Here is a 576,716-nt window from a genome sequence, read left to right on the forward strand (position 1 = left end):
GCATGGGGTTGTTGTGGCCGAAGTGCAGAACCCGGCACTTGGCCTTGTTGAATCTCATACAGTTGGCCTGGGCCCATCGATCCAGCCTGTCCAGGTCCCTCTGCAAAGCCTTCCTACCCTCGAGCAGATCAACACTCCCGCCCAACTCGGTGTCGTCTGCAAACTTACTGAGGGTGCACTCGATCCCCTCATCCAGATCATCGATAAAGATACTGGACAAGACCGGCCCCAAAACTGAGCCCTGGGGAACACCGCTCGTGACCGGCCGCCAACTGGATTTAACTCCATTCACCACACTTGGTGAATGGAATAGCAAACAGACATCTCATGGAATAGATTTTAACAGTGACTTATATTTAAAAAAAAAATAAAATGCACAACTACTTATGTAACTGAGCTTTATTTAGAATCTTTGAAGTCATAAAATGTCTCATTTTACTGATATACATAAACATACAATCATGAGGTTTAATTTCTTTTTCCCTTGCACAGAAATAAAGTTTTAAACAAACCAGAACACCTCAACCCAGACAAGCGTAATGCAAATTTAATTATCTAACTTGGTCCTGTACATACAGCACACGCTTCTCCGCATGGTCACTGGTTTATCAATTAGTTGCAATATAATTTTTGGCAGTAATATATTCAACACACAAAGTGCAAATTACAAGAAGCAGAAAATGTTCTCTCTCATTCTGAGCAATGAGAAGTGCAAAATATCTCAGCCCATAAATTCTATTCTTTATGTATATGAACAGTATGTGCATAATAGGCTAATAAATAGCCGTGTAAAACTTCATAGATTAAATGTGGCAACATCTTAAAGTAGGAATGCAATGGTTATAAAAACATAAGCAGACAGAGGAATCATTATATTTTGTTCAAAAATTCCATACGATATTTCTGAGGGTACCTCTTCACATTTCACCTACCTGCCTTTAACTTCTGCATAACTTGGATACTTTTGCAACCAAAGGCAGTTGGTTAAAAATTCTCCGATTTGCTACATCTGGATATATTTCTGGGTGTCTACAATCAAGGTTCCACTAACACTTCAATTGGCAAATTAAATAGTACGGTGGGAATCCATTGAAAACATGAAGTATCTTCCAGGCACTATGAACAGAATACCCACTAATTGTTCCAGCAGGCTAAATGCACTTTGTGATTACCTAAAGTTAAAGAAAACTTTTCAATGAAATAAGGAAAACCGTTTCAATGAGAGCTAATCACAGCTTGCTTGTTTCAGCGTAGTTCATCTCGCTTCAGTACCTGTTCTTTTATGTAAAATGGGGGAATATCCACTCGAGCTAAAACATACTGAACACAGTACTTTTAACACAAACCCAGTTATTATATTACAGATTTTGAATCCTCTTTCCATTTAATTCCAGAGATTTTTCACATAAAATGAGCAGCCAATTTTGACCCCCCACCTCCTTTCATTTCTCCCAGCTACATCATCGTTATGAATTATACCAAATAGTCCAAATCAGAGTGGGCTGCTTCCTCTAGGACCCTACTGTTCCTCTGGATAGCAATATTAAACCACAATGACTTGCACTGCCATTAATCTGCCTGCCAAATTCATTTGCTAAATCACTAAGGCCACAGTCATATAATCACTGCAGGAATGGCTGCAACACGTAACAAAGTTGCTAACTTTTGGCTGAAGGTTCCTGCATCCCACCTCCACCACGCAGAGTGGGACAGGCCTTGGGAAGGCTCCTCGTGGGCTTCAGCACACTCTCACCTGGCTTAGCTTAAACCAAAAAAATAGTTGGTTGCTTCGACTGAGCCGTCCAACTCTCCGGAGGGGGCTGAAGAACCCCCTCCCGCATGCTCTGCCCTGGGGAGGATGGGCATGGCAGCCAGCCCTGGGAGTCCATCATCTTAAACTGCCGCAGCAGTCTTCTGTGGCGATCATCTCACCACTGCCTGGTATTATTTGGTGTCATCCAAAATTGAACTCCAGCAGCCCCGAGAGAGAAGCATCCTCTGTGATCCGTGAAAGCCGCTTCCTGCACTATCTGATCCTGGGGAGACTCTTGGAAATGTAAAACGGTTTGCTGGTTTGGATTAACTTCATCTATCCTTAAAGACAACGTGCAGAGGGACTGCTCACCATCATTACTAGAATTACAGGATCACATTGCTGAAGCAAACTTTTGTCTTCATTAAAGTTTCAGGATGAACAATTTATGCTGCAACTTGGCACAACAACAACTGCCTTTGTATGCAACATGACTGGCATATATCAGCACATTTCTTCTTCTTTAAAAATATAGAATAGAACGAGATAGGTTGTTGTTGTTCATGCTGCCTAAATATCTGAAAAGGCTCAAACGTTTTAAAAGCCTAAAAAAATAAAATTTCCCTCTCCCCTAGTTTATTTTTTCATGCTAAAGGCTGCAAATTGACACATCACAGTAATTACCTCTGACTAACTTCCATAGACCTACCCAAAGAGATAAACATGAGAAGTTCACATTTGACTATCAGACTTACTGTGCCGAGCACAAATAATTTCCCCGAGGAGAATTTGATATTTCATCATTTGGAACAGTGGTAATTTAATTACATTGCTAATGTTTTCTGGCATACTTGAAAGGACAATTAGCATAAGTAAATCATGAGTGAGATGACAAGTCACTCGGCATTTATTTCTGCTCATCACATGAGATCAGTTGATGATCTAAATTCTCTTTTGTGTGCGAACTGATTCCAGGTTCAGCAGTTGTAACTGGGGTTCAGACTAGTGGGGATAAACCGATGTATAAATAAAGTAAAATGGATATTGTTCTTTGAAGTTTCTTAATTAAACTTGTCCAGAGAAACCTCAAAAGCCACCAGAAGTAGGGGAGGGTGAGGAGAAAGGCTGATAAATGTGGAAGGCTAAATGAAGCTCGAGATGCACACTACCCTTTCTGGCAATGGGGTGAATACTGATTCGTTTTTGCCAGGGTTTGTTTTACATCCTGCTCAGGGCTGAACAGTATTATTATAGCTCTACTGATGTTCTAAAATAATTGTATTTATCTCCGCAAGCGCAATGACATTCATGATAACACCGTTAATGTTACAGTTCCTTTCTGGCGCTTCAGAATAGCTACAGCTTGCTCATGAGTAACACCTTCCAAAGCTTCCCCATTAACTGCTAAAATCTGATCGCCACGCTTCAGTCTGCCATCGTCCGCAGCTGCTCCCTGCAAACAGCAAAGCGAGTCGTTAGCGGTTGGTAGCACAGAGCCCTCCCGCCTCTCATAATGCTGATGGATGAAATGAGGAGGGATGCAGCACTGGAAATCCCACCGTAACTGGGTGGGGAACATGGGAAATGACAGTGCTGAAGTCTCCCTGAGTGCTTCAACCATTGCCGATAGCTCACCCCGCTTACCCAACCCTGTAAGGTCTGGGGCAGCATGGGTGGGTGATACACCCCTGGGAAGAAGAGAATCGGCTCATCCTTGAAAAAACTGCAGTGTAGACTGATTCTGGCTTTTATGATTATGGAGAGGCTTGTTAAAGCAGCATTTAAATGTACACCGCACCCAGTGCTGAGAAACCGTTAAAATGTGGGGAGGGAGAGGGACGCAGAACTCATGCAGCAGAACAGCCTGGGCACTGCCCCAAGCCCCGGATGGAGCTGGGCTCCATTGAAGGTCCTGAGAAGCTCCCACAGAGCTTTAGAAATGGCTGTTCTCCTCCAGAGGCCTCAGTGCAGCTCCTTCATCTAAATCCTGAGCCCTGCCCTGCCCAGAGGTCGGCTCATGGTGTCCGTTTCTCCTCCATGGCCCCATCAGTGACTGCAGTGTATTCTAGCTTCGATTTAGGGTTTCTCAGCTGTGCTCACATCTAGAAACTTGTAAATATAAGCATCAGTTTAAAAACACAATATCTTCCCACGTTAATAACTGAAAATTGTAAAAAGACCAGATATTTGTGGTTTGAGCCCCAGAATCGCAGAAGCAAAGGAGACACGACTTCTACTCCACTTTCAGATGAAGTTTTCCTAATTATGTCATCAACCCTGGCAGAAGCGCTGACACGAGTGACAGCAAGTAGGTACAGGACAAAAAACTGTGTGTGACTGACTTCAAGGTTACTTTATGTAAAGTATTCCTAATTCCCACTGTTTTTCTTCCCCCCCAGTTTCCAGAACTCCCTTCACGTGGCCATGCCTGACATATCTTGCGGGCCCATGCTGAGCACATTGCCAGCAAGGGGATGGGTGGGAAAAGGGGCACTTATCCCTCTGCACCAGTGGCCATTGCCACTGCTGTACCTGGCTGGGACCCCCCAGTCCTCCCCTGACACTCAGGGTTGGGGTCAGAGATGGGCTGAGACAGCTGTGCCGTGAGCGGCTCCAGCACAGTACTCCAGTACTCCAGGAGTGGAGTACTCAGAGAGGCATGAGAGAGAAGCTGGAAGCAAGGGAGAATAACTAAAGCCAGGACCGATGTGTGAGCCAATTCATTATCAAGCCACAAGGTATGGCGTTTTCATCTTTCAGTGTTTTTTCTCATTGAGGTGCCTATCTGAGCACAGCAGCTTATTGCTGGTTTTGCAGCTGAAGCTCAGCCACAAAGATAACAGCATCTCTGCAACTGTCTCCTCTCCTGTACAGTGGGAAAAGTGCTGCCTCCACACCTCTTGGAAGGCTCTTTGAGATTTACAGATATAAAACTGCCTTATAAATATTTTAACGTATAAAACCAAGTTTCCCAAGTACACAGAGCAATTTTGCTGAGATAAAGTATCTTGTTTCAGCCATCAGTAATGTGAAATATAAACTGAGAAGCCGGCTGTGAGTTCTGGGTCCACTTACTCACATCAATGTACTTAAGACAGTACATTTTGCTTTCTACTACATAATATATTGTCCAAGCCAAATCTTAGGTTTATTTTTAAAGATAATACGGAAGAAGGGAGAAAACAAAAAAAAAAAGATACCTTGGCAAATATAGTCTTGACATAAATGGGCAGGTCTCCATGGGGACTTCCATACCCCCCTACAATACTAAATCCCAGTCCATCAGAGCCTTTCTCCAAAGTAATAATCTTAGGCTGAGGTGCTCTGAAAACACAATAAATGTCACTTAGAATAGCAACGTCTGTCTCTGGGGACTTTACGCAGAAGGAACACTTACAGAGATATTTATCTATCAAGAAGTTTTTCATACAGTCACAAACCATGACTCTTGTCCTTGCCCTGAAATACACTCTTGTGCAGCCCAGAGTTCAAACGCTGTTCAGTGTACTTCAGCTCCTCGCTTTGAAAATACTTGAATAAGAGCTCAACGAGAGCACTTATCTCTGATGCAGAAGTGAGACTCCCCTCATCTGCAGTCGCTGCACGTACGTAAAGGAGAGTTTGCTTTCTTACCGGCCAAGCTGTTGTCTTTAGTCTGCATAAGTGGCAACTGCAACAATTTCCTTACAGTGTGTGTAATTTTACTTTATGACTTCAGAGGAATGAGTCTAACAGACAGGGTGCAGCCAGGAACACTTGTGTTTATAGTCTCAGCTCTACTGCAGGCTCTTTAGGCTGTTTTCTAACAACTTATATTTGACCTATGTCCCTGTGCCTCGTAACCCCAGAGGCTGACTCCTGAGATCCCCTCACTCAGTGCATTGCTTAGAGCCTGAACTGCTCTTCAGGGGCTTTCACTGTCTACATTGAGCAAAGGAAGATTTTTGGTGGAATTTAGACCACTCATATATATGATGTATATCCATCTCAAATTTGAAGAAGTCATTTCTACATCTTTAGAAAAAATTATCATGGACAAAAGCTGTTTGGCATCTTCCACCTATATAAAGGTGTAGCCTATGATGAGTAGTATCTAGCCATTTCTTTAGGACAGAACGAATGCATACACCTACCTAATTCTGCTTCATATTTTCACATTCAAATTTCCTTACTATTTTGATATGAAAAGAGAATACAAATCCTTTTGTGAAGTAAGCAATTCTCCTTTGAGAGCAGCAATAAAAACAGTATCTCACATTGTATGACTAATGAATGCAGCATAAATAGCTTAACTTTTATACTAAAACCCCCCTGAGGTAGGGCAGCAACTTGCACCTCAGCTTCTTAAAATAAATATAATGAATCAAAGAACAAAAATTAAGAACATAATGAAGCTAATGAACAAAAATGAAGATCAAATTAATTTCAAAATGATAACTGGAATGCTATAAGCTGCCTTAAAAAGCACACAACGGAGACTGATGCATGGCCATGGGAGGGCTAGATCTCTAACTTCCATCACCATACAGAAGTGCTGTGAGTAGAAAGTTTTTTAATCAGACTTTTTCAAATTGTAAAGCTAAAAAGATTCAAAAGACAAAGAAAGTTTTGGGACATGTTTTGAAACATTTCCCTCTGATACCAGGCTTTTTAACATCTCTTGCCTTAGTCTGCCAATGACAAATTATTTCAAATTGCTACGGTCATAACTCCTTTGAGGCAAGGAAGCCAACAGACAAGGGCAGAACTATCATGTCAGCATAACACATTAGAAAAGAAAGGAGGTAAGTTTTTTTTAAAAAATGTCCAGAACTAGTGCTTGGAAACACATTTTGTGCTTATTTACTCAAACAATTTCTGACACCAGGTGAAGATGGACACGAGTCCGTAATCAGCTTGGAGAAGGTCACAGTTACCATTTTAAAGGTGATGGAATATTAGAGAGAAAAGCAATGGGAGAGACCCCCTTCACCAGCCTAGGCTTTTCCCTTGCATGGGGCATAGAAATCCACTTCAGTTATGCAGACTAAGTACAAACTTACTCGGGATCTTCAGAAGGATGCTCAGAAGAGTTAAGGTTGCATCCCGCAGACATGCTCTCCAGCTGGGTAGCAATGGCACCGATGTTGGTATCAGCCACAACCTAAACAGAAGGATGCAATGAAGTACTATGTGTGTTCACTTAATACCAAAGACACCTTGGCTAATTATGCAGAAAATAGCCGATACATTAGGAAAATCAATTGTTCATTTTTTTTTTCAAGCAAATTTGAAATACTTTCTTCAATTTCCTACTAGTTCAATACTTCCAAATAATAGAGTTAATAGTAGCCACCTTTCTGGAGGTTAAATGCAAACTTTGCTCTGAAGCTTTCTCATGCCTTTACATGACTATCACTCAGATGCCGAGCAGAGGGGAACAGTCTTTCTGGATAATCCAGAGAAAGAGGTTACTTTGTCAAGTAAATAGGTACGTCTCAGAGTCAACACAAGGTGTCCAGGATTGGGCTTGAAAGTAAAGGTCTCCCACAGAGAGCACCTTAGCCTTTAATAAAACAGAGACCCAAGGGTCTATTGGACTATGGGGCAAAGGCCCTGAAATACCTCAGATTGTTTTTTTTGCTGAGTGGGGAAGAAATTAATCCTTGGTTTCAAGTTTTCTGCAATTTCCAGCACGAATCTAACAAACAGGATTCTTAAACTTCCCAATTCTGGCTCCTGTATTATTCTGAAACCATCATGAATTACCACCACACAGTAATTAATAGAGTTAATGGCATTTTGAACAGGTTGTGGGGCACCAAACTTACTCAGGCTTTTTAAAGCAACCATATCAATGTTGTATAGGTTAGTTACAAATACAACTATGGCCATATTGAGAAAACAGTTACTTTCACGTCGAAGCCTGGAGTTTGCTGTTCACAAGGGTTTAGCCTCGTAAGGATAAAAGCTTGTAGCTTGCAGACCCAGTGGGATTTATTAAATACAAAGTGTCAATGCCCACTCTAGCTTTATTTTTTTAACCTTTCATTGCATGCTAATTTTCTATTCTTTGCTTTTTTCTGGAAAAAATTCAAGGAAACCACTATGAAGTGTTTTGGATTTTAAGTATTCACAGCTGAAAGAGCATCAATTTCCTAACAACTACATGCCGTGGTTATCCCCTAACTCCATCTCCTTCTGATGAGATATTCTTCTCTGCTTGACGTTTACTGTACAGCGCAGGCGTTCGGCTCAGAGACAGTGAGAAATACCCAGTAAGTATATTTTCAATATTTCCTCTAGCTATCTATGGCCTTATTTTATCAAAATTAACAGGTACTTTTTCCACTCCTTGCTGTGAACATGGCTTAAGGGAAACGTACCTTTTTGAAATAAAAAATCCATTATATAAATCCCCTGGTTTAAATCAATGCTCACAATTCTTCCACAACAATATTTCCCTCTTTCTAATCGCTTGGAGCCAAGAGGGTGGTAGCATTTTCAAGGAAGAAAGATTAGTTCTCATGCAAATTTTGCATCCCAGGACTCAGGTTCTCGGATGCCCTAAATGAAGGGGTCCGGCAGACAAGATAGCTGTACCTGGCTCAGCCACCAAAGACACCGTTAAGTTTTCCTTCCCATTGCAGTAGGGGAAAGAGTGCCAGCCAATATTTGTCGTATTTTGTTGTTAAATAAAAACGAGGGCAAAATAAATCTATATTCAAAAATCTTCAGTTGGCAGTAAGAACATATCAGAGTTCAACAACCTCGTAAAAAAGCTTCCCCTTATCTCATTACTACACCTGCAGAAAAGAAATTAAATTAAACGAAAGCATCAAAACAGCCGAAAGGGATGATTGTTCCCCTGAGACCTAATCTCCCATTTGCAAACAGCATTTGCAAACTCCTTTACCATCCTTCCCAGGACGTACTGATAATAAGCCTTTCCACACCACTGAACACAATTATCTGACCTTTCAAAGCAGTTTGCCATGAAGTGGTCTAACCTGATAATAAATAGAATTACTTAATGACACATCAGTCATGATTATCACAGCGATAGGATTATTCCATTTAGATTGTTTTAATTAAAAAAAAAGCAATTCAGTGATTGAGAAGTACCTGCGGTTAGCATGTAAGGTAACCATATCACCACACTTATGGCAGGGCTTCCACACTGCTCCCTGTGGTATTAAAATATATCATTCCACCTTCACATAACAGATTTTTAATAGAGGAAAATAGACTCTGTTCTATCGGAATAAACCTGTATCATCTGTAAAAAGTATTAAGCCCATTTTAAGCTAGACAGCAAAAATGCAGAAGAAAAACCGTCAACTGACAAACCCAAAGACATTTCTAGAAGAACCTCTTTGTTTATGCAAGCGACCAACTGACAGTGTGCTTCATCAGGAATATTTTTAAATACATGATGAGGTGGAATACGCTGTATTACAGCTTTCAGATTAGCAATTTTGGGTTCTGCAGCAAGCTTTCATTTTCTATTCAGGGAATACTGTTGACATGAAAAGTGAAATTACTCAATGTTAGTAACAATATGATAACTATAATTTAACAGAAAATCCTCAGCTGGTGTGTATCTGTGTATTTCCTTTGACTTCAATGGAACTACACAAATACACCATCTGCTCTGGAACTGGGCTCATCACTTACCAGGTCAGCAGTTCACGGACAGACAAAACAAAGAATAAGCAAGTCTAAAACTAAGTTTATTATAATATCATTTCCTTTTTTTTTTTCTCCCCCCCCCCCTTTTTTATAGTCACATTTGTGTTGTAATGCAAGCAAGAAACTTAAAAGAAATCTCTCAAGATGTGTTCCAATCCAATATGCTGTGATGATAAAGACAATTAGAGTAGATTTTAGTGGTACATCTTAAGTTTGTTTTCCAATTGTTACAATAATTCTGCAAATAAGTAGTATTTTGAATTCTCTCTGGCACGTATTTTTTCTATTTCTTTGTGTAAACATAAAAATAAACTAAAGATAAATATACTGGCAAGCAGCAATTAGAACCGAAGTGGCAGAACATGTCTTCCTTTTAGCCAGCATATAAACGTGGCGGTGATAACACTGTTATTATTCATTACCTGTAGAATAATCAATTCTAGGCAGCGCTATCTTAATGATGATGCTATCATTTTTACTAAACGCTGCTAGCGTTTCTTTCTTCTCCCCCTTTCAAGAGCAAGGAAACTGACACTGTGGGCAGTTTGGTCACAGTCTAGTTACATGCACGCACATACACACGCACACATAATTTCTTGTTCCTAGTTAACTCCAAATTAAAAAAAAAACAACTTGGAAGCTTGCTGATTTATCATGTGTAGCAACAAGTTATTTTGTTCTCTTTGTTACGCTTTTATATAATCATGCTCACAGCCTGTATGAGTGGCAATAAAGAATTTTTGAATGAAAATTATTTCTTGCTTTCATTCTGTGTAATTCCCATCAGCAAGCACCCTGCAATTCTGTGATGTCTCGTGCCAGTGATGCTTAGGGTTTGGGTTTTTTTTTCCTCTGAATGCCATTTATCTACCCTCATGCAGCTGCATGTTCAATTTATCACCATACCTGCAGGATAATGCTCCCATAAGCATTCTTTAGTAGATTAACCGCATCTGCATGAGACAGCCCATCCAAAGGTTGCCCATTAATACTGACAATCCGATCTCCAACCTAAAAGTACAACAGTAATGGAAAATTACTAGCATTAGGGAAAATTAAAATTAAGAACGCTTAAAATTCGTGAACTTGGCACTGCACAGTCATGCTTCTCTTTTGCAGGATCCCTTTTGTGAGAATTCTGCATTGCTAGTGATCATTTACCATTCTTCAAAGCAAGTACAATACAGATTTTTTAAAAATAACAATGTGATCAGAGAAACAAAGATGGGTTGTATTTTACTATTTCCATTTGCAAGCAGACAGTGAGATTTTCACTGCTGTCCTCCCATCCAGAAAGGATTAATTCATGTCCATATTGCAGACAAGTTCATATTCTTAGAGACTATGTATGCACATGCTGAATGCAGTATAGAAAAGCATGCACTTCTGATATTAATCTAATTAATCTAGATGATTTCTTCTTCTTATACATAAAAATGACCTTGACCCTGGCACTTAGTGCTATCGTGTAATTCTATTAGAGACATGGCATGAATGTAGCAGCTGTACTAATGAATCTCATGGGCCAAAGCAATCGTAGGTATCTGCATAGTAAGTTCTTTTCAATACTAATGATTCCTTGAAACTCTCTCCAAAACTGGAAAGTGTTCACCATGGTCATTCCTGGAAACCCACATATCCTGTGGGTCTGATACAAGTGCTTTATTTTGGCATTTCTTTATAAGGGCCTTAAGATCAAACAACTAACTTCTGATCTAGTTTCTACTGGTTTGAGCTCCAAATGATGCCCAGTCTGCAGTCCCCAAAACACCTGTGATTTCCAGAGAGCCTGTTGCTGCCCTCCCTGGGTCTGGATGAACATATACATCCAAAGACCACTGCGAACACATTTATGTTCTTTCTCTTAATATCACTTTTCCATGTGAGCAACCATTGCCATTATCCCAAGATGCAATATAATCAAAAAGGGAAGAGAATGGCAGGTTTGGGGTTTTTTTTGTTTGTTTTTTGGGATTTGTTTGTTTTTAAGAGACAGAATAGTCTATGAGACATTATCAAAGTGATGGTATATACAGAAGTGTTTGAGGCTCCTTCTCTGTGGGTCACATGGCAGATGAAATCGGAAATATTGAGAGGACCCCTCTACTCACTCTGAGTTTTTGGGTACGTGCAGCCACACCACTGGCTTGAATCATAGCAATGAAGATGGGAATATCTCCTAATGGACTTCCCTTCCCTCCTGCTATACTGATACCAAGTGCATCATTTGGTCCCTAAAACAAAACAAAAAAACCCAACATTCGCAATTGGAGCAACTTGTAGAGGTCAATGTTCAGGGTATAGCAATAACTGACTCATTTGATTTACAGAACAGAGAGAAAATAGATAGGTTTGACAGACACACACATCCTCACACACGCATGTCCCATTGCACAGGCATACATCCAACAACCTATTGCAAACATAAATAATGCAGTTTTACTTCTGAGAAACGCTACAGAAATTAACAACTTCAGTTAAAGGTGTCAGCTTTTTGAATTGATAGCAAATAACTCACTGACCCTTGTTATCTCCACAGTCCTTGGGCCCATATCTGCTCCTACTAATAAAGGAACAAACAATTAGCTTCTGTAATTAAGAGATAATATAATTAAGAGATAACACTGTCAGGTGACAATGGTCCCTTGCTGCCTAGTCAGAGTTATCACCAAGCAGAAGTGGAGTCTTCCTGTGCCAAACCAGGCAGTGCTGCTCACGTGAGGAGGACAGGATTTGTTTCACCCAGAGATGAATACGGATGCAATCACTCTGGCTGACGGATGCCACCGTGACGCCCATTGTAGCGCAGCCACTGCTCACCGCAATCTATTGAATAGCAGCACTCTGCCGGCCTGAAGAAAAGCCCTATTGTACATTTCACTCAATTAAAGATTGGCTTATTATTCATAAATCACAGTGTCCCTACCACAAAGGGTAGGGCACACGGCTAGTCTGAGACTGTTGAGGTTCCATTGATTTCCTCTTTTAATTTGTGCTGTATTAGTAAATAATAGACAGTCAGGAAGTCTGGCCGGCATATATCTAGCCATAGGACACTTAAAAGTACTCAAAACAGTAAAAAAAAAAAAGAAAAGAAAAAAAAGAAAACAAGAAAACAGAAAACAAGAAAACAGAAAACAAGAAAACAGAAAACAAGAAAACAGAAAACAAGAAAAGAAAGAAAAGGAAAAAAAAGAAAAAAGAAAAGAAAAAAAAAGAAAAAAGGGACACTTCAAAGGAATCATTTGAACAGGGACTAAACAGCCTAAGAGCTGATGATGTAGTCAGGTCCTGGGCTCTGCTATACCAACCTCTAATTCTACCGGCTTTAATTAAACTATTTTAAGAACCTTTTAGAAGGCAGGCAGAATTAGTCTCTTTCAAGAGTTAATGATTCTTAATAACACACATCAGTATTTCTCACTGCCACGCACGTGTGCTTGTGCAGATATCTGCTATGAGTACCCAAGGCAGGACCGCTGAGGTACAGCGAGGTCTGTGGCAGTGGGAAGCCGAGCCCCGGGGACACCAAATCAGCATATGCAGACATGCATTCTCAGTGCTGCAGGGCCCTTCAAAATGGCACAAGGAAGGCTGCCCAAAAAGCCACACACCTCCTCCAGTGCATGCAAACTGGCAGAAGAAATGTCTTCTATTTCTGCCCACAGTCAGACATGAGCAAAGGTTACCAACTTCTGACATAGGTCAGAGCACACAAATGCACAGGCTCTCCACAAGCTACTGCAGGTTGTAGATTTAGCACTTGCTAAATCTGCAAATTGCAAACTGAGCATTGTGACTTTCTCATTACAAAACACCCCTTTATACACTAAAGAGCAACAAAGATATAAATGAAGTGGTGGCAGCTTTATTCCCTGAGAAAACAGTTTCTAATGCAAGAACCTTGCCTGTGCTAAGCCTCCGACAAGGGCGTTGGGGAATAGCAGGGCACAGGAATTCTGCACTTAAAATACAGGAGCCATTACTCTACTAGTAGACATAAAAATAATGTCATCTGCTGGAAAGTGTTCAGTTCTTAAAATATCAGTGGTACATCTTCTGGGAGGCTGAGTAGGAAAACCAGATTCAAGTATTCAGTTTTGCTTTTAAACCAGCACAAGTACAAAGCAAATAACACACAGCTATTCTGACAGCTGCCCACATTATACCTGAATTTCTCTGAGACACATCTGCTGAAGATCTTTTTGTGCTGACAAAATTCTGTAAGGTAGAGAGGACCGGAGCAAGCGCAGGGTGGAAGTGGCTATGGACACTCTGTTGGCTCACCTGAAGTTAAAAAATAAATCAAAACCTGTAAGTCAAACCCAAATGTTAACTTTAAACCAGTTCCTGCAACATACAGGCGCAGCTGTGCTCTGTGCCAACCGGACTGGAAATACCACATTGGCCACGCAAGTGCAAACCGCTCCAACTTCATTTCCAAAGGGGTAACCTACCAAAATCTGTCCCTGAGTTGTAGGCACACCCATAGCGCTGCTCACAGTACTACACAACTGCACTTCACTCCGTTACATGCATACCTAATATGTGCATTGTTCAGGTCTGCTCTAGAGGTCATAAGGAAGCAGGATTAACCCCCTCCTCTGCTTATTCCCAGTGTGTCTCTGAACCTGAGAAGGGGAGATGATGGCTGCTGCTAAAGCTTGTGGGCATCTTCCCCATGATGCACCCTGCAGGCACCTCGCCCTATGATGAGCGTGCATGAGGCACCCAGCAGGACACGTAACAGCTCCTCTCCCACAAGGTGGAAATAACACTTAACACCCATCTTGTTACATGGTAGTAATCTACAGGCTTTGTTATTTTAGCTGAATATATTGTCTGATTACAAGGTCCTGTAATTGACCCTGCTCCTTTCATTTGACGAAGAACCTACTCTTATTTCCACGAATAACATGCCAGGTGACAAAAGGGAGAGCCTCCAAAGATAGCTGTTCATGCACGTTACCAATTCTTGGCCGTCCATTTCCAGCCCCCCTTTTCCCTTTCTCCATATCTGGCTTTATCTTCAGACTCTGCCCCTCGAGGAAACATCATTATCAATTTAGAAAGTGAGTCTGACAACAGGTTTCACCAAGGGCCAGACCTTCTCAACTAAGATGCCTTATACAAAACAAAGATCTGGTCTATACTTCTCTGTCCACAGCAGAGCTTTCTCCCTCTAAATGCATTAGGCGGTGAATCAAAAGCTCTGGCAGCATTTATCCTAACTGACCAGTGTGCAGCTGTCAGTGATGAACAACAGGCAGAGCGCAATTTCCACCTCTAGTTGCCAATTCATGGGTCAGTTAACATAATTTGCAATGCGCATGAAAGAAATCACTGTCCTGCACCACAAGGCTTGTATTTCTACCGTTAAAGGTATGCAATGGACCAAGAAAAAAGCCAAGTGAGGACAAAAGTTCTGGATGCTCTTGGCCAGCAGCTTCTAAAACATTGCTCGCAGTTGTGCAAATCATTCAAGCTGATTTGCCGTATTATCTGCCAAGATTTTTATAACTCTTGGAACGGTTTTGCTGAGAAACATTTATTCAGTTTTCAAAATCACCAAGTCACTTAGGAGCAGTGAGATGAAGGCTCTCAAATGACTCTGCATTACAAACAGCAATTAAGATTTCTTGTATTAAAAGAAATACAGAAATTACCAGGTTCCGGCAAAAGCCTCTTATGCTACAAAGAAAGGGGGACGACGTTGTTTGATCTTATTTTTTACCTAGACTCATGTTAGATACTATGGCATTTTGCTTCCCTTTCAGCTATGAGTTTTACATAGTAAAACTGGATGGATAATTTTTAACCTTCACTTTTCAATTACATTGCTCTTGCTTAGGCTAGCTGTTGATACAATAACCAAAAAAAAGTAATACTCAATGTCTTTACTTAATGCAATCAGTATAATTTTCCGCTATTATTTAATTTCCCCTTGCCTGCTGCATGCAGTGCAGATGTTTCTCCAATGATATTTAGTCATTATTTTTAAAGCTGGACTTAGCCCAGCTGTTCCCGCATGGCTTTAGCCCTTCCTGACACCTCACCCACCCAGACAGCAGGCTGGATCACTGCTGGCCTTTAGAAAGTTAAGAAATCACACCACATGACTATGATTTTGGCACCCTTTTTGGGTTGTTCATGCACAACATCAAGGACAAGCCTCCCCTCTTACTGACCTCCTTAAAAGCATTCCTGCTTTAACTTACATCCCCCCTAAGCCTCCTACGGCTCCTCCTCTCCGTTTCCAAAACCAAGCCCTTCTTTTAGCATTTATGGTGGCTGGGCTGGATCCCACAGGTGTGCAGCCTCTCCTGCCTGCTTGCACATCAGTGTGAGAGGGAGATGTGTGGGCAATGTCCCCCGGGTCCCTGACAGCTGCCCCTGGGCAGAGACGGGGCAAAATACTCCAGAGCAATAGGACTGCTGTGAACCACAGCTTGTCTGTCTCGGGTACATTGGCAACTTAAATATCATGGCAAAGCAGTCACTTTTCAGAAGAAAACTTTTTTTAATGGATTTTCCTAAGTCATCTTGCCTTGTTCTTCTCCCTTGCAGTACTTGGACTTTAATACTAATGGTATCAGTGTCTGAGCTGATTGGGGGGTGCGGGGAGAGGGGAAAAGCCCTGCACTGATTGAAAAACGAATTGTTGTCCTTGCTTCAGGTAAAAAGCAAGTGAAGCAGGAAATTGCTCTGTGTTTTCTTTGAGAGGAAAGCAGCTCTCATGTGGTTGTGCCATAAGATAGGCAAAGATACAGTTCAGTTCCATTAACTCATTTTGATTGACAAAACAGCTGCAGAAAATACATTCAGCATTTTTTGCAGGTCTAAAAAAATTTCTGGGCATCATCATTTGAGAAAGATATTACCTATTTTTGGTGTGTCTTAGGAAGACACTCCTTAAACAAAAAAATACATTAACTAGCTCTTCTATTTAATCATTTCAGCGTGACACTTACTTTGCAGTTCAGCACAGAAAATTATTGCGATAAAATATTTTGTTCCACGTCCTCAGCAGTAAGCATCTATGGAAGGACTGAGCCTCACGTGCAACGCCTGTGCACTGTCCCCATGCCTTGCCCTTCACAGCTCCATTTTATACATATGAATTTGTCACTAACCTGACTGTTTTCGGATGTTTTCCGTGATGATAGCCATGATCCAGCTCGCAATCTCCCAAGCTCAAGATGCACTAGGCCTTGGGCACACTTGGAAAAAACCCACAATGTACAGCATTTAAGTAGACATATAATATTTCACGCTCTCGTGGAGAGAATTATGTTTATATTCAGCACCACAACTCCATGAAGAAAACCACAAGGAACACTCAAAACATTAACATTTGTTTTTAGACAATACAAAAAGTACCCGTCCCTGGATTTAGGTTTATCCTGAAGATTTATCCTGGTTGCTGACGTCAGTATGAATCTTCCTACTGGCAAACTGTAGATGGCCGATTACTCAGTAAAAATAAACAAAAAAACCCCAACTCTTTAACAGATGTTTGCCACAAACAATACTTATGAAAAAACACTTCACAGGAAAAATGCTGCAGAAAAGGAGTGAATTTAACACATATGGATTCAACTTAATAATATACCCTCCTATCACCGATTTCCAATTCTTAAATAGGTAAACTTTTGGCCACCCAAATTCCACCTGAATGGAAAAAGCAAGGAAATAATTAGCCTTTCCCTTCAAGAACGAAAGAAATCATGTGCAGAAATACTAGTGGCGATGGCATGGAAAAAGCCCTTGTCTCCAGATGTAGTTCTGAAAAGAAATGGGTCTGCAGCATCACTCCCACCCATCCTTTCGTCCTTGGTACAGGCTGTTGGGGCTGGGAGCTGTACGGAGGAGCTAACATCAGGCACTCGCAGCCAGGCCATCCCCTGCCCTCTCCTCTGACTCAAGCAGCCACATGCTTTTTAATGGAAAAAGGCAACTTCTCCCAGACTCAGAGTATAAAATCACTCCTGTAAGATGGAAAACTGTGCAGAAACAGATTTAAGCTGCCATTTTATAGCTGCAGGTTACTACAGCAAAGCCAAAGGCATTTTATTTCAGTTCTGACTTGTATGACTCTCAGGTTTCAAAATATTTTTCTAACGTATGAAATACACAGTTGCATTTTCAAATAAATGTCTAAATACTACATGTGTCTTTGTTTTCCCACTTCATAGCATCCCACTTCTAAATATACATGGAGAATTGATTTTAAATGAATCTCCCAAAGTTATTTCAGATTAAATTCCTGTCTCGGTAATCAGTTCAAGCTGTCCTGCATATGTGTAAACAGTGCTTCAGGATAATTACTTTGCATAGTGTCAGTAACTGCAATTCAATATCTTAAAATGTATTATGTACTCACCTTAAGTATAGTGGCAACAGTCTCTTGTGAGGCATTTCTCATATCCTCTCCATTTACAGACAAAATCTGATCTCCTTGAATTAATCTTCCATCTAGGTCTGCAGCTCCTCCTTTAACAATGTCAGAGATAAACACTCCACTTCCATTTCTAACAATGCAAGAAGCATATGGCTAATTACACAAACCAATATTCTTTGGGAGACCAATTTAGATTACTTGCATTTAAGAGACATTAAAAGAAACCTGTGAGCAGAGGAAGAACTAGTTTTACACCCCATTCAACCGTTTGAGCGTAAAAAATCTACGAGTTTTAAAACCAAGGCATGTTTTGCTATATTTAATGCTGTCTTTCCCCTTGAATTGTTAGTTCTGACTGCATGATCCATAAAGATTCATGGAAAATACCACTTCTATGAATAAAAAGCCAAGGATCGGTCTAAGATGGAGTTAAACTATCTCCTGATGTGCCTGATATGAATTAAGCAGCCTCAGATTTTTTTTCTGTATTCCCCCTAAAGGTTCAGCTCAGTTTCTTTTCTAAAAGCCTGGAGGCCCCCAGCAGAAGAGCAGGGAGAATTCTGCAGAAAAGACTTTTATAGTTTGCACATGAGTTATGCAGCAGAAAATCCAGCTTTGTGGCTGTCCGCCTGCAGCGGGCAGCGAGGCTTGTGAGAGCAGCAGGCCACGCAGATGAGGGGAATGTATTTATTTATCAGCTCCAGCCTCCTTGCAGGGGAGTCCCCTCCCAGAGGCCACAGGACCCCTCTGTGCTGGCCCCAGCTCCTGGGGCTCACTATGGTGTGAGCTGGTGCTGGCTGCAATGCCAAGATTTGGCGTTTGGTATCCTTCACCCTGAAGGACACAACACTTCACAACCTGAATTATACCCGGGTATCATTTAACTGACTTCAGAAATCAGGCTACCTCTAACATGGAAATCCCCACAAGCGAAGCACTTAGCAGTAGTATAGAAAGTTTTGCATTGAAGGAAACGCAGGAGGGCTGGAGACTGTGATTACCATCTGTAGGGTAATTTACATAAGCTAAATTAATTACCCAACCCACAATCTGCTCACAACACCTGGGTTAAACATCACCACTCTTAAAAAAACTGCTGCAGAAACTTTACTGACCATACGCAGTCAGGATAATGACATGTTGATTTGTAATTGAGAAAATAAATTTTTTTGGCAATACGGAAGAGCAACCATATGACTCTTATGCACCAACACTGAACGAGTGCTTGCCAGTGTCATGCTGTAAATCTCCTAGCAATGAAAGATTAAATCTATCAGTGCTCTGGTTCGAATGATCTAATAACAATGGTTTAGAAATACATCAGTAAAAAGTCACATTTTATTAAGCAGCTGTTACCTACCACTGTATCACAGATTCTGTACTGTACTCACAGAACTGCTGTCTACAGTGTTGTACAGTCACTTTGATACTGTTCAGGATTTGGGTCTAACTCAGCCTCTTAGCTTCCACTGACTTTGGTCTCTTTGAACCCAAGCAGGAGCTAGATCTAACTCACAAATCCATTTTCAAAGGCATATCCCAGTATTTGGAAATAAGAAGGTTTTTCTCCCCATTTTGAAATCAGAAAAGCCATGGCTAGGGCTTCCAAGAACTGAGACACAGCTACGCTGAAGCCAGCAGAACAGTGAGCTCCCCGTTCTGTGTGTGCCCACCTGGCCACACTCACTCTGAGCAGGACACCTCCTCTGGGCTGGGAGCCCTCCTGGGCAGCAGCAGCCTTTGCTACACAGGTGTGTTGTCATTCTAACAGAGGAGCCAGGACCACAGCCCCATGGCATCCTTGAAATTATTTAGATCCAAAATTTTGTTGCTTACAGACCTCTTCCTTTATTTCATATTCTGTTTAATGGATACAGCTGTTCGTACGGCAAAAAGCAAAATATCTTATTTGAAATGCAGTCCGATCAAAGAGATGCTCTTACCGTTTTCCAGCTATGCTGAGCCCTAGTCCTCGGCCCGTTTTCTTTTGTATATCTACATAGAAAATCTCTAAGTTTTCTTCATCTTTGTAATGCGCTTCATCTCTGTAAACAACCAAATGCACCTTCTGGGGCGTCTGTCTCAGCGCAGTGATAGCTTCTTCATGGCTGGCATTCCGCAGATCGATCCCGTTCACCTGAAATAATCAGTGTTTTCTTTTCAAATGACATGTATAAATGATCTTTTCATCACACCCTACCCTTGTGTGACAGGACAAATTTGTCAAATCGACACCCCTTGGCACTCTAATTTAGTGTTCCCATTTCCAGAGGGCTGTGCTCCTGGATCTCCTACTGAGTGCGAGTTCTGTGCTTTGTGCCACTGCCTGGAGTAAATCACAATAATCAAAACATTTTGGCTTGTAAGTTTTGTGGGTGTTCTTCCGTTCTTTTTAAAGGCTGGAACCTCAAACAATGCTTCTTTCTTACAACTAGACAAAGTGGGACGTGCTCCTTTGAGCTTCCTATATCTCTTATTGCTCAGAATCCTTCTCCCCGGGCTTCGCAATGCCGCCAAGCCAAAGACAGAAGGAATTGGAAACATTAGCAAATGGCAATGGTGAAGCCCAGACAGGACATATTAAATGGTTATTTTGCTTTGTTCCAATAGATGGCACACAAGACCGCTCCTGGAGCACTCAACTACATTTCTCTTACGATAACCTGAATATGTTTTAGCATTTTCGTAATTTCAGATAGAACAAGAAGTTCTGACTGAATGCTGAAGTACTGAAAGAAGAATATTGCAACTTGAAACTTAATCTCCTAATTTTGCCAAGCCTGATCCACAGATGCCCTTTAAGGTGTTTGTCAATATTCTGTTAACAAAATCATCTTTTATTTGTCAATACCAAAAATATCAATGCTTAAATATTTTTGAAGTCTCTTTAGGAAGTAGCATGAACTGTAACTGAGTAACAATACAATGTTAATCCACTTACATAACATAATAAGTTTTAAGGCAATGAAAATATTTCTCAGTATTTCTAAATATGCAAAGTTATAATCATACTTAATTTTACATTAAGATAATTATGCCTAATCTATAGTAATTATATTCTTTTGTACTAATTCTGCACACGTTTATTTATATACTGCATCAGTATTCTTTTCTCGATGCAGGCATCTATGTGTGCTTTATCATACCAATCTGAAACTAATTCAGAGTCATCTTTTTGATTCATTAGTACGGCTTTTAAAAGCTGAAATAATAACAATATTATGGCACACAAACATTAGCACTTTCCTGTTTGGCCAGAGAAGAATTAATTAACCTTCCCCACTTTTATCCCCTATTTATTGTGCTCTGTTAATACACAGTTATTTATAAAATGAAAACAACATTCAACCTTAACGCTAAAAAAAATATTTTCAGTGCAAGAGCTGTAAAGACAACTCCCCAAGTACCCCTTGCTATTTTTCTAACCCTACACACCAAAGCCTTAATGGCCATGCTGGGAATTTGTCCTGATCTGACAGCGAGACACTGCAAGCAGCTGCGCTGAACCCCTGCCTGACGCAAGTTTCATTTGCAGACCAACACTTCTTTCTTAACCCTTTCCCTCCTTGATTTCCACGCTTGTCTGCAGGAAAAACACTACATTTATTCACAGAAATAATTCTGTATGTTCACCAGTTTTATGAACCATGGCCTGAAGGAGCCGGTAGCTCCCCCAGCAATGCCGCAGGCAGGCACTGTGAGTTTTTCAGCAGGAATGCTTGCAGCAATGCTGCAGCCACCCTTGCTGTCTTCGCCCCGCGTTTGCCCAGCTCAGCACTTCGTTTGCAGGCAGCGCGGAGATACTGGAGTGGCGGCGGTAGTGCAGGCCTCCAAATGAAAGATTAAACAGATGAATAATACTGAGCTATTGGACATGACAGCTGAACTATGTAATTCGAGAACTGCCTTGCTCAATTAAATCTAATATATTCTCAATTTGTACCTTCAGTTTATATGAATACATAAGGAAATATGAATTTGTCAAGATGTTCTTAGTGACAGAAAAGAAGCTTCAAGTACAGATCCTACTCAATGATCTCTCTTTCCCCTACAAGAAACATATGCTGCATTGAATACAAGTATACGTGACAAAGATACAAGCAAGTACATACATGGAGAGACTCATTTACCTCCAGAATTTGATCGCCAGCCCAAAGCCTGCCATCTCGGGCTGCTGCCCCTTCTTCATAAACTTCATGGATCACTATGGCGTCCTGCGGGAACAATGGGATGGCTTGAATCCTCCCTCCCAAATACCCCGCAAACTGGCAGCCATGACCCACCCCACACAGCCCACCGCTCCACAGTAAAAAGGCACAGCACCCCATGTCAGGATAAACAAGACTGTAACACAGATTTATATATTTTTTTAATATTTTGGGATAAGAAAATTACTGCTATAATCAAAACACAGATAGCTACTAAAAAGGTAAAAATGATTTTGGTTCACCACTTCAGGGTAGTCTTGTCTAGAGCTTCTTAGGCTTCCATCGCTTTTATACATTGGCATCAGCAGTATGTGAACTCAGTGTGAACCGTTGTATTAATATCGTCTACTTTTTATGATATTATTTAAAACCAGATTCTTTGGAGCTATGAATATTTTTAGGGACTTGGCATAGATCTCAGCTTTAAGCAAGAACTGAATGCCTTGTGGTAAATAGTGCTGGTTAAATCTGTAAGAAATGAAATCCAGAAGAAACGAACAATGGCAAACGTTAGTTTATTACTGAGGTCGGAAAATGTAGGCAGTGGCAGATGTAGCTTCAGGGAAGGTTTCAGTGATTTAATCTTATTGCCAGCAATAGATGTCCCCAAAGAAAAAGCATTACAAAGAACATACTGTTCTCTTGCTGGTGCTTTCCCTTTGCATTGTTCTGGTCCATTTCTTTTTTTTTTTTTTCCCCTGAAACAAATAGGTGAACATCCTGCTGCAGCACTTCAGCCACGGTCCTGACAGCTAGCAGGATGGGTTGCTTTACTGTGCAAAATATGCTCCTCTCTCCAGTGTCACTAGCAAACACCCAGAAACGGCTTCGCTACAAACTTTAAAATGGCTCTGGTGATTTTCAATTAGATACGTAGGTATCAGATAACCCATTCTCAGACACATACACCCTCCAAAACCGCTACGGTTGTGAAGTTCCTTCACCAGTTTGACGTACAAGTCAAAGAGGAGACTTTCCGCAGCGTTTGCAACAAAAGGCGGCGAGGTTAGCAGCGTGGGAGCCCCGCTGTGCACCGCCTTCCTGGAGCAAGAGCAGGAAATAGCTGCTGGGGTAGAACAAAGTACCTTTGTGTTTTGAAAACACTGTTAGATACTACATCTCTCATCACCAAGTTAACTCTCCCCGTGTTGCCTTGCGATTCTCTCCCAGCACACATGGTGCACGTTGAACAAAAAGAAAACTCAAATGCCCTTAAGCTAACACTCTGATCAAGACAACATTGAGAGCATTATTCTCTTTCATTCCCACTACACCTTATTTAATGATGTGGACTTGTATCTGCAGCCGCTACACTGCTGCTGGAGCGCAGCACCACTGTCACAAGCTTCCTCTTTGATACATATACACCAGTCACTGGAAAAAGCCTGAAGGATTTTAATCACAAATGGATTACAGCTGATACAAGCATCCCAGATGGGGGGAAAAAAGATTTCAATCTACATAAATGAAGGCAAAATACTATGAGCTGTGTACCAAGGTAATTAAGAAAATCAAGAGAATGGTTTGATTAAAAAAAAAATTATATATATACACACACACCACTGGCAACTGCAGGGTTTTCTTGAAATAACTGAAACAGCTATTACCAGTGGAACAGAGTTACATGCGCACGTCCACCTCAGCAGCACTGCCGAAAACCTCTGCTATGTGTCTTAGATCTTCTCTTAGTTGTGGGGTTTTGGTTGTTGTGGGTTTTTGTTTGGTTGGTTTGGGGGGGGGGGGGGGTGTTGAGTTACCTTTGTTTTAAAAATGATCATGTAACTCGTAAGTCAACACAAGAGACTTTTGCCTCGGTAAAAGCCAGGAGGGTGACAGTGATGTATATTTTTTCACCTGAGGCTGATCACGGGTAACTTTTAGAAAAAGCTGAGTCTGTGGTTTAGAACTTCCATAGCACACTTCACTTCTAGTTTTTTAAACATTTTACAAAGGAAGGCACTTAGAAGTGGCCAACAAGATAACACAAAATATCTACCAGCTTGTTAAGACAGCATCATTCAACTAGGACACACTAGGGCAGTGGATGAACATGAGGTTGGGCAGAAAAATGGCAATGTGACCATGTAACAGCAGACTGGGCATATACACAAGATGGTCAAACTTTCAGACTGTATTTAATCTGATATTTCCCAACCTCTGAGCAAGGAGCTTTCAATCACATTTCTTTAAGTTTGTTTTCCATCTGCAGTTGCTTTAAAAATGGTCAACAAACTGGAGTTACCAGCTCTTCCCAGTGCTGCATTATTACATGTAAAACCGCACATACCTAAAGCTCAGATTCAGGAACCACCGAATGTTATCAGTTTGAATAATCTGCATCATCTATTTGAAAAGACAACAATTCAGTATTACACTGCGGTTCCTGCATGTGTTAGAAGCCAGACCGAGAACTGAAAATACATATGGCATGAAAAGGTACATTCCTGTTTGGTCTGTGCCTACCCCATCTCACTGACCTGCCAAAGCACTGTTTTTCTTAACTAGTTTTTTTTAAAGTAGTGTATTTGAATCGGCTTATCAAATTGATTAAAAACAGAATGAAGCAATGTGTCCATGAAGTACTGTAAAGATTTTTAAATAGTCCATAAAAATAAATATGAGAGTCTTACCTTCCTTAGCTTATAAACTACGATAAACAGACATCTTTCCTCTGATACTTCTGGGATCAGCTCAAAGTACATTTAACCCAGAAGTAATCTTTTTCCATTGGATCTAATGGGATCTGGGTAAGACTCTTCTCCTATCTTAGACTTAGTTTTGATCATCCACGACAAATGACTAAAACCAGACTACTGATGTTATTGAACATTTTTAATTATATGAATATTTTAAAGAAGTTTACGTGGTAATGAGATGTAATGTCACACTCCAATGATCTAAGCAAGCATCACTGACATGCTACGGATTTAAGCTGTAACACCCCTCTCAGTGCCTCAGAAAAAAACCTAGGATCTATCGTGACTAAAACAATACACAGCATTTATTTAAAGGATAGGTTTTGGTTACTGGACGCCTGCAGCTCCCGCTCAGTTTTGTGTTTGATATCTCTAGAAGTCAAGGCCTAAATAGTTCAAAATCAATCAATAGAGAGGGAGGAAGCGAAAGCAGCGTCAATGTTCAACTAGGTTGTGAATTCGTGGTGGCTCTGGACAGATTTTCACTCCCATCCCTCCCCATCTCCTTTCACTACCAGTTTCATACAGATGATGGCACTTCATGATATAGCTGGCAGAGTCGCAAAAACTGTGTGTGCAGAAGGGGGAAATAAAAACACTCTCATATCAAGAACACAGTGTTTAAAGAAAGATATCCAGCTGCTGAAAGCACATAGTTCATAAAGTTTACAAATCCATTCAAGAAACTGGAGCTTTAATCTTTGTATATTTTGACAAAGAATAGTCTAGGACCATTATACAAATCGGGAATTAATGCAAAGTTGAACGTATCTTGTATGGGACGGAAAGATGCAGACTACAAGCCAGGGCATATAAACAGCGTTTTTCTATGCTAAACTAAGTCCACGCTCGCAGGTGTAAACTTAGACTATCTGACCATGAAAACACTGCAAGACAAAGTAGAAGGGAATTTGTCTGCTACTGCTGAGGTTGCCGTCCTAGGCTGAATAATGCTTATATTGAAGGCTATCGAAGGGCCTGCAGTCCAATGAAATGAAGCTGAATGCACTGATACTATCTATACTGCATGGCTTAAAAAAAAAAAATCATCTGCAAGCTAGAATAGTTCCCAAACATGGCATCAGCATACCTGGTTCATATACGATGTGCACCAAATCTGTTAACAAGGGGTAATGCTTACCAAACCTGCCACGCAGTATATTAGACAGTATTTTGTAAGGTTCAGATTTGAGCTGTGGGACAGGTACGCCCCTCACTCTCGCTTTACCAGCAGAATACCACTGTGATTGCACAGTCTTCTTGAGCAAAGGGAAGGCACATGAGTGACAACTCTCACACTGACTAACAAAATGAGATTTTGGCTGTGGAAGAAAAGGCAGACAAGTAGAAAAGTTCATGGAGCCTCTTGGTTGACACCTTGAAGAACAATGTTGGTGCAAAGCGAATGACTACTGAAAAGTGGGGGCAAGACAACCTTACAGAAATTAGCACCCAATCTCAGAATCCACTTATGGAAAATACAACTTGTAAAATGTGCACAGCGTGATCTCATTGCATTGCCTTCTATCTGAGGGAGGGGAATAGCCCTGAACTCTCAGGGAATCGGATCTCAACTTCCCCCCAAGCTGTGGATATCTTTCCTGCTTGATTTATAACAACTTCAGAGACCCGGTAGGGGAAGAATATCACACTCACCCATCAGCAGAGAGCAAAAATAGAAATGTTAATGTTAAGAATTAAGTTCAGTAAGAGCGACAGCTTAATCTTTGTATCTTAAATGTCAAGAACTGGTATGGCAGAGGCCCCAGGCAATGACCACGTAGCACCGTCTTGATTGAGCTTTTGGGAGAAAGGTGGTAAAGTCAGCTTCCTATTCAGGAAAATCACTGACCAAGAGAAAGTTAAAAGCCTGCAGGACCATAAACAGTGGTGAGAAAGTCTCACAAGCTGTCTGGCTTTAGGCTTGGACTGCTCACACGTTTTCTGCAAGTTTATAGCTTCTGAGCCAGTCTCTCTAGTGTTTCTTTTCTTCTATGCAGCTGTTCTTCAGAAGGACAAGCAGCAGCTTTCAATGCAGGTGCCCTTTGCCACTGAAAATCAGCCCCCAGACTGTTATTTGCAAATGCTGGGAGTAGAGGGTGAGGGAGTAAAAAGACACAAGACATGAAGGAGGCTCAAACATTAAGTACCATGGATATTTTGATGAAGTTCTATCATATGATAAAAGGTGGATCAGCGTGCAAGAGGGGAGATTTCAAAAGAACTGGAGCAGAAAAATCCCCACATACCCAGTGTTGCCTGGATCTGACAAGGAAAAAGGTCTGAATTTTGGTAAAGAGGCTTCTTGCATAGTACTGAATAGTCCTTAACTACTGCAGATCATTCACAACAAGCTATTTCTTTAACTGAGCTAATATTAACTTTGCTTTGAGTTTATCTTTGCTGTACTATTTCAGTCTACAAGATCCAGCCATTATTTTGATAGGATCAAAGGCGCTTCACAGAAGTAAGGTGAACCACTACACATTGAGGACTGCAATAATCATCAGCACAGAATGACACCGGGTAAGGTATTCAGTAAGAAATGAGTTGTTTGAAAATCCTAGACCATGTTTTCCAAGATGTGCATTTTAAGACGGTAGTCGTTAGACAAAAAAAATCCCCAAAACAGTCCTGAGATCCATAGCTCTGCCCTCTAGCTGCAAGGCTACCACCAGAGCATTGCCAGCCATTTGTCCCAGACCAAGGGAGCATTATATGGGGAAAAGGTGCCTGTCTCCCAGAACACTTCTGAGCACACACAGACAACGATGCTGCAAGTCCAGGTCAAAACAGAGACACCAGATTTTTGGGTACCTACGTGGCTGGGCAGTGCTAGAAAGCAGGCAGGGCAAACTGTAGGAATCACATGAATTTTATGTGCCTGTGTCTCAGTTTGGTCTGTAGTTAAGCGAACGAATCTTACCACTAACTATAATTATGTATGTGTTGTAAGAAACGAAGCTTTCTGCATGGATTAGAGTACTTTCCCGAGGAAGCAAAAAAGCAAGCTACATATAAAACAACATTCAGGAAAAGATGTTTTCTGATTTAGTTGACAAGTTGTGTTTTCCTAAGCTAATATTACACATTTCCAACAAATTTCCTACATAGCTACAAATGTTATAATAAACTAGCATTTATTAAAGATAATAAAGCTACAAGGGGTTTTGCTGACTGCAGGATTACAGGTTTATCTCTTTCCCAGGGCAAGTACAATATCATTAGTTATTTCCTTTTCAACTTTTATAATACTTTGTCCAGAGTAGTAAAATTGTAATTTCATTTTTACAGGCTGGTTCACAGATAAAGTAAAAATCAACTAGTTGCACAGTGTGTTACGCTGAAGAATTAGCCCCAAAGAAGAGTATCTCAGTAGTTAAAATAAATCCAGCTGCTGGTTACTTGTAGGCAGAGGAAATTAAAACAGTTATGCTATGATCTATGATCTTCCATTCGCAGATCTAAATGGAATCTAAGAGACAACGGTTCAGCAACAAAAGCTGAAGGTCAACTCCAAGCAAATCACTTGACTTCTTAAAGGGGTTTATCTAATGCATTGTGCTGCATATACTCCTTCTAACACTCAAATATTTTGCAATTGCTAGCATTCACAAACCATTAACAGGCACCCAAAATCCTAAGCCAAACACTACTGTAATAAAACAGGCTATATAATGTAAAAATGTATTACCGTGTTAATGTAAAAATGCTTTACATTGCATGACACTGAAAAACTTCTCTACTCAAGGTCAAAACAAAAGGTCTGTTTCCCATTTAAGAACAAGCCCTTGCAAGAGATGGTGTTCACTTGCCAACTTTCATAAAAAAAGATTAATCCACAACATCAATATGAATATAATTTTTCATACTAAAATACAGATTTATTTTAAGGAAGTGGATAATATTTGTATTACATTTTATAGGCCCCTATAGTTACATCTGGTCCTTATTTATTTAAATTTTATTCAGCTTGCATAATATTTTTGCTTACAGTTATATTCTCTAAGATCAGAAAAGCTAAAACCTGAAAATTCAATGGCACTATTCATTAACATTCCTTCGGTCTGCAGTCATAGACATTTGCAAGCTCTCCTTTGATTCTGCAATAATAAAACTAAGGTAATAAGATGTTTAGTGTAAAAATATATGACTTAAGTCAGAGTGATAGAAAGAGCTATGTTTCAATGAATCACATGCCAAAGCAAACCAAAGTTTTTCAAAAGGTATACATGCTCATTTTAGAGGGGATAATAAAACACAGAACTACATATTAAAATGTTAACTCTCTCACTCTCATTATTTTATTAAATTAAAAAAAATACAAAAATTTACAGTGTACAGTGCATAACACAGGTTATAAAGAATGCATGAGATCCTGAATGCATATGACACAGGAAGCCAAAAGCCAGTGGTTTCAACCAGCAGCAAGCAAGATACTCCTGAAGTCCATTCTGACATGTCCTACTGCTTTTGTATATTGTTAGCTTAAATTTTATGGTTGATTTACACTCCTGGAAGACACCAACTTCTTCAAGCAAGGCACTGCTACACAAGTTAGCTGTACAGTCAGCTAAACCCTTGCCAAAGATCCATCAAATATATGAGTTGCAAAACTTACTACTCTAAATCCCATTTGTGATAACTCATGTACAAAGCAGTTTGTTTTTTTCATGCTGTTGCAAGCTAACGTCCTTCTGGAATTATGATGAATCTACCAACTTCATTTTAACATTATCCAACCAAGAGTCAAAGCAATTCCTCACAATTTCAAGCTAACTGCATTTACCACTCTGTCATTAACATTGCCTTCTGTTTTATAAATGTAGGTGATGGTTAAGAAACGATTGCATTTTTTTCTCTCCCAACCGCAAACTTTTCCTCTACAATACCCAAGCCATGATTAAAAACTTCAACTTCTATTACCATTTTTCATTCTATTGTTCCATTCATCGTGCAATAGACTTAACAGCAACAGTATCTATAGCCAATATATTGCTGAAACCCTCCTGAGACCAATATCTTGCTTTTCATTTGTAGTTACAAGGTAAGCATATTCCACTAAAACAGTTTCAGTCTTAGCTGCACTTGATGACTGTCTACAAAGTTGCTCAGACCTCGGCTGTCTATAACTGAGGTGGGAGGGAGGGAAGAAAGCTCAACCAAGGGAGAACCTGTTTGTTTAGTAACACAGAAGTCACATCAGTCCTCGTGCTTAGGTAGGTCCTCACTGCTGACTGCAGCACGGCACAAAACAGAGATATCAGACTTGGCTTCGGTATTAGTAACAGCCTGCTCTTGGCAGTGTGGAGATCCTAGCAGGGTAATTAGCCCTCACAGCTCCAGGGGCAAACATCGGGTCTTGAACAGCTGCAATGTAAAGTCACAGTTTTCTTGATTATTCCCTTGCCCTTCCTTAACAGATGGGGTTTATGCAAGGTATGACTCACCTGGACTGACAGAATGAATCTAAATATTCTTCTGTCAAACTGCATCCCCACCATCACGAAGTTCCCCCTGCTCCACCGCAAGCCAGAAAGCCTTCTGGGCTAACCGAGGTGATTAGAAAAGCTTTTTCCTCCTTGACTCCGGTGTTACCAGCTCTTACACCAACTAGTGTTAGCTGAGCGCAGGCATATTCTGTTACTTTTTGGACCATTGCTAAAGTGTTCCAGTTCCCTGGCTTTGTGGATCACTTTATTTTACAGATGGAGTACCTTAAAGTTTGTTAATTGTCTTAGAAATGCTTTTTATTAAAGCCAGCTGAAAGCAAAAGTAAAAAAAAAAATTCTTTACCAAGTTCAAAGTAGACAACTGAGTATAAAAATTCTGCATAAGAGGTTTGTTGTCATTTTCAATAAAAAAGACACAGGATAAAGTATGCTTCTTTTCTTCCTTTCTATGTAAGGTTTAGATAATACACTTGACCACCTCCTAGCTACTCCACCTCCAAAGAGCCCCTAGGTTACCACTCCTACAATCTTTATTTCTATTGTAGGTGCCTCTTCAGTACTTAACTGTGATTTCAAGCCCCAGTTGAGCCTCTACGCTCTCCTCCCCTCCCAGGGTTTTCTAACTCTGCCTTGAGGGAACATCCCTGTACCAGCCTCCACCGGCCTTGAAACCGCTGAATCCCCTCCGGCATGTCTGAGCATCTTAATCACCCAGGCAGCAAATACAGAGTCAATAACTACGAGTAATCAACTCAACCATTACTAAATTATTCAGCTGGAAGCAAAACAGTGCTCCCACCTACTAAGAAAATGTTTGTATCTTAGAGCAATGTTTTTTCCATGTACTGCCAAGAATAAAATCCCTGTAAATTGACAATCCTGTTTTATAGAAAATGGCTTATTGGAAGTTGCTAACTGGACAAGACATCGCAGCATTCACCCAGTCTGGGGTGATAATGGGGTTTGGATGATTTAACCCCACATGCCATCTGGAGGAGTACCAGAGCAGCTTTTTTTAAACAATTCCTTGATGCCCTGTTCTCAGAGGATTTAAGAAGAAAACCTCATCGAAACTTTCTGGCAAAACAGTTTTAGAGGAGAAAGCCCATTACTTGAAACTAAATTATTTGCCTTGAACCAACTTATGCAGAATGCAATGAATCAAAAGCAGAATAACTGAGGAACATTTCCTAAATTTATGGTGAACAACTGGACTATCCGATGCTGCCAGTCCTGTATATCCTGCAGGGCTGCTTATTCGTCCTGGACCCACACGGTCCCAGCCTGTGCAGCTGTGGGCCAGCCGGCCATGCCAACGCTGGTTTGCTGCCGTGAATGCCCAAGTCTGTAAGCTGAACTCCACATCTCACTAAGAGTCACAGCTCGTCCAGGCTCAGAGCTGGCAGCCCAAGCACGAGCATCCTGCCCAGCGCGCTGGGGTTTGCGGCGCCTGCGGCTCTCAGAGCTGCACCACAGGCGTTACACGAACACGTCTGACGCATTCATGAATCCCAGGCGTCCCGCAGCTGGAACAGTTCAGGTGCCCTGGGAGCACTGGCAGCTACTGAGTGACAATGACACCCCTGTCAGGTTTATGGCTGCTATTAGCAGTGGTGGAGCTGACAAGCATATACAATTCAGCAACTAGGGGGACGAGAGGGCAGGACGGTGTCCTGGGGAGCAGAGTTAAAGCCTCAGACCTCATTTTGGGATGTTTCTGAAAACATTTCTTTTTCTTTTTTTTTTTTTTTTTTTAAATTCCTACTCTGAGGTTACTTTTACAAGTTTGATTGGACTACAACCAAAAAAAAAAAAATCTTCTCACAAATTGAAAGCCATGTACTTCAGCCAGCTTCACTCTGCAGTTTAATTGCTTTAAAGCAGAGGCCATGTGTTTTGTTCTCTCAGGGGTACATGGGAAGGTGAAACGAAAGACAGTGAAGAAAAAAATAAAAATAAAAATCAACCCTTAGAATAAAATGAAATAGGACTGCTTAAGGGCTATAGCAGTCTAAAGATCAATGACATGAAGACAACTCTCAAGCACAATCCTTCCTTCCCCGTGCCTTTTTTACAAGCACATCTTTCCAGCTGATGCTCTCCTGCTCCCCTAAGCACACAGCCACAGTCCCTGCTTACAATACATGCAATTTGAAAGGTTTTGCAAGTTTAATGGGATGGTCATCTTTTCAACAAAAATCATTTCACAAGGGTTAAGACATCACTTTCCAACCTCCCGAACAAATTAACCTCCCTGCTCACAGGCTGTATTTTTCAAGTCTCCACTTGGTGATTTCTGATGAGATTCTTAAGGTTATGACTTAAAAGTTGCACTCTATATTTCATTTTGAAGCACTGCATCCCTTTAGCAGGCTGCCAGATTTATTATTCCAAAAGCTGGGACTGTACATCATGTGTTTAAGAAAGATCCAAAATATTCCGAAGTGAGCTTTTCCCATCACACATGAGCTGCTGTTGTGCACCAGTGTTGACTACTAGCACTCAGTTAAACATTTTTAGATCAAGTGCATTTTAATACCACATAGATGAGGCCCTTATACTCTTGCCATAGCCCCCTTAGATTTGACAAATTCTATCAAGGCACAGCTTCTCTCTATTCACCGTATCAATAAATTACTTTTGAGATCCTAGGAGCTGGGGTTGATATCCTTCATTGTTTTGTAGGCACTTACACACATGCGCAGGTACAAAATAAAGATACCCCAGTAGAAAAGGGAGGAAGAAACGGGTGTTCATGTCTTGTTTTCTCAGAGGACAAAAAGGTAAAAGAAAAAGCCTCTGCAGCTGTTTGTGGCGCACACAGGCACTGCTCCCGCAGATTCACCCCTATTCTGCCATGCCTTTTCTCATCCCCTGTAGAGCACATTTCCATGGTCCCGTCAGGGCATCTCACCTCTATCATCTGTGTGCGCCATATAAACTACAAGAGTACGAAAGACAGCATCCCTACTCCATGCCTGCAGAGATGTCTACAAACGGTGCTATTGCCATTTGATCTGACAATTCCCATTTCAAAAATAGTTAAAAAAACCAAACTCAAACTGCTGAAGCCAATTATAGCTTCATTTTAATTTCTCTGCACTGCAGAAAACAGTGAGTCTTGGATACACAATTTCTGCCACACGAGACCTTCAGAAGTGATGAACTTCCATGGCACATAAACATAACACATACATAAGCAGTGAAGCTGTAAGTCAATTTATTTTGCCTTTTTTAAAATATAAAAGGTGTCCATCTATATCCCCAAGTTAAAAACAAATGATGGAGAGCAAGACAAGATACATCACTCAGCTCCATGTACCTAATTTTGTTATACTGCCTCTCTAGTTCACAAAACCCAGAAAGACAGAAACTTTCCTACAGTCCTAAGTAGTATTTTCTTTTACCCCTCCTCATTTTGTTACGTGAACTTCATTTCAACTCTAACAAAAGGGTTTTTGCCTTCATGGCAAAAAAGGAAGGCATCAAAATAATTTCTGGGAGATCAGTAGTACCAAGTAGACAGAGTGATGATGATCCCACCAGCTAAAGACACAACCCTGGCTACCTGCTTTGAGGAAAAAGGTTTGCACACACCGTTTTGGACAAGCAAGTTATGGAGAATCCCAGAGAGGGTCTCTGCACATGATAAACGATCAGATTAGACTGTGGTCTCACAAAAGCAACTTGTTTCCTATGAAACAACGTTGCTTGCCTTTGAATGAGCAGGTTCAGAAATATGAAAAGAAACAGGGACTCATTTTGGTACGTCCTGTAATGAGAGGATCAGTAATGTGGGAAGTCGGACCTCCCTCTCTTCATGAATTTCAGTTACTGTAATCAAATGCATAGATTTTTAAAATAAATTCCTAGGAGGACACTTTAATGAATAAACTAATGAAAGTATAATACTTAACCAAAACCATTTTCTCAATTTAAAGAATAAAATCCTTTGCATTTTTCTCATCTGCTCTGTAAAGCAGATATTTATAATTTTCATTTATTTATATTAAAATCTCATGAAAGACATGTACCAGATTGCGTCTGACAGACTGCCATGTATTATTTCCAAATTCCAGTTAAATGAAAAAGCAGAGAGATGACTAACACTGAACTTATTTGAATTTACTCAACACTGAGGAGCTTGACAAAAAAGGGACTGGGTACAAAACAGCGCATGGCTGGACAGAGTGAAAACCATATAGGCTGATTTAAGCCTCCAACATAACTCAGATCTATCTCCATGTGAAACAGAGCAATTCATCCAAACTCTACATAATCGGAGACTTGGATAAATGGAACCAAAAGCTGAACCTTTTCCAATTTCAGCTTTAATACTGTAAAAGATAGAGCCTACACTTTGCAAAACGAAACTTTCTTTTTCTTTTCAACTTCCTCAGTTTTTTTTTCCTTCTTTTTTCTTGGTCTGGAAAAGGGTTACTACATTGCAACTGTCTGTAGCTGCTGACACTCACAGCACTTCATTGCTTAATGATGCACCACCATGATATTTTCAGGAACAACTGCATGTAACAGAGCAGCTCTATTGCTTTAAGTGTCTCTGCGGCAAGGGATTCAGGAGAACCCAGTAAAGACACCTCTGCAGTAGACTTGTTTACTGAAAGAACTGAATTTGACATTTAAAAAAAACAATCTGACATTCTGTTATACTGTAACATAGCATCTCTCAAATGGAAAGTGGAGTGGAAACAGCAACAGCAGAGGCAAAGAAGGTTTAGCATAACTAACTTGCTGACTTTACACTTGAACTGATACATTTTAATTTAGCTGAAGATAATTTTTTTAAAAACAGCATAGCCAAGAGTAAGACTAAGGAAAAAGACACAGAAAACAATAAAAGATTACCTTTGGTTTACCTCTGTTCAGCAAGGGCTTTTGCTGGCAGGGAGATAAATCACAGTTTGTTTAAACAGCTACTAAGCATTTATGCTCTCAAGACGGAGGTGTTAACCTTGCTGAAGTAGCTCTACCTCTGTGACATTCATTTCCAATCCAACCATTCTGGTAACTTACCTGCTTGAAATTCTTAATTCACAATGGCTAAAAAAGAATACATATTTGTAAACTCTGACCATAGCAGAAAGCACTACTGAAACACAAACCTTTCAATTTAAAAAGGAACAGAAAACAACTGATCTGATACAAGGCAAAATTATCAATTTGTTATTGAAGATCATAGTTGCTGGTTTCTCCTCCCTGTACTGAAAAATTCATTAGAGCAATTACAGATTAATGGCATCACTAGTTTCTACATTTTCTTTCTCTTTGTCTCCTATTCTTTAACAGAGACAGTAAATATTAGTTTAACAGAAACTCACCAGTGGAGTGTCTTTCCCCCCGACGATGCTGAGTCCTAGGCCTGACCGACCCTTCGATATCTCTATAGTCATCTCCTGCCCCGGAACTATAGGGCACGTTGCTGGATCCACAGGCAATGGAGGTGGAAAGACGCCTAAGAACATGAAAAGGTAAAGAAATATGTCACGCTATTCAATGAGAAAATGAAAACCGTCAAAGGAATCATACGAGAGCAACTAATTAAGCTCTTGTATTTTGCTCTTCACCTTTACAAATCTAAATTGAACTACTACTCTGAGTCACTTCTGAAGCCTCTAAATCAGAACAATTCCAGAGCTCTGGGACTAAAGGTTCAGAGTAAATGTCTGGGAGGACATTTAATTCAGTTATAACTTATACAATTCAGATCACGATGGCAAGGTGTATTATTCCATTCAGGACAGATAAGGCCATGTCCCAGCACTGTGGAATGGACAGGATGTCCCACATTGCCTTTCCTTCTGTTTTTATTTTAATTAAAAGGAGGAACAATGCCTTTGTACGTAAAAGTCAAGAAAAACAAGCAAAGACATCGTCAAGCTTTCAAAAATTCTAAAATGAGAGAAAAATACAAATAAAATAAATAACTTAAAATAGGTCATTCGATGTTCAAAGAAAAAATCTCAGCAAAAGTTATGTGGGGAAAAAAAGAGATCCATCCTGGGTTAGGGTACTAAATATACACTACATTGGTGGAAAAAATAACTGGTTCATACTACGGCTGGTGACTTCTGCCTCTGGAGAAAGATAAGTAGGTGCTGGCACCAGGGGTATGTCCTGTAAGTTGACTGGAACTTTTGTTGAAGTTTTGGATTGCTTGATCTGGTTGAGGACCTAAAAGCAAAGCAGAAGCAAAAGAGATCAATCACAGAAAGGCATGTTATGTGGATATCATCATTAGTTGTTGATTATCGTACCTTATTAAATCCACTGCGTCAATAGAAGGGAAACAAGCAATAAGCATAGACAGACTGAAAACATCCTCTTCATAAATAAATGGAAAATCAAGATGACTGGATAACTGTGCTTGCAGAAATGCTCATGTAGGAAGTAGGGACAGGACTTCACCTTTCTCAATTGTGCCTCTCATATGAAATAACATGGGTTGGGTTTTTTTTTTTTGGGTTTTTTTTTTTTTTACTTTAAAACAGCAAAGAACACCTTGACATTAGCCTGTGTGACTATTTCCACATAATTAAACAGAAGCAAGTAATTTTTTAAGTTTCCCCCTAAGAAAATTCTTTTAATGTTAACCCCTTGCCCCCATAAATCACTCGATCTTCAACTAGATCAAGCTCCCAGAACTCCCCCTTACCGGTTAACATAACCACACATACATTTTCCGGGAGCTGCTCCTCCACTTCCTGCTGATCCACCAGCACTGGTCTGTCAGCTTTACATTTCACATCCTAAAAAGTCAAAAAAGAAAGTGAGGTGTAGTGAAAATGTCACATTAGCTTAAATAAAACATCCTCCAAAACTCAAAATGATGATTCTAGGCACACAGTGACATTTCATCATACAAGTACGCTTGCAGCACAACACAAAGCTGGAGCCCAGAACTCAGAAGTGGAAAAAATAGTATGAATACAGGGAATATCAGGAATTACTAAAAACACACCAAACAGTTTTGAAGGCATACAATGTAAGGAAAGGGCTTTTTGGGAGGAGATTATCACGCATGGTCTGTATTGTTCCTGAGCAGTAAGAAGCTCTTAAGAAGGAGGAAGTGCATCCTCTGGGGTGACTGGGACAGCAATTCCCATGCTGTGTGGAAACGTGCAGGTATTTATGTGCTGAACCTCTAGCACACAGGTAGCTGAGACCCTTCTGCGCCTACAGCAGGAAGGGGTTCAAAGTCATCTGTTCTCTCCTTCCCCCTCCCTTTTTCGGTAGTCCTCAGCAGCACTGAGCATGCTGCCAGCACTTAAATAAAGTAACTCCTTAAAATATATCATCCAGCCTCATTATAAAGATCTCAAACAATGGCACTTCAATCACGGGCTCCACTTGTATCCTAATTTCTTTCCATATCCTTGCAATACACTAAAACAATTTTTTTCTCTCCTACTTCTACAACTGCTTCCAGACAGTTACAGTGTCCTCCCCTTGTTAGCTCTTAGCCAAGCTTAGGCCACTTTGATCACAGTGTTAGTTATCTTACCCCATGTTAAAAAAACCTGATAAAGCCTAGTTTTCAGAAAAGCTGAGTACCAACTTCAAAAGACAACAGAGATATTCTGCATCTCAAAAGAATTTCTAAGATGACAATTCATACGTTTTTTTTAAAAAAAAAAAGTAAATCAAATTTTAGGTAACCAAGCTTGAAATACTGGCCTTGTTTCCTGAAGTTCTATTATGTTAAATCATGCCAAGCCCTACAGGCCTTTTTTTCTCCCTGCAATTTTTTTTTCTGCATTTTTCTCCAAGCTTGCTATAACTATACAACTGTAACTATTATCCAAATGGATAACAGGAAAAAAGATAAAGTGGTGATCTCATTGTATTTTCAGAGGTGTCAGGGGAGAAATGGGAAGACTGCTTTGTCATTTTATGAGAGATTGTTTTAATGAACAATGAAAAATTATTTCATACTTCCCTTTTTCATTCTGATACGTGACTAAAATCTGAAACTTCATCTTGCACATCAAGTAAGCACCAAGCATCACCTTTAAATCTCTCTAATCTTCTCCATTTAACTCAGACTATGCTAGAGGTACCTGAACAAAATAAAAAGATTTCCAGCCCCTCAAGCACTGAATTGTACACTCAGCATTTGTCATAAGCCTGCGACCTGACTGGTTTAATCTAATTCAATTCCCTCAAATGCATCCAAAAGCATTTTTATGAAGCCCCTCCTCTTTGCCAATGTTTCAAGGACGTTTTCTGTTTGTGGTAAAGACAGATTATTGTTCCAAGTTCAAATCTTTTAGAGGAAAATGAATCCATTCTCACATACCAAACATCAGTTTAATTATCCCACCTACAGGACACTGAATTATGTACACACTCTGCCAGGACACTAATGATGCAAGGTGCTTCAGAGCACACACAATGACTGCTCAAGCCATTTTCACCTTTGTAAAGTTAAAAGTTTCGAGAACGTCTCAAAGCCCCATATATCAATTCTTTTCCAACGACACCTTATGGAAAGCAAGATAGCTACAGTCCTCAGAAAACCACGACCTTCTATCAGGCCACCTCAAACCTCAGCTAATAAGCATGCAGACTTTGCCTAACACTTCCATTGGCTCCAGTTCAGAAATAAAGTTGTTTTCTTCCCCCCTCTTATTATGCAAGTCTAAAATGATGTCCATTATATAACTTTATACTTTTTAAAGTGATGAAGTGACAACAAAAAGTATCTTGGGAGAGACTGACAAATTTATCAGCAACAAATGAATAGAGAATGATGTGAATTTTTTTATTTTTTTTTTATTACAGCTGTCACTTGGTGAGACATCCTGCCCATGCTTTGAGCTGTACATACTTGTGGAAGATCTCTGCTGATAAGCACATACTTTTTATTTACTCAGTGAACTTGATCTTACTTTTTGACTTTTACATTCCTGATTTCTCCTGACATGTGACTGAGAAAGTCAATAGCAATGGTGAAGTAGCATTAGGCTCTAGTAGCAACCATCATGCTATGAAAACAAGACACTGTTTTCTTTTGCCTCAACAGTCTCTAAAAGACTGCAGGAGAAATCTCTTTCCCTCAAAATAACACGCTGTCTCGTGCTGCACTGCAGTGTCGAAGTCTTAACGCCAATATGACTACAAACCCATTTCCTTCTGGTCAGAAGGGACTGATCACAACCACCAGCATTTACAAAAATAAGATACACTTAGAAATATCTGCCATATAGTTTTAAAATCCTGACTGAAAGAAAACTCTGAAATTATGAAACTGGCTTTCGCCACTATTTTTCATCCATTTGTGCCTCTAAACCAAGGGTTGGCCCAACTGAAGGCATTATAGAATGAGCAGTACTTTGCTATGGATCTATAGGCACTTGAATACTTTTCTAAATCCACTTCCTAGCTCTTAACTTTTCAGTATCTATTTATCTAATGGAAAAATCAGTGAGTCACCTCTAAGCAAGTATCTACTGAATGAAGGCAGGGCTATGCAGCAGCCAGAAGAGTGACACCTGGTCTCGCCAGTGACCCGGGACAGGTCGCTTCCTCTCTGTGCCGCAGCAGGGATAATAATACTGGCCTGCTGGATAAAGTGTTTTGAATTCCAAAGATAAAAGGTAAACTGTAGCAGCCAGTTGCTGTTACGTGTACAATTTAAGTGGAAAGATGAGATAACTTGGTATGGAAGGTGGGAAAGAAAAACTAAGTACTATACTGATGTTCTCCTCGCCTAGAGGCTCTCAACAAATCCGTGCCTTTGTCTCCTCTTACCTTTCTGCCATTGCCCTGTTCTGGACAACTCTTACCATCAATGCTTTATCTTTTTCTTTTTTTTTACCTTTCAGTCTTAAATACTGTAACTTCTACCCTTTGGCTCCACAGTTCCCTTCTTTCTTGCTTCAAGTTTGAAAAGAACCTGCCAATATATTCTGGGTTCCCCGTTGTCCCAGCAGCATCTTCCCTCCACATCTATCTTGGATTGCTGCAACTTCCCCCCCCGCATTAAATTCACACTTCCTCTAATACCTTTCAAAAAGCTGCACAGCACAATATCCTACACTAAGAGTTCTTTTTCGTACAATACATTTTATATATTTTTATCCATTTCAGTCTTTGAGCACTTCTTCATATTACCTTGTAATCCCTCAAAAGTATCTTGCCAAGTTGAGCAAGAACAGCAATAAAACCAGGTGAATTACACCTGTAAATACATACAATAAAACTCTGATTCATTTATATTCCAGCGCATCAAAGGAGGATTCTGCACAAGGCTACCAAATACAAATACAAATAATCCAACTTTTTTGTAATCCATTAGGAACACAAACCAATCCATTTTACATGGGTGGTTAATTCTGGTGCTTGAATACCATATAACACTTCCTAACTCTTGGAGTTCATAGACTCGTTAATTAAATACTTACTAGCTATAGAACATTATGTATATTCAATTCATATTTGCAAAACCTGGAACACTCTTTGCAAAAGACATGATGGAGCAGGAAGAAGACATCTAAGAAAAAAAAAATCCAGAAACGTCAGATTTCCTTAGTTGAGGACAGCACACACAAACTGTGCATGCACAGCAAGTCTCAGCCAATGCACTCCTTGAAAAAGGAGTAGGCTGTTGGAAAAAAGGAAGAAAAGACTGTCTCAGCAAATTTTATGTACTTCTTCAGCATGTTTAGTAGTTTTCTATTTTAAACTTTTAACATAGAGTCCAAAAAAAGAGATTAGAGCTGCACCCTGAAGGACTTTCAGATTTCTGATAATGCACAATCCTGACATATTAAACAACAAAAAACTCCATCTGTATCAATGAGAAGTTCAGTATTTATTACAGTGCACACCGACAGTACCACATTAAACCAGAAATTATGGGCTTGATGTAGAAATTACTGAGAGTAACTCTATAGCTATGTTATTCAGGAGGCAAGACTAGATTATGATAATAGACATTTTGGCCTTAGAATTTATGAAGCTATGAATATAAATAAGAATATGATTTACAGACCACGCTTTTTTTTGAAGTTTGTCACACATGGATGGCAAGAGTGGAAACTCAATCCCCTCACTGAGAAAGAACTCAAGAGAGGGCCAAAATGCTACATAAAAACTCTTATCTCAATATTTTAAGAAATTATACTGACTGCTTAGTTCATGAAAACAGTCTATGTATGTAAAGCTGAGAGCTTGATTCTGCTCTTACACGTACTGGATATTATTTGCAAAAGCATGCTGTAACACTGACACAAAGGTGGAGAGAAAAGAGATCAAGCCAATGAGCCTCCATTTTCTAAACTCTAATCATCATTAAGTATCGCTTTAAGTCACTTACAGCTTTGTTGGATTCCTCATCAGTCAAGCTTTTCATGACAACTTCCAAACTCAGGTCTTCTTTGCTGCTTGCAGGTTCAGTGCCACCATGATCCTGGTAGAAAGGATTGATAACAGTTTTTAAACAGAGCTATGATCCCCCAAAATAGCTAAAGAAAAAAATTACACAATTTTACCTTTTCTTTTGTTTTTCTAAACAAGTAGCAGCATGAAAAAGTAAAAAGATCCACAATTAAAGCATCCTAATGTCAGGAGACAAATAAGCGATACAAATTTTGAAAGACAGACCTTGGTCTCCACTTGGCCGGCCCGAAGTACCACAAGGTAGTCCAATAGTAGCACTTAGATGCAGATCTGGGTCAACTTTCAAGGCCAGACTAATCCCTATCAACTGTGAAAACTGCTGAATTTGTATTAAGAGGCCTTCTCCAGACTTCCATCGGGAGGGAGAGTCTCACGCATGCTCAGCACGTTAAAGGAAGCCCAGTTTCCTTCATACAATCTGAACAGGTTGGTAGCAGCAGGACTGAGTGCTCCACCCTGGAGGAATCGGTAAAGCCGAAGCTCTTGCGGTTAGAGCACATGGCCACCAAGCTCAGCAGGCTTAAGCCAGCACTGGAGCACAATCTTCAACTTGAAGTGCAAGTGTAGCCTCAGGATTCAGGTAGTTCTGCATTACTGTGAGAATACTGCAAACAACATTCACTGTCAACTACTGGAGAACCAGCAAATGAAGGGAATGGCCCAAAAGACATAAATATTTTCATGAAGATGTGCTCCAGAACTTTCTCCTGCAGAAAACCAGAAGTTTTTCTCTTTCTGTAGAGGATTCCCAACAAAAATGGCCCTTGAAACATAAAATAGCACCATACTAAGCAGAAAAGCTTGTCTGATCAGGATTTTCTGTTTTTTTCTCTAGATAATAACTAACATATATTTAAGAAGCATATGCTTGCAAGAAAAAATTATTTCCTTCCCATACCGACAATTAAAGTTAAGATAGATAGGAAATGGCATCTTTTCAGGAAAAACATTAAGTTAGAATTTAAAGTTTAGATTATCATTAATTTGGTTACATGTAAAATTTAACATGTTAATTCTCCTTTCCTTTTTTAAACCAGCCAGGTCCTGAATCCGAAAAGATTTTTGATCTATTATTTTGATTTACTTTATTTTAAAATAGTTTCAGTACACTTAAGCCTTTGATCCAAATTTGGAGCTGTTCTCTCTTGCAAAGCAAAATGGACTATGTGCAACAAATCAAATTTCAAGATCTTCAGTCCTAGAGGTAAAATTATTTCTGAATTTTCATTAGACATTTTACATTTAAGTGCACAATGAGAATTACACAAGTGCCTCGACCGCCGCTTGAGCAGGTAAAGTACCTCTGCATTCGTACAAAGGCTCACTCTGTTCAGTATTGCAACAAAGTATCTCATTCTGTGGCTTTCTGATGAATGAAATTTTTTTAAAACAGATATTTTACAGTAATTAATATTTCATATACTTTGCTTCTGGGGGCTTGCCCACAGTATCACACCACAACGTAATCTTATCCTGTCCTGCAACTCCATGCAATGAAGCAAGACCCTGTTTTAAGGCATATTTACTGTTTATCACTTTCCATATTAAAATACCTTAATGAAGATAAAGAGATAAGATGAAGAAAATTACCACAATAGCAGATGGTAACTATGGCACCCTGATATTCTGTTACACTAGCCAGGCTATTTAATGTGATCTGACAAGTTTCATGTACAGTGTATGTAACACACAATGTTAAATATTTGGTATTTCAAAGATATCATTTCAAGATATAATGCACAGTCAGTTTTGTTTTGCTTTATTTAAAGACAGGAACAGCTGACAAAGGAAAGCAATGTAAATTTCTATATAACAACAGTATCTTTTGGTTACATTTATTTTATATAATAAAAAGATACTAGCTAGAAGCAAAAACCTGCATTTACTTATAAAACAGACACAACATAAATAGTAAGAGCTTGCCATTAATGCATGAAACTCAACCCACAAGCATCTACCTCTAAAGGCAAACATCACACATGAGGCTGAGTGCTTTAGTTTCCACATGCTGGTAGAGTCTAATTACAGTCATTTGACCACAGCACAGAATGTGCCTAAACAAAGCTTCGTGGTTCATCCTGAAGACATAAATATTAAACAAAGCTGGGAACAAATGCAGGTATTAGAGAGTCAACAAAAATAAAATTAACTGGGCTCTGTAAATTGTAGAGTAATTTGCAATCCACCAGCTGCACCTGGGACATGCTGCTTTTATGGAGGAGAGAACAAAAAGCCAAAGCACTGTCCAAAAATGACTCAGATCCAAACAAAAACTAAGCAGCTCTTGCACTGTACAGCACTACGCCTGTATGGAAGTAGCCATTGGTGGTAATATAATCTGAAAAGCAACGGCAAGTGTGCGAACAGGAGATTCATCCAGCGTTACCTAGCGTGGACCAGTGCTGTGGGATCATAATAATGCTTATTGAAATACTAGGAGTTCAATGCACATGAATTTATCAATTCAAGGCAAGACCAAACCCCAATTGAATTATAAAACATCTTTTACTTTATTAGCTCAAATAGAAATAGAATTAAAAAGCAACAGCAAGGCTAACCATGTACTTTATCTAGAAAATTCAGTTACACCATATCAAGATGTCAAAATGATAACAATGTGGTGACACTGCAGGGATTCATGGTGCACAAGAGAGCAATCAGTCTACACTGGGGTTGAGATAGCAATTATAATGAAGAAAAACATTGGTAAGATTACCACACAAAGGAAGTTTTTGCATTGATGGATTGTATGCTACAACACTGTGTACTAGAACTCATTGCTTAAACAACCCTTGTCTGCTCCTCCAGGAAGAAAATGAGCACGCATGAGAGTTCGTTGCTGGGGCACAGGACAAAGTGGTGGACCAGGGCTCTCAGTTAAGCTGGGATTGTGTCAAGGGGCTCTTGTAATGCAAACCATGTACACAATGACCTCTTTTACCGCAGCTAGTTGCTGGTCATCCCTACTTCGTTTTTAGAGATGCTGATGGGAGGGTATTCCGGGGGGAAAAGGAACTTAGAAGGTGAGAGCTTTCCCCTGAAAAATGCTCATTTCTCTTCTGTAGGAGGATATCCATATTCCAGGCAAAAGATCCTCACCACAACTAGTCTAACAAGCTGAAAAAGGAGCAGGATAGGAGATGGCAAGGTTTTCATTTGCAGACTTTTCTTCCTCCTGTACAGCAATAACCTGTTTAATACCTGCCGTTAATGCCATGCCAGCCCTTTCAGTAACGATGAGATCAATAAAAAAGAGACAGGGGAAAATATGCCTACTAGGTTAAGTTCCTACCCAATGCATTTTATGATTCAGGTTTTAATTAGACAAGGTGCTTGAATTTATAATGAACTGCTAATTATGATTAATCTATCTAATTTAGCAATCCCTAATTAAAAAAAATCAACCCACAAACCTTACCTCAATAGAAGAGTGGGAGCTGGAAGGTAATGGGAAAGGAGTAACAGCCATCTGATTGACTGCATCTTCACTTCTGTAAAACAAACAAATAACAACATATTACACACTAAACCATAATGGCCAAACTTTTCTTTTGAGTTGGTTTTGCCCATTAAGAAAATACTCTTAATAGCATAAAAGGTAATTGTTTCTTACCAGAAGTTAGAGCTTAGGAAAGCACTTCATTTTTGCTTTTGTTCTTTGTTAGCAAACAGATTACATCCCTTCTTAGGACCACAGCAGTTTCATCTGGGACATACTGACATCACATTCTTTGGAAATCTAATTTTGTGTGGATTATCAGAGGATGCAGTTGGAGTATATGGTCCCTACACATCAACAGATGTGCTAATACTTTGTTAGCCTCTTCTAATGGTGTCTACATTTGTAAACTGCTTGTTTACAGTCTAACATTCACATTACTGAAATATAAAACCTGTTTTACTACAACAGATTGCTTTTTCTTTTTTGTTCATATTTGCTGCAGTCTTTTCGAAAAGATTCAATGTAAAAACTTAGAAGAACTTTTACAAAATGTAGGGAGAAAAAAAACCAGATGAACATTGATTCCCCCTATACATAAAGTGCATTATTTTTCAAAGATGCTTATTATGCATGGCATCTTTTCCTCTGCCCTCTTTAAAATGCATTCCTAAGTCAACATCTGATTACTTTGTAACTTTCAAAAGCCTTTTTTTTTTTTTATTAAATAGCATTCTGCCTTGCTAATATTTTTCCTCAACTGCCATTTAAAATTATTTGGCTTGTGGAATTAGCTCTGTGGTTTTTTGGCCTCTGTAAAACCAAACCAAGTAAAATAAGATTTCAGTAATATTGTTTAAGGCAAGTCTGAGGCGTATGAAAAAGTGACTTCAAATTTTGCTTCAAAAACTGTACTGATGTGCCTCTTTATTTTTGGGGTGAACAGAAGCCAGGAACATGATGTAAACCCCATTTTGCTAAAGATTCAGTACTACCACAGAGCCTTTGCTTGCCAAAACAAGAGAGGAGGAATCAGTAACACTGCTGCTTTGCAGATACTGAACTTGAGATGAAAGGAAATGATTTCTCATGCAGTGGGTCTTCTGGGTTTGATTTCTGGTTTTATCTACCTTTCAGGTCACTGTAACACAAGCACAATTTTTTCCTCTTTAATTTCTGGAATAAAATATTAGACTAGTGTGTGTTTAAAAACATTTTATAGAAGTGCCTGGAAGAAAAAAGTCTCATTTTATCCCTCAAGAGTTAAACACATGAAGCTAGCATGTTATGATCATTGAAAGACAACACTGCTCTCAGCAGAGCAGCATATGGGAAATTCAGTCACAGGCACTTGAAGTGATAAATCCTGCAGGCAAAGGTTGGTGAATTCATTTACTTATCTTCAACCAAACAGCCATACAATTCAAAGGAACTGGTTCTGTGCTGCTCATTTTCATACTCGCTCCCAGCCTCTCCTCTTGGCCCTGCTCAAAGCCTTGCAAGAGTCAGAAACCATGCTAAGATCAGAACCAGAGTGGCCCGTGATGCAGAAACACGTGTGCACAGGGCCAAGACAGAAATATGAGGAACGCACAGAATCAAACCCATGAATTTCATAAGCGTACCCCGCAAGGCATATTAGGCAACAACATTTTTCCTCCTCTTATCTTCATGAGACATCAATCTAATTACGTTGCTTTTCTAACCTATAAGAATAAATCTGCAAATGTAAGGTGTCTAAGAGTTCCAGCAATTTTTACTTGACTGTAGAGATTTTTCTGACAATAGTTTATATGAAGCACAAACAGCATGAAAACTAACACTTCTGTAGCTTACAATGCATGCTGCATACCTTGCAATTAAGAGCAAACTTGAAAATAACAAGGTACATATAAACTTTTGTAAGAAATATAATTCTAAAAATTGCTAGACAGAGGCTTCATAATCTGCATGATAAAGTGGGGTGTAATTAATGATACAAATTAGTTTCTACTTCATATATACACACAAAATGTTTTTTCCAATCACTGGGCAAACATTTTTATGCAGTTTTAAACGGATGGCCATTTTTATTCCAAGCAATAAAAAAACCACTTACAGTAATTCCCTAGAAAAAAATTTGCAAAAAAATAAAAACCCCAAGGTTACAAAGTGTCACAACTTGTAATCTCCCCCTGCTAGGATTTGTACATATTTAAATACTTTAATGCTGCTTCAAAGGAGAATGCTTCAAAGCAGAATCAAAGTGGGAACATATTTTAAAGTGACAGATCTAATAATAAATTGCTCTTACTGCTCTCCACTTCCATAAGTGTCCTCAACTAAAACATGAATTTATTTACAACTAAAAGGAGCAATCATTTTCTTTTGATGCTGGAGCAGACAGCTTAGAAGTCTGAACATCATATTCAAATTACAGTGACTGCAAATGAGCATTCAATCTATTTGCCAATAGTTGCTACATAACCACCTCCAAGAAAGCTGTTCTCAGTTACCAGTGCTCAATACTGCTTGAGGTTAAGATGTCTAAACCCTTCACAGTCAAGACATAGCTTCATACTCGCAGGGTCAAAGCAACGTACAATGCAATTTATACAGCAGGGAGGCTCAGATGCTCCCCCCTCCATTATCTGGAGAAGTGATAAACATCCACTGCTCTTGTTCCAGCTCTCATACTGGTTTGTATAAGACACTGGGACGGCAGCCCACCTCCTCACTGAGCTCGTGCACCAGAGAGCTGTTTATATTTCATCAGTTACATATAAATTGAATAGGGAAGGAATTCATCCCTCCTCCCACAAATACTTTTATTGCTTCTAACCTCTCAGGATGAGCTTCTGAGCAAAAATGGGAATTAGATCCGCCTGGAGGTTAGAGTGCCTGTTGCCTGTACCAACGTCACTATAGCTCAATACTGAAGAAACAAGAAGCTTCCCTCATCGCAAAGGGTTACAGGAAGCAAGACCAAAGCAATATGTTAAGCGGCAAAGACTCTAAACTTTAGAAAAGCTCATACCCTTTCAGATTTATTTGATTAGACTGCCATACTTTACTACATTTTACTTCCTTTCTAGCCTAAATAGGAGCCCTGGACATTCCCTGTCCTTTCTCACCAACTAAAGAGAAGAGCTTCTGATGTTTTGCTCCGTCTAACAACTGCACCTCTGATGAAGGGGGAGATGTGAAACTTAAGCAAAGACAAATACAGTTCTTATTGACTAATAATTAACTACCATAAACACTTGGCACAAAAAAAAGCCTTAAGAGAGCAATATGCAAATATAAATCTAAAGGGATTACTCATTCCACACTGCAGAAAATAAGCCTGAAGGGAAGTTAAAGTTGTGTGCTCTAAGGCTTCAGCTAAGCTGCCCTGCAACGCTATGCTGTGCTTATCAGAAAGCTGTCTCTGGCACTTTGGAGGAATGTTACACATAGCTGGAATAGTCTATGAAGCATTCAGAAAGTTATCTTTCTAAAGATGATAACCAGAAGTCATAGCCTCAGCCAAATTCAGGTTGGTTTTTTTTTCATTTGCTCATCAACCTCAGACTTGTAATTCTTGAATTCAGGTTCCCTACCTTCCTTTGAGGACATTTTCTGTTTTCCGTTTTAGTTACTCTTACGTCTCTCAGGTTTATGATGGTATAATCTCACTGTCATGCAATGCTAAGAAAATACTTGTTGAGCATGCTGAATGAGATTCATTACCTGTCTAAAGCAGAGCATCTTGTCTAAGATAGCATCCAAACTTCTTCTGTGATCATTGCAAAATTAAGACAAATCCCAAACCAGATCCACTCAGAAGGGCAATTCATCTTGGCACCTAAACGACCTAATTTAGGACAGGATGAACTGAATTGCTCTTTGGAGGTTCCTGGCAACTGTTCACTAATCACAGAAGTCCAGGTGACCTCTAGATGTCTAAACTAACGGAGGTGAACCTCCTGCCAAACTATCTGCAACTACACACATCATCAACACTAAAAGATCATTTGACAACAGCTTTGTAAGGGGTTGTGGATGCTTTTTGGGAATACAAAGTACATCAAGAATCAGGAGAAAAACCCAACAGCTTGTATGCAGTTGCATGACATCTTAGTTGGAACAGATCTGGAGAGCAAGTGAATGAACAGTAACCCTTAGGACTCCCATTGGTTGTGACACCAGGGCATGAAGTCCTGCAGATTATTGAAAACCTACATTGCCCTCATCCTGTTTGTTAAAAAAAAAGAAAAATCAGGTCAGGATCTCATATTTTCTCATCTTTGTTTTCCTCTACATGTTCCTTTGGAAAAGAGGAGCTGCAGGGAAGTTGCACGCTGAAAAGGCACGCTGGATTTTTCCTTCAGCTGGGTCAAGGCAAGACCTTTGTATTGTGCATCTTCTTGAAAATCTCTCTGACTAACAGCAAGAACAGTCTTGTTCTTGCTCCATCCACTCCTTACTATGTGAGAGCCAAATGCATATAGATATTTTAAATGAACAACTAATGTTCATATAAACTGCAGCTTAGGTCATCAAAGGTTTGAAAGAGCCCAAATTACTTAACTTCCTCAACTGTGCACTTGTTCCCACATGTGTATGACAGCAAGGAGGAAACAACTCTGAAGGAAACAGGAAAAGTTCAAACTTGCACACACAGTGTCTGGCAAGAGCTTATTTTTAAAGCTTTCCCACATGAAAAAACCTGAACAATCAAAGCAAGTAAAAACAGAGTTTATACTATTAAAATATGACCAATTATGTAAGTTAGAAAAAACTTAAAGCAAAAATAATTTCTAAAGCATGACAGTATTTTAGACTCTGGCATACAACACATAATGTTACTTATAGAGGCTCTAAAAGAAGAGCAAAGACCCAGTGACAAAGTCACAGCAATGGAGAGTGTTAAACAGCACCAAGAACTGGCCGACCCAGCCACTGCCCTCGCTTTACCAGTCCTCAGAGTATAAGGATCTCTCTCCTTTGCATGTCACCATAAATAACAAGAGATCAGTCTTTACAATTACACCTAGAAACGGAAGGAGGGGTTAGGTGACAGAGATTTGTGGGCTTCACTGAGAAGCTACAATTCCATCAGAAAGCAATGATAACGGAACGAATGACTGCAGTATGGGAGGACGACTCTGGACAGCTAACAGATGGTATTTAAATAAGCAAAATCCTACTGTACTTTATTCTTAAAGCATTTCTCATATTTCATCACAGCACAAGACAATTTTCTTTCAAGGAATAAAGGTATACCAAAGAATGAATCACAGAACTTAACACAACGGGATGATGGTTTGAAATCAGTGGTATTCACTTTGATTCCAGCATTCAAACTATACTTGATCTGCTTATTATACCAACACTGAAGCACCAAAACAGATTAAAGGCAGTTAATTGAGCATGGAAAAAACATTGAATTTGCTGAATCATAAAATTCTCACTGTAAAAGAGCATTCTGATATAAACTGGATTTCCTACTACCGATGTAAAATCTAATTATATTGTTTTATTATGCATCTTAAAAGGATGGACTTATAATGCATGAACAAAAACCACAGTAGATGCAAAACCCATTCTATTTTGGGAACCAGGGCACAGAGACTCCTACAAGAAACATGTCCCTTTCTCAGATTACTACCTGGCTAATTCCTGTTGTTGGAGACTCAGATCAAGAATTTAAAAAGGCAATCTAGACCTTTACATGCCCTGTTGCCACTGACTTCCACTAGCGCTTCCATAGCAAGACTCCTTTATACACCTTGGAAAGCTCTATCAAATTATTATCTATTTCTGATATTCAGAAATCAAAAAGACAACCCATATTTGCTACAGTAGCTTAGAAGTTAATGCAGCAGCTGTAAGACTTTGAGGTCAGATAAAATGCGACTGGACACTAATCAAAGGAAGCACTTGGACCGAGCCATTTCATCTCAGGAAAGTCTTGCCGTGCTTGGGCAACTGGTTTGTTTGTTTGTTAAACTGGGTGAGCAGGTTAAATGCCTTCAAATTTGTTACTGTAGAAGGCTACAAAGCACAAGATGCGCTGAATCTAAAAAAAAAAAAAAAAAAAAAAAAAAAAGTAAAGTGACACTATAACTGCAAATCTTTTAGATGCTATTACAAGCTCATGTAATTAACGAGACCACTGGGAAACAGTGCTGTGTTAAGACCTATATTTTGGAATCTGGCCAAAATCAACTGTTTTAAATAATCATTGTCAACTTAATTGAGGAAAAGATGCTTATAAACCAGAGCAAGAAGCCTTCAAATGTAAGGGGACGCCTGTGATTCTCACAGCACTTACTGCACTATGTCTCATCAGCAAAAATTGCAGGAAAGGGTGGGAATGCAATTGTAACACTACCTGGGCATAAAAAAAAGTGTGAACAGATTTTTATAGCACAGATGGTAAGTTAGAATTTTAGTAAAAAGTCAAAAAGGCTGAGGACACCTTCTATTCTTTATTTTTTCCTAGAAAAAATAAATGTGGGTGCAACAAAATCCAAGTTATTTAATGACAGTTATTACAGTTCTCACAGAAAGGCTTTTCTGTGCCCAGGCATTTCTGGGCTTCTTTCATAACTGATTAAAGAGTTTATGGAAACATCCCCCTGCCCTGCACATGAACCAAAACACCAGAAATAGGAAAACCTTGATGCTGTTTCCTGCTTCAAAGTGAAAAGCAGCAAGCTTATCGCTGAGCATCCTTCGTCTGAGGAAAATAAGGCCTCAGGATATCAAAGAGGGCACTTTTTAGTAATAGTCCAAGAGTCCCACTAGTTTTGCTTTTATGTCATAGGTCAGCTGAGTCACGCATGCAGGAACGTTTTAGGTTGTAGAATGACGTGTTTCTGGAAAACTATAACCTACTCAGGCCTTTCACTGGTGAAATTAGAATATTAATATCTTCATGCACATGAAGACCAAACCCATTTTTCTCATAACTCCTGCAGTACACATTATTCTTCTATGGTGAGCTGTGGCCTCTTCTTACTGTGTGCTCCAGGATGTGTTTTGGCTATGTTATACTACGGGCCTTCTACCTTTAAAAGAAGTTGCATGGGTAACAGCGCTCAGGAGGAGGAAAGTAGTATTTCTGTTGCAACTGGCTCCTCCTCGTTTTCAAAGCATAACAAATGTAACGGTATCCTGCTCTTTCCACATCATTAGAGCTCAGAGGAACACATCTGAAATCAGCCAAGCAGCAAACCTACCAGGAGAGCTGAGTCTGCTACACTCAGCGCTTTGTTCTTAGCTGGAAAAGCTATTGCACATGCACGTACGAGAGATGGAGATTCAAGACGTCTGTTGCTGCTCTTATTTATTACAGCTGGCACCACAATGCATTAAGCAGTGGCATTTCAATACCTCCATTTTATATTATAATTTTGAAATAAGTTGATAAAGCAAGCAAAAACTTTTCCTACCAAACTTCACCACAGACAAGACTTCTGTGCTGGCAGTCTTTTGGTTTGTGTTTTCAGTCAATCAAATCCATTAGTTTTGTGGTCTAAGGTATGGGAACTGGAAGCACCAAGATAGAATGGGCTCATGGAATATTTTTTGCATGAGAAAAGAAAATTATTCTTGTTTCTCCTTAAAATTCACCTTTAAGAGAGACAGCGTGATCTGGCTTTGCTAAAATTTTGAAACACCCCTCTTACTATGAGAAGTTGACCATATATCAAAAAAAAGGTGACAGTTTTCTCTCTGCATTAGAGCCAGTGCTCTAGTTACTAACGACATTCTCTCAGTGGGAGAATTTCTTTTCATTGCTGTTCGAATGGCTGCTCAGGTCAAGCGAACAGACCCATCAGTTGTCAGAGCACTCTAATGCAAGGACGAGAGCAATGACAAGATGTGTGCTCTTGGGAAGTGTGAAGACATAAGTTTACAACCTCAGCAGCAGCATTTAAAAATGGAAACTTTTTTTTTAAAGCTCTAAAGACAAGATTTATCTGATGGTATTTCCAATATCTACTAATTATGATCATTAAGACAACTTTTTGCCTTGAAATCCACTTCTACACAGACAATCTGAAAAGGGGAATTATGGCTAAGAACTTACATGGCCTTTATGTCTTCAACACGATACAAAATATGCACCAAGGATTTCCAATCCATGGGCGACTTGAGCTAACGCACCCTTTGTTGCAGCTCTGTGGAGCAAAGTGCTCTGCAGCCAGCCGCAGTGCTCAGTGCAGCAGGGTGGGTTGCAAGAAGCCCATGCTCTCCATGCTGCACGACAGCACTAACCCAGCCCTGGGTTTTGGTTTCCTAAGTTGTGGTTCTGCCTCTGGAGCTTCCAACCAGACACATTTTCCACACGCAATTAAGTAATGGTGAGTGAGTTGTTGTACATGACGTTTAATTTTCAATAGCTGGGGAAAGTAACACAGGAGCTGCAGGCAAGATCATTAATCTCCTCCAGATCCTCTGTGCTGCCAAGTATAGCAACTCATTCTTCACTGCGCTAATGCTGCTCTTCCATCATTTCTGTGTATGCTGTACCAGGCAGAGCCATGTGAGTAAATGTACGCATTTATATGCATTCACCCACAGATTATTACATTGTTCACAGGTAAGCTGTGTATGAGTGAAGAATATAAAACAGTATCAAGTATGATGTATATGTTGGTGGAAAGACCACATTACAAAATGGCATAGGGATAAGTGCCCAATGAAAGTCACAGCTGGAATAGATGCATTTATGAAATTCCAATATATTAAAGCATATATGAGTTCTGGGAAAGAGGCAGCTTCTTCCCAGACCTCCCACCCAGGGTCATAAGAGTACCAATTCCTGAACTACAGAGTGAATGCATGGAGGTGTCCTTAATTCACATATAAAGAGGAAAAATTTTCGTGCTTGGAGTAAAAGAAAAGATGCCCACATGTAATTCTTATGCAGATGAAAGGTTGTTTTAGCATATTCCCTCCTACAGAAGCCACCCCAGTGCTCCTTGTCAAAGTCAGGTTCCCCACCTGTACAAATAAGCCCTAGCTCACCTTTTAAATCCTCTTTTGACACCCATACAAAGCTATCCTTCACACACACACACAGAGCCCATGCTCCATGTACTCCATCCACACTTGCTTGCTCCCCTCACAGCAGCTCGCTCTCCAGCCCCAAGCCTCTGCAACATTTTCACTCCCTTCTGGCAGTATGGGTGAAGCAAGCTGCCCACCCCATCTTTGTGCTGGCAGAACCAACCTAAAGCACTTTAGTAAGTTCTAGGGGAAGAAGTTCTTACCAGGGTGCTCTCAAACCCAAGAGGGACAGCTCAAGTCTTCAGCAGACACCCCTAAAATAGGCATTAAATTACTTTAGATCTTATTTTTTTACATTATTAAGGAGAACTCTTCAACAGCCCTGAGATAAACAGTCAAGGAAAAGGTTTATTTCACTTCAAAGAGAACTGAGCGAGTTCAGCATTTTCAAAACCGGCTAAATATGTAAATATGTAATGTAATAGGCTAAAGTGCAAACAAATGTTTTGATGAGAACTGTTCTTACCGTATGAAAACTAGCTTGACCTTTGATGGGGCAGTCTTAATGATTGCAGAAGCATTCTGGTGACTTCTTCCATACAATATCTGATTGTTTATCTGTTAGAAGAAAATGAAGATTTTCATCTAAGTGAGGAAGTATGCATTGCTTTAATTTATACCACCAAGACTTCCAAATTTACTGTGGGATAAAAAGATAAGACTCAAAGAAAATGCGGTCCGCAAAATATAAATCATGTAACTTTTAAGGTTCTTACAGACAGGAATACCAACGTTGCACTGATAGATATACCTGTCTGTACAGTGTTGTAGAGACAGAAATACCAGAGCTGAGGCACTAAGAGCCTCCTTCAGGCACAGCTGTGCTGCAGAAAGACATCATATGATAAGCACATAGGAGGAGACGGGCACTGCTCAGCTTGGCCTTGGACTGCCCAAGGCTGTTGCCCTTTCCCTCAGCCAACTACTGGAGAGGATGGGGGACAGTCTGCAACTCAGCAGCAACACTTTAACCATTTCTCATCAGCTTTCTTATCATTCCTTTTGAAAGGATAAATCCTAATTTGATGTTAAGAACATCCTCTTTCTCATACTGATTCCATAATGGACCACAGAATTGCAGCCTTAGAACAGATTTTAAAATATTACATTTTCAGTATCTTAGACTCCAATTTGTCAAAGAAAAAATACTATATTAATAGCAAAACATTCCAAGTTTTATTCTAGACCAATATAAAACAGAAACCAATGCAGAGCTAATTTAGTCTTATTAGTAAGCCACAAATGAGAGAAATCTTTTACTCTTTTTCACAGATCCATAGAATGGATTTTAAGTATTGTTCCCAGATTTTTGGAAAACAACTTCATCTGAGAAGAGTCATATAGATATGACAATAGCACAGATTTTGAGACAGACATTCCTATACCTTACCTACAGGCAAACTGGCAGTTTAGGAAAACTTGCTGTTAAGATTGTGCTGACTCCTCAGTTCTGCTGAAGGAAACAGAACTGATAGCCATGGAGACAAAGGACAATTTAAGGACATACCACATCACTTTTCCTGTGATGGATCAAACACCTAAGCACAGCAACAGACACCAAGTACTATTTTGGACACTTTAGCTGCATGCAAGCAAATGCTGCAGTTTTCAGAGGGGAATAGCTTGGCTTTAATACAGTATGTGCTTCAGGACTTTCCTTTCTGTAGGAACTAGAAGTCCTTTCCCAGTTTGAGGAAAATAAGATGCTCACTGTTTCCCAGTGCCATGCTCAGCAAGTGGGACTTCAACAAGGACAACAGCATTTCTGAGATGAATATAGTAGTTACTTCCAAGCCACCCAAAAGCATACTCAGTATCATACCACAAAAATAACCTGCAGCATAAAAATGGAATATTTAAAGCATTTCATTCATTTCAAAGGCAAGGCTTGTGTTTAACACCTTCCTCCACCTCAGCCTGCCTGCAATGCCCTGAGTTTCTTGGGCTTCAGCTCCCCTTCGTTAATGCCTCCTACCTCAGAGGTATCCTAAGAGGATGCTCGCCTTTCAGCTCAGGCATTGTACAAACTACAGTCATGAAGATCATAGGCAGAACATAAGGTAGATATGAATAACACAAAAAATTTAAAGAAAGTAAAAGCTGAGCTGAGTATGATGGGGAAAAAAAAGACTATGTCAAGGAGATTAACAAAACCTTTGAGCAGTCTTTTAGTTGTACCCTGATGATTTTCAGATTTAAAACTAAGCTGAAGCGAACACTTAGCAAGGTGGTGAAGGAAAGCATCCTCCCCTGACAGCAGGGAGCAGGACTACCAGAGCTGTCTTCCTTCAACTTTGACAATTCAGAATGGAATAAGCACCAAGATAACAACGTTCTGTGGAAGAACAATTATTTACCTACACCTGAATACCTGTGAACATGAACATGGAAACTAATTCAAAAGCTACATTTAACATCTTTTATTTTGTCCAAAAAAGAAGGCAAAACTTTAAAGATGAAGAAAAAGAAATTGAAATGAATAGTATTTGAAGTCATGATGTTAGTTCAGGTTCACTGTTCAGCTCGTCCTGTGTCTTGCTGTCTAAGCAAGTATCAGAGGCTTCCAAGCATGCAGAATAATCCGCTATTTAACTCTGTCAAAATTCCCACTCCAAGCATCTTGATTAGATTAATGCACCTCTCTGGAGCTGGAGCGTTCATACACCCTTCCAAAGTGAGCAGCCAGCTTCATTTCAATACTGCAATTTTTTCCTTCCACTCTTCATTTACAACAAAATATTTACATTCACAACAAAATATTTACATTCACATTTGATATACCAATGCTGTTTAAAACATAATAATGATAACGGATAACTCAAAAAGTTGCAGTCAATGGCTCGATATCCAAGTGGAGACTAGTGACGAGTGGTGTTCCTCATGAGTTGGTATTGGGACTGGTGCTGTTTAACATCTTTGTTGGCGACATGGACAGTGGGATTGAGTGCACCCTCAGCAAGTTTGCCGACGACACCAAGCTGTGTAGTGTGGTCGACACACTGGAGGGAAGGGATGCCATCCAGAGGGACCTTGACAGGCTTGAGAGGTGGGCCCATGTGAACCTCATGAAGTTCAACAAGGCCAAGTGCAAGGTCCCGCACATGGGTCGGGGCAATCCCAAGCACAAATACAAGCTGGGCAGAGAATGGATTGAGAGCAGCCCTGAAGAGAAGGACTTGGGAGTGTTGGTTGATGAGAACCTCAACATGACCTGGCAATGTCTGCTTGCAGCCCAGAAAGCCAACCGTATCCTGGGCTGCATCAAAAGAAGCATGACCAGCAGGTCAAGGGAGGTGATTCTCACCCTCTACTCCGCTCTTGTGAGACCCCACCTGGAGTACTGCGTTCAGCTCTGGGGCCCCCAACATCAGAAGGACATGGGCCTGTTCGAGCAAGTCCAGAGGAGGGCCATGAAGATGATCAGAGGGCTGGAGCACCTCTCCTATGAAGACAGGCTGAGAGAGTTGGGGTTGTTCAGCCTAGAGAAGAGAGGGCTCCAGGGGGACCTTATAGCAGCCTTCCAGTACCTGAAGGGGCCTACAAGAAAGCTGGAGAGGGACTTTTTACAAGGGCATGTAGTGGTAGGACAAGGGGTAATGGTTTTAAACTGAAAGAGGGTGAATTTAGATTAGATATAAGGAAGAAATTCTTCACTATGAGGGTGGTGAGGCACTGGAACAGGTTGCCCAGGGAAGTTGTGGATGCCCCATTCAAGGCCAGGGTGGATGGGGCTTTGAGCAACCTGGTCTAGTGGAAGGTGGGGGGTTGGAACCAGATGATCTTTAAGGTCCCTTCCAACCCAAACCATTCTCTGATTCTATGATTCAAACAAGAAATAACTGGTCAAGTCTTACAGTCTTGTGTCATACAGCCTATTTGGTCATACTGGCAACTTCACAATATTCCCATCTTATTTTCAATGGGTCAAAACAACATGCAAGTTCATCAGTCAAATAAGGACAATCCAAGGACAAGAATAAAACCCCTAACGCTTGATTATTCATGAAGATTGAAGTGCAAACCATTTACCTACCAAGTTGCTTACCGTACAAAGAGAGAACCAAGAAAGGTCTATGAGAGTCTGAGCTGGCATGAAACAATCAGCACTGAGGAAACAGCATCACGTCAACATTCGTAAGGGTTTAATATGGTGCTGTCTGCAACTGCCATGGTTGCCAAGATAGGGCGAGAAGCAACATCCTAGGCCATGCTTTGTTAATCAAAGATAAATTTAAAAATCTGGTGGCAAAAATGAATGCTCAGTTGCATTGTGGCTTCAAGCTGGACTTGAAACTTTCAGCAAGTTTGTTGACTTAATTTCTCCAAGTTCAAAAATAAATTATTCACTGGGAATACTGTATGCTTTACAAATTGTTTGGATTTAGTTAAATTACCATCAGCTTTTCTGAACAGCAGACTTCTTAGATTAAAATTTATAGTCTTTACTCTGGCTAAATTAATCCTATTCACTAGATGTATCAAATAGTCCAAAATTTAATTAGCTGTGAGCTGGGTCTGTTAAGTTATAATTATTTAATTACACCAGAATGAAAGGATAATCAAAGTCATATATCTCCACAAGGTTTTGGACTGTCCCACATAGTTATTACAGCCAGTATTAATTTTTTTTTTTTTTTTTAAAAAGTCACTTTCTTTTGCAAAGTAAATTAACGTTCCGTTAGCTTCATATTCCACAGTGATGAGCAAAGCACAAAAGCCTACTTGTGTTATTTAACACAGAAAAGAGAACATCTAGGATTTCATAAGCAACACCATTTTAAATCTTTCAAATTAAATAAAGTAACACGTCAGATTAACCAAATAGTACTCTGGGAGTCAAAACCTATAAATCTGTGCTTTACTTTTTTCATTAGCGATTCGAAAAGAAAAACAAAGCTTTGACTAATCAAAAGAAATACACTGATCTAAATCAACCTCAACTCTTCTTTAAATGTCTCTTTACATAGCTTCTTGGAAAGACAGCAAAGAACAGAGAAAGATAAAAACATGCTACAGGTATGAGGTCAGGTCAGCACACGTAAGTTCAATCTTTAATATAACCCTACACTGCTTTATGGCAGATTTTATCACATATCCCAAATGTACTGTTGCCTTCACTTACAAAAGTTTTGTTTTACAGTTTCATACGCTAAAGTAGCAGAAAGTACAAACTCACCGAAATCTGAACTCTTAAATTCAGAGAAAAAAATTTAAAGGATTGTTTGCTTCTCAAACTTTAATTTGCAGAAGAGAAACATTAGATATGGATTTTTTTTAAAAAAAAGGAGCACTGTTTTTACTATGTGGCAGTAATGGAAATCCATAAAATTAGTATCATCTGATTTTTATGAAAATCAAGTTAAATGATACCCCAAAGCTAGTAAAAGAACTCGCATAGCTTTCTATAATAATTATTTCTTTGTACCAATGCATTAGGTTCCTTCTAACCACAGGAATTGTAGCATTTTGAGATACAACCAGACTCTCTGAAACAATGGGAAAAGTTTCAAAACCTTTTTGATCAGTCAAATTATATAGACTGAAACCCCATAAAATACACCAAACCCCCAAATAATAAAGCATGAGGAAAACACTGGAAAGAAAAAATAATTAATTAGAATATGAATTCTTCTTTCCTCACCAAATTTCTTGCCCAGCACATGTTCAAACACGTGCATCATCTAAAGTGATCAACAGAGCACAAACTCCATAAAGACAGAAAATCTCCTGCCCTGCGTTGCAGCTCAGCTTTGCCGTTGGCTCGGCAGGCAGCTGACCCCTGCGGTTCCCCACCTAGAGAATGTGGAAAGAGAGACAGGATGACAGAAAACCACAGATTGCCTGTGCCTTCATGCACAACCAGCCTTCCGATTACAGCTTTACCTTATTTGCAGCTTTAAAAATCACCACCCAACACTAACCTTAATTGGTAACCTGTATATAAAGCATGTGAAAAAAGTATTTGTATCCTCCAAAAGGACACTATCCCTCAACGTTACCTTCAGTAAATGAATCTGAGAAGAACAGAAGCTATGACTATTGTGTTTAAACAGGAATTAAAAAAAAATCACCACTAGAGTTAATCATTCAAGATGACTGTTCTCATGTGAAAACCTCACTGTCTTTCTACATTCAAGTTACTGTCCCTCTTGAGGGATAGTGCTTGCCTAATCCAAAGTAACTGTCTTGACACAGGAAAAACATAACAATCCTACAACAAATAAAGTGAGAATAAAACACCAATCCCCCACATTATAAAACAGAAGTGGCATTGTGAATTTGGCTGGGTAGTTCACTTACTTGGGCAAAAGACTGATGTATCTATTATATTATTACAGTATAAATTATATTTATCTAAGAATCTTAAAATAAAACAGAAATAAAAATACAGCAATAAAAATACATTTAGCACAAAAGCCCTCTGGCCTTGAGCTATGACACAAATGGCATTAAAAAAGAAAAAATAATTGCCTCTCATGCAACAATCCAGAAAGGACAACAGGCAAACTTGTACAGCTATTCTTGACTATGAAGACTAGCTTTCACTCTTTTAAGAAGTGCTGTGGCCTCCTAGAGCAAAACATCCAAACGAGCAGTTTCCTTCCACCTCCTGCCCCATTTTCAGTAAGATAAGCAGGGACAGGAATATGGCAGAGAATCCCAACATCAGTAATTTAGCATAACAGGGCTCTGAACAGCTTGGTTTATTAATAGAATGCAGTTGACTCTCTTATGGAGAGATGATAATAATAATAACAACAGGGTGGATTATTCAGCATGAATAAAACCTACCAACAGGACAGACCCATGCAGAGTTCATGAGCAGCAGGGCTTAACAGCACAGGTACAGCACCACATGAACGCACTGCGGGCCATGCTGGGCACAATCAGCCACAGGACTAAGCCCAAACTAATAAGATACGAAGCAGCGCAGACACCTGCATTAAAACAGCAAGACTGCAAGGCAGGAGCACCACAGATGGTTTCTTTGCTTGGAAAAAGAACGGAAAAGCAGAACTTGTGTCATGTTAAAAATACATTCTTTTGCACAGGGGCCAAATTCTGACCCAAGTAATCTTCCTCCATGTATGAAAGTAGGATGAAAGGACCTTCTCCCTCAAAAAGCTGTTTTCTCCAGCAACATACCCATCCAAAATACATCACAGAAGATGTATTAAAAAAAAATAATGATTACAGACAATTTTTTAATGTGACCTGCATTTTACTCAATGTATAGGCTGGACTGACTTTGAAAGTGAGCCAGGATCATGCCCCCAAAAGACTACTGTTGTTTGCAGAAGCTAAGAGTGAGATTAATTCAGTCTTTTGTCAGTGACAAAAGACTCCTTTTGGATAAGGAGCTGAGGCAGTCTGGCAGCATCCCACACCCTTCAGTTGAATCCAATCAAACTCCAGTTCAAAAGAAAAATGAAGAGGTAATGTCTGTCTGTCTGTCTGTCTATCTATCTATCTACCTATCTATCTATTTATATCTCCATCTCATTAACTTACCTCCATCAACAGCTATGGGGAATAATCTGCACACACTGAAGTAGCATTCTCTGTTTTAATGGAGCAACACTAACCAACAGGATTCACTGGAGCATGCCAGGACAGTGCAGAAATGCTAGAGGCTTCCTAAGATATGAATCCCTTCTCTTGCCGATACGCTCTAGTATTCAAACCTGATGTGTAATGAAAGATGCAGATGCAAATATACTTAAAACATACAGTCAGACGATGGTTGAGGGTGGTATGTCTATTTGCTGATGAACAGATGAGAATACCAGGGAAAATGGCCTCAAATGCTTATGGATGAAGTGGTTGCAAAGTCAAGTAGCTTTTTTTCTATGGAATAACTAAATATTTGAGCAGTGGGCAATAGCCAGCAGCTCAGTCTGCAGACAGAGAAATTAAATACCTACACACAGTGAAGCGCTACCCAAAGGAAGAGAAGTTAAGTTGCTTCATCAGTAAAGACTGTCCATTCAGGTCTCTGAATGAGGCAAGGAAACCATGGGAGACACAAACGCTTCTGCGACCAACCACCATACTCACAGTCTTTAATTTTATGTCTTTAACTGGAGAAAACCAAACAATCTGGATTCTGTCATTTCCTAACTTCTGAACACTTGAGTTTGCTGTTAGTGCTCTTTAACATATTTTGTTGTAAAAGACACCGCAAGTAAAGCTAGTTGACCACCTTGACCTCTGCATCACTGGCACAGAAGTAGCATGAAATCATACTGGAGATATTCAAAAGCTGTCTGGACACAGTCCTGGGCAACTGGCTTGAGGTGGCCCTGCTTGAGCAAGGGGATTGGACTCGATGACCCCTGGAGGTCCCTTCCAGGCCCAACCATTCTGTGATATTCCTACCTCAGTGACCTGTATAGTTGTCGGGTATGAGGGTTCCTAATGGTTACTGAAATAACCTAGTTATTGAACCTAACGGTTATTGAAAAAAAAACCTGCCAGTGTAAATGCCCATTAGTTCCATTTCAATGCTATTCACATAACACTGAAATGCTTTTAAAAGACAAAAAATCAGAGCTGTGAATAATTGACCACTGGTGTGAACATGAGATGTCTGTACGTGACTAATGCACAACCCATTCCTTTGCAATACAGGATGTTTTGACACTGGATACATAGTCACTGGGGACCAGAATGAGATCACCACATCCTTTCATATAAGTAATCACACTTCTGCCCACTAGTGACACACCTTTAATTTGATTGCAAAGGTAAACAAGAGAGGTAGTTACTAAAGTGTCTTTGAACTTCAGTTTATTTGAAGTTTGGCATTTTTGAGATGGTGAACATCACTTTCCTTCCACTGAAGGAAAGAATCATTTTATCTTCAACTTGACAGGGAGAGGAATTAGGGCAACACCACCACTTTGGAAAATGCTACTTATAACATGGCTTATGCACGTAAATCCCGAGCCTTGAGATATATGTGATTAATCACAGATGGTGCATCTTTCAAGTACTGCTAGCAATACTTAACATTAGATCAAACAAACACTGCAAGGAATAACTCGTGAGATGTAAGAAAATTTCAGTGGATCCTTCTTTGTGGAAAAGTATTGATACAAAAGGCTCTACCTTTCCTCTAGCACGAACAACCTGGTCTATGATATGCACAGAGGAAAACAGTATCATGAGTCCTTTCAACTGGTATACACCCAATATTTGACAATTTTAATTTTTTTTACCATTAGAACTTGGTGCCAGGGACAGAAAGAACATAAATTTGAAGGAGAAAGTCATTTTCCTACCCTACTCCACTATGGTATAGACCTTCATACCATTTATCACACTTAAAAAGAAAATAATAAACTTCAGATAGTGGTGTTATTATTGTAGCAAAACAAGTCTTTCTTGTACTATGCGTATTGAAAACCCATAATTACAGAACTGTTAGACAATGACAAATGTTTAGACAATTCTGAGTACTCCCAAGGTATCCCCAGGCAAATTGCTCTTTCTCAAGTCAAGAAACGTGAGAAAACAGGTGGTTCTCTGATGGCACAGAGACTTGCTAAAAGATCAAAAAGTCACCACCCATAGAGAGCAGTAGGTCAGCATATACCTGCTCTTCAGTGAAAGCTTCTCTCTAAAGGAAAGATCCCTAGGGATGGCTGAATTTTTTAAACCACTGAAGCAATCATGACGTGGGGAACCACTGCAGGTACTGCAGCGAAGCGTCATTTTGCAACAGCCAAAAATCAGATGAAGTGTAGGAAATCTGTGTTTTCAATCTGAAGGTGAAGCGAGGAGATAGGAGAAAAAGTGAAGACGAAGTACTCTACGAGCTCTCTTGCCTCATGGGTGAACTTGTGCCAGACATGACTAAAGAAAATAAGTATTTTAAGTTACAACAGATCAAAACAGATTACAGCATGAAATTTTATTTTCAGGATGGGGGATATCCCTGTCATCTGTAAAAACACGTATGGTAACTTTGAGGGGGTTTTGGTTTTTTTTTAATGTAAGGTGTGAATTTCCCTGTGAAACCACATACGCACTACAAGGATAGATTTACAATCCCCTTCTGGCCTTTCAACAGTCCGTCCCTAAGCATAGCTTGTGAACATGCTGAGAGCACAGACTTCACGGACAAGACATTAGTTTTCACAGGCCAATGATTTTTGTTTCACTGAAAACATTTACCTGCCAAAGGCCAAGTTCTCAGTTGGCATAAATCAGTACAGCTCCTTGCCTCAGCCACCTAATTCCATTTGCAGGCTTTATTTAAGGTTCAAATGATAGCTTCGCATATGCCTCTCCTTCTCTCCATACGAACCCTGCTTAGTAGTTAAAGGAAACACTTACCTCTAGAAGTTCATCGCCAATATGCATCCTTCCATCTCGTCCCGCAGGTCCATCTGGATTGATACCAACTACAAAGATGCTCATACGAGAGCGGTCCTTGTTGCCAGCAAGACTCAATCCAAGCCCATTTTTGTCCTTCTCAAGCTCAATAATGTGCAACTCTCCCAGCAAATCTGCATATCTTTGCCTGATTTTTTCTAGAAAGATCAAGAAACATAAAATGAGTTATAACATAAAATAACTTACATGCAGATGTTCAAGAACATATATAAACATGCTAGAAGCTGATGGCTTCTCAGCATTTACTCTTTGTTAACAGAGGTCTTTCCAGCACAGACTCTAAAATACCATTTGTGGTGCATGTATTACACAGCAAAATGCAGCATCAGCTGCAAATACTATTCACATTAAAACTGCACTATTTTAATTATTTGTACAACAGGCTAGTTCTAAACCAAAAATTTCTTGAAAGGAGGGTAAACAAGGGAATTCCAGAAGCACCTCAATCTTACCTTACAAAAACTATCAGTTTCAGGAAACTCTCATAAAGTTAGAGCTGGTTAATTAACCATTGTGGGAAACTGAAATGCTTACGTTGCAAACATGCTGCAAACTTACATCTCAAGGTAGAATCTTTTACTTTTGTTTCTTTCTGGTTACTCAGGAATATGCTTACCATGCTCTGCTTAACATTATGTGCTACTGTGCAGATGATTAGTCAAAGCAGATGCCAGTGATAATGTATATGAATGATTACATTTTTAAATGCAGCCTCACTTGGTATTAAGGTAGTTATTTGTCTTTAATCTACATTTCAACCATTTCTGTGACAGAGCGCAATATACTTAAGAAGTTATTTGGAGCACATTGCGTGTCTGTGGATGCTGACCGTTTAATCTGAATGTCTTTTCACCACTGGCATACAAACACCTATAACTATTGCTTGTGAGGGTCAATCCCAGCAAGGGCAATTTTTTTTTCTGTCTGATTGTCCTTTGTAGATTTTAAAGCCAGCTTCATACCACCACCTGCATCCAATGCTTCAGCTGGGCCACACATTGAAAAAAGCAAGTCAAAGTATTTTGCTGTGGCTGCATGTCACCTTTAGTACAGAGCCCAAGATGAAAGAAACTGCTGCATTATGCATTAAGAAGAGAAATAATAGATATTATATGTTCAACCATATCCCTGAGTCAGCAGCAGTAGCTAGATCAATATTAGCTATTACCATTCTACCGGGGAAGTGTATTTCAAGAATATGATTTAACCCATGTAGCGAATGTTCGCAAGCCAACAAGGAATCATAGAATCATAGAATCATTAAGGTTGGAAAAGACCTCCAAGATCATCGAGTCCAACTGTCAACCCAACACCACCAGGCCCACTAAACCATGTCCCTAAGCGCCTCATCTACTCGTCTTTTAAATACCTCCAGGGATGGGGACTCAACCACTTCCCTGGGCAGCCTGTTCCAATGTTTCACCACTCTTTCAGTAAAGAAATTTTTCCTCACGTCCAATCTAAACCTCCCCTGGCGCAACTTGAGGCCATTTCCTCTCATCTTATCACTTGCTACTTGGGAAGAGAGACCAACACCCACCTTGCTACAACCTCCTTTCAGGTAGTTGTAGAGAGCGATAAGGTCTCCCCTCAGCCTCCTTTTCTCCAGGCTAAACAACCCCAGTTCCCTCAGCCGCTCCTCATAAGACTTGTTCTCCAGACCCTTCACCAGCTTCGTTGCCCTTCTCTGGACACGCTCCAGCACCTCAACGTCCTTCTTGTAGTGAGGGGCCCAAAACTGAACACAGTATTCGAGGTGCGGCCTCACCAGTGCCGAGTACAGGGGCACGATCACTTCCCTACTTCTGCTGGCCACACTATTTCTGATACAGGCCAGGATGCCATTGGCCTTCTTGGCCGCCTGGGCACACTGCCGGCTCATGTTCAGCCGGCTGTCAACCAGCACTCCCAGGTCCTTTTCCACCAGGCAGCTTTCCAGCCACTCTTCCCCAAGCCTGTAGCGTTGCATGGGATTGTTGTGGCCCAAGTGCAGGACCCGGCACTTGGCCTTGTTGAATCTCATACAGTTGGCCTCGGCCCATCGATCCAGCCTGTCCAGGTCCCTCTGCAGAGCCTAAGAGGGGAAAGAGGGGGAAGAGGGGAAAGAGCTGGGGAAGGTGAGAGGGAAGCAACTAAAAGTGAAAAGTGAATAAAAACCATTGAAAAGAAAGACGATGAAGTGGAGGTGTTCCTTCCACAGTCCCTGTGCAGGCTGCCAGGGCGTTTTAGCCAAACTTCGGTCCACACCAGCAGCTGTCCTCGCTGAGGGTCCTTCCTGAGCAATTGTTCCAGCTGCAGCAGTCCCTCATGCTTCAGCAGAGACTGCTGGGACAGGGGGAGCCGTCTCCCATCTCCAGTCCCCAATGCACCCAAGAGCATTACTCAGAGCAACATAGACAAGAACCAGCTCTCCCGTCGCTGTATTTACAGGCTGGCATTTTCCTGCCATGCTCAAAATCCCCGATGGCCTGGAGCCTGAGCCTAAAATTCTGGGGGTGTATATTAAGGGTGAGATGTTATCCCTGGAAAGCTGTAAAGCCCTACAGAGGTCTGCACAAAATCAGAATATCATAAAAATTTAGAAGCCTCACTTGTTACTATCAATTATATGCCAAAAATTCATATAACTGCATTAAATGGTAATCCATGTAGCTGCGCAGTTCTTTAATATATTTCTTAACTAATGGGGTCAAAATGTAATTAGAGATGTGATTTGCTACTTGAATTTGGAAAGTGGTTTTTTTCTGCTTAGTATGTAGGATATCTCCTCCAAAAAAAAAGCAAGCGAGGAAAGGTCTTGAAAACGGTGCTTCTGAAAATACAGCAGATGCAAGCACACACGCAGCCACATGCGTTTTGTTCACACCGCTGAGGTTTAACATTCTTTTCCCATTAAGCGAAGTCCAGACCTGAAGAGCACTAAGACATTTTCTGCCCACCACAATTAGACAAACAACTCATTACAGCGCAGCAAGTAGCTGCAGCGTATTCCAGCCGTAAGAATATTAAGAACAGGTCATCAACAGAAAAGGGATTTCTTAGTGATTGCACTTTTGTGGATAAAGCAAAGAATCAGTGCTCTGGAGGGATGCTGTTGACTGATCATTGCTCTGCCACAGTTCCTTCCATTGCTCGTTTTACATGGACAACACATCTCACTTTCATTTGCTAGGAGGAAAGCACACATCTAAAGCATGTTTTTAGCAACACAGACTCAGATGCACAGAAAAGAGGTGAAGGAGCAAGGAGAACACACATGCTTAAACGTCGTACAGATGAAGCTGCACATCTCCAGAGACTGCTTCAAAATTCATTCCTTGTTTGTCAGTAAAACTCCTTGAAATTCCCCAACATGAGCCTGATGCAGAAGCAGCTCTGTGACACTGCACATGTACACATCGCTCCAGCCTCTATCTGCAGGCAAGTGCAGTCTGAGACTACCAGTATCAGTAAGTCTGTAAACTCTGCAGTGTTTCCTCCTGCTGGAGCAGCCCAAAATGAGTTTTCTCACATGGGAAAAATGTTAGCTGTTCGGAAGTATGCGTATATTCCTGTTCCAGGCTGGGCTGAAACTAAAAGTAAGTTTTAGTCCTCCAAAAACTAGTAGTTAGGGCAATTGCCTGGGATGAGACAGAGCCCCACTAAAGTTTCTGGTCTGCCTGCATTGGGCCAGGACTGGAAACCCGGTGAGCCGATTCCCAGCTCAGCACTCCAGCTGCGCCAATAATCCCCCACTGTGGGAACAATTCTTTGGGTAAAGAAAAATTTATCTGGGCAAAAAACGGAGACCAACTCCAGGAGTCATCAAGTTGCTTTATTTGTTAAAAAAACCCCAAACAACTCTTAAAGTGTTTTCCCTGCTGCATGTTTTGTTTGAACAAATCCATATTTAAAACAGAAGGAAACCTCTGTGTGGACTAAGCCCTTCATTAAATTATCACATTCATTTATGAAGCAACTATTTGAAATGGCTGAGGTGACTGGAGTGGTAAAATAGTGGGAGACTCCAGAGGAAACAACCAAAATGCTACGTGCCGAGCGCCGCTTCCAGCCCAGCAGGAGGGCACCGTTATCGAGTGCTCCTGGAGAAGACACAAGCATGTGTGTACATGTTCATGCACGCAGGGACAAGCAGAGACACCCCTGCTTTTAAAATCAAGCCTCCCTTAGCAGAGCATGCTGTCTCCTCCCTGAACAACAGAAGGTTCTGGCTCTTGCAAGCCCCACCTCCTGCAATTAAACACTTCCAAGGGCTGTCCTCACCAGCCAGCCTTGGAGTGTAAATGATAACGCGCTATTCCCAGCGGTGTCCTTGCGTTACTCATCCAATCTGCATACAAATATCCTTTGGGCATCCAGCTGACTTCCTATAACATTGTAATTGTATTCTCAGTTTGCCTCTTAATAAGAATCTCGTAAGATTATTTTAAACAAGTATTTACTGCTTAAACAAACGTGCATCTAAGGCATCTTCTTTTTAATGCCTTTTTCAGCTGTTTTTTCTCCCCTCCAGCTGGTATCACTTTTCAGTTCTCTGCCTAGCATTGGGGAGCCAGTTAGCATCTGCTTTTGCAAAGAATTCCATTATCTGCCTTCATTACCAGATACTTTACACAAGGCAATTGTAATTCTGTTGTTGCTGCATTACACATGGGACATGGCGTTTCTTGTTTTGGCACTACATGGAGTTGTTTCCACATTCGGTGGCAATATGCCTATCACAACTTCTGCAAACATATCTCACCAATGATATTTAACTAGCTGAGGTTGCATCCAGTTTCTTTTAAAAATACTATACAGATGTTACGTGAACTAAAAGCACAAGTATATGCTTTAGTGATCACTCCCGCAATAATATTTCCCAGTTATAGTAGCAGACAATTACATTTCAAAGAGAAACCCTGGAAATGGAAGACAACTGCTTTCAAACAATATACTATTATGCTGCTGCATATGTTTCCCTGCTTCAGCCACTACTCCTATCATATTAAACAGAGAGATAAAAGAAATAAATGGGGACAATATGGTCAGGATATTGGAGTTTGCATGATCTAGTATTGCAACAAATACACAATTTATCTGCACGGAAAAAACAGACACCACTTTTCAGGAAGGCAAAAAGCTCTTTAAATTACAAAGATATATAAAGCACTTGCAAAGGGCTGAGGAGCCTGTTTTCCAAACCTGCTGAAATCTCCAGTTAAATGAGCTGAAAGGGAAGAGGTGTTTCTTTTGAAAATGGTGTCTCTGCGTGATGCAAATTAGAGTCCATCTAGAAAGGTAAAAAAAGGAAAGAAAAAGCTCTGGATGACTCAGCTAGGTGATTGGTTTTAGTACCAAATGCTCTATATTAAAACTGTCAAGGCAAAATACAGAGAAAGGAAAGGGGGGAAAACACCACAAAAAGATGACATGATATTTGTATATAGAAGGTGATACTGAGGATTTCACATCCCTCTTGCGTTACCTCACATAACTATCAGCAACATATGCTGGCTTTTGGAGACTTTACAATGGTCTCATTTATCAGCCTGTGTTCATTTTAATGGTTTTAGCTACCATTTTTATCACATAGCACGTAACATGGTTACAGTCTTAGCCTTTTCTGAGATGACTCTTCTCAGACAGCAGTGCTGCAGCATCACAACCACTGTTTTTCATTTAATAATGATAGATATCAGAATGCAGCCAGCATCCACTACACAGAGCCAACCTTGCATATCAAACAACTAATTCCCTTCTTGATTTCACTAAAAACATTAAAAAAAAAAAACCCAACGTAGGAAGTCCCTTGAAAGCTAACCCTAGAGCTGTGAGGGCAGCATGTCTAATTTACTGATTACAATTTACAAGAACCTAAATAAGCATATTGAAGGGACCATAATTGAACAAATGGGGTTTAGAATTCTCCCACTACTAATAATATAATAAGCTTATTGTTTTAATCTTCCCACTAGCCCTCTATTCAGCTCCAAGGAGGCAGACAGTTCTTCAAATGTTATCTCAAAAGTGATGCACTTGTCTGTTTTCATAAGCTTTAAACTGACAAATAGAGAGAAGAGAATTTCTGTAATGCTTTCTTAAATTGCGTAAAATCATTCCAATTCTTCTCTCAGTGATCAGCATGTACAAGAAAAATAGGGCAGTTGTATTCAAAACTGGCAAATCTAAATGGAATAGCCAGAGATAGTGTTATGACCAGTCCCCCTCCCGTTGCGGGGAGGGGGGGTGTTATGACCGGTCCCGCTGGGTGGTGAGAGGAGAGGATTGAGTCTGCTGGGGCTCACATCTTTGTAAATGCTGTTATCTCCAAACCTGTGGGCAGGGAGCATCCCTGTGGTGGGATGGGGCTGCTATGGGTTCCTCATCTGAGCCAGAAACTCAGCATCTCCTACAATCTCCCTTGGACAGCCACACTGTCCCTTGGGTAACACTTTGCTTCATGTACACCATTTGGAAGTCATTTACCAAAACTGAAGCGATGATTTTCAGAGAAAAATAAAACCCAGCATTTCTATTATTCTTTGTCACATTTCAATTAATGCTCCCACCCCAAGCCCAAGTTTGTCATATACAAGGAAGAAAAAAAACAGAGCTCCATGGCTGTATCTCTCCCCTTCCTCCCCAAAATACTGTGAGCCAAAATATTACAACATTACTTTTAAGTACATGAGGGAGAAAGCACGCACAAGGTGCCACACATTCCTCTAAATGAACAGTTAGGTGTAGGCTTTCATACTCTCACAAATATAGCTAATCCAAGCTCAAGTGAAAAACAAACATGCGTTAAACTCTCCTCAGACAGTATTCTTACCCTAACTTGAAGACTGTCTCTTTTCTTCCCTTTTTGTGCATGAAGGATTCAGGCTATCATTTAGGATCTCTGAGTTTCTTCTCTTCTAACTGCTCCCTTCAGCTCAGGCTCCCATTCTGTTTTGCTCCTCTCATGCCATGCAAACGCTTGCAGCAGCTTCTCAGCTCATACAAGAAAACTTTCCTTCTCCTCCAACGCTTTCCTTATATCCCACTTGCCCCTCACATCACCATTTCTACAGCGGAAGGTAAAAATTTCTGCTAGTGATTTTTAACTAATTCCGGAAGAAGGGTATAATGAGAGTCTCCACAATCCACTTCAAGTACCATTTCATTTTGTTCCTGTGAGCAGGTGACATTTAGAAACAGTTATCATTAATTTTTTCTTCCTACAATCAAGGAATTGTCACACCCAAAGACAACAGCAGAGGGAAAAGCGACATTTAGCCCCGACTGAAAACCAAGGTAACTGCAGCCTGTAACATCAGGAAGCATCTCCAATGCTTGCACCATCTCGCGTCAACATTTTGAACAAATGGAGTTCTTGCCAACAATTTTTTCCTTATTTCAGGCCCAAAGCTTCATTCTAAAGCTGCAGTTTCATTACAGAACAGAAGTTCTCTGAGGAAGGGATACTGTATGTTTTTCTTTTTTAATTAGATGACAAGAACATGATGAGTCTATTCATACAGATGTTTATCTGAGATCTTTAACACTTCTAAAAGGAGATTTAGTGAAAGTGTGGTAAGCAGAGCATCCTGATGCTAATAATTGCTGATTATAAGGGAATCTGCCCTCCCCTGCACACAATACTTCCACTCATCTGCCTTTCAAATGAGGCATTAACCCTCATCCAAGCACTTGGGTTTCCTCAGAAGTGACCTCCTCTGGGTGCTGTGATCTCGCAATCAGTCACTCCGGTGGAGCACTGATGCTGAAGTCTGAGCGCCTCCGCACCAGTGGACCATCCTGCAGTCTTACAGGCTTTGGAGGAAAGGACTGGCAAAAGCTGCCCATGTGTTTCTTCCCTGCTGCCCCAGGACTGAAAAACTGGTTGTTTCCTCTAGATAGGAGACACGCAAAATGGGTTACCTGTTGGAGCATCATACTGCCACTAGTTGATTAAATACAGTCAAATAGCATAGACATTTTTCTTTTGATAAAATCCTCTATGAAGATACAAATAGTTATGTGCAAAAATATATCATATCATGGTTGGTGTTCGGGCCCACAAAAGGCCCAACTGAAGGCATTTTGAACTAATTATATCCTTAAAATGTGGGGCAGCCTCAAAAGACAGCTGCTGTAGACCCCATTTTTAAGCTGTTGAAAAGATAACTGAGAAAAATCCCATTAAAATACTCTACTATATAATATTGCAGTATATTATATTGTACCATGCAGTTTAAGTCATCTAAGGCCAAAATACTGCAGGCTTCAGAGCTTCCCAGCCCATTTGGTGTTGATGGCACCGAGCAGCCTGGAGATAAGGCTCAGTTATCACAGCCACCAGGCTGACGCACGCTGCACCTCTCGAGAGGAAAGCAGCCTTGCTCCTGCTCTGCTGAGCCTTGCCTAACAGTTCTCCAGGAAGCTAGGACATGTTAACAGTATAAGAACATTAGAAAATACCGATTTCCATTCTGCAAAGTCTCAAGGAAATTTGAAATAGCTCTAAATGCATGTTGCTTGCACTTCTGGCCTGCTGCACTGTGGCTATCACCTGGCATTAACGTGCTCATCAAGTTGTCAGTGTGATCTGTAAGGACGCACAACGTGCACACACAAAATAGGATTCCCAGATGCTGTGACAGACGATGTTTTAATGACCCATTTTACAATGCATTTTTGGAAAAAAATCTCACAATTGGGATAGAAATTTATTTTCTAAGCTACTCTTCCTGGTAGGAGCAGGTTTTCTGGTTTGCTCCTGCTCCCATTGCTCTGCTAGGATCTATAATCCATTCCCTACATGTGTATTTGAAAGCTGCTCATTCATTTGATGGAAGAGCAAAGGGCGTCTGAGACTGAACAAAGAATATTGGGGAACTCCACGATCCATTGCTTTTCTGCTTGGTCTCAACATGAACAAATTAATATTGTGAACATTTAAATTCTGCCTCCTTTGACAGTAATACAGTGTAACTTGATCTGACAGTGTTTCATCTTTAAATAATGATGTTCCCACAAAGCGACTGGCAGTCATTATCTTGGAATCTTTCTGCACTGAGTCTAATTAAAGAGAATGGCATCAGACTATTATCAAAAAACTGAAAGTTTGTTATCTAACAAAGGCTTTTAGGGACCCAAGCGCCAACTTTCCCAGTGATAAGTAAATGTAAAAGGCAGTACAGGGAGCACCTCTCAGAAGCCAAGGTGATGAGACATTTCTTGCATAGTGATTCGTTCTTAATTTAAGAACCTGTGATGAGAGCCTGAACCTCCTACATCTAGAGGGGGACAGGATGAAAAAATGGGGAGCCTTTTGGACTTAATAATAAAGACTTTTTGACCAGCAAACACAACCTGTACTGATGAGCCCAAAGATCTAAAAAAATTCTTAAAGGAAGGTCTCCAAGGGAATTGCCACCATTTGTGAAATGTAGACAAAAAACCATAAAACTTCAAAAAGACCCCAAAACAGTTGCACTAACAAGCCATAAAAATAAAAAAGACTGAAGGCCTGGTTGTGAAAGAGCAGGTGAAGAGGAGGAAATTATACTATGCAGCTGGGATAAGAGATAGTGGAGAGGAGATGGCAGGAAGAGCGTTCCAACCTAATGTGATCACTTGCTTTGCCACAGCAGCACAGCCTGGCAACGCAACAAAGCTATGCAACGTCAGTGTGACTTGACAAGGACTAAATTAAATTTTTGGATTAAAAAAACCCGCCACAGTAGTTTAAGTTTGTTTGTACAGAAATTTTTAAATATGCTGTGACAGCGATTAGAAAAGATTGAAGTTGGATGAGTCATCTGGGACTGTAAAACCTAGGAAAATACCCACAGAGCAATGTTGGAAAATGCAGTGCAAGTCTTAACAGCAAGAGGAACCAAGGAAGATAGGTCACGATCAGCTACTTCAGTTGTGATTTAATTCAACGGTGACCTTAATGATAAGTTTTAATCCTGTTTAATATTTTTAGTTTTTAGTTATTTTGCTAAAGATTGACTGTAACTACAAAAATACATTTATCTGCAACAAAAGATTATATTTACATTGTACGTTCCTTCTTTAGGCCACCTATGGGGATAAAATGCTATATAAGTATTTAAGGAAATATAAAATTTACTATACCGTCTGTTGAAATGCTCAAGATTTATCACATATGTCAGATATTGTGAACAACATTTCTTCTATACTGTATTTTTTTCCTAACAATATATACTCTTTGTATTTGGACAGAAATTAGAATGAAATTAAAATATAAGCAACAGCTTTGTAATAAAAATATTGCCTACAAATACACCAATTGTGATTAATATAGGAAAAATGTTTTTATTGAAGTGTTTTCATTTAAAACTGGAATATTAAACAAAAGCATTGCTATTCTCACAGTAGATAATGGAGGTTCTATGGTGATCAAAAATGTTTTTAAACAGTCTAATTTCCACTTTGTCAAAGATTTCCTTTTGTCTCTTTGGGCCTTCACGAACACCTAGTTAACTATAAATGCTGTGCAGTGACCTCAGAGGAGGTTCTGCCATCACACCATGGCCACAAACACTTCCATAATTTTCCAACTGACAAGTCTCAACTTCACACTCCTAGTTTTTATTCACAGACCAGAAAAGAAAAATATCCTTTTTCAGCTCCTAGCAAGTTGTTCAAGTTTGATAAGCTATTTTCATTCCCACTGAATTAGTTGAATAAGCTGTAGAGAGAATAGGTCTTTGTTTCAGGCAGCTGAAGAAAAAGTCAAAAGCTGGCTTTTTACTACAGTCAGTTCTGGGTCCAGATTTCTCTCAATTCTCTGGGTGCACACATACTTTTCCTGAATAGTTTTTTCATTTAAATTATGCTAATAGGTTAGAGTATTCTCAGATCTTTATGTAGATTGCCATTTAAAACTTACAATGCACGTTGAAAGCAGAAAATGTTTGATTTAAATTAAGTGCAAATCCAATTTAAATAAAAAAACAGCTGTGTATTAAAAAAAGATGCATATCCAGCTTTCAGAGGACATAAGGTGACAGAGCATACTCCACTTATAGAACAGACCTGACCATCCCCACAACACAGTTTCTCTCTTTTTTTTTTTTTTTTTTAATATTTAGGCAGCTATACAGAATCAGTACTTTGCTAGGTTCGTACCTGGTTAGAACTGATTACAGCTCCTCAAACACTTACAAACTATCTGATGACTTTTAGGATCCTCTGTGCTTTTGCATAAGACACTGAAACCACGCTCTGTAATTCCCCAGTGCTGCTGAGAGGTCTGCCAGCTACTTGAAGACCATCCCTGCACTGCATTTGGTGTGCTACATATCCACCTCATCACTGCACACTTCTGGGTATACAGTCAAGAAACAAAATATTAGATAAGGAGAAGAGGTTCAGCCCACTCCCCACATCATGCAATTCTCCTACAGAGCCAAGAAATTTTGAAAGAGTAAATCTGGGTTGGTTCTAGGTCCTGGTGTTTTGAGCTATCAAACTGCACTTGAGTCACATTTTCAAGCTTTTCACAACACCAAGCAATGCTTAGAGGCTTTGTTTGTTTAAGTATAAACCTGAGTTTCCCAGTGTCATGACTTGCCTTTGATTGCTGAGGTAAAATGAAAAATTAAAATGAAAAATAACTGCAACACCTGTCAATGCTGGAGACTACCAATTTCTGGGCCTCAGAACAAAACAAATACATACTTACAATTTCACTTTAAAGCCTTTTCTGTTAACAAAACCACACTAGTAATTTTTCTACTATATCTTCATCTATGATGTCTATATTCCATTTATGATGTCTAAGATATTAATCACAGTATTACATATCAAACAGATACACAAGCTAATGATATAGCCACCACTGGGCAACTGTTGGCTTCAAGTCCAAAAGAAACCTGCAACTCAAAGACAAACCTACTCCCACATCTCCAAACGAGGTTTCCGATACCCATCTCGGCTCTCCCGTGATTAAGAGAGTACTACTGGCAATGTCTAGTAACATTAATCCACAGGATCCCTTCCCAAGCCAGCCATTGAGCTACAAGACTCAACCAAGAGCAAGCACCAGTGCGTTGCTGTGCTCCCGTCTTTAACATGGCCCCACGTTCCCCTCCCGTTTCAGGAGAAGCAAACTGCAGCTCCCCTTTACGTGCTTTGGTTTCTCATCAGCCTGGTCCAGCTGGCACAGCGTTGTGTGGAGCAGTATTTGCACAGCCCACGTCTTCTCATCACTTGCTTCACGCTCAGCCTGTACACTTCATTGCTGAGGTGGCACCTTAGCTCAAGCTGTATCCCAAAGTGAAGACCTTTTCCAGCCTTATGGAGGAGAGGATGAAAAGAAAGGGACCCACAGCACTCTAATTTTAGATCATGGGTTTAGCCCATGAGAAGTCCCACGCAAAGCAGAGCTGAAGGAGAGCATCCTCCCTCCTCTGTTCAAGCCAGCTCTCATGCTCCTCAGACTCCTTTGTGAGCCTGTGCAGGTCACCAACCCACCAGAAAGCCATTCCTCTTTAATGGTGGAGCAGTTTTCTGCTGAGTGAGTTGAACAGGCTGAGGAAGGGAAGAGCAACAAGCACCCAAGTACCATAAACAACTGGGGAAGGTGGGAGGGGGGACAGGCAAATGGTGCTCCCGCTTTCGGCTCGCAGTTGGATGGTCTCATATTGTGGAGCTTCAGCCTGAGAAATAGCAGAACATTAGAGGAGGGTGACAAAGTAAACACTTCTCATATAGTTGAACAACTAAAATGCACACTTCCAGGCTGAAAACATACCGTTTGATTAATGCTATTATTCCAAAAGAGAAAGGCACCAACCAAACAAAGAATTAACTTGAATGTCTCCTCTTAAAATGAGAAAGCAAGGGTTTATTACTTGGAATAATTTTAAATTGTCCTATGTGACATAAACTGAAAAAAAAAGTATGTACGCTGTGCTAGTAAGAACACAGATTTTTCTACCACTGAAAGTATCAGTCAGACAGCAACTCTTGCATTTACACAGACAACTGCCATTTTCTTTTTCCATCAAGTGAGGTGGGGGGATCTGGACAAATGAATGGATAACAATTCCTCCCCCTACAAAAATCCCCATTTAATATCACTGTGAAATCATAAAACAGTTGTACGCTCTCCCTAAATAAGCCATACATCTTATTTAATCAGCTGCCTTGAGAGTCTATTCAAGAAGTTAATCAGGTTTATGCTGCACTTATGACATCATAAAACTTGACAGATTTGATTAAATAAGACAATATTTTGTATCAGAATTTCAATTTTGATTGTTTTTAATCTCTTCAAAGGACAGAGTCTGGCAGACCTGTTTTCTCTTCCACAAAGAGTAAAATAAAGGGATTAGGTTCAGACACCTTTGCCTATACCACATTTCAAATAAGAGGTGATAAGCCAGGCATTCATTTCTCTGCAGAAGAAAAATAAAATCACAAACAAGTGAACAGAGTATTTTAACAGATTTTTTTTTTAGTAACAAAATAGGTTATTAGGTAAAAAATAGCTTCTCTTTAATGTATTTAATGAAATAAAGATATTAATGCATTAAGCTTTGGGCATTTTTTAAATGAACACAATTATAATCAGGAAATTGATGATGTATGTGAACAGAGACTTGCAATATGTCAAGCACTCTCTCTTTTCCTTCTGGCAAAAGAAATCAGTCTCCAAGGATTTATCCAAGAGGAAGAGCTAAACGGATAAACTTCACTATATTAAATAGACTTACTGTTTCCACTCTGACTGGAGGAGGAAGCCAACTAAGAGAAAGTTAGAAAACAAATGCTTGAGGGAAAAATAAAAGTGGGGTATGGTAGTTTTTACTGTAATTCTTTTGGGTTGATATTCAACTGATTTTTTTTTTTTTCTCTCTTGTGGAATTTAGCCTTCAAAAGGGACAATTCAGATGCATCCATGACTTGCTCCTCAGGAATAAACACTGTCTTTTGGGTAAGCTGGAACTCCATGGATCCTGCTTTTTATATTATTTTATTTTTAAATTTAAATGGCATCTAACACCTAGAAACCATGGCATGGTGCTCCAGAAGGCTCAAGATGTTTTGTGTATCTTACAACAGATGGCTAACCAAGACATCCAACAGATGATAACCAAGCCAGAAGAGACGCCAGGTCTTCCAAACTGCAGTCCGGGGGTTATGCTCCAGTGTTTATTAATTATATTTTAATCTCTTAATATAAATTAAGTTTAATTCTAATATGCTAAATAATTTTATTCTGTTTTCCTATAGGAACAAAGCTTATGCAATCATACCCTGTGCAATCCAAGCTCCTGCCCCAAAACCTTTGAACGTGCTGGCCAATTTCAAGTAAATCTGATGGTAGAGTAGGGGTCTCAAAGGTACTATAAAAGGTTCATGAAAATAGGCAGCCGTGCAGAGGAGAGAAACCTGATAAATACCCTGACTGGGGGAAAGGCTTCAGTGTGAGATCACACTTTATTAAAGCGTCAAAGAATTCACATGAGAGAAAGCCCTTAGAAATGCTCCAGCCACAGGAAAAGCTTAAAATCAGAGCTCACACCTTCCTTGACACCCAAGTCAGTTGAACGGGAGACACAAATCTGTAGGAATCCAACTTCATTAGCTGCAGTACTCACAGAAGTACTCGTTAAACTCTTCACGACTCTGCACTCAAGTCCTGACTGAAGGCAGGGCAGAGAGCACCCAACCGGTACCTCTGTCCTCCCCTCAAAACGTCTCTTCTGCATCACTCTGAGCAGAGTACAAGAATCAGCCAAAAAGGAAAAGGGGAAGGTCTGCCAACACATGGCTATCAAGGGACAGGGAGGACGGGCCGGAGCAGAATTACCAACTGGCTGCTATACAGACCCATCCAGGGATGCCAAAAGGGTTAGCCTATTGGTTTGCTCTGACGCCAAGAGCCATCCGCTCGCACTGCCAGCAGCTGCCATGGGTCCTGCTCACTCTGCCTTTCCGAGCCAGTGCTCTCCCTGACGTGTGTCACTGTGCAAGTCCTACTCATTTACAACGCCACAATATGCCTCCTGCACACACAAAAGAATGACCACATCATTCTATCCCTGAAAGGCTTCACTGAACTCTCCATTCCTCACAAAATCCCTTTAGCCTCTTTCTTGGCCCTCACTCATAAGCTGCCCGTGCTCATCCTTGCATACAGCTAGCTCTACTTACTCTCTCGTCCATCACATCCCAGTCTCATCTCATTTTTTCCCCTTCAACTCTTCTCCCAGCCCTTCAGTGATACCTCACTACATACCACGCTGTCAGGCTGTTCACTTAATGGCTTTCTTCCCTTGAAAAACAGTATTTCAAAAATCACATCTTCTATACTTCTAACAATTCAATCCTGAAATGAGCTCTTGCTGTAAGATTACTGCATTGTCTATTTAAATACATTAACGATACACAACAAAATGATACTGTGTTAATCCTCAAATAACCTGTCATATCCCGAAGAGAATAACAGGTTACAAAATGGAGGAAAGTACAGCCAAACCTTATGGGGTTTAAACCAGATTTTTTTGCCAAACACTTGAAAGAAATATAGTTTCTGGTTCAGAACACAGTTTGCATTAAGGTTTACAATTCAATGCAGAAAAATGTCCAGATTTGAAGGTCTGAGTCACAGGTGAGCCTGGCACAGGGAGCAGGAGGGTACAGCACCAAGGGAATCTTGTCCCTCCTCCTTCCCTGGGCATCCAGCCGATCTGCTGCAGCTGAGCGGCCCCGACGACTGCGTTACAGAACAGTCATGGCTTTACCAGACCAGACAATTTCAGGACCATTACACACTGTAGTAGTATAGGATACACTTTGCTGTTGTTTTAAGGTACAGCAAATGCTGCTGCTTGCTTTTTACTCCCAGAGCACCTGGAGGGATGCAGACTTAGTAGCATAATATCTTTAAGAACCATTTGGATGGTGTAATCCCTCTCTGCTCTCACAAGCACAGCGTAAAAATAACTTAGCTCCACACACATGTGCACACACAAACAAATGCCTTGTACCTACATACTCTCTGGCATTTCCCTCCAAATTCCTCCCAATTTAGGTATGTGGTTCAACTCTAAGTAACAGCACATTACAGATATAAGAACGTATGTTCAATATCTCGTAATATTCCCAGGATCATCACACCATGGAAATGACGACTTCCCACCCCACTTTATAGAGGACCTGGTTGAGAATACTACATAAGTTTAATATTCATAGGTCAAAAAATGCTACTTAAGCTTACAGTTCTGAAATAACAGATAAAACACATTTATATATACGTGATAGCTAATGCACTTGGTTTTCAGTTAAGGGATACAAAAAATCCTCTGGAACTACCTAAAGCATTTTAAAAAAAATCCAAAACAACTATTAAAAGTATTTGGCATCTACAGAACAATCACAAAACAGTATGATGAAGTCAAGGTTTACTCCTCCTGGCTTTGCACAACGTACATAATCCACCTGTACCTCTGTCCCCTGGCAGTAGTACACTCAACACCTGAACAGGAATTCCAAATTTAGCTTGCTCAGCTACTGCTGTTGGGACAGCAATGGCTCCTGGCTCTGTGCTGGCCTGTCTGCATACATAAAGACAAGCAGAAGAGTAGGGCCCTCCTCCACACCTACACCTTGTTCTTCCCCCAGACCAAGATCCCAAACAGTCCCCTTACCTATCCTATTCTCCTGTTGCACATTCTAATTCACAAACCCCATTACTCCACTTTGCTCCCCCTTCTCCCTTACCTTCTCAAAATGACCCCAGAATATGATGCCAACACCAACTCTGCTCCTGGATCTTGAATTACAGCTGTGGATCCTGACAGCGCCTGGTTCCCACAGCACCAGCAGTGGACAGGGCAAGGAGAGAGCTGGGAGCACACAGCACCAAGATGCCACTGGTCAGTGGTACCTGACATGCCATCTGCCTGTTGGGAACACTTTCCCATTCACCAAGGTAATCTGGATCAATGGGTGTCTTGATGGAGGTGCTCACCCCTCACCTCTGGGGAGCACACAGAGGGCCCATGCAGAATGGGCGCAATGGCTATGGACTCCGCCTATGCACACAGCTCTCTACAGAGAGATGCCAGCACAGCCCAGGGTCCTCGGTTTTGGAGGGCTACACTCCTCAGACCTCCACTCCATCTCTGCCCAGCACAAGTGCACACACACACATGCACTTTTTACATTCACAGCAGCAGAAATTTGCTGTTTCCTTGATGATCCCCAAAAGCTCAATGCTTTAACATTTCCTCTAATAACTTTTTTGGGAAGCAGGGACAGGAAAGCATAAGCCGTGATCTCTAAGTACTGATGAAGCAAATAGACATGCCCATCATTACACTAATAATAAAAGGCTCATTATTACTTCTGGGGTAGCAGAAAGAACTACCTGCCTTTTAGCCAGTTGCCACAACATCTCTTCTCATTTCAATATGGCAAAAGTATTTTGAATTTGCTGATAAAATAGAGGTGTTCATCTGATGCAGGTATCAGTCTTTTATACACACACACACACACACATATATGTGTATGTATATAGATCTCCTTCCTAATGTCATTAGCTTGCAAGTAGGTTTCAATGCGCATGTGGTCACTATAAGGCGTGTGGTCACTACAAGGCATAAAGCAAATTTTTAATAGTCTGTCACAGTGTATTATAGCTAGCATACCTACAGATAAATATTCCGGATTGCTCTTTAAATGCCAGCTATCCTGATAAAGAGCAATTACATACCTGCTCAAAGCAGAAGGTAAATTGATGTCTAGCCCCTAAGCCACTATGTTGAATAAGGGAGAATCAAGTCTTAAGATTGAGGATCAAAAGATAACTTCAACTTTCTCAAACAGTTAAAGAAGTTACTCTGGACAGCTGTCTCAATTACTGTAATACTGTGGAAAACTAGGTAACATCTGTAAAGAATAAAATTATTGTCATTTAACATTTTTACTTTCCCTTCTGTTAGAGGCTTACTTCCACTACATATTTGGAGCAGCTACTGTTTAAACCAAGCAGACCATTTTGGAACAGAGCTATTATGCAAATAATCTATTCTGTATTCTAACTAAAAGCAATGCTGTGCTAGTCTGGACAAGACATGATGCACAGTAGAGTTTCTTTTTAATTATTTTTTTTGTGCAGTGGAGCAACATCATTTACGATGGTAATGACGAAAGATATCTTCCTATCTAAAAATCAGACGTTCAAGAATATAAACACATAACCACCTTTTATGGGCTAGTGTTTGTCTTTCATTTATTTATGTACTTACATCCTTTTTACATATTTTTAGGTGCAAGTCATTGCAGTGATATTAAGCGTTCTTCAATGAGAGCAATATAAAGATCTACTTGTATTATCCTCTCTTAGCAAGTTTGTACAGTGATACATGTGCATGCAGATTTATACCACAGACATTATCTTCTATCTGTAAGTTATATGAAATTACTTATCTGTAACACCTGAGTAAGATCAAAGATCCCAAACAACATAAGCCACCTGCACCATGCCTTAGACAATGTAATAACCTTAAAACATCAAATCAGTATATTTCATGCCTGGCATTTTAATGCTATTCTCTGGATACCTGGCTTGTGTTGGAAGAAAAGATCATACCTAAGAACAAATGCAATCTGAGGCAATATTTAAAAATTAAATTATCCTTCATTGCAAATAGCTCATTTGTTTACTATCACATTGCTTTATTCTTGTTTTGCCTCCTTATACCATGAAAATGCTGAATATTCAGTTTAGATTCCCCAGCAGCTTTTTATTTTAGTCTAAAAACATTTACCTAACACATTCTTAACAAGCAAAGTGAAGAAAATTCAGCCATCTGTCTCTACATTACAATAACAGTTATGGAAGAGTAGATTATTCTATATAGCAAGAAATTTAATGCTAGAAATTCTTATACTTTAAGCACTGCGTGCTCACGTCAGCTTTGTATATAAGAATGTTGAACACGAATGTACAACAGAAACAATGATTTATAAGGAAACACAAGACAAAATATTTTAAAGATGTTAAATGCATTCAATATTCCAGTCATGCTATATGTCCATGCTTCAAACTGAGAAAAAAAAAAATTATCTGTGCTATTATTTGCTTACCTCCAGCACTTCGCTAGTTCTAAATTATCACTAAAAATACTTAAAATGACTTGCTGGAAACAAACACAATATATAGAGAGATCCGAATCCTTACCTGGGAAACCCCCTTGTACCATTGCTGTACCAGCATGTACTTCAAGATATCTGCATTCCTGACAAACATTCAATGCTGTAAGCAGCTCAAATCCTCATCATACACAGACTCAGTGCTTGTCTTTCTTCTGACGACCTTGGGCCTATTTTTCTGAGATTTTTCTCTCCTTAAGGGCAAACCGTCTGTCTGTTTCTATTATGAGATGCCATCAATTATATTAATTTCAAGCTACCCACAAGCTAACAGTTACATCTGCCAGCAGATGAAAGCTGCCTATGAAAGTATGCAGGGAGAAGCAGATCTCTGGTTTCCCACATCTGACCCACTGATGCTCTACGGCTGCTGTTTGTGCACTGGCTTACTCTGCTAGCATTCGAATGACATCTCTATCCCCAAACACGAGTCACCTCAAACGTTTGTTTATATCACTGTTAGCTGCAGGTACTATCATGCTTAATGACCCACTGCATGGCAAAGTAGCAGTTAATAGATGTTATTTATCTAAGCATCATTTTCATGCAAGCTACAGGGGTTAAAAATGAATTTCTCTTAGTCAAATGGCTTCATTAAATGTGTTATTTTCCAATGCTGCAAATCTTGCGGTTTCCCAACACTGGTATGTGTTCATGGCGTAGGGTTTCGTTGTTTTTTTTTTTTAATGTCAGAAAACAAAACCAATCTGTCATTATAAGCATAAGAAAGATTCAAACTTCATCATAACTTGTATTTTGCTGAAACCCTAAACAAGCAATATTAGTTTTACTGCAATGAGTGCTGAACGGAAACATTGACAAGACTAAATCCCTCATTTAGTAATTAAAAAAAGCAAAGATAAAATCTCTCTCTAAATTTATAAACATACTTAGTTATTTTGGGAAGTCCTTACTAATTCTCTATTCCAAATGCTGAATTTAAAACAACTCAAAATACTCAGTTATTTTGTTAATACCATTAATTTGTTAATTTTTAAAGTTCATTGTCCTTTCTTTAGAATATGTATCACAGCACACACAAAGCCATCTGTTCAGTGCATTATGTACAAGCACACAGTAAAAAATACAAGTCCCAGCTGCAATTTTACTATTAATTCATCAAAAATGTAATTTCCTTTTGCAATACTTCATCAGATGATGAGAACTGTGCATGTGATTCAAATAGAGTAAAAAAAAAACCCAGCCCAATAACAAAAACCCAAACTAACCCACAACGTCAAACTACAATGACACCAACATCGTAATCTATCCTCATGTGGCACAACAGCTTGTGAGTCTGCCCAGCATGTACAGCCCTTCTGGATCTGATATTAGGGCTGGTTACAAAACTTACATATTTTAGCTAATTATGGGTCAGAACAAGAATGGGAAAAGAAGATTAGCAGTATAGAGTCATATTAAATAGAGATTAACACAGAGCTAAAAACTGAAAGTCACTGCTCTATTTGTCTAATCCTGGCTCTTGCATGATCTTTGGAAATCCACTGTACTAACTACACTTGTTACTATAGTTAAGAAAATTAAATATTGCAATTATTATTTTTTCAATATTTTATTTTCAAAAAGCTTGAAGCATTTTTCCAAGCTACATCTTACTCTTTGAACATCACCTCCATTTGCTGTTGATTGCAGTGACATCTATTGGAGAGGCAGTGTTTGGCTACACAAGCTGCCTCACCTGAAGATCACTGTTTTCAGGTTCCAGCCCCCCCTCCCCCAAATTTAAATAAAATTAAGAATTGCTTTTCCTTTGTTTTAGCACAGCTTCACATAAATCAAACTCTAAAAACTCAGATTCTCAAGATACATATATTTATCAGTGGTTTTGTTTTTATTTAGTTATGGCTAATAATTCTGGCATTTTTCCAAAGTGACAATGATCGTTTTCCCATCTTCGCCCACAGCAGTACATAGACACTTCCTGAGGTCATAGTTTTGCACCTAAAGCACACCACATATACTTGACCATACCTTCCATAAAGTCGCAACTGAACTCTATTCCTTTTTTTCATCTTTTGTTTTTAATGAAAGCCACCATCCTCTCACGTGCATGTGGATATCATTGACGCTATGGAAGCTGCTAAAAACCTTAGGTATGATGAGGACACTCTGCTCACACGCCCAAGCGCTTTCTAACCCCAACCCAATGCTATCTAGACAACAAGCAGTGTGGGTTTGTCTGAATCAGCCTACATATGTATGCACACACACACACACTCACCTCTCTTGCACCCTACGCAGCCACAGATTTATCACAATGGGGAACGCAAAGTCAAAACACTAGAGAAGTTATAAAATCTCTTTCTTTGGTAGAGAAACTACCATTCCTCAAAAAGCATTTTAGGAAGATAAATCATTATGCTTTCTTACAGCTTCATTGATTTCTACATTATCTAGAGACAAAATAAAAGAAAGGGGGCATTATTATCCCCTTATTAGATACAGTTAAATATCCTTGCAGACAGGAAGTCTGAGCACAGCAGTATCTAGTCCATTATCTCAGCCACCTTTCACAAATTTTATTATTATCTATTATTCTAAACTTATTTGAAACCAACCAGATCATCCCAGTCAACTAACTAGACAAAAGATTTTACTAAAAAATATAGTATCAACTGAAATTAAGGATTCCAAGTTCTTTCAACAGTTGTCTTTTTAGCTTTCTTATAATGGTTTTTAAGGTCTTTCCTATCTAACTTATGATTGCTTCAACTCAATCACAAAAGTATATCTAAATTGTAGTTATGAATGCCCCAAGGAAAACCTTACAAAACATTCCATTACAAACTACTCTGCCCATCCATTTCCTCTGCTTCTTTTTACTGCTAACCCCTCATTATAGCAATAAGCCGCAACAGGGTGCACATTAGTCTATTAGCAGATTCTTAGCACACACCTACAGCCATCCGCCACTAAAGCAAAACACACCAATGCCTATTGATGCAGTCTGTAGCACAGCTGCTTGCAAGTACAAATAGCTCCTTTGTATGCTCTCCCCTCCTTTTACTTGTTTTGATTTAAAAAAAAAAAAAAATCCTATTCAAAACCTGATGTTTTTAAGGTTTGGGAAGCCTAAAAAAACCTCTTCATGGAGAGGACCTCCTCCAATATCACTTTTGCCATGGAGGAAGCGTTTTCAGCGTGGGGAGTAAAAACTCCAAACCCATGTTGTAATATTTTTAGGTCTGTAAGATGAAGCATTTTGAAGGCTCCTTTTGCAGCAGGATGCACACACTGCAAGTTTTACAAAACTATTTTAAAGAATAAACTGAAAGCCTTAAAACAGCAAAGTCAAAGCAATGAGTAAACAAAAACCACATCACACAGGGTTAGAGTTGAATACTGATAAAGATTTGACAGTATCACAAGAAGAAGAAATAAAACAAGAGAAAATGCTATTTTCAACTTGCCTTTAAAGTCTAGCAAAAAACTATCTAAGAACTTAGAAAATAATATTGGAAGTAACGGTGGTTCAAATGAAACTGAAATATAAAGAGAAGCAGTTCTGAAACTAAAGGTCTTGGAAGACACATTTGAAAAAAAAGAAGACACATTTGGAAAAAAAAAAAAACAAAAAACCAAAAACCAAAACCACCTGGAACTTCTTTAAATTTCTTAAACCACAGAAACATGGAGGACGTCTGGAGTTTCTCTAAATCAAGAGCTACCTAATAGTTCTATCCCCAACAAGGATTCACCCTATTTGGATCAAAAACAACCTTTGAAAAGAAAAGGCAGAACATCTACAAAAAATGACTGTTTGTTAGAAAAAGTCAGCAATGAAAGCTGCAGCTTCAGTGGTGGAAAAGCAGAAATAAAAGGGAGCATTGCCAAAAGGCAAGTGGACTTAGATCCCACAGGGGAAATTAAATCAATACCAAAAGGTTATTCCACCACTTTAAGGGGAAAACAGACAAAACATGGAGACTGTAAGGCAGTATGGATAGGACAGAAAGGAAAGAAAAATTTTCTAAGTATGGCAGGAAGACTAACAATGCCTTGCTTTCATTTTCAGTATGCGGAATGATGAAGGACATGGAGACAAAAGATGAGAGCATGGGTCGAAAGAAGTGACAAGTAAGGAGAAAAAATGTCAAGTGGAGCAAGTAAAGTATTTCTGGAGTATGAAAGAAATTGATGAGCAGGTTCATGACACTGCAGTTGTATTAGTAAGAATGCTAAAAAATAAAATAAAATCCATCAGAAGCACAACCAGAGGACAGATTTAACAGGTGTCCCACCTCAAAATGCCCACTAAGGCCTTCCATGCTACTGGTACAGATTGAGATCTACATGAAGTAAATGAAAGAAGGAGAAGCTATGACCTGAATTTACCTGAGCTGAGCGCAGTTCTTCCATTTAAGATACCTGATCTTCTAAATAAGGAAGACAATAAATCTAGTTCACCTGTTCAGTGAAGCTCAGAAAATTATTAGTTAAGGTTACAAAACCAGTAGAATTAGTAGGATAAGTGGGTAAGGAATAGACCAATATGAACATGCAAATGGGCAGTGTTAAAAAGGCAAGTACTGGCCTGGACTGAGATTTCTGGGAAGCGTGCTCAAGAATCAGGACAGAAGTTATGAACATCAAGTAGTTCGCAAAAACAATACTGTACTGGAATTTACAGAGAAAACTTTGTTTTTCAAGTGATCCCAGAAAAGAGACTCTGTAAAAGCCCATTCCACAGCCGCTGAGATGCTTAATATCATTAAGTACAGTTAGATCACTTCTAACATGCTTTTTACTTCAAGGGTTGAGGTACAAACTTAGTTTAAGCTTCCTTAACCTGTTTTTTATTTTAAAGAAACAGAATGACGTGGGGAAGAATAAAATGGAAAATGCATATCTTGGTTTTCCAAGATTCATGGGAAAGATGGCTATTGCAAAACATTCAACTTCAGTCAGTAAAAAGGGTAGAGAAGGAGACAGAATACAATAGACTATTTCAGCTGGAAATAGGGACCTAAAACAATCAGCTAGTCCAACTGCCTAACCAATTCAGGGCTGACCAAAAGTTAAAGCATGTTATTAAGGGTATTGTCCAAATGCCTCTTAAACACTGACAGGCTTGGGGCATCGACCACCTCTCTAGGAAGCCTGTTCCAGTGTTTGACCATCCTCTTGGTAAAGAAATGCTTCCTAATGTCCAGTCTAAACCTCCCCTGGTGCAGCTTTGAACCATTCCCACGTGTCCTATCACTGGATACCAGGGAGAAGAGATCAGCACCTCCCTCTCCGCTTCCCCTCCTCAGGAAGCTGTAGAGAGCAATGAGGTCACCTCTCAGCCTCCTTTTCTCCAAATTAGACAAACCCAAAGTCCTTAGCTGCTCCTCATGGGACATTACTTCCATCCCTTTCACCAGCTTTGTTGCCCTCCTCTGGACACATTCAAGGACCTTAACATCCTTCTTAAATTGTGGGGCCCAGAACTGCACACAGTACTCAAGGTGAGGCCACACCAACACTGAATACAGCAGGATAATCACCTCTTTTGACCAGCTGGTTATACTGGGTTTGATGCACCCCAGGATGCAGTTTGCCCTCATGGCTGCCAGGGCACACTGCTGATTCCTATTGAGCCTGCTGCTGACCAGCACCCCCAGATCCCTTTCTGCAGGGCTGCTCTCCAGCCACTCCTCTCCCACTTTATACTTGTGCCTGGCATTACTCCATGCTAGGTACAGAATCCGGCATTTTGACTTGTTAAATTTCATCCCATTAATCATAGCCCAATGCTCCAATCTATCTAGATCCCTCTGCAAGGCCCTCAAGAGAATCAACAGCACCTCCCAGTTTGGTATCATCAGCAAACTTGCTAATGGTGCATTCAACTCCTGCATCCAGATCGTTGATAAATATATTGAACAGAACCGGCCCTAGAATTGAACCCTGAGGAACACTGCTGGTGACTGGTCACCAGCCAGATGCAGCCCCATTCACTACAACACTTTGAGCTCTGCCCTTCAGCCAGTTCTTCACCCAGCGTACTGTAAACCCGCTCATCTCACAGTTGGACAACTTGTCCAGAAGGATGCTGTGAGGGAGAGATTCATCTGAGTAGATCTGCCTGCTGCTGCCAAATCTGGTAGGATTGATGAATTTAATATCAGAAGTAGCTTTACCTTTTCAGTTACTAGACTCAGCTGGCAATATCATTAGGGGTGGCAGAACAGCTAAAAAATGACCAAGCCCATCAATAAGAAATAATTTCTGTGCAAAGTATTAACTTAGGTCTAGCAAGCACTCAGATTGAGGCATATCCTAATTAGATAACTCAGGTGTCAGGCTAGTTATCAAACGTATCCTTTAACTAGGAATTATAACTTTAATAACAAGCTGAAATCAGTTTGCTACAATTGGAGGTTTACAGAGTTGGTCTGAAAGCACAAGATACATTCAATCCAACATCCAGACAGTCTGCAGTCAAATGCTCCTCCTGACTACCACTCCCCAACAAAAATACTGAAAAGCCTTCTTGTGGTTACTATGTGGCATACTTCAAACAGATGAGGTGACAAACTCAGTAAGGGAGAGTTCTGGAAAAATCTCAGTTGGTTAAAGAACTCGCAGCTTTCCCTTAAAAGCAACAGAGGAAGAGCTGAACACCCTGCTTCTGTGCCCCCATTACTGTTTCCGTGAGAACAAGCTTCCAAAATCCTTCTCGTCTCCACCAAAGCAGCCCTAAAAGTGACAAACCAACCAAACTCATTAATTATCTCAGCTTCAATGGCATGCCATTGCCAAGGAAATAAGCAAGAGCAGCTGGAAGAGCTTTCCCACCAGCAGGCCCCAAGTTAGGAGCTTCCACTCTGAATGGGAGCCATGGTCACTTCAAGGTCAAAAGCTACAAAGGCATCTCTCTGCTTTGGCTTACCCACAACTAGGGCAAACAAAAACCTCTTGAAGACAAAAGATGATGAGAAAAATCACTGTAGCAAAAAAACCCAAGCCAAACCCCAACAAAAACCCCACATGTATGCTAATTTGGTACAAGAGAGTGTAAAGAGAAAAAAAATAAAAGGTAACTAATTTTAGAAAATAATTTAGGACTCCTAGCTGCAATTTTAGTATTCCTAAATATTTTTATTGGAAGACAAGCTATGGATAGTAATATTCCATTTATCCACAGTTGGAATTAACAAAGCAGTATGCTGGAATCAAAGTCATGCTGCCAGAAGCTCTCAAGTTGCACTGCATCCTACTCTTTAGGTCCCTACTCTTCTACAGAGTGCAAATCGTCATAATTCATTGCAAAACCCAGAACTGGACAATTGCAGAACCTTTCCCATAAAAGCTGCTACAAAAAAAGGGGATCCTTTGTTTCAGTAGAGTACTGAGACAATAAATCAGCAGATTTTTCTTTTTAGAGGAATTTTTTTTGCTTGAAAAGCATTGTCTGAAACCAACTGCAGGCTTTTCTGGACAAGGACTATGCACCAGTGGTTCTCAACCTATGCCTGCTCAACTACCACTGCAATTACAACAGTAAAGCGCAACATCTGTCTTTCACTGCTGACATCACTGCCAAAGTAAGTCCTCTAGCTATTGCTTAGACATTTTTAGGCTGAAAGTAAACAGAGCCCTTCCTACATCTCTTCAGAAGAGCTGAGCTGGGAAGGAGCTTGGCTGGGAAGAGACGACTATCTGAGTTACAAACCAGTAGCCCTTAGTAAGAACAAGTTTGAGGATGAGACGCTATTGCCCCACTGAACACTACTTCCCATAATACAAGCAATAAATGGCAGATATGTTTATCACAACCTGACTGTGTTCCATAAATGTAATCTGACGTAATGATTGTGGCATGACTCACTCTCTGCACAAGCATCCTCATTCTCCTCTTCATCCACGTTAGCTTCCTCTGCACGCAGTCTTTCAAGTGCTCTATAAGGAGGTGGCAATTTCATTGGAGGTGGAGCCCCGTATTTTCTCTAATGGATTCAAAGAAAAATAGTTACATGTTTTGTAACCTCCACGCACAAGAAAAAAAAATCCTGTTGTCTACTGTACATGTACATACACAGCACTTAATTACATTGCTAAATTCTGCAGCATAGGCTTTTTATGCAAGAAATCAGAACAAGAAGTGACACTGAACATCAAAAAAAAACCCAATTGTGCACGTACCTTTACCTGTTGAAAAAATACTTGCGTATCATCATAAACAGGAAAGTGTGAATGTTAATCAAGGGTTAAAAATAAACATTAAATTATAACCCATTTCTCATTAGAGACAACAAAAAATTGTCTGGTACTGATAAAAGTCAAACTTTTAAACACAAAATAAGAACTCAATCTTCTTAGTGCATCTACGAATATTTAAACATAACAGTTCATCTATATTTTGGCTTAAATTTAAAAAGGAATTTGAATTATAACTTACGATAAAATTCTATTACCTCACATAAATACAGGCAGCTCCTATAATGATGCATATAGCGGCGCATAGCAGGCATAAAGAATAGGCTCCGAATCTAATGAAAACAGGCGCTTGTTTGCCCGAGCAACTGTTTTTATAGCTCTGAGTAACTGGATCGTGCCTTAGCTTGCTACATGATTTCACCAAATTATGTTCAACTGTATCCCATGCAACCCCACTACTAATAGCAGGATGCACTTTAGAAAGGGAACACTGAGTATGATATGCCATTAGAGCAACCAGAATGCCCATAATTAATTTCTTCTATAGCTGGGAATTACGGCTCAACACCCAAACATCAAACCCAGAATAAAATTTTTTACTGTGTACAATGAAAGCTGAACCTGCATATGGATTTCTAAAATCTTGAGGCTAAATTTGCATAGAATAGTCTAACTAGCAAACGGCAATGCAAGCTACATAGAAAATTTTGTGAGATAAGATATACATCATCCCATCCATTTAAAAAACATTACAGGAAAGTGCTGCATTGAAGACAGCATAACAATAATAAATGAAATTAATTCAGTCCAATAGTAGTAAGAGTGTATACTAAGAGCACTTGGAAAGGCGACAGCTGTTTCCCCAAAGTATACAATACACCAAATATGCTTCCCACTTTTTGCTTGATGCCAACACAGGTAGAACTGTGCAAAATCCAGAAGATCCAGGAAGCGTGAGAGGACTCACATTCTACATTACCGAGCAGGTAAAGATGGAAAACCTGCAGCCCCACTTTCACCTGCCTATGACAAATCAGTAGTATCACTATAGTTTAGTAATAGCTCATAGTCTAAATGTTGACCCTTTGGCTTTTTAAGACCTTAAACATTTGTTAGAAAGTCTGTGTGAAATTACACGAGACACCTAAGCTTATCCAGCAGTTTGCTATGGCTCAGAAGGACAAGCTTCTCTCGTCCCTCCTGACCTGGTGAAAAGCCAGAGGAGTAAATTGTGCCAGAGAACTCCATTACATCGTGTTTTTGTATTAACACAGCTCTTTCCAGCACAGAGGCAAAAGCTCAGTTTACATAGCCAACCAGCAAAATAACGTTAATATCTCGTTTGTCCACAAGAAGCTCAATTGTTTTAAGTGGTTTTATATAAATTACTTCAAGTGATCATTTTTAAACAAACAGATCAATCGAGGAGGATAAACACCAACAAATCAGAGAAAACCTTCAGTATTGAAAAGATAATTCATCATATAGGAAAAGGCAGATTTTCCAGCTGGATGTGGCTGCTTTCAAGCCAAACTCTTTTGTGACACTTCGAAGACTGGACTAGAAGTATCACTGATTCCCCACAGGGATGCGGACTAGTAATCCACTAATAGCAACTCTTTCCAACTCAGAGATGCCCCTACTGTAGCACAGTATGACTGCTTTGTGAATCAATGTTCAAAGCTAAAAAGGAGCTACATATTTATGCACTGAAGCTCTTCTACATTCCACCCACCAGTTTACAGCACCAGTGGCTGAAAAAGGTTTGAAAAACATTAGGCTCCCTCTTTAACCTCCGAACACTATAGAATGCAACACACTGTGGAGTCCTAGAGATTAAAGGCAGCACACTGCAAGAGGATGAGTGCTTTTGAGATCAGAAATATAGATAACAAAACTAAGAAAAGGAGATTGTAACTGCTTCATTGTAAGTATTATCTACTGGCATGAAAGCATGACTTCAACACCTTTCTTGATTTTTTTTCAATAACTGAGCCTCATAGCTTCTGTATCTGACAGGATCTGAAAGGAGTTTTACAAAAACTTTTGGAGGCAAGAGGACCTTCTCAGTTATCCACCACACACCAGACTACTGAGTAGGATCAAATGAAAAGTTTGTCGTATTTGTAGGTGGCATGTTAAACTGCACCGGGCAAAAGTTATTGTCTGCACTAATTCTGTCTCTGCTCCTCCAGTTCTGACACCCTCAAAGTACCTGACCTACATTCATGAGTCAGCACAGTTCCCACAGTTTAAAATACCTAGGCCATTAGAGCAATCTGGCTGGGAATGAGAAACTAAATTTTTCCCTTATTGCAGAGATTAAAAGAAATCCACTGGTTTAGACCAAACAGATTTTTTTCTCTTTTAAATCTGCTGTGAAGTTACTTGAAGGTTACTGTGCAGTAATTGCTTCACAATTAGCTGGCCAGCTGCAGATTACTCGGTCATTTCCTTGTTTTACACAGCAATGGGAAACATAGGAAACTTAGCTGATTTAATTATCCTGTGACATGATTTTACTGAATTTCAGCCAGCCTCACATTAAGGATATCATTTGTGTACATGTTATTATTTCTCTGTTTCTACTGAACAAAGAGAATCAATTTGCCTCCACGTGGAGCAAAGCAGGTACTTCCAGAAAGATGCCAGTGAAGAGCTGCAGTGAAAAGCTGCAGTAAGTACAGGGTTTCAGCACCCAGGGGAGACCCAAAGAACATTTGTCTGAAGCCTGCCTTGTATTTGGCAGAAATTTGGCAAAAATTACTTGAATCAAAGATACTTCAACAAAACACTTCAAATTTCATTTCAGACTTCAGGGGGGGCTTATCATAGAGTTATAATGCATGCTATTATACCACTTCATTTAGTAAAACTTGGGTATAGCATTGAATGGAATAAATACCTTTTCACTCTTATTTTCTTTGTCTGCATCCTGATCTTCGCTGACTTTGATTCCCTTAGGCTGTACGGCAGAAACCACCTGAAAAACAATATATATATTACACACATTAGAAAGAGCATTATAGCCGCAAAACAAACATCCAAAAGCTAGGTAATGACAACAATAAAGCTACCCAGTGCACTCTTCATTTTGCTTCATGTAGAAGGGCATTGCAGTGCAGTCTTTAAATTACATTCTTTTACTGAATTTACAACATTCGCTACTTTTTTTAGTGCTTACTGTTTGATATCTAGCCCCATCTCTTCATTTAATTAAACATTACTCTGAAGTCAACAATATAGATGTACATCCTTGATACAGAGCTCAGTATGGACTCCTGAAGTGTCAGTTCTTAACTATTCAGATAAAGACCAGTGTCCATGCACACAGGCACCTAATAAAAGAGAGCATATTTAGCCTCCACATAATATTCCTCCATGCTGTTCTTTATTCTTTCAAAATGTAACATATTCCCACTCCTCTGGCAGCACCTTATTTCAGTGAACGGGAGTTGGGACTGCGCAGCACTGCTGAAAGTCTGTGAATGTCCAATTTCCTACAGCCTACATTTCAAAGCAAAGCAACTCAAATTTCAAGTTATCTGTCCTTCCCTTGATCTCTCTAAAGTGACTAGGAAAGTTAGGGTCAGAGATGCAGATGAACACTTGAATGCTCTGACAGTTTTTTTGGATCTTTTCTGTGAAAAAGCCGATACAGGAAGGGAGCCAACTCGGTTACCATCACTGTGATTTTTGCCATCACTGCTTGAGCACCTTCCCAGCATAGTTGGTGAAAGTCTTAACAGATTTTGAAAGACTCCCTGGAGCACTGGAAAAATAATGGACACAGTTGTGCCAGATTTGTCTACAATTGTCAAAGGGGTCTCCTCAGGTCTACTAATCCACCAAAATTCTCAATTAAATTGTCAGACTATACCGAAAGTACATAGAAGTCTTGGGGGTTTTGGTGTGTATTTCAAAGCAGGCAGAATTGTATGCCTTTTCTTACTAAGTCATTAAAAGGTTTCTTGCCTTGGCCTTGCAGATGAGGAGGCGTCTAAACCTTGAAATTTAACTTGTTCCCAAATAACTACTTCAGGTCCCTTTGATTACATATTTTACACAGAGTTGCTAGTGTGAATCTGGCTAATTTTAATTACACTTTTGTTCCTTTGGATAACAGAGTATATTTTTAGATAATGAAATATGAACAAATTAAAGTACACAGGGCCAGACTCAATTACACAGGTGGGAGAACTGAATTAACACCTAGTCAACAGATTTACATCTACTTGATTTACATCAGAGAAACAAGGTTTCAAATCAGGCCAGACAAGTAATCAATCAATCACATGGTCTATAAGCAGAAACTCTGACAGAAAGGATGGACACGAAAATTGATGGAACTTGCTGAAAGAAATTTAGCCAAGTTTAAAATGAGTATTACACATTTATTAAGTTTTGGAATAAAAATAGAAATAAACTTACTTTTGGTATGTTAGACAAACCCTGAACCACAAACACGACAGGATTTCCTGCATTCTTGATAGCTTCTACTGCTTCCTCGTGTGTGGCATTTTGTAGGTCTATCCCAGAAACCTAACAAACAATGTTTATTTTTACTAGGGAGCTTGTTTTTGGCACAGAGTCATTACAAGAGATCACACACATTTGCAGAAGATTTTGCGCATCTGAGGAAGGTATCAAAAGCAGTCAAGAGAAATTATTTTTAAAGTATATTTCCATGACGGTTTAAGGAAAAGTATATTACTTAGTATTCATAATTAAAAGATGGCCATATGTTCCCCAAAACAATCCTTCTAGATAAAAACATAAGGAATAAGACTGTCAAAGAATGCTAGATATAATGGTAGGTATAATACAATTCTTTCAGATTTTACCTGTTTGTGAACTAAACCTGACTTGAAACAATTTTTCAAAACTTCACACACAACCCTAAAGCACATACAAGAATTGCACTATCAGCTTGAGAACCCAGATTCAGTAGTATTCATTTGGACAAAAATGAGTAAAAAAAAAATCAACACACAGAGCCAGAGATGAGAGCCAGGAATGGCTCTCCCCCCTACGGCACCTGCCAGAATCAAGGATTTCCCCCAAATAGTAGTTAATCAGACTGTTAACTATTCCAAATTGACACACACAAAATAACAGACCAATTTCAGTATGAAGAGTCTGTTCTTCTATATGTTATAACTTATGCTTATAAAGGTATGCTATAACTTATTATTCATTTATATGGGAAGAAGGCACTCTCATTTTCTCATTTCCCCATCAGATACCAGGACCTATCTTTTCTTATAGAGGAGAATGTTAAAAGGGCTCCATAGTCAGACCTTAAAAAAAGAAAAGACGACATCAGGGGTTTCTTTTGGTTTTCAAAACACAGTGTCATCAATACTTCATGAAGTAGTGGCAGTATTTTGTCCCTTTCTCCTCTCAAAGCTGTTTGAGCCAATCTTTGTTTCGTAGAATGAAAAGGTAGGTTTATCTGCATTTACCTCAAGTATTTTATCTCCAGTTTTTAAAGCCCTTGTTCTTCCTGCTGGGCTGTCTTCCAAAACTTGTTTGATAAAGATCCCTTTAAGTTCTTCTCCATTCTTCAGGCGCTTTATGACAGTTTGTCCACCAACAATACTGATTCCAAGAGACACATGAGGGTCTCTAAAGATCTCAACACTGAAAAAATACATGTGGTAGTTTAACAGCTTGAAACAGTTTTTTAAACTATAAATGCAAAACCTTAAATAAATGTAAGCCTCTAGTCTTTCAAGAAGATTTAATAGAGTAAAGGGATGAGAGCATTCTTAGGCTTCTGGCTTTGACAGAGGCGGCTTTTTACCCTCAGTATACCTCACCCGACAAAAAGAACAAAATTCTGCTGCCAACCCATGCCCACTGCTCTTCCAAAAGGCTTTTATTTCAGAGAAAGTCAGGGTAAAACAGGCAGGTCTTCAAGTAAACACCCATCCTCTTTCAGTTTGAGCAAATTGTCTGGAAATGGCAAATACTACAAGTGGTATGCTAGACAAATAATAAAACAAAGCTTTTCATACAACCTTCTGAACACCAACTTCAGTGTATCAGATGCATATTAATCAGCTTAAGCAGAAATTTTCTGATCATATTTTACTTAGGACCATAAAAACAATTCACCTAAAAATGTTAACAATACAACAAGGATGTGGCTAAAACTTGGCTTGGCAATTTGGAATTCTGCCATTAAGTTTAGCAGGGAACCCATGGAAAAGGAGACAGCAGCACTATGTGCATTGTTCACACCTAATAGTTATTAAATGAGCAAGAACTTGCAGGTCATCCACAACGTAAACCCGCCAAGCTTTCCCAAGTCAGCTGTATAAATAGAAGGCATAATTCTGTTGAACATCTGTTAAAAATTCACTGTATCTAAGAAAGCCCAAGGTACACAAGTACCTTAAAGTTATTGGCAGAGGAGGGGAGAAAAAAACCCCACGAGCACTAATTGGGCTCACAGAAAAAGACATAAGGTAAATGGGAAGAAATAATGTAATCATATGAACATACGTCCGTGGTGGTCCCCAGTGGCTGAAGTTTGGAGTTTCTTCTCCTTCTCCTTCTTCTCTCTCAGGTAATTCACTAATTGGGGGTAGAGGGAGAGGAGGAATAAAAAAGGCATCACCCATACCAGGTTGCAATTCCTTGCATATTTTGTATCTGGCAATGAGACAGCAACGCCTTCTCACACTGTCCAGTTTAAACCAAATGTGCAGAGTCAACAGACTAGACAGGAATTTTTGTATTTAGGTTTAAATGTACTTAAGGAATGCTCTAGAAATAAACATGATGGGCAGACCAAATTTATAAGCTGCTCTGTGATATATAAATCTGCACTGCATTTACTCATTCAAAATGACTATTTAAGCAATTAACATTTACTTTCTGATGAATATGCTGTGATTCTTATAGAGGGATATAAACATAATAAAACCAGTCTAGCTGACCAGAAAGCAGATCATGATGCAACTGGGAGAACAGATCCAGTGTGTTCCATTAAACACCCCAGAACAGGGTGTTAATTAAACTTTTATAGTATATGTGACTCACCTATTCACAGAATAGGAATGGAAGTATGGAATTGCATGCCCCCACAGAAAGGTTGAAACAATACATCCTTGCACACATTTTCTGTAGATCCCAAGAGCTGTAAATGCTACTCTTAAACTGCAAAAAGGAAGTAGGATGTTGTGCTGGAGAAATAATCCCCTCACCCTATTGTTCAGCTGCTTTCCCTCTGAGGGAAGATTACATTAGGGAAGTACTGAGGATTTGAATCAACAGGCCCCAAAAGCAGATCCACTACCCACTCACCCAAAAGCGGTGGGGAAAGAATGGGACACTTGACAGATGTGGCAAATATCTATTAACTAGTGCCAGCTCAAGGTTTCTCAACACCACTGGCAAGACTAAAATTTCTTGTACAGGCCTGAGAGCCATGGCTGAACTGCTCTTCCCAAAAGGAAGAACAAAGGAAAGGGAAAACCAAGAGGACGGAGCTATGATAAGGAGCTAAGGGGAGAGCTCCTTAAGCAGTAATGACCAATGCTGCCGGTAAAGGCCACATCCATACTCCCTTCACTGTGGAGTAAGTGAAGTAGGTGGCAGAGCCATTCACACTTTTCTGTCCCAGTACTCAGGGGAGGAAACATGGGAAGTAAGGAGTCAATTCGATTGTAAGGCAAAATTCAGCTCCTTGGACAAAAGTCATAGAACTGGCCATCTATGTATGTCTTACTGTTTCACACAGCTGTTGATGATTAGTCAGCTAAGTAAAGCAAGAAGACAGTTAAGATCACTAATTGAAAATCTTCCAAAAATGGAAATCTTTCTCCATACCTGCACAATGCTGTTCTAGGCTGAGCTAAGGTGGTTACTCTCCCAGATTCTGGGTTCTTGGAAAAAACATACTCCTCTCCTCTTAGTTCTTCCTTTTCAATACCTTCCAGATCAACAGCAAGCGCAGGTCCTTTAGAATCAATCCAAAGCTTTGTACCTGAAGAAAAGGTGTAGATGTGAACTTTTGCTTTTTCTGTCCCTGCATCTACCAGTTATCACCCTTGGAAATAAACCCCTTAGCTCACCATGTTCCAAATCTGGATGTTGTGTGATGATCAAGAGGCTTAGAGATACAGAACATTTATTTTTGAAGGAAATTTAAACCACACTAAACACTTTTTTATAGCACCTTGCTTCTAATGTACATGCAGTCAAGTAATAACTGGAAACGCCAAATCTTTGTGGAACTGAGACATGCTTAGGTACAACTTACATGACAGATGCTTCTCACAAAAACACACTTGAAATAGTGAATCCATCCTTTACGCAGGGAGAACTGTGCAAAGCCCTGCTCCAGCATGGAACCCCATCACACCGGGGAAGACTGATGTCATTTTGGTGACATAAGTATCAACATTAATTGAACCACCGGAGCTCCTTGCAAGAATCATCAGTCTGCCACTGTAGCTTACACAGTGTGTGCTGTACAAGATGCAGGTGACAAAGAAAGGAAACAACCCAACCTCCTTTCTCCCAACCAGTGAGTGCTATCTCAGGCAGATTGATAAATTTATTTCCCTGATGAGCTACCAAATTCTAGCCATCCCTCTCTGGCCACCTGACAAGGAGAAACTTTGCTCCTGAGCACAGATTATAAAACCAAGATATGGGGCAATTATCTAACATAGAGTTCACTTGCAAATTTTGATTGTGGTAAAATTACCTCCAGAGCCTGTCACTTTTTTTTTTTTTTAAGTGCAAAAATCTATAAAATCAGCAATCAAAAGTGACTGAGACAAATTCATGACAGAAATTAGAGGCATGAGCTATTTTACTAGTGCATGGAGTCCTACTGGGGACATTAGCTACACAAAAGAAAGTGATTCTCCACAGGCAGGACAAAGCTGCAGGCACTTTCAATATCACTTGTGACAACTGTGGGTAAAGATTTGGAGGAAGAAGCAAGATCATGAAGCTGAAACCTATTTAAAGCCAGACTGTCTTGAGCCTGCAGAATTCTTCATTTGAATATTTTATCATTTGAAAGAATTTGTGTTTTGGTATAAAATCTAAATTTGTACATATGAAATTGTAAGATAAAGAAAAAACTTCTTACAAACCTAAATCCATCTTGTTTTTTGCTCCTGACTGGGTAGTTTCAGTATCAAATATGTCTTTTTGGTAGCCACTGTGTGCTGTGGTTCCAGAAGATAGTGAACTTATACTAGCATTTTCTTCACACTTCACAGAGGAGGAAAAAAGTAAAGTTAGAAAGCAATGGTATCAACTTATACAGGGGTATTTGACATGAACATTGATTTTTACAGCAAACATTCACATTTTCTCAACTACATTAATATTTATTCAGATAACAGTGAAATACTAATTGCTCATTTATGCATTATATTAAGAAGAGGCATGAAAAACGTTATGTGCTATTGCAATATAAAGCAACTGTATCTTTCTACTTGCCTGTAATCCAGACAATAAGTTCTTTACTCTTGCTCATTTGTTGTTTTTAAGTAACAAATGTATAAATATAACATTGGGCAGTCTGGTATAAAACTGTCACTAGAAGCTGCATTTTAGCCTGTTTATGTACATAGTGCATAAGGGGACAAGCCAAACAAAACCTGAAATTCTCTGTAACTGTGATATTAAATCCTTTTCCACTTCAGTTTTTTCACATAAAAGCATACATCTCGGAAGCTGGTGCATGGAAGGCTGCATGCTTTTTTGTTTGGCAAGTGAATGAACAGACTCAGAAAAAAATAATTCTCAGAATACTTGAGGAGGACACATAAATAAGAGTTTCACAATTTACCTGAAGCTCTGTCTCCTTCTACTCCTTCATTCACCAGTATGCTTGTTACAATTGCTTCCGCCATATCATTTTTTGCTCAACTGCACTATCATCTGGCTCAAGAAACTGATTTGGATTAAAAATAATGAGGAAAAGAGGGAGCTCCTTTCACTGACATTGCTGCTGAAGCCCCTGGACTATTAAAACCATGAAGTGACATTCTGCTGTTACTGACATGCACTATATTAGAACAGCTTGCAAAAAAGAACTGAGCCCACAAGTCAGACATGGGAAAGAAGACTCAAGTACATGATGCCTGTAAATACACCAACCACAGCATGTATCTCATTTGAGCAGTTAAATATACAGACACTAAATAACCAAAAGAACCTTCCAAAATGTACAAAAGGATAGACTGGTATCCGTTAGAGGTACCCAGATCTCATCTAGTAATTAAAACACTAGAAAGACTCCTTACAGAGTTTAGGTCTGTAATTTGCCTTGAGGTATGGGTCCCATGGTCAGGGTACAGCACTGAGACCAACAGAGCACTCCTTACCATTTGATCTTTATAGAATGGATATTCCAGGGACTGTTTTGGACTTAAGTTAACACTGGATCTTAAGTCTCGTATTTCAGTAGTCTCAAGTTGCTTTGCCCATCGTTCTGTATTGAGGTTCCTCTCTGAAGTTGCCTTCTGTCCACATGATGCATTATATTTCAGGAAGTCTGAATCTTCTTCATACTCATCATCCACCAACATTTCCTGTTCTTCATCCATTTCTTCTGTTCTGGGTTTCAGAAATTCATGCATCTCCCAGGATTCCTTCTCATACTCACTGTCATTTTGAGAAAGCTGAAATGACCTTCCCAAGTCCAAACTTGGTTCATCAACAAGATCTTCTTTAAAAGGTGTTTCATCTCTGAAACCCTGCATAAAACATTACAGGAATATAGATTTTACATTATGTTTCTTGCTAACTCTTTTAAAACTATGTTTTATGTTAGGCCCATATTAAAAGTACATCCTGATTTTTAAAGTGAAAATCTTTGACCTTTTGCATTTTCTAAAAGAAAATACACTCTGACTTATAATTTTAACACCAAAAGTAGACATGGCAATCTTTTTTTAAATATAAAGAAATATAAGTTGCACAGCTTAGATATTGCTGCAGCCATTCAGAATAATCAACCTGAACTGAAGTTAGAGAATGAGAATTATTAAATAACACTAAAAAACCTACAGGAAAAAGTATATATAAATCCAGCTAAAGTATCTCTGTGCTCCAGACTTATCTGCTATCGCTTTATGAATGCAGGTATGTTTCTTACAATACCATCAGCTAAATAAAAAACAGCCTGAGTTTGCTTATGCAACAGTATCAGCAATAAAAAAAAAACCAACCCACAAACCAAAAGCTTGGTTTGTCCCTCCCTTGGGTATTCCATACAATATTTTAACCTGGGGGAGAGGGGAAATGGATGACCCACATCCTAAAAATAAAAAAATAAAAAAAAAAATAAAAGGACGTAATTGACTGTTCATTATCTAATACCCTTACTGTTTTAAAGAGAAGAGTGCTCAACTTTCTGCTGAATTCAAACCACAGAGCAACAAACCAAAAAAACAAACAACAAAACCAAAAGAAAAGGTACTAAAACCCACTCTGAAAGATCTTGCTCAACAGTTCTTTTTCTGGGATTTGTCGCATGCCATCCCAATTTCCAATGCTCCGTGCTTCTCCTAAACTGAATGGGGTGCTCATGGAGTGAGTCTGCACAGGCGTTTCTGAAATTTTACACCTTGCACCACTACCAGAAAGCTTGCCACACACAGAAAGCTTTTCCTCTCTTTTCTTCAGGCCACCAAGTATGTATGCCCAAACCCTATCTTCAAGGCACCAAAACCCCAAACACTGAAACCAATCTACCGATTCAGGGGTCCTCAATCAAAATGTTTTTCTTTCTGCTTCCTGCCCCTTCCCAGACTCCCCAAGGTACTTCACTATTTCTGACCTTTAGTGTCAGAATCCTGTTTTGTTAGGTTTGTACAAATGCAGAAGAAAAAAACCCAGATGCTGCCAAAATGTTTGCATAGTTCAAATGAGAGGCAGGAGAGAAAACAAGAGACAGACAAGAGCATAAGGAAACAATGCAATAATACTAGCTGGCATGAAAGCAGAACATTAGCAATCTAGAAATTAGCACATTTTTCATAAGCATTAAATGTTCTTTTAATCTATTTGACCTGTGTATCTCAATCTCAAAAAATACCCAGTCTGAAGAGATTCTAATTCTCTTCATCTTTACTTCATTTCATTTCACTTCTGCAGCATCATTCTCCAAACACTTCTGTAAGAGGCACCAACTTCATCGTTGTCTAAAACAGTTGACTTAGCTCAGAACCACACAGCAATTTGTATTACCATCTCCTAGTACAGCAGTTACGTATGTATAATCACAGACTGCTGCACTGCAGTAGCAGACACTACCAATGGAATAGGGAATACTGCAAACATGACAGTAAAGTCTACTGTTGTAGCATATAAAGTCTTCAAGTTCCTTTTTTTTTTTTTTTTAAGTCAGCTTTGTCAGCACTATGCTAGTGCATAAGAGTGGAAGCCATCATGACACGCCACTCTTGGCTCTTATATGAGCAGGTAAGTTAATAAATGGATGGAAATTTTATACTACTGCTCTAAGCTACTATCAATGCTGTCATACATAAGGTGAAACAAAATACAAGCAAATACCTCTGCGTGTATTTTGTACAAATTGATCATTCCAGTTTCTATATTCAGCTGGACTTTAAGATAAAATACTTTATTTAAAAATACTTAATAACATTAGTTTTATTTAGGAAGCAGAGAAACAATCTGAGCTGGCAGAGGACTAATTGCTGTGCCAGGAGCCCTTCCTGTGCACCCAGAAGACAACAAACTCCATTTTACATCATTAAAATCAGTAAATATCATGTCCAAGCTAGTTTCTACATAGTATACCTACATCTACCCTGTAATATTGCTCCTTTTGGTGGTTCTAATGTACCATTTCAGCATTAAAAATATGTTTGTATCCAGAGACAGGTAGACATGTTTAGCAACAAGAAAATCTAGAATTTATTTTTATTACTGTGTTGCAGTTCTGGATGATCCTTTATGTAGTCTTTTCTGGTCTAAAAAGAATGCATTTACCAATGTAAATTAATAAAAATTTTGCAAAGCACTTGAGAACAGATGAAAATTAAAAAATATCCACATCTCTCTCACTCTACACAGGTCAATACTGCAATATTATTGCCTATTACCCTGGTATCTGAGTTTCTCACTATCTTTAGTGCCTCATCCTCCACAATAAACAGAATTATTTCTCAGAAAATAAGAAAAAGGAGAATTGAAGAAGAGAGTAAAGAAATCACTCAAGACCACATAGGAAGTCTATGAAGAAGAACAGATTTCAAGCTTGCCTTATACGCTTGACTACTTTTTTGTTTTGCTGCATTATAATAAAAAGTGTTCTGCTTCCATACCTTACTTTCTTCGCAAAGCTGAACCAACTACTTATGACTACTAGTAATGTAGCATTCCTATTTCATATCCAAGGTAACCCAAGGTATTTTAATGACAGTAAATTTGATAAGGCAGTCTGGGAACTGCATTGGTAAGTGCTATGCATATGCTTAGTGTTCATAATACCATTAGTATGCAGTTAGCTGTTAGAATCTTTTTCAGAGGGAATCCAGCCTGAAGTCTATCCGATACTTAAGTCTTATCTGAAGGACATATTTTTTTTACTTTAAAACATCATTTCCTGTCCATATAAACTTAAGCTGAACCAAAAGAGTAACCAAATACCTGTGGTGCTTCAAGTATTATTGAGAAATTAATATTATCTATTGGTTCTGAAGATCCAGGGCTGGTTTTAATGTTGCTGGAATCCACACTGTGCATGTTCTCCTCCTCTTTGCTTTCTCCCTAAGAAAGGCAATCAAAATGATGAGTCAGGAAAACAAACAAAAAAATTCCCACATTTTTCAGTAAACTAAAAGGGAGAGGAAGAACCAGCCATTAGAAAAGAGATGGGAAAAAGTTACAGAATTATAAAAAGGGGAAGTTGTAAATGGAGAAGATGAAGACAACAGCTTTTATTCTTTTAAGATATTAGTACAGATATAGTAAAAAATAAAGAGATGTGTAGGAAAGAAAGACAAATACAAGGATATGAAGAATGAAATATCACTTTTTAGAAAAGGAAAGAATATATTTAACAGCCTTCCTACATTCCTATTTCACCACTCCTCTACTACTTTGAATTACAAGCACTTTCTATTAGAAGGTGCTGTGCTTTAATTAATTTTGCCTGGGTGCCCTTGATGAACAATACTGCAGTGTTCTCAAGTAAACTACTGTCTGTTCCAAAGCACTGATTCTAGAAAAAGGAAATTCTACTTGAATTTACAGTCTTGCCTTCAAACAGATTAAGTTTCTTTGATGTCAGTGGAGCTCAAGCAAGCGCTTAGCAGTGTCTTAGAGTGAAATGGACTTCAGCACATATTTAACTGATTTGCTGAATTGCTCGAACCATGTTACACCTATGCATAGGGCCAGTGTGCATAGGTTTGCCTAGACATGTCTTCTGATTCCACGTGGATGTTCTTTCAGGAGGAACTTGAGAACACTGGTTTTCCAGTCAGACATTTTGGACACTAAGCTGCCCATTCGCCAGCTAGCCAGAATTTCTGGACATGTCAAGGTGTACGCATAGCAACTTAGTTGCTTTCCACATGCATATATACCTCTAACCTGAATTTCCTCCCCACCCCAAATATAACAACCCAGTCTACACATGTCATAGAATCAAATAGAAAAAAGTTAAAATCAGTCCTTACCACCAAAGGCTTGCAGATTCCAAGAGAAACTGTACCTGGGGGCACAGATTTCAACACTTCCACTGCCTCTGCTAAAGTGGCGCTGTCCAAATATTTCTCATTTACAAACACTAAGCGGTCACCCGGTAAAAGCTTGCCCCCACGTTCAGCTACTCCACCTGCCACCAAAGAGCTGATCACAATGGCTGTCCTTGTTGGATCTAAGGGATCCTGGGGGAAAAAAAAAATTAAAAAAAAAAGTCAGTCCCCAGAAAGATTGTTTATTTTGAGTATGTAAAGACCACTTAAGCATGTTCATCATCTAATGCTACAGAGCTGAAGCTTGCTGAGATGTTCAAAAGGACTATCTACTAATATTGCCAAGGCTTACAGTTTACAAAAAGAAAGGTTTGCAGTAGGAAGATATTCTGTCACTTGCCTAATCCATTAAGAAATTTTAAGATCTGAAAGCTGACTGATACCCTATCTGCCCTCTTTTTACATACACAGAAACAGCCAGGCCAACCTGCAAATAGAAAAACAACACTGGCACTCTTCCACAAGCCTCCATCCAGCCTGTTACATGCTAATGTTACATAAAATAACCATTCTGCATGCCATTCAAGAGCTTCATAGCAGCAAAATTGATGTTAAACGAAATCATTGCAAGATCAGAAATGTAATTAAAAATATTATTAAATTAAAATTAAAAATCAAACCCAAAACATTCAAGAAATAGCAGTATACATTTGCTATATTACTGCAGTGTTCCTGCTTTGTCAAATCTGCATGACAATTTATAAAAGACATTTTCTCCACCCATGAAGCTTCCTTAACAGAGAATACAGGGGACAGCAACAGAAGAATAACTAAGATTATTACTGAAGACAAGGAACACTGTAGTGGTGTATACAGAGGAATGTGAAGTAGAAAATATTATACACATTGGAGAGGCTGTAAACTGATGGAAAGATATTCACTTCACTTAATTTTTTTTTTCCAGTATTAGCCTTTGTGTTGTGTCATGTACCATTTCTATCATGCATTCAGCCATTTAAAAATTCATCCTCAATCCAATGAAATGATTATAAGTTATTATATAGTGGCAGAAAGATAAACAAAACAAATTTATGGGGGTTTTTTTGTTTCCTTTTTTTTTTTTTTTTTTTTTTTTTTTTTTTTAAGATTAGAATTAGCCTTTCTCCCCTTTGCTAAGGGCTCATAAAGCCCAGAAATGCTCCTTGTATGCACTGGGTCTTCAAATGCATAATCATGTACTATTTTTCCCTCAGGACTTGCATCTTATTCAGGGCATGGGAGGGATAAAAAGAAAGGGCAAAATTCAAATCACAAAGACCACCATGATTTCAGCACCTCGGTGTTAATTTGAAAACAGGAATGCTTTTTTAACCCTTTATTTTTATACCTATACATTGCTTTCCAAGAGAACATGTTTTTTAAGGTATGTGCAAACGTATGAGGCAATGAATGTAATATCTGTAAATGGCTGAAATTAAAGAACTGAAATTAGAGTTCAGCAGGAAGAGCCATGCTGAAGCTGAATTCAAGTAAATACATATTACTAATAATTCTCTTCTGTTCTACTGCTTAATTCTGCCATTTTATAATCTTCCCAAACACTGGCTATCCACATTGTACGGAAGAGGCTTCCTTGCGAGTATCATGTCTGGATAATCAAGCCCAGCAACCTCCCTCTGCTGCGCAATGGTGTTCTGCCTACTGAATCCGTGCCAATATGCTTGGGCTGTCCGACTGTTTATGCTCAAACCTGCCTCACACAATGCTGAGGGGAAAGGATTTCATTTGTTTCAAATAGCAAGCTATCCATGTTCTGCATACACTTTGGAAATTTTTAGAAACAAAACAAACCCAAATGCAGGAAGTCCAGAAGAGGAATCCAAAGGATTCCAAGATGTAAAAAAAAGAGGTTTTGCTTTAAGAGTGTTGAATTTTGAAAATGTAAAGTTACTGCTGCCCTTTGTGTAGAGAGTCAGCTTTGCCTGCCCTTGCCGACAAAACCATGTGCCTAACCATCCTGATGACAGCTGACCACAGAACAAACACTCCGTTTGACACAGAGTTTTGAGATGGTTTTAATTTTTTGGGTTTGCTCCAATGCAAAATAAAAATAACCTTTTGGACTTCTTTGCAAAACGAGGATCGTGTTGAGACAGCCATTTTCGAGCAAGTAAGGCACTGTTCACATTAGGAAGGCTTTGCTAATAGAACTAAACCAGCAAGTTTTCCTATCATGGGCTCATCTTGCCATGGCAAGCAAGGTTTTATGCTGGTTCCCTAAATGGGTGAACGCTTTCTCAGCAAAACTACACCTTTGCTGACACAACAGCTTTTATACTATGACTTTTGCTGGCTTAGCTATAGTGATAAAAAATGAACAAAACAAAACCAGCACTTGTCCTTACTGAGGCAGATAAGCTGACAAAAATTTGCAAGTGAGTGACTGGCCCAGTAATTATGGCGCTGGCTGAGAATGTGGGAGAACCAGGTTCAAATCCCTGCTCTGTCTGATCCAAAGCTGTTCTTTTTTGGGTTCCAGATCAGAACCACTTAAGTAGGACAGCTTCTCCTACGCAGATATTCAAGGTCAGTAGCCTAACTACCACATTTCTGATGAGAAACAGTCCTGTTTCAACTTAAGTTTTCATGGCGATAAAAAATTTTGGCTTCAATAAATCACCATGTTTTGGTAAGAGATAATTTAGCTGAAAAAGTGTTCCAACCAGCTCTAATCTTCATGCTAAAAATGAAGACAGAGTTCCTGCAACCACATGCAGTTCCTATGTGGTAAAGTTTTGAGAACAACATGGTTATCATTGCTACTTTTCAACATGCATGAGCGTAAGCCATGTATTGGAATCGCTTCATGAAAAGCAGCAGCAATCTTAAAAAAGGGGCCCATATTAAAAACCGTTGATCAGGCAAATACAAAACAGGGGTTATAATTACACTGCTGTTTTCAAGCAGAGGGAGCTATTGTACAGGAAGAGCAATATAAACTACACAGTGACAGGGCTAACCCTGTAACGCGAGCAGTGCTGTAAAACCCTGAGTGTTTGTTACCAGTAACTGTGAATCGCAATGCAATTGCCATGAGGAATGCAACAAAAGCCGCATGTGAAGACACAGACCTACTGAATTTCGAGGTGTAATCATTAATACATATTCTCTATAATTTAACATTAAGGTGATTGCAACGGTGGATTGCACCGTGCTTTTCTCACCAAAACAAAAGGAACAATGTTTTTTGGAAACCCTGCCTTACGATTTACACTCAAACCCAAACGTACCCTAAAAAACAACACCTGCTAAAACAAGACAGCAAACACTGAATTCACATTCACATCTTGTAAACAGTGAGTGCAACTGGACTGCGTAGGTTGTTGTCTTATTTTTCAAAGAAAGCACTGCTAGCAGCAGGCTGAAAAACAGATTCTTACCTTCTATACTAACTGCAAAAGGCAAGTTCACTCCCACAGTGCCCTGACGGACTTCGGGGCCACCTCCATGTTAACAGACCAGCTAGAGCCATTTCAGGTTAAAAAAACAGCACTAACTGCGACTGCACACCTCCCCTAAGGCTCTTGATTCATTTTACCTGGCTCACATTAAGCCAGATAATAGTCATTTTTAGTCACTATCAGTAAGGACTGGATTTGAGTCGCTGCTTTAAAGTGAAAGGCTCATTTACTTGGATGGAGTTTACAGGCTGGGAAGAAACCCCCTCCCCAAACCCAGAGCTAAGATGTTGCTGTAATGGTACTTGGATAGAATACAGAAGTGACTCAACTTCAGGTTTAAGAAATTATTATCCTTCCACATGACTTTGCATTACAGCAGAGGGAGTGTGCACAGGACAGCCCCATGCAATTTGGTCATCTTAAAATGGGCATGAACTGGGCTTGGTACATTTAAAGAGGAACTTTTAACTTCCGTTTACTGAAGGATTCCTTTACACAAATGAAACATTTATGAACAATGAGGAAAGGAATCGGACAGCAAAGTAAGGCTGTCAGGAGACAAAACCTCTTAACTCACAAGCACTGACACAAATTCTTTTTTTAAAAAAGAATGACATGTAAGAAAGTTTGCCACTTGTATAAACGATGAAAGTTGACCACTGCCATGCACCAGCAGCAGCCCAGGATGCTGGCCTCCAGGTAACCCTTTGAGGAATTAGTATGTTGTAGCTGTTGTCTTTTCCTTTGTGCTCGAGCCAGCCACAGAGTATATGAACTTGTTTAAAATAGTCACAATTTATTCATACTTAGCACACCATATATTTAACTACGTTGAACCATAGGTTTTCCCTTCCCCCCTACTGCTCCTCATCAAAATCCACAAATGTTTCCTGGAGTCCAGGTGTCAAATTTTTCTTCTTATTTTTGGAGCCTCATTTGTTCTGGATTAATGTAGCAGTGCAGAGAGTCAAGCAGGGGCCACTGCAGTTGCTGCCTCTGGGATCCCTGGATTCAGAGCAGTATGAAGTCTCTTAAAAACCTGAGCTCTGCTAAAACATTAAGAGTCCCAGGAGCACCAAGTTAACAAGAGTCCTACGTGCAATGATGCTGGAGCATGTAACTTTATTGTGGCTTCAAGTGTGGGATTCGAGCTTGCCATGGGCACCAAAGATTCACACTCAGTTAGCTATCAGACGTCCTCAGGAAGCAAATCTAGAAAATATAAGCAATACAGCTTACCTGTGTCCATCACACTGGAAAATTAAAATGATAACAACTGACTGACTCTTCCACCGTCCTTACCAAAATGTGAGGTTTCTGCAGCAGCCAAGAGAGGGCACTCCAGGCCAGCCCAGCTCCCGCACTACCGGAGGCGTTTCATGCTCCGGCAAGTCTGTCCCCATCTGTCCAGCCCCCAGCACCAGCAGGACCCTCGCTATGCGCAGAGGATGAGAAGCAGTCTGTCCTATGCAGTAGACTGTAGCTATAACTCGATTGGATGTAAGCAGCACCACGTTTTCTGGAGTTTTGTTTGTGTTTTCCTTTTTTAAAGGCTTATATGAAAATGTAAGACAAAGCTGCGGGTGACTGACATTTACTGTGCAAAGTCACTCTCACTTAGTTACAGGCTATATTAGTTTTGGCATCACTTAAGATCTAAATTCAGCTAGCTTGACTTCCTAGAATATTTTAGCTTTCTTCAAGCAACAAACTGCCTGCTGCCACAAAAACACTCCTCTGAAAACAGACATCAAAAATAGCATGGCAAAGGATCCCAAAAGAAACAGTTTGAAACTTTTTTCCCTGTACCAATTTTGATTTATCTGAACAATTTTACAAGTGCCAATTTGTATACTGCAGGTTTTTGCGAGAGCGCCAAAACAAACACATGTTAGAGCTCAGAGGTCAGAGCAACCCAGCTTCATTACATTTTGCATGGGACCACTTCCAGGTCTAACATACATATCCATATTTAAAACTCTTCAGTTTGCAAGTGAATAAGATACCAGGCTGAAAGACTCTTAAAAACACAACACTGTAGCATACTGTACAAGGAACATACACACTTCAACAATTAAAAGGACCAAATGCATTTTATGTTCATCTTACTATTATGTAGAACAAAGGCAGAACTGCGCATGAATTCATTTACCTATATGCTCAGTGTTGTGAAGTTACTCAAAATACTCATCCATGCCCTTTGCAGAGCCCCCCTCCACATACACACCAACAATTTCAATTTGATGCAAGAGTCAAGGATGATAAACAACCTGCAGCCTTTTCAAAGGCACTAAGTACTTCCCGACAGAAGGAGAAGAGAGGAAAAGCCAGCTGAGAGTGAGGTCCAATTCCCTCCTTAAGGTGGCCTCAATTTAGGATTGAGACTAAAGGTCCAAACCTTCTGTTCATTCACTCCAACATATTTACAGGACTTGGCTGTAGGAACTGCCAAAGGTACTCTAAAGCCTGAAAAAACATCCCTGAGAAAGTGCTCAACTAGTTTTTGTTAGATCCACTGCATGGGCAATCAGACTGAAATTCAAAGCGTTTTAAGACTTGTTTCTGCCTCTTCCACTCATATTAGATTGCAGTCAGCAGGGCTACTTAGGAAGAAGACTACACAATGTATAGCCTCTGGCTGTACCAAAAAAATAAACTACAGGCTGATGTGCTGAAGTAATACAAACTTAAACACAGAATGGTATTCAAGGAGGAACGCTGAACTTTTCTGTGATGTGAGGCAAGCACTGGAAATAAAATATAAGTATTTATTGATCTGCAGTGAGGGAATAAAGCAATGAATTTCAGAAGCTCTAGGGTGCAGCCAGCGTTAATCAAACCTTCTGCTGTGGGAAATGTCAGCAAAGAACAGGAATTCACAGAGAAAGAAAAAAACATAAACAAAACATACAGAGCCACACCCAAAGGAGGAGAGAGAACAGCAAAATAAGAGTAGGTGGCACAATGGATTTCCCACACCAGGCTTTCATCATCTGCGATCTGAAATCGTATCAGTCTTCTACAGCAAGAACGAACATGGTGGCCAGCAATTACTCAAACCCGTGTAGGTCTGGCAGAGCTGGCAAGCACTACGCAGTCAACGTTCATCTGCTGCGGAAGAGGAATATGCAGCAGATAGTTGGGACAAAAGTGCCTTCAGATCAAAAGAAAAAGATCTTACACACTACTGCTATTCTCAAATAAAAAGATCAAAGATAGGCACTGGCTATGGTAGTTTTTAAAGTGTCACTGTGCAGTGGACTAGCATGTCACTATCTTTTAATTTATCAAACTTCTCAATCAACCTAAGATTTCATCTGCTTCATATTTGCTCTCAACAAAGCTAAAGTCACAGGGATTACATTCATTAGACTTTCTTAATATCTTATACTTTCAGACCTTCCAGCTCCAGAGAAAACACACTAAATGCTGACTACAGGGAAAAGCCACAAAGATAAGAAAAAAACCCTGAACTCATAAGGAAATGGAGGAAAGACACTGTGTGATGAGATAAAGAAGGGATAGAGATGTGCGGGAATAAAGAAAAAAATACTGACGAGCCAAGGGAAAAAGTATAAATGGTATCACTTACACTCAATTGTCTTAACACACATTCTGGGTTTGATCAGCTTTCAGATTCAAATAATCCCCGCACTAAAAATCCACCAAGACAGCCCAGCAGACACTTCCACCAGTTAGGTGTGCTGGCCTCAACACTGTTAACAGTCTGTGGAAGTGCAGTATGTGTTTTCACACAAACCAGAGCTCTCCTCTGCATGGAGAGCTTGCATCATAAACAGCAAACACATGAATTACAGATGATTTGCTACAGAAAAAGCTGCAAAAGAAAAGTGGGGAGACAGGACAGGCCGTTTTTTTGCAACAAGGATCTGCAAACAGTGACTTGGCCCAAAGAAGATTTGCAACAGTAAGGATGGTGGAGAAGACAGAAGGGTAGGCAAAAAGGTTGCAGAGAATTTTAAGGCTACTGCAAAACGCAGTAAGAACAGACAGAAAAACTCCAAGTGCAACAGTACTATTTGGATTTGGGGAGCAGCATCTTCCAGAAGGGTGAGGTATTAAGAAAACAGAATACCTTATAACTTCCATGAGTTTTCAGAATTCCTCATGCTTATCCATCAGCACCAACATATATCTCAAATCGCATCGGTTCAGAACAACAGATTTGGAGCTGCCTGGGTTAAGCTTTTACACGCCCATTGCTCCACCATCTCCACATGCTCACTGAAAGACTAGCGCAGCTTTTAGATAAGCAGCACTCAGCTGCACAGTTTCCTCTAGTCTCATCTACATTATCTTACCCTTGCTGAGATTTGCCAAGTGTTTAACAGAAAATCTAGCTACAGTTTTGTCCCTTTAAAATCTTGCCTTCTCTTGCAGGCAGAAGACATCTGTGGAATAATAATGAATTTCTTTGGTTTGGGGTTTTTTGTTTTTATTAAAAGCTATTCTTCCTAGCAGGAAATGAAAAAGAACAACCAGATTGTAGAATTTGGGGAATAGGGAAAACATTTCTAAAGGTTAATAATAATACTGCTTAGCATTTATTTCAAGGATATGCGACAAACCACAGAAAAACAGATGTTCTCAGTAATGATCCAGTTTCTCTGCAAACTCAGGTATTGTCCAGAGCACTGGCTGTTGCAGCTCAGAAAAGACAGGAGGGCTGCCTCTAGGATATGGCACTCTGCTCTGTACATGAGATTCCTTCCTAACTTTTCACTTAAAGAGTCAGAATGATGACCCCCCCACACCCCAAACCCAGCGTCAGGGCATACTCAAGCCCTAACGTGACTTCCTACATCCAAGTTCTCCAGCTTCTCTACCTCAGCAAGCTATTCCTGTGTATCTGTCTGTATCTCATGCTGAGATACACAGTCTCTTTGATTTCTTATTAAAGTGGTTTCTGGTCTCCCAATGCTTTTAGTACTGCTGCAGTGAGGTTTTGGAAACCACTAATCATGAACACCCTAGAAACTCTACCAGGAATGTGCTCAATTGCATTCACCAGCTCTTCAGTCCTGAAAAGTAGTATTAAGCTGAACTCCAAGAGAATTTTTCAAAAAGCTACATTTAATTCAATTCATGACACACTATTAAGAATTATTTTACAAATGAAACAGCTTAATATGATTTAAAGGATGCAGAACTTTCCCATAGGGGGAGAGAAGCAAATCCTCCGTGAGATGAGTACCAACACAGTTGGTACTGAGGCTTACAGAACTTTGATGTTAATGAATGTGGATGGGTTGTAGAGATGGGAGAAAAGCTGCCTTTATCAGTTTTCCCAGTACCAAGCTGATAGCCATTGTAAAACTGCTTTTTAATATAGCTGTGCAGCTTTTGCCAGTAAGCCACAGGTTTCCATCACATGATCAGGTGAAAATGTGCTTAACAAGGACGTGAATATGCTTCTTTGTTCATTACAAACTTATCACAAAACAGACGAAGCTCAAATTATCACAAGAGGGCAAACATTTAGCCAGCAATATGTCAAAGCATTCCAACCCACATCTCACTGTTGAACAGTCCAAAAAAGAAAAAAAAAATAATCTAGTTGAATACCACCTTCTACAAATAAGTAGTCAGTTTGCTTTTTTTGTAACTCTACATCTGGAGCCTGTTTGTTTGGAGCATAAAGAAAAGAGGAAAGATATTTGGAGACACTTAAATTGCTTCACTTCCTGCCGTGAATGACTACGCAGTGATTTTGTTATAAAAAAAGAAAACAATTGTTTCCCATGCTCCCTGGGAGAAGGACAAAACATAACCTGCTGAATGTGCAGCAAAAAGAGACTTCAGTTCAACAGTAAGAAGAAACTGCTAATTATAAGGAAGATAAGTCCAGGAATAAGGCAGCTGTGGAGTCTCAATTGCTAGACTACAGTAAGAACCCCTTAAGCACTGACCCAGGCTGATGAAGGCTGGCACACTTTATGCTGTTTCAAGTCTGGGTAACATAAAGCTCATACAGTGCTGATATGCCTGTTACTGCTTCCGTGGATGGGTAGATATCTACACTCACATTGGCAAGGACCACTTGGAGCAGGTGAGCCCATGAGCTCCTACAGCCCCACAGGTCTATAGGGCAGCCGGCTACTATGCAAAAGCACCCAGAGTCTGGGGACTTACCTTTCAAGCAGAGAGGGAGAGAAACAGCATCTCACAGGCATTCCTAAGAGCTATGTAAAATGTCAACCCTCTCTATTCCAACCCTCGCCCCATCCAGTTTCACGCACTTTAAAACAGCTGCTTTAAAATACTCTGACTTCAAAGCACAGTAAATTAAGCTCCACATAAAGTCCATTCCGCTTTTTGTTTAATTTGATAAAAGCTCATCAGACCATTCAAGTTACCTTCTGGTCAATACTGCCTCAAGAAATCTGCAATTCAGTTACCTGTGTTTTTTTCCAATATTTCTGTAAAACATTACTGACAGAATCTGTTGGTCTGCATGCATCAAGTCTTTGGTAAACACTGTTTCAGGGCCACTCAAAGTACCTTTTATACTATTGCGATCTCTTCTTTTTCTCTAGAAGTCTTCATCTTGTGTGATTTTTCTTTCCTCTTGCTCTAATGCCTTGGGATCGCTCTCATTTTTATACAGCATTTGTCCTCTATTTTAACCTGGTGACATACCATGCCCTCTTCCGTTTTAATTTCTTTCTAAGAAAAAGGATTGGTCCCAATAACAATGGTTTAGCTCTTGACTTGCTGGCCAGGAGGTTTAGCTTCAGGCTAGGTGAAGTTACTGTTAAGCTAGATACTTTCACGTCTATTGACAAAGAACAATAAATACGCTTAACGTAGCCCCTTGCATCACAGATGATCCCAAAGCACTCTACAAACAGTGTACTGGGTCCCTCATTCACCATCAAAACATACTTGCCGCTAACTGTGCCAGCAACACTACATAAAAGTTAGTTAAGAGGTGAAAAAGAAAGCAACTTCTCCAAGTGAAATTACAAGGAAATTAAGGGAGGTAGAGTATATTACTTCACGGAGAAGTTGGCCAAAAGACTGAACAGCACACCTTTTTAATGGCCAAAAGGGGGGCAGGGTCCCTGTTCAAGATAGAATCACCAGCAATGCAACACTGCTCCTCAGGTCTCTGCTGAACCCAATGCGTTATCAGCTGAAGAAAGCATGCCGCACGCAGAGCCTATCAGCATGGCTGCTGCTGCCTCTCCTTCTGCAGGCTTTTCATCTAAGCATTATCAAGAAAAAGCAATGCTTAGCCTAAGAGCTTTGACAAGATCCCAACACAGTGGTGACAATAGAAAAATACACAGAAGATTTCATTTTAAGACCTCTTCAATGTTTCTTATTTAAATAAGCCATCACACCGGGAGAACAAAAATCCGGTGAAACCGATCATTTCAAGAATACACAGTATCAGCCTCCCCATCCACCTCCCCTCTTGCCAAGTATTGACCTTGCTAGCAGAGCAGCAGTCTCAGAGAGTTTAGATTTCCGACCACATAATTGCAAATTAGGACATTCAGCGAAGGGGAAAAAAGATTTTTTTTATACACAGTGATCATGGGAAGCTGAACAGTATCCTATATAGATACAGGCCTGTTAAAGCAAAGAGAGTAAGTCTACTCTATTTCTATAATGGTATCCCAAAGTTTTAGGAACGTGTACAGGCCTTCCAAGAGGACCTTATTAAAAAAAGGCAGCGGCTCTGTTTTAAGCATTTAAATCCCTAAAGACAAACAAAAGAAAACACAGGACGAAGTAGAAATACTATTGATTATGCATAATTGGTATAATTAATTTGTAATTAGTTCATTAAAATATATAGGCATTGGAATTATGCTTGTACATTTCTGGGAATATCCTGCAAGTCACTTGGGATATGCTTATCATTTATTTGATAGATGAAACATTATTAGAAAGACAGCCCATTAAAAATTAATATACCAGAGTAATAATTTCTCAATCTCAGCCTTCAGTTTTCTACATACTCAGATTCCTATTCTACCTCACAAAGAGTTTTTATTAATACTGTTTTTCAGAGTGTGACTTGGGAAGCACAGCATTTTAGACAACTGAGGCACAATATCCTTTTCGGCAAGTATGTAGTCAGTTTTGAGAAAACAAAATGACAAATACTATAAGTTACATACCATGAGAGCATTCAGCACCACATCTAACTCTACAATCAAAATTAAGATGGAAAGGTAAAAAGCCTCACGCTTCAAAACAAATACCAAACATGAATGGAAAGTAGTAGGAACAAACTTCCACAGCACCGTAAGCAGCCTGGTCTCTAATTGCTTAGCATTCTTCCATTTCTGCAGTGCATCTGGCATCGCTCACTGTCATAAATGAACACGTCTGCATGAGCAGGATTTCAGGGGTTCTTAAATACCGCAGATAACAGTCACCAGTCTCTCACAAGAAGCAACTGAAATGGGCTGGTATACACTGGTACTGCAGCAGCATTTCAAAGATGTTATCATAGCTTGATGTGGGGGGAAAGTAAGATGGAATAATAGTGCATCATCGTTTTTTTCCTGTAATGTTACTTCACTATTCCTACTGATCTTTCTGAAGTCCTACCGATATTTCTGAAATGCCATTTCAACCAACAGCTACAGAAATAATTTGATATTAAAAACCCAGAATACAGTCACATCACCTCCAAGTTGGGTACGTAACACCAAAGTTTCCTTAAACTTCTATAATGGATAGAGAATGTCAGTCCTTATGCGTGTAATTATGAGCACCACGAATAGGCCTTCTGCTCAAAATCACCTCTTAAAAAGTATTTTCCTCCCCACCCTACCTCCATCAACACTAATGGGAGCCTAGAAAGGTTGGTCTCTCACTGATGCACTGATCCATGAACGTAGGCCATGTGAATACCCATCTCCATTTAAAAAAAAAAAAATCTAAAAAGAAAAAAAAAAGAAATCCTATGATTACTTAAAAAAAGCAAAATCAACAGTGGATATATAGTGCAAGTAGTGTCATTTGCCATTAATAAGGCTTGAATCTTTTCTTGCAAAACAAAGAGTATGTGCCTAAAAAAAACCCTTTCCTTTTTTAAAGAAGGGTAACATTGCAAAAAGAAATATAGAAAAGAGAGTTAGGTCTCCAGGTCCTTTAAGCCACAATTAAACACTTCACTGTAATTTTGTGCTTCTCAGCAAATCTGCTTTAAGAATTCTGAACAGCCTCCCAGGAACCACGTACTTTTTTTTTCCCCGCCTCCAATCTAGCATGGACAATTATGTATTTTCTTTGCCCTGCACTCAAGAATGTGATGGATATATTTACATAAACACACACACAATCACAGATATCTCTATATAAAAATTAATCTGCAGATGATGAAAAGTGTAAAAGATCTGAGGCACATCCCAAACAAAAGAGCATACTTTATACATAAATATCTTGAAATTATAAAGATCTGAGATTAAGTGGTTTACCACTCATTTAGAATTGATTAGAATGTATTTAAATTTAGCTGAAAGTACCACAACATTGCTCATGTATTTGCATCTGCGAATAAGTAAATAAAAAGCCTGTTATTAAAGCCTTCATTAATTCTGATTATATGAGAACTTAAAAGCAAATCTGTGTATTACTGCTCTGTAAAGATTCCTAGCAACTCTACAGTAAAGCTGGCACTTCAACACAACATGTGTCAGCGAAAATGACTAACAGGATCTATTTTCAGTAATCTTAAATCACACTGGTAAAATATAGAATTAATGGTTTTACATAATACTTGAAATATTTTTTATTCTAATTCATTCCCAATTCATGCCTTATTGTATCAAAAAGTGAATTTTATATCACTTGACATTTATGCACAACAGCTGAACACATTTTATTAAACTACAACATTTAGGCAGTATTCAGATGTGATGTGTATATTATTATGAAGAGCGATCCAGCTATTTTATTTCCTTATAAATATGATGGCTAGAGGTTTAAAAATATATCACATTGACTAGAAACATGAAGAACATTTCATTCTGACTACAGATTTTGAGAGTTTCTATGTATTTAATTGAAGCCAATCTTTTTGAAAGAAGGATTCATTAATTTTAGCAGAATTGTCCCCCAATTAAAGACTTGTCTGTTGATTTCTAAAGAGTTTAACAACTAAGTATATAATCTTCCCCAAAATGGTCCTTCTTGGAGAAATCAAGTTTTAAGCTATGAATGACTTCTGAAAGTCAACTCACCCCCTGCCCTGAAAATTCTACTCGTATCTCTGGCATACTGGTTTAATAGTTTAAGCAGAGAAGCGTAACTGAAAAATTATTAACGAGGTCCTTCAATCTCTATTCTTATACTAATAAATTAATGTATTAAAGCAAATTTGTGTTTACAGAAACTTGAGTTTGCAACAATGATTCACCTGTCAGCCCTGATGTTCCCTTTTGAATGTGAAGGACAGTCCTGATAAAGCTACCTCTGCAAACTCTACTTTTCATGGCTCTATTCAAAGCCTGAGTGAATCTTTCCATGACTTGAGTGGGACCACAGATCGCAGACCAGCATGGGTCTATACTCCATTTATAAATGAAAGGTGATTTGGGGCAGTGAGGGGAGAAAAAGCAAAAGACCCATTAAATTTGGTACATAGGAAATGATGTTGCAGTACCTAAGTTTGCTTGCCACTCTCATAGTTGATAAGTCATTCCAAGCTAAAACAAAATAAAACAAAAACCAACCTCCCCCCAACATTTAGGCATTAAACTCAGAGTTATGAGGTGGAGTTTGATTAACGATTTTGCACTTTATCACGTCTGATAATCAGACTGGTTTAGAACAAGCTCTACACTATACTTTATAGAGTTGGCCTCAAAATAAATTACTTTTCCCTACCACAGTTTCTAGGCCCAAGTGCCAAGTCGATTACCCAGTAATCGACCTCACAAAATATTTTAAGGGATTTTTAGTATTTAGTTATACAGAAAAGTATACCTGATAGTCTAAAATGCTGAATCCTAAACCATTTCTGTCTTTCTCCAGTTCAATAACCTTCACATCAGGAGACCATAATGCTAGTTCCCCTTCTTCCTCCTCAGGATTAATGTCTTCCTCGGGTTTCACCTGAAAAATAAAAGCTCTAATAATAAAAGTTCAAATGATATTCTTTCAGTTCTTTACAAACACTATTCCTCCAATATTTTGATTACTAATGGCTCATACATGCCCTAAAATATGACCTTTTATGGAATTACAGCTTCATTGAACATTATGCATCCAGTTTTCTCCAGCTTGCTGCCTTGGATACTTCCCTGGGACCATGCCTACATGTTTTGAGCATCGGAGCCCAACCTGGCATACAAATACCCATGTATTAGTCAAATTAGTTGTTATAATATTACTAACCTGTTACATGTTGATGAACTTCAGCTGTCCCATTAGATGCATAAAAGAAAAATAAATATCTTAGCATAAAAGATTTAACCACAAACAGCTAATAGAAAGACCAGGCAATCAAGCACATCTGATACTTGTGTCATTAAATATGTGAAGAAAAAATTCTTATATTGTAACTATACAAATAGTATCTACTTTGAAAAAGCAGTTTCCTTCACAATTTTTGTGCTAAGGGATAAAAGAGGTATAGTTACCCAATTTTGTTGGGTAAGGACAGCTTCATAAATACATCTTCCAAAAAGCCATCTTTTGTTGTCTAACTTAAAATACGTGTTTTAACATTACTGCTATTTTATCAATACAATCTTTACAAAATATCAATGTATGATGTCCCAAGAAAAATGTTGAAGTCTTGTACCATTAACTTCAAACTGATTTAACTTTATTTCTTTGGACAAATATGCCTATTACACAGAGCACTGCCATGGGGCAAAAGGAAGAAATATTTCTTCCACACACTCTTTCTTGATACTTTTGACAAAAGAAAGCAGAAATATTGTGAGATTGCTCTAAGGAGAAGGCAACCTCTGTTCACTCAATATCAGCTTATGGCAAAGATGTGCAACTGACAGGATGTACATGGAAAATGTTCAGTAAAATGCAACATCAAAAGAACACAGTGGAACAAGTTCTATTGCAACAGAAAGGGCCTTTTACAAAAAGGTGTAATATTGTACACCTTATTCTTCCATGAAACATCCATATTACTTGTTTAACTCTCCACCTTAGAGGAAATTAGATCAGAAAATATCAGAAAAAATGAGAAGTCAAGGTGTAAATACTTTTTATAAATAGGAACAACCATTACAAGTGTCAAGCTTTAGTTTGAGACTTTAAAGCTTCTGCAATGGAAAGAAACATTAAGTTTCTTTTTTTTTCCAGTTCTATAAAAACCTACTCAGAACATGGAAGTAATCAGCTAATGGTGGCAAGGATGTGATTTAGTATAATTCAGAGCTCTCACTCACCTATTAAGTGTAAGAATGATGAATGGGATGTACATAGTCAGCATGCTAGCTCGGTGATTTACCTACCTTGTATTTACAGTACAATGAAGTTTCTTCTGACCAACCTGTATAAACTGTAGTAAAAGTACCAGTGTTGCAAAGATGAACTATCTTTCACTGAAACACCAGCTGTCCCTTATGAGCCCAAAGTGAATGGCAAAGGCAGCTTCATATGACAATTTAATACAAAACTGCCTCATATAATTATATATTTTAGGAAATGTTATTTAAGACTGAAAAGTGGTCTGGATCAAACAGCAAAAGGAAAACAGAAACACTGTCTTTAGAAAGCTAGATCACTTTCTCAGAAATATATGCACTTTTTCAAAAAGTTACTGTCCTTTTACACAACTGAATGACATGAGAAGTCTACCTTTTGTTCTGGAGGGGAAACTCCCACGGTGGGTTCATCCACAAGAGACTCGCTGCCATCATCAAAAAGTTGCCGACAGCAAACCAGTGTAAATGGTGGAGGCACTTCTTTTAGAAAAGTGATTGCCTCACGGCGTGATTTTCCGTATAGCTGAACTCCATTTACCTACACAGAAGGGGAAACACACATCCACACTAAGATAATTAAAAGGATATCAACCAGATTATTTCATTAATTTTTCTGCGTACATGTCTTTCCCCAGTTGCATGCAAAAGTAATTTTACCTAGGGATTCTGGCAAAGCTTGCATAGTTTTATTAACGTATGCTTCTGAAGTATACATGCATTACTGTAAGACTTAAACTGCATCTGCAAGATCTTGTGACTACTGACTGCTACATCATGTCTCTGCTCTCTTCAGCTTCCTCTAACTTGTTTTCTGCTCACTACTTTTTCTAGCCTAAATCTTTCCTAGCATTGTTATTTTATTCTCACCTGTTTCTTTGTTGGGGATTTTTTTTATAGCATTAGGCTTATGTGTTTGAATTTAAAAAGATAAAAAATTAATTTTCCAAAATATTTTAAGAAAACACAGATTTTGAACACAGATTTTGAACTCTAATCAAAGACTTGAAGTCAGAACTAGCACAACTTTGTCAGTTGTTTAAAATGAACAAAATGGTTGAAACTAAAATAGATCCTACAAAAAACATGCAAGTATGTTTATATAGTAAAAAAGAAACCAATTACAGTAAGCAATTAATCAGAAAACCCTGACAAGGGTCAAAGCTTACCATCCCATAAGCTTTCGATCCTGAGTGACAACAGAAGACCATAAGGCCATTGTTAACGGATGTTTTAAACCACAGACTTAAAAAAAAGAAAAAAAAAAAAAAAAAGATAGATAGATAGATAGATAATAAAGCTGCTTTAAAAATGGGATACTGCAGTGGTACTTCCTCAGGAAAATAAAACTACAGTGATTCATCCTCTTTTACGTATTTTATAACCTACAATATCATGAGGGTACATCTATTTGCACCATAGCAGTATCCTTAAATATGAGGAAAGCAGAACATCAGTAGGTGTCATAGATGTGAACATCATCTATGTTGACAAGCAGTGCAGCCCCAAAAGAGCAAGGGTTTAACCCAATTAGTGTTATGGACTCAATCCCGACACCTCTTGTGTTTCAGAGATTTGTTTCAGGCTACCTCAAGTCTGCTCTCATGACCAAATATGAAAAGTTGCTGGAGTGCAACCAGCGACTGGTTTAGGAATCCGGTACACATCATCCAAGTCCACTCCACAACATGAACCAAAGCACAGTAAGCGGGGATAATTGAAGATTCTCTTCAATACTTCACTCCATACCCAAACTGCAATGCTAATGTAGATGAACCCACATGTGATCCTAGAAAATGCAGCACGTAAATATACAACATACATGTACATACCTCTGTACATGTGTACTTGAGGCAGAGCCTTGCCATATACTTCCCAGATCTCCTTGTTCTTTAGAGGGACCCAATCTTGTGCAAGACTACACAGCAATCTCACTTTAGCCACCATTTTCTTCCTGATCACCTCTATTTTTTCCCACTTTCTCCTTTGTGCTTTTTACAGTGTAAATATAGCTTATATTGCTGGGAAACACAGAGTTGCTCTCACACTATAACCCAGCCAAGGAGAAAAATTCAGAGTGGTGTAACTGGCCTCCAACACGGTAAGACAAACTGCTATGTTTTTTTTCTGTAAGAATTACAGCAACTGCTGAGCTATCAGGCTAATCCATTAGTTAATTATTTAAGCAGAAGTATCTACGCATAAGGACTTTTTAATGCATTGAGAGCGGCAATGTGGTGGAAAGTTACCAGCACTTCTCAGCGTACTGTGATTGATGAAGAAGAGCTACTGCGCACTCCCAAGCAGACTTGGGGACTCCCATTTCTCCTTTTGCAGCTGCCAGAAATCAGCCTCGCAACACGCAAGGTGCCCAACACCCCATTCATTTACCACACCACTCTAATTAGTTGTGTCATCAAGTAGGAGCGAGTGAAATTTTTTAACAAAACTAGAAGGACACAAGGAAGCAATCTACTCCTAAAAAAGAACACAATGAAATTAGCTAAAATTAGGGGAGGGAAAAAAAAAATTAAAAAAAAAAAAATTACCATGCTTTCTATCATAATTCAAACACATCATTAAAAATAATCAACATTCAACCTCACTATATATTAAAAAAAATTCCTTGCTGATCACATTTTAATCCCAACTGTAGCAGGCCCAGGTAGAGCTCCTTGTTTGGGGAATGGGGCTGTCACTTTTTCCATTGCAAGCCCCTACTTAAGGGAATTTATAACTTGGCTGCAAAAACATACTCTGGGCTAAACCTGGCATATATAGCTTTAGCCCTGAAGCACATTTTTATTGTGTTGGGTTTTTTTTCCAGCTACAGAGTAGAAAAAAATTTATGCTTACTAGGTCTGGACATATCTGTGAACTTAATTGTAAGTACACAGTAATAAGTAAAACTGTTAAATATATACAATTAAAGTTTCCTAAGTTACTCTACAGCACTGCATTATTGCTTTTTGTATATAAATTTTTGTTTAGTGGCCAAGGAATTTAAACAACACTTCCAGCATTCCATTAATCCCTTCCTTTAGGAATCAAGATTTCCTCCATTAAGCAATAACTGAAGAAAATGGTTTAGGTCTTAGTGATATCAGTATGAATTTTTGATGTTAAAGGGTGAACAACAAGTAAAAGCAAGAGCACTGTATACCTAACAAATTAATCTTTCAGAAGGCCTAATTTTGTTCCCATTGATGTCAATTAAATGTTCTTGGCATCCACTAAAAAAAAGGTTCAAATTCAAAATATTCCACAAAGAGCAGGTATTCAATAGGAAATTAATGTTTTTTCACTTGCAGGCTGAGATACTGATAGATATACACACACACACACACAAAATAGGTATTGTTTTAATACTATCAAATAAATATTTTTCCTGAGCAAATAGGTCTGGTCTGATTCTGATAACTTCAAAGCTGCCCCAATACCTCTTTATACATATTTAAACAAACTGATGTACTAGCTCATACACACTAATGTCTTTCAACACTCAACAAGCAAGTTATAATGCGTAACAGGAACCACTATTCCTGAGACTGTTGTAAATTTTTTAGGAGTGACAAATATTAAGAAAGATCATCCACCACAAAAGCTGATGCCAAATTGCTCAAAAGACCGAGCTAAAGGTCTACAGATACAAATACATTCAACTGTTATCTCTGCCCTTATAACTCTTGATACTCATGTTAAAACATTTCAGGAAAAAAACCCACAAAGTCACTAAGAGGTCACAAGAATATGACATTTTGTCCATAAAGGAGGAATGAAACAGTGAAGAAAATGAATGTGGCTTCCAAAGCACTACTCTAACTGCTTCCACAACCAACTCTTGAATACTACTATTACACACACAGCAGCCAAACTAGAATTTAATACAAGCATTTTTAAGAAGGCTAAGCAAATAGGAAATATATCGGTTGTATTTTTGGGGTGGGGGTTGTTTTGGTTTTTACCTCCAGAAGTTCATCCTCCAGTTGCAGAAGACCAAGTGTTGCAGCTGGACCATCTGAAGCAATTGATGATATATAATGATGTCCATCAAACGTGTCAAGCTCAACTCCTAATCTCAAAGTGTGGATGGGTAATAGCTGCCGACAGATTAAGTATGGCTGAGAATGTATATATCTTTATCTACCACAATATAAACATATTTAGGATTCAGTAGCTCACCAAATTAAATTAAGCACACAGTAAGATGATGAAGTCTTCATACTGACATCATCCGCATTACAGCACAAGTGTCCATAATTTCTCTATACAAACTGCACAAATAAAAACAACCAATCTGCCATTTGGGGGAAAAGGCAATTTGAACTGTATTCTTAAATAAGGCTACCATATTGGAAAAAATGCAGAGAAAAGTACCACCTAAAGTCTATCCTACCCAAAAGGTGAGTTTTCAACAAAACTGAAAGAAATTCCATAATCACCATAAAAACTCATCACAAGATCAGCTGTCTTACTCCTTTAGGAGCTACGCTACTTTGAGGTAGGAAAAATATCCATGAAGCATCCTCTGCAAATAGCTAATAATACTGGCATCCTTGTTTCTGCAAGGTGAAATCACTGATTTTTTGTTAGCCTTTTCCCAGTGGGCCTCCTTAATTTGGAATTTTTCTCTAGGGAGCCTCCAACCATTAGTGTCTTAGGTCTGCTAATATTAGGAAGACTAGCATAAAACTGATACATTATCCAGACAAGACAGCAGAAATCATGGCAACTTGGGGAGAAGAGGCAATCACCAGTGTCTTCTCCTTCAGCTTGGCCATTTTCTGACTTTTTATTACTTAAGTTGAAACACTGACTGTCCTTCTGGTTCCCAATTAACTCTGGATATTCAAGTAAAAGGAGCAATCCATTGATCCTCAACATTCCCTCACATCCATGTCTGATTGTGAATTTATGGCCTTTCTTCACTGAGAAATTCCCACAAGTATATAAATGCATCACCTCCACAAGCCTCTTTTGCACAATATTAACATACATATCTTGAAAATCTCTCGAAATTCTCGGGAGACTGAAATTAATTTCAGCTCTGACCATTTCAATTAAATGGACCTCCCTCTCCCTGAGCCAGGATCACTATGGCAAACGCCTCTGCAGGACAACGACATTGTTCAGCAGAGTTTCAACCTCTGCTCCATTCTGTAGTGGCTTTCAACAACTGAATTTCAATGCAATTAAGTACCCCAACATTTGAGGCTTATATGCATGGTTTGAGTTTTGTTTTGTTTTTTGATTGGGGGTGTGTGTGTGTGTTAAAAGGTTCATTTGCCCATGCTACGAAAAGGTATTGGACCAGTCCAGAAGATAAGCAGAATATTGGCAGCCTTTTTTTGGAAAAGTAAGATAGAGCCACAAAGCCACTAAATTTCTGAAACACATAAATCTGGAATTATGTCATGCCCTCCGGGGATTACTCTGCCAACATATACCATGAAGGAAACCATCATGTTAAGTCATACCTTGGAGTATTTCTGAAGCTCCGAATCATCTGTAATAGGCATATCCACATTCACAACCTAAAAATTGTACATCATAACATTTTTCAATAGCAGGACAATAAAGACTTTACCAAAATGATGAATTATGGCAAAAAAATGATAAGCAAAATAAACCGTACTTAAACAAAGTCACATTGATGCAAAGTAATTTTAAGCAAATGTTAGAAAAATCTTTCAGACACAGAACATTTACAACTAGGAATGTGGTGATTATGCACTATTAGCAGACTCCAATATTATCCTATTCCTGAAGCCCAAGTGCCAATTTTAGTCAAGTTCAGTAATCCTGTATAAGCACAAAATGCCATTATATTTGACACAAATACCCAAACTGACTTGCCAATCAGAATTTGAAAAGTATGATAGCTTAAATTATTACTTCAGGCTATAGTACGGCCATCTAACATCTAGATTAAACCACCATCTTCCACAGCATGTTTCTAACATGGCTTGAAATACATGAGTTTAATTACCAAATTATTTAAAACAGTGTCGTGGTTAAACCTCAGTTGGCAACTGAGCACCACACAGCCGCTCGCTCACTCCCCACCCCCCCACAGTGGGATGGGGGAGAGAATCGGAAGAGTAAAAGTGAGAAAACTCGTGGGTTGAGAGAAAAACAGTTTAATAATTGAAATAAAATACTACTACTACTAATAATAATAGTAATAAGAAGAAGAATAATATACAAAGCAAGTGATGCACAATGCAATTGCTCACCACCCGCTGACCAATGCCCAGCCAGTCCCCGAGCAGCGGCCCCCCCGGCCGGCTTTCCCCCAGTTTATGTACTGAGCATGACGTCACATGGTATGGAATGTCCCTTTGGCCAGTTTGGGTCAGCTGTCCTGGCTGTGCCCCCTCCAGCCTTCTCAGTCGGTAGAGCATGGGAAGATGAAAAGTCCTTGACTAGTGTAAGCACTACTTAGCAACAACTAAAACATCGGTGTGTTATCAACATTATTCTCCTCCTAAATCCAAACCACAGCACTGTACCAGCTACTAGGAAGAAAATTAACTCTATCCCAACCAAAACCAGGACAGAGACAAGAAATCCCTTCAGTATATCTTCATTTTTTTATATTAATAAAATAACTATGTTCACCACCAGTTTTCTTGCAATGTTCTTCCTTAAAATATTTTATTTATCTGTAACCTTGGAAGGTTATTTACTCCAATTTTAAATGTAGTAAGATGACATCTGTGGTGATCTATGGCCCAGGGTTGGAGTTTGGGACACTGAAGTTGAATATGTTTGGAAGGATTGCTACACTTGTTAGATTTGGAAAATATATAGTCTTGCAAAAAATCAGGTAACTTCAGGCTCCTTTGGAAATTTCTAGTTTAACAAAGTATCTATGAAACAATACTAAGTCTCAGCTTTTTCTTTTGGCTTAATTTTAAACAGGGCTTCCAGCATCTTGTTTTCCAGTACCTAGGGTATTTTTCCTGACAGACAGAATCCATTTCATGTCCATTCAGTTGTAACTAAATGAATCTATGACTGATAACTCCTCAGCTTGACTGCTCACGCTTAGGTACCTGGCAACAAATACCACAGTCATACATCCCTGCACAAACTTCCAGGGTCTCTTTCTGTTTCAGCAGGATCTCAGCTCCTTCCATTGGTACCACAAAGGATCAGCAACACAGAAGCCATGAGTGACACCAAACCCTCTCTTCAAACAGGTATTTCCTCTGAAGAGAAATACTTCTGAGAGAATACTCAAACCTCTAGGCACCTTCAGGGTGACTTTCTGGGAGCTGAGTGTAGGAGTGAGGATAGCGTGAAACAGGGACTGCGCTATTGGGCTGAAATCGAACTAAATGTTGTTATTGAACATGGACAAGCAAGACTAGAGGTACGTACAGACAACAAGAACTGGAAGAACCGAAAAATTACTTTCAAAATGGGATGCCACAACAGTTTCCTTCTATTATTTAAAAGGACCAATCGTTAACATTTTCACTCCTGACATTTACTGGCGGCAGCTAAAGAATTAGAAATGGATGGTTTCATGAACTAAGCAGGTTTTCGTCCTCTGTGGGAAGTGTGATAGTGCTAAGGAAAGTAATATCAGACTCTTGAAATGTAAGGATGGGAATACCAAGCAACTGAAGTGGGCAGCCAAACAGATTTATTGCATCATGTACATAATCTTACACGAACTTCAGATCTTAAAGGAGTGCTAATGGAAAGAAGAGAAGTGAGTTTCTCAAGGCAATTCTTAAAGCTACTTTAAATCTTCCAGCGAGTGACTGGAACGATGGCTACTTCAAGTGGTAAAAATAAGTGTCTCTAAATCAACTGGACAAGCATTGCAAAGACAAACAGGGCATTTTCATGGTGGTGGTAAGAATTTTTTAAGTCTTCGGAAAGAACACTTGCTGGAGTCTTTTATCTGTACTCACTGGCTAACACAGCACTGAAAAGCAGCAGTGAATTACAATTTCAGTCAACTCCTTAGGACGATTCATCAAAACAATCTTTTGCTTGGCAATTATTTAATATGAAGTGAAGAAATATCTAATAGACACTGGCACCACAAAGTTACACTACCGTGAATTACTTTCTATTTTCCCAGCATGTTTGAAAATCATTCTTTCATTCTTCTAATAAAATTGTAAGATTCTTTGTGAGACCCGGGAGCTCTATCCTGAGCCTTTTTTTCCCCAGTGCACAATAAAATGAATAGATCATAAATGAAATCATAAAAATGCCACGTATTTTAAGTGGGTGCTATGATGCAGATTTAAAGAGACAATTGATTTTCTTAAATCACTGTTCCTGTCTAGTATCTGTATAACAATAGTATCTATATAAACAGAATTAAAAAGAAACAAAAAAACCAAACAACTCATTATAACACTCCCATATTTCAGCCTTGATGTTACAGGAAAAAATTTGGTGTTACTGATCTGTTCCAAACTCTGAACTGTTCTGTAAACAGCCTGTAATGCTAAGCTCACACATCTGTAATTTAAAGAAATAACATACATGAATGTAGTTTATTAATAAGATAACATACCATAACTTCGTATTCAGGTCCGAGCAGGTTTTCCCACTTGGATTTCAGCTCATGTGCTGGAGGGAGTGGGACTCTTCCTAAATATGGAAGTGAATATTAAATCTACAAGCATATTGTACATTCATAAGTACATTTACTTCTAAATACTTCAATAAAAAAATCAGTGTAAATAAAAGTTTAGAGGGAATAATCCCAAAAAGGAAAGTGCATTAAGTTGAGTCTATCAAACAGTGCAAATCAAAAATGTCTTTCTTAGGAAAACAATGCAAAATGTCAGCTACCACTAACGTGATTTATTCAACTGAGAAGCAGAAGAGGTGATGCTTGCATTGATGAGATGCAAGTTCTGTACCATATAGTACTGTAAATAAATCATTCTTTCAGGCTGCAAAACAAATTTCACATGACTTCATAATTTGTTGCTATAAAAATGCTTGCCACTCCAGGGAAGCATTATCTCCCACCAAAATGAACCCCCTCAAGAAGTAAAACACCTGACAAGATATTGCTGTTATCGAGAGGCTACGTCAGCACAATGCAGTCACAGACTTTATTTATACATTTGGCAGGTATAAAGGCTTGTCTAGTTTAATTAGGCCAGTAAGTAACATGAGCTTTAATATAAGCTCCAGTTCTAAACCAGTCTTCCGTGGGAACTTGGCTATCTTGACATTTATATCTTTTCAGCTTTCTTACTTATGCAACCAAGGCAGTAGTACATTCATGTAAGACAATTTGACAGAGCTAGACAGCATAAAATGACTGGCTGCCCTGCATTTGACCTCATCCAGAAGCTCAGCACACATATAAAGTTCCAAGCTGAAGCAATGTTTAACTGGTAAGAATCAAGCTCTAAAGCAAATTCCATCTAGCAGCTACAGCAGCAGCAACTGGGGTCTGAATTACCGAAAACTTTTTTTCCCCCTTGAACGACTGTAATAGTTTGTCAGATGTCTAGACAAGGCACAGACCACTTAGTATTGCTGATGTGTTGTACTCAAATTTAGAATGTAAATCACAACCTCACATTTTGCACGCAAACAAGCAAGTAAAACCTCAAGGGGGGAATTTTAAAGACACCAAGAGAAGCTCAGAGCCTACCTACTAGCAAAAGCCAACACAAATGGGGTGTCAAGCTGCCTTTGCTTTCAACACCTTTGTAGACTGCAAAGATAAAACATGAGCTTTGCAATACAATTCTCATTACATCATTTTATAACTTTGAAGTTTTCCACTCATTCAAAACAAACATTTAAGTGAACTTATACAACGACATAACCCATCACTGTATCTCTTCCACTCACTTTCTGTCATGCCAGATAGGCAAATTCTGCCTGATCTGCACTGAGAAACAACACTCCTCAGAGCCTAACAGCTGAGATTTCACTTGGAAACATCCAGACCATCTTTAACCTACAGGCTCAAGGAGACGCAGATATTCAAGGATTCCAGCAATTCAGATAACTATTTTCTGTCACCAAAAAGAAACCCCACCAAGAATAAAGACTTGGGTTTGTAAACACAGACCACAGTTCTCTCTGAAATAAATTATCTCCTTAAAAAAAATGGAAGACAAATTGTCCCGAAATTCTCAGCTGTGAGTTAAGGGTTTTTTCCTCCATTTAAATTTAATTGAAGTTTCTAAGGAGAAGTCGTCTTCGTGAGCCTTGTTATCAAGCACAGGCTGATCACTATCTTTTCTTTCCAACCGTAACAAAAACAGAACACCAGTGCATTTTTTTCTACTCCTCCTATTTGCAGAAATACATAGGGACAGAAATTCTTTAGTCTTTTTTTCTGCTATTACAACGTTATAGCATGAACACACAGGACCTAAGCACCTGCAGTCCCCTGTGCAGCCAAATATAGATTTTAAGCTTCACGAGGAGTACTGAATCTTAGGGTCAAGCTCAAAGTGTGTAAGCTGTGTTCAGTTGGCTGAATACAGATTTTTTTGTCACTTCCAAAACACATTACCGAAATCTGTGTGTTGTTCAGAGCAGGTGCTGATGCATGTCTCCATTTGAAGTTTTCCCTTTTCTTTCTTTCAAACATACTTTGAAGTCTTTGCCTGTAACTTTCTCTGAACTGTGGAAATGTTAGCTGGAGGGATTTGGATTGAATATATTCAATTCCAATGGTATCACCCAATTCACTTAAAATGCTTCTTTTTCCCCAAACAGCTTTTTTCACATGGCAGCTAATAGGAAGTTTCTTTCTAGTGTCTCATCCAGCCTGATTTCTCATGACCTGAGATATGTATCACGTCTTCTAGAATGTGCAAGGCCTCAGAAATGAAAACGCTTCACAGGGACAACTTTCATTAGCAACAACTTTCAACGTATTTAGTCTGTCCTTCTGCCTGCACTTCCATACAGTTTTTAATTTCTAATTAGCAAGCGTCAAGAATAAATCACAAGTGTATTGTAAAAATCATCTTTCCTGGTCAAAATTGCTGGCATCTTCAAAATTGGGATCTTTTCTTCTTGGAATTTCCTCCTGGTTTCACAAACTTACTATACAAGGATGTGTACTGTGCTCTAGTGCACTTCATTAATGGAATACCTTTATCTGCCCAACTATCGGATATTTTTCCCCAGCCGTCTTTAAGCGCCTGACTAGCATCATCATATCTGGGTTTTGAGCACTGCTGCAAGGCAAAAGAAAGCAGTTCTGCCCAGTCTGCAGTATTGCAGATGCAGCCGTTAAGTTAATTGCCTCTAGTCTGCCTTGTGCACATTGCATCCTAAACCATGTTCTCTTTGTAACAGAACTGCTTAAGCACAGTCTTGCCTGGCCAGAATTACTATTTAATACCTCTCCAGGAAACACAATTTAACAAGAATTTAACACAACTGGGCTTAAAGGGAAGTAATACATATTATATAAAACATACCTTTTACATTAAACTTCTAAAAGCATTTCCAGAGTTTAGTCAGAGCTTTAAATTAGCAGTATTTACTTTAGCACCACTATAATGAAGTGCCCATCACCATGTCCAAAATAAGCACCTATCTTTGGAATATAAACTTGGCCATTAAATTCTATTCCAAGGTGAAATCTTATACATCATATTTCAGTATGAGTAAACTTTGCAACTAAGTGTTTCAACTTTTTAACGGAGATACACACACTCATTTTATAGTTGCATAAAGCTTTTGCAGAACCTTGTAATTTTAAGTGGTTTTTCACTATGAAAAACCCCAGTTTAATCAAGCAATGATACTTGCATACCATTGCATTAAATGCTCCTGATTCATTACTCAGTTTCAAAGCCATGCCCATTGCATTATCTTGCTGGTCCAAGGAGGACCAACACTGCTAGATAGTATCAAGGGCAGTATCCAACTGCAAACAAACAGTATCTTCAGTGTTTAAATTTTGGTATCCCAAGACACACTGTGCATAGAAACACATTATCCTGTATTCTCCAGGGTAAGCGGAGCTTGGATACATAGGAGAATAGAAAAATCTCTTAGTATACTTGCTACATGATGCGCTGGGGAATGCAGTGCAGATATACCTCACTGTTCCTGCAAGGAATCAGCATAGGTCCAACCAGCAGCTATGGATTCCAGGCAATTAAGTCCTTGCCAGACCCAGGTGTATCTGCACCATACTCCACAGAGCTCCAAGGAAGGGGATTACGAGATTTGTGCAATACTAGAGTTGAAGGGGAACCACTGATATACATACAACTTGGTTACAAACTCCTTTTGAAACTAAGAGCTTCGGAGTATTTATGGAGAGGCAGTGGATCCACATCAAAGCAGTTTGGGTCTGCTATGAAGAGGGCTCAAAAATACGGTTTGATCCAAGCTGATTATCAGCAGAACAGGGATCACTAAGCCATATCTAGATAACACACCTTGAGACTAACAGAGTTTGTTAACTTCAAGCCAGGTAAAAGCAATTTTAGTTCCCAGCATAAACTGATCCTGGCATTGATATACCATATTTGCACAGCACTAGGTATTAGGTAACAAATTCCTCAGAAAGTTCTCTTTGCATCAGGGCAGACATCTGCAGCCTGTGGCACAAGATAACCCAATCACGAGTAGTCAGAAACTGACTACAGAGCTATTGTTCACTTCAGTAGAGAAAGAAAATACTTTATGCATAGAAAGTTCCACAGTAAAAAAGGACTGGGTAAGTGAGACAGGACAGCATCTGTTGCTCTTTTCTAGCCTCTGTCATAGCGAGTGTAAGTCCTCCTGGCCCTTCTACCCCTAAATACATCCTACTGCTAAGTCCTTAAGTTATTAGTCCATTGTAACTACAAATCCATATATGCTTTTCCATTCATACAGCTAAAACAATGCTTTGATAACCTCACATCTCAGCTACTCAGCCACCTCTGTTTTGGCTTCCTATTTCTGGGAACATGCAAAAGTCACAACAAAGGATGTCTGGTTACAAGGCTTGGACAGAAAAGTAAAACAGAATGGAACATAGGAACTGCTACATTTCTCTCGTTTCCAGGTTGTCTTTAATACTGACAGATCTTCCACAATCATAGCAAAATTGTTATTCATTGACAGCCATAATGTAGAATCCTCTATTACATCTACATATCTCAGAAACTACAAGGCATAAGGATAATTTATGCCGACTTTAACACAAGCTGTAGAAATTCACCCAGAAGTTCCTGTAGAAGAGCCCAGAAATCTGTAGGGGAATTGAAGCATGCCTTCTGGAAGTCAGCTAAAAACCAAAGCAATCCATGCCTTTGTGATCTGCCCTTATGTCCAATTGCCTTTGCTGTTAAAAACACATGCCTAATTTGAACTCCTGTCCAGCTTCCGACTCCGGCTATCACGGCTATTATGCCTTTGCCAGACCAGAGATTCTCATCTGCCTGCATAGGTGTGCAGTCAACAATTTCCAGTTCAGCTAGTAAGCTCAGGGCAAGCAAGCCAGAAATTGCACGTCTAGAGACTGAACTCTATTTTCCAACAGTAGCATGGGAGAAAGCAGTATGCAGCAGTATTAGTACCACAAGGTAAATGAGTTGGGTCTGGGAACCAGCAGGCAGCAAGGAGAGGTTCATTGCCAAGTGGGCAGTCTCACAGGAGGTGGACATAACTCGTGCTAGGCTTCCTACTTCTCTAGCACTCCAGGAAATGTCAGTGACCAGGAGCATTATAAGCAGGACAAACGAACAGAAGCAAGGCAGTTACATGGCAGGTGGCACACAGGTGAGACAGATGTTCATGGAAATGGCATCTGTCTCATTTGTGTGGAAATGACCTACAAATGGAGACATTTCACCAGACATGATCCCCTGTCCTTGCTGCTGCAGCCACCTCTGGTCCTTCATCAAGCCCTACTCAGTCAAAACTCCTGAGGGAGGACGCTGCAGCGCAGGTCACAGGTCGTAGGGAGGCCAAGTTGAGCAGCTCGGAAGGTGAGTTCTGATGAAGCTACTGCAGTGCCAAAAGAAGAAACTGCAACAAATGGGCATTAGAGATGATATACAGGAAACCAACAGAATATTTTTAAAAGACTCTACAGATGCAGGAGCCTAAGACCTGTGAGGGCAAGAAGATAGATATGACTGAGGTAACACTGGATCAGGAAGTGAATGTGAACTCCCAGAGTTCCATCTCCTGATGCTGTTCACCTAGCAATCTGGTTCAGGGCCCTGGCAGCAGAGGAGGATGAACAAATCTTCTCTGTCAGGAGAAGACTGCAGGCAGGACACCTCAGGTCATCAGAGTAGGACCAGGGCTAGAAAGAGGAATTGGTGAGCTGGAGACATTCAGCTCTATAGAGCTTATGAGATTCATTACAGAGTACTGAAATGGCTGCACCTCCACTGTCTATAATCTACAAAATAAAACCCAAAACAAAACATGGCAATCAAAGGGGGATCGCTAATGACCAGAAAAGGGCAAACTTTATGCAAGGAGGAGGATCCAGAGAATTACAGGCCAGTCAGTCTCACCTTTGACCCTGGAGAGATCATGAGATATGTTCTCTTGGAATCCATTTCCAAAGACATAAATGATAAGGTGGCAAATCAGGAACAGTTCATATAGATTTGCCAAATAACTGACTAATCTGACTGCCAAGATAGCTATGTGGATGAAGGGTGTAATACACCTCAACTCTACCGAAGCTTTTGATACCATTTACATCAGCATTCTCATCTGGAAACTAAGGAAGCATGGGTTTGATGACTGCTAAATACACTGAAAACTAGATGGACCACTGGGATCAAAGACAGCATTAATCAATGGCTTGACAGCCAGTTATGAGAGGTCAATAGCTACAGGGGCTAATATTATCCAGTATCTTCATCAGTGACCTCCATGATGATACAGAATGCACTCTCGGCAAACCTGTGGACAGTGCTACATTTTGGGGATAGGGTGGGGTGAAAGAGTTGATAGATCCAACAGGTAGAGCTTTACTTCAGAGGGACCTGAATAAAAAGCATTACAGAGCGAAAGCTAAAGATGGAGTAAGCCATGACAGCCCATCAGTATTGAAAATGGATTAAAGACAATTCCAAAGACTCAGAAGAGACACTGCAAGATATCCTATCCACCTGTTTTATGTAGACTCTGCTTCTTTTCATTGTGAAGATTATCCTTCTGTTCTTGGTTTTCCTCATTCTTAGTGTCCACACTAGTTTCAGTCCCTACAGCTCCAGGGGACACAAAGGTTGGAACAGTTGGCTGCACTGTGAAAACAGGAAAAAAAAAATCATATACTGCAAAAGATATGAAATAGTAACACTGCCTCACGAACTACTTTTTTTGGGGGGGGGGGCGGGGGCTACACAGGAGTTTTGCACTCAATTTTCCTGAATCCCTCATTTCTGTTTCTTTCCATTCCTCCTTAAGTATTTCATTTTCTACAGTGTGCCCTTACAAAATCTAGGATCATGTGGCATCTAGTCCTAATTGTTAAATTAGGTAACTGTAAATTGAGTGATTAGGATTACCTCTACCTGAAGGTCTTTCTGAAGAAATAGTAGAAGAAGGTTTCCTTCTAAGTAAGGTAAGGCGTACAGTCTGTCCTGTGTTACGCAATGCCTCTACCACTTCTTGGTTGGTATAATCCTGTATATTAACTCCATCAACCTAAAACAAGAAAATCGTGTCATATAATAGTAATCACATTACGTTCTTAGGCCGTACCATACACTGTAAGTAACATCCACATTATTTTGTGCAGAAATTATAGGGTTATTCACCCAAAACAGTAGTATTTGCAAAACAATCTCATTAAATGAGATACATTTCACTAATTAGATAATATTTTCAAAATGCATTTTAAAAAGAAACACAACAGTAATTTCTTCTGTCTTCATGGGGCAACCACAAAACAGAATTTACTAATCTAAGTATTCAGTGATTTTCCCCTACAATTTTTTTGCTTACAAAAAACAGCTTGAGGAGTATTGTGGATGAAACTTCCCAGCAAGAGCAGTCAACCTAGAACTCTGTTCAGTTCATTATCACTGTTAGTTTTCTCATGGATTTCTAACATGCCCCACACAAGCCTATACACATAACTGTTCGTATAATCCACTTTGAACAGCCCAATTCTTATATTAATTCAGATATTTTAATTTACACCCAAAATACTCTGTTCACCTCACTGTTAGATCATGCATCAATAGAGGCTTCTCCTGCAAAGCTGCAGATAAAAGCACAAGGTTGTATCAATTTTTGCTCTCACAAAGGAGAAGCTGACTTTGGAAGGTCTGGCATAGCACACATTTTAAAAGTAATTTAAAATCATATCTCTATAAATATTATCTCTTAAAACAAAAAGACTGTGTAATTCATTCCTGCTTGTACTGTGAATGCAAAATTGGCTATTATTCAATTCACTGTTATTCAATGGTTTTTAATTTTTCTACACATAAGCTTGGGTTTTTAAACCTAAATTGTGACTATTAACACTTTGATTGTATCCACACTATGCTACACAGTCATTAAGGACCATAAACAGTGTGCTGCATCTTGCAAAATCTTAATCATCCACAAATCCCATTCAATTCAAATAGAAGCTAATGCTGCTCATCTTTACTTCAGGCCAAAAGCCAAGATTCTCCACTCTGAAATATTTTAATCCAAATGCTTGCCTCTTTCATAGTTAACTACTATTTACTACTTCTTTGAATATAAAACAATATTTTAACCACAGCAAGCCAAAGCTCATTTCTGTTACAAATCTACCTAAACAAATACAAACCACCAAATTATTTCCTTTGCAAAGCGGAGGAGGTTTAATTAATTTTAGAAAGTCTTTACTACGTTGTTCTTCTAACACTGAGATGTGTAATGAAGTATTAGTTCTACAACAATATATAAGACGACTGTTTTACTTACAGCAACAATTTTGTCATGAACATGAATTTGGCCATTGTGGTCAGCAGCACTACCAGGTATTATATTTTTCACGAAAATCCCTGAAGGTTCTGTTGGCAGAGGGAGGGGAAGAAGAGAAACAAGTCACTACATTAACCTAATTTGTTTCTTTTCTTATTAAGATTTTTAATTATAGCCTTTTTCAAACACTTCTGTCCACAAAGTTATGATTCTGTAAACCACCAACATTTGGACATTACCACTCACACAGCTTGACATAGAACGACTGAGGATCTCTGATGGAAAAAACAGCACCAACACAACCACCTGTACACTGACCTCAACATTTTTTCCTTAAAATGGCTCACAAAAGGCCACCTCCTCCATGGATTCATCTTTGTGCTTACCCAGGCTTTAAACCACAATCACTTAATTCCATGCTGCATTTGATTTCAATAGAACTACCTAAGCTAAAAGTAAAGTATGTGCTTAAGTACTTTGATCAGGACTTCAATCATCTTACAGCTAAAGAATTTAGCACTTTAAATCTTAATGAAAAAGGATTTTTCTTTAAAAAAAAAAAAACCAACCCACAACATAGAAATCAGAAAAGCTGTCCTTTGTCTTGTTTGACATTTGATTATTAATTCTAACTTCTAATTAGAACAAGGAAATAAAAACAAAACAAAAAAAAGTAAAAAACCCAAGCATCAGTTGAAACAGTAACCTTCCTTTCCACAAACTCCTGCAAAATATGAGATGCTGATCTTTAATTCTAGTGAATCTTGACACTTCATCCGTCCTTTTCTGAAAACTAACCTTCCTCAGACACCTGCCCAACATGGTTTGTCCATGCTCACCAAAACCCCTCTACCAGTGCTTCAAACCTACCTTTTCCCATTGCCTGACACGTGCTCCTCCCCAACCCTGTTCCCAGTGCTCACTGCATTGGCCTGGGATTCCTGACCGGCAACAGAAGAGGATCTCCTGGGAATGAAGAGGGCTGGAGAGCAACCCCAGCTGCACCATATTCCCAAAATACTTTCTTCAGTCCCATGAGGAAGGGAAGGGGATAAAAAGCCCTACCCCTTTGTGTAAAACCAGATATTCAGTTGAGTCAATTTTAAAGTTATTATCATTTGTGGAACCAATATTTGAAAGATGAGTTAACAGCTCTAATATAAGAGGATTTAGAAAAAAACCCAAACTGATTCCATGTTCCCATATCCTAGCACAGGTATTTTAATCTGTTCCCAGAGTTTAGACACTGAAACAGCCATCTGCCAAAGACAACTACATCATCTTGTGAAGGTGGCATACGCATCACGCACAGCTAAGATTCTCTGCATCTCCTGCCTGGCAGAGGGATGGGCTAGTTAATCTGACTGATCATTTCCACTCTAACACCTACAATTCATTAAACAAACGGAAGTTGCTTGTTGAGCTATTTTGTACATACTGAAGATGCCATTCAAAAGTTAATGCAAACTGGGGACATCCAATACTCTGTTTTTGAAATTCTTCTTAAAATGCACTGAATTGTGCTATATACCACAGGGGCAAAAAACAGGGTGGACAGGAACCTGACTGTGTTAGAGTCTGTACATGCAGGAACTGACTGTTACAGTTTAATATCTTGCACAATAACAACATAAGCATGTAAAATTCACAGTCCAGCAGTCAAGTGGGAATTATTTTTTTAAGCCAATTACAACTCTTTAAAGTTTTTTGTGGCTGAATTTCACTTTGCAGCAAGTTCTCCAAATATCTTCTTCATAGATTTTGTAAGTTACACTGTTTCAAAGAAGCACTATCCATTTTCCCCATAGTAAATAAAGGGTATTTGAGAAGCCCCTGTCTTAGACTTTACTAAACCCTGTAGAACTCACCTACATCACATGTGCCAGCATATCCAACAATTGTTATCCCCAGGCTTTGCCCATTCTTTTTTATAAGTTCCACATCATAGGTCTCAAAAAGGTTGGTATTATCCTATAAATAAAGCACAAGACAGTAAAAAAAAAACAAAAAAAACCCCCACCTCGTCATTTCCCAGTACCACTACAATATTGCAGGTTAATTAAGATCTTCAGAAGTGAGCAGTGATTTTGATCTTCCTATTTTAGGAGGGATCATATTTGCAAAAGAGATATACCCCAGATTTGCTGAAAATAACATGTCACCCAAAGTCATTAGTTGCTTTTTAAATTCTTTCCTAATACTTTCTCCACATACCTGTCAGAGGTATAATATTTATATTTTATGGAAAACAAAGGTTTTTGTTAGACTGCTCAGGGGCCATTTCCCTTTGGATTCTGCTGCCACTTGGTAACAACAAACTTCCCAGTCAGTCCCAGAAGACAACAGAAACCCTGAATGCCCTCAGAATTTCTTCTCACCCTTTCATACGTTAGTACTGATAAACAGTGTCATGAATGCACTTGCCTGAGCTCTTTCTACTGGACAGTTAAGAAGCAAAAAAACCTGGCATAAATAGACAGTGTTATCACATCACACATTTCTGTCAGAAAAAGTGATGCTTATCTCTCCTTGTTATCACCTGCTAAGGAAGTGAGGGGCAGCAGGAAAGGGATCTCAAAACAGAAACAGGTTTGATGCCCTGAAATGAAAGAAACCACGTGTATACATAGCAGACACATCTCTACTACAGAAGCAGTTGCCTACTTAAATGCAAATATGGGAGACTAGGTAGATGTTTGAGCTTATTGTTTGTTTTTATGCTAGATCCCAAACCACAAAACCATTCCAAAAGTCAACTTTACACACATCAGCTTAACAAGTTTGATATGATCCTGTTCAGATTTGAACGCCACCAAATTGCAAAGAGCACTGGAAGCCTCCAGGTTGTCTAAGGCAATGGGAAGCAAAAGACTCATTAGCTCGCATTCAATGAAAATTATTTTTAAGACCTAACAGAGGAAAGGAGAGTATTGATTTGTAAATGCTTTATTGTTGAACTGATGAGACGACTTCTCATAACAAGCAATACTTGAAAAAGAGAAGCACATAACATGACCTGTTCTCTGAACCCTCCGTTTACTACAATTACCAAAAAACCATAAAAGCCACTAGCTAAGATTACAATATGATCTGACCTTACACTGGAGAAGTATATGGAAAAAGGTCCCCACAAAGCTGGCCTCAGTATGTCTGTGCAACTCTACTCTGACAAGCAAAAATCAGACCTGCAAAACAGAGTTCAAACAGGACACACTAAAGACATTGGTGATACTAAAGAGAAAAACAATCAAGCACATAGATCTGGGATTGCAAAGGATAAATTAAAATACATCAAGTTGTTTGTTTTCGGTAGTCAGATACAGCCCAATGAGATCAAAAAGATGATGATCAGAGTAAGGTCTGTTAAAGTGATCAAATCAAAAGGGATAGTGTCACTGCCAACAGCAAAAAATGGACCGGGAAATTGGAAAACATTTCTTAAGACAGTGAACAAAAGAGAAGTTTAATCAAATGCTTGCCAAATATCAGCTTTGGAAGGACCTATATTAAAAGCAGGCCAAAGTTATGGCTGTACCTATTTCACTTTTCACTGAAAGAGAAATCGATGGACAGCTATCTCCTTTCTTATCACACACACACTTTCCTCCAGTAGCCAACTCATTAAGCTCATTAAATGCTTTCCAACCAATTGCTCCATAAGACGCTGATGGAGATGATGATAAGTTTTGATGCTCTGTCACTTATCTTTAGGAGACGGAACCAAAACAGTAAACAAGCCTATAGCAACATCTGAAATGGAGCTATGGCTTTGAGAGTCCTGGTATTTTGACAATCAAAAGCCCTTCATAGTCAGTGCTCTGGTGCTACAGAAATTTTCTCTAAGTAGTGTTACTGGTAGAATGCAAAACATTAGAAGTGGAGTCTGGAATAATCAAGGTACGGAGTCCTAAATACAGTCAGCACAAGTAGGCTGCTAACATTGCTGTCAGTATCTTGGAGTACAGATAATATGACTGTTTTCTTGTGCCCGTGCACAGACATAAGTAGTTTCAGTTATTCTCTACTACAGGAAATTTAAAGGAAATAAAATATTAATATAAAACTGAAAAAACCTGACCATATATTAAAAATGCCTTTCTGCTGGTTTGCAAAATAGAAAAGGAAAATATTTTCTATTCCAAAGCTCACAGGTAGTGAAAGTACTCAGAAACCAGAGAGAAATTAGATTATAGGAAAAAGTGCTGTTGTAAATCAGACACAAACTGAAAGGTGGACCATTAAAATCATCATTAAATTAATAAATACATTCAGATTAGCCATTATTCTTGAATTCAGCAAATCTCTCTTAACACCAGAAAGAGGAGTTTTTTCAAATCTAAATATGAAGGCACTATTTAGTTCAGAAAACAATAGATGACATTCAAAAAGAAGTAGATGAAATTGCAACGTGATTTTTTTTCCCCTCTAAACTACATAGCAGGAATAAGGAGGACACTGAAAAGATATCCAGAAGGAATAACATTTTAGAAAGACTGCAGCATCTACAATGCTTGGGGTCAATTAGTGACAAAGAGGCCCGCCTTTGAGGCGGGGAAGAAAGGAAAATAGTACTTTGTAGAGGAAACAAAACTAGGACCATGTTATTTTTTCCTAATATGGGCCTTGGAAAATATGACACAGACAGGAAAGAAATGCTTCATAACGATGCTGATTCTCTAGGAAAGCCTTTTTTCAGAGTATTAGGCAAGCCCACTTTTAAGACTCCAACCTTATGTACATAGATTACCCCCTCCCATCCCTCTGCCACTCACGTTTCCTACTACACCAATCCCTCTTCTGAGAAGAGGGGCTTGAGAAGGAACCAAAATACTTTACTGACAGCTTCAGCCACAGTAGTCTTCCAGAGACACGCAAGACACAAAGCTAATAGCTGCCTTTGCAGTGACTATGCCCAGTAAGTGAGAAGGTGAGTTTGTAACAATATGACTGCTAGTCTGACCTTTAAAAATGGTGCTTCAAAAAAAATAGCTCTCTTCACTCATATTCAAGAAACTAGACAAGAAAGAAAAGGCTACTCAGATTCTACACCTAAATCTAAGCAGCACAGTAGTAGCAGATGGTACACAAGCACAGCTTTGTTTATGTTTCAAGACCTACTGTACACTTAGTGTAGCATTTGTTGATTTTAATTACTCAAAACTGAAAAGAATGACTTCAAAAACAAGAGACTTTGATATGACCATGATAAGATTTGCTAAAACAAGTTTCAAGATTTTTAGATATATTTCCTATCACAGACAGTAGCATAGACTATGAAAACATTACACTTATGTTTCATAAAAAGATGATTGTGCTGAATAATTCTGGTGTGGCCATGGCACTCTGGATTTCAGACTAGGGAAATTCACAGTCAAGTTTTAAATCCACTTACAAATGATTGATTAGCAAAAATGTGATGAGCTAAGGAGGAGAACTAAAAGTACATTTATCGATAACATTTATGGTCTTGGTAATTAAATTACCCACTCTGAAATAAATTCTGTAAAGTTGGTCGTTCCGATCCCAAGATTATAGGTATTAATAACACACAGGAAAAAGGAAAAAAATATAGAAGGCAGGGCTATAATAATGACTACTTAAATACATGCATATGATATCTGGAAACTCAAAAGAGGAGAAGCACTTTAGGTCTCAAGAACACTCTGTTCTCCTCCTCCTTTCTGATCATCAGCCACAAAAATACTTTAAAATGTCATAAGTAAACACCAGATACTTACATTTCCATTTTGAAAGGAAGGTAATGTACTGACTGGCCAGCTCACAGGAGCTGGTGGAGCATCCACAATTTCACACTTTGGGTCTCTTGCAACGATCATCCTAACAGAATTCCCACAGTTTCTCAGCACTTGGGCAACTTGTTCACTGGTCATTCCTTGCACATTGGTCCCTCCAATCTGTAAGATGTGATCTCCTGTCCGGAGCCTCCCATCCTTCAAACATAAATAAAATTGCAAAAAATGTTTCCAGTCGATACATAAAATATCTTTTCCATTACAAAATTGAAACTGTGTACAGGCATCTTCATGGCCATGAGAGCCAATGCAAGAAAATACCATAAAATTGACCACCACGGCAACATACTAAATAATTCAAGGAAGCATTTGCACTGTTTTTTCCACAGTAGTCAAGAGCGGTAAATCAACCTTTCCAAAACTGAGTAAGATACACAAGCTGAATAGCACCATTCCTAAGAAAGTGGTTATTTTCTCATTTAGGAGAAAACAGACAGCAACAATGTTTTATAATCTCACAGGTTGTTAAGTATTGCTGTTTCACAGAATACTCCTCATTGCATAGGGGTTAGAATAAAAAGCACTGCATTTTGATTTAGGACTTTTTAGAGTTTTTCCTCATACTTCTATATTAGCCTGGCAATGCTTTTCTCATATGACTAGCTCCAACTCGAGCGAGTAAATCCACTGACGGTAACAAGACTCCACACAAACCATTTTTTACATGATAATTATGATTCATGACCTACATCATCATTTCTATTATAAGCAAGCATTCATAGGACCAAATCCTCAGCTGGTATTGATCAGCACAGCTCCACCACCTTAGGTGCATTGATTTATGCAGCAATCATAGCGGAGTTATTCCCAGAACTAACTCAAACTCATTTACAAACTCATCCAATTTTAACATGTATATGTGCTCATTATTTCACGTGTTCTTAATGATGTCTCATTCAGCAGAGAATGATGTGGTGAGTTCTTAACTTACATGCTTCATTTGTAGCCAAAACACTTTATTCCTTACAGCAAAACAGGTGTTACACAATAATTAAAAAATACTCATTTATACATGACAGGTTCAGAGGGAGGCAGTCAAGCAAAAGCCAACATTTTCCAGTAAAGCTCTTTGAATCTCCAGTTTTCATTTCCATCCTATACTAGAGGAAGTACCTTAGCCTCTCTCTTTAGTATGTTACCAGATCTTGTCTGCATGGGCTCCAGACCTCAAATATTGTAACTTGTCATGACCAAATTCACATTAAAAATCCAAATCTGTTGTGCTATTGCATGTGTTCTACTCCTGAAATGGAGCAACACTTAGCACCGAGTCTTTAAAGATTAGCAATCAAAGGTTGCAAACTGTACCTGTGCAACTTTAAAAGATATCAGTAACTTCAAAAGGCTTTGCATCAATCCTAAATGTCTCCTTGAACTGGTCAGACCGCAAGGCAGGGATCAAAACCCCTTTAAAATGAAACCCACTAAAAATAGGACATCTTCAATCTATAAACTGAATCTTGCAACACAATTACTTCAATAGGGCAGATTCTCTTGCCCGACAATTCATTTGGAGAGGTTGTCCCTATAGATGTTGCCAAATGTGCCAAATTCTACAGAGGATGTGCAAATCCATTAAGAGTATTTGTCCTCCCCCAGACTGACCAAAGGCTGAAAATATCAAAAGTATTGAAAGTATTAGAAGATTAGACAACTTTTCAGAATTTCTGCATGTTCAACAATGTTACAAAAGCCAAAAAATGTCTGAGAAACAACTTAATTCATATCAGGTGCTGACTTTTTCCTCAATCATACCTTCAACATATTTATTTATAAAGTATGTGTTGGCATTCAGACTTTGATGCTATCAGCTTCCTTTTGTTTAAGTATATTAGTTTATTTTAAGACTGTCAAAACCAGTTAATTATACTTTACAATCAAACAAGAAGTGACATAATATAACAAATTACCCGATCTGCTAATCCCCCAGGAACAATTGTTCTTACAACTACTCCACTCGACTTTCCTCCTACAATTCCAAAGCCTAATCCTGAACCATCGTTAATCAGCTCAACATCTTCAACGTGGCCCCAGTGAATCTGCAATTAATAAAAACAGGATATTTTCATTTCAGTCGATCTTTAATGTTTCTCACTTTCACATGTATCGGGAATGACGAGAATTAATCAGAGCAATTTTCTCTCTCTACCCCACATACTAGAGATCTGTTGGATTTTGTTCAGTCAGCTTCATTTCCTTATAAATACGCAGTGGGATTTCTCATCTGTTTTTAAACATACATTTTGTCCTTCACTTTCAGGATAACAGGATACTAGGAAAAAGCTTGACTAAGAAAAAGCAATTTTAAGATTTTCTTGCCAAAACGAAAACTATCCTTCTAGTTTTTCAGAAATCTAGAATACTGCAAACAACAGAGAAAAACAGAGGCAAGGAGCTTGCACTGGCCTCGTTTTCACTTAGCATTGCCCAAATTCTTATTTCTGCTATTTCACTTACACACTCTAAACACCACCAGTACACGCTGAATTAATAGCGCAGTACAATATTCTGCCATACTGAATTGGAAGCATGTTTCTAAGCTTCACTGTACCATGACCTTATGTTCTACAAGACAATCTGAAAATAACAAAGCTGTTAAGCAACCCAAACCCAGCCAATGTTTCTGTCAGAATATCTCACAGAAACCAAAATGGAGCAAAGTAGGCAGATTTAAGTCTTCTGTGAATAAAAGATTTATTAGCATACTGAAAACCTTTGCCAAAGCCAGTTAAATATCATAAAAGACATTTAAAGACCCCCTGTAGAGATATATATTTGTGTTTTATTTTGTTAGTCTGTTCAGTGCAGATCTTTCAATGAAAAAGCAGTTAAAGTTTAATTCTTTAAAATTTTCAGTGCAATAAACAATATTGATTATCTACTAAAACCTTCAGATTTCACTAGCTCTGTAATAATCATGAGGGAAATAATTACCGAGAATAAGGAAAAGCACTGCTCTTAACCAGATTTTCATCAAAACCTACTAGCATAATAAATTAAGATTCCAATATTGCAAACCCTGGATTTAGGTGTGCAGTTCGACCAAATTCAGTGAAGCCACCTGGACCATATGGTTTGAACACAGATGGAAGTTCAGCCCTAGCTTATTACACGTCCCAGTGACAATCTCTCCTTGTTCAAGAAAACAGAAGGGTTCGCAATCAATGAAATTTGCAGATTAAAAATACCCTGATAAATAAACAGGGATTGAGAGGTTCTTTAACAGATACTTTTTGTTTGTCTTTAAAACAAAGACAAGGCTTTTTGTTTTGAGCAGTTTAAATTTAAATTGGTTGCGATATTTCAAGCAGTGCTCATGATAGGTTATGTTTACACTTTTTAAGATGTAATCAGAGCATCTTTAATTGCTGAACACAAGTAGGTTTCAGCTGGGTATACTCGTAAAATGCTTTACCCAGCCCATGCTGAACAGACCCTGCTGCTAAGAATATGTTGATCTACTAAAGCTTCTGCTATCCCATAAAAACCCAGGATCTATTTTATAACAACTTCATGCGGCTTTGCAATGGAAGCCTTATACTTATTGCATGATCAGTCTAAATGAAGTGTCATCGCATATAAAATCTGATTAAAGAAAAAAATCCCTATATGTAAAGCTTGCTAACACAAACAATTACAACCACAAAAAAATATCCAGCATAGTTCAAAATCTGATTTTGACAGTATTAGAACAACTCACAGTCTCAGGTGGATTTATATCACTTAATAAGACAGCCGAAGTTCTGCTGTTTCCTTGAACTGGCTCCCTAGCAACAACCAGATGTAGAGATCCTGTGGATTGCTGGAGGAGGGCAATAGCGTGCTGATGGGAAATGTTCTGATCCAATGGGGTGCAATTAATGGCCAGTATGTGGTCATTTTCCTTTAGTCTTTGATCCCTTAACAAAACATTAAAAGAAATTTTAAAATGCAGCATTAGTGACTTCACAACAGGCTTGTGTAATTTAAATATGAACATGCAAAATACACAGTTATGCAAGGTTAAATATTTATATATTAAAAAAATCTGCTTATTAGACTGTCTTCACCAACATACAAACTACATGCAATCCACACTGTACTGAACTGCCCAGCTGTATTTTGTTCCAACTTTATCATAGTACAGAAATTTGCTCAGTTTTTTCTTTTGCTTCTGTTCAAAATTCAATGAAATTCCCTCATCCTTTCTTGATGATATTGAATCACAGGGCGGAAAAAAATTATTTTTGTAGTTATACAATGAACTAGGAACTATTCTTCATTATGTTTAGCACTACATGATACTCTAAGTACCCACAACTCAGGCTATGATATTGTTTTGTATCATTATTTAATCTAAAGATCAATGAGCTGCATAATTATATTTTACTCAAAATTTACAGTATCAAACTTCAGACATCAAACTTTCTTCGAGCAATACACAGTTCAACTTATACCTTAAGATAATATAAATTTCACAGTTAATTCACCCTAGTGATGAATTTAGATTTGTGACAAGAGAGAAACCATCACTCATCTCCTTTGTTAAATATTCATTCTGAGCACGAGACCACACTGTTACATAGACAGACATTGCCTTCAAAGCTCTGTAGGAATCCAAAAAAAGTCACCAGGAGATCTTGTCTCAGAAGCAAAATGGGAAGCACGCTGGGGAAATTTTTAAACTCCGAAACAATATAACTGTACATCTTAACTAACGCATTTTAAACTTCCTTTTTATCATGCAATCTTTAAGACGTTTCCCAGAAATCACTTTCTTCAAGCACTAACCATATTTTAGATTCTCTCATCAAAGAAAGTGAGCAGCAGGTCATCAAATCCTAAAGTGAGATATTCACCCTCCTTTGACATCCGGATCAGTCCATCTGTCTCCACTTTGAAAGAGCCTAATATGCTTTTCTTTAAGTGTTCTCTAGTGTGTTCTCTGTGGGCCCATAGCCATTATCATTCCAACCTCTCCCCACTCTTTTTGTCATCCTGTGTTGGCACTTCCTGACATGTGTTATTTAAAAAGTGACACCAGTGACTTGAAATCTAGACACATTTTCTTGAAACATAATTCCAAGCACTGCATTTGTCTCATGCCAACTCTTGTGGTTTTACAATCACATTTTATTTTTAAAGGATTGCTCTGTCTTTTGTTGTTGGGTGAAAACCCACAGACAATACGGGAAGAAACTGCCTGAAGCCTTGATTCTATGATGACATCTGTGCAGGGATCTGTTGGGAGGATTGGATCTAAATTTACACAGGAAACAAACAGTAAAACCAACTATAAATAGGGCATTGTCATAGGCACATAAATAAAGAAACAAGGGGGGGGAAAAAATCTTTCAGGGACACAATGCATAAAAATTCAAACAGAGGCTAATTTTTATTTTCTTTGTATTCTTTTCCAAGTTTTCTTTTGTTTTTTAATCAGTACTGAAGATTCTCTTAAGTCAGTCATGTTTTCTGGAAACTCCATTTATGAATGGCTTGGATATTTAAAACTCATCTGAAAATCTGATCCTCAAAACATGAGTCCGTTTAGTTGAAAAGCCAAAATTCAAGATACCACCACCAAAATATCCCACCAGGTAACCCAGACAAACACGTTAGTCTGATAGAGTTTTCAACGTGAAAGTTGTGACTTTTCCCTTGACGGAAATACTGCAATTTTCCAACGCAATTATAAAGATCTCACCTGTCAGCTATGCTTCCTGGCTGGACTTCCTTGACAAAGATACCAACTTCTCCCAAGCTGTGATTTTTGAGGGCAACCACGCTAAATCCAAGACCTCCAACAGAAGGCTTTTCAATCTTTATTGATTCTATTTGTCTCCCCTAATAAAACAGAAAAAATTGATTTACTAATTTTTAATGCAATAGAATGAGCTAGTTTAAAATTTATGAACATCGGGAGAATTATTCTCCTCCTAAGACTAAACAAAGGCAAAATACTGAATATGTTATTTCTATAAAAGCTCCTCCATTTATTATTTTTAATATAGCAGAGTATTGGATATGCAAGCACTCTGAGGTTCTGAAACCTCAGGGAATTTAAGAGCTGCTTTCACACTTCATTCACATTATGAGATGAATTCCAAACTGGATGAAAACTATGAACGAAGTGCTGTCTAGAGCAATATATTTGGGATTTCTGGAAATGTTACATAGCTAAACTAAATTACTTGTCTTTTGGCTCCCCTTGCTTTTAATGCTGATTTTTAGGTGTGCATTCAAAAGATTGCAGCTTTTAAATAACGAAATTAATTTCCTTCCCCTCCCTGCAACTTCACACTTAATGCTAAAAAAAGTTTGCTTTTGTGACTGCCTGCTTTTCAGTTCTAATACAAGATTTCTGGGGTTGTTTACTGGGAAATATTACTTAGAGAATGCACTGCTATCACAGCTGTTTTATCCAAAATAATGTGCAGTCTTTACTGCTAAATCTTTTATCTGATGAGTTAATGACACACTAATGAGAAGACTTATGCTCAAAATATTACAGCTACATTAAGGTAGTCAATTAGCAACAGTTACTTAATATAGAAAGGCATAACTAACCAATTAAATTAAAGGTTCAAAGCAACACAGAACAATATATTTATGGTACAAATGCCAATCCCACATGGGTGGATGTCTGCACCTGTAAAACTTCCATAAGCACCTGGTACATGCTACATCACATGTTAATAAAATCAGCATCTGTCTGGCAAAGTGAAGACATACTAAATGAAGAGTTACATAAAATACTACATGCCAGTTCTTTTAATCATTTGCACTGTTCATATATTAACAAAGTTGGTACATTTCCAATTTAAAATGTACTTGATAAAACAAGTCTCTCCATCAAAACAAGTTTCTGCAGAAAATGGCAACTGAAATTTCTTTTCTACATTGGTGCATTTGGCAGAAAGTAAGATGAAAAAATTGGCAAAGAAAAAAAAAAAGCCAACAACCAAACACCACCAGACCACTTTCCATTGCTGAGGATAACTTTTCCCTGTGAAAGATAATGTCAGCACTTCTACTCTCTTACTGGCTAGGAGGCACCACACTCCCAGATACACAACAAAAGAGCATGTTTGAAAATATACTCCAAAAGCCTGCAAGAAAAAGTTTGACATTAAAGGAAAATAAGTTTAGTTCACTAAACCTGAGAGCCTTACCTTTGCCATCTGTTGGATGATTGCGTTAAATTCGTTAACTCCCAGGTTTGGAGTGAAGGTAGATGCTTTGGGTTCAGGTGAACTGCAAGGTGTATACATGCTCCCAGCAGCAACTGATTTGTCAGCAAACACTAGTAGCCCTCTCTTAGTAAAATCAAAATCTACTGAACGGTCAGGAGGCATATAATTAAGCTGTTGAAAATGAACAAAGATGCAGAAAAACTATTAAAAACAAAAGAAGAGATTTCCACATATATCATCTTGTGTGAAGACTGCCAAAGAAGTAAGCATACATATGTTCATATATGCCTATTCACACAAATATATTCACCTGTATAAATTAGGCAATGTTAATATATAAGCTTTAACCAAGCTACCATATCAAGTTTAAACTGTTTTTCGGAAGGAAACATTCCCTGAATGTTTCAGCTGTATTTCTACTCCACTCATTTTCTCCATTTCTTTCATTCTGCTTCCCTGCCTGTGCCCATTATCCTCTTTTCACCCTGATATTCCAGAAACACATGCAAAAGCGACAACATTGAAGAGGCACTCAAGCACTGTTGCAACTGTCAGGCAAACCTAGACAATTCTGGCACAAGAATCTAAATTTTTTAAGAGTCACTTAGTCACTCAGGAGCCAAAGGCCTGGTCTGTATTATCTCCTCCCCAGAGAGAGCCTAGGGTACAAACTAACTACCATTGAACATGTTATTGTTGCTAGAACTTGCAGTTCAACGTCTAGTCCTGACAGATAACGAAGAAATGCAGAAATATTCCCAGTGCGACATAGTAAACTGAAAAAATCTCATCCTCAATGAAATTGCTCACAAGGGACATGCTTAAAAAGAATTTCAAGAACAACAAAATTTTCTAGATATGATAATTCTGAACATTCTGGATATAAAATCCATTATGTCATAGTCACAAAGCATGATCTTAGATATATTTGCATTTTCATTCATTTTAATAGCTTGCAGGCATGCATCCAAGCTTTGGAAGGAAAGAACAGGAGCAGATATAGCACCTTTGTGAACATGGGAAGGAAGAATAAATGGCACAACTGCTACCATGCCACCCAGGCAGGAACACGTGCAATACATTTGGCAATGACAGCAAGGCGGCCTTGTCCCCCTGATACCCACCCTCTGTATCTGCAACTGGGCAGGTGCGGTAACAGCAGAGACAGGGATCGCTGCTGCTTGGGGTATGCCAAGTTAGTCCCTGATTTTAAGTTTGCATGCCTGACTCTGCTAACTGCACGGTGAGACCTGTTCATGCAGATGTGTCATTGATGTCCATGTCCACAAGGTCTAAGTGTCATTTGGCGTTATAAACCAATCTACCCAAGTTCCTTCCACTGCTGGAGCCAAGTCATTTTAAAGCTAGCTTGGGTACATCTGCATCAGAGCTTGGCAAATCTTCAGGTGTGGTTTTCTAAGTTATATTTCCCAAAACAGGTTAACCATTCTTATACAAGTCAGCAGGAACTAAGCGATGATGTCTTTTAAGGAGAAAAGATGCTGCCAGTTAGCTGATAAACAGCGTTTAGCTTCTGTGAAAAACAAAGGATCCCAGTTCCAACTGTGTTCAGAACTCAAAGTACTAGAGCTGATGTCTTTTGCAGATGCTTTTCTCAGACTGATGGGTTCTCAACGCCTGCCTCTTCTGCATCCCGTTCAAAACACGTTGCCCCATGACCTGTTTGTTGCAATACCGCTTTTCATTTCAGTAGTGACTCTGTAGACGATAGCTTGACAAAAAAAAAAAAAGCCCAACTTTCACTCACACCAAGTTACAGCTTATCAATGAGAGTGCCCTCATTAACACATGCCTACATACCTTGTTTTAAGTTCCAAATTCACTATAGTTAGCATCACACCAACAACCGTAATTTTACACTCACTTGTTCCTTCAGTTGCTTGATGGATTGCTGGAGGGTCAGTATCTGGTTAAACAAAGGGCTCCTGAGTGTGTTACGCAAAACAGTCAGGTTTTCATTATGTTGGGAATCTCTTTTCTCACGCAGTTTTGCTTGCAGACGATCAAGGATCTGCAGCACCTGCTGTTTATCTGCACCACAAAATAGTACATGTTAGGAACAGAGCTTCATTTCTCACTGCTTAAGAAAAGTAATCACTTTCAGACCACATACCTGCAGCAGGATTTTCAGGCATGTTGAAGAGTATTTTTGGAATTACTCAGAATAACCTATATGAGGTTTAAAAAAAAAAAAAAAAAAAATCAAATTAATGATTTATATATCCAAGCAGTATGCTAACAGATACACAGTCAATAAATGCAATAATAAAATACTAAGCTAACTATAACAAATTTAAAAAAAAAATATACTACTACCCCTTGTTGTTTACCCCAAGTATTCAACAAAGCTCTCAATATAGCTATTTGCACTGCAGCTTCAGCAGATCCAAAAATCTTTCCTTGTTCTGTGTGCTTTTCCTTTCACACACAGGAAGGAATATGAACAACTCTTTCAAATATGAGTAAAAATGCAGGTTATAAAAACAAACATTGGCCAAGAAAACTGAGAGACAGCTACGTTCAACCAAATTATTTTGAATATGGACATTAAAGTTGTGATCTTTTCAAATATACATACAGTTAAAATCTTCCTATTATTTAGAAGATACTTTCTACCCGATTAATTATTTGTAGACAGTATTCTTATGATAGCTCAGCCCTGCTGCATGGCAATATAGGTGAAACCTTGCATCTCCCTATAAAACAATGAAGTTCCCTCCGCCCACGAGACAGCAGAGCATTAAGGCCCAAAATTGGACAAATCAATCCCTATTCCAACACGTTCCTAAGGGAGGTCAGTTCTAATCGCAGCCCCAGTGCTTAACAGGTGAAAGCAGCCCATTCTCTTCTCCTATGTGAGCTTGCCTTTCTCTTTTCTGTGTATGTGACAAGCTTTTAAGGAGCAGAATATCCTTTATCATGCTCCTCTACAGTGCCAAATAGAACAGGTCTCCAACTGGGGCTGAGGCCTAAATGGCAGTATAAAAACAACAGACTTGCAATTAGCAGCGATAATAAATTTGTACCCTTACTTGCATGTTATTACATTGGTGCAGAGCCTGTCATTCTGAAATCTGTCAAGGCAGTTATACCAAAACATACATGAGAAACAAGATTTCTTCACTTAGTACAAGCTCCTCTGAAAGAAGTCAGCCATTTAATAGCACAATTTACATAATTTTAACTCTACCCAGTATATAACAGTGTAATTTCAGAATAATATATTTAGAAGTATTTCGGAACAAAAATAGCCATATATATATATATATGGGGGGGAAAAAACCCTCTGTATTTACTTTTTTAATCTTGCAATTCGAGAGTAGAAAGGGTCATATGCATCTGAATATAATACCAGGGTAAGCACATCCCAGGGGCTCTCTCCCAGCAGGACGTCTGATCCTTTCAGCTCTGCCTCTGATGCTGTCTGTGCTCACACTGAAAACATCCTGAGTTCTGGCAGGACACTGTGATATTTAACGAAATATTAAGTATGCAGGTGAATAGCTTCTCTTCTCCTGAAGTGTCAGATTAAGCTGATTTACCTAATAAAAAAAAAAAAAAAAAAGGAGGTGTGTCACAAACCACAATTTCAGATTTATGCACACTTTACTGTATCTAAGCAGCTTTGGCTCCTGGAGGAATTCCTGCAGAACTCAGTGGGTTTGCATGGTTTCCACCCAGGGCCAAGCAAAATGGGTCGCTTTGCAAGACTATTAACAGATTTAGGAGGTCATTTTAAATCAAACTCATAGCAAGAGTTGAAGTAGCAAACCCATACAACCCCTGAAAGATTTTCAGGAATGCATCTGAACTTCCGTAAGTGCTGCAGCTTTATTTTCTTTTCCATTTGAAATAAAACACTTCTAAGAGCACAGCAGCCTTTGATTCTGTGCTGAGATCTGATTCTGAAGAACAGATGAAAATACCATTTCCTTATACATTCCTGAGTCTTCATCTAAACCAAAAAGACAAAACTTAACCTCCTTGACTAAAAATATTGCATGATTCTTAACAAAACAGGACAAAGAATATAGAAATTTGTTCTTTCTTCCCAATTTAACTTCCCTCCGTTCACTTCCCTCCTCTATTTTTCTACCTCACATCAGCAGTTAAAAGAGGGAAAAAAACCCAACCAAACAAACCCTAAAGCAAGCGAACCAACATCAGAAAGGGATGCAAAATAACTCCTATGAGGAAAAGTGACTTGAAACACCTTTAAACCAGCAGTAGGGTGAAGAAAAGATTAAACCCAGAAAAGAAATCCAGCATGGCAGGAAATAATGCCAACTTGACAACACCATGCCCATCTAATAGCTGAAGCGAAGAGGCTGGTCCAGCTCCCCAGCCCTCTTTCATGCATTTTGTTCTTCCCTTTCCATCTGTGCTTGCACTCATTCATCTGATCCCATAGTGAGCTGGAACAGGGAGCTAAACACGCGGAAAAATCCTTCACATTTTGGTAGGGTGAGCTTTTTGCCCAGTTAGCTCTCAACTGCCAGCACTGGCATGCAGGAGGGGGGCAAGAAGTGCTGGGGAAGCAGGACCACACCTTGCAGCAGCTAGCGGTTGCAGTAGCTCAGATACACTGGCAAACTGCACCATGAGAAATAGCCTGTGCCGTTCAAAAACAGCCTCAAAGTGCCGCGCTGACAGTCTTCAAGATTAATCTTTTTTCCATTACAGCAGGTATAACAATAGTAATTATGACGATGGGTACAGATCCAAGAGGAAAAATTTAAGCAGAAAAATGTAGGTACAAGATCTACATCTGCCATCTAGGCAGAAGTCCCCTGGAGAAAGAGGTGCAAAAGAAGGGGGAAAAAAAAGATTAAAGACAGTTTCAGCTTCCTGCTTGAGCTGCTCCAAAGCGTTGCTAAGAGCCATTGTAGACCACTCTGCACCAGTGGACGCCAAAGTGGACCTCAGGTACAGTTCGTATAACAGTTCAAGTTTACACAGCACTTTGGGATTCCTTGTGATCAAAGCTGGCCTGCAGCCAGCTTGCAATGGTTTTTAATGATATTTTTTTTTGTGCAATATGTTAAAACCACCCTCAGTATTTCTTTGTTCTCCTTTCTTTCATAAAAAGAGAGTGGGGGGGAAAAAAAGTGTGTTATATTTTAAAGTAAACAGCTCCTTCTGGTGTGAGGGGATCCCTGAAAATATAAACTAATTTAAAGTTTTCAAGTAATGTATAATTGAGGACAGGTCTCTAACACTGGCTTTTGGGCACCAGAGAAACACACAACTCCATATACTATTGAGCTGTTTATGTTTGGGGACCCAAACAGCCTATCGTTAAACGATTTCCAAACACTGATGCTAAGTCCAAGCAAGATGTCAACAGACAGTTGCTAAATTAGGAGGTCCACTCCTAGACAATAATTTTGAATAGTGATCCAAAACACTATGGTTTGTCTTGTTAAAATCAGTTCACCCACTCCGCATTCAACTTCCTTAGCTCCATTCTCCGATTTTGACAGCCACTTATTTATCTTACTGATAGACAAAATTGCAAACCTCAGTTCAAAATTTATGTCACAACTCCCAATATAATTGTAAAATCATTGAGAAAATAATGAATTTCAGAAAGCTTAGTGTTTTCTAACACCAGCAAAAACCCCACACTCCAGCACAGCGTGCATCTGGGTTTTTGCTGTCTTCACTTTTGAGAGCTGAACTCAACGCATCATAGGGAGCAGGAAAGTTTCATAAGGTTTTGTATGAAATCCTAAGACTTGGATCTTCTTCAAAAGCAAACTAAGAAAAAAGGAATTCCCCCATGCTGATGCCAGCAGAGGTCATCAGAAGAGCTGAAAGGTTTAAGTCTTCTATTGCCATCACCCCCCTGCCAGACGCCTGCCACTTGCACGGAGACACGGGGTGCTCAACCCCGGCACATCCCAGAGCCAGAGGGGAACACAACACCCCTGGTAGTAGCCTTGACAAATACGTGCCCTCACAAAGGTCTGCTGAAAGACAAAAATAAGGGTTTTCCTGCTGAGGTCTGAAGGAGGACACGGTTTAGCCAGCAGAGATTCTTCTTCCCATTTCTCCCCACCCACCTAACAACTACAACCGCTTCTACCCTACGTCCTTCAACTTGGCCTCCAACAACCTGTGTCCTTCCAAGAGACTTGCCTGCAGGGAAAGTCCTGCCTTGTGAGAGGCTCTCCCTGTTCAGCGTGGGTGTAACCTTTTGGGACATGAAATACCGTGAGTCCTTAATACACGGGTGCTAACTGCTGCTGTTTTTCAAAAGCTTCTAGCACAGCCAATCTGAGCAGCCTGCCACAGAAGAGCCAAGGGTACATACCAATCCAAAGTAACCTTTCTGCACTAATGTGACTGTAATTTTTTCCTGGCCCTATTATCAGGAGTGACTGATACAGCGCATGTCATCTTCTTCATCAGAGAGATCTCGGACTTGGAAAATTTCAGCCCAAACAGTTTAAAATTTGATAAAGGCAAAAAGAAAGGAAAAACAGCATTTGTTAGTGTCATCTTAATCCTAAATTGTCCTAACACAGCATCACCTGTAACTTCAGATATTAAAAAATTATATCATTTACATGCCATCAAGTGACTATGTACTGTGAAAAAACAACACTATTCTAACACATATTTTGCTGTCCTACACGTTATGCTCAGTTTCCCATCCTGGTAACGCACAGAAGAATTCAGTCCAACCAAGCTTAGCACGTACACACCTTTCAGATGAAACCACCAAAACCTGCTGTTCTGTGTAATGCTGCAGTATTTGTAAAAAGTGCTATAGAGCACGTTCTGACTACTCCAAGCACTTGAAAGAAGGAAACAACTGAACAGTGCTAGAGTACCTAAACACAAATACACCATGCATCTCCAGGGTGAAGCAGGTCAAAGCTAAATATTGTTAAATATCAAAAAACTACTCCATGGGCAAACTGAGTGTGTCCTGTTGTTACATATGATTAGTGACCACAAGATGAGGAAAGCAAAAAAACACCACCCTGCATCTGTGATTACCAGTCTCCATGCAGATCAAGAGGAGCCTTAGTCACTCTCAAGGCATGCTAACTTTTAACAAGCAGAACCTGAATACTTATGGACTTCAGCCTCCATGGAAGTGCAGGTGTAGGTTTTCTGATGTCTAATAGAAGGGTGAGCTCACGCTGAAGCCATTCTCTGTGGAGCAATAACGTGGTCTCAGAAGCCTATTCTCACAAAGCTTGAGGAAAACTTGTTTCCGAGATCTAAATATTGTCATATTCCTCTGAAATTAGCCAATAAATCCTAGAATTACTATGACAACAGTGTACATGACTAACAAATCACTTCATGGGGAATGAGAATTGTTAGACCTGGAACCATACTGAATTTCTAAGCTTCAAAAATTTACAAGGAACACAAAAGAACTGTTTTCTTATTAATCAACTCCTAAATAAAGAAAAAAAATGGCTTTGTTAAGAATCTCCAAATTGACAGGCACTGACAGAAAGACTTGCAAACAGTGTGTTACTTCCCTAGTGCCTCCTCATCACTACACAGTCTCTCCAAGCAATGGAAACTGTTTGCACCATAACACGGCACTAAGATGACTCCTGCGTCCCGGAGCGCCTTCGCCTGCCATCAGGAGCCATGCAGCTCTCCCCAGCCTTTACCAGCAGCAACAGGGAACCACTGAGGCCCCTGGTGCGTGAAACCCAAAAGGCCTCGAGGTGGGAGTCTCTGGCCGATTCCAGGCTAGTATCCTGACCATGGCGGTGTTCACATTGAGATACGGGTCTGGTGCTGAGGAAGTGATATGGTAGGAAACGCTTCTCCCAAGGATCTATGCCACAACCAAGCACTAGCGCCGGGCAGAGCCTCCGTGTCTGAAGAAGGAATTAAACTACTCCAGAAAAGCTCTCACAACAAGCTGACTCTACCTGTCAGGAGAGTCACCTCCTCCCTAGAACCACACCTGCCAGCTCCCGCGGCGTCGAGGGCAGCGAGGCCTCCCCTCAGGCGCACGCCGGCCAGCCGCGAGCCGCCCCTCCGCCCTTCCCCGGCGCAGCCCCCGGCCCCACCGCCTTCGCTACCGAAAGTCATGCCCACGACACTGTCAGGGGGCCGGGGCCGAGCCGGGCAGGGAGCAGGGGGGCAGTGGCGGGCTCCCCTCAGCGCTGGGGGCGCTGCTGAGGCGAAGGGCCGCGCGGCCGGGCCGCGGGCAGCCGCCGGAGCGGCGGGCGGCGCTCGGTGCAGCCGCCGCGGCGGGGCAGGAACAGGGGCAGGGGCGGGCGCGGGGCTCCCCGCCGCGCGGTACCTGCGGACGGGAGGCGGCGGCGGCGGCGGTCGGAGCGGCGCGATGGCCGCCGGCTCTCACCTGGGCGGAAGCGGGAAGCGAGCGCCCCTCACCTGCGGCGCAGGAAGCCGGGGCGGCGCGGCGGGAGAGCCGCCTCCCGGGGGACGGCCGGGCCACATCCCTTCGGCGGGGGCGGGAGCGGCCCGCAGACCGCGGCCGGGGAGACACGTAGCGCCGATGCCCCTGGGCCGGGCCGGCTGGAGGAGCACCGCTGCCGGCAAACACCCCTTCCTGGCTCGGGGAGGCCCGCACCTCCAGCTGAGAGGTACATAAAAGCAGGGGCAAGCCCTCAGGTGTTGTGGAGAAAAGCGCAGCAGTGACTTGAATACGTCTGAAGGCTCGGAGAAGGGCAGAGCTCAGCATTTCTGTGCTACTTCTGAAGATGGGGCACTGGGCACCGGGAGTATGGGAGTGGGGTCCTGCAGGCAAAGGCTCGGGGCTGAAGCTCATGAACAGGACGTTCAGTCTGACCACAGGGACTAGCGGTAGCTGCTCTGTGAAATGCAGAGCTTAAAAGCCAGGTCAATTTTCAGATGGTCCTGACCTGCCTGTGTATTTATAAATACTAGGCCTGAAAGACATACATATCAACATGGCCACCAAACTCCCCAATGAGGTCAAAACATAGGTGCAGACTTTATAGAAAAGCTTTATTTGTACTCATCTGCAGTAAATTGGTGTCCAAACATGAATTCAGAGCCCTTTTGAACTCAAATTCCCCCAGAGGCCTCAGCAGCACAGCCCCTACCACTTCCACAGAAGGGAACAGCAAAAACCGGAGGATGGGGACTTGGATGGAGTTAAGGGATTGTAACACTTCCCCCACAGAGCACCAAATTGGCGATGCACAACCACCTCTCACAGTGCTCACCACAACCAGCGCTGCTCCCAACAGGACTCCAAAACACACCAAGTCACCTGCGGCTTCCGAGAGAGAGAGTGCGTTGCCTGGGATGGCTTGTGTGTGGGAGCTGTGGCTTGAGTCCCTGCAGAGGCAGCTCAAGAGGAGGGAATAAAAGCAAAGTTTTCCTACTACTAGTCACAAAATACTGAACAGACACCATTTTAGTTGAAGTTAATTGCAGGAACTGCAGGTGCTTTCTACCTCTGAAACCTGTGTGGTAGTCTGCTTTCAGCATTTTTAAAGATATATATGTACACACACAAAAAATGTCAAGTGAAACTCTCAAAAAATATTTTTATTCTGCTACACTGTTTCACTAGCTCATTTGCAGCAGATCTTACATAGCCCTGCTAGTTGCATAGGATAAGGACTATAAAAGGTTTGGAAGAATTAATTCACCTCATAACTTTGGATTGATTTCCCCTCTTCCTAGTGCCTGTTTTGTTTTACTAAGCAACAGCAGTTGCACTAGAGCATGCAACATGCTAAGAACATACCATTTCATCCTCTTTTTTTAAAAATTCAGTTCCAAATGCCTAACTTCCCAGTCCTTACTCTCAATTTTAATTAATGTAGCGCTCGTGAGAAGTGACAATTTTCTTGACAGTGATGAACAGCAAGTCGTCTATTTATCCATCCGAGAGATGCACCACAGACAAAAGAGCCAAGCACTTTTCTCATCAGTGCACCTCCGTCTTGATCTCAGAGGGCTGAGTTCATTATGGAGTGCACTCTGGCCCTGGCCTTTCTCTTCCAGTTGCTGAAAGGAGTATCAATTTTCATTTGCATACTTTGTCTGCTGAACTCTAGACTGCCAATTTAGTTTACACAAATCTCCCAAAAAGCTGTTAGATGGCAATATTTCACATCACTGGCTGAGCTCTTTGTCAGCCATCCACACATTTTAAATCCACATTTTTACTGACTCTTTGAATATCTGGGACTGTGACAAACCTTTCATTGGTAGTGACAGACTCCTATGTAAGTCACCATTCATTCACCAAAATAATGACCAATAAAACCAAAAGACTTCCAGAAGGGCTGGGTAATGACAACGTTCTCTTAAATACCATCTTGGAGTTGCTTTCAGCCTTTTTCAGTTTCTACAGCCCAACTTGTTTTTCAGGAAATGCTTCTAGAGCAGATGTAAACTTATGCAAGTAGTGCTGCCTTTCCTGGGTATGTTTACCCCTAACAGTCTCTCTGTCTCCTATAGACAGTCCAGGATCCTCAGCAGTTCATAACTGAAAACTGACACCTTCAAAACCAAACACTAGAAAAACATGAAATAACCTTCAAGGAAGTGAGAAAAGGAAAAGGTTGGTAATCACCCCAAAATACCTTACAAAGAGCAAATGCTGATGAAGATAAAAGCTTGTCTGCTCCAGACATTTAGTATTCATTTTAAAAATAAAATAAAAAGCATTTTTAACAATATAATCACAATTTTATGTGAAAATAGAGTAACAATTTCAAACTATTTCTTTAATCTGACTGCTGTGCGTGTGCTGGACACAGTGACAGCACACAAGGCCCATCCGGCCCACCTGGCTGCCAGGGCACTGCCCCAGCCTGGGTTTAACCCGTGGTTCGGCAGGAGGGGTTACTGGCAGGTGCCGGCAGGCCGCAGAGCAGCACAAGCCATCCCTTTAACCTCTCCTGTGCTTTTTTAAATTCTTTTGAAAGTACCCAGCAAACTCCAGACAACATCAAGGACACTCACAGGTACCAACACCCCGAGGTAAGATTTCACCTGTTGAGCCAAAGTTACAGCTTCAGTACGGTATTTGAAAGAGCAGGGAGGGTTCACCTCTCTCCTCTTGAGACGTGCCCTCACCCGGCCCGGCCCGGCCTAACCCTACCCACTGCTCCCGGCGTCCCCCGCCCGCCGCTCGGTTCAAGGCGCCGGAGCGCTTCCTGCTGCAGGTGACTCGCCTCCCCGCAATACCAACATTCGAGAGCGGCCCCAGCTCCCCTCTGCCGCCGCCGGGAGGACCGCTTAACACCCCCCCCAGCCCCACACCGCTCGAGGGCCAAAGCCGAGGCGGAACGCCTCATGGCCGACATCTTAAGTAAGGGCATGTGGGCGCCATCCCGCCAGGTGCTAGTGGCGGGCGCGGCCATCTTTACTCAGGGCACGAGCCCGCCAGTCCCCCCTCCGGGGCTGTACGAGCGCCATCTTGAGTAGGGGCACGCTCTGCCCTCAGCGCTGACCATTAGCTGCCTCGGGAGCCATATTTGCTGAGGTCAACCGCCCCCAAAACAAACATCCCAAGCCAGCCCCCTCAGCAGCCCACGAACAACACGCGGGGCCCCCACCCTGCCCCTCCCCACAGGCAGGGCGGCCTCGCTCCGCGGCGGGGGCCGCTCCTCCCTGCGGCGTCGCCGAGGCCGGCGAGTCAGCTGACGGCAGCAGCGGTTTCCATCATGGCCGCCCGGCCGGGGCGGCTGCCGGCAGGGCTGGGGCGGCGGAGAGGCGCGGCGGAGGCCCGGATCCTGCTTCTCCTCTGGTTCGCGGGTGCAGTCGTGGAGGGAGCGGCGGGCACGGAGCCGCCGCTCAAGTGCGACGAGCTGAGGCTGGGGCAATATCCTGAGCGCGGCCGCGGCCGGGATCGGGGCGGGTGGCGGGGGCTCGGTTGCTATGGCGATGGGGCCTGGGAGGGTGGAGGGGTCGGCGGTGCCTCGCCCCGGGTCCGGTTTGCTTGAGGGGGGGCCGCTTGCTCAGCAGCCTCGGGTGGAGGGGAAGGGGGAGGTGGAGGGTGTGAGTTCCTGACAGGGAGGGGGAGGGAGCCCCTCGGGTGTCAGAGAAAGCCTCAGGTCAGGAGCCCCGAGGGGGTCTTAGCTAGAAGGAGCAGGAGAGGGCATGTCTGCAGCGGCGTAGGTTTATTTTGGGGGTGGTACTGTGTGTGCCTGCGTGCAGGTTTGGGGTGTCTCTGATTTTCAAAGAGAAAATCCCATGGGATGAGAGACCCCTCTCCCCCACCCCTCCACCTTCTTATTTTTTGCAGGACGAGTGAGATGCAGTGGCATTGCAAAATGCTGAGTTGTCCTCCACAGTCTGAAGGAGCAGGGCGCAGGTGTTATAGACTCTAGCTGCGAGGCTCCTGACTCTCCAAAGGCACGTCAGGCCTTCCCCAGAAAATGTTTGTTGATGGTAGCTGACAGTTATTGATGTAGCTGCAGATGAAAAGTGTCAGGAAAGCAAATCTTGGAAAACTTAACTTCATCTCCTGCTTTACTTGGCCATGGGAGTTCAGACCTCTGGAAATAAGTTCCTGCTCAGGTTTTTTCTAGTCCAAATTCCTGGCATTTCAGATGTTCGATTTTAGGTATTCTTTGAATTTTGTATGTTACTGTAGATGTAATCTTCTCAACCAAATGTCTCAATTTAAAGGTACTCTGATATTGAAATAAGGGAAGAAGACTAGATTAGGCATGCTACCTTGTTGCCTTCAAGTACAGAGGCCGTGACTGATAAATATTGTAGTTCCTTTAGGTAGTGCTGACTGCAGCACTAATTAAATGTGGAGCTTATGCGATATATTGGTGTATTAAATTGGATTAGCAGATTTGCTGTATGGTAATGTGCTGTTCCTATTTTGGGGGATGGGTAGGAAGAAGAACTAACATCAAGGTGCATCTTAAATCCTCAGGGTTTAAGGAGGGTGGAATAAATTACTGTTAAACTTGTTGTAGTGTTTCATATGAAAAATGTTTTCCTCAATTACCTGAACATATATGTGCGATGAGCCTAAAATAGATAATAGTACACAAGAACCAATGAATTGTACAAATCACACAGCATATGGTAAGGATTTCTAACTTAAAACATATATTGACAGTAGCTACATTTTCCAAGGAAGTGTTCAGTTTATGCATTTGCGTGTCTGCTAGATGAGCTTTATAAAACATGGGATTAGTAATATCATTAGTTTGAAAGCCTAAAACACTTGTGTGGATTGGATGCTTTACTAAAAATGAATAAATACATTGTGTCTGTTTGGTACATTTGTAAGTGAGGTTTCTGGTAAATCTCTTCAATGTATATTATATCCTCTAGGCTCTGTCTTGCACTACTGTGATTAAAACAAACCATTTCTGTCATACTGATTTTGCATATACTTACTAGAAGAATTGACACGTGACAGAACAGCCTTCAAAATCTTCTATTTTTTTTTTATTTTTTTTAAGGAAACGTGGTGCCATGAGGCTCTGTTTTGAAAGCACTTACATTTATTTTGATGTTAAGTTCTGATGTCCTTTGGAGTACAACAGAAAAATGCTTAAATTGATCACTTGGTTTACTATGTATGTTTAACTTTTCTGATGTTCTCAGGCATTGAAATAAATAGTCTCTGTGTTAGCTAATAGCACAACAGTTTTGCTTTATGTACACTCATGTTTAACATACATGTGTATGCTTGTTGCCTTTCATATTTTGTTTTCCATAAATGCTGAATAATTTTCTTCACTGGGATGCTCAGGGATAGTGAAGGTTTTCCAAATACCTCAGAGACTGGATGAAAGTACTATCCAAAATGGATCCTTTTTTAAGTTATTCAGTCCTTTACATCATCTTTGACATCATTATCATCAGGACGTCCCTGATTATAAACGTCCAGTCAGTGAGTAGACATAATATTCTGTAGTTTGAGATTGATCACAACTCAAATTGTTAGTTGTCTAACCAGTTACCATGTGATTGTATTTAATACACTGTACATTTGAACAGGAGATAAGCTCCAGAGTGGGGAAAGTTGCTAAATTAATTAACGTTGTTTTTTGTGTCTGTATAGAGTATTTTACACACATAGCAGTTTTTAGATTGTCCCCACAGTATTTGAGTCACTTCCTGTTTCAGTATTATCTAAGTAATAAAAAGTTAATCTTCTGGATCATGCTTGAAGCACTACCATTTCTGAACATCTTTCTGGGATCCATCACCCAAACAAACAGGGGTTTAATTCAAAGCATCCAAGTAGTCTCATTGAGTAGCAGATTTCAAGTCTTACTGGCATGACATTGACAGGAAAACTGTGGCCTTTCCTATATCAATATATTTAAACTGCTATGGGTTTCTTCTACATAAAAGAAAGCTCTGCTTTCTTTGCTTAATTTTTTTTCAAGAAAGAATGTAGTTTTTTGTAATTGTCTCAGATTAGGCACATTGATGAGTAACATCCATGTAGGACTTTATAGCAGTTAAGTCCAGACATAGCTCATATTTTTTGGCTGTTACTGAATTGACAGCCTGAAATTAATTTTTTTCTTTTTTTTGGTCCCTATGCAATATGGATAGATACTTTAAAAAAAAAAAATCAAAATCCTAGTCTTCTTGCCTATAGGTATTATTGGAAAATCTGGAAAGAAATGTTGAACCTGGCTTGCTGTTTTGTTGGAACCAACCAACACGACTCACAAATACTGAAAACTAATAGAAAGTGGGTAAAGGACTGGGATTTTTCCCTTAACAACAGACTTCAACATTGGAGAGTGACTAATATTCTGGTAACACATTGCAAACTTTTAGCAGATGTCACTTTCTGCTGTGATTTCCACTTTGGTTCTGTTAAGAGTCAAGCCTTAGCTTAGAATAATAGAATAATTTGGGTTGAAGGAGACCTCAGGAAGTCATATAGTCCAACCTCCTGCTCAAAGCAGCATTGGCACTGAATTCAGACCAGGTTGCTCAGGGCTTTATGCAGTCAGATCTTGAAAACCTCCAAGGATGGTGATGGCACCACCTCTCTGGGCAATTTGTTCCAATATTTGACTGTTCTCACGATGAAAATGTTTTCTGTATGTCAGGTTCAGATTTCCCATTGACTCATAACGGAGCCAAAATGGAAATTACAACAGAATTAGGGCAGCAATTAGGTTTGTATATTTTGCTTAATATGTATCATGCAAAAAGACAAGTTAGTCATAGGACTGGCTTAAAAATACGTATTTTTTTTTAAAAGTAGTATGTCTGTGTGTACTGTGCGGTTTATCAAGACTGTTGCACAGTATAACTTCATTTGTGTGTTCCACTTGTGTCTTGTCAGAAAAATGCTCCAGTACCCAATCAGTTACTGCTTAATTTCAAATAATTTTTTTGTCCTCAGTTCAATGTCTGCCGGCACCAAATATTACTTGCAAAGATCACCTTGGCATAGAAAAAGTCTTTACAGGACATGAAGTTGGATTTTACAAGCCCATTGCATGTCGCAATGTGTAAGTACACTATTGTTTTTTGTAATAATTTGTCTTTGTTTTCACATTGAAGTTTTTCTAAAATAGTATGATGTTTTGACAGAAGGAAAAAGAGAAGTAAGGTAGAATCATACACATGTTGCCCAGTACTTAATCCTCTAATAAACACTGTGAGTAGTATAAGGATATAACATGCATGTTTATAAGTAAAGCTGTCTCAGCTGTGGACACATTTTAATTTTTTTAGTTATGTTTGTGTCTTTGTTTTACCTTAGTATTTTACCTTTGCTTTACTTAGTACTTTACCCTGGCAAAAATTTGCCCCAAATGCTAAGGCTACATTTCACATATGCTTAAAATCCGCACAGCTGCTAAAAGGAGCTGTCTGGGGACACCTCTCCATCCCTTTCCCTGACATACCCCACTGTATTCTGAATCGGGGAATTGATCGGGGTTTGAACTAACTTGGATCAGTTCCCCAATCTGAGTCACAGTACAGTTGCTTCAAGTGCTTGTGCCAGCACAAGGATGAGAGCAACTCAAGGATAAGAGAGAGTGGAGAAAGGAGGGCTGGACTGGGCTGCTCTGTTCAGTGGCAGTACTGGTTCATGCTAGTTTAAAGCGTGCCTGTAGCTGCAGCTTAAGTTGTAGTACACACTGGGGGAGTTTAAGTCTCTTTCCAGTTCCTCAAAAAATCTTTAGAGGAACTGTTGTCTATTTTTAAACAGCCTTTGTATTTAATCAAGTCCTCTGTGTCTTTTAAGAGCCTGTTTCTGAAACGTGAAAATGATGGACCTAGTTTTTCTAAAGCACATTGTGAGCAATGGAGAGCTCTGGACACCAATAAATGTTCCAACTGGCCAATGCTAATGATCAGCAAACACCTGTCAGTACCATTTGTTTCTCCTTTTTGTGGGATTCACGCAGGAGCCTTTTTCTTTTGTCCTACTGGAATCTTTGGAAATTAAAACTCCAGTAATATTCGCTGGGTATTCCTTATCACACTAGTGGGCAAATAACTCTGATGTGATACTTACTGCTCAATAATTTGACTTACTCAGAAGTACAGCTCTGCCTCTTAGTTTCAGAAATATTTTCTCTGTATTTATTCATCTCAACAGTCAAAGCTCAGAAAATTGAAGAAAACATTATTACATCTAATCAAATTTAAATGCTAGCAAACTAGACTTCAGTCACATTTTTGTCCAGAAGCAATTGTGTTTCAGTCCCATCTGTGATGGTCACTGAGAATAAAATTAGTTATAATAGTTCAATAAAATTGCTTCCTCTTTGGAGACAGTAATTCTTACGTTTGGAGTTTTTTGTATACATATATTCTTGGTTTAATATATTTTCTAGAAACATTTTTAAAGGTAGTTTTTCTTTACATTTATTAATAAAAAACCCAAATCTATGTAGGCAGAAAAATGTCCTCCTTCTTATGATGTCTATTACTTGATCATGACTATTATTTATGATGAAATAATCAATGGTTACACTACCAAAAGAACTTGCTGTGTCTTTTCCTGTCCTATGACTGCTAGTATGGCAGAAGGGGAAGAGGACCCTTTGTGGGCTTGTTGAAAACTCCAGTAAAATACAACTGTGAGTGTAGAAAGAGTTGTGCAGGCGTGCCCTTGATAAAGTCCCAAAGCCAGTTAAAAATGGCAGCAAGATTAATATTACCATCCTTCATATGTACACTTGTTTAAAAAGTGGTCTAATCGCTGATCGTTATATAAGCCTTTTATAAGGCATTTTGAATGTTACCTAAGTGTTAGAAACATTATTTTAAGCAGGAATCTCCAGCTTGATATTACAACAATAGGCCTGCCCTTTCTACTGCTTTTTGGAGATTTTCCAGCATCTTATCTGAGTTTTGATGGAAACTGTAACTGTCTTCTGGCAGAAATAACTGCACATCATTTAATCAGAAAATTGGTTTGAGAAGGCATCTTCCCATAGTAGGATTGTCCTAGCATGGGGACAGCAGGTTAATCTCTATCCCTAGCTTTTGGAAGGAGCAAATCAGCAAGTTGTCCTTAGCCAAAACTGGAATTTAACAACAGTCCATATAACAGTTCTGGGATCCAGTTATTTTAGAGCAAGAACAGGAGATGCTGCCTGTTTGTGTAAGTGTTCAAGTTGCTATTAGTTCAAGGAAAAGCTTGTAAGTGCTAATAAGGTTGCTCCAGCAAAGAAGTACTGGGAGTCAGGATTGCTTTGGTTTGGTTTTAATTTGATGTTTTGGAGGTCGATTTTTTGCCAAATTCTAAAATTCCCCAAATTGGCACTCTATCATGTATTTTGCTTAATATGTGCTGGCCCTGATTCTGCAGACTTGAAATGTTCATTGCTCAAGTATTGCTATTCCAGGCAAGAAGTCCATCAAATGGTAGTCTGTGAAATTCATGAAGTTCAGTGTGGAGAGGTCTTTGAGCAGTGCTAAGAGAACCTGAAAGAGCACAGAATCCACTGTGACCTGCAGCAGTACCTGCATATTATCAACTGGTGTGCGAGAGCTGGAAGAAAAAGTTTCTAACATGGCAGCTGGAAGGAATGTATGCAGAAAAAAATAAAGATTGGATGAGGCTGAGAAGCAAGAAAAATTCAGAAGAGCAGCTGAAAAGAAATTGCATCTTTTACCCAATTGTAGAAATTCCTTTAGGTGCCTGGGATATGTTATTTTCCTACTTGTTGGTTTAGTCTTCAGTGCATATATTTATTTGTAAGAGTAAGTAAGGCAAAGGAAATACAGGAGTGGATGCAGCCTTGTTACAGCATCAACATGCTTCCAGTTCATACTAGATTTCTTCTGCCTGTCAGTTTGATGTTGACTAGGTTGCAGACTGTTCTGTTTTTAAAAGCATCTCAATGCATAGGCAAGTGCTCAGTTTATTACTGGTTTTGATCAGGAGCATCTCAAATTAACCTGTGTTCTCACCTTTTATGTAAGAGCTCTTTTTATGCTTTAGTGTCCTTGGAGGGTTGTTGACACTTTGTAGTTGATAAACAATTTCCAACAGTTTACCTCAACTTTTAAATAAAACCATTAGTGTTCTTTTTAGTGGAAATAAGACAGTTCTAAAAATGATAATTTACATTACATTAGGTTCCAGGAATGCCCAGTTGTTCCGTGTTGCTACTAAGTGCTAAGTAACAAATACTGAGGTAAGAGTCATGATTTAATCACTTAATGTTGCCATTAAGTTTTAAAGTCAGTAAATCTAGATAATAAGCAAAAAGGTAGATCCTTATTTGGCATTGAAAGTGCTTAATAAAGGTGCTTGGACCTTTCTTAGCTACTGTCTTTGTGAAACTCTGTTTTATTCAACTGTCAACCAAGAGTTTAATTTGGACTTATTAAGTAATTGCTGGCACATAGTAGTGCACGTATTGAAACAGTGAATTATTGAATATTTTTTAAGTTCTAATTACATTTGGGTTTGCTTTTCTTTTCAGAAGCTAGCTGTTCGCCAATGCAGCAAAGGATGCAGCAAGTTCTAGTATTGATAGCTGTATGTTTCTAGCTTGCTTATTAGTGTAAAGTTCACATGAGCAATGACTGAAAGTTACAGGTGGTTAGGTGGCCCCATCACTCCAGCTGTTGGCAAGAATGGTGCCAATTAGTATAAATCTCAAAAAGTCTGTTGTATCTGTGTATTTTGTATGACTGACCATGGGATGCTTAACTTTAGGGTACCTCTCCACCACTGTACATCTTTGTACTGTCAACAGTTCTTTTCATTTGTGAGTTTGTGCCTTCAGAGTGTAGTAAATGGATACATGACTTACCCTTTTTGTTGAATCCTTCCTGCAGCTTCTTCAACCAGTGGCCATGGTTCATTTCTCCTTCAGATTTCATTGCAATTACTGTCTCTGGTGACATCTCACCTGTCTATCCTGTTCCTCTTGATTTGGCTGCGTGTGAGACTAATGCCTACAGACAGTATGCATACACCTCTTAGCTTTCTAGGGTTGCCTCAGTAGGGCTGAGCTGTTAGGAAGTGCTCTGCAAAACTGGGAATGTATCAGCAACTGAATTGTGTCTCTCTTGACAAGAAATCATGATTTAGTTTCAGAATAATCTGTATTCTGCAAGAGTATGCCTGAGTTGCAACAGCTGAGGTTGCTTTATGGAGGATGCCTACCCAGTTTGAAAGCTTAATGTTAACAATTCTGTGTCCGTTAATTGAAGATAAATAACAAGTCTTTTTTTAACTGAAGCAGCAGGCAAATGAGTCACTACTTCAATTCTCAAAAGTATGAGTGAATATCTCTTGCTGTCATTGTCTACATTACTTGTTTCTTTTGGCAGAAATGGATACTCCTACAAAGTGGCAGTGGCTCTGTCCTTGTTTCTTGGATGGTTGGGAGCAGATAGATTTTATCTAGGCTATCCTGCATTAGGTAAGTTTATTTCTTATTTTTTCTTTGAGGTAAAGCTTATTGTTATGGCTGAGTTGTATTTGTATACTTAAATTTTGAGTAATGAAGGCTGACAGTCATAGTTTTAATATTTACAGCAAGAATCCTTACTTTATTTTCAAGTAAGATAAAATCCTGCATTATCCTCAGCCTGCTATTCTGTTGGAGTGAGTGGTGACAAATGGATATATAGTTGTCCAACAGATAGAATCCTAATAAGCAAACATGATTGTTGCTATTCATAGTTTTGCTTCATGTTTGCTTTGCATTGATGTTTACCACAGCATTCTTTGTGAGGCACTGAAACAGAAGTGGTTTTGACTCATGTGCCAGCTACTTAAATGATGGTTGATTTTACCAGGAAAATAGTGGGCAAACTTTACAGTAAACCTAGTGTTTTGGGATACAGAATTTATTCTGGCAAATGCATATTTTCAAGATAGCTCATAGTATTAATAACAGTTCTGCAGAAGCTGGGACCTTTAATAAGACCTACCTCTGATTAGTGTTTTTAGGACCTGATTCCCAGGGTGATGATGCCACTGGCTTTTAAATAATGGAAATACCATGGTATGTTAGAACTACTTCACTGGCTTTGTTTCTGAGCTGGACAAATGGCGTAAATTTAAGTCTAGCTAGCATGGAGCAATGAATTGGAAAAAGCTATACATGTTACTGTCACTTCAGCTAGGAATTTTGAGTTTCTGTCCATTAAATGCAAACCCTTGGTTTTTTAATAACATTATTTGCCCTTCTCGATAATCTTGTGTTAACGTCTGTGTCTTTTCTCCCTGAGATTCTATAATTAGCACTTACTTTGCCCATCTGTTTCACAAAAAGATACATTTTTGGAAGCGGTCAATAAGGTGCACCTTTTTGTTATACCATTGGATTTGGAATAATAATTTGCAGTAATTATTTTGTAATATATTGTAGTAATATAGATTTATAAATTCTCCATTCTTATATAGAGGTTCTTTATGGGTCATACTTGTTAACCCTACTGGAATATACTGTAGCCAGTAACCAAAGTTAAAAGACTTAAAATTAAACTCTTCCAAAATTAAGTTTTCAAGCTTTTGAAAGGTAAAGAAGACAAAAGCAAATAGGTAAGAGTAGAAAAGAAAAAAAGAATAAAAATCAGTAAACTGGATTCCTTGACAGTGGTTGATTGGGGATTTTTTAGGGCATCCATGCCTTGGCAAAAAATGGTAAAGAAAGGTAATAGCATTGAAATATTTTGTGCAAGCGTACTGAAGACTGTAAATGCTCTTTCATTTTTTTTTTTTCCTTCTCTTTTGCTTAAAGAGAGCACAAATACAAACAAGCTATTGAATATGAAGAAATCAGGAAGGCAACCTCTTCCTCTCCCACACACTGTGAACTAAGCCATAAGTTATTACTGTGTAAGAGCACTATTTTTTCCCTCCATGCTTTAGAGCAGTTTATTTTCTCAGTGTGATTTGCTCATGGGGAGAGAAGTGAGGAGGAAGAAAAAAAATCCACTTTACCCTGCTCTGCAGAAACATACACCAGGTTCAGAAACAGTTCTTCCACATCCAGTAACATAATGGAGCAGCCAGTTCTCCAAGTAAACTGGAGTGGCTGCTGAACTAGCAATGGTAAGAGAACTGCTGTGTTCCTAAAATGCCAACTGGCAGTGAGGTTCAGGACCAGAGCTTGAGAGGAGGTGGTATAAGGAGCATCACAAATAAATATCTTAAATGGTGACTGCACTTGATGCAGGTAATAACTAACTAAAATGTTCACCAGAGTTTGACATTATTTAATTGTCTTATCTGTTGTTTCCTAAGGCTAGCATTTCTTTAGCTGGCTGTTTCCCTTATGTTTTGTTACGTTACTGCCAGTACTGATACCCAGGCTAACTATGTCTGGCTGCTGCAAGTCTCGCACATCAGCCACTGGGAACAAGTTGTTTTAAACAATGATAAACTTAGGTTTTTGCACGTTTAAGTGGCACCATTTTAGTTGTAATATGCATGTAGGCTTTTCTTCTAATCAGCTGAAAGTCTGTCCTGCTACTACTCTTTCATCTTCGTGGTAATTTTTCCCTGTTCTCTCTGACTACTGTGTTGTTCCATGGAGAGATTATAAACTGTCTCCCTGGAGTTTATAAATCAGGCTAGTTTTATCTTGTCAGCTATGGGAGCTATATCCAGACAGTGGGATGCTCTTCCTACAGTGTGCATGCAGTTACTCCCCCACTCTCCTCCATATGCAGCCTCATAAACAGGGCATGGGGGAGAGGAGGTGGTATGCAGGACAGATTGCTGCTTCTGAGAGAGGGGGAGTGCAAAGGAGGAGGCGGAGGTCAGGAGACCTTCAGGTGTTTGATCGAGAGCAGGCTTGTTCTTAGTAAAACCATGCAGCTCTTTTCCAAGCAGGTATTATGCAGCACAGCACAACTTGTGGCTGTGGGGAAGAGGTGCTCTGGGATGCCACACTGGCTGATGTTATCAACGTGCTTTCTCTCTTGCCTCAGAAGTGTGCTAGCCCCTGTAAGCGCAGTAAGGATATGCTTTTTAGCAGGGAACTGTGTTTTCCCTGTACAGCATAGCCTACAACTGACTTAAATGCAACAGATATGCATTCCTCTTCATACTGTCTATGCCTGGGTAAAGACACAAATGTGTTCACAATGAGTATCTCATTCTCAAAATAACCTAGATGTTTGCCTAGCTCAGCTGAAGTATTACTTACAGTATATGTAGTACTCATTGTATTATATTCATTGTACAAGAAACCACTGATATTAAAAAAAATTTAAAAATTTAAGACAGCCTCCTTCTTCTGAAGGCATTTTCCAAATGAAGTCTGCCTTGCATGGCAACTTCAAATGAAACATTTATCTGTTAGTTGCTATTCCCATATATTTTCTATTAATCTTTCATTTATTCGTACAAAAAATAACCATTTTGAATACCGGTTAAAAAGAAGTGTTTATATATATGTATATATATGGTCAAAATAAATTCCTATTTCAGCAAAAATACAAAAATGATACAAAGGATTGTTCTCCAAAGTAGCATGTTCTGAAAATCAAATCAGTATGTGCTGCAACTCATCAGATGGTAGAAAGTCTCCTTCTATTGATAAGTAAATTTTGCAGCTCAAGTTGCGATTTTTTTCTCTCTGTGCCTCAGTCAAAGAAAGGAAAATTTCTGGTAACTTGGTTATCAACTTTTGCCTTTCCTTGTTTAAGAATATTTATCTGTTTAAAAAAAAAATTGTTAATGTTTAAAATCTTTAAAGTGTATTCAGGATGTAGAAATACGAATATGCGGTTGGTTTTTTCCCTGATAATTAAAGATCTTTAACTTTAGGTCTGTTTCTGGCGGGGGGGGGGGGGGGGGGTGTATATATATATTTTGCGGGATGGGGAGAGAGTTGGGATGTGATTGCCACCAGAAACCTGTGGAACTTCATAGTGACTGGCTTAAAGCTACAGTTAAATTTTATTTTACTTTTGTAGGTTTGTTAAAGTTCTGCACTGTAGGATTTTGTGGAATTGGTAGCCTAATTGATTTCATACTTATTTCAATGCAGGTAAGTCAGAGCTTTCAAAACAAGATACAAATCTGTGTTTGTTAAAGCTTTGATTTGATTGCTAATTCTTTGTTAGCATTTTAGCATTAAGAAACTTTGTGTATTAAAAAATAGATATTTATTTTAGCTCTGTTTGTAGACTGATGTTGTAGAATATGGTTACAAAATATCAATGTCTTTGTTGTTTGAATTAAAAGTTAGATTAGCTATCTATAAATACTTGTAATGAATAGCTTGGAAGCTATAACACCATAAATTCACTTTGTCGGAATCTATGAGCTCTTTATGTGACAGAGTATTGGACTTTGCATGAGATATCCTGCTGTTCCCAGAATCCTGAAGTTCTGCGTTTGCATGTGCTTTATACTGATGGAGCCCATCATCTGGGATGTCTGTGCAGCGTGCAGGAGAGAAGACATTGCCACTTTTTTTCCTCTGCCTCTCCTCCAAATACAAGTCCCCTATCACCTGAGAGCTGTGACTGTAGGATTCATGATGGTTAAATCCCCAGCCAGGGTGACATCTTGTGACATCATGAAATTGCCAAATTGTCTTACTCTACAGTGCATCCATTTAGCATGAATTACAAATTGCCTATGATGAACTTAAAATGCATTGCGGATATAGAAATTGTTTATATGGGTTTATAGAAAAATATCTTAAAAGTATACATCTTTGTATATACGTCTTCTAAAGTATATGCATTCTTAAATTCCTTTCTATGCTATTGCAGTGATCTTGCCTTGGATCACTTACAGATACAGTTGAGAGTATCTTTCATCTCTCCTTGTTCATCTCCCTGGTGACCCCACATCAGTTTAGCATTTCCACAATAAAAAAGCCATGATCTTCTCTCCTTCTCTCCATTCCTTACCTGTGCAGTATTTCAAAGATAGTTGTCATCAACCTAATTCTCTCCTGCCTACCCTCCTTTGTTCAAGAAAAGTGGTTTGGAGCCCACTCATTTGTTAGCCTGATTTTGTGCCTCAAATTCTCGTTGGCTTAACCTAGTACCAGTACCTGGCTGTGTAATTTGGTTGATTAGAAGCCCTAGGGAAATGTTCCTTCTGAGGCAGCACTTGCTAAAGTAGTTAAACTACAGCATAACTTCAAAATAAATCTAGTTTCTGTTTGACTAATTAAGCATGACTAATTTTATGATGGGAAAATTAGCAGTAATTGAGACATTAGCACAAAGTGTATATTTCACTTCATATTGAAAAGTCTTGGTTCTTTTTCTCTTGTAGATCGTTGGACCTTCCGATGGCTCTAGTTACATTATAGATTACTATGGAGCAAGGCTTACACGGCTCACTATTACCAATGCAACATTCAGGAAAATGCAGACCTATCCTTAACCCTGGCAGTAAGTGTCACAAATGCATAGCTGCATTTCATTTTTACAGATTGATCCAGTCGTCCACTGAAATTGCTGATGACTTATTAATTACACTTCATCAGAACTGAATATTAAATGTACATTGAACAAAGATGATAAAATATGAAAATTCCTCAAGTGAATGAGTTTACCTCAAAGGCGCCAAGTTTCTGTGACTGCTATATTTCTGTGAGCACATAGTTTGTTGCTAAGTTGTACCATTTGTGAAATGTGCAGACTTGCAGTTTGCACTGATGTTGTTCTGTGTCTGTAAGTATAATTTAGAGTGTTATAGACAGGTGGAGAAAGAGTTGTTCAGAACAGCTATGCTGATCTTTAGTCCATTGAAATTGATGAGAGTTTTAGCATGGATGGGCCAGGATTACAAGTGGGGTCTGTTTTCATAACTGTGTGGCAGTTTGTAAATGAACTTAAATATCCCAAACCACAGAAACTGCCTTTCTATCCTGTTAGTTAAAATCCAGATGGCCCTAAATCTTGTGCTGGTGTATTCTGTGAAATTCTATTAACGGAAATAATTGTTTCTGTAAAGCTTAAAGAAAATTTTGGTCAAGTTGCAAAATTTGGTCAGTGCTGATCAACAGTAGAAATATGGATGCATAAAAAATAGAACCGTAGATGACACATCACAAAAAAGGAGGGTGGATGTTGGGGTGCCCTAAGGTTAGAACAGGAAATAATCATTCTGCTTATTTTGATTTTTCTTTTTTTTCCTCCCTTGCAACCATCCATAGTGAAATACATACCTTCTTTTTCTGAAAAGAAATTGGTGCATGTGTTTTACAGCTACAGAATGTCAAAAAAGTGAATTCTTTGTACTAATAAAGCCCTTAAAAGGTTCTTAGTTTAGATCAGTTGTGCTTCAGTGAAATAAATTCTGTGTCCTTCTAAGTTGTGTGACCAAAGTCTTTAGGACAACCAAGATTTACCTAGATGTTCCTTTAAAGAAAAGTATATACACACAGAGACAGAAAACATGTCAACAGAATCTTCATGTTATTTGACCAATTTTAAACATTCCCTTCACCTTCTAATGAAAACCGGCAGTAACTGAGTGAGAAATCCACGTGATATAAACTGTAGTGTAGATGTTTTTCAAAAATTTGGGCTATTCTTTTGTTTTTCAGATGAAACTTTCAAAATCTTATTAATGTGTCCACAAATGGTATTTTTAAGGGAATTACAAAAAATGAGATTCCTAAATTGATTTTTAAAAGTGCAATTTGTGGTGTTTAGTCTCTTTTAAACCTACATTAAGACTGGTGCACAGAAAGCTTTGTAAAGAAATCCTGTTTTTTTCCAAATCAGCGTAACCTGACATATCACGTAATGAGAATGAACCACAAGGAATACTTTGTGCTTAACATTAATTCCTTCCTTCACGCAAGAAAGACGTAGTTTTGGAATACTTGCTAACATGCGTTTTACTTGTGGGTTCAAAGAGACAAAAACACTTTCAGCTTTGCTCACTTGCCTGATATTTGTTGCATATCCCTTTTGTCTCTCTTTCACTGAATGCTCTTTGTGCATGTCAGTTTTGTTTCCTGAAATACTTTCAAAAACAGACAGGAAGTGGACGGAAAATAAATGTTTGAATCAAATAAAATCTCATGGCTAAGATCATCCTGTGACTTGTCTGCTTTTTGTTTTTTAACACTGAAGCTGGTAATGTAGCTGTGAAAATAGGAAGATAGCATGGACATTATAATAAAAAAATAGCCTTGGGCGACTCATCACACAAGATTTCATTCCAAAATGTATCTCCATGAGTACAAGTAGCAGAGGGCTTGACTTAATGATTTCAGCAGTCCATCTTGTGCTTCATTATCCGTAAAAGAATTTGGGAGCTATTTTGTGTGAATCAGATGAAAATATGATTAGCTATGAGGCCCATCAGATAGTTTGTTAATCCCAGAAACCAAGTAGCCAGCAGAGAGAAAGATTTGTTATTCCAAGTTACAGTGTTTCTGTAGAAACAGAAGATGTGTGTCAACCAATCCAGGAAATAAAAACTGCTATGGGATTCTTTCATCCCGATGCTCTCTGGTTTGCGATACCAGTGTATGCTCTTGTCAGGACTGCACTGCTTCGTCATAGCAGTCAGAACGAAGCCACGGGTGACCAGACAGAGCAATATTTCAAGCGTTAGCAAAATTTTATTTCTCTTCCCTTTAGATGGTATTCCACTTGATCCTCTATCTTGTACTAACAACTTTCCACTTCTTTCGCAACCCTCTCCTTTGTCTGTAAAGCCTTTTAGAAATTAGTGCCACAGATGGCGTAACCTTTGGAACTTGTATTGGATGCTGTTGGAATTGCGTAACCTTTGGAACTTGTATTGGATACTGTTGGAATTATGTTCTATATCTGAATACACATATCTGCGTTTCTATATGCTTGTTTAGTTGCCTAGCTGAAGTTTAGAGAGGGTTAACTGAGTAAGCAGATAATACTGCAGGGCCAGTAGAGAGTTAGTGAGGTCTTTGTTTTCATCTTGTAATTGTCAGATATGGCATGTTTACCATAAGGGCTGTGAAAAGTGTGATGCAAGATGTAAAGCTGTCCCACTGTGTTAATAATAAATTGGCTACAGTAATATTTATCAAAATGTCTGTCCTATGATGATTTTCTGTGTTATTGCCTGCTTTAGCTTTTTCCTGTCAATCAAGTTGTCCATCCTAGTGTTTCTGTAGTTCTGATTGCTCTGACTGCACTGGAATAATCTTCTCTCTGGATTGTTTTCCCAAAAACAGTTGCAAAGCAATAAAAATAATTAGTCAATGTACTATGTCATCCTCCTGCCTCGTTCCCAGATAAAATGATATCTGCTGGCCTTGCAGATATTCAGGAATCCTTTCAACATTCCAACAAGATGGAGAATATTATTCTGTATCTGTAAAAATAAAGCACATGAAAAGTAAAGGCCAGAGTTTAAAAAGAGAATTTGAAGTACCTAGCCTTTAAAAACCTGTATAAAGCTATTCACTGAAGATGCTGCAGATCCATGCCAGGAGTTAAATCCAAATCTTCCCTAAGTACCAGTGCAGTTCAGTCATTGCAAAAATGACTACATAAACCTGTCCTTTTTTTTCCTTTTTTTTTTTTAATGTCCATTTTAGGATTTTCTGCAATGTGCTTAACCATGACCTGAAAGAGCAGTAGCTGGTAGAAACATTCAGCTTTGGGCACTTTGCATTCACTCACACAGTGCAAAAGTGGTTGTACTTAGGTGTGCTTACTGTACTAATAAATTACTCTGGATTGTATTTGTTCAGTTAGGTCAACCTGTGTATCTTTCACTTGTGTTTAGAGCTCGTTTTCCAAAAAAGTGGATTTAGAGATATTTTAAAACAAACTCTCTGACTAGTTATTCCTCCTGCGATTTAAATCACAGCTATGCTATGGCAACTTCCTGTGACAGTGTTTTGTTATCCTAACTGTTTCCCTCTCCACCACCACCCACCACTTATTACATGAAGATATCACTTCTGCTTTTAGGACCTGATAACACCTTAAATGTTAGGTTTTATTATGTTTCCAAAGATGTATTACTGTATGTCTGCCAGTAAAACTTCTCAGCCCCACAGGAAGGTCTTTGTGTTTGAAATGCTCCGTTAGAATTTTTTTGGAGAACATCTGTTGTCACCCCATCAAGAATTGTTTCCTTTGTTCCTCAAGAGTATATTCAGTTATATTTGCTTACACAGCTATGTCTATTCAGTCTTCTCGCATCTCTTCTCAGTGTTTTGGGGTTTTTTTATTTTTAGATTCATTAGGTGTTTAGTCCATTTCTGCACCGAGAGCCATTCCTGTTGCTTGCTTTGCAGTTTTCAAACCTGTTTCCTCCAGAAAATGATGTTGAATACAGTAAGGTTGGGTGCTTAAGCACCCAGTTGGGGAAATGCCAAAGGGAAAATTTTGCAAGCATCCATACACTTCCATTGCCTCATAGGACTGTCACTAATTGTGTGATTGCCTATTATTTCACTAATACATCATACAGTCTTTCAAACTCAGTGTCGTCTCATCCCTAACTACTTTGCCATTTTCATTATTATAAATGGTCACTATATGGCTTCTTTAAGAAATGCATCATTTTAATTAATTTAAATCATGCTTTTTAACCAGATGCTATGTTCTGGGTTCAACCTGCACCACAGTCTTGCAAGAGGTGAAATACAAGAGATTATTCTGTTTGCATCTTCTGCCTGGATCTGAGGAGAAAAAATAGCTTAACTGTAGGCATATGCTTAAGTGTTTTGCTAGACTGAAATTTGATCAAGACTCTTCCCACTTTCTTCCGCTCAATCCATCTGTGTTACCCAGAGAACCTTTCTAATCTCTGTGAATTATAAGAAAATTGCATTCTATATGGAAACCTTAGCACTGACAGGGTAAATGACTGATAATATTTGATACGGCTCTATGACATCCTATGTGTCACAACTTCTTTTTTTTCACCTCAAAGCTGCTTTTCGTTTACTTTTGTTCGTGTATCAGCTCTGTTTTTTCATGTATCAGCTACCTTTGGACATCCTGCCACAAGTTCTCAAGTACCTCTAGGAGGAGTTGGACTCTTCAGAGATGAATCAAGTATGTAGAAATGTCACAGCATTAGATCAGGGAATGTTTTACATGTATGAAGCAAAGACACATTGGGGAGCAGCAGATGTCACTAAGAGGGGGTTGTAGGCTTCAGTTTCTGTAGAAAGTATGTCTGAAACTTAAAACCGTGTTGTCTCTTTGCCTTCTGCTTCCTGAAGGTGGAGCCAAACCCCCTATCAGATCTCCAAATCTTCTGAAGTTGTTCTTTATCATTCAGCAAAGACTTAGCACTGGGGTATTTTTCCTTGCATGACAGAGAAAACTGGGAAGTGGATGTGAGGATTCAGTCTGGCCGAGATACGTTTTGCACTATGCTCACTCTCTAGACCTACAACTGTAGCAAAGGAAAAGAAAGGAAATATAAGAATAGAAAGGGCAGTCTCAATGCTGTTTGCACTGTGCGTGATGAAGATCTAATTCCATAAACTCCCAACAAAAGAAAGTGTTTAAAAAATACTGCTTGTCTCAAATACAAACTTGGGATTTCTGATTTTTAGTCTTCGTGCTTCCTTATAATCTCCAACATACTCGTGCTCTGATAATTCTCTGTTATACATTTGAATGGCTGCTTTCAAGACTGCAGTGCTCTCTCTGAGAAGCACAGTTCTCAGGCTCTGCAGATGCATATGACACAGCAGAATTTTAGGCAGTGTAAAAATTATAAAGATCAGTTTCCATTACTGTAATTACTATATAAATCCTGTCTTTAAGAGGCTTAGAACATGCCTATTTAACCTTGGTTTAAGCTGAGGCTTGGTCCAAGTCTGATAAGTTGAACACCAAATTCTTTTTCTTTTTTTTTTTTTTTCTTTTCTCTGCAGCACCGTAACTTAGTGGGGAGCGGGGTGGGGAGGGAGGTGGATCCAGCGCATCCTCTGCACTGTCTCTGACAGGGTGGTGGCTGTAATCGGGCGATATACCTGTCCCCAACCAACAGCAAGACTAATGAGATGCACATTTTGTTACATCTGAAAAGCACCATTTCTCCCCTTGGAACCTGTTGCTGCTTCTCTTACACAGCTGTACTCCAGAACAGGTGTGTGAGGAGGCTCGGAGGCAGACAATCCACAGAGTGCAACTAGAAGCGCTTGGGTAAACCGTCAGATCCTACACTCTTTGGAGGGCTGTAGCAGTAATTCCCATCTTTTATGTCATTTGCACCACCTCAATGAAAGCGAAGGTGTTGGCTGCCCTGGTGCTTCCCTTTCGGGTAGCTGAGATGTCCAGAGCTGCCTCCAGCTGCCTTTCAGGTCAAAGCATTCAAAGCTGAGAAAGAAGTTGGCAGCACCATATGCAGAGGTTGGTGACACTCTGCTCCATTGCTTAAGCATGCCAGACTCTTAGCTGTAGGCCCGAGAGCAGCTTTGATATGGATCGCCATTACTTGCTCAAAAGAAAGTCTGGCACAGCATTTTCCATGTCATGAACCTGTTCTGTGGCGGGTGCTTTGCCCCCTAGTCAGTAGAACTGTAGGAATGAATTTATTAATGTATTCTGTTTCCTTTACACAGAGTCTTCTTCAAAGTTCCTTGGATTTACCATGGGGAAAACATGGCAAGAACACGTAAGAGGAGATCACTGCCTATGAAGAACTGACTGAGTGTTCACCTTGAGTCTGACAAGACTGCCCACCATATGGATTGTGTTGGCAGAGGCAGAAGCCTGGGGAATGCAGAGGTGGGGGGTAATTTTTAGGGCTTTCATTCCATGGTCCCATTGGTTATAACCCTATTAAGAGGATGATGCATGCAACTTTTAAGTTATTTTGTTAACTAAGTGTAAGCAATGGATGTGTCATGCTAACAAACATAATTGCTGGTATGTCTAATACAGTATGAAGGTACAGTATAGTGAATTTAAAAGGTTGTGGTAATCTAAGAATGTTAAAAGGGAAATGTGTGCCTGGAGGGTGTGGGGGTTGGGGGGAAAAACGACTTACTTGACATTCACTGTCTTCCTCCCAGCTCCTTTGCTAAAGTAGGAACAGAATCGGAACAAAAAAATGTTTGTTTTACAGCTGTACCAAGTTACGGCGTGGACTCGTGCTCCCCCCCTCCTCTCCCACTTGCATCAAGTACATCCTGTACTTTTGGCAACATGTTGACTGGATATTTAAAAGCTGTGAACTGTTCTGAAAGTTTCACATACTGGGTTATGGGCCATGTGTGTTTGATCAAAATTCAATTACTGCACTGTACCATGCTTGGAAACCTATCATCCCAAGTTATGAAGTATGACGAAATAGGCTAATCTAATTGGTTCAGTATGGGAGCAGTATCAACCAAGCTTGTTATGATAAATAGCTTCCTGTGTTAAAGGTTCTCTAGAGCTTAAGTATCTTGGCTCACCTCCCTCTACAAAATAAGAATAGTGTTCCCTGGGAACAGTTACATCACTGTCCCTCTCCTACATTCACAATTAAAGGTTTGTGGATTTTTTTTCATCTTGCTGTTCCTTGAATAGATAAACCGTGGCCATCTACCCCATTCCACACTTCCATCTCCTTTCCCTTTCCTCAGGTTAGGTCATGGTGTGCTTACTGTGAGTCTGCCCGTTCTGTTTCAGGGCTAGGTAAGGCAAGCTTGACCAGAATGCCAAAACCCACCCTGGGCCGGAGGCTGGGGTTTGTGTGCTGGTATGTCAGTACATATGACATGTCTGTTTGTATAAAGATTTGGAATTTTTGATGTTAAGTTAAACATGGAAGCACTTTAATCTTTCTAAGTATCTAATAAAAGAACTTTTGTATAGTGAATTTCATACCTATGGATGTGCTATTATCTTCTTGAAACTGAAATTTTAGTTCATCAGTAGTTAAATGCAAATCCAGTGTGCAAGTGCTGGATTATGACTAGGGAAGGACTATGTTCTAAGCCTGGATTTGTAGTCACTAAATTTGTCACTAAGACAGTGAGCTGTCTCCCATGAGATGATACTGGCTTCGTGATTTTATCTGGTCCATCTTTGGCAAGAAGTACTTAGCTCGGCTTCTGATGTCACAGTAATAGACAGTGTCAAGGGGAAAAAAACCATGAAAAAGTGGCTCCTTATGCTCTGGCGATTCAATTTTTTCCTTTCTTGAACCACACCCCCACGTGCCTCCTAATTCAGAAATCCCCGTCAGGCAAAATAATTGCGTGATGATCATTTTACAAAGACCTAATATAGGCCTGATATTGCAAGGGCCTTTAACACTGGTGAAATTTCTCCCAAGAATAAAGTTGTTCACTTACTTAAGTGTTGGTAGAATGAATCCTTATGTAAGTGAGTCTTCGTATTAGCCCCAAGACTGCCTAATACCTGGATTAAGCCTGTATGGTGATTAATGCCTATTTATTCTGTCTGTTATCCCACTGCATTTTGCTCTTCAGCCTTGATTAAGCCCTTTGCTTTACCATTTAAAATGTCCTGCTTAACCTTCTGCTTACAAACATACACAGTGCTGAGGTCTGCATTTTTAACTAGAACAAGTTCTACCATAAATAATAGCATTTAATTTTAAAGTGCAACAGCTACAGTCACCACTTGATTAAATGACAAAGAACAGCAATAGCAAACTGGGGAACATAGAGTTTTTCACAACGAACATCTACGTCCGCGTAAGATAAAAAATATACCTTCCTGCTGCTGATTAGCGCTTGCTGTGCAGTTCTTTATTGTACATGTTTATAGAAAATTATTACCAAAAGAGCCTAAACAGTGATTGTCTGTGATTTTCCCAAATATCTTTTGAAGGAGATAAACTAGATTAATCTCTCGTTATAAAGTTCCCACAAGAAAGCTCACAGACACAGTAGCTTTACCTTCAAAAATAGAATGTGACTGTAGGCACTTATGCTAATCTCTTTTTTGGCAAATCAGCTTTTTTGTATTGAATCTTGCTTGATTGAATAGCACTGGAGCTGCCAGAGTAAATGCTATTATCAATGTACAGTAATTAAGGAAATAGTCCTTGTCACTCCAACAGTGTCCAGGCAGTGCCTTCTGTAATAAAGTTAAGCGATAAAGAAATGTCTTCAAGGTGTAGATACTGGACTGGGGGAGCTCTTGACATGCAGTAAAATAACGCAGTGTAGAATTACAGGTGACAGGGAAAAGTATAAATGCCCATGGAGTTCATGCTAAATGCACGTTTGACGCTAAATAGCTAAATAGATGCTCAGCACTAAAACACATAATTGTTTAATTTGTCATGTAATTTCCTGACTCAGGGCAGTTGAGCATCTCCCAGTCTCTACCCTTAAAAAATGCGAGTGAGGGAGAGGAGGGGGGAGACCCTTCCATCATTCAGGAACTTCAAAGATCTTTTCCCCCTTCAGGCAGCAGCCTGCACAAATGATAAACCTTGCTTTAAGATCGGCAGAGCTGGGCTCTGCCAAATCCATTTGGGGAGAGAATTTCAGTAAAAAGGACTTGTCATTCCTTCTCCCGCCCTCCTGTTTCACTTGAAACTTTACAGCCTAGCAGTACTTTGGTGGATCGCAATTGTTCCTGCAGCACCCGAAGAGAGAGATTCCCCAAGGAGAGAGAGAAAAACCTTTGGACATCTTCTGTATTATAACCTTATGGTATGCACCAAGAAATGTAAAATGTAGTAAAGTAGGGTAATTCTCAGCTACCAGAAATGCTGCCTAATAAGCAGAGAACCCTGATCTGTGCTGCCGGAGCTTTCTCAGTGCTTCTCAGCTGCAGCCCCACGTAGAGATCATTGCAGTAAACTGCTCTGGCCTAAGACATGCTGAGGTCTGCATTTGATAACAAAGATCTTTTGTCCAGCGAAGGTACATGCAGAAGATATGTTGTTTAATGGGCAATAAAGAACAAGGGAAGGTATTTAATCAAGTGTGCCGGGAAATACTGCTTACGTAAAAATACATGCATTTCAAAAGATACAGCTTGGGAAGCGAACGCTCGAAGGGGTGTAAGGGAAAGGCGAAAGAGTCCATAGTGAGGCTGCTAAATTTCATCCCACTACTTGTAAGACACACACAGAAGGATTCTGGCCCCTACACTGCTTTTCCCCAGCAGCCTATGTCTTATCTAAACTCTCTGTAATAATGTTCATATTTCATAAATTGGCAGTTTTGCTTGGGCGTACGTTACTGAGGATTTTAACATTCCCTGCAACGCTCCATTTTAATGCATTGACATTCTGAAGGCTGGGCATCGTAACCTCTCCATTAAATCTTTGACACAATGAAGTGTCTTCTAAATAAAATAATTCAGAGGGATCGATCCAGTGAACTTCAGGGTGCACCTTTTCAATTATTTTTTAAAGATGGAAGTGTTTTGTGCATATTGAGCGCTAGATTTGTGAGACTGGGAGGGAGGGGAGTCACGTCTTGCGAGTGGACCTGAGCTCCATTCCAGCAGGAGCTTACAGAAACGCTCGGAGGGGAGTGAGCATGCAAGCCGTTCCCCTGCTTCCAGCATGACTCTGAACTTGGCTTTGCTGGATCCAGGCCTCTTTGCTGTTGTATGTAAAACATTAACGTTCTACATATTGTTCCAAAGGATTTGGTTTTTTACATACCCCCAGCTCGACCTTCAAAACTGTCTGCTTGAATCTGAGCAGAAGTGCTCTGGTCAGAATTCAAAAAAAATGATAGCCCAGGCAGCGGGTTTTTTAATTGAGGCATGCCAAATACCAAAGGCAGATGCTTTTTCATTCTGTAGCTCCTGGATACGCGGTCTACTTTTCGGTTTCAAGGACAAAGGAAACACTTATCCAATTAGATGAGGCATGAGATTGTGACATACGGGCTCTTTCCTTAAATAAAAAAATGTTGGAAAAAGATATTTGACCCTAAGTCAATAAGTCCTATTAAAATAATGAATACTCCATAAATCCGACCATATATACAGCCTGTGTTCAGAGCCGCACTGTTTTTGTCACAGTGAGAAGGCTGCGAGATCGCCCAGGATAAAGCCCCACGCAACTCGTCCAAATCGCATTTTGAAGGCCTTGCTTTTAAAACAGCATATACAAAAGTGTAAGCCAATTAAACTGCGAGGCAGACTTCTGCTACCTTCTCCCATTTGACATCTCTATCGAGTCAGCTCGGATGATATCAAACATGATCTGGTTGTCAGAACAGCTGATTTCCCCCACACGCACAGCAAAGAGGAAGGAACCTCTTGCTCCTCTTAGGAGGCTCAGAGGAGCCGATTTTTTAATAGGAACGTGGCTTGCCCAAGGTAATGCGGCTTTTGTCTGCTGTTGGGAGGAAATGGTTAATGCTTTATACACGTAGAACCTGAATCTTAAGTGTTCTAGAAGCACACTTGAATTTCTGCATGAGGAGCATCGCATGTCTTTGTTGGAAGCTGGATGTGTCGGGGTCTGTGTCGTTTTGCTCCCTGTATCTGGAGATGGGGGCAATAGTTAAACTTCAAAATAATTACAGCTCTTCTGTTTCCAGCCTCAGAGCTGTGATGTGTTTACTTTAGTCTTAACAGTTTACCAGGCAGCTGGAACTGTTGACTGATAATTGCTGCGAGTTTCTGATCCTCCAGAAGAGTGAAGAGCCTCCTCTGTCCTCCGCCTATTGTTCGTACAGTTTGCTTTGCCGAAATTATTGAAATTAGTGTTATCGACGCTGCACGGAGGACTTGAGTCTCAGGTGCTGGGAATTAACGTTGCCTGTTTAATTACATCAGTTTACAATCTGATTGCTATCCGTCCTTTTTCATATAGTGTTGCTTAAAGCGAAATTGCAATCTCTCATCAAACTGGGTGTGGGGCTGAGTGATACTGGAACAAATGGAAGTGACTGGAAAAATTGCTCTTGTTCTCCCAGCCAGGTCCAGCTGCCATTTTGATTTCTCTCCACCTTGGTGGCTGTCTCTGGACCTCTGCAGCATTCATCCTGCCATATGCTATTGCAGAGTCATTAGTTACATATGACACCTAAGGAAGCCCCAAACCACGGTGTTCTCGGTGACAATTCAGGATGCCTGGACCCCTGGTGATTCTGGCCAAGAAGCAGCACTCCTTGAACCCTTCCCGGCCCCAGCTGCAGCGCAGATTGGGCTGGAAGCTGCATCTGCGCCCGTTGGCAAGGTCCCAGCAAAGGGCAGTCGCAGCACCGCCGCACCGAGAGCACTGATGCCAATCCCCACCGGTGGGAACCCCCCGGAGACGCAGGGAACAGGGGGCAGCAGGAGGCAGCCTTCATGGAGCTCCTGGAGATGCAGATGAAGTGATGATGATACCCACCTTGTCTGCAGGAACAGCAGTGTGTCAGAGCATATTATTGGTCCGCTACATCCCGGTGTCTGAAGCAACACGTGGGGCTGCTGTTCCTCCTGCCGCCCACAGAGCCGGTAGCACCTGGAACGTGGCTGAGCCTTCCCTGGACCCCTCTCCCCTGGACCCCAAAGGTCATTGAAACAAGCACTGCCCGCGGCAACCCTGGGAGCTGAGATCCATGGCGTGGCTTGACTTTAGGCTCTACTGCCTTGGGCCAGCTCAGCACTCTCGTCGACAAGCTAAAACCTTGTGTGATCACATTACTATTGCTCCCATTGCTTTTAAGAGAGCTTGTACAGAACTCTATTTCTGCAGTTTGCATGCCCATAAAAACCATCCAGAATACAGTAAGGTGAGGAAGAAACACCATGAATTTTCATCATATTGGTATTTCTGGCACAATTTACATTGTGACTATGTCCCTGATGAGGAGGAGCAATAAATACCCTCTGCAAAGCTCATATTGCAATGGATGGGAGAGGAAACAGCGACCCGAAGGGTGTCATATTCTGGAAACCCGACCTGGAAAGAAGGATCCACAATTAACGACATGGGTAAGGGAGTCTCTGGGTCTTAGCAAAGCCCTTTGATTATCATAAAAAGAAAGTGGGTGCCAAATAGTTTTAAAGCATCCCATGTATTATCGATGATTTTTCTGTTGATAGGAAGAATTCAAAGGGGTGCTATTAGCATTCTGGGCAGAGAGGGAGCAGATCTATAGCATGGCTCTCAATAAATACGTTGCTGCAGTAAACTTCTTTAGCACTTTGCAATTCACATCTGATCTCTGATGACCTTTTTTTCTCCTAATTAAACCTTTAGCTTGCAAATGAGCCATTTCCTATATCAAACTGGTATATGGCAAAGGAGGAAATTCTACCCGCGATTTATAGGAGTTGCTGGTGACCTAACTGTCTATCACAACCTTTTCTAATTGATCTCTCTTTGAATTAAATTTGACCAATTACTTTCTCCTAGGTGAACAAAGATGAGACTATCCTTAAAAGCTATTGTGCCAATGGCAGCAAACAAAGCCGGGTGTACGTAGTGGACGGAAGATAACAATCCATTTTGTGCACGTAGTGAGAAAGATGAAGGCCAACTGTCTCCAGCACACAAAACCTCTGATTATCTCAACCAGCTGTTTTCCCAGAGCGGTGTTTGAAGAAACTGGTTTTTAAGGGGTGTGCATGGGGGTGACTTAGACTGCTGCTCTTGCGAGCTCTGTTCACATTCTCACTTCCACGCAGAGGGCATGCAAGCCTGCCATCACTCCTGCCCTGTTTCTGGAGCTGGATGACCAAACCATCCTCTTTCATGTTGCTCATGCCCCACGATCCTCTTCCGGTGCAGTGATGTGGCAGCCTTTAAAGTCCCTTTCCAGTGTACCATCCAAGAAGAAATCCCCCAAATCATGAACCAGCTGTGCCTCCACTGGTCTGTCTCATGATGAGGACTTAGAAAGGGAATGAAATATCTGAGATGGGCGTAACGGCACGATGTTGAACTGCTGACCTCAAGAGTTCAAACATATTCGTGGCTGCACTACATAGTGCTTCACGTGTCCACATGAATCCCTCACCCTTCCCTGTAGCCAAACCACAGGAGTTTGGCTGGGGCAGCGTCCTGTGGCAGCAGGGAAGGACCCTTGGCTTGACCGGACAGCGAGAAGCTGGAGCTGCACCAGCCGGCAGCGACACAAAGGGAGTTAAATCAGTCCGGTCCATTGAAAAGTCATGAGTCTCACCTCAAAATCCTTTTCAGAAGTGTATTTTATCTGATTTTCCTTCGTTTCCTGGCTCCAGAGCGTGCATTTTCAAGCCTTGCTTCTACAGCTGAAATGATGAGAAATTTCCTTTCCTTCAGCGGGAAGCCAGGAGGCTCCCGTCCGCGCAGGACTGCCCGTGCTGCTGCAGCTTCGCAAGTATCATCAGGCTGCAAGATTTCACACCGCCGTCGCCCCTCTGCCTGCCCCATAGCAAGGGCAGTCAGCATTTCCAACGGCATCAGGTGCAAACGCCACTGCAGCCAGCAGCTCTCGCCCTGTGGCACAGGTTCTGCCGCCAGAGCACCCCGATGCTGCATCCTCCATGGGTGGCACAGGGTGTGTGTCGGCTGGGAGGAGAGCTCTCCATCGCTCATCCTTTGCCTTTTAAAGAATTGCCCCAGGCTATTTTCTCCTCCTTTGCATCAGACAATAACTGAGATAATTTCAGCCCTTTCCTCCCCTCCCCGTGCCACAGGGAATGGGAGACCTCACTAGCTTTCCTGCCCCGCGTCCAGGGTGACCATTCCGAAATCTCACTGGGGAAATGCTCTTCCTCTCCAGGAACATCAGACATCATGTTGGATGTTGCCATTCAACTGCGCCCACCAGTGCTGCAAGCAGTGGCCAAGCAGCTGCTCCTCTTCCAACCTTCCTTTGGAAAGAAAACAAAAAAACACCCTAAACACCTCCCAAATGGTGCAAAAATATTAATTAGGAATAAGAAAAACTTCCCCAAACCCCAACTTGGGGGCTGTAAAGCTGGGGGATCACAGCCCAGTGACATGGGCTCTCAACCGGGGAGGCATCCCAGCTGAGAAAATGCTGGGAAAATGCCTTTTTCTTCATCCAGGTGGGTTGTGGGAGGGCTCCAGCCTGGGGTGCTGAGGGAAGAGGGGACGTTTAGGAAGATTTACACGTGGGATCTTTGTATTGTCCCTCCTGTCCTTTTTCAATAAGGAAAATCGGCCCATTTCCCTGCGTGGAGAAACTGAGGCTGCTTGGCACCCCTGGGGATGGGGCAAGGGGGGTCGGTGGGTTCCCTGCTAAGCTGCATGTTTCCTAAATAAATAACCACCGTATGCCCCGTCAGGGTGTTCCTCAAGCCAAAAACCTCCCCTTTGGGGTCCCCTTGGCATCCCCGGCTGAGCCGAGAGGTGCCCATGCCCCCCGGCCGAGCCCCTGGCATTTCGCAGGCTGCGTCCCCGCTGCTGCCCACACGAGTCCCATCGGCAGCCGCCTCGGTTCAGGAGGTTAAAAGTTATTAACTGGAAATCAATCGAAATAAAAAGAGTCCCATCTGCCGCAGTACACAACTCACTCCCCCCCCCCCCGACAGCCTTCCCCGCACTGCAGGAAACCGAGCCGCAGTGCCCGGCCATGGCTGCGCAGCGCCCGGCCAGCCCGGATCTCATTAAATATTAAAGCTTTGGAGGCAAAATGGCCAGTGACAAATAGCTGGACGCAGAGCAAACAAACAGCGTCATTCCTCACACGGCTGTCCCAGCGCTGGGGTTGCCAAGCGCCGCCGTGCCAGCACACACCGTACCGCGCGCGGGGATGGCGGCAAGAAAAGTTTGCTGAGCTGCCGCCGGCCACGTGAGCAAACTTGGGAGGTGAATATTTCTCTCCTTCCATCAGCTCCTTTCAAGCGGACTGGAAAGAAAGAAAGAAAAGGAAGAGAAAAAAAAATTCCCCGGCAATATCCAGCAAAAGCACAAAATAATGCGAAAGCGATGAATCACGGTGCTTTTCTGTACGCCATACAAAGGGCCTTGCTCGGCCCAGGAGCCGCTGGAGCAGCGTGCGTTTGCTGAAATAAAAAGTATCCTTGGGGGGGGGGGGGGGTGGAGAAATAAAAATCTGTTGTAAAGTAATTTAATTCTGGCCAACTAGCTGGGTAAAAGCTTTATTTGCTAGAAAAGTGATTAAAATGTGTAACATGGATAACTTAAGAGACTATTATAGTTCGTAAGGGCTGGGGGGTGCTGGCACCCATCGGGGAGGGCAGAGGCTGGCTCCCCGTAGGCACCGGGCACCACCGAGATGCCCAGGGAGGTTTTGGCCCAAATACCTACATGGTGCTGAGGGAGCCACTCCCAAAGCCAGGCTGTGAGCAAAGCATGGTGCCCCTGGGGGGACATGCCCCCTCCGGGCAGGGTGTCCCTGCACCCCACTGGCTTTACCCGATAACTTACGATTTTCCCAAATCAGAGCCAACTCCATTTTACTTAAATACTTACTAATATTTAATTACTAATATTTAATATTAAGTGAAGAAGAGGCAGAAGTGGTGACCTGGGGTCAGGCTGGTCTTGCCATGGGGACAACAGCAGCACGTCCTGATGGCTCTTATGTGAGGACAAATTGCGAAACAAAATACATATTCCCATATACGTGGAAGTACGTGGCCTGAGGGACCCCCCCACCTTTCCCGTGGTTGGGGGCTCACGGATCATCACTGTGTTTCTGCTAACAAGAGCCATTATATCATGAGGAGCAAACAGGGAAGAGGGGGCCAGAAATCAAATAAAACATAAATGCTTTATTAAAATTGACAGTTAAGACGAGTTCATCCATGGTTTTGGCCACCAGTGGAAACGGCCCAACACCATTTCTACTGGCACAGAGGGCTCCAGCAGGACAGTGAGGGGAGGGGATGCCATCGCCCCCACCGTCCTCCCCAAAATACAGAAACGATAGCTTCCTTGCAGCCGGAGCCACTGCATCCCCCCCAACACCTCTCCAGCCCAACCCCGCCGCCTCAGTATGTATTAAAATGAGTTATGTAGGTCACCACGTAAAAACAAACAGTGTGTAGATGCATGCAAATAACAAAAGCAGAACTTGAGGAAAATTTATATTGCAGCTAGAAGACTAAGGAGGGAGCACGGAAAATGTCAGCCGCCTTATAATGCCACCCCGAAGGACCTCAAGGGGGGTCTGGCAGGCCTCGTTAGTGCCTCAAAGTGTGTTGAGATCCTCCCATACACAAGCAAAATTAGTTACCAGGATTTTTCCTCTGGCAAAGTAATTGCTAGGTGTCTGCTTCACCCAGGATGAGTGATGCTCTGGGTGAAAAATTACCTTGAGATTTGCTTTCCAAGTAGAGGTTCGGCTCGCCAGCCACAGCCCCATCCTGTGCCCAGGTGAACTTCAACAACTGGAAATCCTCCAGTCTGGGTGTTTCTGGCAGCTCCACCACAGCCGTGCCCAGGTTTGCTCCAGGCTGATGGAGCAGCCCCCAACCCAGCCCCTCCCCAGCCCCTGAGAAGGGACCCTTTGCAGGTACGAGGGCTTTAGAGGCAGCCCAAGGACTATCCCTGTCCCTCCTTAGCCAGAAAATAGTAATAAGCCCCATCCCCCTATATTTTTGCAGGGTCTCGGCTCTGCATGGTGAGGCCGGCCACGGTCCCCGGTGCTGCGAGCAATGGCTGGAGAGAGGAGCTGGCCCCACGCCTCGCTCCCACTGCAGACGCACCAAATGCTGCGTGTCCTTCATCTGGCACATTTGAGCTGTAATTGCAACAGCCTGAACTACCACACGGTTTTATGTGCTGATATTTCATGACATTTTATGTACATAATCTGCATATGTTATTTTTAGCAAACTTTCTCCCTGGGACAGCCTCATGTGCGCCACATCTTGTTTCCATGAGCATGTGCTGCAGTTGGGAGCGGTTTGATTTTTTTCTTTTCCTTCTTTTTTTTTTTTCTTTCCCCCCTGTCAAGACCGGGCTTTGAATTGCAGAAGCAACACACACAACATAATATTTTTCTTTCTTTTCACAAGGCTGCTTTAGGGGCAGGGGGGGAACCAAAAAGCAAAAGCGAGCGAGGCAGTCCAGCTCCCGTTTCCAGGCTTTTCCTTGCTTGGGATGCTCTGGGGTGAGTTACCATCACCCCCAAAAAGAAATAGCATCCTTCTTGGGTGGAAATAGCATCGTTCTTGGTGGAAATAGCATCGTTCTTGTGGAAATAGCATCATTCTTGGTGGTAACAGCATCATTCTTGGTGGAAATAGCATCGTTCTCGGGTATTTTGGGAGCAAGACAATTCTTTGGTCTTTGCTGGAAATGGTTTGCTGCGGCTCGCAGGGCTGCCAGCATGTGCGGGGCTGCAGCGAGCGTTGTGCTAGTGGGTGTTTTTGAGGAACTGCAGCTCCAAGCTGCATGAAGTGGTGGAGTCCCCATCCCTGCAGGTATTTAAAAGACGAGTAGATGAGGCACTTAGGGACATGGTTTAGTGGACATGGTGGTGTTGGGTTGACGGTTGGACTCGATGATCTTAGAGGTCTTTTCCAACCTCAATGATTCTATGATTCTATGATTCTTGCCTGGAGGCTCTCAGTCCCTTTGCGGGGGGGGAAATCCCAAACTTTGAAACTTAGGTCTGCCTTAAATGTTTGGTGGAGAAAATGTTCCCTAAGAAAATGGTGTTTTGTCAAACTCAAAGCATTTGTGGAAACTTACTGGTTGAAACATGAATGCTGGCCTTGGGAGGACAGTTTCCCATGGGGGGTTGATGGTCTGTGCATGGAGGAGGTGGTCCATGTGGGGATGAGGGGGTCCATGTGAGGAGGATGGGGTCCATGCAGGGATGAGGGGGTCCATGCAGAGAGGAAGGGTCCATGTGGAGTGGAGGGGTCCATGTGGGGCAGCAGCTCTGCGGTGGAGCACAGCCATGTCCAAGCCCATCGTACCGTCACTGGGCGACGGCCCCTCTGCCTGAGGAGCACCACCTGGAGATGGTCCCTGAAGGCACCAGCGATGTCCCATGGGTTCCTCCAGCCCCTGCGGCCGCAGGCAGAGCCCCAGTGCCCTGAGCAGGGCTTGGCCGAGGCTGTCGCTTTTAGAAAGGGGAAGGCTACTTTGTAAAACTGGCTTTTAGTTCAGAGGCTTTTTGAGAGCTGCAGCTGACCAGGACCTCGGGGGTTCCATTTGTGCTGGACATCAGCAGCTCGTGGGCTTCACCAGCAGGCAGCCGAGGTCTCTGCTCCAGCACGCAACCAGAAATTCGCTTCTGCTGTGTCAAACAATTGCTGGTCCCCCTGGCCCCAGTGCTGCCTGTCCCATCAGATAGGGAGAGTTTGTAAAACACAGGAGAAGAATTTGTTTAACTTTGGTGTCTCGCTTGGCCTTCCTCCTGACGGTGCTGCGACCGGTGCCCCGGGGCGGGAGGAGCAATGCGATTTGTGGCACCCATCCCGGCTCCTCCACTCCTGCAGATGCCGGACGTCCCCGACCGGGACCCCTGGATCCAGGGGTGCAATGGGGACACGCGGTAACGCACAGCAAAGTGCAACATCAAACGGCACCCGCTGCAAGCGGGCATTGGGCAGCAGCATGAGCACTTCTGCATGAGTTATCTGGGTCCCTGGCTAAAAGCTCTTCCGGAGCGCTTGGAGCAACGAAACCTTTTTTCTGAGTCCTCGTTGTGTACTAATGAAGAAATAAAATAAACATTTGGTAACAAATCCAGCATATGGTTATTGTTTGCTACAAGGACAGGGGAAAACATTACTCCATAATGTGGCGAAAAGGCTGCAGCTGCAGTATCGCATTACAGAGCCGCGCTTTATTTAATAAAGACTCGTCCTGCCAGCCTTAACGAAATTTTTCCTTCCCCCCCCAGCCCCGAGAGGTGGTTTTGGTGCCTTCTGCCGCAATGGCCGCAGCGGGGTTGCATGTGCCCTTCGTTAGCCGAGGAATCTGCTTTCAATTCTGGCCCTTCAGATTGTATTTTCACAGCGACTCATTAGTCACCAAACGTTGACAAGCCGCTGTAAGTGTGCCATCTCCCTCATTGTTTATATGCAAGTGCAGCGGCGAAAATGATTTATTTAGGTTTTAATTAAAATTTGTGGATAGACCAGTGATTTTTAGCAGTGCCGTTTCTAATTTGTGGTTGAGGGGGGGAAAAAATTAAAAAATAAATCAATAACTTTATAGCATTTATATTTTTAGAGTTACCTCAGGCGGTTATAACCTGCCGGTCACCTGCCCCTCGCCACGCAGGGCAGCTCCCAGCCCACGCACAGCTCAACCAGGGGCTGCGTTTCAGAGCCGGGGGAGATGTAACACCTACAGTTCTCACATCAAGGCACACGCCTGGGATTACTCTAGCAGGTAAATCGATGTCCCGTGAGTTTCACAACACCGGACCGAGCCCTGAGCAGATGCAGAATTGCAGCAATTTAAGGGCATATATTTAATTGCATGTGCAGCATCACAGCAGTGCCCAGGAGGAAGATGGGTAACACGGGGAGGTGGCCGAGCCCCGCGGTCCCCATGAGCAGGACCGGTGACTTGTTGTGTGAAAGCAGAAGTTATCACTTAAAAACACTTTGGAGGGTGTGGGTCACCCTCTCCAAAATAATCCGGGGTGCCCGGGCGCCTTCCCCAGCGCCAGCATCCTTCATCCCCATGCAGCCTGGCCGCTGCAGTGTGCTGCGCTGTACAACCCGCAGCAATGGTAATTTATCTTGCTGGCAACTTATTCATGACTCCAAAAGAACGACCAGGAGCGGAAGGATGAGGGGGTTGTGGTGGGCAAGTTGGCAAAGCTTTGGGGACATCGCTGCCCCCCACGCCATGCGGGACCCCCCGAATCGCCTCCCCAGGCGAGGGGCGATGCGATGCTCGTGCTGGATGGAGATTTTCTTGCTGCTCATGACATCAAGATGCATTTTTATAAGGTGCAATAAAGCACTAAGAGACTAAACTTGTGCCCCCTCGAATTATGAAAGTTAGGAGCCTTTCCTGGCCTAATACCATGGCTCAGAGAAATCCCTGCTATTACCTGATGTAAATATGTATTAATTAAAGCACTTTGGAAATGCAGAGTATTGACCTAACAGGCCGTAATGGCTCTTCCTGAGCAATTACAATCTATCATACAGCTACGTATTTCGGGTGGTATTTTTTTTCGGAGGTGTATTATTGACCCGAGAGTCCCAGGCGGTTTCCTCCCCTCGCACAGATCTTTCCTGCACTGGGGCCTGGGCGCAGCCAATGGGCTTGCAACCTTCCTGAGGAAATCAATAGAAGGGGAGACACTAAATCCCTTAATTTTAATAAATATGACATATTTCATCCTCCCCCCTCCCCGCCACGTACTTCCCCTCCTGCCCCTCATCGCCGAGGGCACTTTTGAGGCTTCCCACCTACCCGCAGACCCTGGGAAACACCCGGAGCAAAATATTTATACATAAAAGAAAAACTTTGTGCTTTCCAGTGGTGGAAACCCTTTTCAAATAAAGCATCTGTCTCCCGAGACTTACACCTTCTAATTTAATTTTCCCCTAAATCAAACAGTGTATTAATCCCCAATAGAAAACATGTTCCAGTTGCACAAACAATATTTAAATGGTATAATAGGGACATCTTTTATAAATACTTCTAACAAATCCTGAAAAAACCCGAATGTGTGGGCTATAATTAATCGAAATGCCAAGTGCCAGCTAACCAGGAAAACTCCAGCATCATAAATCTGCCCCGAGCTTTCTCACACATGCTGATGGATGGGGACTCAGAGCTTAAATATTTAACAATCAATAATTCAAATACCTATCCTACCCTATTAAATTTGTCACATTTATTTATAAATGCAACATCCAGCTGAAGTTTCTCTAAAAGTTGTGCGTCTTCCACCCAATAACAAAATGCAGCATTTTGGAAGAAGAGTGTTTCTTTAGCTTTGGAAGGAAAAACAAGGCGCTGGGTTATGAAATTTCTTCGGGGAAATAATGAACAATGGGGGGGGGGGAGAAATTAAACCCCATATACCAAAATAGTTGGCTGCGTCTCCTTCACCCTAATAGGTTTGGATAATGCAGTGTGCAGGCAGGTGTTATGTCGTATGAATCACATTTATAGGAACATTTTCCAATTTCTTCGCCGCCCAAGGCAGGGAGCTGCCATTCATGCCTCTGCAGATGAATATTTCTGTGGCACAGGGTGGGCTGTGGCCCCTGCCCGCGCATCGCCTCCTGTCCTGAGCAAATCGTGCAAAAAACCCCCAAACCCAGAGAAAGGGGTGGGTTTGGGTCTGACCTGAACCGCAGCGACGCTTTGCTTTGCCCCGTGGGAGGGAAGAGTGGGACAGAAATAAATACATGCTGGGTCCAGTGCTGGCAAGCTAGAGGCCATTCACTGAATAATAATAATAATATAATAATAATAATAATAATAATCTTGCCAGTTTGCAGCACCAGCAGCCTCACTCCGTATTTCAAAGGTTTTTGGGAAAGCGGGGACGATTGCATGGTTTATCAGGTGGCGCCTCTCCTTTCCAATGGCCTCGATAAAAATAACGGGGAAACATCGGCTTCATTTCCATCCATCCATCCGGAGGAATGGGAGGTGGCTCAGAGTATCCCGTTTGCCGCTGGAGACTTGGCCATGCCTCCAGCTGCCTGCAGCAAGGAGGGTCCCTTTGCCCCCTGAGCATCATTTATTTTAAAGGAGCACCAAAACTGACCCAAAAGGTCACGAAACTCCTGGACCCAAACTTCTGGAAGGATTTCAAAAAATCGTGGAGCTGCCTATGGGTAAGGGAGGTGGGAGGTGCCGGCCGCGGCCCCCGTCCTCCCGTCCCCCCGGCACCACCGGAGCATGCCTGCGGGCCCGAACACGAGTTACGGTGGCATAAATCTCCTTTGCAAATTTATTGCCATAATTTATCAGCTCATGTTGCTGAATGGCCAAGCAGTTAATTTTAAAATGAAGTGGTGCTATTTTCATTAATGCCCTTGTGCTAACTACCTATCAAAACACGCGGAGGCAATTAATACTGTGTTGCTGAAGTACTGAACCAATAAATATTTCCAGTCTTGGCTTGTTTTTGGCAGATAAAAGACATTGGATGAACCCACTGCCTCGGTAATGCTCCCCGAGTCCCTTTCTTGTTGCATCATCAAGAACATTTACATTTAAGGAAGAGATTAAGTAGCCAGATCCGCCAGTAACAGGAATTTAAAAGGCTGTTGTTTCATGACATGTGAGTAAGCCCTTCAGGATATCTGTGCAATAACAATAAGCTTGCGAGAAGATTGAAAATTTCTGAAGATTATATATCAGCAATACAAAAGCAATTTGGCACAGTCCGCATTTGGGGAAAGAAAGGTGAAAATGCCCAATGTGTCGAAATTCGGTATAAATACTTTGTCACCACCGCACTCACTGCAACTTCATCACCCACCACGCTACGGAGCATCCTTTTGAGGGAAAAAAGGGCTTGCTTGCAGACTTTGTTTTTTATGGTCAGAACCTGGTTTTCAGCCTGTATTTCTTCCACTGATGAAAAATCAAATAGTGATAAATAAAACCTCACTAAAAAAGGGAGAGCCAGGGCAGCAGGCTTCTCACCCGTGCACAGCACCGCATACCTTTCGACAGGCTTCGTGCCGTACAAATCTCCCTGTAAGCACGTCCCATCGTTTCTCCCTCCAAGGCAGAGCAGCAAAGCGCCCGCGTTTCTCTGCCTGAACACCACCCTGTACTTCTTCCACCCAAAGTTTTTAATTTTCTGTTAGCGGGCTACTGTGTATTCTTCTTGCGTCCTGAGGCAAGCTGACACATTTTGATAGCAATAAATAATAAATGTGATTTATTTCCTCAGATGCTGATGGAGGAAGAAGGAGAAAGCGAGAAAGAGTGGAAGAAAAGGAGTGAGAAAGCAGGAGATGGTGCCCAAGCCCCAGCCACGGCTCCGCGGGTGCCTGCTCCCAGCACAGCTTTCACCTTGCGTTCGGGCAGGGTCCGGCCGCCCTCCGGGAGCCCCTCCTTGTTCCTCCACAGCGCTGAAACCCAGGGCAGCCTCACCCAACAGCCTCAATAATAAAGGGTATGAATAAATAATAGTGAATGATTTTTGTGGGGCCCCCAACGGATGCGAGCACAGGGGCCAAGTGCGAGAAAGGGGCAGCGTTAAGGAGCAGTTGGCGAGCGCAGCGTCGGCCACGCCAGCCACAGATGGGCCAATGGGGAGAAACCTTCCCTGTGTAGTGTAACTGAACTTTTTTTTTTTAAAGCATATTTTAATTTTTCTGTGTGTATTCGTGCAGCGATGTGGGTGGGTGGGTCCCTGTCCCACCCTCCCATCCCTGCACCCCCTGTGCTCAGCACTGCTGCTCGGAGGAAGCATCCGGCTCCCGCTGCCCCGCAGGGCACGTTGGCCCACGCCTGGGCTCATTTCCAAGCCAAAGGGGCACCACCACTATTTGGGCTTGTTTTTGCAGCCTTGAGATGAACTTTCTGCCCAAAAGTGGGAGTGAGTGCAGGCTCAGCACCACCGCCCCTCCCCCCCCCCCCCCTTCTCCCTCCCTCCTCCCGGGGCTCAGGGGGGTAGAAAGGGGCAAGCACCACTGGTGACCCCCTGCTTGGGGCACTGTGTTTTCTGCAAGAACAGATTTGGCTTCTCCTTACCGTCTAGTCCCCTTCATGAGAAAAAAAGCTAAACTGAGTGGGCTCCAACCTGTCCTCAGCTTCCACACCATGCATCGCTGCCAGCAGGTGCTGCGTCCGAAGGAGCAACTGGGACACAGCGAGGGGCACGGACGGGGTCCCCGAGGACAGTGACATTAGAGCTGTGCACAGCCCAAACCTCCCATCCTGGCCTCGTAGCCAAAACCAAAACTAAGTGGAGGTGTGAGAAAGGAAATACCAGTGGTTTGTGAGTGTCCGGCAACTATTTGTTAGAAAACACTCATTTACCCCCAAATAAAACGGAAGAGCTGGTATTGCAGCTGGTGCTGCCCTGGAAAGGGCTGGGCATCGTGGTGGTCCCTGACTCCTGTCCCCCAAGGCCACGCGGCAGAGCTGTACCGGCCCTCACCTCCCATCAGCCTCCACGCCTGCTTTTAGGTAGAAAACAGGCAGAATGGCTTAAATGCAAAAAATTCCTTTCTGCAAATATTAATTTCTGCACATATCTTTTAAGAAAAGGTGTTGCACAGTGAAAAACTTTAAAGAAAATTTTAAAGGTTATAAAGAAACTTATTTTTTCCTGTCCATCACCTACAGAAGCCTTTTAGAGAGGTGTAGTACAGCCGGGGCTGAGTGGGGCAGCTCTGCCCGGCCGGGCTGCAAGGCCATCTGCAACAGCGATGGCCAAAACGCGGCCAACTCTGGTACTTGGGCTCTTCGGAAATGCAGAAATATTTTAAAAGTTTAGCTACATTTAAAGATATATTGTAGCATTTGCAGAATTAATTAATCTCCTCAGTTAGTCTTCACTAGAAGTGCTTCGTGTCTTTACTCTGGATGATTTAATCTGCAGAGGTTCGCTGAAGATGATTAATCCGTTATCACGCGAGGAACAGTTTTGTGTTGATGGGACACCGACAGCACAGGAAAGTACAGCCGATGTGATGGCAGTGACTCAATTTAAGCAAATACTCCCGTGATTTGGGATGAAGCTACTGCCTGGGAACCCCGAAACCTGCCCAGGTCAGTGGGCCGGTGCCAGCCCCAGCGCCACACACCCGCAGAGGTCAATGCCGTGAGCGGCGGTGATGCCTGTGGCCCTACAGCCGCACGCACCCCCTGTGCCCAGCTGAAAGTAAATAACAACACAGCCTCTTAGCATTAGCAATTTTTTATTTTCCTTTTTTGTTGCATAGGAAATGCAGTACTTGCTTCCAGTAATTGTATTGTAATGTGAGAAGGTGGTAGCACTAATGGTTGAATACAAGAGTTAAACTAATCCACACCAGCTCAAAAAACCTGCGGAGACTTAGTTGAATAAGAATGGATGCCCACAGTGATTCTCAACCAATTACAATTTTTTTCACAGAACACAGTAAAACTAAAATGGTAACTATGAGAGTCAATACAAGTATACTAGAGGCACGAGGGGCCTGACTCATAAAAAAAAATGAACACGACATGGTATTAACACGGGTGTCAAGTGAATTTGCAGCAGATCTTTCACACGGCCGGTGGAAATTTTAGCGCCCCGAATTTCAAATTGACGCTGAGGGACTCGGCTGGGCCAGTCTCAGGCAGCGGGGCAGGGCTAGGTCAGAGCTCAGCCACGCGGAGAAACCGCACAGCCAGCCAAAAATGGAGATTTCTCCTTGATTGTATTTCCAAAGCAAAGAATTTCGCAGACCTTTCCCCAAGGCAGCAGTCGCAGCCGGGCACCGGCAGCAAGAACAGGCAGTGGCGGCGGATGCCAAGCCGGGCACTCTCTTCCTACCATGCTCCGTCTAGAAACTCATCTTCTTTTTATTTCCCTCATATTAATTTGTGGATGCAGATAAAAGGGGGGGATTTCACCCAATACAATTGTTTTTGTTCATGCTCGAGCACAGAAGATTAACTAAGTGGAAAATAGTCTTCCCTAAAAAAAAGCGTAGAAGTACAAAAGTTCACATTGTGTACAAGTGTTTGCCTTTACGAAGGTTTTCTCTAGAGCTCAGAGGTAGCGATCTAGCGTATTTTTTCTGGTACGGACAAGATCTCTTTTGTAATCGAGTAGCCTCGTACCACCGTGTTACAAACCCCTGGCATCGGCCAGAGCGCGGCACGGAGTCGTCCCCTCCCCTGTCTCCCCCTTTTCTCCTGCCAGCCTGCACCTCTGGGGTGTCGGAGCATGGTCCTGCGCTGCCTCGCCTCCTCCACGGCCCCTTCCCATCCATTCGTGTTCTCCGTTGGGGTTAGGGGAGGCGGAGAGGGGAAGGGGAGGGAGAGGAAAGCCAGCAGGCGCGCATGCCGAGGAAAGCGGGGCTCGCCAAAGCGTGCGCTTGGAAAGAAAGCCATCCTCAATTTGGACGAGAAAAGCCCACCAGCCTCCCGTGTTAATAGCAAAGGAGCTTTTATGAATCGGGCCCAAAGTTTGTACAGAGTTTGTTTGAAGAAAAATATTGCAACTGTGCATGAAACTAAACAACCACATGAGGTTTTTTTTTTCTTTTTTTCTTTTTTTTTTTTTTTTAAAGGGTTTTTCTTTGTATATGAGGAAGTCTGGTGTGAAGAAGGGTCAAGCATGGGTACCTGGTTAACCGCTGCCCATTAAGAAATCTCTCGCAACGTGAGCTCAATCTCATTTGTGGGTTTAAAGGACTGTCCCTTAAATTTGAACTTTATGCATCTGTTCTTCAGAGCAAGCTCTCTGAATTCTTAGGGTAGCTTTTTGAGACGAAAATTTTACCAGGCACGGATTTCTGGTCTCAAACACCATGTCCTGCCCTCTAGGGAAAAAAAAAAAAGGAAAAAAAAAGAAAAAAAAGAAAAAAAACCCAAAACACAAGTAATACTGAATTTAAGTAAATGTATACCTCCAAAATACTGAAAACACCCCAAATCAAGAAAAGACAGAATTTGCGTTCTCAGTGAAATATCTTTAAACCTATCTGACAAGAACCAAGTCAGAAAAAAAGACTAACATAACTTTGAGTAATATTCATACAGCTACTAAGCATTATGGAATAGCATGCATTAATATTGTACGGTTATTTTACATCACCTATATCAGAAGGTTCTGACAGACAGCGAAGGCTACCGGTGTAGAAAAATCTTACTTCAGAAGAGCAATATAATACAGATTTCACAGGCACTACATTTTAATATATCAGGTATTATGCTGGTTTTCTTATAATTCTTTCTGTCCTAAAGCTGGCATTATAACAATGACCGAAAAGGCAAGGATCGAAGTAAACGGAAAGTAGATACCAAAGTTGATATATTCTTTTCTTTTTTTTTTCAGATAGATTAGTGCATAGTTTTCATGCAGATAAACACTGCTATGCATTTACATTGTTGGAAAGCAGAGTGAATTGAGCCCAAGTTGTCACATTTTTGTAAATCATTTTGCCAGCCTGTAATAGCACCATGTAATGGATTTGCATTAAACATTAAATTGATTTCAGAATTGGTGACACAGTATTCACTACAGTTAAGTGCTATGGAATAGCTTCAATGTTACCTGCTATATATCAAAGCAATTTTCATCCCACTGCTTTTTTATTGGAAAAAATAAAAGGAAAATGTACTCGATACTAATTAGACTATTGCGCAGCCTTGGACTTGATGATGGCATAGCTGGGTTTACTGTCAAACAGTAATACATGCATTGACTTCAAGACAAAATTGGCATTGTAAGCTTGATTTAATGAAAATCCTGCCTAGCAGGCAGTGTTAACTTCACAAGACCTGCCTCCGACAGACCTCATGAGGTTTATTTTGTTATTTATTTATTGTTTAGGTGCCATTGAAGCTCTCCTTACATTGTCATGCCGGTTATGGTTTTAATTTTGTTCGATGGAGGCCTTCTACCAAAAAAAAAAAAAAAAAAGATATTTCCAGAGACACAATGCAAAGTACAATATTAACTGACATTCTTAAAAAAAAAAATTCACCACAAGGAAAAAAAAACTGTTTTAGGCTATGTATCTGGGTTTTTTTGTATTTTTGTACAGTAAATATTTTATAACACTGTTACTACAAAGCTGCAAATATACGGAACAAAGAGAACTAGAGAAAGAAAAAAAAAATGTTAGAGGGATTTTGCATATTCCTGTGGGCTGACTGAATACTGTGGAGTTGAGAAAACTTGGTGTTTCTTTTCCCCTTTGACCTTAAGGGGAGGGGGAACAAGCAACAGAGACAAAAAGTGTACCATGGCTGCCTAAACTCGAAGCCCGAAAGTTTTTATTATAAAGGAAGAAGAATAAATAATAATGGCATTGCTGGGGTGTGCGGCATGATAAAAGCAAGTGCCCTCGCTCAAAAAAAAGAGGAAAAAAGAAAGGAATTAACTCGAGAAAAAGTCAATTCGCGCTAAGCCATTTCTAGGGCTTTAAATTTGGAGGGGGGGGGTGGATACAGGTCAGAGTATTTGTGCGTCTGACGGTTTCTGGAGAGAAGGAGACGAGGAGAAAGAAGTTGTTCGCGTGACTCAAAAAGAACGACCGGAGCGACTCGGAGGGGAGCGGGAACGTAACCTGATGCGGAGTCAGGGGCTACCGCTGCCGGGCCCGACTCCTGCCTGCTCCTGCCTGCAGCCTGCACACCCCAAGCAGGATCCCTCCTGCTCGGCTCCCCACTCCTTGCTTGACTGGGAGGACTAAAACACTGTTTGTTCTCTACACCTGCACAGAACGGAACTGCTGTGTTTTCTGCGTGAGAGTAAGGTGAACGAAAATTTAATTTAGTGTGTAATACTTTACAACCCCTGTTGGTTAACACCCTTGACCGCCTACCTAATGTTTTAAAGCCTTTAAAACATTTTTTTTCTCGCAATTCTGCTCAGAGTTCCCTAACTTTAGCGTCATCAAACTTAATATGACAAAATACCTTCAAAAATACAGCATACCTGTAATGTCCATTTACAATGGTTCTTCAGTAGCCTATACTTCTCAAGCATAGGAATATGCTATACCATTGAGAGAAGAAAAATAACTGTATTTAAATACATACAAAAAGGAAACGGGAAAGTTTTTAACTTAAATCCAGTTCCCAAAGGAAAAAAAAAAAAAAGCAATTCTATGAACGCTGCCTTTATAACGAACAATCAGAAATTCCACTAAGCTAATTTGACAGAAATTTTTCCTCATTTAAACAACATTACAAAAGTCCTGCATTATAAAATAGGGTAGAATAAATCAGTGTAATCAATAAAACTATACAACATACAAATTACATATCTTCTGAGTGGGCAGTTTAATTCTCTCTCTTTGCAGCCATGACTACAACATGCTCACTAAAAACAACTAACTGCCCAAACTATTGCTTAGTTTGTTTTGTTTAAAAAAGGGTGCAATTTTATTGTATATACAACCAATTTACTGGTAATACCTTGTCTCATAGCAAGGTTCTGACAAAATGTTTGTCTAGGCTTTTTTCCCTTCACTGTGAAGCACTGAAAGCTGCTATTTTTTTTAGTGCACATATGTCTTAATAAAGTAATGCCCAGCTAAGTGCTATAGGGAAGGCAAAGGATGCTGGCTAGAGGATGTGATACCATATACTAACAATCACACAATACAATAGAGCAAAATGACTACTCAACCACTTATCAGACACATATGAAAATCCAAAACATTTTATTTTTTCCTTAAATAGAGAATAACCAGTAAACAATTTTCAGAACTTGGAAGTTTAAAAACGTGCATATAAAAATGGGCATTATATACTTTTATTGAATGTGGATTGATTGCAGTCTGCTAATAAAAATGGGTGTGGGATCTGAAGAAAAAGGAAGTTTTTTTTTTTAAGGCTTGCTTGTGAAAGGAACAGTTGTAAAACAAAAATTGCTTGAAGCAGGGTTCAGCTTAGTGCTTCACAGTTTGACTGCTTCTCTAAGAAGAGCCCTTCCTGCATGTGCATTCAAAATCACAAAAGTACAAAGACAAACACCTAAAACACACTGCGTCAAGTGCAGCACCAACTTTGGTCAAATAAAAAAAAATAAAAGAAAAATTAATAATTGCTAAGCTTTTCTACATGATATAAGCAGGTATTGCATATTTTCATATATCTGGGAGAAAACAAAACAAAAAGGAAGACTCCAAATAAAATGTAAAATGCAGCAACATCCAAAAATACTGATAATCTATCATCTACAGATCTCAGAATAGCACTGCCACTGACCATACAGGACAATAAACACTACTCCTATCTGCGGAACAACTAACATCCTATTTAATTCTAGATGTTGAAACTGACAATGGCTGACATAAAAGTCACATTTACAAAAAGTGTCTCCAAATGCTTGACTAGGGAAAAACCCCTTTCAATATAGGAACATGTGCAACAATTCCACAAATAATCGCTATCCAGGGCAAGGCACATTGATATGGAATTTTTTTTTTTTGTTTCGTGCAAATTAAGAAAACAAAACAAAACATTGTTTCAGGGAAAAGATGAGGAGCAAAGTGTCTTCCCAAGAATTTCAGTTACTTGATTGTATAGGACAGTAGTAGAAACCCTTCTGAAGGGTCGAACAAACATAGTTTAAAGGCAAGTGCCTGGAATAGGGATTACAATATTGTGTCTTAATGCACTCTACTTTACCCTACATTAACTATATAAAAATTAGTTACTAACACTAGAACATGCAGAGACTTTCTCTGATTAGCTGGACTCGCCAACCAGAACGTATATATATGTATAGTATAGGAAACCTTCTTAAAGTTGCATGTGAAGCAAAGGGGTGCTCCGCTGTCTGATAGAAAAAATCACTTGCACTCTTTTTTTTTTCTTTTTTTTTCCTTTTTTTTGTACATAAGATACAGGACGTTTGGGGTCCAAACTTTTTTTTTTTCTTTTTTTCTTCTTCAGCAAGTGCCCTTGCTTTGAACTGGCATAAGTTGTAAGATCAGCATCATTCGTTTCTGTATTGTTTTCTTCGCAGTCCAGAAAATGTACCAGTTCAGGGACACGAAGGTGTTTTACTTTCTGGACCGTTCTTTCTTATTCCCAAGGTGTTTGAGAACTGATAAACCCTATATTGCCGGAAACACGAAAAATTTGTCAGAATTGGCATAATCCATTATAGTGACTTTTAGCTTATAAAATTAACAGGTATTATGATCTCATTTTAGTTATGTGCTTTGATAACAGAAAATGATTAATTAGCATTTAATGTAGTTAACATATTGTGGTAAAAGCACCATTAGATTTGTTTTTTTTTTTTTTTTAATTTTCCTTCAGTTTTAAAGGGATACAAGTTCAACAATAAAAAACATAAAAAGCAAAAATAGCTCCCCTTTTTCTTGCAAGGCTGTTTTTTACCCCAATAATTTAGAGTCCTGGGGTGGAAGGACTTGGAAAACAAAAATAGAATTTTCAACAATCTCTATCTTACAAAGATATTTAGCTATCCAATGAAATTGCACTTTACTCAATTCAAAATTCGATTGTTTTGATTGATTCCTGTCAGTTTCTGTCAAAACAGACCAACTTCCCCATTTCTGCGTGAATTTTTGTGTAATTGTTGAAAATTGTTGAAAAATGTTTTTTTTTAAATGTAAGTGCAGCATTTCAAACTTTTTTCTTTTTTTTCTTTTTTTTTTTTTTTAGTGAATAGTAGTAGTTCGATGTTTTAAATCGCTCTGCAATTGAGTGGAAAAAAATTGTTGACAATGCTCTTATGGTTCATGTTACGTATCGAAGTGCCGACTGTAAAAAAAAAAAAAAACCCCAACAAAAAAAACCTGCAATTTTTTTTCCGATATGTTACAGAAAAACATGCTCTATGTCTGTCCGGTAAGTTATATATTGCAGAATTCAGCTACTACAAAAGTTATAGTTTAAGTGTGTTTCATGATTTCTCAAGAAGTCTCACACCTGTATGGGAAAAATCGATGAGGATACTGTAAAACAGTTAGGCTCCATATGGAAAGTGTGTTACAACAGCGAGTTGGTAAGCAGCAGCAGAGGCTAGTTCTACTCAGTGTCACCTAACGCTTACACTACCAATGAAACACTTCAAAAGTTATGAAGCCCAACCATTTCCAGCACCATATGAGAAATTACAACAGTCCTAAATTGTCTAAAAAAAAAAAAAAAAATATAATCTCGAAAAAGTTACGGCCTTTGCCATTCAACCATAACGTTTGCCATTTCCATGTACTAGTTTGCTGTCGGTGTCTGCTCGCCTCCCCTTCCGCCGATGTGAAGTCGCTGCGCTGCGTTGCTGCTGCTTCCGTGTTACAGAGGTGGGAAGGGGTCTGGTGGTCTGTCCGGTGGGTGGTGGGAAGCGGAGACTTTTATCCCAGGTACCAGGACTGCAAAAGAGAGAGGAGAAGCGTCAGCCCCGTCGCCAGCTTTCCCCGCTTCCCGAAGGGCTCTGGGCATTGCCGCCAGCCTCCTCCGCCAAGAGGGGGGCTAATTGAGACCGTGACGAATCGACCTAATTACAAAGCTTAATTAAAAATACTGTACAAATCAATACTTTTTTTTTTCCCGCCGACAGTCGCTGGACATAGCTACAGATGAACGCAGGGGTCATGTCACGTTACAAGTTATCAATCTTTTTAATAGATTATGGCTTGAAGATCCCTCCAGTTCACTTTTGTCTAATCCCCTGAAAAGGCGATACACATTCACCTCTCTGTGCCATTTATCACCCTGCAGTCGGGGTTTTCTTGGGTATTTAGGCATGTGCCAGCATAAGCATCTGTTGCTTTATACTGCCCTGCTTCAACTGTCTCGCTGGAACAGATGCACAGAAATTCAATAACAGGGCTGTTTTCTTAGGAGAAACGTGGATCGCTAGAGAAAAGCCAGGATAAAGCAAATCTGGGGGAAAGTGGATCAGCGAAAATGTCCCGTATCTCTGGCCATACTTGTGTTTCAAAACAAAACGCAGACCTCAACTAATAGCTTTTCTTTGGGAAAATCTTTTTTTTTTCCCCTTCCTCCCCCAAAGGGAGGGAATTCCCTGGGATTTCAGCTCTGCAACAATACCATCCTTAACCCAACCGCACAGATGCCCAGAGCACAGAAGGCAATTTCTCTCCTCGATAGGAAAATAAACACCGTCGGAAGGCTGGAGTGGGCTCTGCTGGAGTCGGGGCAGTGCCACTGCACCAGAGAGACCCGACTCGGCCCCGGCGAGGTCAGACCAACCTGAACCCGGGATGAATAAGAGCAGTGTTAGGCCCTGGGATTGTACGCGCAGGGGGATGCTACTTGGCAATGACATATTGCTGTGGGAATACACCAACAAGCGGCAACTATTTAGCCTGAAGTAAAGTAATACAACAAGAAAGATTCAGGTATTAAAGAGCTGTTGCTGATACCCCATGTTTTTACTTTGGCTCCCGTAATATATGAGGTGCATACGTGTGCACATATAAACTGACGACAAGTTTTACCAACTTTTTCCTCTGCTCCTTTTCAGCGTCTGACGTGATTGATAGCATAATCAACCCGGGGAGGATTTATGAACATTTACAGAAGACTCTGAGGCAAGTTTCATGTGGGACTTGGAGATTATGTGGTCTTGCCATGGAGGTAGGAACCGGTAAAATAAATAGCACGATCGGAGAAGTTGTCCTGCTTCCAATACACCTCATTAACTAACTCTTCCTCCACTCACCCTTCTGAATACAAACACACCGGTCCCATATCGGCTCCATCTATTGCCTACAGATTTTATATTTAGACTTACGTTGGCTGCAATTAAACGAAATAGTTCTCATATGTAAAGTTCATAAACAGAGAAAAGTTCTGGCAGGATTTGTGAAGCGGTGCCAAGTCCCGTTCCCCTCCCTGATTGCAGGGCCCTACTGATTTTAGGCGGGCGCAGGGACGCTGAGCGCAGACTGTGCCGGAGGCACCTCTGACCACTGCGGGCTGCCAACTCTTCCGAACCTTGCAGGGTCATCCCTTACGCTTGTCATTTGAGCGCGACAGTCTTTGGCTGGGCTGGGAACTCTGCAAGTCCCCAGCAGGGAGCAGAGGAGTTAAAAATTCAGAGCCGATGGTTCAAATCTATATTGCAGATGTCCAATTGGCTCCCATCGCCGCTGGCCTGGCCACATGGACCACCGGCCGGGGACGGGCGCGGGAGCTGCTCTGGCCTCGCCACTCCTCTTTCACTTCAAAAGCAGGTTTTTAAAAAAACAAAAGCAGAAAAAAAGGCAAAAAGCGAGCAAGCTGCGGTTGCGGAGGTGGGGCGGTTCACGGAGGAGGCCCGGGGCGGCGAAGCGGCCGCGGCCGCACTCCCTCGGGGCAGGGGCAGGCAGCGGGGCAGCGCGCCGGGGCTCCCCTCCGCTCCGGCCGGCAGGGGATGCGCGCCGCCGCCCGTCGGTCCGTCCGTCGGCCGGTCAGTCGGTCCGTCCCCCCACGGCACCGCGCTCCTTCACGCATCTTGCTATTCAGCCTGCGCCTTGCAGACAAGGTTACCCCAGAGCGGCTCTGTAATCCTTCACTGAAATAGGCTTTATTGATTGCTCTGGTCTATTGTTCCCTTTTCAAGTCCCCCAAGTTCAAGTTCATCCTGGTGTTACATCATGTCTCGTTGCTAGGGGCAACCAGACAGCCCCAGACGTGACTATCATTAGCAAGAGCCGCGCTGCGCCCTCCCACCGCCCGCCAGCCGCTCTGACGTAGCAGCCCCGCTGCAAACACATTGAAGTATTTATTCTGCCTAATTTATGACCTCCACAGCAAGAGAGACCCCCACTCCAAAAACCAACACTGTTGTATATTTAATTAATCTGTCTTTCTCTGGCACTTGGGAAAGTTAGACAAAGGTCTAATTATTGTGTGTCGCTCCCCACACTTTTCTTTTTGGGGTGACTATTTGCATGGGAAAAGAAACGGCGAGGCTGGGCGCGAGTCCCCTCCCTCCAAAACACCTTTTTTTTCTCCCCTGCCCTATTGACATTTCATGAAATACTTTAGCTGCTTAAGGGAATTAGAAAAAAAAAAATCTGATGTGAATGTAACTCCTTCTGAGTTGGTATTCAGTAACACAAATCAACTCATGACATGTTTAAATTTAAATGCTAACCACACACTCTGCGAGTTACTTTAAAGGTTAGTTTTTAATCAATAGAAGTTGCTGACTCCGGAGTTTTTAGCAGCGCAGTGCAGCTCTGGGGCCTTTGTCTAGCGTTGGGCTTTCAAACTTTTTTTTTTCTTGAGATGATTTTAGCAATGATTTGCAGACACAGAGTGCTATTGTGCTCCTGACTAGCAACATGTCAATAAAGGAGTAGAGTTACCATGCACTAGGGTGTCAATATGACTCCTGCAGACACTGCTCGGCCTTAATACCAATGAAAAACTTAATTAACCCTTACAGGATCGACCCAAACCGCACGGCTATTTTTTAAACTTCCGTGCAGGGGCTCCAGATCGCCTTTACTGAAAAGCTGCTTTTATGGGATCCGAACTCCAAGCACCTCGCAAACAGCTGCATCCCACTTTGCCTGTTCCTGCGACCCCACTTGGATGAGATGTTTTATGGGCTGAGGCAGCAGAACAGCAAGACAGAGAGCGCATTTACCCATCAGATCCCACCAGCACCGCTCTCAGGATACCATTTTAATTTAGAGCGTCTTACAGCTGAAATGCACACAGAGAATGATCCTCCTTTTCTACTAATCATTTTAATATTAAGATCTCATATCCCCCTCAAGCCTCCTATACACGTCTAAGTCTTCCCGGATTAGGTCTGAAGAGCACCATTGTCCTTCTGAAGCACCTGTGAAACTTCTCTGCGAGGGGAGAGGAGATGTCCGCGCATCAAATGAAAACGTCTAGGAAGCATATTATGCATTCAGAGCCCTAAGAGTTGGGATCTGTCAAGTTTTTTTGCATGATTAGGGGGCTTAGGGGGGAAAAAAGAAGCCCAGATCCCTACGTTCGGATGGCCGAAGTATTTTTTGCCTTCTTTCAGAGCGCTGCTCAGCGTGGTGCTGGCTGTGCTCTCACGTCTAACCACCTTATCCATTTTATCCCTTCACGTTCTGTAACCTATCCGACTGCACCCAGACGGAGAACGGCGTATTGCCTTTCTTAATTTAAAATCTCCATTTAAATCATGTGCACTATCGCAATACAGTCAGGATGATATTATCTCCGCGCGTTTTCATAAAAGAGCCAGTATTTTATTTCCCCGCTATTTACTTTGCAGTACTATTCTCCCAGTGAGTTTAGAGCTAAATGAATCCACCGGAGCTAAAGGTCCTACGCAGTAAAATTACTGCCACACAGTTGTCGGTGCCACTACGGGTCTGTATTGTCCTGCCGAGCATCTCACTGTCCTTCCTCAGCGCTCAAGGTGAAACATCAGAAAGAATTCTGCAGTCCGGTACAAGATCTTCGCTTCCCTTTCTCCAGTCAAATGAAGAAGTAATCTCATCAGGTTGAAAAGTGCTGACTAAGGATTTAATAAAGTGCCTGCAGATGTGTGTCATCTCTAAGGTATTCAACTCATGTAATGCAAAACAGTTCCACACCGAATGTGCTTATAAAATTCCATTTAACCATTGCAGAGCTCTATTTTACTGTTCTCGGAGGAGTATTATGACAATTTTTTTTTCCCTAATTTACAGCACCATGAAAGTTGAAACTCTGTGCTGCCAGTATCTGAGAATCCTCACAGTAGTAAGGTTTTATGAACCATAAACAATATCTACTTGACAGAATCCTAAACAGGAAGTCTGAAATGGCAATTACGTTTCTTTGATAGCGCAAGTCTATTTGTTTCTTATGCTATTCTGGAGATAGCAGAGACACACAAAAATCCTCAAGCGACTTCTGACAATCGGGTCTTTTGTATGGGAAGAACAGCAAGGAAACACTCCGCGATTCAGGATATTTAAAAGGAAAAAAGCTGAAAGTGCCTCATTGACTCCAGTAGCAGTTTCTGCCTGCGTCAGGAGCCCAGAAACAGGCCCATTGTTTATTAAAATCTTCCTAAACCAGCCTTCCTGCGCGACATGTTTTACCCCTGGCTCCCAAGCTTAACCGTGAGCACCGCTCACGTGTTTTAAACCAGAAAGACAATCAAACACAAACTTGTTATATTTACTTCTACCTGCACATCTCCTGCCCTAACAATGAGACCTTTCTGTTTGTACAAAAGGTGAGGGTTGTAAAGCGGCCCTATCTGTTTTTTGAATTAAAAAGTTAAACAAAAGTCCTCAAGGGCAAAGTTTAACACTGCGGAAGGAGGTTGTTAATGTGGAATCCAGAACTGGGTGTGACAGTTGGCTTATTTCTCCGGGCGATGTAGGTTATTTAAGGACATTCACACATTTGAAACTCTGACAAACTCCACACATAGGAGCTTTTGCTTCACCTAATGCACTTAGAGCTAAGATCTGGTCTGTGCTAGCCATTTTCTTCAGGTTTCAGCCCAGTTCGGCTGCCTGGCGGCGGGACAGATTGGTGCCATTGGGACTTCAAAGGCAGCTGCCGTGGTGCTGCGGCCGTTGCTGCCCCGGGCACGGCTGCGCTTGCAGGAAGCTATCGCTGCACAGGTCTGGGCGGGAAAATCCACCTTTGATAAGAGCCTAAATTAAAAAAACCTTGCAGCTTTAGAGCTTGCCGGCAAAGTGGCTGTTTGAGCAGCCAAGCTGAACCTCAGCCACGACCGTCGGGCACCTGCGAGGATTCATCATGGTGCATCAGTTCAGTTGTTTTGTTTGGGGGTGACATTTCAGTCATCTCAAGAACTTCAAGGCAATCAAAACCATTAACCCCAGGAAGGTGAATCGCGGTAACGAGTCCTTCTGGTTGCAAAGATAAAACGCGAATGTAAACAGCTAGGCAGCAAACTGGTCCTTTAGACATCACCTTGTGAGAGGTCCTGGGAAGGCTCTTCCCCGCGCTGGGTCGTTTGAAAGCAAGGGGCCAAAACTGGGGCTTTGATGCAATTTCAAAAGGGCTGCCAGGGTGAGTGAAGGCAGTGGCAATTCAGCTTCTGGTGCGACTGGCTGGAGGGCTCCTGCAGATAAAGCAATTGCCTTTGGTTTACCCCAGGTCTGAATTCATCCCACTTTTCTATTGGTTTCTCCAGAGTTTCTCCAGGCATGAGATTTGATCCTACTGCATAAACCAAAAGGTGAATATTAAAGATAAAGTCACCTTTGTGCCTATGGAAGTTATTTTCTTAGAGCTGGGATTAATTATTTAGTAATTATATTTTCCAACATGAAATACCAAAAGGGACACAAGCAGCATGCTGGTCAGCCCCAAAGGGACATAAAACAGTGAGTGAATCTTCTGGTTGTCCAACATCCACACCCAGGAGAGTTGCATGCCCCACTACGAGCATATTTATACTGTCTCGAGGAAGATAAAACCCATCCCAGGGGGGACACTAGTCTCCAGGCGATGTGTACAGAAGCTCTGCATCCAATAGCTTTTGCGAGAACGGCAATTGTGGCAAACTGCACTAAATTACGTGCAATAATTTTGTAATACGGACTTCTGCCTGCTGACTATTAAAAATGTATAGTAGTCCAAACCACTTCTCTCCTGGGACCAACAAACTCACTTCGGGAAAGATTTCTGCTTGGGTTCAAACCTCAAGTTGGGAACAGCTAGTGTTTTTAACTAAGTCACCCCAAACCCTCCCAAACCTATGAAAACACACTCGTACAGTAACTCCTGCTGTTGTTCCAGACATCTGAATGTTCCAGTAAAGTGTCCCAGCTGGCCCCAGATGTTTCTTAAGTATAAAGCAATGCTCTGAGCGCTGGACCCCCTGCCGCCCAAACCTGAAGCTCAGCGGATTAAAGATTGACTGCGCTATGACATATTCGCATTTAGCCTGAATATAATACAGCAAAGACTTATCAATGGCAAATGTTTGAAATGTAATCCAGCAAGCAGAGTAGGCTGGCACTTTGAATATGATGTATAAATAATGTATGGGAACTTAAGATCTAAATTAGATCTACAGGAAGAAAACTTTCCCTTTTCTCTGACTCCAAAAGAAAGTTCTCTCACAATGAGGTCATTTTTATGTGCGTCTTTCGATTTACAATTTTGCTTTTAGACAGAGGGTCTTCCTTTTACTTCGGGAACATTTTGCAAGTTACAGTTTTCCTCCAGTTTTCTAAATAGTTAAGCAAAGAAGTTCATTTATTTGTTAGTAAATTGACTTTGAAATCTGCAAAATAACTTCTAAACTTTGCATGGTACGCTGAAAGCTAACTGCAGTAACGCTAAACCGTAACCCTTGCTGTTTTAAAAAAAAGAAAAGATAGTGGAGTGAAAGAGAGAGAGGAAAAAGAAAGGGAGAAAGAGAGAGAAACAATCCCATTTTGGTTTTTGTTAGAGGACGGCATACTACATAGATCAGAGACTTTTCAAAAAATAAAAACCCCCACTGTACACAAAGCACAGGAAAATGTGAGGAAAAAAGGAAAAACCTAAAAGCAGCTTAGAATGTGTTAACTCTGCCATTCTGTCAGCTTAAAGAGTATTTTATGCTTGATCAACAGCTCTCTTTTATTATGCTTTTCTTTCATTCATTCAAGACATCAAAGACCAGAACCACCAGTGTACCTGATCTACCAGAAGAACTTGTAAGGGTGTTCTAAAGAAACGGGGGTATTGGGAGCCAGACACCCCTGCGGACAAGGCAGTTCAAAGAGAATATTTCAACAATGATTACATTTTGTAAATCTTTGTACGAAAGACAGCTTATTTCCTGCTTTTTTCATGAAAAATAGATTCTATCCATTAAAGTGAGCCCACAGTATGAAAGTTACTTGAGATCTGAGGTACAGCAAGCGGATTAAGTGGATGGTGAGATGAAATCTTTGAGAGAGACGATGGCTTTCTCTGATACTTGTCGCTGCCATAAGGTTTTCTGACTGGGATAGAAACTTTTTATTTATTTGTAGACTTGCTGGTGGCAGTGAAGACATTTGTAAAAGCAAAATAAACCAAAATGAAACAGAAAGGAAAATTGTAACAAATAAAGGAACTGAGAAAACAAATGGCTGCAAAACCCTTTTGACACGTTTAAAAGAAAAACTATATATATTTGCCCCACTCCAAAAATTGCAGGCTAGCCATTTAAATCCAGCAGACGACTCTGAAGTGCAGCACACAGACCCAAGCCAGCTGTTTACTTTTCAAAGCCCATGGTGGTTTCTGCATTGATAAACTACATAACCTCACACACACAGAAGGGATTTTAGCTATGCCAGACCTCATTGCTCTGTCCCAGTCTCTTTATGTGCTGTCACAGAATAAAAATGATCCTAACACAAACCCTGAAATAATGTCTTGCTCCAGAAAGGACATCTTTGTAGATATTTCCTGAGTTACTGCCAAAAAGAATTTTTTTTGCCCATTCATCCTTTCAAAGTTTTGCTACAAACGTAGCCAAAATTGTTCGGGGGGGGGGGGGGGGGGAGTAATCAGAAATGACCAAAATATGACCCACCAGCCAAGTACAGCTGTGGGGGGAAGGAAGCTGCCCCCACACCTGCAGCCCAGCCAGCAGCCACCTCTGCCACCACACCTGGGGACACTCACCGGCATTGGCACCTCTCTTGCTCCCCTGGTACATACATCGCCTTTTGCAAGGGAAAAAGAAAATAGCAGTATGCATTTTATGAAAGAAGCAAAAAGACTACTTTAAAACCTGCCCCGCGCTTTACATCTACTATTGTGATTTAAAAGTAAATATGCTGCGAAGGGGTTTTTAAATTCTGCACCTTATGCCTTGCTTTTTAGACAGCCCTGTATTTTGCTCTGCTGGAAGCACAGTTAAATTTGCTAGAGAGTGCAACACTTTAAAATGTCTTAGGCTAAATCTCACTTATTTCTTTCCTTTTATGAAATAAAGTGTGCATCGGGACTTGCATCCCCTTACAACTTCACGCCGGGAGCTCCCGTGGAAACTGGGCTGGTAGACACACTGCTGCGACGGGACTTTCCAGCATTTTGCTAGGAAAAAAGCAAGCCCTTTGGGAACCGCTGTGAGCCCGCTCCTGAAACTACAGTGGCTGTGTTGTCCTCCGTTTCCCTGTGCCCCTGGACACGGCACAAAGCTGGTGGGTGCATGGGGACCCCCCAGCCCTGATGGTAGGTGCATGGGACCAGCGGCAGCCCCGGCTCCCAGCCCCTCATGGCCGCGGTCTACCAGTCCTGGGCTCTGGCAGCGCGTTTGCAAGTTCAAGTTCAGGTTTAAGCGAAATAAAACGCTCCTCGGGAGTCTGCAGCCAGCCCTCATTTACATGTGATCCCTCTGAACTTCGCCTGCGCCAGCGCGCCCTGTTTCCAGGGCCCGCCGAAGGAATGTTTTACAGTTAGAGCCCGCAGTGCTTTCTCAGGCATTTTAGACCCAGAGGCCCAAGTTTCAAGCTGCAGCATTAAAAGTTTCCACAGAGCTACTGCAGAGAGAGGGAGGAAGGCGGGGGGGAGGGAAATGAGGAGAACAATATCGTCTTAATTGTCTCTATATAGCTCCACAGTTAAAGTATTACTTTTTAAAGGGACATAATTTATTCTAGAGGCACGGTGTTATAACAACCAGTACATACTTTCACCACAGCGTAACCCGCTCTATTCTTCATTGTGCTCTCTGGTTTTGTTGCTTTTGCAGAACTCCTTGTTACCCAGTCCCCTATACTGTACTTACAGTTTTATTCAATTTAAGCCAGTTCCTGCAGTCCTCATGCAAGCGAAACTCCCCTGAAGCATCAGGAGTTTTGCCTGCACCAGGACTGCAAAAATAATCTCCCTGCAACCACCATTTCCCCCAAAGTTTCTTTACTTTTATTGCTTTAGACAATCAGGGAAAGTCATCCAAAGAAAATCAACCCCCAGTCCGGGCCTCCCAAGCTCCATTTGCAGCGAGACAGCCTGAGCACACACGCGCACACACACAGACACAGACACACACACATACACACACACACACACGCTCGGTGGGTTTGCTCCCAGGACTCTCCTTCCCCGTCCCATGCCAGCGGGGAGGAACGGAATGACTGGAGCTATGTGAGGGGCCTGCGGGGCCCACCGGTCCCAGTGGGACGGGCTGCTCTGCCGGCAAGTTGCTGCAGAGGCTTTGGCTCTTTGCTCTGTAGAGTTTGGGGTACAAAAGGTAGTTTTCAGCTGCTTTTCTTGACTGCCCTGAGACTACTTTAGAGTACACAGCACAAGAGGAAAGTGAGGGGAGATAATAACTTGAGCTGGAGGGGGGAGCGAGTGCTCCCTCCAAAATCCCCCCCAAAGCCTCCAGTGCCTGGTCTCTGCCCGCACTGGATGTCTGGGGGTGAAGCAGACAAATGAGCAGCCCCATGGTTCCGCCGAGAGAGCAAAGGCAGCGTGCACAGCCTGATAAAAGCAAGGCAAAAAATAGGGGGGGATTGGTCGGTGGTGGGCAGGGACACATAGGAGAGGAATTGGGCTGTGGGCAGCAGGAACAGTGGGGCTGGCAGGGCACAGGCTGGGCAGGTGCAGACGGACAGAGGGACTGCATGAGAGCTGGGGACTCCGGGATGAGGGGGCTGAGATAACAGCACGTTTTCAGAAGTCGGCAGAGAAAGGTTGGGGTTTGGAGATCGCAGAAAGGGAAGAGGAATCGGGGTTTTGGCAAGTCCTAGATGTACTGGGCAAGGAGATCAAAAACGATCTCCAAATTAACTTGGGCAGGAATAGGGGCATGGAGGCGACTCTGGTGTTCTTGCCACACTGACCTTAAAGTAGACAGTGAGCTGGAGGAATAATGAATCAATTCAGCAGTGAACCCCCTTCCCCAAATCTCCCCTTAAAAAAAGAAAACTGAGGGCATTGAGCTGCACAAAAAACCCCTCCTGAACACCAGAACTTTTCATGTCTGCGTTTTTCCTGATGCTTTGTACCTTGCTAAACTGAACAAACTGCTCTAAGAAAAGTGGAATGCCATGCACCATGCCTGTGCTCAGCGCTTGGCCCCCAGGGTGTGCGGCCATGGGGATCGATGATGGGACTTCTCCTGTTACACCACAGGGAGCCCCGGGCCAGGGACGTGGTGGCCCATGAGTCCTGTACAGCTCTGTCAGGGCCATTGGGGTCAGGATGATACAGGAGCTGGGTGACTGGGGCGAGGAAAGGCCACCCCAACCTTTGCAGGTAGCCAGCTCTCTGGTGGAGAAATGGGAAAAGCCTTTGCAGCACATGATCTGCCTTTGGATGAGGAGGGATGTATTAGACATGGTTGGCTAAAGGGAGTTGGGTCTTGGCCTAGTGTGGAGTGATTTTCACACATATTGTGAGATGCCAATGAAAGTCCTGGTGGAGTGTAAAGTCATTAAATGAGATGAAATTAAACAATTTAGTTATTTCTGCTTCATCATATTTGTGCAGTATGGCAGGCAGAATGAATTACTACTAATGATCAAATTTAGTAATACTAATTAAACTATCTCAATTTAATTAATACTAACAGAGAAAACAGACAAAATTACTCATGTAAACCTTGAACTTAAAATCAAAAGATGCCTCCGCTTTTATGAGTCACTGAATGTGAGGCTTTCCTCTGAAAATAGACTGTATAGAAGTGGCTCTTTGTACTCGGTAAGTAAGCTGCTCCATTCTATGGAGAGTTACAGCTCTCCCCTTATCTTTTTTTTTTCCTTCCCTTTTTTCTAAATGTTACTACTTTTACTTGTTGTGTTCCTGAAAAGCCTCCGGGAGAAGAATCTGAACTCTATTTTGACTCACGCAACTTCAACAGGATTGCTAAAGCAGGGACAAATTCTGCCCCTGTTACTACTGTTAGGAAGACAATGAGTTTATAAAGAGCCTGTGGAGCCTCCCTTGCTGGGAATGAACCAGACGGAACATAACCTGGCCTATACTTTCAGATTTAGCCTACAAGACCAGTAAATTGGGAAAACCCCAAAACTGAACTCTCTACATCAAGGAAGATTGCTTTGGAGTCACTGAGAGATAATACCTGTAGCCACAAAATAAAAACTCTAGAGATACATGATGACTGCACTGCAAGCCCTCCCTATAAAGAAAACGTGAATTTTAACCTGTATCTTATTTGAAAAAGACTAGATTTATTCTACTGTGCATAGTTATAAGCAAAATACAAGCATAATTAAACAAAAATATTATTGTATTTCTAAAACAAACTCCTGCCAATAACAAATCTTCCATCTCCTACTCCCATTGACTTCAATGAATGTACAGTCGGGTCCAATACCATAGATTCACAGACATGACCTTTAACCCAAAAGACTACAAGGAAGTCCTTCAAAAAAAAAAGGAGAAGAGCCAAACAAGGAACGTTATGTGTAAAAATGTTCCTGCAAAATCTCAAATCTTATTGTTTAGCACATGCAAGGATGAAAAAAACCAACGCCACATGCAAATTTCATATCTAACTTTATCCTGTTTTTTAAAAAAAGATACCTTTTCTGTTGTCATATTTAAAAAGATGTAGTTATAGCAAAAGCACAAAAGGATACCTAAAGTTGTATAAAGGTGCTCCAGGCAATGCAGAAATTATTGTGTTCAGCCTCAAGGGTGGCTGCATTTTATCGGTAGTGATTTTTGTTACTCATATCTCATAATTAAAATTACATTTCATTGGCTTCTGAAATGTATTTAGCTGCATCTCTTTGTGTGTAATAACTAGTATTTGTATAGATGATGTAAGAGTTGGGTCATGCAAGTGAATATGCCTGAAAATATTATTATTATGGTGTCACTACTGTTTTCAAAATTGAATATTAATAACCAAAGTAACTAAAGGCTACATAGTCAAACCTATGAGATATGTTCATGTTTAGCCTCTTGATTTATTAATATTAGATTTTTTCTTTTTAAAAGTATCCTGGTTTTGGATTATACTTTTCTAGTTCTACCTCTGTTCAAATAGAATATACTATAAAAACAAATGCCTAAAACAAGACGATACCTTTTGTTGTTCTGAACTAAAACCAGGTGAAGCTTGAAAGCTACAACTTGGCATGTTGTTAGTAATCCTTACTAAGAACAGACACCTTTGTCAAATTTAAAATATAAACGGGTTTTAACAAAATTGCAGTCATTTTGCCGTATTTCTTTTGAAGCCCCAATCCTTCCCCTGTATGCTATTTACATTTCTCTAGAATAGTCCAGCACTAGGGGAGGTGATGCTCAGTGTTTCGGGAACATGAAATCTGCTGCAAACTGGAGAGTCCTTCTCCATTAAGAAATGGCTTCTCATCTTTTGGTCCCTTCTTATGGAATTTAGTATTAATTTCAGAGCAAGATAGTCTATTTTGCAAGGTGTTCACCTCTGGAGCTTATTTATTCCTTGACCTCCATGTTAAGGCCATTAAGCGAAGGTGATTCTTAGAACAGAGGTAGCTTAATGCCTATCCATTGGGAAGGATGTAGGGATTGTGGCCTTTAATTTTTGACCTTCATTGTAGATTGTGGTCCTAATCCTTCGATTGCAGAATTGTTAAAAAGTATATATGGCAGTTGGCAAAAATCTTAATGTTCCAGTAAATGCAAAAGCCATAAATTCAGCTGCTGACCTTTTCCATCCAGGTCACATGTGACACCTACTGGAGTTTGTCAGGCTGTGTGGAATTTATGGAGCTCATATAGGTATCAGCTGCGAAAGCTGAACTTTCATGAAATGTCTTTCAAAGGCACTTCCAAAACCCTTGTAAAAAGTCAGTATGTCTTTTTTTAAGGGTATACATTCTACACGCATTTTACAAGGTCTCATCATGCCGTCTCTGCAAATCTTCAACACTTAGGAATCTTCAGCTCTTAAATTATTACTCTCTATGAAATAGAGAAATCAAGCCAGGCATGTAATTATTGTGATTACCAACTTCCAACAACCCCTTTCCAAGCCTACAGAATACACTGAACCTCTGCGCACTCCTTTCTTTCTCATGTGCATCTCTCTACCCCTCTCTGAAATCAATGGTATTGATGGCGTATTGTCAGTCAGGGAAATGTGATTTGATAGTACCCTAAAGCAGTTGCAAAAGAAGGGAAGGAATACAAAACCTACTCAGGTCCACACCGTGAGCGTGAGATCAATGTTTTCAATAATACGTTTGCCGCCATGTAGCACCCTAACTGTCGCAATTAATAATGTAGAAGGAGCTGATTAAGTAAAGTGCTCTCCACTGTGTAAACACATAAAGATCTATAGGGCAAAAGAGGAAAGAACAAACAAAACGTCATTTTTATATTTTATGTGGACACATTCTTGCTTTCTATTCTGCTCTTGTAACAAGTACTGTACTAGCCACTCTGACAGAGTCAATAAATCGATCTGGGACCTGATGCAGCAGCGAGGCAGACTAATCCAATATAGCATTATCTGCAGTGGAGGCTGGGGGCAGGCATGGGGTGGCCAGGAAATCGGCCAAGTCAAGTAGAAGCAGTACGAGGCACATAACAATAATCTTGCCTTATACTTGCTTGTTTGCTTTGTGTGTGTGTGTATATGTATGCATGTGTGTATCTGAACAAATGTGCAGCTCTGCAGGAGAAAGTGCTCTGCCCATGCTGCATCTCCAAAGTCCTTACAATATCCAAAGTCCTTACAATGCTCCAGTTGGTCACAGGACCCTGTGGTTCAGCACGGATCAGCACCCACTCTGATTTAATCATGTCGGCAGCGTGGCCAATGAATTTAAAGATCTGATGACTCTCTCCCCCACCACACAAAAGTCAATACCTGCTCCCCCTCTCGACTGCCCCCACCACAACAGCAGCAAGACCTGCCGCTTGCCCATTGAAAAACAAACCTGAGCATCCCCTTCCATGTGCTCTGTACCTGCGAACATAGGAACTGTCATGTTTTGTCAGATTAAACGGTCACTTGGGTCTGGTATTATGTCTCTGACAGTGGCTGCACTCCTCTTGGGAGGAAGATGCAAGAATCCCTGTAAAGGAGACGGACCAAAATGATTTGGCCTGAGGGGAAGCTTCTTCCCAGCCCCATGCAGTAAGTGGTAGGCCTTGTAAATCCATGTTAGCGGGGAATATGAGATTGAAAAAATAAAAATAAAAGAAAGTTTCCTGCTGAATGGAAAAAAAGAAAACTGGTTTTTGGCAGAAGTTCTTCAAGAAGGAGAACATAGGCCATTGTTATTATGAAGACTTTTCAATGAAAATGCAGAAAATCATTGCCTTTTAGAGTAATTGTTTAGCTAAAGAAAGGTTACACAGCTTGTAGAGAATTTAGTAAGAAATTAAATCTCTCCAGCTCATTCATCATATTTCTGCATTTGCCAACTCTTCCCACCAGGCCCACACTTACTTCTTCTCTCTCTTCTCCCCTACTGTGGAGCATAAGTAATGGCCATAAAACCCACAGAAAGGGTGCCTTACGCACAGGCTTCCTGTTTATTGTAAGGAGGGGGAAAAATGCAGTAAGTTTAATTACTTAGTTTGGGAAATTCGTTTATGTCCATTGTAAATAATTGTATGCTGTATCTATTGGAAATAGGATGCTTAGTGTTAGTTTCCAAAAAAAAAGTCTGAACTGCTCACCAGAGCCTGCAAGGAGGACGAAGAAAAAGCACAGGAAAAAGGATCCCCCCTGCCGAGGACTAACCCCAGCATTTCTGGACTGATTTGGCTCCAACCCACTTTGAAGATAAGGCCACATGATGGTACTGGGAAGTTTTCTATGAATCTTTACGTTTATAATGCAATATGTGCTTTCTTCTTGAGGTATACTGTTCTCTGCTGCTTTTTAAGAACTGATCTGAGAGCGAAATTTCATACTGCCCCTCTGCGCAGAAGCTCAATTAAACAGGCTTTGTGCACTGAGCTGAACAGACAGTGAAGGGAATGGGAGTTGGGGAGTGACCCTGATTTCTGGTCACCTTTGTATCTCCTCTCTGTGGAGCACACTCTGGACTGTCATTAGCAACTGTGATCAGAGCAGCACGTTCATACTCATGCTGCACTGAGGACGTGTGGCTACGGAGCTATTATGTGATCAGGGGCACATCAAGAGTACCACAACCGCATGCGGGCTCTTTGCTCCCATCATGGTGGAACCATCACAATTTTAGCGAAGGATTCAGCCAACATTTCCTTGACTAACTTCAACAAAAGAGAAGAGCGAGTTTAATATGGCCAACCACAAAGCAAAGGGAGGATCTGAAATCCTCTTTCAGCTTCCCAGAGTCTGAGACCTGCTGATGCTTGACAGAGATTAACACTGCATTTTCTATGCATGCTGTCTCTAGACTTATACTACATTTTTAGAGCCATCTCCAGCCCACCCTCAAGATCAGGCCAGTATAGCTGCTTCCTGGCTGGAAGATGAAAGACAGCACCAACATTCAGGTCACATATCAGTAGCTTGGTGCCACTGGTTCTGCAGCAAAATACTTTCTGCTCAGGGATCAAAACTTTCAGTGGTCATAATAGGGCTCAAGCCCACAAGAACCCATCCTTCTTCAGTGCCCTTCAGCCCAGGCAATTACTACAAAACTTTCAGTGGTCATAATAGGGCTCAAGCCCACAAGAACCCATCCTTCTTCAGTGCCCTTCAGCCCAGGCAATTACTATAAATTAAATGGTCACATATACAACTTTCTTTTCTCACACGCTCAGCTGTTGATTATAATGGTTCTGTTTCTGATCTCTGTTTTGTGTGTCCCATTTCTTACATATATTGTAAATCTCTAGTAGGAAAGCGATCCACGAGGGTATAGGGCCCACATACACTCAAGAGCAATTTAAAATTCAGGTGGAACTTTGGGCACTGTGTAACTCCACTCCGGGTGTCGGAGGAGGGCAGCCCTTGCTTCCCATTGCCGTTATGCGAAAGTCCACAGATCCCTGCTGGGTTTGGAAGGAGAGTGACCCCTCTAACTTCAGCAGCTCTAGAAAGTAGCAGTCCCACACCCCAAAATTGTGTTTTTATATCTAGTCTGTGCAGATTTCTGTTCTTTACCCAGGAGAGACGTTATTCCTGCATTTAAATGATGTTCTGAACCTGCCAGTACATTTGCTGCTACAGGCCAAGAGAAGGAAAGGGACAGTCAAGTCTCTGCTTAAAAGTGCTTTGCAGCTTAAATTTCTTCCAAAGCCACGCATGCTGGCCTAGGGAGGTTACTTTATGGAATATGTAGTTCTCAGGGGGCTGAACTGATTTGAACAAATGCTTCCAAATTAGTGTTCTTCACCTTCATTCGTGCTCAAACACAAGCAGTGCATTTAGCCTGGAGGATAAGTATTATCCTGGGGAGGAACAGTCACCTAAGCAACAAGTAGCGCTGACCTGGCTTATAAATAGTTCTGCTCAGAACCCCCAAAATAAAAGGCCTGATCTTGTTCCTGCAGCCTCTCATGTTCTCTGCACATCCACTGCAATGTACGAGTCATATGCACCCCTTACACTTTTTCTGAACAGGAACTGCTCCGCGAAGTGAAGCGGTGGCTCAGCTGTTAGCACACTGCAGCAACACCACAAAATCCTGACCTCACCCTTCCTCCCTGAGGGCCAGCGGATGCTGCCTGTCTGACCAGAGCAATTACTGGGTGCTGGGAAATGGGCAAAAGAGAGAAGGGTGCAGAGGCAGAAAAGAACAGGTAGCTTGTGGTACTCATTAATACAGCACATCAACATGAGCTGTGCGTGAGTCTGGCAGCTCTGCATCACTTTCTGACGCTGCAAAGGGCAGGGCACTGTGGCAGGGGTTCAGCAAGAAGCAAAAATGGAAAATCCCCATGAAGCGAGGCACATGTTTTATCTGTCAAAAGAAAAATGTGTGCACTGGTTTCTTTCTTCCATAGGGTGGCAATGGAACCTGGGCACAAAACAGCTATGTGGTTTCAGCTGCAGGAGCAATAGCTCTGGAGGAACTGCATTAGCTTCCTATTCAAGGTGCTGACTTTGATCTATGAATCCTATACGCTTTCGCTTTCAGGCCTTGCTACCTGAGAGACTGCTTCCCTGCCTCCCCCCTGCCTGCGCCACCTCCAGCCGCGGGGAGGGGCATCACCTGCACTACATTCCTCCGAATTAAGTGTCTAGGCAGCAGTGACTGGCTGTTATCACAGAAGGACCATCTACTCTGGAATTTGCCTCCCTCCCTTGTCTGACAGAGCTCACATCTGCTAACCTACAGGACACAGCATAAAGCTCATTTTTTTCTCATGCCCTTTGTTTTAAAGTACTGCAAGTGAAAAATTGCAGGTTGCAGTTTGCTTTCTAAAAGGATTGTGGGGAAGTAAAATAGTCTTTCCCTTGTCTCTTGAAAAGAAAGTAATTGTACAGTTAGGTTTGTAAATGCACCTGAGGCACACAGTGGTTTTTTAGAGATAAATAAAAGCCTAAAAGAAGAAGCTACAAAGATACCACTGTTTAATTCAGGAAACGCAGAGAACAGGAGCAGATCTAAAGAAGTCAGCAATTTCCTTATACTGTAAACATAGTAACCCTTTTGCTAAACTTCAGTAATTCCCGCAACTTACTACAGGGCAGGCATTACTCTTTTACAGACATGTTTCACAGTGTGCATTTTTGTACCTGGTCTTTATAAGGCTGGTAGCAAGACCACTGCTGTGCTTCTGAGCTTGCTGGTGTTCATACTCGTCATTTTGCTGCCTAGATAAGCTTGTTTGACTTTTTGGCGTTTTCTTATACTTTATTGCGGTGTGCTAGGTAAGTTATGGGCCTTTTGTTTCAATTGTTTTGCGTTATAAAGGACGAGCTCTGTCTACAGCACTGGTGTAACTGTGTGGCTCTAGGGCCCCACCAGGGAAAAGTGTGAAAAGACAAGACCTTGGCTTACTATCCATGATCTGACTGTAGCTTTGGGATCATGCAAAGGCAGAAGCAGGAAAAGCTTCTACTTCTGGTCTTCTAGAAAGTAGTTTTATCTTTTCCTAGAGAAAGGTAAGAGAATAAATATTTGGTTTTGCGCTTAACTAAGTTTTATAAACTAACTGGGATGGATCTGATATAAAGCATGTTTAGATTAGAGAGAGATTTTTCCTGAAAAAGCTGGACAAGAGGGTGTATGATACACTTTCTCTCCTAAGCAGAGAAGAAAACCATTTAGTTTCTCATAGGTGGTAAAGCAGTTGTCCTCTGCCTGGGTGCCTGCAGTGGGAGGCAGTTTCTGTTCTGTGCATCTTCGTAACCTTACTGTGTAAGGCACACGGGCTACTGGCAGGTAGGAGTGATTAGATGGAGCAGGCATGTGTTGCTCAGGAGTTGTTTTTAGCATCCGAAGTACAATTTCCAGGAAGATGTAGGGTAAGTAGGTGGCAAACAGGACTCAGCCTAGTAAACAATGTTTAGCATGAAGTGGAGCTGCAGCACACTGAATACAGCACACTGATCCCTAAAGGAATTTTGTACTATAGAGCAACATGAGGGCACTAGAGATCAGCAAACACTGTTTAGAGTGGTGAGTGACAGCACAAACTGGTCACAAAGAGCAGGTTCCTAGTTTAGTGTTACCAACTGCACGTACTCTGAGTGCATATGCTGTGTTTCACAATTACTTTTATCACTTGGTTAGGAAAAAAAAACCAACCAAAACTCAGAACCCTTTATTCTTTATTAGTGTTGTTACTACTGATAGGCTAGTCCCTAATTAATGTGATGGTACTTTCCCATTCCTCTACTACTCTCCTTATTAGAAGTCCTTGGCAATATGAGAGACGTATCTATTAGTTAGTCATGAGGTATCTAGACCAGCTTGCTTTTGAAACTAAAGACTGTGTACCCCAGGCATACTTATTTCTGATTTGCATATGGAAAAGGCAGTTAAAAAGCTGATGCCCCCATATTACTTGCGAGTCAAGTAGCAAAAGTAAATGATTTATCAAGCAAAGGTTACAACACCTGTGCCTTTTTGTCAACATATACAGAGGATGCCAAGTCAAGTGTTTCTTCTAATAGCTCAAACAGAAATTTAGATTCAAATAACCGCCCAGATAGGACAATTATGCAGTGAGCCGCTGGAGTGGCAGAGTGATGGATGGGGTAAGCAGAGCCAGTGTATGAAAAAACAAACCAACTGAAAAGTTTTGAAGCTGCTAAAACCAGACAAAGCCAACAGCCCTTTTGCGGCTTTTGTTGCTGAATCAGAACTACTGACTTAAATCAGTTTATTTCCTGGTCTCTTCTGTCATGGAGTTGTCATCCTGCTACAACCTTTGTTGACACAGGAAGACAGCCTTTTTCTAAATAAAGTATTATATAAATTCTATAAAATTCCTTTAAGGGATTATATTTGAAGCAATGCGACATAAGTCAGAACATGCTGCTAATGGAAATGTCTACTGCTAATTTTTATAATGCCCATTAAGAAAGGCACTGGTTTTGGTTGTTTAAAAACAGCCCAGGACAGAATGATCCTTGCTCAAACCCAGCCATGCTGTTGTACATTTGTCTGCGATTTTATTCCAATGTTCTGTGAAAGCCCATGAATGCCCATGTATGGGAAATGCGACTTCTGCTGAACAGCGCTGTCACATCCCTGTGCACAGACTCACTTTTGCAGCATTTTAAGACTAATAACGAAGATGCGTAACTAGTGTCTGTAGTCAAATGACCCACCAATTGGAAGAGAAAATCAGAGCCACAAAAAAGCTGACTGTAATGTTTTCTTATAGTTTGTAGCTGGACCGTAATTTTAAAAAAGCAGATGTTCAGATACAGTCTTCATTTTTATTTTGTTGTTCCAGCAGTAAAGAGTTGCTTAACCCTTATATTTAAGCTTGACTTTCAGAAGCTCTGAGTGTTCACTGCTTCCTCTTGTCTAAGGGAGCTGTGTGGCCTGGCAGTTAGTGGTCCTCAGGACCCATATCTTAGGCTGACTCTGAATGTACTATAAAAATCCTGATGGAAAGCAGCCACCCCAGCTGCTTTTAATAACACAGTCCCATGTGTTTTTATATTTTCATTTTGAAAATATCCTAAGTGATTGTCCTATACACTAATGCCCTGCAAAAAGAGTACAAAAGCATGTCTTTGTTTAGAGGAATGCTAAGTAAATCCCAAATCATTGCAGTTAGTATTTTTACCTCACTTCTCTGATTTAAAACACAGTCAACTTCAGAGTTGTTTCATGAATAAGTAGTGAGTTTTGCTGATAAATTATATATTTAGTATCAAGTGGGTTGTGGTGGTGTAATGATGTATAGAAGCACGGAGATGCAGCTGGAGTCAGAGACTGGAAGTCAGTCTCCTTACCCACTGCAGCATGTTTGACTTTAATTGAAAGCTGTGCTTGAGTATTGTTTTTCACTGTACAGCATTGTTATTCACTATACTGCATTACGTAGAAGCACTTAAAGTAAGGCTAGAGCACTTTAAAATGATTTAAGTCATAAATAAAGAGGATAAAAGTTTAAAGTCAACAAACTTATCTGGGAAACCTAGGCTGCAGGATGCAAGTAAGTTTAAAATATTTTTGAGACTTAATACTGTTGTGTCTTACTACATAATCAATTTACCAACTAGTAGTTTTTCAAGTCTTCTGGAAAAGGTAAGTAGCATTCTCCAAAGGGTTTCAAGTTTCCCGAGCTATGAAGGAAAAGACCAAATGCTTAAGGGCTTTAACAGTATACCTTAACATTCCTGTTTCCTGATTTCAGTGTATTTCTGTGTATTCCAGTTGTTTCCAAAACGACTGGAGAAATACGATTTAAATGTGAAGGCGCATGAAAACTTGTCACGTACGTGAACTGAGTAAAGGAAGAGGCCTAAAAAGTGGGGTGCAGGCTGCGTTTTGTTAAGGCATGAAAAAAAATCAGAACCTGATGGGTTAAAACCCTGCTCTGCACTGCTGGTGTACTTTCTGTGACCCTATTTAATGCAGAGAAGGTTTGAGATTCGATGTAGTTTAACCTGTGCTGTCGACAGAGCTATAAACTAAAGCCCCTAACAAATTGTACACAAAGAACAGATAGCAAGAAAACACATTGTGTTCACAGGCATCTGGTTGCAGCCCTGTAAACTGAAGATCTTCGGTAATGAGTGACTTGCATTTCATTGACAGCGTAGGTTCTGAAGCCATCGCAACGAGGAGTCTGCATGCATATACTGGACTGTAGCATGTGACAGCCATTAATCTGTACACTAATTATTCAGATGCATATAAATGATTTGAAAGAACTTACAAGACCTAAAAGTAGTACTCCCCAATTTGCTAGTTATTTTATTTATTACTTTTCAGTCATCGCAACAAGCTCAAAACAAAATTACAAATATTTCTTGCTGTTGATCTTTAAAAGAATTGTAATGTAGTCAAGCAATCACTTAAAACTACAAACTACAGTTGTCCTAAAGTACTAGTTCTGTTCACTTTTTTATACCTTCTCCCCCACGATAACGTGATATTAAGCACAGACTTAATTTTTTCAACATCTGGCTCAAATTAGCTGCTAACAAAACTGCCAACAACTATTTTCTTAATCGACCCTGGGAATTTGATACAGCTTGGAAAAAGCACATTTAAACCTTGTCCTTCTCCTAAAGAAACACAAATGTTTACTTGAGCTTCTGATTTGACCATAGCAGGACTATGAATTCAGTTAACCCAGCTTTATAGGCCTGCCTCAACTGGACTTTTTTCTCTTTGTGTAAGGAAACAGATGTGCTCGCAATTACAAAATCTCCTGCTCACTCAAAGCCCACCATGCAAATGGCCAGCCAGAATTTGAGTCTATTTTTTTACATGGAAGTCATTGGAGCAGTCTCCCATTGTATTTGGTGGGGGACTAAGGTGCACTGTTACCCGATGGGTCTCTCTGAGCTCCCTTTGCATATGCAATTGCATATGTTCCCTGCCTAGGGAACAGGTTGGAGCAAGTCTTTGAAAACTCAGTCCTAGAGGAAAAAACCTGTGCACTAGAAGCCAGTATCTCAGAAAGCAAGAGAGATCTTTCCAGTTATGAAAGCAGCGTTATTACTACATAAGCCCAAAAAAACACAACAGACAAACAAACTGCAAGTGACATTTCACTGTAGTTACTGAGACCATGTGGGTGAAGTGACAGCAGCAATGCAGCTGGCTCCGCGGGGACACGTTAGAGTACACTGAAGAAGAAGAGGCTGCAGGCATACAGAGAAGTTGAAAGCGGCCCACCTGAGTCTGTTGAGGGATATTTACAAAGCTTGGATCCCGTGGTCCAACACTGACGAATCGGTTTGCGGGGGAGGTGCTGGGTGTCGAGTAGGCTGTGAAGGGAAGGGACACATGCGTTGAGGAAGCGGCACTAGATTGCACACGAACAACACCAAAACACACTGTCTCAGAGCCACCTAAGCAGATGTTTAACATAGAAATGTGCAAACGTTTTAGAGAGCGAGAGTTTGGTTTTAGACACTGGAAAGGTTTGGTCTTAATGATGGGGATATAAACACGTAGGGGACTGGGCTGCTGAGAGAGGGCTCCTTGCCAGGCAGGACGGCAACGACGTGCGCTCAGGGAGAAGTGTGCTGGGGTCACCTGTGCTGCTCTCTATCCCAGAGGAGAACCGCTGCAGGCCTTTCCATGCTGGGCTAGCACAAGAGACTTCTGTAGGTCCTGGTATTGCCTGACTGTTTTCACTTGAATATGTGGTATCTCTAGTTTTAATGGAGTTTTGTATAGCAGTGAATTTACTAAAGTGCTTATTAACAGAATCAGACCCTTATTTCATGCTAATCCAGCATTCTCTCTCGATATAAAGTTTTGGTTTTCATACTGCTGTGGTCTGCACTCTCTAAAATGTTCACTTGATGTGTTTGACAAACTAGGAAGATCCTTTCGGTAAAAAATTAATGGGTTGCAGTTTCACTGGGGTGGTAAGTGCAATCAGTCTGAAGGCTGAAGCTGCCTTTAAAAACTGGAATGGCTCCCATAAATGTAAAGCTATTAAATGCAATGCAAGCCAAGAACCCAGATTACTTCCAAACTTGAAGTACTTTAATGATTTTATTGTTGCATTATATTCTCCACTGCAACTGTCCACAATGCCACGTACTTCCACATCCAAAAGCTTTCAATGCATTTTCAGTCTTCCTCTCATTTGAAAATCCCCCATGTAATCTTCGCCCTTGTTCAGTTTTTTTGCATGTTCAGATCTAAATTCAAATAACCTAAATAGATGCCTTAATACAAACAGTGATTCTGTCTATTTTAAATAAATCTATGGGAATGCATTCTGCTGAATAAAATCCCCAGACAATCTAACTATCCAATGAAGAGACAAAAAACAATGTTAAAAGGAAAGTTACTTGCCAAATTCCAGTCAGGCTAAATATAATGTTCAGGCCTCAACGTTACAGAAAAATACAGCGAGTTAAGAGTCAGAGAAGACACTGAGTTGTCTGTGTAGATGAAAGCCTGTTGCCTTTCTGAAGGCAAAATGTTCAGTGAAGAGGCATTACATTGGAGGAGCGTTTGGTTTAAGACTGTACTGAATCAGACCAATGCTCCACCTTATCCCCTGTCCTCTCTCTTACAGAGGCCATAAGCAGATGCACAGGGAAGAGTCAAAACAGGTCACATATTTACTTTCTCATATTCTTTCCCACCCTCTGACTATTTTCAGCTCAGGGACTCCCTGTATTTAATGGCCCACAAGGGATTTCTCATTGATGAATGCCCAGTCTGCCCTTGAACCCATGCAAACATTCTGCATCCCACAAAGCCCTTTGGCGAGGAGTTCCCAAGTCTACGAGCATGCAGAACCCCATCCTTCCCTTCCCCTTCTACCCAAGTCTCACAAACGCCCCATGATGCCTCCTAATTCTTACAATTATATGAGACAGCTTCACTTTCTTAAAGAGCATTCCCCTGAAATCACCCCAGGAACTGCATATCTTCATTTCTTATTGATCTGAGGGGAGATAAGGCTGACTCCCGACTTCTAAGAATGAATTCTTCCAGTGAGGTGAGCTTTTCTCTCCAAAAAGCTAACACTTTGCTAGTACTTGCAAAAATCATGCAAGGAACACCTTTCCTTCACAAAGTTTTAAAGGAATTTTTAAGTGCGCTACTTCATTTTTCCAAGATGATTTTGCAAATTGCAGTGCAGCTTGCATATTAGAGCGTGAACAGGTACACTGGTTGTTACTCATAACTGCAAATCAAGGAAGAAATGAACTGAGTAGATTTGGTGAGATGTTCTCCTTGCCTTTTTACCATCTTAATTTGCTTAATAATTCAAAGAAGCCACAAATTTGCAAAGGGTATATCTCTGTTGCTAGTGCCATGTATTAAGATTCTTCTGTACTGTTTTATGGTGAGTTTTTTTTTTTAACTAACTACTGAACCCTATGTTGTGCAAGACTACAAATTTCTTCTGCAGTGGGGAAAATTAACTCAAAGCTCAAAAATCAAACATCTGTTGTTTGGTTCTTCTGCTCTACTTTTAAGGAAGCGGAATGAGTGGAGAGGCCATTTAATCCCTTGGAGCAGGTAAGGTAATCCACTCAGAAGGGAAGGAACTCAAGATCTTGTTTACAGTTCCCTATTGGCAGATACTTTTGCTGTGATATTTGGTTGAAAATCAAAGGGAAACCATCAGAATGCTGTCTTAAATGGCTTCTCTGTTCAAACAAAAGTTCTAAAGCATTTGAAAACTGTATAATATGCACAAAAGTCCCCTCAAACCTTGCTGGGTGAATTACTATGTATACCTTTCTTCCATAATGTTCCAAACTATGTTTAACTTGCTTTCTGAAAATACTTGGATGTCAGCTTGGTATTTTCTTAAGGTCATGTAACTACATTGCTAGAGCCAAGAAGTGAAGAGTACCAAAACGACATATATGCAGAGTAGGCTTTACACTGGACTCTCCTAAGATGCTAGTCCCACTTCACTGTAAAATGTCATGAGATGTTTGTGGATTGTAAGGGGCCATTTTGGTTCAGAATATTAAGTTGACATGGAATACATATTAGCAGTGACTCCTGTTACGGTGAAATTTGGTTCAGAAAAGGGAGCAGTACCGAGTGTTGCTTAGACGATCACCAATACGGCTTCCAGCCATATCTTACTGTCTTCATATAAATGACATGGAGGTGGGATTCCTGGAAGTCTTGCCACTTCTGATCCCTATACTCTGTTCTGAGATTAGGATGGGGCAAACTGCTCTCACTGGTTAAAGCTGGGTCATATTGTAAGCCTATGGTGGGGTCTTCAAATTCTTTTTTAGGAAAGGGAAAAGCCAAAGCATGGAAAGGAACAGAAGCCAGGTATCTTAGGCAGATTTCCTGATCTTTATCAGCTTTGCTCCATGGGAATTGCATAAATCTACACCAGTTTACACTAGCTGATACCTGGCCTGTTGGGCTTGAATAGAAACATCTTCCTGCCCAGCCTAGTCTTTCTGCTACTGGAATTCACTAAGGATTGTTTGCAATATCGTAGCCCATAGCCAAGGGAATGAATGTGATGCCACAAATTTGCTATGATGCTTCACTTCAGGAACAAGCAAAACAGGAGCTGGCAGAGAAAGAACATTTGCTCACACAGACAGCTTTGATATCTAGCCAAAAAGGCAAGAAATTGTATGAAAGACAAGACAAACAAACAGTTTTGGGAATGTCATGTATTTTAAAGTTGCCTGCAGTAGGAGAATGTTAATTTAAAATATACTTTCCTGAAATAATTTCTATTAAGTCTAGGAGTGTGTCCTTTATCAGACAGTTCTGGATTAAAAGGATAAACTTTTGGTTGGTAAAGATGATTCGGGTGAGCGATAACCTAATGTACCACTAGGTCTCTCTTTTACAGACCAACACGACAGGTACATGTGCTTGATATGAAGAGCTGTACTGTTTCACAAAGGACTAGGAGTCAGTTGAGCCGTTGTGGAGTTGTAGTGAGAGAATTAACCGGAGGAACGTGGTGCAATACAGCAATTCCTACTGCAATGCATTCTGCAGCTGAGTATCTGAGAGGGAATTGCAAATTCTAACAAATTAAATGATACAGTCATAACCCTCTTTTTTATGTATGGGGAAAGGAGCGAACAGAAAGCTAAAATGGCTTGCCCAGAGGGCGCTGAGTCAATCCATAGCAGAGAAAGGGAGAGAAATCCAATCTGATTATGAATCCAGTACTATAGCCACAAGATCAGTCTTCTCATCCTGACACAAATGCTGTTTAACACGAAAACTCCTTTGTGCAAAGGGACATTAACCAATAACGATCTTGCCCAACAAAGGAAAATAGCTAAGTTTCTCCCCATGTAGAGTTGTGAACCTTAGAAAATAACATTTAGTTTAAAAAAGCTCTTTAAAAATCATGGTGTACAGGATGGCAGTATCTTAGACTCTGCATTGGAATGAGGGCCACAGATTCTAACACTCAGATTCAGTTATGATAGTGATAAAGTCCAACTGGCATGTAGTGGACGTGGTGTTTTCTTTGGGCAATGAGATATTAAACCTAGAAACTGTCAAGTTCAAGAAAATAATTGTATTGTGTTTGTTATGGGTTACCAACCAAACAAAATCAAGAGAAGATATGAGATAAGATATTTTTGGGACTACTTCTGATATCAAGGATGTGTTCTATTGAAAAGGCTTTTTATAGAGGAAAAATGAACCCTCCCAGACTTCATGAATCGCATCCCCATTGTGTCACCTCACTGAGGAAAATGCTGGCTTTCCAAAGGGATAGGATTTTGCAGCTGAAATTTTCAACTCCCAGAGCATGCCTGGCCACCCAGTAGCACCAAATCCCTGGTGTGCATCTCCAGGGGCTCTTCCTTCCTTGGACAGCACTAATGTTCATGTTTTGGTTAATGTCACAGCTGGAGAGTTTCACTATTGCTCTGAGAATCATTAACCACCTTGTTGTGATTTTTAGCTCTCATTCCCAGGAGACCATGCTGTATTGAACAGCTGCTCCTGGCTCCTGCACCCCTCAGGAGGGCCATATTCCAATTTTTGGTAGGGCCGTAACTGCATTTTGTTTCTGCAGAGGGCTTTCTGCTAGACCAAAAAAGGGAAGGAGAATGGAGAAAATGCCAACCCCTTTCACTCCGTTTCCTTGGGGGGGGGGGGCTTCATTCTCCTCCACAGAGCTAAGGAGAGAGTCTGGCCAAAATCTAACATCATTCCTGCCTTTGTTGCATAAGTGACTTTCCAATATCCTAAAGCTCTGCAGGGCAGTCAGCCATAACCCAGCGACACTCCCAGAACTGGTGCACTCTAGCAGTTTGTAACCATGGAAAACACCTTTTTGTGCGGCTTTTATGAAACTCTGGTGAATCTGCATTTGCTATTTGAAGGCCAATATTTAGTTAAGAAAAAAATAAACACCGATGAAAATGGAGGGTTGGTACTGATTGACACACTAAATGGAGTCCAGTGGGCCCTTCTGGTAAACTCTCAGTGCAAGGCTAGGCACTTGGTTTGTTTTACTCTTTATGTGGCCAGCCACTTCCACTGGCTTGGGTATATATGTAATATTTTTTTCTTAGAAAATATTTCTTATAATCTACTTTTCTGTAAAATTTTTCCCTAAATTAAATTATATGCTTCTTTACAACTCAAGTCACTATTATTCAAAACCCTTACGAAAAAGGAAGATGCATGCCTGAATATGTGTAGAACTATATGTTTAGACATCAGCGTAGCTAATTAACAAACAGTAATTATTTTCCTAATCTTTTGCTTAAATACCATTAACTGGCTGCTCTTGAGAAAACCTCGATTCCCAATTAACGTGGCAGCTGTCTGCTGAACACTGAGCCACAGTGACCAGCCCAAGCTGATACCGATGGGTGGTGTTCTGCGAACTTCAGCGGACAAATGTCAGTTTTTATGCCAGCTGAGAACCAGGCCAGACACGCATTTAGCTTGTTTACATGATCACAGTATCACAAAAATTAGGTATTAAGATTACTGCTAAAATGATGTTGGGAATTTTTTTCTTTTAGACACCACACACTGCCAGTAAACTGAGTCACAACCGTAATGACAAATATACATTGACCTAGTTTCATTTTTCCCGGTTCTGAAGACAAGGAAATAGTAAGGCATTGCTGACTATATTCAGTGATAACTATGACTAAATATTAACCTTTTAGAATCCACCGCTGAATCTTATTGATAGGACTTAAAAGACGGTACCTCCCGTCAAAGAGCATCAAAACTTCCTGATAGCACAAGTGTTGGTCTAAGATCAGAAAGAAGAGTGGAGGGGAGGGAATGAATCAACTTCTTAGCTCAACAAAAATCTGATCAATTCTAGAAGGTCACGTTCACAATCTTACCAGTCTGTCTCACACTAAAACCCATTTTAACTTCTAAGCGAGCCAGAGCATCTTGCTGAGTTTGCAGTTGTGCACTATCGCGTAGCAGAAGGCAATGCAAAACTCCAAGAACTACCAGATTTTAAAAATGCCCCCTGGAACCTGTGCAAATCTCCTGAACAGCATACAAAGCTTTAAAAATGTAGGCTTCACATGGTCTGAATAGCGAATACCTCTTTGCACATCAAGCAGTGGCTGCATATAGCATTTAAATAATAAACTTGAAAAGCACACAAAGGGATTTGCTCTTTCGATTAGATTGATTTTTGTTTGTGGATGTTATTTGGACTCCCTTCACTGTGGAACAAGTCCCCTACAGTTGCCATTAAAGCACTGAAAGCTTCCCTTTTGTTTTTAAATGTCAGTTTGAGCATAGCTTCATTAAATCATTTCACAATTAACTCCCTGAACATCCAGACTTTTTTAAAGCATCAAACCCAGCTGAATCGCATTTGTTTCCCAGAAGAGTGAGTCCAAAGTGGTATCCCCAAGTGTGTATCCAGGAATTTGTATATTTGACTTGTGGCTACACAAAATACATATGGGAGCTGTGTGGGTGGTGGAGAGAGGATTAAAGCTTTCTCCCTGGGCCTAAGAAATACCATAGCTTCTTGCCCAAAATGCAGGGCTCGGGAACCAAGTCATAAGGGAAAGACGTCTGGGTTAATCTAGGAAGACTTATTCCCAAAAGAACTATAAATGAAGTGAACTCAAAGGAGTTGTTAGTTTAGCCCAGTATGTATAAGCAGCAATGTTTTCGATGAGGCTATCTGTCTGACTTCCATGTAGTATCTATCCTCTAAAACCTGGCTTGAGATAACAAACTGCCTTCTCATGACAGTAAACAAGATCCCGAAGGTCCCAGGTCTGTGTCACAGCTTAGCTACTGGCCTTGATTTCTCTCATGCATGGTTATGTGAAATGCCAACAAAGCAGAAATGAAACTGTAACCTTAAGCTAACTCTTTTCTCGTTAATATAAAAGCAGCTCAGAATTTTGTCCATCATATACAGAGTGGAGAGCTCTCCTACTTCCTGAGAGCTAGTCCAGTCCTCATCTCTGAACAGCCGATACACGGTGATCGCAGCACATCACGCACTGCTGTTAGCCCTTGGTTCCCGCTGCGTCTATACTTACTTGGAGAAGTGGGAGAGGTGGCCCCTCCTTCTGTTGATGTAGTTGGAGGTTTTGTGTCTGGCACTGGCAGAGGCACAGGCCTAGCCATTGGTGGTGGAGGTGGTGGTGGCAACATTGGGGTAGGAAGGAATGGATTGTGCACCTTGCCTTGGCTGCTACCATTGGGCTGCCAAAAAACAAGCAAACAGACAAAAATTATACTAAAAATCAGCTATTAGGAACTTCTGGCAATAGTTGAAATCTAGTTGAAAGCTATGTGCAGTACATTTACAATTACTTGAGAGGTGGCAAAGAAAGTGCTGTGTCAAATTCTCCATTGACTTCAAGGAACTTTGTCTCAAACTCTGTGAACCTTATGAAACTATGGAAATTCTCGCTTTTAAACATTTGTCCTATTAGCAACTGGTCTGAACTGCCCTGGGTTAAATTCTACTACTCTTTGCATTTCCTGCAGCCACTAACTCATGCTTAGTGAGAGCTGAAGCAGTATTTTTGACCCCTTAAATCCCCCAGTTTCATGCCTCTGTTATACCCTTAGGATATCAGTGCCTAGGACTTGAGTGTAAATTTCTTAAAGATACTGCTCATTAAGAGAAAAAACAAGCATTTTTGGTGGTCTTAAAAGTCATGCTGCTATCTTATTACAGGAAAATGAATGAGTATATATTAAAGTAACTGCTCTCCCACATCCCTTTTGAGTTAGCAATAGTGTAGCTCACAGTTTAGTTGCCATTAGGATCATATGGAGAAACGACTGAACTTAGAACTGCTTCATTTTACACATTAGGAAAAAAAACCCCTCCATTTAGTCTGGGATGTGGTCAGTCACAGGCAGAATGGGCCCAGCTATACAAGTGTGGTCTTTCAATTAACCACCAGAAAAACCTGTCCATAAGCAAAAGTGTTTTCAAGTATCACAAAAACAAGAAGCAGGCTTAAAAAAAATGCCACCCCTCCCCCCAACTTGTTAAGTTTATATTTTAAATGTAATACAGCCTGGACACTTGAAAACCATACAGAGAGATGCCAAATACCATTATAAAGAGAAAGTAGGACAGCCTGTGAATCAGGTGTTCCATTTTAGTGACAAAAATGATGAGATCATTTTCGACAGCACTCTGCAAATTGATCTCACTGCAGTTCTTCTGGCACTGAGCATTGGCTTTTCCATTGATGATAAAAGCTCAGCTTTAAACACAGATCCATATTCTAAGTACTGCTAAAGAAAATAATGTTTTAATTCCTGTTAGGGTTTCCATTAGCCTGAATTACTGGGGACAAAATACTCATCCTGGCAAATGCTTAGGACCTTATTTTCATTTCACCTGCTTTGGCACTGACAAAAGGCCTAAAAGTCGTGTGGGTGCAAATCACACTTGTGCTAGAGCAAAAATGGTTCAGGGCATAAATAAGACTCGAATTCATCTACATTTAACTTAACAGCACTCACACTGACTTCAAAGACTGCAGTTAACTAGTGTTTGCAGTAAGAAGTAATCCTTCAGGGATATTTATTTTTCCAACATCCAGTACCTTTAATAAACTAATATATTAGTGACATCTCTCAAACACTATCTTGTCTCACAATTAGGTCCCTTTCCTGCCAAGAAGACCCCTGCTGTATGTTCATTGTGAATGTGCTAACAGTTCATAATGCTGAATGGTTTGGGATAAATTAAGCAAATGAATACTCAAGGAAAAAGAAAAGCACTATATTGATTTGTTGTCTAGACGTAAATGTATCTGCTAACATATTGCAGACATTATTCAAAGCCAGTACTGGCTGGAATAAGTAGAGTCAGTTTTTCTGCTAGGGAAAGGAAAGCACCGAGAACAATATAGCTTATTAAATAAGTGTAATAAATTAGATGCTAATAATTAAACTAATTCTCATTAACACTTTCAATCGTATGTATGTCAGGAGAGAAACAGTAATTTTGCTAGTTATTACTTCATTGGCTGGAAAAAGTTACATGCATTACATTTCATGAAATATTCAAAGCATTATTTTAGATTTGATTTACATAAAATTTATAAATTCTGTATTTGACCGGAATGCTATTTCAATAATAGCAAGATGATTCACTTTGTTTGATTAAAAAAAAAAATGAAAATGGTTATTTGAAGCTTTGGAACTCTGCTTAATTTTTCATAGAGATAAGGGGAAAAGATAACTGCTTACAGAAATAACAAACCATAATAAACTGTACTTTTAACATCTTGAGTTCAAGTACTGGTCAACTTGATCTAAAGTGCTATAAGGCAGTATTTTTTTTTTTTTTAATGAACTTAGCTGATCTGAAACATCTGTTTCTCACCCTCCCTTTTCCTGCTTCTTCCCCCCCACTATCCCCTGAACTTCAAAAATAATTAATAAAAATTATTCTGCCTTCATATTTTGTTAACCCTAGTTCCACTAGGGTTACAACGCATGCAGCAAAGTCATTTGTGGAGGCACCCAAAAGGTCACTGTATCACCGGCTTCTCTGACAGTTTAAGTTAATTTCACCACAATGTGGTCGAGTGTTTTTTTGGGGAGGATTTTTGTTTTTTTTTTTTAAATATTTTTGCAGTAGCAGCATTTTTTTCTTCCAACGACTACTCAAGGTGTGTTCCTGTGTGCGACATGCTGTTAAAATAATCCCATAATCCCATGGTTAATTTTACATAGGACAAACACTTCTGAAGAAATAAAAACAGCTTCCTTACATTTAGGAACCCCACCTGTCCAGCCTGCTGACCAGCGTCGGGGCAGACAAGTTGGACAAACTCTTTCAGAGTCTCCTGAGGATGATAGCGGATTGCTGGGTGTGAGAAGTATGGCCCAGGCTGTTGAATAATGGGTGATGTTGGAAAATGAAGAGTCGATGGTGTTGCATGTGGACTTGCTATAGGAAAGAAAACAAAGAAGTTATATAGAGTTTTGCCTTCGGAAAATAAAACAGTTTAAATCTACTGTAGTTTTACTTTTAGTCTTTTTTTAAAAGTACAGTATTGTTTATACATCTAATGTTCACAATTAATATATTAGACCACATTGTGTCCTACACTCACTTCATCTAGATCCTGAAAGCAAATGGAGCCAGACATTTTGAAGGATTTTCTGAATTTTTAGTGGACACGTATAAAAGAATCAGCAGTCCTTCGTGAAAGTGAAAACTATTCATCACCTTAAGAGCAGTCCTCATCAATCAGGCAATAAAAAAATGTATTTGGGAGATTAGGGTTGATTTAATTGACATTTCATGTAACTTGGATTTGCACATATGAATCCATTTTATATTGTACTATAAATGGTTGATAATTTAAAGATGGTCTAACACTTCCTGTTGTTGGGGTTTTTTTCCACCTCAGTTTAGAAACATTTAAGTAATGTGTTTTCATCTAATGAACGTGCATAAAGTGGCAAGATCGTTTTGAAAATTATATTTACATTTCTCCTGAATAATATTAGGCTCAAATCTTCAGCAAGCCCCCTGCTTGCATTCAGGGATGAAATTTAATTTGGTGAATTTATGGGCCAACAAGCCAGCTGGAAAATGCACTACAGTGAAGGTGTAAAGGTGTAAGGTACACAAGCCCATTGGCAATGACAGATTTTACTCTCAGTTGATTTCAGCAGAACTACAAGTGCAGCTGAAGAGCCTTATGCTCTCCTACATTATGTGACACCTTTGCCTAGTTCCTTGGCCTTCAAGATAAATTGGGTTGGACCCTTGTTAGCTAACAGTGCCTTCCACTGTTAGTTGTCACCATGAGGTATCAACTGCTGCCACTCATAGTGCTACGAATTCTCCCTTTCCCCTCTAAAATGAGAATTCACTCTTCCTTTAGAATGGCCAATTAACCTGGTTGCACACAAGCTCATCTGTAAATCATACTTTATTTCTCACCAAACAGTCATCATTACATCCCTGTTGCTCCCTTGGCATGCTATCCTAGTAATCTTTCAAGGGTGTCCATGTGCACTTGTACACCACACATAACTGATTAGATAAAGGCTATGCAAGGGAGGTAATATCCTACAGAAACTCATGTGTTGGCTTTGAAGTAAGTTAAATATACAAGAGGGAAAAAAAAACCCTTGGCACTTTTCGAAAAATTGGAGAGATGCAGGAAAGTTAACTAAAATCAAATACAAATGAGCAAACACTAATTTCATGACAAATGTTATGAAAACCCCTCACTTAAATAAAAGCTAAAATCTGCTTCTTAGTCTTGTTCATTGCCAGTTTAATAATATGACACTTTATTAATAATTTTTTCTTAAGCATTATTAAACCATTAGCAAACTCAGAGCCTGAAGATGTGGATAAAACATGTACTCAGAGACAGCAGCAAGGAAACCTACTGCATTATCCTATAAACATTTATTAAGGGTTGGCTGGGCAGCACTTCTATGTACTTCTTTCTCCACGACTGGATAGCAGTGATTGCTTTGACACCACCACCAAAAGGAACTGCACTCATGCCTGGGGTGCTGATATGGGATGAGTATGAAGCGTTCATCCTTGCCATGAAAAGCTCCCCTGTATCCTTGTTAACCCCACGAGTCTTCCCAGTCTGCTCCCCTTAATACTGTTTAAAATATTCACAACAGAAAGAGAAACTCATACTAAATGTGTGGTACTAAACCGGAAAAGACCACTGAAAAAAAGCATGGAGATGAGAAACCAAAAGGTAGCATGCAGCCTTCAACTCTCTCTGATTAAAGTAGATGTATATCCAGTGAAACTCTTCTGACAGCATGGGCTATACCTATCTTATAACAGCTAGGTATCGCGTCATGTGGGCTGAACTGGAAAACAGTGTTTTCCCACAGCCATGCTAGCTCTGCAATGCTGCACTTGGGAAAAGGAAACAAGAAGCAGCATATCCCACACTCCTTGTATGGAAATGTTGACAGCTATTCCATGGCCAAGGCAAACACCTGTGTGCCCAGCCTGTTCAACCTGTATGCACATCTGGGCTTATCACTTGTTTTTTACAAACCTAGTTAATTATTTCTTATTCACTTTTAAGACAAATAGTTTTGTTCTGAGTTTGCATCTTAAATTATAGTATATTTGAAAACTCTTCAGATAAAGAACCCAAATCCTCAAAGGAAGAAATGAAGGCTATTTTCCTGTCCCCAAACTCCTGGGAGAGGCTGTAACTTTGAAGTGTGCTATTAAAGGTAGAGATAATGTGGGAATCACCTTAATAAATGTGGGTGTCTACCATGGAGCTAATTATCTTAGAATCAATGGAGAACTAAACAGAACTAATGCTGTCTAAGTTCATGGTTCATCTCATCCAAAAACAGACCACTGCCTTTGACTAGACTTCATTGACCACACTGACTGGCTCACCAGTGGATGTGAAGGGAGCCCACTGGTACTAGCTCTGAGGTAGATACCTCCAGTCTACGCATGCACCTTCAGTTAGGTGAATTCCACCCAAAGTGTCAGCCTCTGATCTCACTTACGCCAACCCCTGAGGTGTAACTGCTTTAATGACACTTTACAGGTATGAATGTATTGTCACCTTCTCCTGGAAGCCACAGTCATTTTAGAGCCTGTAAAAATATTTTGCCACAAATATTCATTCAACAAAAGTTGGTGGTAAAGATTTTGATGACTACAACAAAATCTTCATTAGCAGACAACATTTCTGTCATTTTTTTGATATAGAACATATTCTTCCTCTCTTCCTTCGTATCTCCTTTTATAGTTCCCCCCTTTCTTGTATGCCAAATGGAAGATGAAGGATGAAGATAAAAGTGAGAAATGAAAATTTGTGTGGCAAACATCTAATTAAGTGAAAAATACGTTGGATTTTTTAAACATTTATTAAAAAAAATTCATTTTAGCACCAGCTCTGTTAATACTATTTGAAATTGTTATCCAACTGCACTGTCCTTTGTACACATCTGGGAACAAATTCATTCCTTTTCTTCCGCTGGGTGAAAAGGAGATAGAAATGCTATTTCAATCAAACAAGAAGGAATAAAAAATTGTACCCAGGGAACGTGGAAATTCAAAGCTAGGCCTGAGACCACACTGTATTTAGCTTTTCCAAGGTATGGCTTTTCATTTAATAATTTGATTTGCTATATGAAAGACATGTTATGGTTATTAGAAATACTCATAGGCATGTAAGTAGTGGGTCTTTGTCTGTTGCCTTGACCTCCTCAGCATGTCAGGGTAGAAAACAAAGTGGAAAGCATTTGTCAGTGATCTTCCCAAAGAGAGAGAGAAGAAAAATGAATGCAGAAACGATCAACAATAATTCAAGAAGGTAAAGTGCTGCAAGAAGGAGAAAATGGTTCCTCTTCAGAGTCGTGGCCAGCTCCTCAACACAGCCTTGAAGGGCTTTCTGCTGATCACGGGAAAGACTGGGGGAAGGAAACAAGACCAAATAGGCATCAGTCCTCAGTCTGTGCCATATACTGACATATAGGGTTCATTTCCTCAGAGTAGATGGATTAGCATAAGAAGTAATGAATGGAATGAGGATCTCCAAAAGGTTTGGTTTTGCAGTCTCTGACTGGGAAAGACCAAATTTCTCAAGTGGCAAAGGGAAGGGCTGTTTGATAAGAGGAAGAATCTACTACTATTAAACTGATCAACATTACAAGTGTGCCTGCCTTATATTAGAGAGAGGGAGTTAAATGCTAAAGTCTAAAAACTGCTGGCCCAGATACAGACCATTACTCTGATAGCTGTGTTGTGGTCACCAACTCTGGTGTATGCAAAAACGGCCTTTCAAACAAGTTCTGAGTGCAGAACACAACCGTGTTTCCAAATACATGGATCCTCACAAACATTTTTAACCAGTTAAAGGACGTGAGGTAGTGGAGTAGGATGTTATTTTCCCTGTTTGCCTCTAAAAGGGGCAAGTGACCATGCAAAAGCCCCTTCAGTCATGATTTTCAGAAACGTTTAATAAAAATTATTAAGTCATTGCTTCTGAAAACCATGCCTAGAGGGATGCAAGTTTTCCTGTGTATAAGAAGGGGCTATTACTACTTATGTGCTTCTGATGGGATATTACAAGTCTCAATCAGTGATGCAAATTCTTTGAGATCTTCACATGGAAGATAAAACAGGTCTTTGTCTATTATTTATTTACTTATTGACTTATTATTTATGTATCCCTAAGCAGCTCCATGCTGCCAAACCATATTTCTCTTGGCGTCTTTCAGCCTGTGACATTTATATTTTATTATTGACCTCACTAAATGACATAAAATACAAGTTCTACAACCTATGAAAATACGTGTATTCCAGATCAGAACTTCATTTCTACCTGCTGTAGGTATGGAAGAGTTGGACTATCTAGCATTATTAAATCTGATATTTGTGTGTGGGGGTTGGAGGCAGGAATTATCCTTCCATCTCAAGGCAAGCATAAATATTTCAAAGCACACGTGATTCTAATTCCATTGAAGCTCATCTGAAACATCCCAGACTTTTTATTGAAAATGAGATGATAATGTATGGTGACCTGCAACACATATACCACTATTTTAAAACTACTGCTATTGGGCCAGGTAATTATGCAGTACAGCTGTTGCGTGCTATACTGGATTTTTTAGTGTTTTATGAGTTTGTGGTGCTGTGCAGCATAGAAGTAAGAGGATTTTTCAGAACGCTGAATTCAAATGTCTGATTATGCAGGCCTGCTTGTCTTTTCCCTTCTTGATTTGTAGTAGCCAATAACAAACTAACTAACTAATAAAATAGGTTGCATTCATTGATTAGGTTAGCACTTCACATGTCTAAGGCAAATGAAGAAGAGACAAAATTGTGAATTCTATTCAACTGAATGATCAGATAATAAAGAACCAGTTAATCTGAAACAGGTTATAGTTTTCGTCAGAAATTTAGTACCCTTCTCAGGCCCTTCTCCTGGAACAAAGGAGCAATTCTAATAAAGACGCATGGGATCCTTTCTCCCAGGGAGTGCTCACTGATGTGGTAAAGGGATTTCGTGATCGCACCTGCAGTGCTCAGACAGATTTCTCCACCAGCACAGCCCAACATATGGGGGAGACATATTGATCCATACACCTTCCATCTACTCTTCCAAAAAGCCAAAAGGATGAAATTTCTTTCTTCATAAAGTCATTTGAAGTCTTTGAAAGGGTCCTTTAGTGTTGCTCTTCTCCCACTCAGGAAAAGCCTACTATCACCGTGCACTCCTTGCCTGTTCAAAGAAGTAGCGGTCTGGGGAATGAAAACCACTGTTCCTTCACAGGCACAAGGTGTAGTCCATCAGACCAGGCCAACAGTAGATTGGCTTCACTAGGGCACAATGCTCAGATACCTCCTCTATAAAGTGATAATTAAGTTTACTAATAGCTCATTAAACATTGATCAATCTTCCTAGAAATGGTAACATTATAATCATAATGAAACAGGATCATTTTTATCAGCTTGTTTTTGAGGCCATTATAATTGGCTTCATTACAATTAAGAAAGTATTTCTTTAAAAGTCATTTCCCTGGAAATGTTATAGAACAGTTTGTTCTGCTAGATATTTCCACTTCAGGCTTCTAAGTTGCTTTAACTCTCTGCATGCTGTAAGCTTTCTCCTAGCATTTGAGTGATGCAAGTGCCAGTTCAAATTATGCAAGATGTATCCCACCCTTTGTACCCCAAAGGTACTTATTCTGAAAATTGACCATATTAGAGTACTAATTGGCTAAGCCACCATGCTGGCTGATGTGAAATGCTTTCAAACACCATGAAACAGCTGTGTTTATCGGAAATATGAAGAGTGACTTTTTAATAAGGAGATCTGGCAATAATCCAAATTTCTTGAAAGGAACTTACACTTCTGTGTATAATACAATACAAGAGGTAAAGAATAGAAGCCTAAAACAATAGTTTTAAGCCCACAGATTTTTGTGATGAAAGCAGTTACCCAAACAAGAAAAAATAATTAAGAAACTTGGGCTGGGATTTGCAGAGGTCCTGAGAGAATTCATTAACTGCTTTTGAATTTCAATGGGAGCTGCGTCCTCGTAACTCTTTCAAAGGTTTCTCTAAGTCCCCATTTTTCTTACTGCCTATTAGGAATAGACTTTATGGTGATAAATGTAGAGCAATCTGTTATTCAGGTTAGCAAGGTCTTGCCTCTACTTAAATATTGAGCTGCTGAGGGTAGGACTGACCAGTCCTAGGACCAGCCCTTTGAAGGGAATTCAGCTCACTGGAAAACTTAAGTACTGCTTAAGTCCCATAATGGTGCAAAGGGACTGTTTAGTAACATGTCTGTCAGGTCCATGGATGAGCTAAGTTCAAACTGATCCTGTCTTGCATTCCCATTTGCAGCGAGAAGGCTGGGAAATCGTGGGGTGGGAAAACAAAAATAGGCCTTACCCTCTTAGCATGGGTAAAATTTAGGTATCACTGATACTTACTTCCACATTATGTAGGCAAACATAGATGAAACATTCAAAATATAATATAAACAGCTGACCAATGCAAGAGATATACAAATACCCTAAATATGATGGATGGAGGATCTGTTCCTGCCCATGGACATCAAAAAAGAAGGACCGAATTGCAGAATATCCATCTCTCAGCTCCAGAAGTCAAGTGCAGGTGGTTGGCTAAGCACTGCTGAAAAAACAGACCCATGGTATCTCCTAGTTGGGGCTGGCTATCAGCCCCTTTTTGCTGCTCTGAAGACCAGAGTGGTATAAGGCACCTGGACCCTTTGTTCAGAAATAGTCCTTCTGTAAGAGATTTTGCAGTAGCAAGTGGGAGGCAAAAGGACATTTTGCCAAGGCCCACGGAGTTCCTAGCAAAAGAAAAATATGCTTAAAGCTGTGTTTGGGCACAGGGTTTATTGGTGTACTCTGGATTGTTGAGTATTACAGGATGCTTTTGAAAACCTGTAGAGCTGAACTGAGCGCTGGTTCCAGATTCTGGCATAGGCAGGGGGCCAGTTAAGTTAGCTATTTTGAGCAGATTGTTTTAAAACATGTCAAAATTCTTCTGCCTTTGGGAGATCAGAATACTATAGAACTGATTACATAGGTACAGAAATAAAAATCATACCTATAGAAAGTACTCCTCTCTTCCAAGACCATAGCTAGAGGTCAAAAAAACCTAATTTAACCTATTTGTAGAACTCCTACTTCACATCAAATGCTGGCAGCTTTTGCATATTGTTATTGTTTTTAATACACATGATGTATTCCCATATATAAGATAAAAACTACTGCTAGGAGAATATATCACGCCTTTCTTATAATGAAATGCAGTTGATAAGTTTACAATAGAAATGTAAATTCTCTTAAAAACCACAACTTTTATGTGTGTGATGATATAATTCTGCTTTGATACTAAAAAGGGCATGGTAATGGAATCTGTGACTTTGGAGTGATATATTGCTGTTAAGTTAATAGGACTCCACATTCCCATTTCTAATATCAGTGTTTTTTTCCCCTTTCATTCTGTAGATGGTAAGCTGATACTACATAAACATTGTTAAAGCTATAGTTCCACGCTACAGTAATTCACTTAACTTTAACATGATTTATGGTTCTGTCAATAGAGGAGGCTGAAAATCCAGAGCTCTGATGCTTAAACATGGGTTCCATATTTAAAGCAATAATGTGCTTTTTGTGTGTGTCTGAAGCTAGAAGAATTTAGCATAAAGCAGAGATAAAAATATTATAGTTCACTGCACTGTTTAAAGCATATAGTTTAACTTCACGGATACATCAAAGAGAGCAAAGAAACTGACACAGAATCAGTAAAAGCATGGGTAAAATACTTTGTTCCTGCAGCACTTTATTTTTGTATTATTTTTTAGGGATGCATGAAATCCTATTAGTATTTTTAACACTCCCCTTTTTTCATTCTTTTGCTCAGTTACATCAGCTCCTTTTGTCAGGATGAGTTTAAATCTGGGTCCACTGTGTTAATCACCCCCCATTCTTCTTTCTGGCACTTACCCTCCAGGCATTTTGCCTCTTTAGGAGATTAAGCGACCAAGTCATCTTGTTGCTCTAACATGTCCTCACTGGAGCAACATATTAACACAATTCCTCTGCAAAAGAGCCCTCTTTAGAAGTTTGCTGCAGGGATGACAAATTAACCCAGCATGGTGTCCCACACATCTATCTCAGTACAAATTATTAGTGTAATAGAGCTTTTAGTTATGCATTTATCTAGTAATTATTGAACGGTTATACAAAACGAAGCTGAGCAATCATGGCCCTTTATGAGGCAATCTCAGTGGGTGGCCTTACAGTTAATTTAGGATAGGACTGTCGAAGCAGTTCACTCACACACAAATTAGCTGAACAGTCTGCTCCTTTAAATATTTCCTATGTCACAGGCTAACTCTTCACAATACAACAAAGGTAGAGTTTTAATTACACGGTTCCTGACTTTTGTTTAGCTGAAGCTTTAACTGTTTGCAAGCCTTCCTCTCTGCCCTCCCCTGTCTGGGATATGGGAGTAGATGGCAGTTTGGGTAGGGTATCTAGTAATTACTAAACCCTGACCTTGGGGCCATCTGTTAGGAAACTGTTTTTCCTTCAGCATCATTATTATTTCAGAGTGAATGGAGGAAATCAAAATCTTCACCTACACAGCCAGCTATCCTGACATTGTAAACTGGAGCATTGCTTTTCACTGTCGCAAAAGCAATGCTCATCTGTTGGTCAGTGTTATGCAATTTATGGTTTCTACCCAACTTTCTTACCCTTGTGGTGTGGCTCTCTCATCTTTTGGCTTACATTACTGTCCTGGTTTTGGCAGGGATAGAGTTAATTTCCTTCCTAGTTTACCATCCCCTGATCTGAGGTGTCTATAGTGGAATGAACTTGCACCGCTTTGTTTTTGTCAAAATTCAAAGGAAAGTAGAAGGTTACATTAGTCTGCCAGCTGACAAGATTGAGGAGCAGCCACGGATAGTTGTACGGAATAGGATATTACAAAATGTCCTTTTACACTGTGTAGCTCTGGAGCAAGTTAGCAGGAATTATCGCTTTGATTTGCTTGAAGGTGACTGACAGGACAGCTAACAGGCACTGATATTTTGGTGACCCTGTGGAGAATTTTGATAGAGAAGGGCACAATGTCTTACCAGATATGTGACATAAAGTTTTTGCCACTTTGGCACAGAGAATACTATCCTGCAGAGTTTCCCTGGTAGGCCTTGCACTGATAAAAATCTCAATGGCAATGCTTATTATGGAGGAAATTAATACAATGGGAACCACTCCATTAACTGACTTTCATCCCTTCTCTTTCTGCTCACACCCCCACTTCCTTGTGTTCTTCCCTTTGTGCTTTATTTCTTGTTTCTTCTAATTGTGTTTCTCCTTCATTTATCTTCCTAACATACCATCTCATTCTTATTTTTTTTCTTTCCTTGCCTTTTCTTCCTTGCTTTTTGGCTTGCAGGATCTATGCTGTCATATTCTGTGGAAATGCTTGAATGCTCTACAGCACAGGCTGCTGTATATCCTAGGTTTACAAGATCGTGGTCAATTTAATGTTTCAGCCAGCTCCAGATATAAAGTCACTAGAGTGTAAGTAGCAATACATGGAAGCCTAAAACCACTTATGTAAATATTGCTGTCACCCATAGTATTTAAATCCTTCACTGTCTGGTAAAGAATTCAAGTGGACTAATGTCTGGGAAACTTTGTAAGATGCCAGCAATACATGATGGCTTTGCAATACTGGAGTACTGTGGTGAGCTACACTGACCACCAAATAATCTAACTTGCAGGTAACAAAAGTATGCTGCATAGGAGATAGAGATCTAACTGCTTGAATTTTCAATGCTTTGAAATAAATTCTAAAACTGATAGCGATGCTAAAGCCACCCTATAGGTGATCAATTTACCATCTGCCAGACACTGAATCCTAACCACACTGGTCCAGAGAAGACATATGGTGCATTCATAGAGTCATGCCCAAAAAACTGCCATCATCAAGTGAGGCTCCATGAATCACTTTGCTAGCTTATCACCAAAGAAACTTGGATCTTACCACCATCTGTTGGAACTACTGAGGAGTCACTGAAGCATTGGCATCCATGCGCCAGCACTCACTGCACATCTGGTCCTTTGGTCAGCCAGCTCAGATCCTCTCTGCTGGCTACTGCCCAGCTGGGTTGAGTACTGGCAGCAGCACCAATGCAGATAGGAAACTAGTGCACAGCCTTCCACAACACAGTACAGTACAGACAATTTCATGAGAACAGAGGTTTTCCAACTGGTTCATTGAATGGAGCACCTTATAGCTAAGAAATCCTCTTAAGGATCTACTCCTCCTCCAAGCAAGTTTTGTTTCCAAAATGACTCATTGTGGGGATCACTGAGAAGGGCACTCAGCATCCTGGGATACCCCAGCATAAGATGTGCACTGTGTTCTAAGGAATGTTTGGAAGCATGTGAAAGATTTGGGAATATTCCTGAGAAGTTATACATCACTGGTTGTCAATGACAACACCTGCCATGAATAGTCTACAGCTTCTTCTCTGCTATTTTGATCATGCTTTACAAATGCATCTCATATACACATCCAAGTGATAAACTTGCACATATGAACATCAGAAGGAGATTGAACCTTCTTGTAATTGTTCAGTTGGCTGAGGAGCTTACTCTGATGGTGACCTACTTACTCGTGACTTTCCTTTCTCTGAAATATCTCTGCAGACTGAAGATTAAATCCTGCTCACTCTTTTCTGAAGACCACTCAGAATGACCTGCCACTGACCATTTACCTAATGTATATGTATCCAAAGACAATGCAATGTATGCACTATATTATACCTATCATTTCTGCAGAAAGGTATAACTTCCAGTAACTAATAGTGGATATGAATTGCTCCAACATTATATCCTCTTATATGACTGCATTATACTCTTTATGTTGCCACTTTTGATACCTAAAAAGCTTCTCTCTTCTGCTTACTGTCCTAAAGTACACTGGAGGGAATGGGGTAAAGAACAAAGCTGGATTTGCAGAAAATAATCCATCTCAGTATATTACCCTTACTAACAGAACGATTTGTTGTAGAAGAGAAATAAACACAGCCAGTGTGCTGTGGAAGAAGAATACTGAAGAGGAATGTCCAAAAAGAACAAAGAACGAAGTCTAGAGCAAGATTTTTCCAGGATGATGACACTTAAAGAATCCATGGATTTTTTCTGAAAGTCTGTAAGACTTTGTTTGTGAACAAGCATAAAACAGAAGATGCTTCCAAATGATGTCGCAGAAGAACAGTTTTTGCTTAACCTGTTAGGAACCACGATGATAAGAAACTGTGTTACTTCTTTTTGGAGTTAGTAAAGACATCTTCTTCCAAACAAACAAAATTTGGGAACTGTAATCATTTTATTTGCTCTTTCAAATTCTGGCTGTCTGAATGTTCTTCTCACATAGCCGATGGATATCCCCTGGTGCACAGAAAAAGTCTTGTTAAAACAGACTGTAAATGAGATTTAAACAAGACGTCACCAATGATACATTTCCTCTCTCAACCACACAAAAATCCAAAATACAGAAGGTCTAAATAGGGGCAGACAAAGGCATTCAATGATCTTAAAAAATAAGTGTGAGGTAAAACATAGCTAAATAAAGAAAGGCCTATTAACTAATCAATCAACAACTCACATCTAAAAGGCTGAACTTTTAAAAGATAGGAATTCAGAGTCAGCTGATGTGCACTGAACACAATGTTAATGGAACTTTCATATTATTCATACTTATATCACCAATTATCAAGGCTTTTAAAAGAAGAGATATTTGCCAGATAGCTCAGATCCAAATTTCAAGGGAAATCTGTATAGTACTTAGATGCCTAAATATCTTCTGAGGATCTAGGTGTGTGTCTAAGGGTAATAAATAATTTTTATGGGATTAACCACAACAAATCAAACTACAGTAAGTAGATTTAACAAAGCACAAAAACTCATGAAGTGCAATTCTGACCTTGCTTCAACTTAGTGCAATTCCACTACTTCACGCTGCATCACCTGGAGCGTGCAAAGAGGCTCCTCCTGGTTTATGCTGCCCTCAGTAAAACCACACTAATGCCAAACAGACATTTCAAAATAATTTCTAGCATGAATTGCTAATATGTCTTTTTATGCCTCACCATTCGACCAATTCCTTAATAATCTGCTCTAAATGAGACAAAATTTCATAGCAGAAAGAAACATGTCACAACCATTCATTCCTATTTTTATATCTTCCAAAGAGGTTTGTAAGAAGATTCATTCATTTGTGTATATTACTATGCCCAAGTGAGTTCCTTTTCAAATGTGAACTGAGTATTGCATTTAGTTTTCTAGGCTAAATGCAAATGCATCCTTCTAACAAAAATGTATAAGCACATCTAGACCCAGAGGACATCTCTTTTACTTGGAAAGTCAGTCAGAAGAGTACTGTGAAGAAAACTAGCCAAAGCATTGCAGGAACCAACTTCAAAGGAGTCCCCTAACAAGGCAGTTCTTCAGCACACTGATACCAACAACACGAGCACTAAATGACTGGCAGAAACAAAGCCATAGTGCTGGAAGACAGGAGTGGTTGAGAAGTGAGTGATGGGTCCCTATCTCGAGCAGTTAGACTGAATCTATGTTTTGAATGGACACAAGCAGAAGACACTCTCTGTAACACATTCTGTCCCTTTTCCCACCCTCTTCAAATAAAACCCTAAGCCCCCAGAAACCAGTGTTTCCACCTTAGGCACTGTTGAATGGTCATTGGGAGTTTTACCAAACAGCCCAGCCTAGCAAAACCAAACACAGGTCTTGACAACTAAAACCTCTAGGTTATCAAGCTTCTGAAGCACAGCTTCTCACTGAGTGGGTCACACGTGGCGATGACTTTCCGTGGAAAGGTGCTGGGACGGACACTGGGTGCCGTGGCTAACATTTAAGCTGCTTGGGGGCTCTTGGGTTAGGCCTCACCTCTGGGTCCTGTAATGACAGGTCGATGGTGCTGTGTGAAAGCCGTTCCAAGGGAGGAGGTCTGCGAAGGCGAGGGACTGCTGAAACCAGACTTCTCTGACTTCTTTAATGTAGTTGGCGATGGCATTCCTGGCAAGAATGATTGATAAGTGCAATTTAATAATGCTAGGTCATGGAACGACAGCCTATGCATTGTGAAAGTGGGTGCAGAAGCAGCTAGATAAACTTAAAGGACAAATGAAACGGAATACAACAGCAAGCTGAAAGCTCACTTTTATTTGTGGTCTTTTTTGAGGCAGAAGCGGCCATGGTTTGCTCTGAGCAATGAGTACTAGAAGGCAGCCATATTTTTCTTTAAATCTGAAATATGGATAAGATGCAGCTTATTATTGCTACTGAAACCTACTCTGCTTTATTTTTAGAAATCTGTAATAGCTGGAGCATTTGGATTTTTACAGGCTTTTTATGAGTTCTGTCTTTCACTCACTGGTTTAGTAGATTATTGCAAATGGATCTTTTAAATGTGCTGCACGACTCAAGGCACAACTAGAGAATAAAGTTTTCTGAGTTCAAACTCTGCCTTTCCTTACTCTCTTGACTTCAAAGGTATTTGAAAGTAATATATTTATGTGGTTCCCTTTTGCTTTCAAATTTTTTTAAGGGGTGAATGGTATTTGTGTCTTGGTATTAGAAGCCGCACTGGAATTATTTCAGAGTTGTTATTATGCCCTTGAACTATATCAAAGGCTTCCAATGAAAATCAAAGTTAAGTTGCCATTGGGTGAAACCTCTCCCATGGACAAGCAGAAATGGTGTAATGCTAATATGACCGGTTTGTTATATTCGGTAAGAAAACTCCCGTTGATACCATATCAAGCCCGTGGCACCAAAGAAATAAGTGGAATGAATATATTGCAATAGTCTCTTAAAATCTGAGCCTTTTCTGCGTATGATTTATGCTTGGATAAAAGAATATTACAGCATATAGATGAAGAATATGTGTGTGTGTCTGTATTATTCTCTATATTTTTATAGTTCTAGAAGCATATGGGTGTTCTGATTATCTGCACATACTCTGAAAACACATAATTTCCAGTATATTCAGTACATCAGACATTTTGCATATCCATAGGGATATAGCAAAACAAAGGTGCAGAATAGTTGAGGTTTCAGGTACAAAAGCAAAATATCAGGTAATGTGGAAGTTGAACTTCCACTAGCAAAGTCATTCAGCCTTATTTCCAACTCTGTATTTTATAGAATTTAATTGTTAAAAAGTAAAGAGAGAGGCCTGGACAATATTATCTCTGGACAATATTATTAACTTTGTATTTAATAACACTAGTTTTATAGTCCCTGGGATGTTGATTGCAATATGCAGGAGCCTTTTTGTATTAATGCTGCACTGCTGGGGTCTTAATGGTTTCAGTGAGGTTTTGCAGTTTATATTTCAGAAAGTTAAATAAAGTAAAGGAGTGGTTGGAGTTCCAGTGTTGTACTTGCAACTTTCTGTCTTGAAACTGTTTGCTACAAGGGTTTGCTGTTGTGGTGGCTTTTTCCTCATAGCAAGAAAGGTTACACACTTAATCTTTTAAAAATAAAAGTTTAGAACTGACAGACTATTGTGCAAGAAAAATAGTGTTTGGTTTGTTTTTTCATATTGGTCTTAAGGACTTTGGAGTAGGGACAAAAGCAAAAGGAGTTAGTTGGGTTTGGGGGTAAGAGAGAAAAGGAGACTGAACTAAGGTATTTCAATGAAATATTCCAATGCAGCCTGCTGAATTTCTGCTCAAATGGCATGTTGTGATGTAACTTAGTTATTGCTCTGTGTTTGAGTGTCCATATTCAGGACAAGGATACTCAAAAGAAGTAATGGTGCTGTTGACCCAGATTTCCTTATGATAGAGGAACTAGGGATAGAAACACCAAATGAGTGTCAACCCCAGCCCTAAACACAAAGTCAAGGGTCAGTGGCAATATTTGTGCTCGGGGGGGTAGAGGAACTACGCTGCTGGCAGCAAGGCCATGGGTTCATCTCTTCTGCGCTGGGCTGTGGAAGGGGCTACGTTTGCCCCCAGGGCAGGTTTTAACGTAGCAGACTCCAACCCTCTAAGTGCAAAATATCATGGACAGAACAAGTGACTATTTATGCACAGGGATTATCACAGTAATATATGCCTGCTTGTGAGCTGCTCTAACTGCAAGGTCATGCAGCCCTCTTGCGTGGAGGCACAAGGCCCCACATGCAGCTGATGGTTGTGCAGCCCATAGGCAGAGATCCAGGAGGGGACAGGAGTACCTCTGCCCTGGGCAAGCAACGGAGGTCATGGAAGGAGTAGGATCTCTTAAGTCTATGCACCGTAGGGTTCAGCTGGCTCATGAACTCCCTGCTTTCCCCCATATCCTCTAGCTGCATAACCTCTTCAGGGTTATGGGAAAGATAATAAAGCTTCTGAGAAAGTGAAGAAGCTATTCTTTTACCCCTGTGCTAAAAAACCTGCTTGACTCACCTAAGCTGTGGTAGGGGGAAGGGGCAGAGAGAACAATGGAATATGGTTTAAAGCTGTAGCAAGTTCATGTGATTGTGGCCGAACACTGGAACTTGAGGAGCTACAACAAAGCTGATGAATGAACTTGCATGTGGCAATGCTGATCAGTGTCACGTTCATATGGAGATGGATTTTATGGTCGAGGCAGCTGTTTTCATGTGAAAATAGAGATTCTAATGTAACACTATGTTGTAAAATTGAGTAGAAAGACAAATTGAAGCACTGATAATTGGTTTCTACTTTTGTTATATTTGTTTGTTATCATTGTTCTGATTGCCATTATTACCACTACTTTGTTTTTTTTTTTTTTATTTCAGGGTATTCTGAAATGTATTGGTTTGGAACAGTCCAACTCTACCATGTTTTTATTTTGTTTGAGGTTTGTAATGACACATTTTATTTTGAGTGATCATATCCATCAGATCTTAAGAAAAAAATGGCTGCTTCCTATTTCAGAATATGCAAACAGGAGCTTAATTGCATCACTTAATATTGACCAAGAGAAAGAATAACATGAGCTTGCCAGCTCATTTCCAAAGCATGTTTTGTCCTTTAAGAGGGGAAGGTATGACAGAAAGTTAGGCAGTGCAAAGCAATTAGCATCATTCACATTTTATGTTGTGCTAGCGTGGTGCTCTAGCAGCAAAATTCAAACATTCTTTGAATGGGTTAATAAAAGAAGAAATACAGTCGGCATGCAAGAAAAAGGTTTCCAAGAACAAGCCAAAATATGTCCCATTCTTCTAAATTTATCACAGCCATGTCACATTATCCTTGAGACTGCCAGGAATGTCAATTTTTTTGCAATTTTAAAAAAATATCTCATTTAGCACCATATGTTTGGTTAATGTGCCTGATATATCCTGCGTATTCTTTAGTCCATCCATTTCTAATACTCATTTTCTTTTTTACCCCCTTGCTAAGCCATATGTTACAATGCTGGTCATTCTATGGAAGCTCCTTTCAGGAGCTGAGAGCGAGAGCGAGGGAACTCAGGTTTAATCACCCAGAAAAATTTAAATCTGATACTACAAGTCTCACTTTTAGGTAAGCAGTCTCAACACTTGAGTTAGCATGGTGTATATTCATAGCCCGTTGCCTATGAAAATCAGGCCATCTATGAGATAGCATGATGTATATTAACAGCTGTGAGGCAGGAACTAAGATAAATGACTAAATATGGAATTAGGTGTTTAATTTTTGGCACCCATGTTTGAGACTCTTGGCTAGTTTTAAATGTCTTCTGTTTCATACCTAATGAGTTTTAACACATTTAGTGGTCCCCAGTCCGCAGCCTCCCCTCCTGTGTTGCTCAGGGATGCAGGAAATTAAAAAGTTAAAACTGAAGCTACCCGGGGCAGAGCCCAGGGAGGATGCTGCTGCCTTGCATGGCTTTCCTCAGCATTGTTCCCAAGAGCTAATGAATACTGGGGACACTGCACTGAAGACCAGATTTCAGCACTACACATGGCCCCAAGGACGGGGTAGTGCCAACTCATAAGGACACCTCTGAGTCCCGACTCTCCTCTGTTTCCTCTCTGGTGCAAGGCAGCAACAAATTACAATATCCCCCAACCCGTCTCAGCTGCGCTGGCCGGTGAATAGGGAATGGAGCCAAGGATCCTCCCCGTTCCCTGCCTCTTTCTATCCATCTGCTCCGAGCAAGGAATAAACAAGAACAGCCAGAACACAACGGCTGGGTAACCCAGGTGGGGTTTAAAAGTGTTTCTTACTATTCTGTGTATAGGACTGTTGTCCAAATCACAGTCACACCTGGCACTTTTAGGAAACACAGATTTCATAATTCAGGTCTGAGTCTCCTCTGAATGTTATTTAGAGTGCAGGAGAAGAAAATCAGACTTAGTCTATTTTCATCTTATGGCAGCTTTTAACTACAGAATAAATGGAAAAATTAATTGCTAAATAAAAAAGAAAATAAAGGGATTTATGGCATAAAACACAGATGGAAATCTGAGTGGGTGTGTTACTTTAACTTACTGTACTTGTGTTCATGTGATTGTATAAGTATATGTATGCCAAACATATATGGTCTTAGCCTGCTCCCATTAACATGAATCCATTTTTTTCACTGGACAGAAGGAACAAGATCAAAGACCATGATGGTGCTAAATGGAACAAGATGTGTACTTTCGTATTTTTTTCCAAAAGGAAATATTAATTTGACATTGGTTTTTCAGTTGAAAAGAATTTTAATTGCAGTACACAATAAGCAGAAAATTCAGACAACAATAATCTTGAAACTGTTAGCAGCATTATATTTCTATCAAGGAATTTGTGTGCCTTTTCAACATTAGAGCTTTCTGAATTTTCATTAATTTGGCATTTCCCTAAACACACAAGTTATTTTGTTCATTCCACATCATGCATCACACCCTTCTGCTCAATGCACAATGCAAGCGAAAATGGGATCCTTGTCCTTGGGAGACTGGTTACTGGAGCCATTGCACGGATGTTGAAGTCCCGCAGTAAGACTTTCCAAAACTCTGCACTTCGCAAACCTCCAGCCCAAGTTTAATCAGTGAATGCACAGGAATACTTCATGCTCCTCATCTTCTAAGGGGCACTGGAGCATTGTGATGGTTTTAATTCCTCTACCTCCTTATATTTGCCAGTACTAGAAACGCACCACATAAGAGTCCTCCTTGAGTACAGCTAAAGATCTTCAAATTTTCATGTATGAGGCTGATATATATTTAAATGGACCAGAAAATGATGCGTGAGAATTGAATGCACAAATGCTTCCCAGAACAAATAAATATCTATTAATATACCTATGTACCTTACTTAGAGAGGTACTGAAATAAGGATTAACTTTGATGGAGTGAATGCAGTCACAGCAGTTTAAGAGGAGAACAATTCCCCTTCTCTCCAAATCTATAGCTATATCTCTATCTATTCTGTATATCCATCCAATTTCACTTGATTAATTACTAATATTATTCTGAGTGCACACATCTTAAACAATAACTCCATCTCAAGTTAGCCACATTGGTAGACCAGCTAATATTCATCTCCAAAGATGACTTTTGGATAATTACCCCAATATTCCCAGTAGCTCTCTGCCACTAGGCTCTTGATGAAGATTTCATAACAAAAGCTATGAGTGAAATATGGTTTGGATCTTCATTCTCAAGGGGCACTATGAAAAGGAATCACAGAAGCTCAGATATTACCAGGTGGACCATGAACTCAACAACATGCAGAACAAATAGATGATGCAGAAAAACAAGTTGGCTGTTGAAGAAAAAACTGGTATATGGGAAGAATTTTTCAAGGAATTTTCATCCTTCTGTGCAAATTATTCTAGCAATTTCACTGAAATCAGTTATCAACAGAAATGCTGATCAGCTGCTTTTTTTTCTGGGGAATTCTTAATTTCAAGCTTCTTGAAATTTTGATGGCTATACTACTGTCAATCATAGTAAGTCTGTTCTACTTAGTGCTGAGCAAACTTTATTTGTCATCAGCTGAGATATGATCACACTAACTGCCATCCATCAGTTTACCGTATCCGTTGCTCCAGTATACACAAAATACAACGCAGATGGAAATTCACTCATCCTAATGAAGCGCTCTTTAATTTCTACGTTCTGAATGGATACTTGCTCCCCTGGTCACATTCTGAGTTACCATGATCACTGATTAACTACCTGCTAGTGAGTACCTTGCTTCACAAGACTAAATCCAGCTTAATAAACAGTGATTTTATAGAAGAAAAATGAAAGCTTCCCCTCTATCAACTTATCAAACTACTGCATATGCATTACCAACACACACAATCAGTTTCTTCAGAACTCGACATCTGACAGATCATCAGGAAAACAGAACTAATCTATCCGTACCCATCAATATCGTATCATAGGTGACTGCCAGATACTTAAGAAGCTATCCAAAAGAAATGTCACAACTCTTTTTCAAGACACTACAAAAGAAATGTTCCAAATAAAATAAAGCAAATGCACGTACAAGTAAATGAGCCAAAGAACTTAATAAAAAGAGATTGATTAAAATGAGGACCAGAACATTCAAAAAGGACTGAGAGAGAGAAGTGCCAAAGGCGCATTAAATGGATTCAATGGCTTTAGGTTTTAAATGCTTTTGGACTCCTCAGCAATTTTTAGCCAAAAATGATAATTCAAGTTAGAATCAAAATTCTGATGTCACTTAGGAAAAAGAAGTTGAAACTTCTCCTTTGTAAATGAGCACTGCTCTATTTACAAAGGAGAAATATCAGTTTATACCAATGGAAAATCCTGTCTACAGAATTTTAAAACTGTGCAATACAAGATTCATCATTATTTTAAAACCCTACCCATTAAAATCTGCCTTAAATGTTTCCATAAAGTGTATTATCTTATTTGTTTGCATCTATGTTTACAGCATCATCTGGATTGTTTTAGATCTCTTAAGTTATCCTTCATTCCTGCTTTGTTGTCCAAGTGGTTCTTTCAATAACTAATAAACTAGTAGTCAAGATATTACCGACTTCTTCAAAATATAATTGCATGAGTTTTATATTTGAAAACTTTAATGAGAAGTGTAATAAACAGCAAAATAATTTTCCCTTTGATTTAATGTTAGTTTCAGTATTGTTTTGCATTGTATAAATATCTATTGTAATAAGAATAAAAAAAAAATTCTAATGACGTCTTTAGACATCTCATAATTTAAAATTCATGACTACATTTGTTTCATTTCTAATGTTATTTGAGAGTTTTTCAGCATACTTGGCAGATTAGATATAGCAGCAGGGACAAACTGCAGCCATCCACAGGAGAATATACCTTTATGTGGGTGCTTTGGGGATGGAACATCTATAGCTGTAAGGCAAAAAATGCCATCATAAATTTGGATGGCATTTACAAAGCCCTCTAAAAAGTCTTTGCATATGATTATAGCTGAGGTATGATATTTTTGCAAGTAAAAGACCCAGAATAGATTTATGTTTCAACTATATCTTCCTGAGATGCATATGGATGCTAAATTGCAAGTGATACTAAAGGGAATTTTAGTAACTGAAGAGGATGGAGTCAAATTTTTGGGTTTTTTTTTTTTATTTTCTCAAAAATCATTTGCTCATTATTTGCACGTCATCAAAAGATCGTTGGCTATCCAGGCTATATATAACAATGATGGCTGCTAAATGCCAAAGGCATGAGATGGAGATGGGTAAATATGCAGATTTTTTTGACCTGTGACCTCAGTTACTGCATTGTAATGTTTTTAAATGACTTTTATGATGACAAGACTAAGTTTGGTGTTAATATTGGTTTTGAAGACTTAATCGGTATACACTGCCATTGAACATATGTTTTAATTAATAAAAGAGCTGTGATCAGGATTGAAAATAGCTCAGGTAATTTACCATGTACTGTAAAGTCACCTGATTTCTGCACAGTTTGAGGTGAAGAGTTTATACATTATTCCAAAGAAAGAAAGAGTTGCGAACTGAATTCATGTGCATCGTACCAAACTGAAATGGATTTATAATTTGACAGGTCAAGAGTGTACTCATGGAACTGTTATGTATTGCTATCCAGTGGTTCTTGGTATTCTTACCATATGACTGCCCAGGTTTGACAGTCACAGGACTGAACAGTCATCTCATTTCTCTGTAACACAAAAAATAATTTGTAGCTGACCTACAGCTGCTGTGCTCTTTTACTGGAAAGTGTCCATTGCCAATTGTACACTGGTGAGCGCCCGCTGGAATGGCACTGCGGACCTGCCACCGGCAGCTCCTGGGGAAGGCTTGGCAGCTCCCAGGCAGCAGAGACTTAAACTGCTTTCCAACAGATCGGTTCTCAGGCAGGTGATATTGGATAGGTGAAATCAGCCTCATTTTTCTGCATTCCCAATGACTTTAGGATTCTGGGAGGAACAAAGAATACCCCTGGAAAAAATAAAATGTTCCATTGCAGAGAAGGCAGAGCACAGCAGTTTGGCTTTGGTATCATTTCCAGAGGAGCTGTGTATGACCATGCCGCCTGCAGGTCTGCTTGCGTGATCTGCCCAACACCTCTCTCATCTACTGAGCAATTTAAAACACATCTGACAGAGAGGCAGAGGGCTCGCAAGGAAAAAGTCCCTGCAAGTTTCATGAAAACAGGCATCGGAAGGGCAGAGGTAACAAATAAGTGCTCCCTCCAGTGCTGTCGCTCTGGTAAAGTGCTCGGCATGAGTTCTCTCCTTACTAGACACTGGAGAACCCACACGAGAGGGACACCTGGTACATCCCCCCAACCAACACAAAATGTCTATGCACCGAGAACAAGAGCATTGGCATTGTTTGAATAAGCACACCCACCATGTAGTGCTCCGCGGTGTTCGGGGTTTCTTAGATATCCTAATTTTATAAAAGAAAGTAAAAGAAGAAAAAAGAAACAAGGTGAGAGAGAACACTATCATATTTTGTAGCAAGCAGGATACTGTGTGAAATCTTGGCCCAGTGAAGTGATAAAGGGGAAGCTTTCAGTTTGCTTAAGGGAAAACTTACGAGCAAATAGTAAAATTACCAAAATACCACATTGCAGAAAATGGGTGCATTTAGGTTCAATTAAGCTGTAAAAAGGAAAATGGCACTTTAGCTTACAAAAATGAAGGGACAGAGGGAGCTATCAGAAGTAACTTTATTTGTATGCATGAGGATGCTGCTTCACTGGACCAAGAAAACTACAGTATGGGACAGAATTTTTCTTTTATTAGACACTGCTAGATAGCTTTGTCGAACCTCAGAAACTGCTGCTCTGGCATTATGAAATAATCCTACATAACTTGATCTCATGAGCTTAGGAACACAGAAAAATAGCCATGCCATATCAGATTATAGGGATCCACCTAGCCCAATATCCTCTCTCTGACAGTGGTAACTAATGGATGCCTAGAAAAGAGTAAAAGACCAGGGAAAGCATACAGTGATAATTCTCCAAAATACTCTCCCAGCCTCCAATGATTTGTGATTCAAGGACTTCTAGGACAAAGTTGATATCATGGTATTGAAGATACTCGAATCCAAATGCACAGATTTACACCCCCCTCCTCCCCTTTTTTTGGATTTCTACCCCCATGAGATTTCTACTAGTCACACAAAAAAGGTTTCACAGTTTGGTGCTGGCAAGTCCAGTGTTCTTGCCACTAACTCTGAATGAGCTAACAGCTTTCAAGCCCAATGATGTTATGTGTATAAGAGCATCCAACACTTTTTCCTACGTAAAAAAGTGACATGTGTGCTGAGGTGCTCTAAGTGTATATACTTTGGGAGATTTTATATTTTTTTTTAAAAAAAGCAAGAATCTGGCTGTAAACTTATATTAACATTTTTCAGTATATGTGTAAAACACATGTTGCAGAAGAATAGAAGAGAGAAACTGTCACTCACTGGGAAGCTTTAGAGCTATCTGGCTCCCTGGGAAACTGCATGCAACTATTCTGGTGTCCAAGGGTTTGACCAGTGAGTTTCCTCTTCCTGCAAAGAATGAATGCAGAAGTAATAGAAAGTCTGAGGGGGAAGATTTTAGCAAATGGCTAAAGATACTCCTATTCTGCCCACTCCAGCAGGTAGGAAGCAGGTGGTGGTGGTGGTGGTGGAAGAAAAAGGGTGGGAAAGGAGAAACGCCTACCTTCCCCTCCCAGCAGCTGGCACAGGGGAAGGGCAGGAGGCTAACCTAGGAGAGACTTGCACACTTGCAGCTCAGCCCTCTGAAATCCCTTTGTGATGCTGCATTGATATGCAACGATGCTGACAGGTCATCGCAGTCTCAGCACTGCCACACAATGTCAGGACGTTCTGCTCTGATTATCTGGGGTCTTGCTGTGACTCCCTTTCAGGATGGAGCATGGCTCACCGGCACTTGGTGATTGAAACTTACCACACCGGGGTGGCGTAGCTTCATTAATGCTGCTACCAGTAACATAAAAATCCCGTATGCCCAGACAGGAACAGTGACTTCTTAAGCATCATGCTTATTTTACTATCCACTTTTCAGAGGAATTTTCTGAAGTTTTAATTTTCTAATCGAATTGGTGCCTACATGTGAAATTTTTACTTCATTTATAGAAAGAATCAGTAAAAGTAGGGGTCTAAAAAAAAAGCTTATCCTTACATTTTTGATGGCATATTGACTTTGTAAGAGTCTAAAGGCAGGAGTGATGCATTAGGGAGTCCCTATAACTTTACTTAAAGCAAAAATTAGAAAGTGATCGAAAAGTTTTATAGAGGAGAGCAGAAATATAATTTTAAGCCTCTTAAAATTGCCTGAACTGTGAAATCAAGTAATGAACACTAGAGCAGGATCTGTCAGCTGGAATCAAAGCTTAGACTAGTCAGCATTGTCTTCCTAAACCTTATTATGGCAAAGATTTTTCATCTCTGCGCTCTGTTCATCCCAACAAATAAACCGACTTGACCTCCACCTGTTACTCGGTGAAGTCCGCTGTCATCTTTGACTAAACCCTATTCTTTCCCTTCAAAGCCCTCTGCACCACTGAGAAGGTGGGAAGACACAGCTGTGCATTGATTCAAGTTGATACCAGTTCATAACCAGAAAGCATTTCACAGTACAAATTACAAGCAACAGAGGAGAAAAAAAAATGTAGTGCCAATGAATTCTGGAAGGGGGCAACATTTTTCATCAATTTAACAATGTGATTTTCATAGAAAGAAGTTCTTTTTTTGTGTGATATTATGAACTAGCATTTGAGGCCAGAAACATTTTGCTTATGCCATAACAATGAACCTGTGCTAACACCACATAGGAAGAATTGAAGAACATAATGGAAGCTATTTGTGTTTCTTTTGTATTTCATAAGATGAATGCATTAACTGTTTCAAAGAGGTTCAGCTCCAAATGCGTGTAGGTTTCTAGACTTAGAAACAAGTCACGGCTATATAATGTAACACTGCTAAATAAAAAAAAATAATATTATGGAACACAGAACAGCCAGATATGTCATGAGGAAAACCGTATAGCTATAGCAGTCATTTCTTCAAATATATCATCATGACAAAACCATGTAAGAAGCTTTCTAATACAAAGACATATCAGAAAAAGCCATTTCATATAAAGTTGGACTTCTCTGGGTGATTAATGCTACGTTCAACAAAGGAGACAGTGTCTGTCTAATTACATTAAATACTTATCTTCTAGGGATTGGCAGGGTGTTTCTGCTCAATGTCACTTTTCATGACAATGTAATGATAGATCCGTTTACTTACCAGTGCCATTAGCAAAAATTGTACTGTTTTCTCAACTGCCCTCATATCACGAAAATATTTGATTAACACACTGTAGCTTATCTAATACTCTAAGCAACATATTCTGCATAGTTTTCTCTCTATTAAAAGAACAAGATTACAGCTTGTAAAATTTTTATTGCACTCACACAAAAATAAATGAATAATGTGTGATATAGTTCAAGTATCTTACTAGTTCACAGAACAGGTTTATTTGATTTAAAATATTAACTTGTACTTAAAATATTAAGATTTTGGGGGAAACAAGCAAACAAACAAAGTCAGTACTCTGAGGCACTACTGCTCATCCAGTCTTTAGTTATTATTTCCTTTTCATTTCAGCACATCTCTTGAAACTTTTAATACCTTAGGAAAAAAAAAAGCTTTCATTCCTTTGCTGAAAAATAGATATGGCCATCTCCCAAGTCTTTAAAATTCACCATATCATGAACTGACTCTTCAGAGTCATGCTACTGTGCCAACATACAAAGAACAATAAACCTCTGGAAGAATGTACACAGCGAAAGCAGTTTATATAGTAACAAGATAATTTCATAAACCTATATTGAAGAGAAAGGCTGTGATGTAACATTCTAGCAGTATATATCAGCCACCTGATATTTACTAACAAGGTTAAACTACTATCTGTTTGTCTCAGCACTCTTCATAATTCACTTTTTAATGGATGGACAGGAAAAGTCAGCAGTGTATGGCACAGATGATTTTAGAAATAGGACAAGACAGCTTATGGCCGTATCTATTTCAAAACACGCTCCATCTTTCCATATGATCACATCAAGAGTCTATACTTAGCAACTACAATACTTCAAATCTACTCATAAATCCTTTGAGGGGTAGATTTCTATTTCTAAGTAAAACAGCAAATTGGAAAAACAAAGAATCCTGAGGAGGAGGTGTCACTGTCAACTGGTACCACGTATAGTGCATCAGTTCTCATCTTTTGGTATCTTATGCCTGTGCAGGAGAAGGCACATGGGAAGCATCCTTCAGTGAGGAGTTAGGACATCAACCCCATTTTGTTACAGCTCCTCACACCACCACGAAATGGCAGCAAGAATGTACCAAAATTGACTCGTATTAGGCATAACTAGACACAGCAATGCAGAATTAACCAAAACTGTCTTTTAAAATCCCTTGCAAGTGACTCTTGCAGTGAGAAGATGACACCGCAGCCAACTGCCACATACGACTCTCCAAATTAATAATGGATTTAGGATATTCATTCCCTGAGCTGCAAGGGTTCGGGGTGTGTCTGCAATTATCTAGATATAAGTCTGACACACATTATCCTTCTATCAATGTCATTTCCCTTAGTAGCCAACAGATTATCAGCAGCTTTGTGATATTCCAGGTGTCAAAGAAGAATTAAAACCACAACAATTGCACAAACAAAGGGACAAAAGATGGGATACGTGTTTCTGAGCCCTGCATATCAATTTAATATGTGCAGCTGACAATGATGCAAATGTCCTCGGGAGAGAGGCAGCAAGATCTGTGCCCAAACATACACACACCACCGTCAGCAAGATGGCAGGGAACAGAAGCAGTAGGATTCCCAGCCCAGGACACATGCCTCAGCAGGCAAAGCAACCCAATGAAACAATCCTCTGGTTGGGGAGAATTTTGGAAGCACCTGATATGGAAAAGGGCCCTAAACAAGCCAGATGGTACTTTTAGCTGGCAGCAGAAAGTAGGAGACAGCCAAAAACATTACAGCATTTCCCCAAGAGGCCAGCAAATCGATTTTAAACCTTTTTTTTTAAAGTGACGCTATGAATATAAAAAATAATGTTTCTATGCATTTTTAAATTGCTAATTTTATGAATAATACACTTAAGAAGGCAACAACTGGAAGAGATGAGAAAGCAATAGATTTTGACTTTCCCAAGGTGGTTGTATATTTGACATCAGGTTTCTATTCAGTCACTGCCACTGTTTACTCTGCATTAAGTGCCAGTTTTTGTTCAGGGTTTTCCACATAACATTAAAGAGAAAAATCCTGCAAAAGTAGAGAAATAGCACTGTAAAATCACAATAGCACAACAGTTCACAGGACACGGGAGAAATGTTGTTTGTAAGACTGCTTTGCCCGCTTAAAACCTGTCCCCCCCAAATTGTTGGGTTTCTAGATGATCCTTTTTTAACAGAGGGCAAACAATTTATTTAATACTTACAAGTTCCCATTTGGCTAAGGATTTGCATAAGAAATACAGCTGTTTTGGGGATCTTTTAATTTTTAAAATCTCCAAATGGCCAGAATTTGCAATTCCGCCTGGATGACAGGACTTTTTTCAGGAATCATTTTGATGTCAGATGTCGAACCTTTACTTTGACAGTCAGAAGCAGCTCCTTGCACAGCACGTTTAGATTAGGTGTGGCCGAGCGGTTTTCACTCAAGGAATGGAAGAGATGGAGATTGTAAGGACTGAAAGGGCAGAGTGAGGCAGAGGAGTCATGAAACAAGTGGGAATGACCACTACCCTTTGGTTCAAACATGCACCTCACACCTAGGATTGGCCAAGTTCAGAGGAAGAGTCAGGATGTTTCTTTACTTTCATTTGCTGTTATTTCGGTTAACAGCAAAGGCAAGCCCTACGACAGGGTTAAAACTGGACTACATCCAAAGTGCTTTCTCATGTTTGGAGCAAGGTAGTGCATTAGCATACTGTATCACAGATAATACTCCTGGAGTCAAATGTGGGCTGCTGTAATAAAATGGGACGTTACACTAAGTACAAAGAAAGTCCATACATTTATGTTTTTCAAATCTCATTGACTGTAAATCCTTACTTTTAAAATAAAATGTATTTCCCTCCTATATGTGGAACCTAAGACTTTGCCTCCAGCCCTTGCTGATATAAAATAGTCCCACTCTTTTCAAGAGTACTGCTCTTGGACATGAGGACTGCAGGTACCATCTCACTTTGCTGGCTTTCGGGGGTTTGAAGATCTGCACGCAAATCCCAGCGAGGCAAATGAAGACTGTGCACAAAACAGTAAAACAGCCTATAATTTTCCAGCTAATTTTAGCAACAGGATCTCTTACGTTATGCTTTTTGGTGTATATCACACTAAAAATAGCAGCAACCATTGATGTAAGAGAATAGCAGAAAGGATGATCTCACTAGGACTGCAGGCTGTGTAAGAGCAGTGTGGGCAAGAGGAGGTGGAGGATGCTATGGATTACCTGCTCTCCCCTGAGCAAGACACCAGTGAAATCAGAATAGAACTGTAGCCAGTATACACACTAGATGAAGACACTGCTGAACTTTAAGTCTTTGTGGAGCTGGAAAATGAAAGAAAACGAAGAGTATTTAAACAGCATCCCCCTTATTACAGTCACTCCAGCGGGGCTCAGCTGTATAGAGTAGCACTGCATTCATGCCATAAGCTCTGGGGTTATGGGTTAAGGTCACAGACTACCCGCTTCGGGTGAACAACACAGCTGCTACCACTACATATACATTCCTGGAGGTATAGGATGGCTCTGCAGCCACTCAGTCAAATTGTTACCTGAGCTAACAGGCTGCTAGACAGATTTCTCTGCTTTCCTATGCTCACTGACTGCTGCGGTCAAAGTGTTGGGGCAGCACTTAACTTGAAAGAAAGTAACCAGGGAATGATTTATTCACTACTTCCGGCAGTAAAAAAACCACTAAGGAGCACCAAGCAAAATGAGCAGGCAACAGACAAAAGAAGTGGTCCTTCCTTAAACAGCACCGAGTAAAACTGGAACTCGCTGCCACGGGATGTTGTGGAGGCTGAAATAAAGAATGGGTTAAAAACATCTGAGCACATCTCTGAAAGAAAAGTCCACTGAAGGCTGTCAAACACAAAGATGCAAACAGAGCCTCTGGCTCATGAAACCAAGCTGTTTCCTGCCAAAATCTGTGAGGCTGTGCTCTGAAAAGCATCACTGGATGCCTGTCTTGCTGTTGTATTCTTTCCTTAAGTGTCCACTACCAGCTCTTGTCAGAGACAGCATACTGGGCCAGGTGAGCCTTCAGTCTAGCTGAGAAGAGCCATTTTTTCCTCTCTGTGGGCAGATCCACAGTTTTTGTAGGCTGGAATGTGCTGTATCTGGCAGCTGAGAAGCAGGAAAATTGCAGTAGGTATCCAGCTCAGTGAAATTAAGATCTCAGGATTGCTCCTCACTTTGTGCAGAACCAAAGGAACATCTAAAGTCAGCGTGGCAGATACAGTGTGGGAAAGGAAACGAAAAAAAGAGATGTAATACGGTCTGCTTCCTGTTCCCGGTCCTGTACCATCTTCTCTCTGTCCCCTAACACCTCTCATTGCACATTTTAACTTTGGGTGAAAAAGCTTCCTTTAAAATAAAGCCTGTTTTCTCCTCTAAAGCAAAGATCAAAACGTGCGCATGGAGTACAGTAGCCGCACTGTGTGCTACGGAGTGGAGTGATGGTTGTACTGGGAATGTTAATAAACAGTGCCGAGAGCAGAACTTCTGCATAAAAAAGGGTGTATGTTACATCTCTCCCCCTCTCCCCTGTCTCATGCAATATTTACACAGCTGTGCTTTGTAAAATGTGTAAGGGAGTTTTTTATTATTATTTTTTGGTAATTTATTTACCTAAGATAGCCCAGCATCTGTTTTGCGGTGAGCTTCTTTCACAAAGTTTCACAGTTGCCTTGACTGATGCAAAAGGAGGTCATGGTCCTTACTCAGTGATCCTAAAACCATTTGTTTCAACCACTTAGCCATTCTATTTGGCTAATTTGTGTTCTCTTCTGTGCTTTTGGTTTGTCCTCTGCTTGGAAATGTGCATCCCTTGGGGAACTGATCTGGCTAGGTGAGTATTTTAGTTATCTGTTTTATAAAATGCAGAAGTGCACAGGAATTTGCAATAATATGCATCATTTACTGGCTCTCAATATGTACTGTATATTGGCTCTGAAGACTACTAATATTTTCCAGCTGCGTCCAAAAAAAAATAGTTCAATGCAGTCTTTGCAGTGGGTCCTTTCCCATGACTGCCTACACAGGTGATGAAGACTTTTCCTGTGTCCTGAAGAATTAATAAGCCTGAACATTTCTGTACCAGCAGCATACCACAGGAGATAAAATATTGCTTCTGCTTCCCAAACACATTAGAAAAAGCAAGTCTGCTGATCTCAACTGCTAAGACAGCACATGAAAGGAATGCAGTCCATTTCCTAACCAAGATCTAATCTATAGAAGAGTTTATAGATCCAAGTCAACATCCTGAATTGGTCCCAGAAGCAAACGAGAAAACTAGTTCAACTTTTGGAAGACAGGTAAAATACTTTCAATGTGTTTAATCCCATTTTGCAATTAAACAGTCCCATGCTGCACTATCAGATGATCTTCAAGGATAACTGCATCAGAGGAGACCTGTCTGGAGCTCACAAAGATTCATGTTTGACAGACTCCAAATCAGCAAGAAATGCAGAGCTATATTCAAACAGAGGGTGCTTCTGTCCTTCAACAGCTTTATTCCTGAGCTTTCAGAGCTCACCTCTGAAAAGATGTAGAAAGTGTCTGCTTTTGTCCCAACACCGAGGAAGCTTATAGTTTTCACTTGGTGACAAAAGTGAAGCACGAACCGTATCACTGTCTTTGCTTTATATGTATATGTTAAACAGAATGGGTGGCAGAATATGGCTCAGCCAGCAAGGACATCTGAAAAACATTAGGTCCATGGACTACCAATACAGCACTCCCATCCCAGGAATCCCGTCATCATCAGGAAGCATTGCTCCAACCTTTGTCAAGGAATAGTTTTCCATGCACTAAATCTTTCCTATCAATCTGAAAAATGATTCAGATGATGCTACTTGTGTGTGGAGCCAAAGATCAGCTCAGGTGGTCTTATGGCTGTCACAGCACACAGGGGATTTGCTTTTAACTTGGTCATTAAAGTCAGTGAAAATAGTATGTATGTATGATGCTAGCACCAGGCCAGCCGAAAAGACATCTTTAATTTGATATCTGAAGTGAAACACTTTCTGCATTTTTTAACTCAGAACTCCTACAGCTCCATACCCATTTTTAAATGATGCATTTCCTGACATCTGGAATTAGATGCAAGAAGGAGAGCCACAACATTGACTGACTGACTTCTCCAGGACCATACTGAAGGGATGTTTTCCTCAGGGGATTACAGCAAAGCTGAGGCATGTGCTCTAACACTTGCATGGGATTATTAATTTTATTAAAAATGGAAAGTACAGTTTAGGCTGAATCTCAGGGCCAAGTTTGCTGTGTTGTCCAGCGTCTGGAAAAAAAGGAACCTTTGAGGGACGTGAAAACATCTAGGACTTTTCAATCTGAACTGACTTTTCAATCAGTAGTTCTTTCCCCACCTCTAACTTCCTTCCATGATTTTGAGACAGTAATGCCAGCAGCATGGCATGTTGTCACAGGTCTCATGCTACTACATGAATTGCCAAAGAAAAGCTGAGCTATTGATCCAGTGGTAATTTGCTGTCAAAATGACTATGTCTGTTATAGCAAATGAGTAGTGTTAATCATTTGACTTGATGAATGCTATTGCAAAAGACTGACAATGCTCAAAGCACCACTATTAACCTGCTGCATTTTTCCTGGCTCACATTAAGTTCTTGATCTTTGCTGGCCTTGACCAATTAGAGTTTAAGTTATCCATTAAGGTGCATTTCTGGAAAAGTTCTGTTTAAAATAAACAACAACTTACATTGGTGAGTAACTCATCAACTATGCAGCAGTCTGATTCTGATTGCCTGGCAGAGAAACACACACATTTTGTGCAGTATCTGATAAAAGATCTATAATGTGCTAACACAAACCTATCATGTAGCACCTGTGACTAACAGATTGTGATATCAAAGTCTTGATGCCTAAGTGCTCCTGTAAATGCATTAAACTTTTAGCGGCAGGAACTGTAGATTGCCAGTGACAAGGAGCTGATATGGTATTTCAGTAGAAGTTGATAAGTGTTATTGCTTTTAGAAGAAAAGAAAAATCTTATGTTCTTGAAAACCACTGGGCAGCTTGTGTTTTGATGGGATACTGTAATGCAGAGAGCACGGATAAGGGAACACATGGACTCTGTGAAAGCAGAAAGACGTTTAAGAAAAGCTCTGTATTCTACAGTAGCTGGAGTTCCTTGAAGTATGCTCCCATTGTACGTTTGGCTTCGGGCATCTACCTGTTCACTTGAAACCAGCTTTTTAGGTGGCAGCATGCACATGGGGCCATATTTAATTCCATGTACCAGTAATGGAAGCATGAAAGGTAGCACAGGCCCAAGCACACTCTGCTTCTCGGCTGTGGCAGAACAAGGATGTTGGAAGACTGTAAGAGTGGGGAGAAATGTGCGAAACTGTGTATAAAGCCTTGGAGATGAGAAGAAGCACAGGTCTGAATGAGAACGGGGAAATGGGGTGAACAGGAGCAGGAGACCTAGTCACAGTATACAGTCTAACAAAGCTCAGAAAAAGTTCTTCAGAGAAAATGAACAGTGGAAGTTTGCATGTACCTGGGAGGCAACAGGTTCTGTCTGCTGTACTGCTCATGGCATCTCTTCAGCTTAACAGCACAAATTAACCTGATGAAATTCTCTTTGCTGTAAACCAAAATGTTCCGGCCACCAGAGAAACATGATCTGTTTCTGACCTCCCATTCAAAGAGCCAAACTATGCCATGGGCTGGAGGTTTTTCTGCTTGTGAAATGTTCCCACTGTCTTAAGATATTGAGTTCAATGGAGGAAAAAATGGCACTGGTGCCTGCCGACAGACGTGTCAAGGTATGTAATGAAGCTGCTGCACAAGGCAGGTACAATCTTAATGGCTATGTGAGTGTGCTGTCTGACTTTTCTTTACACACTGAGAATTGGAGGGCAAGACAATGTCACATCTGGGAAATACTGAGTAAATGTAATTGGCAGGGATCCTGGATGTAGACCTCCTCTGGTCTAAGGAAAAGAGACATTTCCTTGGTTTTGTCTTTCTTAATAGGTCTATGAGTATCCAAACAGTTCAGCTTAAGGAAATTAATAAAGGTCATGAAATTCCTGTGTCTAGTTACGATCCAGTGAAAACTGCCCACCACAGCAAGTCACTGAAAGGTAGTGCCAGCGAATTATTTGATATTGAATACTCCAGGTCTGAAGTTGAATGTTTTCCCAGTAAAAAGGGATTATTTTTCTATTATTTTGTATAATACATGGTTCTCATGTTTTTCATCATATTTTCTACAGTCAGTCCCTCGAATCATTGGCAGTAATGTAGCACAATCATTGGAAACTTCTCTGAGCTTTGAGTTAGTGGATGGCGTCAAGTCTTTTGATGAGCCCATAGACCTTTTGCCTGAGGACAGATCAGATGCACTCTGCATCACTGATGCTGGAACATACTATACATATTTTATCTTCTCCGTAGTGCCAGGCAACAACTGTGTTTAGGGCATAAAGAATGCATTAAGAACACAATCTAGGATCTCCCTTATACCACTTTCTCTGGCATTTCCAAGATATAATTCCGAACAGACTTTGAAAACAAACTCTTGTGGTCATCTGATCTATGCCTGAATGAGTCTTTCTGATGCGTAAGGCATAAATAAAAGTTTCTTAGTAAATATGGAGAAGAAGTTTTCTTGAGTGCTGAGAATCTGCTAAGAAGAAAGCCGATGCCAGATTTAAGAAAAGGGTTATTGAAACGGGAGTTTGGACCGGTTGCCTGCATGTGGTTGTTCCATAACCAGCCATGGGGAGAGACATGGTACAATTAAGTTAGGGGTCACTGTCACTGCAAGGGAAATACTCCAAAATAGGATCTCAGCTCCTCAGCTGCATAGAAATTGCTCAGAAATTCTTTTCAGACAGTCCCATAGATGGTGGCATGAGAATGAGCAGCACTAGCCTGAGTGGTGCAGCAAGCAATCATGAGGCTGACTTTAATAGCATCTTTACTACCAAAGACGTGTCCAGCAGTCTAACAGGGAGCTCTGTAGCTTACTGCAGGTTCATATAATATTATCAACTTCATAAGCCCCTGGAACTGTAAATATGTCTTTCAGTCATGCAGTGCAAGTGTTATTACTAATTCCTTAAGGTTTCTGCTCTGAAAGTCTCATTTGATTCCTGGGGTTTTCAAGGTGAAGACACACAAAAGCCTAGCACAGTGTGATCGGCAGCAAAACAGCCGGGGTGGAACTACAGCAAGGGAAGGTGGATGACCATGGTATGAAAAGCCCCATCAGTCTTTCAGTGGAAGAAGGACCACAGAGCTCCACCCATTTTGCAAACGGGTGCAGTGCAGTAAGTTGGTCAAGACCACAACTGAAGCAGAGCTAATTGTCCCTTCAGATATCTCAAGAAGCGCAAGGAGTACAAACATGTACCTTTCCTGGGATTACTGTCCTCTAGGGACCAAACTAACTTGTGGAAATACAAGTACCAGGATGACCTAAGTAAAGAAACTAATAGGATACTCTGAATTTGTATCTTAAACATTTTTTCCATGCCATGCTGTAGAAATACAATGGAAGTAGAATTGGCAAATACCATCCATATGCTACACTACAAAATGACTGACAGAGCACAATGTGAACATTACTCCTGGACTGAATCAAGAGAATGCATTAAAAAAATGCATAAGTGGAATACTGATACACATTAACTCAATCTTCTCTTATTATGGAATTAAAAAACTTATACCTGTAATTATGGCTTACCCCCATTACAAGCAGAGCTGCCACAGAACTGAACACTGGCCAGCTTTGTACATGAGTTCAAAGCCAGTGTGATGTTGCCTTATTTTCTTACTAACATCATCTTTATCCTCTCTTGCCCTTCTTCTCAGTTAACAAGAGTTATGTACTGAAAGTGCTGAGATAAAGTAATGGTAAGGAGGATACCGCAAAAGGTATTTGAAAAGCAGAAGTAATTTACTACATGTCTGCTTTGTTTTACTTCCTAAGCCTTCCTGTTGTGAAAGAAAATTCATCTTTTCTGGCAGACTCCAGCCTTTTTAGGCCTGAGAGCTCCCCAGGAGCTTTCGAGTGCAGGTAAATGGATGTAAGACTCAAGGAGTATAGTACAAGGAACATGGAATTAATGTTGGTTTTTGCTTTGGCTGTCACGTCTGACGTATAAGGAGAGTGCTACATCCTTGCTTGCAAGTATCTAGATGTTAAAAACACAAGGCTGAGTCCTCTGCTCATTACTATGGGTCTGAAATGCCACGAATGGAAAGGTCATGTTGCTGGTGGGTGAAGCATGTAGGATCTACACCCAGCAAAGTCTCCACGTGAGACAGATGTCAGGGTGCTCCAAGCCTCAGGGGCCCGTGATGTAAAAGCGCAGAGGAAGGACTGTGGATGGACAATAGGTGCAGCCTGTATTCTGCACGCAGCGGAGACCCCAAGAGTAGGCACAGGGGAAGCATCCACTGCCTAATCTAAATAGCACACAGAGTGGTTTTGTCCTCTTCTGTTCTCCTGCCAGTTTGCACATATGTTCTGAGCATACAGCCTGCCCTCCAAAGACCACTTACAGGGGCAATCACAAGGAAGCAAAGCAGGAAGAAAGTACCCAAAAAGGGAATTTGTTCAAGAGAAAAAAATGGAGACAGATGTAGAGCGACTAGTCACGGCTGGCGGTAAATAACCCTCTGCCTGGAGTGCTCTCTTTCTCTAAGAGGAGTTCACATATTCCATTTCATATTTCCTTTCTAGGAAGTAAAATCTTTGTTTTCCTGGCATTTGTTCTTTTTTTTCTTTCCCCTATATACTTTTTCCCTTCTGTATGGTCTAAAATTGTCTTCTCATTTTCCCTTTCTCTTCTACGTTGTGCTCTCTTTCAAGTGCGACATTTCTCCAACTGCCCCCTCACACAGACCTAATTTCCCTGCAACTGTCCTAGGCAACATCTTTCACTATAACCCTCTCACAGTCTCTGTGCCGTGAGCACTCCCCTCTGTCTCTACATGTGCATAAACATACGGGTGCTTCACATCTGTTCCCGCGTTACAGTCCCCACTTTTTCTCATGTGCACACCTCAGAATTAAGCAAATGCAACATACACAGACAGAATATTCATCCTCTCATTCCCATAAACCTGTCAAGGCATATAGGCCAAGAAGCTATCTCTGCATAAATCTAAATCTCCTGCGAGGAAGCAATCTACTCAAAGGCAATAAAGCCAAAGGATATATTATTATCTTTGGTGTGGATCCTACTGGGCTGGGAAGTTGGCTGCTGGCTCCTTTCTGAACTTTCCTTCCCAGCCAGAACAGCCATCCCACAGACAAGTCTAAGCTTCCTTTCCTTGGTCTGATTTCCTCCTCCCGTTGTTTGGCTGGTAACCCAAAGGACAGGGTTTAATTATGGAGTTTGGAAACCTGGCTTACGCTACTCTGCCAGCACAGGATAAAACTTCATCCTGCCTTCAGAACCAGCATCATTCTGCACTGCTGATACCTGCATTATCCCACGCAGCATAAAATGAACCACATGGAAGAAATGCCAAGTCAAACAAAAAGATGGTTTTAGTCTTTAAACTTCTACTGCGAATTTCACTGAGAAAAAACCAAAACACTGAAGCTCAGAGATTATTGTATGTTAAAACTGCCCGCATTTTGACCATAGATTAAATAAATGGCAAGGCCTTTTTCTGGACAGGAGAGACATAGGAACAGATGGATCTGAAACAGGTCCAGGGTCCAAAGCCCCCCTCTCAGAGAGGAACGCTGTGGCGAGTCACTGGGTAATATGGGACGTTAACATCATTTGTACAGCTTTCAGATGACCAGTATATTTTCTAGGCAGATGCCACATTGAAGACTCATAAAACATTTTACACTTCTGGAGATAAAGCACCCATGTCAAATACAAAGGGCCAGACATTAATATCAGACCCACATGTGATTTATGAGGTAAGGCAGGGAACTGTGCACAGCACCACAGCAGGATGTGTCCCTCAGCGGGGAGCACCTTGTGCCAGTGTCACCCTGGCATCAAAAGACACTTCAGTACTGTTTTGTCCTTCACCACTGATGAGCTGTGGCTCTTTAGGTAATCTCTCTGCCAGCCGTGCTCTTGCAGTGACCCTGTTTTACACAGAAGCTGAGGCAATGAATTCAGAGAGGCTGCTGGAAAGCCACGGCAGAAGTATTGGGGTGGGGCTGTGTGGATATAGCATAAAGATGGTTTGAAAGTGCATCCCATGCAGGCAGGATAAAGCTCTTTTTCTTCACAGCTGTGACAGTGATAGATAGCTTGGTGAATCTGAGCTATATCTAGTTGGTACCTGGCTTGAGTCCCTGATGTTGCAAGGTGATTTTCTGCCATTTTACAGGCAAGTCTAAGCAGAATCTGGGATTCTTCTGTAGTAAGTGAGGAAGGTCATGAGGAAGGAATAACCTTCTCTTCTCTGACTTGTTCTTGCCTCTCTAAGCACCTCAGGAAGTTTGACACGGGCAGTTGTGCTTCTTCATGATGAGCACCCAGCGGTGTCAAGAGTGGCGGAAGTGCTTTGGAGGTGTAAGGCTTTAGATACTTCTCTTGTCCAGCTCAGCAGCTCAGTGCCACCATCTAGCCAGGACTTGGATGAGACAGAGATGATGACCACATGTGGGGAAAACCACCAGAAGTGACATCAAAATTGATAGCCAACCTCTGGCTGTTGCACAAATGGAGAACATTTGTCATTAACAAAGAGTACCCCAAACTTTGGGGGGAGTTAGCCCCTACTCTGACAATGATGTAGAAGCAGTGACCCAGTCAGGTTTTAGCCATCCGTGTCTGCAGAGGAGGTTGTGATCTCTCCCTTTCAATGGGCACTGAGCTTTTGTTCATGTTTTTGCCGCTCCATGAGTAGACCAGTTTAGTAAAAGGTGAAGCTCTGCCTTACATCATCTGGAGCCTGGAGCTGATGGAGGAAACAGCCCCTAGTGTCTACTGAGCAGGACACCTCACTGAAAACACCAGAGCCCTGGGGATGGTGGCAGCAAGGCAGTCACGGGGAGCCTGGCACTTGTCTGCCTGCAGGTCTACCCTCTCTGCCTGCCAAAGTGCCACATCTGCAGTCAATAAGGGCCCACAAGCTGGCTCCTCCTCATTAGAGGAGAGAGGGCAGCTGGCAGGGGATCCTCCAAGGGCTCCCAGGCACGGGAATCAGTCCCCTCCCAGTCTGGAATAGCCCAAATTTGGTGACTTTCTGGGCACGCTGTAAAGGACAGCTGTTTGACAGGGTCTCCAGAGAAAGCTGTGGGTATGTTTCCTACACGATGAAGGATATAGGTGGCTGGCCAAGTGCCCACAGAACTGATTTTAATGCTGTTCAGGTTGAATTTACTTTTCTGTGCTGTATAGTTCATTATACACAGTGCCCTGGACAAGCATGTGTTGTTTCAAAACAAACCAAAAACATACTATTTTAAATCCAAACAAGCAAGCAAGAAAAAAAAACCATATTGCAAAAGATCCTTTGGGCTATTTAGAGGGCCCTCTCAAATACTGGAGGCTGAAGATGAAAGCTCTGCTTGCCTTCATCTAACAAATAAGACTTCTGTTACTTTTATTGGCAATAAATACTTGATTATTTAGCTGTAAGCAAAATTGAGGCATTAACTTCACCTATGCATGTAGCACTGACCCAGAAAAATATTTCCAATAGTATTAAGCACCCAGATGATCTCAGGATAAGTGATCGATGGACAGTTAAGTATGTAACATAACATAACCCAAAAGATGATTAACAAGAAAGATCACACACAAAAATTAACTGAGAAGAGGCAGAAGAGCTGCTTCCTAAACCTTATGAAGTGTAACGCCCAGTGATATCTATTTTGATATGACGCCTCCAATCACACTTCATAGTATTACAGATTAATAAAACAACTCCTTCTGTAAGTCTCTTAAAAGTCATTACTAAGTGAGCTCAAGTGTTGTATGATGCTTGAAAAGTCCTTCTACCTTATATAAGTTTAGGGATATTAATTTAAACAGTATAACTGCAGGGCACAGCCTAGGCAGGTACTGCTTTTTGCTAAGTGATTGTCACTGCTATCCCAGAATTGAATGTGGACATTTTGACAGAAAAAGACCACCTATCTTTTGCTGCATTATTCAAATACTTCAGATATTTGGCCAAAATACAGAAGTGACGCACTACAGAAACATTCACAGCTGCAGGAGTAATAAAACCACTACAATATTTTCATTAGACTGACCTTTTCTCAGAAGAAGTTACAAGATGTTTAGAATTGATCACCTTTCTATACAGCATTCAGTGTATTCTGATAACAAAACAGAGCAACTGGAGATCATGTTCTCAGGCTCCTGAAAGCCGTGGCTTACCTGGCTCCACTTCATGCCATCCACTTGACTGGCTGCCACTTCCTGGAGAGCGCCCTTGGCTTGTATAAAACGGCTCCTCACCAGGACTGTCCATCTCATCCTCCACAGACTTGAGACGTTTTGTAGAGCTGAAAAAGTAAAAACACATAATAAATACTCTATGTACGGAAAGTAACAAAGGCACTTCTGTTGGCACATATCTTGCTAGCCCTGCTTGAGACTAACTTGGTTATGGAAACTATAACAGATGTAGGGCCCTGAGAAGGGGAAGGTGTGAGTCCTGCACAGCCATCCTGCCCGCCCAACTTCTCAGCATCCACTTCTTGTTTCTGATTTGCTTCATTGCTAATGACTAAACTTCAGTGAGATACAAAACAATCTCTCACAGAGTCCAGACTGAACCCTTAAACATGCATTAGTTTAACTAGAATATAGTTTAATATTTAGGCTTTTACAGATCAAAAAGTAGGACATTTTTCAAACTTCTATTTTCAATCTTTTAACCATAGCCGTTAAATTAACCCAGACTTCAGTCCCATAAGAAGAAGCGTAGACAAGTGAACGGTGGAAAAATCCATTCTTGGTTCAAACGTTCACGTTATCCTACAAGTATAAGCATTTTACTCTGCAACTGTATGCCACCAAGCATAAAAAGCCCCCAACAGGTATCTCTGGCTAGTGTCAGTACTAAAGGATTCCCTTGTGATATATCACACCTCCCTCACCAAAGACTCAGGAGACAGAAGAGTCCTTTCAGTGGTCTCTGGTGGCCACTGACTCAGACTCTGGTAGTTCCGCAGGGAGAGGATCCCAAAGCCAAAGACACTCAGCTTGGCTCTATTTTCTATAATGAGTTGTACAGACTGCGTGGGGACGTTACCGAGAATTTCTCTTCTAAGTACTATTCCAAGGCTGGGTCAGCTCACTTTTTTCACCAAATCTGTATTCTATTAAGACTTAAGGCATTCAAGAACAGGCTCCTCTGTGTAGGGGGAATGTATTTAACAGACATAAAATATTCCACTGCAATTTCTATTGGTTTAAAACTTGCAGCCTCTCTGCAGCTCCCCACCCGAAGCTCTGCACAGGTAGGAGCTGGCGGGTATGCAAAATCAGTTTGTGAGAAACAAGAAGAATAATTCTTGCGGTATGTGTGGAATGCAGGTTTGGCCATTCCTTAATTTAGAGAATTGTTATGTGTCAATAGGGGAAATTGTGTGCATACAATATAATTACCGCCTGATAATTCTGCTGAGTCTGTGTATTTAAGGAATATTTTTTTTTTCTGACTGGGAACAGCCTAATGAGAAGAAAACAAACATATTACCAAGTTATTAACTACCCATGCTGTTTATAATTAGCTCCTTATCAGTGGTAGCTATTTGCAGAAGAACAGAAGAGCAACAACTGAGCTCTTAAGTAACATTAATAACCTCACTTTTTGCTTCTGGAGTCACAACTAAATTCTACCTGAGAATGGTGCTAATGATAAGCACTGTAGGGTACACAGTTTACACGCAAAAAAGAAAGAGCACAAAGTTTTTATAATTGATATGTAATGGGAATTGTAGTCACCGAGCTTCATAATGTGCACACTAAGTGCAAAATGTAGAATGTTCTTCCAATCACTGCAAACTGTAAGAAGTTATTGCTAAGAGCCTCTCTTTAAAGATTTTTTTTTTTAAATAAAAACAACAGCTATATTCAAACTATAGAGACTTTTTACATGTGCGCTTGCTTACTGCAAAGCTGGTGGCACTGCAGACTGAGATAAAAACGTAAAAGAACCCTGGGCTGAAGTCAGACTTCCTTGTCATGTCTTTGAAATAAGTGATCTATTTTGGCTGTGGGGGACAAAAAAAAATCAATCTGGTTCCTTAATAGTGTTCAAGACTACCAGAGTGACTGGACTTGTTTATAAATCTAATCTCATGGATGGTTAAAGTGAAAGGTAAAAAATAAAAAATATTCTTGTTTGATAGTTGCCATCTAAGCCAAAATCAAAATCAGACTGGGTAGTCATCTGCATTAACAATTCAGTTTTTCAAAGGCTGTGTCACAAATTTCTAAATGCTATATGAAAATTAGAATGCATTATAGGCCAAGGTCCAAAAACGATGTTAGTCTCACAGATAACACTTTTTATGATAAAAGAATGCATATAAGTCTATCTTAAGACTTTCCTGCTATGACAAAGTGGCACATCTCAATATGCTCCAAATTCTCTTCTGCCACAAGTGAAACTCCAACAATTCTAGTGGAACTTCTCCTGATACACCGAGATACAAGCCAGAAGTTATGCAAGTCAATGCAGCAGTTTTTCTTCGAAGCTTGTACATATAAAAAGAACTTTAACAGCAATCCAGTTGAACATTTGGCTCTGTGAATCTGAAACAGCTCCACATCTTGAGGCCCCCAAACAGCTTGTCAAAGAATTTAATGGTTACTTTCCCAGATGAGTAATGATGCTGGCCTGGGTTTCCAAGTAACCTGGTAGTAGGCAGAGATTAAATTACCTGGTAGAGGATGTGCTAGGTAAAGACCTCCTCATTGCTCCTGGGCTCATGCTGTAGTATGAAGAACTTTCCAAATCTGAGAGGGAGAAATTAGGACCTGTTCCTGCAGCTATCGGTGCTGGGGAAACAAAAGAGATTGCAGTCAGTAAGTCATGTGAATAAGGCACGAATTGCACTTTCTTCTTCCTCATGAGTGTGTTTCGTTTCACGATGAGAACAGATGGGGTGTGGAAATTATTAGGAAATACTAATGGTAACCGGCATTGCAATCAAGAAGATGTAAATTTACCAAGAATACAATGTTCCACGACATAGACTCTTTCTTACATTCCTCCAAAGGTATTCTTTTTTAAAAAAAATTTAAACAATTATGGCAAGACTTTCTTTAAGCACTGCTTTTCTACTAATATCATTCTAACATTTAATCAAACTTGTTGCTTTTGCTTTTAGGACAACATCGCATCTATTGGCATAGTTACAAATAGGCTGCATCATCCCTGTAGCGTGCTTGGCATAATCTATAAGCAGTACAGGCAGGGAAATACACACTTCAGGACCTTTGGTATATACGTGATGTACATCACAAGCACAGAGGTTACAAATGCTCCTTGGAGAAAGCACAAAAGCAGATGAGAAACCTGAGTTCTTTTCTGCCTGTGAACATCTGAGTTTTCCTCTGGCCTCTCCTCCAGCTACATCAGAGCTAGAGACATACGACTCTCAAAAACTTTTATCCAGCATTTAGCTTCCACTGTTCACCTCTCATTACCTTATCCAGCACCTAAGTTTTATAGTAAGGTATATGAATACCTTTAATTTCCCTGTCCTAGAGCCTTGGTTTTACATTAAAACATAATGAATTCCTACACACCCTGAAGTTTGCAGGCACAAGCCTATGAACGCCATGTACCTTATTCTTCTGGGAACAGAACAGGAACAGAGCAGTTTAATGTTAAAGTCAACAGATAATGCATTTCACGAAGAAATGCCACTATACGGCAAATGGTACCATATCCACTGTCGCTGTTCCAGTACTATTTACAGGACAATACAACTTTGGGAGCTGACAATTACAGATCATGATTTTCTCTCACATTTCAGAGACATCTGAAAAAGGACGTACTGCACAATTAAATGCACAAGCTTGGCCTGGAACGTATTGTCTGAGAGCCCTGATTCACAGCAACAAAGGCGAAGCAGTCTCAATGCCACACAAGGATGCTGAGCCAAGTTTAATCTTTGGTCTGAGAATCTGGCCCATTTTCAACCATGAAAAAATCTTTCACTCTGACGGGGCAGGAGTGAGGAAATGAAGACAGGATAGCTCCTATCACCCAGCTAACATGTCTGGGCTGAAACGCAGGCTTCTGGGAGTGCTGCCATTGACTGTAAAGGGGCCAGTATTTCACCCCAAGTCTTAAGGAGCTCACAGTGTCAGATTTGACAGAGGAATAATGTAGCTTTGCAGCTGCCTCATCATCCCCACAAGACAATTAGTTGTTGTTTGGCAAGGATCTTTTAAGAACATCATTGAGACAGAAAGGGAACAGCCTGGATAGCCACGGACTTTTAAAAGCATGGGATGGAAAATACACAACGCCATTAAAACTTGAGAAAATCTGGAATGATCATTAAAAGGAACTAAGTTGGGAAGTAATTTATGACAAGAACACTCAAATCCTTTGTTATCTTCTCTTAACTATCATACGCTTCCTGCACACTGGGTATATGAGAGGGGGTGTTAACAGAAAGAAAGAAAAATTAAGCATAGTAAAATTAACTCATTTTATCAATTTGTGCTTTCTGCAACAGTTTCCTGACAGCAGCTACAGGAGGCTGTAAAACTGATGAATTTGCATGGAAAAAGAAACCGGTGTAAGTAATTTGTGTAAAAGGTAACACGGACATGGACTGCTATAATTCAGACACCCTGCAGATAGCAGACTGCTGCAGTGTGAGCAGTTATGGGTTAGAAAAATGACCACACTGCAGTCAGTCTGACTTGAATGGAAATCAATCATAAAGGTACTCTCTGCAGCATCTACTCCACAGTTTTCAGCAACTTCTTTGCCAAACAGATTTGTGGTCTGTAAACCCTTTGCTGATCAATTCCTCTGCACCCTCTACCTACCAAAGCCTAACTTACAGGTTAAGCATACTATTTTCCAAACAGGAACATAAAAAGGCAAGCACTAAATTAAAGCACCGTTTCTTTCTGAGGCACAATGAATTTCCTAGCCTTTGCAAGATTTATGAAACAGTTTTATTCCAAACAGATATGGAAGAAAAACTGGTATCTGGATAACGTTTCTCTTCTTTCTCTCACTTCCCTCTGTTTATCACTCTCTCCCCAAATCCTGGACGTTTCTGTTCCAACCCTTGACTTGGCCCTGTAGGAAAATGAAATGTATCTCCAGACCAGGGGTGGGGTAGAAACAATGTATTGCTAATGCTGTGTAAACTCAGCACAAAGTAGAAAGGGCTAATCACACAGTAATTTCCGCCCAGGTAGCAAACATGAAGGATGCTTTGTTTGTCACAGGCCAAACCACCTTGCCATACTCAGGAGCCTGTTGCCACCTGAGGGTTAAAGAACAAAACCCACCTCTAATATACACCAACAGATCTAAGCAGCAGAGGTTAAAGTGCCTGGCTGGTCTGTGGTGGCGAGTACCTGAAATCCCTTGGCAGTCCTTACATAGGAGCCACGATCCTGCCACAACCAGCTCAAGGTCTCTGGCCCTAGCAGTGCTGTGGCAAACATTGCACAGGGCTAAGCTGTTCTGAAATCCTTTCCTCTGCCTGCCTGACAGGCACATATTCGGTGCCTGTCTTTCAACAAAGGGTATTTGTATCTTTGCTTGCAGTTACTCCATTTACTATCATAAAACACAGCAACGTGCTGACGCATAGAGCCCACCCTGAGACTGTCAGGGAGAGGTTAATGTTTTTCATTTGCATGGCGGAAGGTTGCTTCCTCTTCCCGGCTGGAATTTGGTTGAAGCCATGAATGCTTTCTGTCTCTGCTTCAGCCTCAGCGGAGCTGAGCCACACCTTGCAACTCCTGCGCTGGGCTTCGGCTGCGGGGAAGCTCACTGCCTGGCATCTGCCTCTAGTTACCCTTGTGTTTTGCAGTGCAATGTGCCATGAGAGTGGGCGCGGTGCAGCTAGCCCAGCCAGGAGGCATCCGAGTCTGCTCCAAATGGCTTTTCAGACTGCCTTTGCGGACTGTCCACCTTGTATGGGCCCAGAAAGGCAACACTTGTATTTATTTGCAGGATTCCCCGCAAAGGCTGCAGCTCCAGAGAGTAAGCAAAGGGATCCAAGTGGTGCAAACTGTGGCAAAACTCTGTCTAAATTAACCCTCTTCATTGTAGCATGTGATGATCCACCATGCAACCTCCCTACACCCCTCTTCCTACACCCCAGGAACAGGCTCTGCCCCCACACGAAGCGGCAACATGGTTGGGAAGCTCCACTCCAGGACAGCCGGCTGTTACACGCTGCAGCCTGCAGAAACTCCAGGCAACGACATTAAAAACACTCCATTTCCCCCCTTAAGAAATGTTCTGCAGCAAAGTGACCTTCTGATAGTTCAGGAACATCTCCCAAACAGGAAAGGATGTCAGAAATTGCGGTTGCAAGTCAAAACAATAGTCTCCACCTACTGCCGGCATCAAGGTGTCATCTGACCCAGGGCTCCGACCTGGCAGGGGGCAAGGAGGAAGGACCCCTCTTCCCCTAACACTCAGCCCACTGATGTGTGCAGGCTTTCTAAGCAAACAAACTGATGCCGGCCTCAGCTCCCAATTTCAGCTGCTGGCATCACAAAAAAATCCCTGTGCAGATGGGACACGTTTCGCTCGTTCTGAGGGCAGGAGGAGCTAGTTTGCCCAAAAGGAGGAGGAGGAAGAAGGTGGGCGCCTCTGCCTGAGCACCATCACTGTGCTACTCCTGGGGACACAGGGCAGCAACGCCCCTGCTGCCAGCCTACTCTCTCCGCTGCCAGCTTGTTAGCTCAGATCTTCACCCAAAATGTCAAGAAAAATAACAGAGAAATTAACAAAAAGCCCTCTGACTTAACCCAATTGGAATATTTATTTTGAAAAATTTATTGAATTACAGAACAGGAAACCCACTAAATAAAACCAGCTAGGCTGGCATTTGTCTTCCTTGGACTACGGCACTCTCTTTTAGTCATGTTAATATTTAGTTTCTCTTTTTACCATTTTCATGTATTTATTTTTACAAAGGGGATGGGATGTGACTAAGATCATTACATGTGTTAACACTGCAGCAAAGTGATAATGTGTTTAAGGTTAAATGGGAGAAACATGACATTTGACTAATAAACTTTTTCCTGTGTTGTGACTCCATAAACAAAGGGAAACACACTGTACTGCTGCTGCCGAGAGGAAAGGGGAGCTGGTTTGAGTTTTTTTTTTTTGCAAGGCCTTTGTTTCCTACACACTGTATCGTTAGATTCGAAGAGGTTTTGCCGAATACAACAGATATGAAATGTGTGATGTTCATTTTAAAATTACAAGTACAGCCTGCTATTGACCATCTAATTATGCTGAGTTCCATTTATAAACATAGCTAACCACTAAGTTTATAGAGACTTTTTGTGCTGCTTTAATAGGATATTGATCGAGAGCAAGGTTTGAGTGGACTGCCATTGAATTGTGTAATGGCATACAAAAGGCAAGGTCACGGCAACTGTTCACTCTATGCCTGCAGTCTATTTTTTATTATAATCTTTTTTTCTTCCTCCCATACCTAAGCCCAAACAGTGTGTTTTGGATAGCAGTGCTTTGCTAAGGAATACAGAGTATCTTTTTAAATGTTAATTTTCATGCTGCTGACTTTAACTACCTTCACTACTGTAATGCTTAGTATAGCAGAAAACATACAGGCTGCTGTTTAGAGCTGTTTTATTATACCCCGGCTTTCACACATGTGCTCTGCGTGGAGGAGAGCCTCTTCTCCTCTCCTGGGCTACAGGAAGGCAGCAGCATCCTCCCTGCCCTTTGCAGCTGCCTGCCTGGCCCAGACCCATGACAGGAGCCGGGGCACCCCACACCTTGCCATAGGCATCCAGTATGTGCTGGGGCTGGCAGGACTTTCCTTTCAGTTTGTTTCAGCTGTACCTGGCCACTGGACGAAAGGCATGAGGAAGCTGTGTTTCCTCCGTCGCACCCACGCTCCATGCCTGGAGCGGTGGCAATTACTTTCATTTCTAGCACTTGTCCACCTGCCTCACAGCAAGGACAGCTTCAGCCCCTGCCTCCATTGCTAAAGCAGCCGCTAACCAAGTCTGGCACGCACCCCATCCAGCAGCCTCGGTGTTGCAGGATCCCGAGCTTTTCAAAATGCCTTGGCCACAAAAGCACCTCTTACCTGTGGAATTAGTGTAACTGACTCAGGGATAATTAGTTGGACCATTTCTGTGTTTATACAGGAGTGGTAAGCAACTGCATGTACACTTGTGTGCTTGTGGTTTCACTGGCTCATTAGAAGGATTAAAAGTCACCCCACTTGCTCCGTACAGCTCCTTACTGCACACAGCTAACATCTTAAAACTCAAAGCGTGGCATTTTCAGTCCAGGGCACAGTCAGAATTCCCTTGTTTATCAGCATGAAGAATGATGTCATTTTGACAAATAACACAGCACAAAACAAATGTGTTTGATCTGGCTCTAGCGAATGTTCATAAATCCTAAGTCTTTCTTCACATCCTGGGCAGTGCAGTTTATCTGGCTGCTTGAAGGACCTCCAAGGGAGGAGATCTTCCCAGCAGCTCTCTACACAAGAGCACACGGTGCAGACTCAAAGCCAAGAGAGGAACAGCGTTCTCCATGTCTCTCGCCCTGCTCCAGCCTGCCATGGCCTCCCAGCCTCTGCCAAGCAAACAGGACTGTACCCTCGGCAGTGGCTTGGCACCACAGCCACCCCTCTGCCGGCACCTTTTGCAGAGGGTATTCTCCAGTGCCCTGCATATAGCTGCACACAGTGAGTGGAATATTTTCCTAACAAGGGTAGAGAGGGGGAAAGTTTTGCTTTGCCAACAGCTGGCTGTCAGTTCACAAAACTTGTATATCACCAACGCTTCTGCTTCTGAGCCTTTTGTTGTCAGCCCAAACCTCTCTGGAGATGGAAGAATGAAGTCTCTGTTATCTGAAGGGGTCTTCCCAGTATCTGGCGTGACAGACAACACTTAGAAAGGAGCTCACACCCTTTGCCGGCTAATAATACAGGAGAACTGACAGCATGGTCTGCAACATCCACATCAGATGGGGTGGAGAGGGGTCTACCTGTTTTTCAGATGAACATTTATGATCTACTTTCTCTATTTTACTAGGCTCTGCAAGATTCAGTAGCTGGGTAGCATTTTGAAAGAAAATCTGCATCTATAGGACTGAAGAAAGCAAGTTTCTGTTACCAAAACAGTCTAGACTTGTTCACAGAAACTGTGATGATCAGCACTGATAAGTAAGATAGATAATGGTAACAGCTGACCTTTTGCTTGATTAATTCATTCCCCAAATTTGCATGATGGAGACAACTGCCTATTACTTGAGACTCCTTGCCATGTGGACCTCTGGGAACTTTAGTAAATAAACCTGGCACATAATTGCTACCGACAATATTTCGTAAGATTAATTATAGATAACAGCAGCAAACCACAGGCCAGTTAAAACTGTGGGAAATCACACATTGCTATCATCATATTATCAAAAGCAAGCATGGAAAGAAACATGACAATGGGCATACACAAAGATTACCTCTTTGTGAAGCCAACACAGTGCATACTCAGGAAGAGAGCAGAGACTAAACATGAGGGCCCACTATGGAAAGGCAGGCTTGTTCCTTCCCTAGCCATGGTGGCTTCTGAAGGAGCAATGACTTCTTAGAAAGTAAAAACAAGAGAACGGACTGAGAGCATTTTGATTACTCAAGCTACAGACTGTAGCTGCCGGTGAGTCTGGATGATGTCTGTTCCTACGGTGAGCTCCCCAGCATGAAAGTAACCCATGGACTGGTCTCAAATCAAGACACAGGAACATGTAGACAACCCAGCAAGGGTTATATTGAAAAGCACACTCTTTAAAAGACCTTGCCTGCCAATTTAGGCAAATATGCAGCAATTACTTTGTTGCTCTGTTACGTTAAATAAGTCTTTGAATATTAGCATGTGAATTCATACTGACTTCACTGTGAATTTGTTGCTAGACTCTACACTAAACATATCCTAGTGGGTAGCCACGGCATGTCAGGCTGTGGGCTTCTCAGACCTCACAAAGTAAACAAGGTTATGGCTGGTCAGGACATGTCTGGGGCATCTCCAAGGAAAATCCAGGGTGATATCAAAAGCAGAGTAGCTAAATCAGTTGCTGGCACTCTTCCCTCTGAGTCAGTTCTGAAGTGATATCCCGATATGCTTTGGGGACACTATTTTTGGTAGAGGTGCTGGCTTGTAGACAGGATGTAAAACTGAGGTCTTGACCTCCCAGGATTATTAAAGAGCTCATGAAAAAGAGTGCAAACCCCTGCGTCTGGAACAGATAAAAGCTGAATCTTTTTATTTTGCCCACCAACACCTCATTTCTTATTTCCGATAAAGTTCATGCCTGTCCTGCTCTTCCTGCGTGCAGGTGCCCTACCCTTGGAGGTGGTGCATTTCAACAGCAAGCAGAGGGAATGTCGTGGACACAGGTCATAGTTTGCAAAACATGCTGAATGCTAGGATTTCTGATACACAATGTTTTCGTTTAGTTGCAATAAAATATACTGGAAGATTAATAGACATGAAACATGACGCTCATGAGGTCAATGCCAAACTCTCAGGGAGGCTGGGACTGGGGCTGGCTGTGAAGGCTGAAGTCCTGAATGGGGGCACTTTTCTAGCAGCCCTGTCCTGTGCACACAAGAAGCATGGCTGACAGAGTCCAGAGGCAGTTCTGCTGTGTAGGGCTCCTACAGTGAAGATAAGATTGTGGTGAAGTGGGATGCCTTGCAGAGGAGGAGAACGAATCCTTTGGGCTTCAAAAGCCTTACGCTGTCACACTGAAATAAAGTGACATAACATGGAGACATTCAAAAGACTGGCGTTAACTTGGTTTTGTCCACAGTGCTGCAGGTATCAGCAAGTTAGTGTACACAGTACAGTGAGTTACATGTCAAAGTCCCTATTTAAGCACTTGAGCAAGTGAACTGATTTGCAAATGTGCTGAGCGCTCAGCAGCTCCTCTTGACTTCTAAGTTCTCTTAACTTTGTCCTTCTCACAAAATTCCCACCAGTTGTCAGGGAAGAAAACTCAGGAGAAATGTCTGCCTTAAACTTTTTCTCCCTCTATCTCTCTCTCTAGCACATATAACTGACATTCATGTATCTCCCCCTTGCCACGCTTTCTTTGTAGCATCCTATTTTTGAATATAAAGCCGATTTACTAGCTAGTGCAAGTCTTTCCAAAAGAGGAAATAAAACAGGAAAATCCTTACAGAAACTCTGTGTTCTGACTCAAAACCACAGATTCTCTGCTAGGTTTGTGCCAGTTAGATTCCAGCCCCAGAAGGACTTAAACTTAAACATGCTCAGAGCCAATACATAAACAAATATTCTAGGAGGAGAACCATTTTTATCACTGGCTGTGCTAAAGAGATTGGTTACAAACCCTAAGGTTTTAAAGGGGCACGTACTTGAGTGGTTCACCTGGAGCAGTGGTAATTGGTGACAATGTGATGTTACTGCATAGCTCTACACTAGCTGCAGAGAAGATCCCCAAAGGACTAGTACCTACGGCCCTGGCTTACCAATAGTCTCTCTGCAAGAGACTGTCCATATGCTCTCCTTGGACTATCTGGATTATGTCATAGCAAAATACAATCAATGCACCTTTGATCAATGGAACAGGGTGGTGACAGGTACTCTTAATTCACTGTTGTTAGTGAGCATTGACAAGTCTGTAATGATCATGCTGCAGTGTGTCATTCATGCTGGGGGCATTAGCATTCTTTAAAGGTCAAAAAACAAATCCTTCTAGAAGACTGAATTCCATACAGGAAAACGCAGGCCTTGCGAAGTCAAGATGTATGCCTCTGCACAACTGAGATTATCAGAGCTGAAGTTGGTACAGTTGTTGGCATTATTAACGAGTTCATCAATTTGCAGGTGTACAAACACATGGCATGGATGAACACAACGTGCAAAAGCAGCGTAAGAAAATTTCCAGGCTTATGTGCACAGATCATGTTGTTTCTAGAGGTCTGGTTAAAATACAGTCCTTGGATCCTGCAAGAGATCCATTGGGTAAGCTGATCTTTGTAGGCATTTATTTGCACTCTGATACAGAGTCTGCCCATTTTCAGCTGGGTACCAGATCAACTTGCACATGCAAGTTTGCAGAATTAAGATTTTTTTATTTACTTTTTAAAATTATGCTATTTTGTTTTCCCATTAAAAGGTGTGGCACATAAACACTGTCCACTGGCGAGAAGTGGGGAGAAGAGACTCTCAATTTTCAAGACGCTGTTTCTGAATTGGGGAAGGGGCACAATAAGAATCAAAGAAAAAAACTGGGATTGCAGAAACCACATAAACTGGCCACAAAATGATACTTACTTTGTGAGACTCTTACTAGCTCAGTCACACTGAAAACACCTGATGTGACAAAACTGTCCTGGAAGCCCAAATGTCCTACAAAACAAACAGAGTGAGAGAACTGCGATTAACTTTAAGCATTTAATGACAGTATTCTCAAATACTTTACTTTCATTTAGACTTAAGATGTGACATCTAATTTCCCACTTAGCAGTAATTATTGTTTATGTAGGTGGGTAACTAGTCATACAGCTATGTAGGCTGCTTTGTGGTTTCTATCTAGAGGTTAGGAAAGCTAACATGACACATCAGCAGGGAGATTTTTACATGTTAAAGCATCTCAACAGGAAATCTGAAACAAAAGAGGACTATTTTAATAAACGGTTACCTTGGATGACCCCTAATGACTTCACAATTGAAATGAAAATACTGTACCTAGGAAACAGACAGGACAGCTAAGTTCCATAATCGTTTTAAACATTATTCTCTAAAGAAACATCTGATCAGGATTATCTACCCATTCATTCAAACAAAACAAGATTTAAAGATGTACTCTTCATTTTCTAAGGTTACACTAGGGAAATCTTAAAATAGCAGCTGGTTAAAAAAAAATTAAATTAATGCCTTTTCCACAAAAAAAAAAATCCTAACATTTAAAACTAGCTTTTGAAAAGAAAAATAAATCTCTGCATAGGAAAAGTATTAACTTTGAGCTTTGGACTGTCTTTAGGAACCAGGGCATATGCTTCCACGCTCGCCTCCGTTGTGCAAGGAATGCCTCTACACTTGGTATCAAAATGTTATTACACTTTACATAACAGTATTTTCCTTCTTCTCTGAAAACATGCCTACCACCAAATGTTCATTTAATTTTCACGGGTATGATCAATTACAAAAGGAGCAGCTTTTGGGCTGCAACCCAGTGTAAGTGTGCAGAGTGGGATACAGCAGTTCACGCGGGACATATCTGGACTTCAATTAGAGGTCTGCAGTTAGTTGGCCAGACTGACCTCCTGCTTTTGAAATCAGGGTCAAAGGAGAAATCTCAGGATAAAGAGATTATTAAAAGAACTGTAAAGTCCTACTTGTCCACAGGATAAGTGGCATACCTTTTTAGGTTGTCCTACTTAGAGTCACTGATTCCAGTGCATGCACACATATATTATTGAATGATTTGCAGGGGCACCATCTGCTCTGTTGTTAATTGTTTGTCAGATTCAGTACAATTTCCCTACATTCAGTATATTCTACTATACCCCCGTGCTCATCACAGCAATACCTGCACACCTCCTATAGTGACCAGAGCAATAGGACTAATGCAAGCTGCGTATTTGTTCTCCTGTCTTTCTTTCAGGGTTGTTTAAAAAAACCAAACATATCCCATTGCCATTTCTACCTGCAGAATGGGAAGTAAAAGAAATGCATCTTGTGCGCAGGACTACAGAGGTTGACATATCGGGGAAAGGTTTGGGAGAGAGGTCAGCCTTTCATCTCCAGCCAACTCCTCAGCGATTTCTGCTCCTGCACAGAAGAACTTCCCTGTTTCTGCGAGGACCCTATGGTGCCAGATGAACGCAGTCGCTAAGCTAACAGACTTGAGACAAGTTTCTACATCAGGCATGTTTTTATACTTCAGCAATAATGATGAGTTTTCAAACTGTGTATATGTATATCTTTGGGCATCCTTGTGTATGTGTGTATACATATGTATTATGTACACAAACATATAAATATACACAAATCTGTCATGCTCCAGCTGTAGATAAATGTACTATAAAATATTGAAATTGATGCTGAAATTCAACACAAACAAATTCCTCAATCTGCAAACAAGGTTTTTATTTACATCAAGAGAATAAATTTTTCTCTACTTCAAATGAAAAAATGTTCTTACAAGCTTTTATTTTTCCTTATTTTCAACTCAGAAATAGCTCTCAGATAATTGTAAATGCTTTTGCCTGATCCACTTTGTATTTTACCATAATAAAGGTGATGACTACATCATTCTGCTTTTTAGAAATGGTTGCAGGCCATACACAACGTTTGTTCATTGACAATTTCCCAAGTATTTTTAATATGAAGATCTACTTTTCATATGCTGCAGCAGACCTGCCTATTGAATTAAATGATCTGTGAATTAAAAATAATTCTCTTAGGTCTTCACTGAAACCACTCATGTGCCTAAAATTAAGCATATGCTTAAGTGCCTTGCTGGATCATGGCCAGGATGCTTACTACTCCGCAGAGCCCTTTGTAGGGAAGCCAGTCTATGCTATATAACTTCTCATACTGTGCTCATCATGGCAGTATCTGACCAACTTCCAGAAGTGCATTCAGCAATGCTATGAACATCTGTCACGTGTTGTTTTTTCACAGTGCAACATACTGGCTCTGCTCTAGTGTCCACTTCTACCTGCATTTCTAAGGCACGTTCCTATCACACTAAGAGTGAAGGTGAAATTTAAATATGGAAGTAAAAAACAAATCACAGCTACGGTAGGACATTTGGCTGATTTTTTAAGGAAAAGTCTAGAGCCCTTTGTAATCATCCAATAAAAACATGATTGTCGCATGGCTAACTGTGTTACCTTAACCTAACAAGCACAGGTAAAACCAGAAATGAAAATGCTGTAGAATGGTTTAAATACATTCTAGCTTTCACGGTCCCACAGGGCATAAGAAAAGTTGAATAAGTTAGCTTGGGCCTGCTAACTTCATTATTCTTATTTTGCTGGGTGTACTTGAAATATGCACTTCTGTAGTGGGAACATTTCTTATGCGTGTACATGTAATAGTAATCATTAAACAGCAGCATGCAACGAGAGTGATTAGATTTTCATCCTTCAATACTGAAAATAAACATTTCACAAATGAAAGGTGAATTTCACAATTCTCCAATTTGTTATTTACTTATAAACATTAGGAAATCAGGGACTCATCTCGCCAATCATTAATAATATCTTGATACCCATAAAAGCAATGTCCTTGGCTTAGAGCTGTATCTTGAACTCAATTCGATGCACGGTTGGTCTGTGAATAGTTCGGTAGAACTCCATGAAAGTTTAAAGGTTTGCCTGGATGGTTCAGATTGCAAAATCCAGGCCTAAGACTGTAGCTTTTGCTGAGCTGTGATAACAGTGCAACAAGAAAATGAGAGAAACAGGACAAAGAAGCTAGACATGTAAAAGAAGAATGACTGGGAAATAGCAGGATTGATAAAATATGTGAAGTAAACATTTTGCGCCTATTAACAGGGGTCAAAATGCAATAATGTATCAATTTGGCTGTTCCACTTAATTCTGAATCAGAAAAAAATAGGTAAAGTCAAGCAATTACATATGCAGTTGTTAGCATTAACGAGCTCCTTTACTGAAAAGATGATTAAACATCTTGAAAGCTTGCAAGATTTACTTTTCATACAGCACTTTACTGAAATACTCTCACTGTGATACCTTTGCTAAATATCCCAAAGGTAGGACATTGAAATTGCTGTATACAATCTGGTTATCTCCGCAGCTTTGTGTGACAGTCACATTTTGGTAGGAAAGCAGGTGTTCAAAATGAGGATGAGAGAATTTTTACTCACTTTATAAAAAACTAACAGAGCTCATTCACTGAAATTCTGGGTATTAATTAAGACACCTGGCTAGCCAAGGCAGGCCCTGACTCAGCAAAGCAGTTAGAGCACGTGCTTAATTTTAATCACATGCTTGACTAAAGCATATGCTTATTTGCCCTGCCAAATAAAGATAGGCTGACAAGTTAAGCAGGTATTTAAATATATTGTTGAATCATTGCCTTCAACCCAAGTCTAAGTCCAGCTAGGAGTTAGCTCATTACACAAGACCTCACTTCGGCTCACAAGGATGATTGGTTTTCCCCCAAAGGGGAAAAAACCCGAGGCTTATAAGACCAGACTGAATAAAGCAGATCAGGATACTAGCTAATAAATAACATGACATTACCCAGTCGCATGTTTGGTATTGCATACAAACACGATGCAACACTATCATAACAAGTACCACATGAAAAATGTTTTTCCATAGCTTGATGATTGCTTTAATTGGGGAGAAAATTCATAATGCAATTTACGTATTCTTCTTTTTGATCCCAGTAAAGAAGCCAGAAGAACAGGCTTGAATTGCTGGAGCCTAATTCTGATCTCAAAGAAGTTTTAAACAAGTCTTTCTACACTGATCAAATAGAGTTTCACCTAATTTTCTCCTAATTTACACTGGCAGAGGAGAAATCAGGATTAGGACTTGTTGTCTAATGCTATTTGTTTTGAATTATTAAGCAAACATTCCTATTTCAATGAGTAAACGTGTACAAAGGCAACTAACCTTCGTCCTAAAATCTAGTTTACAGGGAGAGTATTGTCTGCTTTCCCAATTAATGCTGTAAAAAGGAGTCTCAGACGTTGAGCTACCAATCAAGAGCTTGTGTTGTAGCTTGAGAAAATCATGACTGATGCAATTACTTTTATGTAGAAAGTCTGAATATGGTCTATAGGTTAAAGTTCATCGGGTTATTGTTCCTTAATTGAATATCAGAAGATGTTTTCAAGGTGCTCAAGGTATTATTGTTATTTAATTAGCAGGCTTCCTTGTGTAATCCAACAGTATTATTTTTATTATAAAATAGTTAGATTGCACCATAATATACAAGGTATTTTCTAAACAGAGATACAGCTGATTTCCTGAAATCCAAGCTTAAATAAAACTGGGAAAGAGTTACTCCTTTGAAGATGAAAAAGTCCATATCCAGTTATTTCTCTTCCACTACAGTCTGAGTCACAACGTATTAAGCTTTGGAGAACAGCTTTTTGGGAGACTTTGATTCCTTTTCAGTGTTTTGAAATTACATGAGTCCCCCAAACGAGCACTGAAGCAATTTCTAAAGCCTTTTTCATGTTCAGCATCTCGCTATACATAGCCATCTTAAAACCTTAAAATAGTAATAATCAATTAGGGTCTCAAGCCTATTATCTTAACCAAATGCCTGATTAAAAGAAAAGCCCTCTCTGCTCAAAGTGCAACTTGATTCCTTTTGGTTTTATCCTCTATCTAGATAATCCCATGTTTCACAAACAATGTGGAGCAATAATATTGATTAGAAAATTAATGTGTGTATCACACAGCACATGCAGGCCTTGAGAGAGGGGATGTCATCAGAGGGAACCCGGATCACCCCAAGGACTCCCAAAAGGTTAGCTATTCCACGGCTGCACTGGCTGAGGAGGATGGGAGTGACAGAGTTAGTCCTAATCTGTGTTCTCCAGCAAAAGGAAACGACAGAATATGCATGCTTCAGTCAAGACCTTCATAACATTTACACTCTGCTTAACTGGAAGGTGAGTTTATTAAACCTGGGCTGACCCAGCCACGGCAGCCCCACAACTGCATTCCCTTCCAGAAACACATCCCTCTGCACAGACACAAGGTCCTGCAGGCAGTCTGGCACAGTGGTTGTGTGCCATGTGCTCGCACAGGGAGGAAGGTGCACCTTGCTTCTGGGAAGCATCCACCTCCAGGGCAAGCGTGGGTGGCCGGGGGAGCACCCCTGGGCTGAGACCAGCTGCTACCCAAGCACTTGTACCAGCTCACCCTTGCCTGGGGCAGCAGCAGTGAAGTTCACCAAGAGATACTTGGTCGCTACCTCACGCTGGAAATGGAAAGCTAGATCCATGGGGCCAAACCTCATACGCTAGCTTCGTCTCTAAAAAAAATATGGAGACTGAAGAGACCATCCATCTGTCCAAGTGAATGTCTCTCCCGTTCAGATGGAAGACAGCACGAGGGAGCTGTACACAGGCCTGAATATTGCACATAACTAACGAAATCTGCATTTACCAACAGACCCCAAATACCGATCTCCAGAGCTGGCACAACGGCTTCATTTTAATTGCTTTGTACAAAATGCATTCCTCAAATTTGTAAGCGATAAACCTTTAATGGTAAATTATACCACATTTTTAATTAATGGATTTTTTATCGAAGAGTTAAGCAAGATATTATACATTAAAGGTGATACAGAAACCTCTCTTGTTCCCTGACAAATGCTCCCACTTCTATTCTGTCTTGTTATTTCCAATTTAATTTTAATGCCACAGCAATAACTCACCTTCGACAAATTACACATTTTCTTATGAAATAACTGCTGGGCCACATGTCATATATGCCGTTATTCTCTCCAGCTCACCTACCTGCCTTTGGCTGAGATTTTAAGAAGTGCTAGAACTTTCTTTGTGGCCCATAGCAGAATGGATTAGACCGTCCAGGGCATGTCGTGTTAGTACAATAGAGGAACACTTTTAAGGCTTTAAAGTCATGTAATACAATTCTAGGCTGGATCTTTCTTGTTAAAAAAAGTAGAATGGGAGTGATTGAAAGAGAAAAGGGCCAATATTTGACAACAGAAATCAGCATAACCTCCTAACAGCGGCAGTCATGGATGACTGCCCTTTGACCCTGGGAGATTATGTGGGATTTCAATGACAACAGCTGGAAGTGAGCATGTGAGAATAGAGAACACAGATCTGAGGCCTCCTACAAAAGACTGCACAATCCCTGCCCAGATCTGAGTGTTGATTAGAAATTGTTTCCTGGTCCTGGCTTAATAGAGTGTGATAATGAAAGTTTTGTTAACACTTCACAATATGCAAAACCATTGGTAAATGACTTGCCTTTTTGGTTTTTAGCTAAAATGTCTGTATCTAGCAGACAGTAAAATTGTGAAGCGCTGCTAGTTTTCGTGGGTGCACTTCTGATACCAGTACTCAAGTTCAGCTCCGTTTCCATACAGTTTGTGTACTCTCGGTGGCCATCGGGAATCAACATCTCAAGGTGCTGGGAGTGGCTCGGAGAAAGGACACTCACACCTTCACTAGGGAATCCACCTGACCCGCCATGATGGGCATTCTCCCGAGGTGAATCAGAACAGAAATACACATGTAGCATCTCACTGCACATTGCCTTTCATACTCATGCCATTTTAGAATCTCTAGTAATAACAATGGCTAATTATTATTTCAGTATGTGTCATGTTGAGCTCCAGAGTCTGGGTAGCAAACTAATAAATGTGGACCAGAGCAAATGTGGCATCAGGCTGGCTGTGTCACCAACAACCTGATCCTGCACGGATCCACAGCAGCTTCAGCTCTTAGGAGACTTCAGCTCATTTTGTATTTAAGTGCAGAGATAGTGGAATTAATGGCAACTTAGTAACGTTAATGAACCGATTATAGATCGGAATCAATCATGTGAGGTTTTGTCCAAGTGGAAGGCACAAGGATAGTTCCTTTCTCTTGAAGACAAAGGTCTTCTTGAAACATTGAAAGCCCTTCAAGTTCATGTTAAGGACCTTGTGCAATGGAAACCATTCCAAGATCTAAGATGTTTGGTGTGGTTTTTAATTTCTGATGACTCCTAACATTGTAGGGTACTTTTTGGTACTCATGTGGGTGAGAAATCAGTTAAATACAGTTTTTTGATAGAATGATAATATACCAAATATACCATATACCAAATTCGATAAATAAACTAACTGCATTAATACCGATAGGGGCCTATAGCTTGAAAAACAACAGATGTCTTAAATTAGCATATTTCTGTTTCAGGTCTTCAATCCAAAAAGCAAATATTAAAGAAAAAAAGAAAAATCATTATAAATGGTCATACTCATTTGGCAGCTTATAAAATAATGCGCTCCTCAAAAGCCTTTCGAAGTAAACGAGATGAAATCTACCCTGGGATAATCATTCTGGAATATTTATGGCATCCAACAATAAAAAGAGTAATAAAAAGAAAAGCCTGCCTCCCTGAAAATAATAATACGAAGGAGTTATTTATCTTCATATTTTCATATCAACCCTGGTTACAAGAGCAATGACAGCTGTGATCTCCAAGGTCTGCGGTGATATTGCCAGTTCAGCTTTGCAGTTCGAAGCATGACTCAATGTCCAAATGAGCTCAGAGAAACCACCCAGTTTCCCTGAGCTTCCCGGGGATGCTGATGGCATGTGCTGCTGCAGGGCGCTCCCCAGGCTGCCAGCAGCGGCCACCCACCCACCCTCTCACCCTTGCAGGTGAATGATAAATACAGGCACTGGAGGGGGAGATTCGAGAAGGTGGGTACTGCTGTCCCTGTTCCTTTCCTGCTGCAAGGCCTTTGTAAAATGAAAGCCCCAGTGTCACGAGCTAGGCATTGCATTAACTTCAGGAACCCCCAGAGAGCTGAAAAACCTCCTAAAGAGAATAATGTAAGGATAATTTCTTTTCAGCTGGTCATTTTTTGATGTCAGCATCATATTTCTGGTACAGCCTGAAAACATCGGTTTCTACAACTCCTTTGTCTGGGGGCAATCACACACGCTCCATCAGCTGTCCTTGCTCCTCTTACTTCTCATCAAGTATCAACTGAAATACTGCCTCCTGAATTTTGTCCACTGATTTCTAGGAAGCTCCTGGCAGAAGTAAGGGCTTGTAGGAGCCGATGCTGGGGCTGCATGCTGTAAGCACAACACGTAGCCACGTTCTGGTCTTCACACTGATGGAGCGTGCCTCGGTACATGCAGAGTTTACTTGGGTTTACACTACTTAAAATTAGAATTTAGCTACAGTATTAATGCCATAAATATTATTGTTGATGCTGTGTGAAAAACATCAGTGTGAAAATAAATGTAAGGATATTTGAAAACTGGTGTGGAATACTTAGGTATTCAGACTAATCACGGACTGAAATAAGCACATTTGTTTCAAATCCTGTTTATAGCACTGCAGCCCCTCCCTCCTTTAAATCTTCCTCTTAACCATAGTGATGTTTATTGAATACCTGTCATTTCTCCAGCAGCATGTGCCAACAGCGGCTCACCAGTGCCAGGCTGCATGAAAACCCTTCTGTCTCCTATTCTCCAAGGGGCTCCCTTAGATCAACTACTCACCATACCCAATACACTGAAACCCATAAATTTGCAGATACTGCAGTCAAAATTCTTAACAGGAAAGTGCACCCATTTTGCCCAGTGTAGCATACTGAAATATCACATGGTGAGAAGCATTTCTCACCATGTGTAAACTGTCAATTTGATTTGAAATTAAAATTTTTGATTAACATGAGCATTTCTGAGCCTCCCGCTGGCAGCAGCCCTATTGCTGAAAAGTGACATGATTTGTGACACACATGCTGTACAGAAGCCCCATGCCAGCAATTGTTAAACCCATTTTCATTCTGCTTTAATACAGTATGACACTGAGGAAAATAATTTTAATATTTAGGAGAAAGATGGTAAGGGCTTAAGGACTGAAGTCCTTTATGGGTGTAAAGCAGGATTAGAGCAGCACGAAAAAACAGCACGGAAGTCTCCCCGTCTCACAAGTCATGTCTCTCTTCAGCAATAGGGACCATCTGCAGGAGGCTAAGAAAGGTCCATGGTAAAGCACAAAGCCGCCTTTTAAATCCAGCTGATATTTCAAACACAGCATGAGGTACTTTCCACCTATGAATGCCGAGATACTTGTGCACGAGGAAATGCTTGCAACTTCAATAATTACACCCTCTCATACGGGAGGTAGGATTTTCTGGTTTCCACAGTGGTCTGTTATTTTTCCATGTTTATTGTTTCCCCAGAGGTATCAGTGGTCATTGGAGATAGTAACATTTATATGGTGAATTACTTACAAAAAAGGAAAGTTTTGTGACTATTGAGACTTTTAAGCCCAGGAATCTACCTCTTCATCAGGGTGGTGGGAAGATTTTTGTTAGTTTAAACAGCTACCAAGTGAACACAAGAAATGGGACACTTTTGTGGCGACAGATTTTAAGGCTATGATACACACACGCAGAAGACAAAAGTTCAGTGGGGATTTTTATAAACGTAAGCCTGTGTCACTGTTGCAAGCTGCTGACTCAACTGTGTCACCTGCGTATTTCTCAGAGTGGATCATTTTTTTTCCAGTAACATCATGTTCTGAGGAAGTTTATCATGAAACAAATATCACGAACAGTCATTCTGAGCAGCAGAACAGCTTTGATAAGTGTCGACATGCATCTGACTTTTCTTTGAGCTCCTAACACTATTCATCACATTAAACACTCAGCTCTGCTGGACTCTCTGTTCCTAGTAAACACAGAGAGATTTCTAATTGCCATAAAACAGTGAGTTAAAAAAATGTAGTATTTTAAAAATAATTTTAGATGGTGAAATACCAGGATGATTCAGATGCCCTGGAAGTATTCAGTCCTGAACATATAGCTGTGGGCTCATTTATGTTAATAACAGTGCCCGAGAATTCAATCTGCATGAAAAACATGGTCCTCAATAAAGCCATGATATATAGTTATTATAAGTATGCAGGTTCTTTTAAATAAGTCTTAAGTTTAAATAAGCGTTGTGTGTAAATATCTAGTTTTAATTAGTATATTGCCAAGAAATTATACAACTAGACTCAGCGATGCTGTAATTATTTTAGGATCTATAAAACCCTCCCTCAGCTGGTGGTAGCTAAGTGCACCCTCTAAGGTTACTCTGCAGATACACTCGGAGCTGAACCGAGGGAGTCCGAAGCCCTCTGGACACAGAATTAGGGGGCTATAAAAAGAGGTGTTGGGTTTGTGGTTTTTTTTAACTTGCATGTTAATTTATAGTTATAAGAATAATACACATACATACTCAGAGCATGTGGCAGAATTCTCTAGAAAAGCCCAGCGTCCAGGAGGAGCTGGTGGGGCCAGGGTCAGGCGAGGGCAGGCAGCTTTCCTGCCCTGCTTTGCTGGGTGATACGGACACAAACCCCAGCAACTTCATCAGCTGTTTCCTCTCATCCTCCCTTCCTGGCACCCCTCTCTCTTCACACCAAGGCACTTTTAAAAGACTGTGGCTGGACACCATGATAATGGAAACTGTAGAAATATCTGCTGAAGATTAGATAGTATAAATGCGACATGAAAATAAGGATGCTGGGCATGGAAGCCAAGTCACAAGGATCAGCCAGCTCCACCTTTCCCCGTGGGCTTTCCTCTCCCTTCAGAGTTGCTTCTTACACCTCCTCTGCTGACACCACCAGTGAGCAAACTTTAATTCACAATAAACCCCATGCAAATCATGTTACTCTATTTACCTATTGTCCTTTCCATTGTATCACTCGGAGTTTTCTCTCCAGAAGGTTCTTACTCCTCTATTCTTTGTACAGAAAAATAATCTCCTAACTTCAATAACTTTTAGTCCCAAGTAGGCTGACTTCCACTAGGTTTACATGTTAGTTATCCTTGTGGCTGGGGAGGGAAGAGACTTTCCACTAATCACGGCATGACAACACACATACAGTCTGTCCTTGACTGTCCATGTTACTGGGCTCATGAAGTTCAGTCAGGGCCACCCAGAGAGATCCCTGCATGGACGATGGGGGTAACCTCACGAGCTTTTCTCCAGCAGCATCTGGGCTGTCTCACCTTGGGCAGCAGGGTACCGAGGTGAGTCTCTGGAATAAAGCTCTGATACACTGGTGGCAGAGAAGACAGAAAGGGGTGGGTCTGGAAGCACAGTAATGCTTGTCTAGGGACGTGGCAAGCTTGCACAAGACCTAGAGCACAAAACCTGATGCTTATGGCTGCAGATAAGGGCACTGTAGACAAACACCATATGCCTAACATGTATGGGCTTGCAACTCCTGTCCAGAGAGCAGAGTGACACCCAGTGCAGCATCACCCTCTCTGTAGAGGCATTACAGACTCAGGGCTGGGAACTGAAGGGCTTGTCCTCATTGCCTACTAGCAGAGAACAAAGTACCTCCACTGAGCACAGAATCTCTGGGTGGCCACCACGGTCTGCACCAACTTCACCCGAGTTACGTAGGACATCTCCCAAGAAGAACAAAAGGGTGGAATGACTAGCAAAGGCACTGATGAGTCTCCACAAGGAACATGTCACCCCCTCGTCATGCCCCTTAGAAGCAACACAATCCCTTCACTGGGTGATCCAGGCTGTCCTGTCTCATAGCCCAGGCTCTGCCTAGGCTACGCCAGGTCTCTGCCTCCTTCAAGTATTGATGAGGAAGCCCCACAGGCTTATCGACTGACTTCCCAAGGACTGATGCACTTGGGGTTAGGCTGGCAACTATGCATACAGACTGCAGTGGAGAACCCACAGTGTATTAGTGGATAATTCCCCCAGCCAAATCCCAAACTAGCAGCATAAGTCCAGTGGGAAGAGACTGCTGGAAGTGGAGACCAGCAGCAGAGCTCTGCACAATGACTGAGACTCTGTTTTATTCTAAGTTTGTGTTTTGTAGGGCAAGACGCCCTGTCTACATTCCTTAACAGACTAAGAATGGACATTTATTAACAAGTACTTGGGTGGACAGCCCAAAACTCTAGACTTCTGGCCTGGGAGTGTATGACAGAGAGGGCCAGTGACCCCTGTTTGTGTTTACTGTACTTCTACAGACACATGTTGGTGTGATAGGGGCATTCACTTTCTCAGGTTCAGGCCAAGGTCAGGCCAGAACACAGACCAAATTTAATTTCTCTGTGTAATCTGCTCAGACTGGAGCCCAAAGAGGACCTCTGAGTTCACTAATTGTGAGCGTACTGTGAGGGATTCAAGATTAACAAAGTAAAGAGAAGGGGCAGAGAGAGACCTTCTTAGCCCTTATCTAATTTCATGTGCTCATCCCATGTGTGGCAGATACGGTGGCTCCAGGGGAGGTGCCTCAAGGAACTGAGATGACAACAGTGGGATGTCTTGCCCCAGGAGGCTGCCTCTGGTGACTCAGACACACTCTTGGTATAGAGGTGAGGACCTGAGATGAATCTGTTGCTAGAGGCTGGGTTGGTCAGCTGAGCCTATACAGTCCTCTTCCCATGGTAGAAGGCTTGCCTCTGTAGACCCTCTTACTCGTCCCCAGCAGTCTTGTGTGACAAAGTGCGATACACAGGGATGCAGAAATGTGGCAGTGGGGTGGAATCCCTATGTCAGATGCCCTATCCACGTGTATTTAAGACAATCTGAAGATACCACAGGGGCCAGGACTTCATGTTTTGGACCATGCTTAGCAGCCTGGCTCACCTGCCCTGTGACAGCCATCAGGCTTGTTCTAACAGTACTCTGCATGTAAACTATGAGACTTTGTACCATGACTGACTTCACATGAAAGGCAGACCTTTTGCTGAGTAGCGGCAGTCGAGCAGACAGGAAGAATGAAAATGGAAAAGGCATTCCACTCACAGGGACCTTTACATTAAACTAAAGCAACTCAGGTAAAAAGGAAACCTATCTGTTATGCTTTATAATGCATAAACATCCATTTCTTCTCTGTTCCTTCTTTGCCTGCATTACTGAAATACAGAAATAAAGGAAAAAATAATGATGGATGGATTTTGGAAGATTCAGAGTTCAACTCAGGATGGATGTGATCCCAACATTTCAGATTCTTATCTCATCGTAATTGGAATAGCTGAACCTCTCTTGTCTGCAAAATTAGGCAAGACATCCTGTGAGAATGGGCTCTTTTTCACAGCAGTTTAGTCCCCAGATGCATAAAAGAATGAAAACAAGAAATGGAACAGAACATTTTTACTTTTGAATAATGGCTTCATTTGGGCAGTTTAGAACAAAACTTCACTGGAAGAGTTGAGGAGGAAGTTCTTGCTGCCAGTATGCCCATCCCTAGACACATAAACATTCCACAGAGCACATAAACACTTCTTTAAAAAGATAATTTATCTAAGAAACTCCCATTTTGTAGAAGTCAACAGAAAAACAGAAAGGGAAGAAAGTACACGTGGGCAGTAGATACACTGTCCGCTCTTCTACCCTGATGAAATCATTCAACCAAGTCAACGTGCCCTGCTAGATCCACCTTCGTTCTTGCAGCAAACTCTTTCTTTGTCTACTCTGGCTTTTCAGGATGAGCAGGAGAGGGGTGGGTGACTTCCTCGAGCAGTAGAATCTCAGGTCCAGAGCAATTACAGCATTAACCTGCAACATCTCAGTTTTAAACCTCCCTGAGGTTCAACAGAGAGATGAATTCCCAGAAGACCCCAGTATCGCCACTGATTATAGAGGGAGAGTGAGGATTTTAAGTTCATAGCTGGTGCCTCATTTTAATGCCTAATGTTAGGTGGGATGAAATCCAAGCCTTAGAAGTCCATATACCATGTTAGCATAGACCTGAAAGAAAATTTGCTCTCCTCCCCCTATCTTGCCACAGGAAATCTCTCTTGACATGGCATGCTTCTCTATCCTTACATTTATATCTGGCTACTTTTTTTTTTTTTAATTCAGAAGACTGTAAAATATAAGTACTGCTGCATTATCCTTGTGTTTCTGTCCTTCATCTCGTTCATTTGAAGGAGGGAATAATGATCTGTCACCAAGGTAAATTCATTACCTGGCAGATAATGCCACAGTGTTTCTGCTGCCCATTTCACAGCAAGACATTCTTTTTCAATGATGTTGCATCTCTGTTCTCGTGGGAACAGTTTACAGCTGACATAGCAATAGTAGTAATAACAACTTACGTTTATATTGTACACAGGATGATCTTCTCTTTCCTTCTAACAGTGGACGGCTCCCAGTCCTACTGCAAATGCATCCTTCACGGTCATGACAGACAGAAATCTGGATTCACTAATACTGGGCTGCCTTATTCTTCAGCTGTTTGCTCCGGTTGTCATATCCTTTCCAGCCCCTTTTATTAGTGCTTTAAATTGAGCTGTGGGCCACTACCATACCACTGCTCTAAGCCTTCCCTCACAAAAATCTGTGGGGTTCCCCTCCTGCCTCAAAACCACAGCTATCTCAGTCCATCTAGCTGCTGTCCATCCTCTCCTCCTTCTCACCTCTTCCCTTCCTCCTGCAGCTCAAGCTATGGCATGCTCTGCTGTACGATAAAATTGGCTCCCTTCTGTACGGCATGGGGTACATGGCTAGCTCTCTGCATTCTGCTATTGGAAACTTCCTGAAAGCGAATTCCCTGATTTTTAAGGACTTTGAGGTATAACATGTGGGAAAATTGCAGGTAGTCTGCACTGCAAAGCTGGTCAGGTGGGGACACCCCCCAAACACCAGCAGGTTTTCAGATGGGGATGCAGCTATCAAAGAGCCTTCTGTTACAGGCACGATTTTAAGAGTAAGGAATAAAAGTAGAAAAATAACAGAGACAGAGGTCTAGATTCTCTGTGAGCGAGTGTTACAAGCTACATAAGAAGTATTCCTCCCTTACGATCTTGGGAGAAGCAATGCCAGCAAAGGCTTTGGCCCACCGCAGTCTAAAAGATGGTGTTGACATCCTTGTGACTGGCTAAAGGGTAGTAGGAAACTGCCGGCCCGTACCCTGGCTCACCTAGTGAGACACTGCACCACCAAAGCACCACCTCTGCCTCTGTCACCAAGCGCTGCAGCAGGCTGGGGCAGGGGGATGACTGCTGGGGGGGTGACATGGCAGCGAACCCATGGGAGGGCACACTGCAGCCAGGGTTTGGGGTGCTGGCCATGCGTTCTGCAAAGGCCAGAGTGAGAGAAGAAAAATATTCAGATCCTCTGTAGCAGCCCTATCTTCTTCTTGTGTCTCCTTTTGCCAGTGACAGGAGTGAGGTGCTGGCTCCTCATCCCAGAGTGTGGCTTGCAGCGGATCCCCTTGCTTCAAGTATGAGTGAGGGAGGGTGGGAGGTAATGATTAGAGACACTCTAAAGTGATTACATTAATTGAATCTTATGAAAATGGAAAACAATGGCAGTGGGTAATAATAAAAACCCACTATAACCACGTACATCTCTTGTTTACTAGAAAGTGCTTCACTGACTACCAATTTACTCTGGGGCACAGCAGAAAACTTTTCTCCTTTAAATTTAATCAGCCCTTTTTTGCCCTTTTTTTTTTTTCCCCCTTCAGAGAAAAATACCAGCTATCAGATCGGTGCTTCCCATCCACTCCTAAGACTCCTCAGTGCAGTGCCTGGAGGTGATAGTGTGAACTCACTCAAGAATGTGAAGGCATTTTATAAATCATTTGGTTTCAGCAGGAGGGGGAGAAAGGGAGAAGGCAGAGGGATGATATAGTTTACAGCACATACTCGGCAGTAACTCCCAACTGTCAAACTTCAGCATTTTCTTCAGTTGCAACAGTGGTTAACAAAAAAATGTTAAGACAGCAGACACGAAATGCACATAGTAAGCAGCACATTTAATCAACTGGCACCTTTCTACACCCCACCGCCAAAATCTATCCGGACACTATCACAACCCAGAAAAAAAGTTGTATAACTGAAGATACGGCACTGACAGGAGAAAAAGGAGCAGAAATGAGTAACATGAACTGCTGTAAACAACTTGCGGTGCTCTTTGTGTGCAAGATAACAATAGCAGAGTTAAAGGAGTATGTTTACAAGCGTGGCTTGCTTGCCTCACCTTCCTCCAGCCCCCTTTCGCCACGCTCGCTACGTTGCTCCTGGGAAAATATTTGTGAACCATTGCAAATAAAAGTCTCCTTCTCACTTTCCAAGAAATGGATCTGGTATTTTTCCATTTCAGTCACACTACGGCCAGGCTTCGGAGGGGATTTTATTCTTGCAGCTCTGTGAGAGTCACTGTAAACTTTCTTTCCATTTCCTATCTAGCAAATTTTGCAATTAAAAAGTAGTATCTGCAATTAAAAAATAGTATCTGATTAGCTATAGAAGTAATGAGGCTTTTTCTGGGAGCCTGGTCTCACCAAAGTGCCCTCCCTTGACAACAGCAACAGTCCAGCATACAGCTTTCAGGAGCTGTGCATTGCTCTTCATGTGCACCTCTTTGCTTGTGTACACAACTTCAGATTTACAAAATTAAGGCTACTTGGAAAGCACCTGATTAACCCATGAATCTGCAGTATACGCAGATATATACATTTTTTCTGAGTGTGCAAACCAAATATGAGTATGAAGGTTGGAATCCATTTGAATGAAAATCACCTTGCACCTCTAAAACCAGGTATGATTCATCCAGGCATTACACCACACACGGAAACCAGAGGAAGGTGTGAAATAACGACATACATTTTCATAGTATATATATATTTGGAAAGGCCTAGAGTCAACAGAATACCTCCTGCGTTGGTCAGGAAGTCGGAACAAAAGAACACATGAGCACGAACGAGAAAGCACGATCCCTTATCATAGCTCTCGGCGGCGGCCCCGTGCTACACTCTGACATTCACGGCTGAATGAACCTAGCTCTGGCTGAAGCGGCAGAGGTTTAGGTGCTGATGGTCCCAAATACGGTGAAGGATAAGTGTGTAAGTAGGAGGAAAAATATGGTTTGTCATAAAGTGCCAGGCTGGCTGGGACTCGAATCATGGGGGGCCTCTGATGCTCTGGGTGGACTTGTTGAGCAGCAGAAAGATGTTCCCCCTCGGCTGCCGGAGACGGGCAGTCTGCCACCCGCCAACGCACTGCCACCGCCTCCACCTCGAGCGGGAGAGGAGGACGCTGCGGCTGGCCAGTAAATGCCGCCTTCAGCCCCTTCTGTCTCCTGCAGCTTGCACAGCGAGAGAGCCAGCGCTTCACCAGCTCATCTGCAGAGCACAGCTCCCGGCACACATTTTTAACTTCCAGTGGTTTGACCACAGAGGGCAAAATTTTGGCCAGGGAGTGCTTCTAATTGCATGAGAGCAGCGGCAAGTCAGGCTGGATTTTGCTGTTGCGATCTCTGAGTGGAGGGCTCCCACTCACTTCAACAGCCGACTGGCACTGCTGCAAAGAGACACTACCTAAATAGATGTGAAGTAATGAATACTTCGGATAAGCGACTGATTTCAGAGTGTGCTTTTATCCACAGGCCCTATATTTATAGTTCAAGCCTTTTCAATTAATACGCACACCCTAAAAGAATTAAACTACTAATTATCACATTTTACTGTGGTTCACAGAACTTTCATCAGATCTAGTAAATGAAATCACGAGTTCAGCAGAAGAAGCTTTACTGCGCCAAATTATGTCAAGGGTATATCATGTTGATAATAAAAGATCACTTGGTTGGAAGCCTAACCTAGAAGGTTGGGGAGGCGTAAAAAGTTCACATTTTGGATCATGCTGCTCTGGTGCAGGCGTTTGTGTTTTTTTTTCTTGGTTATTGTGGAAGGCAATTTTCCTGCAAGTAAAATTTTCCCTTTGTCTTACATTACAGGCACTAGGAAATTCTTACATCGAAAGACAAATAGATAGGTTTGGGATTTTGTTTTGCAAGTTAGGCCTTGGCATCATGTTCTCTTCCCACTAATAAACTCCCCTCTCTACTGGACAGAAAATTAAAACGATGCCCACACCACAAATAAACTTCTTTCCCTAAGTGCCCAGCTTCTTGGTGGGCAAGCATGGTATTCAAAAGCACCCTTCAGCCCGTGGTCCACTCAGGCGGTAGCAATTACTCTGACACAACACAACTCTCAGCTGTTAATTAAACAGCAAGTCTCTCAAGAAGACATACAAAAAAAAAAAACGGTTGCAGTGAAAATTGGAAGATTGCTCACAGCTCCAGCCGCCCTTCCCAGGACCCCAGGAGGACTGGCTGAAGTTAGCACCAAGGCACCTCTCAATATGTAAAGGTGGGATGTGGGTAGAAGGGGCCGGCACAGGGGCAGAGCCCTGCTGTGGCTGCCTGCACCCAGCAGCAACCTGGCACTGCTGTGTGGCAAAGAAAAGCCTTGGCCCTGCAGAGCAAGGGAGGGAAACTCGCCCCGCAGAGGCACGGGAGCTTCTTAGGAGGGGGCTCCTGGCCAGCCCATTTCCAAGCTGCCCTCTAGATGGCCCTTGCTGTTATCTTGTGGATAAATATACGCTGAAAGAATGGAACAGAGCAACAGAATAAAAATATATTTTGAAATGACTTAGAATAATCGCAGCTGTATTTATGCACCTTATCCACTGGAAAGGTTCATTGACTTTTTCCTGTACACACATATGTAGAAATAAAAATATATACTCTAGCCACATTTTTATTTCTCCTTTCCTTTGCAGCATTCAGCCACTCCAAGGGTAATGAACGTTTCATGTCTTTCAAGCATTGCTTTGTCATGCTATAAGCATTCATTTCATGCTTTGAATATTTCCTGTCGTACTCGCCTTGGATGAATTTTTTGTGGGAATGCTTTGCTTGTGAAGGTTAATGGTTAGCAGCAGTGAAAACTGAAGTCCTCTGTCAATCCTCAAGTCTCAAACACTGCAGGTCACTGATGAGAAAGGCTCTCCACTCAGCCCCAGCAGAGGCTGCAGAACTGACCCTGATTGACGACCACATATCTCGCCCGATTCACAGTCAACACCCTTCGCTGTTGCCATCACAGGGTCCCCTCAAGAGAGTGCCAGCTACTGATAAGCAGGCTAAATCCTGAGCCTAGCAAAGGACCCGCTAAATCCTGGAAATGGTATAACTGTGCCTCACAATCTGGACCACAAAATCATTTGACTTGAGTATGAATCTCAATGAAAATATGGTAATATAGGGAAAAATGGTGTTTTCTTTCCTAATTATTCAGATGCTTCTTCATGACAGTCATGAAACTGGCTGGGAAATACAGCTGGATGTTGCAAAGTTTCAGTTCTAGACTATTATGATTAAAATACTGTATTTCTAGTTCTTGTTGGAATCTATCTGTAATGAAATAAGATGAAAAAAATGCAAGACTAAATCACACGTAAGTTAAATTTATAACCAGACATATCTGCTTTTGTTTCCTTGGGAAATGCTGGCTCTCGGAACTGCCTACATGCACTCTCTCTCAAGGGGTGATGAAACACAGGTTGGACCTCATCAGACCGTTGTCAGCTGATGGGTCTGTTAGAGTCAACAGCCGATTCTGTCCAACCCACAGGAAGGCAGAAGAGACCAGCCCCACCAAGGTTTCCCTGCTCGGACATAGCTTTCAAACCTGGACAAAGTTCCCCATTGCTGTTCCCGGCAGACAACGGGATCTCTAAGGGTGCAAATCCGTTCAGAATTTGGTCCTGGCAAGTTACAAAGGTGCAAACAAGCTGACATCACCGGGAGCTTCGACTTCAGCACCAGCTATGAGATTCCTTATTGAAAATGCTAAGGGCTTTTTTTTTAAAGCTTTTTCTGAAGCAAAGTTAATTTTAGATTAGTCCCTCAGGCTGTGATAACTCCTCAGTGTTGCTCTGTAAACAAGAGAGGAGAGTCTTCTTGCATTTATAAGATTCTGATGCAAATGATCCCATGAACAAGAACGCTAATAAAAGCTGCCATTACTGTATTGCCCTGTTTGCAACTGTAACTGATAGAAAACTTTCTCTCCAAGGCTTGGTTATCTGCTGCAAATGAGGTGTTTTGGGAATGTTAGTCATCTGAGACGATGTACTTTCTAACAGTACCAGTTTCAGCATTGTGTGTTCAGAGGACACACTCCTCAGGTGGGAATTAAGGGGCCTATCCAAGGACAGCTGACCCTCCAGACACCTCAAGTCCTGCTGCACTTGCAGCACCTCCTTGGTGAGTAAGTGTAAAGCTGGTTGGCATCAAGTTCAGTCGGACTCCACCTGAAGTAGAGGAGATGGGAGGTTAGGTATGGCCTGAGAAGAAGGGATAGCCTCAGAAGGCAGTATGTTTTTACTAGTTAAAAATTTGTCTGTCGAAGGATTTGGAGGTCTCTCAGCTACCATTTAACTTACAGTGTAGTTGAGTGGTGGGGACAACCACAAAGAACAGTTATGTTTTCTGCCCATCTCAGCTTGAGAGGAGGGTTTGAACAGTGAACTCTGCATCCAAGAAGAGTGCCTAACCCTCGAGCCAGTCGGGCACCACTTCCACTGGCTGAAGCTATCCCACTGCATGAAACAAGAATGCCAGGTTTTGGGACCAGAAAGAAAGCACACAAAAAGGGGCTGGACTCTGCAGCCTGTTAGTTAAGGCAGAGAGGTCTTTCCACAAGCTGCTTTTGCATTTTACCAGATCGCACATAATCCCCTCCTTCCTTGCAGCCAAAGCTGTATTATGCCTGCCATGACCACCCTTGCCTAGAGAAGAAGAAAAGGAAACTTTTCTTTGCATATGTTCCCACTATTGCCTTCTCTTTCCCCCACAGCCTGAGGACCAGAATTTCTTCCTTTATGTTTTTAGGCATGGAAAAGTAAGCATATACTTAAACATTTTTTTAAGGTTTAATACTCAAGTCCAGCCCTACTTAAGCAAAGAATTCACAGATGATATTTACAAGTCCAGTGTAATTACTGCAGGGTTGAAAAACGAGTTCTGTGAGTTACGGTACATCACTGTTTTTTTTTTCTTTTTTTTTTTAATGTTACAAAGAACAATGTGCCTTTCATTTCCTGCAGTGCTGTTAAGGTACTTGCAGCTCAAAGCAGCAAGAACACATTAAAACTAAAAAGCATTTGGTTTGGGCATTAAACATTTTTATTTTTTAGATAAATGCCTCTCCCTCTACAGAAATTGTTTGAGCAATGAATTTGGCACACATTTGTAATCAGCTGTAATAATGAGTGCTGTCTTGCTCACTTGAAATGGGAGAATTTACCAACTTCTTTAAAAAGAATTTGCTAATCCACAATTAAAGTGGTGTGCTACCAACTTTGAGTTATCAAATCACAATACTACATGCTCGAGAGACATCAGTTGTCTGTAGAAAATGACAGAGCATTCTTCTGCTTTACACAGTATACTTCGTGTGTACCTTTACGCTGCAGTTATTAATTCGCCAGTACTACCACATCAAACACAAACATCGGCTGGTGGATGTCTGACATCCATTTACTGACAGCAGTAACACAGCGCTGTACCACAATTATTAACGAGTTTGTGCTACACCCTCCTTGCCTTTCTCCAGAGTTAAACTCCTGCTGGAGCAGAGCAGGATTTGACTTTTAATATTCTGTGAATCTCTGAAAGCTAGAATAACAAATATCCCCACTTTGCAGACAAAGAGACTGAAAAGTTTTCCTACAAAAGTTTAAAATAATCCTACTTACAAAAAGAAAATCTATCTGATAGCCGTTTCCATGACTGAAAGAGAGAATAAAAGCCCTAGAGAGAGTCCACAGCAGTGCTGAGCTGGGAATTCAGTTGTTCCTGATCCCCAGGCATGCAGTCACTTCACTACATCAGACTAGCCATTTTGTCATCCTCAGTTCACTGAAAACTAGTTTGTTTATAAAATACAACACCAAACCAGTACATTTAACAAGCTTTTAAAATCAATAACCTTTTTTTTTGATTGGGTGAATTGCAAAATCACTTTGCGGTGCCAACTGAAATGAAGCCTTTACATACCATTAGGCAACTACAAAAGTGGGGAATTTTCCACACTGGTGTTCCACCCAGCTGGTCAGGAAAAAAACTCATTTGAGCAAAATATCAGGACATTGGAACATGCTCCTGCCTTTCAAATGAAGTTGCTGGCCTCTTTCATAATCCCTCCTGCAAATTTCCTCACCCACATGACAAACAGACAAATTTTGGGTTTTCTTCCTGTCCCCAAGAAGCTCCTTCCCATGCTAATGGACCTGAGAGACAGCAGCACCGTGCACACCATTCGGTTATGTGTTAGCTTTACCCCCGGTTCCAGGACAAGACATCTGGACCTTGGACCATGCATGCACGAATGAGCCCTGTCTTGCCTGCATGTTTGCTTTTCATGACCATCATGCTGGATCTCTCTCTCTCTAAAAAAAAAAAAATGCTTAATATTTCTGTAAATTTTTGCAGTAGTGATCGGGTAAGTGACTGCCTGAAAACTATTCTGGCTTAACGAAGGCTGAAGAAAAGGCTAGAGTTGGTGTTAAAGCCACCACTGAGAGCAGAAGATGTCACCATCTTCTCTGTGATGATTCTGCTCCAGAAAATGCAACTGTAAAGCCCACTAGAAAAAAGGAGTGGCTCTAAAAAAGAAAAACTTTTTTTCCCATGAACTTCACTTTAATGAAGGTTAGCCATACAGGCTTTCCAAAAGAACACATACAATTTAAAATGATAAATTAAAATCTGTAGTAGGAGGCCTTCTTTTTCAGGGCTGTATAGTTGACCCTTTTGAACCTACATTACTCAAGGTATGCAAAATATATGTGTATAATAAATAGCTCTAGAATTTATGGAGTGGAACAGAAAGGATATTAACAGGCAAGTAGAGAGGCTGTATAACCCTCACAAGGCCTTTAAGGATTTATTTTTTTAAAATGAAGGAATGCATGCATGTAAAAGGTAGTACTTAATCGATATACTTCTTTGTGCCTTCCAGAAACACATGCAAAATGATTCCGAATCTGCCCTCAATCTGGTCATTCTGCTGTTAGTGTCAGTGGGAATAAGATTATTCACAATACTATTTTTCTTTTATTTAAAAAAAAATTCCTCTCTGTGTGGGCTCATTCCCACTCTCAGTAAAATCAATTACAAGACTCCCATTGACTCCCGAGGGATTTGGATCAGGCCCTGTGGAAGTGGGTCTACAGCAAGTGTAGAACAACGCAGTTAATATGATTTATTGTGTCCGTTTCTGTGCGTGCAGTTTTTCATTTTCTAAAGCCTGCAGTTTTGCTTTCATCCTCACGTTCAGTAGATAAGAGCTGCAGATCTGTGTTGATCTACACACTGGGTACACTGCAAGCTGGGGCTGTGTGTGCTGAGAATGAGCTCAGCGTCTGCCCAGGGGGAGCAACCCCTTTAGGGCTAACAGACTGCATTAGATGCATTTGTAAAGAAAATCTCCCACACAGGCACTGCAAAAGGTGCGTAATCAGTTAGGAGGCTTCTGCTGTGGTGGGGAAAAATACCCTTTAGTAAAACTGAGAAAAAGCAAAATCCTTTTCCTGTTTATTAAAAAAAAAGTACCTTTTGCAGGTCACCAGTGAAGTTCCAAGAATTCACTAAAAGCTTGTTTTACAAGGAAGACTCAGGCTCCAAATCACAGATATTTCATTTCACTAGGCTCTTACACATTTTACATTATTAAACACTGACATTGCTGCTTTTCAGGGCGTTGTTGAGTAACAGGCTTCCTTAAGACTAAGAAACTGCAGGGTAAGAATTATGGTTTAATAGCTGCGAAAGAATATTATCTAAACACGAAATAATAACACGCTTGGTGCCTAATACATTCTAAATTAAAATATGATTTAATAAACATGGGCAACATATTCACCACAAAAAAAATAGCAGAATTGGCAGAACAAAAATCACAGTTTAGTCAGTTCTTCTCTTAACCTTGGAATCCTTTGGCTACAAATTAGAATTTCTGTGAACAGGATTGATAAGGAAAATTAGGCACTGTCTTTCAGAAAAAACAGAAATGTTTTAAGATGGTATGTTTAGAGATGAGCAGCACAAAATCTATCAAAATATGAAAACTTTCATATTTCAATGGGAGGAAAATACAGGAACCCTAAAAGCCAAAATCTTACCAGCCCAATGAGCCCTATGTTCTATGTCTTATGATATATGCTGGTATTTTAAAGTTTTTATGTACCTAAACCTCTTCTTCTTCCTTTAATTCTATCTGCCGTTTAAACCCTGATCCAAACGCAGCCCGGATGTGAATGCAGCCCTTCAACCTCACTCCCACTTGCAGCTTGTTCGGTGGCTAATAAAGTCCCCAAAACACACACTGAACACTTATACAGCTGCAGGGATTTGAGGCGAAAGCAGTTAGTTGCTCTGTGAAAGGGCAATCACAGTTGTATTATTACAGATACAATATTTCTACATGAGATGGATTTACATATCCCAAAATGGTGACAGGTTTTAGAGACAAAAACCCTTCACACATATTCTTTTCCGTGTATCCACAGTAGACCCCAGTACAGTGGATCCCCCATCTACATTTAGGTCTTATAAAAAAAATCTGGTTATGGATAAAAAAAATCAAGAAAAACTATTAATAATAATCACTTTCACTTTGGGAGACATTATTTCTAAGTCCTAAATATAAGTAGTAAAACAAAACTCAGTTGCCGATGGGCCAACAAAAATTGTTGAGGTCTGCCTTACTTAAACATAAAAAGGAAGAGAAGCTGTTCCCTTACACACATACTTATCTTTTCACATACAGTCCCTATAGAAATTACTATTATTGAATGATTTTTTTTTGGGGGCTGCTTTACAAAGCAAGCCATTGGTTCAGAAGAAGCTATTGCTTCTACTTTAAAACGGTCCCAGTTCAAAGAATATTAGTGTTCCCAAAAGTCACAGTCCTGCTGCTACTTCCAAATAAGCTCAAGCCGCTGCCACCTGAAACAATGGTATAGCGAACATACAAAGAAGGAGCAACAGGCTCTAGTTGAGCCTCCCTGCCCTGCTTACCCGTAGTATCTACAACCTTTAAAGCGCACCAATAAAAAAATACAGACAACGCCGGTAGCACCTGTATCAGCCCTGCAGTGGGTACCTGCCTGAGCAGCTGGTATGTTTATAGGTGCACAGTCCTGCCCTGAAACTGCAATGTTTGGGAGCGTTGCTGCTCAGTTTTGTTTAGGAGAATTTGCAGTAGAGAATGGGTCTGCAGAAACATATTTCAAAGCAACCATTTTGTTTCGTGGGACTCTCTGAGATCCTGCACTCTAAAATGATGGCTGGCCACATACCGAAAGTTAGGTACTTCAGTGTGTCATGTGAGAGCATCAATAAACAAAATGAAGTTAAAAGCACATAGATAAAAATGAAAGCGGTGAAGCACACACCCCTAGGGGGTCATGACTCACGGCCCAGGGATTGAAAGCCTTTGCTACGGAGGAATAAGGATAAGGGTTGCATACAGCAGGCTCTTTAATGGCATCTCCCTAATTAAAACTATTTTTAAAGGGAAAAAATTACTCACTCCAGGACTGGAGAAACAAATGCTACCTTAGATTAGTGAAACAGGAGCACTTTAACTATGAGGAAAGTACACAACCTATCTGTAGCTATCCCATGTCAATTATTCTGATTAATCTTTTTATATTAGACATAGGAAAAAAATCTTTATAAATATGGGCTGTTTTAATATCCCAAAGCAGGAGCAGCAGGTAAGAACTTACCATTTTCTGGCTGGTCCTTAATATCAGCTTCACTTGGCTGGCTGGGACTTTCAGATTGACTTGAATCTGAAAAACATAAAATACAGCCAAAAATTACAGGGTCTGCTGTGGAAAATAGATCAGAGGCGCCAGACTTCCTCAAAAGGCTGAGAGTACAAACTAAGGACAGGAGTGTTGCACTAGGACATGATAATGCAAAAGTCCCGTGCCTAGGTAATATTTTTGCTAGGAAAAAAAAAAGGGAATCTTGTTTACGGCACTACACAGAGTGCTTGGTGTGTGCGTTAGCATAAATTAAGCTTTGAGAATCCTTCTTTTTAGAGAAGGCATATTTAAACTACTCTCCTACATGTTTTTTATAATGCCGCCTCTAAGTTGTATACAAACCAGAGCCTTAATCCAACACATAGTAAAGTCTCAAAACATATTTTCAAGCAGGCATATAAAGGTAACTAAGCAACACTACAAAGTCATGGAGATTGTTGTCTACACATTTCTGGAACAAAATCTGCAAAACTGATAGAAGAGCTGATTTTTGTCATACTTTTGCAGTGGTTACAGTACTACAAAATCACTGAAATGTACGGCGTTGTCCCTGATTTGCAGTGGTATAAATGAGGCCAGATACTGGATGAACTGCTTTAGAACTTGTGCAAATAATGGGTCCTACAAACTCCCAGCTAACGCTCTCCAACGAACACAATTTATTTGCTTAAAATAATAAAATGACCTATAAAAGGATATGTGTAAATATGAGTGTTTTGCATTTTTTACTCATTATTAACTCTACTTTATGTGAAGATGATTGCTCTTTGGTTCAAAAATTATTCCTAGTAGAAGCTTTAGTCAAATAGTATTTTCCTTCTTAATTATTTCTATCACTATGAATTGGGAAAAAGGTCCCTTTACCTGTGTGGAAAAATATTTTACAAAAAATCCCTCAAATTACTGTTTTTGCAATTAATACAAATAGAAAAAGATTTCTTTTTTTTTTTCCCCCCTCAGAAATTGTTCTGTAATTTATTGTTCCCATTAAAAAAGTTTTTGCTGTGAAACAAAACTTAGGAAATGAAACCACTTGCTACTGCATCAAAAACACCCCCAATCGTGGCAAACCTATTTTCTGACTTCACCTTGACTTTGCAGAGTTTAGAATTAGCTGTCTGAAATTTGACCACATTTCAGTGAGAAGTCAATGCAAGATCAAAAGGTCATGACACTTAACTGTGATTAAATTGAAAATCTTACTTCTATTGCAACAGAGTGATAACACCACCCCTTCTTTTTCTTTGAGGTATTAATAGCGCTGGAAGAAGCAGTACTACTAGTGACCTTGGGTCAAGCAATGCTAATTTATTGCTTTAAAAAGGTTCCTTGCTTTTAAGCAAATGAAGATTTTAATTACCGCAGAGCACTATAAAGAAAATGCCTATTTTAAATATTCAAATTTTTTTTACCTGCTGACTGTATGCATTAGGTATCATTCAGTAGCTTAGAGGACAATCTCGTATAAATTAAAAACTACAAGTAAAAAAAAGTGCTCACAAAACAAATTTTGATAAATTTCAGAATATAAACATTCAGAATATTTAGCAAAGAAAGCTTCAGTCCTGATACTTCTATTTAAAATCAATGAAATTCTCCTAAAAAGTGATCTGTTTCCCAGTGTGTCCAGAACCCATTTCTTCTCTCTTGTATTTATTATTTTTAATAATTTCGCCAGTGAAGCTCAGTGAAAAAAATTATTCTCACTTCTGCAATTTTGTTTTAAATATTGACCTTCTGAGTTATCTTTAACTCAAGCTCAAATCAGTGACAGCAGATAGACTACCGGGTAGTATGCACAGTGCTGTTATATTCTGGACACTAGATTTTGGCAAGAAGTTTAATGTTTCCGATACCGCAAAGGTAGAAACAAAGGTAAAATATTAGGAATGTAAAATATTTAGTTCAAAGTCAACATTCAATGGATTTCATTTTACAGGGCAGGCATTAGGCTTTTGCTTATTTTTTAGGTTTTTCTTTTCCTCCAGCAAGCCATGGTTCAACCAGCGTTTGGGCTTTATGTTTAAAGCAGGGTCAGAATTCCACAAAAATTTATATATTTGAAAAAGTTACTGCAGAAATATGGGACTCAAAGCATGTTTTCCTTTCAAATTTTTAAACAATCCAGCGAAGCAGCGAGAGGGATGAGGGCTCCGTGGCAGCCGCAGGAGCTGGGCTTGTTGCTGGTGCTCTCAGCTCCCAGCCTGGCACCCTCATTCCCCAGCACAGCCCTGCAGCCGGTGGGCAGCACACAGAGCGGGAGCTGCTCCTGGATTTTGAGAAACAAAGTACTTTTGTTTGTGTTGAGTGCTGTTTTTCCAACACCAAAGCTAGTGGCACAAGAGAGACACTACTGGCTGTAGGACATTTATTTGCATACTGAATCTTAACTTTCTTCTTTTATTACTCTGGCTACTGCGATAACATTTTTCCTAATTCTGTTTTCCTGTAACCCACCCCTTCTGCTGAAATTCAATATTAATTTCTAAAAAAGACAACAAAGGCTTTAAGCGCTATTCTTCATGGAGAGGCATGGAGCAATAAAATGCAGGACGATGTAGAATTAAAACCAATCTATACTGCAGTAGAGATCACGGGAGGCTACCGAAAACATGTACTGGGCAAGCGTATGCTCAGCATTGTTATGCAAGGTGGCATCTTGTGGAAACCCCAGATAAGAAGACCGAGTTAAGGCACTTAGCCAAAATGTTTATATGCAGAATTTTGCTTCCCTGATTTTATTCAGATGCTGCAGATGATCCGGTACATGTAAATGTGCCGCCACATGGTTAAGGGATTGGCAAAATCAGAGCCATTGTATTTTACAGTCTTGCCTAGGACGAGAGAGTCTTGCTCAGCCTCCACCACTCGTTCTCTGCTTTTTCAGCAGTTGGCAGTAACTCCTGTCGGGGCTTTTTTGTTGTTTTGCACATGGAAACTTTAAAATTCCAGTTTTCTGAATGTTTAGTGTTTTGTGGACTTGGCTACAATGGGAGGGGGAATGTCTGTCCTGCTGAGTCAGTTAGCCAAACAGGTGACCGGAGGAATAAATTAATTTTTGCCCATACATAATTGATATAAATGGAAGATCGTTTTCATAACCATTTGCATTAAATCAATAAAATCACTTACTATAGAGCAGTTTAACAATTCATTTGATTTTCTCTTTTCTATATATTTGATAGCCACTCTGCAAAACAGTATACACTTTATGCCTATATTCTTTAGCAACAACACTGCCAGTTAAATTCTACCACCTGCAATAATTAGAGCCATTGGAAAACATACAAAACAAAATATACAGTAGATGCGAGCCCCTCTTGAATCCATGGCCCCCTGCGGCAACGAGTTTCATTGGTGCCTTAAGCTAAGGCTGGTAGGAAGCCAAAGAATCTGTATATTACAATAAAGTGCATGTTATTAAGGGGAGGATTTAAATGATTTCAGATGGAGTTGGAAATATAGTGAGGAACCATAAGATTGCTGATTTAAAAAAAAAAAAATCACCAAGGAATCTAGTTTTATATTTAAGGAAGCTTAATCTTGAATAGCACAATGGGTTTTATTTGGGGGCTTTTTTAGTTAAAGAAAAGTTAGTGGTTGGATTTTTTAACCCTGAACTAGCCGGAGTTAGCGTGAGTATGTATACTGAAGTCAAGGTTACTGGACAAGAGAAGCTCAAGGGGATCTGGTATCAACTGTAATCATGAGGAAACAGGATAAAAAGCATGCCGAAGCTACTTTACTCTCTACTTCCAAGAATCAACTATGATTAAGGGATAAAGAAAAAAAAACCCAACAGAACAGGCTAGTTTTTCTGTTCCTCTTTGGATCTGTTTCTTAAGCATATGCTACCCCAGTGCGACCGAGGTGGTTACACCTGAGACCCAAGTCTGCCTGATCTCAAACCGTAAGCAGGCAGGGACCTTCAGCTCCAGGATGGAAGCTCTGGAATTTTCAATACGCAATTTTCCTTTTCAGCTGCAGCAGGAGTGCAGCTCCAGCCGGGCTGCACGACGGCTGCGTGGAAGCAGGGCTCGCGGTGCTGGAAGGGAGCGCTCCATTGTTTGGAAAGAATAAAACCTTCCCAGGAAAGTCTGGCCGGTGGACAGGACCAATGTCAACAGACTGACAATGTTGTTCTTTTTTGTAGACTGTGACACAGGCGGTGAAGAGTTGTTACACTCCTCCACCAAAAAAGCCTGCTTTGAGTGTCATGGCACTTCCCAGTGCTAAACCTATTCATGGCTACCTGACTTTGGAGAAACAGGACACTTTCTTGGGCACTCGCACTTTCTCGACATGCCATGTTTTCCAGAGCGTGCTGAATCCAGCCTGGGGTGGCAGTGACCTACAGGGACCGGCCTTATTGTCTGCTGGTCTGCGCAAACGGAATTAACGGGTGTCAAGATTATTTTTTAACTATGTAGAGCCAGCCCCCACCAGCAACTGAGCACTCACTAGCAGCCAGCGTGCTAATTCAGGTGCAGATGCATCTATCCTCTAAACAGTAAAGGTGATCCCCACATAGTGGAGAAAAAAAATTACCGGCAATGCCAGATGAGCAAGGCTGCGCTGCCACTGCCCATGCTGAGCCTGCTCTGCAGCTAAATAAAGCGGGCTCCCTTCTCCTCCGCTGCCAGCCCAGCACCTCGCAGAAGCACCGCAGAAGTGCACAAGTTAAATTTTCCATTCATATCATGTTTTAAGGGGGGGGAATATTGTATAATAAACTGACATATTCAATTCAAGTTTCAGAGTCCTATTTGTAATAAAAAATTTATATGGCTGGGTTGTGTTCATGCAATAAATTTTTCATCTATAATTTTGGACATGGATTCTACCAAAGATTTATATACATTTAAAAAAAAATCTAAATCATGCTCCTTTATATACAGTCTTACGTGGTGAGCTTAAGGGATTTACAAACAGAAGCCAGCACCAGGACTGAGGCTTTTTTACTCTCACTTGCCCTTCATTATACATTATAATATAAACACATAGGGATTGCTCCATATATGCTACAATTACTATTTACAGCTATTTTGGTGGCTACTACTATTTCTTTTAAGGAAGGCCTGGCTCTCCATTTAACTCCAGCGATCGCTTTCAAGTCAACTTTTATAGGGAGTTCAAAGTGCTTCATTATCATACACCTCACCGTCACACATGTACATATCTGTACCAGATTTCCAGTTTTATTTTATACCCCCCTGTACAGTATGCCCCATCCCCGCAGCTCATGAATAAGGTTCTGCAGTGGTAAAATCCCTGCGGTGCCAGCCTGTTTTTTTTTATAAGACGAGGACTCTTAATTCCTGTACACTGGGAAAGAGATTATCTTTGATAATGGAAATGTAAATCAAAGCTTGCTGTTGTTTATTCCAGACAGACATTTGTGTGTTAAGTCTGTTTATCAGGCAACACTTTGTCTAAGCCAGGAAGTAGTCAGCCTTTGTAACAAGATGTATGCAAATTATTTTCCCATGAGCCCTTGCCACAAAACTTTTGTGGCAAAAACCCTCCTTGTTACTTCACCAGTAAGACGCTACTAAGCTACCCTGTAAGTAGACTAGCAACAAAACAGCTAGCTAGACTATGCTGATGAGTTTGAATGAGACCAAAACATGTGCCCACAGTCTGTTGCTCGGTATTGTAAGCAGACTTTGTGTATTACATCTGTTTATCAGGCAACACTCTGTCTGCTGGGGCAGCTTTGTAGCAAGGTAGATGCAAACAAAGATCTCCACAACTCCCCGGCTAACTTTTATTTGGATGCAGAAATTCCTGATTACTTTCCTCCTCATAGGAAATAAGAACGTGAAACTTCACTGTGAGGCTGCAAGACCCTAAAGCTGTATCAAAACGGTTTTATTTTAAATCAACTTTCTTTGTTCTCACAAGCCCATAAATGATTTACTGCTATCGTGTGATAGCCTAGAATGTGGGGAATCTGTGTATTCCCATATTTGTTCCTTGATTTTACAAACAAGTATTTGATTCACTTCTAAATGTTTGTTTTTAAAACAGTTTACAGCCTTTGATTCCTGCTTACTGATTCATTTCTGGAACATTTTCTATTTATTCCTTTGCAGTAGCAAACGTTAATTTTGACTTAATTCAAATTGTCATCAAAGGCTTCCTTAAGAAATCCCACAGCACAGATTTTATTTGTTATAATAAAATATTCTTAAAGTAAACATCATGCAACTGTGTTTTTTTTAATTCCAAGAGATACAAAAATCCGTTACCCAAAGGATTCAAATTGGTTCAGCCCTTTTTCCTAGACAAAATAAACACTTTAGGACTTTACTTGTTTGTATTCTCCTCAGTGGTGCTGTATGCATCACCAGCTAAAAACAAAGAAACTTTTAGCTGCTCAGACAAAATGCAGAAGCTCCCCAAACAACGAAGCGGGGGGGTGGGGAAGCATTCAGAAAGTCTGACAGTCCATTCAATATAGGGATGATGGCCATAATGCATCCAGGGTCCCCTTGCTAATTAAATATGCATTGGCACAGTTTTGATCGATGCAAGCCATGGATCAGATGACACACCTGCAAAATCTTGAGCCCAGAGCTCCCAGGAAAAGGAAAATACAGGCTGTCTCCTTATCTTTGTTTTCAAAGGCTCTCAATTTCTGTGCTTAGATATCTAATTTAATTCTCTCACCCCTCAGCAAACTGGATTAGGAAAGTCAATACTGCCATTGTGCATCGACAGGAACACACAGCTTTCCTTTTATTCAATTTAGCCATGACCTTTAGACAAAGATAATGACAACTGTCTAAAAGTAAGGTAAGGCCTTAAGTAAGACCCTGCAGCAGGGCCCCTCTCGCTTTCTGCAGCTCCTCCGCCTGGGAAGAGCCCACCAGACATGGAGCAAATTCAAAAATAAATTTTCTCCCCAGACCGCAACAACTAGCTTGGTGGAGTGGCACCCTTGGCCGTGAAGGGCTCTGTCCCACCCCGAGGAGCTGAGACACCTCACTGCTGGCGCAGGATGGCGGCCGGACCCTCGCGAGCCATTTGCCAAGAGGTGGCAACGTCTCCGGAGGAAGCACGCGTGCCAACAGCAAGTGCCGAGCACTTGCACGAAGAGGGACTGCACTGTCCTATTTTTTCTGTGGCTGTTAGGGAAACAGTGAAACGGAAGGGTCAGGCAAGTGTCAGCGGTAGCACTAATTTCTAATTTCTGGCTCCAATACTTGGGAGGAATTGTAATCCTAGAGCTAAGTGCATGGCACAGAGAGCTGCACACAACCGCGCTTCGCTGCGGCAGAAGGAGGAACCGGCACGCGGATTTTCCTGGAGCTGAGCTGAAGCCAATGGAAATGACATTACTTTCCAATAGGTCTCGCATCAATATTTTTACCAGCCTTCCTACATTAGATAGCATCTTTCTAATACATCCGTAAGGAAAGGACAGAGAACATGCCCTAAGCTAACGAACAGCTATCAGACAGTAATCCACTTTGGTACCTACAGATACAGGTCGTACCTGAATCAGTGATTTAGGCATATAAAAATTCATATTCATTGAGCAGCCCAGCTCCACAAAACATTAGCTACCATGCTGCACAATGTTTAATTCTGCGGTATTTTTTTAGCTGCATTTAAAAATATACTTGGCATTTCTAGCTGTGGACCAATATTTTTCTCATGTCTTTTTATACAGATTTGGAGGGAAAGATATTTGTAATGGAAAAAAATATGTGCAAAGTTGGATTGCTAAGTTTCTGTAATCTTGGGAAATAAAAAAAAGCAGCCTATGTAAGAGCTACAAGAAACCATATGGATCAACAAGAGCTGCCCTCATATCCCTGGGAAATATAAATTAACCTACATTTCATCATCATAAACCCCAAAATAAAAAATCTAATTAGAGTCTCTACCCTCAGATTCACTTCTAGAAAATTTGCTTATCCCCCTCACAAAATGATTTACAGTACTTATATCCATTTCTTCAGAGTGATTTAAATTTATTGAATCATTTCAATTTTTAGAGAGCTTCCATTTGGATCTGTATGGGTTTCTAGACATATGCAGTGCTCAGTTATTTAAAATTAATTGCAGTACAATAATTTTAAATTGCTTCACACTATACGAATCTCAAGTGCTTTGAAATATTTGAACCATTCTATTTAGAAGCCATCAAACTTCTGAGCACATGCATCAAAGAGTTGTTTTAAAAGCTGAAGGGCCGTACTGATGATCCCAAAGTGCAGGTAAGCACGGCTCTGGGCATGCTCGGTGCACACGGATCTGAATTTATAGAACAATTCAACAAATTTTGCCCGAATGTCAATCTTTAATTAACAAAAACGGATTCTGTAATAATTTCAAACCATTAAAAAATTTCTAAAACTAGAAAAGCACTGTTATAAAATAATGGCATACATTAAAACTATTATTACTTCTAATGTATATTTATAGAACATCCTTTTATCCTGGAAATTAAAACATCTTATTAACATTAAACTAAGCTTTACAATACCTCTGTGAGAAAGGTGAGCATAACTATGCTCACTTTACACAGGGATGAAGGAGGCACATAGAGGTTAAGTGATTTACCTTCAAAGGCACAGTTACTAAAAGGAGTAAAAAGCACGGAGCTGAGCTCTCAAGCCGCTGCTCTAGATAATAAAGTATCATTCCCACCAATACAGCCATTACAACGGCAACGGCACTGACCGCTTAGGAACCCTTGAACTACATTATATAGAAAATTACTTGTTAGAGTGGATCCAAAGTCACCTAGAAGGGATATTTCCAGTCACTCTCAGCTACTGTTTCGCTTGCTTTTTTTTTTTATTAGGTATTTTGAAAAACAAGAAATCATTTCTACATTTCTCTCCAGAGTATTTTCTAACTCAATTTAACAATAACAACAGTATACACAGTGACTAAATATCCGGTTTTGCAATGCCTGACTTCATGTATAAAGGCAAGTGAAGATGAAACTGTGTGATGAGCAGATCTGGTAGCTTTGGTCAAAGTCTCCAGGTCTGCTTCTATGCAATTTTACACTGGTGAGTAAACCAACCAGCAAAGCAGGATTATGTCCACCATATGGTGAGACTCCATTGGCGGTACTACAGTCACCCAATTAATCTCTATTCCCCACCATCCCCTTGTTACTTATTTATTGTGACAAACTCATCCTTATGGGACCCAAGGCAGGGAGCTGCGTATTCCCAGACTACTCTCATCAGTGCCCATCCTCATTCTTTATCCATGCTGCCCAAGCAGTAGCTGGCGGTCTGGTACTGCTCCTTTGGCCAAGACGCATGGTGCTACAAGGTCACGACCAAGGAGGCTCTCTAGATTTTCCATAGCAGACAGGAATAAAGAATTGTTCAAACCTGCCCTCCATCAAAAAGCCAAATAAAACCCACTCCCTGACAATGAGCACAGCCTTCTTAAACTGCTTTCCAAAACTCGCCTTTTTAACATCACGGGAATAACCTAGCTGTTTCTGGAGACCATCAGAGTGTTTATATATTTCAGTCTGTGCCTCTTGCTAAGTTCTCTCTGCAGCCGGAGCTGTTCAAGACTTCATCAGCCAGCAAAACCAAAGAAAAACCCTCACCAAACCAACAAACTGGGCAAACCCCCTGATCTGCTCCTCCTTTTTCAACCTCTCCCGCTTCTCTTTCTCCTAAAGGACAGGTTTAAATTTTTCCTATGATTAACCAAAAATTCACATAGAAATCTATACATTAAACAGAATAAAGAATACTTAAAAAGAACTAATATCTCGAAGAATGGGCCCATTTTCCCTATTAAGGATTATTCTATTTCACACAGGGAAAACCAATGTTGATAATAAAAACACATGTGATTATTTAAGGAATAAACAAAAGGTGAACTAATATTCCATGGAGGTTTTGTCAATAACTGATTAATTACAAGTTACAGATGGGGCAATCTGAACCAAGTTTAGGTACTATTTTTTTATTACGCATCTACACTAGCAGCCCCGTTTTCACAACTCTCTTTCATTTTGATGTATCTGACACCTTTCCTCTTGGCTCCCATTTCAGCCCCTGTTAAGTACATATTTGGTTGTAGTGGCCAATTTTTTTTTTTTTTTTTTTTTTTCCTGGCAGACGTCTTTTCCTTGTTCTGTGCACTCTGAGGAGTTCAACGTGGCATGTGAAAAATTTCCATTTCAGGTTTTCTTAAGCTTTATGCAAAATTAAACTGCTGGCAAAAATACATAGATATATAAAATTATACAGCAGAAAAAGCCGCTCGATCGTTCTCTTTCCTCCATCCCTACCTTCCTCTCTCTCGCCTTTTTTTCTGAAAACAATTGCAGAAATATTGCCATCAGCCCAAAGCCTTTCTCAAACTGAAAAGTCAGAGGATTTTGCCCACAAAGAATTGCCACTGATCGCCACTCCGTGGATATGTTTCTACTCTCACAATATTGTAGACTGTGAAGAAGAACAGAGAATTACCATAAAAATCAGGACGTGTTTTGTTGCATCAGTATCGTGTTGGCATCAACAACATAGACTCGGGCAGAAAAAAAAGCAGCCTTTTGGTAGGCAGCCTACTTGTTCTGTGTTTCTGCCGTGTTTGTAAGCCACACAAGTGGAAGATAAAGTTAAAACTCAGAGAGAATTAACATCCTGCAGGCTCCGTACAGAGCCACCACACTGAGTTACAGCAAAATCTAAGGTACAGTGGCCATAAATAATGGAGAAATGGAACTGTATCTACAGCTTAAAGGACAGTGGATCATTACAAGTATATGAAAGAGTTGGGCATATATATATAAGGTAGGATTCCCTTCCCCCACACTCACACATTGAAAAAGATTAACCTTAATGTGTTGACTCTGAAAATACAACCTAAAATCCATTTTCATTTGGTCCCAGTGCTGCAAAACTAAATTTTGAGGAAGAAAATTAAAACCAGAAAAGTCCAGAGCTCTCAAAACCCGTAACTACACTGTGTAGACAAAATTTTAATCAAACTTTTAAAGCCATGGTTATGATCTGATGAACAGACAGCTTGACTTGATTACATTTTTAAGTTTCAGTTTCTATTTCTGTTTTAAGATGAAAAAGATCATAGAGTGTCAGAAATTTGAATACTGCATAGCAAAAGCTCTTGCAGGTTTAGAAAGCATATAGAAAAGCTGGCAAAAGAAAACGCTATTCCATTGCTACCATCTGCTTTCTGGCATATTGAAGAAACTTTACTAACAGCAACATTTTCTTGCATTAGAATATCTGCTAATTAGTTTTGTTGTAAATTTTTTTTTTTAAATTACCTTTTACACAGAAGGCAAATAGCCAGTTTTTTTGGCTGGCTACACCTTACACCACGTCTGATAACATTTTCACATTAAGTTCAGTTTACCTCACATTTTTTCTATCAAAATCCTATCTTTAGCATAGTCAAAGCCTGCAAAAACTTTGCCTTGCTGAGACTAAAGAAAAAAACATCAAACATACGAAGTGTTAAAAATCGCTGAATAACTCAAAGGAAAAAAGATAATTTTGAAGGCGTTTTGGCTGAAATCTATTTTCCTTTGAATTGCATGAGTGTTTTAAAATGTTAAAAACACTACAGAGTGACTAATGAATGTAAAAGAATGATAAAGAGTATGGGTCCAGTTATCAGTGATGTGCCTAAAACAAAATAATTTTGGACAGTCTGCCATGCAAATATTGACTAAAATGTCATAAATAATGTCTGCAACAAAGGGAATCCAGCAAAGGAATATTCTGTTGTACTTAATGCATTGTAGAGTGTGCCTTTCAGCAAGCAGTACGTTACAGAGCCTGAAAACTTCAGTTGGACAAAAAAAGCTAAAATTTCCCGGATAAAAATATTACTAATGTTGGGGTTTTTTTTGGAAACAATCCTTCCAAAAAGTTGAAGGTACAGCATTACATTTGGGAAATGGTTCACTTAGAAGTTGACTTTTCAAAAGAAATAAGAGTTGTCCAAAAATTAAAAATAGACCAAATGTAACCACCTCATTGACTTATGACTATTTCCTCTGCCAATTTTAACAGTATTTTCACCCATTTAATTGCTGGCAGGGCAGAGGCTGTTTGCAGGTCTTTATCATACTGTACAAAATAAAATGCAAAGATATTAAGTCTACCACTGCCTTGGGCCAGAGCTGAGAGATGGCAAAGATTCTGTTCAAGCACTTCGTAGGACCTAATGCTGCCTCAGTTGCAGAATCTGACTGCACTCCGCATGTAGGGTTAGAAATAAAGATGCAATCCTGCAAGAATGATCGCAATGCACAGTTTTATATCAGGCAAAGTAGGCAGGAAGGGCTTAGAAACTACTTTCAAAATCTCAGCATTTTAGTAATTTTATAACTTTTTTAATTGCGTTAAAATATGAAGTCAAAATTAGGAACAACATGGGAAGTGGCATTAACAACTCCAGATTACTTGCATCTACACTGACATACTGTGCTATGTGTAATCACAAACAACCCAGTCACTTTTTCTGAAACTCTACTAGAAAAATTAAACAATCAAGGCTACACTGAAACCTTCTGCATGTGTTTTCAAAAATTTAATTTCTGAGAAAAATTTCATAGCCACAGAGATGACAAATAACAAAGATATTTTACATTTCTAAAGCATCTTTCATCCAAGATCAAAGAACTTCATCAACATTAATTCTCAAAATACTCCTTTGAAATAGAAGTACTATTAAACCTATTTTATCTTTATCTGACGATCTATTTTCTTTATAAAATGCTAGTTACTGTAGTATCTCTCTAGGCGAAGCATGAGTCTATAAGTTAAGTAACTTGACCAGAAATACTTACTAGATCAGTGGCAGAACTGACAATGATCATGTTCAGGAGTCAAGAATCCTAAACCCTTCCTTCTTCCTAGGCTAATTAAAAACACATATATGCAAACCGACTTAAAGAGGACAAAAAAACCCCCTCTACCATCATGGGATTGAGGTGCCACCAAAGTAAGTGAAGTATCTGGAATCAGAAGGCACATAAAACAGCTGGTAGGAAGTGCTGTCATAGTGTAGGATAGATGGACAGATCAATATGTGTGTGAGGGTAACAAATTATATATGAAGAGAATGAGCATGCATTTGCTATTCTCAAAATCTTTTGAAAAAAATTAAGTCAAACTTTCTTAACAAAGATAAAAGTCTCCCCACTGAAACACGCACAGCCCACGGAGAAAGGGAAATGCCGGCAGACAGAAGTGCTGCCCGCTGTCCCACGGAGGCTGTCGCTGCGGAGGGCTGACGCCCCAAGCTCAGAAAGAGCAGGGGTTTACTGGCTGCACCACGGGTCACCCACAGAAAGATTGGCGGGGTATGGGGCAGGGTCTGAGGCCAAAGAATTTGTTTAACACTAAACTTAAGATTACTAAAAAATAAATTACAGGCTGTGTTACAAACCATATAATTCAGTCTTTGGGCCAAGCTTATCCTTGACATTACCCAACTGGAATTACACTGGGGATAAATTTAGCGCAGTATTTTCGTAAGTGTCCTTTTCTTATCATTCCTGCAATCAAGTTGTATGTGTCTATAAATGATATTCTCATGTCTGCTTTGTAACATGGATGAAATGTTACAGACTATGTTCTGCCGCATCAGAAAAGAATGTACGCTCTGTGAATGTGCGCAGTACCCACTTTTGATAAAAGCAACCCTCATTTTGAGAGGTGTGTTTTATAATCCTTTGTGGTTTTGCAGCAGAGGAGCTGTTGGACAATGAAGAAAAACATTTCAGCTCCCCTGAAAGTTTGACTGTTCCTTTTCAAACAATACAACACAAGATTTGGGACATACTGCTGACACAGCAACATCAGTGCCTCAAAGAAACTGTGGGAAATGTCAAATTTATGGTCCTATGGGTGATTGGTGGAAGGTTTTTTCCCCCCCTTCAGCAAGCCTCTGTCAAAAACAGAGCCTCTAGAAAGTTTTTGGCTACGTCCCAGCAAAGCAGAAGGAAGCTGTATCCCACACTTCCCTTGGGACTTAATGAAATATACAGCCTCTGGGCTTCTTTCAATTTGGTCTTTCAGATTGCTAAACCAGTGAAAGAAGGATCCTAGCTGTCACAAACGTCACATGTTTGGGGTCACCTGCTGCTCGGGGGTTCTCATGCCAGTTGTTGACATAATAAGCACCCCTTACACTTTAATTACAATTCACAGTGTGCAAACTCTGCAATCTGCTTTAAGGCAGACAGTCTTTTAAATCAACACTAAATTCTACTACTGTTCGAGCAGAAATGGGAGGAAAAAGATGTCCAGCTGACTGAATAATTGTATTCAAATATTTGTGATCCTGAAGAAAAGTAAGCACTATCCAGTGAAAAGAGCAACTGTATTGCCTGTAACACTTCAGAAAGTGTAGTTAAAACTAGACTTGCTTCTCACAGTCATGCAGACGACGCACGTGAGACGTTTTCATTTGATGAGCTCCTACCATCAGCAGCTCTTTCCAAAGCTCCTGCAAATGCAAACCTGAGCACCCAGCTGTGTTTGTCCCCGAGTGCGAAACAGGCTGGACACAATGACGGACACAGGGATCATCTATGGGAGGGAAATTCTCAAGCCCTCTTAGTATGAATTTCAACAGGATTTGTGCAATGAAAACCTAAACGGGAAGATGTGTTTGTTTTATTCTGGAATACTTTATTTAGTTCGGTACAAGAAACTTTGGGTCTACTTAAAAATAGTTACTATTTTGAGAAAGAGATGAGAGTCCTTCAGTTTCCTTGACCGCTACCTCTTTTTTAACTGTTACTTTTACTCCTAATAAAAACGTATCAAGACCACCAAACTTAAATAAATTATACCATCTGGAGAGGAATAAAAGACTCCTCTCCTTATATGTTAGAGAAAATCCATTTTAGCATTCATGCATCTAAAAATGCCTCCAGTCAATTACATTCTTTATAATGCCTTGGTTTAATCCATCTTTTCCCACGGAAAGAAAAAGAGCACGAGAGTGGACGCGCACTCTGGGAGTACTTCTAGAAGATTTTCTACATTCTCTGTTAGAAACACCGTTAACTTGTGGGCCGACAGTTATGGATCACACTGTCCACACAGGAAAGTATTCCAGCTTCCCGGTGGCAGCACAACCTCCAGCAGCTGCGCTCCACACGCATTCACCCTACGCGCTCTCAGAGAAACAAAGGAGAAGTCAATAGCGCGATACGAGGGCCTATTCCTATTTAAATCAACAGGAGTGACTTTGACCATAGGAGAAGGCTGCTGTTGTCCAACTGACTTCTTAGAAAAAACCCCGATGGGTTTTCACCATATTCAATAGGCAAATGCTGGCAAGCCACTCTTTTCCCCTCGGCTGAAAGGGACACAATCTCCTCCTGCCCCCTCTCCTGCCGCCTCTCTCCCTCCTCACTCACTGTATCAGCGACCTCAGATAAACTTGAAACGTTTTGAAATTATCATCAGACTATGAAGCACTTCAATGAAAATCTATAAAACAAATTTATAGTGTGCATTCGTATGTATTATATATACACTTAGAACAGGATTTATCATTTAGCTGACCTTTGATTCATTGATATTTTTAGATCCAAAAAAGTGTGTTGATTGTACTTCAACCCAGTCCCCTTACAATGTACCAACTCCTTGATATCTTGCTACAGGAAAGATAATTGCAATGAATTTTTATATTTCGGCACATGGGAAGATAAGATTAGACAGTAGGGACATAAAAGCAAACTGCACCACATAAAAGATAAGTTTCTGAAAGTTACAATTTACACCAAATGTTACAGATGAAAATGTTCAAAGCTATTTATAGGGCCTCGTGCTGGTCCCATTATAAACCATGGGAAGACTGCAAAGAACCAGCACTACCTTTTATTTAATCAGTTCTTCCCATAACCTGTAAACCCTTTGCAACATAGAAATTTGTAATGATATTAAGACTATTACTAATTCCCATTACCACCCAGGTGCCTCAGTAACCTGGTCCCAAGGCGGTATGTGCTGTGCAGACCTCACCATCCAAGAGGATTGTTCCTACTCTAATGGGATTATCTGCAATCTGGGCAACTCATTCCAAAAGGTAAATAAGCATTTGACTTCCCCCTGCCTCCTCTTTTTGCCCCTGTTTGCCTCTGTCCACTGAGTGTCTTACCATATTTTTTTAACAAGATACGTTTCTTCTTTCTTCCCTACCATGAAGTTGCCACCAATAGCAGTTTGTCCAGTGCAAGAAATGAGGAATAACAGCAAGAGAGATACATTTACTTGCATACAAGGTATAAAAAATTAAAGCTAAAAAGCAATTAAAAGTAGGGAAACATACTCAGAGAGCCACAGAAAGTGCCATATCATTCATCTACATGCAGCAGACAACAGACACAGCCATTGCCCACTAAAGGGCACAGGTGCAACAGCAGAGAAATAACCCAGTGCAAAGCAAAGTTTCTACCATGGCAGCTAATAAACACCACCCTCTGGAAAGCTGTCCTGACAGCAGCCAGCACACAGCATCCGCCCCGTCCGGCTGAGCCCTCGTACTGCTTCTCTGTGCCGCAAAAACAAAGAGTGTCACCGGTATAAGGCAAGGCTCCTACAAACATGTTCAGAAGTGATTTTTCAATCACAGCTTAACCATATTTTCTATTTTCTTTCTCAAACTTAACCTTCTCGAAGGATTATTTCTATGAATAGTCTCAAATTTCAGCCACTTCTGATAAAGCCCTTTGCAAAAAAAGTGTTGCTAGAAACGACTGACAAGGGAAAAGTGATTTTTTTCTATACAACTACTAAAAACATACGGTGGAAGAGATTCCGTGCAAACCTGGAGTGTGGTCTGTTTTCCACAAAGATGAGGGAGGAAAAGTTGCAGCCCCAACCATGGGATTGGTAAAAGAAGGAGCTAAAATGGAAACTATTTTGAAAACTTAACTCCATCAGCCAATGCAGTAAAGAGTAAGCTCCATACACAAAATTACATGTAGACTGAATCAACCCCGCTCTCAGTATTTGTGGGTGTGAGCTGTATACAGAGTGTTTGGTGAAGCCCAATTCATGTTCAAAAGAAAATTAAACCAAAGAATAAGTTATTAAAAGGAGCCTTTGAAGCAAAAAGCAATGATGTGTGAAAGACAGAACCAGAAGAGTTTATTTAAACACACAGCACAGAAAACAGGGAAAACAGAAATTAGGAAATTAGAAGAACAGTCATGAAGGCACCCAGCAGCCTTTTCCTGGTACTAGAAGTTCTTATATCTATGAATATTTTATCCAGATTCAACTATCTTTTTCAAGTCCTTCCTATCAAAATTCCAGACATTTTCTTCAAAAAAATCAGAAAAGTGATTCAAAATGTATTGGTAGAAGATATAAAATGAGCTGTGTGTGGATATTACAAAGGATCTGGGAACCTTGCAACCTTTAGATCTGCTTATTTAACTATTTAGCAGCACAATTTAAAATTTGCATATGACTGGTTTGATGCCAAACCATAAGAATAAAGCTGGAATGTCTCTCTCCTCCTATGAATTTCAAACTCAGGTTTTTTTAACTTACTCTTCAAATGTGAACTGCGTTCCCTTCCTAAAATTACTATGTAGCCCATGATCTACTTAGAAAAGTATATGTAAGACTTTAAAATAGTCTGCTTTTTTGTTCCCTTAAACTTCCCATCAAAAGTAAATCGTTTTGTGAACATGCTCAGAAATCAGATATTTCATGCTAGTTCCAAAAGAGGAATTTCTCCATTTAGCAAACTCAAGTCTAAAAATAAATGTCTAAAACTGAAAAAAGTCAGTTATAAAACCCAATTCCTCATTGCCCTGCAGTGCCCAACAACACTCAATGACTAGAAGAATCTGGCACATCCTCTTACAACAGTTCTCTCATCCTAAGAAGTTGCGAAAATAATCTCTGTGATAAAATCAATCCATGCAAGTACAGATCCTTCCTCCAAATGTCTCCTAACTTCTCCCCATGTCACTGCACTCTGGTATTGCTAAGGCATTATGGATGTACCATGCCCATCCCAGTGAGTAAGGTGGGAGTGCTTATCCTATTGACTAACCAAGCTATCTGCAGTCCTAAGTCAGCACACGATTGCAGAGTTCTTGTTTGCCTAGTCTCTGCTAGATACTAATTTTATTATGGCAGGCTAAATAAAACAGGAATAGCAGGGGAGAGTGGGGAAGGATGGCAGAGGGAAGGCAGCCAGAGATATTACAGATGTTTACGCAGTCATGTTTTTATATACGTGCTCTGGAACTCAAACTTCTGGGCAGAAGTGATGGTGCCATGTAACCACAACTATGGCATGCGCATGTGGTGGTGGACTTTGTCCCTGAAGTCCCCCTTCATTTCACACACCAAAAATCTACTCTGGAGAAAAGAAGAATGTCTTTCTTGCTAGGTAGGCGGTTTGGCCCAAATTGAGGGAAGAAGCTGAAGAAAAATAGTCAGTTTAAGTGTCACAGCTCAGTTAATAGGGGCTGAATCCATTAGTCATGACAGGCAAGCCTGCAATAAATTATGACTGTCTTATGCTTCCCCACTAGGCAAAATCCTTTTCTGATTTTTCTCCACTCCTTATTCAAAAGCAATACCCTGTATGTATTCCAGGACAATTTTCTGTGTGCTGTTGAGATCAAGAAGCAAGGACACTGGAGGGGTGAATGCACCAAATATCTGACTTTGCAGGTTTATCAGCCTTACACAGGTACCATAATCCAAGCAGAAACTCTTCCCGTATCTGAGGCTGTCGAAACAGCTACGGACTGCCCCTCCTTCACATGATCTAGGAAAGGGCTCTTATCCTTCAACCCTGTACAGGGACTTCACTGCCAAGTCCAAGTATCACCAATTATTATCAGTACTGCACCTAGGACTGCCACCCTGCAGATCCCCATTTTGCTAAGTGCTGTATAAGCAAAGAACAAAGAGAGAGCCCTTGCCTCAAAGAGCTTGCGATTTACTAGGCCTACCAGGAGAGCAGGACAAGCACAGCATCTTACTCTACTGCCAATTGTAAATCTTCAGAGCTCTGGCTCCAACTGGTCATAAATAAAAATGGGAAGAAGTATAAAGTAATTCTGTTCACTTTGTTTCATTTCAAACCCATGAAGGAAAGAATACATTATATGCATCTAAGTCCTTTAATAAATATATAAACCACAGAAAAATATGATTTAGACTTAAAATACCACCTCAGCTCTAACTACAGCATCAATAATGCAATATGGTAAGAAATGTAGTTTATTGGCCCCCTGTTTTAGGCAGAGATAATGGAGTACATCTAAGAAGTGCCTAAAACTAACACTGAGTGTGAAGAACAGCAAGAAGAATAATTGCTGGCTGGGTATTTACGTACTCAGGACTGACTGGGTCGAAACTCACAGCTTGATTAAGCCTTTCCTTTTTTACAGAGTCCCCCTAACTGACGCTCACACACTTCAGATCAGGCCCACGCTGCTAACAAGCTGCAGCACCCTCAGAGATCTCATTTTTATGCTCCTGGCCAAAGCTGCCCTCCCCGCACTGGCTGGCAGACCCTGGGGCAGGTCGACGTGCCTTCCTGCCACGCACGGGTATCCCAACAGGTCAAAGAGCTCCAGACATGAAGAGGAAGGACAACCTCAGAGCCGCAATGGGCCAAGCGGACTGGAAGGCGTGCCAGTCCTTGGGGCCCACCTTCTTTAAAGAGTCCAGAAAACGGTCTTATCCTGTGAGCATCAGTAGGCTTTAGCGCACACACAGACTTGCAGACAAAGGATCAGCCTTTACAAATATTTTCTAATTGATCCAACCACGATCTTGAAGATGGAATTTTATTTCCCTTTTTTTGCAGTTAATTTCTTTATCTATTATACACTTGAGGAGACTTCATTGTCCCGCTATTTTATTATTTGCTACACAAAAAAATATATTTGTGAATGGCTCCATTATTTCAGCAGTTAGCCTTCTGGTGCACAGAAAGTTTCCCTTCTGAACAGGCACTTATTCATTCTGCTGCACCATTGTACATTTTATGGCTTGCCATACCAAAAAAAAAAATCTTTTTTTTTTATTTCTTTCAGTGCTCCTATTATTATAATAGTTTAAAAAGTAGCTTCCACTTTATTTATACCACATCACTTGGTTAAAGGATAGCTACCCACAATAAATCTAGTTATTTTCCAAAGTAGATTGCTCATTAAATACTGTATATTTGTATAAAAGAGCCCTCTGAGATTCAGAATAATCCACCAAATGTTTATTAGATATCTCTTTCTACTTAAATAATTGTAATCATGAATGTGAACCAAGTACTGTGCTTATAAGGTTGAATTAATAAAAACTGAACTTTATAAAAGCCTCAGCTACAGAACATTACGCTGGTGAAGAATTTCAGGTGCAAATAATCAGAGATTACTACACGTGAGGGAATTCACCAGTGGTCATGAATACCCTCAATCTACTTCCGTGAGGTAAGCAATACATTTCTTAATACGATATAGTGCAGGCTCTGTTACTGTGTTTTAGAAGTTTTTACTGAACTGAAAGTTTTCTTCCTATTCTACTCATATTGCTACTTATCTGTAGGTAAAGCAATCATTTCTTTAACTAGTGCATTTACAGGATGGAGAATATACCACATGCTCTTAAAATTTTTCTGTCTTCTAACTTCTACACTTTTGAATTAGAGCTACAGTACTCAGCAAACACTTTAAAAACAGTACGAGGGGAAAAGGGAATAAATATATATGGTGCCTCTGCATCCTCCCCGGTCTGGCTGACTCAGTTTAGCTGCTGCTAACAAATACAGATCAGTGAGTGAAAAATCCTAATTTAACTCTGTGGCAAAGTGGTTTTTTGCCTCTTAATTATAATAGGTTGTCCCAGTGATAACTATGCACTAGGTCGCAGAATTTACTTAAACTCTCCGAAACTGTAGTGGTAATTTAAAATGTGGAGTGCTGTGTTACAGATCAGATCCGCAGCTACATCTGGAATAATTCCATTAAAACCAGTGGAACTACAGAGATTTTGTGGTATCATTATAAACCTCTTGTAAATAAAGCCTGCATTGTTAATGCTGTCACTGGTGAAGCAAATTCCATAACCCATGGCATACAGATAACCTAGGCAAGCTGCTGCTGAACTACACAAATCATCTCTTAACTTTTACTTAAAATTGAATTCAGTCACAATCACCCAGACTCCATATAAAGTTGAATCGTTACCTGAGTAAAGAACATCACATATTTTCTGAAGAAAAAAGGATACAACTCTTAAAAGAAAATTAAGAGTACTAGATTCATTAAAAGCAAGAAGGTGTCTGATACAGGGAATGGCAGAAAACTTGTTCCTGATACTGTGCCCAAGGACAGGGATACAATCTGTCCCTGGAAATCTCCCTAAGTCACAGATCTTTTCTTTTTTTCCCTTTCCCTTTCCCTTTCCCTTTCCCTTTCCTTTCCTTTTCTCCCTTTCACTACCCTTCCCTTCTGGAGATCATCTAGTCCAACTAGATTACTCAGGACACAAAACCTGTAGCTATCTTCTGATGTTGAATAATATGGAAAAGAGAATGGCCTAATCCATTTACCATTAGTTTAATTCCAACTGTAAAACAGAGAGAGGTCTCTTCTTTCCCATTACAACTTCAATTTGAAATCTGCAAACCCAAAACCAATCCTAAGAAACTCTGGTCAGGTGTAGCCAGGTTATCCTAGGAGGGACCTGGGCTCACAGACTCCAAAGGATGTACAATCTTATCACTTGTGCTCTAACTGCAGATAGCAAGTGACCCAACCTGAGCATTCACTAATTGGCAATGACAAATGGCTTGGGTGAATGAAGTGCTTCCAGGCAGAGGAATTTTATCTGTGTGGACTCCCGCTAAGCAAACTTCACCAGGATTCATCATTTTTGCCAGTTTCACTCTTTTGAAGACACTTCAGGTAAAGCAAGACACCATGATTTGCTGTCCTGTGCCTGGAGAACGATCAAAAATAAAAGGGGAGAAAGAAGGCTTTGAAAGGTACAGCATATACATGGACAGTCACAACAAAATAAAAACAGGCAGCTGGCACGTGGATATATGAAGCAAATAAAGGAGCGATGCAGAAGGAGACAAAGGGAGAGGGGAAGAAACGGTAAGAAAGAAAAAACCCAAGCAAGTTGGAGAGGTGTGAGGATGAAGGCTAAAATGTTTCCTTGTATGGAGGGGGTATGAGATCTATGCATTGTTAAGGACACGGAAAATTCCTGGGATTAAATTGCTTTCTGGGTAAAGTTCACCCCAAACCAGACTGCCAGGCAAAGACTTACATCATTTACGGGCTTGAACAGGACTGAGGGCTGCACAGCCTTTGTGCTGATCTTGAAAGATGGGGAGAAGGCAATCAAGAAGGAGTGAAACACATAGCAAAAGACACTGAAAAGGACGGATGAAAACATTTCTCCTGATTTGGCTCCGCTCCATAACTATACAAAGCACTATGCTGTCTGGCAACATTTGTATTTTTTTAATGTTGAAAAATACGCACTTAGAAGAATTTTGCTTGATAGCAAATACTGAGGAGCAACTGTAAGCTCCCATGTAGATCCTTACTGGAGAAACAGGTGTGACACTCAGAATCCTGCAGGATCACCTCTATATGCACCTCTGTGTACATATAGTCACTTAAGGGCATGATTTTGGGGAACACAGTGACTAATTCCTTTAGGCCCTTTAAAACTGAGGTTCGTACATCACTACTGAACTATCCAGCTGCCTACCTCATAGTGTAGCACTTTATTGATGAGGAACAGAAAATTTGTTTGAAAAGCTAATACTGCTGTTACTCTTTAGAGTACCATGTGTTTTTTCCACTCTAATTTTGCTTAACAGTTAACTGAAATCACCATATTGCTTTCCTCATTCATACCAAAACCTCACAGCACTAAGAAAACCACAGATACTGTAATAAGTCATGACTCATATCATCCAACATCACCCAAGTAAGAATTACACATTTTACTGTAAGGATATCTAGGCCATCTCTACATCTAACATTTTATCTAGAATAAGGCCAAAACATATCACTTTCAGTACAGCGGGAAAAAGGAAGTTTTTGTGGTTAAAGCAAAGGCCAATGAGTCAGATGATGTGGGTTCTGTTTCCAGGCCTCACGCAGACTTCCTATATGACTTCGACTGAATCACTTCACTTCTCTGTGCCTCAGTTTTCACATCTGTATGAAGGATGTCAGAATGTCAGATCCATTCATCTTGGTTTCTCAAATTTTTTGAGACATCTGGGTGGGACATGCAAAGTGTTATGATAACTACCATGCATCTGTTATTCTGCTGTGAACAGAACGATTATGTGCTTCTGGATGGAGAAGAAAGTTAGTAGAAAGGCCAGCCTCAGACAAAAAAAAAAAAAGATTTATTCTAGAGGAGCAACTCATCTCTGATTTGACCAGCACAATTACAAGTAAAATAATTCAAAGGATGCAGCAGTACAGAGCCTTGGAGAAGTAAACACTGACAGACCTCTGAAATCCCTTGACCTTACTCTAGGTTATTGCACTGTGCTGTATCAGATGCAGCAGTCTTTTTTTTTATTTATAATTCATAGGCATATAATTAAATCTTGCACATTCATTTTGAGAAAGCACAATAGCTAAACCACTAACCCTTAAGCATAGTCTAGCAGTGGCATTTGGAGAGTCAGCCACACTCTCTCACCTATGCTGGCAAACACATTACTCTGGCTGTGAAGGAAACCACAATGTGGGAAGGAAAGCCTACAAAAGAATGAAAACAGAAAGTGTCTAAGGCCTTGGCAGAAGGACACTAAATAAAATAGAGAGTGGTGACTCATTTTGGCAGTGAATCCACCTCAACCCCTTCAAAGGCTTTGGCAAGAGTCCTCGGAGGAGACCCCAGGCTTTTGCCAAGCCACAAAACACCACAATTATTATCGCAGCAGTCATCAACAAAACAGATTTTGTAAACTGACTTGTTGGCACATAGATTAAAGAAGCTATAAAAAGGAATAACAGCTGTTTGGGTTGCCCTATGCAGAAAGTTACTATATAAAAAGTACTTTTACACATATCATATATACGTACACACAGACACACACAGATGCACATGATGTGTACATGAAGAATATACAAACAAGCAAAAGTGCCAAAAGCTTCTGAAGGATTTCATTTCTGTTCATGGGAGATAAATTTCCAGGTCTGAAAAGTTGTAAACTAAAGACCTGATCCTCTTCTCAGTCCTACTGGTTTCACAATATTCACTCCACATTTTCATTAGTTTCAATAGAGTTGTTTCCATTATACAAGAGTATAACGACATCAGAATCTAGAACTAATAATGGCTACTTAAAGCAAAGTACCATAGACCTAATTCTCCTCCTACTTACTTATTTGTGTGTAAATCAAAAGAAAATTTTTACATCCAGGAGTCGTGCTAATATGAGGGGATAAAATGGCCCAGAGATAATTTAGTACAAGCTACAACACAGAAGTGTCTTAATGGCTCCCAAATTTTTCACATTCAAAAATTATGTTCAGTTTTCATAAACTAGGCATGTTTGAATATTTATGTAAATAAACAAATAGTCAACTTTAATAATTTAAAATTAGGTTTGGAGCAGATGATGAGGGTTCATCTACCTAGACCTCAAACACAAAGGCAAGAATCATAAGCAGAATAAACTACTAGATTCAATCAAAAAAGTGGTGATACACAATTTTTATGCTGGAGTGTACACTGTAGCTAGGTTTAGAATTTCATAAACACTGCACTTTTTTATTTAAAGCAGATGAAACATTGTCCTTTAAATTCATAGTTTTTGATTAAAGTGGCAGAAATTGAGAACGACACCAGTATCCTGCTCTAATCTTTCTTTAAAAGTCTTCACTAAGGACAGCAGTGTTCACTTCTAGTTTCCACAACGATTTTTTTTAATCACATTGATAAGCAAGACTTTTCTTGATTTTTTTTCTTGAATTTGAACTGCTCTAAATTTTGGTAATGCATAATATTAAAATATCCTGAAAACAAGTTTCAGAGAATCTGGTATATAACTCAATAAATGCGTCTGGCTCAATTAAACTCCATGTGCCCTGACCGGTATCCAATACTTTTTTTAGAGGCTGTGTGTCTTAATCTCATCTTTTTACCACAGAATCAAGAGTTCAAATTACATCATTAAAAATAATACCCTGTTCTACGGAAGTACTACGGATATATAGGTTGCCAGTGAAAGAGGGTGAATCTGAACTAAAGGGATGTTTATAACCTCAACAAAGACATAAAGGCATAGGTTATGGGAGAAATGTGGATATAAACAGCAAATATCGCTGCAAGAGACACCTGCATCCGTATCAATCTCCTCAAGCAAATGGGTAAGGGCAAAGTACATTTCAGGGTCCTTGCCATTCCTGCAGAAGAAATTATGTGGCCTATTGACCCAGCACTAGTAGAGGATACGTAATAGCAGAGATGAAGCATTTGGACTTGTGTCGATCGTGTTGCTGGTTTAATACCTTCCAAATGACTGACTGAGGGAAGCTGTCGCATCACCCCTGGATGATAATGCTTGCTTTTCTGTTGTTTGCTTAAACGGTGAAAATATGCAGAAGTAACTTGAGACACTTACTTAAAACTCCTAACAGATGAAAATTGACAAGTTGTAGGCCGAGAGTGAGACTATAAGAAATGGAATTTTTACTAATACAATCCACCTGAATATAGGTATTTGCATCGAAAGAAAGACTACCATTCTGTTACTGTAACTACAAATATTTTCCAGCTGCATAAAGAACCATTTAATATTTTCAAAATTACTTGTCCTTAGGCAATCTGTTTATTTTCAAGTGCAATCCAAAAATTAGCTAGGACTATATTTACCACTTGTATGCATAGGCAAGCATTTAGCATGGGATGGTCAGAATATAAATAAAAATCCATACATTTAAAGTTCTTAAATGGAACTATTTGCCTTTTAGTCTTATCCTTTGCTTTTTTCCTTTTTTTTCCTGTAGTCCTAGGCCACCTTGGACTACATAATGCATTATACAGACACGAAATTAGCTAGCACGCCAGCAGAAGCAGTAAGTTTCACCTATCCAAGTATTTAAAAAGCTTGCAAGCATACACTGTCTCCTGTGCAGCCCGGAGATCCCTGTTGAGTCTATGCCAAGTCCCTGAAAAGTTGGACACTGCATCCGGTATTTACACTAAGCTAAAATTCTAATCAGCACTAACAGCAGTGTGTTTTAATTCACCCTTATGATTTTATTTCAATCTGCTAAGTAGCACAACTGCCAGAAAGAAACTGCTATAAACTCCAGTAAACAAATGCAGGAAAAAAAATGAAAAAAAAAACCAAAACCACACAACCCCCCCCCAAAAAAAAACCCCAAAACCCCCTTAAACCTGTTGGAGATAAAGTTTGCACCACTTGTAGACACACAGCCCAAAAGGAAAGTCTGAAGCTTTGGTCAAAGCTGCTCTCTGCTGATTTCTTTTCAAATATCCTACCTTCCACTTTTTTTTTTTTTACTTCCCCCCTCCCCCCCAACGCGTTTGGTACTTTTTAGCCAAGGAAGGAAAACGCTAATGTTATTTTACACCGGCTATTTCACCTCACGTCCTCCCCTATGCAGCTTTCTGCCAAGTGCTGTGAAACAAGAACACAGTAACTACTTGAATCTCTGGATGACACTATAAATCGTAGTGCCAAGAGGCTGGTGCCAAGTCCGGCATCTTCCTTATTTTGGGAAGAAAAAAAAAAAATCAGCAGGAAAATTCTGAGAAGTTGGTCACCATTTTGGACCTGTTCAGTGCAGTCAGACCTTGGCAGCCATCTTACAGCTTGGCAACCATTTTGAGAATGTGCCTGGCAAGCTCTCAGAGCTCGCCGACACTGTTTCAACACAGCACTGGTTAAATATAGTCCAAATTAAACAATACCATCTAATATCAGGTAAACTCACCCTTCATAAATCCACCCAGCACGACGGTTTACAAGTACATCTTTAAAGAGCAAGGGACATTGTGCTTTCCGTCGAGGCCGCTCAAGCACCTTAACCCTTTCCCGGGCATGGTGCTGGCAAAGCCCCGCTGGGGCCCCCCAGCACCAAGGCCCCCATGAAGCCCTGATGGAGGGAGTGCTCCCCCCGGGGCCAGCAGTGAAACGGGGAGACCGTGGACGGCAGGATACAGAAGACATGTTGCCTTTCATCGCTGTTTAACGAGGCCCTGGAAACCCCACTGGGGAGCGAAGGCCACTCTGGAGAAGGAAATGCTGTGTCCGGGGATGACAGGGAGACTGTACACAACAACACGTAAACCTGCAGCTGTTGTGTGAGAAAAACTACTTTCACAGCCTTAATTTCCTGATGAACTTTTCCATGTGCTCCTCTCCCAGAGACAAAAAGAAAATTTTGAGAAGAAAAAGTCCTCCCAGCAGCCAGACATCTTAATGAAGCCTGGTTTATTAAGAGAGCCCAATGCCAGTGCAAGTTGTAAACAAACACTTCCCTTCTTCTCCTCACCCCACAAGATCAGCGTGTTTTTGGACCAAGCGCTTTTCACTCCGAGAGTGCCAAAATCCCAAGGAGGACTTTGTGCCAGTTGAAGAAAGGCATGGTTGTTAGAAACCGCTTTGGCCCAGGAGTAGGAAAAGTGTTTCGCAGATAGACGCTCTGGTTGTGAGGAGGACGGAGGAGCCGGGGGAAGCACCTTGGTACCACTCCTCAGGGCCAGGGGGTACGGGCAAGGTATCCCAGCCGTATTTTTCCCAGTATTTTAAACAATCCCTTTGCTGAAGAAGTTCATTTTTCATATTTAATGTAGTGTAAACACATTTAATAACTTCAGGAGGAATGCGGGGTCAGTGTTTTTACAGAACAAACAGTGCTATCTCCAGGACTGCTTCACTAAAGTTTAGTCTACACAAGCTCTAACTCTGTCAGCCTATTTGAATAAAACTTAAAAGATAATATATGGGTAAAATTCAACACTTGGAAAACGGAGTGTGTAAAAAGGCAAATATTTGAAGGTACTAAACAGTATCCGAGTATTAAAATGACATTTTGGGGAAGTATTTAATATCTGAAGACAAATGTCTATTGGAAATGCTTGCTACACACATTATATTCTGCTTCTTATCTTGAAATAATTTAGAGTGGAACAGAAAAGATCAAGTTTATGCTCTATTAGCATAAAGTTTAAACTATAAGGGTTTTTTGACCTTGAAGTCTGAATTAAATAATGTCTGGGATTTTTATTCTCCCTCTTTTTTTTTGCCCTTTTGAAATTTTAATTTGGGGGGGGGGGGAATTAAAAGCCAACTAATTAAGTGTAATTTCATAGTGAATGAAATAAATTAATTAAACCATAATTGAAATGACAATATTAAATATGAAAATATTATGCTGGAGTAGATCAGAATAAAGTCTTGACAGTGCTGGATATCTTTTATATTGAAGGACAGTATCTGCAGCCACATGACGTCAGCCGTGCTGGAATAGTTGGGAATGCATTGATAAATTGCTCCATCGATTCTGTTCTGCTTCACTTACCATAATTATAGCACAGTAATGGATGACATGAGTGATATATTTTTACTTTAGAGAAAAGCCAAGAGTTTGCCTGTTTCTTTATGAGATTAGACCAAATCCTTTCAATTAATACAGCATGATTGATACCTAAAGGTGTACTGGGGTAAGATACTTGCTTCATGTGCACATCTTTAAATGTTATTGGTTAAATATTGAAATAGAATTCAAGCAGCAGTTTCAGTGCTTTAAATAACAGTGTCATTTTGGTAATATGAAAGATGCATCGTCACAATTTTCAAAGACTTTTCTAGGCCCACTTTAAGCATTTTGATTTTCTTAGATCTAAAAACCACATTTGCAATTAATATTCATGTAAGGCAGGACAACTTAAACATTTTCCTTGAAATCTATGGACCTCACTTAAATAACACTTTACAGGATCAGGCACCCTCACTGAAGTCCCTGCCAAGGCTACCAACAGTTATGTTGGGAGAAAGGCCGGGAGGACTGGATTATGTTTTTCAAATATATATAGTCCAGGTTCAGTTTTCAGCTGCTCTCCACTGAAGTCAGCTCCCACTGAAGCCAACTGATGAGGTCCATGTGCTGACCCAAGGACAGAACTTTCTTCTGACTACTTGTGTCCAATCCTGCAAACAGCTATTCTTAAGGCCAAAGGTGTGAATAAAGAGTGAGTAGAAGATGAAGTAAAAAGGAGTCTGTAATGTCTTATTGCTGCAGAGGAACTGCTACATGGTGCACAGCCATCTATCCCTTCTCCAAATCTGCCAGCAGTAGAAGAAAGACAGCAGCAACCTGCATGGATTCCCCAACAACGAGATGTAGAGGCATCAGCACTCCCCTGCTCATGTTTTATCTCCCTTCTAATATTCTGTTAGCATAACTTATTGTACTTCTAGGTAGTCATCCGTACAAATAATAATCCCCTTTTTAAACCTTTTTAGAGTATGCCACCAAAGAAAATGCACCCTACCCCTAGTGCTTTAGGAATAAATAACCAAGTCACCTCAAGAAGCAAGAGAGGAAAAGTATTCTTGCAGAGGAGATGTGACAAAAGATGAGAGTAGGTGAGGCAGAGAGACATCAAACCACTGTCACAAAAGGCAAATCCATATTACAGAAATGCACAGGAGACGACCCTTTTACCGACGCTGGTAAGACTGTCTCATCAAATACAGAAAAGATCTGCACATTTCTCACAACTCAAGCTTCCCTCATGGATACAGGTCCTTCACGTGAACAGAGAAAACGTATGTTGTAGAATACTACATATGCAATATTCTTACTATTTTAGCTGTTCTGGTTATGGAAGTGCTAACAAAAGAACCCTGAATGGGTGCTTTTTAATCCATAAAAACTTTTTTCAGCCATTGTACCTTCATGCTGAATAATTTCTACATAGAGGTGCAAAAAACCCCAATACTCATGGAATTTTGAATGAAGCCAGAAATATCTGTGGGGAAAAATGAGGTTACCAAAATGCAGCCCTATCTCACACAGCATTTTTTCAGCATATAGTTCAAAAAAGACCATAATAAATTTCTCTAAAAATTTTAACCTGTCCCCTCCCCCCAAGCAGTAAGCGTATAAGACTGATCTCTACTTATCACTGTTGAATTCATTCCCTTCTCATGTTACAAAAGCTGTCACTGGAAATAAAGTGTAACTTGGGATGGCTGTGGCAGCTATCAAACCTCCTCTGACACATTAGAGCGTCTGAAACCCAGACACCCAAGGTTTACATCAGAAAACTCCAGCATGTAGCGAACAACTCAAAACCAACTATCGACCATCCTATTGATTTCTAGTGGGGAAACCAAGACGGGAAAAGCACCAGAAGAGATAGGATTTCTTTTCCTCTCCTCATTGCTAACTTAGTGGCTGCCAAACTCAGGTCTTCTCAGGCTTAAGCCATCAGAGGTTTGTGTTGCAGCTAGCCAGGATGTCTGCCTAAGATAATTCAAGCTGAAAGCAGACAATGTGCAGTGGGAGCTGATTAGCCACTGACTTCCAACGTGACCTGTCTCGGTCCCAAAAGAAGCTTCTTGACAGTAAGATATGGACAGCTGAAAAAAAATACGGTTATCTTTTCAGATGGTATATGAGGACATCTGACTTTCATACGTAGGCAATTAAGAGAGGTACTTTTTGCAACTGGCAAGTCACAACCTTAGCCTTTAAAATATTTGATCATATACTGCAACAGCAGGCTTAAAAGATATTATTTTCAAAAACTCTCTGCAGCCAATATGAAATATAGTAAGGATTAAATAAACCTTAAAATAATTCACAGTATGGAAAGAAAGTGTTAAAAAGGCCATATATTTTTCATCTCTTTTTCTTCGTCAACAAAATCAGTCTGCTGTGTGTTTCAGTAACTTTGCTGAAAGTATTCCAGATTTGCATCCATGTAGCTGAAGGCACTTTTGACCTTACATGGAGACTGGGAAAATAATAAATATAGGTGTGATTTTGATCATTCATAATTTAAAAGGAAATATCTCATGTTTGCTGCAGATCATCTGTTTCACTCATTACATTCGTATCTTAGCTAGTATTTTCATGTTTAATTTGGAGATTGCATGGCCCCAGTTCAAAATGAAAGCTTGGTTCTGAATCCCATGGATTTTGCAGCTGAATCCCAGCCACAGGAACACCCTTTTCCAATTATAAAGTGTACGGCGAGGGTGTAAATCCTAGTGCATATTTTATACTGAAAGTCACAATGTTAACAAAGCACTCAAGAAACCTCTGAAGATCTTCTGTAAAAACCTGATGAGTTTGTTGTAAAAAATCAGAAACGTTTTCTGCCTTTAAAAATGCAACTGTGCTACAGTATCAGAGTAAGACCATCATCTGTTATTTTTAATTTGTTACGTTACTGGGCTGCAAGGTCCAAAGTATTTGACATATATGAACTCTTCTGCTGCTCCCCTTTGTAAAGCTCAAGCATTTTTTACACAGCTCTGCAGGAACACAGACCATAACGTCTGGAATGTTTTGATCTTATCTTAAGTTTTTAATAACTTTCTTTTTTATATACTACATATTTTACATTTTTTATTGCAAAACGCACTTTGCAGCTGTTTATTTCCTCCTAACTTTAGAGGGTTCTATTCAACTCCAGATCCCCGAAGAACAGAAACTGAGGTGCCGGCTCCCAGCAGCAGCCATCCTGCCCCAAGAGGGTGCTGCTGAAGTGTGAGGCACCCCCAGCTTCCCCTCCCCGCCCCGCCCCCCCCCCTCGAGGAAGAGGAGGCAGAGCTGCGGGGCTGCGGCGGGGCCATGGCCAGGACACTGAGGAGGCAGCTGCTCGCTGGGCAGCCCTGCAGACACTTCACAGCTGCTTTCTTCATGGCATTCCCAAGAAAGTGATGTGACTCTCCCCAGGCAATGAATCCACCTCTGAGATACAGGGATCAAATTGCACTGCACTTGCACAGCCAGGCGGAATCAAGTCCTCAGGACTTTTTTTTTTTTTCACAGCAAGGAGAAAATACGAGTGCATACATTTACAAAGCTAACCAAACTATTATGTAAATACTGCATGTTGGAGTGGGTATTTTAGTTTTATGGTGGGACAGCAGGAGTAAGCTTATAAATCTAAGGCCCAGGGTCAATGCTTAAGAAGAGATTACCTCTAAGCTTTACTTACACATTCTATTTTGGCCCAACAATTTACAATGTATTTCTGGAAAAGAGAATAGTCCCTGCTCATTCCTGCTGGCAGGGGCCACGTGGTAAGATGCATCTTCCTGAGATGTCAGGGGCTAACATGTAAGAAGGAACGGTAAATTCCTGTAGAAGCTGTAGAGAAGGCAATCTGACTTGAGCTGCAGTGGGGATAAAATAAATCTACTCGGCTTCAGCCCGGCACTTTTTCTGGCTCATGACACAGGCTTTCATGCAGTCTCATCGCCTATCGTACAGCTTGTCATGACCCTCACCCTAACAGCTTCGCCTCAAGCCAAGATCCGTGAGGGTTCCTTCCAAAACAAAGCAAGACAAAGTTTCTCTGAAGCAATGTTTTTTCTGAACTGAGCAAGATGCGACTCCACTTCCACCCACGTAGTAACCTATACACATGCCCAGAGGCCTGTGACCAAAGCACATGAAAATGCATGCGCCATGTACTCCAGTTGCCAAAAGGGAGTCCAAAAGCTTAGATCAAGAAAGGAAAATCATGCAGAAATTTCAAAGACATCTCAATACAATTAGCAAACTACGTCTGCAAATCTGCATCCCCCCGTTTTTCTGAGGACATAAATTACAGGTGCCATTGTAGCGGCCGCTGCCTAAAACAGGGCCTGTACACATCCAGCTGTATCACCAAGCTCACAAAATGAGGTTGTAAAATAAGAATAACCTTATAACAAAACAGTGTTACTTGAGGAATGAGATTCTTAGTACACAGACGGTATCAGAAGGGATCATCAAAACATTATGATAGCTACTAAAATGGAATTCCTGTTAAGATGTTAACTTAAATTTATACAAAAAAGCAGCATATTTAAAGTGTGCTTGTTAACACTTGCAGTTATTTTACTGATAGAGAGGCATTCAGAGAGCATTGTAAGGAAGTTACATTGGTAACAAAGCAACTATTTTAAATAATAATGCATTGTTTAATAGAAGTTAACAGAAGAGACTAAGAAGCAGTACACGTGGATTGTTTGATTTTGTACTCTGGTGGCAAAGGAAGATATAACAGTGTGTTCGGACAGAAGAATCTTAATGTTTGAAGTCTCCAGCTGCAGAGTTTCAGAGCTGAGTTACTGAGCACAGGCCAGAGATTACCCTAACTCGGTTAACTGAAAAAACCCGCCAGAGGGAGAATTCCATCCTGCCTTGCAGGGTTTGCTGGGACACACTCTCTGAGTCTCTCACGAATAGCAAGTAACTCCCTGTGATCCAGATGATAAGCGTTACGCTAAACCCCTTTTTTAGCATGTAAGAAGCATGCTTTCTAACTCTGCAAACTCCAGACCATTTCCTAGAAGAAAAGAAAGTAAAAAGCTTATGTCAGGAAACCATTCCTCAGCATACCCGTGTAAAAAGGAGGGTGAACGGACCCATAAAAAGGAGGGTGGATACATTTATTTGCTCTTTTTTCTCCTTGGACTGAGAGGCACATGACAGAAAACAGAGCGGGATCAAGTCCAAAGAACTATCCTCTTTAAGGATACACTACGTGGTATCATCAGCAAGTCTCAGCCAATATTGGCTAACAGTCGCTGTCTGTTTGCCAAGCAGAAGTTTGCCATGTTAAACTGTCACTATAATGCCACCTTGAAGAGGCGTTATCATCACTCTTGCGATGATACACGGCAACCGTGAACGGAAACCGAGGCCGGAGCTCACACATCTGAACAACAGACAATCCTGGTGCCATGGATAAGTAACCCAACAGACAGCGCTGCCAGCTTATCGCTGCCGTGATCCAGGAGCCCTCTGCAAATGGACATTCCCTGCAGTAAAAATTATACTGTTTTATGACTTTATAATACACCAATTTCTGAATTTTATTAAAAATATTGAGAACACAGAAACCCATTTTATTATTTCTCTAAATTTACTGCTTCCCTGCTCTGAATACAGTATAAAAGCACAACAAAAAGCCACAAAATCACTTAGGCATCTCATGGAATTGATACTGACCTAAAACATTGACAAAAACTCATTCCCAAGGCATCTTGCCTTAAGACCTTCACAAGTAAAAAGCCAGCACAGCGGCCACAAGGCAGGAGCTAGGTTTCCCCTTTCACTAGACTTCTCTTGGTCTTGAATTAGGCATATAAAACCTGGGGAAAGGAAAGCATTACACCAGACAAAACTGCTATATGCTGCTGCAGACAAGGCTCACCATATGGGAAAACACTTACATAATATAGCTGCACGGCTTAGCCAGGGTTGCTGCACAAACTCCTCATTAATACAGCAAAGTTATAACATGAACTTACAGAATGCAGGACCTGAAATTTGATTAGATACAGGGTGGGAACTTTTTTTTTATTTAATAATGACTGTATAATATTGACCTTAGTAATTAGAGACTGGAAAAGTGAACTTCACATTAACGGCACCATATTGATTTTGCAAATGCAAAAGTACAAAAGTACTTTTATGCCTAAGAAAGGTTCTAGTTACCCCATTTGAAAGACCTCAGGAGAACAGTGTCTTAGAGAACTGTATTCTTCATTCAGTAGCGCTCCTAAGCATACACCTAACTGCCGTACTCACAAGCCCTAATATTTAACAACCTGATAAAGCCTCCTCTGTAGTGCCCTCAGCTCCCTTTGACTCAAGGTGGTACTCAATACTTTGCGGAGTTGGAGTCAACTCTAATGGGTCAAATGCAATTTAACTTATTAAAATAGTTTATTCAATATGTAATACATCAGTGAATTAATATATTATTCACCAATATGTTCTAAACTATTTAGCCAGCTGTATGAAATGTTTCTAATACACTAGCTGACATTTTTTTAATTACACAAATACTTTCCGTAGCAAATAACTGTTTGCTATTTGGCAAGCCCTACAAATTATATACAGTTAATTATATTCAGGTTGGTATATGGGTTATAAATAACTGTGATAAAACTGTGATATCAATGCTGACAGAATTTTAGTGGAAATTGACATTTTCCTATACTGAAGTAACTGAGAGTTATGAACAGAAATACTGCCTCCAGAAATGCAATTGTAAATTAATAAATTGTGTATGTGCACAAAATTACTTATTATTTTAAGACACTACATATTTTTGCCTTCAATTCTTATTAATTTCATGTTTTGCCCTAATTTATACTTTATTTGAGAATTTTTTTCATTCCTCTTTTTTGAAGTATTGTTTATATTACTGACTTTAAAAGTTTTTCACAGACAGATCCTCCGTAGATTTCTATTTGCGCATGAATCCCAAACTTTAAGTATCAACTCTCAAACCTGCATACAGATCTGTGTGAGCAGTCACATACTGCTAACCTGGAGATCAAGTAGCAAGCCAAGCCCTGGGACTGTGGTAGGTGCAGAACCTCAGAACCCAAAAGAGTCTGAACCACGACAGGGCTGCCTAACACGCTGCAGTCATTTACGTTCATTCAAAGGTGATTGGCTTTATAATGAAATAAAAGTTAAACACAAAATTCTAACAAATTACGGAGCTCGTGCTCTTCTCCGTGAAGTCAACCCTGGTTTGCCTCAGTCTAACCAAGTCAAAATTTGTTTCAGGCTGTGTCTTATGCAATGACAAACCCTACCATCTGCTTGGGGTTCAGCTAACCAGCCTCCTTTCCCGAGATTCCCTGAAGTAGCAACCTGAATATCACACCTGTTTATCACGACAACTCCCTTTAACAGATCCTTCTGTTTTCCTGTCCTGACTATTATATCTGTTAGCATCCTGTAGCAGGCAAGGGGAACATGACCTCTTCCCGTACACGAGGGAAGAGGCTGAAATTTTGAGCCATGGTGATGTAGCCTGTCACCAGGTGTGGATTAGCTGTTCCAAGTCAGTGCATGTCACAGTGCTTTAAGGATGTGCAGAGGCGTGATGAAATTCAACGCAACAACATATATCCTCAACTTACCACATCGTTGTCTGAAACAGTCATGCCCGGAGGGACCATTTCCCATGTTATGGTATGTAGTAAAATACAAAAACAACAACAAAAAAAGCCAACAGAACAAAACAAGATGAAAAACCTAAAGGAAAATGGATACCTTTTGTGAAAGAACTATTACTAAATGTAAAGCCAGTGAAAAAGAAAGGGGAAAAAAAAAAAGAAAAAAAGGAGAGCATATACTTCAGTAGGGGAAGTTTCTCCTGTAAATTGGCAGCAAATCAGTTACTAAATGACATGCCTAAAATCAGGTGGTGGATTATTGGAAATGAAATCTTTGTCCCAGGAAAGCCAACGGCAAAAATCCTATTGATTTCAATGGGACAGGGTTGTCTCTCTGGACTTAACAGTCACTCATGCAGAATTGGCAATGGCATCCAAACATCCCTGTTTGTTATTAGACCACGGAAATCCGTATTAGTTTGCTTCATCTGCACTTGTGACCAGCGCACCAGCACTTTTTTTTTTTGGCATGGAGGTGCAAATAAGCAGAGTGGGTTCAATTTTTCAACCCAAGCCACATGAATGAGAGCTCCGCTATTTCTCCCAAGCATTTCAGAGTCCATTTTCCCCCTGAAAGGCATGGGCAGCCTCACCGCTAATGGGAGTGCTGTGTTTACAAGCAGAGGAGAACTAAGCCTTTAGTGTTTTCGCATATTTGCAATACAGTATGTGGTTGGTATGGGAGGAAGGTTTGTTGGAAGAGGAAGACGGCGAGAAATGGTGGAAGAAAAAATCTGGTCCTTAGAGGCTAGTATTGCTACAAAGTATACACAGTTCTCATTTTTCTCAGTCCTTTTCTCAGAAAAGCTTTGGCGAGGAACAATCAAACTAAACTGCAGATACTCAATATTATAAATATTATACGGTGGTATAATGCTCCCATTTAAACAACTTTTCATGAACAACCTTTCAAAATTTAAGTGCTTGGAAATTCTTGGATGACAAAGCTGCTGTTTATGACTAATCTTTTTATCTGAAAGCAAAACCGGGTCCAAATAAATAAAAGGACAATAACAGAGTAACAATGTAGAAAGAACGCGTGTGTGTGCAGCACGCACCCACGCAGAAAAACAATAAACAGATTTACAATAGTGAAGCATGATAGGCAAGATACTATTAATACGGTGCCCGAAGCCCATCACTTAGATTAAATATTATATGGAAATGGCCACAGATTGATACAAGGCTGAGTAAACAAATGATACAAACTGTAGTGGGTATATTTGTCCAGACATGTATTAGTGCAATACACAAAATGGGACCCAGTGAACGTTTAAAGTGAAAATTTGTGACCTGTTAGTATCCCCAAAATGCCCGTAGAACATTATTCTCCCTTTTAACCTTAATTTTTATTCTCTGTCTCAATTTCTGCTCTGCTTCTCCCATCATAGCCCGAGTTACCTATGCTGACAGCCATAGCAGGCCAAGGTAGCACAGATGGGGTGGCTGCAGCTGCATCTCACCTGCCAGACTGCAAAACCCACCGGGACACTTTCCCGCTCCCTTTATGTCTGTCTTTGTGCATTTGCAACAGCGCCTTTCTCTGGGCTTTTATTGAACATGTCACCAATGCCGCACGGCTATGGCTATGACACACCGCTAATAAGTCACAGATCCGCAACGTGTTTCTTAATGGAGGAAACCCAAGACGGGCCTCCCCAAAAAGTATACCTTGAACATGTCGGTATGGGTTCTGATTTAAAGCAATTCAATATGCCTGGCTCCCCAAAGGCAGCACGCCTGTAGGGACAAAGAATACCTCAATGCAACTCAACAGCAAACCCTGCTGGATTAAATTGCAGTGCCGGTGGGCTCTACATTTGATCTCGGTCCGCCTTTGTCAGGGATCAGAGCGGGCGCAGGTGGCGGTGCGGGAGCAGCCTGGCTTTCAGGGAGACGGGAACAATGTGCGGCGAGCCAAGCGCAGCAAAACTTTCCTTGTAAAGTTGCTCGTTTTGGGCTTCACGAGAAACTTGGCAAAGTTTCCCTCGGGGCCCAATTTTTTCAAAAGCCTTAACCTCCCTTCCTTTGTTTAATCTTCAATTTTGTGCCTAAAAAATAAGGGGGGGTGTCAGTTTTTCCATACCTGGCTTTGCAGGCTGCAAAAAAAGTCCTGCTGCTACCTGAGCAGGGGATCGGCTGGGCAGCGAGATGCCTGCGTGCTCTCACTTACTTCCACAAATAATCCCACCTGCAGACGGAGAAGTTGAGTTTCAAATATCAGGCCCTCAGGTTCATGGATCTTTTGAAATGAAGCTGTGTCAGATTTATGGTTTCGGTGTGCAAACGGAGGAAACCGTGGCCATTTTGAGCGAGTTCTGCCCAGAGCTTTCCAATCTGAACCGCAGGCTCCACTTCAAGATCAGAGCACAGAAAGTTTTTGTAGCATGTGTGTGCTCGCTGAAAAATACGCGTACCTCTGTAAAGCGAAGCAGACACAGAGCACGTCTCCAAAAACCACACCTGCCCTTCCCAGCCTGCAAATGCAGCTATCACCACCGTATTTATTAACAGCTATAAAGCGAGGGAAAGTCCCCACGTTATACCGTCCCCGAACTGCTATTAAAACAGAAGACAATTACAGCAGACTGCACGCCCTTTGCTTTGGATGCAGTTAAAGATTTTGCTGGCTGCTACACCAAAACTTCCCATGCTGTGTTTACTGAATTGAATATAATCTTTTTTTTCTTCCTACCTTAATTTCAATATTTAGAATAGCTTAATTATATCTGATATCTACTAAATGTTAAATTGCTGCCATGGATACTGTACTTGTTTTAGGCTTTGCCCACAACCCAAAATGTAACTAAAGATTAATAGAATGCTGAGATATTTTTGGCTGCAAGTGAAATTTAATGAATCAACATTTAAATAAATTACCCCAATAATGAAACAATATGCCATTAATGCCTGAGTTATGCTAAATGCTTCACTTCTCTTACAATTCATGCAAATACTCGGGAAAAGAAATTAGTGGTGAACTACATTAAACAAAATCCTTCCTAAACCACACCCATAAAACAGTGTCTCTACAGTATCGGGAACAAAAACTGTGGCTTGTCAGTCAAAGTGCCTAACTATGGCATATGGGTAAAGGTTTCAGTCTGCTATCTCCAGACTCATCTTATGGCCTGGGTTCAACACTACTGAAATGCTCCCTAGACAAAAGACGAACTCATTGAAAATGGGTGCTGCGAGCTGTCTGGTCAGTGCAACCGCGCAGCCTGCGTCTGGATGCACACAAACTACTGGCATGGGGGAAAAGCAATGCGCTTTGGAGGGCTTTAGAGTTTCCTAAGAGCTGAAAAAGAAGCAGCCTGAAGGTTAAAGCTGGCTAGTCAGAATGGCATACTTGGCTGCATATATAGCCAGGTGGCCTGGGCATATTGGCAAACAACTGGCAAACTGCCCAATACATATGGCTTAGATTGCTTTGCTCTTCCCATGAAGCCTTCTTAGACTCTTGAGCAAGCATTCATTTTAGAGCAAAATGCATCCAAGTGTTAAATAAAATCTTCCCCCAAATATACTGCATGTAACCTTTTCCTTTAAATAATAGAGATAACTATATTGAAATAAACTAATCATATTTTTTAATGAATTCTTACATAAAAGTGACACACCCCCCTGGCCTTTCTCTAAGTGGATCTGCCCTTACTTTTGTTAACTCCTGAAGTACCAAATATGCCGTTTTTTCCACATAAACCCCTTTTGAGGGGTAAGTACTCATTATAGTATTTAAGCTCTTAGCACACCATAACTTGCATTTGCACTGAAAAGTTGGGTGCTTGAGAGGCGCGGTAGCAGTGTCCTGCACTGCTGCCACCACGCAGAAGCTACGGCAGATGTTCAGGGCTTCTCCCAGTTTCACGGTTACTCTGTGGTTTAGGCAGATAGTCGCCTTTATTAAATGTTAAATGACATTTTATTCTTGAAAAGTGTTTTCTCTTAAAAACTTAAAGTCAAGTCACAGTAGAAATTTAAAAATTCAGAAAATTCAAGCAAAGCACTTGACACATACTCCAGAGCAAGTATATGTTTAAGCATCAATACTACAGCACAGGTCCTTGTGCTAAGGCTAGTGTAAATACTGCATTAAACATTCACAACAGCTTTGGGGAAAGGGCTAAACATATTTAAACAATTAACACATGCCGAACTCTAAGCTGGTGCTTACATGCCACTGACTCTAAGCAGAGGTTGTGACAAAGGTAAATTCTTCTAAATTAAAAGCAATGGGACTTCTGTTGAAAGCTTGGTAAATGGTTAAGTGTTTTGCTGAACTGAAGCCTCAGTTAATGAGAACCAAGAAATAATTCTCCTCAGTTCCAGAAAAAATGTGCTTGGTCACCCTCATCCCACTGAAACCCCTTGCTGTTTCACAAACAGGACACTGGAGTTTCAAGTGCTGTGAGCTAAATTAAGACAATAACCTAAGTTTCATTTTAATGGACTCTTAAACTACAGTTCTTCAGCAGTTAAAAAATGTCCAAAAAGAGAAAGTAAAAAACTTCTCCAAAAGCTTTTTAAGAGCTAAAAGCGAGTTACCCTTACTGTGTCACCCACAGGTAATTCTGCATCCCTAATGAATATAAACCTTGATACTAATATGTTTTAATTAAAATTGAGACCTTGCTAACATTTTAAAGGCAAGTGTGTCACCTGCTAGTAAAAGCAAGTTCTAATAATCCAGGCTTTACAATCCTCATCTCAGAAAGGACAAATACACACAGCAGATAGGGGTTCAGAGCTGACTTCAGCACCAAGCCTCCAGACACTACCTCTGTTCAATCATTTAATCTCCTTGTCATTTTGGTTTTTTGATAGGGCTCCCTTTCCTTTATTCTTTGCTTGTTTTGTATATTTGAAGTATGAAATCATCAGGTCAAGGAGTAATTTACTTATATAGATTCTTATTTATATAATGTCTATGTACAAGGAGGACCTGACCTTCACCAGAACCCCTATAAGCCATCATAATATAAATAGCGTACATTATTTACTTAAGTTCCTTGCTTCAGTTTCTTTAAGGGGGGGATAATATTTACAGGGATGTTGTGAGGATTAGCTCATTACTTCAAGAGCCTTGAAGATGAAACATGCAATGTAAATGAGAAATATCAAGTATCAGCGACACTGATGAAATTATCATCACCATTGTTAAGAGTGGCGTTTGAGAGTAAAATCTTTCTGCAAAAGCACATTGCTATAGGCCGAAACACGATGACCTTGGTGCCATCTTTTCCTTCACCTTCCTCATCTCCCTCCTCACTGGCAACGAGCATAATTTTGAGCTTTATTAGAACATCTCCACGCCAAGTTGGACATTCTCCAGGCAGAGCCGTCCTCGGCCAAGGGCAACATGTGAAGTGCTCTCAGACAACTCGGATGGCCTGGATGGAGGAAGAGAGAGGGCGGAACAAACAAATTGGGGATTGTTATTTGTCCTGTGCAGACTTTGTCACCCAGGCACTTGGCGATTATGAATTTCTCTTGATGTCGTGAACTGGAGGCTCTGATGACGGCAGCAAAGGGGAAATTTGTGCCTTGAATCCCCTGCTGCAGTGCGCTATTAGTATGGATTATACGTGCCGTTGCAATTTGTACTGGAGCTGCAACACGGCTCCTAACCATTAAGATGGACCAATGCTAATCTGTTCTTCTTGTCTCTTTATCACTTGGGTAAGAAAGATCAAAAGCAACCCAAACACTAGGGATATTGAAATTCCACATCCAGATCTGACTACATTTGGCAAAGGATCTGTGGGCCAGATCTTCACTGAATTTAGCAGTGCTACTTCACTTAATGATTCAGACCTCGTTACTGGGGCAAATCAGACCTCTGAATCCCACTACCACTACGTCTGAGCTGGCTGAAATCTGACGCTGATGCACTTGAACACTGTGCTGTGAATGCACTTCCAGTACGTAGTGCGAGACAGAGGGAGACTCCTGAGCTTTGAAAGGCAAATGAAAGAAAGCCTTTAAGGACAGAGTAGAGTTATCAGTCCTTAGACGTAACCCAAGTATGCTGAATCAAATCAGTGCTTCAGACTAAAATTTGCTTTTTACCTGGGGAATTGTAACAAACTGACAAGTCAAAGTGAAATGGGAAAGGGGCAACACCGTACAAATCTGAATGAAAGAGTTGCCCGAGCCGCTTCAACCTGAGCGCAGGCACTGCCTGCACCTCGGCTCCCCGCTCCAGAAACACTGACACGCCCGCGCTGCATCGTGCCAAGCCCACAAGCTGCCCGGCAAAGTGCTACAAAATCAGGCCACCGAGGGTTTGTCTACCTGGCAAACGGCACGAGAGACTTGGGCAGGGTCTGTCGGAGCTTGCTTTGGTAGTGGGAGCGATCCCACCGTGCAGCCTCCCTTCCCTCCACGGCAGAGGCACACACGAGAGCTGCGGGTGATCTCATTTCCAGTAGTTAAGTGAAGTAAGTGCGTAAGTATGCAGGATTGGGGCCCTGGAAACCATGAAGAAACTGGATTTCTCTTTTTATTGCAGACAACTGCAGCACCTGTGGACTATTGCAGCAATGCTTCTTTTCCCCAGAGGAGGACCTGGTCCCAGGATTTTAGATTTTCTTAATATATAAATGACTTTGTAAGAAACTTTTCATTAAAAATAAAGACTTGAAAAAAAAGGTTAAAAATATTGCCTAGCTAAGTAAATACACAGATTTAAAGCATATGGATAAAAATGAGTGTTACTATAAACACGAAGCATGTTTTTTAAAAGAATTTTGCAAAAAGAGAAACTTTTTCTAACTGTGTTTTGATTAAAGTTTTAAAGCTGTTTATTGTAAGTAATTGCTTTTCCTCAAGGAAAAACAGATGTATAGACGCAGGAGTTTGTGTCTTCTTCTCCTTTGTGTGAAAGTACACGTGAAAAGTGTTTCTATAAAAGAAATACAAGAGCTGGAATAGTTTATGTCATTGTAAAGATAATAATAAATTAGTGCTTACTGTTCCTGTAAAAGTGCAGGAGACAGTTTCTCCTGCCTGTCCTCATGCAGGCAAACTTCCTGAATTCTCCAAGATTTAACATGTAGAAAATTATGGAGAGTAAAACTTGCCCTAAGAGCCTCAGAAGTTTGGTGTTTGGTTGTTTTTTTTTTTTTAATTTTGCACTTTTTCTTAAAAAAAAATTAAAAATCTTTTAAAGTATACAAACCAAGGTCCAGGGCTGAAATGTTCTTTGTCCCTATCCATACTGGTCTTTACATTTTTAAAAAACTTATCTGGCTCCTACTGAAAGCAATAGTGGTTCTGGCCCTCGGCTTCAGCAGAATCCGGCCCCGGAGCTCATCCACCTTTTTCTCTGAGACAAAAGGTTGTAAAGGAGGCCAAAAGCTCTACGCTTTGATACCGTTCCCAAACATATGGGAACGTACGGCTTCATGAAACTGCATTTAACAGATGTTTAAAGAAAGACAACTAACAGATCCAGAATGTAGTAATGAGGAAAAAAGACAATGTACATAAATTCAGCTGCATGTCTCTTTATAGCGCTACCAATGCCCTGGAGACAAAATGCAAATGAGTCTACTTATTTGCAATATGACACTCTCCATTTTATATTTAATATTTTAGGTCATTACTAAAACTGATTTTCTTCCAAAGTGATTTCTTCTGGCACCTAAATGGAGGGAGATTTACACAGTCTGCAGCGTACTGTACTTTGTCAGTTCAGAGAGTTGTGAAAAAAACCTTGACTATCAATTTCAGATTTCAAAAGTAAGTGAAGAGGCCCTGTGCAGGCTCCACACACAACCCCTGTGCCAGCCGAGCATCCTAGAAACATCTTTCTTTTTTAATTTTGCAACTTCTGAGCCCCAAATCTGAGTTGTAGATAGTTTTGGAGCCCAAAGACCAACTGTTCAGTTTAGCAAACCAACAATGTCTGCTCATTTTGTCCCAATCTTTTCAGCTTAAATATTCACAATGTGCCATTATTACTGAATCATTATCTGCCTTTAGCTCTGACAACAGCATCATAAGGGCTATGAAAGGCTCCTTTCTTCTCATGATTAGTCTCTAAAACATTTCCTCATCTTACAGTGCTTTGCAGCTTCCCAGAATGCACCGCTCAATTACAGTGCTGAAATTAACTGTATGCCACTCTTATTTATTGATAAAAGAATAATCAAGTGCTCCAGCCCATAGCCTGCTTTGGCCACAGGTTTTATATCAAGTTTCAAGTAATGCATTTTTTAACTCTTTGAATCCTCTTATAAATGGGTGGCATTGTCTGCGGTGCAGTGACAACATTGTGCCGCTCGCTGCAGCGCACAAGATAAAGCACCCTTCATTTGCGTGGGGTAATCTTGTTGAAAATAGTCGTGTACGGCTGACACTTTAAAAATTAATCTTGAAAAGGAAGAGTTTGTTTGGTTTTTTTATCACTGGGACTGATTAGGCTCCAAAGAAATCAGATGTAAATAAAACCGAGATACAGAACTTGCTAAACTTCGGCCTGGAAGTTGCACATGCACATTAAAAGACGCTGCCGTATGCGTTGCTGAGTGAGATTGTTTTAGCTGGAGAGGATAATTGGAAGACTTCTCACATCTACCTCTGTGGAGTGTTCCTCGTGTGGACTGTATCAATTGCTCAGGAACGGAATGCGGGGCTTTGGCTCTCCTATGCGGGCTGTTTTGAAATGTGACATTAAATTGTGATTTAGCAGATAACACACACAAAGCAAACTGCCCCAGAAACAATGGGCTCGTTTCTCCGGAGGCTGGTGCTGAAATTCCGATCAACTTCAAAGAGAGAAGACTCGGGCTTCAAGTTCCTATCACTTCTACCGAAGCAAAAAGATTTTCTATCCAATACCAAAGAATAACATGTAATTGGGCTATAGCTTGGTCCAGTGCAAGAATGAAAATAAAAACACTTTCTAAACCTCAAAGATACTTGCTAAGCCATGTATACATTAATCATTTATACCACATGATTATTGTTCATTATTTGGGCAATAACAAATGGAAGGGTGTGGGGGTTAGTGTGGGTTTTAACAAACCACATTCTATTTAAGCAAAGCCAACTATTAAAGAAAGACCTAACTTGCCAAACCAAGATAAATATATGCCATTATTATGATCACATAAAAGCTACTACTCTCAGCATTACAATTTCTCTTATAATTGGTACTATTATAATTAAATGAATGCATATGTTTACAGTTCTTCTTTGAATGGTAAAGTGATTTAGCAATGATGGTGTCTCTAATTTCTTTTAACTGTACTGGCAAACTTCACTTAAACAGTGGTCTAAATACCACATTGCCACAATAAATTAGTAAAGCATCTAGTAAAGTCTATGTATGTTGTTACTGAGTTTAAATGCTTCAGAATAAAACAGCTAGTCACCCTTCAGTATGCCCAGGTAAAAAAAAACATATACTCCTCAGATGGAATAAGATATGGTAAAATTCTTACATAAAATATATATTTAAAATTCGAATATACCAGCAGTCACAAATGCCTACAGCCTTTTTTGCAAGACTGATCAAATATAGAAAATTGTTCCCCAGGAGTATCTGCCCAATTTTAAGTAATACAGTTCAATAAGACATTTGTAAGCTGTCAGCTTACATGAAAAGGTGGCAAGACACAAGATATCTTGTGTATCTTAAATACTCTAAGCATTTGTTTGCCCTGACACTCTAGTCATTATTATACACTAGTGCTAGAAAAGTTAACAATCGGCTTTTTCCGATAATCAATTTTTATATCTATCTACTGTAAGAGTTTGTACGGTATCCATCGGCACAGCATCCAACAACTTGGGTTACGGAGTGAGACCGAGTCTTGAGTCCCATGAATTGCCAAACTATTTCCCAGCGCACGGCACGAGAACACGTCTCCCGCATACCAAATGAAGGCATAGGGGCTTTTCCAACTCCGTTGTTATGAAGGGACTCGTGGTTGGAGACCTGAAGTGGCGCTCTCGGTTTCTAACCAGGGCGAGTATCGTCAGTATTTCCCATAGTGGCTGTGGTTGGTAAAGAACTTACCTGGAGGAAAGACTTTTGAGTTTGTGTTTCTGTGGCTTGACCCAATGCACTGTAAACATTTTGAAAAATTTGGGTTAATTTGGGACTGTCCTCTCTCAGTTTTATAGTTCCTGTGAGTTGAGCCAGCACATGAGACCCTGCAGATTTTTTAGTTTGGGTTTGAGATGCTGATTTGGACACTAAAGTTCTCGGGAAAACCAGAATTTGCTGACCCAGAATGAGAGATGGTTGAAAGCCAAAAGAAAAATGAGTGCAGGCTGAAGCGCGGGCTGTACACAAAATGAGGACGGTTTATGGCAGTGTTTCAGCACGCGGGCAAACAGATCAGGAGAAAAATCTGTCATGTTTCCCTCCAAACCAGGTGAATATAACCAGCAGCCCTTGTAAAATCTGCTGGGGTTTCGGGCCAGTATGCGTGGGTCATTATTCCAGAGGCTTCAGAGAAGGCTAAAAAAACAGGATTTTTTTTTCCAAATCTTTCTACTAAGCCTGACCAGTAATTCTATTAAGAAAAATAAGGCAAGCTGTAATGTTTGAGTTTAATAAGCGAAACACAGCAAATATGTGAACAGAACTTCTGACTTAATATTCTTTAACAGATGTTTTATAAAGTACAGATTTAAAAGATTTGCCTGTCTTATTGTTCTGGCTGTTGCCATATTATATGGCTACATTTTCAGTTCCAGATTTTCCCAGCTGTAACAGTTAAATAGCGAGGGGTATAAGCCTGGATACTGTAGGCAAAATGCCCAAAATTATTCTCTCCCATGGAAAAACACCCCGGTATAAAGGCAGTGATGAGAAGGTGGAGTTAATCCTTTTGGCAAAGGAATAATCTCCATACTCTTAAAAATGGATATGGTCATTTTAATGCACACTATTTTATGAATGATGCTTTAACTGTGCTGCCAATTAGCAGAGCCTTAAAAATACCTCGCTTATACAGGCCTGATAACTGTCCTTCTTAACCTTTAACTGACCTTTTTTGGTTTTGCCATGCTCATAAACCAGCATATGAACTATCAAAGAGAACGGCACTGAACATCGATTCGAATGTTATATATTAAAAAAAGGGGAAAAAAATACCGAATAAAAAGAAAAAAAAAAGGAGAAAGGAATGAAACCCAGCTGGCCAGCCAACTTTTAAAAAGCATAAGCAGAAAACATGCTCTTCTAATTGGACAGAGAAGACAAGATCTGGAATAGGTGCAATTTTATTACTGCAACAGCGATTCACATAGCCCATGCTCTTTTCAAAGCACGGGCCCCGTGGAGTTTTATCGGACATCTGGAGCGGGGCTCTGGCAAGATGCTGAGGGACTCGGGCTCCCATGGATCTCTGCACTGGCAACAGGCGCTCCAGCCTTGCAGAGGCAAGCTCTCTCCAAATGGTAATGGATGAAGTATTTTGCTCAAAAGTGTACAGAGAAGGATATTTTTACTTTTACCCAAGAGGTATAAGGCATATTTCAGATATTTGGTCTCAAGACCCTTTGACTCCACAGAAAGTCAGAAATGAAACGGCTGACAAGAGCAGGCTATGGTAGCCAATCTAAGGCTATTGAGTTTTTCAAACACACCTAAAATAGACTCTGCTATATTTCATCTAAAACTGTGTGTATTCAAACATATGGCTAAGGGAAGAGATATATGCAAAGGCTTATGCACACACAATGTTTAGCATCTACTTTCAAAATATATCTCACATGAATTTCAGGAGGCCCCAAAATAGCAAATATTATTCGCTTGATTATTAACATCTTCTCCTTTTATACCAGTCAGTTGAAAAGTATGCAATCACTGGGTATTTTTGGTGGCCTCTCAATCATGTCAAAGATCATAAGACAAGCAGATGGTGTACATCTGGGCTTACCCAGCAGTAAGAAAAATATCCCCAGCACAGGTAGAATGATAAAGATGGGACTAAACATACACCATTCCTTTTGGACCAGTGGAATGGGATTAGTCCCATGTTTCTGTTTACCTGTCTGGAGCAGGATGACCCAGAGAGGAACAACAGCAAACAGCACTTATGACGTGAAGCAGAAAGAAGCCTTGCAACATCTCCTGTGCAGCCCTTGGCCGTGCCACCAGATTAGGCTGCCCCAGTTCATTTAACGCAGAGTCGAGAAGGAAGAAGTTAATGAAAGAGATCTGCAGGGAGGCGATGGGGGTGACCCTCCCTGGGATTTCAGTGGAGACGTGATGAGGGGGCCAAGCCGCCCCATAGCATCAATCACCAGCAGAAGGCTGTTTATCTCTGCAGACCCGCATCGATTTGCACTGAGAACCTGCCCCAACCTCTCGAACACTATTTAGGTTTGTTTTGGCCACATGGTCAGAGTTCATATGAGCAACAAGTTTATGGCCAAAGTCTGCCCTGAAGTGCCATTTTGCCCACTTGCATAAGAGCAAAAAATCGCCCTTGGCTTGGCCCGTCTTCATGCGGCTGAAGCTCTGGGTGAGTTTTTAGAAGCAGTCTCAGAAACCAAAAGACATTTAGGATGATTATTATAAGGGCCTGTTGCTATTCTGCTGTGAAGAGAGCTTATCTGGATATAAGGGATGAAATTAGCAGTATTTATTATCCACATCAGATGCAGCTATGTGTGCTGTAGCTCCTAACGCCAAACTTTAACCTTTTTTTCCATAAAACTGTCTTGAAACCAATCACCTTCCTGCTTGAGACATCCAGAGTCTGTCACTAGAAGTCTGAAAAGTTAAAAAAGTGTTACTTTCCATCATTAAAACAGTAATACCATTATACTGTGTGGAAGCCTCTATTGTAAATGCTAGGATGCAACTAACTTTGCATATAGAGTTAGAGGCTCCACACAGCTTACAGAGCACTCGCTGCATTGTACCCAGGATCCAGATGCCATGCATACTTAGTTTGTTCCTTCTTTTCTTCTTTACTTTTCTCCCCCCGCCCCCCCCCCCCCCCCCCCCCCCGCAACACCAAAATATCAGATAGCTGATGACAGGGAAGAAATGTTAACACTGTAGTTTGAAAGTTTTTAACCCTTGCCTTTCATCATCTAACACTTATTCAATCTCATGCCCCTTGCTTCACTGCTTCGAAACCTCCCGTACATACCAAGGCGATGACCACAATGTAAGCTTGTGCACTGACTGATTAGATTTAATTAGATGGATACTTTGTTCGACTGATCTTTCAGCTATAGAAAGTATTGGGTTACTTAACCATATCAGTGAAAACACTGCTTGCATGTTTGAATGTGATGGATGTGTGACACTGTTCCACATTAGAAAGTGCAATAGTTGGCTAAGTTTTAATGGCTGAAGTGAGATATATAAATATCTATTTTAATTGAGTTTGTGTCCCTGGAAGATTGTCTCATTTTTCCCATTATACCAGTCAGTTTAGGGAAACACGATGCCTCTATGTATGATCCTTATCCTGCCTATGTTCTTAAACAATCACCACTACCTTAAACTATTATTTTTTCCCTTTTTAAAAAAAAGTCTTGCTTCTTTCAAGTTTTCCAGTGTGTTCTTACTATTTGCATCCCACTGCCAGTTCTCAGCGCAGCACCTCGCAGCACAGAGCAGGCTGATGTGTTTTCATGGGACTGGTTCCAGTGGCAAAGCACCAGTCCATCGATCAGGGCTGAGCAGCCCAATAGTGCACTGGCACAGAGGGCAGCAGCCTTCGGCTGCCTTAACCAGCAGGGCTCTGGCAAAGCACGAGCAAAGGATCACAACTGAACTCTTTGGCATCGTCGCCTTTCCACAGTTAAAGTATAATAATGAGTGCAAACCCCGTGCTCTCTGCAAACACAAGGAGCTCTGCTGTTAATAAGAGCAAAGCAAACCCAACGTACAACCGATTACTTTGAAAAAGTCTATGGGCTAGGTCAGCCTGGCAAAGAAAATCTCATACAGCTCTGCTGGCAAACTACTCTACTGTAACTGTACCTTATACAAATAAAAAATGCTTTTGCCAATAAAGTTCATACTAGGTCCCCCAAAGCAACGGGTTGTTTTGACAGAAATGCCTTTAACACTAAGCCTTTTGCCAGTACACAAATGCTGTATACAAAATGACAAATTTAGAAGTAATAGATAATGTTATTACTTGAACTAAAGTTTCTGCTGTAGCCATGGTTCAGATTAAATGTTAATTTGAGATTACGCTTATTTTACTTCTCCTTCGGATTTATCTTTTTTATCTTTTATTACTTTTTAGTTTATTGTTTGTTCTTCACCCAGACCTTGTAAATCGCAACTGAGATGAAGTCTGCTATAAAACTTTCAGTTTAATTCAATACTCAGAACCACATAGGCTACTGCTTTTAAAAAAACAGCTCCATATAATTATTATAATCTCAGTGCTACCCAGAGCTCAGCTCCCCCTGGTCAATAATTGGTGCGACTGTGGCTTAATACAATTTTCTTTTTTTCCCTGAAGCAAATACAATCTTTTTAGATCAATTTGTAGGTTGTTACCCTAGAGGAGGACAGCAATGTAAACAAATGTTTTTTTTAATACCATATTAACTCATTTAATTTGCACACAGATAAAAGCGTGAAAATATTTCGTTTCGCCGGCGGAGGGACAGCCTCATACCCAGGCAAGCTTCGCTGCCACAGCAGATCAGGCCTGGGTCTGGACTAGCAAATAAAAAAAAATCCACGCGAAACCTCTGTGCTGAAAATCAAATCCACATGCAGCGTTAGTTATTTAGGCACCGAAAGGCCCCAATTCTTCGCCATAGCGCTGCTACTTTCTGCTTCAGTGGAACTAAGCTGCTTTAACCTGGCAGCCCCGAGGAAAGGGAATCCCTGCGTGGCATACAGCCACTGCCTCCTCCGCTGGCTGGGGGACACTGGGCACGGCGGGAAGGTCCCAGGGTCCTGGCACGCCCAGGCTGCCAAACCAGCCCTTGGGAAGTGCTGGCAGCCCGCAGAGCAGCCTTGTTACAAACTCATCCCCATCTTGCACAAACTTCTCTACGTCTGGGCCAGCCTGACCATGCAGCTCCTCTGGGTCCCCGGCCATCGCCGGTCCCACGCTTGGCTATTTCACAAGTCAAAAGTTCCCCAGGGTGGCAGTGCCTGCCAGACCACGTCAGATCTGCAGCAGGTTTCACTCCGCAGAGCCTGGCAGAGGACACAGTAGCTGAATGCTGAAATAAGTTTATTAGGAGGAAAGGGAAGGCGAAAGAAGAGACCAGGAGGAAGGGGGTGAAGCCAAGGATGTCTGGCGTGGGCTCTAATACAAGGAGCGAAACACAACTTAATCAGAAAGCAATGCATATAAGCCACTTTTACCACCAAACTCTGCTTGCTCCTCATACGTATTATGCAACTGAAGTTCCTAAGCCCCATTTCAGCCAGGTTACTGCCCTCTTACACCAGCACTGTGGGGTAAAGGGGACAGAAACCAGGCAAAATTAACTTTGCCTAACTTGAAGACTCCTTCAGACAACTGCAGAGGAGCCCAATAGTCAGCTGCAGTCCCATCCCCTGCATCTGCCTGGGATACGAGGGTATGAACAAAGGCAGCAACTTAATGAAAATTCAATGTTACAAAAACATTGTATCTATATGAAGAAGATGGGGCATGATTGTACTTAAAACACAATGAGAAATGTGTTCACTGACACATTTTCCCAGTGCCACTTCCCCTACTCTTCTACATACACATTTCTAATGACAGTTCTTAGTTTAATGATTTGGGGGAGTTGGGGGTGAATCGGCTTTTTATTACTCAACATGTCTAAGAAAACACCATTGTGATGGACAAGGGAGAAAGGAAGAGAGCTCCAAAACCAGACAGGAGCTCTAAATACAAGGGACAGCTAAGTGAGACATACTAACAAGTCAGTGCCGCAAAAATTTAGCTTAACTGAAGAGGGATTCGTAAGAGTACCATCTGGGAACACCTAAAGAGCCCTTCTGCAGGATGGAACAAGAGTTTGCAAATGCACCTTGCACATGACAGTACCTTGACTTACAGCGTAGGTGTGCTATAGGAGAATAAATCTGTTTACAACAAAATTGTGGGACTGCCTGCATACAGATAGTTTTCTATATCCTGTTTGAAAAGTATACTTGGTATTCAGTGGCTTTTTTGGGAGACAATATTCATCAGTCAACTGAAGCACATCATTTTGAATCATTAATATCTCTGCAGCCAGTGAACAATTTAAAATCTTGAAGGAGTCTTCCTGCTACAGCCATGAGCCCGTTCCTCCCCAAAATGTATGGGTCTGTAAGTCCTGGGACACCAGTTAACTCAGAGCAGGAGAATCATTCCCACATGGCTGTTGGAGACACAATTTTGCCACAGGGATTTTGCTAAAGGAATTTTCAGATCTCAGAAATCGGAGGGGAGGATATGTTGTATGCCCACACACACTTTTACCAGTACAACCGGTATCAAACATGGACCACTCACCTCAGAAATTAATATAACTCCTCGAGACCATTCTGCAGGAGACTGCTGTTATAATTTACTCCCAGTTTGCAGGGAGAGAAACTGAGGCATGCATGTTTGGGATCAGAGTCTCAGCCCCAGTCACTGTGAGAGGGGCTTCCCAAGCACCCAGAGCCCACCCACCCAAGTCCGCGCGACATAACGTGATTCCAAGTACCAAGATCCTCCCCAAGCAATGTGCCCAGGACGTCTGTGGCCAAGGCGTGATCTAAAGCCAACTTCCTGGTGTCCCCAGCCACTGCCTCTACCACAAGGCCATGTTTCCGCTATAGATTACACTCAGACCATTAATCTTTAAAAGAGCAGAATTTGCCACTAATGCAATCGGAAACGACGGTAAGAAAGGCTCCCATTAATGACAGCCAGCTTAATGTAACAACCAACTTCTACATTTCTTATCTGAAAATACCTCCCCTGGAAGCTGTGGATATATTACGGGCTTAAGAAGAATTACTAATGCATTAATTCTTGTCAGATTTGTAGTGTCCTAACCCACAGCTGCTTCACCCACTGACCTGGGTAACATTAGTGAGAACTATATAATTTAGTAAATGAGGGCCCAACTGTGCACCGTGCACTTGGGCTGTTATTTGGTCCCGTCGTGAGCAAGGGATACCCGCTCAGGCATTGAGATTATCATTAAACAAATTTCTAGAATCTTTGGTCTGAAAATTAAATACTTTTCTTCTTTGCTATTTTGTGTTTATACTAACGCAGACTTACGTGTCTACTTTTATGTAGTAAAAGCAGTCATTCCTCTTTATCCTGTGTGAATCTGGGTGGGCTAACGTTAAAATGGCAAGTGTGGAGTGGAGTAAAAATGCAGTTGGGTTTTGGGGATTAAATGATGACTTTGAGAATACACCGAAAATCATCCTGTGTTGTGGCAAAAAATGATTAAGTGGACATTTGCAAACACATCGGTTCTCAGGGAGCCAACTGGCTGTGGATGAAGGCAGCTATCATACGCACTCCTGCAGGATCCTGGCATTGCACACACATGTGAGCGGATCAGCCCGACTCAGTCTGGGAACCTTTGCATGCACGCGCTGCAGCCCTGGTCCCGAGCGCGGCTGTGCTGCTGCCTATTCCCTAAAATAACCAGTCCGTGCATGGGAAGACCATGAAAGTCCAACTCCTTCCCTGCAACAAGGCAGAAGCAGAGTCTCTTCCATCACAGGAAAGGAGAGAACATCCTGACAAATGCCTGTGTTTTGGACGGGTGACAAAGCTGTCATGGGAAAGAGGCGGCAGCTCCCTTCGGAGACGGGAGGTGGGGAGTGGGATCAGGAAACTTCTGAGCTCTTCTGGCAGCCCAGGTCTGGCGCCGGGCCACCAATCCCCCACTCCTCGCGGCAGATCAGTGCTTAAACACAAGCAGATTGACACCGAATGCTTGGTGGCTGCTCCGTGGTTCCTATGAAACAAATTTGGTATTCGGAGACCTGAACCCATTGGAGAGGCTGCACAACCCATATTCACCTCCATAATTAGCACAGCCTGGTACCTTGCGGGCTGTTTCTGCACAGACCGAGCCCCAGCTCATCCTGGAAAGTCACCTCTCCCACTGGCTCCCAGAAGGTCGCTGCAACAGCCTGGAGAAATGCCTTGAGGGGCATGCTGCAACACCTACTTACTGCCGCTGGGCTGGCCCCATGGCGTCCTCCTCAGCTATCCTCACACACATCATTCACCTTTCTTTATATAGAGATCATGTGGGAAAGGGGCTCTGTGTGTATACGGAGGGTTGGGAGGAAATTAAACTGGAACTGGGACAAAGATCTTTTAAAGCACCGTGTTGCGTGCCCCGTTCTTGGGTTATGTAAATCGTGACCTGCCGTATGTTAACCTGATACAGTCCTTCACGTGCACCTCCCCGCACCAGAAGTCAAAGCCTTATCCCATGGTGAGACAATCAACTTCCAGCATTCCCAGGTAATTCGTACATTTGAGTTTCGCTCTCCATAAAAATTGTCAGGATTTCATCTTACTTTCTTAATTATCCTCTACTTGGAGCTCCATCAGGTGCCTGGCCTCATGCCTGCTTTTAGGAGCCTCAATACCAAACGTAACCAGGGGAGAGAGGCAAGCATCTACAGATAGAAAATGAGAGCACCCAAATTCGTTGCCTGTATGGAGAGGTACGTGCTGCTTACGGCTTGCAGAAGTAGTAATATATATGCCTGGACAGTAATTTTACCCTGGTTTATTGATTAAAAAACAGACCATTTCTCTTAATTCCTCAAGTTTTTAGTATGTTCTTTAATGGTGCAGTTTGATTTATGACGTTAATGGCATTCCTGTGCAAACAGTGGATTTCCAGTTTTTAAATATGCATATGAAAATGTTCTAAGAAGAAATATTTTCATAAATTTTAATATTACCAAAGTCACCATTACCAGTAAGTAATGAACTTCATATGCATGATTTCATGGGTATTTTGTTCTTAATCGTTTTTAAAACTTCAGCATATTCATGCTGCTACCGGCCTGATGCACCACTGTCCCACTCCACTCTTTGGCTGTGCAAACTCCCAAGTTTTGATGGTGTAAAACTGGAGTAACATAGTGATGAATCAGGCCCTAACACAAAGAGTACACTGTATACATTTTTATTGTATAATTTATTGTTTTTTCCACTGAGCTGGCTATATTGTTTTATCCATTTGCGTGACAGGATGTCTAGGAAACAGCTGAAAGAATTATTTGCAGTGAATTTAAAACACACTGGATTAGAAAGACGCAGACACAAAAATCTTTGTTAAGCAAATAACAGGGTGCTACCCTTGTGTCAGATTGGGAAACTTAACTCCTTCATGTCATAAACTGCACGTATGATAGGTACAACAGCTCTGCCTCCTTTATTGCCTGTGCTGATATCCCTGACCTAGTTTTACCTACATGAAACTAGGCACTTGGTCAAAGCCAGTTCCCCAAGCTTTCCCAGGACAGCAGTGGACAGAGAGCAGACAGCCTTCCTATCCCAAATAGAGCTCTGAGCATGGGTTGGAGCTGCCTTCTCCAGCTGCATCCGTCTCTCTCCACCGATGAAAAACAGGCATGTGACTTGTTGTGACTAAACACCTAACTCTGAGAAAACTGAAGGAGGATTTCCCTTTTTAACCTGGGGGATAAATCTCATTAAAGAAAACAGTCTGGTAAGAATGAAACCACAAATATCGTCTTGAGAAAACAAGAAGAGATGAGCCTAAAGCCTGCAAAAAGGAAGGACTTTCAGAGGTGGGCTCCAAAAACCTGTTGTCAGGACTGCAAGTGCAACAGTCTAGTGCAAGCAGGGGGTACAAATAATGTGATTTTTTCACCTATCGCTGCACATGTGCAACAAACAAGTCCCCAAGGGTTAGCTTGAGGGTGGGGTGGCCTTTCCTTCAGGTTTACAACATTTTGTGAGTTTAAGCAGGACAATGGATATTATTTATACATCGTTTCTGGAGGTTTATCATAAGGAAGTGAGCCCTCAAACCAGTTTCAGGCTGTCTCACCACTTACCAGCCGAGACTGAAAGCCACAGCCATGCAACATTTACTACTCCTGAGAACCTTTCTCTGCAGCCACGATAACCCATCAGAGGACACGGGCACGCCAAGTGGCATTCGCGCAGGGCGTAGTCATCTGCGTCTAATACTGACATCTTCAGAGCACTCGGTGTTTGCATTTCAGATGGGAACATTCCTCGCGTGTTTAATTAGACCAGGACTTTCATGTACTCAAGTGTCCTGGTCTGGGACACAGGGAACAAGATCCCGCCTGAGCTCACTGCAATTGCGCAGCACCGAAGGGACCCACCCCAGCACCATGCTATTTGGTGGCTGGCGAATATATGCATATATTGGAAATGCAGACAAGCCATATGCCAAGGGTTACAGTGTACTTGTCTCAAAGAAGGTTTCTCCGCAGTTGATGCTTAATCAAATTTGTTTTAACTGCTGCAAGTTACTGGCCGGCAATTTTATTTACCATCAATGTCCACTTTGATCTTTTTAAAAATGAGATCTCTATTTGCGTCACTGAAAAAACATCCAACAATATTGCTTAAGACTTCAATAATCCTTAGGCTTGTTTCCTTTTAACTGAGAAAAGGAAGTTTTTGAAACAGTAACACCAGCATTTACAAAATCCAGGGTTTGACATCCACTGACTAATTAATCCTCACACATTATTGCCATTTCATGGAAGAGGAAACTGAAACACAGGCAAGTCCCCAAACCCCGGGGCAGGTCAAAGGCAAAACTGGGATTGGACTTCATAAAAGCTGATTTCTCCACTAGTCGTAGACTCCACATCTAACTTTACAAAAGACATTTACGTTTTGTATTTGTATCAAATTAGAGCAGACATTATAAAGTGTAAGAAAAGTCATCCTAACAGCTACTTAATTTCCTCCATTGCTATTCATAGCAGCCCCGCAAAAAGTCAACAGTGTATATTACACAACAGCGTAGGTTTAGTGGCAAGAGTTTTAACAGGCTGGACAGTCAATATACATTGAAAATAAAACATATGCCAGACTCTGAACTATGGAAATCACAGGAGCCAATGGAGCTGTGTTGTGTGACGCTAGCCAGGAATCTAACTCAATAGCTGGTACAAATATATACTAAATAAAAAACAGCAACTAGCTCTGCTGCATAAATAGCATCTCTCTGCACTGGCATACTACCCACCAGCAATCGGTCGCTAAAAGAGAACTGAAAGCATGCTTTTGGCATTGTCTTGAAAAAATGTGACTGCCCAGAAAAATGAGATCCAAATACATCCGTTTCCTTGCGCAGACAGTCGTGCACAATATATTGGAGAAGTTCTGTCTGTTTGGAGTTTTTTCTTTCGGGTACCTCATCAATTCTGCAGATAGGTGTGACAGCCCTGCAACAAAGACTGAGAGCTGTATGTTATATCTCTATGACTTGCAATGTGAAAATGAAAATGCCATTGGGGGTACCTGCTCGAGAAATGCAATCAAACTGGCAATAGCAGGTAGGGGACCGAGTTCATTCCCTACAAGTTCTTATCCAAAATCCTGCCTCCAGTCCAAGTGCTGCCTTTGGGCTCCTCTTTGGAGCTGGGATACCGCTTTTGTTTCTGTGATGGAGAGACCCAAACTTGGAAGCGAGTGCTTCACATGGTCCCAGACCTTAGAGCAGGTCAGCATTTCACCATCCTTGGCTTCCAAAACATCTTTTTCTTTTTCCCTCCAAAGGAAATTAGAAGGTTCATTCTTCTAAGATTCGTAATACACCGTTTAACTAACTTGCAGTGATTTAGGAGATTGCTCACACTAGCCATGCCTATGTTTAGAAGGTGAACACCCCAGATTCCCCTTGGGGACAGGAGCAACACAGTTTTTAAAACAACTCTCCCAGGCCATAAAGTCTGTAAACAAGTTCAGATACGGACAACTGATGTCTACCACCAATTTCTTCCAGTTTCTACAAGCTCTGGACCAGACATTTTAATGCTACATTTGTATGCCTTACCAGAAGAGAGCTCAAAAAGTGTTTGTAAGATCCACCACGCTACAAAGAGGTAGGAAAAAATACACATGTATAAAAGAAAATATTTAATAATCAGTAGCCATTTCAGCTTCTTTCCCCTCCTCTGTTGCTCCTCTTCTTCGCAGAAAGATAAGTTGTTCCACAACCATCAGAGCAAACAAAGACTCGTTTCCTGAGGATTTGCACTGCATGTCTTCATTCCTCCCAGGACAACATCCTGCGCTTCTCCCCCAACTCCTTTATGATTCATCTTCCCCTTCCCTGTGATTCCTCCCTTTCCGACCTCTGGCCCTCACATCTGGAGGAGCGAGAGGCAGCTTGTGTGTGGCTGCTTCCAAGCTCTGCGCCTGCTGATGGACGCGACAGACAGACAAAGGTGAGGCTCACCCTGCTGATGTTCCTCCTGGGAGGATATGGATGGGGGTCTCTCTTCCCTGCTCAGCCACTATTTTCAATGAAAAAAAGTAGAAACTTGGTGTCTTTGAGAGCTTTTATCTGTCTGTCACACTGGAATGAAATTAGCCAAAGGGATAAATGTTATGTGAGCATTACCTACAGACAGAGGGGAAACGGCTGCAGAAACCAAGCTAAAATATGAAAGAACTGAGAGGCACAGCTGGGGAAACCACTTCCACTTCACAAATTATCCCAGTCCCCACTCGACTGACCAGAGTGAGTCCTCGGGTCTGAATTTAGCAGTCCGTAGCATGCCCTGTCCCTGCAACCCACCAGTACCCGTCTCTTCGAACAAAGGGAAGAGCACATGAGCTTTTCTGTGCAAATCCCTTGAAGGATGTTTCCCTGCCCCAGAAGGTGCGGGGATTCACATTCACAGCTTAGGGAAAAGGCTACACCTTAAAGCTTAGAAATCAAGGTAAACGGAGCTGCATTCACCCCAGGTACAGAACAGCGGGGGCTGGTCTTCCACACATCGGCAACTTCAAAATGTCTTTCAGTGGCAACCTGACAAGGTTGTGTTTCAACAGGAATATGTTATCTCTCTTTCCAAGGCTGGGCAGGACACTTCCTAACAGACGACTCAACAGGCCCTAACAAGTGATTAAATAAGTTAGGTTTGGGGGGTATTTTTTTTCCTTTTCTGTTCCAACATTTAAAAGCCGTACTCCAGAGTCAGTTGAAGCAAAGACCTTGCTCCAGCAGTGCTGATAAGGACAACACGCCCTCACAGGTGGAGCTCACAGGCAACGAGCTGGATGGGAAGGCAGATATCACCGCAGAAGTAATGGCTTCGCCTGCACTGATGCCAACAGCGCGTTTCTGCTGGAGGAACAGGACCAGCATGGAAGGAGCCTTTGCCACGCAGTGGGCCGAGGATGGTTTATGGGGATGGCAGAATGGATGTGGTTAAAATTTTAATCAGGATGACATGTGTTGTTGACATATGGCAACGCACCACCATCTGGATTCAGAAACAGACCTGGGTTTTCAAGCTGTTGCTGGCCAAAGCCAAGAACATTGCTGAGGTGCTAGGTCAGACTGGCTGGGAAGGGTTCTGCCAGCAATCCCTCTTGACACAGTATTGCTTTCATTAAAGCAGCCTGCCTGCCTACCCATCTGAGGTGAAAGAGGGATAAAGTCCATGAAAGGTGGAAGAAACAGCAAGAGAAAAGGTCAAAAAAGGAGTTGAGCTAATGCACCCACTTTCCGCCTTGCTTCAGCCTCTGCAGCGTACTCAGGTTACTCAACTGCAGCCACTCATTTTGTGGTCTTGTAGGGTAAGCAATGTCTTCGGCTCTCACAGGAGCAAGCACTGCAGTTCAGTGCGAGGAGTTTCTGCCTGCCTCCAGAGCAGCAGGCATCCAGCACAAGAACAAAGCACCTGAGGTTCAACTCGCTTAACCATTTCATTTCCACTGCATGCCAAGCATGTGCTGAGTTACCTTCAGCCAAGGGGGGAACGAAAGGAGGGAGGGAGGAAAATGTAAGCCACGTTTCTGTAGACGGATCTAACAAAGTAACAAAAGCAAACGAAAAAGAAAATTCCAAGACAACTCTTAAAGGCTTAAAATGTCAAAGCAGCTAACATTTTATCCTAGCAGAATTCCTCTGGGATTAGCTTGGCTTTCCAGGCATAATAAAGTGGTTTACAGTTCCTTTATTTTACCCATCCTATTTCTCTTTTTTATTTGCATAACACTCTCATCAATTAGTGCGCCTCTGTTTGCTCTCAAACAAATCCAGTGCTCATGGCTAAAACTACAGTGCAAGAGAGACACCCAATAAACTCCTGCAGGTTGTGAGCCGTTGCCTCACTCACATCTGATATTCCGCTCATTTGGAAGGGTTTGACTCTCGGCTTCACTGACCTGAATGCAAGTTGCGGGGGGAAAGGAGGGGGACTCAGCATCTCTGAAATTTGGCTCCAAATCATTATGTTGCCATGAAACGTGCCTTAGCCTAACAAAAGCCATGGATTCGGATATACCGGGAAGCATTGCACTGTGTAATGTCTTACTCCGCGGACAGACCGAGGAAGCGACTCGCGAGCCAGCTTGAGATCAACAGCAGAAATTCCTCTTTCCTTCAACGAAGCCAGGCTTTCATCCTCTCTCTTCAAAGGGATTACCTATAAAATTCTCAACTACGAGGCTTGTGTAATTTCAGTCTAACTCCAGAGAAATAGTAAAACTGAAATTCTAGAGTTCTCATGTGTGTCTTAATAAGACACCATTCCCCAAATGCTGCTCCCCGAGAAGAAATTGACAAGGCACCATTACCTCCACCTTTCTTTTGTTTTGCTTAATGTTTGAAAACTCCAAACTTCAGAGCACAAGAGGATGAATTTATGATATGGGAGGCATCTAAGTGCAAGCCCCAAGAACAGCAATGCAATTAACAGCTAACATATATGTATATTCCTCCTTTTGCAGTGCAAGAATACAGCTATATTTTAAGGTTTTGTTAAGCAGTATTATATAGGACAGATCACACATAGCACTTTTTATTATAAATTTAAATATGAATGGGAATTACATCACATTTTATTCTACTTCAAGTTCATTTTTGGAAAGCCACAAACAAGTTGGAGATTAACATCAGTCATCCCAGACTTCAGACAACACTGCTACAAGCTGGGAAGTATAGATATTAAAATTTATGTTCACCAGTTGCAAAACTATTAGCTAGTTTGGAATGCACATACATATTTTGTGCATATCCACCCTAAAAAGCCATAACATTACGTTCTGCATGTCAATATAAAATTTGCAACGACTCCCTTTTAGATATTAATTTCAGTGAAATAGTTAGCCCTAGTGCCTGGAGAACGCAATATTAAAAGAAGTATTTTATTTCTCAATCTATATAAAGAAGAGAACTATTCCCTTGAAAAATGTCCCCTTGATATGTTTCGTAAATAGCCTAATACAATTTCAAATTAAACTTGATTCTGCGGCATGATATTATAATGTCAGAAATGCATTTCAGAGGAAAAGCTGGCATTAATCATCGATTCCAGAATATAGTTACTATTTCACCATAAAGCAGTAATGCCCACAGAATGTTACAAAATCCACACAAACAGGAAGATGCTTACTACCCCAAAGAGTTGCTGTCAATGGCTTAACTAAGCCCTGCGAGCACCCTTAACTGCAGGTTGTGAGAGCGGTGCCACTGACTTCCATCACAGCGCTGGATCCGAGCCGTGTAAGACGCATGAATTCTCTGGCCGTGCACACTCCAGAGTATGAAAACAAACAAAGCATTTTCAAAGGCTCACACAAAAATTTAGATGAGTTAAAAGAAGGCTAGTTTTTTAAAAAAACCTCTATATCCCGACCTTGCACTCTCAGATTTTGTTTAAAGCTGGGGAGAGAGAACACCCTTTGGAAAATTTATAAAGTGATTATGATTCTCTTTTGGCTTTGACTTTAATGATCACAGGTTTACCCCGAAGTTGTGTTTTACTTCTGTTATTTTACAAATGTAAAAATCTCAAGGAAAACAGAACTGGATGCATTATTTACTCAGCCACCAGCCCTTAAATATCACTTACCACAGCATAGCCACCTCACCTTTCTCCTCAGACATCCACACCCCCACTTATCCACTTTCCTCCATTTTAACCTTGTGTCAATGTTTTCTATCTTCTTTTTCCTTTCTCTCGTTCTCTCTGCTTCCCTCTCATTCTTACTACAGTTATTACTTAACCTTCAGGTACCCACTTAAGCAACCCACCAAATAGCAATAATGATCACACAGAGTCAATAGTGTGGTACGTAATCACCTTGCCTACTGTGTTAATGTCAGTTATCTTTTGCTAATGTACATGACATTCTTTATCTTTGCAGAGTGGCAAGAGCGAATTACTGTTTGTTTGGAATCAGCTATTGTTACTGCACCTGGGCTTTTTTTCAATTCTTAAAGTGTTTTTTTTAAGTAAAAAAGAACAGATTAACACGTAAAAAACCCAAGAGAGAAGTAATACAAGATTCTCCTATCACATCCACGCAAACTCGTCTCTGAAGATGATGGAGTTACACTGGTTCAGTGATACTCCTGTGACATCCACACTGTATAACAGCTTTAACTGTGCCAAATTATTGCCTGGATGCTTACCCAGAGACAGGGCACAGCACCTATAGCCCTGTGTTTCCCTACAAGTGACTTTTTCTCACCCCTTACTTACTGCTTTTGTGTTGGTTTGGGGTTTTGGTTGTTTGGGGTTTTTTGATAGCTTTCTTATTTTTTTAAAGTACTGAAAGCCAGGTCTTTCCTGAGGAACAGCACAGCACGCAGAGGGATGTACTGCAAAGCTGGACACCGGACAGAGAGGATACATTGCAAAGCTGGATGTTCCCTGAACCCTATGTGCCAAAATGGTAACCCAAGGCAAGTGAAGTCTCTGGGTGTAAAGCTCATGTAATTTGTATTAACTTCTAACGCTTTCCTGGCCGTAAAGCCACAGCTCCAGAGCAGGCATGCAGAGTCCTAGGTATTTCCCTGCTTGCTGGGGAAAGAGTTTCCTCTGAAAAGCCAATTGTGGGGCAGCAGCGGACCCTCTGTGGTGCTGCCGTTATCTATGGAAGTAGAGTGGTTCAGTCATTTACATGGTAACTGTAATCTGATTCTCAGAAATGTCCTCTTAGCACTTTAGTTCACTTTTATAATACCGCAGGTATACCCAGCCAGCTCCACGGAGAGAAACAATCCAAATACACCGAGAGAAGAATAACTTATTTTACATTTCTGAATCCTGTAATAATATTTGCTCTGAAGGTCTCCTGTTCCCTCTACCAGAGACAGAGAGGGAAAGGGAAAGAGAAAGAGAAAGGAAGTGAGTGTGTGGATACACGTACAGAGAAACACATGCATTTAACATGATGTCAAACCCTTATCTGGCCTTAAAAAACTGGCAGAAGGGTCGACTTCTTTATAGCATTAGACCATTAAAGCTACAAAACCTCAATTAAAAAAATGCCAGAAGATTTTTTTACTTTGTTCCAGAAGGATATAAAACCAGTTATGAGGAAAAAAATCTGCTTTTTACATGGAAAGTCCAAACCATAATTACTGCCACACTTAATGTTACTGCACACCAGGATGACTCTAACTCCCATATAATTATTTTTTATTTACTATTTGTTTTGCATTTTCTATTCCGTACTTGATAAGGCATAAAAAATCCAAATTAAATAATATAACATATCATTAATACAGTTTATTTTCCCCAAGGCCACAAACACACCAAACCAGTTTGTTTACCCTTGGTTTATTCTCGCCTGTAAGGAATTCGGAGCAGGGACAATAGGAAGGAGTGGTGCACAGCACAACCGGGATTCAACCCAAAACAGTACCTTCTGTGGCTACTTGCATCCCTCACATGAAAAATCTAGCAACCATATTCCTCAAAAAAAAATTACGGTAGGCTTTTTTAATAAAATAACAAGAAGACACAGGCCCTTTATTTCTCTTTGGCAGGTCAAATCTGAGACACAGCACAAGAACCGTGCATGCTTTTATTTTATTTGCCCTTTTTAGACAGATTTCAAGATGCAATCCCAGCAAGGTCTCTGGTTTAGATCTTGGCGTTTATCTACCGCAGCAGTATCTGTCTTAGGAATATACAGAGTTGATAAGAGGGATAAATCCAACGGGAGCACTAAGAGGATAGTAATCAGCCTATGCTCCAACGGATTTTGATCCGTTTGGGGGGAAATCAAGCTGCCTCTATGAAATATTAAGGGTAGGAAAAAAATGAGGGTAGAAAAGGTTTATGCCCATTATTTTGTGCTCTGGGAAGATACAATCTCAGGGCTGAGGAAGGTAATTTCCCATTCTTTGCAAGCACGTCCACCACTGCTTGGTGGGGAATGGGAGCCGAGCGCTGGTCCGCACAGTCCACCCAGAAGCGCGCTCTGCCCTCCTGTCCTGCACGGTCCCTCCAGGAATGCTCTTCCCGCCTGGTGTCCCCACTGGCAGGAGGACCAGGAGGTATTAATGGACCGCTTTGGAACCAGAAAGTTCTCAATACGTGTGGGCACATGGTGTTTCTCTGATGCGATGGGCATACTTGTCCTGGCTGGCTTCCAACTCTTGTAATTACATGCTGCTGACCCAACGACCCCTTGCAGTTTCCATAGGCTGTGTTAGTTTTCACTTCCTATTGTGTTGCTTTGCACCTTCCAAGAGTTGCCATGTGCAGTCCCAGAGACACCTGCATTTTGTAGATGAAGCTACGAAGTACTGCTTACCTTCTCAGGGAAGCTTAATTAATTTATTACTGTAAAGTTGGTTTGGTGCTAGGAGGTGCTACTATAGTGTGACAAACCCAGGTAATGCTGGTTATTTGAGGAGGAAACCCAGTGTTTCACATAGGTTCTCCTTCTTTCAGAGACGCACTATGAAAAAAAAAGTTTTTTTCTAGAAACTTTTTTTGCCCTGATTCCAACCCCTCTGATGGCCCCCGTTCAGCGGCGTGCAGCTGTGGGTGCTGCCTTTAACATGTGTTCATTTGTTTTTCAAGGAGATAGGAATTAAATGAGAAAGCGAGATGCATGAGGCAGGTTGGGGATCTGCTGCAGGGAAGACAGGGTTAAACCAGCCCTGAGCACTATGGAGCATGTTTGAAGGAAGTCTCACAAAAGTAATTTTAACTCTCTCCGTGTTGCTCGCTCCCTCCCTCCCTCCCTCTCTCCTCCCCGCCTTCTTTCCCCCTTCGTCTTCCCGGTTGTACATTATTCCTCTTTCTTTACATTGTGGTTATATTTATTCCTTGTTCCATTGAAGCCGTATATTAAAAGTGCCAGTTCCGAGCTTCTGCTGTACAAGGGGAAAGAAAGGAAGAAAGAAAAAAAAAAGGGAAAAAAGTGCTGGTATTCAGTTCCTGTGAGCTCTTGCTCACTTTGAGCACTGTTCCTATTACACAATAATGTGTTATTTTGTTGAATTTTGGCATCCATCTAGCTTGTCTGGTCAGGAGCCAAAAAATTAGAGTGTGTCAGTCCACCAGTTCCTCTGCAGAGAAGCGCTCCCCTCGCCCAGCGCGTGCTCCGCGCTCCTGGCCTCAGGCCAGCAAGGGAAATCCATTTTACATAAAGAACGCACAGAGCTCAAGTGCTCAGAGACTTTTTACCTACTAAAATAACTTTATGGACAAATGCCAGTCTGCGAGACACATGCGGCAGAGAACATTTGGCACCAAAAACAAGGTAAAGCGCTCCGCAGAGGTACCAAAGTTTTTCAGAAACGAGGAAATGGCTGTCAGTGCCGTCGTGGCACGTCACGTGACTTGGCACCGCCCGCCCCATTGGCCGGCCCCGCAGCCGAGGCAGCCGCCATGTAAGGAGCGGAGAGCTTCGCCCCTTGCTGCATTCTTAAAATGGCGGACCTGCCGCGCGCCCGGCGAGGCGAGCCCAGCCCCAGCCCCAGCCCCAGCCGCAGGGCTTTCCCCCCCCCGTTTTTTTTTCTTTTTTCCCCCCTCCTTCCCCCTCCGCTGAAGTTTTTATAAACCTTTACAGATTTGAGTAGAAACAGATTTCTCACAACTTGCTCTGCGTCTCAATTTCACAGCTCAGCATACACTCAGGCACTGTCAAAAGCTTGACAGCGTTCCAGGGAAAATATTAACTGTAAACTTTCCAACAGGAATTGAAGGCATACACGGCTCCCGTCAGGATGTCCCCTCCACCAAGCGCGGAGAAGGCAATGTTTTCACAGGTTTCCAAAGCTCACACCGCCGCAAAAGCCATTGCGACCCCCAAGATGGTCCTGCTTTGCCGCATCGCAGGCGCAATTAAGAGGGACGCCTCCACTCCAGCGACGAAGCATGCCGCGCGCCTCGCGCTCACAGGCCGGACCCGTTGAACACTGCATGCTCCAATGTATAAATATTTGCCTCTGGCTAAAGTTCAAGCAGCCCTCTGTGGCTGCCAGACACAACAGAAAACCAACATCCAAGGGAAAGTGTTTACTGCAGCACTGGCCAAAGCAGCGACTGCCAGCGAGCAAGCGGCTCGCCTTGGCCCGGCCCGCGGGCGCTTATCACAAAGTACCTGGCCGGCCGCCACCCAGCGCCTGCCACCCTTCCCGGGAAATGGTTAATTTATTTAATGCACCCGTTTGTTCTCGCCTGCACTGAGGGCCTGGCATGTGGGGTCTGTGGTGGCGGAGGGCGAACATGTCTCTCCTAAGGCATTAACCCTTCGTTAAGGGAATGTCACTAATACCACCAGTTAGTTCAGACGCTTTCTGCCCGGCCCCGTTTCTGAAGTTGAGCTGTTATCTTGGACTCGAACGTGCACGCACGCACACAAAAGCTCGCAGACAGCTACTCCTCTGCAGAGCCAACTGCCTGCGCACTCTGGAAAGAGACAACAGAAAAGCGGTCGCATACGGGATGTCTTTCAGCAGCAAAAATTAATAGATTTTGAAATATACAGTGCTGGTTGGTGATGCAATGCTGTTTAAGGGATACAAAAATAAATTTTCTCACCCCTCTCCCACCCTCCAAACCAAACATTACTTAGAGTCTTCACCAAATAAGGGTAGCTAAATCCAAGTAATTCAACTCATGAATCAGCAGCTTCAGATATTATAAAATCGCTACAGAAAGGTAAGGAAAGGAGGAAAAAAAGTATCTAGGGGAACCCTACAGGACGCCTGGCTGTGATCAGGGCTGTTATCATTGCGGTCATCCTTGAAACGGCTTCCCAATACACCAATAATCGTAGTGTTAAAAATGCAGTAAATGAACATGCCAAGACCCTGCACATCTGACTCGTTCGTGCCGTAAATGAAACAGAGTTTACTATGAACAAACGGGAAAAACTGTATTTTGGGAAAACGTCTCGAAGAAAGAAAGAAAGTGGAGTTTGTAAGGAAAGAAGAAAATAAGGAATGAAAAAAAAGAAAGCAAGCCTTAATATTATAATTTAACTAAAATGCAGAGAGAGATACAAATAATTATTCTGGTGTTGCCTTTAATAAATGCATTTAAGCCACCTAAATATTTGACTTTTTTCAGAGAGTATATATACTAAAGTAGATGTTATGTAGCAAGTTACGTAGTTTGCTACAGCTCTAAACTGGAAAAAAATCTTTACTCCTTATTCCTCTCTTAGTCTAGCTTTAAAAAGTTGCAAATTCACTGTAAACCCTCACAAATAATCTATCAACTAATCCCATTTTCTACTCCATTTTCTTAATATGAGGCTTAACAACTCTGCTCGCCCTGTCCAACCTGATGGCAGCCTGCAAGCGGTGGGTGATGTCAGTGCCATCGATCTCCTTTAGACCTAAGAAGCCCAGCATTAATAGTATCAGGACGGGCTTCCAGGAGGCCCAAGCGAATCATGTGAAAGAGGATCACAGAGGAATGTTCTGTTCCCACTGCGAACAAGACAGAATTAACTCTGAGATGCTTCCTTCTGCTGCCCGGTTTGTCCGAAAGGTCAAGACGATTAGCTCTTGTATACTCGGAACCGACCGTCAAAACAAAATGTATGCTAAACCTTCATCTATTTTAAACAGACAAGAAGACACACTTAGGAAGGATCGTTTAAGATGCGTTTAAGGTGTAGTGAGTTACGATTTTTCATTCTGCTTGCTAGCTGCTGTGCAACAACAGCTGCCTCTTAACTTTTTGTTATTTCAAGAAGATTCAAGGAGGTTTTTTTGAAGCACAGTTACCTTTTTCTGGTAAATATAAAGAAAGAAAGAAAGAATGGGGACAGAAGAAAGAACGCCTGATGTTTAAGTCATCATGCATTTAAAAAAAAAAAACATTAAACTGTCAAGCTTAATTCATTACAACAATTATTCTATCAGGCAGATTTCTATGGAAATATATACATTGTTTACCACAGTGAGGATTCCTTTACCAGTCATATCTTTGAAGTCCAAAGATTAAAAAGCAGATGCACTGAAAGCATTAAAATTGTCCAAGTGCTTTGATACGGTGTTTGTCTACATTATGCAGAAGAAAAGGTACTTACCAGATCTTAATTGACTATATATTTAAGAATGATCATAGCAACATATTCAGCATATTACCAACGGGTATGAAATGTTACACCCAATAAATGTTGTATGACACGTACCTAATGGGTATTCTATCATGTTCAAAGAGTACAAAACAAATACAGAAAAAATTTTCATCCAATTGTAACTTTTTCATTGAGCATCAATGTAAATATAGACTGAAGCAATCAAAATGCTGGAAATATAAATATTCCTTTTAAAGCCACTGAATCCATCACTTTACTAGGAAAGGCTTAGCTATGTTATTTGCAATTCCCTCATTGCACAACAATGTACATTACTGTCTGTAAGCTCTAATTTGGCATGGCGCATCATTAATGACCTGAATGGTGGCTGTTTCACACATACATATTTAATTACAACAGCTGAACAAATTACATATTTATGCTTTATAAAGGGGATTGCCAGTCTAATTCATTTGCTATGCATGCAGGTACAGGGCTCCATCTGCAACAGCATCTGCACAACAAGAGCTAACAATTATCCATTGTAAGTGAGTGAGTGTATCTGGTGAAACCTGTAAGAGATGCAATCGTATTAACCACTTCAGTGCCTACAAACTAGTATTTTCTCAATGGACCACAATATTTTAAATAATTTATCAACAATAATACTACTTTGCATTTTCACAACATCCCTCATCCAAACATCTCTAAGCACTTTATATGCTATAAAAAATTAAGCCTTAAACACTCCTGTGAGGAAAGTAGTTCTTATCCCAACAGCATATATGGGGAAAGGAAGGCACCTAACACGAAGGGGCTGGTTCCTCAAAAGGCACAATAGGCTTCAATGGACCTATACTGATTTATATTATCTTAACCTATGATCCCAAGTTAAGGGTGACTTGCTCTACGTGAAAGGTGAGACAAAAAATCAGTGTCAAAGAAAGTCAGATCTCCGTAAAATTAATACAGTAGTTTAAGCCTTAGAAGACTTGGCTTCTATGGGCTTTTGATCAAGCTTAAAATTATTATCCACAACCTATGGTCCTTAACTGTAGAAAAACTCTTACTGAATTATCTAAGAAGCCTTCCAAAATATGAATAATTATTTCTAAAAATTCATGGAGAAATGGCGAGAGATCAGAATACTGGAAAAATATAAATGTGATATAAATCTTCTAGAAAGAAGGGAAGAGTAATCCTGGCAGTAACAGTCCAAACTAATGTTTACAGAATAAAAAATTAACAGAACAAAATCAAAACACATAAGGGAGACAACTGAGCTGTCTGAACCAATTAGTATTACTGTTTTAGCGCGGATATTTTTTGACAAACTAGATATATCTATGGTGTATATCAAGTAGAATTACAGTATTAATAGAACAATAGAAATTGTATATTTAGATTCTGGCAAAGTACTTAGTACAAACTCTCATAAAATTCTGCATGCACAGCATTATTTTTACTTGGTTCTGAACTTACTGTAACATATGAATATTATGAACAATCACCTCCTGAGCTGAACCTACTTATTTAGTGAAGTAGTCTGGGGAAAGGAGATAGTCAGAAAGAAAGCCCCATCTTATTTAAAATCTTTGTTATAAGAAAAATAGGAAGGGAATGAAAATTGTGCATAGCTACGAAAGAGATGTTTGATGTACTTCCAGAAGAACAGAGAAACAAAGAAAGGTGCTAGAAATTTGGAAGCAGTCTGAGCACAAAATGAATTTAGTTTCAGAAAAATGGACAAACACAATAAGAAAACCAAATAATTACAGGGTCAGAAAAAAATCAGGAAATATGTAAAAATAAGCATATCAGTGACAGTAAAGAGATGATTATTCAAGAGCTTGCAATGTATGGCAGTAGCAAAAGTCAGTGAAACTTCTGACAATCCAGCATTTTAGAGAAGTGGAAGGTTTTTCATTACTTGGGACATTTAGAAGTAAAGTAGATAATCAGTGCTCTATAGGAAAGGCTATGTACCGACAAGACAAGATCAAACAAGTCCTTGCCATCTCTAATTTCTTTGGCTTTACAGGAATGTTAAATAACTCGAGAATTTTCACATAATAAATATATAATAAATCTAAGGATCAGCCTAAGTATAGGATTATGGAAAATTATTTCAACTTCAATACCTGAAAGAGGAAGCATTTAGGAGTAAATGAATCAATAGCGAAGTTTCCCATTATCATTTACAGGCTCTATTTAGAAATAAATAGGTCTAAATAGGCTACTTGGCATGGGGCAGCTGTAGGTCAACATTCTACATCAGACACTGTAATTTGCCATAAGTGCAGAGGTGCTCATTAATTACAGGGAAATTTGAAAGTATCCCTCAGGCCTATGCTGTAGCTGCCAAACTGTTCAGTGAAGTGCAGGCACCCTCCAGGAAGTTCTGGTGCTGCTGCTGCTTTAAAGACATGATTGGGCTGCGCAGTACAAAAGATCAGCTGTCCCAGGATGGATATCTCAATTGGAAAAGCTATTTTATCGAATTAACAGCTATGGTGTTCTGTGAGTGCACCAAGTGCCACAGCTGCTTCCGTGTCAGCATCCAACATCATCTGGATCTGCTGGCCCCACCGGCTTCCCCGAAACACACTTCTCTGGCTCTCCCTCAGGCGACAGCAAAAATACGGGACAGAGCACCATTAGAAAGCAAAAAAAAAAAAAAAAAAAATCTCCCTTTTTTGGGCTGTGAATGGTGGAATAGGAATTCCAGACGTCTCCTTCCTTCAGCAGGGCAGCTCTGACTTCCTCTTGGCCCAACCTGCCTTATATTTCTGGATCCTGGCACCAGCGAGTGACAGAGGGAACTCCGCACAGCACCGAAATCCTGGGCAAGCCAGCATGTAAACTCTGCACATCTTCCCTGACGCATGCAGCTGTATCCTCTGCGATACATGCATGAGCAGTGGAGTTGTTCAAAGGTTTAAACTGCTCAAAAAGGAACTAAAAAAATATTTAAAAAAAAAAGGGGGGGAGGTGCAATTGCTTAGTGAACACATGCCAGGCAACATCTTTGTAATTACATTTTGTTATGTTGCAATGCCTGCTTTTTCTACACCCTTAATTAGGCAAGAAAAATCAGGAGAAAGATCATCCCAATTTCTCCCCAGCTTCCTGGGTTAACATTACACAGGATCAACTACCGTACCTAAATGCCCTGTCACAGTACCTCAAGTGACCTTGTCAACTCTGAAAGCTGGTCAACAATCCTCTTAATGCTGGGGAACACAAGCCACAGTTTTAACACCACTGCCAGGGAAAAATGTTAGCAAGAAAATAAGATTCATTTATTGTTTATATTCCCCTGTTCCCCTTTTAGACATAAAAGAGTCCAAAGCAACCCGTCATTAAAGCTACATTTAAAAACAAGGCGGGGGAAAAAAGACTGTCTCAAAATGAGGTTGCCTACTACTTGGATTAGACAGGAATGTGTGCAGGGCTGGCAGAGAGACTCCGGGATAAGGCCAGCTCGACTGCACGGCAGCTGGGTGAGAATATGAGGGGACAACAGTCTTTAGTGCAGCAAGGTAGTTACCTCAAAGGATCAGACATCTTAGGTAAGGATTTTCATAGCCTGATCTTTAATTTTTTAAGTTTTTACTTCTCCAAAGTAATCTCAATCAAAAAAGTAGGTATATATGTTAGGTTTCACTTATTATTTAATGCTGCACACTCAAAACCAGAAGTTGATGACCCTTTTTTAAAAATTCTGCCTTTACATGATATGTAACGAAAGTGCTTAGACTACTATGGTTTCTAAAGATGCAGTTTTCTGCTCTGAAACCACAGAAAAAGTGTTCTATTTATAGCAGTAAATCTATTTTTATAATATATTTTCTGGGACAGTTTGTTTTTGTTTTCTTTTCTTTTGTTTGTTTTGTTTCAGCCAGTTGGAGCATTTATATAAAAAAGATGGGGTCAGTTTGCAAGTTGGTATAAATCTGAATACTTCAACTGAAAAGCAAAGTGATGTTTTTTTCACCCGTTATGGGACTGAACCATCATCATGCTTAACTTGCTCCATTTGCATATCCAATTTTTCCATGCCTCATGCCATAATCACTCCTCTACATAATGCTGCAATTTGCAACTGGAGAGATAATAACGATTTCATAAACAAGATTATAACTCCAGGTATTTAATAAAGCAACAGGAATGCAGGATTACAAAGGAACAACTGCACTGAAATTCCTCCAAAGGAATTAAAGCTGAACAAAAAAATATACAATAATTGAAAACAGATTTTTGCAAATTTTCCAGCCTTGTTCTTTAGGCAACCATAACTCTTTAAACTGTCATTTGTAAAATTCCACTTCGATACTCCCCAGACTGTTGCAGCGGGCGCCTGTAACTTCAGTAGCTGCTCTCGTGACTGTGGTGCTACAGCGGTTGTGTTCCTGCAACACGCAACGCTTGTAGTGTCACTGAAATATTAATAAAACATACATATACGGGGGCCTAATTTAAAAGCTAATAATGAATCAGGTTTTGTTGAGTTGCCTGGAAATGTGAAGCTATTGCAGCATTTAGTATCTCACTGTGTACATGTATAGCTGACAAATGTGTTAAGAGCATCGAGTTCAAATGTCAGACGCTGATCCAGACTGGCTAAGGCCTGCTAGGTGCAATGAACTCTCCCCCGAAGAAGTTTACTGTAAAGAGGCCAAGTCGTTCTCTTAAAATAGCCTATGTTAGCTGGATCCAAAAATTACAGTCCCCTTGGCCAAAGGTGTACAGTTGGGATGGCTTCTGCTCCCTCTTGTCAGACCTTCTTGAGCCCAGAACAGTCATGTCTCTCCTAAATTAAGAGAAACTGCTTACAGATCTAGAAATTTAATGCCAGACAGGAACAGCACTGAAAAGTCAATATGGGTCAGTCAATGGACTATACTGGGGAAGACATGAACTTCTAGCATTTGCCAAGCCTAAGCAGTTGAGAAATGAATCAAAATGTTCCAGGATTCCAAATTATCTTGGAACTTCAAATTTCATCACCACACTTCATCTTCTGCCCAGGATGGAGCAGGGCTGAAGCCCAGCCCAAGTCCGTTGGTGCTCTACTGGAGGAGCAACGAGAGCTTCCAGGGAATACTCTAAATGCGCCCAGCAGCCACTGCAGAAGTGTCAAGATGGAGAAGAAAATCTGAAATCTCTCCCATTTCCCATCTGGCAAGCACAACCCACCTTAGGTGATAGACAGTACGATTACTGGTGGTATTTCCTAGGATAATGATTGATCTATTAAATTGATTTGCAAGTAATATTCCTACTGTGCAGCCTCTTGCTAAAAGCGGCAAAAAGAGCCTCTTAGTAACTGTTTTGCTTTGTTTTGAAAACAATACAGATGCATGGTATTTTTTCAGCCTGAATAATTCATATTTTAAAAATCTTATTTCAAAAATATATTTGCATTAGCCTGCCTGTATTTGACTCCTCCAGAACACACTTCCCTTTAGCATACATATTTTGGGCTTGGCCACTTTCTGACTTTAGAATCAAGTTTGATGGTAAACTATTATTTTTAATAAGTTCTAAATGTTCCTTCCTTTCTAAGAAGCACAAATTTGCTGCCAACACACAGCTCCAATTCACAGGAATATTTATTGTGCTGATAATTGAACTCCAGTCATATGACTGAAAGAGGCTAACAAAAAAAAAATAAGAGAAGGCAAAAAGCTCAACTGTAATTTCTAGACATCTATAAATTTCTTATTCTTTCTGCAGAGAGGAAGCTCCCTGGGGCTTTCTGGATAGCCTCAGTTTTATTTATCACCCACTCTCTTCCAATCTATGAATGTCATAATTCTTCCTCTTGCAAAGAGATGAACATGGCCTCAATCACACACTCTCCTTGTATTAACTAGACATTGCTAAACAGCAGTTATGGTAACGGAAAATATTGACGACCCAAGGTCTTGGTATCAGTTTCAGTTCCTGCTGGCTAAAAACCTCAAATCCGAGGTCCAAACCAGTCTGTGGTCGATTCTAACCATTGCTGCTGCCCTCTCACTTGGTGTTTGGACGAGGGACATGAGCAAAGGTGTTCTCAAAACGATGTTCTAGCAAGACTGCTGGCAGCGGAGGGCATGGGAGGGGAAGGACGCAGATCTGATCACACATTGGTATGGGCAGACTCTGTGGATCTTAAACTGTTCGTTGCGCTGTAAAGCTAGTGAGCTTGATCACAGTAATTTTTGTACCAAGAAAATATAAATACTGTATTACTGCAGCTCACATATAATCATAAAAACCAACAGGTTCTGCCTAATCAAAGGTACCTGTATTTCTGAACAAACAAGTGAACATTTGCCCTGTAGCTCATTTCTTGCAAGGCACAAAAATACCTACTTCCAGGTTCTTAGATGGCTTTTTCAGGTAAATGAGCTCCAACTGGAAAGAGGTCATAAATTTTCAAGAAGACCTCCAAGTAATTTTAAATATACTTTATTATTTTCACTTTACTTTGTCAATGATATTTTTATTAGAAACTTAAAATACTTTTGCAGATTGACTTTATCCTTAGCAGTTTGGAAAATGCAGATTTTTTTTAGTGCCTTAAACAGACCTTAATTTAATACCACTATTTTTGGTTCAATCACAATCAAATCTATGTTTATAATGTGTTCCTGTGTCCAAATAGCTTTCTGTGCTCCAGCACACATTGTTTAATATTTCTGCATTAAAAGAAGCTTCTCATTTTGCTCAATCTAGGTGACTCTGCCAAGAAGTATTTCCGAGCATGAATAAGCCATAAAACATATATTCAAATTCAGATTAAAAATACACATCTTTGAGCTTGGAATGAAGAATAAACACTTGGAATCAAACCTTGGCCCTATTAAGGTCAATGGGAAGAGTTTAAAAGTGAATTGTTTATGATTAAGGAGATGTGGGTTCTAGCATCAGCTTTGCACACGATGCGGATTCCAACTATCATTGCCCTTTCTTCACCAGTAAAATGGGAATAATGCCACCCCGTACTGTGGCAGATAATTTTTGAAAAATTCTAAGCGTTGTATGCATTTTAAAAATACAAGAGTCACATGAACAATTCAGTAATTTCAATAATTCCTTGGTATTACTTGGTACTACACCAGGTAGTACAACTGAATCAAAGTTGCACAGCGGCTTGTGAACTTTACGATTGCTAGTTTGAGAAAAATGATGTGTATCTTATTTTTCACATTGAGCAAGGCTGTGATTTTTTAAATGTCCAAGCAAACTAGTTTTGGCTTTTAAAACATTCCTGAGGAGTAAAACTGTCTTGCACCTTCCTGAGTTACTGGTTAGGTTAGGTCTCTTCACCATAATCTTGCACATGCCTTTGATGCAAACGAGTTCTGGACACTCATTTGCCTACTTCAGCTGTGCCAGTTCCCACTGACTGAGCAACTTTCCCTGAAAGTTAACTTTTCCTTTTACTTGCTCTTGGCTTTAGGGGGGTTGCATTTCTGCTTTCTTCTCCCCTGCCAAACAATAGGATAAGTCAAACCTTGTTTTCCAAACAAATGGAGAACTTCGTATTAACAAACAAGCCAAGTCCTGCTGCAAACAGAAAACACTGATAAGAGAGTACAAAGAAATATTCTCAACTACTGGCCACAATTAAACTTCTTTTCTAATGCATCATTACAGCTGAGTGCACACACCGGAAAATATTGTCATGGCAGATACCACCAGACCTTCAATTGTCGGTGGCCTGAGGTAAGCTTGGCTACTCAAGTCCCTTCAAATCTTCCTGAGAAATTTCCGGGGCATCCTAGCTTGGGGCAGTGGTTTCTATCTAAATGACAGCCTCAAAGACCTGCAGCTGAAGAACATTTCTCACAACTCCTTGTGTGCTTTTTAAAGCCCAGCCTGCAGGTTTTGCCATTGCCCAAAGCCAGCTCTGACCAGATCTGTACAGCTGCCTAGACTGGAATCCAGCAAAAAAAAATACCCTACTATTTTACATGGGATTCTTTTGGTCTCTTCAGCAATATCCAGCTCCTTTTATTTTATGTATGTATGCATATGTGTGCATTTATTAGTAGTGAGCACTATCAGATGGCTCTGCACAAAAGCCAAAGCTCAGGCAGTTACTTTTTAAGCTTCCCTGCATTAAGACACATCAAAATGTCGATGATGTAGAAGAGCAGTGTCTAGGATGAGAAAGTTGGTTTGCCATGTAATCTCGAAACCACTCTGACTCCCACTTAAGCCCAGTTTCCCTTGGTCTTTCCTTTGTGGTCTTTTCATACTGTCACTTAAATGCCAGTTTTGCTATGGTTATTTTGGGGATGTGGATGGATGCCTACATGTTCTCACCACCAGCTTCTCAAATGCAGTTAGGAGCCATGCATGAATCTCACTCCCCTGGGATCCTGCAAGGTTTCACGAGCTAAGAGTATGCCTTGTTTTGTGCCATTTCATTACCATGCTAGAGAGACGTTAAAACTGAAATCATCGATACAATAAATTGAATCAAATCTAGTAAAGTCCACAGTAGTATGTACTAAGGCACAATATGGAAATATTAAAACAGCATCACAGATGCAATACATTGTGCATTATGTAAATTATTGGCCAAATCAAATATGAATCAAACCACTGCACAAAACACAAAGGTAGAAAAGCTCGATAAGATCACCCAGTGCACCTCTGTGTCCACAGAATGGTCCCTACAAAGACAGTTCTAGTCCTTTCCCCTGCTTTCAAATGACTCAAACTGAAGGGCATTTAATTTTACCCTTGGGGAGTACTCCACATCTACTACATTTCTTTGATGGTATGTTTTTTAGTTGTACTCCCAAGTCCCAACCTAAATTATCCTTCACTCTCCTTAGTGTTCACACCCTTCATATCATCAAAGATCTTTTACGTCTTCTCCCTAAGGTGAGCTATACATATTCAGTGCACCAGACTGTGATAACATTATCCTCAATAAATAGCACATACATAAGGAACCCATTGACTTAGAGGAAGTCTATCTATGGACCAGGTTGTTAAAGAAATAAGGACAGGGCAATCTGGCCTTAATCTTCATCCATAAATCAATAATGCCAGATACCCTCTGCAATTTCTCTTTGTTCTGACTTTCTGTGAATATGGTCATTAGAGCTTCCAATAACTGCAAATGCACTATTTTCTGGGTAGCGAAACAAGCCAAGTTGAGAGAACTGATGAACCCCTTTTAGACAACAGGATGCTGCCATAGAAGTGACCCAGCTGAGAGGACTTCTGTGGATTCACTACCATTTTTAATATGGTTGCTTATGTTCCTACTTGTCCAAGGCTGTCTCCATGCCCCTAGAAGGTCGCTCAGACAGCAGAGCTCCAGCCAGCGGGTGCAAGCTAGGGCAGGTAACCATGGAAGAAGAATTTTCATTATTGTTCATGGGATAAAAGACAGGGAGAAGAAACATTTCTGACCCCTAAATGAGGACTGTCGAGAAGGCCAGCATTTAATGGTTTATAAACACAAACTCAGAGCTATAAATGCATTGCTTATTCCCACTATAATCCGTTTTGAACTGGTTCCCCTGATGAATATAAGGAGTATTGATTTTTAAACCCATGTAGGTTCTTAGAGACAATGCAGACTGACTTAATTATAATCAATAAAATTTACAGACAGTGATGCAACCCAGCAGAAATATTCCTACCAAAAAGTATGGCATAAGAATACTCGTTTCCCTACTGCACAGCTAGAATATGGCCTTAATACATATTTTATTATGTATAGAAGCCTGCCCATGAATCCATCAGTAGATCACCTGCATCTCCACAGTTACAACTAATTTGGTATTGTCTACAGTTACTTTACATACCTTCAATGAGCAAAGGGAGAGGAAAGTTCCATCAGTCTTTATAACAGCTACTGCAAGCATCCCTCTCCTTCTGGATATTCCCCCATCTTTTAGTCTACTTACTCTCACCATCTCTATCTGAAACTATTTCTATTGCACTGATAAAACACTAAAGGGGAGAGAGACTGAAGGCAAGATTTGTCTTACCTAAATGTGGCTGTCTAATGGTTGGGCACATCTCAAAGTGAGGTGTTTTCTGCTCTTTCTGGAGTCAACAGTGAGAGCCAGGCGGTTGCGAAAGCATTTTGCTGGGCTGAAATGCCCTCAGGGAGTGCCTCTCCCATTTCACCAAACAACACAACCAGCCTAGACAACCACCTTAGACCAAGCACCCAAGTTTTAGACAGATAAACTTAGATGAGGTGAACCTAAGCACAAAGTATTTGCCTGGATCACAGAGCCTGTGGCAAAACCGAAGTGGAATGAAAATCTCACATAGTTCAGACTAGGACAGAAATTCCCAGAGCATCCTTTTCTTGCCAATGTGGCAAAAATCAATGGCAGAAGGAGGAACAAGGCAGAAATCTGAATTCTAGACTAGCTTCTGAACCTGCTTTCTTCTATTCATGTCTCCTCTGTTACCTTGCATCTGCCTGGATGTTTGACCCACCATTCCCAAAATACAGTCACCTGACAGCACGTCTGCGCTTTGCAATGAAGCAGTCTGTGCAGTGCCAAAATGTCTTAAGTAGTAGCAGCCACTCTCACCAGGAACCAGAAGCCATACAGACGTGAGTACAGCACTGTAGCAGGACTATTTAGACCTGCTAAAGTGGTTTTTAGACAGAAAAGGATAGCAGCTCATGCACAGCATTTCACTAACAAGCTTTCAAAATACACATTTTGCAAAGTCCTACCTTGTGGATATACCACATTGCACCTTAAATGTTAGGTGCTCCAAGGTAATAAATCCTATCTTGGCCTCAACTATGTAATACCATCAACCAGACCAACCTCCTGAGATGATGACAACCATCTGATAGACACAGGACCAACACTTACTTCACTAAGGTTGTAGTGCCCAAATAAAAGCTTAAATACATTGAAGGATGTGGGCTGGGAGGACGCAGCAGAAACAGTCATTTTTGCACTCAGTAGTTCTACAAGAAAACAGTCAGCCTGCCATCTCCCACTAAATAATCTCTGCAAAATTGCTGTATTACTAATTACCAGTATTGAATTTGAGAGGAAACAATGAGTATAAACTGTTTGACCACTCATGTGGCCCAAAGCCCACCTTTCTGTTTTCTAAGTGCTTTTGAAACAGCTCTGTATTAACGGCTGTGACTTTCTCTCCATGACAAATTAGTCAGTGTTGACAGCACAGGCTATCCGTAAGTGTTGAATAAAATCTAAGTAAAAAAACAAGAAGAAGATACCTTCTTTTGTAAATATCTTTCAGCTGGCACAGTAAATTACATTGATTCAGAAGTGACTCATTTCCAACGCTGCACACATTAGCAGCCAGTATTATTCAATTTGAGATTTTAATTTATAACATACTCTTGGTAATGTACTCCCAATACATTCCTCACTTCCCTACCCTGTGACTGACAAAAGATGAAAGATCTTTACTGTATAAATATTTTATATTAAACCCTTCACTCTGCTGTATTTCTTCCATTGTCAGTTCCCATTTGCAAATACTATACATTGTCCAAAAAAGTGCTGATCTAGGCAAAGGGCACGTGCTTGTAGGCAGCCCTGCATCTCCAGGATCCACTGCTCTGCTGCCAGGGAGAGACTGCGAGCAGGGCTCCCTCCTTTTGGGGCTGAACTCTGCTGGCCAAGGGACTTGGTCATCTTGAAGGGCTGGATGTGGCCATGCTGCCCGCCGGCCCCGGGAGGGGCTGAATTCAGGGAGGCAGGAGGGAGCGGGAGCAAGAAGCATGCCTGTGGCTTTGCAAGCAGAAGACGTCTGTGCTCCTGCTTTCAGCCCTTGACCTGGGTGAGAATGAGAGAGTAAAAATGCCTCTTTGTTAAGTAAACGTTTTACAAACTCTCCTGTCACCTTCTCTCAGGGTGAAACTGTCAGCAGGCAAGATTAGATAACTTGACCTAAATCGTACTGGAAATCTGTGGCAGACCTCAGCTCAGATCTCCTGACATCCTGTCTTGCGTATTACTGACAAGACCAACCCTAATCTAGTAGGAGAATCCTTTTCCAAACAGTTACTTAGTAAGGGCTAAATGCCACTACCAGACATCCACAGCAAACCCCTCCTGGCTGAGGCCAGATTTGGCTCCTATTCTAACCCGAATCATAGGAGACTTCTAACCACCAGCTATATATACTGCTCCTCCTGACACTGGTATTCTTGCTTGTTAAGCACTTGCTATCTAATCCAAAAATACTCCCTGTCCCATGAAGTCCACAAAACAGAGGTTATTTATCCTGCTTTGGGCCAGTTCTTTGATCAAATTAATGTTGCTGATTATTCTTCGGTCTCTATCAGGCTGCAAAATGTCCTTTGGTCGGCTACTCTTACTTTCCGTCGTCGTCGAGAAGAGTTATTTTGGGATCCTGCAGTCTAGACCATGCAGGTATTTCATCGCTAGATTTAAGGCAGCACATGTGAATGTGTTACCCTACTTAGATACATAAAAAATAATTTCAACTGGGCTAAATTACCTTTATTATCAACCCTGGTAATTACACCGCAGCCATTTTCTTGACTGATGTATGGAACACTATGAAATGAATCCTCTGAGAAGAAGATGGAAAAAAACAAGACAGTGATCAATGGATTCAATTAGTTACAGTATAATTCTACCAAGATGAAAAAGATCAAGACGCAATGCAACTTCTCCAGTTCAGCTAAGAGAAGTTGTAGAGGACCTGCCACTACTTTGGGTTTTTTTTAAAACTCACTGTAACTACTAATCCGTGTAATGCAGAAGGAGAGGAATTACCAACAGTACTCAGCAAAATATTGGCAGTACAGAGAGGCTGTGCCACAGGTGGAGGCTCCGAAAGAGTGTTTTAATGGACTAGATACACATTATGTCTGTATTTCTTCACACATAGAAAGCGTTATAACAACAGAGAGATTTCTCTAATGACAACAAAATAAAACCTTCCCAACAGCACATCCAAGCAAGAAATAACAATGCTGTCGCTACGCTGTGGAGGAACAAATTTCTCTTCTAATAATTCCCTCAACATTTCAAAACTCATGCTTTCAGCATCTTTCACGCATAACGCCAAGAAAGCAAATTCCCTTAATGCGCGGGTCATCTGAATTACACTGACTCCGAGGTGCACAAACCTCTCTGCTCTGTGCTATGTGACACCTCCTTGTCACGGGGGTCACAAAACACAGGCATGTCCCGGCAGCTGATGCCATTTGTGGTAAGCGAGCCGGCCGGGAGGCCGTGGCAGGGAAGGGAGGCACGAGGAAGAGCATAAAGACACAGTTTAGTTAACCACATTATTAAGATCTTCATCACCAAGAGTACTTAGCACATGGAAATAGTCAGTTTACAATATCGGAGCGGAGCAATCTGTATATTACACCCGGGACATTACAGCGCTGGGAAATATGTAAATGTCATCATCTTAAAAGATAAAGGCATGTAGAGAGTAGGGCTTTTTTGCATGTAAAGGAAATAAGATGAATGAATAAAGCTGATCAAATGATTAATAGAATCCATAATCTTAATCTTATTATTTCTAAAGAAGAAAAGGCTGTTCAGTTAAGAGCTAGTCGTCTCCATTTCATTAAGAACAATTATATACCAACTGATCAAGATCTACACCGCACAGCCCTCACAGCAGACGCATTTTTATATTTCCTGTCATTTCAGCGAGACGAGCAAAGTTGTTGGTGATTTGCGAGGCGAAAGCTCCGGAGATGGGTGTAAACAGATTTTAAACAACAGATCTGGCCGGGGTGATTTAGAGCCCCCCCCCTCCCTCCGAGGAACACAATGCAAGGCAACCATGTGCTTGTTTCAAGATGTCTAAATCCCAGCCATGCTATCAATCTGAAAGGGGAAAAAAAAAGATTTTATAAAATGTTTTCACACCCTGTTGGGTTAAGAGACAGTGGGTATTAATCCTATGGCTGCTACCCCAAGCTTCCTCTTTGTGGTCAGCAGAGAAGCTGTGTGGTTGGGCAGGAGTAGTCCAAAGGCACATTTTTTTTCCTCTCTCTTTTTTTTTAAAAAAAATCTGTGTTAAAACAAGAGAAAGTGGACCAGTTACACAGCAAAGCAAAAACCACAGCCAGCCCTCTCTGCTGTTGCTTTCCCCCTAAATGTGGCCTACAGCGATTCTGCTTTCCAAAAAAAGGTTTAATTTAAACCATACAGTGCTACAAGCTGCCACGTTTCCAAATTCCACATTCCTTTCTAATCTGTGCACTTCAGAACTGACAAATTCTGCTTCCAATGGTACCCAGACTAACTGCGATGAAGAAACTGCTGCTAACCCACCATTCCTCAACTCAATAAGGAACGCCGACCTCCCCCCCGCCTGCCCCCAGCCCCTGGATTTTGCTGAACTTTTAAAATTATCATATTTAAGGGGCCAGATTCAATATTTGTAAAATCTTTAGCTCTCTGGGGAGACTTTTCGCACAGTGAGAAAAGCATTTCCAGGACTCGGGGGGAATTCCCAGTCTGGTATAAATCCAGAAAACTCCCCCGACGACTTTGCAAGAGCATTTGCACCCACTGAGACTCTGCCCTCGGCGTTCCGTTTGCACAAGCCCACATGGATAAGGACATTAGCTCTTCTCCGCCATACAGCCCAAAAATGTGCAGCGCAGAAGAGCCTTCCCTCATTTGAAGCTAAATAAGTAACACTCTCTGGGGGGAGGAGGGGGGCAAAAAGGACGTCCTGCTTTGTCCTCGAGCAGGAATGGCCCTTGGTGACACTAGATGGATGCAAGAGACCCAAAATTTTGCATCCCTGCAGAAGACCTGGAGGGAAGGGACCAAAGGCTCTAAGGACCATTGCTGCGGAGCCCCTCCAGCTTAGGGACAATGTGTTGAAGGGTGACTCGAGGGTATCCACATAGCCAGCAGTGGGCTGGGGGCACACATGCTGCTACGTCAGCCGAACCCTGGGCTGGAGAAGAAACAGTCCTGTGGTGGCTGGCACAGGCCGTTCAGGGTCCCCCCAGGACCCACGTTCCCATCCAGCTTCGTGCTGTGCCAGGCTGGAGGAGCACCCGGGCCACCACCGTCATCCTGGAAACTGCTTGCCCACACTTTTTGGCCCACAATGCATAAAAGTGAGCGTTTCAGGTTGCCCAGCAGATGTGTTTATTTCTGTCCTGGGATTTTTTGGCCCTCCTGCAGCTCTACGACACGCAACTGTACGTACAACTTGTCAACGCAGGATAACAGCATTAGCCCTTCAGTAGCCTCAGGGCTCTCATCTTAACCAATGTTCAAGCAACGTGATAATTTTAGGGCACATACACAACTATTTATTATATCTCCTGCAAACAACCTGCAGCAATCTGCTGTACAATGAGGCACAGGAGTAAGGAAAAGTGACTGGATGGATCTGACTCCACTGAAACGGAGGAAGCGCAGCTCGTTTGGGCTCCCGCACCTGCTTTCTGATGGGGTTGCATCCACCGTGCAACTCCTCCTGCCAACCCGGAGCACAGGAAAAGCATATGTCACATCTCAAAAATCATGGCATTTTCAAACTTCTTTTTTTCTCTTTGCCTTCTGCTTTCTGATCCATTAAAGTGCAGAGAAGGAACATTTTAAGGCTTTTCTCAAGAGTCAGAAATTTGAGCTTTTCTCTTTTTTCTTCTGCTTTTTTTTATGCCAGCTGAGATGCACATGGAAATCTTTGGGTACCTGGAACCTTAAGGAAAACATCAAACCTTGTGAGACTCACCATAAGAGCAACTGCCTGGTAACCGCATGCATCTTAAACCACCGTTTAAATCACCGAATAGTTCAGCTCAATGTTTACTTTCAAGTAATGTCAGAAGTCGAGTGTAGAAGGCCAGGTTCTTAGCCAGTGTAAATCCATTTAAGTTGCGGGCTCTTTCCCTGCTCCAGAATCATTGTGTTTATATTCAGACAATACACTCGACAGGCACCAGATGAGTGTTCTTAGCCTCAGCTCAATGATTTTTCTGGAAATGGAAAGAGCTTAGCTGTGGGATCCCTGCCAGGGTAGGAACTCTGGAGTTTTTTTGAGGTTGGGATTTTCAATAGGAACTCAGTCCCTATTTCCCTCGTGCTCCTTTGAAAATCCAAGCCAATGTTAATAAACTTGATCGGGTCCTTTTAAAAAAGAGAAATAGTATAAAACTGGCACAGAAGAAAAAACTACATTGATGCAATGCATGCGTTAACAAGCCAGCGAAACATTCAGATTTAATACTAACATAAACCTGAATTTTTATCACTTCTGCCAGGGCAGTCCAATAAGGCCTTAAGTTTGAGTAAATGTCAGTCATTCTCAGTTGTCCCACTAGTAGTCCCATAATGGGATGTGCTAGCCAAAAATGGAAAGGAGGCACAGCATCTGCTTATGTTTAATTTATTTTTGCATTTTGGCGTGTTGTCCCAGGAGAATCAATGTTTTTAAGTGGCTGCATCTTTTTGAGCCAACTTGCTGTCCTTTGCTAACACATCAAGGACATGTTTCTGGAAATGGAACATACTCCCGTTGAAACCAGAGAGGTACAGGTATGGCAACCTTACGTTTTTAAAATTTAATATGCGTTTTTAGAGTGAAATTCCCTCAGTTTCACTAAAACTGAACTCTAGATTCCCCTCTTCGACAAAGCCGTAATTCTCATTAGCAGGAGTTAACATGCATGGATCACGGAGAGATGACTAAATCCACTTAAGGCAGTTCAGCACTCCAGCTAAACCGAAGCATACCAGGCACCCATGTCCAGTTACTCTGGATTTATACAGAATCATCGACGGCTGAAATCAACCCACTGATTTTAATAATTGCTGCTTTGAGCACATACCTGTCAGGGAACTAGCGAGCCTTGCAAAGCCAGGCAGGGCTAGGACCAAGCGCAAGCCCTGAACCCCTGGAATACCCTTGCAAGATGTTGGCCGTAGCACGTTATGCTGATGGCAATGGTGTGGGTGCCATCAACTCAACAACACACAGAAGGGAATAACGTGTTTCTCTTAAAGGCTGGCTAAAATAAAGAGCAGAGGGGCTCAGTGCTCACTTTTGATTTTCGAATGCTAATTTCATTTTAGTAGTAAGCTGCTTGTTTAAGAAGTAAAAGTGGTTCTGAAACACAAAGGTGCATGGATGTTGTTATAACTAAAACGGGTCTGATCGCTAGTTTTTTAACAATTTGCTAACAAGAAAAACTGGTCACATGCTGGGCCATTTTATGCCAAGTCTCAGCCAGAGCAAAATTTTATGGCCAAGTTATAAACCCTTGAAAATAAGGGTTTATAATAGAAATGCTGACAGACCCTTAATTATAGCAGCACTAGCGGGCACTGTTGTAATAAGGCCCACATATTTTCCTCTTTGATCGTTATTTATAGGATGCATTGGAAATCATCCCATTTACAACTGTATGCCCGCTCAGCTAGGTGGAGTTTTATCCATTAAGAAAGGGAAATACAAAGTCGGCTGCTGAAGAAAGCCGGGGGCTTTACCTCCCGGCGTTCCCGCGGCATACCAACCCCGAGCTTCAGGCAGTGACTAATGCCTTTACTCTGCCGGTTTGTATAAGAGGTTGAAGTTCAGGCTGGTGCAGTGCAGCATTCCCCGGGACCTGCTGCCTCTTTAGGCAGGCGATTAATCACTTGATCGATAGACCATATGATTAGGCACTAATAGCTGATAGGAGGAGAGAATAAACAACCATAAATTTGCTTTGTACCGAGTAATCCAAGTGTAAGAGAGGTCAGATAATGGCCACATAAGGTCATGTTGCCTAAGGAGCCCATATGGGAAAGATGGAAGATACATACATTTTTAAATATCTTCAATTATTATTGTATTTCTGGGCAGGATTCGGGCTGCCGATGCGCCCCTCTCTTTGAGCATGGGCAGGCTGTCGTGCTCCAAAGTAGGCTGATATCAAACAGCAACAGCCATTTCCACATCAAGAAAAAAAAAACAACCTCAAAAACCTCAGGTCGTGTGACGATTTCAAACTAAACATCCGCGTCAGCTGAGGTGGGTGTAATTTCATTGACACTGGGAGGTCCAAGTCGTCGGCTCTGAAACCACGCCGTTGCGAGAAATCGGGCAGACGTGGCAGGACCTGTGCCTCCTGCTTTGTTCCTGCTGTATCTGGGTTCTCCGCGAGGTGCAGGTCGCAGCCCCGGTCCAGCCGCCGCCTCAGCCCGCAGCGCCTGGGCAGGCTGTTCGGCAGAAAAGCTCGCCTTCAAAGGGCCATAAATCTCCGGCTCCCCACCCCCTCGCCCTCCATCCCTGCCTCCTGCCTTTTCTAAGGCTCTCCTCTTCCCCTGCATAAAAAATGGTCTTTTCAGGACTCAAGATGCAAACCAGGTTTACAGCCTTTTTTTTTTTCCTTCTTTTTTTTTTTTTTTTTACAGTAAACGTACCCTTTGTCTATGGCAACGAATTCGAGAAGAAACAAAAATGGCTGGTTAAAAGGAAGAAAAAAATACTTCAGTCACCCCAACAAAGGCAAGGAGTTTACAAACCTTCCCCATCAGTGCCTGGACGCAGGCAAAGTACTTACTTCATTAAGTTGAAACAAAACTCTACCAGTAAAACCGTCAGCTCCATGCGAGACAACCAGCAGGCCCCTTGCAGCATGTTCTCGATTGACCATCAGCAGACTATGTAAATCGCTTTTTCTGCCAAACAATCGTGGGGATAAATGCCCTCCTTTATCTTTGGGGCTATTTCTGAACTCCCCTTTCTCAATGACGAGACATTCATGGGCTGCAATCTTACTTTGTTGCTTCTCAGCATTAGTGGGAAAGTGCATTCAGGGCTGCTGGGCTTTCCTGCCTGCACCGATTTCTCCCTCTCCCCCCGCCCCGTGCATTAACTGTGTGCATGGGTGTGTGTAACAACACATCCTCACATTTGAAACTGGGAGACATGGATGCTGTTTGACTTGGGTTTAAAACGAAGCTGTGCTTCAGATACCGCAGAGGCTCTTGAGTTTCAAAGAGACCGAGATTGGACTGCTCCCACAATGTCAAGCAATTCAAAATCACTGGAGTGCTGCAAGGACTGTACGTACACTTGGCTTTGTGAGTGAGCACACACCGTGTAGACCTGTGCAAAATCACCACAGCACTCCCAATTCCCTTTTTTCCATTTTATTTTACACGTGCATCGCACCACAGACCATCCCAGCCACCTGCTGCACCCACCTGAAGAGCAGTTCCTGATCCTCATGCTGGCGCAGACACGAGTTCTTCGGGTCCTGCCCTCCCCTGCTTTGCTTTGGAAGAAAGGCTTCTACCATTTAACACAAACACACTGTACTTTGAAGGACCTGCATAGATGTATTAAATTAAAGACGGCTCTTCAATAATTTGGAGGATAACGTAAACACCAAGCACCAAGAAAGTCAAATGCTTGGACCATAAGCTTGGTGATCTCCATCACAGGGCTGGACACCTTCCTTCAGCAAGGAATTTTGAAAACAACTACAGTAATCATAATAAAGTGTTAATTTGACCTAACAAGCAGGTTTTTATTTCTTTGCATACTTTTTGACTACAAAGCATTTTCTCTCGCAATACCTACTCTTTTTTCTTTCCAGCTCGGGTGACACCGTAGGAGCGCTCTGCTCAGAGAAGCGTCCCTGGCCAGTCCTGCCGTCACTGCCAGCCTGGGAGGGTGCAGTCTCCAGCTACAGAACTAAAGGCAAGCCCTCCTCTCGAGAAGTATCTACAAGTTTCACTTAAAAAATTTATTTCCTTTTTGTATTCAGCCCTCCTGGCATTATTTGTCCCATCATACCTTGGCTTTGCTGTGTGCCTCAGAGGAAACACAACTTTTATAACTATCAGTTACTCTTGCAACTAATATTCATGGGTGTAATTACATTTCAATCCGCCAGTGCAGTTGCCTGGCTTATCCAGCCAGTGCATCCTTAGCCATCTGCTCTACGGTTTAATTTTAAACGTTAACCTCAGAGTAAAAGGGTGTTTCCCATGATAAATTCATTCAGAACCATCCAGTACATATTTATTTGTGCCATAAATAAAGAACAGGAGAACAAACTACAATTATTAACAAAAATATGAACTATTACTTATCTGTGTGGCTGGACTCATTTCTCTCTAACTAATCTTTTCAGTTTTCATCAGGAATTGAGTTAAGAGTGGGGGAAGGATATGCACCTAAGTGCAGACCTTCCTCTTCCCACCCTTTACTCCCCTTGGTGGTTAAAGGAGCCGGAGCTGTTATCCTGCAATGTGAAACCTCACGTGCTTTTCAAGGATACTGTCATTTATTTAATTAATTTTCCTCCCGAACTTACACAGTGGGCCTGTATTCAAAAAGTGCGCATGAATAATGCAGATTTTAAAACCGCATTATTACAAAGGATGTCAAGTTCACACACTGTCAACACTAATAAACTCCCCAAAGTGCTAAAATCCAGGACACCCGTCCCCCCTGCCCCGTCCCTCCGTCCCCCCTCAAAGGCAGGCTGGGGGATGCCGGCAGACCCTGCTTTGTGCCCTGCCTGCCAGCAAAGAGCCTCACGTGGGGTGGCGAGGCAAACAGCAGAGAGCCAGAGGACAAGGACTGACTGCACCGCCCCGGGGAAAAACACAACACTTAGGGCTTTCATACCCTCACGGACTCGACAGATCCCAAACTGATGTTTTATTGCTATTTGTTATTGCTGCGGTAGGACCCTGCAGGGCTGCGTAGCGGCAGAGGCGGCCCCGGCCCCTTCCCCGACCACTGGCAATCTAATTTAAGATACGGAAAAACAAGTGAGTGAGACAAACACTCAGAGGGATGGGGTAAGAGTAACAAGGTCACGTTGCTATGTTGGCAGCTATTGCCAAACTTGCAAACTATCTGAAAGTTATTTATATATAAAATAATTAAAATCAGCTGTCCCATCCTGCCACCCTATCTCGCCACCACAGGTTTGCTTGTGCCTCGCACACCATGCAGCGGAATAATTTTGGAGCTGTGGCAGAGGTGGCTGCAGGGACCGCAGCTGGGACCCGAGCAGGAAGCAGTGCACGCCACAGCACGGCAGCTGAAATGCCCTGGGCACATGAAGCCACCTTCTCCCTGGGCATGGGCTCGGCTGGCGCGCAGAGGATCTTTGCAAAGAAGCTTTCCAGAGGCATGTAACAGGCACAGGGGCACTGGTAGACCAGCCCCCAATCTGGTGATGACTCAACACCAACTATCAGTATTTTCAGAAAGTGAAACCCATCAAAACAACCCAGCGAGCAGGATCCAGGAGCTGAACTCGATCCACACTGGTGAAAGAATAAAATATTCTTGGTGCCTGGCAAGAACTGAGCCCTTTTGATGCCCTTTTCCTAACTCCGTGAAATACTTTCACCCCAGGCATCATCGTGCATGAAAGCAAAACGCAGAGAGGAGTATGAATGCTTCCTAAGGTGTCTGCTAAAGCATTAATAATATTTAAGACTTTATATTCTACCAGCACATCTGAGATGTATTAACTACCCAAAGGACAGTCTTTCTTGGCCCAGCATTCGGGACTTACACCACCTGAAAATATTTGACTCCCCTATACTTAGTACAGATGAAAAATACCACAAAATCCCTAGGTAAAATTCTGCTCTGGCATAGAGCTGTGGAAGTGCACTCAGCCCCGTGAGGGCTGTGCATGGTGTGGTCAGACACAGCCTGGCTGCCTCTCCTTCTCCGAACATTTCTAAAGCATCCATGATATTGTATCACGTTTGGAGCATCAGAGAGTTAGGAGGGGGATAAGATCCCAATCATGGTAGAGACTATAAATTGGAAGGATTATTCAAGGTTCCCCAAAGCCTTTGAGATTCTCACATGAAGAGCATTATCGATATGCAGCACTGTCTGACACTGTCGTTAGCACATGTAAGGAGGAGCGTACAAATACTCTACATGCACTCGAGCAGATGCCTCCCTGCACAAAAGCAAGACAGGCACTTCAACATACCAACAACGATCATCAGGAAGAGTTCTCCCTTATTCAGCTTGCACAGGCAGAAGAGCGCACCCAGAGTGACATGGGGGAAAGCCCCTGGTGCAGTGCAGATCAGCACTGTCCCGCCTGGGTGTCACCTACTTTCCTTTCCTTGCTAACAGGTAGTAGAGCCAACTTCACAGGTAGGAGCGAGACAGCCAAGTAGCTGCATTTCAACCTAGGCAGATAAGAAGAGATCAGGATGGCAAGAGGTCACCCTCGGAGACATGCCTGATCTCTGCCCCAGGCACAAGGTCATCCTGATCCTACTGCTTCTCTCACACCGTCTCCTGCCCTTACTTGACATGCGGCAGGAGCAGGAGACGCTACGGGCAAATGTGCCACACGTATCCAAACAGCTTTTCAGCAGTGAAATGTCCCGGGCAGCGAACCATGGCCCCTCTGCCTTCCGCGTCCCACCCAGACCCCAGTGCTCCGTGATAGTTAAAGGGGGCTGAGTTATTTTCCAGAAGCATCGAGAGTGAAGGACTTTGCTGAGCTGACTTTTGAAAATAATCGATGAACTGAACATGCTCGATTTTTCTACAGCACGTGAGAGCACTGTGTGATGGAAGAAAGTTTGCGGGTGATAGCCTGGTCCTTCGTGCCCTGGGAACGGCAGGCTGGCCCCGTGCGAGACACACGATGCAGACACATAGTGAGACAGGATGTCTTCCCACAGAAAGACCGAGTAAATAGTGTATAATGACAGGATTTCTATTATTGATGCTTCAGCAAATCATCTTGGATCCTCGGAGGATCAATTAATCATTGGGATTGTCAACACCCAACTCCATGTTCTAAGTTTTTGCCATCCAACTCTCCCATCCTCCCCTACACACAAATGATGTTGGGGGCACGGTGCCAAATGAAGCAGAAAAAGAAAGAAGGGGAAAGAAAGCACCGAACAGAGAGGCTGTTGTCAGGGTTGGACCCTCACGTTGGCGAGAAGATCAAATGCAGCTGCCCCCATGGCTGCATGTGGTTAAGCCCGCCGTGCCTGAGGGCAGGCGGGATGGGGAGCAGCCAGGCAGCCTACAACGGGCACAGATAATTAAATCATCCGATTGCCGGGCAGGCCACATTAAGAAGCTCATCGGTTTGCATGTGGCCCCTTGCTGTGGCCACCCGTGAGCTAAGTCTTGCCTAGATGCTAGTAGACAATTAAGACAAATTGTATGGCTGAAGATCAGACTAGAGCACTGCCAATGCCCTTGCCTGGAAGCTCCGCTGAAGAATGAGGGCACATGTGTGTGGGAACCAAGGCTCGGAAGAGAGCTTTTAATGAACAACGTGCCAGCACTTGTTGCCAGAACACACTCTTCATTTCAGCTCTTGGAGAAAACAAAACCCTTAAAACCAGAGTTTACTACATTTCACTGATCTTCAATATGGCTGGAACTTCAGGATGCTTCTCCTCAAGCTAAGTTTGTATCAGTGAAAATATGCTTCTTGTTAAAGAAACTATTTAAAATGTGGAATCTAAAATCAAGCAAAAATAGCAGACAGTATGTTCAGCTTCAAAATTGGCTTGCACTCAACCAAGTATACCATAAACAGAAGGCAGAACTGACTATTTTTATCTTAACAGCCCTTGGGTGATTAAAATTTGGGGCCAGAATAAACAATTTTTTTCCCCATTCCTTGCAAGAGAATATGTGACATGGGTTTGGAGTTCTTTCTAATTTTTTAACTCCCTTCCTAGCTATTAGTTGTTTGCATTAGAAATGTTCCCATGTACCCGACAGCATAAAGGCTGCATTGCACCAGGCACGGTATGAATTATAGGAACACACAGACCACTGTGCCCTGAAGAGATTACCATGCAAGATAAGCCAAAGACAACAACAAAGTGCTAAGAGGGAGCAGGTGAAAAGTTAACAAGGAGAGGAATGCACAGATACGCAACATATGTGATTTTTCTTTACGAGGTGTAGTGTCACAGACAACCCCTGTGGCCCAAAGACACCACCTAGGACAGAGAGGACCAGATGAGGTCAGGCAAGGTGATGGGTGAGGAAGACACAGAGGTGCTCCTGAATCAAGGGGCAAAGGAAGGCTGAAGGAGAAAGAAGGGAGAGGGGGCAGAGCAAAGGAGAACGGCGAATAGATGTGCAAGTGCTAAGGGAGATCATTGCTGGGAGTCAGAGATGCTTCAAGGGATGGCACAGCCAGGGCCAAAGGCCAGGGATAAAATCGAGCATCAACATGAGACGGCGAAGACGGAAGAGACTGAGAAAATCCAGGCCACACAATTTGCAACTTTGCAGCAGCTGGGACTAGCGAAAAAGAGCAATCATATGTTGAGGGATGGGGAAGGCAAGAGAGAGATGGGGAGGTACAAATTGTTTGCATGTTTGTGGAACAAGAAGTTGAAGATGGAGCCCAGGTTTTGGCCATCAGTTGGCAGTGGTTTCAGCGTCTGGAGGAAGGAGAAGAAGCGGCAATGGGAAGAGGAGGAAGCAAGAAAGTAACTTTTGATGGTGTTAAATAATGCTGATGGTTTAACTGCTTCTGGAGAAGCAGCTATGGAAAGGGACTGAGCTGTGGGACTCAATGGAGGGAGGCAGAGCGGGACAGGAGCAGTGGATGGGGCATTACAGGAGCTGAAGCCATGTGAGCAGAAGCAACTGGTTTGAAAGAAGGTATAGAGGAGGGAGCCTAAGTGGGGATTTTGGGATACCTCCAACACAAGGGGACGAGAGGTTTTGACATTTACTGAGCTGTCTATGGCAAATATTTGGGTTTCTCTGCGGCACCAGCCCGCAGATTTGTTGGGACACAAACCACTGTCAACCCTCAAAACTTCTTCAGGCCTTCATGAATCTGATCCCCCATCTTTTCATTACAAACGACACATTTTAATACTTAACATGTGGACACTACGGTTCACACTTCACAGCGCAGGAACTGCTGAGTCCTGCTGTGAGGACCACTCCAGCAATATTTATTTATATATAAGTAAAAAGAAAGATTTCCTGAAAAGATCTCTTAAAAGCTGCACAGATGTCCAAAATGATGGCAAAGAGACATGATATACAGCAGGCCCAAAGAGTTCACAGTCAAGGCACCTGTTACAGAAGACACTTGTGTTTCTGCATAACATTATATTCTCATATAATAATAATAATTGCGGGGGGGGGGGAATTATCCAACAAACTCCTTTTTCCTTATCTGTCTTCCTTTCTTCACACATTGATCATCTTTATTCAAACCCATTCAAATCTGTGTTATTATTTTTGCTTCTTTTAAGTACAGTCATTGTTCATAACTTCCACCTCCAGCTCAGGGCTTTTCCTCCAGTTTTAGCGTGTTCCCATTCACGTAGTGTCAGCAGAAAGGGTTTCTTACTCCAGAAAAGCCATTGCATGTGCAATAAACAAATAGCCTTTGACATACTGGTTAATTATATCAGTTAGCGACAATCTCAGATGCATGAATGCTGTGCTAATGAAAACACTTTGGCATGCAAAGCAGGACCGATCAAGACATTGAAGTGTCCAAACCTGCAAACTATAAGCAGCGCAACCCATGAAACACAACAGGGCTTTGTAGTTCCACTTAGGAGGAGCATGGATGGATGGCAACACAGTAAGGCTGGACTCTAGACAAGGCACAGTATTAGTCTTAGGTGCTGAACATTTTGATTTCATGTAAAGGAAGCCATAAATTAAGAATATAATCCTGCACCACTGGTGACAATGACAACATAGACTTCTATTAGGGTGTAGCCAGCAATGAAGGCATCTATTCAATACAGCACCTCTGTATCTTCTACAAAGGACTGGCTTGAGTGCTGTGCTGAAGAGCATGGACCCAAGCATGCCTCTCAAATTCCCCAACCCAAGTGCTCTCCTAAATCATATTACCCATTCTCCTGCACTCCATCCAAGCTAAACACAAAGAAGGGCCTCCATCCTGGAGACTTCTTCCACAGCCCACTTACCTCCCCGTCACGGTGGTCCACCTTCCCCAAGGCTCCCGGCAGCCAAGTAGAGGAGACTCAAGCCTTCCCCACCGCTAATCCAGGATCCCTCCAGAAAGGATCTTCATGTGACAATCACTTGTCACGTTTCAACCTGCTCCAGAGGAGCGGCTGGGCGGCCGTGCTCCATCTCCCACCCCAGAAGCCAGCTTGGTGCCTCAGCCGCAGCGCACATGTGCTGTGCAGATGGACGCAGAGCGTGGGCTGCTGCGGCAAGCCCCGTGCATGCTCCCTGCACGCTTGCTGTGCAACCAATTTGTATGTTTACCGCAGCCATTTGTCCAGGACTTCTGAATGTCTGCAGCCAAAAACACGGACAAACGAAAAAAATGGAGGTGAAAAAAAACCCAGGAGGCATGTGCAAGGAAGGCTACACAAATGCTGTGATTGCCATCACCTTCTGCATTCATGTGGCCAAGAGCCCTTTTGCAGCTGGATGAGTACTCATCCTTTGCATGGACATGGGGACAAGCTGCGCTCGGCCCCTGCATCAATGCTGACTTCCCTCAATGTCTCCATTGCTTTGGCCAAACCAACCCGTTTTTCATTTTTAACTTCTCCTCTTTCACCTACCTGGGCTCATTACTCTCACCAACCCCTAGCATGGTCCATGCCTATCTGAACAGAAAAACAATAGCCCTCGGAGACCCAGTCTCTTTCCATCCAGTAACACTATGCAGAGCTAACCACAGCCTTAATGTACTGACAGTTAAACTGCTTTTATCTCTTTTATTTTCCACAAAGTTCTCACACAATAATCCCCCATCATATTTTTTACCAATAAAATATATGAATAGCTAATCTAGTGGCTAACTTTACAGTGATATGAGATCTTCCCTTATAATTACTTCCATAGTGAAATAACAAAATCCCTATCAAAAGCAATCTTTTTATGGCTGTTAGAAAGACCATCTCTATCCAGATGCTTGCCATCAATTTGGTTTTAACTCCCTTGCCCCCTCGCATGATGAAGAAAATGGACTAGTCCTAAATTTAGGATAAACACATGATTACCAGGCATTTAGCAACAGAAAACTTCCCCTACATTGTTTAGCCTGGAGACATCCAAGCGCAAAAGCCAAGGAATGCTCTTCCCCACCTCCTTTTAGCCACGGATAAACCCCACGCACTGCAGAAGAGAAGTCTTTAATTAAGATTGGCACTTCTGAGCTTGCAGTTGGTGGCAGACCCCTTCTTCAATAAATAATGTCACTTCGGACTGTGGCAGCATGGGAGTGCAACGGAGGCTGCGAGCAAGCCTGTGTTGGGTTTTGGCACTGGCCTAGCAATCATAAAAAGCACTTTGGTGTTTACAAATCAAGACCGAGCTGTGCCCAGCGCCCCGGCGTGCTGGGCAGGGAGGAGGGAGGTGAAGATGCTCCAGGCCACGTGCTGGGGAGTGAGAAGCAGGCAGCGATCCCTGCCACTGCGGGCACTGCCTGCACCCCGGCTGTCCCCCACGCCCCTCCCGCTGCAACGCTGACAGGGATTTTAAAAATGGCCAAACCATTTATTGGTGTCTGCTAAGCTTCTTCACTTCTCATGATGAATACTTCAGCCTCACTCATCTGCCCCTTCATCTCCTTCACCTTTCCCATTCCCTAACATCTTTGGGAAAAAAACTCCCTTAGAGATTTATGCAATCCCCAAATCCTGGTGCTAATATTGCCATGTGCTCACTCAGCTCAGGATCCGTAACTCTCCTCCAGCCGATGCAGCATGCAAGCTCTTTGGGGCAGAGACTGCCCGTGCATACCCAGTCCTGGTAAAACTGGGCCTTACTCTCCGCTGGTCTTTGGGAATGACTGCAACGTGCCATTACAGGAGCAAATGGGTATGTCAGTAATCTCCCACATTGACTTGTTATCCTCATAAAGGCAAATTGCAACTGATTGCCCCTTACTTCTACCTACAACCCTCCCCTCCAAGCAAGACCTTAGGAACTGAGCACAGCCCTGCACAGCCTTGTGTTTAACTACAATTTACTGATTAGCTACCAGGCAGCAGCACATGGGGATCACATTTCACCATTTTGGTATTTTTTAAGCCCTGAATAAGCCCTAAGATGCTCCGAGCACTCACACACCATGTATTCCCTACAACCTGCTGTAAGTGGAGGGCCGAAGTCTCAGTGAAACGCTCCTCTACTCAATCATAGCCCAAAAAACCACAGCTGTGGGTAGACCTTATGCTGCTGGAGGATTTCCCAAGGACAGAGACGGCTGTGGGGCTTGGGCAGGAGGACATGGGGTGGATGCTGAGGCCAGCACACTGAGGGGTCCCATGGAAAGCAAACCCCAAAGGAGCTGTAGGGCTGGGAGGAGACTGAAGGGGTCTTGGAGAGCCGAGCAAGGAGATGTGAGATGTTCCAGTTCATGGAAACAAACTTTTGTGCAAACCCCCTCATAAAAAGCACTGCACAAAACCCACCCTTGCCAGTGGGCTTGGGAAGCTGAAGGCTGATGATCTGAACCTACGGCAAGGCTAGCGTCTCAAGGAGAGGTCATCTGCACGATGAGCACAGAGGGAACTTCTACTGGCGATAAATAAGGACAACGGGAGCTCTGCAGCCCCGGCCAGCCCCACCCCAGGTGCAGGAGGGTTCGCAGGGCTCCTACACAGAAAGTTTTTTTGTGGGTTTGCCAATATTGCAAAACCACTGCGTAAGCCGGTGAGAAACTGAAACCCTTTCAGTGGTCAGCACAGCGCGGTGCAGCGCTCGCAGAGCTGAAGGAGGCTGTTGTGCCGTTCTCCGTTTCGGGCCACATCTTTCCAAACCCCTTTCACATGAGACAGATGCTTCTGCTTATGGTTTCGTGGGCAACGCAAGAACCTAAAGCACTTGGGAGGATGGTGGCTCATTACAGCAGGAACCTGGGTTCTCCAGAGGTAATTTACTGCAGGGAAGGACTTCCCGGCCGTGGCCAGACCAGGAGGACTTTTAAACGACTTTCTTTATGCACCCAACTCTGGGGACTGGACCAGTCATGCATCATTGCAACGGCTCTTCCAAGTCACAGATTGTCAGGTCATCATGCCAGGTGGCTGGAAATGCTGCACCACTATCTCAACAGGGGAACACTTACAGAAAGTTCATCCTAATTAATTAAAATTGTGAATTTAAAGTGGATTAATTAAACTGCATTAAATCCCTGTGTAAACTCCTCACTCAGACTTTAAAGTGTCTTTATTAAATTGCTAAAGCAAAATTCAACTAAACCAAATTAAAGCCGTTTCATTTCTAAATGACAGTGTCTACACGAGGATGTAATGCAGTTTAGCTAATCCACTTTAAAGTTACTTCACATCCATTTCAATTGTCCCCGTGCAGGCAAGCCCAAGGAATCCCATTGCTCACGAGCCTGTGTACAAATATGGGTAACAACAGGGCCATTTTTAGATTGCCTTTTTAGGAAATTATTTGCAAATATCCTCTTGGACAAGAGAGCAAAGAATTGATTTTCGGTGGGACCGGGACAGGGAAGGACAACACTCTCCTGTCGGCTCATGGCGTGCAGGAGGACAAATGTCCCTGGCTTATCACCGCACTGGGGAGATGTGGAGGAAAGGGAGGGAACATGCACGGCCAGGAAAGCACTTTGCAAACGCAGTCGCGTGCCCAAGGTGCCTCTGACCATATCGCAGCAAGACATTTCTGTTCCCAAGAAGGAAACGTGGAGTTTAATGGAAATGAGGAAAACAGAGGGTGCTGGGCATGATGTCTGTAGTAGGTGCATGGAGATCGCAGGTTCACAAGTCGTGGTGACGTTGGCACTGGGTGCTGCAGAGACCTTCCCTAACCCTACTGAAGCTGCTGGGTAGGACAGGGGTGCAGTCTCTAGACCCCTTCATCGCGTGAGGCTGTACCCATGGGCCTCCCTGGCAGCAAGGAGAGGACTCCGGCTGCATTTAGCGAAGTTGGTGGATTTGGGGCACCCACAGAGCCCACTGGGAGAGGTGTGAGGGAGTTGGCAGGGACGGCAGCATGGGGGGTCTCCTCTCGATTGGGCAGATCACCAACCCCTCAGCTGTGCAGGGAAGAGCCATCAAAGTACAAAAATATATTTTGGTGGAGGTGGGATAAAGCCCCGGGGGGCTCAGGTTTGGGAAGGGTCCCTGTGTCCTGCCAGGCTGCTGGAGCCAAGGCTTTGTGCAGCCTCTCCAAGCAAACCACTCAGCACCGAGGCCCCGCTGCCCTTGGCCAGTGATTCCCCCTGCAACACCCACGATTTGGGGAGCTGTGCAGAAGGCAAAGGGTTAAGGCAGCCCTGCGGTTTACAATTTAGTAGCAGTCAAGCCCGCAGCAGCAGCAGCAGCGCAGACCTTCGCAGGAGGCTGGAGAGGCTGGAATAACTGCTGGCTGGAGCTGCAGCACGTCCAGAGGCAACGGCAATAAAACCAGAGTGGATTACATCCCTTTAGAAACCCTCAGGAAAAAAAAAAAAGGAAAACAAGAGAGTGGGGAAAAAAAAAAAGGGAACGAAAGAAAGCGTAAACCACAGATTATGTCTGTTGGCTGTTTTTTGATAAGCTCTGCTACAAACACAATGCTAATGAGTGTAAGGGACATCCTCTGTGTGGGGCGGCTGCTTGACCGCATTTTGTCTGCATGTGGCTGATTTCCTCACCCACTGCCAAGCCCCGTGGCATCGCTCCCTGCCGGGGCTTTTCCTTCGCCTCCTCGCCTCGCTGCTCAGCCCTCCGCGGCCGTCAATATTTCACCCAACCTGCATGAGTCAGCAGTAACCGAAGGAAAGGACTGAAGGGAGAATAAACACGCCGTCGCCTGGAAACTTTCCCTCCGAAGCATTTCAGGGTTGCTGTACACTGCCCACGTGAGCTCCGGAGCGGGGCCGGGAGGCTTTGGAGCTCTTTTCGTATTAACACCATATGACTTTTTTTTTCCTGGTTGATCCCAAAGTCCACCCGGCTCCTGGTGTTAATTTACCCTTTGCTAAAGCCTTAGCTGCCCCCTTTTATACTGCCGGGCTCTTTACGAACCCAATGGTGATTGCCTTCCCAAGCCATCTACTGGGTTGTGTATAATTCCTCTAATTAAATATAAAGGAGAGGTGGTTTGGTGGAGCACCATTTCATCATTTCCCCTCTCACTTCACGCTGTGGACTTTAATGAGGACCTAAAACACCATCTTGACTTGGCTTTAGTTTCAGGCCAGATGAGCTTTGCTTGTTAAGACGGTCTTCGCTTGTCAGGAAAAATAGCTTTATTAAGGTCATGTAACACGGAGGGTTTGATTAAAGCTAATCAAGGAAGAAAACCAGACCGAAGTGGTGCGAATCAAACTTACTGCGACATGTTTAACATAACTTCACCTCGCCTATCTGTTAAAAGCAGACAGAAGTAAGATCAAGTTACCCAGAAGAATGCCTGAGCCAGGGGAGTGCGTATAGCACCGTACAACATCATAGCACCGTACAACATCGTATAGGACCGTACAGCATCGTATAGCACCATACAGCACCGCACAGCACCTTATAGCATCGTACAGCACCGCACAGCACTGCACAGCATCATACAGCACCGCACAGCACAACACTGTACAGCGCCACACAGCACTGTGCAGCATCATACAGCACTGCACAGCACCGTACAGCACTGCACAGCACTATGCAGCACCGTGCAGCACTGTACAGCACCCTACAGCACTGTACAGCACAGCACCATACAGCACCGTACAGCACCATGCACGCTGCAGCTTAACCCATGCGGGGCTTCCTGGGAGCAAGCTGGCAAACTCCAGCACCACCGCTCCACTTTTAATCCTTGGGAGCTGGGCTTCCCGGTGCGCGCTCGGTGCAGGCTAATTGCCACCCGGCGTAGCAGCCTGGCTGGCGGTGCGGAGGCGGCTGCTGCTGCCCTGGAATCCACACTGCGCCGGCGTGCTAATCTGGAGGGGTTTCTAAACCTAAATAACGGCAGATGGCTGCAAGTGCCACGTTCCCGACGGAGCGGGTGCCACGCCAGGTCAGAGACCCTGTCCCACTTTCCTCTGGGCTGTTTTATCAAGGTGATGGGAGTTTTACAGAAAATGCAGTGGCGTTTTTCAAATCCAAAGGGCTGTCCTGTCACTGAGGCTCGTTATGGCAGTGCCTCATTTTTTTGATTTTACTGGATATAGTTTTCCATATTTTCCTCTAAAGATTCTGCAGCTGGGAGCTCACCCTGCTTCCTCTATGCAAGCTAACCACCATGCTCTTTGCTTTTAGTTTTACTTTGTTTTTACTATGCAATGTCAACAAATGCAGACGGGGCCATCTGAGGAGATTGTTTGGGAGAGTCAGGGGAAAAAAAAAAAATATAAAAAGTAGGTGCTGGTCCATAAGTTTGGAGAGTTTCTGAGAAACCTACAGCCCCTGCCAGCAGCCAAATGCCATGGGCCGGGCCCTTGAGCGGGCCCTCAAGCTCCATCGACTGCAAAACACCCATGTAAAGTGCTTTGGAAAACACAAATGAACTCAAGCCCTCGGCACACGCAGAGCCCGAGGAACGTTGTCCCGCCTCGTGGGGTCTGGATCCTGCCGAACCATCCCCCAGCTGCCAAAAGTAAAACTGCCAACCGAATCGCCTCTGCTCTTTGGTTTTGCTCCTCAGCCCCCGCGTGGAAGGAAAACGCTGACGGATGTTTGAGACGCGGGCGGATTAAGCTGCAAGGTACAAGCTCTCACAAGCAAAAGCAATTAAACGAGGGGTTTTTGCTGTTTTTTTTTTAAAAGATAAGTTAGAAACTCGGCGCTAGGGAAGGGGCTTTTTAAGGATAATTTTCTCCAGAGAAGTTCAGGAACTCCAAACATACACAGGGATATCCTGCTTAGGACAAGGCTCGGCATTAAAAAAACATAGTCTAAACAAAAATGTGGGACTACTCCCCTGCTCCAGCTCCGCCGCTCGGCGAAGGATGGACAGGAAATTACCAGCAGTGGCATGGGGGCTGCTGCCAAGAGGGAGCGCGGAAACAAAAGACCCTCTATTGTGTAGGAAAACCTGACATCCATCCCCTCTGCTATACTCTGTACTCCCGTAAACCTTTCCTGTGAGATATGATTTGTGAGGGCTTTCCACATTTCCAGTGCCCTGCATTCCGCTCCCCGCCGCACATGCGAGATCTGCATCTACACCGAATTTTGTACCGATGCCAGCCTTCGAAAGCCCTTACTTCTTCTTCTTCGTCCTCCAGCAGCCACCCCACAAATTGCTATTAAGAAAGTAAATGAGATATCTGCCCTCGCGAGAGGCAGCAGCAGCCCCATATTGCACAAAGGGCTGAAGGGGCGCAATTTTCTTCATTACTCGGTTGGTTCACTTTCAGTGCAAAATCAGGAGCTTTTTCGTAAAACAGTAACATTTGATATTTCTGTGTTCCTTTTTGAAGCCGTACACTGTAATTGACTAACGGGTCACTCTCAATTAATTATATTTAACAAGTAGAAGATGCAGAGCAACGCTCCCTCCCCCAAATTATGTCCTTTGGTTATTTAAATAGGTGCAAGTAGAGGGATGGGAGAAGGAACAAGTCGGTAAAGTATCAGCTGTGGAAGTTTGTTGGGAACTTTCCAAAACCCTACATCTGCTTGGCAACAGCTCAGAAAGGGATATGGTTACTCTTTTAACAGTAACACAGCTTTCCCAGGCTACAATATATGAAAAACAGCTTACCCCCAAGCAGGGAAGGGCCAAGCGAGAGCTGCAAGAAAAAACCCCAGCCCCGCCGTGAGACCTCCATCACCTCCCCAGAGCCGGCCGGGGACCACGGCAAACGCCATCCTCCGATGCAGGGAAGTGGGCAGGTTGGCCGTGGGAGCCCCCCTGATCCCCCTAGCACCCTGGGGTGGGCTGCGCTGCCATGAACATCTCGGGGTCCCTCCTGCTGCAGCTGGAGAGGGGGCTCCCACACCAGGTCCTGCTCCAACATTTTTGGGGAGAAACACGGCACGGCTCTTGTCAGTGTAAGCATTCGTTCACCACAAACAACACATCTAAAGGCACTGTTTTTAATTATAGCATTAATTGATCTCTCTCTCTTTTTTTTTTCCCCAGCTGCTAATTAGAGAGATAATATCTCAGTTGCTTTACGAGCGTTAGAAGACTTTTGCTTGCGTGGAGATACTTCTGCAGTGGAAAGCAGAGGTGGATTGAGCAGAGAGCAATCGTTTTGCAAAGAGAAGAAATGATTTACCACAGTTGGGTGCATTTTTTATATTTTAATTAATCTCGCTTTAGTAAAAAAAAAAAGAAAAACTTCCCACAGCCCATTTTGCGATTAGAGGGCAGGGAGGCATTAGGAAGATTTAGTGCCTCTGGCAGGTCAGGAAAACACGTGAAAAAATCAGAAGTAAAAACAATAGTGCAAGAGGAAGGGGGAGCGTGTTTGGCACGTGATAAGACGCCTCTCCATTGCAAACAGAGAGGGACACGGCTGCCCCAGCCCTCCCACACCAGGAGGGGTCTGCAGGGAGTATCCCGGTGCCTGATGCCCGTCCCAGAGGCCAATGAGCTCGGGACGCTGACATCGCTCCTCCGAAGCCCACGATCTTTGCCGGAGCAGAGGAAACATGCATCTAAATGTAGTTTTACAACTAGGCGAAAGTTCCTGCAGCGGCAGGACGCGCGGCTGGCACTGCCTAGTGTGACCCATTTCTAAAATAATTACAGCCTGAGTCACAAACCTGTTAAGACCCAATTAACAAAAATGTTATGCATCAGTGATGCGTGTTTTGTCCAGAACTTTTAATTCCACAGTTTTTCCAAGTAAATTCTCTCTCTTTATTTTCTAGTCATTAAATCCCCTCCCCTGGGTGCGAGCGGTTGCCTTCCCATTGTGTTGCGAAAGGGTTAGCAGGCCAAGAAGTCAGAAGGAAAAGGGTGTCATTACTTGTTGCCACTTTATGGTGGGGAAAAAAAAAATTTAAAAAATATTAAAAATAAACTCTTGCTGCTCCCAAAGCCAGGGTGAAGCCCTGGGGACGCCCAGGGGAAGGCAAGGGGGTCAGGCCGTGCCGGCCGTGGGGTGACGGCGGGGAAGGGTCTGGCTCTGCCCTGGCCTTTGCAGACAAGAGGAGGAAGCGGAGACGATTTTATTTGGCAGATGGGTGCAGCTATTGAGCTTATGCAGTAGTGGGTTTTTGGCTGCCCGAGTGGGTAGCCTGTTGTTTACTGTTTATGGATTTGTCAGTTTTAATTATTGTGAAGTGCCCAGATGCTCTGGCGACCAGTGCCATAAGCATTTAGGGAGCAAATATATAACGAAATGCACTTGAAAACATCTCCACTTCCTCCCCTCCCCATCTCCCGCCTCCCGGGATACCCCACGGCAGAAAACACCGTCCCTCCTCGGCGCGGTGCGGCCATGCTGTACCGCTGGGCATGTGATGCCCCGACCGGCCGCAGAGCAGTCCAGGGCTGTCCCGCGTCCTCCCACCTTGGAGCTCTGGCTCCATCAGAGCCATCCCCACAGCAAACACAGGCTGCCGACAACAGGGGCCCCCTTCGCCCCCCGGCTCTGCGTTTTGCTGTTCCTACCCCCACCGCAGGCCGCGGGCATGCAAATCTGGAAGCAGATCTGCTTCCTTGCACCTTTCTTTTTTTTACCATCCATCTTTTTAAGGTTATTGGACTCTGTTTTGTATAACAAGGTTATGTGCATGGCAAATAGTATAAATGTATCCCAGACGCGGCCATTTAGGAATGCCCCCCCCCCCCCCGGTTACATATGTACTTTTCATCTGCAGTAGTAGGGCTGCAAGTGGCCGTCTCCAAGTGCTCAATAGCCCGCTCTTTCCTGACTCCATTGTAATCCATATTCCTCCTCCCTATGTGAAACGCTTCGCTAGATAAATTCCACTGTATTTCAGAAAGTTTTCCACAGCTCCCTAAGTGTTTCCATATGACACTGTACTCTACAGGTAACTTGAGTTAAAGCCATTCCTTAAGCAAAACTCCCTGTAAAATTTTCCACTATCTCAGCAGTACTCTATGTGCTGTCATTAAAGCAGAGCACATATATTTCTGAGCAGGATTTGCAGCGATGTCAGATTGCTCGGTGAGCCCCAATTAGGTTTGTTTTTGTTTTTTTTTAAAAAAACTTCCTCACTCAGGTCTTTGCCTGTTCATTTACTGAGGTCCTTTTTAAACGGTGGAAGATGCAGCTTTCTAAGCCGCGCAGGCTCGGAGGGCAGCTCAGGCTGGGAGCGGCATGGATAATGCCAGCCTTGTTCCTGCTGCCTTTTCACTCTGTTCCCAACCCTCCTTTTTCCACCCATTTCCCCAGGAACGGCAGCGAACCCTAAATTGCAAACACCTGCTCCATACATCATCCTCAGGCCTGGCAAGAGCGAAACGGCGGTGATGCTCAGTGTTCCTGCAGGGAACCTCTCCCCAAAACGCTCAGCTCTGGTCCCCAAGGACAGCAGCAAAACTGCTGCACACATAAAGGAGTTTAATTTGCAAATACGCTGATGCCAAAAGAGTTGCTCCTGTTCTCCAGGAAGCCCTTAGCAGTGATGGAGAATCTCCAAAGCAAAGGCAAAATGTGTAACTTCAGAGCAAAGAGCACTAAGGATGGAGGAAAAAAGCGAGTTGTGTAAATAGTATCGCAGCACCCTATGCATGCAGCGACTGCAAAACATCTGGCTGGATTCTGGAGAGAGAGAGAATCCAAGATGGCAGGAAAGATTAATTATTTTGTAACTTATTCTGGTTTCAATGAACTTTTCTCTGGTTATAATCAAGGTTTTGAATGGCATATTGGATGCACGCTGGGCAGTGGTAAGCTGAGGTGGGGTGCTCTGTCTTTGGGAATGACAGAAGCAATCAGCCGGAAACCCGACTTGTAACCATCCTGCAGAGCCCGTTACGCTGAAATAGCTATTTTGCCACTGGTTTAATTAATAAGCTATATTATTGGTTAATTTTATACCGTTCTGAACTTTTGTCAAGGAAAAATGGTTAATTTTAGAGTGAATGGATTTGATGCAGCAGAAATAATGGATAAACAACTTTTTTAAAGGTATGGGCTCAAAGCTTTACTTTGCTTTGATTAAACCCCACTTTTTTATTACACAAATAATGTCAATTATTGATAAACTCCTTTACAGAAAAAGAATCTCCCCTGTCTTCAAACTGCTTTTTAAAAAGCTATTAAATACCCTGCTCCCATCCCAGGGTTTTACACATGCAAATACACCCCTAAACAGTTTTAATTCTCTTTTTTCCCCTCATCTATCTCCCTGCTTTCCAGATGGACCACCAGCTTCCCACCATTGCCAGCAACAGCTTGTGTATTGTTTGTTTAAAACAAAGATGACGCATTAAATATCATATACGATGCAAGGAGGGGGGTTAAGGATAATACTCTCGAACCGAAACGCCATGCTAAGCCAGTCTCAGCCCATCGTTCGAAAGGCTGGTACATGCCAAGGGAGACAGGATCTGGCCATCCTCTGCCTTTAGGGAAGGCACTTCCCTACCCGCATCGAGGATCCCCTGCCTCCAGAGAGAGTTAAACTTGTGCGAACACTCTCCAAATTATACAGGCTAACCAACAATTATGTCATTTCATTCAAACATTCATTCACCCGTCATGTGCCCAGATTAAACAGTAACACTTTGTTTGAAACGTTCTGCTGAAATTAGCAGACCAGAATTGCCTTCACCTATATTTAAGCACTCAGCCCCGCATTGAACGTAGCCTCGCCTGAACTCAGACGGGTTTAGGCAAGAGTTTAGCACTTTTATATGCATCGAACCTATACTTTTGTATGCCGCACATGTATACGTGATTATTAGATTTGTGCTGGTAGTGATAGCTCTATATAGATATATTCACAGGGATATGGAGCTGCTAAGATTTAAAGGAAAAATTATGAATCTGAGAAGGGAAGAATTTATGAATCTGAAAAAATTATGAATCTGAGAAGAGATTTATGCTTACTTATAGCCCCCACAAAAAGTATTTGCAAGCTGTGATAAAAGAAAAACAACGTACAAAAGCTATAGCTTGGTCAGCGTGCTGCAGTGACAGACTCAGAAAAAGCAAAATCTGAGTCTAGGGCCGGCAAGTTTTTTACCATTTCCTTCTTTAAGGACGGTGATCCGGGACACAAGCCGGATCTTAATCATCGTATTTTGCTTGAAAGCAGAATAACAAGCAAACCAACACCAGCCCTCTCGTGTATGCTTGCCCATGTTCTCCCAAGCGTGGGACACGGGCAGCCCTGCCGCCCACCGGGCACAGCACCCCTCGCACCGAGCACAAACCACCGGCACACGCCGCAGAAGAGTACAGAGCTCCAGGATGCCCAAGTCTGGCATTAATGCTAGTAAATCTGTAGCGCTACCAACATCTCCAAGATGCCAGTTTGCTGCCATCAGCTTTGTGTGACAGGAGAGAATAGCAGGCAGATTGCGCATCTAATGAGCCACACATATTGAAAATCCACAGCAATCTCTGGAATACATGTGGATTTGTCTAAAACTCTAAAATATGGCCTGGATGGTGTCCTGACTGCCAAAACCACAATGAATTCACTGTTACTGTCACTAATCTCCATGTATGTTACATATGGTTGACATTTTTCTTTAACTCTCATATTTTTTGCATGTGTGCGTATATAAATAGGGTAAGAGGGAGGCTAGGAGCAGGCAGACAAACAAACAACCGGCTGCGATGCACAACGTTCCCATTAGACACTGGAAAATTAGTCCAAAGTGTGTTATACAAATCTGCAGAGCCCCAAACAGCCCATTTTCAAGCATAGGTGAAGTCTAGGTCCATCCTGGGAACCCAGATGTGCCTTCCTGGCGTTATGTTAAAGCATTCAACCTGAAGTCGGAAGGGCTGCTCCGAGTCCTGCTGAATCCAGTGGGAATCTTGAGGCATTTCAATATGATACAGGGCACTTCATGCACTTTGTGTGTTCCTTCAGGTCATTACTTTAGAATATTTAATTCATGCTTCATCTTAAAGAATTTGATATTCATATGATATATGTTGCCTTGACCACCCGATTGGAATATGAACCCTTCCAGAAGCAGGAATAAACCCCCTTTTATTAGCAATGCACTATTACATGGTGTGCTGGCAGAAAAGTTGTATGTGAACTAAGAAATAATATTTCATGCATTCCTTCTACTTTCTAGGCAAATTTATGCCAGATTTTATTCCACTACAGCGTTATGAGCGGCACTGCTTATCTCTGTTTCAGTGCACTTCTACTAAACAGTAGGTCAGCTGAAAACTTTGTTTACCGCCTGAGGAGAAGCAAATAGTAGTCATGCATGGTTGGCAGGGGCTTGCGATATGATATATTCACTGCTGTTATATGGCTCATCATATAATTTAAGTCTACTGTAAACAGTCTATTTATGATACACATCCCTTTTGGACATGCAAATTCTTTGGCTTGTGAGAACGGCATTACGGGTATGGGTATGTTCCTCCTACCAAGCGGTGCTCGCTGTTGGTAAGTATTAATAATGAAGTTAATATGGTTCCAGAAGAGAAGCCCTCTCTTAATTTTCACTTTAAATAAACTCAACAAAATCTTAAGCAAGGTATTTCTTTGATGGCTATTTCCCAGGAGATCCACTTGCTCCCCTCGCCTTTTTTTCAAGTCTAGCTGTTCTGAACAGGCTGTTCTCTTTGGACATCCTATAGCAATTTGTTTTTCTTCTCTGTTAAAGCTATAACCTCTCCAATGATGCGGTGGGGACGGTGCCCACAGCAAAACGAGGGTGTCAGCAGCCCTGCTGAAACACAGAAAACGTCATGGCCAAGGGCTCTAGGGATGGGTGAGAAATTCTGCAGTCAAGAAAAAGCAGCTGGTCCTGCCCCACTGAGGTCCCCAGGACTGTCCCACCAGGGACCCTCTTTGTTGAGTTTCTCTCTTGCATCATATAATGCCCACGACTAGCTCACGCTCCAGTTTGGGGAAGAACAAACCCTGAGCACTGTCACCTTGATGATTGCCCAATGCTGTGTATGAGCCCTCTCTTCCTAGTCCGCATGATAAACCATTCATGGTTTTTATTTGCCTACTTTATATTTGCCATTCAGATTTTATAGAAGACACTCAAGCAGTCATGCTGTATGGACCCAGGAGCTACCCCCCAGGTTGTGTGCTGCACCTGATTTTGAACAAAGAGACTGCAAGTACATGTGCCGAAGCCAAAGATACTAGCCTTTATCATTGATTTTTTTTAACTTTTCAAAGCTCAAAAAGAGCTCTGGGTTGTCTAAAGCCAATATTTCTCATAAAAAGTCATGTGGTGACTTTCTATGCATGTGCCAGGGGACAGCAAATCTCAGAGTGTTTCTGAAACCCTACAACAGGGTTGGGTCCTACCACTCACTCCTCAAAAATTATCCTTCTTCCATGACTTTTAATAGACTACCTTTCTAAAGGGATGTGTCGGTAGCAAAAGGCATTGGAAATCTCTGGGTTTTTTGCAGGTGCATGTGGACGCGCAGGCAGGAATGGCCCCAGCCCCGTCCATCAGAGAAAGCACTGCCGTGTTCATGAGAACAAGGACAGCATTATCCCGGGCACAACATCCGTCTGAGCAGATGGGCAGCAGGGGAGTGGGTGTCATCTACTTTCATTTTTTAATATACCAGACATTTTTATAGTTTGTTACATTTAAATAAGTTCCTGCATCACTGTTACGTGGTCTGACCTAGGCTGGTAAATGTCTTCTGCAAGCCAAGAACAACGGTAATGGTGCTACAATCAATATCTGTGCTGTGGCTTGACTGGGCGCTGCAGAAATACATGGTGTCTATGCTCTGGAAACCTTAAAATCTTAAGCAGACAAATAGAAAGAAGAAAAGAAACAGCAGCGCTCCCACTTTTATTCCTGACGAACCGTACTATTACGGAAGCAGTTAAATAGTTTGCCCAAGGCCACAAAGAAAGGCTGTGGCGGAGCTGGAAAGGGACCCAACCTCTGCACATTTCCAGCCACGTGCTTTAACCAGTCCAGTGCTTTCACCTAGCAAAGATTACCATATTCAATACTTTTTAAGTACTTTTGAATAATTGTAACCACCATCTGAGTGGCTGCAAAAAGCTACATCATCCCTTGGTTTAATTTCTTTCCCCAGGAAGAATTGTATTTGAAAAGAGCACGAGCAAGTCTGAACCTGCTAATTACACTACAGTACCAGGACGGAAAAAATCATATAAAGGTATTCCTGACATTATATATGCTCATGTCAGTCAGGGCTTCTAAAGAGCCAGAAAAAAATGACTGCAACTTGTTCAAAGTAGACCTTACAAAAACACAGCTGATCTTTGACTAGTCGTAGGTATTTTGTGGCCATTTCATGACTACAGTAGTGGTTAAAATGTGTCACAGTAGAGGTGCAATAAGAGCTGTCTTGTTCTTCATGGGATTGGGCTCATCTTCAAAAAAGTGAGCTACGAGAAAAGCATGAGGAAGGGATGGGTGTGAGAGCCAGGTACCTGCAACAGCTTCTTAGTGATCACACATTGATGATCAGTGATGGATTAAACAAATGCAAGTCCTATGAAAGGCTACGTGCAAAACAAAACAAAAAAACCCAAAAAAAAAAAAAGAAAAAAAGACCCATAATGCATTTTTATTTTGCAGAGCCTTGATTGTAACAAACTCACTCAAAACTTGCTCCCTTCTCCCCGTCCGTGCTGGGAGCCCACATGAGAACAGATTTCATCAGCCAGAAAAAGGGGTTGCATTCAGCCTTCACCGGCCCGTATGTTCAAATGCTCAAAGACCAATGCTCAAAGACAACCCGCAGTTGTCTGTCTATTCATTAAATATCAGCAAAAAAATTATGGCAGGTATACATGTAATTTAAATCATTTAATGCCATGCAATTTGTGCCAAATAACAAAGAAGAATATTGCATAATGCCAGTTCTTCTGATTAATGTGATCACGCTTTACATTTCTTTGGAGTTTCTCCTAATGAAGGGCAAGCAGAAATTTCCCCCCGCTAAACACTTTCCAGCTCTGCTTTACTTTCTAGTGTCTTCCCTTGTCGCACACATCATTCATTTTGCTGAGCAACTACATTCACTTCTATTAGGCAGCTATTAATTACCTAGCCCTAATGGCAAGTTGACAGTGCATTGCATCGCCATCAAGAGCAGATCGGAAAGTTCATGAAGAACCGGGTTTTGAATAAAAATTAGGTTTGTATCTGCATCTTCTCCTCCTTGAGTGAATTGTGTATGGCATGAAGTACCCCCATGCCCAAACGGCCGGGGCAGGGCTGGGATAGGAGGGCTGGTCCCCAGACATTCAGGATGGCTGAAGGAATTGCTCTCTGTGCTGCCTGACCTGCACAGCTGGATGAGGATTGCTGTTGACAGGCATCCCAGGGAGAAGGGGAATAAGAAACGAAGAGGCAGCAAAACCCGAAGGTCCTCTGGAAAGGAGGGAAGGAAGTGGACTATCCTCTTCTCGTCGCATTTGGAGACAGATGTTCTCAATATCCCCGGCTCCGAAGGGTAGGAAGTGGTGAGCACAACTTGAGGAGCTCAAGTACTCTTGGCAAACGGTGCCAGGGTTTTTTTTTTTAACTTTCTGAAGGACTAACATGAATAGTGGTTTTAGTGGCATTCGAATCTGTCCATGGCATCTTCCTATCAGCTTTAGGGATCTGCTTCCTCCCAGTGCCCTGGAGGAAGAGCCCAGCCGAAGGAGCAGAGGGCTGGTGTCACAACGCAGCTCTGGATGAAACTCAAGAAGACTCTCTGAAAACCCGCACCTCAAATTGAGCCCTTACACATTTCCAGAGCAGATGTTACTGGGACCAACAGACTCGGGTGCCTCTGTTCATCCCCTACAAGCACTTTCCTCTTTAAAGGCATCTGGGGTCTGTTCTGCCATCGCCGTGTGGGGATTTATGTATGTTGCTCCCATTAGCGTTAATGGTAGTTAGACACATACAGCAATTTCTCTCATGCTTCAGGAAAAGAACAGAGCCTTATGGATGAAAAGTTTGCTATTAAGGATTCTTAATACAATGGAAACATTCTGTCTCTTTTAATTGTAATTTACTTCTAAGTGTAACCGCTCTGGGTTGGGAAAACCAGGATTCAGTCCAATTCAATTATGCAATTCTTGCCACCTGGTAAGCCTTGTTATTTTATAAAGAGTACTGTAGTAGAACTGGCAGATTCATTCATGTTCAGAGCATAAATGCCGTATACTGTGTAATCACCGGCTCATAAAAAAGAGCGCAGCGCGAAAGTCAACTGCTCAATTATAATGCAATTTTTAAAAAAGAATATGCAAAACCGGTAGGCGAGATTCATCTTTGGTTCAGCTGGTTTATGATTATAAGTTCACTGTGATATTTGCTTTGCAAAGCTTTTCAGTACAGGCTCAACCTCAAGTTAAAACCCAGCTCAACACACGACCCAATTCACTCCGGCGTGGTTCAATCGACGATCAGCACCTACTTGCAGACGCCAGCTGATAATCTCCATCCAGAGGGCACTGATGGGAGGAGATGCTAAATCACGGGGATGCAGGAAGAGTTTTATTGGGCTAATACACATTTACTCTGACTTAGCTAATGAAGCTGCAACGAGATAATACAGGAAAGGAAAATATGGCCCCGGCAACTGGGAACACTTTCATTAGCCTTGGCACACGGGCACCTGACAGCCGATCAAAACCCCGCGCCACCGTCCGTCCCTGCAGGCCAACGAGCTTCCCCGCGTCCTGTCCCTGTTTAAAACCCCAAGCATCGCTACATCAATGACTCGTGTGTTGCCTTGCGTACACACAGTGGCAAAGGCACATAAATGGTATTTTTTTGCAGCAAACAGTTAACAGGTATAGGAAAGTAACAGGACTTGCCGGTGGAACAGTTTTAATCTACCCAGGGTAGTAAGTGTCCGAGGGAAAAACTCCCCTTGTCTTCAGCAGCTTTGGCCTAAGCCCTGCCAATCCTCTTTGCCCACAGCAGGCAGTGACCAAGAGTCAGATGTTCAAAAGAGACGGATCAGAGCGCAGGACCAGGACTTACCGACAAGCACTGGAAGCTCCTCTAAACCAACGCCCCAGAACCGTAACTGGAAGATTAATTGCATTTTTACTAAAAAAATAGTATCGAAACTTTATTTTGCAGTTCTTTTTCTCTGCATTTCTGTATTCTGAGATAAGGGCTAAAATTGCAGTGGCCTTGGAAAGTTTGAAAACACTTGGAAAACCCAGGTGGACCGGCCAGCTCTGCCACGGGAGGACAGAGAGTCTCTCTGCCCATCGTCACTATTGTCACTGCTGTCATTTGGCCTCTTCACACCATTTTACAAGCCCTCCTTCCCAGGATGAGAGCTTTCAGCCCATATTGGATGTGATCTCCTCCCCAGTTCCCGTCCCAGCAGGAGCAGACTAAGCCGGGGTTTGCCCGTGTGTGCAGAGGAGAGGGATGAGGGACACAGAGCTGGGTTTTACTAATTCCAGAAATACTCCATGGACTCCCCACCTGACAGCTCTGCACCTCCGACAGCAAGAGCGGGATGTTTTGAAATCTTGCACCTTGTAAATAGGAGAAGCACAGCCCGATCATAAAAATGTAAAGTATTAATTAATAGTATAACTTCAGTTTGTATTCTAGCTCCGACATAATGAACCTGCCAATTTTGATTGCAAAGTGAAAACTCATCTCTTTATTTTGGACAAATAGGGTTAAGCTTCTTAAGCAATTCTTTGTTGTTTTGACTTCAACAATTTATGCAAATGAGATGTTAATTAGGGTAATTGTAACTTAAATTATGCTTGTGTAAACCTCTCCATTGGTAGGAAAGTGTGGGAATCCAGACAACTGGTATTTAAAGCAGCTGTACTAACTCACTTCTGAAAGCAAAGCATACCAAGATCACTTTCATGTCTTTACAATTTGTTTTTATGAGGTGATAACATTTTTACAAATACCATCATTTTTGCTTTTTTATATTGTAAGTGACAGTCTGACATTTTACAACTGGCTTATTGAAAACAAGAATTGAGCACTCTCGCTGTAACGGACATTAACTGCTCAATAGAGATTCACATGCTAATGAGGTGAGAGGGGCTCCAGAAAGTTTTGATAAATGCGACACACACTCTAACTAGCAGTGAATGTGAGTTGACAAAGAACATCTACACCAGGGTTCAATAAAATGTAACCCTTTAAATTAATCATACTGGCAGTATTTAATAGAATGCACAACAATCTCTTTTCTGATGGCTATAAAGCAGAAGAAATGCAAAGTCTCGACAAATGAAAGTTCCCACATTTCCCTCTTCACACTGCTACTTTCATTCGAACTTCTACAATTGTTAAAAAAAGGTAGTTACTGTAAATAACAAAGTAGGAGGTTTAATTGTTTCCTTCTTTTAAAGCAGGATGCTTTTTTTTCACATTTATTTGTCTGGATTCTATTGAGCAAATACCCCGACCCAAAAGATGGATCATAAAAAGCATCACCGGTTGCGCTTGGAAAGAAATTTAAGGATACCATAGTGCAAAGAGAGGCTTAAATGACCAGTTTTCTGCTGGGCCTTTTTTCAGCCCAACTTGGTGATTTTTTTCCTTTCACTAAATATAGCTTGAAGGAAAACACGCTGCAGTGGTTAATCAGAAGCAGAAAGTGAAGTTCAGGGGCTTCCTTCACACCAAACTCCCCAGACTTTGCCGAGATGTGCTCCAACGAGAGGCAAAACTGGAACTTGAGCTCCAGCATCAAAGCAGGGGAGGTGCAAAATTGTTCATCCCGGTTGCCTTACAAGTTTATTTCTTATTTTCCCGTCTTGCCCGTCCTGACCCAACGACACCGACCATTACGCGTGAGCTTGCGAGATCCCAGGAAATAAAAGTATTGGAAGGCCGATCGCAGCCCTTGCCTCCATGCATTACACGAACGCATTATTTCTTCCTAAAGTGACAATCCCCGATACCCTTTTTGGGTTTAGCCCGTTTTAATCTTGGCAGGAAGTGTAAATCTGTGCGCTCAGCAGCATTGCAGGCTTGCTGGCTGTCAACATCTTGCCTCCGCCAATGCTTGAGAGGTATTCCTGTCATTTCACTGGGGTAGGAGACGTCTCCGTCTGACATACAAAATCTCCCCAAGTACTACATTATGCCAAAACACTCGCAAACGTACCCTGCTCACTGCATTTCAAGCCATTTTGGTAACTCAGACTCGCTCTTACAGCAATTGCTGGATGGCTGTATGCAACAAGAGGAGCCCGTTGCAGGCAGCCTCACGGGCAGAGAAAGGAAAACATCCATGAATGAACCCAGAAAAAAATCCTCCACCCATCTCCCTATCGCCTTCGGTCTTTATGAGCTCACTCCAGTACATTTTAAATTGATCAGCAGCTAGCGTTCAGCCCAGTGAGCCTGCCTATCTAAACACGTGTCCGTGCTCCCCGAGAAGTGTCGGGGGCTGCTCGACTTCTCTCCGCACAGAAATTGTGAGTCTGGAAAAACGAGCGAGCGGAGAAAGGCGTGCTGCAGTTCAGAAATAGCCATTTAGCCAAATTGCATACCTGTGCTGTGTCAGCTATATGGTAGATTCATCTCATTCCATTGGTCTAATGGATAGCAATTGAATTTAATTAGCAAAACTACTTTGACTTAGTCTCATACTGTGCTGAATGTAATGAAATCTTTCTCCTCTCTCTCTCTCTCTCCTTTTTCCCCTCAAATAAAGAATGTCCTTAACTGCATTCCACTGTTAGAATATTAAAAGCTATATATGTTACTCCTAAGGACAGAGTACAGCCATCCCCTTTCACAGGCTTTAGATTTAGTTATTGTATTACATAACATAAAATAATTAAAAAGATACTTCGATAGTTACACACAGTATAAATTCAATTACCGCGACGTCTCCATTAAAAGCACTTTTATAGTATGAATAAAATGCAAATCCTTTTTATGGATCAATACCAGAAACATAATTCTACGCTCCATCCTGAGAAGGAAGTTAGCCTTAATAAATCATCCTCTTAGATTAAAAAAAAAAAAAAGTTTAAAAGATATGTATTTGAAGGTAAATCTCTAAAGCAGAGATGATGCTCCTATTTCTTCTGAGCTCATTTTTTAGTGGCGAGGTTCACGGGCTGCGCCTCCTGCTTTCGTACAGACCCTGCCAAGGAGAAGGATGCCGAGGAGAAGAAAAGCCCCAGCCACGCTAACCAACGCCGCAGCCGCTTGCGGCTCTGCCTGGATTTATTGAAACGCCCCAGATCCAGCAGCGAGAAGTTTGCAGCAACTCATCCCCCCCAAAATAAAGTGAAAAGAAATTCCTCCGGATGGGCTTGGAGGGAATATTACCACCAAGCCTAACTTTTGCCTGGCCAGGCACAGCGAGACAAGTTCTATGATTGATTATCGTGGTATCTCTGTATCTCTGACTTTGAACCATAACCTTTTTTGTGCACAATGACAGTTGGGACCTACCATTTGCCATCTGTAGAGATGGTGGGGGAGAAAAGGACTTCGCTTACATTAATCAACCAATTAAGAACAGACTTAAACAAAACTAAAGCATAATAAAAACCTGACTGCTTAATAGCTTTCTACTTTTAATAGTTGCCTTCCTGTAGTCTGCTGATGGGAGTAGCACTGCTCTGCCCAGCCCCTGCTGGGGACAGGGCTCTGGCTCCGGGGCTGGGCACTACTCGATCTCAAATAAAGCTGAGGGTCCTCTGTTCTGGGCAGGACCAAGTCCCCTACAGGAAAAAAAAAAAAAAAAAAAAAGTTTGGGAACACAAGTTGTAAATCACAGCCGTACAACACGGCCAGGCTCTCCCGTCAACTGCAATCATTAGAGAATTATTTTTGTGAGTGTAAAATTAGTAAGTAATCAAAGACACAAATCACTGCTTCAGTAAAAAATAACCTTTTCTTTCAAAGCTCGGGGCAGTATCGAGAGACCCCATATATTTTGCCACTGCCCCCTCCCTCGTGGTTGGCAGCACATCCCGAAGGAGAGACCGAAATAGCGGCCAAATAATGGGGGGTTGACTCTGCACCCGGCTGCCCCGATATGGGTCTGGAGGAGATCCACGCACCTGGCCCAAGCAACTCGGAGGCTAATTCTGCTCTCAGCGACGGTGAGTAAAACCACTTTTGTGCAAGCTGGCAGAGAAATCTGGCTTCCCTTCTCTGGGTTTGGGAAGCAGACGCCTTGTGCAACGCACGCTGTGCACTGCGGAAAAGGAGGAGGGAGTCCTCCGTGTTTCTGAAACGCATCCTTGTTTGCATCTCTGGCTGACGAGGTTGTTGTCGGCGGCCGTTTGCAAGGCCAGGACTGCAGTTGGACTGGTATCATCAAGAGGTACTGCAGCAACATCTCGAACAGCTGCTTGTTTCTGCTGCCTCTGGGATACCCACCAGTGCAGCTCTTAGAAGACCTCTTGGACTTGTCTACTTAGTGAAGCTATAGGAGAGCACACGTTCATACTGATAAAAAATAAAACATTTATTAGAAGGAATCATCTTCAACTCGAGGCATTTCATACATGCCCAGATATTGCTAAATTGCCTCTTCACCATGACCTGCAAATGAAACGGACTGTTTTCTTTGTAAGACGTGAAGCGTGTTTACAGACAAGGTGTACAAAAAACCCACAAGCGACTCAAGATCTGATCAGCCAAGAAAATGTACAGTGTTACTACAATAAATACTTTTGTGATATTTAATAATTGAAATTTGGAACAAATTTGTAGAGGTTGGCCAAGATGGTCTCTCCATCCTCGTGCTATATGTTTCTTCGTCTATTGTTCTTTTTAATACAATGCATCTGTAAAAAAAAATTGCAACCTACTTTGTACAATTACTGCACTGAAGTCCCAAGCAATCTATCAAGTTGTCATACATTTTCCTCACATTAAACCTTTTTAAAATCTTTCTTTTTTTCTACATTTCAAGAAAATGCAGAAGAATATTTACTTGGCCCAAAAAAAGGCACAGTGACACATGTCGTTCATCAAGTCTGGTAACAAGGGGAGTTTGTGATACTGTGTCAGAAGAGCAAATAATCCCCAAAGTGGTACGTTAAAGCTTTGGAAGGTTTGTAAATCAACAAAATTCAGAGCATCAGTAAACCTGCACCAAACGGCTTCAGAAAAATTCCCTCTGGGCAGGTTCTTCTTATGGAGGTTTGCTGAACCCCCTTTTTGCAGCACTTGAAACGGGGTGCTGAGGTTGCCGGTGGCCTATCCCCCCCGAGGGAGGGACAATGACATGGCTGGGGCTCACGGGGCAGCCGGACACTGGGCCGGTTCATGGAAAAGCACGGCATTACCAAAGGCTATTTATTATTAAGGAAAATGCTTTCGTCTATTGATGGCACCCAGAAACAATGAGCAGGAACACAAAGCAACGGGTGGGTGAGAGGGAAGGCGAAGGGAAACTAGGAATTATTTCAGCTGGAAACTGGATGAAACGCTGGGAGGAGGGGGATTACTTTGCCTATTAGTTTAAAAACTCTCCACGCCGAGGTTTGCAGCATTTGAGTGACCATCTCTACTTTATAGCACTGTGCAGAAATGCACAGATTTTGCCTTAATTTCCATTAGTCCCTGATAAATGAGCTCTAGGATAAGGGATGTGATAAAGCTCTGCTAAGGATGGGAAGATGGGGATCCCTCTCCTATGAATGACAGGGAAAAATTTTATCTCCGACCCTCCCTCCCTCTTTCCTTCATTGCCTCCTTTGAAAGAGGCCCCTGTGGGGCCAGAGGAGCCCCTGCATCCCCCGGGAGCCCCAGCATCCCCCAGATACTGCAGCCAGCACCGGTCACTGGGTGCCACCACCCTCAGGACCATAAGCTAATTTAAAATAAAGGCAAAATGCCGAGTAATTTGCCTTCCACAGTTTCGAAACACCGAAGCCTCGCTCCCCGAACCCGGCTCGCGCCGCCAGTCCCACTTCTTGCAAAACAAAGAAATCTGTTTAGGCTCCAGGAAATCCCACGTGTTACCGTAACTAATTCGAGCCCAACTGCATTTGTGGTATTGTCAGGTCTTTAGGACGATCCCATGCCATTCCCAATGTAGGGAAAACCATGCGCTTAATTATCTTCTTTAATAATCCCATGGTATGTGATTTATTAAACAGACTCCTTATTTGTAAACAAAATCAGAGCCACAAATGTACAAAGATAGTCGCACTTCCGGGCTAAATAAGAGGCAGACAAAGAGCCCTAATGATGCACCAAAAATGCTAACCAAAAATGTACTCTTTAAAAAGATCACCAATTTAATGCTTTTTGTATTTCATTTATCAGCCATGTAGTCATCATTCCCCTCCCTACCACCATCTGTACACACTTTCCCAATAGACCATCACAGCTGTCCCGTTTCTCACACAAACAGTACCTTTTATATGCTTCCCAACTGTTTTTAATAACTGTTCTGTGCACAGCACTGTACTTCCTTTGTTTTCTTTTTTTTTCTTCTTTTTAAATATGAAAAAAGAGATATAATCCAAACAAACAGGTCATCGCAGCAATCGGTATAGGAAGGCTATTAAAATGGCAAACGCCTCCATGGCCACTGACCTGTCCTCGAGCGGCACCAGCGGCCCCAGCACACCCAGCGCGGAGCTGGACAGTTCCCTGGAGAAGTTGCTAAGGTAGATGAAGCTTGTTCAAAAAACGATGTACATGAGCAAGACTGTCTGAGAAATCCTTCATCCCTTTTAATGAGGAAATATTAATATTAGATACTGCTTGTGCAACCAGAAAAAGTTTTTTGAGGCTTTCAAAGCACATTTACCAACTCAAAGATACCCCTGCCCCGTATTTCAGAACTGTGTGGACAGAAACATCCCTTTCTTGTTTCAAATTCTGACTCATTTCACTCTTTCCAATCTCCCTGCGCGTCCTGACTTTGCATCGCCGGCACTTGTGCCTTCCCTATGCCAAGCCCTGCTGCTGACAGCGGCGCTGCTGGCACCCCGAGCCAGGCTGGACCGCACAAGCTCAGTGGCCCGCAGCGGGGATGAAGGCACCGAGCAGCTGAGGATAACTCAGCCCCAAGCCCTGGGCAAACGAAGCTGCTTGCAAAGGGCAACAGTGGGGAGAGATCCAGCCAGGAAGGGGGAGAAAAGCAGGACTTTCTCAGTGACCCATCTCACGGAAAACCTACTCTACCAACAGGACGTTCAGGAATGAAAACTCTCTATACTTATTTTTTCCAGGGCAATGCCCACAGCATCCTTCTGCACACTGCAGGGAAATGTGCGCGTCGCACCCTGTGGCACACAAATAGTCCTTAGCCAGGTCCCCACCTGCACGAAGGGCACGTGAAGAGGTCCCTGCGCTCTGCACCGCACGGGACCACAGCAGATAACCAAGCTCCGTGCTGGGACGGGGACCCGGCTCATACTGTCCTCGTCCTGCGGGCAGATGGCTTCACACGCTGGGACTGCTCACTGCTTAGACACATCTCACTTTTTTATAGAAGAGTTTATTACTAAAGACCGTGCATGTGTAAAACAACTGGTCCACTCTCTCAATTCCCATCACAATTTTGACCTGCATCTTTTGACCAGAAAAAGAAACAGCATCCATATTTAAAGTGGGTTTTAAGCATATTATTTTGCCTATATATCAGGCTCGTGTACCACATTACAAAGAACAGACACCCTGAGGATGCACTTCTAAGACGCAAAGATGCACACGGATACTGTGCATCCCCAAACAGCACTGAGCTCCCTGGCCGGGTGTTTGTAACTGCATCTGCCTAGGAAGAACCTAAACCAGAGCTGTTGAAGCTGATGTCCTTCTCTACAGGAAAAAAAAAAGGTCTTGACCACAAAAATTCCACTTCTTACCTGACTGCCCTGTGTTTTTTCCAACTTTTCCAGCAATACCCAACCTACACTCGCAAGGGTTCAGCCAGCCGCTGTCGGGGCTGATCCTCCCACAGCCAGGCAAGCCGTTTGTGAAGCTTTCAAATCAAATGATGCGGGATTTACTTTCTAGCTCAGCGACAACTACTTTTTACTTTTTAACACAGAAACAAATGTAAATAGGTTTGTTGGCTATTTTTAATGAAGTCCTCATCACGTCAAGAAAAGTCCTCGTCATCACACAATAAAAGCATTGCAGTGGCTATCCTCCCTAAAAGGGATCCCAACAATAGCTGGGCTTTAGAAAAGCATCCTGACACAAAGAATTCATTCTTCTGATTTACTTGAAACTACTTTGCCTTAAAAGAAAAAAATAAAAAAGAACTGAATTAAATTTAAATTTTACCCTAGGTTTCCAGCATCATTCAGGGATTTGGCTGTTTTCTTCAAATTAATTCTATCAAATTAAAACTGTATTGGGTAAAAAGATCAGACAAAATTTTGAGCAAATATCCTTAGGATGAAATCTGATTGACAATGCATTTCTGCATTAAAATCTCCAGTAAGCGTACATCTTGACGATAAACATAGCAACCACCTAACTTGTCTTTTGATACCTTTACAGGGGTTCATCCCTGTTCTTTCAGTGCATTACAAGGTATTTTGTAACACACGTATTGGCTTTAAACACAGAAATGGTAATTTAACCAGACACAATGTTTATTACAAAGCTCACGCAGCTCATTATCTGTCCCTCACACACAAGACTAAATCTGTAGACACAGAAAAATACTACATGAATGAGGCTGTCTCAACACTTTGCATTTAGTTCTTCGTCCTGTCTTTCTCCTGAAACCTTCAGCAGACTGTGCACAGTGCCTGCGCTCGCCCTGCAAACTCTCCCCTCGCCGGGTGCTCCGATTTAGGACTAGTCCAAGCCTAAGAAGGCTGTATGGAGACACTTCCCTATGAAATATTTCTCCTGGATTTGCAAATGCATTTTGCACCTAGCAATGATCCCCGCAGCCACGCGGTGGGTTTCCCAGTCTGAAGAGCACTCCTGCTCTCCCATCGTGTGTTACTTAACGTGGGGTGACAGCGGCTGGGACGAGACGAGAGATGTGCAGCACAGAGGACGGTGCAGAGCAGGTTTAGACTTTGTTTACATACTGATGCTATGAGCATGTTATGAATGTGACAAACGGATGAAACCAAGGAGCAGGAAAAGCACTAGCTACACCTCTGTGGCCAGGGCTAAGTGCCACGGTGGCAGGTCTGGAGGATTTGCTGTAACCTGCAGCTCTCGTGGGCAATGCTGCATTAGTTTTAGGTCCCATGGAAAGCGTGCTCCATCCCCACATGCACCGCAAGCCCTGCCCAGAGCCTGTGTATCACCGGTCAGGGTCTCAGGCAGCAAAAACTCACCAGTGCCACCGTTCAGCTCCCCGCAGTGTCAGCGAGAGCCAGGGATGGACACACCAGGCGAGTGAGATGGGCAGGAGAAACCCGCCAACCAGTCCTCCCCAGGTAACACCAGGGGCTTCCCACTGCACCCTGTGGGTGTCCTGCTGGAGGAGACCTCAGTAATACACCCTCCTGTGATGTTTTTAAGTGACCTTTTTACATCATCAAAAAATCCAGAGCACCAGCGAGTTTTAGCTCATCGACCAAACAACCACCAGGTACCATGCTCGCATGACCCTCTCCAGCACAACCAGCTCACCTGGCCAAATAACCCTGCCTTGGACACCCACCAACCCCATGATAATTTTGTGCTTCACTACAGATATATCTCACCCCAAAACATGAACATGCTGAAACATCCAATCATGTTCTGGCACGCATGCAAAAAAAAAAAGCCCATGGCAACAAAGACGACAGCTTGCCAATGGCAGCTGCTGCACGCACACACAAAATTAAACTATATTCTTCTGAAAAGGGATATTATTATGGCATTTGTTTCCCCTCACCCATCACCCTCACCCATTCCCTCACAAAATAAGGGGGAAATATCAACACATATCAAACGTTAGGAGAGATGGATAAAGAAAGAGAGAGAGGTGCTGCCCTGAGGAGGGATGTGATGGAGAACACAGGGTTTAACAGGAGATCCAACTGGGATCAGGGCTGGATGCATGGGGCCACCCTGAAATATTGGCTCACCTACGGGAGTTGTATGGCACATGCAAGTAAAACATTCAGCCTTTCTACTGCGGGAGGCCCGCGGATGCTGAATTGCATCAAGTTTGGTCAAGCCGGCCTTCGGCTATAACACAGATCTGCAAACACACGCTTATATAAGTTAAATAGCATCTGATGATACCTATCTTCGCTTCCTTTCCCCAGTGCAGACCTGCCTGATGCCTCCCGTGCTGCTATGCAATGCATGAGATAGTCGTCTCCTCACTTGTGAAGATAAATGTCATATTGGACCTCTGACATCATGTATTCTCCAAGTAATTATTTTTGATATCGTAAGAGTTGTACAGGGTGCACAATAAAATTAAAAAGTAGAAAGCAAGGTTAATAAGATTATCGTGTTGGTATAATAGGTAATGCATTTTGCAGTATATCCTTAAATCTGCCCTCTCAAAACATAATTAAATAACTGTGATTTATATTTTAAAGGAACGCAGACATGCAGTGTATCCTCCTACCCACATATGCTAATTGCTTTCAGCCCCTAAAAATCACACAGTTGTTTGCAGCTTTTTAATCCTCATGTGTAAATAACCCGACTCAGGTCCAAGTTATGAACAATAAAGTCCAGGAAACTTTCAGAATCGTATGTCATTAAACACGTCTTGATTTTATCTTGCTAATCTAATGGCACTGATGTGTACCGAAGCCCACGGGGAAGGAGGAACGACTCCCCGGGGCCCTTCGCACCAGCCCGAGAGCCAATGTGCCGGCTGGCCATGACACTGGGATAGCACTCGGATGGGGAGGGTGGATATTAAGGACCCGGAGAAGAGACCGAGACCCCCTTAGGAGGAACCTACGGATGTATAAGCTCAGGATACTCCCTCCTGGGCCTCTCTGTGGGTCTGCATGCACCACGGCGGCGCAGGGACCGTGGGCAACGTATGCCTACATGCTTTGCTATAAGCAAAACTCAACTGTGCCGCTCTCCATTTTGCACTCGCATGTGACAGTCTGGCACACAAAATGGAGGCCCCCGTGTATTTTATGGGCAGCGGCTCCAAATCCAGCCTCAATCCACCCGCTCTATGGGGGCCACATCCTCCTCCTACATGCCGAGCCGCAACGATGCCACATGGAGCGATGCTAGCTAGAAACATTTCCAAAAAATACATAAATACACTGTTATCTCTTCAAAATGAATTATGCTGTGATGAGGGGATCAGCAAGGCCACTGCCCTTGCAATTGGGCAAAAAATGCTGCAAACCCTCAAAGAATTTGCTCGGATAAAACTGCCCCACACATCATGGGCACCGTGACCCATATGCTGATCCCAGCTGGGCTTTTTGGTGGCTACCGTAATGCAGGTGATAATTAACAATAACCAAAGATGAAATGAATGAAGAGCATCACATGAACGGAAAAACCAAAGCGATTAAAATGAATTTTAGTCCACCGACAACTCTTATCTACCGAGAGCCCTCACTGTCGTAAGGAAACCTTCAGGGTCGGCTGCTGTTAGGAGGCTAAAATAATTTGCCCTGAATTTACAGCCTGTAATTTAATCAGCAACTCCAGCCCTTGCCTGCGTGGAAGGAAGCTGGGGCAGAGCCGGACCCACAGCTCCTAGCGAGGATGCCCCAAAAGCCGTCCTGCCGGGACAGTCTCTAAGCCCTGGAGGGTCCAACTCTGGGACGCGTGTGGCAAAGCGCAGGCTTTTGGGGAGGGGTTGAGGGTTTATGGAGCAGGGGGCTGGGGTTTGTTTGCTGTTTGCAAAAGCCTCGGCCGGTGCCTGAACCCAAAGCATCGAGGGGAGGAGGAGGAGGAGCTGCGAAGAAGCTCAAGGCACGGAAAGCAAGGGATGCCCTTGCCTTTACATCCAAATGGGGAGAAAATACATAACTGTAATAATAAATAGCGGGTTTTATGAACAATTAGGATTCCACTGTCTCTTTGAAGGGTTTGAAAAGCTGACACGATGTTTTGGGTTCTCCAGACTCAGCTTTGAGGCCTCAACCAAGAGAAACATTCAGCCCCGCTGTGTACAGCAGTGACCACAACAAAGATTGTGGTTTCTCCCACACTCGCCTTAAATAGATCTAAATTAATGCTATTCATCATTGGGTAGAAAAGAAGGGAAATATAAAAGTGCAGTCGCTTGTAGACAAGCCAGCAGCGTTGGGCAACTTTCTTACCAGTCAAAGGCTTCTCCCGCTTCTGCACCTCGAAGCCTGCCGGGGCAGGGAGGTATGGAAATAACGTGCCCTTATACCGGCCGAACCCATCACCTGGAAAACATCCTGGGCATATGAAATACATCTTTATCCCATGTTTATTTGTTGTTGCTGTTGTTGTTGTTGGAGAAAGGGGAAAGCTAAACCACATGACTGAACGCCTGCCAGGGGTTCATGATAGAGCAGACCGTCCCAAGTGCCGCACCAGTTAGTATCTGAATTATCACAGATACTCACCGGCTCAGTTACAACTGCACGGGGAGAGCAGTTGTCCCACCTAAATCCTGCTTCTGTCAGCTACCGCCCTGCTCGCAGCTGCAGAAAGCGGTCAGTCCCGCTCCCCAAAGCGGAGAGCATCGATAGATGGAGATATCTTTCTGCGCCACATGGGGCGTGCAGATCGCCGCGTTTCGTGCACGCCCGTGATAGGTGGGTGCATGAAATTTGGGGTGTCAAGGAGCTGGAGCTGTCATCTCCCCACCTCTCCCAGCTGATATATAGACCCAGGCTCCCACCACTGACTTTTTAAGGGCACCTTTTATAAGGCTAAAGCAACGCAAAATCTGCCTTCTCCTGGTATTCCTTGAGGGCAGAAATACCACGAGATGTCTTCATTTCACTTTTTTCATTAAAACTATAGATTTCTCACTGTGGCAAAAATTAATGGAGGAAAAAAAAACCCTATGAGCCCCCAAATATTAAAATCTCAGCTGAACACTGAACTGTTCAGGTTCCCCTGGGCATGTGCAGGGAGCCCTGTACAGGGAAAGCGTGTGAAATACCTGGTGCAAAGCTGGCTGAGTACTTTTTGTAAGAGTAAATGTAATCTGCGTTTTCTGTAGAAACTAATAGGGACTATTAACATCACAAGCAAAACTTTTAAGGACCATTTTGGATGTACACTGGAACAGCCACGGGCTGGAAGCAGGTTTTCAAAAGCCTTCTATATGGAGAGAATGTCACGGATGCTTTAAAAGTCTTCAGATACGTGTAAAAATGACACATATATTACATATTGTCTCCACAGAACAAACACCATTTGAAATGTGCCTCTTTTTAACTACCATTATGAGCTGTCCAAAGAGCATTTTGGTTGAAACTTGGGAGGAAAGGAGAAAAAAAAAAAGCCCACTGATCTTACACCTGCTCTTTAGCAGTGGGAAGTGGGTTCTCAATCTGTTAACATGACCATCTGGCCAATCTGCATATCACGGCTATCTGGATTACTGTACGATGGAATGACAATAACGTAGCCAAAACAAAAGTAAAATGCATCAAAAACTAACAGTAGCGCAGCCCTTTTGATTTCAAATTAAATAATAAATGTGGTATCACAGCAAAGCAAGAAAGTCAGCTAAATAATTAAAAACGAGCCTTCGCTACGGCATAATTAAGTAAACAATATGGTGTGTGTTTCTATATGAGCCGGTAATAGTTTCCACCGTCGAACGCTCCACTTTTGCAAAGCAGCTATCAGGAGTTCAAGACGCTGTGACAGCTCTTTTGGTGATGTACAGTATTGTCAGGACACCCCTCACATCCCTGCAACACGCCGAACCGGCTGCGGCTATTAACAGGATTAATGCAGCAACAATCAATACCAATTGTACTAAAAGATTACGGCACAAAGCCTTATGTACCTTTCGGACTCCCTGATACCTCCACGGGTATTTTGGCTATCTGCAGTTGTTTCCTGCATTTAACCAATCTCTGGGTTATTCCCATCGATGCCTCTTTGCGGTGGTCCAAGTAGAAATATTTTAAATCTGCCGATGGGAACGTAAAATGGGTCTGCTTAAAGTTCAAGGTCATGTGCTATATACTACTGCCCAGGCAATTAGCCATAGAGCATATTTTAGACGCTAAGTAAATTTTCACAGTCGCAGAAATAAGGCTGACTTCTTGCATCTTCTCTGGCTTCTATTCTAATCACGAACAGAAAAATGAGCTCATGTAAATAAAACTCTAGCCCCAGATTTTTCTTAAATTTGGGATTTTTAAATGTCTTTCTGAAAGATTAAAAGATTTTCTCTGCCACAAACACCTCGCTAGCTTAATTCTCGCCCGAAGTGCATAATGATGGTTGTCCAAAAAAATAAATCGGGCATCGCAGCATCGCCTCCTGGCCTGCCATCCAGCTTCGTCCACTGGAGAAGTCTCTAAAAACTGTGACCTCTCACAACATTTAACTACTTCCATTGCGAATCTATTCTCCAATCTGATCACATAAGCAGAAGGAACTCCAAAGCAGTAAAAAACTCCAGAAAGTTCTCGGTTGAGTGCCTACTAATGAACAAAGGTTAACTTTATCTAAAAGGTCAAATGCCTGGTGGCTAAGGTTGTGACCTTAACAACTTAAATTGTGACCTTGCCACGTGCCTAGTATATTGTAGATTCTGATACAGATCATCTGGTAAAGGACCGGTCATAAATTAGCTTTACTGTTCGACTCCCACAAAGAAAACGGTTTGCCACAATGGTTTCCAACTTGTCATTTGATACAAGTGCAGCATAAGTGAAAACTAAAAAGCGAACCCAAGTTCAGGGTACAAAAATGCCGCCTGCTTTTAGTTAAGCAGATTAGAAACTGCAAACTGAGAGCAATACTCTAGATTTGAATACATTTTTTGGTCAACCTCTAATTCACAAAACACCGATCTTCCTTTCCTTTTTTTTTCCTTCTTTTTTTTTTAAATGAAAATGACATGTAGTTTGCCTATTTGCATATTTTTGTTTTCTCTTTCTAGCCAGTTCTTAAAGAGAATAATTGATTTCAGTAGCTTTGTAAGAAGCACTATTTAAATCTGTGCACATGTGTTCCCTTACAGATGATAGTGCCTACTGAAGAAAAAGCGTGGATACAAAGCAATAATTATCGTACATGTTTAGAAGGAAAGGGACATCTCGCTGCCGAAGTCAGCTCGAATAAGGGCATCTTGGAAGAGAATACTCCCCCCAAAAACAAGAAGACGAAGAGTGGAAAAAAAAAACCAAGAAAAAGAGAAGCAAGCACTATGGGTGAAAAGGTCACAATGGTTTTGGCACGTATCTTCAAGCACGTTTCGGAGTCTGTGCCTCCTGCCAATACTGGCAACTTCTCAAAACTTTTAAGGAGGTAAAAACATTGTTTAGTGTTTACAAATCTTCTGTACTATAGCAGATGCTTGTCAAATCCACTATATGTAAGTTGACCAGCCTACCTAATATTTGTGCTGGTGACTTCCTCTTTACAAATAAGCGGTCCATACATTTGGGGAGCGAGATCTGATGGAGTTTGAGACAAAGGACCCTTAATATTTCTTTTCTTTTGTAATTTTCCTGTTGCGCACCCGGCACAAGCTGCCATTACTGCGGGTCTGCGGGAACCAATGGCTGTCAACTTGGCCAATGTTCAGGTGTAACAAAGACTGCTGGGATACATCGGAGGGGGGAAAAAAAATGGAAAAAAGGGGGAAAAAAAAAAGGTAGCCTATATGCGAGGCTTTCGGTTCACCCCTGTGAAGCAATATAGACGGCGACCACGCTGTGCTACCTCCTAAAAATCATTTTGTCCCCCTCTCTGGTGAGGTTTAGCAGGGAATACGCCAGCACACGCTACTGCATTAAGAGCACAATGCGATGCGTGCAATCAGCAAACAACGGCCGAAAACATGAAGCAGTGCGGTCTGTACGAGCGCGTTACTGCTTACACAAAATGGCAAATCTAACCCCCAAAAAATGAGCCTAAGCCTCGCACTAAGTTTCCGCGGCAAACATCTAGTCCGAAGAACAATTAGTGCAATTGCTGCCTGTGGTTGATGAAGGCAGAGTTCGCTATCAAGCCTACTGTTTGCCAACAGCATGCTGATAAGATGGTATATCCCTAATCACGATACTGAACTTTTATAATGCCTGTTGCCTGACTGTTATAACAGGGGGAAGATCCCTTCAAGCTCCGCGGAGTACTCACACCCCTGGGTTTGGTCCTTTTCTCCCCATCCCACATTTTTGTGACCCTACATGCAGGTTAAACCAAGACCGTTGGTTTCTATTAACAACTTTTGCACTCCGCAGAAGGCTGCTTTTCATTTAGGAAACACAATACGGACCAGTATTTACCGGCACCGCACTATATATAAATCCAATACAGCACTATGTAGTGGTTTTCAGCCGTGGCTATCAAAGCACTTTAAGTGCATCACCCTGCTCCGATGTACGGAGGAGGAAAATGAGACAGACAAAAGGGATGTGAGCCCCTGGTCTCCTCGGGGCCGGTGATGGAATGCGAGGGGACCTGCAACACCCCAGCCCCAATCTCCCTTTGGTTAGCCATTAATTGGTAATCCTTCCTTCACCATGCCCCATAATAAATTGCAGAGTAAATAAATCATTTTCCACAATATTTGCCTACCTCCCCTTCACCATAAACGTGCAATATGATTTACCACATTGCACCGAAGTGCAAAGTAAATTTCGCAGCTTATCTGCAAGAAATACCGTGAGGATACTCAAAAGTTATTTCCGAAGAGGGATCGTACCCGTAAAATCACAGCGGCGACACTGCCTATTGCAACAACCACTGCAGGGACTCAGCGCAGAAAAACTTTGGGGTAGCCAAAACTTTCTGCAAGACCCTCCGAAAGAAGGTGGCATTGGAAATGCAGGCTCCCAGTGCTGCAATTTGCTCGGTTTTCTTACTGATGTATATTTATATAGAAATGGTTTCTACTAATATGATTCCTCCCCCCTTTGCTCCTCTTTTTTTCCAGCCTGTCCAGCCCCTCAACTTGCAAGTCAAGCTGAAACTCAGGGGGACCTATGCCTTCTATACGTGAAAACCAGGGCCTAGAACTTCGCATACGCACATGTTTCTGCAATATAATCACTCAGGAGAACTACAATAGCATATTATTTTATCCAGTCAACATACTACACATCCTCTGAGCATACCGAGTCACTCCGCGGGCAGGGTGTACTTTGCACTGGAGTCAGAGATCCCAAGATTTTCATTTTCATCACATGCAAAAACATCTCAGCCCCCCCATAAGCACAATATTATCAAACCAGGAATTTGTTTCAAGACCTGCTCAGCTTCTAGGTGTATAAATTGCGATATTTCAGGGGGGTTTAAATGCCTCCTTTTCCCCATAGGATTACTCGGGGGTTTGTTTCGTGGCTGCTCAGACCTGATGGCTAGATTTCCTATTGAGGGACCATCTTCCCCTTTCCCTCCGAGCCCAGTCCTGTGGGATTTACACTCCCCGGTGTGAGGATACCTGGTACTCCTGACCCATGGGCCTTGGGGACCTCTAGCCTTCTCAGACTACTTTGTGCATAACATATACAAACTTTTTTTTTTTTTTTTAAATTAAAATCTATCTGCTTTCCCCCAAAATCAGGATAAAGGAAGCCGCATCCAGCTGCAATCTCTCCTAGGACAACATTTAGGATAACACCTGTGAAGAATGCCCAAAACGCCATTAACCCCCGGAAAACGAGAGCCGCTTTTATGCGGCTGCACCTTAAAAGCCCACAAAAAAAAAAGGGGGGGGGGGGGGGGGGAGTTTTGGCACTCCACTCGCCGCCCTGGGAGGGCGATAACCGGCGTCCCCTGCTCCCTCCCCGGCTCATGCAGCCACCGCCGGGGCACGGCACCCGGCACGGAGATAAACCGAAAAGTTGTAGAAGGTGGTATAGAAAGGCACTTACCTGCTGCGTGCACAAAGTATGCCAAATATAAATCGAGTTCCTTAACAGAAACTCCTATATGGTGGGGCTGTACGCACAGCCCGGGGTTAGAGCACTGTGGGGACTTTACAAGGCGCTCGCCATCAGTACTTTCGAGCGGAATACCTTTAAATAAAATCACCATAACAAGGTCCAACCTCCAGACCTTATCTGCCTGGCGAAGGCAGTCAATTCTTCTCATCTTGCCCTTCTGGTCTGGATTGGAAAGAACGCAACACGGAGGCTTTTTTCCTGTGACTGTGAGAACAAAATCCTCCCGAAATTCAGGCCTGATATCTTTCCGGAGTTTTGCCAGAAGTCTGGATGCCCATTTTTGCTTTACCTCGGGTTTTTCACTTAGCAGTTCGTCCTTCACGGCTCTCTCTTCCTCTTTTGACATGCGTTTTTCATGTTTTTTGAAGTATTTTCTTTTTCGGGCTTGCAGGTTGAACCACGTGTATGCAAACGCTCGGACGTGAGGCAGAAGTGCTTCGATGAAGGGATGAAATTCATCCTGAAAAAGTTACAGACAAGGGTCGATGTCACCGAAACCATCAACAAAAAGCCTCCAGAAATGGGGCTTTCGTGCGAGGCCCTAAGGCTCGCTGGGACGGTGAGAATTAGGAGGGTGCTTATACATTTTACAGGCTGCGGGACTCGCACCCCTCGCCGATGGACCCCGACCCCGCCACCACCACATCCCCGCTTCACCTCGCACCGACACAAAACCTCCACTCCCACCCCCCCGAAAACAGGGTCCAACTTCAAACAAGCACCCAGCTGGAGATGGTGCAACGATGGGGCCCTTTCCCCAAACTCCAAATCTCTCTTAAAAAAAAAGGGAGAATGAGTTAAAAGCTAAAAACCCCACTGCAAGTCCACTTGCGGAGTGCGTATCTCCCTTTGCTCTCTCCCTGACCCCACTGCTTGCGGTGTAGCCAGCGTATGCCCGCCAATTTGGCAAATCCTAAACATTTGGATGCCAATCAATGTTTGTATGGGGAAGTCTAAAGTATAGTAAAACTTTCCCTAAGATATATTTGGAAATAGCAGCAGGCAGTATAGTAAAATGCCAATATAGCTGCACATACAAATACAATGAAGGGTGGTTTTCTCTCCGTTTCCTAAACAGTGAAGGGAGTAGAAAGTAAGGCCGCCGATTTATCCTGTGTGCGCAACAATAACTAACACTAAAATCCTAGAAAAAGCAAGTCTCACAATTTTTTTTTTAAAGTTTTGTTTATATTTAGTCAAAAAGAAAAAATAAAAATCTGATATTCGGGCATATTAGGACAAGCCAAACTCTGAGCCTTTCTAGAAAATAAAAAGAAACAGGAAAAATTGAAAAATGCAGTAACAGAAATCCTTAGCATGACTTGTGCAAATACGCAAAGAATTATTTTTTTCTTTATAAGTTGTGTCGTATTTTCATATATTTAAAAAGAAATGCCCTACTTGGAAATCTAGTTTGGCCATCCAGAGACACTGCTTGCTTTGTGTAACGATGAGTTAAAGATCACCCCTCTTCCTTGGCACAAAAATAATCACAATTAAAATTGTGCTGACAATTAAAAAAAATGCAGTAAAGACCCCCCGATTTTGTTAAAAAAAATAATAATACATATCCTCAAAAAGTACTACATAAATCAGCCAGAGAGATCAAAAAATATTACAATACACTGGGACCACGCTTTTTGTTTTTCTCTGAATAAATGAATGACCGAACTCCAGGCTGCACATAAAAACGTATATAGCCTGTGGGGGCCTGATCCAGCACTGCGTGCTGGGGACATCTCTGCTTCTAGGGGCCGAGTTCCTCCTTCTCTCAGGATCGGGCCCTCCAGGAGGGAAAAATAGAGTAATTTGTGCAACGTTTCCCGCAGCATGGTAAAAGCCACCCGCTGCCTACCCTTGCAAGGCAACATTGGGGATTTTTCAGATTAACTAACTTTTTTTTTTTTTAATTATCCCATGGAGTACATTTCCTACCCAAATCATTTCAGGTCATGCAAATATTGTTATTAAAACAGACATCTTACTTCCTTTCAACACCTTATTTTAACTTGCATTTTCTTTTCAAAAATTATGAAAAATTGAGACCTCAATAGTAGCAATATCTATCAGCAAAATCCTGTCGTAATTCAAGACCTTCTGCTGACTTCCCAAAAGCTTTCATTGCACTTATTCTGAGTGGCCCCTAAATTGTAAATACTTAAATCTATAGGTAATACCACAGCATTTATTTTTATTTTAAACACAGATTGTTAAAAACTACCAAAACCGGCACAATATATTTCATTATAGCACAGCAGAGCGGCAGTAATCACAAGTACTGTGAATGATGATTAAAATATAAGCAGGTAAAATAAAATAAATCACTCCAATGACTGGCACATTCCTCTTCTTTTTTCCCCCCCCTCATCTACTGGAAAAGATCATAGTTTCAAATTTCAATAAAGTTAAAAAAAAAAAAAAAAGATTGCTGCGAGTTTGCAGTCGGCAGATTCAAAAAGTGAGAGGAGGCACAATCCCAGCACATGGAGCTGCTCTCACCCACCAGAAACAGCTCTCGTGGGGGAGGGGGGGGGGAGAAAAAAACCCCTAAAAATATAAAAACTACAGGTCCCTACAAGCTATTAAAAATAATAAACCCTCCCTTCTGATCCCTCCTGCCCTTCCCCTTCCCCACTCAGGGAAAGTCAAGGAAAAAAGGCCTTTTGTCAAGTGGAAGTTTATCTGCGAAGGTACACACAGCAGAGGCTCGACAGACCCACAATGAGCCAGGGGAGCGCTTCAAGCCTTCCTAGTTTCTAAACACGTCTTGGTACATCCTGAAATATTTTAACTTTTCTGCTTTAAGCAGCGCTTTGTCCTGCCTGATCTCATGTGCTCGGGACTTTTTTGGCTCGACGCTGGATACTATCCAAGAGAGAGTCGCTTTAACCTGCGCTAAAGCTGATTTCTACGATGTGAACCTGAAAGGGGAGGTAAAAACAACACCCGAAAAAAAAACCCAAACCACTTTAAAAGACTTCAGGGGGAGGAGAAAAAAAAAAGGTGCTTTTTGGTGTAAAGTCAGGGTCCATGGCTGAAGTAAACGAAAAGCACCACTGCTCGGCGCGTGAGGTGTGCGCGTCCCTATTAGACTCCAATGTGTCTTTTCAAAATGGTGTACGAGGAGAAAAGGTTAATGACTCATAAACAGACCAACTTTCAAACTGTCTTGGTAAACACGCCGCTCCGTAAAATCACACTGCTTCAATCTCAGCGGTGAGGTATTAGCAAAGTCGAAGTGGAAATAAAAGCACTCAGGACTGATCAAAAAAAATTGGGCTGGAAGCGGGGAGGGGGGGAGCAGTTTCTGCACAATACGATTACTTATTTCAGTGTTGTAATAGCCCCCCCCCCAAAAAAAAAAGTTTTGGAAATGTCTCAATGCAAGTGTGCTAACAGATGTGCAGACTTGTCTGCAGCCTCACTGCAAAATATCAAGATTTTAAGTAACTGGTGGAAAAGGAGATGATCTTTGCCTTTCCCCAAGTTAGCTTTAAGGGAAACTTTCAAAGTATTTTATAAAGATGTTTGCTTTCCCCCCTCGGCGTTTGATGGGTCACCTAAAAATAAAAGGCACCAGAAAGCTAGGAAAGCGAGAATAAAAAGTAAGGGTTTTTTTCATTGCACTACTCTCCAAAGTTTGAGGATACAGCTCTTCCGAGAACAGCCTGTTTCTAGGCAGCACCTAAAATTTGAGCCGCGCAATTCGGTATTGCTTATATGAAATTCTCCTCTGCTCTTCAGAAAGGTGTAAAAAAAAAAAAACCCTGACAACAAAAGAGCCCCAAAACCCAGCCCAAAGGCGCCTGCAATAATGTAACACTGCAAAAGGAGTCTTTTGAAACAATATATTTCTGCTGATCTCTTTGAAATTAAGCCAGCTAAAGCGACCCTTGTTAATATTTTTACAATCCATTTGCCTGTAAATCTATTAGGAGATGTGCATATGTTCCCCAACTATTTCCTAGATCTTCAGCAGATATGTAAATGGAACGATGTTTAGATTTTTCCTGACAGATGATACAAAACGCTCGTGCCATTTCAGTTCCAGTGCTTGGATAAATACGCTCATAACTAGGATTTCTGTTTGTTTTCCTTTTCTAACCCACTTTCGAAAGCTTCCCTTTAAATCTGAACCAAAACTTAACACAAAAAAAGAAAAAAAATGTATCTCCGTCCCAAAACTTGTATCAATAAAAGCTCCTGAAATGAAAAATAGGAAATTGCTTGCAATTGCTAAGGACTCGCCCCCTTTTTCTACAGAAAATGACAGAATCACCTAATTGATCCTTCGGAGGGAAGAGTTTGTCAGGAGGCCTCTAATCCTCGTATTACTTTTCCAAACGTGCAACAAGAATGCGAGATTTTCACAACTGAGTAAAAGCACAGTGCCTGACTTTTTTCTTTTTTTTTTTAATTTAAAAAAAAAAAAAAAAGCGGGGGGGGGGGGGACCGGGACAGGGAGCAACCGGCCCATAGATTTATTTTCTCTCCTTAACGTGCAACTGGGCCTACTAAACCCAAGAAGCTACACGTGCAGATGCAAAGCGATGCGGTACGTTGCTGGCCTTACGAGGAGCGTATTGCTGTCCCTCCTGCAGAAGCAGAACTGACAAAAAACAGGTATTTTTCAGAGTTGAATTAGAGGCACAAACTTTGGCCAGGCAGAGCACGGAGTTGCATCCCGCGTCCTCTGCAAACTCCCTCCGCTCCCGTTTTCCTCCTGCCTTTAATCAAGTGTATGGTTTTTAAGCCCAGCAGAGTTTCGTGCCCCCGCCGGCCTGGCTTCTTCTCACCAGGCACCCAGAAATTTGGGGGAGGCTGGGGAAGGAGAGGGGGGACCATGGCGAGAGAAGGGGACGAAACTTTTGCAGCTCTTCAGGCTGCCTGGGAAGGCTGCTTCCCCTCTCTCTGCATTTCCTCGCCTTTTTCTCGACGGAAAGAGCCTGGAGAGGCTTTCTCACCGGGAGAAAAAAAATATTCAAATTAAATTAATAAGAATAATGTAGTCAAAATCTCCTGCAGGAGGAAATAATCTGGGGTTTGAGTCCACCACAAAGCATTTCCTCGTTAAACCATTATATCCTGCTAATTGAAGGTGTGTAATTTAGCGTCCTGCAGCAGCGCGCGGGGAAAGGGGGGGGGCCGGGTGGCGCTCCGCGGCCGCGCAACTCGGGGGCGCCGCGGGGCGACCCCCCACTTCCCGCCCCCGCGCAGCCCTGTCCCGCCGCAAGCCGGGGGCGCAAAAGTTGCGCCGAGTCCCGCGGGGCACCCGATCCGCGGGCGGGAGGGTCGCGGGGAGGGGGGGGGACACACGACACACGCGAGACAACTTTGCGGGTGTCCCCCCCCCCCCGTCCGGTCCCCAGCTGGGGCGGCCTCCGCGGGGCTGCGCGGGTGCGGAGGACACTCCGCGCAGGGGCGGCTGCACCGCGCCGCACCGCGGGAGCGTACCCAGGTGCGGAGGACGGTCCGTCTCCGCGCCCGGGGGGGAAGCGCCGAGCCACTGGGGCCGATCCCGCCCGCGTCCCCACACCGCGCAACCCCGAGCGGGGAGTCCGAGGCGGGCGGGGGGTGCGGGCCGGGCCGTGCCCGGCGCCTGGGGCTGGAAAAGGCGCAGCGGCTCGCAGCGCTGCCCGGGGGCGCGGAGCGGAGCGGCGGTGCGGGGCGCTCCGGCGCGGGCGGCGGCGGCGGCGGCGGCATCGATCGCGGATGACCAAGCACGGCGGGGCCGTGCGGGGCGTCCCGCAGCACCGCGCCCGCGCGGCCCCCCCCGTTAATTAAACCATTAATAAGTAGGCGCCATTAGCCATGTGCCGATACAAATGGCCGTGCGGGAAGGGGGGGGGGGGGGTGGGATGCAAGCGAAAGGCAACAAAGTTAGTTTCGGCGAGCTGCGTTTCTGCCCCTTCCCCGGCGCGCACACACACGCACCCCCCGCAGCGCCGGCCCCATCGCGCCCCGGCAGCCGCTTACCTGGGTGAGACAGAGCGGAGAATACATGACTGCTGCGGGGGGCTGCGGTTTGGAGGTGTGCGTGTGCGGGGAGAGAGGGAGAGAGAGAGGGGGAGAGAGAGAGAGGGAGAGGGAGAGAGAGGAGGGGAAAAAGAGAGAGAGAGAGAGAGGAGAGGAGGGGGAGCCCCGAGCCTGCTTCTTGCTTTCACATTTCCAACTCTGCCAAACTGCAGCCAGCGCGGAGCCGCTCCATGAGCTGAACTTTAACCCCGCCTCGACTTTCCCGCACTACGCGCTCGGCATGCCTGCCCTGCGCGCCGTTAAAGGCATAGCGCACGCTGCGCGCCCCTCCGCCGCCGCGGCCCCCGTTCCGCGCCCCTCCGCGCCGCGCCGCTCTGCGCCGCGCCGCCCGCTCAGCGCTCCGCGCCGCCCGCCCGCGGGGGCGGGGAGGGGCGGGGAGGGGGCTGCGGCGCCGCCGCCTCCCTCCGCCCCGCCGCCCCGCAGCGCGGGCAGCCGCGGAGAGGCGAGCGGTAGTCGGCTCAAAGTTTTCTTGTTTTGGGGTTTTTGTGGTTTTTCTTTTTTTTCCTTTCTCTTCTCCCGACGGCTGCGGGGCTGCGGCTCCGCGCGGCCCTTGGCCGGGGGCGGGGGGGTGGGGAGACGGGGGGAGCGGCGCTGCGTTCACAACTTTCCCCATCCCCTTTGGCACTTGTCATTTTAAATCAAGCGCTTTATGGTCAGGGGTGCTTATTCCACTTAAAAAAACAAAATGATAAAAAAAAAAATAGCAACACATCAATTCATCTGCTCGTCGCAAACCCCCCCCCCCCCAACTAATAAAATCACTCCTTAAAACTGAAGCGCTTAAAATTAAAAATACACCCGCGCCTCCTGCCACTTCTTGAGCGCATTGTTTTGGCACCGGCAACGTTTGGGTTTGGGGTTTGGATGCTCTCCAGCCCGCTCATGGGGACTCGTAGGGTGTCCCGTGTGTTGTCCCCCCCACCTCGGGAATAGCGTTTCCTACTGATGCTGGAGGCAGTTTAGGCGACCCCCGCGTCCCTGCGCGTAGTTATCCGCGCGGGGGGGGGACGACGACGACCCAGGGAAAAATCCCATCCATAGGGGGACACGGGGAAATATCCCCCCACGCAGCTTGTTTAAAAGGTGGCGGGGGGGGGTGGGCTGCGCTGCACCGTTCCCAGCCTTTTGCGGTTTGCAGCATTATCTTTAAGTAACTTTTGGCGCCCTTCGGGAGACTTTTGGCCGCGGGACGGCTGGTTGCGCCCTCTAGGCAGGGGCTGCGGTCAAGCGCAGCCCCTCCGCAGCCGCGGACACCCCTCCCCCCCAAAAAAGGGGGGGGCGAAAGCCAAAATACCTTCTCCCTACACCCCGCGGTATTTTTCAGCGCTAAACGGGTGGGCGCGCAAGTTATTCTTATTTTTTCCCAAGTCAGCGTTTTGCTAAGCACGCTTTAAAAAATAACTAATTTTTTTTAAATGCTTTTTTCCCTTCCTCCCCCCCCCCCTTTTTTTGGGGGGGTGCTAAATCCGGAGGTTTCCGCGGCTCCGTCCCCGCCAGCGGCCCCGTCCTCGCGGGGCGCCGCCAACTTCAGCGGAGGGGAAAAAAAAAAAAAAAAAAAAAATCCCGAAAAAAAAGAAGGGGGGGAAGCGCGCCCCTCCCCCCAGGGGAGTTCAAACGTCGCAACACCCACCCCCGCCGCTGATTGGGCAGCGCTCGGCAACGTCACACTGTCCCGCCCCGCCGGTTGGCCCCCGACGCGGTCCGTCACATCCCGCGCCCAGCCGCGTTTCTTTGTGCGCGGCCGCGGGCGCTCCAGACGGCGCGTACGGAGCCGGCGCGCACGTACGGGCGGTCCCGCGGAGGGGGGGGGGGGGGGAATCTGTCAAGCTCAGCGGTTTTCTCAAATCCCTGAAAAAAAAAGATTTACAAAAAAAAGAGGGAAGAAAAAAAAAAAGCAACTCCGGTGCAGACACCGCGCCCGCGCTCCCTCCGCGCCCAGACCCCGCGCAGCTCCCGCCCAGACAATAGCTGCTGCCCTCTGCAAAAGCATGGAAATCAGGTTAAAAAACAACAAAAAGAAGTTTAAGAGGCGCCACGTACCATGGACAGGTATAAAGAGTACGTGAGAAACTTTACGGGGCTCAGACGATTGGCTCCGGTTGTTGACACTTTTTTTTTCCGCGATTTTTTTTTTTTTATAGCCAAAATAAACTTGCAACCGTTGGGAACCCGGAAGAGAATAAACGCCGTAGCCAATTGCCGCCTGCCGTTAGGTGTTTTTTTTTTTCTTGGGCTTTTGGGTTTTTTTGGTGGGTTTTTTTGGTGACTCTCGGCCGGGGAGGCTTCGCAGTGCGGTCTGGCTGCCGGCGCTTGAAGGCGGGCCAGGGCGGGCTGGCCGGGCGCTGCCGCTGCCTCTCCCCGTCTGCCGGGCGTGCTCCGAGCGCCTGGGACTTCGCAGAAGTTGCGAGCGATTCGGCAGCCGCCTGCCTCCCCTTCCCTTCCCTTCCCTTCCCTTCCCTCCCCCCCCCCCCCCTCCTCCCCCTCCCTCCTCCTCCTCCTCCTCCCCCCCCTCCCCCTGCACCCCCTCCCCCCCGCTTATTTCCGCAATCGCCGCGATTTGCATAGGAGCCCCGCACCGGGGGGGCGGCAGGGCTCACGGACATCCCCTAGTCACACACCCCCCCCCCCACCGGACGGGCGGCCCCCGCTGCGGACCTCCAGCTCCCCCCCCCCCCCCCCCCGCCAAGTCCCTTCCCAGCCGCGGGGGTCCTCCGCAGCGCTGCTCTGCGGGAGGGCGACGGGGGCGTGCTGCGGACACCGAGCGCCCCTTGAACGGGTAACCTTCCCCCTTGCACGGATAACCCCCTCCTTGCACGGATAACCCTCCCCACATGTGCACCCCCCCGCATGGGCAACCCTTCCCGGCGCGGGGAACCCCCGTGCCTTGCACCGGCAAAGCTCCTTTGCTGCACGGGCAAACTTACCTGGCGCTAGCAACCCCCCCGCCTTTGCACGGGCATCAGCCCTGCTTTGCACCCCCTGTGCTTTGCACACACACACAGCCCCCCCGCTTTGCACACCCCGCCGGGGTGCCGTGCGGGTGCGGGGGCTCCCCCCGGTCCGCGGCGGCCGGGCAAGCCCTCGGCGGGGGAGGAACTTTCCTTCCAGCAGCGCGGCCGTGTCTGGCAGCAATGCAGCAGCCGAGAGCCGAGCTGCAAAGTCTCCAACTTACACGGCACCCCTAAAATAGTCCTGATTTCATCCCTGAAAGGATTTCCTGGCTTTGTGTGTCTTAACTAGCCTTGGCCATTTTTGTAGAACAACCCTATTATTCACAGCTCCGAGGGTACAATCTGCTAAAGTCACTTAATAAAAAAAAAAAAAAAAAAAAAAAAAGAAAAACCTTCAAAGGGCGTGAGAAATAAAGGCAAACAAACAATTGTCTGTAGCTCTCAGCTCCCCTTGATCGTGGATACCCGCTTCATTAACAGCAGAAGCATTATATTCTTAAAACTGGAAGCCTCAAGATGCGTGATAATACTGCAAAATTAATCTGGGATGGGGGAAGCAAGTGGATTTGAAGGTTAATTACTATTTTTTTACAACAAAATGAGTCTTTAACTCACACAACTTAACTCGTAACTTATCCCTCCGAATTTACTGCTTTTAATCGACTCGAGCAGGTATTTAAAGATACAGAGGGCTGCAGCCCCACCATATAGAGCAGAGACAGGAAAAAAAGAAGAAAGAAAAAAACCCCTCAGATAGTGATTTTCAGTTTCAAATTTGGGAGCCCTAGACCTGCACTGGTGACAGTGCGGCTCCATACGTGGAGTGTTTTAACCTCCTGGCAGCAGCTCTGCTTCCTCGGTTACCTCCTGGTGACCCTTCCGAAGGAGCTCGCCGATTCCCAGCGGTCTGGAGACCACAGGTTGGAAACCACTGGTTTTGCATAAACTTCTGTTATTCGGCGCAGGCTTAGGTTGTGAGGGTTCCTCTTAGCAAATTGTCGAAGGATGATGTGTACTGCATAAATTAAAACATCATGTCCCCTTGCCATGTGAAAGCATTATTAAAAGAAGCATAATAAGGGATTTCCACCATGTTATCAAGCGTACAAAGAAAACTCCGAATGGGAGGGATGGCTGTCATCAGGGTAGAACAAGCTGGGATTTTGGAGAGGCTTGAGAAGTGCTTTGAATAGCCCGTCAGTTGGACAAGGATCAGCGCTGACAATAGCTGGTCTATATGTGGTATGGCCTGTTAACATACAGCAGCAATCATTTAAAGGCCTGATCCTGACAACGGGGCTCTTCAGGGCCCTGAGCAATGTTAGTGGCTTTGGGAGAGCCACCGTCGCTGCTCGCCTGCCCTGGGGGCAGCTTCGCCCCACTGAGGCCCAGAAGCCCCCCCTGAAATCACTGGGGGCTCAATCCTGACCCCTTTTCCATCAAGACCATACGCTGCTATGACCTGCGTCTCCAGAACTATTTGGAGACTTAAATCCCATTACAGTTGATGGATATCAATGCCCAGATGTTTCTGTGTCATCCCACGACCCACTAGGGAATTAGCTACAAATCCCAGCAGAAATGTTGTGGAGGAACCGTAGGTCAGTGCCATGCCTAACCTGGTCCCTCCATCCTTTGTGACATTTATATCGGACGAAGATACTGAAAATTAGAGTAGTCTGTAAGACTCTCTCAGGGGAAGAGATTGATTTATTATTCCACGTGCACATAGAGAACTGAGCATAATGGGGTTTTCCTCCTCAGTCTGAAGGCTCCGAACCCTGATGCAATATAAATAAACACCACACCACGGTCGTGCAAAGGCTGTGTCACCCTTAAACGAGAGGGCAGGTGGGCAGAAGCTTCAATCTCCAGGCTCCAAAGTTCAGGGGGAGCTTAAATAAGCAGACTAATACATTTGATGGACATTCTCACCTTACACCACTAAATACATGTGAATAATAATGTTTTTGCATGCAGCGTTTTCTGCCCATCACCATGATTCCCAGCAGGAGAGCGGGGAGGATGAAGAGGTGCTGCGGTCCCCATCTGACAGATGTGGGCAGCTGCACCAGAATCTGGGGTCTGGGCCATAGGTACATCGCCAAAGCCACGTACACGTGGGGATGGGAATTAAAGTAGTTGTGCTAAGGGCAAGTAGGAATAACTGCACTAAAAATTGGTCAATCCTATCCATTTCTCTGTGAAATCTCCTACTTCAACTGTGAGTTGCTGGAGGCATTACTGCCTGGCACGGCTGTACGTGGGGTGCTGGCTCCGGAGCCGAGCGTATTGCAGAAATGCCTGTGGACTTGTAATGCATTTCTACGGGGTCTTGAGTCTATTGCGAGATGCACTGCAGAGGAAATAACTCCCCAGCAAAAGTGTGCAGACTACGGAAAAGAAGCAAACAGAACAGAGAGAGGCAGGATAAGCAGTGTTTTCCCTTTTGTTTTGCTGTAGATCTTCTAATGGGGAGCATAATACATGGTAATACTATTTTAGCATAAGTACCACTCCGCAAGCAGAATTTAGTTGAAAAAACAAAATACCACAAAGTGAAAGTTCGCTGTGACAGTGAACGCAGTTCAATAAGCTAGCTGTGATTTACTGATCGGTTTGAGCAGTGCCCGCTGGCCCAGCCCTGCGGTAGAGCCCGGCTTCACTGCGTGCCAGCATACACCCAAAAGTCTCTGCCCACCATGTTGATGCCACCATCCAGCTGGATAAACCCCCTGTTTGCAAACCAGAAAGGACGCGAATACGGACAGTCGCCCTCAGATATATTTTATTTGCACACAGTCCCGTGGTGTTATCGCTGCTGGAAGCTGATGGACACCTCTCACAATGGTACAAAATCATTCTCCAGCAATACAGTGTACGGTACTGATATTGCCGTCGTCCTAAATCCAATGTTTTATCAGGCAGTTTGGCATAAACACTTTGGACCTAATCTTGCATGCCTCGATGAAAGTTTTGCTTAAATAAAGTTTGCGCAAGAGTGGTATAAACATAGTGTGGCAAATAATGTTTATATGCCCATACACACACACATACACACACAATTTATTTTAGTATATTATATGTCTATGCATTGTCATATTTATGCAATATATTTCTCAAAAGGAAAGTATGTCTTTTGTCGCTATTTTTCATATGAGAACATTTTACATTCAGGGTTCACTCATAATATAAAAGCTGAGATTCAATACATGGTGTGAAAAATAAAGCTTCAGAATTGCTAATTGGACTTTGCAAGATTCAGGTAACACGAACTGAGGTATGTTACAAAGAAAAGTTATGTCTAAGAGAAAACAGGAGTATAGTGCAAAAATGCCAACAACATCACCCACACTGCTTACAAGCAGCAATGGTGTTTTAGCCCTAATTAACATGCATTCCCTACTGCCCTTTGCTGCTTGCTTTCCTCTGTGGTCTGTAACTTTTAAAATGAGATCTGCATTATTTCCCAACATAAATAAATAAATAAATAAATAAATAAATAAATAAATAAAATCCAAAGGGCAATCTGTTTAAGCACTAAGTCATTTTTCATATTTCTCATCTATGCTAAAGTTCTGGGAAGGAAAGAAAAAAAAGCCTGAGTGGCCTTTTCAGACAAAAACTCGGACAACTTTGTACCTAGGTTAGAGACTGGCAAGGAAGGCATGGTAACAGGTGCAGGTTTATTACTGCTTTTCTGGCATTGTGTGTGTTGCACATAATTCATCTGCAAATCTCTTCCACAACTATTTTTTCAAAATAATTTAAGCTCTGCTGACCTAGAGCACCCATGAGGTCTGATCGCTTTCCCTGTGGATACGGAGCTGTAAAGTTTTCCGTCACAAGTTTTGCTAACTAACTCTCTCTCTTTTCTGCTATTAAAAAAAAACCTTTTCAGCCTTAAATTAGGTATTCTGTAAAACACGGTAAGGTCTATATTCTTGATAGGAAGGACAGGCACTGTCTAATACAGCTATTTTAGAAAACCCACTTTTATCCCATAAACTTTGAACTAAATGAAATTTTAGGGAATAAAAAGTAATACTCTTCCACCGTGATTAGTAACTTTTCACTTCTCCACCTTTTCTAATTTTATAGACAACTTCATAACGTGCAAGAAGTGAGTCATACTAGCTATGTGTATCTCACGTGCAAAGGTTGGTTGTAAGAACTCAAATCTGCCCGAGAGCCAACACTTCTGCCTAAAAGATGTCGTAAAAAACCAGAGTGAAGCATACCCGATCCGTTTTGCTTGCTCTGCCTTTCGCAGTGCCTACGGCTCCTTCCTAACGGCAAAAGAAATGTGTTAGTCTCAGCACCTGAAATTTTTTTTTGAAGTCTTTATTACTGTAATTCACTGACCTGCCGCATTGTAAGCCCTGGCAATATAGATCCCTGGGGTGGGCACCCTGCGCTGGTACTGGATCTCTCTGGAGAGGCTGCTTTGTTTTTGCAGAAGAGAAGTTTTTCTTTAAAAAAAAAAAAGAAAAAAAAAAAGAAGTGTAATCCGTGTGGGCTGCCTGTCACAGTCACTGCTCTCCTCTCTTAGCAGCAGGGAGAAGGTGAGACCATCCTCTGCTCACCCGACTGTTGTGTTAACTTCTATACTGGGCTGAGATGATTTCCATAGGGTAACCCCCGGAACAGCCAGGCGTGATGCACAGGTGGCCCTTACAAAGGGACACGCTCAGCTACGTTTTTATTTGGATTCCTGGAAAAACACATAAATCACGACACCGCCCCACGTACGTATGCCCGACCCCTTCGTTAACTTCTTGGATGAAAAGGTTATTGCTGAGCCTATGGAGCAGGTGTACATATGGTCACGAAGCTCGCAGGGAGAGACACACAGGCTGTATTATTCCTCCCTCAGAAAATTGAAAAGCCGAGCCCGGAGATCCCCCATCCCAGCTCCCCCCTCCTCCAGGAGGAAATAAGCGTTTCCTTACAGATATTCTATTTTTTTTTTATCCTCTTCAGATTCAGATTGTCACTAAATATAGAAACTCTTGTAGCCATACAAAACGTGCATCACCCCACAGCTGCTCATTTGCAATTCGTTCTGCACTTAAGAATCTCTTAATGCTACAAATAAACTTCGGGAAAGTTACATCCCAATAAACAATGAGGTGTTTTTTAAAATTACATGTGCTACTGTATTATTAGGTCTCTACCGACACTACAATTATCTTTTGAAGCTGGCAATAACGTATTAGCTGTTCAGTCAGACGCAGAAATAGACTTGTGTATAAGCCCTCTGCCATTTTTATGAATGGAAAATATTTTAAAAGATTGTTTCCAGTTTCTTTTTTGTCCGCTCCCCAGAAGGAGCCCCCTCGCCGAGAGTCTTTCCCCACGTCACTTTAATAGTCATATATATTATCCATACATTGCGATACATGATTAACTGCCTCCCCCCCCCCCCGCCCCAAACAATACATATACTTATTGGATTAACTACTCAGTCCTCGCTGGTACGGAAAGCGGTATCCGTGAGCTCTCGCTTTTATTTGCACGTACAGTTGTAGATCTGTGGCATGACAATTAAAAAAAAAGTGAATAATCCCTACGCGGGAGCGCAGTGTCCGCCGCAGCATCCGCCTGCTCCGCGGCACCATTTTTAATCGCCAAGGGAGTTCGCAGCCAGGCAGTTTCTACCCGGTTTTGCCCGATTTCTGCCCGCTCTCCGAGCAGAGGCTGCCCGGCGAGGGCGGCGGTGATGGGCGTCGCAGCTCCCCTTCCTCCGTGCCCCCCTCCGGCACAGCCTTGGTGCCGCATTGCCAGAGGGGGAAAAAAATACAAAATAGGGAAAAAAGGGGGGGGGAGGTCAAAAAAAGAGCAAAGCCTTTAAAGTTTGCTGTTTGATTTTGTTCTGGCTTTTGGTTGTTTTTTTTTTTTTTTTGGGGGGGGGGATGCAAAATAAATAAATAAATCTCGCAACCTGCCATCTCTGCCTTCTCAAACGGTCGCCAAGTCAGTGGTAGCCATTTTCATCTAAGGTACAGGAAAAGGAAAGAAAAGGGGAACAACAAAAAAAAAACCCACAAGAAAGGAAAAAAAAACCAGGAGAAGCGCAGCCCGCACAGGTCGGGACCGCCGCCGCTCCAGCCGCGCCGCGCCCGCGCAACCCCCGCCGCTCGCTCCGCGCTCCGCCGCCCCGCGGGCTGCGGATTTCCCTCCCCCCCCTTTTTTTTCCTTTTTTTTTTCTTTTTTTTCTTTTTTTTTTCTTTTGCCGCAGTCTCCGTCCGGCGCTGGGGCGAGTCACGGCAGCACCGCGCCGGCGACGGGCTGATTTATCGCTGCTCCAGCCCCGGCTCGCAATTATGTCACTCTAAATCACGCACATGCGGAGAGCGGGGAGGTTTTGGCCAGCTCGGAGCCGCCCCCCCCAAAAAAATTAATAATAATAATAAAAATATAAATGCGAAAAGGGGGAGGGGGAGAAATCCAGGCGAGAGCCGGCGCCCCCCGACCCCCGCCGCAAACTAAGTCTCAACAAAAGTAGCAGGGGCGGCGGGCACGGCGGAGCGGGGCGGTGCGGAGGGAGGGAAGGAGGGAGGGAGGGGGGCACCTGGCAGCGCCGCGCCCCCCCGCGCCCGCCCCCGCCGCTCCCCGCGGCGCCTCCCGGGCCCGGCTCCGCCGGCGTGGAGGGGGGCGCGGGGGGACCCGCCGAGCCCTCCCGCCCAGCCCGGTCCTGCCTGCCAGCAGCTGCACGCACCGCCGGTGGATATCCACATATATATGTGCATAACCACATATATTATATAGATATGTACGTGTATATAGTGGCGGTTTACGTGCTCTGGAGCGCGGCGCTGGAGCCGGTGGCTTCCTCCTCGGCGGCAATGGAAGGCAGACCCTGGGGCAGCAGCCTCCAGCTCTCCCAGCCCTGCAGCATGTTTTGTGCCAGTCGGGTGCAGTTACTGCAGGACCTTCGTGTCCCAGGGCTGCTCCCGCTGCCCAGGGGTCAAATCGGTACAAGCCAGGGGGTCCCCTGGGCTCGGGGGGTTTGGGCATCCAGTCGAGGGGCCACAGCTTGGCCTCTCCTCACCAGCCCTGTTAGGCCCTGCAAGCAGGTTTGCCTGTTACTTCCCATTGCATCCTTTAATGGAAGAGAAAAAAAGAAAATCGGTATCAAAACTGTTGGTGGCATTGCTATAATTCAGGGGTTGACACACTCCGTGGGGATTTTGTCCCAGCGCAGGCTCTGCCGGGTCCCCTTGGCTGTGCCCAGGGTCAGGGCATGGTTGCAGGGGGAGAAGTTTCAGGAACGCCTGAATCGCTTCAGCCCACCCGATGCATTTGCAAGTCTGAGACTTGTGCTTCTGAGCAAGGGAGGAGGCGCTTCTGAGAGCCTGACGCTGTGTGCAGGACAGTCGCACGCTGCCGGTAGATGCTTATATGGCTAATAAAATCTGGGATGAGGCCCCAACAATAACGCAGCGCACAGGGTGGGAGGCTGAAACTGTTTCCTGCAGTTGCACTGCAGCAACAAACTCTGATTTCCCCCCCACACTACTTGTTAAATTCAAGACATACTCCAGATTTTCAGTGTTGCTGAGCTCCAAACTTTGGTGCAAGTGACTTCTGCCCTGCTTGGCGAAGGGAACCCACGGGCAGGCCTCCTGCATGTGCAACACGGAGAAAACACTGAATCTCCATGGAAATCCTGCCTTTTGCCCACGGTTTGGAAAACCAGTAAGTGAAGGAGAAACATATAGAGCAGACGAGGACACGGGACACCTGAGTGGAAGGGGAGAGTGGCTGTGGCCGACTGCCTCCCCCATCCGATGGAGACTCCAGTGAAGCTGCTTTTCCCTCTTTGCAGCAGTGCTGCTCTTTCCAAAGTCTTTGAGACACCGGGACGGAACGCTATAGGGGAAGGAGCCTGCTCCCACCCGCGTGGGCCAGTGCCTGTGTGCTCCATGCCCCCTGGCCAGGGGAGCGCGAAAGAGGCAGCAGCGAGACACTTTCTCGCCTTGCAGGGGAGGGACCCTTTGCAGTTTTTGCTGGGGCCCCCGTTCTTCACCTCATCCCTTTGGATGGTTTTATGGCAGCTTGGAAATTTCTGTGGAAGTGGGGGCAGTGGGGAGCCAGGTACCCCAGCACACAGGTACCCCTGATTCACTGGTGCCCCAGCACACAGGTACCCCAGTACTCAGGTACCCCAGAACGCAGGTACCCCTGGTACACAGATACCCCAGCACTCAGACACTCTAGGGCACAGGTATCCCAGTATAGCACTATACCTGCACACGGGTACCCCAGCACACAGATACCCCAGTATATCGCTACTCCTGCACACAGATACCCTGTTACACAGGTACCCCAGCACACATGTATCCCAGGACTTGGGGACCCTGGCACCCAGGTACCCCAGTACTCAGACACCCCAGTACACCACTACGTATGCACACTGGTACCCCAACACACTGCTGTACCTGCACACACATACCCCAAAATACATCCCTCAGCACCCAGGTACCCTGGCATGTGGGTACCCCGGCACCCAGGTCCCCCATCACCCTGCTGCCCCGGCGCAGGGTCCCTCAGCCATGCCACGTGCCCCACGTGGCACTGGGCTGGGCTCACCGGGGTTTTTGCTGTTCTCTGGAGCAGACGAGGTCGGTGCAGTTTGCTTTTAATTACAAACGTCACGAGACTTACTCCAAAAGCAGTGCCAAAGGCCTTTATAAATTACTAGCTAACTTGATTTAAAAAGTGTGATCGTAGGAAATAACGAAGGTTGCTTCCCCTTGTTGCGACAAATTTGCATTCGGCTCATGGACAACGCAGCGGGGCTGCGGCATCGCTGGATTTCTTAGGAAAAGTTACCAGCGGCCTACGAGACAGCTGGAATTCATATTAGAATATTTTTAACGTGCTCTTACAAATACTTTGGCATACGCCTATTCCACTCCTTTTAATGATGTTGACTTCATTTCCTTTAATATGGGGAAAAAATGCTACACCAACAAGACTTAATTACATTAATAAGAAGAAACAATAGTAAGTAATTCCAGTTGCGTTACTGCAGGGTTGCAAAATACAGATCAGGGTGTTTGACTGATAAAGCCGAACAACTTCGCAGCCGAGTTTTTTAGACCAGCGCATCCGTGGGCTCCTCTGCCCCCTCCCCTCCTCACCTTTCTTCCCTCCCGTGCCTGATGCCGTGCTTCAGGGGCTCAGGAGCACCCAGGCTATTTTTGAAACCAGTCCCATTTACCACCCAGCCCTGTAGCAAACCCGGAGCCAGGGGGTGCAGCCCACCCCTGCCTCGGCCTGCTGGCAGGGTGCAGCCATGCAAGTGGGGGTGCCAGGGTGCCCCAGTCGGCCCTCGTGTGTGTGCAGGTTATGTGCATGTGCGTGCACGCACACCTGTGTGTGCATGCACGTGTATATATGTGCATGTATCCATGCATGTACATGTGTGCATACCTGTACGTGTGTGCACACGTTTGTATATGAACGCACGTGCTATGCATTATCAGTATGTGTACGGATGCAGGTTCGCGTGCACGCGTGTGTGCACAATTGTGCACGCACATCTGCATGTCTGCACGCATACCCGTGCACGTGCGCGCATGCCTCTGTGCACATGGGTGTGCAAGCCCTGTGCGCACACACGTGTGCATGCCTGCGCGTGTGCACGCATCTGCATGCACGTGCGCGCCTGCACGCCCGCGCGTGAGGGCACACCCGCCCGCCGCTGCCTGCCCCGCGCGCCGGCACCGCCCGGCAGGGCCCGCGGCGCCCCCTGGAGGCGCGAGGCCGCCGCCCGGCCCTCCCGCCGCCGCGCCCCGCCCCTCTCGCCGCCGCGCCCCGCCCCTCCCGCCGCCGCCCCGCCCCGCTCCCCACCTCCCCCCCTCGGCGGCAGGGCCGGGCGGCGCAGCGCCCCCTCCCGGCGGGTGAGGCGGCCCGGCCCGGTCGCGGGGGGGCGGGGAGCGCGGGGCGGCCTGAGGCGGGCGGCCGAGGCGGGCGGCTCCGGCCCCGCGGCGACACCGCCTTGCGTTTGTGTCTGTGGCGGCCGCGGAGGGTACGGCTGGCCCCAGGCGGCGGCGGCGGCCGGGACACGAGGCCACCCCTTGCTTCCAAACCCGGCAAACCCGGGGAAGATAATCCAGATTAAAACCTCAAAGCAAAACGTGACTCTGGGCAGCTTCACCCTTGCTTTGCCCGCGGCTTCCGTCAGCCACGGTGTGTGGATCCTACCTTAGCAGAGCCAGGCCTGCCTTGTCCCGCCACCTGCAAGTGGGAAGGGGAAGGTCGGGTGTCCCCTGCTCCTTCCCCCGGCTTCCTGGTCACCTCCATAATCCCAGAGGGTTTTTGGAGGAGAAGGGAGGAGGCAGGCGCCATGCTTCCCGGGTAAAACCAAGGGCACATTTCCCACAACCCAGCTCCTCTGGGGACACCATCAGCATCACCCCTCGGAGGCTGTCCTGAGGGCAGAGCCCCGTCTGCAGCGGGTCTGTGAGGATCACAGGGTCCCAGCACACTGCAATTAGCACAGAGGTTCTTCCTTCTACCTGAAGGAAAGGGTGCTTTTTCACGCGACCGAGCAGATGTCCCACGGGAGACAAAATTTGCTCAGTAAAATGGAAGCTAGGCAGGTGGCTTCAGCGTCGGGGAACATTAATACACAAGGACAGGTCTTCGGCTGATGTAAATGGACGAACTTGCACTCCCTTCACATGCTAATTTACACCAGCTGTTGGCTTGGCCTGGCCTGCCGATGGTCTTAGAGGTGGATGTGCTTCGTCCTGCTTCCCCCTTCCTAACCGGCCCAGTAAGGGCAGCTCTGATGACTTTATTTAGCATGGTCACTAATGCCAGTAAGGGTTTCAGAGCAAAAAAGTATTTATCTGGTTGTTCAGTGTTAGTGTTTTCTGGTTTTAGCTATAAAACGTTGCAAACTCCTGAATAATCACTGCCTGTTACCTTATGTCTATCACCTTTTTTGTTTTTAGCCTGAGGAAAACGATCCCCGTACACTGGGAGCGTTGCTGTGAAGGACGTTTCCTGGTATTTCCCCAAATGACGTTGATCTACGTACAAGAGGTTGTAACACTTCACGTTAGAGGTATAGACGCATGTATATATGACTACATTGGTATAACCACCCATGGAAATGCTAATATTGATTTTAGAGAGCAGGCAAATTCTGCACCTCAGTGTGTGCGTGCACAGATTTGAGTGATATTTTCCTTGGGCCTTCTGGGATCGGTTTCCTGAACCTCAGTAGAAAGCTTTTACACCAAATTTTAGGGATTCTAACCTGACAGAGGACTTCCCAACATGGGCCATATAAATGTTTTGTGGCTGCTTCTGTGGGTGACTTGCTTGCTGGTGTTCGCTAAGTGAAAATATGAATTTTCGCCCACCCAGACCATTTTTTTTTACCCATGTAATAAAATATGACACTAGAGGGCGGCCTGTTAATGTAATTCAATAATGAAGTTGCAGCGGCCGCACATGGAGACGCAGCACTGACCCCTTCTTCGTGCCAGGGCTGTGGCTGGAAGCAGGCCTGGGAACGGCGCCTTCCCCCCCCCTCTGAGACAACCATCGCTGCCCCGAGACGTGGGGAGTATCCAGAGCGTAATACCAGAACCCAAAATAATAAATATTCCTAAAAAATGTGATTTGCCAGCAGACCGACGTGCTTTGCGTTGTCTCGCGAGCAGTCCCACGTTTAGCACTTAGTCCAGCTCGTAGGAGGAGGTGACAGGAGCTATCCTGTCCATTCCCTGATGCCAAACCCTTGTCCTGCCCCAAACCATTGCACCTACTTTTACAGCTAAATGACAGTGCTGCAGTTGCAGCCTGGTTTTAGGAGTCTGCACTGCAGTTCAGTGAATATAGTCCCCACTGATGGCTCGCTCTCAGTCTCTGCACAGTCTTCCTGTGACCGAGGAGGTCTCTTAGAGTTCCAGAGGCTGGTTTCCTTGTGTCAAATGAGGTTAATAGCTCCATGCAATTTAATTAATTAAAGATTGTGAATATTTTTAGAGCACCAGACGCAGTATGCCTCAGAAATACCGGGTATTATCTAAGTACGCAGTGCTGTCATTATTGATATTTACATTTTGTACTGCCTGGAAGCTAGGATTTCCTTGTGGTGGGCTGCCAACAGCAATACCTTTTCTCCCCAGATTTAAAATCTGCGTGTCAAACGTGAGCCAACAGGCAAAAGTGATGTCAGACAGACTGAGGTAAGACCAAGGACGCAGGTCACAGTACCGTGCGCACTGGCAGAGACCTGTGACACTGTAGGTTGTTGCACATGGACGATACCACAGGTGGGTTTTAAGGCACCCTTGCAGCCTGCGCTGCAATAGCTTCAGGAGGCTTTGAGTGCTGTGAGACTATTAAAGGAAATTCAGCATGTTCACCATGAAATGAGAGAACGTTTTAAGCTGAACTTCAGTGAGACTTTCTTATTGTCTGGAGCAGAAGTTGGCCTGAAGTTACAGATGGAAAGAACTTAAATTACTGGCCACTTTTCTGAAAACTGATGTTCCTTAGCGTTTAGCAATAACACGTCCTCAGTTTTTGCTAAATTGCAAACGAGCAATTAATTTTTCAGCACTTGTGCAGAATACTTTAAAAATGGAAACATGAAAGTCTTCCATTAAAATGAAGTTGATAGTATGCACCTGCCACTAATGTACTGTACACTGTGTCTTCCACTCATTATAGTGATGATTTGGGTTGAGATCAAGAGTCATATAGTGAAAATCACTTCAACACGTGCCTGTTCATATGCATAAACTCCTGTGTACCAGATGGCAAAATATAATGACATCTTAAACAGCTAATTGCATAAACCTTGTAATGCAGATAATTGCTGAACCAAAGTATGAGTTAATAATTTCCCACTGTATTGCCTGGCTTGACACTAATTCTAAAGGAAAGTTGTGACAATTCTAACACACTAAAGTTCACCAAGCAGTAATTAAAACTAGCACTTAAAATCATTCGACTTTCAAACCCTTAATTACAATTCAGTGGAATCACTTTGTAGAAATCTAACATTTATAGATAGTTACATGATAGCTGATATTTCATCATCATCCTTTTCATGGTGTTCTTCTAAGGCATGCTTCAGGAAGCGTGTAGCTCCCTCTGGAAGTCTAAGGTTGTAATGATTTCTGTACCAGCGGTCACTGGGAAACACTTGGAAAACAGTGGCCAGGACTAGGAGTGAACACACATACCACTGTAGGTTTTTTCACAGTTTACGCTTAAAGCAGCATGGCAAGTAGTTGTTTTTAATCACCTGATGATATATAAATGTAAATAAGCAGCAAGGCACTACAATGAAACATACTGGTTTTCAAAGAGTGGGTTTAAGAATTGAATTGTTTTGGTTGGGTTGATAACACACATACTGACCTCAAAGGCAGGCCTCTAACACATCATCAGCTGTTATTGTATATTGGAAAAGCTGCCATGGGACTGAAACGATGAAGAATGGAAATATAATTAATGATGGTAAATACAGTTTTAGTAGAAATAAGCCTTATCAGACAAACCCAATTTCTTTCTTTGATGAGGCGAATCAAATAATATGATGAAGGTAAAGACTGAATGATAAAGGTCAATGAAGAGATGTGATATTCATTTTTTATGGAGATTAGAATTAACACTGTGATATTCTGATCAAAAAACATTAGAAATAGTAACAGAGCATGCACTAATTAGATTAGGAATTGGCTAACAGCCTGCTAAAAAGTAGCTATGAATCAGGAAGCATTACCAAATGGGAGAGTTTTACCAGGATCAGCATCAGGTCAGATGCTAGTCAATGTTTTCTTCAATGATTTGGATGTAAACACTGTAAATTCACAGCTGATAAATTTGAGGATGACAGGAACATTGGTGGAGTGACAGACAATGATGAGAATGACACTCCAAGTGATCTCAGTTGCTTGATGAGCTGAGCCCATTCAAACACAATTGGTTTTAATACAGACAATATAAGATTATGTGGTTTCTGGTGCTCGCACTTTTAAAAGATCATTGGAAAACTGGAGAGGGTGCAGAAAACAGCCACAGAGAGGATTTCAGAGCCGAAGAAAGTGCTTAATGGTGAAAGACGTAAAGCACTCTATCTGCCTAGCTTGCTGGAAAGAAGACTGAGACATGACGTGAGTATAATGTGTAAGTAAGTATTTAAGTATCTATGAGATCTGTCTGGAAGTGTCTGCTGGATACCGATGACATTTTTAATTTTTCAGAGAAAAACGGGTATCTGCAAGCCGACGTCACACAAACTCAAGTGAGAATTTAGGTGGGTTTTTTTAATAGCAAGAGTGTCTGAAGGCTAACTTTCAAGGCACAAAGCTGCTCACACAGCTTCCTGCCTCTGCGGCCGTACATACCCACCACTTTTTTTTGATATTTTCAAAGCAGGACCAGAAGACCTGCTGTAACCAAAAACAAGTTAGTGCATTTAATGCAGGGGCAATGGCACACAATGAGTTGTAATATATCAAGGGGCTTTCTCTAGCCTTCAACGCTGTGAGTCTATACACATCAGCAGAGAGATTTCATAAGCATTTGGGAGCAGGAACGTACACCTGTGCAAAGGAATAATCAAGTAATAACAAGTCTAACACATTTCATGGGCTCTCTAGACCCAGGCCAGGTGTGCAGATATCACACATTCACCTATCTCTAATAACATATTATTTTAAAAGATAGAGACCAAGTACGTGCTGATGGAGCTACACGAAACCACCAAGAGGCAGTCCCGTACCAGTAGATTTGTCACGCCTTGCCTGCCTCCTGGCACAAAATAGCCGATTCCTCAGAGCTCTGTGCCTCTCCTGTCTGGTAAAGGAGAAGCAGTGATCCTACCTTTAGGCATCTTCTACCTGGAAGTCTGTTTTATTCACAGTGTGAATAAGACAGTCCTGGATCGGAGTGGGTCGCAGGCAGAATATTAGGCTGAAACCACTCCAAGCCTCTTTTTCTGAAGCAGTCCTGCCTCAGCAATTGATTCCCATAGGAAATGCTGACAGTCACTTGTCCTGCTGCTCACACAGCTTCCTGCCTCCGTGGCCTTGCATACGCGCCACAGCAGTTCTCAGACATGTAGCCTCCGTGTTGTTTGCATCCTACAAACCTGTTCCTCTCTCACCCCTCCAAAAAGTTCAATAACTGTCAAAACCATGAACAAACACAAGCCGTTTCAAGACTCTACAATACCACCACGTGGTGCCTCCAATTACATCTCAGTGTAATGCAGAAGGAAGAGAAAGCAGGGGCTTCATCCCATTTCCTTCAACTCTAGCATGTTCTTGGGGGTCTCCCATCTACTGTCTTCAGACAAAGCACAGTTCAGCCTACCCTAATGACCTGCTAGCCCCTGATCAAAGCTGGGAGCTAAACTCTATAAAATCGAATAGCATAGACTGATTCTGTGCAGGAGGTCAGAGTAAAGGCTCAGCACAATCCCTTCTGCCCTTAAGTGCATTTATTAGCCCATGAAACATAACTACCAGGTGTCTGTGTTGTTACTAATTTTACAGATGGATGTAACCAGTTCTGATACGAAATATTTTCATGCTCAGGTCTCCCCTACCGGTCCCTGCGGTCTTTCCAGCCACCCCTGCTGTGGATTGGCAGCCCTCTTCCTCTGTGGGAGCAGCACTGGCATGTACAGGCTTTTTTGCCCTAGAGAAAGATGCTCCAGGGAAGATGCCATTCTAGCCTGTTATAACACTTTCAGTCTATATTAAGCATCCTCTGTAAAATCTCAGCTCAGGTGGTTGAGTCAAACTCTGCAAAGTAACTCCATCCAGTAGAGCTCATGATGCTTCATGTGATGCATGAAGAGATGGCACTTTTTTTTGTGTATCCATCTCCTAATTATTTACCTGAGGCAGTCTCTCAACTGTCTATAGCTAGCTGGGGTTTACAGCCTAAGGTCTGGCCTTCCCTTACACTCTCCGCCAACTGCAAGGTAAATGTGCCTCCAGGTGGTCCTGGTGGTTTCCCTGAGAGCACTGTTCTTTAGGGCAATTTCAGTACAAACCTCTATGAAATGCATGCATGTTATTCATTGGCTGTATTTATAAGTGAAGAATGTAATTGATGGTATTTCAGTCTATGTGTCTGCACCATAACTACTACAACTTGTCCATACAAGAGACACTGATAACTCAATAACAAGCCAAAGCAAAAAAGACACTGAACAGCATTATTCATTGGTTACTCAAACGCCAAAAGGTTGGGGGACATTGAAATTGTCAGTGATGGCAAAGCCTGGACAGCTAGATAGTCTCAGGGACTTAGGCAGAGATCGATCCAGGGGCTGATGACCTGCCTTTTGGGCTTGCAGTGATGCTGATAATCAACTCTAAGCAGGAAATTGTCCCACTGATCAACTCAGCAGCTTAAAATGAAACACGAGCTAAATGATTTGCTGGGAAGGATGTAATCTGAGGAACTTCTTTATCTTTAAAATAACTGATAGATCCAGGATGTGGTGATATGATGTGAAGGTGACTTATTTCTCAAACTGTGAACATAAATTGGTCTTCCTCTTTTCTTTCAATAGAAAGAAGTCTGATGTGGGTAGGTTATCTTCCAGAAGCGGAAATCTAGAAAACAAGACAAAATATGTTGTCATATCTCTTTACTGCTCTTTGCAACATTATTTTCTGCTTAGGATTTCTAGATACTTACTATATCAACGTACATATAGAGTAAAAACAATTTCTGATAATGGATTTTATCAAAACAGACTTAAGAAACAGTTCTGAAAACATCACATGCATTTTGAGTTTTAATAATAAATACTGCTTAAATTGAATCTATCTATCTCCATCATTCCCTTTCTAACCAGCATTCAGTAACATTCAAATAGTGCCAATATAATAAATATTCACTAAACGGGAACATAACTCAGAGTTCTCCTACCTGGCTGCGGCTGTCTGGTACTCTTCAGAGGAGGAGCCGTCTTCTCATCTTCTCTTTTCTTCAGGAGGTTTTCAGGAAAGAGTCAGCCACCACATTTTAGCTTCTCCTAAAACTGCATGCCTGTCTTTGCTATGCATCGTATGTGTCCTGATACCCAAAAACATCAGAGACAGATTGAAGGATCTGTTGGTAGGTAGAGAAGACACTCTGGGAAGAGTGGGCCTCCAGATTCTGTTCTCTGTGGAGCATTTGCCCTCTGCCACTAGCCCGATAAAATAGCCTTATAAAATACAGTATCATCTGGGAAGGGGAATCAGCTCCCAGAACTGGTGAAAATCACTGGAGATCCATCACTTTTCTAGATGAACACCTGGCAACTGATTTTCTTTACCTTGCCTAATTTGCCTTTGATTTCTAAGACCCTAAGGCACTTAGAGATCAGAAAATAGCACCTCTCTTCTTAGCATCGGTTCTCAAATAGTTCTTTCACACACCACTATCGCCATGTTTAATTACTTGCAGGTGTCAGCTGGAACATGGTGTCTTTTGTCTTCTCAAGTGCTTTGGCCAGCAGGGACCCAACAAGCTTTGGTTTACCATGATTAATAGGTTGGCTATTGGTCTAAATGACCACTGGAAAAGGACATCTTGTAAGATAAGAGCTTTCATTGTCAGTCATATGGATTGCTTCACCTCGGGATGTTCCAGAGCAGTGTTGCTGGAATGGTTTGGATCTGGGTCTGAAGCCAGTGACACGTATCTACAAGATACATAGACATACAGGACTCCGTAATAACTTGCAATTCAGGTGGTTGAATTCCACAATGGGCACCAGAACAAGGAAAGGAAACCAGTGATCTTGATCACAATTAGACCTGATTTATAGATGTTATTTGCTTATTATCCACTCCATATCCCAACAATTTAGGTTTTTATTATGGGCACTTATCACTGTCTTAAACCCCTCCGGCAGTGATTGCTGTCTGCTCTGTTAGTTGATGATTTCATTGCTCACTACACCTATTTATGTGCAACTGTCAGGAAAAGTTTTGTTGCTTCAGCTATGCAAGTATAAGTAAGAAGAGTTCTCCAAATCATGATGGGATTTTGAACTAGGCAGTGGCTTCAGGGAAAAACCTGAAGATTGCCTGCAAAAGAGAACAAACTCTTTAGAGATTTTTGTTGTCCAGCAGACTGGCTGCTGGAGGCCTTTCTGGTAGCAGGAAACCTTTCTCAGGGAGCTCCTGCAAGGCTTTGACCTTTATAAGGGTGGCTGTCGGTGTTGCATAACCTCAGGAGCATCATTATCATTGACCTATTGCAGACCTGCCACTATTTCACGTATCGTGTTCTTCAACAGAGCAATGCTTATCAGTGCCTTTCTTAACTCATGTCTTGTCAATAACATCTTTTTGCTGTGTCCCTTGTTTCTATTTAGAATACAGAGCAATAGTAAGACAAAGAGGCTCTAAAAATTAGAGAACTCAGAGTTATGAGCCATTTTTGTAAATTTTGGCCAGGGTTAATTTCCAAAAGCTAATTCTCATTTACTATTTAGTTCAAAGAATAGACTCTAATGCTGTTTTTACTTTGTTGTTTCATTTTAAACCCCCATTATTTGTCAATTTCTTTAAATTATTGGGTTTGTTCACAGCATTCTTTAAGCCTTCTCCCCCTAGATTATTTTATCTTGGCGATTGAAGTGATCTCTGTATAGTCAAACACTACTTTATGCAGCTCCCATTGGGGCTATTCACATATGCATATGTGCATGCAGCTCCCACTAATGCTTGTCAATGGGACTTAACATATGAGCATGGACATGAGTATAGGCCCCTTGCTGGGCACTTGACTACATGGTTTGGTTTTTTTCATGTTGATCCAGATCACTCACAGCAAACATTGCTATTAGAAATCACTGCACTTAACAGGACCACTGAATGCAACCTCCCTTTCCTTTGTATTCTTTCACATGGGAGCTGCGTGGTGGGTTTTGCAGGCTCGGGGTAAATTCTTCATAGACGCGAACTGGAATCCAAGTTATTGCATAAGGTAGCATTATTTTGTTTATTCCCTTCTGTTTGCCTTGCAACAATATACAGTTAAGCGTCTCTACTGAAGAAAGGGCAGTTTTTTTTAAGGCATGAATTGGGACTTGGATGTTTGGGTTCTGTCTGGGGCTCCATCTAGGCAGGATGGTTGGAGCTTTAACATTCAGTACTTATGAAAACAAATGGAAAGCTAAAGTAACTTTGAGCATTTACATTTTATTTCTGTGTACCTGTTTTTAGCATCTTCAGTGGTTCTCAACTGCGGACTCCCCACTATGCTGGTATTCATGTGCATATAAGTTAAGTGATGACAGAACACTTTCCATCAAGAAGTTGAAGTCTTCAATATGTTTTGTAAAACCGATGCATCTTGTACCATCTGTAACCCCACTCCACTGCGATTCAGGGACATGCAAATGTTGAATCATTATTATTTGCTAACCATATGAAAATAATTACTGATTTCAGTGTAATTTGTAATGAACGTGTATCCACATCTCAAAGGGGAAATGACCAAGTCAAGATGTGTTCTCTCAATCTCTTTTCTGCTAGGAGGTTTTCTGCCTTTAAGCCACACTTTGAGATTTGAGAGGTTGTTTGTTTTTGGTTTTTTTTTTTTTTAAATGTACGATCCTTGGAGATGTTTGCTGAGCTATAATTCTGGGTGCACTAGGGACCAATGAACTAAAGTGAAGTCAAACATGGGCAGGAAGCACTGTGTTTCAATACCCAGCCTTTCAGGAATGAGTTTACTTAGTTTAAATCTTCACTTTCTACTTCACTCCATGCTTTCAAGGCTTTCCCTAATGGTACTAGAAGCATGAACAAGCTGATAACAGAATACCATGATACAACAATGTCTGTTTTCCAGAAGATCTGACTCCGATCTCATCAGCTACATTTTAGGCAGAACGTCGTATCAGGGCAGAAGTCTTGAATTCAGTCCTGTGGGCACTGGGACTCACTTCTGAAGGCTAAATCAGAGGCACATCTCAGGACAGGGCCAAATTCAATAATTTCAGCAAGCAGTAACTTGCACTGTTATCCATCACCCAAGGTTGACCAGCGCTTCCTGTTTCAAAAGTTGATTTTCAGTGACCATAACTTTGCCAGGTATTAGCCATTAGAGGACATTTTCCAAACTTCATGCTTTTGTCAGGCTGACTTCTTTCTGGAAAGTTTTTATCCAAGCTAATTCATCTATCTCTAAGAAAGGTGCTAGGAAAAAAAAAAGTTTCAGTGTTACCGGTAGTTTGTCCTTGAAAAACCCTGATAGCATCATGATTTGAAAGCAACTACTAGGAAATTGGCCTACATCATCTGTTTCTTAAGAAAAGCTTTACGGTAGCCTCAAAAATCCGTCAAATCTGAAAAGCCTTTACAAACTCAGAGTTTACACATGCTCAGCAAGTTTTCTAGCATTAAGCTGCTAAACTGAGTGCAGGTTTTATAGGGAACAGGCACCATTTGGGCAGAGTGCACAAAGCCTGTCTCACCGTGCAGGGGGTTCCTGAACACCACTCAACAACCTTCTTTCAAACATTTGCTAAGTTTTAGGTGCTCAATCTTGCATTCCCAGTGGTGTCCTGTGAACATCCCCTCTTCATGTGCAGTTAAATGTCATTTTACAAAGCAGGTAATGAGTTAAAATAACCGTGCCCCTGCTGCCTAGTAGGAAGTATGTCTCTTAACTGGCACTAATGGATGGCAGCTATTAGTTACTCCTACATTAAGGTGCATTCATATTGAAATTTTGTACTGACATTACAATGCATTTGATTAAAATGCAGAAGAATTACACATTAGATATCGTGGCTGGATGGAAGCATAATTTAGCTGAGTCTGCAGATGCAGTCATGCAGGTGTTTCCGTAATTCTGATTCAGTTGATAAAACTGTCTATGTTCAGTGGCCCTCAAATCACATAACCATCTGTGGTTCAGTTCCTTGCAAAAGAAATTCCTTTGGCCTTTTATCAGATACAATCACTGGATTTCTGAACAAAACTTTTGTGAATCAGGCAACATTTAAGTGTCAGGTGTTTTGGGGGGAAGGGAGGTATTACAGACATCAGGTATTTCAGCTTGCATTTGCTAGTGTAAGAAGAGGATAAAACCTGGGCTCTTTGTGGGAACATTCCCTCACTCTAAGGAAGGGTTATGCTTTCTTACATAAGAAAGAATCAAAGTCTGGATTGTGTCTGATCTGCAGTTTTTGAAACTAGTCTGGCTTTATACATCTCCAGGTACCTGAATAGTCAGGTACCTGAAAAGCACTGTATGCCAGAGTTTTGATAGGTGGATTCACGTTTTCTACTTAGGCCTATTGATAAATACAATCTTAACAGCTGCAACTATTGCTATTTTTAGTTTTCACAAGCAACAAGATGATGCCAGTTAGTTTCAGTGCAGAGCCAGAGTCCCGAGCCCAACATGCAGATGGGTCCACAACTGCCAGCAAAAGCTCCTGCATCCTTAAAGACATGCACATACACAATTTCTTTGCTAGACTGATAGCTTCTTGAAGGCAGGAAGTTGTGATTGGGAGCAAAAGACCATTAAAAATAGGCAAGGAAAGCCGGCACAGAGCTTACAGGAACAGCGCTCCCTCTACAGCTCTGGTTCAGCATGTGGTAGGGCTGTGGCACGGGGGGGTTGCAGTGTAACATAGCTGCTGCCCTTCCTACAGCATTTTCCAGCCCATACGTCTTTCCAGGCTAGGAACATCTAGCCCTTTGCTACATTTGGAAGCGTGCTGACGTAACTTTTGGAGGATCACAGACTTCATGTCATCGGAACGCAGCGTGAAGCGATCTAGCTAATGTGCAGTTTTGTCTAGAAAGTCTTTGAGGCTTCAGCACAGTTTGAAAGAAAAAAAAAAAAGGCAAGTCAGTCAGTTTCCTCTTTACCTCAAGGGTCACCATGTTTACACATTTTGAAAGAGTTACTGAGCTAATTTGTAGAAGACTTATTTTATATATTAAGGAAAAATAAAGACCTCACAAGAATTTTAGTCCATCAGCAACATATGGAAACAAGAAAAATCTGTCCTCAGTTAATGAAATATTTATCTATCATTGAAATCCCAGACATTTGCATCCTATGTAAGGGCAAGACAAATCTTATGCATAACCTCCTAGAGAATTCAGTTAAAAGCAGTTTTGGATACCTGTAAGTAATTATGCTATCACATTCTCCAACGGATTTAATTCAGGCCAAGTAGCAACTACTGTATGTCCAAAAGATAATGAATTAAAGCAATGCTTTGGCATATCCCCTTTCTGAAATGTTAGCAGCCGCTCAAGTGACTTGAAAAATGGGCTTCAATAAATGGACAGGAAAATATATGCAATTAAATTCAATCAATAAAGCTGTCCTTGACCAAAGTCCAAACATTAAAAACAACTCCAATTGAATTATGAGAAATCCTTTTCTGATTTTAACTAGATTAGTTTAATCACATGTGCACCAAAGTTGTGTGCCATTCCTTGGTAAGTTTATGGAAACAGAAAGAAACGTACTACTCCCTGTCTCTCGCTTCAGCCCAGCTCTGGCTTTTCCTTAGAGAAGAGCACTGTTCTAGAAGAACTATTTTCTTATTAATAAGGTCACTCATTCAGAGGAAAGTGGCAGAGCAGCATCCCAGGTGACAGCCCTAGTTACCAGCCTTCTCTCTTTCTCCTTCACTTTCACAGAACTCTTTGTCCCCATAACTACATGGGCTTTTTCTTCTTTCCTCTTGACGAGGAATAGAAATATTTCTCAAATCCTGAAAAGCTACTCAAAATGTGAAAACTCTTCCAAATCTCAAAGTAACTGGAAGGTTTCAATTCCCCCTCCCCCCCCTTTTTTTTTTTGAGCTTTTTTCTACCATACTAATATAGCTGAGGATAAATACACTAACAAAATCAGAAGTGCTCCAAATTATTGTGAGAATACACATAGGTACAAGCTACAGACATAAGCAAACCTAGAAATAGAAATCCTTCAGAAGTAAAAAAAAAAAAACAACAACAAACAATTAAAAAGTCAGAGGCTTCTAGAGATAAGTTTTTTTGCAACAATCAGATATTACAAGAGGCCTTACAAACAAGAGTATGCACATATTCAAATCCTCACTGAGAAGTCCAGCTTGATACATGCCAGCTAGGGCAAATTCAGGGATTTAAAACTCTGTGCTGAAGTACCTACCCCAGCTCCCCATTACCTCAGAGAGAACAGGAGTTCACCTCTTCCCTTCCCCAGGGACGCAGGAACAGCTGAAAAATAACTTCACATAAGCCGAACAGCCATCAGCTGGGAATCACTACACAAGTCTACTTGCCTGCAGGAGATCTGAACCAGCAACACCTGTGAGATAAACATTGCTCGGCTGGTTCTCCAAGCTGTCCTGTACAATGAAAATATTCTCTTAAATTCAGAGGGAAAATAGAATATTAGGTTATTTTAGATCTGACCTTTCAACCATGAAGCACTTAAGATATGAAATAGATGGAGCTGGGGAAATAATTCGTAAGTAGCAAAGTGTTTGTTGAATTTTTACTCTCTGGGGACTTGTGGATTTTCTGCAATTCTTTCCAAAATCAAGGCTGAATTATGACAAAATGACTTGCCTCAGATAAGGGACAGTGGATCAGAAGCAAAGTTATTTCCTGCCCTATAACAAGAAAAGTAAAGCATTGCAACCAGAAAGAGGGAGTAAAAGTGTTCATGGCAAAGGCTGCAAAGTCCAAGACTTGCCCCGGTTTTCTTCCTCAGCCACCTGCATGAGCTGGATGGAGAATAGCTGTCCATCTAGGTGGCTGTGCTCACCTCTGCTCTGTGACCTCTAGAGCTCTCACAAGGATGTAACTTTGTGACTCATCTACAAAAGAGACTCTCATGCTCAGTTCACCCCCCCCCCCTTTATTAAACTCAAAGCATGGCTGGCTGCAGAACATGGAAATCTTCATATGGCCGTAGCAATTGCACTGAATTTCACAGTTGCTGGGTCTGCAGGAGATCTTCCTGTGAATGTATCCCCACAAAAACTGTATCCAGCTCTTTAGTGGGATACAGAGCCAAGTGTGACAAAACATAACCATATAATAATATGAAATATTACAATAAGAATAATAACACAAATAAATGCATGGTGCTGCAGTTATGAGATTGGGAAAACTTGCGCTGATTAAGTCTCCTCCTGACTTCGTTTTGACCACATTGGCTGATACTTCAATAATGTGTCGGGAGATCAAACTGAGTTGGAAGACACTTGAAAAAGGCAAATACCTTCCTGCTGACAGCAGAACCTCTGCCTTGGACAATCTTTAGCTGTTTGCACACATACTGTGAAGCCCAAGAAGCTTGTATTCCCTTAGCAACCAAAGTTGGCACCTGTGATATTTGTTTTCAGCGACTGACACCAAGAGTTTGAACTTACATCTGTTTTACTGAATTATGGTAAAACAGTATTAGTAACTGCAAAAAGCAGCTCTAATTTGGACAATACTGTCCAGATCATTTGCAGCATGCACTGCCTGTAATTTCATTTCACAACCCACCCACAAAGTAAGGGAAACTGCATAGCAGAAGAACATGGCAAGTCTTACACAGCCTGGGTCTTGACATCTTGACCTATTCCCAGCTATAAAACTTACTTACGTAGAAGTTTTCCTAATGTTTTTTATAGTTCATTTGTGAAGGATTGTCCACCTGGTGCCTTATCACAAACTGTGGAATGAGTCCAGGAGATGGCAACAACATGAACTGCTGTGGGGGATAACAAGGACTCTGTTATGACTGGGAACGTTTGCAGTACTATAAATAACTCTATCAATATTGTGATAATGGCACTTTAAAGAGGTCTATTTTACAAGTGTTGAATGTAAGAGAGACCACAGCTGTGCTCATTAATTCTGAAGTATGCTCCTCTCTACGTACAATTTGCAGGTGTAACAATAGGAGTGTTGACTCAGTGCAGGTCTAGCTAGTGTTTGGATTAAAAAAAAGGTCACAGTAGCATGATTAGTTCTTAACGAGTCTTTATTGTGTTTGGCAGAGGGAAAGCAAATGATGATAGTTTAATTGAAAACAATAAAAGTAAAATGGAACTTTGTTACAGAATTTAACTATACATAAATAGCTTCTCCCCCCCCAAAGAGCAAGTACCGTAATTGACAGCAGTAGATCTTTTGATAATTAATTGCAGTAAATTATCACTTGGCACAAAGAAGGCATAATTCTAATTAATTTGCAACCTTTCCAGCATAACACTGAATTGAAAATGGCACTGCTGTAATTTTTTTCAAGCTAATATAGAACTGGAGTACAAACAACATTGTGATGCTTTCTTGTGTTTTCCTTGTTTGGAGTTGAACTGGGGTGATTCGGTCCTTTCCACACAATTACTGTACCATGCAGAGATGACCCAAATGGGCAGGAGTTTCCTGCACAGTCAGAATTAATCTGCCACAGCATGGGATAATATAATTACATACAGAGATCCAGGCAGAGAACTGGTTCAGCTGGGGCTCGTCTGGGACATCAGTGCCTTGATTTGAGGACAGTCAGGGCTGTGAAGTGTCCCTTTCATTCTCCTTTAAATCTAGATTTTATTTGAAAAGAAGGTATGTGGTAATGTGGACAGGCCAGACTATTTAGGCAGAGCTAAAAACTACAATATCTGTCAAATTCATCAGTCTCCATCTCGTTAACAACTTACAAATGAATTTTCTTTACCTCTGGGAATGCAAATCCCCCTTGGCAACTGCAGGGGAGAGCTACATGGCAAGTCCTCTTGAGGAGGTGTGATGGAGGGAGATCTATTGAGGCAGCCAGCTAACAGCACAGATGGCTTTTAGCACTGAGGACTGCCTGGATGCAATGGCCAACAAATCCATTTTAAGCAGGATGTTTCGTGAGTGCTTATGGATGAGGTGCTGTTCCTCCCTTATCATAACTAGACTTCACGGCGAGGCTCCCCAGCTAATGCTTTGTTAAAGATCTGGGCCCCAATCTGTGACTTTGCACGCAGCCCACAACTTTTCTATGCCCCAAAACTTCTCTGTGTCCCTGGGAGATAATATTTACCTCCTGCACATCAGTGTTGTGAGAATAAATTAATTTTGGGAGAGCACGTTGAGCTCCTTGGAAAACAGTTACTAAATAAGTGCAAGTATTATCATACATTAAATCAGATCAGCTATTAAAAATGAGAACAAGTCCTCAGATCTGTAGCCCTCGCTACATCAGTTTCTCCCTCCTTTGCTGATTACTGTTAGCCTTGATAATAATGAACTCAAAGACGATATTAGCAGCCTAACCTATACTATGATTTAATCTTGATTGCCACAGATCAAGGTTTGATTTAATTGCTCTAGAATTAATTAGGAAGAGAAACAAGTTATAAAAAAGAATTTTTGCTCTAAATAAAGAATCTGTTTACATTCAATTGGAGTTCATGTTAGAACAAATCATTAAGCTATAAAAGATTACATCTGGGCTAGAATTAAAGTCAAGCCGATTCATTAACCCAAATGGTAGCCCAGAGATTACCAACATGGTATTTCTGCTTTGGTGATCAAAGGATCAAGGGATACATGACCGGATGACCCTAATTGAAGCAATCTCCACTGAATTTTGTAAATGAACTTGAAAGTACTAAGAAGATAGTCTCTAACTTCTGTCAACGTGGAGAATAAATTTATCCTGGTAGCCTTACTTTATACATAAAGTAAGGAAAAGGAAAGAAAAGATAATGGCAATTCTTTATGCTGTACATAAAGCAAGAATATTTTTCTTGAGTTATGGAGAAACCTTATCCAAATTGTTCATAGTTGTCTGTTATAGCTTTTGAAATATAGGGAATTTACAGTCAAAAACTTCATCACTATTGCCCTGTCAATGACCTCATCACACCTGACCTATAGGGAGTATCTTCTGTTGGGTTAACCCATAAATCAGCCTGCATGCAAAGCCTTTCTCTCAAAAGCTTGCCAGTTGTGCTGAATTAGGTATGATAGTTTTATTGTGTGAGCTACTGTTCACCAGGGACTGAGTAGAAATTGCTGACTGTATTTCACTTGAGAGTGCAGGATGAATTTGAGCCTTGATCCCAATGATGAAAGGCCAAGTCTGTACCTCACTGAACCTCTGAACCTACAGACTCTTGACTCTGCGTTGGGGAGAGCTGCAGATGCTTTCGCAAGGTGATAGTCGGAAGTATAAGCCTAGTTTGTGTTTCAAGTTTTAAATAAGAAAAATCCACCTAAATGCTGGAAAATAATAGGGGTATGACTTCTTTTGAAAGCCTGGTATAGACATTAGTGAAATTCTACATATCCTTCTGTGGAAAATCAAGAGTCACTGAGCATAAGAACTTCCTGAAGACAGAGACTGTAATTCTTGTTATGAAAGGGGAGGAATTGGATGTGATAACTAGTGATGGACAAACTTCAAAAGGTTCAGGGCTTGTGCTTGGTTTGGATAACCATCCAGGAGCTTTGATGCATATCCAAAGCTTATCTGGACCTCCTGGGCCTGTAAATATTGGGATGCAAATCTTGCAAGAACAGGCTCTCTCAAGAGGTTTTTCTTTTTTGGTATTTTGGGCAAGTATTTTCTTGTCGTGCTGGAGATACAACAAAAATAGTAATGACAAGAAATAAGACCTGTTCTTAAAGAGTACTTCATCAAGTCTAAATCAAGAATAAAGAAAAAAGCTTCTCTTAAAATGCTTTCCACATCTCCAGACCTTCTTGAGGTTAAGAGGGGCAAACTTTTAAAGTAAATGGGGAGAAATATGTCCCAGTTCCTTCTGAAGCTTAACTGTGCTACAGTCATTTTGAGTTGGACACTTTTTAAATTTTATCTATTTTGGTACAGTTGCTTCTATGTATAACATACATAAAAATGCTGTGTAGATTTTGGATAAACGAGATGTAGATCAAGGTAGCAAGAATACTGGCATCTTCTGAAATGTGGTTTGTGTATATGGCAATTAAATAAAGTAAACCCCAACTTCCAAAGGCCAGACTTCCCATGAAACCTCACAGGTGTTTGAGAAAGTTTTTGTATGTGCATGTACCCATGTAAATTTTCCTAGTTCTCCATAGGCACAAAGTAGATTATAGCAGCTGAAACTGTTTTGCTTGGTTTTGTAGTGGAGATTATTTGGTTTATTTACCATAAAATGTAGTTATACAGAATAAAATTTTCTTGGATGATAAGGAGTGGGTTCCTGGAGCTGGTAGAGGTATATGGCCTCTCTCCCAGGCTGTAGCGACAAAAAGCGGGTACACTTCTGAGAGCTGTTTTCATAACTGGCTGGAGATGAATTAGTAGATTCAGTTAGGTTTGTATTTGGAAATGTGACCAAGCTACTGAAGCCAGGGCTGAGCTTCCTGTATATTTGTACCATTGGCAAACAGTTAAAATACACGCCATGCCTGAAACACCAGCTTAGGGACTAGAGTTTCCTGTGGCTGAGTAGCCTTGGAGGACACGTAAACCTGTTGTCTCGCCACGCCACACTCGGGCATGGTGCCAGGGTGTGGGGCAGCATCTGCCCCTCCTCAGCACTCTGGGCTAGTAATGCGCACTGAACCCGCTTTTTAAAACCATGCAGTATTTTTCCAACCTGCAGAGAATGTTCAGTAAAACAGATCTGTTGATTAAAACTCCACCACTGTTTCAGGTACAGGTGTTATTTTCAGGTCTCGTGGGTAGTAGGGGAAGAGGTGTCCACTGCCCTGCCTCTCAGAGGAGGGGTAAAACCAGCAACACTTTGAACTTGGTAGCACAGGCTGGTGGGATAGGCTAGAAGAGAAGGTACCCCACCATGGTGACTGGGGGAGAGGAATTCGGTTCCTCTGGGTAAGACTTTCAGGGGCAGGTGCCCCAGATGATGTGCTGCCACTCCTTTTTCCTAACAACCAATATGAAATAATGATGGGGAGAGGTGAAGGCTGGAGGGCTTAAAAATTCTGGTTAACCTGTGTGCCAGCTCATTTAGGTCCTGGAACCATAAGTGTCAAGAGCAACCACTGGCCCAGCCCTCATAGCTGAGTCACAGCAGCACATAGCAACTAGCGTGGTAGCAAGGGAGGGATTTCCTTTGAAGACCAGACTGGTCAGGGCCAAACTGACTTTTTCACAGCATAATAAAAAAATCTAGCGTGACTTTCTGTGGGTTGAGCTTTAAAGAGGTCTGCTGAGGACCCCAGCTGGTGGGGCCGAGCAGGAGCTGGGAGCTGATCTACAACAAGATGAGGATTTGTGGTTCCTCAGTGCTGGGAAAGAGGCCAAAGCCCTTTGGAACCCATGGTTGACGTCTCCTAACCTGTAGCCCAACATAATCCCTAAATGGACACAGTATCGCTTAACTGTGGGTTAGTTATTTTAAAAGTTTTTTAAGAAGTTGTAGTCTGCTATTTCAATCCACCTCACATGCTGAAGTCGTTGCTGCCTGCATGTCTGAGCCAGCAGACCTGGCCATGTTCCTCTCCCATGGCAGCTCATGGCCTAATCCAGCTCCAAGTCAATGGAAGTGTCTCTGCTGACTTCAGTGGAGGCTGGCTGGGGTTTTGAGGAGCTGGCTAAGCACATGGAGAGCAGCACGCTGGGCTCTCCCAATAAGCATTGCAACTCTTGCATGCTGAGGAAGATGCTGTACGCCCAGTAAGCACAGTTTAGGTGTTGCTACTATGATGGGGCCAAATTGACTTGCAAATGAATAGCATTAAGCATCCTTGCTGTGTTAGCATGGGATGTCAAGTAAATGAGCACATACAAACCCAGCCAATGCACACAGCAAAAATTACCATCCGTATTCAGGAAGTAACAAATCAGGTCTCACGCCATTGTCAGAACTATTTAAATTGTTATTGGCCATGTCACCCTGTCTTTTTTTTAGCTGCTCAGTAAGCCACATTTTGGCATCTTTGTACTCAGATGGATATATATTTTGTCTTCAATAGTGCATATGAAATCTAACGTATTAATAGCTTGCGGAATAAATTTGCATCCAAGACTCCATTATTTTTATCTTGTTTTTTTCTTTAACCAAGTCACAAAATGTATACATTTTAATCTCCAAATATTCCAGAATGGTACAGCAGAATTAGGCATATCAATTACATATTGGCATAACAGCACTAAGAATAGAGATCTCTACAGAGCTTTGCAAAAGGAGACTTTTCTACAGATGGAAAAACTTAGACACAGAGTTAAAAGTTGGTCCTGTAAAAAAATAGGAGAGGGAAACAAGTAGTTTGAGTGTCTGCTCATGCACTCAGTCTTGTTTCCTTGTTTGTTTTTTCCAGTGTTGGCCTTTGGATGCCCCAAAGTTGCCAGAGTATTGATTAGACACTGCAGAAAAGGAAACTGGTGGAGTGGTTAGAAGATAAACCTCGAAGGGTTTCAGGCATTCAAGGGATAAGGCTGGCTGAGGTGCTTAAATACTGGATATAACCAAAATGCAACTGAGGCCTTTAATGGCGTCAAGGTAGCAGCTCATCACTGGGGAGGCTTCAGTTTTCTGCCATCCAAGAACAGGCGCAGAACAGAAGACCACCCTTGTCCTTGCAAACCTCCAAGCCCAGGCAGTTTAGTGAAGAACGAAGAAGACTTACAGAGCCAAAGTGATGCATGATATTTGTTAATGGAGAGATTTTAGATTTGCATGAGTGGGCCTATTCCTTATCTTGTCTTCCCCTGAAGCATGCACTGCCTCAGGAGCCAAGGTCCTGAGAGAGCAGAGACAGCAAGCGGGGTGAGCTGCTCACTGCCATTCTCACCTTCTATGCTAAATTATACTCTTCATTTTAGGTACTAAATGGGCAATCTGAATGAAGTTCGTGTCTACTTATTTAGTGTTTCTGACCTATTGGAGACGCTGGAGTTCCTTTTGCAGAGGGGCAGGTAAAGCACCCACCAACTAATGAAGGGTGCCCAGTGAGGGCTGCCATAATCTTTTAAAAAGAATTCTATTAGTAAATATATAGACAGCAGAGTCAGTGGGAGGACAAAACCATTTGATCCGTACAGGGAACAGGTCTGTAGAGATGTTCTCTGTATGGAGGAGGATAGGTCAGTCGCAGTGCCTCTTCAGTTTTGGCCCTTTTGGAGAGCTGTGGTGGGGTTTTGTGAGGTGGGAGTCCCACCACCACATTTCACACCAGCCACTGACAGCTGCAAAATGTTGGCTGCGTCTTTCAATGCAAGCCAGCATACAGCTGGGCTGTATTCCTTACATCTTTCTCAAAAAAATCCAAAGTATCTTGGGAGAGGAATCTGCGTGCATAGCTATGCAGGCAGAGAGGCAGGGGTCTGCTCTGCCTGTCTGCCCTTGGAGCAGCCATCTTGCCCAGAGCCACCTCTCCACGCACAGCCACCCTGTTCCAGCAGGGCTGGGGATACTCGGTGGCTTACAGGGTTGGTGGCAATGTGACTATCTCTAGTTCTGGCAAAATGTGAAGCTGGACAAAGAAACTTTCCTTTTGCCTCAGGAAAGCCAATCTATGGCTGATCTCAACCAGAGTGTCTGGTGACTTTATTTTTCAAGGCATGCCATTTCCAGGCATGATAACTGATCATAGAATCATAGAATCATAGAATCACTGAGGTTGGAAAAGACCTCTAAGATCATCGAGTCCAACCAGCAACCCAACACCACCACCCACTAAACCATGTCCCTAAGCGCCTCATCTACTCGTCTTTTAAATACCTCCAGGGATGGGGACTCAACCACTTCCCAGGGCAGCCTGTTCCAATGTTTCACCACTCTTTCAGTAAAGAAATTTTTCCTTACATCCAATCTAAACCTCCCCTGGCGCAACTTGAGGCCATTTCCTCGAGAGTCAAGAGCTGAAGGCAGATGTAGGTTGGGAGTGTTAGTAGTGAAGAAAGTCCAGACTCCAGAGTTTTGCAGCTGCAGGCCTTAGGATTTTATACAACGTTAGTAACACAGTTCAGGGGAAATTTGTGGCTGAGGGGAACAGCAGGCTTTTCTGTATCCAAAGGGAGATGTGTACCAAATATCCAGTCGCTACAACTGATTTTAGGAAGCAGGATTACAGGTTTTCCAAAGTATGAGTTGTGTTTTCTCAAATATTAAGCATTTCTTTTTAATCAACTTTTTGAAACACCAGTAAATCGTTTATGATGATTTTGTTACCTGGCCTCCAATGCTGCTAGGGGAAGATGTGTATACAGAGACCTAGAGGGCAGATAGCAGGAAAAAGGAATACAAACTACCCAGGAACTCTGCAAAGAAACTCCTTTTAAAACTGAAGCAAAATAATTTTTAAAGCTATTTTAATCAGAATTTTTTAAAATGATCATGGGGAACTTGAAAAATCAAGCCATGTATTTTAGCACCTGCAGGAGCTTTTAGACCCCACGTCTAAAAGACCTGGCATTCATTATGGGTATCATCTGATGAGTCAATATATTTAATCTCTTGTCAAAAGGTCACTCAACTGAATTCCAAAACACACATACTTTTTTTTTCTTTTTTTTTTAGATACACATGGAGTATTACCATAACTGTTACTCTGCTCTTCTGAATAGCATCAATTGTAATGCTGTAACAATCTGCGGGAGTTGAGGTTTTGCAGCTGTCTGTCTGGTTTGAGCTACTTGGAGCCACAGGCCTGCAGCAGAGCCAAGTCCAGGCTCTGCTGTTTGTGGAGGAAGATCTCCTTGAGAGTGCACCAGTGTGGGGACTGAGATGGTGCAACTGGGTGTGAAAGACAGTAATGGATGTCTGCAGACAAAATATAGGTGTCCAAATAATAATAATAATGCACCTGTTCTAAACTGATTGCTTCAGTCCTTGGAAGAAGGCGAGATAATGCCAAGGGAGCGATCCTGCAATGGGCGAGATGAATTGCATCCTGAAAGTGCCCCTCACTTCCTTGACTGCCAAGGCAGCCTAATAACTTTTTCAGAGTAGATGTCTAGTTTTTAGGCAGTAAAATGTAACTGAGGTGAAGCCACTCTTCATGCTCAGATATGAGACATGCTGTTTTCAGTAGCTATGGTATGTTTCATGTCAAGACAGAAATTTAGAAATTAAGTTGAAGCACAGACCAATAATTAAAGGGATCGCAACTCCTAGGATCTGGATGCTGCCTCTCTCACACCCTTGTCCTGTGAACCTTGGAAAAATCACCCTGGGAGGGATTTTTAAAGATGTTTAGGTACAAAATCCTGTTGGTTTCAAGTGATTTGCCCAGCTTGTAGTCAATGAGAGTTAGGCATCTAAATGCTGCTGGGATTCTTGCCCCTAAATCTCTGTCTCAGTTTCCTTGTTTGCAACACAGGGATAATACCTACCTGCCAGACAGGATTACTGTCTGCAGCGCTTTGAGATCTTTGGGTGGCTGATGCTGCCGGTGAAAAGTGCAAACTCGTCATGAGTTTCAGATTGCCTTGCACATCGTGTACTGCAGACAGCATAGCCCCCGGGCCCCACGGTGCTGAGCACCACCGCAACTGACCTCAGATTTCTGTGACAAAATTCATAGCACAAACTGATCTGCGAGATCAGCTGCTCCCTTCCTCCTGGCTTCTTACTGTCTTCTGGTGCTGCGACTCAGAGGTCTTGGTAAGGAAGCGGCATCAAGGTAGAGAGTACTTATTCTGGTCTCTATTGCACTAGCACTGAAACATTTGCTATATTTCTTAAAATGCAGCTTCTGAACTACCCTGTTTTCCCTGGATTCCTGGAGTCAGGCTCAGAGCACTGCAACAGGAGCAGGCATGCATATACGAGTGGGAGCGTTTTCGGCTGCTCGAGCCTCCCAGTCAGTTGCCTGTCTCTCCCAGTAGATGATGCTAAAGCGCGATTGTTTTGAGCAATTTTAAGGAAGTGGAAGATTTTATCGGGGGAAATCTGAGGTGGTAAGAAGGCTTCTGGGGCTCAGTGCTGCAGGAGGAACATACAGCAAATATCCTGAAGAACCTGGAGACCAATTTTCTCCTGTCTTGTGTTTATTAACAGCTTGAAAAGTAATTGGATTAGAGCTTATACAGGTTTTCATGATTTTTAAGCAGACCATGACATGCCAACATTTACACGTGTGTGTCTGCAGTTCTTACTGCTGAAGTACAGTGCCAGCATCATACTCTCTTACCATGCCATTTCTTGTCTCTATTGCCATCAGAGAGCTCCTCAACTTCATTTCCACACCATGTTACTAATCTCTGTTCAGTGCAGTCAGACCCATTCAGGGTAAATCATTTGGAATGAAATATTCAGCAAGAGTTGTAGCTTTCTGGTTGCTTTTGAAACGTGCAGTGACATTTACTACTAGAAACAAAGCAGCCTTTTGCCTGTAGATGCTGCCAAAGTTCAGATATGTTTAAGCTCCGGCCACTCTCTGGAGCCAGGAGAGGAAGTGGTTCTGGAGTGCGAAGTGTAGGCTCAGATACACATTTCCCTGGAATTTAGGAAAATTAGAGGGAGTTTGGCCTTGTCTTTACTTCCATTAGAGCTTTTCTGAGGACTTCTAGGGCAGCCAATATAATTCACTCTGAAATGAAGTTTTAAAGTTCAAAGATTCATCTGGAAGCTATTAATAAAAACAATAAAAATATAAACTCAAACCCAGTACTTTTTAGTGAGGAAAAATTGCCTACATTTTTTCAGTTGGATACTTTTTGTACTTCTATAGCTGAAAAGTCTTTTTTTTCCCTTTTAAGAAAAAAAGACAAGTTATTAGTCTATTTATGAGACTTCTGGGGTCTGCTGTAAAGACATCCTTTAGTTTTCAGCATCCAAGCCATTAGTCCTGGACCGTTGTGTGTTAGGAAACATGCACAAGGTCCCTGTCCTCACAGACAATTTAGAACAAAGCATATTTTGGGAAAAGTATGTACAGAAAGACAAAACTATTTCTCTGGATCCCATGTCTGGTAAGTGGAGGGGCTCAGAGAAGGAGTACTTGATTTCTCATCAAGTGCCTGCTCTGCTGGACCATTATTGCTTCTACATTCATACAGTCATCAATTACACACTAGGGCTGTATATATGATATAACACCACCACTACCACCCCCTTTCCTAAATTCCTGTACGCAAACATAATACATGTTGTCAGAGATCCAGCGCTGATGTTGCCTTGTCCCTGACTGTATACGTCTTCCTTGGTCAGAAGTATATCCTGGGACAGTCAAGAATGCATCAAGATATATATGGACGGGTTTGTTTTCTTCAAAGCCCTTGGACTAGAATCAAATTGCCTGAAGGAATCTTTTAAGAGCCTTTTAGTCTCTCTTAAGAAAAAAGATTCTGCAAATATTACTAACTGCGTTTGCAGTTTTCTTGCCACTGACTGTATTTGGTTTTCTTGAATTCTCTCGAGATATTGTCTATTCAGTGCACACTGCAAGCAACCACAGCCGAGGCTGTTTAATAAGTGGAGATGTTTTGTATCCCCTGCTCTCTGGAGATCATGCTCACCAAACTGGGCTTTCTTCTTCAGCCACCTTGGAAAAAGGTTATCAATGGGAGTGGGACAGATGGAAGTTTTACAAGAGGTAGTGAACAGGATGAACTCAGTTGTACGTAGGCTTTTTTAGTGATAGATGATGTGGAGACCATCCTACAGCAAACTGTAGGAGAGCTGGAAAACAGCCTGATGGGCTCTTGGATCAAATTCTGAACTAAATGAGCAGTATTATTCTCTTGGGATTTTGTCACTAGGGGTGGACAACAATAAGGTATGCATGGACAGAATGGATGGTGAGATTTGTAGAGAAACTCCATGAGAAAGATCAATAATTATATTAAGTGGAGATGAATGTGAAGTACAGCATGAGAAATCTGACACTATTATGTTCTTTCTACCCTAAGTCAGGCAAAATATGAAATACAGTTTGTAAGAGCAAAATGGGATTTTTCTCAGTTGTCAGTGACCCCCAGTATTTTTTACAAGTGGAGTTATTATTTAAAAAAGGATGGCAAGAGCTTACTTCACTTTGGGCTTTTTCACTCTTTGAGAGTACTTGGTAAAGAAGGATAAATGTGGCTGATAAATACTCTAAAGCAGCTAAAAGCAATTGCAGAATGAATTACTTCAGGGTTGCACGCTGTTATTAGAGTAAGTGTAAGGTGCTACCCTTTTAAAAATGGCCAAAGAAAATAAAATGGGAACCTCCAAGCAATAGTATTCTGACCTCACCAAATGCCTTTGTCTAATTTAGACTGCATTAGCAATTGTGTTCTTCACAAAATCCTGGTTAGAAGAGGGGAAGGATTTATAGATAGCATTATGTCCTAAAGGGTTTCATACAATGAAATTATAAAATGCATTTAAAAATACATAATTAGCACTTTTCATCCATAAATTTCCAAAGTGATATTTTTAAAAGGAGGACATTACCTAACTCCATGTGAACTAAATAACTTTAAATCAAATGAGACGATTTATGTGTTTGAAAGATGTTTATATTTGAAATAAGAGCATCATTTAACATCTCTTCGCCTTTCTCTCATGCTGATTTATCTCCCAGATTTCTGGAGGTCACTTATTGGTAAAGTCAGCATTTGTTGTGTTTTGCAATGCAAAGATTCTTTTCATTCCCTAACACTAGAACAATATTTCATTGAATTGCTCTGGTTTATTAGACTAGTTGCACAGATGTCCTCTCTTCCTGAGCCAGATGTACAGAGCGCTGCTTCCAGCTTAGCCCAAACTGGAACATGTTGACAGAATAACGTAACTGAGACCAGACATATTGCATTTTACACTAAAGGTCATGCAAAAAGCACAGGCTGTGTATAGCATGGGCTGTTTTACATAAACACACATTTGGTTCAGCTTTGGTATAGGGATTACTGAAAGAATGCTTGGGGAGGACAAGCTATAAAGCAGTTGGAAAGATCTGACAGTTGTTGAATGGATTGCCCCCAAACTGGTACATCTCCCTAAGAACAAGTGTGAAGGGCTCTCTGCAAAAGGAGGCAAGAGAAAACATTTCTGCTCGGGATTCTTCCAGAGAGACAGAAGCTACTTTGCAAGTTTAACAAGAGATTTCCCGAGGACTTTTTCAGTACAGTGGGTTTGATTCAGCAGTGTCCTTACCTTGCTAATACCTTTCACCAATATAAGAGGAGTAATTAGAAGAGAAGAAGAAATCAAATTGCCTAACAAGGAAGTTGAATGAATGCAAGCAAGGCCAGAATGTTTCCAGTGGCTACAGTATCTATTTGGGCAAGAGCTTGAGAGAAGCATATATGGATCGAGATGTTACAGATGAGGAAGGATGGTCCTGCAGAACAGCTACAACTTCAAATATTTAAATTTCACACTCACATTACCTGAGGAAGCAGACAAGGATCTGGAGCCAGATTAATTTTAGGATGAGGGTGCAAACCCAGATCAGGGCCAAAATTCCCAGTGTTTCTTTGAACCAGGTTGCTCTCGTGTGGCAGAAATCTTGCATAGTACATGCCATGCTGACCTCAATCCTGCTGACAGAGGAGGGGGAACAAAACCCTTCTGAATTTTGGAATTCACCTGTGACTTGCAGCAGGCTTTTTTTCTTTTTGCAGGAAATGTAACCCTTCTTGGTTTTCTGATCTGAAAAATGGGTATAAACACTAACCTCCTGAGGATACTGTTCAGTTTAATTAATCAGTGTTCATAAAGTCTTTGAATTAAAAGACAGTACGGACTGTAAGTGCCAAGTATTACTGGTACTATGAACAAATGCACAACAGCAAATGAATATAAGCACACTGCAAAGGAGGAATGTCATTAAGGAAAGAGGTCCCATTTCAAGCTGCCAAATACAAAGGAGTGAGTAATTTATTTTCAGTATGAAAAAACATTTCAATGTTGTTCTTTAAGTGATTCTGCTTATGATCATTAGTCCTTAGCTAACTGCTATAAATATTTCAGAGTGGTGACACGGTCTTCTATTCCCACCTAGAAATGTGGAAAATGAAGAGTGGAAAATAGAAAAATAAAAATAGTTGAAAAAGGCATGTCTGGTTTGCCACATGCTAAGTACAGTTATCTTTGTCTTATGCATAGCTTTGCCTTTTTTTCCTGAAGACATCTGTGTGTGGGGCGACTGTACTGTCCCATGCTTTGTCATTACAGTCTTGACCAAGATTTATGAGTTGCTAACTGTCTAAATGCTGGATCACAAAGCATCATTTTTGTTCTCTCCTGACCTTAGCTGTGACTTCTGGGACTGCAGGCAGAGAGAAATGTGTGATTTCGGTACAGTCAGGCAGGGTAACGCAATCTGCTGGCACTGCTAAAGCACAGCTTCACATTTCTGTGACAGAGAGTACATTAAATTGGCCTACAAAGGAGCTGCAAAGGGTACAAGAGGTGGTAGGAGTTTCTCTCTCAAACATTTTCAAGCAGTGCTCTGGCTCCCTTGGATATGCTCAGTACACCCAGTGACAAATGAGCAGTTTTTGAGTTAATTATCAGGTTAGTTTAACACACAATATTCTGACCATTTTTAGCAGTAGTTGTGATTTGAAACAAAATTGTAGAAATTTATGGTCCCTGAGGTTTTGGAGCAAAATATGTGTGTGGATACATATACCTGCTTATTTTATTCCTTATAATGACTAGTGCATTTGCTGTCAATATTCTGTATAACAAGGTGCACAGAACAGGCTGGTGTCTCCACTCTGTGCTCTCACCTGACTTCCAGACCACCCTGCCCTCCTGTACCGCAAGGTCTTTTCTTGCACACTGCCTTGCCTAAACAGTGGCTCTGTCTGCTCCCTGCAACAGAAAGTCTTTTAATATACACTTGCACATAGCAAGCGTTATCACCCAGAGCCTCTGTCTCAATTAGGGCTTCCAGAAAGTGGTAAAAGTGATGGGAACTATATGAAGATGAACCCAAGTGCTCCTGCATGTCCAGTCCATTGCACAACATGAAGATTTTCAATGTGCTCAGCACGTTCAGGTGTGAATTTGCCCATATGAAGTCTCATCAGACAAAGAGCCTAAAATCCAGTGCAACACTGTGCCCTGAGGTACAACAGGATCGTGTTACTTCAGATTGTCACTAATGTAAGGTTATTGAGATATTTTAACTCTCTGAAGAAGAATCTTCTTCCAAAGAAGTCAACAAAGAGACACTTGTTTAAAACTGGAGTAGCACAGTGGCAAACTGGACTCAGATCCTCAACAGCAGTTGTCTCTGTTCCCTCCTCTCATGGAGGCAATGAAAAATGGCAGCTGAACCCTCTGGACGATGCTGCATGAATTGGCTGAGGCAGGATCGTTAGGAGAACATGATTTTGCTGAGCTCTCTAAGTGACAGGGCTGTGTAACTTGTGCAGCACATTCACCCAGCGGGCATTACTTTGGTAGCAAAGAAAATCTTTCCTGCTCTTACAAAGACCGAGATTATGATCTTCCCTTTGGAAAAGAGGTGGCAGCATATGGCAGGGAAGTGGGAGCTCGCAGAAACAGAGGTGGCAGAAAATAAAATTTCAGGGCTTGCTTTCTGATTAAGTCTGTTATTTACTCCATATACAAATTTACCAATCAGTAAAATTGGTAAAATACCCATTTAGAGCATTGCCAGTTCTTCATTTGAATTTAGCTATGCATATCTGCTGCTGGAAATTCAAAGTATTGTTGCAAAAGCCAGTGCACTTTTGATGGGATATGTGGCCTTTTACCTTGCTGATTCCAGACGAAAGTTGGCACAGGTTATTAGTGATTAATTTTTCCCAGCTGATAGTTGTTTAGAGAAGATCAAGAAATGACTTAGGACTCTAAGGAGATTCTTGCCTCTGCTCGTCTCAAAGCTGTAATTCTGGTCCTATCTGGAAGTGACAGAGGAGAAGCCAAAGACTAAATGGATCCTGCAGAGGACAAGCCCCTTGCAGCACGGGCATCTTGCTGGCAGGTATGAGGTGAAGATGATTGATGAGGTCAGTGTGGGATCCTTGCTCTGTCTCTACCAACTCCTTTAATGCATATAAAGAAGAGAAATTCTGGTCTCTGGTTCTGTCACTCAAAGACTTTGCAGAGCTATGTTTATTACAAAATAATTATAACTGCAAATTAGGAATGGGGGTGTTCTAGCACCTCCTTACATCTCTCTCATATGCATCTAAAATAAAATTAGCGTTGCAAAACTATTGTAACCTTCTGTTATAGGTTCAAGTCAGAAATGAAACTGAGACACTCATTTAGTTAGGCGCAAACGCTGTATATGTTGGCTTTACTGCCCATTTTCTAATCCCAGCAAGCCTATTTCCTGCACTAAACAGTCCAGTGTATTTGTAGCAACTTTAAATAAATGTACAACTCAAATAAAGCACAGCTGATCTTATTCACACCAGGCTTTTGTTACACAGCTTTTGGTCCTGTGGTGTACCATGTCCTCAGCTCCTCCTGATGGTGACGCTAGCCCTGAGAGAGGAGGACGTTCAGGGGTGATATCCGCACAAATCGATGGACATTTTTCCATTGCCCTCTATGGGTAATTTTGGTTCAGACCAGTGTTTCTCAGTGATTGGTGTGCAGAAGCATGCAAGCCAAAATTCATTGAATTGGGTGAGTCATGGTTATGTTTGCTAGCTGCAGGGTTTCTATTTTATCAGTAATTTTGCTGCTGTGAAGACCTCTAATTACAGCAGGTTCTCAGTCAGGTGGATATCCGGAGACAGACAGAGCCTAATCTACCGAGCTAGCCTTCCCATACAGGCTGTAATTTCTTTCTGGAGAAATTATTTTCCAGAATTCAGTGGGCTTTGCTCTTATTTAAAGGTATTTCATAGCAGCCTTTTTAAGAGACTGGTTCTCAAAGCTCTAAAATCTCCTTTTGGATGTTCAGCTAAGTTATAAAAATGAGGGTTTAAAATCAAGGCAACAAACTCTTTCCTAAAACAGTGTATGAGTCATTCCCAGTAATATAAATACTATGTGGACACACTCAGGGCCCAAATCTATAATGCCTGGGTCAGAGCAGACCAGAGCCTGAGATCTTGAGATACCATTTAAACATATATAACAATCATAATCTCCACTTTTCTAATGATTGGAGTCTTCAGCAAGGAAAGGGAGAAGTATTGAATGAAAAATATTACTGTCAGGGTATAGTTTACTATCTGAAGTATTTTGTTGACTGCTTCAAGGGAAACAATGCATTAAATACGCATAACTGCATTAGGAAAAAAGAGAGACTCTTACATGCATTCCTATGTTTTAAGTTCATGCTCTATGTTTTATGTTATATGCGACTTGTTGAGCTGGTTAGGGTTTAGGAAACTCTTGAGAAAGGAAATGTTCTTGACATTTGCAATTTATTTGTAAAACAGATCCAAAAACTGAAGGTAAAAAAAAAAAAAAAAAAATTTGTCTAAGTATATGATGACATAAAATTGGAATAAAATGCTAAATAAATAACAGGGACATATACGGAAAGTAAATATATTAAAACCAATTTAAAATTGTGAAGAATAATTCAAAAGGAGAAAGCAAAAGCAAGACTAGGCAACACAATATATACCATGCATGTGCCTGGGCCTTAAGTGTAGCCATGATGGTTACGTATATCTGCACTTTGCTGCAGAATTCATCAGGACAAGGACCTAATCACAAAACTTTTGCACAGGTTTAAGCAGGGTACAAAAGGATTATGCTTTATGCATTTTAGAAACCACACAGGTACCTATTGATGTTTCGGGTGTGTATTTATGTTCTGACTTGGTTATTGTGAATTAACACATTTAAGACCTACTTATTTCAAATGATTGCATAATCAGAATTTCACCTTCAGCTCCCTATATTATTGATGACATCCTTAGCTTAGCATTGTAGGTATCTCAATGTAGATGTATATGTTTTAAGGACTTCTAGGTCATCATATAGTCAGCAATGATTTTCATCCTGTGATTAATCCCTTGGATGCCATGCTATGTTAGCCTTGAGGCTTGTTTTAAGGTCTTGATTAATGCCACCACTCCATGCCTAGTTAAGCTGGCAGAAGCCTGTTCTGCAACCAAAATGGGTTTCCTGTCCCCTCGTGCTCTCCAGATGGTTGTTTGTGCTCCCTCCCCCTGTGTCGGCACAGGTGTTTCTCTGACCATGCAGTGAGAGATCAGAAAACTGTTCTCAGTGAAAACTGACCTGGTTTAAAAAAGAAATGCCTAGTTTTCAGACAGGCCATTTCCTTGGCTGAGTTCACTGAATGTCTGTGAGGGGGAGTGACGGCGAAGCGGGAGTAGAGTGGGCAGCCAGGGTTGGGAAAAGGAGGATGGGGCTCCTGCTCTGGTCAGCTTCTCTGGAAGTACGGGGAAGTGTAGTCTGAAAATATTTAAGCAGTATCCAGGTACCAGTATCCAGTTGGATCATGGGACCTCCCTACAGACCTGCATAAGGAGAACACTTCACCCACCACTGAGCTGCTGAAGAAGCAGCTCCCTCTGAGAATATCGGCCATAAGAGCAAGTCCCTGTGAGGTTTGCAGCTGTTGCTTGGTAGAACTTGCCTGTGCATACGTGCTTCCCTCATGGTAAGGGAATCCTTTATAATTGAAATCAACCAAAATCCTGATGCTAAATACCTTCTAATTTTAGACATTTAAAATCTGAAAAGGTTTTCTCACTGGTGAGGTTATAGACTGCAATAGTATATTGTCAGCTGCATTAGGAACAACTTCCACGCTAAAATCCTAAACTCATAGGCTCCTGCAGTTCCTTTTCATTTCCCTTAAGTTAGGAATAGTCAGTTTATCCCTTAAAGGCTGGATTCAGCCCACCAGGAAAGATCATCAAGTTTGAGAAGTGGATGAATTGTTTGGTGGCACCAGCTTGCTTACAGATGCCATTTTTCATGAGCACAAGTGATCTTCCCACCTTATGTCACCTGAAGTGTCCACCACAAGACCACAGTAGAGTCCCTCCCCATTACATGACAATGACGCATCTACCCATGTGTTGGCATCACGCAAGAAAGTGGGGTTGTACAGCCAGATGCCGACTGCATTTTCTGTTACATGATTGATTACATGGCAGCAAGTAGAAGCTACATATGGTCATTTGACCTAACTTTTCTCACTCATTCAAAAGGACAACTGTCGTGTTACACTGGATATGAGCATTTTAGTCAAGTGATAGCTACAGCTTTGGTCAACTGTAAGAGGCAGAAGCCCTATGGCCCTTGAGTGCCATCATGAGCAGCCACTCTGCCTGCCCCAGCCAAAAGAAGCACTATCCTGTCTTGTTCTTCTCTAAGAGATGGTTGAGTAAAAATGATCCTCTTCTATGCGCTAACATTTAGCAATAGACGATGCCTTTGCAATATTACACAGAATCCTGCTTTCACTCTAAGTTGTGGCTTCTCTATGTGGATGTGGTACCCACACATCCTTATTGTGGTTTGCTACCTGAGTTAGGTTTCAGCGAGTTTTGTCTATGAGATCACATTCACTCTCAGATGGCTTGGCACAATGCTTTAGAAAATGAGATAGGTTTTGGGCAGGAAGCAGCATCTCCCACATACAAAGTGGTACCAAAGCTATTCAGATGACTGGCATTCCTGTTGAAATGAAAGGAGATGAAGATGAACTCCATCCAAATTATTGGGTTGATGATTTGCATTTTAGCTGGATCCTATCCCATCTCTAACAGTAAACTCTGTATCTTGACCTGAAGCGTGCCTAGTAAGTTTTTAAACAATGATTTCATTAGTTTGTGTAAAAGAACCTGTTGTAGAACATAGCTTTCTACACCAAATATCAATGAGGTTTTTATGTGTGAGAAGCTTGGTTCTCTGACAACGGGAAACAGTGTTTCCTGAACACCACACAAAGATGGTAGAGGAGGGGCTGGCAGTATGTTTTTGGACTCAGGTGTAGTCCAAAATACTCTTCTGGTCCCTTTTACCCCTGTTTTTTCTGTAGGTCCAGTAGGTGATGCACCCTATACCAATGACACAAGCTTCTGTTGTTGAAACTGCTCCTATCCTTGGCAGCAAAGCAGTGTGTTTCCACATCCGCGGCACACAGAGGACATCCTTTGCAGCTCCTGCTGACAAGGAGCGAGACTCGAGCAACTGCGGTGTCCTTTGTGTGGAGCTCTCTGTTAGCCTTGCACTCATTCTGCCACACGGAGATGCATCGCTGGTATCTGGAAATGATGCTGCTGTGGACGGTGGTGGAGCCAGAACGCAGCCAGTTTTTCCTCTGATAAATTAATGTAAGATGTTTTGATTAGGTGTGTAACAGAGACCTCTGCGTATTTACTCCCTAACACAATGTCTGAAATACACTGTCAGGATGACCTTGGCCCCCTGCTTCCAAGATGCTATACTTAATTAAACCTCACTTTTTTTTCTTAAAACAAGCAAAACTGCAACAGGGAAAGAAGGTAAAGCAACAAAATATATAGAAGTATATCATAAGATGGAATGGCCAGATTTTAACAAGTATTGAGGAAAAAATAACACTCTTTAAAGTCTTTGAATGAACTTTTACAAAAGAGAGTAAAGGCAAAATCAATCATCCAGACTACAATAACTAGCTTAATTTACAAGTTTTTGTGGAAGATTTTTTTTGTTCAAACAGCTATTTCGGAATTCAAATTCTAATTTTGCTTTTCTGTTTTACCTGTGTTTGAGGTAAAGCGTGAAAATTCCTCTAAATGCCACCCCGTAGTAGTTCGTCCTTAGGATATTGTTTTAAACATAATTGAATTGCTGGGGTACATTAAACATTGCAGTGGTTTAAGCAGGGGAAATAATTTAATGATGTGGTATTTAAGACAGTTAATTAGCCTGCCATGTATGAAAGTGTAACAAGAACACCACCTACTGTAAAAGTGAATGTTCTACACTCTGGAGCACTAATTCCTTATAGCTTTACCCTGCATGGAAATCATTAACCCTTTTTTTGTCAAATGTTTTTAGGCAAAATTATTGAGTTCGGAGCTGGTGATCACCAACATTAGCCAGAAGGAAAATCTGACAGGTAAAATAAATCACAATCGCTTTAAACATCAGGAGCGATCATTTCTGAAAAGATTATTCTGGGGTCTGATGTAAGTAATTTTCATAATGATGATGGATTTTTTAGCTGGAAATAGTAAGGATTTAAATAAAATTTCTGATGATGTCAGCACAGTTTTTAGAAAATTGCTTGTGGTGACCCTGCTGCAATATTGTTATATTGCTGGCTTGATTTATCCACCGTAAGATGGACTGTAAATGGTAACATCTAGCACTCGCTTTGTCGCCTTAGCGGAAGGTGGCGTAGGTCATGGTGCAGGGGAAAATAGTGTGGTCCCTCCATAGCTCTTTATTTTTGAGACAGCAGGCGGGATCTGCGTCTCCTGTGCAGCCTGAGCTGGTGGGCAACTCAGTCCCACTGACCCCCTTGGGGTCCGGGAGCTCTCAGCACCTCACGGCGAACTGCCGGCACTTCGCAGGATTTGCCCACTTGTCGAAGTTTTGCTCAAAGCAAGGCAGGACAGAGGCTTCTCGAAAAGGTCCGCAGGCTCGGACTGCCTGGAGTCTTCAAAACACAATCGCCAGCTTTTATCATAACATACAAAGTGTGGTGTATCTTCATCTTTTAAGCTTTTCCTCTTTATCTTGCAGTAGCAAAGCCATGATATTTACTGACTGTAATAACACTCCAGGTTTGAAATCTCCAATCCTCAGAGATCTTTTGCCCCTCCTATGGAAGTATAACAACTAGTTATAAAAGACCACAGAGTTTCTTATTTTCTGTATTGCTCAGTCAGTTGTGAGACAATTCAATGAGATGATAACGTCTTCCACTAAAAGGATCAAAAAAGGAAAAAGAAATCTGATGGGGAGAAATGGCGAGGGAATTCTTCAAGGAACAAAGCATAGTGCTGGCCTTGTTGAAGGCGATAGAGATGTTGCTCTCACTTCCAATAGCCCCCGATTTTACTCAAAGTCACTTTCTGCTTTTATGTCTGCTGTTGAAAGTGTTTAGCATGGCAGAATTTTCTTTTCCAGTCAGAGAGCAGATTTCGTGTTTTGCAAGTGATGTTCAGCGCTGGCAGGGACGGGAGCATTCCTGATTAAACAAACTCCCTAATAGACCAAGTCTTGCGCTGCTAAACTCGCATGCATTATTGCGCAGGAGGCCAAGCATATTTCAGCCACAATGATGGAGTGGGCAGCACTCTGTCAGATCAATTATGTACAAGGCCCATCTTCTCTATGATTCCCTCGATTTTTCCTCCTGACAGTTCACCTTGTGCCCAACCTTCTGTTCTCACGGAGAAAAACCTGCAGACAATAGAAAACCTAAGGCTGTTTTTCCTTGCTGCAAAATGGCATAAAGTAACTCTTTCCTGTCAGGTTCCTCATGACTTTTCACACAAATTTATCTTCCCCAGTTTAGGGGATTTATAGCCTCTCTATTTCTTTCTTTCTTTTTTTTTGTTCTCTTTGGTAATGTCCCGAAAATAGTGAATGCATGCTAGTCTGCTGGTTCACAGCCACGGTCCCTGTACTGTTAGCAGCATTGCAGCTGGTGGCAGGTACTCCAGCCTGCTCCATCTTCAATGAGGAGCTTCTGTGTTAGAGCTCAGACGCTGCCTGTTTCCCATTCCAGGGCAGGACACCTGGTCCACACTGGGGTATGGCCTATTCCACATCCTGGCCATGCAAATGGTGCTGAGACTGGGGTTTAGCAAAGGTTTCATTTCATGACAGAGCACGCCACTGCCCAGGGGAGATGAGTCCTAGGAGAGACTGTTCAGTTCCCAGTCAATTATCTGATGCAAGTGGCCTCAACCATTTATAAACAGTTCTGCCCTGCAGTATTTAATTTAACGAATGAATCTGAATTTACTAAGTGAGGGCCAATATCAGGCCATATTGCCTGGACTAATTCAAAGCAGATTTCATAAGAGTGAGGCGCTGAGTAAAAATGAACTCAGTGGTGTGAGCTGGGGCAACTTCAGAGAAGAGAACTGGTCTGAAGCTGGTGCCTTGTCTTTCTCCATCCTATAAGTCAAATTGTATACCTGGGTCAGCAAAACAAGCTTCGGTGATACCTAGGCTGAAGACAACCAGGAAAACATGGCAAAGAGAGAAGAAGGAGTTGAATAGCTCAGGCAAAGTTTCTATTATTCCTTCTGTGCAGAAGGAGATACTAGAGAGCAAGTTTAATTCCAATGAACTCAGTTGCGTGCGAGCAAAACCAACAGAAAGCACAATCAAGCACATTGTTATAGGTGGAGTTAGATTCCCCATATATCATAAATAGAAGTAGTACCAAACTGAAACAAAGCTCAGACAGATGTATATGTACAAATGCGAAACAGAAGTGATGGCTATCAGGGACCTCCTGGAGTCCTTACAACACACTGGTGGTGGGAAGCTTGGGACCCTTTCTCTGCCTTTGGTGGAATTGTCTAAGCCATCCCTGCAGATGAAACTTCAGATGAAGAGTTTTGGCTTAGCTAAATTGTTCAAAACGGACAGCGTTTGTGACGTGCATAAGGGGAGAGAGCCCCATGCCTTCCCGCACAAGATAGGAGCTGCCTTGAAGTTGGTGCAAAGAACATTAAATGCAGCTGGAATGACTCCGGCTGCTGACCGCAGCCCGTGCCCTGAGGGACTGACACTGGAGAGATCGCTCCAGCCAAGAATAAGAACACATTTTTTTTGTTCAGATTGATATCTTCTGCAGATGCCTTGTCTTCCTAACAAACTAACTTCCTTTTCTAACCTCCATCTTCTCTGATCAAAAGACTGTTGTCTTTGATAGGGTCAATTAAGCCGTTTTTCTACTTGCGTCACTTGAACCTGGGGAGAATTCAAGGTCCTGATAATATGGGTTTTCCACATAGTCTTTTTTTACTTCTCACCATTTTCCCTTTCACTTTGATCTGACCAGTTCTGCTCTCACTTTCCAATCTCACTTGCCTCTCCCTCTGTAATGAGAATACTGATAGCAGATACATTATGTGATATATTGTGTCAAGCAGTCACAACACTCTAGGATCACTGTGTTATGGAATAAAGACTACACATGGCAAGTGGCAAGATTCATCCATGAAAAATCATTACATTCTTTGATTAAGAAATAATACTCTCCAAGACAATCTTAGCATTTTTGGTCTCTGATACCCAAATTGATTTAAAAAGGGAGATCATGCATAATAAAAATTCAAGCTTCAATAGCTAAGAAATCTGCAGTAAAATGTTTTCAAATGTACACAAGTGCCATTACATGGTATAAAATGTTTTTTATAGCTAATTGCTTCTCCTATCAATAGCAGAACCTTTCTAAAAAAGTGTCCTGGAATGAGCAGGATTACATCTTTAAAGATCCCTCATGTATCTTTAGCAACAAAGAACAATTAGTCTTTTCTCAGTGGAAAAGGTCAGCATTTTATATGGTCTCTGATATTTAAGGTTTTAATTAGAGATCAACTATGTAATGATGGTGCCTGATGGTGTAGTGCTCTAGGTGTTGTTAAGGCTGACTGCAGACAACCTAAGTCCTTGAATCCTTTTACTTCCTACTTGGGCATATTTCTAGTAAATACGTAGAAATTTTTGACCTATAGGTGAAGTTATGAGCTTTAACCATGATCCAACCCAAGGAGAACAGTGAAAAAACAAATCAGCTGGAAGCTGGTCCTGAAACAGAACATAGTTCGCCTGAAAATTTTCCCTTTATCAGGCAGTGATTTGAGAAGATTTAACCCCATTGCAGAACCTTGTAATTCCAGCTCCTAACACTACTGCTTTTCTGCTGGGTGCACTTTTGAAGGAAGGGGCCCAATAACCTAGATTACTAGCGAATATTTCAATCTGACAGCTCACTATCTATCTGACAGCAGTGCTGTGACAACACGTCTGGGTCAGATTCAACACTATTATGTAAGCCACCAACCAACCCTTTTTTTGAATACATTAAAGACTGCTTAAGTACAAAACCCACCCATGCAAATCTTAAAATGCAGGGAAATATTTGTCTAAGGAGAGCTTTTGGACACCCCTTTGTGCCCACACATTATAGCAAGCGATCACACTGAGAAACAGCCTCCACAAGAAACTCCTTTGCATTTCCAGCATCCAAGAAATGTAACACATGCCCAAATTCTGCTGGCAAGAGGAATAAACCTTAACTCTGACCTCAGCTGGAAGTTGGCAACGCCAGCTTTGGAAGGGGAAGCTCTGACTGCCGGTACCTCTTGGGTGAAAGCAGGCAGAGGAAGGAAATCAGCTCGGGGAAAAAGCCTGCCTGGACAATGTGCTTTTTTTCCAGTCTACAGCATGATATCCAACATTTCTTAAAGCACTAGTTTGTATCCAGGACTGGAAATGCCATCTTTGGTTTCTGGGAAAGGGATGAAGGTGGTAGGACTCAAGGTGAGAGACCCCTGTCCCTTTTGGCAGGGCTTGGGTAAGCTTTGGCCAGTGGTACCAGACAGATGGTTGCTGTGATTGGAAGCTCAGCCATTTCTTCTGGGTCGAAATCCTTTCTCAGTGCTTCTGGAGCCCTATCATTTCTAACGCAACCATTTTGAGCTTGATTTCACAGAATCATAGAATCATAGAATAGTTTGGGTTGGTTTAAATAGGGCAGTCACAAGCAGAAAGAAAGGGCTTCGTAGCACTTTGAGTTGTTTTATATTAGCTCTATCTGTGCAGTCATTGTTTCATAGCTCCCAAAACAACTTTTCATGTCACTGGTTGATCCTGTGCTGTAGCCATTTATCCAAACCAGACATCAATCTGTCTTGGGCAGAAGTGAGGACACAGTGGAACCGTGAGGGAAACGGCACTTGGAGGTGCCACCTTCAGAGCTGCAGGTTATGGCAGTGGGACTGGATGCTCTTGGGTTTGAATGGCATGTGGCAGGGCTGGCTCCAGGCCAGGCACCGGGATGGCCTGAGAGACACGTCCCTGCTAAGGCAAGGGCTCTCAGCTCCTGATGAGATATCACTTATGAGGCATATTTCATGCCCTCATGGTGGCCTCTTTCACCTGAATGTCATGTCAGTGTCACCGGTTCTTGCTGAATTTGGAGCTCAGCAGTTCCTGGGAGCATCTGCCTGGAGGCAGGATATTGCTTATCAGCATCTTGGTTCTTTAGAAGGCTGATTCTCCAAATTCCTGCTGAGCTGTTACCCAAAGGCTTTCATCTGAGAAAGAAAGAAATGCTTTGCACTCCACTCCGAAAGGACTGCTGATCCCTGGGCCACCAAGTCAAGTAACCTAGAACAGCCTGTGACTCTGCCTGTGCTCCCCGGAGGCAATAGCAGAGCTCACAAGGTGCACAAGACAAGAAGACCGAGCACAGAAAACTACTCTAGTAGGAAACATGGGCAGGAAGGGACTTCATGCTGATGAAGTGGCCTCAGTACCATGCCACAGTCATTAACAGGACCATCAGCACTGAAAGAAGATCAACCACGTTCCTGTAATGTCAAAAGGATGCAGTGACAGGGAGCCCCTCACAGAGGGCACAGATGGATATGTCTATGAATATTGTACCAATTCCTCAAGTTAAAGCAGAATTTATTTACTAAGGTCTGTCCTTCCTTTCCTTAAAATGTGACATGGTGGCAGATCTTGCATAACCCAATTAGGGTTAGTGGAGGTACTTTGGATTTGCAGACTGCACATCTAAGCAGACTTTGGCCCCTCTGGTTTTAAATGCTTCAGGAAACCTACACTCATGCAGAAAAAAAAGTGAGCACAATACTAAATTTCATCATTTCCTCATCATTCACTGTGTAAGCAGGCAAAGAAAACACACATTGTGCTGTTTTAGAAAGGAATACTCTCTTTGGGGCTACCAAGTAAGAACATCATGTTTCATATATATGATATGCAAGGTATTTGATTATTTGTAAAAATCCCTGTGATTCAGCAGCACTGTGGGCTATGTGAATCAGAGGGTGATGTGAAGGGATGTTTATTTGAAAGTCTTGTCTCCCTTAGCAGCCCACATTGTCTCTAATCCTCAGCAACCTGCTTCCTCTCTCCCAGAAATGAGGTCTTTCCTGCACAGCCTGGTTCCTGTACTCCGCCAGCCTCCCTGCCTTGGATTTTGAGGAGGTTACCCATGGGTGTAGGTGAGATGTATGTTACCTAAGCAGTTAGGTTCAAGTATGAGTCCTCTGACAGGGGTGTAAATTATCTGAGGTATGACTTACACATATGAAAATACGGTTATTTGTGTTGTAAGATCAGCTAGTGCTGCTGATGGTTAAGAAGAAAAACTTGCCCATCACCTGTACCAAGTATCTGCAGTTATACCTGATTCAGACTGAGAAGTAAAAGTCTTTCTGAAGGAGACATTCCCTGAGTCATTGATTGTTACAAGAACAAACAGGACCAGTGTCTGAACTCCTGTATAACACACATGTCCACATTGATGCCTTTTTAACCTCAAGCTTATCTTTTAGAGAATCATTTGCTCCTAGTATCAAGCTAGATAGATGAGCTACTTGTAGACATCTCATATCTCCCAATAAATCTATGAGGAAAGGAGACCTTGTCTCTGATTTTTAAATACATAGTCAGCTTTCATTTTTAATGGACACCCAAATTCTTGTTCTCTAAGCAAGGGGAATGGATATTGGTACAAAAAGAGGGAAAGATGGAAGAAAATAATTTAATTTCTGTTACTTTAATTTCAGTAATTTTATTAGGCATTGCCCCTGTGCAGTCACATACCGCTTTCTATTACCCACTTTCCTGTACTAGCTGCACTCGTAAGAGTAAGAGGCACAGTGGCCCATGACTGAGTAGGTCAGCATTTTTTATTTCCTTTCAGCTCACTCTAATGTAAAGCACATGCGTCCAGTAAATCTTGCCTTTTCCCTTATTAAACCAGTCGATGTTCATTACTGAGGTCTGTGCCTGGCTGGGTGGGAATCAATAAGATGATCCTTTTAATCGCCTTAGTAATCAACAAGCTATTTCTTATTTCAATCACAGCCCAGTAGTCATTGAAATCCAATGATTTATCTGCATTACACATGCACTCACACACACACTTACAGAGTAGGAAGGTTTTATATGTGTACAAAAGAGAGAGAGAGAAAGGCTAAATTTTGCAATACACTTTAAATTATTTTGCCAGAGAAATACCCCAAATTTTATTATTTACTTCCTAGTAACCAGTACACGCATGCCCGAGATGACTGAGTGGGAGTTAAATGATATGCCAGTGCCTGCAATGCAAAGGATGAAACTGCAGAAAATAAAGGGATTTTAGTGGAGGGAATGGCCAAGAGGTTCATTGTACCTGCCCTAAACCCACCTTCCTGATTTTTCCTTCTCATTCCTGTTTCTGCCTCATCCAGGCAGACAGCACAGCCCTGCTCAGAACACACTGTGTTATGAACTGGGTGAGTACAGCTCTGCTGTGTAACCGTGGGCAATTTTTGCCCCTCCTCATCTTCCCCAACTGTAAAACAGGGATAGTTAGGCTGATTACCTTCATAAAAAACTTCAGAGAAAATTATTGCACAAAAGCATTAGTTCTGGATTAATCATGACTGTGTTTCAGAAATAAATGCTGCTGTCCCCTGGACTCTTCCTGAGCCACACGTTCTGTCCTATGAGCCTAACCTGCACTGCGAGAGGCACATTTGCATAATTGCACACTGAGAGCCAGGTGAATCCTGTTTGCACTCTCCTTTACGTGCCTGTATTTTGAAGGCCTAAGCGTAAAAATATTTTACTCTCTCTTGGTTTTGCTTTGATTCATCCTGAACCTGTTGTGTGCGGAGACATCAAGGAAAAGAGCCGCAAAACAGCAACAATAAGAACTGTAGTTTAAAAACTTCCACAAATGGAGGGGTTGCTCATGCAAGTCTTTCTCAGCTGAGAAGCTCCTGAGATGTTATTACGGCCGGTTGTCTGAGTAAGGATTGTTTGCACAAGTGAGCTAAGCTGAGCATTGCACTCTGGTGATGTTTCTGTATGAAATTTAGTTTGACTGTCCAATCAAAGTATTTGGGCAGGAATGGCAAAACCCTGACTGTGTTGAAATAAACAGCAAGTCTTCAGTTGATTTTAGTGATTTTACCCCCTATTTTCTTACTGCAGAAAGATCATTATAGTGTGAATTATGGAGCGTGTTAAAAGATGGAAAATTGGACACAAGGACTTTTTCCTGCTAATTTATAAACTTTGTTTTTGGGAGAACAAAAAATGAGAGGAGAAGGAGAAAGAAAAAAAAGTCAAAGAGCAAGTGCATCAAATGCAGGCGTCGGAGCATCTTTCAGCTGTGCCTCCTGTTACGTAAGGCTGGGCTGTGTTTGGGCTGCAACCTGACACTGCCCCTTTCTCCCCCAAACAGAGCTTTTTCTCATAAAATTCACTCAGGCACTTCTTCTCAAGTTCTTCATACACTTTTCACAAGAAAAAAGAAATCATTCATATCTCTCAAAGAGAGTCTTGGATTCTTCAGATATTTTCCATTATAAGCTTTTGGCACCATTATTACCCACAGATCGAGTTACTTTTCTGATCCCCCTTCTTTCATCTAGTAAAAATGGATTATTTCATTATTAGCCTGGAACCGTTACTGTTCACAGAGATCAGGTCTGTATATGAACAATGCCTTCCCCAGTATATTACTGAAAATCCCATGGCTGTTGTAAGGTTTCCTTTAAACACTACAACTCTATTTTTTGTGAGATCAGTGTGGTCACGTAGTCTCTGAAAGGACATTCCTTTTCTCTGAATTGTACAAAAGCTAGCTGTGGTCATTTTCAATAGTTTATGGAAGATCTTAACTGGTGTTAATCCTATTACTAGTATGTTTGTGTATACAACATATATATATATGTATATATATATTTCCAATGTCTAGGCTAACATTTATTGTAATTTGACTAAATTTTAACTATTAGTTGTAATTTAATGTTGCTGTTATGTCAAATCTGTCAATGTATTAAAAGAAGTCCAGTGAAAAATGGCCAGCCTGAGTCACTCTAAAATTTCCTATTTGAACTGTTCAGACGATGGAAAACAATTTTGGCTGTTGTGTTCCCAGTTTCTATTTTTTCTATTCCTCCACTTCCATTGGAAGTGAATCTGTCCACATGTGGATCTCAATTTGAGAAGCAGGGAAGTCTCTGGAAAGAAAATGTAGACCCACATCATGAACTGAAAAGGGTATGTTTTCAAGTCAGTGTTAGGAAACAGTCCTGCTCTCCTGTTTTCTGCCCCATTTGCCAGTTTCTATGGTGAAAACCACCCCCAGCATCAGAGATATCATGATTGCAGAAATCTATGAAACAGGGCAGGAATCTTGATCTTGCAGGTCCCGGGACAGTGCCCTTGACCACAAGACTCTTCCTCCTTCTCCCTCCGAGTCCTTGATGCAGACAGCAGCAGTTGTAAACTCTGATCCCACTGCCTGCACCTCTGCTCCATCTTCTCAGAGCAAATCATCCTCTCGTGCCCTCAGAGCATTTTCCTGCAGGAGAGCACCTGTCCTCTGAGAAGTGGGCTAAATCCATCCATTAATTTTAGCAAGGACCACCAATAATCCTGAGCCGGTGACAATGTCTAGATGCCAGCAACATGGACAGCGGCAGAACAGATGGAACGACAGGTAGAGTGCTCGCTTCCCATCCCCACTCCTCTGAGAGAGCTTGAATTCTTTATGTCCTCCATGTGCCTGCTAATTAAAGTGTCTTATCTGTTTAGACTCCATCAGAACCTGTTTTCTACTTAATATGAGACAAATGGTTTACGTAAGTAGAGTCCTGAGTTAGACACTCGGTTCCTACACGAGTGGGGGTCATTTCAACATTTTTAGGATTTATTGTATAATGACCTGTTTCCTTCTGTGTTTGGTTTAACTAATTTAATTGAGCACATGCCGCCTTTTTACTTTCTTGGTACCTCCTTTCTATGCGTGCCATTCCCATTTTCATTCAAACCCATGCCAATGAGGCAAGAAAAAAACAAAACCCACCATCGATTACAGTCGCCTAGGTTTGATTCTGAATCTGGAATTTAGCAGGAATACTCCATTACGCTGAATTATCGCACAGAGGAGAACATAACATCTTTGTGGGATGTAGGCTCTTCCAGACTCTTTGTCCTCCATGGTAATGTCCCAATCACAGTGAAGTGCTCCCAAATGTGTGAGGACTATTTAAGCTTTGTAAATGCCGTCCTCCAAAAATCACTCCACATAAATGTTTCATGTCTCTCCTCTGCGATGCACAGGCCCCAAACATTCAGCTGTGAGGGTGTTTATATTTGTGGAACTCTCTTGAACATTTGCTGTGGATTTCAAACAGCTGCTACACTGAAGCACTGGGAATAGTAAGATCATGAATATTCAGGTGAAGCCACTGGAATGAACAGCCGTTAATAGAATAAATGCCTAAACAGTTGTGTAAGGCTTATTAAGACCTATTGGGGCTGAGATAATAAATTCCCTCTTTGACATGTCGCAACTACTGTAGTTTAAACATTTTGGACCACCTCTTCAGAACTGAAAGAAAAAATTATGTTAGTTCTGTGTGATAACACAATGAAACACCTGGAAGCCTTGGCGCTTGTATTAGATTTGGCAGAGAGATTTTAACATGCTAGCTCATCCTCACTTAAAATCATGGCACTGTTTATTGTGTTAGTTGTCAAGGTTATCCAAATTACATACAGTCTGGACTGAGCACAGTTATCTCGCTAGAGAATATATTTTTTTCCTATGTTCCCTTCAAGTTTGGAAATAATCAATAATGTTATACTTTTGCAATGGAACAGTAACATGGACAAAACTCTACTGCACAAAAAGACAAACTAAAAAGAACATTAAAAATAGAAAAAAAACCCCACATTCAAGGTTGTCTTATCCCACTGTGGAAACCCAACGAAGTTCAGGAAACCTGCACCAGCAGTCTGGCTTTGTGCGTTCAAAAAAGATGGGCATTTCTGCAGTTGACATGCCTGCTATGGGGACACCTTGGCGGTTGCAGTAAGCACAAAGCGCTGGATTTGTGTAACCGCTCAGAGTATTGAGAGTGGTTAACTGTTGCAGAAGAACTGGCTTCTCCTTTGAATTTAGCTGTCACGTTGCATTATGCTGTGCTGTATTGCCTAGTTCTGGCATACTATGTCACGAAACATAAAATCCGACAGGATGCAGTGTAACTCTTGCAGGTTAAAATTTAAAGGCAAACTCAGTAATATTTGATCAGTTACCTGCTGTCAGTTCAGATAAAGGGCATTTGATCTACAATAGCAGGGCTAACTTGTTAGAAGCAAACTTGCACATGGCAACACAGTGCTGCATTCAGCTCTGCAGCAGCTGTGAACTGGTGAGCGTCAGCAAGGCAGCTCAGGTGCACTTTGAACTTTTAAAAATTAACCCATTTGGCTCTTTCTTAATGTTTTAAGAAAATGATCAAACTATATCCCTATTTACTAGTCTCTGTTGGCGACAAGCAGATCTGGCTAGTTGTTTCAAGAGGAAGATCACAGGTTACTTGAAATATCGAAAAGAATGACTTCATTCCACTGAAATTTGTACAAAACCCCATTTTAACACATTGCACTTTCTGAGGCCTTTCTGCAAGCAGTGATTAGCTTTTCTGATCCGGTTGCATGAATGATCTCAGATGTGTTTGTTGTACGCCCTCATGTATGCAGCATACTGTATAAATCAGCCGTCTGCATGAAAGAGTCAGAAGCTGGTTGGGATGAAATAAAAGTTAAAATCCCAACATTTCCCTTCATCCCTTTCCCTGCACTCCTGTTTTTCTGTGACCTGTTTATCAATATGAGAACCAAATCTGTTTCGGAAACTTCTGTGTCATGGTTACATTTTGGGAGGAAGGAACAGATGGAATAGATTAATTAGTCAAACTATGTTTAAGTAGAAAGGCATTTCTTTCCATGAGTAGCCAAAGGCTAGAAAGAACATATAAGGGACAAGGAGAAGTGCCTCAGGACTTCTTGCTTGCTGGAACGGCTTCCCAGTTTAAGACTTTCAGCAGTATAAAGGGTCTTTGATTTCAGCTCCTATTAAGAAGTAGGTCAGGAGGTGCCTGATTTGCAGGGAGGCAACTGCTCCCTCCAGCTTGTTAAAAGTAGCCACTCCAAAACATTTTCTGCATGTTATTTTTATAGGGACCCTGGTGTATAGTGATTCCAACTGGCTAGTCTAGCAATATGAAAGGAAGCAAGTGTCCCTGCTGCTAGTATCCATCAATGCATGCTTTTGCTCATCAGCAAGTGCCTGCCTAATACGATGCATCATCATCTGTCTCCAGTTTTCCAGAGCCTCAGGCGAATACTCATTTCATCACCTCCCCATTTTTCCTGCTTGGAACAGAAGACTTGCCACCGCACTTCTGGCTCCAACGTTGCTAGCTGCCATGAAGCTAGGCCAGACACGCCACTGCTTTAGAAACTTAACACAACTTGGTTTAAGGTCAGTATTGATCTTTGACTGGCGATACCACCTTATGTGAAAAAACAAAGCCCGCAGTAGCAACTGTTTTAGAAATCATGTTTCAGTAGGTTTAGCATAGCTAACTCAAGTCTGGTACCACGCGCTGGGCATCAGCCGCAAAGCTTTTGGCTTGGATTCAGTTATCCTACCTAAGAGTAGATACTTAAGCAGACACATACATGAGTATTGTGGTCATAGTAATATCCCTTGCTAGCCAGTGGAGAGAAATATGCCCATCTTGAATGCAATTTAGCTTACTTTATGGGCCTGTTTTTTACCATGGACTATAACGGGGGTCACTGACTGACTTGACTTAGGTACTTGTCAGCTGAGCACCCGGCAGAAGAATTCAGACCCTTCCTTTTGCCGGTTTGGTTTCAAAGGAGCAATTCCCACAAGTAATCATATTTACTAACTAAAATGTGTAATTCCCCCTCTGACAACTTTTAGAGAATGTGTTTTAGTGTTGTTTCTATTTTTATTTTCTGTCACGGACAGGAGGAGAAGATGGGAAGGAGTCTGGGACAGAAACAGTTATTTCAAATAACTGAGTCAGGAAAGATTTTGGCCAAGAGGAAGATTTAAATCTAACCCAGATGCAGCTCACTGGTGTCTGGAACAGGAGAGATGGTCCCAATCATAGAGTAGCACCCAAGGCTGGCTCAGGAAGCAAAGGGATGTCTGTCAGTTGAGGAGAAAACTGTTTGCCTAGCCCCCAGCCAAAGGAAATGTCCTGGGACTGCAGCTGGGCAGTGTGGGATCAGGGAAAGGATGGAGCTTTGAAAACAAATCCTGCTGGCTTCTTTTCTTGTTGGCAGAGGAGTAGGGCCGATACAAGTAATAGCAGGGTCTGAGGAGGAGGAAAAGTCTTTTACTTATTGCATGGTATCTGAGCAGAGGTCTCTGTGCCCAGGAGTGAGCGGGGACAGTGCACTCTCCCTCCCTGGGACAGGCAGGTGGATGGACATGGTGCCCTGGGCTGAGCTGGCATGGCATCACGCTGCTGACACAGCCCAGAATAAAACTGGTGTAATCTCTTGCTTCGTTGTCTCCATCACCCTGAAACAAGGAGGCAGTCGTGTGTCAGAGGGGTATCACCAAATGCTGGAGGCTGTTTCTGAGATGACAGGTATGCATGCAGCTATACATCCAGGTACATACGTACAGCACTCCTCACGCAGAGCTCTGGTCAGTGCTGTAAGCTAAACAACAAGGCTACAAAAATTAAACTCTGAATGAAGCTTAATTCTGATCATTGATGGGAAAGTTGGCAAATGATGGCACAAGCCAGCAGGTAAGAGAAAACAGACAAGATGCTATGTAGGACTTTCTATAGGCTTGCCTTTTTTTAAAAGTAGCTTTCTGAGATTGGCTTAAAAAAAATCCCTTTAAATTCACTGTATTTGTCATGTCTTTGCTACAGTTATGAGGAGAGAGAAGGTAGGAAAGCAAGCAAGGAAGCAAGAAAGAGATTGCTTTCCTGGTTATCTTGCAGTAACTCTGGGCACTAAGATCTGGAATAAATCTCGCAGTACAGAAAACACTATGTTTACTGAAAAAATGCACACTTTGTGGGTTTTAGTCTCAGCAAGACAGATGAGAAAAAAAAAAGAAAGAAGAAATCACCAGAGGTCTGTTTAGTAAAGCAATATTCGAAAGATCAAAGAAACAACATGTAGATTGTAACGATCATTGTAGATAATAAAATTTTTTCTTTTTTTTTGTAAATATTGCTAACGTGCTGAGAAAACCTGGGCTTGCAGCTCCCCCTTATCTCATTCTAGTCACCTACTTCTTAAGAAAGTTGAAGTCACATTGTTCACATCGCTTGGCTCCGATAGTAACATCTTATCAACAAGGTGATATATAGCAACCAGGGCCCTGTTGATTCGTAGCTTATGCTGCAAAAATTTTGACCTGGATTCAGAACATCTCAAAGCCTTTGAATGCCAGGGCTGAGACGTGGGCATGATCTCATTACAAAATACAGATTAACAACAACAAAAACCAGACCTGCATTAGAGGTCTTTAGAATGAGGCTGTGTATTTATGTAATAATCCAGCTTGAATTCAGATCTTGCATAGAGCTGGGAAACAGTTTTCAGCCTTTTCTTACTTTGATGACCTCCACTGGAGGTGCAGATCCATGCACAGGGAATTTAAGCCCATGGAGAGTAGGTTTGCTTTACTAGTGGCCTTTCATGGACTTGTTAGGAATAGTCCATGAACCCTTGGGAGCTTTCATCCCAGAAACTGTAAGCCATGGTTGTACAATTTTAGGATGGGTGTGTGGTTATTTGATTCATAATAGCATTAACTCATTTCTTATTGTGTTTTTCTTTCAAGGGAGGAATTAATGGAAGCAGGATTATTTTCAGAAGGGGGTTCTTTGGGTGATAGCAAGTACATGCTTGCTGGTGAGAGGGTTGTTGAGAGTGGGGATACAGGGTCAGGATCCCAGGGAATGCAAGAGTAACATCCTGGCAGGAAAGAAATGGAGCTCATCAAAGTGAAAAATGCAGCTTTTTTTGGAAAGAACAGTATAATGACCTGGGTATAAAGTTCAGGGAATAAATATGCTATTACATGGCTCCTAACTTCAGTACTACCTCTGCACATGCGTCTTTCCAGGGAAGGAGTGAGCATAAACCTTTGCATGGTATGAAACACCCTGGGAAATGCCTTGTTTCACACAGTGTTCCCACTAATGGTGCCCCTGGGTGCTGCATGTCTCAGCTAAGCAGGGTCAGCTAAATGCGGTCGTGACTGAGGAGTCTGCAAAAGATATTGCACAGCCTACTGCAGCCACTCTGGAAGGTACTGCCATTTCTTGAAACCACTGTAACCATCAGTAACCACTGATTTTAACAGTTTGCTACCACTGATATCTTTCCAGCACCTATTCCAAATGTGGCAAGTCTCTGGTGCTGTTGTTAGCTAGCACAAAGCCAGCATGAAGAAACCCCATAGCCGAAAAACCTGCGTAATTAAAATACATACATAAATAAATGTATTTCAAACATACTTCAATAATCACATAAGCCTGGCTGTTTTTCCTTTCTCTAGCAAAGGGGTATCCTTGCTCGTGATCTGGGTTCCATGGATACCATGAGCAACTCCAACTTTGTGCCTTTAATGCTTGCACTGTAAAAAATGCTGTTTAAATATTCATGCTGACCTTAGAAAGCTATCCACTTGGCCATCTGGAGGACTCCCATACCCCATCCAGTAGTATTTTATTTTGAAGGATATATTCTGATCACACTGACTAGGCTAAATAGACTATTGGTCCGTTTGTTTTGTAACTGCCATTTAGTTACCCCTCAGAATGTCAGCTCAATTTATCTGGGTGGAGGCGAACGAATTCTCCAATAAAACTGTAGATAAATATGACCAAGTGCTGTGGATGGTTAGGAGGTTACTCACTCCCACCGTTGCTGCTGTGAATGGAAGTGACCTTGTCTGTAACTATCTAACCTTGCACCTTGCGATTCACATGAAAATTCAAAGCAAAACCCTGCCAGGTCAGAGTGAGAACCCAGCCTTGTGTTTAAGAAAAAAGAGATTTGCTTGTAAAGGCAGTGCTGGGGCTGTGTACCGTACAGGGACAGAGAGTGCACGATGCCCTGTGCTAATGGGAAAATGAATGGAGAGGGAAGACACATTTAATTTGAAGTGGGAAGGAAAACGAGCGTGTGACATCGGAGAGGGCCAGGAAGAGGAGAAAATGCTCATCAGAGCAGACCACCAAAGGCAGAGGCGTTGCAATCCTGCATGTGGTCTTGCAAGGAAGGGCCAGTTCCTTGGGGCTGCCTGCCTGTGCCGGCTTGAGATGGGAACAGAAAAGGGCCCCGGTTTCGTTCCCCAGATTCCAAAAAGGCACTATTTGGAATAAATGAACGATCATGGCCAACATGATTTTCCAAGGGCAATTCCACTGTCCAGGGATCTGCAAAGTCACCCGAAACACATGCACTAGCCATTTGCTATACACTGTCTTGTCCCTGAGACACTCCATCCGTGTCACTAACGAAAAGTTGGATGAATTGTTCACGATTAACAATGTTTATTTTGGCCTTTTCTCTCCAGTTTGGGTGTGGGGGCAGTGGCGATGGTGCTATCTGGCTGATTTATTTATATTAGGAAGGAGGGTGGAGGAAGGGGGCGTATATCCATGGTCACGCTGACTTTTTCAAGCTGCTTTGGAAGAAAGTGCATGCTTAATTTGCATTCAAACTGCATCTCTGGTTCCTATCTCTCGGTAATGCTTGAATAGATTGTGGTGTGTACAAACCTGGCAATAACTCCAAGCTGGACTGACAAGAGTTAGGAAACACTGCTTAATTCTTCTATTTCGTTTTACTTTTTTGGTCTTGGAGAGAATTTTATTCTTTGCTGCTTGATCATTTTCCCTGTGATTCATGTCCTTTCAGGAAACAGTAATTGACAGAAATAAAGCACTTTGGTTGTTATTTAGTGAGCTCCAGCTAAATTCACACAGTCCTGCTTAAGAATCTATGCCCTCCATGCCGCATTTGTTTTAAGCTTCCAGCCTCCTCTAGACAGATTTTTTTTTCCTGTGCAGGCACAAAAGCACTTTAGTCAGCACAAATTTGGAGGTAGAACAAAAAGCCTGTAATAGCATATATCACGCTGCTATCAATTTTCCACCGGTGGAGCACTCCGGTACCTGAAGTCCTTTGTCTATATTCAGAAGTCAGCTTCGGTGACATTACATGACCAACTACAACATTATAGTGTGTTCCACACTGTTTTGAATTGTAACTTAAAAAAAAAAGAGAATAAAATAAAGAAAGGATGTCTTGGAATGTGGCCAGGGCATAATGATTTCAATTCTGAAGAAATCCGACAACCAATTACACTAAATTCAACATTTTCATGTACTATAAGTTTAAAATCTCCTCTAATCAAATAGGGAAACCCTTTTTCCCCATTATGCTATGGTTTTAGTTACCGGTAGGCCTCTCAAAATCTGGTTCTGCTTAAAAAGAAACCCTGAAAGGTTATATTTACTATATGTATGAAAAAGGGTTGAATCATACAATTATATATTTTAGAATACTAAAGCGATGTAAAAGAGACTAATCATGATCCCAAATTCAATTTTCAAACCTTTAATTGATCCCATCCCAAAGGTAACATTCTATCTTAATTGCCATACTGAAATGGTTGCAATTACGTAAAATAAAACTATTCATTGGTAACTGGAAAAAGTCTTCTCATTAAGCACATGACAGCCAACCTTGAAAATAGTTGATTGCAAAAGGATGCAACCACTTTGCTTATATTTCCTTTTCTGGTTAAACTCTCCTTCACATATGTTGAGTTGGTTCCAAAAAACCACACACGCACAATAGCAAATTGAAGATAGTACCATGACGCATGTCTGTGCTCCCTGCACCTTCTCCAGGCAAAGCTGCTACCTTCGGAGAGGGAAGAAAGGGCTAGAAGGCAAAGTGTCCTCAGTGCTGATCTGCGCTGCTGGCAGACGCCCGTGAGCAGAGCACACTGTGTTGTCTACAAGGTGCTCCGTGAGAAGGGAGCTCCTCTGGAGATGCTTTAAATCCTGCTCTGAACAAATTCAGGAAATAATAAGGGAGAACTTAATCCCCAGCTAAAATTGGAAGTTGTGCTATGGGGTACACAGAGGCAGTCCTGCTTTTATAGGTGTCACACAAGGCAGGACTAGGAAAGGTTGGTGTCTTTTCTGTTTGCTTGTTTGGAAGCCAAAGTAAAAGCACAAGAAACATGGTTTTCTGGAGGTGACAGTAGATGTTGGTGAAGCAAGAAGACTGGCAGCTTTTTTATTATTGCCGAGAGACTGAGCCACTCTCAATTTGATATCAACACCTGTGTCACTTGGAACACTGCCTCACTGGATGCAGATATCATGTAAATAGTTACAAGGTGCTTATTCATGACTGTTGCTCTTATTATTCAACTTCTGTAAGATGTAACTGTCTAGCAGAGACAAGCATGTCCATAAGAGTTCACTAGAATTAGGAACAAGGCACAAGACATTCAGCTGTGATGGCAGCAGGTCACTGGCACAAACTATTGCAGAGACGAGAAGAACATCTTTTTTTTCTTTGATCTCATCTTAACAAAACTGGATGCCTTTCCAGAAGTTAGCCTCCAGTTGAACATACATCACCCTCCTCCACTTGGGAATAAAAGGATGAATGTCTACAGTCTGTAGTATACAGGAGGTCAGACTAGATGATCAAAAGCTCTGGCCTTAAATACCTAACAGAAACATCTTTCAAGTAACTCTCCAGGTAAATCCATCACATGGAAGTATTGAAAATATTCCCCTGCTACAACACGGAAAGTTTCCACAGTGAGTGCCATCATCTCTCTGTTCAGGTGCAGGTTTGGAGCTCTGTTGTACTTGGGACTGTATAAACTCAGTGAAAGGACAGCCCCTATCCCAAAGAGCTCATGTCTGAGTGGAAGATGAGAGACAGAGTAGATACAAACAGATGGGGAAGCACAAGGTAAGATTGAAATGATTATGTGTTTAATAAGCATCATCTGCAGCATGCCAGCTGTAGCTTCTCAGTCAAATTCTTGTATGTATGGATTGAATAAGTACTCTGGTTCTATACCAGCAAATTTCTGAGTGCGGAACAGGTCACTGCACATGCCCATCCCTTAACTTGATATGCATACATCTATCCATGCTACATATGCTCATTATGGTCACAGAAAATAGATCCTTTAAACGTCTAGGAGATACAGTTGAAGTGATGTAGGTGCCTGAAAGTTAGCTATCAGAACTCAGGTTTCTGTTTCCCTTTAACAAGAGGACTTAGACGCCCAATGGGACTTAGCTGTCCAAGTCATTTAGGCATGCCAGTGCAAGCCAAATATTGCCTATATATATCTTTAAACATCTGAGCCTTTGAATTGCAGTGCTATGTAGTGATGAATAAATGCCTACTTGGACATAGAACAAAGATATTTGACTAGCTGAATAGGCAGCATTTGAATTGTACAGAACATACAGATACTCTGCTAAATGAATGGCTGTTCACTCGCTTGATCAATAGAAAAAAATTGCTCTTTCTCTTTCTGAGCACACAGTATTTGCAGTAAGAAGGACATGTATATAAAACCAAAAATCTATCTCACAAGCACTTGAGCAGACTTGTGAAAATAGAACCAGTGCATCATTTTGCTGATGAAATCTTAAGTAGTGATTCAGACAGAAATCATCACTAGTCCTGCAGGCGTTCAGGATCTGCACTCGTCCTGAAGCGTGCAGGCGGGTAAAGCAGGATTCCAAGCCTGACCTACTTTTGTCCCTACCTCATTCCAATAGACCTAAATCCTGGTCCTGCATTCAGTCTGGAAAACTGTTGTGAATACCAATGATTCGAGGCAATGCTAACAGACTCAGAAGGAGACTGAGTTATGCATTTACTTGAACCCAGTGCACTTGGGAAATTCAGGGACTTTGAGGATGTGCAAAATTGTTCCTCTAGCAAAATCAATGCACTTTTTGCGTAAATCAGCTTTGGAACAGCTTCAGATTTCTGTGGAGGATTACTCTTCACTCAAAGAGATGGTAAAGCGGCACAAAAATTAGTATCTGTAACTTTCCCAAACTTTACTAAAATAGAAATGAAAGGCCATATTCTTAGCTAGTATAAGCTGGTGCAGATCAGCTATATGACAATTACCATGTAGATCAGCAAGGCTTGCATTTATTTAGCTGGCTGACCCACCTCTCCTATTGATCATTTTCACAGCTGAAATCATCATGATACAGTTTTGTCTGACTCAAAAAGTAAACAAATGAAATGTCAACAACTGTAAATACAACAAAAACACAGATCATTATTCAGATTGGTTTCAGAGGACTTCTAAGAAATCTCTGAGCTGTGAATGTTGTGGGATTTGAACATCATTTCAGCTTTGCATTTCTGCCCTAGCACAGGGAAGACTTCCTTTGGATAGTGTGGGGAAGTCTTTGCTATCGGTGCCCTTGGTCCTAATGTCACTTACGGATGAGACAGCTGAGCCAGCGCCAAAGCAGAATTGCTTGAAGATGTACCCTTGTGAAGACGTAAGGGTTGCCTAAACTTCTACTTCTTTTGATGTCTGACTCAAACTAGTCTAATTTGGGTACCCAGTAATAGGCTTGCCTTCTCTGCCAGGTGGATGTTTGCTGTATCATTTTCATTAGGTATAGACTTTTATGAGAGTTTGTTACCTGATATCAACTGCAGCAAAAATGTGCAAAGCTCAGCCTCACCCAGTGAGAGGGAAAGTGGGGAATGCTGGTTGTGCATTCAGCAAGGTGCTTGACTTAATTTCTGTTCAAGTTAGGATTTGGTAGGCAATGGCTAATGAATACGGACCTGCAAAGAGACCAGATACTGTCTTGTAACAGAGAAAGGACTTTGTTTTTCATTTCAGTCCACTGGAATAATACCTAAACTGGAACCCTGGCAATTTGAATTTTTGTCACCTGACTGAAGTTTTGGTAAGTTTAGTAACTCACACATTGGACTGTGTTTCACTGCTTTCATCCTTCACCAGTTCTGTCCTTCTTCAGCTATCGTGAACAGAAATACAGGGAGTAAAAACAAAACCAAGGAAGAGAGAGGAGAGGGGGTGGTTCAGATTTGCTGAGCAGCCTCAGATGTACGACTGCAGAACTGGAAGAGCAGGCCTGCTGTGTAGATGCAGCCATAAAAAAAAGACAATGAATGAAAACACTAGTGCACTACACTTCCACAAAACATTTGCCCGCAAACGTTATTAATCCCAGGTAAATGGAAGAGGGTCAGAAGCAGCAAGCGACTTGCTCACAGTAGCTGTGGGCAGCAAAGCACAGGACTGTAGCACTTACCAGAGGTGGTGTAGGAAGTCAGTACACAGCTGGGGCTAGACCTCAGGTACTCTAATTCTCACCCTCCTTGTCTTAACTGCTGTGCAATGCTGAGTCTTTCATCTTAAACCCTCCTCAATTGTCTTGAAAGTGCAATCTGATAACACTGCTATGGAAACTTTGGACCCATATGGGGTCATTGCATAAAACCCCACACAATAAAGGAGATATTTATGTCCTTTCAGTACAAAGAAAGTTAATAATCACCATTAGAAACACCATGAAACGAGAGCACACAAAACAGAGTTAGCTCCGCTTGGAGTGTAAATTGCATAGTACTCCAAGATGAATGCATGTTGTATTCTTTTCATGGTTATATTTAAATCTGTGTTTTCTTTAATTTAAATCTGCTCTATAAAGATCTCAGCAATTTGAAACAAAAGTATCCTTTAAAAAAAGAAAAAAAAAATGACATGATAGCATCCTTCATGCCAGGCTGGCCCTGTTGTGATTTTACATTGAGGGTGCATTTTAATTGATGAAATGTGCTACACAGCACAACTTGAAAAAGTAACAACCTTTAGTTACCATTTGGAAATGTGATGGAGGTGCCAGAAGTTAAACTCTTAGGACTAAATGAAATAACAGAAGCTCCCTATCCTTTCTTGAAGACGCTCATTAGTTTTCACTTTCTCACATTCTGTTTGCCATGGATTTCATCCAAGAATGACGGATGTAGAGTTATTAAGCAAGTGATAGTTTCAAAACTCCAAGTGTCAGTGCTGAATGTGGAAGCTCAGTTACCTTGCAGAGGACAAGAGGCTTAAGTACCAGTACCCCAGAGCTGGCATCGTCACAGAGGGAATGATCACACGGAAAGGTACTGTCAGAACAGTCTGAGAGATGCAAGTCAGTCATAGGAATGGACAAATAAACAGATGAGGAATGTTTGAGGAATAATCTGGTATTTGAATGCTTCAGCACACACAGGAAACCGGAAAAAAAAAAAGGAAAAAAAAAAGAGGAAGGAGTATTAATATGCAGAAGGCAATGAACAAGTACCTTTTCTTAAATTCAGTCCAGGGCTGGGATGCAGGGATGTCTCAAATACTATAAGGCCTCTTTGAGGGAAGAGGCAAATCACTAACATTTCTGATTATGGGCTTGGAAGAGAAATCTGTGCGTACAGGTCACTCTTTTCACTCCTGTGGGCCTGCTGACCAGTTGCGGTCCATGGGACACGCTCCATGGGCAGGGTACAAAAGGCTCCACTAAATGAACCTGCTGGAGAACACAGAGGGCAAAGCAGTACCTCAAAGCCTGGCCTTCTCTGACTGGGAAACAGAAAAGCAAAAAGTCCGTGTGGTCTCTCCCCATTTTACAAGTGACACCACTCCACAACTCCCTCCTTTTCCAAAGTTTTATCCATCCCCAGCCCTAGATGGACATTTCACCTGGCCCTGTTCACTTGTATTTCCTGCCACATGCTGACACTCTGAATGAGTCAAGCCCATGTGTCAAGCTAGACCCAACCCAATTCTGTTTGCCTTTTTTTATTGCTTTTCCCACTTGATGATTTTGCTCACAAACTAAAGCGGAAACAAAAAAATAACACTGGGAAAAGCTGGTTATGTAGGTTTTTTTCTGTCCTACATGCAGTAAAAACCTAACAGGGGTCTGAGTGAAAAGCCTGTTGAGCAGTTTCTTATTTGATTTCCAGGCTCAAGTGACTTGATGTGTGTCAGCTTGAATCAGACCCTGCAGCTCCGGAAGTCTACCTAGTCCTGGCTGGCAGCTTGTTTCATACTCCACACCTGGAAGCCAACAGGGTCGTATCTAGAACCAAAGTCTGAACTCTCCTTCTGTAAGTGTTTCTCTGTTTAAACTACAAGGTTCAGCCTTATTTGTAAAGGTTTGATTTTACTTTTGAGTTAACTTAGAGACTCACTGTTAACGTCCAGCCTGGCAGTGGTTTAGACTGGCAGAAACCTTTCAGAGCAGTGGCTCTTACTAGGTTTCTGTTGTTGTCAGCTATAGAAAGGCTTGCAAGAATTTGGCTACATGCAAGCTGAGCCTGTTTTTCAGTTTGTTTCAGCCAAACAGCTCAATTTTAAATCTCCATCCACAGCACCCATGCATCATTTCTTTCATCTCCTTTTAATTCTTTTTTATGCAAACAAGTTGCACCTGAATTTCTTATATTCCAGTGTCCCTTTCAGCTTCCTTTTCCAAGACAGCTAAAGAGGTGAAAATCTATTTTTGCAACTTTGTCTTCTGAAGAATGAGTTTTGGGCACCATAATTCAAGGGATGATATAGATTAATTCAAGATATGTCAGGGGAAAACAACAAGAATGATTGGAGCAGTAGATAACATGACCTGGTTAAGGACGGGAGAAGGATTTATTTCTTTCCTCTCTGCAGCTTCCTTTTCTCATATTTGCAGGCCTTTCCCCTGTTTCCTGTAGAACACTTCTTTTTGAGATCCTAGAGTCCAATGTGGATGAGAAGCAATGGGAGCTGCAGGGAGACTTTGGGGTTTGAACATCCTCTGTGAAGCACTGAAATAGGTTGTCTCGAGAGGTCACTGATTATTCATCACTGGAGGTCTTGACAACATCAGAAACCTGACCATGCTTTTGGATAGCTGAATGTACTAGGTGACCTCTCGGGCTTTTTTCCAGCAAAATTAATGGCAAATCCAGAGCAATTTTTTCCTCCCAAAGCTAGAACTCTGTGACATTTGCCACCAGGCTGAGTAGAGGACCTTTCAGAGGTCTTTTCTGGAGGAAAAAAAAATTGATTTAAGCCTATTCAATGGTGTCTTGCATATGAGTTAGTAGCTAGTCCCTATTCCCACTTCTTGGAGATTTTAAAGCCCTGTTGCAGCAGGTACTATGATCTGGCAGTTCTCAGCCTTGGCTTTTGTTGCGGCTTTCCCACTCCCTCTGATCCTGTCTTCTTGATCTGCTCTTTTAGGCGCCCATTGCTAGGCCTTTTCTCTTTTTTGGATCCCTGCCTGCATCTCAAACTCATCACTATCCTTTCCCATGGGTTTACTGTCAGATCCTTTGTGTACACAGTCATCTTTCACTGAGGACTTCATATGGTCTCAATTTGTCTCATGCTGTCTAACATATTTTAGGAAGCCCTGACGGTATTCTCCAAATACGTATTTTGCTGGAAGTCCACACATTTATTCTTTACTGTTTTTAGTTTCCCTGTAACCTTAATTAGAAATGTAATTAGATGATGGCCGCTATTCCTTGGGAGCTCCCAAGCATGTACTAATTTATAGCCCACCATTACTCAGTATGAGTCATAGAAAAATCCATTTGCTGTAACAGCTGTTGCAGGGCATGGATGGGAAACAAGGTGGCAGGCCATTTCTAGAAAGGTCCAGAAGAAAATGAGTGTGATTGAACTGTCTGGGTGTAATAGAGTGCCTTCAGAAATGGATGAGGGCTGATTTATCTCCGCTTTACCAATTATACCATTATAATTCTTGCCAGTAAGAATTTTTAACATACGGTTTGCTGATGGGTTCATGAAAACAGGGCTGGTCTGGACCCTGAGAAATCCCCTGTGAGATCCTCTGTGCAAAAGCAGGCTTGTTTCTGGCAGAGGTTTGTTTAGCGTATTCTTTAGCATGCTCTGTTACAGCATCCTGGGCATGTCCTAAGGAGTTTTTTTTTCTGAATGAAAGACAAGACACCAAGGTCTGGAACAAGAACAGGAGCAGCAATAACATCCTATTGAGAGTCAAAGTATTTGAGAGCCTCCAGTGGCATGTTTCTGATAGTTGTACAAGATGGTACAGAGTAGTAAGAATGGGTCTGCACCAGAGTTATGAAAACAGACGTGGAAGAGAGAATTTCTGTCTCAAAGAGCTTACATAAGTGATAAGCAAGTTTTGTATCCATTTCAGCTCGAGTTTTTCTTAGGCTTTGTGATTTGATTTTATTTAATCTGAATCAGTTTGTCTGTCTTTAGTATTATTCAGGATTATAGGAAGGAAATGCTTTGCAATGGCAGATTTTATTGAAAATTGCTAAATGCGGGCTGCAGAGTAACGCACTGATCTTCCTTGGTCCATGGTAGGATCATGTCTGCCAGTTTAGTATGATTCTGGGCTAACACTGATACCTTCAGACTGAATGTAGATGCAGATTCAGTTCTAACTCTGTTGTCATGCCCAGCTTCCGTAGAATGAAACTTGTCATCCCATGGTTAGCATTAAGATAATATACTTTTCAAAACAGCTCGCTAACATCTTCGCTACCAGTATTATTTCCACTGTACAGGTGAGACAGAGTGGACGGAAGGACCTCTTTCAACTTCTGTTGAAACACATCGAAAAACTCACGCTGACTTCATGAGAAGTTAGATCAAGTTCCAAGGCTGCATGTCAACATTTTTCTGAGTGGTCCTGGCTCTGCACAGGGGCCCCTACATGACATTCCTTTGCAGAAAAAAGGATGTGGGAATTTTTTACCCTTCCAGAGAGAGCCCTCTTTGGAAATCACATTTGTTTTCTCTGTAAGTGCCAGACAGAAATGGATGTGAAAAGCTCAACAGTCAACTCTAAACTGTCTTTTACGCTGGCATCATTTTTTGGAGGGGGGAGGAAGGGAGTGTGCATGCACATGCACTCACAGCTAAGGTCTTAATTCTATCTCCAGATGCTGTGCATAATCTAGAGGTTTATCTTAATGAATTATTTCTGTTATTACTGCAGGCAAAGTGAGATTTAATTTGATGTGTGATATATCCCTGGATTAACTACCCTTTGGTTTTATTTGCTCCATAATGGTGAATTTTTGTTTATAGACCCATTTTGTAATTACATCCCTGAGCTCAGAAGAGCTATGGCAATGCTGCTCCATCCTATAGGAAATCAGGATCCAATTCCCTTCTCCCAGTCCTGTTGTCAGCTGTGGCTAAAACAGAAGCTGCACAATATGATGTTCACCATTTTGTCTTGCTTAATAGCAGCTTTACAGGACAAAGTACATTGAATCGAGAGACTCTCCTTGGCTGAAAAGACTGTGCTTACCACTTGAGAGGCGTATGCAAAGTGGCAGAGAAGCTTCACCTTGAAAAATGACAACGATGTGTGTTATAACAAGTATCAGGAACAACCAGTTGAATCCTTCATGATCTCAACATGCTGAAAGTGTCACGACACCACAGAGGCTCCAAGGGTGGTACAGGGAGCTGTGAAGCATGGGAGCATGTGGAGCAGAGGTTCATTAATTCCTTGTTTCCCATCTGACCTCCTCTCAGTGGGAAGCCAAGCTTTCACCCCATGCTGAAAGATGCAGTGCAGGCTGGTGGTCATGGCACTGGGACACTCTTCTCCCTTCCTCCCTTGAAGCTCTGGATTTCCTACTCCATCCAGCCCAGCCCAACCCCTTCCTTCATCTTCTACCCAGGAGGTTTAGGACCAACATGCCTGCACTGGCTCATATTCAAAACATCTCTTTAGCACTTTTCGTGCAATACCACCAGTTATCAGAAGAGAAAGAGAAGCCTGCCCCAAATCCAGCTCATCTACTTCCTCAGTGCTGGTGTGGCAAAGCCATGGGGGTACAAGGGGGGAGAGGGGCAGAGGCACAGAGGGCTGAGATCTCACTGTGGCTCTGTAGAGAGCAGGACACGGCACTGGGGTTACAAAAGCTGTGACAGCACCTGTACCTAATCCCCTGGTAACATACGGTATTGCATACACACAGAATTGTGTTTCATTGCAGTCACAGTGATCTTAATTAGTACTGCTTATAACAACAGAAGTCAGCGTAAGTATGGGGAAAAGTAAGTGGAAGCAAACAAATCCATCCGGGCATTAGTACGCTCCTTGGAAAGGGTGGTTTTTTTTGACTTTTGACTCAAAGCAGCGTTGCCTCCAAGTCATACGCTCCAACTTGACCCTTCACTTATGAGCACGCACTCAGCTTGCTGGGACCGATCTCCTCCCTCCCTGGGTGACCCATGCTGGAGCAGTAGAGCTTTGCTCCTGCTGGAGCCCGGCGTGATGGAGCACTTCATGAGTGCCCTGGAGTGGGAACCTCCATGGGACAAGCCAGCAACTATGAAGTTCAAACAGAAGGTCATGCTTTTCAGGGGGGAAAGTGCTGGGTTCAATTCCTATTCAAAGAGAGTCACACTAAAAAATATGCATATTTTGTAGGTATACATCATGCTGAAGACGAAATTTTTTTTTACTAGCAGACAAGAGTGTTTGAGGCCATTAACTGCACCGAGCCAAAGCCTCCAGTTCGTAAAGAGTGCCTGCAGATTTACGTTATACAGCATGTATTTGTAATTGCTCCTGACGTGTCAGTTCTCATACACGTCCACTAAAAGTTTATGTCTACTTTTTTATTTCCAGCTAATAAAATAAAATGTTGGAAAGCCAAAGTGAAAAAATAAAATATGTCAGAGTCTTGCTTGGACCAGTACAAGATGGGATATTCAGAGCTGACACCAAAGCTGTCTTCAAAATCACCTACTGTTCAGAGAGCAGTGCACTAAAACTCAGCTTCCTGCCTTTTCCCAGTTAAAAACCAAACCTGTAGTGTTGTTTTACTGCCTTGGGAGTGTGAATTTCAAACGGCCCTTAAGGGTGGAAAGTGATTTAAAAATATTTTTCTAAGAAACCCCAAAACACAAGCAGCATTTTTATGAGTGAAAATCTAGGAGTATGCGTCAACATTTGCAAACATATCTGAGGGATGCAAGCAACATAAATCCTAGGACTTTTAAGTTATCATGAGGCCAAAGCCTTGTTTCCTTTACCCATATGAGTAGTCTTGCTCAAGTCAATGACTTGAAACGGTTTTTGTAAATAAAAGGAGCAAGACTTAGCCTGAAGTCTACAGAAAATAATATGAACAATCTTTCTTCCCCTCAAGGAGGAGAAGCCAAGCATTCCTTGGCTTGATGTGTCCCCGCATAGCCCGTGGGGCAGGATCGACCATGCCTGCTGCCCTGAGTACCAGGCGCCCTCATCCCAACTTTCCGCGCAGCTCCTGGTTCCTCTGCATCACGCTGGTGCTGCAGGGTTTTGTGGCCGTTCCCAGCCACCCGGCTCTGTGCGCTGGCACGCTGCGTCCAGGGCTCTGCCCCTTCTCTTCCCAGTTGCTTTGCTGGGAAGGCAGCACTGGGATCCTCTGCCTACTCCTGCTCCAGGGCTTGAGTAAAGAGGACCATGGACCAGAGGGGAGGGGAGCAGCAGGACAGAGGTTTACCACACTTCGTCTTTCTCTGCACGTTCAAGTAAGGACCGGGGACAGTCAAGCCCTTCCAGCATTGGCTTTGATTTTTAAGGCCAGAAAGGACCATTATGATAATCCAGTTTGACCTCATCCACTACTGAAAGGGACTGAGTAACCAATAAGATGCTCAAGAAATTTAGCAGAGCTTGCACAGATTTTAAAAGCTACCATAGAGAATTTATGCTGATAATTACAGCCCTGCTACAAATTTCTGGAGAAAAAATGTTGTGTTTTTATTTTTTTTTTCCATTCTAGAGTACTTTTATTTTTTTTGCAAGAAGTGGATGCTAGGTCTGCCACTCGCCTTCAACTGCAGCAGGTCATTTACTGATCCTTTTTTCTATGCTAATAAGATATAATAAATTTAACACCACTAAAGAAACTATAAAGACTTGAAGACCATTATTACAGATTTTGTATGTGCAGTGAAAGGCAAATTGTTTGCAGCTATTATTGATCGGGAAAGGCTAAGTTAATGTAATTGCAGAACATAAAAGGAGGAAATATAATAAAAAAATAAAATTAATATACCAGTCACAGAATCTGAACTCAAAAAGCCAATAAAAGACATGTAATAAAGCACTCCAGAGAAATGAAACTCTGTCACAGTGAATATCAAGCTATTTACCGAAAAGTGCAAATACCACTAAGGCATTCCTCACCACTCAGACATTCAGTTAAGTCCTGTCTACACTCACTGTTTTACAAAATTACTAACTGCAGCTAAAACCATGTTTCACTGATCGCAAAGTGTCAGCAAGGTCTTCACCTGCCCTGCTGTGGAAGCACATCTTTGAAGTCTTACTCTGGGGTGCAAAGTAAGGAAGCCGAAAGAAGTTGGTCCAGAAGGAAAATGCTGGTGTCATCAGCCTACGGACAGAACAGCTAAAAATGGAAAGTTTCACGGGGAGCTGGGGTCCAGTTACACAGTGATACAAGATGTCCTACAATAAAGTGCCCATTTAAACAGTACCCTGTTGTGAGAACAGCAGTGTTATCGATGTCAAAAATCATGAGTCAGACCCCACAAAAATCATGACATTGACTAGAGAATCAGGAGACTGAAGAGAAGCAATTAAATACGTCCTTCAGATTTGTTATATGACTTTTTTGGACTTTCTAGGGTTCGGGTTGTCAAGCTTTGCTCTGTCTCCATGAAAACTTGTATTGTATTTTATTCTGTGCCAAAGCTCAGATTAGTGACATGTTCAACCTTAGGCAGTTCTTGCCTTTGAGGAGTAAAGTCTGTTACAATGAGTACCTGCTTGCAGCATGGGCAGAGCCAGACGTTTGTAGCAAATCAGCTAAAAGCAAGAAAATGCTCTTACTCCTCAAGATGTGCAGACTAATGAACTTCAGCAACAGTAAAGCTGAATCTATTTTTTAGCTTACAGGTTTTGTTAAATATTATATGAAGGGAAGCAACATTTTTCCCTGTTTTCCATAATGCCATTTCTCCCTAAATCCTTGGGCAGGCTGGATTTCAGCAACTGTTCTGGTGGATGCTCTGGCCTCCAGAGTAGGCTGGAGGTGTACGTCTTATTAGCAATAAAAAAGGAAAGCAAAGCCCCTGCTAAATGTGCGCTTACATTTTCTTCATGTACAACATGTCATTTTCTTAGCACTTTCAATCCAGAGTGGGACGTAAGAATATCCTTTTGACGTGTCCATCCAAAAAGAGGTAAAATATAGATCTTTCATAGGCTATATATTTAAAAAAAGAAATGGTGCTTTTAAAATGGGATGTCCAATATCTGGTGACTAATGGATAACAAAGAGGTTGTGGGGTACTTTATTAAATGTCTCTAGAGACAAAGAAGTCAATTGCTACTCACCAAGTTGATTTACAATGATAAAGATTTCTATTTGTAGGAACCGCTCTGGCTTCTGTCACCTCCTCTTGCGGCTCAGGGCACACAGAGATAGAAAGCTTTGTTTTTTCAAGGGGAAAGACTTTCTCTCTGAGCTAGGACTGACTGTTTTTTTCTGGTTATCATGACAATCCTATCATACTAATGGGCTGATGGCACCAGAACAGCTCTGCTATCTAGGAAGGGAATGATGCGACCTCGAAGAATCATTATGTCATATTTGGTAGGAGCTTCATTGTTTTATTGGTACCATTCCCTGTGCTGAAACCATTAAAAAATGAAATAAAATGCTTCTCTGCATTTATCAGTTGTGAAAGGGAAGAATGCACAATTTCAGCTGGATTGCTGCCAATGGAGGAGTGAAATGAAGCTGGGACAGAGACTAGGGAGTGCAAAGGAAATGCTCCCGAGTCACTGGCAAGACGTCCTTGGAAGCCTGGGTCAGTGACCGCAGCGTGTCTGTGTAGGAGATCAGAAGCCCCAGCCGGCCCAAGCAGAAATAATTTCTTGTTTCTGTGACACTACTTGCTCTACTTGAGCTTTGCTTTCTCTTCATAGTTTTTGGTGGCATAACCTACTTTACAGTGCTAATTCTCAGCCTGCACTTAGGACACCAACTCCCGTTTGTTCTGCTCTGTCCTGAACTCTCTTTTAAGTGGAGTGCTCCACATTTACTGCATCAAGACACATTGTCCTATGTCCAGAGTTCAGACTGAAACCGCTATAAGTGAATCTCCTGCTTCCCTAAACCCGATATTATTACCACCATGATTCTGGAGAGAGGCTGGCAGTATATTGAAGGTAAATTTGTAATAATCTAGGTCAGAAATAGAACAAAAACAGACCAGAAATACAGTTGCTGATTTGCAAAGCTGTGTTGTTCCACTGCCTCGTGGTGTGCTAACAACTAAGATTGCAGAGCGATATATTTGCTGATGCAATACCGAAGGTGGACAAAGCAACTGTACTTGGGGAAGGCTAAACAAAGAGGAATTGCAGCTTCAGTGGAAAGTACTTGCAACATGAAACTTGTGATGGGCTTGTGAGGGTGTCAGTATGACAAGCCCTGGGGTTTCCTACAGGATGCCCATTGAAAAGGAATAGCAAGGTCACGATAGATCTCAAGGATCCATCAATCGCTGAGCACAGACTGCAGGCACGGCATAGCTGGCGCGACACAGTCACTTCCATAGTGTTGGCTGAGCTGGGCTGCTTGGGCTCTCATGCCTTTAAATGAAAGCAAATTATTACAGAAGGACCTTGGAAATGTTCTAGCATGACAAAAGTGTGTTATAACTCATCACACCAGGTCTTGCATGTGCTTCTTCCTACAAAACCACAGAAATTTGTGAAGTAGCTGACTCATCACTTCTTTGCCCTAAATGGTTAGCAGTTTAACAGGAGGAGATATTTTAAGGCCATCATTTTATAGGATTAAGATATCAATTCTCTATCTTTCCATGGATAATCCTGTTACGGGATAACGTGATTTTAGGACAGTCCATTTCAAAGGCCAATCTTTTCAGCCTTGTCTGACTGAAGTCTCTAAGTCCTTCATAACTCCCCTCATGCAAAGAAAATGGGAAAATCTTAACTTTCTATTACAACTGTTGAGCTGCATTTCAGCTGATTTCACTAATACATTGCACAGCATCTATATAATTTATTGACATTCTCAGTTTAACTGAATTATGCAAATATACTGAAAGGGTCGTTACCCAAAGACGCTTACAGCATGCTGCATTTGCATACTGCTGTAACACATATCAGTGCACACCAGCCAGAGGTGGACCTGCTCACACCACTGTATTTATCTGCTGCTCTTCCTGCTGGTTTTACCTTCACAGCATCCTTACAGAGCAATGATGTGTTACCTCTGATGTTTTAAATGTCGGTAAAGTGAGGAACAAACAGACTAAATGGGTTCCGCAGAGTCACTGTGAAAGGCAAGAACTGAACTCACATGAACCAGAGCAGTGGTAAAAAAATCGCTGTCTCCCCAGTTTGCCCTCCTTTCATTTTCACCAAAAATTCCCAAGGAAGGTGTTTATTGAAGAGAAGGTTTTACACTTCTAACTTCCACCTAGTCCCCAAGCATTCATTTTTGGCTTGCTGTATGGAACATTAGCACACTAACAATGAAAGGTATTTCACTTTATGCCAAAAATTAACTAACTAAGGTCTTACAGGTCAATGGGGTTCTCCAAAAGCAGACTATCATTTCCACTTGGTTTGCTTTCTGGGAATAAAAACTTGGTTCTTTAAATCCAGCCAAGTCCAGTTCCTTCCTCAGGAAGATGAAATACTTCTACAACTAATGCTGAAATTCAGTGATGTTATTTATATTTACTGCAGCAGCATTTAGGAGCCTGAGGAATGGACCAGAAGCCTACTGTGATAGGAGCTGTACAAATACAGTATAAAGAATAGTCCCTGACTTTAGTAATGCTGGGCAGGGAGAAAAGGGGGTGTGCAGCAAGCACTGAAACATTGCAAAATTCAAGAATGACTATATTTTCACATTTTAACTGGTAATGAGCTGTAATAGAAACGTTATGTTTTTAAGTTACATTATGGTATCTCAATACTGACAACTCCCTGCTCATTCTTACCTTCATCTTTCAAAACACACTTCTTGGTTGCTTACAAAGCATTTTCCCCACCCTGAAAAAAAAATCAATTATTTTCTTCAATCTCTGTGAACAAATGGTTCACTGTAGATTCTGCAATCCAGCAAGGTCAAAATCTATGTGTACAAATGATTTTTACTCAATGATAACATATTCATGTCCTGTCTGGGGAATATCACTGATATTTTCTGGAATAAAGCAGAAAGTGAATTCTTCTACTTCAGTTTATGTTTCAAACTATTCCCTTCTATTTAAATGTTCCTTCAAAGGAGAAACAGCTCATTTCTGTAAGAAACTGTATCCACCCACCAATGTTATTTCTCACTGTACATAAGTAATAGGAGATTTCCTACTTTTTGCCCACTTCTACCCCATAGATTTAATATGTAAACTGGGAACATGCAGAATATATTGCTTGGCACAAGCCAGTGAAGTTTCACCTGTGAGAACACAGTGTGAATTCAACCTTTGGCTGCTTGTACTAAACCACAGGGAGAATCTACACTTAAATGATGTAAAGTTCATAGATTAGACACAAACCCACAAAACCAAGCCCACAGAGCAGCGTTTAGGCTTTCAGAGCTGACTGACCCTCTGACTCCATCTTGTTTGAGTCGTTATGGAAGGAGAGAGGCTTGTCCCAGGGCAAACACAAAGGGAGCACAGTGCTCTCCCCTTGTTACAGGGGGGCTCCTTGTACTTGGGGGAGGATGCCAAGGCACAAATCCCTATCAAAAGACTGAACAGGAAAGGAAAATGTGATCTATTTAATGAAGAATGCAGAGAAAAGGTGATTGATGCTCTGGAAGTGAGTGTGTGGTGCATCAGGAGAGCATACTCTTTCTCACATTTTACAGTTAAACTTCCTTTTGTGTTCCAGAGTTATATTTAAATGTTCATTTAACCTTAATGCACAAAGCACCTGATATTCCTTGCTATCCTCTGCAATGAATCCCCAGGATTCAGTTCCATAATCTCAGTGTATCACTGATCTCAGCGCCACAACAGGTGAGCGAAATTTATACCACGGTTTGCCCTTTCAATTTCACACGTTTCTGTGTGAACCTTGAGAGGTGGGAGGAGAATTATTCCTGGTTCATATGTGATTTCGATTTTCTTCTCTTTTTTTTGGTCCATGGATTTGTTTCCATGGATCAGTTTAGGTTCCAGATGATCCAGATCTTAAGCTGTTATTTTCTCTTTGTCACAGGCCAACACTTATCTTACTTCATTTTGAAAGTGAGGTGAGCTCTATTGCTCTGAATGTGGAAACGCAGCTCCAAAAAACCTCTGCTAGGAGTGGAGCGACAGCCAAAGTTCTGATTAACTTCACCTCTTTTGTGGGCTTCTGCAACAAATGCAAATGGCTGTGAAATCTTTTCCAGCAGGGTAATGGAGGGAGGAAAAGAGTTGGCTGTAAGTTTGAGAATTATTATTCCTATAAACCCATTCACACACCTATCACTTGGGACAAGTGAAGGGCCAAAGACATGCCAAGCAATTACACAGCTACATAGGTCCGTACACAAGATATTCCGCATCACGTTGGCTGTAATTTGTGCTCGCTACATTGGCACTAGCTCCACCTGTGTCAGATGGCAGCAGAGAAAACAACTTTTCTGGGAGACTAAATCCATCTCAACTGTGGCCAAGCCATGTCCTTGTCTTGGAAAGTCTGATTGGGAACAGCAGCACTTTTCAATTTGAAGTGGAAAAAAGGTTTACAAAACTCAGACTCCTTAGTCGCCGATTTTCACCTCACTCCCAGCACTCCCAAGCAGTATCAAGATGCTCAGAGCCCGTTGGTGACACCAACGTAACTGGCCACAGCTCCAGGGAATTTATGAGATAATGTTCAGTCCTAGTTCTGACCTTAGCCAGCTCTTTGTGTCCTGATGAGAAATGATTTCGGAACAGGTTTATATTTTCCCTCGCTACTCGTTTGAGTTGAGAGAAACTAGATGAATCTGTTTCCTAGTTCAGGTACAAAGACAGAAGAACCACCTTTCTCAGATCACTGAAGTTCGTGACACGAAGGATCTTGGCAAAGTAGGAAGAGAAGTCAAGATCATCATTCATCTTTTACAAGGTGTTTGCAGATGCTTAAGGGTCTACAAAAGGGTTGATGTGGTGATGGAGTGAGTCTTTGCCTTGTACAGGCTAGCGTTCAATATCGAACAAATCAATTAACTCCTTTTTCTCTATTGGTAAACTGAAGACTGCCGTTCCCTGCCAAGCAGAAGTGGCTCACTTCATTATTTTTCCCAATATATTTTGAAGTCTTCCTTCCTTCAGTCTTGTAGAGACCGAAAGCCCACTGTTGCTGTAAAACAGACCACAGAAAAGGACACAGCAAGACAGATGGACCTGTTCTGAAGGGTTCCTGAAGTCTAAAAAATGCAACACTGACAACTAGATAGGTAAGGATTTGTTGAAACACCTTGATTTTGACCGAGGATTTTATTAACAATAAGAAGAGAAATACAGTCGGTTACCCTGGTGTGAAATGTGTGTTGCCTTGACTCGCCGGAAGCCAAGAGACCAAGTCAGAAGTGTTAAAGGTGTCTCTGTTTCCTTGAGAAGCATGTCTCTCCAGCTGCAGCGACTGCATGCCATCCACAGTATCAAAAGATCCAAGAGATTTTGAAGAGTATCGCTATGCTCCTAAAGACTTACCTATGATTCTATTAACTGCTCACGAGCAGGACAGAAAAGCCCCCTCACTTTAACTGCAATATGTCCAAAAACTGTAACTCTTGTACAAAGATTTCAATCTTGGACTCTTAGAGCTGTGACCTTGAAAATCAAGTCTCTTGTTGGACAAGGCTGCAAAGACTGAGAGTAATGCGAACAAGGCTATTCTAAAAATTAGTTGTTGTAACCACATCATCCCACGGGACTAGTCTGGCATGGCACTGTAGCTGTTTTCTGCTATTTGCTTGCCCCAAGAGGACAGATAGTTCAGAATCGCGTCTCCCTCTCCCAGTAATACTGTGTTTTGTGCTGCTGCTTCTGCTTTGCCGTGTATCTGCCAAATGCTGCAGGTGCTGAAAAACAAAGGTGAAAGCACCCATATGGTGCTTTCGGATCCCGAAAAACCAACCCACAGAATCAAAAGCCCAAGAGGACCTGGTTTTTTTTCCCTCATAGGAAAACCTAACAGGGAATCTATGGAGTTACATTCAAGTGCCAAGGCCTATGAAAGGATTTATTGTGAATGTCTTTTACAAGATTCCTTCCTTGTTGGAGATAGGTCCTTTGGGATTCCCCTTCATGATATTGCTAATCCCATCTATTCAAAATTTATGACGCACATTCCCTAGAATACCAAGATGACTTTAAAAACACAGTGTAAATTGGGGTTTTTTCCTAGTTTTATTGTCATTTTCTTTTTCAGATTTCAGAACGCAGGCTTCCTTTGGCAAACACGAGAGTTAGAAACTCACTTTAATTTGTATGCGATATTATGTTCAGCGCAAATGTTTACTAATATTCTTGTACAGATCTGGGGTCCGGGGCTTTTCCTGGAATCAGTCATGCTGAGACTCAGGATCAGATGGTAAAAGTAATTTTATGTAAGGTGTGGGTGTGCATGCAAGTGTGCATGTTCACACGTGTTTTTTTTCTGCCTGCTCCTTCAGTCACTGGTTTATGAATTAAAATTAGTTTGAATATGAATAGTTTTGAATTAGTTTGAACATTAGTATGTGTCCTTTCCACACATACAAAAAGTAACTGCAAATATAGTTTCTCTCTTACGTTTTAAAATCTTTCTAGTCATCTTTCTCTGTGTTTGTGAATTCCAAGTACCCGGAGATTAACTGGAGCTACTCTGCAGTTCCCTGCTGCATTCAGGTAGCAGGAAGAGACAAGGACGTAGCCTAGCTACCCAAAATGTCCTGCCCTGGGAATAAGTAGCTTCAGTTCATATGTGCCAATTCCCTAGCCTCTGACATCCTTATTATTTACAGCGAAAATATACATAAGGCTTCCAAACATGTACCTGACTGAGGCAAAAACGATAGGTCAGTGAGAGACAAGCTTTCCATTTTAGGCAATACTTCAACTCCAATGAAAACCACATACTGGGAGCTTTTGTTGTAAAATGTTGTATTATGTTTTCCCCTACCCTTTTCCTGGATGAGTTTAATTTGATTTGGTGTAATTAAGAAAAAATTCCAAACAACATACAAGTTACATGATGCCTTCTTTACGTCAGATTAGTGAAAAACAATTTTTTTATGAGCTTACCTTCAAAAAACTACAAATGTATTTGAAAACTAGCATTTTCTCTCCCTCTATTTGCTTTCTCCTTAAAAGAAAAACATTTTCTCTATGGAATATTGTCTCGTTTTAGCTTGAAAGCACAGATTTACAGCTCATCTCTGAGTCTTCGCAGTGCCTCTTGAGCACAGCAAGGACTAGTTCACAGGACAGTTCCAAAACAGCGTTTTAGAAATATAAACCCAACCTTTCTGATAAATAATCCATTCAATCCCTGGGAATATCAGGAAAGCCAGAAAATTGATAGCACTAATAATAAAAACAAGAGCTGCCGTTATTAATAGAGGAGCTATACAAAGTGCACATTAAACGAAGCTCATTTAAACATGCTCTGGTTTAATTAGATTTAGTTTAGCCACCTAAAAAAAATCTCAGCAGAACTTGTGGTGGGGCTTTCGCTGCTGCTCCCCGCTGTGAGCCCACCTGTTTCTGCCAGCCTCGCTGCTCTGGCAGTCATAAAATCCCTGGGTCGGCTCCACAGGCTGGGGCAGGTCGCAGGGACAGGCTTCCAGACTGCCTTGCCGTGATGTTTGGGGGAAAAAGTTTTTTGAGTGAAAAACTAACTTTGCCCAAGATTTACCATGCAATGAAAACAGAGAAACAAATACTAAGCATCTAACTTTTTTCTGAACAGCAGGCTTCCAGGCAGGGAACAGACCTGTCATTTCAAGTGGTTTTTCATACTCTGCACAAAATCTATTAAAAAAACTACACTGTTTTAAGACAAACCCTCCCCCTGATATAATAATCTTTTTTATATATATTAGAAAAACATATACAGATACAGCATATATTAGGAACAGTGTCTCTGTGCTTTTGGCCATATATTTGGATGGGAGGGAGAATTCTCCTCCTTGGAATAGTTTCCTTCCCAGGGAGTGCTCGGAGCCTGACCGGAATCCCAAGGAAGCGGCGTTCGCAGCGAGCACCTTTGGTAGCACGGACCGGACAGGGAGGAGGCTCCCGTGAGTCACAGATGGGGAGTGACGGAGACTATTTCTATGTAAACAAGCCCAGGATCAGCTAAAGTTGCTGTTCACTGGCAAATGAAAATAAAGAGACAATTCAGAATCAAAGGTGAGTCAAAGAAAAAATATGTCCAATAAGAGGAGGCAGCCCAGACAATCAGTCAGATGCCAAAACATGTGACAGACCCAGAGGCAACTCCAAAACAACCAAACCAACTGCCTGTGGAGTCTGCCAAGGAGCCAGATGCTCCTGCTTAAAAATATCTTCCGCTGCCTTGGCATCTGCATTTTCTGCTTGCCGTCAAAAGAGGATGGGGGGGAAAACGGGAGAGGGGTGCGGGAGTAGGGGTGGAGGGGCAGCAACTAATAATATTTTTGCCATTTTAATTCTAAGTACTTCTGATTATTCATTTGCAGTTTGTCATCATGTCACCAGAGAGCAAAACAAAACCCCAGCCTGGCATAGGCTGGGAAGGGAAAAACAGGCAAAGCCCTCTATGCAGAAGGAAAAAAATTATGAGAAAGATCTAATAATTCCGCATTGCTGTGGGTGGCACATTCCTGTTAAGGTGATAAAAAGCTATAAGCTGCTGGAGTTGGCAGTTTACCACCCAAGAAAGCACCCGTGTGCCTGGACCCAGATCCCTGGCTGGTGGCAGCAGGGCCCTGGGGATGGAGCCGGGCACGAGATGCTCCAGCTTGCACACCCCCAGGGTGTCCCTGAGGTGCCTCACGCTGTGCAGTGGGAACGAATGGGGAATGAATTGTGCTGAATGAAAGTATTGCTGCTATTAATCATAGCAGCAGGTTTTGGTTCACAGAGGCTGCGGCTGCTCAACAGAGGCTTAAAACACACTTTTGTAATATTAACTTACTGAATGAAGATGCAGATTCTTTCTTACTGTAGTTGTTGATTAAAACCATTACATAAAAATATACGTTCTAGAAACATTAGATTATTCAATAGGAAAAGGTCAAAGAAAAGCACAGTCAAAAAGGAGAGAATTTGTGCAATTTCTGTTACAGGAGAAACTGTAATGCAAAAAGTATTATCACATTTCATTTGTATTGAAGGTCTTTATCTCTTGTATGAAAGTTTTCACAGGTGAATATGCCCCTTCAGAAATTAAATTGCCAAACAGTTTTGTTTGTGTTTCTTGATTCTTTGAGTGGGAGTCAGGAATCCCACATGTAGTCTGTCCCTCTGTCACCGATCTGATCGCGTGGCCTCGGTTTCTGCACAGACAAAACCTCCGTGCTTCTACGTGTCGGATGCGTCCCTCACTGCCCCATCCCAAGCAGAGCTGCGCTTCCAAAGCCAGCAGGTACTGAACAAGACTCAGAATACAACGCTCTCCGTTGGAGAGTGATTTTGCCTGAAAAGAGATAGAAATCAGAACTTTGTCTTTCTTCTGAGCTGCCCAGGTTGGGTTATTAGTCAGGAGGGTTTGGGACACTAAGTGCATTGGGGACTGCCTCGATCGACACGCTTCAAAACAAGAAACCTGGTACTAAATGAGAGACGTATCAGAGACCATCACTGCCTTTTAGAAAGCAAAGAGCACTAAAGGTCAGGTCGAGCAGGGCTAGGGTAAAATTGTGCCCCAATCCCAAGCTCTCGTAAAGAACAGAAAGATCTTTTTGTGATGTTTGACTTATTTTCCCACTCAGACGCGTGGTGAGGCCTGGCTCTATGGTGTTTTTTTCAGGGCAAAGTTTCACGACGGCTGGTTGCCGGCAGACAGGGCAAGCTCTGGGCTCACAGCTTCTCTCTCAGTCCCTCAAGCAATCTGGCACCTATGGGACTGCCACCACCTTTTCTGCACTGAAGGGTTGAACTCCTTGCTGAAAATCTGCGCTACACCTTGTAGACTAAATTTTGCACACAGAACTCATTTGCAGCGAAATGCAATCGCAGTAAATAAATAAGTAACGGGAGCCAAAACGGCAGTGTGGTGAATCGGCAAGCTTATTTCAAATAAATTGAAAGAACTTGCAGTGACGAGTGTTTCGTGTGAGTCTGGTACTGAGATTGTAAGAATTTTGCATGTCTACATAAACTGACTGATAGCAAAGGAGTTTCTAGTCCCCCTCACGGCACACATAAATGTCTGTTAAAGACATAAATATTTAAAAACAACAGCTAGACTAAGAGGGTTAGCTTTCATTTCATCTAATTTGGCAAGCATTAGATACACCCACCAGAAATAATTTTATTTTGTGTAATTTAATAGCAGATCTATTGTAGCATCCCAGTTTCTGACATACCGAAACAAATCAACGTGGCCCTTTCTTAAGTTCAGAATTAATATAATGCTGTATTTCAAATGTTAGATGGAAATCAATAAAGATTAAAACCTTTCTGTGTTATTCACTTGTTTTCATCCTCTGCTGCAAAGTTTATTTGCCTTCCTGCATGTAATACGGAGACTTTGATCCTTGTTCAAATATCTCTGATTTTTTACTTCCCTCATGTTTGATCTGGTTCTCAGGTGAGAAATATTGGCAAAACTTGTTAGAATTACACCTGCCAATGCTAGCATACAGGCTAGCAACATTAAATTATATAAACTGTACTATGCATGCCCTTTGGGTTCTTACACATCAGAATAATATTCCCACAGAAATCAATCTGAGATTTTAATTTATTAAACCCTCTCCCTCCCCCCCCCCCCCCCCCCCCCCCGCCCCGCTTAAAGGGATAGATGGAGATGCGCGGGAAGAAGTGAGATAACATCAAATTAAACCAGGTTTAGAATGGTCATGGATGACCTTCACAATATGCGTCTTGCAATTTTGGGTGGATTAGAGGAAACTAATGATGGCTTTGAAATGAGCTTTTGGATAAAGCTTGGGAAACTCTAATCATTACAAATCCACTACTTAAGAGAACAATTCTGTGTAGCACACTGCAGCTTTAAAGCATACATGTCTTGTTTTCTTTCCTCCTCTCAACAAGCTCATTTTGCTTTCACTTATTCTAGTCTTCTTATAGGAGCCCAGTGACTGTTTTCATTTTCTGCCCTGCCTTTTAATTTAAGGGAGCCTATTGTTTTTTGCCATTGCGTTGCCCTTACAGTGCCTTTTACATTTAGTTTAGGACTCATAGAGTTAACAGGCTGGGGAAGAGAGAGGGGAAAAAAAACCCCCACTTGCATTAAGCCTGAAGCCTGTCACCTTTTCTTGGCAATTACACTGCTAATGGCTGGGTCCCAAGCAAAGTGGCAAAGAATATCTCTTCTCACGTTCCCAACTCACAGTGCATTCCCAAATACCAGATGGTGTTTTTGGAATCCATTTCACTATGTTTGATATGACAATACTTTTGTATAATGTTAAATTATATATAACTATTTCAAATAGCCGATATCAGAACAAGGCAAGAAAAGGAATATTAGACGCAAGGAGGAAAGAGAGAAACTGAAGACTGAAGGTTCTCGTCTCCTCCTGTTGTATCTTGTGTCTCTCAGATTTTTGTGTAATTTGAACAAAAGAGGAAATAAAAGTCGTTCAACAGACTAGCTCTCGCAGTGGTACTATACAGAAATGGTGTTGTTTCCTTCCCAGAATTTGGTGTACATCTTAGGATGCCTGCCAGCTCTACAGGACGCAAGTGCAAGATAATAAATAGTGCAGAGAAAGCAGCAAAAAAGAGGAAAAAACCCAGTCATGAGTAAACAAGTCTCACCATTTTCTTTACAGACTATTCCTTGAAATCTTGGGAAAAAGAAGGCCCAGAAAATTCAGGAGGGGTAAATTGGTACATCTCCATTAACTTCAGTGGAGCTATGCCAGTTGACAGGAGCTAAGCATTTGGCCCAGGATCTGTGTAGTAAGTCATCTATACATCTTACCGAAGACGAATCCAATCTCGCTTGCCCCAGATTAGCTATTCCAGTTTTATGTTAACACTGATGGACTTACGTTGGAAAATATCCACTGGAATCGGGCCTGCAGATTTAGTTGCAATACAATTCATCACGCCTGAACTGAAGAACAGAAGTAGCTTGGCCATTCCTCAGGAGACAACCAGGGCCTCAGCTTTAGGAGGGACAAAGATTTTCCTTTTGTTGGACATGCTACAAACAATTTTTTTAAGAACAGGAAGAAAATGCACTACCGAGGGAAAAATTATTCAGGATAATCAGTGTCCCATCAGTCTGCCAGTGATGCAACTTTCATTATCAGAATCCCATCCTTTAAACACTGGTTAGTTTCATGATTTCTAAACTGAAATAGTTTATTTTAATGTAGCCAGAACTTTGTTTTCTTCCATCTCAGTTGCAGCTCAAGGCACATTTTAGCAACCAGCAAGCTTTCAGGATAAATGCTTACCAACAAAAACACTTCCTAAGCTTAACTGTAACATGAATATTGAAACTATAAGGACACAGCTTCACAAGTAATTTGTCTAGTTCAATCAGTTTTTTTCCTGCATATGCTGCAAACCTGTGGTGTACATATTCCAAATGAAGGTTTCATTCATATGGCTATGCATGAGCAACTTACCATATTAGTACTTACTTTTTACACAACAAAATACTGATTTTTCCCTCTTGATTACTTATACTGCCAATATACAGTAAAGATTATCAACCCCTAAAAGGATCCTACAAATCCAGTCACTACTACATAATTAACAATAACTTGTAGTAATGCAATTTAAGAGTCTTTTTAATGGGCATAGATGGCAGAACGTATAGCCCATCTTTCTTTGTCATCCTAGAAAAGGGGCCCCATGCGGAGCTGCTGGTTGCTGAGTGATGCTTTGTAGTCTCTACCAGACAGTTGCACAGTACCAGCTGCATTGGCAGGTAGCCGAAGTGCAAAGAGATAGCTGCCAAGCTATGCTATACAAAGGAAGCAGTGCCAGAGAGAAAGGGACCTTTGCATGAAGTCACCTTTGACCCTGAAGCCAGCATGGATCCCATATTCATCAATTCCAGACAATTGCATCTTTCATTCCACCACAAACTATGATTAGAAAGGGCCCATTTGTGATAGTGATTGTTAGTTTACAGTTCCCAGAGATTGGATTATTTAATCTTTAGTTCTGTTGGCAGCAATATTTTCCCTAACCTTTTGTCATGGCATGCCAGTGATAATCTAACATACGTATATAGGGAGATATACACACATGCACACAGGCACCTCCCTTCCCCACCAAAACTGGGTGAACAGATAAAGATGCAAAGAAAAGGGAAAAGCCGCAGCACACACAATTCATGTTGTTTGGCAAACACTTTGCTAATGTAAATTTTCAGAACTCAGTCTGGAAAGTGCAGTGCACTCCATGTGCAGCAGTATCTCAACTTCTGGCCACAGACTTCTGACTTTCCTACAGTTCTTTCTGTCTGATAGGAAAGCTTTTGCTTTAGAGAATCAAGATATATCAGAGGCATTATTTTCAGACAACAGCAGTTGTTACTGTAGGATTTTAACTCCAGGTTCCAGATTACTTTTTTTTTTTTTTAATTTCTACAAATATTGACTGTTTGTAGTACATGCAAAAAGAAGAGGAACATTAAAGGGGTTTTAAACGGACTCATTAGAAAACCACCAATAACAAGCAAAAGCACTATCTGAGGCGTGTGAGGGGGAGACAGTGCACAGAATAAAAACAGCAGGGAAGCGTCTAGGCCTGGTTCCTGTTACTGCTCTCCTGTGTGTCTAGCTTTGATATTGTGAGTCCTATTGAAATCAGTGGAAGAGCTCACAAGGTGCATGTGTATGTCAGCATTTGCAAGTTTGGGATCTTAGTAAATGGGTCTTCAATAGCAAACTGCCCCCATATCCCCCCCCAAAACTTCACACAGCACTTCCTTGAGCAATAAAGCAAGTTGCTGGCACAACCAACAAGTAGGTAAAGAACATAAGACGTCTGCGAATATAACTCTTAGCAATGACTTTCCATAGTGTTCAGGAGAAAAAGGGGTAAAACCCCCACCAGAATCAAATGAAGAACTAACATTTGCAATTGGAAGCAGAGAGAAAAGTGGGGGGAAAAAAAGATGGGAGCCTATAAAACTTTCATGAAAATCTTTTTTGATCTGATCCTTTGGTCTTATCTCAGAGATGTTAGCTGAAGGGAAAAAATCCCTCTACCTGAAGGCTGGCCGTATTGTGCTGCACCTGACTTCTGGCTCACATGTGAGACCGTCTGTTCTTTATTTTCACTCTGTATGAAGCTAATGGAATTTGCAGTTGATTAACCTCAAATCTGGACTAATGATCCAGCCTGGGACTGCAGCTGGCAGTGCTGGGGCTATTTGTACTTCTTAACTGAGTAAGACAGCAACAAGTATAATGGCACAAAGGTAAAGATCCTGAATAGACGGGTAAATGTCAGAGGTGCATTAAAGGAGTTGAGAACATGACCCGAGAGTGCAGACAGTGTCTCCCCTCCCCACGAAGAGGTGGGAGCACCAGCTCTTAGAAAAATTAATCACAAGATAATACAATAAAAAGTATATGGCTACACTTACTCAATGATATTCTACAGGGTACACTCAAACCACAAGATTTACCCTTTCTGCACACTGAATCCATGCATTGGAAAAAGGGCACCTATTGAGGAACAGCCTCTGTAGAAAATTTAGGAGGCGCAGGGTCCTAAAACTTCTGTACAACTTCTGCTTGTGTGAGGGAAAGCAAAGTCTTCATTAGATCTGCACCGCAAAATAAAATTCAGAGTAGAATTACATTGTATTATTTGTATTTATTTATTTGTGCCGATTAATTATTCTGTCTGAAATACGAAAAATGGCAGCTGAATCGCTGCAGATAAACACCACCAGAAAGCAATTCAAGCATTTTTTTCTTAATAGATGTGTTTCTGTTTTTTCCTTCACAATTGTTCAAAGCTTCAATGAACAGAATTACACAAATGTGCACCAAACCTCAGAACTAATTTAGTTTAGCAAGTCCTTCACACATCCTCGTTTACTGAACAATGTTACTTTCAAATCATGACAACATTCTTCCTTCCTTGCCTCATGACTAATACAGTGTTATTCAAGCCGCTCCTCTTCAGACACGTCAGATCTTTACAAATCTTTTCCCCAGCTTTACCACCTGATTTCTAATTAGAATCAAACTGAGAAAGTTCCTTCCACTGATGTAAATCCCGCAACCCCAGGCCGGTGACAGGCACTGCTGAAAAAGGCATTGCACAGCTTCCCTTCCACAGCATTGTTTGGAAGAGAAACTTCTTCAAAGAGTTAAATAAAATGAGCAGAGAGCTGGGATGAGCTGTGCTTGGTCTTGAGCTCTTATACTGCTTATTGGATAAATAAGTCTTAATGTGATGTAGTGAAAACAATTTTTCAGTCCGAGAAAGATCATCCTTTCCATCCTATATAAGACTTGTCAAATTAATGACTACCAGTGGACTTTACTAACACTGCATTACTGTCTGTATTTTATTTATATATCGTGCATGTAAATATACATGCGCACACACACACACTGTGTGTACTATATGTCAACAACTAATCAAAAATTGTTTGCCCACAAGCATATGTGAAAAATTCATCTAAATAATTGTACATTTAATTTTTAATGAAATCCCAGTAATCCACTCAATTTACCAAACTCCTATGTAATATGGAACAGTGGTGTGCACAGAGATCTCTGTCGTACACAGTGTGAGCATACGTACCACTTCAGGCATCCTCAGTCAAGTTTTATTATAATATTATCTTGATTTTGAGATCACTGCTTTTACTTGCATGCAGAGTGAAGAAGCATATGCTATATGAGTAACCCATAGTGTTTGGCTTAAAGGCAAAATAAAAGTCAGCAATAAATAAACAGTAAAAAACAGACTGCTCGTAGATGGAAAGACTCCACAGCCCATTAGGTCTTTCCTGTCTTTAGCTTCCCTAATTCTGCAAAAGCTTATATTTGTAAGTAACTTTTTAAAAAAATAATGTAGTGCAATTATAGCATCTGTCTTCAGATAATGTTGGAAACCCATTAATTATCATCTAACACCCTTTTTGAGGTGAGTTTTATTATTCTACTCCATAGATGGGGAGGATGAGACATAAAGAAATTAAGGTGATAGATTTGGCAGACCTCTACAGAAACGAAGGGAAACACATTGCATATCTGCTTGCAAGAACACACATTTAAGCAGGCACCTGCATTTTGCAGGTGCAAACACCTACAGCATACAAATAATAATTCTACGCTATGCTCGTGCACACCCATCCTGGAGTGTGCACCCAGAAAACTCGTTAGAACAAAGAAATTTGCAAGCATGAACACATACATGGAAGGCAGGTGTTTGAGTATTTCAATCCAAAGCACATGAACAGATGTTTGCATCAAATTGAAATTGTCACCATCCTCAAAACTCTGCAGCTCTGTCATTCCACCCTTATCGGTCTGTTTATTTCTCATACACCAGAAGGCCTCATCTCACACTGTTTTTCAGGGTACAACTTCCATGCATTTTGTCTCCAGTGTCTTATCCTGTTGAAAGGGAAAATAAAAATTCCCAGCCCACCGATCTTTCTGTTCTTCGGCCGCCAATCATTCACTTTTTGACTAGATAAACATTTTTTAGTTAAGGTTTTGTATCTCTGCATATCACTATTGTGAATATCTCATTTTTTTATGCAGGATCAGTTCCGTGATCATAGAGCAGATCTGAAAACAGATATGTTAGGACAAGCAACAGAAAACTGGACTGCACCATTCAAGGATGGGAACAACTAGTTCCATAAGGGCATGTGGCTCCCGAGATTAACGTGCTGTGAAACCACAGACTTTGTCAAGCTGCAAGTGGGAGACACCAGGATGCAAGGCTGTGGGTCATGATGCACAATAGAGCATTAGACTTTTCTGAATCCAGTGCCACAGGGGCACTTTGTCAGCTTGGTCTTTGCTCTTTTTTCTTGTTTTCATTTTCTCAGTTTTCACCAGAGTTTACAGCAAAGTCCCCTGAAATTTTGGAATTGAGCAGATGCAATCAAAAGTGGCTGCACTGCTGCTGATGAGGGATATCTCATGGAGCTGGCACAGAGCCTTGTTTTGTTTGGCCACTGCTGTTGTCCTATGGCTCTTTGGCTTCCTGCTATGGAGTTGCCTCAGTGCAGAAGAGTTTGGGCAAATGAGCTACTAATCTGCAATTCAAACCATGCCTCTGCATCTGAAGAGAGGAAAATAAACCCACAAAGTTATTTGTCTGTGCAGTGGTCCAGTTACTGGAGGACCAGAGCAGTTGGTAGCCCATATGTTACTGAATGGGATTTTAAGTAACGAAAAAGAAACAACTTCAGAGAGAGATTTGGAGGACAGGGAGAAAAAACCCTTGCGATTCACTGCCCCTACTCAGGTATGATCTCTTGGCCACTGCTCTTCATAATGCCAGAAAACATATTCTCATATCAAAGCCTGCCCTCCTTCCTCTTTCCTTTACAGTGCCCGTGCTGAACACCCATGCGTGGGTCAGTCCTTTTCTTTCTAGTCTTTAGACTTTCTCTTGTTGACACAAACTTATATTAGAAATTAGCAAATGCCATTGCTTGCCAGGAGCCAGGCCTTCACCAAGGACTTCCCACCATTTTAGGCCTATGTGCTCTTCCTACATGCCCACATACTTCTGTGGAAGGTATTTCCCCCATTTCTCTGTGGGAGACTCTTAGAAAACTTCATTATGAATGAAAAGAATGGGTGTCCATAGAAATGTAATAAGGATTTTAAAAAAGGGAATGTAGAGAGACAGACCTCTTCTCTAGAAATTTTTAACAACTCTGCGCAGTGAAAAATTTGTATCCTATGAAATCAGGTGAGACAGTTATAATTCGTAAGAAAGTTACTATTTTCTTTTAAATTGTTTAAGAATTATTAATCAATTTTTGAACACGAGGGAATTCCTTGGGTGTGTTACATAATGTCTTACACTACAGTTTCCTTCATTGTGCATAGCAGACAGACAGCTGATCTGCTAAGTCTCATTTCCTTAGAAAATCAAGATAAAAGGAGAGGAAGCAACAAGTCCTAATGCAATGCTTATATGCATTGCAATTTGTCTAAACTGTAAGTCCTCATTAGCAGCAGATCACGAGTAAATTTGAGTTTTACTTGTGTTTGCTTATAATCCTTGAAAACTTGTTCTGTTTGCACTCTTGTAAAAACCTTGGTGATTCACCTTTCAGTCACTGCCCTAAATAACCCATGTTTAACCTATTCTTCTTAACCTATTCTTTCAAATAGCACCACAAAAGAAAATTTCTAGTAAAAAAAATACTGGCAAACAGAAGTGCACATGCATGTTGTTTCTATTTGTTCCTGAGAGCAAATATAAATGCTGACTGAATGAGCAATCAAATGGGACAATTTTTCTCCTTTCTTATTGAATATAAAACATTAATTTGGGCCACTTTGGAATACTCTTTATATTTCCTTAACGTAAACCAGTAAGCCATGCTCTATTTTCCATTTCCATTTTCTTTATCAGGGTAAAGATGACCAGTTCTGAATATCAGCATATTTCCATGCAGAATCAGGTCCATTTTCTCCAGCCTAATTGAATTCTAGATTTTAAAAAAATACGGAAAAACTCCCCTCTAATATACTGACAAACTCTCTCAGTTATGGATGTACTCTGCTAGTGACCACGTACACCCTGTGCCTTTTGAATTAGTCACGTTTAAAGCAGAAAGGCCTATTTGGGAGCACTATTTGCGCTCTTAATTTCCACACTGCTCCTACTGACAACCTCAATCCGTGTGTGCAATTCCAGTTGGGTTGTGAAATTAATATGGCTGTTTGCGTACATCAAGGGCAACCTGCATTCCTTTGAAAGCAAGGGCATTGCAATTATTGGTAGTAAAAGTCTACAAGCTTATAGTGCCATCTGTACTATCCAACACTTCCACCCATATCTAGTTGTATTGCTAACTTTGCGTTTCGCAGCCTCTGAAAAAAAAAAAAAAACCACCAAAGAACAACAGACATGCTTATACAGGCAAAATATTTTGAATCTCACTCCATTAGCCAACACATCTATTTCATCTGTTCTAATGATTTTTATCTTATTGAGAACTACTTTTCAATAATCTACTCTATGGAAAATTGATCCAGAGATCTTCATCACAGTGAATGTAAGTTCTAAAACCTTTGCGCAAAAGAGCTATTGCAGGCTCGTACAGCGCCTGCTCCAAAGGCACCTCAATCAGACTGGCTCCTGCTGCTCTGAGATCAGTCAGATTTCTTGGGAGTATGGCAGGGCCTCTGCTTTTTGTGGGTGGATAAAGTATAAGCGTATTGCATACGTAAAGTGTGTGTATGTACATGTACAAAGAGCTCCAGCATTTGCAATGACTTCTGTAATTATTACCTGCAGTACTTGTGAAAGAGAAGTTCCTAGTGACATTAATGGAAATAACAAAGATATTATCAATCCAAAACATGCTATTATGAACTAGCATATTTGTCTTCAAATATCAACAAAGAAACAACTTGATTAATCCTAAAATCATCTTTAAATATTAATCAGTGTCTGTGACCACATCTGAGGGAGAGGAGTGAAGCATGCTTCTAGCAGCACAGCGAGATTCTTTTCACGCCAGGATTAAAACCCAGGGAACCTTTTGATAAACCAAAACCGTTACCTTTTTCCTTTCATATGAAGGTAGGGAAAGCAAATATTTACTTTCTGACTTATAAAAAGTTTCAGATTGGTTTTTTTTTCATATGGAAACTACTGGGACTTAGCCAGCAAAAAGTTTCAGAATATTCTTTTATTTTCACCTCCATTTTTGATTATTCCCAGTATTAGTGGAGGGCTTGCCTAATGTAGCAGGATCAGACTGCCAGAAACCATCACAAGCATCCCGATCAATTTAAAGATCCAGCCCCGGTGTTTAAACTGGAGTATATGATTAGTCTTGCAGCCTTTGGATTCAGATCAAGGTGATTCAGATCAAGGTGATTCAGATCACTACCTTTCAGGCAGTGTCTATCTTTTTCAGTTTTCTTGCATGGTCTGGTATTCAATACAGTTTTGACACCTTCAGATCTCAATCCAGTGTGTAAAATTAAATGATGTTGAATGGTGAGTGGTAGCACAGAGACACCTTAGGTATAGCACAGACTGAAGTTTTAAGTCCTCCTATTTATCCTTCACAAGATAGGTCCTCCAGATCATACTATTACTTGCTTTTCCCAACTATCACAATGATTTCATAACCAGGGGCCATGACGAGCTCTGGAAATAATACGTGGGCATCAACAGTGAGAATGAGCTGGCCCTTAAGGGTATAAAGCTGTGCTCTTCTTCATTCCCGTCCTGGTTAGACAGCTATCTACACAACGTCCTTCTCCCCTGGTAAACATCGGGTGAGGACGTCAGATCTCCAGCTCCTGGCTCAGAGGGTAGCACTGGGAGTCTAAACAAAGTTTTTTGGATAAACTGGCTTTTCTCTCTAGCCCTTCCTCAGGGCGTCCTATGGCTACACCATCACGTTACAACAAATGTGAAAGTTTCTGAGGGGAAGTGGGTTGAACAAGGGTTAACATGGCGCATTCTCTTACTAAAATGATGTCATTTTCCTCCCCCTCCCCGGAAGTATCTGTTGCTTGGTTGTTTACATACCGAAGTTAATTTAAAATATATAGACCTGCATGGTTTAAAATCGAATGAATTCTTATATCTGAAGACATTTATACCAATTTAATTTAAACCTACAGTGCTTCAGCGTTATTAAAAAGTACTGGGTTTTAGCCACAAACTACCCATTTTCCTTGTTTTCCGTATTTTCTCCAGAAAAAGAAAGACTAAGAAAACAGAAGTACTGATACATTGTAGAAATTGTCCCAATGAGTTTATAATCCAGTGTAAGTTACACAGTACTGATAAGTAAAGGAAGTTCAACCAGACAGTTTAATCCTCCAATTTCCTGTCTTCTAATCAGCCACTGACTCCTCTGGCTTTAAATTAGAAACATTCATGGCAATATTCAGGACAGGTGAAGGAAAAAGAGTAGAAAACAACTAGGGCAAATACTTTTAGGCAAAAGGAGGCCACGTATAGAAAATGCAGATACTATAAAGTATGTGAAAAGATGCACTGAATATATGTTTAAGTTATATACGGAATTTAGCAACTTTGACAGAGAAGGAATAATTTTATTAAAAACATTTATACAGCAGCTGAGCAGTGTATGAACATACAAGAGTTACTGTATAAAACAAAGAAAATCCATGCTGTGATGTTACACTTTGTTCACACTGTTATTTTTATAGAGGCAGGAGCAGGATAATTATTAATACATGTATGCTTTTTGATATACAGTATATTATAAGTAGGAAGCACAAATCAGCAAAGCCACGTATGGTTCAACAGCATATGGGGATTACCACGATAAACTTAGATGAGAGTATGCACGTATGTATAGATACGCTCAGTGATTTAAACAAGAAATACTACTTTTGAGTGTTTCATGCTTCTGGACTTTTTTAGCTTCGGTAGTAACAATTAGCTTTCCATATGATGAAATTAAAGATTTATTAGATGCACCATTATTTTTTATCTCATTTTCAGTGAGATTTATAATGAGGATTCTATTAATTCTTAATTGACGGAAATGCTAGTAACATTTTGAAATTTTCATTTTGTCTAACTGCATAAATTACGTGAGCAATTTCAGCTATTCCTCTGAAAAAATGGAGCACAGAGGTGTGAAAGAAAAGTATTTACCAAGAGCTTCAGTGAAAAAATGATGTTGAGTTAAAAACCTTTAAAGTAACAAAATTACCATCTCAAGTCCAATCCTACTATCTTTAATAAATTATCTTTTAACTTACAGCATCTAAAGAAAATAAAGGCATATACACTGAACCATGGATTGATAGCTGGATAATAAAACTAGAAAACAATTATTTTGGAAAATGACTGGAAGATCTGTTTTAACTGTCACATTCAATAACAGCAGTTTGCATGCTAACTCATACATGGAGTCATTTGAAATGGCTTCTTATTTATTAATGAGGCTTTTTTCTTCAGATATTTCACAAAGGAGAACAGTTTGGGGTTTGAAACTGTTTGGACTGAGATAACTCAAATTATGGGTCAAAGTTGGCTCTCAGTCACTCAGGTAAGTAAACCTGGAGTCGCTCCACTCCTCTTAATGCAGTGACTCCAGGCTGATGGCAGTATAAACCTTGAGCAGAATTTGGCTCAGGGTCTTTAGTTTTGTATTGTCATTGAGAATTTTCCTCTGGTATATACCTTTGCCGCACATGTATTTCAGTAACCCTGTGCAAAGGAATTTTGCAGACAATCCCTTATTAAACATATATAATATTCACATCATATTGGCTTGCTGGAGCAAATAATTTAAAAAAAATAATCAGCTTGAAATAAATGTTTATAAAAGTAGCGCAGCTGCACATATTTGTTACAAATGCAAGACAGAGTACCGAAACTTTTCTATGACTAACCCTTTAGTGTCTCTATGACAGCATCAAACTGAAACAAAAAGTACCAATGATTACAAAATAATGGTAATTTTTGGAACAAACTAATTAATCTCATATCTTCAGGCTGCTATACCGGTTAAAGTATTTGCTATTACATATATATTAAAAAATATATATAATTCCTTCTTACACAAATTTACAGCATTTTGGGGGAAATTTTCTGCTAAAATCTCACATTACAATATAGCCAAAATAATAACTGTTTCTGCATTTACTTGATTAAAGAATAAGAAAAAATAGTTTAGGTGTCAAAAGATTGTGGTGACAAATGCGATTATTGCTAAAATGTGTAAATCCTGTGGGTTGTATTGAAATAGTTTGAAACATTTATAACTGTCTACAAGAAAGAAAAATAACATTTTTCTTTTACTTTGACCTCTTGCTATTTTGGCAAGTAAGATAAAATATATTAGCCATTCCATCAGATGGCTGGAGAGAAAAACTAGCTGCGATGAGGAAAAACGAATTAAAGGAGCATTAATAAAGATTATCTATGAAAGAAAATAAGGTCAAAATTAGAACTCTGCATTTTAAAGCCACCTTTCAAAAATGCAAGCTGCTTTGCCCAATGCTAAAATCCATTCATTTTACTAATCATGCAATCAACCAATCTCCATTATCTCCAGCTATCTAGCTATAAACATGCTATAGACTGGAGTGAAAGAGGGAGAGTGTGAGGTTGAGAGACAGAGAGAGAGAGAGAGAGAGAGAGAAAGACAGACAGAAAGAAAGAAAGAAAGAAAGAAAGAGAGATTACTACACCCAGCCTTTTATAAAGCCGTTTCTTTCATTATAACAGGTCTTTTCATCAAAATGACACAGAACCTTTAAATTTGGGCATAATACTCCAGTACAGTACACAGCTATAGCTTAAAACGTATTTAGAACCTGCTCCAGAAAGAAAACAAACTCCCTCATTTGACACACAAATTGTTTACGATTCATTAAAAAGCAAAATTGCATATCACAGTGCTGGCAGCTGAGTCCATATGGGTGCAAGGCGTATTCACTCATCTCTTTGTATGCTGGCAGTACCAAACCGAAGTTTAGCACTGTGCAGCTGAGATTGTGTGCAGCCAGACGATGCATGAGGTAATTTTAAAAGCTTTATTTGTCTTTAAAACATTAAAATCTGCTCTCTAGCTTACTTTTGATTAAAAGAACGTGGCAAATGTGATGAGGTTTGGGGGTAAAAAAATAATAGATACCTACTTTTTGTTGTATGTTTTCGATTCACAGACTGTATGAAAAACTGCTTATTACTCCATCAATAATTGAAACTTTGTACAAAAATTATTTGCAATTAACACATCTATTGTAAAGACCTTGAATTATTCATTTCAGTTAAAAATAACATCTCTTTCATCTAGCACAACTTCTACAAAAAAAGGCTATTTTAGTGATTTTTTTTGTTCTCTTAGAAAATAAATGGTGTGACGTTCAAGTTTAAGGAGAACTTTCTGCAATGTTTAATCTAAACAACAGCATGTGTGGTTATAAAACTGTTTATTTTTAGGCAAGTGCATTACTAAATGTTTCCAGGATTTTTACATATTATATTCACAGTACTAAAACATCTGTGAAATAAATGTGACTGAAATGAAACTTCCTCCAACACCTTCTATAGGGTGATAATAACTGCCTAATAACATTTGAGGATACTTATTAAATAATAAACATGGACGTACCTCATCATAAAAGCAGCCGACAGACAATAAAAGAGGAGTGGTAATAAAATATACAAATGACTTAGAATAAGGCAAAATCACAGCATGATATAAATCGTGGTTAAAACAGGCACTTGAAAACTTCGCTTTGAAAATGATAACTAAGAATCAATAGACTTATTTACAGGGGTTTAACAAGCTAAAAAAAAAGTCACATGAATAGTCAACAGTTTATGTGCATGCAAATACCCCTTCCCCCTCCAACTTCCCCTGGCAGAAAGTCTAATTGGAAAATCAGTACTATAAGTAAAGTGGTTAGCCTTCCCTATTCCCATTAACCAAAAGCTGCATGTTACATTTCACTGACAACCGCTGGCAAACCTCTAATAGACAGTTAAAAAATTAAGAGTTTAGACAAAACAAAACGAAAAACCGAGCCCAAACACCTTTAAATACAAGCCACATGATACACACAATGGCCACCACCAAGCTGCAGAATAAAAACCTTCCGGATCTCACTTTTAAAAGTCTTTCAAGTCCTCAGAGGTCTTAAACTTTCCAAATGATACCAAAATTGGTCCGGGGCGGCGAGGGGGAGGGAAAGCCCCCGACTTGTTTCAGCGTATCATACAATGAAAGTGATCATGCCTTGTTTTGTAATTCCACTCGCTGGTCCTTTTTTAACTGATATCTATGTGAAATGAGCTGAGGTTCACGGTCCAGTTAGGAGCGGATAATACATTCATTGTCCTGGCAGCAAACTTTTCCTCTCACTGGAAGAATTCACGCTTGCCACAGGAATAATAATTACAGAAAACTAAAAATGCACTGCTAACGAATTAATCCCTAACGGACAACACACTAACGAGGGCAGTAATGATTTGAGGACTCTCTTCCTCACAACAGGACTTGCATCTTCTGCCACAATGGGCTATTGTGCATCCTCCTAACTCACTATACCTCTTATAGATTCAAGATGTCAAAGGTTGTCTGGCCCGGCTGACCATGACATGCTAGTTAACTCGTTCTACGGAGCACGTTGGGACTTTATTGAAACTTTAATTGCGCCCAAAAGCAGCTAGAGCCAGACTATGTGGGATCTGTAACACATGGCTGCAGGTCAGCACAGCCCAGTAACCTGTTCTAACATAAACAAGCGGAGGGAAAAGTTAGATCGGGGTCTCCGATGAAAGGCAGCAACTCGCAAACACGCTCCTCTCACACGTGATGATTTTACACCACGACACTACCGCACCATTCCAGGCTTTTACAGTAATCAACTTGCTTTGTAACGGACCGAACTTTCCACCTCCCCTCTTTACAAAATATTGCATGGTAAAAAATGCACATGCACACGAACGCTTGAAAGCAGCAGATAAAGTAAAACAAACTGAGTGTTAGGGAGCCGACTGAGACAAGTTACTCTGCACAAGGCTTTTTCAAACTACTTCTTTGCATACTTTTTTTTTTTTACCCCCCTTAAGCAGAATTGAGAAAGCTTCTCTCTGGAAACTGTAGTGCACATTAACGGTCTCCTGTTACACAGGGGAAAGCACACAAGTGGGACAAGTGTGAGGCTGCTCTACTGAAGAGTGTGAAAAAAATCAAATGTTAATTTGATAAATGTGAGGTCTGGGACATTTTGTCAAAGAGGGAGGGAAAGTAGAAAAGGGAGAAAAAAAAAAGCAGCCCTGCTGCCAACTCACCATCCACCAAGTTCTGGCCGAGATGTCGTAGCAGAGCTGCCATTTGATGGAGCCGTCGGAGGTTTTCCCTGCCATTATGCTGTCAGCAAGCTTCATCTGATGCTAACTCACGGGAGATAAGACACCTAATTGAGAAAACATTTGCACTGGCATGTTGGGCAACATGTAGCCCGGTCCATACCATATGGAATCATGGGTAAAAAAAAAAATCTCCTTGACAATGAACCAATCTCTCACAGACCCAGTGGCAAGGTGAAGTGGAGATGAAAAGTCATCTGCTCCTAGCACTGTCTTCTCCTCTCTCTCTCTCCCTCTCTCTCCCCCTCTCCCTCTCCCTCCTTTTTTTTTTTTTTTTTTTTTTAAAATAAGAACCCACTGCTCAACATCAAAGAGAGGCGGTCAAAATTAGGGCTTCATCACTCAGATGATTTTGGTCTGCAAGGTTTTTCTTTCCTTTCCTCTTTTTTCTTTTTTAAGAAGAATAAGGAGATTTAATAGGACAAAGGCAGGTAGTGGACTGCGGAGGGAGATCGCCACAGGCTATTAGCCTAAAATTTCTGCTTGACAGATGGAACTGCTTAGAGACTATCATGCAATGTTTTGGGTGTGCTTTTTTTTTTTTTAAAAAAGACTTTCAGTCTGATTCAGTATCTGTTTATCGCAGCTACTTTTCTCATGTACGTGACCGGGGGGGGGGGGGGGGGGGGGCGGGGGGGGGGGGCAAGACTGAGCAAAAGAAGAAAAAGATTGCATCTTTCTTTTTTGTTTGTTTGTTTGTTTCTTTCTTTCATAATAGTGCATATAATCATTTAAGCAGTGAAAGGCAAAACAAAAGTATAAGCTGCTCAAGTTTATTTCTCGATTCAGTGACAGAACCTTTCTTAAGGAATCAAATGCTCTTTCATTTTTTTGAGACATTAAAGTTTTGGCTCTTTGTTCCTTCTTGACTTTAGATACCAGATCTTATTGTTTAAATGAATGACTTTTCATATGAAGGGTCAAATGGCTAAAGTGCTCCCTAAGAACTGAACAATTCTCTTCTTTTCTTTTTTTTTTTTAATATAGTTTTGCTACCGTATTTTTTAAAACTGGTTTTTAATGTTACACTTCCTAATACCATCAGGTGATAACCACCAAAGCCTCAGAGGTTTGTTTCTCCCTCCTGCAAAACTTCTCTGCAACATTCAAAATTTACGTGAGGAACTGACAGATAACTTGGAAAAAGACAAATCCAAAACAAACAGTTTTGAAAAGTTATGAAATCCTGCTATTGTCCAATATTAAAATCCTTTCCTGGAAAACAAAGTAAAAATAATCATACATTTTCCCATCTCTGTTTCCCACTTCTTCTGGTGCACTGTAAAACCAACAAAAGTATTACTTTTATGACAGCTGACTATTAAACAGGCAGTGAATGCTTTCCATTTAAATCACCCCGTTGTATCACACGGAGTGATGGTTGCTCAGCTATGACCACCACCACTTAATAACAGGGCACTTCAATCTGTAGAGTAGTGCCTTTCCTGAAGTGCTCGAAAAAATGAACTTCTGAACCGGCAAACGGACTCTTGCCAGGAATATTTCTTAGGTCTGTTGAGCTATGGCTGATATAACTTGCTCACTCAGAAATAACTACACTCTGCAAATCTTTTTGTGATTTGGACACAAGAGGAAAATGTATTAAAAATATCCACTCTATTTTAAACAATATCCATTTCTGTTTGTATCAAAAACAGGAGCTCGTGGGTGCACAATACTTCATTTGATTGTTTTGTGTATTAACTATTGTTTAACTATTTGGCTACAGCAAAAATGCTAACTCCGGGCTGCATAGATTACAAAACTGTCATTCAATAGAGGACAGAACTAACTTTCATTGAGCTTCAATAATACCTTCAGATTTCTGTGATGCGCGAGATAATAAGCAAATGATTTAGGGTAAATACAAACTGCTAATGTAACATGCAGGGGTTAGTCTTTGCTTTTGCCCCAGCCTTAACAATGTTTGGACTGCACAAAAAATACATCAGTGCATGATCTATGCAACTACTTAGCATCCCAGTTTGCTTTTTTGCTCCAGATAGCAGGTACAATCCCACTGCGACAGGAAAGGGTCTGACTAGCATGGGAAGTGTTAAGTTTTAGTCCGAGTCCAGGGAAAAAAAAAACAACGGACACTGTGCCAGGAACTGTCCTTGCACTGGCTGGCCAAAGCATTTATCGTCTTCTGTTACTGCAGGTTCGTTAACACTACCTGTCCTTTCTGTGGCTTGCTGCTTATTGAAAAAACCTCCCTCCAAATAATCATGCAAAATATAAAGTAAAATGCTTCAGTAACAATCAGCCTTTGAATCGGTGTCAGATTCAATTTTATGCTGCGCTCTCTGCTCCTACCTCTCAAACCAAACAACTTACCCACCCTGCTTATTATTTATTTAGTATTTCATAACCAGTTGTGCTGCACGTCATTCCAGTCAAGTTCTGATAGATCTCTATTCGGTCTATATGGTTTTTCATCACCTGATATAGTTATAGATCTACTGACAAACTTTCTCTTGATCGCTGTATTAACCACTGCTTCGAAAGTATTTAGGTCTTCCTATACCAATATATAACTTTACTTCCCAATATTAGCTATAAACACACCGAATAAATATTTTTTAGAAGAGCATACACTTTTCAGCTTATGAATGACAGAAGCATGAAACCATTTCCTTCCTGACAGTATAGTAGTTATGTGCAAAGTAATGAGGAGTGCTGTTGGTTAACAGTGTTTTAAATTCAGAACAATTAGGTGCAGTTAACTTTGCTATTGTTCTTTCTGATGCTAGGGATGGTGGGTTCTTACCCATAGAGCAATTATTCCTTTCATAAGCGGCTGTTGTTAATAGCATTAAAACAAGATTAAATACAACATGTTAAATATTGCAATTATTGTGGAAAATAAAATTATTTGGTGAGCATAATGGGGAGCAAATCAAGCATTTAACATGATCCAGGAAATGCTACTCCAAACAATTGCATTTGTTTTATGCAATTTTTCCCCTTTGATTGCTGACAGATGCCGTTTTGGAAACAAACATCTAAGTAGTTTTCCTTCAATCAGGAAAAAAACCACACACCAGAAAATGGCTACATGTTTTGAATTTAACTCTTGTCAATCAGCATTCTGCACAACACTCCCTGTGAATAGTACTGGGACAAAACGATGCCTTCCAAAGACTAATAAGCCACAAAGATGTTTGCTTCTAAATCAGATCTGTTCTGAAGAAAGAAAAAGCCTTCGTGTGGCATAGACATTTGTGCAGACACAGTTGCAAAATAAAAATGCTTGCAATATATGAGTGCTATTTCAAGTTGGAAATAAGTTAGGTGTATGTGTTTGTGGGCTATGGGAGAAGAGATTTGTTTTCCGACAGCTTTAGGCCTCAAGCAATGAATTGAAGTACTTGCCAGTTGCTTTCTGACTTCCTACTGGAGAACTGGCCAACTACCCAAAAATAATTTGCTTAATTGTTGCGCAGAGTTACCTGCCGCAGCACAAACAGCGCGAGCGTGCCCCTCTCTATCTCCCCTCGGCAGCACATTCAGATGAGGTCATTGATGCTATCAAGTGTATGAAACCAGGAATGAATGCTACAAAAGGCTAATAAAGTATATTAATTCAGATGACTATATCAAGCTGGCATTTTACAGTCTACTGGAAACTGAATGCATGAGAGCATTAGAAATGTTGGCATAGCGGGTTGTTTCTCCAAATGTTGGCTTCTACTATTCATGTCAGTAAAAGAAACGCGGCAGAACTGCGTGTAGCTCCCACTGCTAGACACATCTTTAGGATCTTAGTACTCTTTACTAGATTATCTATTAATTGCATGGTATCTACTGCTCATTAACCCTTTCTTTATTCCCTTTGCCTCCCCCTATTTCTTCAGTTGCAATTGCTCAGAACCTTTTCAGCTAATCGCAACAGTGTGATTTCAGATCTGTTCCTAATTTGGGAGGCATTTTCCTTGGGAAGCCTGAACTTAGATGAGTTACGAAGAGCATTTCCTTATCTTGAACAGTGACAATTAGTTCAAGTGCCACATGAGAGCAGGCAGTTGATTTTTGGACAGCCTCTGAACTTATGCAAAGTTGCTGACAACGAGTGTGTGTTCTAGCTTTTGGAAATCCTATAATCCTGCCTTCAATCAAGAGGATCTGCTGTTGCTGAAGGCGTAAACAAGGAGAGAAGCAGCATGTGACCACTGCTCCTGCACCTTCAAGGACTCCTGAGCCAAAATGAGTGCAACAGTAAAGCTTCTACTGGATACTCGAGATGACACATGCATTTTGGATGATCTTGCTGAACCCAGGGAAAAAAGTCCTTTCCCCTCTGCAGGAAAGTTGTCTTTGGACTCTGCATTTCCCCCTGTAGCTCTGTTGTGTGTATTTCTCCCTGCTCCCCTCTCGCTCCTCTGATTTTCTTCTTGCCATCTGTATTCCCCTTTTGCCTCATCTGAAACAAGCATCAAGATCTTGTTCTGACAGAACGGTCTGTCAATATGGAAACACACTGACATCACAGACAGTGCTGTGACTTCATGTCTGAAAGAAACAGGAGGAACAGATGAAAGGAGTGAAGGGGAAGGAATGACAAACATTTTAAAAAATAAGTAAAAATTCTTCTCTATCAACCCAAAAGGTAAAGGAACATAAACCAGATTTATTTCTAAGTCTAAATATAACCAACTATTTCCTAATCTGTGACCATAACTCCGTTCAACATTTCAACATGCTCTTCCTCTGGGAGAGGTACCCGTCCCCTACAAGCACGCACTTTGCTGGCTTAAGGCCTGTGTGACAGCCAACATGACTTCTTGAGAAGGACTAAACAGGGACTAATCTGGAAAAAAGCCAGTATCAAGCTCATACCTGGGAGAAGCCTTCAGAGGGAAAGAGGGACTTCTGCCCTAGACCAATCTAAAACACCTAAATAAATGCAAATTCATAGAATTAAAAATAAAAGTATTCATCAAAACCACAAACTCAGTTTTGATGCAGCTGCATCAAATGTAGCGTTACCCCACTGAGGTGGGGATACAAGACATATCCAGAAAATATTCTTACTGAGTAAATGGGGGTGGAATATCACCTTACTATTTTTTTTTCTTCCTAGAATGAAATATTAACAAGAGTGTCTAACCATTATTTCTATTTCTAGCTTTTTTGTATAAGAATTTGGGAGGAGTTAAAAGCCCCACATTTCCTTTACTATTTGAAATATTTATTTCAGCTCTAACATTAGAAGGCCTCCAGAAGATATTGCTTGCTTGCCATCTCTGGAGCCACTGCAAAACTCTAATAAGGAGATTCATAACTAGTAGGAGAGGAGCTCAAGAAAACTAAAAGGTTAATATATTCTAACTAGATGTTTGGTATAGAATGTCAGATCTGTCAAATTTCATTACATTTTGCTGCTCAATAAAAAAGATTTGATTTCTTTTGCCACTGTCCTACTATGTTCAAGTCACACAGTGCCAGCAGCAACCAGCCAACGACCACAGGCTGGCACTGAGCAGGCCCGAGTGGGAAGCCAGCCGCAAGGACCATCTGTTTCCGATTTCTAGCGAAGCCAAGATGTGCAGTGAAGTGCATTCCATTCACCCGGCCAGCCTTCTCCCTGCTCAAGTTATTAGTGTTACAAGTGAAATTATCTTTTCCAAACAGCGGGGGAGCTATAATCCTTATGGAACAAGACTTTAAAAAAAGGGAAAAAGAGGAGGGGGAAAAAAAAGTCAGAAAAAAGGTCCCCCAACACCCCCCCCCCATTCAAACATCTTTTGTTAAAGTTGTCGATGACACTGTCTGTAAATTTAATTGCCATGTTCACAGGTTTTATAATTTTAAAGGATGTTTAATTAAGAACTGTATCCTCCAAGGGAAGAATATATACGTCGGTTCGTGGGATCTAATGGAATAAACCATTCAAATGTATTTAGAGTGTTATTTATGAATAAAGTTAAAAATGACAAGATGAATGCTCATTTAAGTCTTCTAACATTAAGTGCCTTGAAAAACATCATAGGTTTTAAAGTATAATTTAAAGTGAGAATGCATAAACAATGCTAATTACATGCTACTTACATTGTTTCAATATGTAATGCATATGTTTAACCTCTCAGAGAAAAGATTGGTCTTGGCACAGCAATTGTGGGGATTTAAGGATATGCTAAACTGATAACTGTAGAATGAGCTCTGACATAGGATATTGGTCTCCTACTGTTACCTAAATGCCAGGTGAAACCAAAGGATTTACAGAAGGGAGGGTGGAAAGGGGGGGGGGGGGGGGAAGCCACAACACAATAAGGTGAAACGGAGAAGTTTATTTTCAAAGGGGGAAACATTTATCCTTTGACACCATTCCATTCCAGTGACTTTATTTCTAATATACCATGAGATTAATGATGTGGCTACTGTCACTGTGTCTGATGAACACTGGCAGAGCTGTGGAACAGTTGCTCCCTCTACTATTATTGGACATATTTGTAAATTGGCATATATAAGATGAACTTGTTCCATGTGCCAGCCAATTGGAAAAAAAACTTCAGGAGGACAGAATTTTTGTTTTGCTATTTAATTCCATATAATATACAGTTGGTTTAAGATTGGCTGATTTAAAAACTTGTTTAAATTAACGTTTGTCAGTTTTCATGTCATATAATAATCTCAATATGACTCTTATGCAAATCAATTGCAGATAATTAAGGAAGTAAATTATCATTATGAAACAGATTCCTGACATACCAGAGGCGAGTCAATATTTAAGCCTTTGCTCAGGGAGGGCACAATTGCTGAATGTAGCCATAATCATTCACCATCCTATCCCCAAATGATTTATTCTTTCAAAAGTAATGTTATCATAAAAGAAAATACAGAATAGCTTGTTCCATTAGTTTTCCTAGTCCCTTTCAATCTGTTTTTACAGGTCTGAAACTATTGTTGTGAGTGGCTGACGCTACACATTAAGAATAATTGTTAAGTCACCTGAAACCTAATGACTAGATGAGCCCCTTCTTTGGGTTTTATCTTTTCTCAGTGTCTTCAGAGGTGCAACTGGACACTGACTGTTGTTGCTGCAGGACATTATTTGACCTATAGCTAGGATTAACACAAATCGTAACCTCATTCTAAATTTTCTGTCCATGTATTCAGAAACATCTGCTATAGCTGCATACATTGCCTGTCTTTAAGATGTCCTGTTTTGCCATAAGTAAAATATATTTCAGGTTCTCTGGTGCTGTGAGAAACAACCCTTCTGGGTCTCTCCATACAAGCTTGCTTCCATGTAGGTAAAGTAGGAAGAGGGGTGCACAAGGACCCAAAGACCACAAGTGGGAACTGTGGAATTGCTCCACACACTTTCTATACCTGAGGTCTACAGGATATGGGAAGAGAGAGAGGCTAAAAGGTAAAAACCATGAAGCTCTGCACACTTCTGTCATTAGCTTGGTCAGACATTGCAGGCTGAGTACCAGTGCTTACTGTGTACATGACTAGGGTAGACTATTTACTCGTATAGGCATAGGCAAGTCTCATATCCTTCCTCCTTTTCAGTTTGTAGGTAATGCCACGGCACTGAGGACTACTTTTGGATTCAAAGATTGCAGTGTCACATGCCATAGGAAACTAATCTCTGAATCTATGCTTTTGATTTTTACTTATTCTCCCAGTTTCTGATAAGGATTTGCTGCAAGTGGCTCATAGTGGGAAAAAAAAAAAATTACTATTAATCAGGAGGGATAGACAAGTGCCCAAAGCCTCCCTGGAAATGGCTTTCTTGCATAGGACCTACTGAGTCCAACAGTGCTGGTGGACTTTCAGGCAGCAGTGCTAAATCAGTGCCTTTTATCATCTATAGCTACATAAAAGACTGCAACTACTCCTTCCTAATGAGAGACTTCTGTAATGCTCTCTGCTTAGGGCTATTCTTGAGGAATAAGGAATCCAAGACAGATGTGGCAGTGACCATCATATTAATCTCAAAGACCAAATCCCTCAAAGCAAAGGAAATATGAACAATTAAAACAATAAATACACTGAATCATATGAATTTCCGGTGCCCTCAGTACTAACTCCAGTTCCACACATTAATTTGTAATTCTTGAGCCATGAATAAGTAAGTCCTCTTTTGTTTAGAGAACAAGATTAAAATGCTACTAATATTAAAACCACTCCTGTTTGCTGGCTTATATGTCTATTTAAATACCTGCTTATTTCTTTGCCTCACCTCTTGAGTGTCAAACTTGTCCTTGATAATACCAGCTGAATGGCAGCCAGCAGTCTGAACACCATAGGTAAATACCTAGAGAAGTGCTTTGGGAAGGGCTGAGCTGCATATAAGCAAATTTTACAAGCAAGTCCAGTATAATCCATTGAAGTGACTCTGGATTATTGAACAATTTACAGCAAGATAAGACTTTGGTGACCCTAAGATACATTTACACTCCTGTGTAATCTATGCCACTGGACATCACATCATGGAAGAGAAATCTCTGAATGTAGTTTATTCAAAACACATCACTATAAACATCCTTTTTTCAGTTAACTGGTCATACAGACAAAGGAATTTTGGAGATGAAGTCTGTAGCACTTGTCTCTTCTTGTGTGGTTCCTTTTATTTTTCAAAACAGGTTTTAAAAATCTGCAGGAGTCTTAGCTGATCAAAAAAACCAACACACCAAGAAGGGAAAAAAAGTTTCAACTAATCAAGTTGAAAATTTTTCGTGAGTTTAGAACTAATGAAAATCTATTACTTCAGACTTTTGAAAATCAAATCTAATCCAAAACGTGGTGTACTGCTAGCAAAGAGGAGGTTGTATAGAAATTCTAACTTTTATATTTTTTCTTGTATTCACTGGACATTTCCATTAAAATAAGAGAACATATCCATTACAAACTTCATTCTTTATTGCCTAAATTCTGAAGACCTGACTTTTTCCTTGTGCTAAGGGACTTCTTTTCGCAAAGGATAACTCTGGCTGACAGATATGAAAGCACTGGTCAACACTACAGGATGCAGATTAAAAGATATGGATGCAGGGATTACAGTGTGCCTTGATGCATTGCAATCTCTTCCTAACACAGGGATCCACCATTAAAAAGATGACATGTTCTGTCTATGAAGGCTCCTTTAGAGGGGGGGCAGGGCCAGGAACATTCCTGGGAGTTGCTGAGGAATAACTTGCACCCCATGTTCAGCCTAATCATGACCCCCTTTCTGGCCAGCACTGACAACTTTCAAAGTTGACTTGCCATTTTGAATGCTTGTGGGTAAAACAAAAGTGGTGGCCCTCATGCTGCCACATCACCTGTCCCTCACAGGCTTTCTCCCAGCTCTGCAATGGCAGGAGTTTGTATGAACCCAGAAATCAGTCCAGGTGCTGTGCTTTTGTCTTCATAGGTATGAAGTAAGGAATAACTGTGAACTTGTCTCCATGCTTGGGATCAGATGTGCTCAGTGCTGAAAAGCTCAGGAATGCTTTCAAAATGTACTTTGAAGACTACTTGGTAAGAACAGCTGGAATGTATGTCTCCATTACCAGCAAGCTGCTCTGATACTGTGAGCAAAAACACAAGCTGAGTCACAGTAGATGACAATGCTGCTGACAAAACGTTTTAAACTGCAAACTAAAACAACAATGGGATTATTTATGGACTGCAACTCTTATTTTAATGTCAATAAATGTACTGGATAAATTCCCCTTCATTAGCTGGAAACCTCAGAAGGAAACAGAAATATTCTGGTAAACCACAAGCTTGTTCTTAGCAAATACATGGCTACATTTCCACTGCAGAGGCATATCCAGACGGTTTCTTCACTGGGACAATAAATCTCTGGGAGTGAAAAACAGAGTCTATAAAAGCAAGACCTACAAAGTAAGGGTGTGTGACACATGGCCCTCAAGGCCCCAGAGGATGACACTGGAAAGTATTGAGAGTGGCTTTTTTTTTTTTTTTTTTTTAATGAATGGAAAACATGTTTTCTGAGATCTACCATTCAACTCAAACCAAATGGCTGGAATGAGTCCCCTTCACTATGGGAGGTGTTTGTTTTCTTATCTACTGGGCTGCAGACATCCCAGAGAAAGCAAGTTGGTTTGACTGCCGTGTGCGGGGGGGAAAAAAAAAAAAAAAAAAAAGGAAAAGCACAGAAATAGTGTGCTGCACCTCCCTGGTTTCTGAGATGCAGAAGGGGCAAGTCTTTCCTTGTAATGGCTGGCTCCATAGATGATATGCATCAGTCCGCATGATACGCTGAATGCAGGGCACTTTAGTCCTTCCCCATCCTACCTCCTGACACCTTACTCCTGCTAGAGGCTTCATGGAAGGAAAGAGAGGACCCAGAGTTGCCACTGGGGCTCTCCTATCATGGGAGAAATTCCATCAGATCAGCTGTGGTCAGCTTCTGATTCCTTGAGACTGATTTTCAAAGGCAGAGAGAACAAGGCACAACATCTTGCCAAATAGTACTGATGTCTCCTCATGTTTCTAGAAGGAATAGTTTCATCTCAGGATGGAAAATCCAGACATCACGGTCAGAGATTGCTTTTTCCTTCTGCTCCTCACCACTAATCTTTCTTTACTTTTCCTTTCTAAATCTGTGGTTCTATGTCTCATCCTAATGGCTTGCAAGCTATTTCCAGAATTGAAAATGTGGTACTCTCTTATCTGTGTAGCATTTTGTTTATTTATAGCATGGCACTAATGACACTTAGAATTCGTTTCAGAGTTTTTTTCTTATTGTAAAGGCAAGACACACAAACAATTGTGTCTGGCTCTAAGTACATTCTTAACCCCATTCAATTTATTTCAGATGCCGAGTCCTCAGAAAAGGGGACCAACGACTAATAAATCGGGTGTTTTTTCCTTCAGTAGAAGTCATCTACTGGGATCAATAAGAAACAGAAGAAAAAAGTTTTCTTGTTTGCATGAGGTAATGCAGACAAATAGCTACACGTAGTAGGTAAGAGCATATTTCAAGCCCTACACTTAGCATACAGGCCAAGCTTATCAAGAATAGCTTGTTGTATTTGAGCAAGACTAGAAATCTATTTGATAAGAAGGGAATACAGGGATAAGAATATGGCTTACATCAGAAGGTAAAATGGAGAAACCAAGTCCTTCCTCATTAGCTTTCTGTTGAGCCTCTGGCTCAAAATCTATACAGCAGTATTCCCATTTCAGAGATCCCAGACTTCTTGCAATCTAACAACTATGAACTTGATGCTCAGCTGAGCAGGGTCCAGAGCAGATTCCTGGGGATGGTGCTGGAGCTTTGGTAGCACTGGCTCGTATGGGACACACTCTCTTGCCTGCACAACCTTCCCTTCCTCCCAGCTTGAGCCAGGTCATTGCTGTGTCCTCAACCATCTCAAGGCAATCCAAAACCTGTCACACCACCAGTTTATTTTCCACTGGATAAAAATTATTCTCACACTCTCTGTAGATAAGCAGATACTAAAGCAGCACTTCACAGAATGCAAAGAACTACAAGTATACTCACACGTAAATGTTTACATAAAATGTTGTTCCAATAATTTTAGAAAATAAATCTCAGTAAAAGAGATGAACCTGACTGTCAGTTAGCTGTGGACAAGTCAATTGGGATCATACTTCCTTCCCTTTCTTCCCACAAAACCTCACCTAGACTGTTGCCTAAAACCTGTTTTTTCACTCAGTTTTGCAAATAATTTGCCTACACCTTGGTTAGACAGTCTTGCTCCTGGATGCTTACCAGGACCAAAGCTTTTATCGTCATAATAATAGGATTCAATGTAAATAATTGGCACAACGGTATGTTAAGATGAAACATAAAACAATGAGATGCGTACAAATTACAGATACTTTTCAGTAACAGGGCAAATCCTAACTCTTGAAAGTGAAACAATCATCACAGGAAGCAGAGGGAGAATTGTTTATCAAAGGATGGGAAAAAGCAACTGAAGTTTTTAATCTTCATGAACTATTTTTAAGGTTCACCAACCTAGTGCAAGTTCACAGGTTTCTCTGATATAACTAAAATAACCATTATGTTTTTATAACTAAAGAGAAGCTTGTTGCCAGTACTACAAAAAGACCATTCCTTCTCAGGCCACCCTGTCACAAAAAGGTTACCGATACATGGCACACATTATATATATTTGATTTCACATGTAAACATGCAGACACACATCCATGGTCTTTATTCAGAAGTTTACATAAACCCCATACTGAGTCAGGCTTCCAAACTTACAGTACCTGAATATATTCCAAATGAGGCAGAATGAGTTATTTTGCCCCTCATTCTGTCTTTGTAGAAATGTAGAGCAGCACCTTTATGCACATACACACTCTGAGTCAGGAATGGATGTTATTTGCCTAGAGCAATTCATTTTGTCTTTAAAAAAACCAAACACAGAATCAGGTTCCTTCTTGTAATTGCTTCACCTGAGAATATAGCAATCACCTTCCTAAAGGGAAACAGCATTAACTAGAGCTTGTTTGTGTTTGTGCTGGAAGACCAGGGCTCCAGTGGATAATCCAAAAGATTATTCCACAGTGGATTAACCCAGACAATACTTATCAAAAATGTCACACCACAAATATGAGCCAAGAATATGTTACTGGGAAAGCTGCCTGGACCAATGTAAAATTAGAGAAAATGGGAAAATATTATGTATCAAACAATGCAAAACACTTGCATAGTCTGTGAACATACATTGCTATAACTGTCTTTATATTAAATTAAACCAAGTAAAAAAATTAAGAAAACTAAACCCTGTCCCCCTTCAGTGTCTCATCAGATTGCATTATATTGACAGCTTCACAGGACCTCAGTGGATCTGGACTCTCTTATTCTCCCCTCATACCTCTGCCAATATCTCACTGACAGCAATAGCAGGTTGCCATCCTCCTTGGGGATGAATATGAAGGGATGGGACATTTTGCAAGTCCTACCCTTTCACCTCTGTACATCCCTGTGTCCTACCTTTTCTGCACTTCATTATTTCTCAGACCTGCAGTCAGCAGCTTCCCCAAGTCCGGATCACCTTGCTCAGCAGTCTTAGCTGCACACAGTAGCACCATAAACTTATCCCATAGCTATTCCCATCTCTCCAGATATCCAAGCTTCTGCTCAAACCTCCCTTGTTCCATGACTGTGGCCTCTTTGCACTCTCAATGTATTTCTGGTTTCTTCTTCCTCCCAATTCATTCTGTTACTCCCTTGCCCTGCCCCACTCTAGTCCTCTGGTCATCCCCTGTCTAGCTCCTGTGACCCCCAGTCCAAACCAGTTAGCTTTCTCCTTGTGTTGCTTCCAGGCCCACTCCTGAAGGGGCAGAATGGAAATACTTGGTAAGAGCCCCTGCTGCTGAATCCAGTGATGTAACTCAGCAAAAGAGAAACTCTGAGTTTATATAAAAAGAGAGCCTTTGAGAACACAGTAATTCATGCCAAGCTTTAGACTGCAGTTCCATCCTGCCCCACGTGTGTCAGAAAAGTCACTTACACCCTCTGCTTTCAAATCCACCTCTGTGGCAATCTGCAAGTCAGAAAATGCTTGATTCATCCCACTTAATTGGGACAATATAATACAAAGATATATAGAAACAAATATAGAAAGCCAGATGTTTTCACCAACCTCTGTGCTTTTTGCCTTCTAACACCACAGATTATTTGGGGTAGAGATCTTATTAACTCTATTTCTACTGCATCTAACACAAAGAGGCCATGAATGTGGATTTAGTTTCTGGACAATTTCATACTATAAAATAAATTTTATGCTAAACAAATACCTACAGAAAAGATCTGTAAAATCTGTCCTATTCTAAGATTTAGTAACAAATGTACTATTTGGTGCATAATAGACAATTCATTTTGCTATGCATTTAAAACATAAAGCACTTAAGGATATTTGCAGTATACAAGACACTATTATAAAATCAATTTCTATTCTAGTTTATAACCCAACCACTTAAAGTCTTAATTTGCTACAATTCACTTTCTTATATTCCGACTCATTAAAGTGGGACCAGCTACCTTCTGAACTCTGATCATAAGTTTCTTAGAGCTAAACTATTTAATTATTGTCTACCACATACACTGTCTCCACTTGCTTATTGCCTACATTTACGCATTTACAGCATCAGTTCAGGTTGTTTGCACTTGCTTGAGAACCTGCTGCCTCTTTTTCTGAGGCTTGAAGGAGGGAGACTTTGGTTTCACTGAGTGATATCCCATTACGCTGTACAAATAAACAAACAGCAGAGTAACTGGCAGGAAGTCATGCCCCTTCGGTGAGCAGGGCTCCATCTCAGCAGAGGGCAAACGAGGCAGCATCATTTTCACTCCAGCACAAAGTGTCTATTCTTGACTACTTGACCAAAGGAAGCAAAAGCAGAAGGACGACTAGCAAAGCACATCTGCAGGGCTGTATTTCACAGGAAGTAATGCAGCTCCTCTGCAGATAAGTTTCACTGAAGAACAAAGACTGATTTTGTTCAGTGCTTCAAGAATGATGCATTGAACCTGGACCTAACGTTTCAATCCCTGAAAACAAGGCTGAGAGTGAAACCTAATTTCTCCCTCACCCTTGTTTCAAATTAGCTGCATGATTTTAAAATTAGCACTATACTTACCACATGAAGAAAGCTTAAAAGACATCCACTAATCTCCAACTAAGTTTACATGTTTTATTTATTGATTTTGCAGACTACACACAAGTTAGTGCATCTGAGATGTCAGAGCAACAATAGCTAAACCAGTTATGCAAAACTTAGCCTCCAATGCTGAGCTGCCTTAAAGCTTAAGAAACAAAATATTTATGACTAAGAACAAGACAAATGGTCTAATAACACATTAGCAGGCAGTATTGTCACTGACTGCAAACATATTTTGAGCTTACATCTTTCCTGTATATCAACCTCAGAGGCATACTACCCACTACAATTGGTTTTCCAGCAGCTCAACATTTAACATGAGATAATGAGGTGTGTTTTCAAATGATACAAGCAGCATTAGATGTAGTGGGAGCCAAAACCATGATCATATTAAAAGCAAATAGCAGAGCAAAGATTACCTCTTGCCCTCTCTTTTAGCTTCAGCAGCATATTCCAATAAGTGCAGAAAAGACACTGTCAAGTACTTCTTTATAGTTTAATTTTCTTTTTTTAATCTCCATTGCTTGCAATGCCCTTGCCCTGTTTAAAAGCTGCAGAATAAAATTCCTTTCTCTGTCAAATTTGTACTTTCTCTCAGCAAAGAATGGTTTAAAAAAAAAAACAAACCCCAAAACAAAGCTCAAAACTTCATCCCTTCTCCAAGATAAGAATTAGAGATAAAGTTAAAGATAAGAAGTTTTTATCAAAATTTAAAGGAACCAATAAGTTCAAAGGAAGGTCATCTGTCCTACTTCTAATTATTGCTCATTTCCATTATGCCCAGCTCTGTAAAAATAGTGGAGCATTTTATAGCAAACTATGTCTCACATTAAGTGCAGCCTTGGAGTTATTTGCTTTTTAAGGAGGACAGCAGGGTCTTTTCTCAAAATATTTTTTTGGCATTTTGGGAGCAGAAGTTGTGAAACATGATGGGAACAAGGTAACAGTGGTCTGGGGGAGGTCCCTGGATCCAAGAGATATCGCTACAGCAGCTCTGTGATGCTTATTCTAAGAATTCCCCTTGGCGGCTGCCTGATCCGTAGTCGGACCATGAATGGAAGGCAAACGCTGTTTGTACTGGCTTGGAACTCAGGGACTGGGAGCCACGTGGGGCAGATGCGATCACCTGGGAAGGTCGGCTGAAGGCTATATGTTTACACTGGCTTGGCAGTCCAGAGCTGGAAGTCGTGTTGGTGAAGGAGACAATATCCAGAGCCTCTGAATTTATAGATTGGCACACTGTAATTTTTTTTCCTAACTGCAGTAGAGAAACTGTCTCTTGGTGGTTATTGATAGAAATTTTCCTTCAGTTTCAGGACTGATAAGATTTTTTTTTTTTTGTAACTTAAAATCATATTTCTGCAGGCAGTTATTTAAACATTTTACCCTTGGTATGTGCTGTATATCACATATAGGAGTGCTCCTTATGATTTAGTCAGCATATTGTTTCAAGA

At 41.6% G+C, this 576,716-nt stretch overlaps 3 protein-coding genes and 1 long non-coding RNA gene across 23 annotated transcripts; 2 read left to right on the forward strand and 2 right to left on the reverse strand.

Annotated features, from left to right (window-relative positions):
• Window positions 1–384: 384 nt before the first annotated feature.
• Window positions 385–163,331, reverse strand: PATJ (PATJ crumbs cell polarity complex component). Of its 7 annotated transcripts, none has more exons than XM_076340044.1 (46): window positions 163,283–163,331; window positions 155,682–155,871; window positions 154,443–154,498; window positions 154,194–154,360; window positions 152,288–152,479; window positions 150,820–150,959; window positions 148,834–149,032; window positions 147,044–147,172; window positions 145,059–145,271; window positions 141,189–141,291; window positions 139,321–139,409; window positions 137,925–138,063; window positions 137,526–137,660; window positions 130,973–131,049; window positions 127,905–127,961; window positions 126,393–126,527; window positions 122,804–122,968; window positions 120,962–121,090; window positions 106,512–106,721; window positions 105,478–105,597; window positions 102,183–102,554; window positions 100,941–101,061; window positions 99,661–99,817; window positions 98,332–98,403; window positions 97,287–97,464; window positions 96,253–96,363; window positions 94,727–94,804; window positions 91,493–91,610; window positions 64,429–64,625; window positions 54,554–54,645; window positions 45,022–45,094; window positions 41,521–41,613; window positions 36,878–36,949; window positions 36,257–36,374; window positions 35,522–35,655; window positions 21,956–22,039; window positions 19,769–19,962; window positions 17,808–17,955; window positions 16,558–16,644; window positions 13,594–13,711; window positions 11,947–11,984; window positions 11,536–11,658; window positions 10,331–10,435; window positions 6,796–6,896; window positions 4,954–5,077; window positions 385–3,206 (listed from the first exon to the last, which is right to left on the reverse strand). In XM_076340044.1, exons 3-46 carry the CDS (start codon window positions 154,462–154,464, stop codon window positions 3,060–3,062), a joined length of 5,676 nt encoding a protein of 1,891 aa, XP_076196159.1. In that variant the 5' UTR covers window positions 154,465–154,498; window positions 155,682–155,871; window positions 163,283–163,331; the 3' UTR covers window positions 385–3,059. The 7 variants fall into 7 exon arrangements, with proteins under 7 accessions (XP_076196159.1, XP_076196156.1, XP_076196158.1 ...); XM_076340041.1 differs by having other exon boundaries at window positions 11,947–11,987; XM_076340043.1 differs by having other exon boundaries at window positions 11,947–11,987; window positions 155,626–155,871.
• Window positions 163,332–163,924: 593 nt separating this feature from the next.
• TM2D1 (TM2 domain containing 1) lies at window positions 163,925–184,513 on the forward strand. 2 transcript variants are annotated; one of them, XR_012995490.1, is made up of 8 exons: window positions 163,947–164,144; window positions 165,294–165,367; window positions 167,667–167,775; window positions 172,073–172,164; window positions 175,676–175,749; window positions 176,997–177,115; window positions 181,670–181,741; window positions 183,265–184,513. XR_012995490.1 is itself a non-coding variant. In XM_076340048.1 (7 exons), exons 1-6 carry the CDS (start codon window positions 163,987–163,989, stop codon window positions 177,105–177,107), a joined length of 618 nt encoding a protein of 205 aa, XP_076196163.1. In that variant the 5' UTR covers window positions 163,925–163,986; the 3' UTR covers window positions 177,108–177,115; window positions 183,265–184,513. The 2 variants fall into 2 exon arrangements, 1 of the variants encoding a protein (XP_076196163.1); XM_076340048.1 differs by lacking the exon at window positions 181,670–181,741 and having other exon boundaries at window positions 163,925–164,144.
• A 17,839-nt stretch (window positions 184,514–202,352) lies between these two features.
• On the reverse strand, window positions 202,353–456,674 carry NFIA (nuclear factor I A). Of its 13 annotated transcripts, none has more exons than XM_076340076.1 (13): window positions 456,426–456,674; window positions 450,378–450,909; window positions 319,796–319,861; window positions 293,807–293,881; window positions 284,185–284,302; window positions 281,669–281,796; window positions 265,472–265,558; window positions 264,401–264,439; window positions 255,524–255,652; window positions 242,296–242,474; window positions 239,587–239,752; window positions 232,280–232,371; window positions 202,353–209,503 (listed from the first exon to the last, which is right to left on the reverse strand). In XM_076340076.1, exons 1-13 carry the CDS (start codon window positions 456,450–456,452, stop codon window positions 209,486–209,488), a joined length of 1,656 nt encoding a protein of 551 aa, XP_076196191.1. In that variant the 5' UTR covers window positions 456,453–456,674; the 3' UTR covers window positions 202,353–209,485. The 13 variants fall into 13 exon arrangements, with proteins under 13 accessions (XP_076196191.1, XP_076196179.1, XP_076196181.1 ...); XM_076340064.1 differs by having other exon boundaries at window positions 242,311–242,474; window positions 456,426–456,542; XM_076340066.1 differs by lacking the exon at window positions 319,796–319,861 and having other exon boundaries at window positions 456,426–456,542.
• Window positions 456,675–458,312: 1,638 nt separating this feature from the next.
• LOC143160485 (uncharacterized) lies at window positions 458,313–458,693 on the forward strand. Its single transcript, XR_012995388.1, has 2 exons — window positions 458,313–458,534; window positions 458,627–458,693. It is a non-coding gene; the product is annotated as an uncharacterized LOC143160485 (long non-coding RNA).
• The last annotated feature ends 118,023 nt before the right edge of the window (window positions 458,694–576,716 follow it).

Source organism: Aptenodytes patagonicus, chromosome 5 (genome assembly GCF_965638725.1).
Source record: "Aptenodytes patagonicus chromosome 5, bAptPat1.pri.cur, whole genome shotgun sequence".
Lineage (NCBI taxonomy): Eukaryota > Metazoa > Chordata > Aves > Sphenisciformes > Spheniscidae > Aptenodytes > Aptenodytes patagonicus.

Coding starts and splice junctions, on each gene's coding strand:
- PATJ (XM_076340041.1), bottom strand. CDS start 154,464: ATGCCTGAAAATCCTGCTGCAG. Junction 10,436..11,535: donor CACGTACCCAAAAACTCAGA/GTGAGTAGAGGG, acceptor TTGTACTTTTAG/GTTGGAGATCGGATTGTCAG. Junction 3,207..4,953: donor TCAAGACTATATTTGCCAAG/GTATCTTTTTTT, acceptor TGCTGTTTGCAG/GGAGCAGCTGCGGACGATGG.
- TM2D1 (XM_076340048.1), top strand. CDS start 163,987: ATGGCCGCCCGGCCGGGGCGGCTGCCGGCAGGGCTGGGGCGGCGGAGA. Junction 164,145..165,293: donor GACGAGCTGAGGCTGGGGCA/ATATCCTGAGCG, acceptor AATTACCTGAAC/ATATATGTGCGATGAGCCTA. Junction 172,165..175,675: donor TCTAGGCTATCCTGCATTAG/GTAAGTTTATTT, acceptor TTACTTTTGTAG/GTTTGTTAAAGTTCTGCACT.
- NFIA (XM_076340076.1), bottom strand. CDS start 456,452: ATGTATTCTCCGCTCTGTCTCACCCAG. Junction 255,653..264,400: donor ACACCGCGGAGCACTACATG/GTGGGTGTGCTT, acceptor CATTCTTGCCAG/GAATGCCATCGCCAACTACA. Junction 232,372..239,586: donor CACCTCTCCCACTTCTCCAA/GTAAGTATAGAC, acceptor TTCCCTTCACAG/CCTACTCGACACCCAGCACC.